The following is a 576716-nucleotide window of genomic DNA, read 5'->3' as shown; positions in this document are numbered from 1 at the left end:
CCGCCACAGTTCCAGCTGAAATATTTAAAGTAGTTCAGCTATGTGTTATAAATACTGAAATGGTTTGCCTTGAAGTTCCAATAAAATGTTGCATAAAGAGACGATAAATCTGGTGTTCCCCTGACATTTTTTAATTAGTCAAGCTTGACAGAATGTCAGATTATTTTAAATTTGTGATGTTTTCCTTTGACCGTCAAAGACTGGAAAAACAGAGGTTTCCTCAGCTAATAGAGACGGTAAGAACAGTTATCTGCTTGTACATCATCAGGTTAGCGTTGTAAATGTGAGCATTGTTTAGCATTTAGCAAAACACTGCTACACTCTTGGGCAAGACTAAGAGCAAGAAAGACCTATCTGTGTCATGGTAAACTGTGTGGCAGGCTGGGTTAGGATCCAAACACAGGACTCTCGGATGGAAAACTTAAAGGCGGCAGCTTTGCTGGGAAAAATGCTCTAAAACAAAATACAAGAATATTCAAGAAACAAACTAAACATAAACTAGAGCTAAGAATCTCCTGACTAGCAACTAAGGACTGGACTGGACAGGACTAGAGAACATGGAGAAACGCAAGAACACACAGCCAATGTGGTTACGATGTGACAACGGACAGAGGAAAACACAGGGGACAAGGCAGTAACAAGGGAATGGGAAACAGGAGGGAAACACAGCTGGAACTAATCTGACATAATGAGACAGGGAGGAGGCAAAACTAGTCGTGTCCAAATTCATGGGCTGCATCCTCCTGAGGACCCGGCCTTCGCGGTCTACGTGGGCCGGGTCCTCAGAAGGTCGGGTAGGCCGGAAGTAAACGGCTGTGAAATTGGACGGTCTAGCCTTCTGATTTGTGTTACCGCTGTCTTAGTGGAGTTTAATAAACTTGGCCGTCTGCTCCTTGCTATCTAAAATATAACAGGACACTGGCGTAAATTCTTGACCATCTCACACTTCTGTTTAATCCGTTTTCTGTTTGACGTTTATTCAGCTGTGTGAAAACCAAGGAGGAACCCACCCGGGGGATTAATAAAGTTTTATTTTATTTTATCTAATCTAATAACTTTAATCTCAGCCAAACCGATTTACTCACGAACAAATACAACACTGAAAAAAGCCAAACAATAACATTTTTAGGTTGTCTAAGTGACTTATATGTTATGTTTAACCTGAGTAGCGAAAGTCCGCGGTGATCCGAAAATGATGTGCCAGGAGTTGTGCCGTTCTCAGCGGCTCCAGTGACCCTCGAGCTCCCGGCTAGCTATCGAGCTGGTGGGTAACAGACGTCCCGAAAACGTTGAAGCATTTTTGCAAATATGCGATATCTTGATAAACCGAGCAGATATTTGAAGTTTACACAGCCACATTCTCGCCTGAAAATATGTTAAAAGTTTATTTTGTGACCCAGAAAGATTAATAAGACAACCCCTCTGCTAAAACGTAGTAGCGGCTACACAAGCCCCAACACAAAACTGAGTAAAGAAAGGTTTTAATTTCAGACTTTAAACAGAAAACCGGTGGGCCTGTTCAACAGACCTCTGGGCAAACAATTACTATATAAAGACAAAAGAAAATGCAAGAGTAAAAGCTGCATTTAACTAGGCAAGCTGGCGGCACACAAAATAAACGCTAAGAGTAAACTAAACGCGAGCCAGCATCACCATATTCTACTCAGGCCAGCTAGCAGCTCAAAGCTCTGGTCAGGCTAAATTCACTGCACACACCAGGACAACAAAGTTCAAAATAAAACAAGTTCAGACAAAGGTTGACGAGAGAGCAGACATGGGCAAACTGCATGTTCAGTCCTAAGACAGCAGCCACTGAGAGAAGGACTTCCAGCCTTTTGTATTCCCCGGTAAATGCAGGCAGCCGTGTCATTGGTCCATCGTGTTCAAAACCTGCAGCAGCTAATGGTGTGACACTGGTCTGGCACACTCTGATCTGCATGTAACTTAGGAAATAATAGGTCCGGGGCCAGCCAAGAATAATGAGTCTGGAACACTAATTAATCAATAGAGGAAGGCGGGCACTGGGTGAGGCTCAGAGGCCGTAACAATACAATAAACACAAGTAATTTAAAACTTAGTAGCGGCTGCCATTGCAGAAACTGGAGTTTGGCTGGGCACTATTAATTCTGGGATATGGTGGGCCACCTGAAGGTCACGCACCCAACCCATACTTCTAAATTGCCCGGTGGAGGAGGATGCATTTGTCGGCTGCATTTGTGGTGTCATAATAACAGAAGAGTGCATCTATTTTGACGTCGGTCTACAATTCGTCCTTGAAGGAGGATACAGCCCATGGAGCTGGACACCCCAGAGAATACACTGAACACAGGACAAGGAACTATCAAAATAAAACAGGAAATGCAGTCCGTTTACTGGACTCAAGACATGTAAGCTTAACACAGTGACTGAGGAGACACTGGGAACATAGAGAGAAGACATGAAACGTGGGACATGGGAAAGGCACAGAGTAGACACGGGATCAGAGACTAAACACAGGCTAAGATAAACACTGAGGGAGGGAGAACTAAGATCACTGAGAACTTAAGAAATAAAGAGAACCAAAACCAAGAATAAAAATAATCTAAGAATATTAATTAATCAACAAACACAAAACACTGGGTCACAGACTCAGTACCGTAAGAACATACAGCCAAACACAAATACTTTACAACTTACCTCATCCCCTGTATCAGAGCCCTTTCAGTTGCTACTATTATTCCTCAGTTAGTATTGTACATAACCTTGCAATGTCACGTTAACCTAAACCTTTCCTAAACAAAGCTGCCCCGGTGGGAAGTGTATTCTGTGTCCGTGCACACTGTGGTGCATAATAACAGAAGAGTGCATCTATTTTCTTCTTCTATTCAATTCAACATTGAAGGGGTTGGGCTGAACAGAATTCCAGCTGCTATCCCAGAGGCGGGATTAACTCAGTGACATCATTCCCTGGCCAATCAGTGGCATGCAGTCCGTTTACTGCATGCTACATTTTCGACCTGCTTGGAACCGAAAAAGGTAGGTACATATTACCAGGTACTACCACCTAATGGAGGACCCTATAAACTGAGTTGAGTCGAGCCGAGTAGGTGCTAGTGGAAAGACGCCAACATACTGTTAGAATCCATACAGGCACAGGGGAACAATGCACCAGGAAAAGACCCCAGACTGCCTCTAGGTTTAAACCCGGGATCCTCTGACTTTGACGGAACAGCTCTAATCACAGCGCTGTTGTGCTGCCCAGCAGAGCAATACATTTTTCAGAGGAACACAATAAAATTACAGTTTTTAATTTTTTGACATTTAAGCAGAGCTGCATGATTTTGTTTTATTTCATCAAATTTATGTGCCGAGTTTGGGATATTCAGGTTGGATATCAAGAACTGCACATGGAAGTTTGCTCTTAGTGCTGTTACCTAAAAAGATCTTCTGATTCATCATTTTGACTCAATCATATTCTTTCTCTAAGCCTAACTACATAACTATACTGTGAGTAAAAAGAAATAAACTACCTAAAATAAAAAACAAATAAAAATTTTAAATAAGATGCAAACAAAGTCTAAAAAAACAACCCCAAAACAAAACAATGAACTGAGTAGACACTTGCTCCGCGACAGGTTTTTAACTCTTTACATCATCTTACCTAACTTGCAAAGTGCTTTTCTGCAGAAGCATCAGTGGCAAACTTCTCCTAAATTTGTGGGAATGTGTGAAACATCCATGGATCTCTCTGAAGAAGCTTGCAAAGCCTTTTCAGTGCACATGCCACTGAGCAATTTTGGTTTTGAACGAATGAGATGTCGTCGTGTAAACCATCTCACAGACAGTTTTCCACAGTAACTCCATGGCTAGCATGACTCCATGCTACTTCTGCTGTGCTGTGAAACTTTCTTCAGAAGCTAATAGACATGTTAAAAAAGAGAGAAGGTTGAGTGCAGTCTTTTACTCTGCTTAGCCACAGGGCTCAAGGATAATGCATGTTTTACCAACCTTGCTCTCAGTGCTGTTCCCTTCAGAGGCTCTCATTATGACATACTGTTCGGGTGTTGGTGCAGGGGAGGACACTTTCTGGTAAATTGCTGTGGAAAGGAGCTTTAGCAAGTTGACATTAACACACTCCGCTCTCGGTTGCATCACTCGGCAGCTAAAAGCTGACTGCCTTTTGCAAAGCATTTATCTTGTTAGCTTTGGCTAGAGCATAGTGGTGCTTTGAAGGAGATAGACGGGTGTGAAATGCTGCATTTAAGGGTGGATGTCCTCTTCCTCAACAAAAGTTTGCCTCAAGATAAATAGCTGCCCATTCCGCTGGTCGACATTGCCAGAGTGAGAACAAAGACAAAGGCTTCAAAAGACTCTCGGAAAAAATGGGCTAATGCAAAGAAAAACCACAATTCATATTTGTTGTCTTCGCTTACAAGGAGCAGATGTAGGGGATTATGAGGATCACTTTACCTTCCAGATGGTTTGTTCTCAGACAAATCCTTCATTATATGTTTTAAAACCTGCTATCTATCACACCATCCTCCCCACCAGCCTTCAAAGTACTTGTTTACGTTTATAGTGCTTTCAACAAATCAGTAGTTCCCCAATTAAGCTTGCATTTAGAGTTATTACCATCTCATCTAAAAGGTAAAACAAGAAAGATTTAAGTGGCACAACTACAGTAATGAGTTATGAGTTAATTAACCATTATTTCGTTTTTTCCTTAAAATAACAGTGTTTTGCTTTAAACACAAACATACATGAACGAGTGGTTGATCAGTTGATCCTGTACAGCTGATGAGAGCACAGAAAATATGCATCTCTACAGCTAAATGTAAATTAAAAAGAGCTCCAGCACTGTATCATGCGCCTGTTGGTGTGCAGGCAATCCAACAGTATACACAGTAATTCCAAGTGAATCTTGTTTCATGTGCAAAACTGCAAGGAGACAGACTACAAATCACCAAACATCTATTCAAACATTTTTATAAGTCTGGGGTCTGACTCAGGTCTGTATTTGCATAATGAAATCTTTTGTTTATCATAAACTGGTGCATTCATTTCACCAAGGACCATTAAACAAGCACAAAGTAGTTAAAACTGTGGATGCTATGGTGTGGAATATAAAATTAAAATGCAAATGTGGCTCAGTCCTGATATCTAGTCCTCCGTGGCCCAATATAACACCAGCAAAACAGGTAGCGCGTACTCGATCTGTGGTGTTTCTCCACAGCGACTGACAGAGAGCAGAGGACCCAGAGGAACGGAGCCAAAGCAAGATGTGGATGATGACACTTGATTTCCTTTGATGAACGAGACTCAGGTGGATACTAAGAGTGTGGGGAGGGAGACTGTGGGGGAATGGGGGAGGACAGGACGGTATTAACAAGCAGCAGATCAGCTCCACGCTATTGTGCCATTAGTAACTTCCTGCGCAGAGATGTTTGAACAGCTACTTGTGAACTTGTTGTGAAGGCAGACAAACAGACACAATTAAAGGTCAGGTCACTGAGGATTAGCTTGTTCATTCTGCATAAATATTTATCAGATTGTATGTGTCCTTGTTCTGTTTTTTACATCTACTTCCACATGTTTATACACGCACACAGAGAAGAGGATAAGGTTACATTTTGTGGTAGAATGATCTTCTCTCAGCTACAAAGCAACGTGCTGTTGCTTCTGGGCAAGTTGCCAAGACAACATGACTGGAGCTGAAGTATGTGGCAAGCTTACATAACCACAAATCTATGTCTAAGCTGTGGCAATGCCATGTACTAGCTCCATAAGAAAGGCAGCCAAATTAGACTACTGTCAAATGCGTCTTTTCTTCACAGTATTTTGGAAGTCTTACTTCATACTGATCAGCTTCATGAAGACTATAATGATTTTCTACAGAACAAGAATGAAAGAGCTAAGGTTAAACTTGCCTTATGCTGCACACACTGTAACAAGGGGAGGAAACAGATAAGTGAACACGTAGTACAGCAGTAGGTTTACTGTTCATATGGTGCTTGTTTAGTTTGCTGCTAAATTAGAACATGAAGGAACAATCCAAATAAAAGAACCAGATTTTATCATCATTTGCTTTCATGAGAGTACAGCTATCTCATTACCAAAGGTGGGCTACAATTACTGCGTATGCTAATGACTTTTTGTAATTATTCCAATACTTAGTAATAGAAACTGTCTATTGCTATTGTCTTTGTCACTACTGGGAACATGAGATGATGCCTGCAGCCCATTCACGTTCAACAGTTAGTCCAGCTCCTCCATGATGGCACACCCATACATGCCATTGTAGGTTTGCTGTGTTTCCCAGCACAGTCTCAAGAGTGTGGAGGAGATACCAGAAGATTGGCTGTTACATGATAAGAGCTGGGTTCAGTTCAGTTCAATTCAGTTTTATTTATATAGCGCCAGAAAATAGAGAAAACCTCCACAATCAGACAACTCGACCTGAGCCAGTGCTTTGGTGGCAGAGAAAGAGAAGGAAAAAACTTTGAACAGGAAGAAACCTTGAGTAGAGACAGGCTCAGGGATGGGCAGCCATCTGCCATGACAGGTTTGGGGGTGAGGGGAGGGAGACAGGACAAAGACATGCTGTGGAAGAGACCCAGAGATTAATAATAATTAATAATTAAATGTAGAGTGGTGTAAAAACACATGGTGAGTGAAAAAGGTGACTGAAGAAGAAACACTCAATGCATCATAGACAGACCCTAACAACCTAGACCTATTGCAGCATAACTACGGGAGGATTCAGTGTCAACTGATCCAGCCCCAGCTATCAAAAAGTTTTAAGCCTAACCTTAAAAGTAGAGAGGGTGTCTGTTTCTTGAATTCAAACTGGAAGCTCGTTCCACGGAGGAGGGGCCTGAAGCTGAAGCCTCTACTCTTAAATACTAGGAACTACAAGTAAAGCAGTAGTCTGAGAGCAAAGAGCTCTAATGTGGTGATATGGTACTATGGGGTCTGTAAGGTAATATGGGGCTGGATTTTTCAAGACCTTGTATGTGATAAGAAGGATTTTACATTCAGCTCTGGATTTTACAGGGAACCACTGAAGAGAAGCCAGTATAGGAGAAATATGCTCTCTCTTGTCCCTGTCACTATTCTTGGGTCAACGAAAAGCTTTCCAGGGAGTCCAACTCAGGACTGGTATTGGCTCCTTGCAAGGAGGAACAAAATGGCCTCCAGCAGATCACTGGTTTGACTATCTCTGACCAAACTCTCAGAAACATGACGGAGGAATGAGGGCATAAGACCCATGCTCACAGCCCAGTGTTGTGCAGCTAGATTGGCATGTACAAGAGAACACCAGAAGTGGGGGGTCCAGCTCTGGTGCCCATTCTTTTAATAGATGAGAGCAGGTTCACAGAGAGCACATGTGAATTGTATCTTTTCTTCTTCCTTCAGCTGCTCCCTCTAGGGATTGGCACAGCAGATCATCTGCCTCCATCTCACCCTATCCCCAGTATCCTCTTCTGTCACACCCACCCTCTGCAGGTCCTCCTTCACTACATCCAAGAACTTCTTATAGTAGTCTTCTTGTAGTCTTCCTGCTGCATCATTCCATTCATCCATTCTCTACCACTTGTCCTTATCGGGGTCGGGAGGCTGGAAAGAGGGATAGCAACATCCATCGTCCAATATATCCACGCTCCTTCCTCTGCACATGTCTAAAACATTGCAACCTTGCCTCTCTAACTGTGTCTCCAACTTACTAACCCTGAGCTGTCCCTGTGATGTACTCATTTCTAATCGTATCCTTCTTGGTCATCCATCCATCCATCCATCCATCCATCCATCCATCCACCTTCATCCGCTTTATCCGAGGCCCGGTCGCGGGGGCAGCAGCCTAAGCAGAGAAGCCCAGACCTCCCTCTCCCCAGCCACCTCCTCCAGCTTATCCGGGGGAACGCATGCTGCGTGAGCATTCAAACTGAGTCTAAAGTTTTCCATGCTCTCCAATCATCAAAAGTAACAAAGTCATTGAACACGTTTATACAGTTAACTTTACGTTTATCAATCATATATCACAGATTTAGAATTTTTGTAGTACTAAGCAACTACAGAGCGAAAGTCTGGGTCAGCCTCGCGCGAGGCGACGGCAAGAACAAAGGAAACCTCGAAGCGTTAAAGCTAGCTTTGTAAGGAATATAACGAAGAAATTATGAAACGAAAATGTTTTCTTTGTTGATATACTTTGTTCGCAGTGCAATTTATTTGTTGCCGGATTGTAAGAAGTAGACAATTTCGGGCTCCCACATTTTGTGGAGCAACGTAATAAACAGTAAAAAAAACTCGTTAATGTACAACATTAACGAGTTTTTTACTGTTATTCAAATGCAAACATGGAAATAACGAGTAGGAAAAAAAAATCATTCATTCTTACCTTATACTAATCGTGGTGCGGGCCAGTGCAGTGCATGAACTGATGCCTTCTCCGGTCAATTCCGCTGAGAGTAAATCAAATGTCCCGCTCTACTGTAGAAGACAATGAATACCTGGGGATGTACCAATGTGAGAGGGTGCTGCGGAATAGTCCAAGTGATCGCTGCTTTAATTTCCCGGTCAACTATACATAAATTGCACGTAGACACGATTTTTAAAGCTGGTGAACTAGACCAAGTCATTGATAACAAATGAACAATAAATCTACTTTCTCTGGTACTTTATACCCGATCAGTTGCAATGCAATTTAATGCTCAACTACAAATCGATGGTTTTTGATGGTGACCGGAGCCGAATGATCGTCAACTATAAATAGACGTTTTCTCCGTTGTTGTTGTCACCTGGTCGACTATAAATAGATCAAATATCAATGACAAAAAACAACGGTGAATCAACATTGTTACAACGCCTCTATAGTAAGACCGTCGGTTTACCACAGTATTTCAATGTTGTTACAACATTGGCATTTCAACCCCGACCATATACGACGGTTCGGATGAAAAATCAACATAGATTCAATGTCGTCTTGCTATCTGGGCAAGGCGTTCCCAGGCCAGCCGAGAGATATAATCTCTCCAGTGTGTCCTGGGTCTGCGCCGGGGCCTCCTCCCTTCTTGGTCATTCCTGGTGAAAATCTTACCATCTTCAACTCTGACGCCTCCAGTTCTGCCTCTTATCTTTTTGTCTCTAAACTATTAATCTTGTAAACATTTCCTTGCACAGACTCTCCTTCTGTCACATAATCATATGTTCAATAATGAATAATTAATGAATAAATAAGGGTTTGACTGCAAGGTGTTTGTATTCCAGTGCATTGTTTGGTTGCCTTAAAGGGAACTACAAAGAGTTTGTAATTCAGTTTCTCCAGTAAATACATTTTGTTTTATGTTTTCTCATTTTGGGGAGTCAGGTAATCACACGTACAGGCCCATCACACAGGAAAAAACTAGATATGCAGCCCAAAGAACATGAAGATGGTGCATAAACTAAACTTCGGGCTCTCAAGTCAAATGGAGAATCTGTGTGATTACCTGAAATAAACACGATGCACAGTGACTCCACTCAAAAACCCAGAGCAGCCAAAGAATCTACCAATGTCAGGATGTGTCTCAGAGAGGACATTTTGCCCTGTTGACACACACACACACACACACACACACACACACACACACACACACACACACACACACACACACACACACAAGACAAGAAGAAAACAATACCAGCCATGCTGTCCTGGCTGGTAACTAGCTGACTGACAGCCTCGTCTCAAGAAGCTGTCCTGGAGCTTTCAATCATACCACACATCAGACCTCAAGAGGAAAACTCAGTCAGAAACTGGAAAATCTTTCTTAAAGGTGTTCATGTATACATGGTGATTGCATATAAAAGCCTTTGTGACTGACATTATAGAGTCTATATATTAATATTTGCCTTATAGCGTAAGTGAATCATTAAGAGTGCACAAATGAACATCTCAAACAGGTAATGTGGCTGGGATGTGTTGGAACACCTTTGCAGTTGACAAAAAAGACTGAGTCTATAACTAAAAGTCATGTTTTTTTCCCCCTATAACACATTTCAGCTAACATTTACAGTCAGTCCGCTGCTGTGATCTTGGAAATGCTTCCAGTCGGTTATTTCAGTTCAACAAAACCAGAGGATCACCGGAGGGATCAGGATTCAATGTCTCAGCATCATGTTTGTCTAAACTGTTGTTTGCTAAAATTATTATTTTGCTAAATAATTTCAGTTTTAGGGCAAAATGTTTGACAAAACAGCCAGCACTGCCACCTTTTGAGGCAGATGGATGTCACGGAAAGCTTGTTTTTACAGACTGCCCTGCAAATGTGTTGTCCCCACCATCATCTGACAGTCCCCCTCCCCTAAAACCGTCCATGCTCTGTGTAGAGCGAGTTAATATTGCTTCTCAGGATGGGTTCCTGTGTGTACCTGTACAGTATGCGCACTGCTCTTTCGTTATCCAATGTGTCTCCTCCCCATGTTTGATGAGGGTTTTCTGGTTGTGCCAGCTACACACTCCTCGCTGCACTTCACTGCATCTGTGGCTCCAGTGATGTGCAGGTATATCATCCCTTGGGTAAAGTAAGTGTTACCTCAGTGTGTTGGCGGGTTTGTCAAAAAATGCTACCTGCTGTGGTTTTAGACATTTTTGTAGCATTTGTCAAAGAAGGTGGATTAAAACGGAAAAACTGGCAACCGCGATGGCCGAGGTTTGTGCCCCATGTGGGAGCTTTGCTTTTACCCACCTTTTAGCTTTTCCTTTCACTGCTGTTTGGGTCAGTCAAGGAACCACAACTCGTGAAGATATAACAGCAAGGGGTCCTTTCCAAGAGTCTGTACGTGATGAGTCTGGAGTGAGATTGAGCTGCTTTTAAAAAGTGCAGCTGAACCAGCAGCTTGGAGCTTCAATCACCAGGATGTACCCAGTGCTTATGTCTTCATTTCCTGCATGCTGTGGGGTACACTGACGAGGCCGTGGCACAGCCAATATGAAAGGAACTTTGAAGTGTGAATACTCCTTCAACCAGTCTGGGCTTAGCTGAATTCTGAGCCTCTGCCATTGTTACCGTTTCCACTGCTTCTTTTGTTGGAATACATATAAACATTATTATTTTGTGATACCATTATTTTATCTGATTTTGCATTATTTCCTAGACGTATTTCACAAAAGAGTCATCTATTCAGTCCTAATTAGAGGTTTTAAGACGGCGGCTTGGCATCTGGATATATTTCCAAAGTTGCAGCTGGTTGGAGGAAACTTTACATTTCTAGAAATAAAGTTTGTAAATGTGAAATAAAAATGAAAAGAGACAAATTTCCGTTTCCACAGTGATTGTGAACGGCCCCTGATCTTATTCTTTCTGAGTGTTTTCTTCATTGATGTTCAAATGTGTCTTTGCTCGTGCGTCTCCTATCAGTTCTTCTCCAGTAATGTTTCATTTAAGCTGCTCGCCACGGGGAGCATTTATTTTACACCGTCCACATTTGTCCATTTGTGCATTGGGACTGTGTTTGTCTCTTCGGTGCGGTGAGCAAGGACAGGGCATATTACTGACCTGTGACAGCGACAGCACACTCAATCAAGGGCAAAGAGCAGAAGGAAAAAGAAAAAAGAGTCTGCATAAATTTCCATTGCATTTGATTTGTGACTTTGAGTGGCTGCGGACAGGCGAGCAACTTATCATCCGTGAAGAATGAATTTTAGCACCTGTCGATGCTTTTAATGTGTTTGTACAAGTTCTACGATTTAAGACAACTACTTTAATACAACCACCGAGTCACTACAGACAGAATCGTGCTGTAAAGCCAGAAGATCAAGGGAGGAATTCAAATTTGATTTCCAGCAGGATTTTTACCGTGAAAATGTGACTCCTTTAACACCCCCACCCTCTCTTCACATTGTCATCTCCTCTGAAGTCAAACAAATCTGTTTCAAAATCCTCCCAAACATTGGACTCATCGTCTCTGGCACTGTTGCCATGGAGGCCACTTCAATATCAAGTTCCCCTCCTCCTTGTGAACAACACATTTCATTATGGCCCCCCAAACCAGATTAAAGCTGTTTTGCCCTGGAACAACCAAAGGCCTAAACCAGCTGTCATAGTTTATTAGATAGTAGCGCTGCTATAAAAGAGCTGGAATCCTCTAATATCACGCTGTTGTTTTATTGCATGTTTCATTGTAATTATGGACATGTGGTATTTCATGGTTGTGAACACTTTTTTCTTTTTGCAGTTCAGAAAAAACTTTGATACTAATATTTCTTTCACTTCTCATAGAAGAAGAACAACAGCAGATTTATAAGCTACACTCACATTCTGAAGCTATTCCAAAAAGCACGAGGCATTACAAGCCCTCTATATCGTGACTTTCCACCAGCATGTCCTCCTCTCGCTGCCTCGTCTCGTCTGCGCTTCAGCTAACACTGACAAAACATAAAGCTTGCAGAAACAAAAGCTTAACTGTCTAACATTGCCAAAATGAGCTCCCACACACTAAACAATGTCTTATTCTGTGTGTGCGCTGCACACTGTTGAATAGCCAAATAAGCTATGCGCAGGGATGGCATTCCAGTAGGCGGGCAAAGTACAATCTACTATAGTGGGCGGCTCTAATGGAATTCAAATATTTCGCACCTCGCAGATTAAAACGGGAGCTGATAATTCCTGTTTAGAGGGAGACGTTTAGATTAAGCCTCTTCTCGTTCGCTCTGTCTCCGTCTCCCTTTGGCGCTTTGCGTTTTGCTGTGTGCTGTTGGAGCCTGAGGAAAAACACATCTGCCACTGATGGAACTCATGCTAGGTGTGAAATTCACAGAGTTTTTAAATGTGCAAAAAACAATAAAACAAACAAGAAAAACAAACAAAAAATGAATCATCATTCTCTATTGTCTGCTTTGGGCTGAATCGATATGGGGCACATGCTCCCAACTGCCATACAGGTTCTCATCTAATTTTTCACAGTCTGCAGAGAATTGCTAATCAATAAGCCTATCAAGCCTCTTATGCTTCAAGGTCAAAGGTGTCTACAATATAGCACATTTTCCACCCCTCATCACGTGTTTGTCGTCATTGTTAGTGTAATAGTGTTTCTTAAACCTGGAGAAGGTGAAGTTCGCATGACCCAGTGAAGGTAATCTGCATTCAGCAGCATCTCTGGCTGCCTGTGCAGATGGTTTTCAAATGTTTTCGTACTTGTGAGCGAGACACTAAATCCGACAAATGAACCGGGGGTCATTTACATTTTATTCAGATTTAATGGCTTGTGAGCCGTGGAATTATCTTCTGAATGTTTTTGATGAATATTCCACGTCAGTACATGCATTAATTCTTTCAGTCATAATTTTTCTGCAGCTCTGAATGAGGAGGGGGGGGAATGTATACCTTGTTGTTCTCCAGTAGACCCGCTGAGTAGTATCACCTGCTGAATTAATTTGGAAAGCAGATGGATTTTTGGGGTGAAAAATAGACTGGTGCGAAGAAACGTGGAGGCACAAAATAAATGCACTTGCAAAGACCCTCAGTCTCCCTCATCTGACAGCAGGGGGCGCTAGTAGGCCATTAACTGAGTTGGGCAAGTTGGTTTCTTGTGAACTGAGAGCAGGAGCTGGGGGTTTTTCTCCTCAGATGTGGTATATGGGCTCTTCAGCTACACAAACACAGCTCCTCTTTTCTGCTGCTAAGTGCGCATATTGCACAGAAAATACTTTAAGAAAAGAAAAAAAATCAATTCCACCACATTCTTTTTCTTCTTTCTTTTGCTTTGACAGATAAAGCGTGAACTTGAATGACTTATCCTCACCACCCCTGCCTCTTTGTACACACACCAAAAATGTTGTGTCACACTTTTAAAATATTGCCTGCTTTGTATCGCGCGAGGAATAACCCACAAGATACGCCGCTATTCTGCCTCTGCTGTCGTGAAAATGTGAACTCAGTAGCTGAACAATAAAGCTAAACAGTTCATTTTGGAGTGATTTACAAAAATAAGCCACTGTCTGGAAGTATGAAAAACATTCTTCACTTCGCCGGCAAAGATAAACACTGCAGCGACATTGCACAGTCTATTGTTATGCCTCTCTTTCTGGAGGGTGGTGCAGTAGCTCTCATTACACATTACACAAAGTGCTTCGGTACTAACGCACCTCTTATGACAAGGAGCTCACATTTGGTTTGATTCTCCTCCCTTTTTCCGTCTTCCTCTCTCTCTCTCCTTCTGAGTGTGTCGCTGTGCTCTCCAGATCTCCCACCAAAGAGCTGCGTTCATGAAACAGTGAAGTCTGTCTCTGGATATACTCCATTGTTCCTCACACATTTAAGTGTCTGAGTCTATCGTTCCTTTCTTCCCCTCAAAGATTTTCTTTGAGAACTTGACTGACTATAAATTAGGCAGCTAATGTGTTTTTAATGTTTAGGGCAATCTCACCCTTTTTAAAAAAATATTCTAAGGAGTCTTTAGGGAAACGCTGCTATTGGAAGTTGTTCAAGTGAGTGAGATTTGGTCTAGCTGTCTCTTCTAATGTTAATTGGTCCCTGTGAAGGTCTGTTATTAAATAAACACTGGATAGATTCAAATTACATTAAAAAACAGCTAATGCACTGCACGTTTTCTTATCTATTATCACAGAACGAGGGTGGGAAAAAAAGTTGAAATGCTAATTCTTCAAACTGTCATATGAGACATGATTCTAATGAAAGGAACTGGTGACCAACAACAGTGGCTCAGAGAGGTGTTTCGGGCTTTAAATAAAACATTTTTCACCGAATTTCCATTCCAACACACCACTTTTTGAATTCCACCATCTTCAGTTTATAACACAGGGTTTCTGTTATCATTTTAACATCTAAAACTCACATTTGCCAGTACCACAGGAGTTATTTTTTTCTTAGCAGGGCATGTAGTGTTATCTTCCATGCGTTTTGGATGTGATGTTCAAAAATCACATTGTGCGAGTGCACTCTGGGCTTTGACCATCTGGTTCTTAAGTACTACCGTGCTCCTTAGTGGCTTTGGTTTCCATAGCTGAACTATCCCCGAACAGCTATTGACAACCAAGAATGGCAGCTTTATGAGGCAGGAAGTTTGTTCCTTTCTTCTCATTGGCTGTAAAGAGAAAAGAATAGATATCATTATGAGATGTGCTTCATTAAAAAGGGTGCTAATGGCTGCTCTTTAACGCCGAGCCCAGGCTGCCTCTGCAGACATCAGTGCTCTATAGTGATTGCCACTGCAGCCTCAGCATCACTTCACATTAAATCTGCCTGTGCTCTGTCTTCTTTGAGCTAGGAAAGGGAGGAAAAAAGAAGAAGCCAGTCAGCGGATTAATGAAGGCAGAAGGACCTATTCGCTTTTCCTTCCCTTAGTGAGAGGAAATGAAAGGCACTTTATCGTGTGAAGAATAGAGACTAAACACGAGACGACCCTTGTGGAGAGAATGGAGAAAGCAAAAGGGGACGAATTACTTTATCCCAGGAACCCTGTGACTCATGATTTCTCCTTGCTGCACTTTCTCTCTGTGCTGCTACACTTTTGTGAGACATTGAATACCATGCAAATATTTTTTGAGCTAAAAGTAAAGATTGCCTTCAGAAACAAAGGTTATGATTTGGTTTTATTCATCAAGTAACTTAAAACAAAGCGCGCAGCAAACAGAGAATATCTAAAAAAATCGATATTTGGTGCATCCACCCATCTCCTTGAAACAGTAAATCTCCCACATGCGCCCGCACACAATTTTTCAAGGGGCTTGGCAGCCGTATATTTCCAAGGATCTCGGAGAATGACTCAATTTCTTCTCTCTCTTCATGTAATCCCAGACTGACTCCTTGAAGTTGAGATCAGGACTCTGTGGGGGCCATACCACCTGTTCGAGGAGTTCTTGTTCTTGCTGTTCAAAATAATGCTTCATGACTCTGCCTATATGTTTGGGGTCTGTGCCTTACCGCAGCATGAATTTGGGACAAGAATATAAACATCTACAGCAGCTAAAACTTTTCCTTCTTGCTGTATATTTGTCACGTAGAACCATTATGCCGTTAGCCTGGCTTTTAATGGCGAGATCTGTGTGACAAAACCCCGTTTTCCCCATAAATACTTCTAATGAGCATAACAGCATGTGTCACTATATAAATTGCATACATAGAGCTTCTCAGCATTTCCATTTGGATAGTCTCATAAAATGCTAATATGCTCTGAATTTTAAGTCAAACTCAGGCTCACATCAAGCTTTTAACTGAGGCAACGATATGAGATATGAGTCTTGGAATCAATTTATACACAATGCAGCCAAAATGAAATAAATGCTTTTTTTTTTTTTTAAAGATGGCCATTCAAACATCAACAGGGCAGAGGGAAAAATACTCATGACTCATGATTTTTCTAGCACAACTTGGTGTGGATAAACAGGAATAGAAGAGCTCACTCAATGACAGCTACTAAATCCTTCTAGACACTACTGTCAGTCTTATTCACCATAGCCGTGGTCTCAGGATTGCCTATCAGGAACACTGCTGTTTTTCCTAATAAGATGAGGATTTTTGGAATATTCCACTGGACATTCGTGTTTCTGTGTTTCACTTATTATATCTACTAAAATAATAAAAAAGACACGGTGTATTAAATCTATGGAAAAATACAGACAGTATGTTTTGGGGAAGAGGGTTTGCTTGAAGTAGATGCAGTGATCTTTGTGAATGCCCTCGTGTATGACAGCTGACATAAACCCCCTGAATCCCATGGCCACAGATGGACAGAGGGGATGTAGCCCATGCATACCCTTTGCACTGACATGCAGCCCCCCGCTGGGTGATGCTGAGGTACCAGTGTTCAGCCAGTAATCCAGTGCATATTAATGCTGACAACAGTGCTTAAACAAGGCTAGAAAATGAATGCTTGGCAACACGAGGGAAGGAGCACTAAGACATAATAATCAAGTGTCATTGTGACAAATGCCTATTTCTCAAAAGCGGGTGGTGAAACTAATTTTATTCAAATGAACTTGCCATCACCAGCTTGGGAGCTCATCTCCATACAGTGGGTCATTCGGCTTCATATGGTTTCCCTACTGTGAAATTCTCACACTGTCTTTATTACAAGCAAATGAGGTGTAAACTTCAAAGGCACTGCATGAAAAAGCTATACGGCGCTAAACTCATTGTGGATCTGTTTGGGGCTTTTAATGCTCATTTTGTTACTTATTTTGTTACAGTAACTAAGCTGCTTGTTATTGGTTTTGATCATTCTGCTAATAGCATCTCCAGAGAGTTGATAAAGATCTTCCACCAATACTCTGTGGATGAAGTAGAAACTCAGGCCATCCAGGTTAACGCTGCAGTAACGAGCTTTTCCATCCTTTGAAGCGTCTGCTGAAATCTGCAAAAGTCTCATTTCTTTATATTTAGCTAGCATAATGGGAAATGGGCACAATGGTTTATTGAAACATGTGCAAACATACATTGAGTATTTGGTTTGTATTTGGTTTGACTGCCTTTATTCTTCAACACAGCCAGAACCCTTGGGCAAGCTTTCTCATATTTTCTTTAAGTAGTCTTTAGGAATAGTACTCCAGGCTTCTTGAAGGACATTCAAAGCCCTTCTTGGGATGATTGCTGCTTTTTGTTGTGTTCTTTATCAGGATGATCGCACACCACTTTAATAACGGTGAAGATTGGGCTCTAGGGAGGCCAGTCCATGACTGATTGTGCTCCATTGTGTGTTTATCTAATCAGATAGGATGTTACTGCATTGGAATTGTGTTTTGGATCATTGTCATGGTGATAAATTAATCAGTTGCCAATCAGATGCTTTTCAGATGGTGTTGGATGGTGGATAAAAATCTGTCAGTTCTTTTCTGTGTTTACATCCGTCAGCTTAGACAATATTTCCAACACCACTGGCTGAAATACAGCCACAGAGGCTCCAATCTGTTTTACAGATGGCTGTAGACAACTGTCTCCTGACCTCCTCAATACATATTGAACCAACGAATTCAAATTTGGATTTATCAATCTATAAAACCTGTTGCCACTGATGATTTCACTCCAGTTCATGTGTACACCAGAGTATAGTCTATTGGTTTACACCTCTGCATTGTAAAACCTATTATTGTGCTTAATCAAAAATAAAAAGTGTACCAAACTCAGTTTTGGCTTAAACTTGTTAGAGTTGGCTTAAATTAGAAAAAAAACTAAGTAAGCTGGAAAATTTTCTTCAGTGGAAGAATATAACATTTACTCTATATTGTACTTAAGTACAATATAGTTAAGTACACACACACACACACACACACACACACACACACACACACACACACACACACACACACACACACAGAGACAAGGTATTCTTTGTTCACATGTATACCTATGTAAGACGTTATATGTTAATGAACCTATGCATATGGGGAACCTGGCTGAGAGTCTGACGGAGGTCAAGTGGGTGGAACGACACCTGGCTCCAGGCAGGTCTCCCTCATGCATGAGTAACATAAAGAACTTTGCCTGCTTGGTGCTCTTTGCTGTGTAGTTGTATTGTCTTGAACGTTCCAGTGAATAGGTTTATGCTACAAACCTATCAGTAGTTATCTTAAGTAAGCTTCGCTTAGTTTTGTTGAGGCAACACGTTTGTAAACTTTTTCTAAGTTCTGGACCTAATTAGAGTTTACAGTGTACCTGATGAGTGAAAGAACCTGGCTTGATCCAAAGAGGGGACACAAATCCTTTTAGGGTTTTTTTATCATGAAGGGCATCTGATGTGAAAATCAACCATGCAGAGCTAGCTGGAAGTAGCTCTGTCGTGTAATTTGTCATATCTCAACCTTTTATCCCTGACAGAGAATGGCTTCTTGACAGCCACCCTTCCACCAAGACTGTTTCTGATGCTGCTCTAGTGAGCAACTGAAGGGCCAATTGTACCTGTCAGATCTTTGTTGGTTCATTTCTTATGGACGTGGTTTTCAAATATTGTTCATCTGCTTTAGATTGTGTTTACACCTGTAACTACTTATTCTGTCCTCCACTTGCCCAGTTTCCTCAAAATTTTTAAGGAGACAGTGCACACCATGCAGAGATCTGACAGATTTTTGGTTATTAGTTCTTTGTTGGTCCTAAAATACAATTTTATTTCTTTCAAACGGGAATGGGAACAAATGATGTATTTATATTGTCTGTTATGTTTAGATACAGACTGGTTCTGTCAGGATCTGTGTTGTGGATGAGAGAAGGAGGACCCAAATGCTGGACTCACAGGTAGGTTGGTGAAGGTTGGTATTTATTGCCGATGGAGTGAACAAACAGAACAGAGGTAGGAAATGGCTGGCTGGCTGGACGACTGACTGAATGACTGACTGAAAGGCTGAATGGCTGGCTGACTGAACGCAGGCGTAAACAACAACATAACATCAATGACACGACACTGGACTGGTTGAACTGAGGAACATAAATACACAGGCTGAGTGAGGAGCGATTAGAAACTGGTGAGTACACAGCTGAACATAATGAACTAATGATAAATGGGAAGAGGACTGAACATAATGCACATGGACCAAGGTTAACACAATAAAACAGGAAGTAAAACAGGCAGAAGATAAACAATGAGGCCGAACTGAAAATACTGAGTCAACGACCCAGAAACCCTGACAGGTTCATCCCTTGAATTAGGTGACTTTTTGATTAATGATTCATAGGTCAGTGTTAAGTGGCTTAATAAACAATAACAACAACAACAAAACTTTCTGAAAACATCAGGTAGAAGGACTGATTCGAAAATGAGTGAAAAAGCGACCAGTGTCCACAGAAAGGTCTGGAAAACTGTCGCTCAAGACATCTTGATGCATGCTCAATCATCCATGGTACTCATGGCCATTGATCAGTGGTCATTGATCATTGGCAATGACAATTTGCGTATTAATGATCAAGAAACTAACCTCACAGCCCACTGTTTGCCAGTGGTGCTAGTTTCATTCATCATACAAATGTACTGTTTATAAGGTTGGGGAAACCTGCAGTCAGCTGAGACTGAAGAATTCACTTCAGTTCACGAATTCATTTCACGAAATGTTTCTCCCACTGAAAACGCTACGTCCAGATGAACAGAATCAACTTTTGGGATATTACTCAAAACTAAGGCTGGATATCGTCACTGATTTCTATAACTGATTCAATTCTGAGGTCCAGATTCGATTCGCTCCACGATTCGATTTGATTCAATTCAATTTTGACTCAGACAGTCAGAAATATTATCATTCTGATCATTTATCAGTACGTATCCATATTTTTATATTTATGAATCAAAACAAGCTGACACTTGTGAGACTTCATCAGAGGTGTAAGCATCACAGCAGATGCCTTTGTGTCAAAGTAACTGAGGATAAAAAAGAAAAATATGAAGGAGATTTTCCTTCCCTGGCTTTTTATAGCAGATAACTGCTGTAAAAATATTCTGCAGTAGATGAAAAACTAGAGAAAACCATGAATCAACATATGAACATTACCCGATGCTGCTGAAGTAAAGCAGAGCAAACTTACAGAGGTTTATTAGAGACACAGCTAAGCATTTTGCAATTTGGCATAATTTGTAAAAATGTAAATTTCTTTGGTATTGAAACAGCAGAAATGAAGCTTTCTTGTCAGAGGTCATTTAAAAAAAACTGCAGCCAACGGCGCTGGACACAACAGTAGACTGCTGCATGATAAGCAAGCGAACAATGCAGAAAATTGAGATTTTTCATGGGAAACTGTTTTGGTCAGAGACTGACGAAACCTGCAGCTTCAGTATCTGAGAGATGTCGGCTCTTAGCACTCGATGGCATGTCCGCGTATGTGCCGTCGGGTTGCGCTTTGTGTTTACATCTTTTTGCAGACTCTGTTTACCTGCTCTTTCATCTTTAATTGCTTTTTTAACTGTTTGGCAGTTGATGAAATAGTTTACGGTTTATGCTGAGATTCCGGTGTTTCAGGCAAAATACATTTATATTAAAAAGTCGATTCAGGATTTAACAAATCGATATTGCATTATTCAAACTAAACTTGATTTGAATTAGGAAATCGATTTTTTTAAACCCACCCGTACTCGAGACCAGTTACAAAAATGACATGAAAGTTTGGGTCCTCATATAAAGAATAGAGGGGTAGCACAAGACTTTTGCACAGTACGGTAACACTTCCTAAAGATGTCAATGTAGTGAACTTTTTCAACTCTTGAAACACCCCTCAGCTGTCCGGGGATTTGAGAAGTCTTCATAGCTGTGATGTGGTCTGCAGTGACAATGACATAAAGGAATCGCACAAAGAACCACAAAGACTCAAGCAAACACATACAGACATCCACATAGCTCTGGGTGCACCAGTGGTATCAAACTGTCTATGACCAAATGCAAACACAGAGTGAGAGAAAAGTATATGTGTGTGCATGTGTGTTTGTGTGTGTCAGGTGGGGGTGTTGGTAAGGAAATGAAGGGGAATATGATGTATGTATAAAAATGCCTGTGGGGATTTGTTTTTCTGTTTGCAGTGCCGTCGAGCTCTTGTTGCATGCATTTTCTTTTACATTATTCCACCAATTGTTATCAAGCTTGTCTCGGGGCACCACATTGGGTTAGTTAACTACCCAATATCCGGAATAGCATATGCACTGACAGCACAATCATTTTGCCTTAACAATCTTGCAACAATGAATATAGTTTCCTTCAGGAAACAACAAAAACCTTGTTCACACAGAGAGTCTTCAGGATGGCTTATGTGTGAATGGCCCAGGCTGTGCACAGTGTTCTGCCCGTTAGCTGAAAAAGCCATTTCTCAACAGCTTCCCCAAGCAAGATGTCCGTAGGTTGAATGCCTCTTGACCCCGCTGTATCAACAAGCAAATTAATATCAATTTGTGTCACTTCATTACACTCTGCCATTATTTAACATCACAGCTGCAAATTCTTTACATCCCCTTTGCTGCGAGACTGAGATTAAAGCTCTAACGGCCACTCCCTGTTCTCATTAGAAAGCTTGCCCAGATACACTTTTCATCTGAGCCTGTCACACACAGACTGGCCTGTCAGCCAAATGATGATAGAGGGACCCTTAGAAAGCTTTGTTGTTTTGCTGAAGTGTTTGGGTTGTTTTCTCGTGTGTATTGCTGTTTTTTTTCTTCTTGTGCATCTTAGGCCTCATTCTATACTCACAAATCTGGTTATACATTCATGTAGATGATTGTCTTAGATAATCTGGTGCAGCAATGCTGATGCAAATAATTGGTGACTTGACCCTTTAGCCGTTATGTCTTCTTGTCTATAATGTGACATATGCAATAAGAAAACTGGTTTTAATTTAATAGGAGGATGTCAATGAGAATGGAATAACTACACTTCTATTGTGTTGTCAGCTCTGTTAATGGCCTGATGAAACTGTGGCAAAACAACAGCAGTCCCATTAAACATGTGTGCGCTATGGTTCTGTTGCTAAAATTCATCCCTGTTCTTTGGTTTGGGTGGTTTCATATTGAAGTCTCCTATCAGATTGCTCTGCAGTGCAAAGCATCATGAAACCATAAACAAACATCACTCAGAGGCATCAGCTGTGCTGGGTTTTCCGGATAATGATCAGAGTTTTTAAGCCGATGCGACTGCAAGTGCTGAGTCCAACTGCACTGCCTTCTTGTGTTTGTGTATACAGAGAAGTGTGAGTGTATTTACGGCATCTCCTCTGACACAATTTTTAATAATTCAGTGATTGCCATATGTAAATTATTCTGTGGAACCCGCTCTTCCCAACAGGAGGAGCAATTTGAGAGATGAAGCTGCTACAGGCATTTTAAGATGAACAACAATTCTAGTACAAGAACAATATGCAGAGGTGTTAAAATATTCAACATAGCCTGCAAACAGTCTTTGCCCCTCCCTGGGTTATTGTGCACTGAAATATGTAGCTGATATTGGTGAAGGGGCAGCTGTGAAATGGCAGCTCTGTCTGGTTTTCTGTGCCTCTATGAGTCACTAATAATGTTCAGTAACTTCCAGTATGCACTGATAAACTTTCGATTGAGCATGTAAAGCTGGAGAAGCAGGGGCATACACTTACATCACATATCCCCCCAAAGTTTCCAGCACAGGAGGGCGTTTTAATTCTCTATTTTGCTTTGCTGGGTTTTGTAATGAATCACAATTCAGAGACCTCTGCCTTGAATCGATACAAAGCGCCACCACAGCACTATCTCTGCCTTATTACAATATGGTTAGAGTCATTGGAAATTAGTTCCCAGCAAGCATCCCACTAGTTCTTTAAAAATGCATAGGATTAAGAAGGAATGGTGCGCTGCAGTATCAATCAAGCTCAACCAAGTGAGTAAAAGGACAGAGGGGATAGAAAAACTGACACTTGACAGTTTCCACAGAAGGTGCTTTCTGGCATTTTCTTTCTTAGATGTTCTCTACCGAGTGTTGGTGGTAATGGTCAGTGGGTGGCAAGGTTATTATTTATTGTAAAAGCTGAATTTTCAGTCTGAATTCAGCCAAGTGTGGGCTGAAATACTCTATAAATGAATTTGTCATTATAGGCTTTTTAACTTTGTTTTTTTTATCAGACTATCAGTACGCTTACTTGGCCAGTTACTCAGTCAGCGCAGCTACTTGTGATAAAAACCAAAGCCCTGATGGATACATGGCAGTGCTGGTGGAGTAAAATGCTCAAACATGCTTTCTGTGTTATCTGCAGCACCAGGTGACACCTTGGTCATGAAACATGGCCAATGATTTACATCCGTATCTGCAAGGAAACTGAAATCAAAATGCTTATGCACAATTATGGGTTTGATACTCACAATGTACAAACATGGCGATGGTATCAATGAGTTTAGGTCCTTTAGAGCAAAGCAACACATGAAAATATTTACTTATGTCGGGCCATTTCATGAAAGTACTGAAGAAGGTGTGAGGAAGGCAAAGGAGAAGGGGGCTGAGGTAGTTCTCAAAGGTTGGTGGAACCTTTCAGTTCAAGTTATATTTCACAAAGTGAGTGTGTCAGCAGTGATATTCAAAAATGCTTTATTTCTCCAAAGGTGAAGAAGAGCCAAAGGCATCTTGACGAACCCGAAGTCCTCAAACAGAAACACATGGAGTGAATTGCTAAAATCCTTCAGAATATCTTTTGTGCTGTGACACTCTCGTGACACCACGGATATTGCGTGTCTTTTCCTAGGTGGAAAGTAATACTGAACCAGGAAAGATACAGGTGACAGGGAAGAAGGAGGCCAGAAAAAATATCAAATTAAAAAGAGGGCTGTAAACACTATCAGCTTCACAGAGGCAGGACAAAAGGTTCTCTGCGGAAATCCCAACGAGAGCGAGCCTAGAAACTAGCAGAGAAAACTCCAGTTTCCTCAAGAATAAAAGAATCTGATAGAAGGCACTGTCACGAGTTCAAAATATTGGGGATGGATACAGGAGGAAAACCAAAATAACAACACTGGTCCGGCCGGGTCAAGTCAAACGATGATTTTAATGCACACGTGTGGGAGATGGGACACTGTACGCAGACAGCACCAGATCTCTCACCGAAAACCACACAACAATAGTTTTTATGAACATCAGGGTATTGGAAAGCCCCCTCATGCGTAAAGTAGGTACAATACAATCAATGTTGACAACTTTTAATACATTAAAAGAACATCTTCTTCTTCCCGAGGCCAGATCCTTCCCAGTAATCTTCTAACTCTGCTTATCCCCTGGAACAAACAGTCTCTCCTGCAAGCATAATCAAACAGCTACAAGGCCCCGCAAACTATTATTTAAATGTTTGAACTCTCCCCTCTACATGAGTTTAACTGCTGCTTGTATGTGTGCGTGTGTGCCTCGACCTCAGCATTCACTCTGTCTATAAGGACTGATATATGTGTTTTGTAAGCATGTGCGGCCTTCTACGCTCTACGTCACTTCCCTCAATAGATCAGCCAGACATCCCACTGACTGTAGCTTTTAACCCTTACTGACGTGAGCACAACTCCATAATAAGCACCAAGCGGCAATATGTATAAAGATGATCATGGTTACACCTGTAATGAAAGATTATATGATTATACCAACACCTGTAAATAGAAGATTAACATGAGGTTATAACAATCACTGTAATACAAACGTTAATGTAATGTCAATAGCTTCAATAAATGCTTTTAATGCAATGCTTATTATATGATTCTGATGTAATGATAAAATAACAGTAAAATATCTCTTCTCAGCACTTAACTCCTACATACTGTTCAGGTCAAATTTGACCTGTTTTGATGTTGACAGCAGTAAAAGATCCCGAAATGTTTTATTCTTTTTGCCCGAAATTTCATATATTTTCCTAAAGTGACCCAAAATACACAAAAAGAAACATTTTAAATATTAAAATGTTGTGCTGTTGTACAGGTGCTACAGATTTTTGCGCATTGAGGCTGTTCCAGGTCAGATTCTACCCCGTATTTATTTAGATGTATGAGTGTGGGTCAAATTTAAGAAAATGGTGATTTTAGAGAATCTTGAAACTGAAACTGTACCTGGGAGTAGGTCACACAAATGTGGAATAGAGTGGGTTTCCTCCAGGTACTCCCCACTACTTCCCAAAGTCCACCGTTCACAATGAACATTTGATTTAGGATTTTTCTTTTTTAAATTACTCTGAGCTAACTGAGACTATAAATCAGCAGTAATCAAAAAAGCTGTTGTGGAAGTCATTGTATTATAATGACACCTATGCTGCCAGTGAATGCAGGAAACACATGCAAATCCCACACAAGCAAGGTTTACTATCACTGCTTTGAATGCACAGACTAGCATGGAATAAGCAGTTTTTGTGCTCTAAGTATTAATAGTTATATAATATACACTAATGGTCAAAAGTTTTAGAACACCCCTATTTTTCCAGTTATTTCTTGCAATTCGAGTCGTTGAAGCCAATGAATAGCTTGAAATGGTACAAAGGTACGTGGTGAACTGTCACAGGTTTTAAAAAGACTATGGTTACCCAAAACTGAAAAATACGTACATTTCATAATTATACAAAAAGGCCCTTTTCAGGGGAACACAAAACGTGTTAACAATTTAAAGCTGTTCTGCAGCAAAGGAGGTTGGTCAAGCCTTGAAAGCTGGTGCTACTTCTACAGGTGTTCCAACTTTTCTGCATTACTTACAACCCCCCCGTCTGCGTAAAAGCAGTGTTGGAGCACACTGTGGTACCATACCCTCCAGTTGAACAGTATTGTACTGCAGAAAGTAGTGTGCTGCTACAAACATAGTGGGGAAAAGGCAATTAACAATGGAAAAGACCATCATAACAGTGTGTGGCATCAACTGTCAAATACAGAGGAAGTGTGATGGTCTGGGGGTGTTTTGCTGGATCCAGGGTCGGTGACTTGTGCAGAGTGAGAGGCACCCTGAACCAACACGGCTACCACAGCATTTTGGAGTGCCATGCAACATCCTCTGGTATACACCTAGTTGGTCAGGGGTTCATCTTACAGCAAGATAATGACCCAAAAACATAAGTCCAAGCTATGTAAGAAATACCTCAGGAACAATGAACATGATGGTAAGCATGAAAACATGGAGCGGCCAGCACAGTCTCCAGACTTAAACCCCATCGAGCTGGTTTGGGATGAACTGGACAGAAGATGAAAGCAAAGCAACCTACAAGTGCCACATTATTGGGAACGTCTGCAATAGATATGGGAAGAACTTTCTGGAGAATCTTTGATTTCTTTTGTAGAAAGAATGCCACGCGTGAGTTCAGCTGTTATATCTGCCAAAGGTCGCTACTTTGATTAGTCACAAGTTTAGAACACATTTTGGTCTATAAATTGATTACATGATATTTTTTTTTACTCCAACTGCTTATGTGTACTACGCTTTCATTTCAGAGTGCAATGAGACATTAAACTGCACAATTTTCAATAAATAAGTGGGGTGTTCTAAAACTTTTGACTAGTGTAAACAATAATAATATTGAATTAATATCACACATCATAGGTGGCAGTTATGAGGATTTCTTTATGATACGTAAGTGAGGTTGTGGTCTGTAAAACAGTAATTGAGTATTAATCATCCATTTATAAATGTCAGACAGGCTATTTATTTATTCTAAATAGATTTGCAGTTCAGAATTTGCTATACACGCTTACTATGAGGGAATTATTGGCCTGGGTCAAAACTGATCCAAACTATACTGTGAAATATGAAGAGTGTGTAAGTGTTTGTCATGACAGAATGGATGAGAAGAAGCAGCAGAGTTAAGGACTAACAGGTCATCCAAACATGGTTGCTCACACTGGAGGTGGGCTGTTTCGAACTCAAAAAGCATGTAAGGGAGAAATTAGGCTAAAAACTGTGAGGGAGCTGAGAGCAGCTGCTAGTATTAGCTATTTGTTGTTGTTCTGTTCACAGTTTTAAGATATACCGTGTACAGTCACAGCTACTGTAAACTATAAAAATGGGTTTATTATTATTAAAGAGTCTGTTAAACATCATGATATCTTAAATGGAATCTGTATATTTCACAAAGTGTTTGACTGAAGCCTTGACAGGATTGTGCTGCCAGTCGCCAAAACCACCACCTTTGTTTCTGTTTACCTTACAGGTTTAAGGTCAGGAAAATATATCTTTCATAGTCATTTATTCAGCTTGGGTTCCCTCTGTGAATAATCTTGACATTTTCATAAAGGTTAGAGCAGTGAAGTCCTAACCAGGCTTTAAAGACTTCCAGCCCACTGGTGTCCATCTGCCTTGCAAAAGAGATTCAAGTAGCCTGACAAAAAAGTGCCTCACAGTAAAGAGACGGCCATTACTAATTTATTTTTATTCACCCCATATTCAGCTTCTGCTCACTTCTGGAAGCACAGAATATAATCAGGTTTGCCAATGTATTTTGATATGCAAAACTACGCAGTTAATGTCACATGTAAAAATAAAATTTAATATAATCATGAATAATGACTTGGTGGAAACGCTCGAGTTGGTAGAAAGATTGAAATCTGCTTCACAGGAAGTGAGGGCATCCTCACATCACCACCTGGATGAATAAATCCCGAACATTTTTCACAACCACATTAAACCAGAGCCTGTAACATGCAGATGTTGCAAAATACTCCACATGCGCTCATTTTTTATAGTATTAATCATATTTAGGTGTTGATAACCAAGATTGTGTAATTGCTTGCAACACTGAGCTTAAAATACTCTGTAAAAGCCTGAGAGAGCTCACATTTTTCACTCCTTTTCAGTGATGTCATGCTTCTGGCTTTCACTCAACATAGCTGTGCAGTGCAGCCATGTTCATCCACCTTTGGCCTTGAATTTTAACAGCTGTGAAAAAGGTGTTTTAACAGGGCCCACAGATGGTGTTATTAGCGCCCAAAGAAGAAGAGCAACATTTAGTGTTCAACTTTCAAGATTTCTTTTCAAGATTTTCAGTAATTTTCCAGGTTCTACTCCTTTTCCTGAAACACGTGTGTCTCAAGTGTCTCTTTAATGCATTGTTTTTATTTGGGGAAGATATGCATCAAAGTGAAAAACAATGATGTCAGTAATTTATTAATAATTTATTAATACAGCAAAAGGAATACAATAGATTTAAAAAAAATAAAACACATTTCAAAGAGCCTCATAATCAGAATAAAATAAACAATAAACAATAATTTATTTATTACAAATTAAACTTAGGCATAGATCAAAGCATATACTATACTAACAATTAGATTAAATAATCTTAGGTACTTACAAAACTAACTTCATCAGAAGCTCCAGAAGATATCAACAGAAAACACAGGAGGAAGCATTGGTCTATACACTCAATAGACACTTTATTAGGTACATTTTGTTTGTTCTGGGTAGGACTTCCTTTTTGCCTTCAGAACTGCCTGTTTCCAGTGGCGCAGGTACTGGAAACATTTCTCTGATATTTCTGGTTTAGCTCACAATTTAAGCAGGTGACCATATACTGCAAGGCTAAATGCAACAGCCCGGGTTTAATTCCAACCCAAGGCTCTTTGCTGCATCTCCCCACTCCCTTGTCTGTGCTTTCCTGTCCCTCATCACTGATTTCTCTAATAAAAGAAAAAAAGCCCAAGAAATTCATTGAAATAGGGGAGATGTTATTGAGATTATAGCATCATACAGTTGCTGCAGATTTGTAGCTGCACATCCATAATGTTATACAAGTATAACACATAGTGAAATGTAACCTGACACTTAGCTTTTCGTCTTGTGCAAAACAGCAAAATTGGGGGGACCACAAAGGTGCTAAAGAAGAAGGACAATATATATATAAAATATACATAAATAAATACATGGGGTGAATGTGCAGTAGTAGCATGCTATGTGGCATTATGTGTTATTCTGCTGGAAGCAGCCATCAGACGATGGGTACACTGTGGTCATACAGAGATGGACATGGTCAGGAACAATACTCCGGTAGGTTGTGGCATTTTAACGATGCTCCGTTGGTACTAAGGGACACAGAGTGTACCAAGAAAACGTCTCCCGCGCCATTATACCGGCAGCAGCAGCCTGAACCGCTGATAGCAGACAGGATGGATCCACATTTTCATGTTGTTTACACAAAATTCTATCCCTACTATCTGAATGTTGTAGCAAAAATTGAGGCTCATCAGACCAGGTGGTGTTTTTAAATCCTACCAGTTTTCATGAGTATGTTTTTTTGTGAATCAGTTTTCTGTTCTTAGCTGACAAGAGTGAGACCCAGTGTGGTCTTCTGCTGCTGTAGCCCATCTGCTTCGAGATTCAATGTCTTGTGTGTTCAGAGAACAGTTGGTTTGTTCTGAGATCAACAAGGCATTTTCTCCTAGAGAACTGCTGCTCACTCGATATTTTCTCTTTGGTACCATTCTCTGTAAACCCTAGAGATGGTTGTGTGTGAAAATCCCAGCAGACCAGCGGTTTCTGAAATACTCAGACCAGCCTATCTCGCACCAACAACCATGCCGCCTTTCTTCCACACTCTGATGATCAGTTTGAAATTCATCTACATGCATAAATGCACTGAGCACACCCACTGTAGACAGAAAAGATTCAATACCATAACTTCCATAACTCCCTGGTGCTATAATTTTACCAACATTGAAAATAAACTATAGTTTTGTGTTCTTAGCACAATGGTACAGCAGAAGGAACAACAGATTAGGCTGTCAGATCAAACTGCAACGCACATGAAAGCGTCACACTTTCAAAAGAAGCTCAACATATTCTAATAAATACGTCTGATAATAACTGAGTGTGCAATATCAAATGCATATGTCTCCTTACTCCATTCCACTTTGTTACCGATTGATATAAAAGTCTTTCTGTGTTGGAACTCAGAATGGGATATCAAAGGCTACACAAAATAAAAGCAAGCTCCCACACTATGATTAGCAAATCCACGCAATGAATTACACTGTGAAAACTGAAACAGATAAGTCTGACATGATAGTTGATTTAATCTAGCCTCAAACAGAAAGTGTGGGTTTCAAACAGAAATGGTCGAAATACAAAATTGCAGCACCATAAAACATTTCTTTCAACTCTCAGCGTTGCACGGCTCTACAAAATTAGCATTCTTGTTTCCACCACTATCAGCTTCAAGCATTTCAATGATGAGTCGAGCAGATTTTCCTCTAAAGTGCATGCAATAATTTCTGATTCCTGCTCCAATAAATTGTTATAAATGTTAAAAAGAGGGAAGAAAAGCACAAATTGGTGTGGTGAAGCACAGTTTGTTCTCATAAAGCAGGTTTCCTTTTGTGAAGTTTGACAGTTTTCCATGCTGCAGTGAAAACACATCCAAATGACTTTCATTTGTTGGTTTCAGGTGTGTGAGAGTGAGGCAGGAACCTCAAAGTTTCACTTTCAGTCACTAGAAATCTGTTTGGTGACTGCTATGCAGCCAAAAAGCCTATTTATAGTTTCCATTGCACTGGCCTCTAGTGGTATGATCAGACAACTCCCATGCTGTAGTCAGTTGCACAAGATGACTTGCACAGCAAGTGCAGGCATGCGTGTGTGTGTGTGTGGGTTACAAGCCTGAAAAACAGCTCACAGGCGAAGCCAAACTATGACTCCTAATGCAGCGAACAAAGTTAAAGTGTAGCGAATTATCTGGCAGTTAAGCATCACTTTCTCAGTGGCTCATGTACAGAAACAATAAAAGAAGAGTGGGGGTTTTAGGTCAAAAGCTGAGTTAGCCTGACAGGGAAAATACATATAAATGTAGAAACTGTAGGAGGGAGCATAGGCGTTTATAAAAATCCACTGTGAAGGTGCAAGTTGTTCTTCATACACTGTATGTTTCTGGGAAATTATGAGCTACTTATCTGTTTTCTTTACTTTTTTTGTTGGTTGTTGAAGCAAATGAAACTTGGTGCATTTCATTTTCCATTATTGATATCAAATGTATTTTTTGTACAGGGTAAAGTGTTCTTGAGCATCATACATCATAAGCAGGGGGGATCTGCTTCTTTGTTTCCCTTTAAACTCCCTTTAATTTAATGCACTGTCAGAAATATGAAATTGGACAACAAAATTAACATTCTTGTTTCCTCCACTATCAACTTCAAGCATTTCAGTGACGAGTCAAGCAGATTTCCTGTAAAGTGCACGCAATAACTTTATGATTCCTGCTCCAATAAACTGTAATAAATGTTTTTGTGTACTTTTTAGGGGTTGTTGAAGCAAATTACACTCTGCATATTTCGTTTTCCATTAGCGAGGTCAAATGTCCTGTTTGTGCAGGGTAAAGTGTTTGTGAGCATCAGACAGGAGGGCTCTGCTTCTCTTTTCCTTTAATACTTGGTGCCGTCAGTGGCTCACAGGATGGAAAACAGTGCTTGCTGGAAAGGAATGATAATTAATTTTCTTACTCCCATTTGACAAGATTTTATTTTCATTTATGAGGATTTTAAAACTCGGCACTCACCAGAAGTGCTGCAGATTCACACTCTGAGCGCAGTTAATTTGCCTAGCAGCAAACCGCGATGACCCTGACGTCCTCAACAAAATTTAAAAGGTTAAGTTAGCTTCACACCGTGCTCTGCTGCTTAAAGAATATTACATTAAAACAGAAATTGCTTTTTTTGTTGTTGTTATAGATTTGCACAAATAAATCACGAGAGCAACCAATCAAAGAGGTTTTTATCGTGTGGTCTCCTGGAAACACAGCTTGAAAAAGACCAGCACCGACTTCAGTATTTCATATTGCATTCACTTTGAAACCCCACAAGTGTCACACTTCATATAGTGGTACAATTTCTAAGGCATCTACACTAAAGGATTTCTTTACTGCAAACACAGGTAATTAACAGGCCTGCAACAGAGTGAAATCAATGATTTACAGAGCAGCTCATGAGCCCCGGGGCTGTTTGAGTTCATGAACTTAAATGCTGGGTAAAATATAAAAATACCACTGCTCTTAAGAAGACAATCATCCTCTCCGAGTGTTGTTTGTAGCTCCTGACATTTCTTTCCGACATAGCATAGGTTTGTGTTGTAAAAAAAATATAATTTATTCTGTCAAAAAGCCTCACAGCATGCTTTTTAACATGCTTACTGGTCAGGCTGCCAGTCAGGCTGTCACTGGATAACAAGGCCTCTATACGTGAACCATAAATCCATTAGTTTACACAGAAAGCAGTAATTATATGTGACACATAGATCTCTGTGGGGGACATAAGTGTGTGTTTGCTACCAGGCTTCACTCTGCCAATAGGAAATATTCACACTGTTATGGCACAGAGGAATTTATGTGTGTGTGTGTGTGTGTGTGGAGAGCGTGAATGAATAGCTACAAGGGATATATGATTGACAGTGAGTGCTAAAGACAGCAGAGCATCTGCATCGCTCTGACACATGCAAAGCTTTCTTGCTTGTGTGCTGAACTTGACCTCTGTCGGTTGTAGTGTGATTGGGCTTTTAATTCAGCCCACAGCTGTGCGGCGCACCAGCAGTCAGTCCATGAGTAGCAGAAACAAATGACTGGCCACATAATGAAATCCCATCTTCTTTCCACTTACACAGCGCCTGCTTTTACAAGTCAGTAGGGTAGAGAACACGCTATGTTTTAAGAACTGTGCAGAGTGGGATGCACATGGAGATGAACATGTTTGACTTATTCTCAGGATTTCGTGTTAAAATAGGGTTGTTTTCAGTGAATAAGAGGCATGAGACATGTCTGAGATGATTTTCATGCCAATTTTGTGTTAAGGAATAGAGATAAAGGATTTTCTGCCGATTACAAGATGAAAAATAATGTTACCTCATTACATAAAACTACTTTTAATCACCTGTAATAATAAACAATGCATTATTTTGGGACTCATTTCTATCCTTGTACTGATGGTTCAAAATAATCCTTATTCAACTTATATTGAATTTATATAAGGATAAGGAGGATACGGATATTTATTTATGTTTTTTTGCTTCACAACAGCCGTGTGGGAAAATTAATGAATCTTCCCTTCTTTGAAGCAGACTTTCTTCTGATTGGCTGCCCCTCCCAGACCGAATATTGGAAGGGCGAGATGATGACCAATTCAGGCTTGGTTTCCTAGGTGACCCACTAATGTATTCATAACCAGTTCAGATGTCAATCTTGCACTTTCATTGGAAGTTGCTCCTGTTGCTCACCTGAAAGTTGAGGCGTCTTTGTCTCATGTTCTGCCCACTCTGTGTCACCAGTGGATATTTTGTTTCCTTGGTTTTCCATGTTTCCAAGGTCCTTCATTTTATATGGTTGCCAAGTCACTTGCAGTGTGGACTCAGCTTAAAGATATCCTCCCTCAATGACATCACACAGCGCCAAGAATGAAACCAAACTGGTAGAAATGGAACATTTAGAGCAATTTGAATCCTGAGCTTTTGGCTTACGGGCAAAACTTTCACTTATGGCAGAAATCCCCTTCAGCATTTTGTTGATGCTGAGGCAGAGTGACAGCTGATGGACTGATACTACATGGTACTTACTGTTTACATGTGCTGTATGGATTGTTAGAACTTGGCATGTGCACTGTGTGTTTTTGGTTTTCCATGACAGCTGTCTGAATTGGCACTATAGACATAAATTCTATATTTAAAAAAACACTACATGTCTCGTCTTTCCTTTATTACCACATTACCAGATTTGCAAAGCATTAATTTACAAAACTGTTAACAATGCTGAAAGAACCAAACTTCCAGGTACTTAACAACAGTAATCATTGTAGCTGAAAGCATTCACACTTCTTTGGGTAGATAATTAGCATGTTCGTTGGATTTTAAACACCACCGATTCAATGATACAGAGCAAATAGAAAAACTAGGGGACATATCATAGGTCATGCATCCATAATCTCCTTCTGTTTTTTGTGCTGCTCCCGCTCCCCTTACATGAAAACCACAAATTAGCTGATAAATGCTGAGACACTGTGAGCTGCGGATTTTGGCAGAATGACAGCATTAGCAGCTGCCTTATCTTTAAGTTCAATAAAGCATTGACAAGAGGTTTTCCATGAGTTATCTAGGGAGAGGCAGCAGAGCACAACAGGGGACATCAAGATGACAATGTTCATCACAGGTTTTCATTAAGATCTCTGCAGAAAAGCTACGCTTTGCATGGAATATAAGCTGCCTCCCTCTTGTCCTATCATTTACTGAAGCGTGCGTCTCCCACTGCTTTTAGATTAACTTTGTATTCCCGCTTTCACTGTTCAAGCAAAGCTTTCATATCATCCCACCTGGCATGTCGTTAACTCCTTCGGCTGATAAATGCAATTCACAGCTTCCAGTCTTCCTAATTCTGCAGCGCTGCACAACCTTCACCATATGAATAAATTAGAATCAGTATCGCAAAGTTGCACAAAAGGAAGAGAAACACGAGAGCAAAGGTTTGAAAAATAGACTTCGATCAGTGCTTATCTCATCTCGGATCCTTTTCACTGTGTTTCTCTATTTCTACAAGATTCGTGCTTCACAGAGATTTCCATTATTCCCGTCTCTATGTTTTTTAAATGGCTGTTGTGACAGGTAGACTTTGGAACAGACCTCTTGATGATACAAAGCTATACTTTTTTTTATCCGCTCATGCTGTAAATTGGTGCTCACGTCTTCTTTCTTAGGAAGATGGAAGCCCTTCGTCTGAAATAAGAAGATGACTATGCTTGCATAAGGGGGAATGAATTTTCATATATTGTAAAAGCCAGACAACTGATGCAAAACATAGAAGCAATTTACAATCAAAGACATTTGCTGCTTTTAGTTTGAATAAGATATCGTGCATAATGTCTGACAGTACCAAATTCAGAATGATTCCCATGGTCCTGAAAAGCCATCCTAACATGATTTCTGCCATGCTTTTCAGTGTTTGCTTGAGATTTATCTGTATAATGCCACAGTGACGGAAGATGTCCATCTGCAGTACCCTTATATTCTTTTAAAGATTCCACTGAACATTATGTCTCCTCATTCTAATTTATGCCTTTATCCCTCTGTCCTTTTATCACTTTAAGGCCAAGGATGATTAGTAGCACTTAACTATTAGGCACAAACTATTAGGAGGGTTACATCTAAACCTCCTGCTGCTTACTGCAGAGAAGCAGGGATGGTTCTTCAGTCATTTGTTCAACCGGGTAAAGTCCTCTGTCACTGATAATTAGGCCTCAGAGAGCCATCTAAAGACCTGCAGAAGGGAATGACTGAACAGATTGCCAGGACCCCTGAAAGTGTTTGTGAAAAACTAGATGTGTGTGTTTGTGTGCCGGACAAAAAAAAAAGCAGACAGACAGTCTGACTGGCAGACAGGAAAAGTGAGAGGAAGCCATTATCCAATATGAATCTCCATTTTTTGTTGTTTTTTTTCCCTGCCAACCTTCTGTCCATATTTCACTCCAATGAATATCCCACCGATAAAACAATTAGACTCAGAGACAAATGGTAGGTTTTGAAGGCATTACTCATGCTTGGCAGTAACATATTTCCACAGTTTCGCTGCATATTTCACACAAAGTCTTTAATTATGTACAGGAAACATTTACATGGATACTGATACTATCTGTGTCATTAAAATGGGCAAAATGTCTGCAAAAGACAAGTTATTAGAGGATTTGTATACACACTCCTTTTGTGTCAGGAGGATTGCTCTGGTCAATGGGAGCCTATCAGTTTTGTAGAAGTGCTCATTTAGACCCATTTCCCTCTAATGACAGCAGCTAGAGGCTCATCCAAGCACACCGGCCTCCAATGCGACACAGGATGTGATGCGCGACTCCTGTTGTATTTGTGGACAGGTTTTATTTGTCTCAGAAAAGGGCAACGGTTATATATCCAGAGTCATTTTCCCCGCTGGATTTGGAGCTGGATGGTTAGAAGCACGTATTAGACCGCCGTTAACACCGACAATGTTTGCACCAAGATGTAAATAAAGCCTAGAAAACTTGTAAATAATTTTATTAGGGCAATAAATTAGCAAACACTCTCGCCATTTTTTTAAAAGCTGAAGCTGTAAAGTGTTTCACAAAACATTTCACAGAATGACTGCCGGAGAAACTACTGTAACAAAACAACAACAACAACAACAAAAATAAATGTAAAAAAGAAGAGCAGTGCCGGATAAAGCAGTGTAAAGACAGTAGTTTGTGATCTTCATCACTGTGTACGTCTAAACAGGCAGCCATGGAAGCACAACAGGAAATGATGGAAAAGTAATTTTCATCTTTTGTCCCTTCGACCAGGAGTGCCACAGCAGCTCGGTTTGCCCCCTGGCACATTCATTCAAAGATGAAGGGGAGCCTCAGCAGCAGCGTGATCCTAAACGCGATGACACAGGACTCTGTGGCTGATTCTTTGGACAGGTGCATGCTGGGTGATTTATGTGCGCGTCCTCTTGCAGGTCCCCAGGAGCAAATATTGACTGTTTATTTCTCCAAGCTCAAGGCAACAGGGAGGCAGCAATTTCTTTATTTTTTATTTATTTCTATATTTTTTTTTAGGCCTTAGATAAATTGAACCCTGCAAGATGCAAACGCACCTGACAGGGAGCAATTTTTTTTTAACTCCCCCCCCACACCCCACAAAAATGGAGAGAGAGAGAGAAAAAAAGCAACTTAATAGCGAACATTATTGATTTGTCATTCCTCTTTTCAGACATCTATACACCACAGGGATATTTCAATTACATAGGAGCTTTTGGATCGCTTCCCTCTTCAGCTTCCCACCAGGACCGGCCACCTGCTGCAGAGCAGTGATGGACACACGCAAACATGTTCGCATTACAGCGCTCATACCCATACATACACTCATATCCACCTATAGATTTGTGTATGAACTCACCGAACCCTCCGGGTATTCCTGTTTATCATTCTTATTTTTATTTTTTTTAGGAAATTGTTGAAAAATGTTAAGTGTATGCACGATTAATACAAGGGCACGGTCAAGGTTAAGTCAGGGAGCCGTGAATGGCACGATGGTGTAAAACTAGAATGTAATTAAAAATATAACCTTGAATTGTCCTTTAGGGATATGAATGATACTAAACGCCTAAAGCTCGAACGTGCTCAATTTGGAGGACCCTGTTTTTTTCCCCTAGTTAATTTGCCCTTTACTGGGAAATGGACTGCACAGATTTCTCTCGGCAAAGTCTGCTCCTGGGGAAAATTGTGTGTAGCGTTGCTGGTGGGAGATACACGGGCTCACTCAACCAGAACAAACAATTATTGTACAAAGGGAGAGAGCCAGGGTGTCCGAATGAAGCACTCCCACATGCTTATGTTACTGAGTCCGAGAATTAATAAAATGGGGATTATACATTATTGAATAATAGGCACAAGTGAACACTGCTGCTTCTTAAATACGATGTATTAATGTTCCTCTTTTAGTCATTTTCTCGCTATTGTGTGCAGCCCATTGTCTTTGTGCTTAAACATTTGTTATGTTTTTGTATACTTTGTACACTTTAAACTGAAAGAGAGAAACTAATCTGAATAAGTTAACTCTACAGTGCATTGCTCCACTGCTATACGGACAAGTGCTTCCTGCCTGCAGCACAAAATAGTCAAAGTGTGGATTGAATTGAAAGAAAAAATCCAGGCAAATATTTTTAGTCACCTGTGTGACCCTCTATTTTAATTTAGTAACAGGATGCATTTTGTTATTTTGGTGAATCAGTTTATCCACTCAGGAGCAAGACACCATTTGCAAGCATGATTGAAGAAAATGTGCAACATTCGACTTGTCAGTTTTGCTTTTAGCAATATTTTTTCTTGTCTTTTTCCTTCTCTTTAGTTTGCATTTTTTATACACTCCACTTTTTATCCAGCAGAGAAACAGCTCACTAAAAATGCTTCTGATCAATTAATATTCTTTGATTTTAGTCCAAATACAGTGAAGCGTTTCACTGACTGTTTTGTTCTTTGATTAGTGTTCATTAGAAACTATTACAGGTCTTTTCTTCACTACAAGCTGAAGTACAACTTCATATGAGCCTTCATGGATCAGTAGCAAAACACTGAAAAGCAAGGAGTACTTTTGCAAAAGCCATGAAAAGCTTTTGGCTGGAGCAAATAGGGATTTTATTACTACATGAGGAACATTTATAAACAGAACATTCAGTTCTTGTATTAGCTATTCATAATCCATATTCCACTTTCCATAAATTCTAACCTGTATCTGCTTCATGTTCAAAAGCTTGAATTCAGTCTCACTTCCCAAAGCTGACAAATTCCTTCCGAAATGAAACGTTTGTTAATATTTCATCAGTGATAATCAGTGATTTTAAGCCATAAAAGCCAAGTGTATCATAGTTTTTGAGACTTTTCTTTTCGAACAATCGAAATAAATTGAAATAAATTGATACATATTTATGAAAAAGGGTGAACAACATTCTAAGGGTGTACCCTGCCTCTCGCCCTTTCCAGTTCCAAACTCTGCTTCAGGTCCCAAAGTCAAACAAACACTGCGGCATCACTGAGAGTTAAAAACTGTCAAAATCCTTTCATCTGTAAAAAAATGATCAGTGTTGCTGCTCTACCAGGTGTAACAATTAAGTTTAACATCCAGGCATCCACGAAAACAGAATTTATTAAATTTAACGGAGTTAGAAGTTAGCAGGAAGTTAGCTCGCTAGTTTCCACCTAAACATAATATGCCATGTTCTGACTGAGGGATTTCTTAAAAAATGAAGATGTACAGCTCTGCTATCACTTCCAACGCAAATGAAGACAGGAAACTAAACAGTATAGATGTTTGTAGGGTTACTGAAGTTGGACTAGCTGGTATACAATGATGTGCTACGTGGTGGCTAGCTACACAGCTATGTTAGCATAATATAAACACAGTGAAGCTGGAGGATGAACGCTAACTTTTTTCCACTCGCTAAAAGTTAACGTGAGGGTTTCTGGTGGTTAGGGACAAATGCAATTGCATGGCAGGATGCTGTAAACGGACCAAACTTCAGTAGGAGAACAACTGAGATAATCCATCCACAATATGAAGTTAGTCATTAATATACTGCTGCATGGGATGGGCTGTAGTTACATCGTAAGGTTTTAAAAACTGAGCTTCAAAATGAACAGTGGTAATAAAAAGCGAGAGAGGCCGACAGTGATCACTGACTGTTTTTAGGGGCTTGTCCAGATTAAATAGACAATATACAAAGCATTAAAACATGTTAAAAACACAACAGCCTTAATAAAGGCAGAGTAGTTTGGATCCGGAAGCAGGGTTCATACTTCATCACTTAAAGAGCCGATGGTAGCTGAGATAGGCTCCAAGCCCTACTTTGATCCTGCTAAGAGTAAGCAGAAGAGGATCGATGGGTGGATTTTTTTTTAAAATTACATCAGAAGGTTAACTAAACACTCTGGCAATTATTTCATGGTCCAGGGTTTAAACAATTAGCTAGGTTCTCCAAAGGCCTTGTCATGTGATTCTCTTTCACCCTGTTCAATGTATTTCTCAATCCCATAGACGCCCACTAAAGGGAGATCAAACTACAATGATCAGTAGAATAAATCGCCTGTAATTGTATTGATATACTGACATATCAAGTGTAAAGCCATCTTTTTAAACTTTATACTGCACTTATTAACTATTTCTAAAGATGAGCAGATCTTTGAAACAAGTGCTCTTTAGGATCATTTACCTTCAAAGGTTTCCCCTGACATCATAAAAAGTAGTTTAAAAAACACAAAAACAGAGTCTACAAAGGTCAGCATAAACCTTTTCACTAGTTCTCATCAGCAGTTTCCTCGTTCTCAGAAGACTCCAGAAGTGTTTATGAGTGTTGAATAATGGGGCGGGTCAAATAGGAAAAAAATGTTTTCTTAGTTGTTGCCAACTTTTAAGTGCTGAAATACACATAATTGTATGTATAGCCCCATAGTACTAAGATGTTTATATACTTATATGCTATATATTAATATTAATGCAAAGGCTGGAGTGCAGTCCTGTGAGTGGTACACTGACTGTTTATTTATAAATCCAGTTCAACAGAGTTTAAATGATATCTAAAGCATTTCTGCTAACCACTTAATATACAATATCCCTGCTTTTTTCATTGCTTTCATCCTCAGCACAGAACAATTTAGTGTCCTTTACCAGAAATATATTACATTTTATGCAGTCTTGTTCATATCCTTCTTTAATGGAGCAATTTTATTATTAAGTAGATTTGGTTGTGTGTATTTGTAGAGCACTTTGGAACTGTGGTTTTAAAAGCTCCATTAATAAATTCTACTTCACCAGCTGCTTCTGATTTTCTATGTAGATTATAATTCATGGAAAAAACTTTGTCTTTTTTTCCAGGAAGAGGTGCATTTAAGGATGCTGACTCAACATATAGACAGAGCCAGCCACTGTGGAGAGATCACTCACAGAAATACACAACAGTGACAGATACCATCTGGCCAACAGGGAGCATACTGTTCACAGACACATCCCAGTTTTAACAGCTTTTTGCCTTCATCCTTCATCCAGTCACTTTATTGTATGTGGCCAAAATGCACCATATTGATACATATCTGCAACCAATTTCAGGTGCATTTGTACAAATGCATGAAAAGCATTGTGCCAGTGACGTGTTGTCTGTTGTCTGTTGCTTATCTGCCCGACTTGTACTTTTTGCTAATCTGTCTCCCCGGAGTTTGAAACAAGCCACACCGAACACCAACTCACCAACAGTAAAAACACAAAGAGAATGCTAATAATACTTTTTTTCATTCTAAAATCATTTTATTTTAGCAATGCAAAACTCATTTTGTCGACATAAAAGAATCTTTTAATAACAGAACATGTGATAAGAGGCGAATTTACCATAAAATTATTTATTACACTTTAGATAGACTGTTTTAGAACAGCAGCAATTCTTTCTTAGGGGGTATGATGATGGGGTTTTTTAATGTTCACATGGTTTCACTGAACCATATAATATGGTGAATGGATAAAAAGAAAAATGTCTGTGCTCACTGCATGAAAAGTGGGATTTTTGTCAGCAAGTAGATCTGTAAATTTCTGTGAAACTTCACAGCCGCTTGGAGTTGTGCAGGTGTTCACAAAGCTGTAAATGTTTTTTTTCATGCAGTGGCCACATTTTATTCTATAAAATGCATAAAAGCTCTGCAAGAAAGAGCAGCAGATGTATATTAAATATTCAAAAACAGCAGATGTCAAACATAAGATCCTTGATGTCCCTTTGTTCAGTAATATCTTATATTGTTTCTTTAGAATGAATTACAATGATAATAATGAAATGGGCAAAAGAATCATTGAGATGAGCGTGATAAACAATACATACTGTACGGGCAAACTGAATTCCTGACTTCTCCATCTAAAACCCATCAACCTAGTATCGTGACAAAGCGTGTAATAGACACACCAGCCTGCCATGTCCATTTCACGCTTTGGAGAGGCAAAGTGTGAAATGGAGAGCATGCAGAAGTCGCAGTAAGCTGCAGTACCGACAGAGGGAGATATTTTATTTCAAGCCAACATGAAAATAATTATGGGAAAGCGTTTAAACAGAAATTATTAACACATTTACATGAAAATATATTACATACATTTCTGGCACAGAAGGACCCTGCAGTGCCCTTCATACGTCTTTTTGATCAGTACCAACTTCTTGGCTTTAAATAAATTATGTCCTCCTGCTGGTCCTGCAACTTCTGCATGCGCGCCCATTTCACTGAAGCGTGAAATGGATATGGTGGACCGGTGTGTCTATGACATTTTTTGCCATGATATCAAGTTGAAACTATTTCTTAATCTACCAACAAATCAAGACACTAGATGTGCAAAGTTTGTAATACTGACATCAGGAGGCAGAAAAGCAATTTGCTGTGATATTCAACACATAGAGTACATTCAAAAGACCGCTTGAAACATTGCAAAAAATCGTATTTTGCATGGTTGGATCTCAACAAGGTTACAAGTAGAACTTCAACATGCAACAAGAAGAAATGGGAGTGAGACAAAACATTTTATCGAACGTGCAATTTATTGAAAACAATGCTTAAACTGAAATAGGCTGTTTTACAGCTGATCAAAAGTTTAGAACCACATTTCTAAAAGACCCTGTGAACCCCTCAAAACAGAAATTAAAGTTTCAAACTTATTGTTGATCACTTCAGAAATTCGTTGTGGCATGCTTGATGCAAGCATTTCCATGGGGTAAGTGGGAACATTTCTCCAAATTGTGAAGATGGCCGCACAAAGGGCATCTACTGTCTGGAACTGTTGTCCATTTTTGTAAACATCCATCCCCAAAGGTTCTCAGTTGGATTTAGATCAGGGGAACACGCAGGATGGTCCAAAAGAGTAATGCTATTCTCCTGGAAGACGTCCCTTGTCCTGCGGGCATTGTGTACTGTAGTGTTGTCCTGTAGAAAAACCCAGTTGTTACCACACAGACGAGGGCCCTCAGTCATGAGGGATGCTCTCTGCAACATCTGGACTGGCTGGACACAGCCAGCGTTCGTGTGACGCCCCTGCACCTCCTGAAGCTCCATTGTTCCAATGAAGGAAAAAGCACCCCAGACCATTATGTTATGGTGCCCCCTCCACTGTGGCGCATATAAAACATCTCAGGTGGGATCTGCTTGTCATGGAAACCATCAGGACCGTCAAGGTTACATTTTTTCCCATCAGAGAATTAAACTTTTTACCAGCTTTCAGTGTTCCATGTTTGGTGCTCTCTTGTCCAAACGGTCAGTTCTGTGGCGTTCAAGGAGACGAGGCCTTTGAAAATGTTTTTGTTTTTTCAAGCCCTTCAGTCTCAGATGCTGTCTGATGATTGTGGGGCTTCAGTCAGCACAAGTAATGACCTTAATTTGGGTTGAGGATCGTCCAGTGTCTTGACGGACAGCCAACTGGATCCTCCGGCTCCGTGCTGGTGAAATTTTTTGGGTCTTCCACTTGACTTTTTTGTTCCATAACCCTCAGGATCATTTAAGTCTTTCTGCATCTCACCTCAGCAGTGATGGCGCACTGCAAGAGACCCTGCTTATGCAGTTCAACAACCCGACCGCGTTCAAAAAAGGGAACGTTTTTTTGCCTTTGCCATCAAAACATCATGACAGTGTGACTACCTGACAGAAAATGTCAATGAATCCACATTTTTGCACAGATTTGGCCTTTTAAAGTCATGTGGTCCCAAACTGTTTAGGCGTTGTTTTCAATAAATTGCATGCTCAGCTAAGTTGCATGTTGAAGCTTGCATGTTGAAGCTCTACATTTACATTTAGATGAACCTTAAAAGTTTGTTTAAATAATCTTTTTAAAAACAACCATGCAAAAAACATTCTATGATTTTGTTGCCATTTTTTAAGTGGTCTTAAACTTTTTTTTTGCCTGAGATCGATAGGACTGCTACAATGTGAGACAACGTTTTGCTTTCAATGATTTTGCCTGATGAACTGCAACATGGCTTTGAAAATTGTTGTTTAAATATTAATTCTTTTGTCAAAATAAACAGACTTTGCACACAGATAAAAGGACAACCTATGTACAAATAAGTTGTCAAAGTTCTTGTCTGATATCCAAAACAGACAACAAGCTGTTTTCATCAGAGCAATCCACCCTCCAAGGCTGGCTGTGAGAACAGTGCACAAGGTCTGTTTAGAAAGTGCAATACCCTTATCTGTGGTTATGACCCTAAAACCTCCCTCTCCCTCCAAACATGTGCACATGCACATTGTAATGTCACAAAATGTTGCTTCTTTGTTATTTGTTCTGATCAAAACATGAAATACAATTAGCTCCACAGACTGAACTTACAGAATAACTCAATAATTATTAAAGTGGAGGGAGGTTAGCCTCTCCATGACTCTGATTCCCAGAAACTAGGAGCTGATTTATTTTAAGAATTCCAAGAAAACAGTATTTGCCTGAAGGCCAGGCTATTTAATAAAAGCATTTTTTAAGATGATTTTTAACAGAATAAAAGAGAAAGAAAACAGTATTTGCCTGAAGGCCAGGCTATTTAATAAAAGCATTTTTTAAGATGATGATTTTAACAATAAGAAAAACAAACAAAAGAAAGCTATTTTGTTACATTCAATCAATATTCTTCTTGGCAAATACTTGTTACTTATCAAAATAAAAATAAACAACTTTACATCCTAATGCCTAATAAAATTAAAGTCCTTGCAGTTTTCTAGCACATACTATTAAAAATATTATCTTTAATCTTAAGTATTAATGCTGCAAATTAACAAACAAATAAATCCAATCTCATTAAGCTCTGTTTATAAAACACATTTTAATTATTATTTTTTTTAGACAGAATAAAAAGCATTAGCTTTCTTACAAACTAGTTTTAAAAATAATATCCTGACTCTGAGGTGATTATCTAACCCCGCCAAATTATTTAATACACTATTATGTTTTGTGAGTCCTACAAGCATCTTCACAACTCATTATACGGACAGGTCCAGTCCTAAAAATATATCTAAAGTTCCATTATCCTTTCAGAGGAAATAATAGAGCAAGGTAATGGCCAGGCACAATGGTATCCTGTAGAATTAGTAGATAAAACCTGCACTATTGCCCGAGTAATAGTGAAGTGCATTTACAACTGAAGTCCTGGATTCATGGTCAAAACCTTTTGTTTGTGTGTTTTTTTTTCTTCTTTTGTGTGGAACAGCAGATTGTACCCCGGTGTCTTCCCGTGTCTCAGGGAGAGTAAAGCAGATAAGCCTAATGACTTGCACACTTCAAAGTGGACTCGTTTAAATATTAAATTGTAGCACATCATTAATTAAACAAAAAAAAAAAAGCAAATCATTCCACAGGCAGGGTTTTCACCAGCAGATGTTAAAGATGACAGCAAATTCATGTCTACAGACAGAGACACACAAACACATATAAGAGAGGGGGAAGGGTGGGGGACGGGGGGAAGAAACAAACTCGATAAACACTAATTAGCTACTCTAATTGAAGTGCACTCTTAAAGTAATTACTAGGCAGAGGAATCGGTATTTACATTCATAAATAATCCTGACAGCCAGTGCAGGAGGGTCCCTCTTCTTTCCTTTGGGTCTGGGGAAAGTTGGCTTCCCACTCCATAAATCTGCCAGTCACTAACATTATCAGCTAGAGTTTACTGCTAATGGCTTTGTACAGCAGTTGGTTTGTAAGCACTAAATCAGTGAATGGCTGCCCTGAAAAACAGAGCTTAAAAATACCTGAAGTACACCAGCAGTTATTACAACAAGTTCGCCACCCTGAATGACAAGATAGCACGACTAATATGTTTGTTTGTTTGTCCCTGTGATTTTAATTTGAATTGTTTGTTTGTCGGTCAGCACGGTGGCACAGTGGTTAGCACTGTTGCCTCACAGCAAGACGGTCCTGAGTTAAATTCCACCATCAGACCGGGGTCTTTCTGTGTGGAGTTTGCATGTTCTCCCCGTGTTTGCGTGGGTTCTCCCCGGGTACTCTGGCTTCCTCCCACAGCCCAAAGACATCCAGTTAGTGGGGATAGGTTAGTTGGAAACACTAAATTGCCCATAGGTGTGAATGCGGGAGTGAATGTGAGTGTGAATGGTTGTCTGTGTCTATGTGTTAGCCCTCATGGCGACAGACCAGGGTGTACCTGTCCTTGCCCTTAGCAGCTGGGATAGGCTCCAGCGCACCCTGAAAAGGATAAGCGGAAATGAATGGATGGATGTTTCTTTCTATTACTCATACCAGCACCAGAAGACTGTACCAGAGGTACTGTCTGAGCACCCTTAGTTGTTTCTGGAGCTGTGCCTCCGCTGACTAATACATTTGTTCTGGCATTGTTCACAGATGTGCAGGGTGGCTGCTAATAATTAAACGGACAATTTTTCAATGTGCACATTGTGATGAGGTAAAATACTGTGTATGTATTTGGTGATCAGAGATTAGGTTTTATAACCAGCATGCCAGTGTATTCGCTTTTGTGACATTGAGATTTTGCTTTGAGGCCTGTTGCTTTGGATTCTTTATATCAGGACATACTTCACATGCCAACTCTAAAACGTTGTAAGTGATGCAATTTTAATTGGTTTTCTATCAGCTACACCTCTGTGACAAGACAAACATGTTCTACACCCAGAAAACACAGACGTCTCTCACCAAACTCCCTCTGAAACTTTTTGCTTATGACTTATTTCCTTTCAATAAAACAAAATAAAGCACCTTGGCTCTGAGTGGTCCAGGTAGCAGGGGAAATATGTTCACACATTTCTGTTTTTTCTAATGATCCCAATCTTCTATAGCTAATATCTGAGTGTGGCATATGCAAATAATAATATAAGATGTGCAGATGTTGAAGAGAAAAAAATGTTCCTGTCTCTTTTGACATTATGACTGTGCACACTGAGGCAGCTCCCACCACAGAAAGACATATCCGGAAGACAGGCGCCTAAACTATACTGTAAACAACGTTTCACATATGCAGTGTCCAGTTTAGATGGAAATTATTACTGTCAGATAGGAAGAGCAAGAAAAGCAGAGATGACATATCAATCAAATGACAGCTCAGAGCCTTTTCCTCGCATATCTTTCTGATGGTTAGTCAGCCTCCCCCCAAGTTCCCGTGGATCTCAAAGTGCTCCATCTTTAAAGGAATTTTATTTCATGTGCATCTGTGTATAGCAGAGAATTATATTTTGGCTTTAACACTGTGATAGTGGCAGAAACTATCCACTGACTGCCAAACTGTATTAAGAAATATTGCCGTGTGTTCAGTACTGACCTTTTCTGGATTGCCCTCCATTTAGTTGCAAAGAGAAGAAAAAAAAGGAAAGTTTAGATTTATTCACTTCACTGTTGTAACTGCATTTTGCTGCTAAAAAATATAAAGTATCACTAATTTAGCTTTACATATTAAGGCAGATTTATATTTAATATATTGTCACATTTCACATACATTTATAAACATGTGTGCACCCATGGTATCGGGTCTGTGGTAGCTACAGGCTAACATCTTAACATGCTGATCGTGGGAGTGCTGACACAGTAAAGCGGGTATAATATGTTCACCATGAGATGTGTTAAGGGAAAAAACGATATTTCATGATACCGAATCAGTGGGCCATTTCAGCTCTCTCTGCACACTTCACCGAATAATACGACTTTTCTGCAATTTCTAAATTTTATTTGATCAAATGTAACAAAAAGAAAAAAAACATACATTTGGTTTTCTGTGACACCTACATCATTAATTGTTTTACGGCTTTACTGGAAGTATTGTGTATGTAAGAATGTTTTATGCCACTGTTAACACACAAACCTAACACAAAGGATAGCTGAGATGGATGAAAGACACACCAGGTTTTTAGAGATCTGTTCATCCCTCAGCTTACGGGGCATATTGGAGCTAGAATTGATGGCTATATTATTATAATTAATGGAATTCATTGCAATTTATCCAATAGTTGCTGATGGACTTGACATCAACAGAAGTGCTGTTAATGCCAGACTGTAGACTGCTCTAAAACCCTGAATAAAGTAATTAGAAACTCCACTGTGCCTGAAAAAAGAAAAGAAGAATAAAAGTTTCATCCAAAGCTCTGCAGTCACTCTTTTCCTTTTCTCTGCACTGGCTTAACGTTAATTGCTTAATTGGCACTTGAGTGAGGACAGTGGTGTCGTCGTCATCATTTATTGAAAGACTCTATGCCATGATGTATTGGTTGACAAGCAGAAAAAAAAAGGCTGCTGCTTTTCAATTTAACTGATTTACAAACTGTGGCTATCTGCCTCCTTCAGTTAATTTGTGTTTGCCCTCTCCCTCATGTGTAGGACCAAATTAAATTGTCTAATTTAAATTGTTCTCATAGCTCTGGCGAGCAGCACGATGTCTCCTCAGTGGGGTTGGCCTCAAGGAAATAGCCTTCTATTAAGTTGTCACTTATCGGCACGCATGAACTGCAAGGGGTGGGGATTTTATTTTTTTCAGTCAAAACAATGGGTGCAGGCATTGGCTCACACAGAGCAAAAACTGATGGAAGTTGGTGCCCTGCTGGGAAACTATACAAGAGTCTGTGATGTACCATTAAACATTCCAGACTATGGTCACACAGAGAATTATAAAACACAAGTAATTGAATTCAGAGATTTTCTCGGATCCCATCAGTCATTCAGAAGAGATAAGCTCCAGATGACCCTGCTAAAATATTATAGCAAATGTACTTTTCTTGAAATATAATTACCCAAACTGAAGGGTAAGCTCACCCTCTTTTTCCTTCTTATCTAATCTCACAAAGAAGAAACCCACTACAGGCTACTGGCAGTCTGATTTAACATATTAAATGTCTACAAATGGTTTCTAATTAGTTTCTCCAAACTAACAATGAAACAAAAGGCATCAATATGCACAGAATCAACTGCAAAAGATGCCTGAGCACAGAGTACAGTTAACCACAACACACCACGGACCGCGAGAGACGAGATTTACCCTGGAGTCAGGTAACACTGGCAAAATGTCACCTACTCACATTATATCTATTTACAGAGGCTTACTTAAGCACAAAGAAAAGAGGGAGTAATTTTCAGGCAACTAGGAGTGATTTGAATGTCGGTGCTAAAAGTTTTATGAAGCATGAATTTCATTTTCTCAGCTATTTGAAATATGACTTTGTGAATGTGCAGCGTGTGCTGCCATTTGTTGTCTCTGCACATTTACCGGCTGTTTTACACAGGTAATTTTTGGGGGGCTATAATAAAGAGACATTTGACCCTCACACTATGGGGGACCTCGCTTTTCCCCATGCTGTACGAATGTCACACTGTCAGTGAACATTGCCTCTGAGATTCAGTAGTTAATGCTGAATAGTTAACATGGAGTACCATGAATTTATGTGACTGTGACCAAGAATGAAGCTTTAAAAAGACAACATACAGGTTCATTCAGGTGGCGATGCCCTGTTAGTCATAGTAGTTATTCTGGATGCATGAAAGAATGTTGCATGTTGCATAATCTAGGATGTCACTGGAGATATCCCAAGACAATTCTCAGAGCTGGCATTCACACAAGCGATGGTTATAATAATGGACTATTGCCTAGAATAGAGCCACTTAAAATGCGGTCCTTTCTTTATTATACTCTCCTCCATCCCTGCAAACATTGTAACATTAACCAAACCAGACCATGTATACAATGATAAGAGCCAGAAATGCATTCCTTTGGTGCAGCACCTCAAATAATAATATAAGTAATGTAAGGAATTATTATATAATACAAAGTATTAAAAGTGCCAGGAACTCAAAGTTGTTTTGTGTTGTGTTGCTTTCTGCATTTGGGCTCTCTGAAAGCATTGCACTGCACACGACGGAGAAAATTAAATCGTATGAATATTAATAGCTTTTTTTCCACATTGTTGATTGGCACCCAGGAAGACAAAATTGACAAAAGTTAGACAATAACTTCTACTAACTCGTTTTATGTGGCATGTGGCAAGTTATGTAGTGGCAGCTCATGTCTGCTGTCACTAATTAACTGTAGTTTCACGAGTAAATTAATGGCAAACCAAATTAAAAAACAAACAAACAAAAATGGCGTAATGACTGAGGCGTCACTAAAACCATCAATGTCCATAAAGAGAGAAGGTTAGGGCACGCTAAACAAAACACTGGGCGTGAGGGTGCGCCTGCATTTCTAGTTTCACTGCAATCTCCGGCCAGCTCTGAATGATTTACAGCACAAACTTCATTTTTATGAAGTTCTCAGATGTTAATGATCCGACAACACCAGCATACACCATGAAACTGTTTAGTAAAGCATTGCCATTTTACATGACAAAAGTACCACATTAGTCTTACACACTGGTTACAGTTTGCGGTAACTTTAATGGAGTCTCATTACAACTCGAATCCAGGCTACAAAATCACATCCGTAGGGGGTTAAGTGTGAAGTTTTTTCTGTTAACCAAAAGAAAAATGTGATGTTAATTAAGCGAGAGGGGAAATGTATGGGGGGGGAGTATTTGCTCGACACTTCTGCAAAGTGCACCGCTTCTGTTTATTGTAATGCATCTTAATCAGCATACTCAAATGCATTAGTATGACAATGAATTTAAAATGGTCTCTAATGAACTCCAAATAAAGCAATTTAAAACAAAGCCTTTGATGTTTGAAAAATATAGACGAGAGCAGATTTTCTTTTAAACTAAAGTGTGTTATCTCTGGACAGGGAACTGAAAAATAGATTGGCCATGTTAATGGTAGACATGTTTAGCACAGAACAAGACCATTTTTCTGGAGACCCTCACACCATTTGTGAAGAATAGCGGTGGACATGGTTTGGGGTTGCTTAGGTGCTTTGGGGACCGAGTGGTTTGCGGTCATTGATTAAACTGTCTGCATCATATCAAAGAGTGCTTGAAGATAATGTAAGGCCATCTGTCAGAAAGATGAAGAGGACCTTTCAGCAGGATAATGATCCCGAGCAACCTAGTAAATTCACCAAGGAATGATGCAAAAAGAAGAAAAACGCAGGTGTATGGAGTCGAATCCCAGGCTTGAATCACATTATAAATTTATGAGAATTTCAAAAAGGCAGTAGATGGAAGAAAACCAACAAACATCTTGCAAATACAGGAATTTTGCATCACAACATGGGCAATTGTTTCATCAAACTGATGCCAGAGAAGCTACAGTGGGGGAAACAATTATTAGATCTCCTGGTGAATTTATATGTTTGCTTACTTAAAAAGAAATGAACAGTCAGTCTCTAATTTCTAGAGACTAAGTTTTATTTTAATAGAGAAATCCCCAAAAAAACACATTCCATAAAAGTTATAAATTGATTTGTGCATTATTGAGTGAAATAAATATTTCATCTCCAAGCAAAACATGACTCAGTACTTGGTGGTAAAACCCCTATTGGTAAGCACCATGGTAAACTGTCTCTTGCAGTTGATCGCCAGGTTTGCTCATGTCTCAGGAGGGATTTTGGCCCAATCCCCTTCACAAAAACTCTAAATCTTTTACATTTCTTGGCTACTGCTTGGCAACTTACAGCTTCAGCTCCCTCCCTCCTTTGGGGTCACTGTCACGCTCAAAGACTCATTCACAACCAATGTTCAGTATTCTGGCTGAAGAAAGGAGGTTCTCATGTAAGATTTTATGGTACATGGCCCCATCTTAGCAGAAACACAGGGCCAAAGCATAATGCTGGCGCCTCTGTGCTTGACTATGTGAATGATGCTCTTTCAGTCATACTTTCAGTCAATCTCTTTAGCTAGTTGATGCCAAAGAGCTCAATTTTGGTTTCATCCGGCCACAGCATTTTCTCCCAAACCTTCTCTGAATCATTTAGATGTTCACAAACACATGATGGATCTCTACATGAACATCCACGCACTGCAAGATTTCAGTCTGTGTTACCAGCTGCCTTCAGATCATTAACAACCTCCTCCCATGTAGTTTTGGACTGATCCATCACATTTGTCATGATCATCCTCAGCACACGAGGCAAGATCTTGTAAGCAGCTCCAGACTGAAGGAGATTGATTGTCATTTATATTTCTTCCATTTTTTAATAATCACACCAACAGTCGTCACCTTCTCATAAAGATTCATGCTGATTGGTCTTGTAGGCCATTCCAGCCATGTGCAGGTCTACAGTCTTGTTCCTGATTTCCTTTGGCTGCTATTTGGTCTTAACCATGGTGGTGGAGAGGTTGGAATGAAAGAAATTGAATTTTTACACAGGTGCACTTTAAACACATAACCAGCTTTGATTGATTGAGTGAGTGATTGATTGATTGACACTTTCTTTTTAAGTACCCAAACCTACAAATACAGCATGGAATCAGAAAATGTTTTCCCCCACTGCATCTCTGCTAAATAGGGAAAACTAGCTTTCTGAGTTCAAAGGCGTACCTATTTTTTTTATGTTTCTTATGCACATTTTTATATGTTATTCAAGTCCAGTACTGGGCAGAAGTCTTGAGCCATCACTCATTTCTTTATGTTTTCCTTCAAAGGAGCCAGACACTCTTGTAAGTTTTTAAAGTGGTCTTGAGCAATAGTTCTCCAGGCTTTCTAAAGAACTTTCAAAGTCTTTCATTGGACACTGGCTGCATCTTTAACTCATTTTCAGTGTAGTTCTTATACCTGACTTTTTTCAGAGGAATGTTGTTTTTTATTTTCTGTTAACACTGACCTATGAAACATTAAAGAATTTTAAAAAACCCACCTTTCTCAAGCGATCAACCAACGGACAAATTAGACAACAAAGAACCTGTTTTAATTGAATCTTTAGGTAGTTTTACTAGTTTTACTAGTAGCCTATCACAAAACAAACAAAAACAACAAAGCATATATTCCGTGGAAAGCATCTTATTATCAACACCTAATTTTTCAGCTTGACAATGATCCTAAACACATTCCCAATCCAGTAAAAGCATATCTGTCAAGAAGCCTGGAGAACTATTCATGAAGACTACTTAACCCTTGTGTTGTCCACGGGTCATTTTTGTCCTCTACAGAAATCTTTTGCTATCAAAAATATGTTTTTTATTCATCAAATGGTCTGAAAATAACAGAAGTTATTCATTACTATACTATGCATGATTGGAATAAGTTTTAAGTAATTTGATTTATTTATGGGGTTTTTATTCGATTTTATAACACCTGTTGTCCTCGTGGACAATGACCCCAAAGTACAAAGTGTTGCAAAAGGCCGTATTTTCACAACATACTGCTATCAAACATCTTTGATCTTGGATCACTGATGTTTGGGGTCAAGCACTGGTCATAACAACCACAACAACAACAACAACAGGCAGCACAATGAGGAGGCAGGTGCTCTATATTCAATAAAATGTTATTTATACTGCGCCAAATCAAAACAACAGTCGCATCAAAGTGCTTCGTATTGTAAGGTCGACCCCTACAATAATACATTTATGCTCACAAGCCTCCATTGCACTAGAGATTTGCATACTTTGATGAGCATACTTTTTTTTACCATGTTGTGCAAAGCAATGACCAGTAGGACAAAGCACATATTGTCCTCTAGTATAATGAGGAGGAAGAATCAATGTTCAGGAAGATCCAGGGTTAGAAGATATAGAAAATATTGTCAATATTTAGAGCACATGCTACCCTTTCTCTGAAAAAGCACATCACCCACCTGCAGAAGTGGAAGAAGGCTATGAAGTGAAGAAAAGTGATGAAGAATCTGAACTATGTTCAAGTAGGTTCTTGGGCATCCAGGGCATTGTAGTCTGAGGAACTTGGAAAGAAAGTGACTGGGCTTCTTGAAGTTTCTTGAGTTTTCAGAATGTGAAACTGGAATAGAAGATGTGTCAGAGGACTGCACATCATCCATTTCAATTATGATGAAGACAAAGAATCAAGCAGGAAAGAGGAGTCAGCTGAGACGGAGGAATATTTGCAGTAATGTGAGGAAACATTGATCTGGTCTTCTAACATCCCAATGACAGACGATGCATGACTCTCTCATGTGCCACAGAGAAAGATAATCTATCACAGTCCAAGCACATATGCCAGGTCCCATACTCCTTCATTGGCTTTTCTACTGAGCACTGAACGCATTATACACAGTGTTCTGCTTGTATTCTGCTTTTTAACGCTCACATGCCAATGGATGCATCAGAGACCAAGTTGGGGTTCAGTAACTTGCCCAAGGACACCTTGGTAAGAACTCCAGACTAGAGCACACAGAGACTGAACCAACAACCATCCAATTAGCAGATGAGCTGCTCTACAGCTAACTCTATGACGAACAAGGAGGGACAACAAGAGGGGAAAAAAATGGATCGAATGCAGCTGTAGTCTTATGTGGGTATGTTGATTCTACATCCGTGGAGTCGCTACGGACAGTTTATGACATCCTGAGTCTGGTAGAGCAGTTTTAAAGGTGACACAAGATTAATCATAGAAGCGCAAAAGGATATAATTTCTTGATAAAGACACAATAGATGATCATCGTAGGGCCCAGTACGTGGGCTATATGATCGCCCGACTGGAGATATCACTAGCTCCGTGACGTTGGGCTAGCGATTTTGCGAGCCCTGTCGCTCATATGACACAAACGCGCTCCCATTTGAGGTGTATGGAACAAGTGGGTGTTTCTCCTGCTGTGATGTAAGATCCTGATACTGATGTGACTGTATGAGCACCAAGTCCCGTTCAGAGGACTCTGTCCATTCCAACAGAACATCCCAAGTAAACCTATGAGATAAAAAACATGGCAGTATGTCATGCCAGGTCCAGCTGTACATGGAACATGCTAGTGTACCGATGGCAAACGTCTGGCCTGCAGTCAGGACACGCGAGTTGTCCCTAACATTGCAGGTTTCAAAAGAAAACAATCATCTGTAACAACTTGTTTACTGTATATGACCCTTGCCTGCAACTGCAGAAAAGAAAGCTTCCATGATGGGACCAGTGCAGAGGAATAAACCTGAGCTTCCTCCTGCACTTGTGTCAAATATGGACATGAAAGTTTGCCTTCACTCAGACCCATGCCCTGGTGTCCTACCATGCCAAAATATAGAAAACTGTCAGGTAATGAGTTGGAATAAAGTTGAATAAAACCTTGAAACACAGAGATGGATGATATTTTATACTTATGGCTTTATAAACAGTCAAAGCAAACAGGGTCATTTTTTGAGCGCAGAGGACAACAGATGTGATTATTTGCTGCCAGTAAAAACTTGTAGTTTAAAAACAGCTTTCTAAATTAACTTTGACATATACCGTCTGTGATCATCTGCTAAAGCAACTGACTCTGGTTGTGAAACGATAATCACAATAACTGATGATTTGATTTATTTTTACCCGAAAACAAAGAAAAATTCATTTTATGAGGTTTTTAACAGACTTAAATTTGAAATGGAATAAAAAAATGTGTCAGAATGTTTGAATTAAGTTTTAATTAAAAGTGGGGAAAAATCCACTTCATAGTAATTAAGTATCAATCAAACCAGATGGGGACATTTTGACCCCTGAGGACCACAGGTGTGATTATGTGCTGCCATTTAAAAATTATAAATGGTTCAAAAAAAACTTTTTCACTAAAGTTCAACATAGAGCACTCTGTAGTTAGTCAGATAGTCAAAATTATCTGAACTTTTAAATATTTTATTTTCTTGTTTTGTTTCCACTGAAAACACAGTATTTTATGTAAACAAGGTCTGGTGGCCCTAAAATGTAAAATGTTGGGTAAATTTTGTGTTAATGTGTTGGTCTTAAGTAAAACTAAGACGTAACATTGAATTGATTGACAAAGTATACTTTATATTTTAAAACAGTCAAATGAAGTGGGGACATTTTTGACCCCTGAGGACCACAGGTGTGATTATGTGCTGCCATTAAAAAAATGTAAATGGTTCAAAAAATTTTTTTTCACTAAAGTTCAACATACAGCATTCTTTAGTTAGTCAGATAGTCAAAATTATCTAAACAATTAAATATTTCATTGTCTGATTTTATTTTCGCTCAAAAACACAGTGTACTTTATGTAAACAAGGTCTGGTGGCCCTTAAATGTGTAATGTTGGGTAAATTTTGTGTTAATGTGTTGGTCTTAAGTAAAACTAAGGTGTAACACTGAATTGATTGACAATTTATAATTTATACTTTAAAAAACACTCAAATGAAGTGGGACATTTTTGACCCCTGAGGACAACAGGTGTGATTATGTGCTGCCATTTAAAAATTATAAACACTTCAAAAAAACTTTCTCACTAAAGTTCAACATACAGCACTCTGTAGTTAGTCAGATAGTCAAAATTATCTAAAAATTAAATATTACATTGTCTCATTTTATTTTTGCTCAAAAACACAGTGTACTTTATGTAAACAAGGTCTGGTGGCCCTAAAATGTAAAATGTTGGGTAAATTTTGTGTTAATGTGTTGGTCTTAAGTAAAACTAAGGTGTAACACTGAATTGATTGACAATTTATAATTTATATTTTAAAAAACAGTCAAATGAAGTGGGGACATTTTTTGACCCCTGAGGACAACAGGTGTGATTATGTGCTGCCATTTAAAAATGTTAAATGGTTCAAAAACAAATTTTTCACTAAAGTTCAACATACAGCACTCTGTAGTTAGTCAGATAGTCAAAATTATCTAAACAATTAAATATTTTATTTTCTTGTTTTATTTCCGCTTAAAAAACAGGGTGTATTTTTTGTAAACAAGGTCTGGTGGCCCTAAAATGTGTAATGTTGGGTAAATTTTGTGTTAATGTGTTGGTCTTAAGTAAAACTAAGATGTAACACTGAATTGATTGACAATTTATACTTTATACTTTAAAAAACACTCAAATGAAGTGGGGACATTTTTGACCCCTGAGGACAACAGCTGTATGGAAATCGGGAGGACATTATGAGGGTTAAAGAAATTACAGGAAAACCTGCCCAACAGAGTCCAGGCTATAATGAAGATGTGGAGGAATAATGTTTCTCGTACCAAACATTGATTTCAAGATTGTTACAAATGTACAAACTCTATGTACAAATATATGTTTGTACACGTTTTAATAAACTACAGCACTAATGAGCGGCATCTCAAGACTTTTGCACAGTAATGTACATGTTTATATAATGTATCTGTTTCAAAGAGAACAAAAAACAAAGTTAATGTCAACATAAGACATTTACTTTTTCATGAATGTAACATGGAGCCTTTGTTTTCACAGAGTTTTCACATTTTCATACTCTTCAACATGTCTTTCAAAACATATTATGCTAATCAATGTAAACAAAGGCTAAAAATAAATAATGTGAACAGTATGTTCTGTCAGCCTTTAACAAGGCACATTTATACATCTCAACATTTGACAACTTAATAGTGGAAGGAAATAATACTGGATCTTTTCTTCAGTCAAATTCTTCTGCCGCTTTTCTTTTCATTCTAATGCAATTTAGTGTTTCAATCAAGGGAAATGCATTCAAAACAATAAGTGAAAGCTTCACTCAGATGAACGAAATACAGAGCTGCTTTTAATCAATTCATCCAACAGATGCGATAGCAGCTCAGCGTGTCTAAGTTTTTGTTTATATTTTTAAAAAAATCTTTTTAAACCATATTTTCATGTTTTCAGCTACCATTCCTCAGTAATGATAACCTTTTATTCATCAGTCTCTTTTCTGTTTTTATAAAAAACATAGCAGCTCTGCAGCCACTGCACAAAAGGAGAAGCAGCACAACAGATCAGTCACATTTCAGATCAGAAGGGAAAACTAAGGCTGGACATCACAGTTACCCAATGTATTCACTGAAAGATGTGCAGTATTTTTGGTGGATGCTAACATTTTTAACTTACATGCTGCTTTGCTGAATTCTGGTATGGTGAGCCAAAACACACGGACTGGGTATATGATGTGACCACAGAATATATACAGGTTACAGTTTTAGCATCTAGGCCCTGATCACCTCAGCATCCCTGAAATACACAAGCTCAGCAGTGAGTGGGAATGCACAATAATGAAACTGGCTTCGTGTACAGAACTCGATGATAAGTAAATAGAATTTGCTGTGAGCTCTGAGTAAAAGCTGCCACGTGGTCCTTCACTGTGTAACTCTAACTCCTGCATGAACCAGATTTATAGCAAGCAGCTTATATGACCAATCATAATTTTATTAAAGCTTATTACAACAAAAATACCTCCTTCTAAAATGGGAGTAGATTGGTAGCCGATGACCGTCAGCACACATGTGAACTGTAGGGTTGGCATAGAGTCTAGAAAAAAGCCGCGCTGACTTTCCAGTGAACTTTACCAATTCAGTGTTTTACTTTTAAAGACTTTTGAAACTTTCAATTAAAAATGTGAGACTATTACTTTTCATACTTCACAAAGAACGCAGTAAATCAATTCAGTCTATATACTTGCTAATTTACGGTGTAGATAATGATGACCCCAGCTACTGTGCCGGTTCCTTCCTGTCTCTGTCTTCCTGGTATTTTATCAAAGGCAGGCAGAGTGTGAGAGGTGGATCCCAAGAGGGGACAAACTTGTTAGCACTAGGCTAATTGTTATTTAAAAGGTCTCGGTGCTAACTTTCTATCTCCTCTTCCCCAGCAAACAAGGATGTGTTGAGTTTGGCTTGTTGTTAACTTTTTTTTCCTGTGCTGACAACTCCACTTTACGTGCATCCATGCAGTAACATATTAGTAATTTCACTTTTTAATACATTTAATATGATTAAATACATTGTGGATACTTAAAGATGTTGTTATCTGTTTGGTTTACCTATTTTGCCAGAACCTGTGTACTCCTAGTGCTGGTCCCAAGTCTGGATAAATGGGGAGTGTTGCATCAGGAAGGGCATCAGGGATAAAATCTTTCCCAAATCAAACAGGCGGATCACGAAGAATGAGATTTCCATTCCAGTCGGGTTAACAGCTCATAATCCAGGTTAAAATTTTGCTACTGTTGGCCGAAGGCAAAGGAAGAAGAAAGGGGGAAGATGTGCTTTGGGGCAGGAGTGTGGAGGTGAAAGTAGGGACTCTAAATTTAGGGGCTTTGACTGGTATTGTTAGAGAGCAGGCTAATATGATGGAGAGAAGGAAGACGGATATTTTTTGTGTGCAGGAGATCTGGTGGAAGGGAATCATGGCCGGCATTGGAGATGGATTCAAGCTGTTCTACCATGGTGTACGTAGGAATAGAAATGGAGTAAAGGTAATCTTGAAAGAGCAGTGTGTGAATGGGTATGTGGAGGTGAAGAAAGTGTCAGACACGATCGTACGTTTGAACCTGGAAATTGAAAGGGTGACTTTAAATGCTGTCAGTGCATATGCTCCATGGGTTGTAGTAAAATGAATGAAGTGGTACAGGGTTTTTCATTAAAAAACTGCCACTCTTTGCCCCTGATTGAAGCAAATTTTGATAGACATGTATGTGAAGGGAACAGAGTTCATAAGATATAGCGTTAGGAAGAGAAATGCTGAAGGTCAGATTGCAGTGCATGTGTGGTCACTTTTGAGTTAAGAAGCATACACACAGGAAGAAATCTACAGATGACTAGAAGCCATTCATTTTTGACAGATGTATTTGTAAGTATTTTTACTTTCAGACACATGTCACACAGCTGGAATATAGAAATCATGTGAAAGGATGACTCTTTATACAGCAAGTTCTTTTTATTATTCATATATGTTCATAGACTTTACAGTAAGTGATCAGATTTTCTGGGTTTCTCTGTTTTTGTTTGTGCAAATAAGAAAACAATATAACATCTTATTACACTGTGCCATGTATTGAATTTAATTAAAAATACCCCCGCTTATATATTCTGCTCAGAAGGACTGAGACATGAGGAGAGGAGTCATGAGAGGAATCAGGGATGTGCAAAAACGTGGAATGTCATTGAAATAAATGTTGCTAAAAAAAACCCTCAAGTAGTTGAACTACTCTCAGCTCTGAGGTAGTATGATTGAAGTGACTGCCAATGGGAACTGACTGATTCGGAAATATAGGGAAGGGTTACTTCTAGGTTTATGGTTAGCAGAATAAATATTGCTGGACTTCAAAGCAGGTGGCTGCATATGTACCGAGCTGCGGTAGAGCTCATTCTTTGTTGAAGCTCTGCCAGACTAGTTGCTAGGTAGACTTTATGTCACATAGTGTAGATAAATAAAGGAAGAAAATCCTGAACTGCAAACAAAGAGTCTCAGGAAGTTTAAAAGCATTGTTTTAGAACAATGCCATCTGCCATGGACCTTGACCATTTCACCTTTCCTACCTTTTAATCAAAAATATGCTTCATGACAGACTAAAAACTAAGAAACACATGAGAAATATCTACATATATAATGGCAACAATAAAAAAACCCACACTGGCAAGCAGAGACGAATAAAACAGCCTGCAGCTTCAGCAGCATCATAGCTGCTGATGAACGAGCACACGGAGACGCTGTATTTTTCTGTGACTGGAACAATCTTAAGGATTACCAGGAGGAGAGGACAATGGGAAGCATATCCTTTTGTGCTCGCTCTCTGTATATACTGTAGCTCGCCCAGGGATGTGCAGCATCTGGTCTGTATAGTTGATATAGGAAAATATTTTATTCAGGCTGCAGTTTCTCTAATAGACTCTTGACTGTTTTTTATTTTTGACTTTTCTACATTATGTTAATATATAAAGCAGCGAGGCGAAGTAAAGCTTCTATAAAACCAACGATAATAAAACCAACCACCTAACCACTTCATCTCCCTCTGTGGCAAACCTACATTATCAGTCCGGATGCCCGAGAATAGGTTGCAGAGAGGGTTCTTTACTCAAGTGTTAAACTGAACTGCAATAATAGAATGAGAGAAGTTCAAACATTAACTGAGAATCAGCAATGAGCAGCAGACAGCAAACACAAACATCTATGCATGTATAAAGTAATGATGCTCAGAGAATGTTATAGTTTTGAATCTCATAAAATGTAAAACATACACATTTTCTAATTAAGTAAAATAAAGTAAAACATAAAGAAAAGACATGCTGTGCTCACAATGAACTAATATGAACAATGTGTACACTCATCTATCTGGCAGAAGTAATTAACCTGAAATATGAAACTGATTCTGTACCTTACACCCAGTCGAAAATGTGCGTCTTACATATGAAAATGTCAAAATGAAAATAAAAAAACCCATCAAAACACTTTCTTCTGTTTTTTGTGGTCATATTCACATTCTCTCACTTGTCACTTTCAGACATGTCCAGATTTATTTATCAATGCAAATAACTCCCGTCACACACCAGCAGTGTATGCATTTAACCGAACTGTTCCCTCTGCACACTCTGAGCTGGGAAATACAGCTTAATCTTCTCCAAGGCTGTAGTGTATCCCCCAGTCATCTTGGCCCCACGCAGGGCATGTGATTGAACTCTCCTGGGCGCATGTGAGGTGCAAGAGCCATGGAGCGCCAAGGTCCAGAAGCCACCCTGCGGCCTCCAGACAAGCATGGCGCAGGTTAATGAAAACATCAAACAACTCCCCGTGGAGTCCAGATGAATAGAAAGCTGTCATGACGATCAAGCCCCCCCTCCCCTCCCCTGACCAGGCCTTAAAAAAAGATCAAAACAAACAATAATCTCACATCCGAAAGCCGACAGGGCATTTACAAAGGACATACACAAGACTTTTTTATGTACTTGCACAAACTGAAAATCTACCTAATGAAATTATTTCCCCACCTAGCTTTTAGAGAATTTTTTTCAGAGCAAATGTCTATAATTCAGATGTTTTTTTTCAGTCCATCATCATCAACATTTCCATTTTCAGAGAGTGGGTGAAATTGTCTAAAAACTCCAAAAGTTGAAATGGAGAAAAACACCAGTCTCTTTTTCTGTTTTTCATTTTACCTGTGATTTTCTTTCCCTGCTGTGACATTACATTACTATCTGACGCCTTCCCAACACATCTGCCTTACGTCATGTAAGAGCGTGTCAAAGCATGTAGCTACAGCCATTTGCACTGCTTTTACATATCATGTGCAGTAATGAACTTTATGCAAGGTGCTTAATATGCTTTATGAGTGTGTGAAATAGCCATTTTTAAAGCCTGGTTATCTCAGTGTATTTTTCCTCACTTGATAGATTCATTTAAAATTAAGAAGAACATCATAAAACTGTCCAAAAAAAGTCTCTTTGCAGTGTTCAACCTGAGACCCCGGAGGTCTCAGTAACTGGAACAGGCTCAATTACTCATTTAAATAAATCTTGTCACCATATTTAGAAGGTAGAAGATGGCACGTTAAATGAAGAGGCCAGCTAGTGCTACTACATGTGTTTGAAGACTTCCAGGTGAACATGTTTCACAGTGTTTTCTGACTTTTGTGTTACAGATTTTTTTTCTATCTCAGAGTTGTGTGATTGATTTTTCAGATACTGATGGGCACAATGAGACAAATTGTAATTCCCAGCTCTCCCTCATCAAAAACATCCCTAAATATAATGAACCGAGGGTCTAAAACCAGTTAGATCACAATAATGTTACTGTCTCAGGCAGTGTTTTTTTTCCACAACAGCAAGAAAAACAGTGAAAGGAATTTAATTTTCCAGTCTGAAGTGCAATACACTTTGCACCACTTAAAAATGTTGGTAAAAATAAGCTTATACATTAAAAAAAGAAAAGAAAAGAAAAACAAGTTAGGATAATCATCGAGAAACATGATATATCTATGTACCATAACTGCCATCAGATTGGCTAAACTATAATTGGTGACCTGGTCTTGTATTGAAAAAGGAAAATGTTATTTATGAGTTTTACATATCAGCTAAGATTTCCATCCACTTATCAGTTTTCTTCTGTGTATCCAGTTCAGGGTCTTGGCCTGGAGCTCATTCCAGGTGCCAAATAGTGAGAAACAGATAGACTCTATAGCAAAGAATGAAACCCCCTTTGTGTTTACTTTGGACTTATTGAACAGTTTCTGTATTGCAGTTGCAAACTTTTCTTCATCAAGACAAAAGCCTCTCTTTATACTGACTACACAATCATCCCAAGGTGTGATAGAAAAAGTGTAACCACTTATACAGCATATATAAGACATTGTTTGTCTTTTTGTTATTACGTTTTGGTGATTCTTTTTAATTTTTAGGATCATTTGTTTTTGGCTTAGCTCCTTTTGAATATTAACAAGGTTGAAAGTTTCCTATGTTGTTCATTCCCTTTGTGATCCCTGTCTGTTGCCCCAGTCGTGTCTTCGCTCTCTGTGCTGTGTGTCTGTAGTTGTCTGGTCTCGCTCTTTAGTTGTTCCAAGTCTCAGTGTTTGTTTCCCTGCATCAAGCTGTATGTCTTGAGTGTGGGTCTCTGTCTCTGTGTTTATGCTTCCTATCTAATTTTGATAGTTGCTCATCTTGTGTCTGATGTTCTGCTTTGCTTCATATGGTTTGTCAGTGGACTCTGTTCAGCTGTGTTCCCCAGGTGTTTCCATTCTGCCATTACCTCATGTGTATATTTAAGTCTTCAGTTTTCCTCTGTTCTCTATGATCTATGTTTCCTCTGGAGCAGGGGTGGGCAACTCCAGGCCTCGAGTTCTGGTGTCCTGTAGGTTTTAGATCTCACCCTGTGTCAACACACCTGAATCAAATGATTAGTTCATTACCAGGCCTCTGGAGAACTTCAAGACATGTTGAGGAGGTAATTTAGCAATTTAAACCAGCTGTGTTGGATCAAGAACACATCTAAAACCTGCAGGCCACTGGCACTTAAAGCCTGGAGTTGCCTACAATATTGTTTGACTGATGGTCTAAATTCTAAAGACATGCCTTTCCATGCCAGAATTTTGTATTTCAGTTTTTGTGAATTTCAGCATTAAAGCTGTTTTTGTCTATGGAGTCCAACACTTAGGTCCCTCTTTCTGCTTCCACACAACTGCCTCATGATATAATTCTCTCATTCTCTTTAATTATATATTACATAGATCCAAAGCTACATTTCAAGAAAATTGTGATCGCTATAATCAGAACTTGATTTATAATTGGCATCATGAACACAGTGCAAAAAAAATCACCAAGTTCTTCAAACTGCATTTGAAACTAAAAGTTAGTCAGTCCTCTCATATTAAAATAGTCACCTTTACACCTTTACAAAAATTTGCAACATAGTCAATTCGCTTTTAAAACATCGGATATGTATAATTCAGTACCACCCTACGACATTGCATTGGTAATCTTGTAACTATATAGTGTTAGGAAAATAGCCACTTTGTGAGTGTCCTGTTGTTCTGTTTAGTGAGTGAGAGTGAGCTGTTCAGTTCTTCCACCGAGTACATTTTTGTTTTAAGTCTGTCTCTAGCCAAAACAGGAACGTGTTGATTATGAATGCTCTTTGCTAACCAGGCTAACTATGCAGCATTATTAACTGATAACCCCTGAGCACAAATATTGGTGTGTTTGTTTTCAACAAAACCAAGATGACAAAATTCAAAAACAGTCGTTTCAAAGCAGTAGTTGTGGATGACAATGTAGTGGTTTTAAAAGGTAAACTAACGAGTCTCTAATCTTCTTTTTTTCACTGAGAAATGTGGTCATGTATGTGTATTATGTTATTCTATTCTTTCTGGTAAGGATATGTATACACTTTACATACACCCACACATTTTTAAACGATTAATATTGAATGTATCTTGCATTAACTTGCAGTGATCATATACTTTAGTTTGAAAAAGTTCCATTCACTGGTGATATCTTGTCTATATGTTGTCTCTGTGGTGATCTAATATCATTTTACTTGTTTTTACTGCCCTTCTTCCTCTCTGTGGTTCTTCAGGCTCAGCAGTCAGACAAAGTCGTTATTGTTACGAGACAGATTCTGTGGAAGTATAGAAACAGCCACTGTTGATGTTCACAAGGAGCAAACATTATTAAAGCATGGATTACCACTTTAACCTTGTCGGTGTACCTTGGGGACAATTTCCTGCTGCCTCGTGGTTATTGGTCACTCTAGATTTTATCATTTCATTCAACTAAGTGGAAGTCAGCTTACTTTAAACGACCTCAGCTGAGGGGCGATAGGGATTTATGTGAGCACGAAAATTCTTCTGCAAAGCATAAATCAATGCACCAGCTCTTTTGCAAGACATCTTGCTTTTTCTTAATTATTGCTATTAGCAGCTGAAGCATCTGAAGCATGTATCACTGTCTTTGCTATCGACTCAGCAGATTGACCAGCATGTAAAGAACTGGTTTCTAATGGCACGTGGAGGCTGTTTTCAGGCCTGTGAAAGCAGTTAAAACCAAATGGGATAATATTCATCCATGTGTTTTTCTGCCAACGAGCACCTGGGCCTCAACAGCTCTGTGTAATTCATGAAATTAAGAGTTTGCTCTGTATAAAGCGTGAAAGGGTAATCAATAAGCTTGCTGTCATCTTCGAGAGTGCTCCCTCTCTTGTTCAAGTATGAAGTGTTGGCGAGTACAGACAAACCAGATACACCTGATACCACCCTAGAGATACTATTAATTTTATGGCCGCAAGTACAAGAAGCGCATGACGTCTCTTTCTCCCTCTGCTGGTCAATGATCCTTACTCATGCACGGAATGGCAATCGATAAGAACACAGATGCTTCAATTTCCAGTGGAGCAAAACTGACTGCAAGATTTATTTGCTTAATTAGCCGAAAGAAAAGAAAACAATAAAAGATGCAATCGCCCCATTCACATCGTTCTTCTTGTCTTCACTTATTCTGTCTGCTACATCAGACACTCAATAATAATGTGCAAGCATTCTGTGTGGAGAATATATGCAAACTAATGTTCTGATACTGATCTGATAATGACAGTATAAAACAGGAAGACACATCCATCTATCTAATAACGTTCAAAATATGCTGTTTTAGTCATTTATTTAATAGATAATGGTCGAAATCAACCTATAATAGCATTCGCGGCTTTATTGCGCTAATAATCATGTTGGTCTGTGAATACAGACTTTAAGTGCACTAGATAGAGAAGCTGTTTGGATGACGGCAGTGGCAGTTATCTGTGTAAAATTAATATTAAAACTACCTATTTTTTAATATCATTGTTGACAGCAATGTAATATTTGTGGAAAAGATTTTTAATTTTATTTCTAAACAAACACGCCATCACAAGGAGATTACTCTGAAAGTTAAAGGATTATCTTTTACTTCAGATGAAAGATGCAAGAAAACCACTGAACAAATAAAATAAGCACATAATTGGAATAGATGAAAGTAGAAATGCTGGATTTATTAATTTTAACTTATGCAAGAAGCCAGACCTTCTCCAAATAAACTAAAATCCAGTGTGATAATGCATGAAGACTGCATAAATGACGCATGAAGATTTTCTTTAGAGTTTGGGCTACAGCCTGTGCATACATGTAGATATCCAAATTTCCCCTTGTGCGACAATTAAAGGATTATTCTATTCTATTCTATTCTATATCCAGTCTTTAAGTGATGATGTGATGAACCCTGCTTCCGGGCCAAAAGTACTTTGTATTTAATAAGGCTGTTGTGTATTTAACATGTTTTAATGCTTTGTATCTTGTTCTGTTTAATCTCGACAAGCCCCTAAAAACAGTCAGTGATCACTGTCGGCGCCCTTCAGTTTTTATTACCGCTGATCAGTTTAAAGCTCAGTTTTTAAAACCTTACGATGTAACTACAGCCCAGCCCATGCAGCAGTATATTAGTGACTAACCTCGTATTGTGGATGGATTGTCTTAGTTGTTCTCCCGACTGAAGTTTGGTCCGCTTACAGCATCCTGCCATGCGACTGCATTTGACCCTAACCTTTGGGAACCTTCACGTTAACCTTCAAGGGAACCTTCAAGGCACTCCAGAGGGTCATCAACATGGCCCAAAAATCATTGGACATCCTCTTCCTCCCTGAAGGACCTGTACAGCACTTATTATATCCTACGGGACTGCACACACCCAGGACACCGGTGTTTAAGCTGCTGCCGTCTGGCAGGAGGTTCAGGCTGCTGAGGTCCCGAACGAATAGACTCAAGGACAGCTTTTACAACAGGGCAATAGCCCTAGTCAATGCAAATAGCTAAACTTGACTGGCTACCTACCTGGACTTACCGTTAACAACGGTAAAAACAGTAATAATAATAATAATATTTATATTTATAACAAGGTGCAATAATAATTAATGTGCAATAATAACAGTAATACAAATACACTTCTTCTTCTTCTTCTTTTTTAACTAAGTTATTATACTGTGTTGTGTTGTTTGTGTTGCGTTGTGATGTGTCGTGTCGTGTCATGTTGTGTTGTGTTACATGGTTGGTTGTTGCCGACGTAGGACAGTTTCAATTTCATTGTACTAGTGTACTATGTAAACTGTGCAATGACAATAAAGTTATCTTATCTTATCTATCTTTTTATCTTATCTTATCGTTTCATCCTCCAGCTTCACTGTTTATATTAAACAGTGAAGCTGGAGGATGAACATGATAGCTAGCTATCACATAGTACATCATTATATACCAGCTAGCCAAATTTCAGTAATCCTTCAAATGTCACTGCTGTTTACTTTCCTGTTTTCATTTATGTCTGAAGTGATAGCAGAGCTGTACGTCTTAATTTGTTTTGGAAATCCCTCAGTCAGAACATGGCATATATGTAGATGGAAACTAGCGAGCTAACTTCCTGCTAACTTCTAACTCTGTTAAATTTAATAAATTCTGTTTTCATGGATGCCTGGATGTTAAACTTAATTGTTACACCTGGTAGAGCAGCAACTCTGATCATTTTATTATAGATGAAAGGATTTAGACAGTTTTTAACTCTCAGTGATGCCACAGTGATGGTGTGACTTAGGGACCTGCAGCGGAGTTTGGGCTCAGGCATGACGTCAGACTCAAAACACCAGATACACTAAGAGAAAAAAGATGTGATGTTGGGGGGGTAATGGGGAGCGTGGGTACTTAAAGTACTTATATTTAAAGAATTTTATTTTAACTACTCAAAGTCTGCTCTTTATTTGCTCTTTGAGCCCTGTTTTGGCAACCCTTGCACAAAATATCCAAATAAATGGTGTTGGGATTATTACTCAAAAAAAAGTAATATATTACACATCACTCGTATAAAGTAAGTTACTTAATTACTTGTGGAAAAAATAATTCATTACACCATTTATTACTTTCATGTAATCCTGTAAAATGACCTTAAATGCATTGTCACATAATGATCAATTAACAACATAAACCTGAGGCTGCAGCTTCATACACCAACAGAAATCTTTATCCAAATGAAGATACACACACGCTCTTCCTTTCAGTTTTTATATATGAACGCAAAGCTGGAAACACATAGCAAAGATGAAAACCAGCACAAGGAGATCAAACGCCATGGTAATTCTACTGTGGAGTTATGTACAGGTAGAAATGGAAGCTGCAACCTGACTGCTCATCACTGCTTTTGTTACCTGTTGATACTCGGGCTCTGGCTGCTGGGCTGGGGTCAGTTTGCACTCAGCTTTAACATCACTCTGGGTTCTTGGCTAGGTTTGCATTAGCATGCTGTTGGTGCAGATGTTTGCAAAGAGTCGAAGTTGTGCTAGCAGCATAATACAGTTGTTTCTGTCCTGGAAGCAGTTTAAAGTTCACCACCGTGCTCTTGCCGTTTTCTGCTATAAAAATAAATGTCCTATTCCCAAGAAGCTGCAGACTGCTCCACCACTTTCCCTTTCCTCCACACAAACTGAAATCAGCTGATTATTGCACAAGTATGTAGGAAGAAAAAAAATGTTGTTCTTTTCCCTTTTCTATCCACGTGTTCTGGACAAAAATCAAGAACTTTTGTAACATGAGAAATGGCATAATTGTAACTGCAATGAAATTAATACATTTAGAATAGCAATGCATTACATTACTGTGTTACAGTACAGTAATGCGTTAGTTTGGAACGTGTTACAACCAACATGTTATGTCTGTCAGTTGATGGCTTCCACCATCATTCCCATCCCCCCAAAGACTGGCATAGACAGCCTCAATGACTACAGATTACATGATTGCAGCCCCCTGGAATCATGAAGTGTTTCGAGCAGATAGTGTCTCAGTGCATCAGAGACTTTATACCCCCCTCCCTCGACCCCCACCAGTTTGCTTACAGAGCAAATCGGTCCAAGGAGAATGCCATCACCACACTTCAAAGAGTCCTGAGCCATCTGGAGAACAGAAAGAGCTATGTGAGGATGCGCTGCGTGGACTACAGCTCAGCCAACCTCACCAATAAACTGCCACCATCAGATCCCCCCTGCCACCTGCTCCTTGATCAAAGATTTCCTCACAAACCGGCCACAATCAGTCTGACTCAGCCCCCATCTCTTCCCCCCACTCGCCCTGCACACGTATTACTGTACAACAACCCATCCAACCAACATCATCGTCAAGTATGCTGATGACACCACCGTGGTTGGGCTCATCTGCGGTTCTCACCTGGACCCACAGCACCAACGCCCTGGTAAAGAAGGCCCAGCAGCAGCTGCGCTTCCTCCGTGTCCTGAGGAAGAATAAACTGCACCAGAAGCTGCTGGGCTTCTGCCGCTCCTGGGTGGAGAGTGTGCTCTCCTACTGCCTGGGTCTTTGGTACTGAGGGGCCACTACTACAGGAAGACTGCACAGAGGGTAATTAACACTACCCAAAAATTCATTGGTTGCCCCCTGCCACCCCTGGAGGCCATCGCCAGATCCTCCTGTCTCAGAAAAACCAGAGCCATCACAGGTGACCACTTGCACCCCGCCCACCAGCTGTTTGACCCGCTGCCCTCTGGTCGGCACCTCAGGACAATCAGGCCTCACACCTCCAGACACACAAACAGCTTCTTCCCCTGGGCCATTCAGACTGTCAACAAACACTATCCCCCACAAACCACCTCCGCTCACTCACCTCACCAATCTGAGTCATGGTCTGAGTAACCCTCATCACTCAGGACACTCACACACGGACTTTAGACTCAGACCAAGTCTTTTTCCACTGGTTCCAAGGACTGTCCTCTCCATATACATATTCCTCTAGACTGTATAATTATCTTCTTTTTGCTATCCATTCCTGATCTCTTTACTATTTATATATATTTCATCTTTTCTCCTGCACAGTTGGTATTTAGCACCCATAATTTTGTTGAACATGTACAATGACAATAAAGGGCTATTGTATTCCACTGTATTATATTTTGGCAAATTTCTATTGAACAAAGACGTCAACAGCAATGGAAAATAAGGATGTTGGAAATGAAACAGTGATATTCAGTGCTCAACAAACCTAGCAAAACCTTAAAAAGTACAGAGCCGAGGTAACAGATAAAAAAATAAACTCATATTGATTATTGATTGATTCTGCAGATAATCTAACAATTAAAGCATTTTCAGACCTCATTTGTGAAAATGTGTGGCAGCCAGTTGAACGGCTATTCACACTGTCTCATTGTAAAAAATAATACCAAACGTGCCGACGTCATGACAGGCCTCTCTGGATGAGTGCTTCCATCTGGCATAGCACCAAGGTGACCTCTGTGGTGTGCTGCTTTTCTGAATGCAACCCTGTGATAAGATAAGAGGGGGGGTATAGAGTTACTGCCCCGGAGATATAAGGTAAAAAAGGAACAAGCTTAGTAAGCACAGCACTTAGCTCCTGTCTAATGTGTGTGTGAGTTTATTATGGTCTCATTCTATTCATAGGTTTTAGACAGACAGCTACATCAGGTCGGACTGAGAAATAGACTGAAAACAGGAAGCATAATGCAATGTCAGTCAGAAGTGCTGGTTTGGCTCCAAAAGCGTTGTAGCGTTCCAGCCCACTCTCACTCCAAGGTTGTCAGTTTTGTCGAAGCCAGTGCTGTCTCACAGATATGCACAAGGTTTTCTTTTTCATCACTGCCTGATGCACCAGACAATACTGAGGCAACTCTGTCACTCCCAGCTCGTATATGAAATCAAAGCTAAAGGAACGCTGCTTACACATGTCACTGTCTTTGTACTAACAGGGCAACTTTCCTCACAGTGTAGTTTCATTTTGTGACTGTTGTGCCTCGGTGTAATTTTCAGCTGCCAAGCAGGAGGTTGGGGGTACAATGGTTGCTCTCGGACAGAACATGCTATCCTCTGCCAGAATATTGCCCAAACTACAGCACAATTGCATCGAAGACTGCAGTGCAAAGTGTTAGCAGTCAGTAAGTCATGTGCCTCTCAGATGAAGCTAGAGCATCATTACAAGAAGAAACAGCTTGCTGTCATGTTACGTTATATTAAAAAACAAAATATTGCACAGTTGGTATTAGTCGGCATCTAGGTTCTGCTGTGCAAATGCAGATTTAATGTATCATGTCAGGCTGTGCTGATAACATGTTATTAGTAAAATTAATTAAATGAACAACAGCCTACCCAGGTGGTTCAATGAAATCTGATTTTGCACATAGTGACACAACTATATGAAATGGCTCATAGACAAAAAAGTTAAAATAAAAAAATCTGATTCATCCCTATAACTGTCAGATAAAGTGAGAGAAAGAAGAGCACAGAGGGGTTTTATAAAGTGTCTTATGCCTAAACCTGTGAGTCATTCTTTGTCCAGCCAACCAAATATGAAAAAGCTTTTTTCTAAAATAACTATGTTTAATTTTTATGCTACAACTTTTTTCCCAGTTACATACCATTGAGCTGCTTTATTTTTCCAGCAAGGCCTTGTGACATCTTGAATAAAGATAAAAGACAGAATAAATAAAGACAGATATCCAGGCAAAAATACATTTAAAAATTACAACCAAATCAATTTTCACTTCTTGCATCTGGGCCTAATTGCTAAATCATTGTCATAGCTTTAATTCTTTGAGTCAACGGAATGTTGAATTTTACGTTTGATGATAAAATTTGAATCTATTCTTTCAGGATGAATGAGCCTGGTTTTAAAATGTAGAAAAAAGGAGACCTTGCATATGCTACAACTCGCTTCGACCTGCCATCCCTCATAACAAGTAATACGTTTTGATGTTTTCTCCAGTGAATTAACAGAAAAAGCTTAAATATCCACGGTACCAGTTCTATCCTCTGTCACAGCTGACCCCGTAATACTGATATTCACACATCTGGTCATAGAAAAAGAAAAATCATGCTTTAGATTTTAACCATTACAATGGAACCAGATTAAAAAGTACCAAACAACCAACCCAGTGTACACTACAGGAACTGCAACTTGGAAAATAAACAGAATTATTTATGGGGCGATCGTGGCTCAAGAGTTGGCAGTTCGTCTTGTAATTGGAAGGTTGCAGGTTCGAGCTCCAGCTCCGACAGTCTCCGTTGTTGTGTCCTTGGGCAAGACACTTCACCTGTTGCCTACTGGTAGTGGTCAGAGGGCCCAGTGGCGCCAGTGTCCGGCAGCCTCGTCTCTGTCAGTGCGCCCCAGGGCATCTGTGGCTGCAATGTAGCTTGCCATCACCAGTGTGTGAATGGGTGGATGACTGAATGTAGTGTAAAGCGCTTTGGGGTCCTTAGGGACTAAGTAAAGTGCTATACAAATACAAGCCATTTACCATATTATGAAGCTCTTGTACATATGCTGGAAAACCTACTGATTTTCCATGGAAAAAATCCTTTCCATACTTCTAAAACATCTTAATATGGCTTTAAATTAAATTTTTGTCTCAGTCTGCATTGCTTTCTCACACTGTCTGTCTTTCATATGGGCCCAGGAAAACTTAGATGCACTTTTAAAATCCCATGGGTGCGTGATGCATCGCCTCACTGTGTTCTGGGATTTTCAGCATTGCACAGACAAGCCCACAGAAGCTGCTTTCAAAGGTATAAGCAAGGTGACATATTTGTTACTGATAGCTGCAGAGTGGATCTGCATCAGTCAACGGGGCTGACATATTTTGAGAGCAAAGAGAGCTGTGAAGGAAACTGTGCTGACATGTTTGATGCAAAAATTGTTTTCCTAATAGGAAAGTTATTAAAAATATGGAAAATATAGACACAAAGCTCTTACAAATCTGGTATCACAATCCAACAATAGTGGTTAACTGGTTCAAATTATGCAACCTTAAACATAAGCAGTGTACAGTCACCTTTTACACCAGTGTGTGCTTCAGAAAGCTACTTCAGCGTGTGATAATGATAAGCCTGTTGAGTTATTAGCAGATTTGATGGTAGTAGGTGTACCGTGTCAGAGAAGGAGTTACCTCCTGTTTATCCCCTCCCTGGTAAACAAACAAACCCCACGAAAGCAGACATCCCAACCCCTTGATGTCTACATTCTGTTTATGTGGTGGGTGAATTATTTCTACAGTCATCAACCTCATATTTGCACAGACAAGTAAGACACACACAGCTGCACAGCTGCAGAATCGTGGCTTATTGTTCCTCACGCTGGAGTTCAACTGATACGCACAGGTGCCTTTTCAGTATCATGCTGTCGTTGTACCAATTGTGCGTTATCTATATTAAATATCTTTCACACTTATAGGAACCATGTGCATCCAGAAAACACAAAAGAGTCAGCAGCTGGCAGGCACATTCTCTTTGAGCAAATTACACACTGATTGTGTTTTGCCAGTACGGTAAAGCTAACACAGCGCTGTGTCTGACAAGCATAGGCACACAGAACCACCTGGCTCAAATTTCCTCTTTCTTTGACTCAACACGGTGTAGAAAATGTATCGACAACATGTAGAAAATCCCACTCGTTTAGAATTGAAAGCGGCTGTAAATGCATTAGGACTTGAGTCTAGTGTGCTTTTAGTGATTCTTCTCAGTTTCTCTGGTTAATTATTGATCTGAGCAGTGTTTAGATCCTTGAATAATTAACGTGCCAGTGTTGCGGCTGTCAGAATGAAAGCGATCGCAGCAATGCGTCAAAACAATATTGAGGGAAGTGTTAAATTATGCAGCGTTGCTCTCACGTTCATTAAGTGTCATCTGACCAGTTTCTTCTGTAACACTGAATGCATAACACAACACAACAGCAGTGGCAGTAGGCAGGAATAGCAATATTTAAAAGCACTTCTCAGTTTCTTAGATTTTATTTGAGAAGCGTAGAACAAGGTCAGCTCAATGCATGAATACATTCTCCCTTTGTTATTTTTTAATCCTGCCACAACTTTACCCACTTTTCACTCCTCTAGTAACAGTATCTTGGCTGTTCATTTACTTTCAAAGCGAAAACAGGGTTAAAATATTCACATGACACGCTTCTCACCATGGTAACCTCATTCACACCTTCCACATGTCATCCAGTTGACTTTTTCTTTATACTGCCTGTAACATACAACTCTGTTCAGACATAGAAAAAAAGTTATGAGCGTCTAATATAGTTAGATTAAATCTTCCCTATCTATTTACAAGTATAAACTTTTATAGAGTGTATAACATGAACTACTTTATTTAAAATAGTTTTTTAGTTGATAACCAACTGAGTACTTTGGACTCCACTCACAGTCTCTTTATGAACCTGAAAAGGCACTCGCATGCATCGCTGTATCAGCTATGAAAACATGAAACTGAAAAGCTTGGATTTACAGCATTAAAGAGGAATGGCGCTCATTTCTCTGCTACGGACACCATTTGTTCACTATATCTTCAACTATGGAAATAGTTGTTTGCTGCAAAATTAATGTTTCAAATCTCATAACTTTAATAATGGTGTTGTTGTTATTTCAGTTCTGTGACAAACAACCAGGGTGTTCGTTAAAATGTAAATATAACAGATTTTTCGTAACAGTGTGACACATGGAAAATAAATCCAGGGTACATACACCTATATTTTACTATAATATACTGTATGTGAAGATATTGAATAATAAATAATAAAGAGAATAATAAAATTCCAGACAAAGCAACCAAACAGGAGACAGTATTATACTGTAAAACTTTTATACATTGCAGTTATTTTAAATCATTCTTGTAGTTTTTGCTGGTAAAACAAAGTTTCATGCAGCAAAATCTCGCTGTAACAATCAATAACGGGGTCTCATAACTTAAATTTAAATGTTAAAACCATATTACAAATGATTTCAGGATAATATTCTTGTAATGTCATACAAATGAAACTAATGGCTGCATTAACAAAGCTGAAACAAAATTTACAGTGACAGTCTTGACATTTGACTTTTATTTTACGTACACTTGGAATATTTCAGCTCTGACACAAATGATGAACACGAGTGACGTTATCCTTACTTACATGCTGTTGTAATCAACACTGATACGTTTCAGGAATTCGGAAATCGGACAAGAGCCTTCATTTGGTGTGGTTCACTCCTGTGAGCTGTCAAAATAATTGCCAATTACCAAAAGTGTGATTTATTTCCATGATAGTTTTCCTTCTTCAGTTTTTTTTCCCTGTTTATGATTACACGTTGCTGAGTGGCTTTTAGCAAACCATAAATTAGTTTAGTGATTTGAGGGTTCTGAAATCAGGAAGCTTATTTAAACAGTGGGGCAACTCTCAGACACTGACTGACACATCATGAGGAATCGCTGTTGCCTAGACTCAAATCAAATAAAAAGACCTACTACCACCTCTTGGCACTTACTTTTTCCCACTCCTTTCTTCCACTGCGGTGTGTGTTCTTTTGCAGTTTCTGAGTAGGTTGGGCAGTGATGATGTTTTATGTCAGGCTGGGTTTTTATTTATTTATAGATATTTTGTCTTAGCAGCACAAAAATCCCCTTTTTTCTGTGATATGATTACTTCATGACAGAAGCATCATATTGGATTAGTTTAAGATGTTCGCCCAAATTAATGTGTTTTTTTGTTTGTATTTCGTGATTGGTTAAACCTAGTTTCATGTATGCTAGGTTTAGGATAATAGTGACAGATGCATCACTTCAAAATGTGAACTTTATCAATTCCAGCTGTTGCATTATCATTGGAAGAATTTGCTAATTTAACTAGCATGAAACTAGCTGGTCTTTTTATTTATTTATTTTTTAGAAATTTAAGTTATTTATTTATTTAACTGGATATGGTACAAGAGGTATTTGACAGTTAGTATTTACTTACATATTTACTTGTTTGCTTTACAATACGAATTTATGGTTTTGAGCACTCTCAGACTCTTTAAATCCAAAGTAAAATTCTTTCAGCTCGTGGAAAAATCCAACACTTTGCTGGCTGGCTGGACCTCCTTGGTTGTCTAAGCTATAAGCAGAGCAGGAGTGGAACATTTATTGTTATTTTAGCTTTTTTTTCTCCAATTTTAAGTGACAGAGGAACTTCGAATGAAGCAATATTTTAGTTCTTAGTGTCCTGTAGTTCTTAACATTGACATATTTATTGAGCGTCTCCTCATTACATTAAACATCTGTTTACGGTTCAAGGATCTGCTGAAGTGCTGGTCCTGTCTCAGTGCTCATTGTCTGTGGTTCTTCCTCTTTTAAACCTTTCTCAGCATCAGACTCGTCTGTATTGACTGGCATTTTAGAAAAAAGGTCACAGGCACTTAAATTTAATGACAACAAATAAATCAGCCACTGATGAAACAACTTTAACGTTCTGTCATTGGTAGTTTCATTGTAGTCCATTTTACAATGCAAATGCAGCACTTTGGTTTACAGACAGGCAGATGGATGGATTTGTAGGCTGCTTCATTTAAATCCTTTATTGTCCTCTTATACTTGCAATGAAAGCTGGATTGTCTCCAATGTGTCAAAATTTCAACCCTTGAACTCTAATTTTATTATGGATAGAGTTCCATTTTGAGTATGAAGCCAGCAGAAATGTACTGGCACATGATGGCGTTCAGCATAGTCCAGGTCATTTCTGCTGATTCTCCATCAAATGCTTATAGGACTGACACTCACCACCCCACCCCGCCCGTGCATGCTGAAGAAAAGAATGGACACCTAGTGTGACGTTCTGCCTTTAGGCTCGGAAACTTCAAAGTTTTAAATTCTGAACGGTTAGGTCGTATTTGATGACTAAGCTCTGATCACAAGCAGCGGTCCTCCAAACAAGAAATAGGTCAGTTTGACACCAAAGTCAACTCTCTGCAAACGTTGATGTATTCACAGGTGTATGAGTGGTGTGCAGAGAGGAAGGCATCTAAAATTAGCAGCTACTCTGAAAGTAGTCCTAAGAGGAATAAGACAGTGACTAGTTATTTATGTATTTTTTGAGGTTTTAACAAAAACAAAAAAAGGCAGCAGCTGCACATGATGCACATGTGTTCATAAACTAATTAAAATTACAGCTATACAAGGAATTTCAGCAAGCATGGAAATTCTTCTGTTAAAAAGTAAAAAACAAATAATAAAAAATTTAATATTGATGAAAATATTATCATAATAATAATTATTATTATAAGTAAATAAATAAATAATAATAATATTTTAGAATTTTTAGGTTTAATTGGCTAAAATTCATGAGAGAAACAATAATTTCCATGGTTATGTCCTTCAAGACTGCTGTAAACATCATGAAGAAAGAATATGATACAAAAACTGTCATTTTAAGTCAAATCCATTGCACCATAGATTCTAATAAACTAGAGCCTAGGTTATGTTGAGACCAGGCAGCAGTGGAAGTGATCTGTTGTGTAGCACCTTAGGGAGTCTGTCACAAATAGGGCGATGTCCCTAATCCGTGCAGTTTGAATAGCATCTCCAGATCTTATCGAAGAGCAAGTGAAGAAAAGAAAAAAAGGAGTTAATGGATAGGAGGTGAAGCAGTCAGCAGGTTCCATTAGAAAGCATTTATTGTCTTGATCTTCAGTCAATAAGCTTCACTTGCTTAGTTTCATTTCCTGCAATTTAGAGAAGGCGTACACACAAATCAAACATATCTCACTGATTTGAATACAAAATCAATGAACAATTCTACTTTAGATCAATTAATGCATAAATTCCTAGTCTCATGTACCATATATACATTATAGCTGATGAACCCGGATGCCTAATTATTCCCAGGAATAACATTGCTATTCACTTGCTGTTCTGTGGGATTAAGTGCAGCTGTTTTGTTTATGTTGAAGCTAGTTTTCTTTCAAGTGGAAAAAGTGTGAGAAAAGTCCAGTGTGTATTACTCATATGGATATATATATATATATATATAGTTTGAGAAAGAAACACATTCCCCAGCAGTTTCCTTGTGCCAGGCCTGCTGGTTGTTGGCTGCACAGATGTCTGAGTATAGGGGGAACAGAAGTGATGCAAGTACACCGTCAGCCCAACCACCTAACTCGACACACTGACATATGGACTGCCTGTCAATTGCAATTATTAATTTGATATTTCCCAGCCCCAGGAGCATGGCACAACATGCTGCCCAGAGCCAGTATAATCAAATTACCAGAGCATAAGTAATGGCTGGCCATACACCATTGCGTCCCCTGACTGAACCTTTAATTCTGCCATGTTGGCTCTGAGGGTAAAAAAAAAAGGATATATTTAAATTGATAACTGCAGACGTCCCCAAGGGTGTGTTTGCTTGGTGAAATGAATACACACATTGTTTTGAGGGAAGCAGCTTTCGCTTAGGGATGGATTTTGCAGTTGAATTAAGTTTTAGGGCAGGAATGAGATTCATATGGGTCCACTTAATGCTCTAACCTTCTAATATACAGAAAAAATTCCCAGCCACAGCATTGCTGTTACTGTTACGATTACTTTTTATTTGTTGTTACCTCTCCTCATACATTTCCACAATACCCAGCAGAATAAAGCGTTCAATAAGAACAAGAAACTTCACTGTAGCAGCACTTTTTAAAACCAAGTTATGAGATGTTTTACAAACTGTAAAATATCAATAATCAATATTAAAAGGAAATGAAGGACTGAGAAGGAGGGGGAAAAGAGTGAACAATAAACAACACTAGGCAATTTTATAGTGGCAGAAAGAAGTATTACAGCAGAACAATCAGCAACCTTGTATGTGAAACATAAAGATGTTTCCTGCAAGCTGATATTTTTCTATATAAAGAGACATTTATTGAAGCACGTTGCAATCACAAATAAAAAAAAAAATCTGAGACCTTTTGAAGTAATTGTGGTAATTACAATAAAGGATGGCTTGTGATGGTTCTCAGTAATTGCAATTCTTAAGAGGAAAGCACAACAAATTATTTTAGTTAAATGTCACATTAAGTTTTTTTGTCACTTTTGTAAACCTGAAGGAAGCTGATGTTGCCATGGATACAGCAACTTTACTATGTGCTGCTGCTATGTAAAGTTGTGCAAAGTTATTACGTGTTGTGTACTTGTAACCAATACGTCTACTCACCAAAGAATGAGTGAAACAATATGGATAACAGCAGAGGACAATTTATTTAGGGTCTGATGGCAATTTACCATCGGTGTCCAGCACTTTAAAGTGATGGACTGGAACATCTGTCCTTAACATACACTCTTAAACATCAGCTTGTACTAATACATCAAAGGAAACTTAACCGACTCTAAGTGCAAATGTTTCAACCTGAACAACTTAGAACTTCCCTGGGATACAATACAAAAAAGACAAGAGGAAGTAATCAAGTGATCTTTTTCTCAGTCCTGGGGTTGTATAGTCTGTAATCAGAGAGTGTCTATTTGATAAAATGTCTTTGGGTAGTCTTTGTGAATGCAACAAGAAAATAAACAATGGTGAGAGTGTATGGCACTGAGTGCGGCGTGTGTGTGAGTACTTCGGTCCAAATAATCGAGGTCCGGATGGATGAATGAATGGCCACCTGGGAAAATTAACTGGCCACTTTTATTATTTTGGTATGTAGCAGAGCTTTCTCACTGCTGCTCAAGACAAGTTGAATAGCAGGCTGAACTTTTGTGGTTAGTAGACAATTATACTGGTTTACTTGGGTCTTTTCAGTGTGGAAAAAATAAAAATCATTAAAGAACCTGAACACCCAATAGGGATAAAAAGTAACTCCAGTCTTGCAGTATCCTTAACTAATTTGGACCAGAGCAAACAATCTAAAGGTGTGAAAATAGCCTCAATCTTGAAGTCAGGATTATACTCACTTGTGTTTTTCTGTTGTTTCAATGTTGGGCACCACAGACAGGATGTCCATCCATCCTTCCATCCATCCATCCATCCATCCATTATCCATCCATGCCATTCATCCTGTTATATTTTCATCCAAGTCTTTCAATCCAATGTCCATCCCTGCCTGTCTGGATGTCCAAAAATTCATCCAATAAGCACATAAAGTCTTTCAATAATGTAGTGCCTGTTTGTCCACCATCTGATGAAGACATTTCTGTCACTTGGACCCAGGTAGATCATTGCATACTCACTGCTGAGGAAAATTCAAGGATTGCAATAAAAGGGCATTAAAAGCTCTGAAGTCTATAGAGACCACCAATGTCACGGGGGGGAAAAACTGATGCCATAGTGCTGATTAACTTAAATCTTCTGTGAAAGAGGGCTGAATCTTTTACCACAATAGAAAGTAATTAACCAAGTCCTAATAAATGTGATATTTTGTGAAGTTAGGTAAAGTAGTATCTTTCATTTGCCCTGACAAGGTGCATCACTTCAGGTGTTAGGGAAGTCTCTTCACAGGACATCATCTAAGCTCTGATACATTAGGCTTGTTTTGCAAGATTCATTCCAATCAATATTAATTAATTGTAATCAATGCATTGCTCCTCAGAGGAGTGGACTGCACTAATGAAATTACTGAATTTCATGCAGAATAAGCAGTTTCTGCTGAAGTATAACATCTACATACAGAGATACACTGCAGTATTAACAGTACATTGCACAGCTGTGCTTTGGGATGTTTCTGTTGCCTTGACTTATGATCTTATTTCCCCTTTGAGAGCTGAATCTCCTTACTAGAGGACAAATATTGTTTTTTGTAAAAACCCATGTGCTTCTTGATGGAGTTTAAATATAGTTCAGCAAGGCAGAACAGTAATCAGAGCCAATAGACTAGCCAGGGACAGCAGCAAAAAACGGTGCTGTCTCTTTGTAAGTCATTAATACACAGTTAACTGCCAAGGGCATTGCATGCAGACCACCCTTCAGGGGAACTCCCCTTTAAATCCTCGCCTGTGTGGAATTTCATTTTCCTGCAATGCTGTTTGTCAATACTTTCTTCAAGCATGTCCTGCTCTGCAAATGAAGTGATGATTACTTTGCAGACTTCTAATTGCCTTGTAAATGAGAGCAGAATTACCAATACATCAACCTGGATCGAATGAATTGTTTGTTTGCTCAGAGCCACTGAATCAAGAATGCCCCAAAAATTCTTTGGTTAACTACAAAGTTGTGTTAAAGAAATCATATTTGATAGAGGCAGTGATTTGATCATAGCAGTTCGATGTCAGTTCCAGTTACTTCTTGTGTGTAAAGTTTCCTTTTAAATGAGAACTTCCATGTCAGCTCATGTTATTTTTACTGGTCGCTCACAAGAGATGATGTTGGTAACGCTAATTGTAACGTATTAGTCACCTGTGAATGTGAATAGCACACTGACAAGGTGCCAAACAACAGTGAGAACAAATGTGAAGTTGGAAATCGTAGATGTTACAAGTACCCTGATGGTTTTGTTGGAGGAATGCAAGCATGTGATAGAGATTGTGCAGTATGCTTTACCCTCGCCTACTGACAAACAGTGGGCAGTGAACTATGCATGAAAACAGCAGAATCAGCTTTTTGCAGTGATGAAAAACGTGTTAAAAACACTGTAGTTTATCATAACTTTTTTGTGGCCCTAATCCTCTTTTGTACATGGATCTAAAGAAATTCCATGATGATGTGAATGCTGTATAAATCAGCAAGGCATGAACACACTGATAATCAGCTTTTTGCAGCGATGAAAATATAAAGTGCATTAAAACAAAACAACAAAAATCAGCCTGGTCTTGGAAAAGTCCTGCAAACACAGCACAGGCTAGAAGGATTTGTGTTTCCATCCAAACAGCTTTGAAGACAACACAAGCTCCTCGATTCCTGGCAAGTCCAAACCCATGTGACACTTTGCTGCATTTGATCACCGCCCACTCATAATAAACAATAAAAAATAAATAGGAATGCAAGATCCTTTTACGTATGCGGTGAGGACTACATACGTTCATATTAGTGGATTATGAGAAAATGGCTTTACAACAGCTTCAGGGCACTATAAGTTTTACTTGGAACTTTCTGATCCTATCAGGGGGTTTGTACTCTTGCATGTAAATTATAGGCCTACATGGAGAACACTGTGAATAATGTGTGTACGTTCCACAGTATCATGCAATTCATTTTTCTGCTCTGATTCATCCATCTTAGAGTAAACCATGATGAAGTGTCTCACATTCACCTGGGAATGAAGCCTCTTTTTTAATGGAGGTGGCATTTGTCATAAGCTGCTGCAACTGATTAAACTTACAAGCTCATGTCCTCACCCATATGGACTTCCAGTCCGAGCGTGTTTTTTTTGCTCTTGTTCTGAGAGGTAAAGTGCTGCACCTGCACCATCTGCTGCATTGTGTCAGGCACCTCTGCACAAGTGGTGCGGTTGAGTTATTGAGAGGGACGTTCTGCTCTCCAGACACAGGTACCTGATAACCTCTGTTGTTTACAACCAGCCTCGAAGCTCAGCGCGAGAAGTAAAATGCAGATAGCCAAAGTAATTCTGTTCTGATTGTTTTGTTGTGTGGAAACTGCTGCTTTAAAGCGCTTTTTTTTTTTAGATTTTATTTCTTCCTGTAGGAAACATTTTGGAAAACAAGCTCAAATATATCTTGTATCAAATTTATAAGGAGACTTAATTTTTGAGACTGTGGCCTGTGAAATCTTTCTCTTGAAATTATTCCAACATTTACTCCTTTCTAAACAGATAGTTTGCCAATGATTCCTAAAAAATGACATATGTGAGTCTGAATGCAATTACACAAGTGTTTTCATATTAGCAACACTAGGACCTCTTGTGAGGTGCAAAATGTTCACTCAGGGGTGAAGGATGGGGTCATGGCACATTTTCCTTTAAATAAACCTGTTTTTGGACAGTTTTTTTAAAAATCATTATTACGTCTCTTGGTTGGTTTTTTCAGGCTTAGGCAATAAAACTGGTAGATATAAATCATAATGCGGAGCACGTCTTTCCCTGCCATTGCCTTTCTGAAAAGGTTGGACATTTTACATACACTTTCTCACCGGACACGTAGCGATCTCTCATGCAAACCCATGCAGTTTTAGCCCCCTCTCAGTGTCGGCCGCCATTCTTGTTTTTCTGTCGAGGCCAGACTGGAATTAATGCGGGCAAGATCCCTGCTGATTTCATCCAGCCACATCCATGGTCTGAACAGCACGGCTGCTGTTTCACAGGGATGTCGGAGCCCAGGGGGACAGACCGGAACGGTGATGAAAGGACTCCATACTGCGACAGTAAAACACCTTTGGGAAATTTTGTCAGACAAGGGGACAACCAAAAAGGTCTCAATTCCCGTAATTGTTTGTATCAGCCACTTCAAACGGTAAATACTGTTCAGGCTTGAAGTGGTTGAAGTCCAGAAAAGCTTCTGTGGTTAGCGGGATGATTTTATTTCCTACCAGGAAAACAGAATTTGGCTTCCTTTATGATTTTATGTTATGAATGTCAGTGTTCATTTCCATTTGGCTTTGATAGTTACCTAGGAACAATTACTCAGCCAGTGCAGGAAAAAATGTTCACAACACAAATATAGCAGTTTACTTAAGAGCAACATCCAAAGAAATAATATTCACATCATAATACAATGTGACAAGAGGTTTGTACAACCCCAATTCTAACAAAGTTTAAAAACTTTGCAATTTAATGGGAATAAAATTATTGGTAAATCTCATAGCATCTTCTTTTATTCTGGATAGGATATGGAAGATATGGAACAATATTACAACACTTAGCAACAGAAAAGTCTTTAACAACCCACTCAAACCCCTCTCCCACCTCTGTCCATTGGAAAGTGTACGCAGATGGACAGACTTGTGGGACCACAGACTCCCCTGTAAACAGCAGACAGACAGCCTACATTCAATACAGATGAACGGTGGCCTGAACTGTTTGTTCTGGAGCTGGGATTATTAAGGATAAGTGGTAAGGAAACAGAATTCAGTGGACTGCAATCTACTGACGTCTAGTGGTGATAGTTTACTCTATCTGCCTTTAAACTGCGTTTGTGGATGGCACAGTGAACAATGTTCACATAGAGTGATTTCTGGTAGTGTTCTTGGTCAGAGATTTCCACAGCAGACTGCCTGCTTTTAATGCCGCGCTGCCTAAAGGCCCGAAGATCACAGGCATCAAATACCGACTTTGAGCCTTGTTCCTTGTACTCTTTCTTGGAATATTTTGATGATATTATGTACTGCAGATGATGAAATATTCAAAGTCCTCCGAATTTTGCACTAAGAAGCATTATTCGAAAATTGCCTCACAATTAGTAGGTTGTAAGGCAATTTGCAGGTTTTTGTAGATTAGTTAAAGTCTATGTAGAAACTCTGCCTCTCTCGAATTGTCTTATTCAATCCAATCATGTTACTGACCTGTCCCTAATCAGCTGCAAATTGTTCCACAGGATATTTTATTTTAGTGCCACTTACTGTTCGTGCCCTTTCTTGTCCCCATGTGTTAATGCCATCAAATTCAAAAACAGCCAATATTGTTTTTCATGCAATAGTAAAACATTTAATAGGTTTTCTATGTTGTATTATGGATAAAAATATGGATTTTATCTAAATATTGCGTAGCCTATATCACATTTTCAGAACTGAGTTTGTATATGTTGCTGCAGTATACTACACTGTAGGTAAATGTGTGAGGTGGAATTTAATTATGTTGCTGTGCAGGGAGCACGACATGCATTGTGTGTGACAGTTTTCTTTAGATATTGAAAGACTATGGATAACACTGAGAGGCTGATGAGCTCAGGGAAGCAGAAACTCTGTGGGAGACAACAAAAAAAAGGAGTCTTATATTCACTCAGTATGTACCTGCAGGAGGCAGATGATTGATTCTTGAAGGCCTGAAAATCAATAGCAACCTGCTAGAGTTGCCACTCATCACATCAAAACATTAGAAGCCATAAACCTCAACAAAGTCAGATATGGGCTGTGCACATGCAGTTATGATAGAGCTGGTAAGGATAATTAATCAGAGGATTAAGGATTTTATGACACAATAAAATAATCACACCTCCATTTTTGCACAAAGGAATTCTTTTACAAACATGTACTTACATAATGCATATAACAATATATTATTTTATTAGTACATGTTGGACTATAGTGTGCTGCAGTCTTAAGCATTGCTATTATCTGGAATAAAAAAAGACACCTGAAAATGAAAGCACTGTAACTTACTCTCACTAGGCCTTGTCCATTGAATTTTACATGCAGAATCTAGTCTTAGTAAGTCAGCAAATAAAAATAATATAAAAGACAAGTTTTTTGGTATTCTGCTAAATCATAACTAAAGGGAAAAAATAAACTTTAAAGTGAATTTCAATGTGTTTGCATTTATTTTTATATCCCAAATGTATTACACAAAAGTAACTGCATGAACGGAAGAAACAGTTTCTTATGCATTTCACAGAGCCTGGGAGCAAAAGTGCATGGCGTTTCTCAGTTGTTGCTGTGCTACAAGTTGTTTTCCCGCTGAAAAGGAAAGTGCTTTTTTTATGTTCTCAGTCTTTGCAGCTCCTCTTCTGGAGTAAAGACAAAGGGCAACATGTGAAGATGAATCGCTGCTGTTCTGTCCATAGACAAAGCAGGCCAGTGCTGAGGTCAAAGCAACACCAGCTGCTACACAAAATTATCAGCTCGAGCAGAACTATGGGGTGCAGCCCATTGTTTGAGGCAGATACTCTTCTGATAGAAGGAGATCTATCTCTGTGTCAGTCTTCATTTCCAGTGTCTGAAGTTAATTGTTACCATAGAAACACTGATAAAATAAAGGGGGCGGTTTATACGCTTCGCTCCCATACAATAGGTGTGACCGGGACCTCATTCTTGGGCAGGTTGAAATTCACTGGTAGAATACAACAGCTCTGAGAGGCCCTGTGTCTTCCACACAAACAGCTGCAGTCTGGTATCATTTGCATGTGATTTAATCAAGGCAAAGACACTGGATGGCATCTGCAGCAGCACTGCTCTCTGATGCCTCTAGTTGGAGGTGGCACATTTATCAATCTGTCCTGATACCTTTGAAGAGCTGCAGGGATTTAATAAACCGAAGGAGATGTTTTTCCTTTTAATACTTTATACTGTATCCCCAGTGTCAGTTTGTAAATATATGCAGATTTGTTTTCACATTAAAACAAATTGTGAACACATGTAATGGTTTATAGCATTTTATAGCATTAAACATTAATGCATTCAAATGACTTGCTTGTTAATAAAGTAACCAGAGTGGTAGCAGAGTGATGTTGCACTAGAAATAGGCGGAGCATTGAAATGTATACTTTCTACAAGAATACAATGGACAGATGTTTTGGGAAACATCTGACTTTCATTATCTGTCAAATAATGTGCTGTCCAAATGTCTTGAGCCTACCCTCATTTTTTTTCTAATGCCTCAAAGGATCCAGACTTTCTTGTGAGTTTTTAAAGTGTTCTTGAGGAATAGTTTTCCAGGCTTTCTGAAAGTCTTTCACAGTTTTTCTTTGGACATTGGCTACTTTTTCACCAATTTTCATTTTAATCCTCTATCATTCAAGCATAAAAATGGTACCCACTCAAAGGGTGAACCAGCATTGTGTCAACACATAACAGGCAATTTAGCAAAGAACCAATTTTAAATCGTGTCTTTAGGCACTTTGTTACGAGCTGCCTGCCACAAAAACACATAATGTGTTCCCATTTCTTTTCATAGATTCATAGTTGATTCTATGAAAGATTCCAAAGATAACACAGTGTGACAGGCATAAAACAATATTTGTGCACCAACAAAGTGAACCCCCCCCCCCCCAAAAAAAAACTATTAGCTGAAAAACTTGGCATACTCTGGATTGTGTGCAGTGTCTATGAAAACAGAGCATACTGTACAAGTGGAGGACGGAAGAAGTGGCAGACCTAAAAAACTATTCAGCCAGTAGTGTTTGGGATACTGTCAAAATGTATGGAATTATAACTGCAGTGAGTACAATCAGAATTTGATCCATCATGCAATACCATCTGGAAAACATCCGATTGGCAGAGACCTAATTTTTAAGGATGACAATGACTCCAAACACACTGCAGATAAAGGTATAGAAAAATACATCAGTTATGGATTGGCCTCCTCCAAGCCAGAATCTCGACATTACTGAAGCAGTGAGGGATAATGTTGATGGCAAACAGAACAAAATGCAGCCAACAAGAAACACTCTGAATGTCCTTTAAAGACATTATAAGAAAGCTTGCCTACGATAGTTCAGGTTGTTCTGAAGAATAAAGATTCATTTTCAAGCATTTTAGAACTGGCAAAACGCCGCCTCGTGTGGAGTTTTTGCTGGGCCTGCTCATGTATGGCATAGAGATACATACTTAATTTATGTTATTATTTTTAACAATATTGTAGAATCTTTACCTTACATGTAACAGTTTTATTTATTTTTGTATATAATACAGGAATGATAATTAATGGCCTGAAACATTTGAAGTAAAAACACATTTTTACATAAACTTTTGCAGTACTTGCTGCAACGCAGTCCTGATGGTCATCAAAAACATCTTCAGGTTTACCCAAATGAATTGTGTTTTGTTAAGCTGTAACTCTGTGATATTCAAGGACTTTCTTTCTGATTGTTCATTGCATATTTAGTGGTAACTTGAATAAAATTCTGTCATGGATGCAAATTTTGATGAGCGTTAGGTTATGTATAAGCATGTGAAACAAACGCATGTGAAACAAGCGCAGACAGAGATTTGCATTTAAATACATTCACGGGGGGGATGATGAAATGAACATAATATGTAGCGAAATGAAAAGAACCGGGATTCTTAATAAATATTTATTTAAAACATTTTCATCAGTTTAATATCATATCTTCAGGTGCCTCCCACTGTCACACACACAAACACACACTGAGGAACTAAGTCACCATGCTGTGGGTTACCTGTGATTTTCCAGGGTTCATTTTGTAATTACTGAAGTAAAGCAACTCATAGAGAGCTCCATTTATCAATTTTCATGTAATAAAATGTATCTGCTTTTATTTCTGTTGCCTAACTGTAACTAAAGCAAGAGAAATGTTAAAATACAAAATGAAGGCTGGGCCTGCAGAGTGCGCTCTCACAATACTGAAGTCGAGATCAAGGTTGTAATTTCAGTTTTACAAAGCTACATCTCTTTATCCAGCAGTAAATATTGACCTCTCAACCCCTGCTTTCTTTCTTTTGCTTTCATTGTCTTGTTCCATTTTTTTCCCACCTGTTTAATAAAAGATACCCACTTTTTCTGTTTCTGTTGTGCCATTCAAAGACCTGAGACCATTACACATTACAACAAGATACACAGCAGAAGGTAAATTCCAGCTTTATTTTCCTCTCCACGCAGCAGGTTGTGAATAAGATTTTTTAAAAAGGGCATTGAAACACTTAAAGCCTTACCGTGGCATTTTCAAATATGCCATCAAATTGCTCCAACGTGTTGGTAAATGGCTCACGTTCCTTTAAAGTGGGACAAAGGAGAAGCCACTGATTCGTCTTAGAGGCTCATCCACAATGCAAACTTATTCTCAAAATCTATTTATACTGGCTAGAAGTTTTACATTTATAATTTCATGTCAAATGACTGTCAAAATCCATAGTACACAACAGCGGAAACCTAGATTTATGAGATTTCTCACAGTTTAATTTTAATCTCCAGACAAGCAAGAGAAGATATTTAACCTGACTAAACTCCACTGTTCCCGTCCTGTCAGTTTTTTTTTCGCCTTTCCTGTGTTTTGTATTCATCCCATTCTTCCTTAATTCTAATAAATGCATGCTGCAGTAATGAGGCAAAGTCAGAGCTCCCCTGTTTCCTTTCATTTGCTGAGATCACAAAGCCAATGCATCACACAGGGGTTTCCAGCACCCTCCCAGCTGACCATGGCTAAATGGTGTTTTTGCTCTGCTGAACACTAATCCTTCTGTCAGATAAGGCCCATTATAGCAGGGGTGTAGCCAGCCCGGTTCAGTTTGAACAGACAGTGAACCCATCTGTAGTAGACAGCATGGTTCTGCAGGCGACGGCAATTCAACGGCGCTGCAGTGTTTGCGTGTTTACAGAAACACTCTGTGTCTCTCTTCCAGCACAACTGGTCGCTCCTCTCTTTCAATATTCAATGGCAGGGATGGATTCGTTAAGGGCAACAGCAACTGCTGAAGGAGCTTCAGCAGCTACGCTTGCGCCACTCCTGATTGCATTAATATTTACAAAACAGAATGAGGATTATAATTTAATCTGCACTAGTGAATTTGCTCATGGTACACAAAAGATTGTCAGAAGTGAGGAGACACAGGGAGTTTGTAATGCATCCGCTGTGTTCGGCTGCTTTGAAAGCACATGGGCCGTTATATGTACTATTATCCTCTGCATCTGTACATAAGATGTTTATTGCAAAATGAAGTTTGCTCTCATGAAACTCATTTGGAAGTCAGCAGATCTATCATCGACTCTCCGCGACCCAGACAGCCGCATGGAAATGAGCAGCCAAACAGATGCACTTTATTTGTGCGGGAGCAAGCCGGCATTGTTATTTTTCCCCTCTCTGAAAATGAGGAGCAGAGGCTGGACGCTCACAGCCTGAGGGGGATGGAGATTTAACTCAGAAATGGCTCATATATCGAAGCCCACAATCATTGGTATTCTTTGTGCTATATTTTAATGACATACATCAGACATTTCAGCATCGTGGTCGGCAATAGAGCATGTGGGATATCATTTGCAGGAGATATTTTGTTAATAAAATCCTCTCAATTCCTAAATCCTCATAAAGAAAACAACAGATTTTTCTTTTTTATAGCCTCGTACTTAATGGGAAAGAAACTTGCTTCTCACTAGTCATGTTTTCTTTTTTTTGCCTTCTTTGACTCTCTTGAAGGAGGTTGTAGACTCATCTATTAGTGGCTGTTTACCAATTGTTTTCCAACAACACCCACATTACGTGCAGCAACAGCGAGCTCACAGATTGACCACCTGAGGCGCTGTGGGAGCACAAACATCAGCAGAGAAATTAGTTTCCTTTCCTCCTCCTGCTGTTATTGTGTCTGTTCCACAGCTGCACTGTTTTTATTGATGTCATCAGGGGTCTATTCTGTTGATCTTTCAAAGAGGCAACATCTTTTAGATAAAGCATGGTTGAATCTTGGGAGTATAATGTCAAGGGAATAGACTGCGAGACGGTAGGGAGCACTGGGAATGGCTCTGCTTCTCCTCAACATCACACACAAGCTCATCCAGTCTCTCTGCCCCTCCTTTGTGTGCCAGCACTTCTATTTTGGTATGTTAGTGCTGTGTACTGTGGGTTGTGGGTGTCATTATAGAACACAAACATCCACACTAATGAGGTTTTTGGGGAGCTGAATTTAAATCTATTAACCTGTTTATTTACACTGGAAAAGAAATAAAAAAGGACTTAAGGAACTGTCACTTTATTTACATTTGGCACCTAATAGACTGGAGCTAGAGTTAGTTTGGTGTATCAGCCCTGTGACTGACTGACAGCTTGTCCAACTGTCATCCAGTGTTAACTGGGAACAGGTCCTGCCCTCCAACATGCAGGCAAGTGGGTAAATCTAAGAAATGGAATGGTAGACTAGATTCTGTAGTTTTGTTTTTAATATGTATTATTATTTTTTAGGTTAACCATGAACACCTACAACTTTCATTCGATTTTTATGTTCTTGTTTTACTACTAATTAGAGCTTTAAAAAAAATTAATAGTGGTAAATGGACTGCTTCTTATATAGCACTTTTCTACTCTCCTGGAGGACTCAAAGCACTGTATACAACATGCCACATTCACCCAATCACACCCATTCTCACTAGCACTAACTAAACGTGCTTTTCTACCAACATTCACACACATTAACACGCCGACGGATGGATCGGAGAGCAACTTGGGGTTAGTATCTTGCCCAAGGATACTTGGCATGCAGACTGGAGGAGCCAGGGATCAAACCATCAACCGTCCGATCAGTAGGTGACCTGCTCTACCTCCTGAGCTACAGCCACCCCATAATAGTGAAAAGACCAAGGTAAAAGTCATGTATTTGAATAATCAAAAATATCTGGATGCAGTTCTCTTTATACTTTATTTTTCTCAAAACGGAAGGTTATTTATCTGCAGACTAGTGTTTCGGACCAGCAAATACTCACTGGATGTGTCTGTGAACACTGACGGTTTGAAAAAATATTGTCATCTCTTTAGTCAAAAGGCATGCAGGTTCATAGTGGGGTGGCTATAGCTGAGGAGCAGGTCACCTACTAATCAGACAGTTGGTGGTTTGATCCAGCCTGCCAAAGTATCCTTGGGCAAGATCCTGAACCCCCAAGCTGCTCTTGAGTAACACATTGTCTAATGTCAACATTAGACAAAAGCATTTAGGTAAAAAAAAAAAAAAGTGCAATTGGTGAATTAGATATGTTATATGAAGCCCTTTGAGTGCTCAAGTGGAGAAGAAAAGTGCTATTTAAGCACCAGTCCGTTTAACATACCATTGATGATCCTCTACTTGAAACTATGACCAAGATTTTACAAAGAGATTTCATTTTTTAGTCAGTATGATCCAAAAGGAGAGGCTGAGAGCATAAATTCAGCAGGAAAGTTTTTACATCATTCAAGACAGAAAGCTGTTTTCCCATAGACTTCTATAGGACCAGAGGTTCATTTGCAACCTCAGCTATAGACATCTGGTGGCTTTCACATACATATAGTTTTTTATACCATCTATGGTTGTAAAGTTTTTTTTGTTTGTTTGCTTTTTTATTTGTTATTTTTATGTTTTGTTATGAGTTGTGTCATCTGGTCCTGAAAAAGGAATAAAAGATAAATGAAAACCACGATCCAAATGCCTTGGCAGCCATTGTCATAATTACGCAATAGTTTTTTAGGGGAGGAGTTTAACAGTCAGTTATACAGTGGGGTTTTTTTTCCCCTTGTCCGCAGTGTTCACAGTCCTTCCTTGCGCGACCTTACAAGTGACGATGTTTAGTTTAATTTTAGCAGCCGACATATAAACCATGGACATGGGAAGAATATTTTAATAAGCACTACCTTTCTAAATGTCAACCACTCAGACAGATAGAGATACAGGAAAAACATTTTTTATCCAACTTTATTAAACACCTACTGCCATCAAATAAGAGCATGGTGAGTTAAAATGTAATAACATTTAATACTCAGTTTGGTACAGTAATGCATTACATTATAAAAAATGTAATCTGATCACGCACACAGTCACCAACAGCATAACATAAAATCATCACGAAAGACTAAACTTCCGGTAGGCCATGAGAAGGTGAAGACGCATGTGTCAGTGGCTCCTGCACTTGACTTGTCGAAATTATGATAATCATCAAAGTAACATATTTTATTCTTAAAAAGCAATACAGTGGTTGTGAAGAGTACATTCTTTCTCGAGATGCCACCAAAAAAGACAAACCCGAAGCAAGTGGCGACTGAAACAACCGATCTTGGTGAGGCCTCGGCTGAAAATGACGGCGCTAAAGCTAGCACCCTGGCTAGTTCTGTACACGAGGAGTATACACAAGGCAATAAACTAGTGCTGTCTGCGATTGCTTCTTTGGACCCCAAGATAACTCAAATGAAAGTGGACATTTGTGATACTCTGCGCGGGGAAATTGCAATGCTGAGGGCTGAAAATGATGAGGCCATTTCAGCTTTGAGAACTGTGATGGAAAACCACAATGTCCAGCTAAAGGATTTATCAGAAGCGGCTACAAGCACGTCAAACTCCGTGGTGAAATTAGAAGAAAAAGTTAAACAACTTTCTAGTAAAGTGGAACAACTGACTGAAAACTGTATTGATCTGGAAGGGCATTTAAAGAGGAATAATATAAGGATAGCCGGGGTACCTGAAGGCAGAGAGAATGGTCAGCACGTCAGTGATTTTGTGGCAAAGCTGCTACAAGATCTATTGGACCTGGATGAAATTCCGTTGCTGGACCGAGCACACAGAGCCCTGCGAGCGACTCCAGAAGATGACGCCCCGCCACGACACCTGATCGCGAGGATACATTACTACCACACCATGGAAGAAATACTACGAAAGGTTTCCATCAGAAAGAATTTGAAGCTTGGTGACATTCGCGTTCAGATTTTCCGCGATCTACCTCAGGCAGTGGTAAAACAACGTGCAGCGTTTACTCCAGTAAGGAATCTGCTTCGAGACCAACCTGGAGTTAAATATGGACTTCTATACCCTGCCAAACTCAGGGTGACATACAACGGTATGGAGTTAGTATTTATGGATCCCAATGAAGCCTGCCGCTACGCACAAGAAAAATTTGGATCTTAAAAGGGACGACATAAAGTAGACAAACTAAAGCTCAGCCTCTGGCCCAGTGACACTTATTTACTTTGATACAAAGAGACTAAAACTTGTTATGGAGCTACGATGGATAGAGGAAGTTTTGAGATAAAGTATTTTGGTAAGCTTAGTTTTTGTTACCGCATCCCTTCAGATTTTTTGTTTTTATTTTTATTTTCAGTTGAGACTGTATGGGCGGGGATGCATTGCTTACGAGTTTGTTTTGTTTTGTTATGGTTACACATGGGGAGGGTGGTGGGGGGTGAGGGTTGGGGCCCACATCTTGACTGCATAAGTATGGAGGGTACCAGAATTAAGCCACCTTAATTTATTCAAATGCAAGACAATGGAAATGGAAATGAAAAGAATGTGGACCTGACCTTTAGTACATGGAATGTTAAAGGTGTAAATGAACCTGTTAAGAGAGGCAAAGTGTTATCACACTTGAAATCTCTTAAAGCGGATATTTTCTTTTTTCTTTTTACAAGAAACTCATCTGAAAAATGCTGCTCATAATAAACTTAGGTGTAGATGGATTAATCAGGTGTATTACTCAACATTTTCTGCTAAAACTAGAGGGGTAGCTATATTAATTAAGAAAGGTACTCCGTTCAGGCATACCTCCGCTATAGCTGATAAGAATGGTAGATATGTATTATGACCGGGAGCTGCACTGATTATTCTACTGAACATTTATGGACCTAACCATGATGACCCAGAGTTTAATAGAAAGGTTTTCAGTTTAATTCCAGATATACCGAATGGTAATTTAATAAATGGTGGCGATTTTAACTTAGTGTTAGACCCATACTTAGATAAATCCCTCTCTAAAAAAACCACATTGTGTAAAGGTAGCAACTTTATTAAAACATATATGAACAATATGAATATTTGTGATGTGTGGAGAACTTTAAATCCATCAGGTAGAGAGTATTCTTTCCACTCTTCTGCACACAACGTTTACTCAAGGATTGACTATTTTTTGGTAGATGGAAAAATGCTCTCTCTTGTTCGCAACGTAACCTATCACAATATTATTATCTCTGATCATTGCCCTGTCACCTGCTCCTTCGCACTTAACAACTTCACTAAAGCATATAGGAATTGGAGATTTAACCCACAACTACTGAGCGCGATTAAAATTTCAACAGTATATAAATTCTCAGATCTCTTTATTTTCTGATATAAACGATAATGCCGAAACCTCACCTGATATATTATGGGAAACGTTTAAAGCCTATATTAGGGGGTGCATAATATCATATCAGGCCTCACGGTATAAAAATAATAAATTAGAACAGTTAAAATTAGAAAAAATTATCCACGATTTGGACGCCAATAATGCAAGGGCTCCTTCTTTAGATAAGTACAACACTATCTCCATCCATCCATTCGCTTCCACTTATCCTTTTCAGGGTCGCAGGGGGCGCTGGGGCCTATCCCAGCTGTCATAGGGCAAGAGGCGGGGTACACCCTGGACAGGTCGCCAGTCTGTTGCAGGGCCAACACACAGGGACAGACAACCATTCACACTCACATATTCACACCTAGTGACAATTTCAATTATCCAATTAACCTATCCCCACAAGCTGCATGTCTTTGGACGGTGGGAGGAAGCGGAGTACCGGAGGGAACCCACGCAAACACGGGGAGAACATGCAAACTCCACACAGAAAGACCCCGGCCTGATGGTGGAATTGAACTCAGGACCTTCTTGCTGTGCGGCAACAGTGCTAACCACCGTGCCACCGTGCACTACCTGTGCATTAAAATATAAACTAAATCAAATACTAACCAGCAACATTAATAGAGCGTTCACCTTTGTAATTGTACTTCGAATTTGGGGACAAGCCACATAAGTTGTTAGCTAGACAGCTAAAGAAGTTAGAAAATGACAGAATGATTCACAAAATTAGATCATGCAATGGAAACCTGGTTACATCACATAAAGACATAACTTTAGACAGTTTTATGAATCTCTCTATACTTCTCATTCCACTGCAGGGCCTAAAGATCTTCAGGACTTTTTAGATAAGTGTGACCTCCCTATGTTAGATCAGGTGGATCGCAAGATTTTGAACGCCAAGATTACAACTGAAGAAATTATCAAATCTATTGGTTTATTAAAAAATGGTAAGAGTCCAGGCCCAGATGGGTTAAGGAATCAATTTTATAAACAGTTCAAGACTAAACTTGTTCCATATCTATTTAAACTGTACAATCATGTATACAAAGTGGGCACTCTACCACCAACATTGAATGAAGCAATTATTGCAGTACTCCCAAAAAAAGGTAAAGACTTGGAGGAAGTGGGATCATATAGACCTATTTCTTTATTAAATTCGGATCAAAAAATCCTGGCTAAAATACTAGCGAGTAGACTCAGTATGGTAATAGATAAACTGGTACACTCAGATCAAACAGGCTTCATACCAGATAGGAGTTCCTTTAATAATTTTAGGCGTCTATTTAATATAATTTACTCCTCTAAGGTGCAACAGGATCTACTTGTACTTAGCTTAGATCCCGAAAAGGCATTTGATCATGTGGAGTGGCCCTATCTCTTTGCTGTCTTAGAGAAATTTCAACTGGGACAAGATTTTATTTCCTGGATAAAATTACTCTACAAGAATCCCACAGCCAGAATCCTCACAAACCAAACATTATCCACTCAGTTTAAGCTCAGCAGAGGGACATGACAGGGATGTGTTCTCAGTCCATTATTGTTCGCTCTGGCTCTGGAACCCCTGGCACAGACAATTCGTACTCACCCTGATATACATGGTTATGACACAGTATATACTTCTAATACTATATCGCTCTATGCTGATGACATTTTACTATACATAACAAAAACCCAAACTTCCATCCCAGCAATCCTCTCCGTTATTGACAAATTTGGCACCTTTGCCGGTTACAAGATCAACTGGGGAAAAAGTGAAGTACTGCCCATCAAATTGGAAAGCAATGAGTGGCTTGCATCTCTTCCATTTAAAATAACTTATGAAAAAATTACATATCTGGGCATCACAATAACAAGAAAATATAGTTCCTTAATGAAAGAAAACTTTCTCCCTCTACTGGAGAAGTTAAAAAACAACATCCAGTTTTGGAGGACACTCCCTATCTCATTGATAGGAAGAGTGAATTCAATAAGAATGGTATTTCTCCATAATATCTGTATTTGGTCCAAAATATCCCAATTTTCCTGCCCAAATCTTTCTTCAAAAAGCTGGATACCATTATTATGCCGTTTATATGGAACTACAAAACACATAGAATAAAAAAAGAACATCTATGTAAACATGGATCCCTTGGTGCACTACCTAACTTTATGCATTACTATTGGGCATCAAATTTAAGAATAATTTCCCTTCTACTGGATGATACAGCGTTACTCCCCCATGGTTTGCAGATGGAGCGGGAGGACTGCCTTCGTTACTGTGTTGGTGGAATATTACTTTCTCCTACTCCCTTGACAAATGCATACTATAATTATAACCCAGTGATCCATACCACTTTGCGAATTTGGAAACAAATAGTTAAACACTTTAAACTGAAACCATTATCAATGAGTATGCCTGTTACAGCTAACCCCTCTTTCCTTCCATCATGTGCAGACGGAGCCTTCAACGTGTGGCAGGAATTGGGAATTCATAAATTAAAAGACTTATATTCAAATGACACCTTCATGTCATTTCAACAATTAATAGATAGATTTGGACTACCGCACAGCCATTTTTTTAGATATCTTCAACTACGAAATTATATCCGCACACATCTGCCGTAGTTTGAAAGCATGTCGTCTGACACCTTGGATAGATGCCTTAGTGATAGCCGGGGGTCCGAACAGAGAATTTCATTATTCTATAACTCAGTACAGGAGATGAGTGTACCTTCAACTCACTCAATTAAAGAGGAGTGGGAAAAGGAATTTGGGATTTCCCTACCGGAAGATTTTTGGCAGGAGGTGCTACGCAATATAAATACGCTTTTTATTAATTCCCGTCACTGTTTAATTCAGTATAAAATTGTACATAGGTTACATTATTCAAGGGAAAGACTTCACAAAATGTACCCAGACTGCTCTCCTGTCTATGAAAAATGTATGACACATTATGGAAATCTGTTACATAGTTTTGCACTTTGTCCAAGGCTTCAGGGTTTTGGGTGTGACATTTTTACTTACCTGTCTAATATTCTTAAAAACAAGATTGAGCCAAATCCAACAGTAATTATCTTTGGGATCTCCAAAGAAACACAAAGTTTACAACATTCTCAAAAAAGGTTTATATCATATGCATTGATTATCGCAAAGAAATTGATCCTGCAGCTTTGGAAAGGCAAAGAGGTTCCTGTGTTAAAGATGTGGTTTGCAGAACTTACAAATACTCTTCACCTTGAAAAAATAAGATATACCATGAATGGCAATGTGAAAGATTTTGAACTAATTTGGTGTCCTTTACTTGCGTATCTTGGGAAAATATAAATTTTTGGCAGTCGGGGGATTGGGGCCCATAGAGGGTTTTTTTTTTTTTTTTAATTTATTTGTTTGTTTGTTTTGTCTTGTTTTGTTTAGAGAAACAAAGGAGGCATAAGTTCTACTAATTTGTAACAACTGCGATACTTGCTTCTAATAAAAGATATATTTACACATAAAATCATCACGAAAGGTTTGTTTGTTGTCTGTGTGACTGGTGTCAGGATGACTTTATGAGTAATGTAGGGAGCTTTAGTATATTTCATGTCTGCAGACTCTTGAGCAGGGATCGGTGCAGGTTACTATGGCAACCAGGAAAACAGAGCTTGGAAAGAAGGCGTAACCTTTTACCACAAACCATCATCTTTCTAAAACTAACCAGGTGGTTTTTATTGACTTACCCTAATCAAGTTAATTATTGATGAAACTCAAGCACTCACACTCAGGACTTCTTTACTTTTATCTGTATTGAAAAGGTCACGAACACAAACAATAATAACATTTCTTCTCTGGAATCAGTAGATTTGCAGCAACCACTATTTCACAAGCATCTGTGAGTCTATGTTATGATTCCAGTAACGTTGAACTGTGTAATGCATTACACAGTTCAACACATTTTAATTCTGACAATTCATTAAACAATAAGATATTCTTAGATATCAGAGTGACATCTAAGAATGACATCAGCTCAGATAGGCTCAAGCCCAACTGACCCTAACCCTTCGTAGTGAGTATTTGTGACATTGAACGAGGAAAAACTTAAAACACCATCTCAAATTTATCCCGGTCCCATCTAGGTTTGATATTACTCACTGCCCAGGTGGCTCTATATCACATGACTATATGCCCACTCCATCCTTCTGATACTTCATTGGTGGATAAATATTCTGGATGTAGAGTGTTTTAATTTTTTGTTCAATATTTTTCTTTTGTGTGCAATCACACCATTGAGAGGCTTGGTGGATAAATATATGATTGTTGTTTTTTTAAATTATTTTTTCTGATATGCCTTTTCTCTCTCTCTCTCTCTCTACTCAAACATGTCTCATTTAAAGTGCTGTCTGCAATATAGCTCTTAATAAGCCTGATGAAGGCCACAGGTCAAAATGTCATGGTCGCTACAAGTGTCGGTGGAGCTTCGCCCTCTTTGCACTAAAGCCAGACAACATTTAGTACCTCTGTCTCATTACGTTGTAGGATGGAGTATAACACCACAGAAATCTAATCTCCAAAATGGCTTATTTTTTCCATCTTCTACACGGCTTTCTATCTGATTCACACATGGCTTCATTATGCCCAGACTTACTGGAACAATACTTTACAGTCTTCAATAATCATCATCCCAACCTCTGCTGTTCACCTGCTCACTGAGAAAAAAAGAGACTACATCTCTCCTGTCCTCAAGAACCGGGCTCCCTGTTATACAGCACATTCAATGCTCATCATTCACAAAGCCTTCTATAACAAAGGCCGCTTCTACTTCACTGACCTCCACTTCCAGACTCCTACACTCAGCTTCCATTCATCTGATGTGAAGTTTTTTTTTTTTTTTCCGTCCAACCAGTGCCAAACCTTAAAACTCAGAATTGTTATAAGTGCTTTGAACATTTCAATGTCGCTGAGGACGCGTACTCTTAGTCGGCTTCAAGATCGGGTATGTTACTGTGGACAAGCACAAATGTCCCCTTTTCACTCACTGGTCAGCATTCCCATCACATCAGTGTCCATACCAGACTACACATACATCATCATCAGAGTTACAACATGTCTTTACGTTGCTCTCTTCTGTTCTCACAGACAAGGACATCTGACACACTCGAGCCTGTCTTCAGATCATCTGTCAAGCAACAAAGTAGCTGTAAGTGTGGAGATGTTAGTAGCATTTTATCATAACCACATAAAAAATGCAGCTGACAGAAACAGCTGTGCTTCTTCTGAATGCCAGTAGGTAATATGCTTTTGTGGGGAAACATTTAAAATATGGGCAGTTGGAATTTCAACAGATAAAATGGTTAAATTCTTATGTTACCGTATTTTACGCACCATAAGGTGCACTTAAAATTATTTTTCTCAAAAATCGACAGTGCGCCTCATAATCAGTGTGTGTTATGTATGAATTCTGTTTGTCCTCACTGGCCTTTAACTGTTTTTTTGTGGTACACGCTGCTCAAAAATCTGTCAAAAAATGTTTTAGTACGACTTTGGTAAGCTAAGAAGCCGCATCACTTGATGCATTGTCTGAGCATTATGGCTACTGTAGTCAGGAGCCTCGTGGAGTAATCTGGGTCCAAAACTCCGTCTACTTCAGGTCCCAAGTCAGATGAACACTGCGGCATCACTGAGAGTTAAATACTGAACAAGATATAGGATGTTCTGACTGACTTTTGTAGGGTTACTGAAGTTGGACTAGCTAGTATATGATGTGCTACGTGATCGCTAGCAACACAGCTATGTTAGCATAACATAAACACAGTGAAGCTGGAGGATGAACGCTAACTTTTTTCCACTCGATAAAAGTTAACGTGAGGGTTCCCGATGGTTAGGGACAAATGCAGTCGCATGCCAGGATGCTATAAACAGACTAAACTTCAAGAACAACAGAGATAATCCCTCCACAATACGAGGTTAGTCATTAATATACTGCAACAACATGGGAACAGAGCAGCTGCCAGAGAATTCAACATTAATGAAACAATGGTACGGAAGTGGAGAAAGCAAGAAGAATGAGTTGAGTAAAGTTCGACTTATCTGACTGTTTTGTTTCGCTTAATTTGCCTTATAATCCGGTGCGCCTTATGGTAGAAAAAACACAGTAATATTAAATGATTTGCAAAAGTGCAGCCTAACTAGTCACTGTGCATCTATTGCATTAAATGTAATTTGTCGATTATGGCTTATGCTGTATGGTTAATACTAATGTCACTACTGTAGTTGTAGAGCAGCAGAGCACTTGTCTATATATATTTGTTCTGCAGTAGACGGTGCATGGCATTTCATAACTAGTTACCAGAATTATTTACTTTAAAAGTGTTTAAGTACTAAATGGAGTGAGTTAATTAGGGAAATATTGTTAGCCAAACAGTTCCTGAATAGTGAATACTTTATTTTGAGACAACATCTGGAGGTTCTTTTATTAATACATTTTCAGCAGCAAATCTGCAAAAGATCTTTGATGCTTTAAAATCCACTCAAGGTAAGTCCACACAGTCTCTGCTGTCAGGCTCGAAATCTTTCAGTATACTTCTAACATGTATATATGTATAAAAAGAGAAACCCATATTGTTCCAATGCACTTTGGTGAGTTTCTGTTTAGTGTAGATGCAGTCTATGATGCATGAACCCACTGAAAAATATATTCAAATGTATATTACATATTAGAAAACAATACTGGAAATTAAATTGGGTATAAAGGATTAGTCTAGCTTTGCAGAAACTGCGCTCTATGATATTTTGGGTAACCTGTTTCAGCGAATATAATCTCTTATCTGTGATTTTGAAATTATTCAGTGAAAGAGGATTATGAAGTTTAATCTTAACAGGGATTTTCATGGTGAAATAAATTATTTTCCTTCCTTACTTCATCAATATAAAGTGATATGAGAAAGGATTTTGCCACCTCAGAATACGACAGGTATGAGGGTAGATCTTCAGTATCCCTTCAAACGATGACAGAGACCTGGATAGGTACATAATTTCCTTTTCTCTGCTGTTATTACTGTGGTTATTTCCTGCTCTGCTGCTTTCATCGTCTGTACGCTAAGCTTAATCAGTTAAAGTGAAGATTAATCCATTTCTGTGATAGCTAGACATGATCATTCATTTGGTTTATTATGTGGTAAGACTTATCCTATCATTGAGCTGTATTTAATGTCTTATTTGCTTCTAAATGAGCAACAATCTATAACAAAGTCTCCATTGTGATAAATATAAAACAACTAATAGCAGAAAGAGTGAAAATTTTCACCAAGAATTAAGTTATGTGCCCATCATGCAAATGTGTAATGCTGTTTAATAATTTATGAGCAGTAATAGAAAGGGAAAGCCTTCATAAAGCAGGATAAGAGACTGTTAAGAGGAAGATTGGTTTATTTTTATGTCTTAAACCACACATATAACAGGTCATCACTTCTTATTTTAGATGAGAGTGTAATTTATAAATGCTTCTGAAGCATATGTGTGCTGTGATACTGTCACAATACACTGTTTAGTCCCACAAAGGTGCTCACATTTATGTCTTGACCACATAACATATTTGCACTCCTGCAACAGGTTTGCAGTAGAAGCATAATATAATATAATATAATATGATATAATGTAATATAATATAATATAATATAATATAACATCTCTATGGAGTTTTTTTTTTTTTTGCGAGCCAAGCAATCCATCAAAATAATAATAATTTCAGCAGTCGTCTGCATGATGAATTATTTACACCAATGGCAGCAGATCGATTGTATACAAAAGATGGCTGCTGCTGTGACATCAACCACTGGTTTGTAGATCCTTTAGTTTGCATTTTGAAGCTTTTCTTTTCTTTGGAGGTGAAGCGACGATATAGAGAAAAGTTATCAGCTAATGCTACAACCACTCTAGGGAAAACACTGGTTGAAGACTACACCACGACCAAAATTATTCCCACTGTGTGCAGTAAACTTGGATTCAAAGTGGTTGCTTTGAAGATGGAGACCAGACCTGCTGTCATCAACAAAGCGACTTTGGTGTGTGGGAACCCTCATAAAATGACGATAAAATGGAGCTAGTCTGCTATCAGTCTGCAATGGAATGTGGTTGTGGTAGCAATCCATTTGTGATAATAAAAGCAATTAAACTTTTGAAGTGACAAAAATCACAAATCTTTTCCTCTCTGTTGCAAATCTGTTGCTGTCTGCAGAAACAGAAATTCACTTTATTTACATTCTCTGCATCTACTTGCAATCGGTCACATTCAAAAATACAAAGCAATCAGCGGGCAACTACAGAGATTTCCTAGTCACAAAGAGGTCACAGCCATATTTTTACTCTACTGTAACTGAGCCATAGTGAGATAAACCTTAGTAAGAAAGATGCATATACCTGCTCATCTGTGCTAAGTTATTCAGTTTAAAACCCTTCAAAAGACACTAAGCCACAGAAATCCATTTCAGGGACTTAAATTAGGTGAATTAGGTGAGCGCAATAATGACAGGACACACTGTCAACCAAAGTGTCTTGGGTTATAGTAAGGGAGGTATGTACTCACTCATCTGGTTGCTTTCCTGGGTGTTTACATCACTTCCACTTTCTCACGTGGCCAAATTCAGTACTGACGTCATTGCTCTAGTCTAGCCCATCTTCCTGCTCACCTTTTTAGACTGTCATTCACCCACCTTCTTTCCAACTTCACCTGATCCTGGTCACTCAGAGCTCCATCCAGGCCTCCATCTACATCTTCATCACAACCAGTCAAGACTCCGCAGGATCCTTTTCTAATTCCTATCACTGCTGGGATGCTGTTCTGCTATGACAGGTCATCAGAGTAATTTTTTATCATGTTCAGTTCTTCCAAATGATCTCACCTCATTGATATATATTTATTATATAACTTTAATGCAGGAGTCATATTATGTAACATTTAAATATTACATCCTTTAGATGTTCACCACTACAAAGAGAACATTCTCAAGCACAACCTACCATATCAGCTGGAATAGTGGCAGTCTCTCTACAGATGCTTTGTTTTAGCTGCAAAGCTGCGTCGGGCTTTTACTGCGTACACTTCCCTTGAGGTAACCCAACAAGAAGTCCACGGGGGTAATACCTAGATCTTGATGTGAGATCTAAGGATGGAGCTTTGGCGGGTGAAGTATATTTCCACTATGTATGCAATATCTGTTGGTGCAAAAAAAAGGTATCAGACACCTGTGAAAGTATATCAAAATGAACTCCACTGCATATACATCACAGTACACAGCAGTTCAAAATGTAACTGAACAATAAAATGTGTCCCACTGTTATGGGACACCCTGTATATGCCCCTGTTATGATGGACTAGTTGGGCATTTTAACACTGGCATTGTTGGCATGACAAGTTTCTGCAAGTGTATTTGGTTTTAAGCGTTTTAATATTTCTATTTTTTAAGCAAAATCTACAAGCATGTTAACTAATCTTATGACCTTACTCTTCAAGTTAACACATAAAAACATGCCTCCCCCCACCTTTTTTTTCTTTTAAGGAAATAAAAATGCTGGTAGATTTCATGACTTATCAACATTTTACATGTTTAGGTGACATGTATCCACTGTCATAGTGCTACAAACTCAAATGCTGCCTATATGTGTGTTCTTTGTTTTTTATTAAGCACTAGCTTATTTTGATAAAAAATCTAGCGACTTTTTTCTTGTAATCATGCGCACCATCATCCCGAGGGAGCAACACAGTAGCTATTTGTGATGTTCAAAGATAACCTTTGTGTATCTGAGTAGTAAGCAAGACGACTACACTTCAGACTGTTCATGGATGTATCTCCTGATCATAGCTTTTAGTATCAGATAACCGGGCTGCTTAAATTCCCAGCAGAGACAGACTTTTACCAGAGTCAACCCCATCTCAACTTATCTCAGCTGGACCTGAAAAATTCCAGGCTGTAATCTAAAGTTACAATCAGTACCAGCACATAATCTCAAACCTATTCCTATAGCAGTGTCAAAGAAATGGTAAAAAAAAAAAAAAGCCCCTGGAGGAGATTCAGCAAGTGAAAATCCTTCTCCGGAGTGGAAGGTGTTAGATTTGATTCAGCTGTTAAAGACTAGAATACTCTAGGTGCATACTGACATGTTCCAAGAACATTAGATATTTAGAGACAGAAGAAAGAAGAAAAGAAAAGAGTATAATTTCAAAGAGATGAGAAAGGGGTTGGGTTTGTTGACCAAGCTCTTTTTTAAAGTAGGCATCTCTATCTGGATTTCCTCTATAATCCTGTCTTTCAATTTAGTGCCTCAATCCCGTGTTCACTGAGGTAAACAACCTGGCCAGCCACAATTTCCTCTCGGTAGCTTGTTACATCCATCCCTGTCATGTTGTCACATAGATACACGAGCAAGGTGATACTGTTTCAATAGAAATGTTTCCAAACTCTGTCAATGCTTAGAACAATATTAACACAAAAACGTCCTGGAGTAATTGGTGTAGAATATTACCAATGCGGACATTCTGACATGTCCTGAAAATAATACCACAAATGTAATAAATAATCACAGAGCTTACGACCAAGACTGAAAATGCAAACAACAAATGTGCATAGTAAAAGTATCCTTGACCTTGTAATCTGTCTAGGCTCCCCTAGCAATTTTACATTGTCATTGTTAAAGAAACCAGTTTGTAGGGTGGAAGTCAAACACACTGCAACTTAACAAAGAACACCAGGAAATAGAAAAACATTGCAAAAGCACAAAAACTCCACAATTGAAGTTAAATAAAACACAACAAAAAGCAGAACAAAAGGCTGCAAAAGCTCACAAAAGCAACCATCACAGAATATAATGGAAGTGTTTTTGGAGAGACAATAAAATGACAGAACAGCTGCAGAAATGATAACTAAACAAATGGCTAATATATCTACATATTATACAAATCATATGATTAAAACACAAATTACCTTGCATCTCTTTGTCCCTCACAACAGATCACGAATCTTCTACTTTTTGTTAACATGTGTCTCAGTTCAGTCTGTCATGTTATTGTCTCCCCAAAATATCTCTATTTTCCATCCATCCATCCATCTTCTTCTGCTTATCCGGACCGGGTTGTGCGGCAGCAGCCTAAGCAGAGAAGCCCAGACCTCCCTCTCCCCAGCCACCTCCTCCTAACCCTGTCCGGGGGAACACCAAGGTGTTCCCAGGCCAAGCCGAGAGATATAATCTCTCCAGCATGTCCTGGGTCTGCCCCAGGGCCTCCTCCCGGTCGGACATGCCCAGAACATCACACCCAGGAGGCATCCTTGTCAGTTGCCTGAACCACCTCAACTGGCTCCTTTTGATGTGAAGGAGCAGCGGCTCTACTCTGAGCCCCTCATGAATGGCCGAACTTCTCACCCTATCTCTAAGGGAGAGGCCAGCCACCCTTCAGAGGAAGCCCATTTCCGCCGCTTGTATCCGCGATCTCGTTCTTTCTGTCACTACCCACAGCTCATGACCATAGGTGAGGGTAGGGATGTAGATTGACCAGTAAATTGAGAGCTTCGCTTTTACACTCAGCTGTCTCTTCACCACAACAGACCAGTACAGCATCCGCATCACTGCAGCCGCAGCACCAATCCATCTGTCAAGCTCCTGCACCCTTGTCCCGTCCCGTACTTCCATTTCGTTTCGTGCAATTTTCTATTTGCTGATGTTTTCTTCACTTACAGTGCATTTGATTTATCAGCGTCACCGTAAGTTTGAGACGATCTGAGCTTTGTGGCATTGGGCATTATTCTGCTCTGCAGATGGGCGCATTGTGGTCATAAAGGGATGGACATCCTCAGCAACAATACTCAGGTAGACTGATGATGGTCAGTTGGTACTAAAGGGCCCAAAGGGTACCAAGAAAACATCCCACGCACGATTACACCACCAGAGCTTTTACCACTGCGGCAGGATGGATCATGTTGTTTGTCGCAAATTATGACACTACCATCCAAATGTTCCAACAGAAATGGAGACACATCAGACCAGGCAACATTTTTTCAATCTTGTCCAGTTTTGGTGAACCAGTGTGAAATGTAGCCTCACTTTCCTCTTCTTAGCTGACAGGAATGCCACCCGGTGTGGTCTTCTGCTGCTGTAGCCCATCTCCTTCAAGGCTTGTCATACCATGCAATCAGAGATGCTCTTCTATATACTTTGCATAATGGTGGTTATTTGAGATATTGTTGCCTCCCTATTGTCTTGAAGCAGTCTAGATAGTCTCCTCTTTGACATTAAGGCATTTTCACCCAGAGAATTACCGCTCATGGGATATTTTCTCTTTTTCAGACCATTGTCTTGATGATGTCTGATTGGCTGATTAGACTCAGGAGCGGGACCACGCCTCCAAACATGTCCCTTCTGGGTCTTATCTATATACAACCCCCCAGTTCTACAAGCTGTTCGTTCTCATTTTTGTGCCCCACCCTTCCTCCCCTTTTTTCAATTCTTTCACTTCTACACTTCTCATTAATACATGGGGATCTGCCAGGCCCAGGAGCCGCCGCAAATCCCCATCGAGGCCTTCCCCAAATCGCCGCTCAATTCTTGATTAAGCCATTCGCCTTTATCTACTAAAAAAACGCAAATCTAAAATGAGGACGTGGGCCCAGCTAGTGAAATTAACATTAATGAGCATTTAAACAGATGTGCCTAATAAAGAGGACAGTGACTGTGTCATCATCTGTTGTAACAGCATCTAACACTAGAATTAACATATCCTACGTTAGCGAAAAAAAACCCTTTTGAATTCAAGAAAAGGCATGTGATTTGAAACTGGTAAAGCAGTGTTCAGTGGAGGTTTTTGAGCTCTTAGAGTCTATTGGACTGTATTTCTACTCCGTTTGCACATTTGTCAGGTAAAGCACACGCCAAGCACAAGCCAAGTCACACTCACTGCTAAGGTTGTGTGCATGCTGTAAGAGTCGGGCCGTGTGGGAAAAGATTGTGTGCAACAGGAAACCAGGCTTTCTGTCACTATGACTGATACCCAGAGTGCTTGTATTTCTAATAAACCCCTATCTCACTCGGAATGCCTGCATGAGAGAAGATGCACCTGAGGACGGCAGCATCAGCGCAGCCTGTCACATTTATCAGCCTAAACTATTTGCCTTCTGATACTGTTGCTCACAGTTGTTGTAAGGTCGCGTTGACTTTCAGTAATCCCCCACTGCAGGTTGTTCTTTATGAATAGACCTCAGGTGCTCTTTCTGGAACTCAGTGTGTGTAGGTCTGCACTTGCTGAGGGCAGGCACAGCAGTGCAACAGAGATTGCTTAAGTGGCATCTTTGTAATAAAAAGAAATAATAGTGAATTTAAATTACATCTATTCAACTTGAGCAGCGATCACCTAACATTGGATATTTTTTCCTTTCACCATGGCATTTCTATGAGAGCAAATGAAAGCTTTGCTAGTTTCAGCCTGGCATTCAAAGTAAATTACAAGCGATCATGGCTTTTTTCTGCTGAATGCCATAAGTCTACAAAAGAAGATTGTATTAAATGCACCATAATTTTGGTACAATATGTATAACTCCACTTTGTGTTTTTGAACTGTTCTGTTGCCTTAAGGTTTGCTAAGTTATTTTAGAAAAGTTTGCCAAAGTTATGCTTCATGGCTTTATTTCCACTTTAATTTTTTCAGAAGAGTATGTGAGGGTAGAGCAGGACATGCACGGGGACAGTGAGGCAGTGGTGAGGTGTGTGGTAAGAGTGACAGATGGATTCGAGGTAGGAGTGGTATTACATCAGGGATCAGCTCTGAGCCCCTTGTTGTTTTCAGTGATGATGGACAGGCTGACAGATGAGGTCAGGCAGGAGTGTCAATGGACTGTGATGTTGCCAGACAACATTGTGATCTCTAATGAGAGTAGGGAAGCAGGTGGAAGAGAGCCTGGACAAGTGGAGGTATGCTCTGGAGTAAAAAGGAATAAGGTCAGTAGAAGCAAGACAGAATTCATGTGTGAAGGAGAGGGAGACCGGTGGAGAAATGTAAAGAGCAGAGACAGTGAAGGTAGATGAGTTTAGATACCTGGGGTCAACCATTCCAACTGACTGTGCACAAGGGAGGTGAAGAAGAGAGTGCAAGCAGGGTGGAGCAGGCGTCAGAAGGACAGCAGCAAGAGTGAAAGGGTCTCACTACATGATACCTGTGAGACCTGCTATAATGTTCTGTTTGGAGCTGGTAGAGTTGAAGATGCTCAGGTTTATAGTAACCAGAATGGACAGGATCAGACATGAGTATATCAGAGGAAGAGCTCAGGCTGAGCAGTTTGGAAATAAAGTCAAAGAGGCAAGGCTGAGACAGTTTGGACATGTGCAGAGGAGGGATAGTGGAAATATTTAAAAAAGGATGTTAATTTTTGGAGCCGTCAGGCAGGAGGTTCATGGATGCAGTGAAGAGGTACTGCAGATGGTTGGTGTGACAGAGGAGGATGATGGAGGCTGGTGACCTGCTGTGGAGAACCTAAAGGGAGAAGAAGGTTTTAGTAACATGAAAATTATATAAATCTTTGAATTGTTTTTACTATATTATCACATAATTTAGTAAAATTTGCTTCCTGAAATATTATGAAGTATTTTCTTATTTGTTTTTTTCCACATTAAAAGCAGAGATCAAACAGCAGTTTTGGCTCTCTGCCATGCTGTGTGTTAAACTAAAAGAAGAAAAAACACTGAACATAGAAAAGTTGAATCATCAATGTGAGAATTCCCTTTTATTTAACGTAATTTAATTTTTCTGTCCACCATTCTCATTGTATGCAACAAAGGTGGTGGAGCAGAGAAATTCATAAATGTTTTCTACATTAAGGCCTTTCTTTTATGCCGTTTCTTTCATGTGTGTCATTAGGAGAGATTTGTCTTCAGTTCACATATTCATGTTACCTGAGTTTGGTTTCTCACTAATGACACTGAAAATCTATTAAAAGTAAGCCACTGAATGTACAAGCAAAAAAAAAAAGAAGAAAGATTAATTTCAGGCCAAAGAGAAAAATTGATGATAGGCCACAGAAAAAGACGTAGAGAAAGGTGCATATAAACAAACCACAGATGGGAGAAATGAGACAGGTTTTTAGAAAAATTAATTTGGACAGGAATAGTGTGGGGAGGTTTTAGTTACAGCTGATGACTCTGCTGCGACAGATAGCTGCTCTAATAAAGAACTGGTCACAGCAGTCCTCGAAACTCCCTCTCTCTCCTCCACAGGCAGGCTTTAACGCTGGCATTAAGCTGTTGTCAGCTCGCGCTCACACATAACAGAAACATTCTCAGAGGTCAAATGCCAGCCTGCATTGCCTAATCAGACACCAACTGGGACCATCACCATGACAGGGAGTGAGAGAAGGTGATCTGCAACCAAATACCATCCGACAAAATCAAGAAACATCAATCCATGTTTGAGCATTTCATCGCTCATTCTTTTAAGGTCTTTGATGAAAGATGAAAGAGTTTTATGATGATGATTATCATTATTATTTTTATTATTATGCTCTAGTCTGATCAAAGCATCACATGAACATATAAAATGTTTTGTAAATTCTCTTATCTTAGAGTAGGACTCAGTCATGTTCCATGTCATGAAAATATCACTGCACAAAAGCTGACATCCACCTCAAACTGTGACCAAAAGAAAAAAAAAAGCTAAAGGTTGAGGTGACCTCCATGCAGGGTACCAGCATGGTAGAGTATCTTGTTTATTCCCTACTGCTGAATTCAAAGCCTCTGGTGTATCAGATAATTTGGCCTTTTCCCTTCTCCTGCCATTTGGCTCCATCATTCTTGGCTGTGTTATCTCTGACAGTAAGGACCAGCACCCTCTTCCTCCACCTTCTATCTTCTGGCTCTGACCTACAGGCAGATCAGCTATCAACCAAAAGGCATTCAGTAAGTGCATGATATCATACAGTAGTTGGGACATGGTTTTTTTGGACCTTGGCTTCTTTTTCTCTTATTTCCAGTCCAGTTCTTGTACCTATTTTGAGAGGAATATTTTTTTGGTCTGTCTGTTTGTTTGTTTTTGTAGTTAATTAACACAGCCTTATGAATCATTCAAGCACAAAAATGGGCACCTAACTCAATGTATGCATGTGTATTTTGCCTCCACTTTGTTATGAGCGTTGCCTAAAGCTTGCCACCTATTCTGATTTCTCTAGTTAAATAAACTCCTCCTCCTAATTAATATGTGCATCCATCCTTTATATTACTGCCATCTTGTGGCCGCAGTCGGATATTATTGCTGAAAGCACTCTTGTAGAATTGTAGTTATCGGTGTTTTGAGGGTGTGTCTGTCTCCGGTGAACACTGACTGGAGAGCGCAGCAGTGTTATTCTTGTGCTTTGCGCATGCAAATTGTAACTAAACCGCTCCTCTTTGAAGGTAAACTGACGGTAGAGCAGGGGTAGGCAACTGCAGGCCTCGAGTCCCGGTGTCCTGCAGGTTTTAGATGTGTCCTTGATCCAACACAGCTGATTCACATTGCTAAATTACCTCCACAACATGCCTTGAAGTTCTCCAGAGGCCTGGTAATGAACTAATCATTTGATTCAGGTGTGTTGACCCAGGGTGATATCTAAAACCTGCAGGACACCGGCCCTCGAGGCCTGGAGTTGCCCACCCCTGGTAGAGCAAAGTGCAACGCAAGCTGCTGCTGGTCTGCTTTCACTGCCCTCAGATCAGTTACTAGCGCATAGCTAATGCTAACACAGTTAGCATTAGCAAGTAAACAAGCATGAGTGATTTTAGCATTGTCACAGATGAATTTTCTCTTGCTAATCACTTTGGCCAACATGTGTGAGGAGACGGTGTTTGACAAAGTTTGATAAAGTTGTTAATAACTTCTTTAGTACATCAGCAAGTAAAACTTTGATGATGATGGGGAGGAGGCAGCAGTTCTAACTATGTCCGGTCATATAAAACAGGTAAATTCAACAGGTGCATGCTCAGCTAGTGTTACGGGTACTGGGTGGCAGCACCTGTAGACAGCTATATATGTGTCCTGTAAACAGGAAAGAAATGATCAGACAGGGAGACGTGGCTTGCAGTTCCTGAATACTCCGCCATTATTTATTCAAATTCACAATTATGCACTCCTTTTATTACTTTTACAGTATTACAACTGTGTATTTACTTATTCCTAAACATAGCTCACACATTTTCCATATGTGTTCTGTTACCAACTAGACTAAAGGGAATTAACACATTCCAATGTCATAAACATGACCAATTTTCTTGTAAGACTTGGTTCAAAGTGAATTCCAACAAGACAAATCTATAAATCTCAACTAGTTTGGAAGAATGGTGTAATCAGCACCATCTTGACATGTGCACTGAATTCACAGAAACACTTTATGGCAGAAAACAAGGGACTAAAACAATACAGAATAACGATGGAGCCGATCACTAACATCACAGAGCATAAGGTGTGTGACCCAAACTAACATGCTAACCATAGCATACTGCTAAAGCTGTAAACAAATACTTACAAAAGTCTAATTTACTGTGCTACACTTTCTGTTCGCTTTCAGTTTCCAACCGTAATGGTTAATCTATGCTATATAATGGATGTGATTGCTATTATATTCTATTTCGGGCACGATACGAACCTGTAAACAGGAAAGAAATGATCAGACAGGGAGACGTGGCTTGCAGTTCCTGAATACTCCGCCATTATGAGAAAACAGCGCGGAGCCAGTGTTGCCAACTCCTCAGTAAGGAAAAACCGCTATTGGCTGTCCTAAAAGTCACCAGAAGTCGCTAAATGACATCATCGCCTAATTTGCATAATTGGTCATGCTAATATAATTGTAACCTTACGTTGTTGGAGAGAGAAATAACATTGTGGAAGAGACATAAAGTGAGTAAAAACGTCCTAAATGCATTTAGAATTTATTTAGAACTACAAATTAAATTTATTTTAGCAATTATTGTTTTTTTTAAAGTCAGAATTCCAACCCTGCTTGGACCGGCAAAATTTAACCGAAATAGGCACTCTGGTGGAGTTACTTTGTGTGTGTGTGTGTGTGTTTATAAGTAGTTTAAAACCTCGTGATCCACAAAACAGCATAACAGTAAAGAAGAACTGACTGCGTTACAGTCAGTCAGTGCGGGAGCAGCGGCTTCGCTAACTGATCGCGATTCATTTGCAGTTCGGACGCATAGGTGTGAACATCTCCTGCCCTGATAGCAGCTGGGGAGGACTATCCTCCGCCTGTGAGCGCTATGTTTTATATGAGGTGCCCACGGCAGCACCCGCTGCTTGTTGAGAGTAAAAGCGATACCCACTTTCACGTCAAAAGTGTCATAAATAAATCTCCAATAACACCAGAAAAAGTCGACTTTGTCGCTAGTCGCTTTAAAAAAAAAATCTAAGGGGGTCTGAAAACTCGCTAAATATAGCGACAAAGTCGCTAAGTTAATTTTTAACTGAGAGCATGCGCTTCAGGCTGCTAACAACAGGCCAAACCATGGTCTCACACTGCCACCTACTGGTACAAAAAATGGGCGTCCGCTACAAATATCCCAGCGTAGTTACCAAGTTTCCTGTTAAAATTACTGTAGTTATTTAGGGCATTCCAAAATGGAAATATCACTTACATTGAAAGTAAAATTACTTAAATTAATTCACATAAATGTGATCACACATTAGTGGGTATCACACTAGCACTAGATTAGCATCTATGAGAACCTCTGAACGCAATGCATTTAACTAGCAGAGATCGGCAGTACTGTAATCCGATTATTTTTTTCAAGTAACGAGTGTAGTAAGGGATTACTATTGCAAAAAAGTAATTAGTAATTACTATTACTTTCCCGTAAGCATGTTGTGTGTCACTGAATCTTTGATTTTATTTATTTTCTGCTGTGTTTTACTTGCATCTATTTGAAAAAGTGAGTATAAACACAAAACATTATTTTATTTTATATGCTGGAATATGCAGAAAATACATTTAAATGTTAAACAAATTTCTTCTTGACAAAGACTCTTGCATATAATTTAATTTTTCCTTGATCCAATGTGCATAAAGTTAAAATTTATAAAACTAGTAAAATAATTTTTAAAGAGAGACTTTTTCATTTGATTCAATTTCATATGATGGATTATGCAGAAAAAAATAGAATTGGGCTGAAAGGTCTATTGTTTTATTTTTAAAAAAGTAACTAAGTAATAAAGTAACTAATTACTTTTGAAAATAAGTAATCAGTCAAATAACAGGATTACTTTCTTAGAGAAGTAATCAGTAATCAGTAACTAATTACTATTTTCATGTAACCTGACCAACACTGTTAACCAGCTGCTTTGCCAACAGTCCTCTTTCATTTTTCATTCATATTTTAATCCTTCCTGTATATATTTATAGTTACCATGTCTGATGAAGCCTTTTAATACTGTATATATATATGATTCTCTCAGGAAAACCACTGCACTGCAAATATATGCTTTTTAAAATATGATCCTTGACATTAAACAGAAATAAAGTATGTAAAATGAGCTCAACCTTAATAATAATTAATTTATCACTGACGGAGAACATTTTTTCTGCAGAATAATTATTTTTAGTTCTGACAATGCATTTCATTTAGAATAAATTTACAATGTTATGTGTGGTGAGGTGTTTTCATCATGTTCATCATGTTTCATCATGTTGCTTCTTTTCCTTAAGGAATGGTTTAAATGCTCATTTTCAGCTAATAATAAACAATTTCTGGTAATATTGTAGATATTTATTTAACTATAGAAGTGATAATATTTTAAAAATTCTTCAGCCAAGAAAGAGCGCTGACAGGTAAAGATGTCCATGTAGAGTGCAGAAATTGTTTAAAATTGTTTTAAAATTGATATTTTTTTATATTGGTAAATTGAGGAATATGTTTTGTTTGTTTGTTTGTGTATGTTTGGGGGGTGGCATCATTTCTGCTTTCGTCTTTGTAAAAGTCACTGCACACCACTGTAGTCATCCTGAACACACTGCCAGTGCAGAAACAACATACATGAACAGAGAGAGACACATTGGAGCACTATCAGTCTATTTCTAAAGAATATTTATAGAAATTATAAGAGAGCTCAGGAGAGTTCAGGCTGTGTTTAAGAATAAAGGTGTTCAAACCAAATATATCAACTTGTGAGAAATTACATCCATCCATCCATTTGCTTCCACTTATCCTTTTCAGGGTCGCAGGGTGTGCTGGAGCCTATCCCAGCTGTCTTAGGGCAAGAGGCGGGGTACAGCCTGGACAGGTCGACAGTCTGTTGCAGGGCTAACACATAGACACAGACAACCAATCAGACTCACATTCACTCCCGCATTCACACCTATGTTCAATTTAGTGTTTCCAGTGAACCTATCCCCACTAACTGCATGTCAAATTTAAACATATTAAACAAATGTACCCATTTCCTGTTTCCCAAGCAACATGTAGAGAAATGAGGAGCAGCTCACAGCCGCAACTGAACTGTAATTTGATTAAAAAGCATTAATATCATAATATATAAAAGCAGTATAGTTTCTGACTGTCATTCATGTTATACTGAGTAAAAAAGTTATGAACTGGCACCTGACATACTGTAAGTTCAAGGAGCCTGGGAAGCACACTGTGCTACTGTTGCAGCAAAGCTCATGTAACACATAACTATGAGATGAATTTGTGAAAATGTGAATACAGCAGCTCAAATGTTTCTTAAAAACTGAGTCTAAATTGGGCACAGAGTGGGAAGTTTTAATTGCTCTATAATTTCTCATGAGACCATGCTTTTATTTTGTCATAACTAAGCACACCTGTTGATTTGCAGAAGAAAGTGGAGAATAATTAATCGAAATCATGGGTTAATGTCCACATAAGCTCTTGGGCTTCTGTGGTTATTTTCCAACAGTCTAAAGACTGCTGCACAAAATGTAAAATCCAGCCAGGGGACCAGCCTTGTATAATTGCTGCTTGACAATGTACAACATTACTCCAGTGAAGAGTCCAAATTGAAAGTGCTTGCTCCTTTCAGATACATAGCTGGTAAATAAAACACTAGAAAGGTTGATGCTTTCAGTTTGGGTTCATTGGCTAAACAGAATATTATATGTATATAAATGTATTTTTTACATTAATAAACTCTTAAGTTATGTGTTTTTTATTGTTGAATATTCATATTTTTGCATGTGGGTTGTTATATAGGATATGTTCACCCTCTTGTTTAAGAGATTCTTACCAAATCTAGTATCATGATGGTGAAGTTCAGTGTGTTGTGTGTTGGTGGTGCTCCTGCAGAGTGCAAACAAGCTAATTACTTTTTTCATCTTCATTTAATTTTTGGCTCAGCACGCACATTTATTTATTTTTTGGCTTTGTATAATTCTTTGGTTACAATCAGAATAAGCTCCTGTATCTTTGGTTTGCATAATCACATCATCTGGTAGAAAAATGTTGCATAAAAAGATAAGAACAACAAAGAGATTTGTTCTAAATGCTGACAAAACTAAACTGATGATATTGTCAGACTCAATCACTGGTATAGTCTTATCTGTAAGGCTATTCTTGGTAAGAATTTACTTACTGACTTACATTATATAAAAAAAGTGTGGGGAGTTATTGTCTTCACTCATTTCTTCTGCCTTTTCAAAAGGTTTGCTCTGAATTTATAGAACAAGCATTTAAATTTGAAGCTCCTTCCTCCTGGAACGAACAATTCAACAAATAAAACTTAAGGAACTGGTCTCGTGAATGAAGTTAAATGTGATTTTAAATGATTTGGATGCAGTTGCTTTAGGCTTTAGATCATTTGCCTGGGTATTATTACCTTTGTGCTGCTAGTTTGTGCAATTCCATTGATTGTACTGATCTTTCTTGGCCAGGAAACTCTTGTAAAAAAATTAATTCAGTCTTACTTTCTCCTGGTTAAATAAATAAAATAAAAAGAAACGATTTTTCGAAATTTTACAATGGTTTACTATCAGCAAGATAAAGGGACCAAAACATATTGGAACAAAAGTTACTTGCGAACTTGAGAAACTTGGCTTCAAAACCCAGAAATTAAGAATGCAGTGCACCACTGGGCTGGCAGCGGTACATCTTATTCCACACTTCTCACACTGGATAACCTCAGTGCACCCCAAGAAAATACCAGCTGCCAAATGCATTCTGTGCCCTCTGCCAACACAAAATATAGAGAGCCCTAAAACTATACAGCCATGTTGGTAGCTCTGCAAAGCTGCAAACAGGTACAATGGCGCTTGGAGCAATATGCTAGTCCAAGCTTGGCATCGTGGTCGTGGCAATGTTATCATGTTGACTTTACAATAATAATCCAGAGCATGGCAGGGATAAAGAGAATGGGTTTAGTTTCATTGATGCTGGAAACATCAAGAGTTAAGTTTGTTCTAAAGGGGGCTTGTATAGGGGGCTTTGCCAATTCATTATTCTTAAATGTTTTAGTTAAAATCACTGTTTCAGTGTGGTTGAGGAGGAAATTTCAGGGTTCATACATCATCTGGAAACCTCTGTAAAAATTCATGTTAACACTGGTAGGCATCACTGAAAGAAAAGGATGTGAGCAAAAGACAAAATTGTCTTAAAATGGATTTGATGAAATGTGGGGAAAAGTATACCTTTACTGCTTCCATGGGAACAAAGAGCATAACTAGCAGTCAGGTGCTGCGAATCAAGCACTTGGATGTCTGATCATCAGTAAGTGTGTGCAGAAAAAAAATCCAAGAGCTTCATTTCAGACTCTACAGGCCTTAGTTAGCATGTTAAATGTTAAAATTCACAATAATAATAATAAATTGTATTTGTTTGTGCTTTTCAAACCACTCAGGGTCACCTTTCAGTACAAAATTAACAAGAACATTATTAAAAGAGATTTAAAATCCAGGAAGAATAAGATTGTAAAACAAAATGGTTGTGAGTGACACTCTGATGGAAACAGATGGGATTTGAACTGTGTCAGAGATTGTAGTGGACAAAGATGAAGTTGTAATAAGTTCCAAAGATGAGGTGCAGCTCAGGTAAAGGCTCCGGCACCCATGGGGTGAAGCGAGGAGCTGTCAGATTGTAGTGGACAAAGATGAAGTTGTAATAAGTTCCAAAGATGAGGTGCAGCTCAGGTAAAGGCTCCGGCACCCATGGTGTTAAGTCTGAAGCGAGGAGCTGTCAGGAGAGCAGCTGAAGCTGAGTGGAGGGCATTGGAAGTGGTGTAAGGATGAAGGAGGTCAGAAAGATATGGGAGTGCCAAGTCACTGAGAGCTTTGAAAGTGAGAAGCATAATCTTGTACTAGATACGCTGGGGAAAGGGGAGCCAGTGAAGCTGGAGGAGAATAGGTGTAATATAGTCAGTAGACCTGGTGCAGGTGATGACTCTCACTGCAGAGTTCTGTACAGTTTAAAGAGTATTTTTAAGAAGATAGGGAGAATGGCATTAAAACAATACAGATGAGAGGGGACCAGAGGATGAACCAGGATTTATGGGCTGTGTTGAGAAAGAAAAGATTGTGGTCTTGAAATGTTACGTAGGTTGAAGCACGGTTAATGTGAAACATCACTTATGATGAGGATGATAAAGGACAAAGTATCGTCCAAGACTTTTGACACTATGGGAAAAAGCGGACCACCAGAAAAAAAGTCTCTAAAAAGTACATGACAGCGTGACTAAAGTTTGCAAAGTTGTATCTGAACAAACCACAAGACTTCTGGAACAATGTCCTTTGCACAAATGAGACCAAAGTGTACCGGTCTGGCTACAATGCACAGTGCCATGTTTGGTGATTGCCAAACAAAGCATATCAACACAAACACCTCATGCCAACTATGAAACATGGTGGTGGAGATGTATTTTGCAGTCACTGAATCGACCATGAATACCAAATTATTCTAGAGTCAAATGTAAGGACATCCATCCAACAGCTTAAGCTCGCCCCAAAATGGGTCATGCAACAGGACAATGATCCCAAACACAGCAGCAAATCTGCAACAGAATGGCTAAAAAAGAAGAGACTCGTTGCAATGGCTCAATCAAAGCCCAGACCTCACCCTAATGGAAAAGCTTTGGCAGGACCTTAATAGAGCTGTGCATAAGTGAATGCAAATCTGAGTGACCTTAAGCAGCGTTTTGAAGGAGAGTGGGTTAAAACTCCTCCACAACACCATGAGAGACTGATAAAGTTGTACATAAAATGATTACTTGTTGTTGACATACTCAGGCTAAAGGTGGCTCTACTAGCTACTGAATGATGCGTATTTGGTGTGCACTGTGTGTGTGTGTGTGTGTTTTCTTTACAGCACTCCTCAGAGTCATGCAAAAATATTCTTTTTCAGAGCTGTACATGAATAATAATATCTTACAAGGCCGGAAAATATGAGGCATAGTATTCAGGAACAGTGAGGATTTTTTTCAGGCTCACTGAGTGCAAATAGGTGTATCATTCCATTCACTTATCATTAAGTAAAAATGCATTGCCTCAAACAAAGAAATCACTGTCGTTTGCTAATGAATCTATTCAAATGCAACAGTTAAGACAATAACACCTCTGGTCATGTTTGTTAGAAAGCATGATTACTATCCTGGCTCATCTTTTTTTTACTGTACTAGAGAGGGAGAAAAAACAGCAGTGCTCTGACTTCAATATAATTAAGCGATAATGGTGCAACTGCAATGTCTTACAAGCCAATAATGGAGGCCTTTAGTCAATAAGAATTGATCTGGGAGTCATTTCATTAATGACCGAGGCTAAAAGTTATGGTGGTTTTGTCTTAAAGAGTCAAAATAACAGACTTTTTCAGAATGAATGTTCATGTAGCCATTTTGCAGATTTTGGGGGAATTTAGCTTAAATTATACAGACTGGAGTAACTGTAACTGTGTGTTAAAGGATCATTTGATTGCACTACAATAGCTAACACTTTATTAAATATTCTACTAAATAAACACAGATGAAAAGATTTATACTGATTTCATGACTATACAATATTAACAAAAATAACATGCAGTATTAAACATCTATCCTGGCAGAATACAAATGCACTAAAATCTGGCAACGCCTTGCTAATGCTCCCTGCTTAACATGATCTATCTATTTCTAGGTGCAGTGAGATTAAACTCTTACATTTCCTATCTGACCTTTTGTAATATGGAGCATATATTCCCCAATTATGTGAAAAGAAAGAATCACTAAAAAGCAAAAGAAATAATACCTAATCTAATAGTTCGGCATTCAACTGGAAGAATCACTGACTAATAATTATTTATTCATTTCTTTATTTAAACAGGCAAACCAAAGGAATTTTTAGTAAACAGGTTTATTTTGCCAATAGTCTGTGTTACTGCACAGCTTACACTCTTACACAAATGGTGCAAATTCTTCCACTGCGATATCAAATATAAGCAGTCACCCACAGAAGAAAATTATGCTAGGAGCATAACTTGCATTTGCATGCAAATGCACCAAGTGATTTTTGGCAGAGGCAACGAAGAGGAACCATCATTTAATGGTTGCAGCTTGACATATTGTGTGTTTCTGCGCAACTCACTAATCCTCGACATTGTAATTGTTGGAGTCATACAGGGTTGTCAGGGCATAGAAAGGTCCTGATTAGCTCACACCTTTTACCATTCGGGGCTCTGTTCACAGGCATTTCACAGCGCTTTTAGCTTTGCCTTCTCATTAGTTACACAGGAGACCCGAGGTGCTATCCCTTCATTTAAGCTGATTATTTAACTCTGAGGATGGGCCTTCTCTTCTTTGTAACGTACACCAAGGCTGCTCTCAAACTTCAACCAAGAATTTAACAAGGCAGACTAATTTGCTCCACAGGTTACACATTCAGTCGGCTAAAAACAATAGCCTCAGTTTAAAATTCAATTAGTATAGGGATAAGTAAAAGTACTCGCTCAAACATTTAGTTGAGTCCATAAAAAAATACTAAAAATGTTCAAATAAAATTGTGATTAAAAAGTTCTACAGCTGCAATCATTAAAACAAAACCATTATTTGATTTGTAGATTGTTTTTAATATATCCTCTTTGAGCTATAGTCGGGGAGAAAGGACAGTTTTATGTAATATAAAGATGCTGCATTTTATGAATGAATGATCGCACCTCATAATCGCTTAATTGTTGATAGCATGGCATGAATTTACCAGCATAAAAAAATATATAAAATGGTGAAAATACGTTTGTTTCACTGCATTAAGTTGGAGTCATTTTGAGTTTTAAGGGCTATTAAACAGTCACATCACAAGGTCTAACCCTTCTAATTGTCCCATATGAGCTTCTGTGGTTTGTTTTACAGCTTTGAGCAGATTTTGCCCTGGTTCCTGCATCCCCGAGGTGGTGTTTGCTTCTCTGTCTCCCTCACTGCCTCATGTTCTGATGGTCCTGGGGTGTGTCCACTAGCGGGAACAGCGACCACACTAAACACCTGTTTTTCATCATCCCACTCACCTGCAATACACAAGCGCCGGCCTTTCCTCTCCAGCTTTGCCACATCATTTCAGCTGCCAAAGTGGTAATATCAGGCTTCTTAGGATTTAATCTCTTTCAAACATCGGTATTAGTCTACTTACCTTTTGTCTCATCTGCTTCCCTCAGGATTCCCCCGGTGTGTGTGTGTGTGTGTGTGTGTGTGTGTGTGTGTGTGTGTGTGTGTGTGTGTGTGTGTGTGTGTGTGTGTGTGTGTGTGTGTGCTGCTGACTGGCTTTCCTTAGAAAGCTCTGGACTGTCAGGAAATCTCATATCCCTACCTGTCTCCCTGTGAGTCAGGAGTGAAACTCAGTTTCTGGAAATGCTGCAGACTCACCTGCAGGTCCACTCTGCAGTGCAGCTGTTTGGATTAGATTGGACTTTTGATTAGTAGCCCTGTCTGATTTATTTACCTGTGGATTTTGGACTTTGAACGTATTTCTAGTGCAATATTTAATATTATAATAAACCTGTTAAACTGCTTCTGCCATCTGCGTCTGCTCTGGGGTCCTTCTGTCCCAGTGTGCAAAATGACCAAAATGAGTGAGTGTTAACATTCACAGTTCTGTTAAATACAGGCAAAAACAATTCTCTGATAAAGACCAAGTAATTTTAACCCACAGGTCAGGAATAACTTTTTTAACTTTTTTCCCAGCCATTACAAGCTCTTTGACTGTTCAATAATAGATAAGGCTTAATAGCTTCTTCGCTGCTGCTTCTGGCTGTGTTTGACATGTAGTGAGATAATGAATGTAAAAGAGTGCTGGGGACATGGGTCACATGGTTAACATCCAATTCTGGTGCTAAAAATGTCCCCTCGCTCCCTGTTATCCCCCGACTACCACCTGTCTGTGTGTTTTAGACATATTTCTAAAGAGCTCATTTCAATGTCAATATGCCAACAATCAGTCTTACTTCACGCATCGCCAGCGACAGTATGTTCAGCTTTCTGTTTTTCTCACTTTATGGGAAAAATTTCCTCTAAAAACTGGTCACTTTATTTTCTCTACCAAATAAAGCAATAACACTTTAAAACCTGGACATATCAGTTTTTAAACTAGAAAACTGTTATCACTACAGCTCCGTTCGTGACTGTCTGTGGCATGTTTGGGCCATTTTGAATACAGTGAACAATGTTGGGCAGAGATTCAGATAAGCCTGGTACTGAGCACCTCTCATCCCAGCACAGGAACACACTGTCATTTACAGTAAATACTTCACTCAGCCATAGCCAAACAATATGGTGACAGCATGTTGACAGTTTTGCTTCAGCATGGAAATGACAGGTTATTTCTGTTATATAAAATTCAGTCAGCCAGACACTTTTTTAAGCAGTCAGTATGTTACATGTGCGCATAAAAATACCTTCTGATTTTGAATTTACTTTCATGTGAGTGCACTTTGTTTTTTAACCAGCAGGGATGATTGATGGCAAGCACTCTGACTGGTCTGAGTCAGAAAAGCACATGCGAGAAGATTTAACTCCTTCAGGTGCATCACTCAAGAAGTATTGAACTTAAATCTCATAATCTGCTGGTGCTACTGTCTTATTTTCCAGAAAAGGTTTGGATTACAGGTATAGATTTGTTTTTGTTTTTAAGGGAACTAAGTGTTTCTGCACTGCACTAAAAATGACTTGTAGGGAGGCAGCCTGGGTGGATGACAGAAATACAGATTGGGAGTTTTGCTTCTGTAGAAAGTGCTGCTGAAATATTCTCCAATAAACCAAACTTCTGCATTTACTCGATGGTATCCTATCTGAACTTACAGTGTTTTGTAAATGTCTTATTTCCACTTTCCGTGGCAGTTGACACAGGTTCTCTGGTTGATTGATTTTGCTGCTGGTGCCTTATGCCTGTGTGTGCATGCGATAAGGCAGGTGGTTGTTAAACATGGCTGACATTAGTTAGAAGGTATGAACTCAGATTGAGGTGAGTCAGTATAAACAGATCTCTGTTAGTGGGTCCATCCCTCTGGGTCCGCTGCGCACTGAGGCACAGAGATAGCCTTTCCATCCTTGTGGAGAACTGCTCAGAGAAAATTAGAGGCAGATTATTGATGAACGGCTTTAAGAAGTGAAAGCTCTTCCAGTGTGACAATGGGTGAATTATTCATTTCTTCACAGAGATCATTAAAATTTCATCAAATCTAGTTTGTTGTAATTTTTTGGCTTTTTTTTAAAATCGTGGTTTGAAATATTCACAGTCAGAGCAGAGATAGGCAACAACACACAATCACTTTTTAATCAAAATATGCCCGCTGTAAGTAGTCCTCGTTTTTTTTTCCTTTTGTTCACAAGTCTAAAATATTTTTTTTAAAAATCATTTATTTAGCCTTTATTAGAAAACGTGTGAACTCAGGCTATTTTTTCAATGGTATTTGGCTTTTTAAATTATTTCCACTTTCACATCTATAAAAAGCTGCGGTTTAAGCAAAAGAATCACACATTGTTCATTTAATGCTAACACGTCACCACATATCAGTTCTTAATGCAAATCAGAAGGTGACAAATGAAAAGTTAATCACTGATATATAGTGTGGTTCTTTTATGTTTAATTCAAATCTTTCTATGTGTCCGTAAAAATAAAAATTAATTAAGATTTTATATGCTAGATGGCAATCACTGATGACAAGTTTCCCACAGAAAAGCTCATCATGTTACTTATAATTATTACTTGGAAGTTGAAAAGATTTTTTAAACTCCCACAATTTGTGGAAGAAAATCAGATGTAACAAAAAAACAATGCATCAGAGGGCAGTTGCCAGATAAAAGCATTTGTGTGGATAATGGTCAAAAATAGAGCGCGTGCAAGCGCATCGGGTTTTAAATCCTTTTGTGGGGGGTCCAGTTGTTGGAGATTGATATAATAACCAATATCCACTGCCTGAAACAAGTAATTTTAGTCCCCTTATTTTTAAGGCCCCTTATCTTTTTACTGGCTGTCCTCTCACCTGGTTTCTGTAAACACAATCTGGTGTTTTGGAACATCACATCCTCTGTTTTTCTCAAATTTTCTAAAAACTAAATACAAACCTAATAATAGATATAAGTTCGTGTTCTTTCTTTGTTCTGTAGCTGGAACAGCCTCGTATTTTACTGACAAACTGAGAATGATTTTTGGTCTAGACCACCTTAAGAACACTCTCAAAGATAGGATAAATGTAGCATTATCTTATTGTCTTTAATGTGGTCATCTGAGGCTGACAGCTACAGCTCTGAGCCTGAGAAGACACATTAAGAAAATCTCCTCTTTGATGTCAAAAAACATTGAAAATCAAGCAGTCTGCAACTGCCTGATAACACTCATACATACACTGAGTTCATCATTAGAAACTGGTTATTTTTTAATATGATGATGCACTCCTTTAGTGATTCTTTGTTACTACTGCAAGCAGGATTTAATTTATAGTGACCCAAAACTTTTTTCTTTTTTTTTTTTTGGACCAAATGTAGAGGTTAACAGCAACACTTCAAAATAAGAAGGTCTTGGGTTTGAATACACGGTCCAGCTGGGGTGCCCCAGTATGGAGTCTGCATGCTGTTCCTGGAGGCAGCCTCCATCCCCCTGCAACTGTAAATTGGACAAGTGGAAGAAGACTGATGTATGCTTATCCATCACAGTGTAATGGCTAAAATTCGATACCTGGACACACATATTATTACATTCCATATAATTCCATGTTCCTGTTGTCTGTCATAACATACTTTTGACTACCTGTAATTACTGAACGCTTGGTTACAACTGCCTGCCTTGTCCATAGTGTGAGCTCCCATCAGGTATTTCAGACACAGGTCACCACTGCCTAGGTGTGAGGAAAGGTGGAGAAGAAAATTATTGGAGTGAAGAAAGACATTTAAAATATTGTGAGGAATACAGTGAGGAAAATTAAAAGCTTCGACCGCTGCCAAGTAGCCCTGTACACTGACAGTCTCTGTGGACGTTCCACCGACAGCTGAACATGTCTGATAAGAAGTGAGCCAAGAAACAGTAGCAAAAAGAGAGGTACCGAGACTTAAAGACAGAACGGTGAGGGGGTGTGAGGAGGATGGTGCTTATTTGATAGAACAAAACTATATCTAATATTAACTTAAATGAAACCTCCTCTCACCTGTTTCTGTACAAGTTCAACTTTGTAATGTAATCGTGTTCTTTGACTGGCCAGCAGTAGCATTTAGATTGCTTTAATTAGTCTAATTTTTTTAAAAAAAAGATTTTTAAAAAAGATGTCCTTTGGATCAAGGATAAAGTATAAAGTATAGTTTATAATTCCAACAAACTTGAAAGTCAATTTATATCAGCATCTTTATTTTCCAGCACAGCCATAATTATCTTAGGCAAGTTTTCTGCTAATTTGAGAGACATTCAAAGCTCTTCTTTGGATGTTGGCTGCATTTTGCTCTGTTCTCTGTCAGGCTGAACCCACACTGCATCAATAATGTTGAAGTCCGGACTCTGAGGAGACCAATCCATGACTGACCATGTTCCAGGTACAATGGTGTGAAGTGTTTGCCCCCTTCATGAATTCCTATTTTTGTGTGTTTGTCACACTTAAATGTTTCAGATCATCAAACAAATTTATATTAGACAGAGATTACAGAAGTAAACAAGAAATGCAGTCCCTAAGTGAAGGTGTTTATTGTTAAGGCGAAAAAGAAATCCAAACCTACATGCCCCTGTGTGAAAATGTCATTTCCCCCCTAAACCTAATAACTGGTTGGGCCACCCTTAGCAGCAACAAGTGCAATCCAGCGTTTGTGATAACTGGCAATGAGTCTTTTCCAGTTGTGAAGGAATTTTGACCCACTCATCTTTGCAGACTTGTTGTAATTCAGCCACACTGGAGGGTTTGCGAGCATGAACCACCTTTTTAAGGTCATGCCACAGTATCTCAATCTGATTCAGGTCAGATCTTTGAGTAGGCCAGTCCAAAGTCCTCATTTTGTTTTTCTTAAGCCATTCAGAGGTGGACTTGCTGATGTGTTTTAGATCTTTGTCCTGCTGCAGAACTCAAGTGCAGTTAAGCTTAAGATCACGCACAGATTGCCAGGATGTTTTGGTAGACAGCAGAATTCATGGTTCCATTTACCACAGCTAGTCTTCCAGGTCCTTAGACAGCAAAACAGCCCCAGACCATCACACAGCCACCACCATATTTTACGGCTGGTAAGATCTTCTATTTCTGAAATGCTGTGACAAATGTAATACGACATACACCTTCCAAAAAGTTCAACTTTTGTCTCGTCCGTCCACAGAATATTTACCCAGATGTCTTGGTGATCATCAAGATGTTTTTTTTTAGCAAATATAAGACGAGCCTTTGTGCTCCTTTTGGACAGCAGTGGTTTTCTCCTTGAAGTTGTTCTGGGTTCTTTTGTGATTTCCTGGATGAGTCATTGATGCATTCTTGGGGTAGTTTTGGTAGGCTGGCCACTCTTGGGAAGCTTCACCAGTGTTTCAAGTTTTCTCCATTTGTGGATAATGGCTTTCACTGTGGGTCAATGGAGTCCCACAGCCTTAGTAATGGCTTTGTAACCCTTTCCAGACTGATGGCTGTCAGTAACTTTGTTTTTCAGCTGTTTCTTTAGATTGTGGCATGAAGTTTTGGTTTTTGAGATCTTTTTCTCGACCCTCTCCCATGGGTCTGCCAGTATTCAGACCTGAGTGTGTTTAGTGAACCTGAACTCAGCTTTCCAAAAGATGTGGTTACAATCACAGTTAATTCATGATTTAACAGCAAAATTACTTTCTCACAAAGGGCCAGGTAGGTTTGGATAACATTTCTCTGTTAATCAATGAAATTTTCATTTAAAAACTGCATTTCACTACCTGATCGTGGTGGAGGGGTTTGCGTGTCCTAAGAATCCCAGGGGCTATGTTGTTGGGGGGGCTTTTGCCCCTTGGTAGGGTCTCCCATGGCAAATTGGTCAAGATAAAGAGAAATTCAAAAAGACCCCTATCAGTATAAGATCAAGGGAACAGCTCACACTGCCTGGGATAGGGTTACTGGGGCCCCGGCCTGGAGCCAGGCCTGGGAAGGGTGCCTGAGGGCGAGCATGGTGGATGAGGTTCCTGAAGGATGCTGTAGGGATGTCTTGGTTAACACGCCTCTACAGTGTTGTGTGGAGATCAGGGGCAGTACTTCTGGATTGGCAGAACAGGATGGTGGTTTCCATCTTTAAAAAGGGGGACTGAAGGGTGTGTTCTAACTATAGGGGGATCACACTCCTCGGCCTCCCTGAGAAGGTCTAGGTCAAGGTGCTAAAAAGGAGAGTCGATACATTAGTCAAACCTCGGATACAGGAGTAACAATGTGGTTTTCGTCCTGGTCGTGGAACACTGGACCAGCTCTTTACCCTCACGCAGATACTTGAGGGCGCATGGAAGTTTGCCCAACCACTCTACATGTGTTTTGTGGACTTGGAGAAGGCATTCGACTGTGTGGAGGAACAAGGGCAATATTTTTGCCTACATCAAATGTTGTAGTTGTAGGAGCAGGGGGAGGTCCATCTGAAAGATTACTAACATTATCTTCATCCTTCACTGAAGGTGGAGCAGAAGGCTCAGGAGACAGTTTATTAGGATATGTCAGCTGGAGTTGCAATCTAATAAACTGTCTCCTGAGCCTTCTGCGAAGTTGTCTGTTACATATAGACACAACACTGGTTCATTGAGGTAGATGCCTTATTCTGCTTGACTGATTCATAAGTCACTGTGAAGTGTTTTCATATACAAACAAAGCCACCAAATATAAATTCTGAAAAAGATCAAAGCAAAATAAACAGAAATGAGTGGTGGCTCCAGATTTTGCACAGTACTACACATGCTATACATTTAGATCTCTTTTGTGTAACATTCCACTACTACAAAGTCACAGAGACCTTTATATCATGAATCAGTGCATTTTTTCATTAAAATGCACAGTTTCTAAACTTGCATTCATCTAAAACTGAGCCATTAGGGTTTTAACATAGAGCACATTACTCTGCTCCTCCCAGGTGAGGAGTCGTTTTAAAAATTCATACACACTGTATGTCATGGTTGCCTTAACAGGCTCTTTAACCTTGTATGACTCAGGCTACATGTAATGATAACCAAAACAGAGCTTTTGTGACAGTGTCTTTAGTAGTGTTTCACTTTCAGCACAATGCGCAAGAAAACAGAAGTCTTCGTGCCTGCATTTATCCCTGTGTTTGTGGTTCACATTATTAAATGTTGTACTTTTATATTGCCAGGTCTATCAGAAGTCAGAAAATAAACAACATCCACAAAGTTGGCCCACAGGCCTTCAATGTGGCTGTGGAGATTAGAATGCAAATTTATTGGAAAGGGCTTTTTTGTACATTCCCAATCTTCACCTGAGAAACTCAGGTTTATAGAAGTCTGCTTCATCTTTCCCCGTTGCCTCTATAGCTGAATAAACAAAAGAGCTTTCATTTTAATCGGCTGAGTGAGTTGTTAAATTCAACACATAAAAGGGTAAAACCTTGTGGGTCAGTGAATTTGAATATTTTCTTTTTGGACCTCCACAAAAAAGAAAAATAAATATTTCTGAGTATGCGAGACTGCCTTTATCAGGCTGAACATTCAACCAATATTCACTTTATGGTTTGCACAGCAGGCAACTGTTTTTAAAAATAATCCAAGAACTTAAATAAACAAGAGCAAAAACACTGTATTTTGGATTGAGCACATTTCCCACTAACATTCACATCTGTCTGAGGGTGTTTTCAGTTCCATTGTTTCTCAGCGGTTTTGTTTTTATTAACCATTTCCTCTATGCAAACTATTTTCACAGCTGTGCTGTCTTCTTCCTGCCTTCCTGCGGCAGTCTAGCTGGTTGATATGGAAGAATGAACTGCCGGAAAGAAATTACCTTGGACTGGATCCATGCAAAGTAAAACCATTTTTGAAAGGATAAAGAGCGCTCTCAGGGTTCACATCACATGAGTTATCACCGTCAATGTGAAAACGGTGTGATAATTGCGTTGTCTCATGACACCTTTTGATGTTTTCTGCCCTGCTGAGTGATAATAACAGTTTTTGTCAATTAGTCAAACCTGATCCCAAACATCAGACTTTGTGATAATCTCGGTGGGACCCTGGTTATCATGTAGTTTTTTTGTACCTGAACGGAGATCACTACACACTCCTGTGCTCATCACCACTGTCCACCCTAGTCTTTTAATCTGTCATCTAGCTACATGTTCTCTGACAGGGAGGCATGTCTGTTAGACCAACAAGTATTTCTTGTCAACTGGGTCTTGGTCTAAAATTGTTACACTATGGGCCCAGACATGCTAGGGCACCCAGAAGTGGTGCTTGCAGACCAGCGATATTGAAGGTAGGCGGCAGTGTTTTTCTTACTCAGGGTTACACAGTCTGCAAATTTAGAAAGTCTTGCTGCTTTTACCTTGTTTGCTGAGGAATTAAACTTTTCCCAAGTGGGATTTTTTAAAAGGGCTACTTGTTCTCCCAGTCCAAGTGCATAAGAGTGCAAATTATTTAAATTATTACAAGAGGTCCAAAGGAAATAGCCGTACTGTGCAAATGGGGCTGTAGGTATTATACTCACTACCCATTTAGCCACAAACCATAACCTTATATGGACTAGACTAATAATGTTGTATATTAGGCCTATTTGGAGGACTACTACTACCTGGGGATCACAAGTAATTTTTTAATATTTGCAGATAATCTGTAATTTTAATGCTAATGCTAACATTCCCCTGCAATATACCTAGCATATTTTGCCAAACACAGACATTTAGACCATATTTGGTGAATGTGGATGACTTTTGTTTTTGTTTTTCTTTTCCCATTGCTCCTTTGTTCTTTCTCTTTAGTAGTTGAGTTATGGAGGCTCCATTGGCAATTAGAAATAAAAGTCCTGAATGTATTTCCCGCTGAAAATTAAGTAAGTGTTGTCTTAATCCAACCTCAATGATCTAGGTAAGGAAATCCGAGAGTTGATTCTGTTCATCTGTAGCGTTTTCAGTAGGAGAAACATTTAATCAGTCATCCAAGTGACTTCTTTAGTCTCACCTGAATGCAGGTTTCCTCAACCTTATAAACAGTACATTTGGATAATGATTGAAACTAGTTTGCTATTCATCTGGATGAATTTTTAAGAAAGGTTTGCACAGCAGGAAGACTCATTCGTAGAAAGAGGAAAGCTTAAATGTAACTGTTGTATTTTGGCTCAGGATTCAGACAACTGCTGGCAGTTTTTAAGTGTTTATTTAAAGGCTGGTGTGAACAAGTGGGCAGCTGGTGAGTATTTACAGGTAACTGGTTCTCAGAAGCTCTGTCAGAGAAGAGAGAAAGTGTTAGAAACTGGGAATAGTCCAGAGGGAATGGTTTGCTTATTGAGTGTTTTGTGATCTGAGATTTCAGCCTTGCTTGCAAGGAGCTGCTCACAGGTGTAGAGTGAGCAGGGAGGTTCAGAGCTGGTATGTCCTTTGCTTTGCAGGGAATTTGAGCAACTGATTGGAGCAGGAGAGAGAAAGGCTGTAGGTACCTGCAGTTCCAAATCAAGGCGAGTTCCAGGACCGCTTCCAAAAGCTGAAAAAGAAGGAGTACTGAGAAACAGAGTTACAATGTGAGGAATTCTTAATGGCACAGGTAACGTAGAGAGCCTGATCTGGCAGAAATCTGTGGCATCCATCAGCCTGGATATACTGCAGTGTTGATTGCTCCATTCTTCAAAGCTGTGGAAAGGACGGCATGAGCTAGAGGAAGTCAGAGAACAGGGAAAACAGAGCCGGCCCAAATACTCCACCTGAAACAAAACCCAACCCAGCTGGACCGTGACGTTATCAGAGGAGCAAAAAGTCTGCAGGATGGTCAGATGAAAAATATGCATTGTTACATTTGGTAGGAAACAATTTCTGCCTTTCAACCAGCTCAGCAGTTATGATGGAGTGTATTCAAATCAAAGTTTGGTCTGCAGCTGGCAACACAGAGGTTAGTAAATTTGTGAATAATGTGAATAGTGCTTTGGACAATCTAACTTTTATGATCTTGTAATTAGAGGCTGATGAAGTATTGGTTTCTTTCTGACCAGGATTTTCTCAATAATGCTTGGAGCAAAATGCAGCTAACCTGCAACTAATATATTATAGATGTTACACCAAAGATATACCTACAGTGGTTACAAACAGTTGATAAAATGAGAAGGTCCCACAGTAAGTCAAAGTGAAAGTGCAATAATGTGGAAATTAGTGTGGAATCAACAGTGTGCCACCATATGTGACTCCAAGTACAGTGTTTGCCTTTGCAACTGCCACCATATGAGGGGAAGCAGTGTGAAAATGATGAATAATAAAAGGATTAATTATTTCTCACCCGTACCACCAAGGGAGAAACCCCATATGGAGTTTTCAGTGAATGAATTAAACTCACAGATGTTTCAGCATCTGGTTGATCCTTTTGGCATTTGCCAAGGCAGGATACATTACTGAGAGGGACCATACATGCTCTTTCCCCTGTTTTTGTGTGCTCACTTAGGCACTTCAAAGGTCTAGCACTTAGTTTACACAAAACTAAAATAAACTCCTGACAGGCCTGCCGCCAGCTCGCTTTTGGTCTAAATTCACACTGAAGTTTGATTGCTTGCAGACCTGTAACTCAGATAGTGGGATCAACACAGCTATCGTTTACCTCTTGATTTGATTTTCTTTTACTTCTGTTAGTCTTCAAATTGTACAAAACTTTCAGAAACAAAATACACAGCGGAAGGTGGGCCTGTAATTGAGCAGTCCTGATCACGGAAATCAATACATGAACATATACACAGGGCTGTACACGAGGCTTAAGAAGCTCTGGATTTTGTCATGTTGAAGCCTAAAAGCTTTCAAACACACAGAGTGTAAAGAGAGGTCGCACAGATAATCATTGCTACAGGAGTGAGCTATGCTGTAATCAATGTTTTCATAATTTATTACCAAAAAAAGAAGAGCAATCACTATTTTTTATCACAATGTCAAGGTCAGAAGTTAATTATTTTTCAAGTCTGCATAACAAAGATTATTTTTTTACACTAACAGGTCAATTTATCTCTGTAGAAAAAGCAGACACCATGAGATTACAAGATAATTTACCAAGACAACAATGAAAATAGTTTTGTAAAGATCACTGTGTAGTTATGGAGAAGTCTGCGGTCCCCTAATGTGGTTACTGGCAAAGTTAGCAAGATGCAGTGCCAGTAGCTAATGTTATCTCTATCAGAAAGATACAATGCAATTTCTGTCCATGTTAGATCCTGATTGCAGGCTGTTGCACTGATCACTAACAGGTACCTCTTAATTATTTTCTACAATGGACAAGATACCATCTGTGCAGTTTACCACACAGTGTGAGAAAAATGATACTTTAAAATAATAATAATGCTTTATTTCACTTTTTATGGAGAGAAGGGGCGTTTATACCAAATTTATAATGAGCTTTAGTAAGTTTTTATTTATCATTAGCCATACGGATGTGAGCAATAACAAAAGAAAACAGATATAGCTACTGTGTGTCACAGAAGCAATTAGAGACTGGCTGTTTATTTCAGAAATCATAGTAGCTCACTTTCTTGCCGATGAATTAAAAAAAGGGATCATTTCACAAATCCACCCTTCTGTTGGGAAACAAAGTCTTTTTTTAAAAAAATTCTGTAATAAATTGTATACTTTAGCTATTTGGGATATTTTATTAAAGTGTTGACAGGGGGGCTAAAACAAAGGGGGAGCATGCTTGTTGGTATCTTTTTAAAATGAATAAGTAATCAATGTCCTGTTGTATTGATCATATGGCAATGTTTCACTGGATCCATGCAGTTGAAGACATATAAAAATAGATATGTTTATAATGTCAATGTTAACAGAACTCTGAGAAGTGCTGCTACTGGTAGCTACAGTGTAGCAGGCTGAATGTGAGTAAAGTGTGTCAGTGCCACACCATGATTCACTTCTTCCTATAGGGATACATTGCTTTCTCTTCTGCATACCCTTATCAGGGTGTGGCTACCATATCCCAGCTAACATAGGGCCAGAGCCGGTGTACGCCCCTCACAGGTCCCCAGTGTGACACAGGGCTAACGCAGAGAGACAGAAAACTATCCATACTCACATTCACAACCACAGTATGGGCAACTTAGAATCAATCTAACCCCAATTTCAATAATGAATTGCAATTCACTTAGATGATTTATTTTGATAGAGAAACTACTGTATTTGGTGATTAGACTCCAGAGACCCCTCATGGCATAACTGGAATCCCAGAGATGATAGGATTTAGGACTGGACCCCCCCAGAGTCTAAGATAAGATAAGATAAGATAAGATAAGATAAGATAAGATAAGATAAGATAAGATGACCTTTATTAGTCCCACAGGTGGGAAATTTTTTTTGTTACAGCAAAATTGCAAAGTCATGTAGCAGAAATTAGAAAACACTGGAATGCAATAAAATACAATAAAATAAAATACTATATACAATAGAATAAAATAGAATAGAATAATATATACAATAGAATAAAATAGAAATAGAAATACTATATACAACTGAGTAGGAAAATACAAAAATACAACTTTGTCAGAAGAAGAATTGCACATATAGCAGTCTTATTGCACATGTGTGGGTTTGTGTGTTTGATCAGCTGCAAAAGTCTTTATTGTGGAGTCTGACAGCAGTGGGGAGGAAAGACCTGCGAAATCTCTCTGTCCCACACCGTGGGTGCCGCAGTCTCCCACTGAAGGAGCTGCTCAGTGCTGTCACAGTCTCATGCATGGGGTGGGAGATGTTGTCCAACAGGGATGACAGCTTAGCCGCCATTCTCCTGTCACTCACCACCTCCACTGGGTCCAGAGAGCATCCCAGAACAGAGCTGGCCCTTCGGATCAGCCTGTTCAGTCTCTTCCTGTCCCCAGCAGAGATGCTGCCTCCCCAGCAGACCACACCATAAAAGATGGCTGAGGCCACCACAGAGTCATAGAAGGTCTTCAGGAGTGGGCCCTCCACTCCAAACGACCTGAGTCTCCGCAGCAGGTACAGCCTGCTCTGCCCTTTCCTGTAGAGGGCGTCTGAGTTATGAGTCCAGTCCAGTTTGTTGTTCAGATGAACACCAAGGTACCTGTAGCTGTCCACAGCCTTGATGTCCATACCTTGGATGTTCAGTGGTTGCAGTGGAGGATGCTTGTGCCTGCGGAAGTTCCAGTTCTACCACCAGCTCCTTGGTTTTACTGGCATTGATCTGGAGGTAGTTCAGCTGGCACCAGTCCACAAAGTCCTGAGTCAGTCCTCTGTACTCCTTGTCGTCCCCATCAGTGATGAGGCCGACTATTGCAGAGTCATCAGAGAACTTCTGCAGGAAGCACTGGGTGGAGTTGTGGGAGAAGTCTGCAGTGTAGATGGTGAAGAGGAACGGAGCCAGAACCGTTCCCTGTGGGGCCCCCGTACTGCAGACGACCCTGTCTGACACACAGCCCTGAGTCCTCACATACTGTGGTCTGTTGGTGAGGTAGTCCAAAATCCAGGTAGTGAGGAGATGGTCCACTCCAGAGTTCTCCAGGTTGTCCTTCAGAACCGAGGGAAGAATAGTGTTGAAGGCACTGGAGAAATCAAAGAACATGATTCTCACAGTGCTCCCAGCGGTCTCCAGGTGCGCGAGGGAACGATGTAGGAGGTGAATGACGGCATCATCCGCTCCAATGCCAGGCTGGTAGGCAAACTGAAGTGGGTCCAGTGATGAGCTCACTGGACCCACTAGTCTAGACACTAGTGGTGGTGAAGATGAAGACTGAGGATTGAATAGAGCTCTGACTGAGGTGTCTGAGGTGGAGAAGTGGAGGAGGTTGCACAAAAGAGAGTCTGAAAGGGAGAATAACAGAGAGCACATATTTAAACCACGCAAAGCAGAGGCTGATTGGCTCAAAGAAGGCCAGTGAGAAGAATAAGCTCTTGAGAGTCTCCCTCTCTCGTTTCATTAAACCAGTAGCAGCACTTCTGTTTTTTCTATATTTAAAGTTATTTATGTTTTCATGGACAGAGTACTCAATAGTGTCAACCAACTGCAACGAATGCCAACAGAGCAAAAGGACTTGAATGAACCAGTGCCATTCTGCCTGAAAAATGTAATACAATATTAAACTTTGTCTGATGGAATCCAGAGGTAGTTGAGGTATGCATTGTGAAGGCTTGGAATCTACTTTTCCCTTTGAATCTTCATCAGAATTTGTTATGTAGTCAAAGTTTTTAAGTTGCTGTGAGTAACTGGTACTTCAAAAACTGCCTGGATTAGAACGTAATCCCTCCTCAATCCTATCATTTTGACTTAATCTCAAACCATTTTGTCACACCAAAGTCACATCTGGGACTGAGCAGACCATGACATCCGAGCTCTAGCAAATGAATTTTTCTAACACTTCAAAGGCAGTCTGCCACAGCAAGAGCACCACTTTGCAACAGCAAGTTCATCATGCTCAGACCTTCGTACCAACTTCGTATGCAATCTGAATTGTTCTGATTCTTAAATATAAGACATTTAAAGTGAATAGAATCAAGTTAAACATAGTTGATCTCTTTTTGTTTCCCCTTTTTTTCCTGTGTATGCTTATTCATATACCTATGTAATGTAAGGAGCTTGGAAACAAAGAAACAGGACTTCTTAAGTTCTTCCAGAAACTTCAGAAAGAAGTGAAACGTCCAGTCGTTTTCATTCCAACCCCCTTGACTACTATGACCTGGGTGACTGAGAACCTACACAGACATATTCCTATGTAATGACTTTACAGAAAACAGTACATATAAAGAAATGTGTTACTCCCCAAGTGATATAAACGTCTGAGTCACTGGGCATTTTTAGCATGCATCAGAAGTTATGATTGGATAATTACATGAAAGGATTTTCCGAGATTTCATTTGGTTTGGCCAATATTTGTCAAAATCAATTAACTTCTTTTGAAGCAAAGAAGCCAGACATCCACTGGTGTAAGCTCTAATCAGACAGCTATGAAGAAACTAAAAAGGAAGCTGTTTTCCAAGATATAAAATAAAAATATTCATGTGATATCATTCAGCCTCTACCTACAAATAAGCCTGGTCCAGGGTCTTTTTGAAGGAGACAGATACAAATACACTGTTCCCATTTAATATTTAAACATATTTAGACACAGTAAAATAATGAAGTAACAACTGACAGCTATAAAGGAAATGAGAAAAATTGTACTGTAAGTAGTCAAAGGAGTTTGCAAAGAAAAGCGTCTGGACTTCTGTGAGTTGCTTGAAGACGTTTCACCTCTCATCCGAGAAGCTTTGACTACGATGACCTGGATGACTGAGAACCTTCACAGACATACTGTAAGTACCTTTGGTGAGGTCTCTTCTCTGTGGAGTTTGCATGTTATGTCTCCATGGATTTCCTCCTGGGTTTCTTTCCACAGTCCAAAGATATGCATACTACTATTACTACTACAGCTGTTACTACTACTACTACTAATAATAATAATAATAATAATAATAATAATAATAATAATAATAATAACTTTATTTATAAAGAGCTTCCAAACAAAGTGCCAAACAGTTATTTGAAGATAAAAAGATAAATAAATAAATAGATATTCAAAATCTAATAAGCACAGAATTAAGACACATAGGATAGCACACAAAGGATAAGCGGAAGCGAATGGATGGATGGATGGATGGATGGATGGAGGATAGCACACTCCCCAATAGTCTTTTTTCTGGCTTTAGGAACTTTTAGTGGGCTAATTTAGGTGGTGATTCTAAAATCATCCTGTGTGGGAAAGTGAGATTGGATGATAGTCTCCCTCTGTGTGTTAGCCTTGTGATGGACTGCCAACTCGTCTAGGATGTACCCCACCTTTCACTGAGAGCTGGGATGGGCTCCAGCCCTCACACCAACTTCAATAGGTGGTTAAAAAAAAGTAGATCAATATTTTACTTTTGAAATATTTTAAAGGGAAAGAGACAAACGAGAGACACAAACGATAGTGTAAGTTTAATCAACAATTACCATTTGGGTATTTTAAAGAGGATCTTTGGCACGTCCTTTGGTTTGGAAGAGACAGCGCCAACCTGAAAAGGTTTACAGAGTCAAAAGCTTTGATTAGATAATAAATTTCATGAGACAAAGTTTTTAAAAGTTTAAGACACTGTTTTCAGCTGTTATTGTTCAGGATAATTTTGGGGGGGGGGGGGGGGTGTGTTCAGTTTAAATTAAGCATTTGAGAGTTAACCAGCCAATAATCTTTGCTAATCATTGTCACCACTACAAGTAACTATACCTGTCATTATGTATTTTTTGCAGTGAAACCTATGTGTATGCATTAGTTTAATTCCATTTATTAATAATATTTAAGTGGAAACCTGAGCTTTGATATTGTCTTGGAGCCTTTGGTAGATGCTTGTAGTGACTGATGCTTCTAGTGTGTTAAGGAAGAAGGTTAAAAAGAGAAAGAAAAGGAAATGTGCATCCTCTCTGGGAAAGTTGTGCATTCTTACTGTGTTTGTCATTAAATTCTTAATAATATTTGAATTATAGTAATTGTTTCTACTTAAATTGCCATCGCTGGATGATTAAAAATACCATCTTCAGCTGACTTTAGCAATTAAAAAGAAATCACTCTGTTTAATATTCAACTAGTTATCTTTAACACTCCCCATTGTGACAAATGTCAATATGTTAAATATGTTTGTTTTTCATGGAACAACCAGCGCATTTAAGACATACCAGTGTAATAAATACACACTCCCATACAAACAGTAGCCTTCATATATGTAATAATAAAATAAGTAGTGCTTATTGTTTAATGGATAAAAAATAATCATCGAGTTGTATCACGTTTTCAGTTGTTTAATTTATGTACGTTTTTATTTCTTTTACTGTGTAATTAAACTGAAGCAAAGAAAATGAGAGTTGTAATTTTTAAGTGCTCTTTTGTTTGAAAAAAGGAGGTTCTGTTTTATTGCAGTACAAACAAACAAACACGTATAAAATAACCCTGAGTAGACAAATTACATGGTTTTCATCAACACTGCTTCCCCTCAGGCATCGGCGTAATCTGAAAAGGAAAGCTAGTGTTGTGCAGTGTAAGGTAATGGCCACAATTACATTGTTTTCTGCTGTAATGTTTGGTCTGTTCAGCAAAATAGCCTCACCCAGCCATCTGTTTGCTCTTTGTGTGTCCTTCAATTCACTGCTATGTGCTATTAGTAGTGGCTAATCACAAAGCTGAAAGGTGGACTGAGTGGACCCACCAAAACGAACACTGGATGAGAATAATTTGTTGCGTATGTAATAAATTAATGTTTGTTATATATTGTTTTGAAATGTTTGGGGATGTCTGTGTTCCTGAATTCTACATCATCACTGAGCTGTGATAGAGCAGGTGAAGCTGAGTACAGGTTTTTAACAACTGTCTGTTTACGTGAGCCTTGCGGGATTGTTCGGAGACATTACGAATGTACAACACACTTAATATTCCCCCATGTTAACCATCATCTAACCTCAGCTTTGTTCAGACAAACAAAAACCTCTAAGATCATGTTTTCAGAGATATTTCATTTTAGAAATATAATAAACATGTAAACACACACACACAAAGGGCCATAAAAAAACACATAAATCAAAAAAAGCTAATACTACATCTGTTTCCATTACTGACAAAAACATTGTATAGTTGATCCATCTCATATCCATCAGTCTAACTCATACAGAACAGACTGAAGAATTTATTTGAATTATGTTACTTTTGTCCTCTTTGCTTTGGAAAGACAATGTGAAAGCATAATCAGAAAATATTTACCATTTACTATCCATCAGCTCCTATCCAATAGGAACTTATTAAATGTTTAAATCAGTTGCTGAAGAAATCTATCTATCCATCCATCCATCCATCCATCCTTCCATCCTTTCTTCCATCCATCCATCCATCCATCCATCCATCCATCCTTCCATCCATCCATCCATCCTTCCATCCTTTCTTCCATCCTTCCTTCCATCCATCCATCCATCCATCCATCCTTCCATCCATCCATCCATCCATCCATCCTTCCTTCCTTATATTTTGAGCATCAGTTCTGATTAGAAAAGAAAACTTGCCATCTTTGGCTCAGTCCAAGTGTAATTGTATACCAAACCGCTCATCTGGAAGGAATGTAAATCACCATCTCTATCAAAATGCCTGATCTCACTCCCACAGATGGACAAACTCAGGATCTTTAGGATCAATCAAGACATTACTAGTTATTTGGGATCCATTTCTTGCACTTAGACAAAGCCACAAGGAGATTAGTGACACTTCCTACTAAAATGTGATGGACCTCATTTGTACATTCCTAACTGAGCATTTTGCATTACAGCTATGTGCTGCTATGCCATGCTAGTAGTAGTAGTAGAAGTAGAATCATTGTTGCAGTTATTTGTATTACATTAGTTATATAATCAAACGGCAAGGGTAATAAAAATGCAAAACACTTGCATTAGTACCCTGGACGTGTGATCTTAAAGCCAAATTGATGCACATTTGTATAATAACAAGGCATCGAATTATAATAATTACAAGCTTTTAAGTAATTTTTGAGTATCTGTTCTGCTGCTGTACCTTTGTGGATTACGTTTTTCACTCTCATGGTTAACGTTCATCTGCATCAGACAGTTGCTTCAATACAAAAGCTCTAAAACACCACCCACTCATTAACAAGCAGCAAAGAGACACAGTTAGTAACTATCTAGTGAACACAGTAGTGCATGTCTCATCAAGAGAGCAAAAGAGATCAATCTCAATAGAAAAAAGAACAAAAACAGAGCTAAAACTTAAATTCACCACATAGTCATAAACTGCCTTAAAATGAATACTAATGTGGCTTGGTGACAGCTGGATATGTAAGTAACTGTTAGCTAACAACTTAAAATACACAATGAAGAAAAAAAACATACAGCCATACAAGTTTTTTTGTCCTCCAAAAAAAAGAACAAGTGGTCTTTTCCTTGAATGGATAGTAATATGTTAATATATTAGTATTCATCATTAAGTGCAGCCACACCATAATATAACTTTTCCTGAATATTGAGCACTGGCCCAACATGTAACACAGAACTTTGTTTGTTTTTACTTTGACATATATGATACTATTAATTATGTAATAAAATGTGAAAACTAAAGGTGAAATTTATAGTGTGAAAATATTACAGATAAAAAACAAGTGAGAAGTCGGCAAACTGGTGTCACGAATCAATGTAGCAATGTAACTTTGTCATGGAGGAAATCAGGATTTGATCAAAAATAATTATAGTATAGAAAACTGGCATTGAAACAGTGAACACAGTTTTCAGACTCAATAGCATAATGGCCTGAAAATTGTTTGATAATTGTTTTCCTACTTTTGCAAATGAGCAAAAACAGGCTTTTAGATGCTTTACTCGAGTTGAAGTCACAGTTCTACTTAAGCAACAATACAAATGTTTGAGCATCAAATTATACGTAAAGCACTCATTGTGCAGAATGGCCCTTCTGAGAATTATAGACTTTAACTTATTAAATCATGATTATTGAGTGGTTAATTGTATATCATGGGCTGGAGATTATTTTAATTCTGTTGATACATATAATGCAGGGTTGCTTTGTTTATAATAATACATTGTAATACAAACTCAATGAGTCCAAGTACTGCTGTTAGAACTGTTTGGACTTACAGTTATAACCATCTCACTGCAAACTTGCACTACAAACCTAATGTTACATAACCAGAGTCTGTCTAACAAAAATATTTAAAAATATATACATGTTACGGTGCAATACAAAGGACAATACTTGCATCAAAAATATATTGGAGTAAACATACAAAACACTTAAAAAAAACTTTTTAAAAACTGTTCAGTTCAATTCAATTCAGTTTTATTTATATAGTGCTAAATCACAAGTCACCTCAAGGCGCTTTATATTGTAAGGTCAAGACCCTACAATAATACAGAAAAAAACCCAACATTTAGGCGACTCCCTATGAGCAATCACTTGGCGACAGTGGGAAGGAAAAACTCCCTTTTAACACGAAGAAACCTCCAGCAGAACCAGACTCAGGGAGCAGCAGCTGTCTGCTGCGACTGGTTTGAGGTGAAGAAAAATTATAGTGTACTAGTTCTTCTTTCAGAAGTTGGATTCCTATTTGAACCATGCAACAGATGTTTAACAGGAAGCAATTCTGAAGCACAGGAGAAGTTGAGGTTTTGATTGTTACCTCATCTGCTCTCCTTGATTATAACTGTGGCATCCTCTGAAATCTACATCACTTTTATTATTATGGTGGAGAGGTTTGAAGAGGTATAAACAGAAAAAGGTAAATGGTAACAGGGTTTTATAATATGGCAACTCTGAAAGGGGACTTCACTTAAGTCAAGATGAAAAGGTGATAGTGCCACCAGTAACAGGTCGTGTCTCATTTGGATCAAGAGTGTTTTGTACAGTCTAAAGCCAAGTTAACAGGCGCTGCTTTACTGAAAGCGTGTTTTATAATCTGAAGAATATGTATCTTTGTTTTCTTTATATCGCTTGTTTTTTGTGCACCTCTGTCCAAAGGGAGACACCACTGGTTGGCTTTCTGGGGGAGCACTTTACATAAACAGCTACAGCTGGAAGAAAGCACTCTGCATTGAGCTTGCAGCTCTTTCAATTTATGCGTTACAATAGCTTTCACAAACATCATCAGAAATCCTCTGCTGGCAATAATGGACCTCTATTCAATCGCTGGCTCACACTTATCCCGCCAAGTGACATTGCCTGGTCTTTTGGACATCCTAGATAATATTATCTCTCCTGCACATACAATCATTATATTTCTACAGCACACGCTGTGAATGATCAGTAAATACCACACACAATAACGCAGGATCTACACACTTACATACCAGCACCAATGCAGTAATTAAAAATACACACTAAAGCACAAATGCACAACATTTACTGCAACATATGAGAGAATAATGAACAGCTGTCAGAAATATAAGCCTTTTTAGGTTTGGCTTGGGTTATCATTTGAGGCTGATTAATTTGCTGTAGTTTGTCTATCATCCAACAATATAGGTTAAGTTTGCATCAACTCTTAGAAACATGTATGCATATTCTGTGTCTCTATATTGTAGATCTGTGCCAGTTGTCATAGGATAAGAGGCAGGGTACACCCTGGCCAGTCTATCACAGGGACAAAGAGACAACCTAATGGCTAATTAGTGATTCTTAATTAGTATTGTTATAATTATTAACTGGGTTAATTCAGCACAGAACATGCAAACTTCACACAGACCCAGGACCTGCGTGCTGTAACAGGGCACCACCCTGCAACCCAAAACTTTAAACATGTTGAGAGAACTTTGCATAAAGAACAAGATCCTCTGTGTCCATTTTTTTAAGAGACACATTGCAAAAACTATTTAACTACATGTGTCCGGTGTCTCCATTATTCTTGTGTGGCTTCTCACTGCAATCTGGCTTCCTAAATCCACAGTTGGTCATCAAAACTTTGGCAACTTTTGCCCTGAGGCATTTAACCAACCGCTGGGATTTTGTACATGGCTGGCAAATAGCTCTGAGAGTCATGTGGCTATTTGTTTTCCTCTCAGATTACACACTCCTGTGTAAAGAGGGTCTACCTTACAATATAAAGCGCCTTGAAGTGACTGTTGTTGTGATTTGGTGCTGTATAAATAAAATTGAATTGAATTGGAAAAAAAAACCTGGTATTTTCTATTCGTATGCTTATGTTCGACACTCTATATCCACTTTACCAAACATATATTAAAAAAATAGGAATCTCTCTCTCACAGTAGTAAGCAGGATTCCATATTTGGGGATTAAAAAGGCTCTCGGGGGATTGGACAGTACTAGAAGTACAGCACATACAGTACAAGGACAAGGTCTCCTCAACAGTCTCACCTGAGAACACTACTGGTTTATTCAATAGAGTAAAAATATTGCTGCTGGGCACTGAACCCAGTTCTTTGTAGTGCTTTTCCCTCCTGTACCACCCATGTCCTCCCCCAGCTGTGCTGACTTCAACTGTGCCTTTAGTTCAGGTTGAATTGGAGCACATTGTATCCTTCCACTACAAGAAATGGCTTTGTACTGTTACAAAAAAGTATCAAAAGCTTTGTGTCATATTACACACCTGATATTGTACATTTGGAAAAAGTGTACATTCAGTACTTTTCAGTGTGTTCCATTAGTGCCTATATCCTCTTTCCTCTTCTCTCTTTGCAAGTTTAATCTTTCAAATGATCTGTGTGTATGACACACCCGTACAGCCACAGGAAACACATACGGATAAAAATTATAATAACATAGTACAATATCCTCTCATGCATATTTCTTCAACCTTTATAGTGAAAGACTATTAGTCACTGTGACACTAAAAGGCATGAATAAATACAGCTATGGGTGAGTGGGTCAAAGGCCAGTGAGACAGAAGGGCTAAATACAGTCTACAGTTTGACATCTCGCATACTTTGGCCAAGGTGGTACGTGGGGTTGGGTGGTGTGACACCTTTCAGCATGCATTGGGGGGTTTTTTTTGTAGTTATCTGTTTTTTTTATTTTAATCTTCACCTCTGCTGATATGAGAGAATACTTATTTTAACCTCCTTCTCCTGTGTCTAGGAATAATACGAAACTGTGTGTTAAGTAGTCGGTAACAGCATGGTGGGGAATGACCTGAAGAAACGCATAGCAGACAAAGGACGCCATAAAAATAGCACGCGTCTGCCAATTTCTCTCAAAAATGTATCATTTCATCCTTGAAACTGTGTCCCGTGAAACACAAAGCAGAAGGCACTCAGGCATGAAGGATGTGCACATGCACAGAATACATATTCGTATATGGAGGAACCACACATGCTTTCTCACCGTTTACACAGTACTCGTGTGGGCACAGGGCAGAAGTGTAAAGTGTAAAGGTCCCTTTTATGTTCATTGTGTAGCTTTAAGGCCACGGGTCATTGTCTCTGGGAATGTCATTTGCCAGAACATTTTATGACACTGCTGGTCGACCTCATAAGCCCCAGGGACGCTGCTGAGAGGAAGAATCTTTGTATTAAAGCTATAAATAAAGTCATTGGAGTTGCGATATTGTTTCGAACCTCTAGGCTGCTTGCTCACTCAGCTCCAGCAAAGGAAAATTTTCTGACTGTGACAGGTGTTAGAAGATTGTGTTTGGCCTCTAGCCTTATAGAAGAAGTTCTCTTGACATAGGCTACTGACCAACAGGATGCTTTGAGTGAGACACTGGCCCCCGATCAGGTCTACCTCATCTGATAGAGTAAGTATCCCATTGTACTAAGTTTCACAGATGGGCAGTCCCCCCAGCACTGAACCACAAGCCTGTAACATGGTGATAAAATAGAGTAACTGGACAGTGTTCCTCCTGATACTAAAGCAGGCAGGTTAAGGTCCACTGACATCTGCTTATAGTTTTCTGGCATTTAGTTTCTACCACATGAAGGCAAATTTGGAGCAAGTTTAAATGATGACTGTTGCTGGAGCAACCTGCGTGGTCATTATTTAAAAATGAGTCAAGGCACTCGAACAAGTTCAAATGCAATTGCAAAAACAGCAGCAGGGTGAGAAGCAGACGTTGTGGAATCCATTTAGACAGGAAATGTTTTCAACTTTTTTGTTGTATAAAAGTGAAAAATGACGACTGATGAGTGTTAAGCGTGAATTCCTTGGTTCAACCCGGGTGTAGCGGTCATGGCCAATTAAGGGCTCTTGCACTGCAGCAAGATTCCGACGGACGTGGGTTACTGACCTGGTAGCCTGGCTGCCCCTGGGTGGGTCGGGATGGGCGTGAGGTTCTGGGGCTCCAGTATTTAATTTAAATTTCAGTTAATTTCAGTTATTGGGCTCTGTGGGGCTGGGCGGCACTGCTGCACTCATTACCAACTTCCGTTCCTTCCCTCCCATCTTCAGCTGCCTCCCTCTTCTCGCTCCCACCACAGTCACCCACACATGCTCTCTCCATTTTCTTTCTAATTGTTTGATTGGCTGTAGAGACTCAGCTCTATGGACTGACTGGTTGTCTCTCCTCCAGCAAAGAGCTTTGTCTTCATTTGCCTTTCAATTTTGTGACTGAGCAACGTTTCCCCAAGATGTTACCCAGTCACCTGCAACTCGATGTGGCCACAGCTCCAGACAACAGTCCCGGTCTTTTTGTGACTCGATATTGAAAACCAGCAAGACTGAAAATCAGATACAGATTAGATGTGGGAGCATCTGCCCAGCAGAGTTAAGCGTAATAACCAACCATAATGCCATTGCTATGTCCCTAAAAAAGGGCTAGAGGATGAGGGGAGTAAGGATAAAAGAGTCTATGTGAAAAAAAAGACTCAGTGAAAGGAGGCTGAAAATGAAGACACTGTTATTAAAAATGGTGAATTCCATTTGAATCAATCAAATTTTTCTTCGCCTTCATTTTAAAAGCGGGACAGCTTTAGCAACAATAAATTTTCTGTTTCAACATTTTGCATACAAATTATGGGCTTTTCAAGGTGAATTTTTTTAATATAATGGGACTTTGCAGGAGTGATGGAAATTGATACACTGATTCATGTTGACGGTAAGAAAGGACAGGATAAATTACAGGCTTTTTTTATCTTTAATAGTTTTTGAGATGTTCAAACATTGCCTAAAATTTCAATGTGCAAATAAAAAGACCCTGAAAGTCAGTTGAATGGACTTGTTTAAAAGTATTTGACATATAAAGGTAAAATTTCACAGCATCATTATCTATATCCAAACCTTCTACCTTAACATTTTATGCAAATAGGAAACAGGCAAACACGTTGATTTGAGATCAAGTCAATGAAGCTACAAGGTCCCCTCAACAGGTGCTGTACCAAACATTAAAATAAAGACATCAACAAACCAGATGTACAGGTTACAGAATAAAGGTTAACAAATGGTCAAAAGAAATGGCAGCAACTACCCACTAGCAGCTCAGCATGATCAAAACACTAAAGCTCACCACACTACAAAAGGTGGCCCACACTGAGAGACTGGGTAGCTCTTCCACGGTTGATTGCTGAGTGGAGGCAACTGTGAACTAGTGCTGGCTCCACAGGAGAGATGTGTGGCAGCTGAATCAGTGAGAGAAACAGGGGACACCCACACACAGGAGCGTGCTAGGGCCGTAACACACCCTCTCATATGTACAAACTATGTTTTGTAAAACGGGGTCACATATCATGTTTGCCAAGTTATTCTTTAACACATTTGACCACTATCGACATACATGTACTTTGGAGCAAGAGCATAAATACCAAACCTCAGCCTATACCATAACAATGGTTAGGTGAGGCTAATGGATCCTCCCTGTATCCTTTTAATAGGCAAGGCACAGTGGTCATCCACTCTGAGGTCAGACAGCTGACCTCTGCTGTTTAAACAATGGGTCTGCTGTGCAATCTTAGTAATAGCAGAACATTTAGGTTGAGATGGATGTTTATTCTCAGCCAGAATGAGGACCTTGTGTTTTAAATGGCATAAATTTAAGCTGCATTTGAAATCAGTTACTAATAAGTGTGGGGAAAATGCTTTTAATGACTCTTAAATAAATATGCATAAATATTTATGTATACAGACAATGTTCAACCTTACCTGTTAAAATATGCTCAAGATCGACTGTTTTATTACTTCTAGATCAGACAACTAGTGTGATTTCTTTCATCAACAAGGAACTTAGTCACCAGGAGCATCCTAATATACAACTAAGTATTGTGTCAGGTTCCTGTGGTTTAGAGAAAGTATTCAGAGAAGCTAGTCTGAACATGACATCATGGCTTCTGTCCACTGTTCATATTCTTTTGTATAATATACAGTACAGAGCAAAAGTCTTGAGCCAATAGTCATTCTACCCCTGAAGGGAGGGAGTATTTTATCGACTCCATTTGTTTGTCTGTCTGTTTGTTAGCAGTTTTCAAGACACCACATTCAAACTCTGCTTGATGGTAGATACCAATAACTTCTTCAGCTGATTTAATTTGTAATTTAGTGGTCAAGGTTGCACCAAATGTGAAAATCAGAAAAAAAATTTTATGTGACCCACAATGTTTTATCATGTTCAAATTTCACAACAATATACTTGGTCTTGGGGGAAATGAGTACCTAGGTTGGTCAGGCATTTTATCTTGACCTTCATTGTTAGCGCCTACTGTTCAAAGTTAATCTTGAAAAAAAGAATTTAAGAAACCACATCAAGTAATATAAATAATATGAAAGGACATGTATAGAGCTGTCCAACACACTTTTTATTCTTCAATATGACGCCCTACAATGCAACAATGACACCATAACAGGCTGACATATGTTAACAAAAACATCATAAAACATCAAAGTTGTAGTTTAGCCCTCGCCCTTTCAGGTGGGGTTGTGCTCACTGAGTGCTGTTGTTTGCCTCACAGACTCAGACTCACTTGTCATTTTTAAATTGGTCTAAAAGAAATAGTTCCTGAGGCTTTCTGAAGGTCTTCCACACTGTTTTCTTTGGATATTGGTTACTTTTTCTCTCATTTTCTGTCCAGTCCTTATACCTGACCATTTCCAGAGGAATTCTTTTAAGCCACTTAACACTGACCTATGAATCATTCAAGCATAAAAAAGACACCTAACTCAAAGTACAAACCTTTGTTGATTCTACATGTAACTTATCAAAGAACCAACCTTAAACTGGATCTTTAAGCACTTTGTTACTAGCAGCCTGTCACAAAAACACATGATGTGTTGCAGCTTCTTTATTGGAATCTATAAAAATGGCAAAGATAAAACAGTTTAATCCATCCACTGCAAATAAGTCAGAAAAAAATCCAGCGAAGACCTGAAACAGGACCCAAGAGATGCATCTCGACCTTCAGTTGTTTCATCTACTGCTCGTTGGAGACTCTGGTTCAAGGATGAGTTTCAGCCAGTGGTGTTGATGGAATTATGAATACAGAAAAGTCAGATTTTGATCCACCAAGCAACGCAGTAAAAGCACACCTGGACAAAATAATCATCATTTTGATCGTCTTGACAGGAAACAGAAAATGTAATTCCCATTTTCCTCATAAAATGTAAAGAAATGAGGAGTAGCTCAAGACTTTTTGTACTGTATCTTTTTGCTTCCACAGAATACAAAACAGTGTTGCATAGAGCATTCACACGATTCAATACAACATAAAGTAGTATTTCTGACTTATTACTTTCTCACTAAATCAAGGCACGACTATTATTGTCAGTTGAATGATTTATTTACACAGCAGAGATTAGAAAAGATTCAGAAATTTCCCGGTTCCCTGTTAAAATGTTTTACCCTTGATGAATCTGTGAGACACAAAAAAACAACACAATGACGGGCTGTCGTCATAGGCAGTATCTCAGAACTGTATTTTGGTAAATGAACAATTTTGGAGCTTGTACTCTAATCTTAAAGTTAAAAAAAACCCTTCTTGATGAAAACATCCCAGTACAGCCATTATTAACGTCTGAATTATACTCGACTACAGGGGTTTAAAGTGAGGCTTTCAGTATCATAGCATGGAAAAAACCCACTGAGGGTCGGCCGGGTCATCTTGTGCAATATCATCACGTTCGCACCAGGCAGAGGACAGGGCTTCAACACCAGACAAGATTACAGGGGGTGTCTGTCTCTCACACTCTATTCCCACCAGACCACTCTCCTATTTCCATAAAGGGTCTTCTCAAACAATTGCCTCTGAGGTAAGCTGTGCTTCAGAGAGTGAATGAGTCCAAATCTGTGGACCTCTATTCTCTGTCAGCTCCATTTGCTGTTGAGAAATATGATCTGTTGTTAAAAAAGAAAGAAACAAAAGTGAGAATGTGGTTTAGAAGTTTGAGTATTTTTAAATGTATGTAGTCCAAACTTGGAGCCACTTGTCCTTTCAGAAGGACTGAGAACACCTGGATACTCAGCGCCAGAATAAACCAGACTGAGGATGAAGAACCTGAGATCCAGCTTATATATATATAGCCTCTCATCTCAAAGCATTCAAAGCAAATAAACCAGCAACATTAACTCAAGGGTTTGAGATTAGATGAAAAACCAGAGAGGCTGGCTTCTTTCTTGTCTCTCAAATTCCTATCTATAACTTTTTCATAATTTTATGCTTTGATTTTTTTTAATTTTCTTTTTTTGTAGATTTCCTTTATAGATGCTAACTGCTATTTTTATTATGCTTTAGTCAGAAGATTAATGGTTTGAGCCCACGGGGTACACAAGAACAGGCAGCTGTGGGCGATAAAACTGGAAGATCAATGCATTTTAACATTAATGATGTTCCTGTTAATTATACCCCAATCCTGCTGGAGATACTGTTGGCACAGTCATAACAAGAGTTGTTTATGTCTTTGGTGAAGGGTCATTATATGTACAAGCCCTGGTTGGAGATCTATCCCTTTTTAATTATCTCTCCATTTGTTAAGTCCTGGTCATATACCCACTGCATCATGCTGCCAGCTGCACTTTTGAACTATAATGAGAAGGAGCAAGATTAATTATATTTTTAATGCAAGGATGTAATAAACTAAATAACATCACGGAGGTCATACAAAGCAAACACTATCACAAGAATGTCCTGAGGATAACAAAAACCAACAAACATTCAAAACTCAAAACGGGCAAATCTAAATGTAATATTTTGATTTGTATAATTACAGACACTTTGGATATCAGTCAGTGTTTGACTGGCACAAAATCTTCATATCGCCAATACACAAAGGCTTCGTGGTTGGTTTCACTAATCCGAGAACAACCACTCTACAGTTTAATAAAAACTGTAGGTTTTGTTTTAACTTTAATTGGTCTTTTTAGTGTGACTGTACAGATGCCTTGTCGCTTTTCAGAAATTCTTAACGGGATTTGATTTGGAAGCCCCGACAACCAAAATCCAAAACCGCACCATGCTTTCAAAAGAATAATGAAATCTTTGTCAGATGAGTCGACAATTAAATTTGCGTGTTCAAAACAACGGATTATCTTGGTGGATGGTTGGAATTGAAAGCATTCAAGTTAATTTCCCCCCAGATTTCTGGAAAAGACAAAAACACATTTGCCAGACGTGCTGAGAGACGATCCTCGAGAAAAGCTAAGAGCTCCCCTGTCAGTAGTGCGTAGCATTGTGTGGTGCTAAGTGCCTCTGACTGAGTTCACTGAAATCATCTGTGCCTTCATTATCACCACAAAAACTGTACAAAGTCAGTTGAATTGAACAAAAAAGATTGCATGACTTCATTGTTTTGTATTTTGGTTTAATTTTATGTACCATTGGCTTTTAGAAATACTTGGGTCCAAAAACTGAAATAGCAAGAGAGGTTTGGGGCCATGCTCCCTACTGAAATGTTGATTTCCCTTATCTATATGTACATTTTAAGATGTTGGCAAACATTGTCTCATCTCTCACTTTTTGATTTTTAGCATCTCTGCAGCATCTATTTATTTGTTTCTCTCTCTGTCTGGATAGATAGACAGATAGACAAACACCTTTCATCTGTGTATCATTTCTCAAACTGCACATAAATACCACTGAAACATCGTTTGTACTATATCATATTTATACATTATTCCATCATATTAATGAAGGTTTCTTGGCTGCTCCCTTATTCACAGTGGGAATAATCCTTTTTATTCTGCACCTAATAAATCTTAGCAATGACAAATATCTAAATAAAGGTCAGAATTCCCAGCAGATTACAGACTTTTCATTTTGTAGCGGGAAAACTAAAAACCGTATGTGACATTTCCATTTTTAATTTTACTATCATGTGAATTGAGAAGCATTTTTCTCCATCCCAACTACTAAGTTAAGAGTAATGTTAGGATTGTACTCGTCTGAAATAAAATCACAAAACCAAACAACATAAACATTTGTAAAGAATATAAATATGAATATGTAATTACTGTTTTAACTGCTGTGTTGTCAGGCTTTGTAAAATCACATTTTTGTCACCAGACTATTTTGTAACAAAAACTATAATCGAGTATTTAAACCTTGCTTAAAGTTACCAGAAAGCATTTAAAATAATGCATCAACATCATTACAGTATGCTGCATCATGCTATGACCCCCCTAACTAGACTTTTCAGTTGGATCTGATTTCATTAGCGGCATCTACTGTGTCATTTACCTCCTTTATGTAACTGTGGCAGTTACAGACCATTAGCTCTTTCGGGGTTGGATACTGTTCGGGTTCCAGCAACAGGGATTGTGCTGCTGCCTCCATCCAAACTAAACTGATACATATATATACACATGTATATATATATATATATATCGCACATCCAGGAGATGTCTCTTGCATAGATAATAAAAATACATATAAACACACAGTAATGTCCCTTGCTACATTTTGCTTCAAAACAGAATTCTTTTGCTCAAGGGCGGCATTGTTGTGTTTTCAAAGCACTAGAAAAGGTTATGTAAAACATGTTTTTGGATGCAACGGAGATCCTTGCTTGCCACTCTTGTGTCACGCATAGTCTAAAATGACAAACAAGCCCAAGTTTCCTGTTGTTCACCCTTCTCCTATGGGGATAACAGTGTAAATGTGCAGCAATCTACTATGCTAGGACTACAATGCCTTCCCTATCATGGTCTGTGTGGACGCACTGCATTTCTGCAGCGCAGATTGAGTTCAAGCCCTTTTACTACTAGCAACAATCTAGGCCATCGCTTTATTTTTTTTTTTTCTGAAATGAGGAGTCTGTGCGATTGACAGGGTGTTAATAGTACATGGATGAAACGAGAGCTGTTGTCTGTTCGGAGCAAAGGAAACAGCATCTGTGCCTTATACAATATATATATATATATGTGTGTGTGTGTGTGTGTGTGTGTGTGTGTGTGTGTGTATATATATGTCCTGACAGTAAAAACGCACCTACTCTTTGGCCTTCCACACATGCTTATTATTCAAGCTGTTGGCAGCACTCTTCGTGTGATGCAGGTATGGAGTGTAAGAGATCAGGCTATTTCATGATAGTTATATTCAGAGGTGAGCACATGCACACATGATACATTTTCTGCATGGACATCACTGACACTTTTGAAGCAACACTGACGCAAATTTGACTACCAGCAGCAATCATGGGTCTTTTCCAACAATTGGTTGGGCTTTTTTTTGCTTGTTTATGGTACCTTAGGTAAGAAATTTAGACAGTACCGGATCCTCCAGTGTAACCTATTACTGACTGATCTCCACAGTCCTTATGCGCAATCTTACAGTTATATACATGTCTTGGTGAATTCTACAGTGGAAATCCACAATTACTGGAAAATGTGCCTGCATGTTGAATATAACATTAGATTGTTCAATGCAATATTTCCAAAGGCACGTTCACCCAGTATTTATTTATATTTTGCTGGGAAACAGGTGCAGTGATTTATTACAGCATCTTCAAACATAAATGGAAATCCAATATGCAAGGAAACACACAGTACAATTTCTAACCAGCTTGAAAATCAGCACAGCATGAACTCAGTTTCATGTAATTTCTATAAGGACCCTTTAGGAATAGTTCTCCAGACATCTTCATGGGCGTTCAAAGCTCTTTGGATGTTTCTGCCTTTCGTCCCGATCTTCAATAATGTTGAGGTCCAGGCTCCGGAGAGGCCAATCCATGACTGATAGTCATGGGAACCAGCTTCATGTTTGGATTCAGGAGACAGACACTATCTCTACTTTTAAGATTAGGCTTGAAACCTTCCTTTTTGATAAAGCATATAGTTAGGGCTGGATCAGGTGACCCTGAATCCTACCTTAGTTATGCTGCAATAGAAGTAGGCTGCTGGGGGATTCCCATGATGCATTGAGCATTTCCTTTTCAGTCACCTTTCTCACTCACTGGGTGTTAATAGACCTCTCTGCACTGAATCACACTTGTTATTAATCTCTGTCTCTCTTCCACAGCATGTCTTTTGTCCTGTCTTCCTTCTCTCACCCCAACCGGTCGCGGCAGATGGCCCCGCCCCTCCCTGAGCCTGGTTCTGCCGAAAGTTCCTTCCAGTTCAAATGGAGTTTTTCCTTCCCGCTGTCACCAAAGTGCTTGCTCATATGATTGTTGGGTTCTTCTCTTTAAGTATTATTGTAGGGTCTACCTTACAATATAAAGCGCCTTGAGGCGACTGTTGTTGTGATTTGGCGCTGCATAAATAAAATTGAATTTAATTGAATTATACTATATGTACTATTCTCTAATTTCCAATTGATTTCCAGTGTTGGTAAAATATGTCAAAGACCAAAAGCTAAAGATAATTTTTTGCTGCTGTCTCCACTTCTAATTTTGTTTTCTCCTGTTGTCACATCTTCATGATAAGCCTTTGTTATGTACATTATGACAGCAACAGCCTTTAATCTTGACAATCATACACTAAGTCCAAGCATGTCTGTGCAAATGCAAGTGAGTGCTCATGTAATGCATTAACAGATTTGACACCAAATTTTAACCCAGTTGATCCAAAATGAGACTGAAAGTTACCACAATAAATGAATCAGTCAGTGTCTCCACATCTGCGTGTGGAAGTGCCAAGAGATTACAGTCTCAAGCACTTTGAAGAATTGTGCCCGCCAGGATTTGACTCTGAGAAGACACCGGTGCTGTCACACCTCACAGGGAGATTTATCGAAAGCTCTGCAAGAGGGTGCATGATTTCACAACACCTCTCTCCTGACTCAGGGGTCAGTGACAGTGACTTATGTGAGAGAAGACAGAAGTGTCATGGGGAAAATATGTGTGTCGGCTCACGTCAACCCTGGTCTGCTCTCATATATGAAACAATAAGAAAGCCCTTGCAGCAGTGATATAATAACTAATAATGGCATGATAGCATGACAAGGCCGAGTACAAATTAAAGAATTAAAAGGTCTGATCAGCAGCTCTGACCTCATGCTGCTATGGTAGTAGGAGATTGAAACTGGTGATATTTTTTTAAATAATAGTCTCACGCTGAAAAAGGCAGGCTTCTATTTCTAAAGCCAAACCACTGAGTTTTCTAAATAATGCTAATTCCCCCTAGCAGCTCTGTTAAGTTAAGCTAACATTGGTTGTGGAAATTCACTCTCCAACTTTAGTTTTTTTCATTTAACTTGCTTCATAAGGGCCTCATAAATGGAGTCTTAAATATGTACTTGATTGCTACATGATAGTGTACTAAAAGACAGAGGCTTAGGCATTATCTCCTAATTTAAAACTCAGCAACTTCTAAAGTATCCATTGTAGTTTTACTGCAGAGTGGATCAGGGGATCCTAATTTGGTTCTAATGTAACTCTGACTGCTAAAAGCTAAGACAGACAACATATTTCATCCTCCTGCTTTCAAACAGTGTGCCTCACTTTTAAAACCTAAAAGAGAATGTTTTAGGATGAAGTCTGCGCGACGACCATAACGGTATCTTAAATAACAAACGTGACTGGGATGATTGATGTAAAAGAAGTTGGAATAAAACCTGAGGTAGCATTGAAGACGTTATTGTGTTGAATTGTTCTGAATAATCTGCAGCTCTGAGGTGATAACTAATTAAAAATTTAAAATCCTGTGGCAACTGAGGAAGGTAACTGAAGAAAAAAAAAACAGCAATTACTTGTTGCAGTGTCAGCAGAATCTCCTAAGTCACATGCGTCAAATGTGGCCCGCCATGTCATTTTATGTGGCCCGAGAGCTTGTGCATGAATGTCTGAAAATAAGCTTACTGTATGCTGCTTAAAAGCGCACGTTGACTGTAAACTACGTCTCCCACAATGCATTTTGATTGAACCCAATGCCCCCGGTACCGAGGTCGAGACGGAGAACATCTTAATGTGGTGTACCGCCAGATCTGATATTTAAATATAGAAATAACAGAAACTTCAAAATCTCAGCTAAAAGCTGGGAAAGAAATGAAAGAGCAGGTAAACAGATTCAGCAAAAAGATGTAAAACAAAGCACGGACATGCTCATTGGGTGCGGAAAGCTGACATCTCACAGATTCTGAAACTCTAGATTTCGTAACTCTCCAACCAAAATTCATTGAACCAGCAGCTGAAGAAGAGCAACACATCACACTTCACGCTTAGAAAACATTGTAATGAATTCCCACTTACTTTGGCTGTCTTGCTTCCACCGTGATAAAAATTGCACTTCCTCCACAGCTCTATCTCTCAGTGGGCTTTTTCCCATCAAAAATCTCTTTTTTCTGCCTTATTTGCTTGCTCATTATGCACCAGTCTACCATAGAGTGTTGTCGACCAATGTTTCTTTTTCCCAAAAAAATGACATTTCTGCTATTAAGTCCCAAACAAATTTCAACTTTCATAATTTATGCCAAATTGCAAAATGCTTTGATATGTCTCTAATGAAACCTCTGCAACTTTGTGACAAACAGAAAAGTTTATGTTTTTCACTTTCTAGTTGAGATTTATATAGTAATTAAAAAAAATAACAACATCCACAACAACAAAAAACTGGATAGTTTGGTCAATGAGCTACCAGAACTTCTTCTGTTATTTTACACATTTATTTCTTAGATCCAAAGAGTCGAGCTGGCAGATTCCTTTCTTTGTCACAGCAGCTTTTTCTTTAACATGTAGAAAAACAGCTACATATGTGACTGCATTTTTAGGTAAATAGTTGTATTTAACTTTATTGTTTACAAATGTTTTTACGTTTTTTAAAATTTACTATTAATATTTGCATTTTAAGTTATGAAAATAATTCACTAAACATGTCTGTGGATTTTACAGTATTATGATTTTATGTTTTTTGTGTGATTACAGATCAGTTGTGTTAATACAGTATGTCAATGAAAAAATAACTGTCAATTCAGACATGTGAGGTTTGCTGACAATAATGATACCTAACAAGGTAAAAAAAAAAAAAAAAAAAGTATGGTCCAACTATATCCTGGACCCCAGAGTGTTAACCCCGTAGTCAGTCAGTCAAATTTTCGGTGAAAATGTTTTCATGACAGCGCAGATTTCTGGCGTTTTGTGTAAATGTAAGCTAGACTTGTGTTTGTAAATGAACCACCCCATGTTGTGTAACTTTCTGGATTTTATACTTACTGGGTTACATACTTATTTAATATATAGGCTATACAGGACAGTAAAATAAAAAAATGCTACATAAAATGTTTTATGTAACTGAAACATTTATTTATGTGGACCAAAGAAAATAAGAAAGTTATAAACTATATTTATATGAAATGTGTATAATTACTGCATTTAATGTATTTTAACTATATATAATGCATGTTACAGAATGGAACACATTTTCACCAAAAATATGTGTAAAAAAAAATGGCTCTGATTTTGCCACCCTAAGAAAATGTCACTAGATGCGCCCCTGGTTCATGCACCACTTTATTCTGTTCCTTTTACTTGTCACTCACACACACTCATGATACATGCATCAGCAGCAAATTGGGGCAAATTGGGGACAGCAAATTTTTCTCAAAGAGCTGAGCAACAAACCAGTCACACAAGATTTTATTTTTCTTGTACTTTCTGTGAGATTTCCAGTAATGCAGAGCATGTAACAAACACTCTCTCATTTTCTCTCAGACATAAGTGTGTGGAAAGTTTTTTAAAAATACAGCTATCATCCCATCACCTCACTGAGCCTAGCAAATATCGGTTTCTCTGTATATCAAAATATGTGGCAGATTTTTTAAACTGCCGGTACGCACACGTTCAAAAGGAAACAGTGAGACAACTCAAAATATCAAGGAAACTTTATTCAATATCTTATTGAGTTTTGTCCATTTTGACTGTTGTTGACTTTACTGAGACTTAGTTCAGGCAGCTTTAATTTTTAATTACAATGTTCCTGTGAGGTTAACAAGTTTTCCTTTGGCACAGAATTTTACACCATGCACCCTTCCTGATGCAACCCTCCAATTGATCTGGCAGCGCACTAGCTTTGTGCTTACTCTAAGTTGCTTACTTGGAAGTTAAACACATTTAACTTTCAATGTTATGTTGTTAAAACAATGCTGAATAAAAAATGAAGGGGACTCGACTGAAAGTTACTTACATGGTTAGCACTTTGAGCTAACAAGTGAAAAATCACTGGTTTGTATTTGGAGCCAACGTGAAGGCAACATTGTCACAAGTTGGAAAGTTTTATGACTCTAGAATTTTTTCTTGACTCAAAAATACACGATATTGAAGATAGAAGTCTATTGTTAACCTCACTGGTATAATGTAATTAGGTGAGTAAGAACACCTGAGCTTTCAGTGTGCTTGCTCATAGGGGGTCATATGATTGTCAGGTTTTTCTCTGGATCTACTGTTGTACGATTTACTTTGCAATATAAAGCGCCTTGAGGCGACTGTTGTTGTGATTTGGTGCTATATAAATAAAATTGAATTGAATTGTATAAATCTTAGTAAAGTCAACAACGACAGACAAAAGTTGAGAAAACTGAAAAAGTTACTGAATCACAGCTTAATATTTTGAGGGTTTTTTTTTTTTCAATTTTCTTTACAGTGTAATAGGGCACAGTACACATATTAATAGTGTATATTGCCATACAGTGTGTCCAGTTTTCCACTTTTTACACCCATTTATATACTTTAGTATTCTATTCATCTTACAGCAGATACCACTGACTGCCGCAGAGGTTTGCATCTATATAAAATGTCTTATCCTTACCTGCATGGACTTTCTATTAGTGCCAAAGCTGGAGTTGCACACAGTGATGACCCTTTTTGTGTTGACACAACATTGCATGCATCAGAAACCATGTAAACTGACAACAAAGGTTGAATTCTTCTGTCCTGCATTGGTTTGGTGAGAAAATTACTTGTGACTCTAATATAATAAAGTGCATTTTAGATGCTTATATCTTCCACAAGACCAGTAATGTTAATAAAACACTAATAGCATCTCATTGCAGGATCGTGTTTATTCTAAATCTCTACAGTGTGCACTACTCTTTGAAACCCACCACTGTGGTCCCTGCAAATGCATCCAGTGCAAGAGCGCTACCCAGACGCTAGGCCAGAGATAAATCCTACTCATTTCCTGTGTTGACAGTCTGAGGCTGCTTCCTTGACTCGGTAAAATTAACGGCCCAGAACGTTATTTTCCCATCCAATATGCTGCCATCAATCATTCTGTGTGCCTTCATCGCTTTAAAAAATTATGTGTCACTGTTTTCTACAAAGGCAAAGCAACAAATTTAGTCACCAGGCAAAGGAGTGATGATAAAATGCACAAGTCTGACGGTAAAATGAAGGGGCCGTGAAACCTCTCGATGACAAATTTGAATTTGGCCATACAGGATTAAAGTTACTGTGCAACAATTAGTTATGAGTAGTTAGGTGCTTTAATTAAGAGAGTGGGGAATGGATAAATGTGCTTCAAAAATAAACGCGGAGGTGCGGGCCGACAGTGTACAGCGTAGGGTCACATTTACAGGCTTCTCTGATCAATTCACTGACATCGGTAATAGCAAGGTATTTGAAATTACTGCAGCTCGAGAGCTTTCTGTGACTTGCAGACTTACCGAGAAGAGGCTTACACACTGACCTTACAAAATAACTAAAGTGCATCTAAAGAAAGTGCTATTCACATGTCATTTGAAAATACAGAATCCTGGCAAAAGATTTAAAAGCTGATGTTCTCCTCAGTAAGTGCATAAAAGGAATTTATTTTGACAAAAAAATGAAATTACGTTGGCTTGCACTTTATTTGTGAAGAGATCTCAATGTGAGGGAAAAACTAGTGGCTGAAATAAAGTGTATTTATCATAGAATGACAACTAGCCTCATGTTCCCTGATAGACAGAGAAGAAGGTATATTACAGCTGTAGGCTGTGACTGCTCCTGCGTGAACTATATGGAGTTTTATTGCAGAGCGGGAAATTGCAAGTGCCAAGGAACAGAAGTGAGTGACATCAAGGAGGATAGTATGGTAAGGGAGCATGTAAAGCGCATCCTCATTTCACTTCCAGGCTTATGCTCTCCTACTCCCTGATCACAGAACAGCAAAGGCTGATGGGAGAGCGGATGGGTGGGGGGAATGTGATTTGAGGGCATCGAGAAGCGGAACTGACAGAGACGGATTCACTGTGGCCCAAGCATGGAATTGCTTTTCCTTTCCCCTGGAACTGAGCTGGAAGTGTCTGCGGCTGCAAACAATCTCTAAGCAGGAGCTTTCACAAAGCCCAAGAGCCAGAACCATGAAAGCTCAGAGGCAGGTGAGAAAAACGCTGAACTATTTAGAACAAGAAAACGGGTAAAGTCAGCTTGAGTGCCCAGAAAGTGTTGCATCAACACAAAGTTGTAATCACAAAATACTGTATGTTTTCCATCTTACAACATTAAGTGAAAAACATGCGTTTGTTCACACAGTACCTGTCTGTGCATTTAAAGTACAGACTATGTGTACAAAACCCTTCTTGGTGCTTATATGAGAGGAACAGAGTTCATGTGTCCACTGCTGTCGTGCTGCACAGCTAATTAGACAGGTGTTACAGAGCCCCAGGATACAGATAGGAAGACATGGGAGCATTTCACTCTCTCAGTTTGACACAACAGAGAAGGTGTTCTGTTCAATTTACACCTTAACCTGAGAGGAATTCCACGCGGAGTTTGGTCAGGTATCCTAAAAACTCGAGGTCTGCAGGCAGTTTTATTTGAAGACATACCTCCATTCCTAACCACAGTCACTGCTGCAACCGTCGTTATGACCGTATTAAATGAAAACCCTATCATAGTACTCCACATTGCACTGAGCCACAAGATGAGATGTTACAATGAAATGCATCATTAGAACCTATGTGCATTAGCTTAAAAACTACAGATTAAACTCCTGGTTTCTTCTAATGGTCCAAAGTCTCAGAGTTAACATTTGCTCTAAAGAGATCACACGAGCCCCTGATGTTTCACCTCTAATGGTGCATGTCTGGGAGGACACTGGGCATTGGACTGAGATCCTCATTGCTACAAAACCTGCTTTTAACATTACTTCTCTTTTGCACTGCTTCTCCTCAGGTCGACAATGTTGTTAGACCACAGTCTAAACCAATGAAGATGTGAGAGACTTTTAAACTCTCAAACAACCAAGTTTGTCCATGCTGGAAATGTCATTCATGTGACTGAAACACAGACAGGATTATTCGAACTTCTACTGGAGTGACTTTTCCTTTGTCTGTGTGCATTTAACATGCATCTGGAGCAGATAATAAAAGAAGTGAAAGTGACAAACATCTACAATGAACAAGATATGTTGTCCTCCTCAAATGTTGCTTGCACAGCTCAGTGTGGCCACAAGGGATGTCTACTGAACCAAAGACAAGAGAGTAAGAATAACTGCCATCCAGTAGATATGACAAGGAGGTCATGTTACTAGCTATTCTTCCATCTCTAATGTAAGCATTGCATTTGGCCATTCACGGTAATTACAGTCAGTTGTTGCCACTTTAGAGACACATGTCAAGCTCAATGCAATATGCAACATGGTTCAATGTGTTCCTGTTTTTCTGCTCATTCCAGCAGATTAACATCAAATATGGAGTTAGAATGCCACGGTGCATCAGTGAACTCAGTCTTTAAATAACAATGCCTTAGCACAAAGGCAAAGTCCAGTTAGTCGTCCACACCTAGCAGAGTGTGACTTTTCTTTTCTGCAAGTGTGCTCTCTCTGTCGTGCTTCTGAAACCTTCTTCATCCACTCTAAAAAATTAAACGAAAAAGTAGAAATTGCTTTTCAGTAAATAGTGACAGCAAAACGGATTTGTGCCATGTTACAGGCGCTAAATCGGGATGTCTTGCATTGCTGGCAAAGTGTAATGTGATGCTGTGACAGGAGCAGAAAAGGCTGCCTGTTAACAGTATGTAGTTTAAAGGCAGACCTCACCGAGGACGCTGTTGTCGACGTTCTTTGAGTGACACGGCAACATCAAATACAAGTTTCCACAATGAATGTCGTGACCTCGTCACCTCGGTCACACGGCAGAGCAGACAGCTGACAAGTGGGCAGAAAAAAAAAACACCCCCCCTACCCAACAAGCCCTCGATCAGCTGTCAGAAACTCGCACCTCAAACAATCTCACCTGACACAAAACCGGTGAGATGCAGAGAGGATGAGGAAAGCACAAGAAGGCTAAAAAGGAAGGTAGGTAGTCTGATAAAGAGGAAGAAGAGCAAAGGCAAACAGATGGTGGGAGAGAAAGGTGAGGACCCTTAAAAAATAGGCAAGAGGACAAAAAGGGAAATTGCAAGTGCAAAAGTGAAATTGATAAAAGGCTCCAAAAGTTGATCAAATTAAAAACAAAAGAGTTAGATAGTCAAATGTAGTGAAACCGGGGCCATGCATTATTCTGTTGTTATCCTGTCTGATGGCAGTCTCCAAAGATGTACTTATTTTTTTTTCTTGAGATGCAGGCAAGCAGTCCAACCTGTGGAATGAAATATTAAAGAGCTCATATCTGCATGCATGTAGATCCCTGGGTTCAGCCTACATGACATGACAGCATAATCCCCAGTGCTCTGAGGTTCAGGCACAGCATTAAACGAAGAAGCCATGCAGAGCGATGAAGAGAAATAGTTCCTTCTTCCCTTTAATTAGGTTTGAAGGTTGTGAAAGACCAGAACATGACACTGACAGTTGCTCTCTGTGGGCAAAAGACAAGACCGGGAGACCAATTTGTAGCCAAGTCATTCAGTACTACTGTCTCACTGACCTGCACAGGGATGGGAAGACGGTGGTAATAAGAGAACAGCAAATTGTCAGATTTTATTAAATAAGCAATTTGTGCAAAATGTTCAACAAGTTTAAATAAAGTATTAACCCAACAACTGCTTAAAGTAATAGTTTCACTTTTGGAAATTATGCTTTTGAAACATATTGGATACTAATGGCAGCTAGCTAGCTTAGCTTAAGGACAGGGTCTCTCTGAAGTTTGACCTTTACCACAAGGCTGGAAAGCAAAACTGCTTTATCTAAAAATTTGACTTTTTATAGTTGTTAATTAAGTATTATGTTACCTTGTTACCTTGCTTGCAGCAATGACAGCATTACTTTATAAAAACCCAGCAAACATGCACACTTGGGCAACAGTCAGCCGATTTCAGTACATGCTTGGGGAGGAGGTATATAGCAGAGTGATTTTGAGGAGTGAAGATATGGTCAGTACTTTTTTTTAATGCGCAAAAGAAGAGAGTAAAGTGCAAACTGCCTCCATGACAGCAGACAACTGTATTAATATGCTAGCACAACTCTTTTCCAAACATCAAATAACATGCTAACACAATGCTAGCCAAGAACACCAAGTGATTAAATTGAGTGTATGCTGACCTCAAACCTGCAGCCAGAGCCTGAACTTCAAAAGGTCACAAAGGCATTGATGAGCAGTCAAGCTAACAGCATTGTGGCCTCCATTCCTGTTCATGCAGCAGAATCTCTGTGGTGATCGACAGAGTTGACATACTTTGGTTTTCAACTTTGCTTTGATTTGTCTGTTTTACCTTCATACTCATCCAACTTGCAGACCACCACAGCAGATATTTTAAAAAGATTGAATGTGTGTCCTCATTAGGATTGAGATTTGTGCAGATATGTTGGACTGCAGCCTCAGATTTATAATGTCAGCTGGTAATTATGTGACAACGCATTCAGATCAAGTTAAATAGAAACATGAAAGTAATGTCAGTGGAAAAAATTACTTTCAAATTTACAAATTAAGTAACATAATACAAAAATTTACTTTAAAATAAGTTTAAAAAAGAAAGAAAAAGAAAAAAGTAATGAGTAATAAATTACTTTTTTTGACAACCCCAGCACTGTTCTAGACAACGTGTGCTTCATCTTTGTACAGAAAATACATAGTTATGTTTGACGTTTAGCTCAGTGTGTTTTCTGTGTGTGTGTAATATACAGAAAACAATGCTCTCTATAAAAAAAGAGCGTGCAGGCAGTGTGGGAGTGTGCAACTATTCTCCACAGGATAGGGTGCTAAATGAAATGTAGACATTGTGAATGACGCTACATAGGTGTGAAAGACAAAGTACTCTGGGAAGTAATAGCGTTCTGGGCCATGTTTCCATTCAGGATGCAGACAACATTTTTTCACATAGCATGGCATTACTCAGCCATGGCAGAAAGAAGATCAGTTGCCGCTATGGGGCTTCGTGAACCGGTGAACGTAGGGCTCCAGGGATGACAGAGTGGGAGAGGACTGGGGTTAATGCGGCCTGCAGTCGGGAATGTCTGGTGTGGAACAGAGATGGGAGAGCAGAGGACAACTGTGTTCTCCCTGAGGTTAATATAGTATTATCAGCTGCACAACTGTCCTCTCATAGCCGCATCTATTTCAACAACTGCTGGAGGAAAGAAGGGGGCGGGAGGTGGGGGGATGAAGACAGAGAAAGATAAGGGAAGAAGCGACAAGAGAGAGAAGAAGGGCAAAAAGGGATGAGTGAGGAAAAAACCTAGAAAACAAAGACAAAATACATATTCTCAAGAGTGGACAGGAAAGTTTGAAAGCCTTGAAAGTTGATAACAGATTTAATTCTTCTCATATTATTTAATTTTAATGGCATAAAAACACCATAAAACCCCAACACAATAAAACAAAAACAAAACAAAAACACTAAGATGTCAGAAAATAGGAAGGTAGAAACCAAATCTAATCATTCTCAACTGGGGACATGTAATATGCAGGAGCTCCTGTGCCTGAATATGTTTTATAACTTAAAAGCAATAAAAGGTAATTCCATACTTTATTGACTTGAGTATACTCCCAGTGTTTGTTCCCTGCCTTTAGATGAAATCACAAAGACTCCTGCTCTTTCTTTAAGTTTGTCAAGGATCACAATGGAGTATGATTGATGCTAGTCGTCGCTTGTGGCCCCATTTTTCTGCTCTAAATAAACTGAAGGATAAATCCAGTTGCTAAGCCAGTCCCTCTAAGGGCTGACCTTTTGATAAGCTCATCTCTCAAATTTATGGCAGCTCGGAGAAGCATTATTGCCACAACCTAGAAATGGCTCATGTTGACATAAGATCGTTTACAAGCTTCTCCCCAGAACCCTCAAGGCTCAACATCTCTATGTGTGTACTAACAACGAGAGATTATCCTTGGAGCAAAATAACTTCAGCCTCTGCTTCACCTGAGATTGTGTTGTTATCGAGAGTGCGCGGTGGCAGAGACGGATTTTGTGTACACAATCCTGATATTTCAGCACCACAACTTCCCAAACTTTTTTTTTTGTCTCTCTCTGGATTATCCAACTTCTCTATCGCCTGCCGTGTTCATCCCCCTCCTCCAGCTGAATTCAGCTGTTGAACTCAACCCCACAAATGACACAGGTCAGAGGATCCAAAGTTAAAGGTGGCTGGTGTTGGTGGTGGCGGCAAGCTACTGTTGTGCTACCCAACAGCGAAAGGTGAGCGTGATAAAGAGGGAAGGGACGGTTGAATCACTCATGTGTCCTCTGATTCTGGTTATCTGTCTCAGGCTCCTTGTTTGCCTGCATGATCCAGGCTGGAACCATCAGAAGCTCCCTCTCTTCCCTTTGTTCATGTCAACCATGACTTTCACTGAACTCGGAGCACACTGTTGAGATAAGGGCTCCAATCAGACTGACTGTGGCAATGGAACCGGTGAGAAAACATGGTGGACGGAGCCATCTGGCTGGCTCTTCTCTGTCCTCGCTCTGCTGAGCACAAAGCTGAACCACCTGTCTTGTCTGCTGCACTCTATAGCAGAAGCCGAGTACCACCAGGATGGTAGAACAAGATAGTGTGGGTATGGTGTGTATTTGTTTAGTTGTGTGCTTATAGTAAAAAAAAAAATGCTCAGAAAGAGAAGAATGGCTTTACTCAGTGGATGGGACTTTGTTTAAGTCTCTATTGGTCCTAAGGAATCATATAATACATCCCCAGACATACACCAGATATTTATCCCACTTTCTAAAAGCCTGCAACTTTATTTTCATGCCATCTTCTCTATCGACTTATTGACTGAGGCTTGGGCAAGGTCACCCGCAGAAGCTTCTGTGACAATATTCTCCCAGAGAATATTGGATTTTATCTGCATCTATTAGCAAAGCATTTGGCATGAAAGAAGAATCATTAAACATTTAGTAAGATACACCACTGTGCTTTGAAGAATAGCATTCTGCCAATGTTAAAACCCGGATCATGTCTCTGTAGCTATTAGGCAACGAGTGAGCATGTTTTTGAGTCCCAGATATTGCTTCTTTTTACAGTTGCAAGACAGTAAAAGTCACAAAACTATGAATAATTTATAATACTGTGCAAAAGGTCTTGCTTGGAAAATTGGAAATAGGTGCAGCAATTTACTGAAACATGCAACCATTTATGGAAATACAGTATATAAGGGAAAAAATGGGGTTTGTACAGTTGCAATGACCTTGAAAATCGATATATGATACGACCACCTTCAGTCTAATGTTTCGAACCTTCACGCGGCCTTTACTATCTCTGGCAAGCTTTCTTGTAATTTATTAAGTAGTCTTCAGGAATACTTCATCGAATCTCTTGAAGGACACGGAAGCTATTCCTTGGATGTTGTCTGCCTTTTGATCGGTTCTCTCTGTCAAGATGATTTGGACTCTGTCTTTACGGGTATTAATAGAGTAATAACACTGCATTTACATTGTGTTTGGGATCGTTTTCATGCTGTTAAATGAAGTCACTGCCAACCAGATACTTTTCTGATTACATTCCTTTTCTGCATCAATTTTGACAAAATTCCCAACACCACTGGTTGGAAATCAGCCACAGACCATGACAGAGCCTCCACCATGTTTTACTGATGGATGTAAACACTGACCTCCTCTGTACATGTTGATGACAATTTAAACCAAAAGTTTCACATTTTACAATAAGACCTGTTGCTACTGATTTTCAGTCCAGTTCTTGTGTAATTTGGCATACTGCACCTGTTTCCCTTCCTTAAGAATGGATTTCTAATGAGCAGATGGATAAACTCAAGGACCTGATGCATACCTCTGGTCTTTACTGGATATGCTGTAGATACTGAAGCTATCTGCTGATTATTGTTTATAAGCTGTGGATAGTTTTTTAGCCATGCACCTTCTTCCTCTGTCCTCCATTTGTCCAGTTTTTCACATTTTTAAGGACAAACTGAACACGATCTGATCATACACCATGCTTTTAACTAATAGCACTTTTCGAATCACCTTATAAATGCAAATACATTTTTTTTTTATATTATACGTTTATGTTAAACTCTGTTATATTTGGTGTAATACAAGGACTGGACCAAAAATTAGTGAAAAGGGAGCCAACGTTAAAAAACATTCAGAAAACCTGAATGAATATTGCTTAAGACCACTTAAAAGTAACAGTTTGGCTCCTTGGAAGCAAAATATAAAAATATGAGGGGGACACTCAAGACTTTTGCACACTATTGTATTGTCTATCCAAATACCTTAAAGTATATTTTTTTAAACTTCCATTAACACTAGCATTAATCATACCTGATCAAATTACTAGATAATTTTTCAGCTTTCTCTGTTATATCAGCCAACAACAGAAGCTGTCGGAAGTCACAGCCGTTTTATAGAAAGATATCCGAGTGTATGGGGTGAGACTCAACAGGGAGACTAAGGAGAAGCCGACATCTATCGAGCCCATCAGTGACAGAATATAAGACAGGATGCTCCAAAGAGAGAGAAAAGACAAAGCCCTGTTGGATCCTGGCAAAGTGATAAGTGCCTTGACCACGGCAGTCATTACACCATCAGAATTAAATGATAAGATTCCAATTACCAGCTAATTTAAACCACCGGTCAAATATGAGAAATAAAGGATGGAAAAAAGGATTTTATGTTGTAATGGCTTTCTGCAGGTGAAAAGGGAAATTGAGAAAATCTTGCAGATATTAAATAGGGTTGTATAAATGACCTGCCTCCATAAAAATAGCTCATTGCCTCATTAATCTACAAGGTATTCCTGCCCTTTTTCACCAACATGACTAGTGGAAAAGTACCAACTTAGGAATACTTACATATACCGACGCTCTCCTTTAAAGTTTGTTTTTGCAGCTTAATCAGTCTATGAGAAATTAAAGGCAAGTCTGCACAGCCTACATTGTCCTCATCCGAACAGTAGGGGGTCTTGTACTCTAATTAATCTGACTAGTCTCTCTGCTGAAGACTGGATCAGTTTGCAGGACTGCTGCATTATTCAACATAGCCACGGGGTAAGAGAGGAAGTCTGTGGTCTGGAGTCACCTTACTCTGAGCTAAGGAGCAAAGCAAGAGATGGAGAAAACGATGAGGGAAAGACATTGAAAGTAATGGAAAATGAGCAGTGTGCGGTGGAGGGGTATGATTAAAAGAGATAAGGAAAAGAAACAGGGCGAGGGATCGGAAAGGTGCGTCAGATCAAATGGTCAATGCGGTTCAAGGTGACAGGAAAATGTTAAAAGATCGCATCCGCATTAGAAACCGCAGGTGGGTCAGAGGGGATATAGACAGAAAGTCCATCTTTAGCCATCAGGTCTGCACTTCTGCTGACAATCTGATCGTGAAACCACATTGTGTGTTGTTGTTTTTTCAGCTGTGTATGCATTTTGTACAGAACATCCAATAAAGGCTGCGACAACGTCTCTTTTTCCCCCCATTGCTCATTTATTGTTAATTGTTGGTATCGCTCAAAAGAAAGATCTTTCTACCCCGATATACATCTCTCTTCTTATTTTCTTTCATTAAATACACACCATGTCCCCACAAATACAATGATCAAAAACACAGTAGTCATGTACTGTTGGTTCATACAGAAAACAACAAGTGAAATCAAACGTCCTGTGTTGGCAGTTGTCACTCAGAAATAGTCATAATAAAAAGCTTTGGAATGGTAAAAGTATAATGCACTCACAGTCGTGGCTAAAGGTTGAAATAAATCATATGGATCGGGTTATTCTGAAATCACTGAAATGAAATGCAAAGCGTAACGAGCGTCCGTACACGCCTCATGAGCTGTTTCGCTCGCAGCGCTGGGATGAACGCTCGTCGTTAAAAGTTCTGACAAAAACTCACAAAATGGTCATTTACAGCAACATTCAGCTTTATGGTTATGTTGTGGTTACTTACTATACGTCTTTACTCTGGGCAAACATATAATATATTATTCACATAACATAATATACATCTGTATATACATATTCCTTCCACCCTTAACAAAAAAAAAGTGTCCAGGCACTTCCTTCAGCAATCTTTTGCCAGATCACTGACTACAATGTAGCTACCTCATTCTTCCTCCTCATCACAAACGAGCTGCTCTATTTGAGAATCTGTGGGAGTCTGGTGATGTTTGTATACTGTTAGATTGCTCACATATTCTGGTTATCCCACCTGAACCAGAGTGTGAGCTGCAAACTAGCAGCAGGGTTGCCTTTCTCAGCTTCTGCAGGCTTCAAGCTGTCTCTCCTTGTTCATTAGGGTAGGTCCTGTAGTGATACCTTTACCACCCTCCCTGAAAACCTCTACTTAAAGGAGTCTCGGGAGATGTGTTGGCGTATAACATATTTTAAAAGGCTAATAATGGAGCTTATTAGAGATATTTTTGTGGCTATAAAGCAAAAGCGATAAAAAAAAAAAAAAACAGAAAACAAAATCTCTTCCTTTGTGTAATGGGGTCTTTGCAAGAGCATGTTTCAAAGTTGTCTCTGATCATTATGTGTATCACACATCCCAACCTGACTGCTTCTTACATTGATTCAGGCATAAAGAGTTCCAGTGCTCTCCAGGCTCTGGCCAACAGCTGAAAAAGAGTGGATTTTGTTTATCCATCAACTCTGCGGTAAGTCAGCAGCAGGGTATGTGGCCAACAGCTTCTTACTTTTACTCCTTTTTTAAAATCACATTTCTGCATAAAAAAATATGTCCGGCAATGAGCAGTGACCCAAAATAGCATTCCCGCCATCTACTCAATCTTAGTGCCCCCTACCCCCTGTTTTCTTTTTAATCTGTTTATTTTACACCAACAGGAACAACAACTGGCTTCAAGTGTAAATGAGCCCCCCTCTTACCTGAAAGGTTTAGGACAAATTCAAACAGGCTTAGCTTTTCTTTGACTTTTTTTTTTTTTTTTTTTACAGCACAACCAAATGTCTTGGACAACGAATGAGTAGAAGAGGTGCAGACTGAGACCTGTGTGACCGCACCAGTTCAGACACAACGGCGCATCATTTTTCACACCAACACTGTGGCATCTCGATGCGTTTCAAACAGCTTTCCCCTCCTCTCCTTTTGCTGTCCCCGGTGAGCATAAAGTACAAACAATCACTTCGGAGCAAGAACATTAGCTGATGCAGTACATAGTGTTTGTTTGTAGGCATATATCAAGATGAAGCAGTAGAACAAAGTAAAGGATTCAAGTCAGTCAGTGGGATTGGCACCGTGACAGTAACGAGACAGGAATCTCCCTCGGTGGCACCAGGCTCACTGCCAGTAACGCCCACCTGTAGCACACATGGTAATCCAGCACAAACATTATGGCAAAATACAACACATTGCACTACTGTACAGTTTCTGCATCAATACTGTTGAATACTGGGCTGGTCTGCTTTACAATGTAGGTCTCTTAAAATCTCTTGTTGTTTTCTACCTCAGGTGGAAAACCTTTTCGATTTATTTGGTGGTTTCAATAAATCTGTCCTATCATTAGAGAATAAGGCAGTTTATGGTATGGTAGATAAGTCATGCCACGAGCACAGTGGACCGTTATTTTATGTAGCTCTTCCACGTTTAAATAATGCTGCTGTAACTCCAGAATTAGATCCAGCCTCTTCGGTTTGTACGAATGAAATGATGAAACACAGCCAAGGTGACCCTTGTTTAGAAGAGACAGGTCCACTTTGTAGCTCCAAATATTGTTTTGCTGCTACAGAAACCCTTAGCACATACAAGATGTAGTCCAAGAGGCAAATAGGACCGAGAAAAGCACAAAAAAAAAATATCAAAAGAGATAAACATCACCAACAAGGAGGAAATCACAGCTGTACATTAAAGGTTAAAAGTCAGAACCTTGACCATGTTTTTTTTCTTTCCTCTTCTTCCTCTACAGTCCTTTCAAAGCCAACTTCACAGGTCCAAACATTAAAGTAGAGGGGGGGTCACCGGGTGACCTCTGTCTCCAGCGCGTGGGAATTTGCTGCTGTCGTAAACGTTTAGTTGCTATCTGCCTTCAAAGCAGTCCAAGTACTCCAGGACAAGGTCATAGCAAAATCGATACTGGTCCTAAAGAAACAAAAAGGAAAAACACAAAACTAGAGTCAAAAATCTCAAATGCATTGAATTTGGTTTTTTTCAATGAATTTACAGACTAGACTGAACTTCCATACCAGAGACTCGACCATGTTGGGTTTGCAGTTGCGTAGAGTTTTGACAGCATAGAATACGTCTACCATGTTCTGATACTGGATCATCTCGATGAGGATGTTGCAGGCACAGAAGGTCCCGCTACGGCCGCCACCATTGCTGTGGAAGAGAATACATTGTCTAATAACTATTACACAGTACAGGCATAAATCAACGCTGCTGCTGTACCTATGCACAGGTATTCATATCTGTGTATGGACAGTACTCAATGCTCTCTGCCAGATCTGTTCAATCACGTGGTGATTTGGACTAGTTACAGAAGTTACACAATGCAAATACTGCAGATACTAAGGTAATGAGAGATGATGAACACATGGATCATTTGCTGCTCATTCCTACTTTTGAAAGGCAAAGCCATGAATGTATACAAGCAGCATAGCAGCCCTCTCTGGCTGCGCTGATTAAAGCTGTGTTTGTGGATATGGTTAATGTTCAGATGTTACATTTATGGTTCAGTCCATAGTGCTATGGGTAGATGCTGCTGTAACTCCTCTTTACTGCTCTAATGGACATTACCAGAAAGCTCTGCTACAGTTTATGTCAGAGATTACAGCAGCAATATTAGAGACTTCAGTGCAATAGCAAAAACAATCATAAAGAATCAAAGCTTGAAAACAGACCAAAAACAAGAAGCATCAAACAAAAAGCATGACCAGGCCAATCTACAGCAGTGTTTCCTTTCTTCCATTTATCTATTCATCTTCTACAGCTTATCCAGGGTCGGGTCACAGGAACAGCAGCCAAGTCCAGACCTCTTTCTCCAACTTCGGCAACTCCCCCAGCTTATCCAAACAACGCTTAAAAACAACGCAAAGGTACATCCTGCCAAGCTGAAGATGCAAACTCTCCGCATGTCCCGGGTCTATCCAGAAAACCTTGCCAAGGAAACATCCTAATCAGACGCCTGAACTACTTCATTTGGATCAGCTCTACTCGGAGTTCCTCTCCTGAGCACAGCCACCATTGGAAGAAAACCAGTTTCGGTTGTTTGTTTCCGCAGTGTAATTCTTCCTGTCATCACTCAGAACTTTGTGATAAAAGGTGAGCATAGAAATGTAGAATGACCAGTAAACCGATAGCTTTGCTTTTACGCTCAGTTCTCTGTTCACTGCAAAAGACCTGCAGATGCTGCACCAGTCTGTCTGTTCACTCCTTCACTCCCCTCCCCTAACTCATAAACAAAAGCAACTTGTCCCTGACTCAGAATGTGCACTCCACCATTTTCTGCCAAAGGGCCATGGCCTAGTCATGCCCTCAGACTAGAAGGTGCTAATGCTCATTCTCACACTGCACAGCTGTGAGCTGCTCCAGTACAAGCTGGAAGTCACCACCTGGTGATGTCAACAGAACCACATCATCTGCAAAAAGCAGCGATAAGATGCTGAGAGTGGCATCCTTCTAGCACTTGGCTCCACCCAGAAATTCTGTCCATAAAGATCACGAACAGAATCAGCCTTGCCCAACATCCACCGGGGGAAAAGTCTGACTTATTCCTGGCAACGATAACCAAGCTCTTACTGTAGTTGACATGGACTGAAAGGCATGTAACCATGTAACAGTCACCATAAGCGGTCAAACACCTTCTCCAACTCCACAAACCACCCAGTACACTGGCTGCTCAAACACCCAAACATACTGAAATATTCTTAAGAGGATAAAGAGCTGGTCCAGCGTTCCACAGCCAGGATGAAAACCACATTGTTCCTCCTTAATCCGAGGTTTGACCAACACAGAGTTATAGTTTTGCATTTTTTAGTTTTTATTTTTATTTCAGTTTCAGTTTAGGTACAGTTAGTTTTTAGAGCTGATTCTCTTATTTCAGTTTAGTTTTTTAGTTTGTATTAGTTTCAGTCTTTTAAATTATTATTGTATGAAAGGCATATGCCTGAGGTAAGAGTTACGAAAATCAGAACTGGTACTACAAAAAATAAACCCCTTTTTGAAACAGCTTGACTCCATGTCTTGTCGACATCCAAAGTCTCAATAAGCACATCTATCTATGACTCATCAGGCAAAACTAACAAATACTCCAACTAATCATATAACCTCCATTTTATTTTACTTTTTTGTTCATTTTTCAAAGTCTAGTTTTTATTTTACTGACATATTTTTCACATCTGGTTTCAGTTTTTAGTTTAATTTTAGTTACCTATTATAACGTTGGACCAACTGGCATATTTATTCTCAATCTAGCGTTTCCCAGGGTGTGAATAAATATGGAGAGATAAGAACATCACCCTCCAAGTAAAACTCACGGCTTTTGCATGCAGCACACATCTCAGTTTTCCTCTACTTGAATGCTCGCAGCTGACCTATAAAGGAAGTTCAGTGCAATGCTTATAAAAATGTACGGCATCAATGACTCTGTCGAGGCAGTACAAAAGATTATAATATAAAACACAGTGTTGATAATATCCAAAGATGGTTTGGGGTTGCCTCTGGCACAAAACAAGTGCAGGCTAAAAACTGTCTGAGATGGTAAGAGCTGGCCACTCATGTGCCTGCTGTGCTGCCCTGTTACTAATGTGTCGTGATAACCAAAGCAAAGACCCTTCAGTATATACATGACCATCAACACAACATGACAGGTCATGCAATCCTTTAATGATCCCAGCAGCTGTCTCAATTAATACTAGCTGCTGATGGTAAGACGACTGGTTGATTTAGTTCATCAAGATATTATTTCTCTCTCCAAAGGTACAGATTATTCCTGAGTACAGGTGAAGGTGTTTGTGGTCAAAGCAGCTGCAGTCTATTTATTATACATCCTATATCATATAATATATGATCCAGAGGGAATGGAAAAAAATTAATTAAAATTAATGCAAGCTGACGAGTGTGAGGGGAAAATAACAAATGGGCAGACAAACTGTCAACACAGAAATTTCTACCATGACCCTTCTGGGGCTGTGTAACATTACCATTGCACAATCCTGATATTTAGTAGCTGTTAGCAGCTTCGTGTAATATTTTATTTGAATTAATAAAAAACTAAAGTTTGTTTTTCTTGTGTCAAAGAAAAGAAACATAATACTAAATATGAAGTTGTATAACTGTATAACAGACTGGGGTGGAATCAGTAGTGAGCAGAGAATAGGTGGTTTGTGGGGAAAAATGCAAGTCAGAGTTGCTTTGGGTCATAGTGCAGTATTTTCTTTCTAAACTACCGGTTTATGTTAGGAGTAGGAGTAGGCCCAAGTGAACGTAAAATTGACATAAAATGAGAGCATTATCGAAGAAAAAAAGAGGCTTCGTGGCTGTTTTCGCTCATGGGACACTACTGCATAATTTAACAAAGTGTATGCCATGAAATAAATATTGCTTGAAATGGAATATAAAAATTTGACAAGTGATTGACAAAAAAAGTTCAAGCCTTCTTCATTCAAATTAGTTTGATCTTTTTGATATAATTTGCAATCTATAATATATACTTAGTCATGCTATTAGTGTAGCACTGTGTGCAGGCAAACTGACCAAATTAGCTCAGACTGAAATAAAGCACCAATAAACGGTTGGATATTTGTACACAGACATTTATGATTCCCAAAAGGTATCTGATTGCCGTTGGTGGTCTACTTTTTTCCTCGCACCACTACGAGAGCAACATTTGTGATTCTGAGTGAAATGTTTCAACAGCTACCAAATGGATTGTCATTAAAGCAAGTGCCAACATTCATGGTGCTTTTTTTCTTATCTGATACCCTCAATATGACAGTTTTAGTATATCTAACATTTTCTAAGACTTTATATTTGGATGGTGATCACCCTCAAGTGCCCTGAGGCGACAGTTGTTGTGATTTGATGTTATATAAATAAAATTAAAATTGAACTGATTACGGCTGATGTTACTGGCTAAACATCAGGATCATAGAAAGAATAAAACATAGATGCTGTTTCCTGGTCAAATGCAGAAGTGCCTGAAAGGTTTTATTCCATCCAAAAGCAACCAAAGGGCGATAACTTGTGGCAGCAAAATCACTCCCAGTCTCTTAGAAGTTGAGGCAAAAACAGCTTTCTGACTCAGCCTCTTTAAACACTTTACTACTGATTTGATGGTTTCAGTCCCTCATTTCGGGTCACACACAAAAAACCCTCACTGGCTAACAAGCTGTCCGTCACAAGTCTTTAGCCCCACTGAGTGTGCATTTTAACATTTTGCAACCAAGATGGTAATGGTGGAAAAATCCATCTCAAGACTTCAAAATGGGACTTTAGAAACTAATCATTGTAGCTACATCCATTTTTTATACTGTCTGTGATCAGCATGTTAGCATTATCACAGTGAACGTGCTAGCATGCTTAGACTGTTAGCACGGCTTTAGACTAATATCTTTATTATGAGTTTATTTAACATATGGTGGGCAGTGGGTACATATGCAGTACTGTACAGAAGTCTTGATCCATCCCCCATTTCTTTGTATTATGCTACAGGAGGAGTGATTTCTTGAAAGATGCAAACATAGATGGAAATACAGTGCATGAGGCAAAAACAGAGTTTTTACAGCGAGCTTGAAAGTCAGTATTTGCTACGACCACCTTTATTCTTTAACACAGCTCTTAGGCAGCCTTCTTGTAATTTCTGTAAGTAGTCAGGAATAGTTCTCCAGGCTTTTTGAAGGACATTCAAAGCTCTTCTTTGTGTTGATGTTGGCTGCCTTTTATTCTGTTCTCCATCAAGATGATCCTACACTGCTTCAATAATAAGAGCCAGGCTGGAAAATGAAGCTAGCAACAAAGTGCTAAAACATACAATTTAAATCTGGCATATTGACTCTTGGCTTAGTTGTCACACATAACAGTGAGAAAAAAACAATTTATCTTACGAGACTACTTTAACAGATAACAAGATGAAAATCGGGATCCTTGGACGCAAAATACAAGGAAATGATAGGAGGCTCAAGAAACACTTTTAGGGATGCACCATCCCGATATATCGGTATCGGGGCGATATATATATATATCTATATGTACTAATGCCCGGATGGGAATTTGGGAGTCTTATTTCCAGGATGAAATACATGTTTAACTGAATTCTGGAAAACAATAGTAGAGTGTAAGCAGAAAACAATCAGTAATCTGATGACCCTGTATCTGAATTCTTATCTATCTCATAAAAACAGCATTTGTTTAAATTGAAACACGATATGAATATAAAATATTTATAAAACATAAGAACAGCTATATGAGAAACACTGTAAGTAGTTTGAAATTGAGAATTAGTGAGTCACTTACAATAGTATAATTTGAAAGGGAATTATTTCATTTTACAGTATATTTCATTTGCCTTGTATACTCTCCCGGTCATCATAAATGTAAGACACTATCAATAAGCTGATGAAGGACAAGCCACTTCCTCTCTCCTGAGACAAATGCAGCGAAGGTGGGCCTGGGAGATTCTGCAGTGTATAGAAGCAATATTAAGGCAATCAATCGTCGTCAGTGCTTTGGCAGTGCTGGATTTAGTGTAGTGAGAACCATCGCATTCTGTATTAAGCTATAATTGATTTGATCTCCATAATCTCTTTCCTGGTTGTCGTGGGTAACACTGTGTGACAGCACTGAGTGATGTGCTTCTGGATGGGGGCGGTGGGATGAGCGTGTGATGGGTTGGCAATGAGCTGGACGGCCCATTCATATTCATCAGCAGGGTGTGCTCTCCGGGGCTTTAGGACAACACAGACGCATATAACACCACTGACTTCACAATAGCACAGCGCAATTTGATTTTCTACAATATAAATACTGCCATGACAAATCACACTGCATCTCATTGTGCCAAATCGCACATGACGACACAAAAACAAGGCAAGAAGCGGTCGCCATTTTTACATTTCCTATGTTTTTACGTATACTTTTGCGACATCTCCCACCAAGAAAACGGTGTCGGCTTAAAATGCACAGTCTTCAACAGCAGCAAGAGCTTTTCAGAAATAGAATGGGCACATTACTGCCTTTTGTATCAATCTGCGTGATGCATGCTGCTGAAACATTACTCACAGGCAGTGCACAACTGTGCGTCCTTCTCCACACTCCCTTTGCCACTTGTGCACTTGAGCCAGCAGGTTGAGGAAAGCCTTCTTGGAGTCTGGAACGTCGCGATATGCCGACCAGCGCAGAAACTGGAACTGACACATCACCAGCTGGCCCTCTTGGAGCTTCAGATACAAGAGAAAGCACACAACACACATATCTGAGGCCATTGTTCTCTTTTGCTGAATATATGTGTGCATGTGGCAAATAAATTGTTCTGGGTGTTTCTGTACATCTTGTGTGGTAGCCAGTTAGAAGCCACTTTTGAGTGCTCCCCAGGCTGCGTGTTGGCATTCAGCGCTGTGCTCACTCAGCAGCCTGACTTTGAGATATATGGGTCTGTGGGAGTAAGAGGGGCCCGCGCTGTGTCTGAAAGAGGTCCCTGTGTGTTCATAACCTTGTCCTGCAGAATCTCACCCAATACTTAAGGACCAGCAGAGAACTGTAAGTCATGCAAATTGGGCCGGCAAAGACACCGACGATGCATGGAGGAATTGCCTCAGTGGAAGCGGGATTTACACAGTGTGCTCTTTTTTTGTACTAACCGCATATCCGTACATATGCTTACAATGCACTTCCTTTGACTTTTACTCACTACCCTTGTATATCATTGTCAAGCAAAGGAAATCTACTCACTAATGCACAGAGTGGGGCTGAGTGAGGGAGAGGTGTGTGTTATTTTTGTGTGATTGTATTCCTTCCATGCTGCGTTAAGTTGCCCTCTCCTTGACTGTGATGTGCGCTGAGTAGAAAAGAGGTGCCATAGGTAGAGAGGGGAATGACGGGGGCAGTCGACACAGGAGGTGAGGATGCCAATCAAGACAGGAAGTTCTGGGCACCGCTTGTCGTGCTGCTTTTAATGGCAAAGGGGAAACGCCTTGCATACAGATTTCTTTAGTAATTGGTTGATGTTGATCCTGAGCAGAATGCAAGCATGTGCTTATGTAAATTCCTGAGCATAAAACATGCATAACTACATATAAACAACACAAACAGCCAACACAGTGAAGTGAAAATGAGCTAGTCCTACATATAAAACACATTTGGGAATTCTCTTCAGCTGAGGAAAGACCACACTAACATTCCACTGTGCTTCCTCGACTATGACAGAACCACTGGTGCTTTTATTTTTTTTTGTTTTTAGCCTATTTTCTGAGCTCTACCTAACGCTGCACTGTTTAAAACGTGTGACGAGCTTTATGAACAATTCAAAAGAAAATCTTCTTTGCTGCCGAAAAGAGTAGACGGCAACTGAAAATATGGCAAGCATCACAATGATGAAGGGCTCCTTTTTAGTATGCCAACGTGCGCATAAGAGAGGGAAGACACCTATCTAGGTAATAACAAGAAGAAATTGAAAAAGTGAAAGACTGACCTTTATGGCATGCATGTCAATGGCTTCCTCTTGCATGTTTTCCACGAAAAAGAAAATTCTTATAATAAAAATCATTCTCATGGGAATGTTTGATGGAAGCACTGGGGGCTCTGGTTCAATTTTCTGGACTGCTGAATATCAAAAGAATGTCCTTTGTAGTACGTATAATAAAGTCTATGAATAAAACTTCTACTCATCTGCCATTGTGCTCGATACAAATTTCCAGGCTCTCGTGTACAGTGTATTTTCTTAAGAGGGACTTATTTGACAAACTCTTCTGTCCCATGAGGCGTAAACTAGTGAAGTGCTGCCGTATTTGCATTAGTAACGCAAAAACACACACTATACGGAAATATAGTCTCATGTGAAACCACGAGTTTCAGTTTGCATCCATAAAGGATATTGTAGAAAATGTTAGATGTATGAGATTTATCTAAACCACCTGAAATACTCTAGATTTTCAGGTGCACGTTCGAGGTGACAGCTCTGAATGTACTGCAGGTTAAACCTCCCGCTCATACATTTCTAAAGCAGTTTAAACTTAATATTTGTGAAATATCACCGAGCTCAATAAAATGTCCTGTGCTGGCTGTTTTGGGATGACAATGACTCACCCTCGTGACGTTCTTGACTCGAAATAGACGAGTTATAACGTCCTCGTCCGCTGACATAGACAGGAACTCCACTTCCATCGGCCCGTACTGCTGTAAACCAGGCTCCGGCCAGTACTGGACACATGGCTGCACAAACAACATGGGCAGAGATGAGTTCATTAGTGATTTAGCTTGAAAGAAAATGCTTTTTTATGTAGCTGTGGCCATAATACTTGTTCTTAGAGCTTTGGATTATCAATTGTTGCTGGTGTTTATTAAAATAAAAGCAGCAGTTGAGTTAGTTTTTGTGGAATTTAAAAAGCCACAGTAGTATTAGTTAGAGAAGCATTGGGAAAGGAGAGACCTAATGTGCTTTGAGAGATTTCAACAAGAGGGAGACAGAGCACCGCAGCCCCGCAAATGAACTCTATAACAGAGTTCATAACAAGATCTTTCACTGGACATCTTAAAGTGGCTATAACTCAATTTTCAGACAAGACCCCACAGGCCGAAAGAAACCAGATGAAAACTTTTTAAAGGCGAGTGGATGAAAAGTGGGATTGAATAGGATCATTGCATTTATTTTATTTTGTCTAGATTAGATAAGGTGTTGCAAAGAACACCCAGAAAAAACAGCACAGCACCTATTTTCCCCTTAACGTGTGTAAACCAACTGTAAAGATAAAATATTCGGAACATTTATTAACATTTTAGCAATGCTCGTCACAGCTTTGGAGGTTATACTGATAGTTTAATGCTTGAGGACAGTTTTTACAAACTGCATTTGGTAGCTTTCACATTTAGTCATAAAAATAATAAGTATCTCTGTCTTAGCATATATATTTATAAATCCAGCATTGTTTGGGCTCTACTTTCTTCCTTCTTCAAATTTTTCCATCTTAGACCAAACTCAGAGTAAGCGCCTGTTTTTCAAGGATCTGATGCACTGTAATACATATTTCACAAAGTTAATATTTAAAGGTGGACTGAAAACCTTGTAAATCTAATGCCTAAAGGACAGAAAGGAGACTGCGTAAGCTATTATCTTCAGTGCCTATGGCTTTTTACAGGTGAACTCTGCATCTCACTCCTTATTCATGCCCATATTCATTATGCAAGACTGTAAATACAAGGTACTATGAGATTATACACAAGTACTTTAAATCGTCCTTCTAGCAGTATTAATAATAAATTGATGAAGGCCAGCGTTACTTTGTGTTGCAGACTTATGTATTTAAATTGTTTTTGACTCTTGTAGTCTGCATCCTTATTTTAGGACAGTTCTCACTCGTTTTAATGCTTTTCCTTGGGCTACATTACTGGACTGCAAAGATTTCTTCTTCCTTTATTGCCAAACTGATGAGACCCAGTTGTACCTGTCCCACAAGCTTAATTATTCAGCAACATCGTTCTCTCTGCACAACTATTTACGTGCCATTAAGGACTGGAAGCTTGCCAATCTCTAAAGCTTAATTCCAACAAAATGCAGTCAGGTTGTGCCAGCTTTTGGCTCTTTCACAGACTATGCGTTTCCTTCTGCTACAACTTGAGGAGTTACATTTGATCAGCTTCTCAGTCTGGTTTCCTATATTACTACCACAAGCTCATTAAATCCTGTTTCTTCCAGCTGACAAATGGCTTGAAGAGTGAAATTACTTTGCTTTAGGGACACAAAAGCAAACTACATGCTCTTTATGTTTGCGCGATGCTTATAATGATTTCTTGTGTCGTAATCAGAAGAAACTATGTGAAAGATATGCTTATATTTATGCATAACTACATGGAAAAGACAGGTCTGCTACAGACGTTTGGGCTGATAATTACCTGATAGAGCTCTTAAAGCTGGGCTAGAAAAATCCATAATAACTTTTCAGCATAATGTTGTTGTTAATTAGCCTTCAGCATTCCCTGTGGGTTCTGTTTTAAGACTTTAGAAAATTGCAATAACGTGTGGCAGTCACAGATCTTATCTTTTCAAATTCCACAAGAGTTTATTTCTTTTTTTTTTGCCTAATGTCATCTTAAGCCCTTATTCACCTGCTCCAACCACATGAAATAGCTAGTGTTTAGGACTTAGCCTAGCAAAGACTTTAAAAGTTGTGTCCTGCAGATTAATTTGTTTTAATAATGTATTCTGAGAATTTATTTTTGGAGCACCAGTTTAGCTCACTGGGTTTAGCAGGCAAACCATATGGCATAAGGCTAATGAAGGGGCCTGGGTTCAAATCCACCCTGAGACAATTTACTGTGTCTTCCCCCTGTTTTCTCCCAGCATTCCTGTATTCCTGAAGGCTAAAAAGGACAAGTAATGACCATTAATCTCATGTTATGTTTCCACTAATTACTTTTAATATTGTTTGTGTAAAAATAAAATTTAAAAAACAGGGATTATATGCTCATGAAAAAAGTGGGCTGGTTAAAAAAAAAATCTAAGATGTGGCTGGAGGGTAATGCAAGCCTATTCTTCAGAGATGTATCTTGAGGAGGGAAAGGAAAAACTGGGGCGAGCGTTATCTAGTCATGCCTTGAGATCAATGTGGTCAGGGATCAAAGCCCAACAAAATGGCATGAAAGAACTAATCCCGAGCACAGTAAGATACAGAAACTGTAAAGGCGGGGGATGTCAGGGAAAGTCTCGAATAAACTTCATACAACCCCAAGACTGCGAGTAAAAACTTGCACGGCAAACAGTGGCTCCTCTGTGTGTGTGTGTGTGTGTGTGTGTGTGTGTGTGTGTGTGTGTGTGTGTGTGTGTGTGTCAGATCTCAAACGTTTTAAGACATCTCTCTCTTTTTTCAGTGTCAACAAATCAATGGCAATAAAAAGTACCTAACACTTTGACCTTACCCAGGCAGAGTTTGACTGATTTAGCTGGTTGAGCATGACCACTGCCGTGCAGCCGTAGTCAAAAACCAGCCGCCAAAAATCGGCCGTGGTGCCCGGCAGAGGGTGAGGGGTCACAATGAAAGCAGCCTGCCGGTGGAAGCTGTCAGCGAGAGCAGCATTGATGTAATTGTTACTTTCCCCTTCTGTCGTGACCAGGAACGCAAGGGCGCGATCAGGCGGGAGGACATCCATGCTGCGGTTCTTCTCTCGGTTTCTGGGTAAGAGAGCAATGCTGCACTCCTCCACATCCAGGTGGGGAGTCACAGAGTTCAGCGTCTGAAAATGGAAATGTGTAAGAGGCCAGGTGAGAGGAAGGTGAGGATAAAGTGAAATTTGAGAAACCATTTAAAAGTGGAATATGTGAGGGGTGATGAGACACTGCAGAGGAGTCTGAGATCTTAGGAAAGAGAAGGAGGTAGAGAAAGTGAACGAGACAGGAGGAGGGAGGACTGGAAAAAAGAGAATGCAAAAAGACCAATGATGGTAATTGGTTTAGTCTTTTATACGCTGAGCATCAGCAAACTAACTTAAAAGGAATAAAGCATAAGATTGGCAAACTGCGTAACAAAGTTGAGTGCAATAAAACAAATAAAAAAGAAATGTTGCATACTGATTTTCCATAATGAATTTAATCATAATTACATTAAACAACTTGAAAAAAAATATTTGAATAATTAATGCATAGCATCAATAATAGATCTGTGACTTGCTGATCTCAGTGCTATCAATTGGCTGTTAGCCATCTACAGGATGACAGAGTAAAAGGCAAACACAGCTCTTTGGGTGGTAGGGAGGCTTTTAGCATCACTGCCTGACAGAGAAGTTTACAGGATCAAAGCGGGGAGTGAAACACTTTCCTATATGAAAAGGTAACAGTTTGTTGCACCACCAACATTACTGCTCCCTAATACTCAACATACATCCATCATAATTTATACAATATGCATATTTTATGAGGATTAAATGGCTCAAAATCATAAAGAGAAGCGCAAGTCTTTTTCGGAACCACTTTGAAATGCTAAACCAACGTGTGTGCTGGTTGAGCAGTGCGGCAGAGGAAGGTGAATGAAGCAGGTGAAGCGTTTTGGAACACAGCTGGCTCTCCTGTCTCCTAATCAAAATCTAATAAAATCTTCTGAGAGCACATTCCTTTAAACCACTCGAGGGGACATCAGTGGCAGTCGCAAAGAATAACAATGGAAACTAACATCATGTTTCATGTACGCACACATACATTATAGATGCAAACACACCACACAGAGATATCTATTAGTCTGTTCCTTTATGCGCTCTTTGCCGAACTGGTGTGTGCGCTACAAAGAGCATCCTCGTCTCTGCGTGCGTGTCTGTGTGTTTTTTTGTTTTTCCCCAACAACCGTTCATCCTTTCTCCTTCATATCTGACAGGCGTGTTTGAAGTTGTTTGGATGAACAGTTCACATATTTTGGTTAAAAGTTGACTGCATGTGAGGTATTTATGGAACACCTGTGTGGTGTAGCTGCAATTACCGCCTCCACCGTGAATATATTTTCAACCTGTGGGAAACCATGCAGTGGAATCCAGGCACAGTGAAAGCACCTGCTAAAAAAGTCATGTGAAAAAGAAAGTTTTCACGGGACAGTGCTGTCGAGTGAAATTTTAACTACACCTTTCCTGTTTCTTTAAGAATTAAGAGGGTAAGTAGCAGCAAGGTGCTGCTAATCAACTGCACTTGGCTAATTGATCATCAACAACTGTGAGCACCTGTAAAAGCACATGTTTTGGCACTTTGGTGCTCTGGAGGGTTCAAGTGTGTTAACACCTGGGATGTCCGCTCTTTCCGAGGAGCGGACATCCCAGGAAAATTCACCCTAAGGTCAGACCGTGCAGTGCTCAGAGAAGCCGTAAAAGACCTGCTTCTCAGACTCTGCAGTCCTCAGTTAGCATGTTAAATGTTAAAGTTCATGACAGTACAATTAGAAAAAGACTGAGCAAGTATGACTTGCTTGAAAATGACCTAAATTTGAGTTCCACCTGAACAAACCACAAGATTTCTGGAACAATGTCCTTTGGACAGACCAAAGTGGAGATGTTTGACTATAATGCACAGCACATCGGCACAAACACCTCATACTAACTGTCACAGATGGAGGTAGAGGTGATGGTTTGGGCTTGTTCTGCAGCCACAGGAGCTGGGCGCCCTACGGTCATTGAGTTGACCGTGAGCTCCTCTTGGTACTAAAGTATTCTAGACTTAAATGTTAGGCAATTTATTTAATAGCCAAAGCTTGGTTGAAACTGGATCATGCAACAGGACAATGATCTCAAACACAGCAGCAATTCTCTAACAGAATGACCAAAATAAATAAATAAATCAGGATGTTGCAATGATCCAAGGTCCAAACTTCCGGCTGATTGATGGTTTGAGTGCTGTGGATAAATTAATGCCTGTAAACCTCAATAAAATAAAGTAATCTTGTAATGACAAGTGGACTGACAAAGTCATACAGAAAACAATTCAGCTTCATGTTATTGTTGCTGACGGTGCTTATTGAATCATGGGATACACTAAAGTGGCCCGTGTTTAAAAACAGCTTTTGTGTTTCTGTCTGTCATCAAGTTTTGTCTCCTCTCTCATGCTTATTTCTGTTTATTATCTGAGGTCTGTCTATGTTCGTCCTTTCTGTCTTCACTTTCACTTCACCCCCCCGAGAACATGGCTGACTCTCCCTGAGCCCACTGCAGCCGGAAGGACTGTTGATCGTTGGTGAGCTCTCTCGAATATTCTGGGGTCTTTACCTTACAATAAAAATCGCCTTGAGATGATTGTTGTTGTGAACTGGTGCTATATGTTAAAAAAAAAAGAACAAAAGAATTGAATTGAATTGAATCAACTGCCTGCAGGCGAGGGTGTTTAGGGAACACTGGTTACAGGGTCTACAGGTAGCCTGAATGTGAGATGCTGAGAGAGCACTGGAAAGTTAAAGCATTGGCAGACAGCCTGAAACTCACAACCTGTAAGATACACGATACATTTATCTTACTTTCAGCTAAAGAAAAGTATGTGCATTGTCCGGTGGCTGTGCTGCTATCTGAATATCAGCCAAACAATATGAGCAAAAATGAGCAAACCTACACTACATAACTACAAATGACTTCTAACTTGTACACAGTGGATCATTATTGTGGCTCATTCCGACTTTGCAGCAACACTGACCTGAAACTCCTCTCGAAGCTGCGAGGAATTACTCTGAGAATCCACTCGCAGCATCTCTTTGTAAGTGACAGCAAACTCATTCACCAGGATGGCCGTCTCTCCACACAGACACGCCTCTAGAATAGCATCATGGATAAAGATATACTGCTCCTGAAAAGACAGCAGGTGACATAATTTAGTTCATTGTTCTGGCTTTTGAATAACACATCAAAATATGTTGTCTGAAGGTTGTAAGCAACCAGATGCTAAACACTACAACTGAAGCAGGTTAAAACAGAAGCAGGTGAGAAACGTAAGCAGTTGTAAATAAATAATCAAACAATAGTCAGAATGGGAGAGATTTTTCATAACCCGCCTTGTTCTGAATTAAACATGTGCTTTAATGTTAGTGGTGTATCAAGGCCGCTGGAGAATAAATAAATATTTATTTGTAAACAAACACATGCAGTGCGCATTTAATTAGTGCGCCCCTGCAAATAGCTACAAATGCAATAAACAGCCAAGTCAACGTTGGATTTACATAATAAGAGGTAAAAATGCAAATGATGTGCACATCAAAGAACAGCACGTGCCTACACAGCAAACTGACAAACAGACATTCTTTTCTCTAAAACTTTAGCCGTGACCTTTACATACATCTAGAAGTGGGAGTATGGAAATGTACCCCCCTCACTTTTTGAATTCCCAAACAACAGAAGGAAAAAAAAGGAATTTTTACAAGCTTGGCTTTTCTGGGAGGGTTTGAGAAGATTATATTAAGGACGGAGATGTCATGTCACCTGCTAATTATGTGAGATATACAAGAAATTGTGATTTCCTCGGCTGCACTGCTGTCCTCACCTCAGTTTGAATCATGTTGATACGTCGAGAGCAGAGGGTTTTGACGCAGTTGTAGATATCCACCACGCCCTCACACTCGGCCATGTCCAACATGACATCCAGCACAATGTAGCAGCCGGTGCGACCTGCCCCCGCACTGCAACGGAAAGTCCATCTTTTATAAGGAATTGTGTCTTAAAACATTAAAGGAGCTGTGCATAAGATATGAGGGACCCATTGGCACAAATGGAACATAATATAATCACTGTGTTATAAATAAGTAATCAATATTGTTTAAATGGCTAAGAATGTGACAGATCTGCCCAATCTTCTATATCTACAAAATGCAAGTACATGGGTCAAAAGTTTACATACACTCGTGGGCATGAATGTCATGTTAATTCCTTTGAGTTGTTCTTTTTCCAGGTGGGAATGACTGTACAGCATACATCTTTGATGGCTTTAAAAAACAAGAAATGGCTGCACATGCTTGAATTTATTTTGGATCTTCTCTCATCTACACAGGGTCAAAAGTAACATATAGGCTGAAATATAGACAAAACTCACCAAACTCTTTTAATTATTGGTGGTTAAGATTTTACAATGTCCCTAAACTTGCCTATTAACTTCTCATTAGTGATCAGGATGGACTACAATTCAAATTATCTCTTTGCAGTATAAAAAGGATTTGTTTGAAAGGAGTCACTGTACTGGCCGATACTCAAAGCAATGGGAAAGTCTAAAGAACTCTGTGAAGATCTAAGAAGGTGAATTGTAGATTTACACAATTTGGAAAGGTTTCTTAGAGCCATTTCTAAATAACTGCATAATACAAGATCATCAGATCAAACAAGTTATTCGAATGTGTCACTACTTTTCCCGGGTCTAGAAGAAGAAAGTTGCCACCCCAGAGGAGAGAACATTAGGATGTTCAGGAACAACTCAACCATTAAGACTCAAGCCTACATGAACCATGAACTGTAAACTGCTGGAACACCACAGTCAATGTCCACATTGAAATGAACTTTACATCACCCTGCACTGTGAAGTTGTCAGACAAGAATGAAGCCTCTGCTCCAAAATTGTCACCTTCAAGCTCAACTGAAATTTCTGACTGCCCACATGAACAAGCCAAATGCCTTCTGGAGAAAGGTTTTATTGTCAGACGAGACAAAGATGAAATATGTGGCCACAATTACAAGTGATATTTTTGGAGGAGTAAATGTGAGACTTTCAAACCTAACAAAACTGTACCAACTGTCAAGCAACGTGGTGGTAGCATCATGCTCTGGGACTATTTTACTGGCAGTGGTACTGGCAGATTGTAAAGTGGAAGAAATAATGTAGAAGGAGGCTTAAACTTAGGCTTAAGTCCTCCTGCGCCATTCGGCACATTGGGCGGCAAGTCTCCGCCAGCGTAATCGGTCAACTGCAGCTGCTTCAGCCTCATCCCATGCAATATCTAAGGTGCATTGATCATTGATGAAAGTCGTCCGCCAGGTTGTTCGGGGGCGGCCTGGCTTGTGTCTTGCGAGGGGTGGGTTCCACATGATGGCAATCTTGAGCAGTCGATGTGGGAGGTGGTGTAGAATGTGACCTTCAAAGCACATACGCCACATGAGGGGGACGTGTGGCAGTCAGGCGGTGGATTTCTTCATTGGTGACATGAAGAAATCCACCACGATAAGAGACCTGCAGGATCTGTCTTAGCCATCGTTGTTGGGCCACACTGAGTCTTTTGGCGATTTTGGCTGATGCTTTCCACGTCTCACAAGCGTAGATCGCGGTGGGTATGACAGTGGAGTTGAACAGACGAATATCAGTCGCCAGGTCGATCTTTGGAGTCGGCCAGATCGGCTGGAGCCGCTGGAAGACCGCACCTGCTTTCGCAATCCAACATACAACGTCATGATCAGCATCTCCGTAACTTGAAAGGATGCTGCCCAGGTAGGTGAATTGGTTCACCTCCTCCAGTGGTTGACCTCCAAGAAGGAGGATCAGTTAGGTCAATCAGTTCTTCATCTCCTGAAGGTGGAGGAGATGAAGAAGGAGGACTATCTCCAAATTTTCCAACGTCACTTCAAATTAACAGCTTAACGGTTGTACCTTCCAACAGGACAATTATCCAAAACACAGATCAAAACTGGTTTTGGAATTAAGCTTCCCAAATGGCCTTCCCAAAGCCCCGACCTCAACCTCAACTCTGAACAGAGAAAATTAGCTGACTACACCTAAAAGTCGCACCTCTGCCAGGAAACCAACCAATGTAATTAACTCCACCACTTCTAATAAATGAATTATGACAGAAGCTTCATCATGCCTACCAAAGCATCTTAAGGAGGTACAACTTGCTAAAGGCCATTTAACCAAGTATTATATTTGACCCTGAGAGCATTAGAGAAACTCAGAGATAAATTCAAACTTGTGCACTCAATTCTTGATTTGTAAAGTCATTAAATATGTTTGCTGTACAATTATTAAACCCCTGAAGAAAGAAAAGTTCAAAGAAATTCTTAAAAGCCCCAAATTACCATCACATTCAGGCCCATGTTAGAGTGACACATAGATATCTTACAGTAGACTGCAGTTGTTTAGCGAGAGAGAGAGATTATACATATCTGTTACACTGAAAAAATGTCATAACAGTTTTTATAACACACAAAAGTTGCTCATGGTTAAGGTTATCAAAACATATATAGCACTTGCAAGGCATTATGGTACCTGCAGTGAACCACAACAGGGCCAGCATCCGGTGGCGTAGAAGCTTTAACCCTTCGTATAAAAGCCAACAATCCAGTGGCGTGATAGGGCACCCCATGTTCAGGCCAGGATGTGAAGTGGAACTGACGTACCTCGTGCTTGGTCGAGTATCCTCTCTTTCAACAGAAACACAGTACATGTTAGTAATTCAGGGAAAAAACAAAAAATGCTAGCAATAGCCTACAGGCCTTGATCTCGCAGAAGATACGCTACAAACTATTCGGAGACTTTTTCCCTCTGTGTGATAGATGTGACAATTTTTTCTGGTTCAGAGTGAGGACACGCAGGACATTATTTACGCGGGGTGTTAGGTCCTCTAGGACAGTTAGGCCTCTGGGCCCCACATGTTAGGAGCAGCTGCAATCTGACAGACGTGCAGAAAGGAATTACTAAGGCTCTAGGGAGCTCAAGGAGGGGTAGCAGCTTTCTCTTTTCTTCTGGGAGGCTGCTGCAGTCACGTCGCAATTTCTTTTTCCATACAGAGATGACAAAGTAAAGCAATGCAAAGCAAAGATTTGTTGAAGACAGAAATCCAAAAAAAGAAAGTAAAAGAGCTATGAAAAACAAGCTGTCACCAGCTCGCAAACTCATGCCGATTTGAATAAGCAGCAGTTTGTGCCCGTGGAGAACGACTGTGACAGTGTGATGATAATGCTGTGTTTGTGCCACTGTCACTCCAGCACTGCTCTGAGCCCTTCCAATGAGAGATCCCCCAGGAGATTGACAGGATGGAGGCCATCGGGGGCACGGCACTGTAACAGCTATGCTGGAAAGACAGCAGGGGCATCCACAAAGCTACTGGTGTTAATTCCTCTCAGTTTAACTCATGGACCTCGTGTCCATCAGCAAACCCCATCTAGTATCTAATCCCTTCTATTAATGCTCTACTTCTAATCCAAATTCCTGCTTCACCAGGTAACGTGATTAAGTTGCGTTTACATTGGTGAATCACAGAAAGAGATGGAGCAAAAACAGAAGAAATGCAAAACTCACCCTCTCCACAGCAAAGGTGCGAACTGTGTATTCAGCGAGTGTCTCTGTCTTAAGTAGAGTGATTTTGATGTCACCATACATCTCGGTGTCCTCTGGCCAATATTTGCAGCATTTCACCTGTTTCAAAAACGCAAAGGGGAAGAGTTAAACTGTAGAAAATGTGAGAATAGTCAGTCTGCAGAAAGAGAATAGTCAAGGCACAATCTATTTTTTAAGTTTTAAACTTCTAATTCTCCTTTTATATGCTATCAGCATGTTAACAAATGGCTCACTGTGTTGCATGAAATCACTACCCACACTTTTATTGAGTGGATTAAGCGGGTTGGTTTATGGTTTTGTGCACAAGCCATGCATTTATAGACTCCATCATGAACCGACGGCTCTCTGCTGAATTCCCACTGACAGGCAGCGCTAACTCAAGCAAAAGATCATTGGATGTATAAGATCTTTCTCAAATCTTTTCACAAAGGACACTGGAGGCTCAGTCATCTTTACTTCCTAAAATGAAGAGTAATGGACTGAAGGCTTAAGTTAGGGTTTGTTAGATAAATCTAAGAGCCCCCCTAGCATGTTTCCTCATGTCAGTATTGGATTTCTAGGGACTAAAATCTTTCCTGCGACATTCGAAATGAAAGCAATGCATTTAGAGAGAACGCATAATAAAATACTACTCTTTAAAAACACAACCAAGCCATTTTCAACAATTCATTCCAAAGTAAAGGAGATAATTGTAAAATGCATGAACATTATTCAAAATAATGAGATGATAATAATAAACATGAAGTACTCAATTTCATGGTTTAACGAGAATAGAAATATAATGATGTGAAATTTAACAAGTTGAAAATGTTTGGGGGGGGGGGTCCACACTTCAAATGATGTGGAAGAAAAAACTAACAACCTGTTCTTTTGCAGATATTTTATCTTGGAGAGTAAAGAGAAGAAAAACACAATAATCACATAATGACAGGGACATAATGAACAGCAGGGCAGTAATCTTCTTTTTGTACCACCACCCAGTACAATGGAGGTAATTCTTTTTAATTTAATGGACGTGTTATTTGGATTCAGCCACACAGACCACTTCTCCAAACTGGACAAACGACTACTGTGTCATTTTAACCATCCGCCACAGTATATGTTTCTCCCGGCTTGACTGAAAAGGCTGGAATATTTAAGGTGGGATTTAAAGTAACTATGTTTATGTGAGGTAGAAAATAATACTGCTGAAGTATAGCAAGCAGAGTGTGTTCACAGACATCAGCTCTAGATTTGTGGCCTGGAATGCTGTGTATATTCATTTGCAAGAATTGCAGTTTCATGATGTTGTCATTACAGACAAATGGGGGATAATCCATCCAGCAATCCTTTGAAATGCATGCATTCACTGAAAAACTCCACAGTAGCACACAGAGACAGATTTGTGATGATTTCTGGATATGGTACAGAAAGTTAAAGCCATCTTTAAACAGTTTTGGCAAAGAACTGACTGAGTTCATTTATAAAAGAAAAAAATACAATAGGACTTTTGGTCCATCCTTGGGCAATACTTTAAATATATTGTTTCTGTCAGATGCGGTCAGCTGACTCTTAACACTCTGAAGCTACAAATTAAAGTTAACTTACTAAAAGCAACAAGTTGCTGTTGATGTGTGTTTACAAAGTATCCTTATATTCATCCCAGCTGCCCTCTAGCTAACAGAACCAGCCCAGTGTTGGAGCAATAGAAGTCATCTCTGTGGCAGAAAAAAGCTGTGGGTGCACTCGGCTTCAGAATAAAGCAAACACTACAACACAATAACATCAGTAAACTGCACGCTGAAGATTTCTAAGACACATCTTGAAACTTCATTTATTTTAGAAGATCTTAGTGATTTTAGTGATCTGAAAAAGTAAATCTAAATGTCTGATTGTCACTTGAAACATTCAGTAATTTATCTTTGAACCATCATGCAGCAGTTTTTCTTAGATTTATAGTGTACATATTATTGATTAATGCAATCTGCACCACCCTTACACAATGTCAGGCTTTTTTTTAACTAACCTCATTTTAGCTTTTCTTTATTTTTATCACTGTTGTACATATCAATTTTTGAGCTCTCCCATAATGACCCTTACTAGGTGCCTGTGGCACAACTTTGCTGTTAATTTATTGTTTATTGTAGACTGTACTATGCTGCTGTAACACAGCAGCAGGCTAAATGAGGGATCAATACAATAATCTACCAATCTAATTGTTTTGGAGGTAAATGAGACAATTATGGTAGCATACAGTAAGTTGCTATCACCAAGCCAAAGTTAGACATGCAGGGAAATATTCTCTTTTGGTGTTTTGCAGCATTATCTTGGCATGAAATTCCACAATAAACTGCATGTGAGTTAAATACAGGGAGTTTAAATAAATCTACCAGAATCTTTAAATAAATCTACCAGAAGCAGATGGCTGGCTTAATGACATAAAAATGGAAGGAAGGAAACAATTCGCCTGGTACTGTCCAAACAAAGGCTGAGTCACGACAGAGTAAAAATAGGATGGCAATGTCCTTGTGATTAGGAAAGAAAACAAAATAAACAAAAATGGTGACTGCACAAAGATTTCACTGAACCTTTGTTGCATTCGGTGACCTATTACAACTTGTAACAGCGACCAACTGGCTGCCCAAAGGTTGAGCATGCAACACCCTCGACCTCTGAGCAACTGCTTTCAATCACAAGGCAATTGCACGGGTCACCGGGTGGGAGGCAACGTGTCTCCAAACACTCATTTTGCAAATTGAACTGACTGCAATCAATCTCAAATACATCGGTGAAAGTTTGCAGATAATTGGCATGGAATTTATAAATGCAGACAGATTGCCAACATGTTGCAATCAATCTAAGTCAATCTGTGCTTCTCAGCAGTAGGGGACTGAATTCAGCTGATTGTATTCTGGTTACACGTCCAGATAATGCTCACTCTCTCTCTCTCTCTCAGGTAGAGCAGGTCATCTACTAGGTTGGTGGTGCAATCCCTGGTTGCTCCAGGATATACCAAATATCCTACGTCAAGACACTGACCCCTAGTTGGTCTTTGATTGTTTGTGATTGTCAGCAAGTTGTATAAAGCGCTTTGAGTGCTCAGGTAGAGTAGCAAAGTGCTATTTAAAGACCAGTCCATTTCTCATATAAAAGCAAGGTTGTCAGGGATGTTATTCTCCACTTAAATCACCATCCAGCAGCAACTACCTATTTGTGGAGGAGTTTTTGTTTCAGTTATGAAGTTGTGACTCAATCTGAATGTAAATAACTAAATTTGTCTTTAATGTGACTTTCTGTTTATATTGGAGGCAACAGATTTGTATTTGTGTTGACGTATCACAGTTAATTGCCATATTAAAACAAATATACTGCACGTAATTGCCAACTTTCCCCCATTTATTTGCAAACTGAGCCTGCCATTTTATCGTCTTGACGCAGCAAAGCTACTTTGATGATGGCAAGTGACTGCCAGTGGTTGCAGAGCTGGCCCCTGTCTTCAAAGCAACCATTTCAAAGGGCAACGTTGCACTTGGCTCCAGTAGTTTTGTCTCCCGTGCGACTGTAGCGTAAGCTAACAAAGTCTGCAGGTCAGCACCTCTAAAACTAGTCATTTACCATACATTTAGTTTAATCTGTTCAAAAAGCTTGCAATTCACCAGATATTATCTTTCTGCAGTACTCGTTTTTTTCCAGTCAGTGCTAACTCACCACTGCCTGGAGCACAGTGCACCGAAATGAAAGTGGTGTTGATCATCTCTTGTCCACTTTCATCAAAAGTGTTTAATTGCTCCTTTCACAGGCTTGTGGTATCACATCATCAATAAACCATTACAGCCTTTAGGCTGGAGTTTCCATGCAGAGCAGGGTCGCAAACGCATGAAAAGCCTTTCATATTGACACCAAAAAGTCCCCTTATGATAAATGTGGTCTTTTTCTGAACACTGATTGGTGACAGGGATGGGGGAGGAAAGGGAGAGTGTACATCACTTACCCTGCCAACCTCCACCAGCTTAGTGATCATGACGATGCTGAAGCAATTTTCCTGCCACACCATCCTCCAAAAATCATAGAGAGTCTCCTGCTTAGGACCTAGTGGGAATAGGGAAGAAATAACAGAGAAAGAGACAAAAATGGCAGCATCAAAGCCTGCCCTCTCAATAACGGAGTTTCTGCTGTGAAATTTTGTATTATTGCGACCTAAGTGTCCTTTCTCAGATGGCAGGGTACTGATCTTTCAAGATTGTGCCATCAATAAAGTTATTGGAAATTCCAGGCAGGCAGAAGGGAAGAGGCAATGGGTGACAAAACAACAGCAGTAGCTGATGATGAAAGCCCGGGGGACCGCCAGTCACTCACCAGGATCTGAGCAGGAGACGTTTAGGAAGTGAAAAACAACTTTAAAAACGGGGATCACGAAGGAGGAAAAGCTCTGAAACAGGAAAGCGCAGCTGACATCTTCTTTCTTTCCTTTACGTTTCATCTGCCTCTATGTCTTTTTAACAGACGGGAAAAGAAGGTGCGGGTGGAGGATGAGCAGACCTTTAGTGATTTTGTGATGGGAGCTCCCTAGAAACTGGCTCCTCCTAAGAGAGACCGCTCATATTCCTGCAGATCCCAAGTGACCATCTGAAGCAAAAGTGCGTTTGAGCGACAGCGACTGAACTAAAGGTTCTCTGCGTGACAATGAACACATCGCTCCACATGTCACAGAGACTAAGAAGCTATAATTAATGTGTTTAATTATTCAACTCTACCCATAATTAATTCAGTGACTTCCCTAACACAGGCTTCACGGCTTGATAGTCACACTATCACCTTTGAAATTGGCAGAGAGATGGTTTTGGCAAGGGACTGTGCATGAGTAGGCTCATTGGCTGGATCATCTTCAATTTATTAAACTTCAACAAAAGGTACTCGCTGTACTGAATTCACGCACACACAATTACACACCACAGCCTTGCCGGGATACTCACCCTGAGTGGCGATGAAGTGGTTGGATCGATGGTAGCCCTGGAACAGAGAAGAGGGATGACATGCTGAGTAAGCGATCTGCACCATAGGCACAGCTGTATGGGTGTCTCTCTCTCTCTGTGCTTCCCTCTTCCTTCCCTTGTTCCCTACATTCCCCTCTGTAAAGCCTGGTTTCTGTCTAATTCGTCATTGCTGTCTAACCTACTGACGACTCCAGACCGCCTCTTTACCCTCGTTGACTCCGCAGACACGTGACGAACACGTGCCGTTTCTTGAAAAACTGCTGACATCCCTAAAATAAGCTATTTATTCAGCTTGTCAGGCTAGCTAAGCAAACAATGCCTGAACCCCTGTGACAGTTTAATAAAGATATGATAAAGAACCTACAGGTGTGGATTTCTAAATTTCAGGTGTCCGGTTTATTTAGCCATCTCTCCCTCAGAGTGCCTACTCATAAAATAAATCCATTTTCGTTGGAGATGCTATATGCACTGGGCGACGAATTAGCAACCCAAGAGGAAATTTCATCGTGAAATTCTTCCACTTGTCACAAGCCATACAGCTGGATCCGTGTCTTGCACACGTTTCACATAAATGCACGACACCAGCAGTCTTCAAGAGGAAAATCAAAAGTACACAGCAAAGTTTTCTGAAAACCTTTATATCAAAGGATGCGACAACCTTTGATATAGATGACAGACATTTTCATATGGCGAGTATGGGTTGAATATGAATGAACAATGAGATGTCACCTCTACAGCCTTGAGGGGGATAAACATGACAAAGACCACCTGAGGGACTTTGAAGCATAAACCCTTTTCAGGATGAGCAAACTGTTCAAAGGAGGTCCTCCTGGAAATAAGCACTGCTTAGCTAACCTTTTAAACGAAAGGAGACAACTGCCTTGAGATTGTATGAAAACATCAGCCAGAAAACTGCATAGATGGTTCCCTGTTTGCTGAGAGGAGCAGCTGGAATGATAATTGATGCTGCAATTACTTGACTTACAGGAGTCCGTGGAGGGGGAGAAGGCAGGTCAGGAATAATCTGAAAAGACTGCCAAGCCCACAGGCTCTCATCAAATCAGTATGATGAGGCAATCCATGTTGATAACACTATTTTTTATCTTTTTGCAGAGGGCATCTTCGTAATATTTTGAGTCCATCCACATTGCTGACGGATTGCTAAACTGAATCGCATCCACTCAGATAAATGTGGACATGTTTGAAATGGAGATGGATGACCAGTGCTGTGAGGCCTGCTATCCACAATTTCTCAGGCCCTGGCCAAACTCTATCAGCATGAATGCCAAGCTTTCTCCATATGAGACGGTTGCCATAACAACCGAAGGATCCTCCATCCAGAGAGAGGACACATCTCTTTGTGGTTATTAAAAATCATGAGCTAAAAAGGGCATTTTTTTTGCATTTGATTGGTTTAATGCGCACTAACCTGATACACCCTGACCTTTGAGCATTTGTGGATAGAGGACAGTGGAAAGAGTAAGGGGGAAGGGGGTAGAGGGAAAAGGGGAAATAGAGCAATGGCAGGCAGAAGAACGAGCAGTTAAGTACTTACTTCCCTGTTAATCCGAATCTACAGGGTCCGAGGTCGAGGAAGTGGGGTGGGAAGTAGAAAAGAAGACATATAGGCTAGTTAATGAAAGAAGCTTTAGGAGGTATGGTTACAGACAGCAGGGGAGCCTGTGTGTGCATAGGTGTTGATGAAAGAACAGCAAGCTTCATCGTGTGTTAGTGCAATGACTTTGTGTGAATCAGTGACCTAAGGCCAATCCTATTTGATCAACTCTCTTATCTCTCAGTTGTGTTTTTGTTCAAATTAGTGATTTCTTTCCATTTGAATTTGGCTTTAAAATTATGCAAACAGCATTTTCATTGCATCTCACATTGCAACAGGTGAAAGGACAAAATTCAAAGCAGCTAGGAAGCTTATATTAGTACTCTGCTTATTTAGCATTTTGCTCTTGTTGGCAAATTCATGATGCACAGTTAAACAGGGCAGTAGTCCTACAGTTATTCTGCACAACCAGATAATGTCTTCTTTATTCTGCATTTGCTTTTATTCATGCACTGCATATAACACTTAACAACGGAATGTGGTGTGTTAGTCACTTATTTAGCCACAAGATTTCTGATACCACACTCAAAAATTCTTTTCATTTTCTAACTTTTAGTCTTTGGCAGTCAGTTCATGAACAAAGCCAAGTACAGCTGTGCTACCAATTTGCAATGAGGAAAAAAGAAAAGGAAAAAGAAAAGGAAAAAGCATTTTCCCTTTAGGTCAGAGCTAATTATGCTTAATATTTATCTCTTTAAAGCTTATTGGTGCACGCCTTACCTAACAGGACTTTTGAAACCCTACAGTCCAACCAGAGCACCGAGGTCTACGAAGCAACTCCTCTTGGACATTCTGAGATCCAGACTTTGAAGCAGAGTCTTTTCAGTGGTGGCTCCTAATCTTTGGAACAACTTACCTTCTTACATAAGAGCTGCACAGTGTCTCAATTATTTTAAAACACTTTAAAAAACCTATTTGTTCTCCCTTGCTTTTGGGTCTAGTTGAGCGAGGCATCTTTTTTTTCATACAAAAACAGCCTTATTTACCTGTTTTATTTGACTTATAGTGTGTTTAATTAGTGACTGTTTCATAAAGTGTATATTTTATATAGCTTTTAAAGCACTTTGGTTAACTGAGGTTGTTCAAATTAAGCTGAAGAAATAACCTAATTTAACTCTACAACAGTCCCAGTTTCTTGTGTGCCCCTTGGGACAATTTATCGACCACCACCCGCGACAGACCATTTCTAGAAAACAGACAACTATACCATTGTTAGAGAAATACTTTCAAATGCAAACAAGATTGGTTCATACTTTAATATTTCTTAGGCTTGATCATTAAAAAAGCTTTATTTGTGGGAAGTGAATGGGCTGAGCCAGAACCAAAACAACAAGAACAATAAAAAAAAGTCATGATTCACAGCAGTTGAGTAGTTTTCATTTAAATTAGTCCATATTGAAGTTTTCCTTTATACAGCCGAGCTCACAACAGAACTGAAAATGACTCAAGCAATATCAAATAAGGGCTTCCTCTAATTTCACCGTAATATACACACTAACACCCTTTTAACAGATTTAAATTCATAATTCACTGAGGCACAAAGGCAGACTGAGTATAATTTATTAAGATTTAAACACTAAAAAAGCATTTTTGCTTTAGTTAGAATATGTGATGACTAAGTTCAGTTTGATAAGACCTAATAACAGCCTCCGAGTGTTAGCAAGCACCCCACCAGATGCTATCAAGGTGCTGTCCACTGTTTGGTAAGTGTGAACATTGCATAACGTGCACATGCACAACGCTACTATCTGTGCCAGGGTTCATTACCAGGAGGCAGTCTTGAGTCCAGATGAAAGCTAGAAGGCCATTTAGACATGCACTCCCGTCCTGTTAATCTGAAAGCATCTGATCGTGTCATCTTCATATCCAAATGGAAACCCTGGACCTCTTTGAAATGCCTCCTAAGTGAATGCATCCAGTCACATCACCAGATAGGTACTATAAGATTATGACTACATCTTTATAAGTTGCTCAGATCATCACAGAATCCTTGTAAAAGTATAAACAGCATGAACTTAGTAACATTTTGAGCATTTTTTCTTTTCATTCAGAAATAAGACTCGTTTACGAGCACGATGCTGCCGGTACTCGTTGCCTTAAGTGTAACAAGTTGTTTGACTGTAAGACAGCCTTGCACATACTGAAGCCATAAGAAACAGTAACATAAAGGGGAATTAGATCTTTATAACACAATGCTGTCACGTTAACAGGCAGATAAAGCCCAAAAGTGTAACATATCCGATGTCTGAAAAGGAAGTGTACTGCTGTTAAGGATTTAACATTACACCACTGTCTGTCACTTTTTCAAACAACAACAAAGGCCCTCTCTGCACTGCCTGTCACCACAGAATTGCGTATGCATGCATATCTCAACACTCGCATCGACTCCTCGCATGACAGATGAGTGTCCTCCTTGTCTGCATATCCCAGCTAGCCATACTCGTAGGATTTGGCGCACATTTTTGGCTGCATAAGCAATCGTCATGAGGATGGGGAGAGAGGGTTAATAACACGAAGCGCAGTGTAATCATAGCTAATCCTGAAGCACCCGCAGATTCAGATTTTGCTAATCTCCTATTGATTAACTTATCACCTTTTTTTCCCGCGTGAAAAATGCCCAACAACACTGTGAGAAAAGCAAGTGAACAGATCCAAATTTGGACAAAAAAAGTAGAAATTTAAAGCGAAAACTGAGAAAATCTTTGTATTTTTAGGGCCTTCTTATGCATATAACAACAAGATATTACTGCTATTTGTTATTTACAATATTTACATAGATTAACCCAGCATGGATAAAGAGTGTAACGGTGTAAGAGTATCTTCCTGAAGTGGGAGGAGCCTGTTGAGACCAATGGGCTCATTACCCAGTATGAGGTGAGTCCATGGAGACATTAGGTTCAATTTCTTTGCTGTGTAAATGTCATCGGTTTTAGAGTTTAAGAATTTAAATAAATACTGTAAATGTGTGTTTGTTTACTGTCACGAACACCCCAATACTCTTGATGCAGATAAAATGCAAAGTAGCAACAGCCATTAAGCACTGCTCTGCTCTCTCTGGTCGGCAAATGCTACAAGAAGCTGGTTCAGATATGCAAAGTTCTGTACACACCAGAAAGAAAATGCAAATAACCAGTCATTAAGTGACAAAGAGAGAAAACAGAGATCCAGCACTTTGTCCCCTCTGCTCTGAAAGCACGATAATGTTTCAGAGGGAGGAAAAACTTTTCCATTTAACCTCTGGTGAAATAATCACAGGCTGTCCAAAATATGCTCCACTGCGGCTGAGTACTTACAATTCATCTCGCTGGGTCAGGGAGTAACATCACTGACACTGACACTGTAGTGGCTGCTGAGTGGTGTTTTCCCTCTAATGCCCGCATGTCTATGCCCTCAACGCTAATGGAGACCCTCACAATAACTACAGCCTAACAGCAGGCCAGGTTTTTAATGCCCTCTCATTGTAATGAACTCTCTAAAAGCATCTCACCACTGGCCTTTCTGTACAGAGAAATAAAAGAGGGGGGTGAAAGCTCTATAGTGTCAAACATTTAATGATGCGATTTGGCCAAAAGGTAGAATTCACCCAAAATCAAGTCAATGTGAGGAACTAAAAATGACATAATTTGTTCTTAATGTATATCTTTTATAAATGTCTGACAAACTGTTATCCTAAAAAAAAGAATTATTTAAACTCTAACCATCCTCAAATGGAGTTGGGTGTACATAAGCACTTCTCTCTCTCTTTTTCTTTTGTTTTACAGTGTGCCATACTTACAGTAGTCCCACTGAGAGGTGTGCAAATAAATTTTGCAAGATCTAGATTGCCAGACTTCCCTTGACATTTCTCAAACGAACAGCAGTGTCACAACTACGAGAGAGGATTCACAGGGAAACTGAAACACAAGTTTCTTTTTGTAGTAGATCTGCTTTTTCCCCCCGTATTCCTGGTTAAATCATTTATTAATAACTAACTGCTGCCTTCTAAGCACACGCACTTCTGTTTTCTCAATAAAAAATATAGCCTCGGCTAGCTCTTATGAATGACAACACACATGAATGGGACACGTTAGCAACATATACATGTACTTCATATGATAAGTGAGAGATGTTGACTGCATGTGGTGTGACAGAAGGTGAACGGTGGAAAGGATCATCTCTGCTCGGCCCATCCAGAGATTGAATGACGACAGGGACGTCTATTTAATTTAGGGGGATTTGTAGCATCGTACAGAAAGGTTCATCTACTCTGCAAAGCATTAAATATATTTATCCTGCTCTGTTTTAATAAAAGTGATGGCACAGGTAAGTCTGGGTCAGGGATCCAATGTGGCAATTGACAACCATGGCATTTGGCAAAACACTGGCAGGAAGGGTGTCTGATTGGATGAAAGCTTCCAGGTGAAAGTGGGGCAGCAGACTGGTGGGCTTACAGGAATGAGAGAGATGGACTGAGGCTTTGCAGAGTGTGAGAGATAGAGACTCGACAGAGGCTATTTGTGTCCCATATCGAACCAAGACAGGAAAAAACAGAAAAGCAGCATCAGACTTACGTCAATGTAGTTTGCATTAATGTAGTCTGAGTTGGGGTCTCCCAACAGAGGGTGGAGCTTCACTCTGTGTCGATCATCTGAGGCAGATAGAAATAAAAGAGCAAAGAAATATTGAAAATACAACTGTGACAACATTTTCTGTGTTTTATTGATTTTTTTAAAGATTTTCTGATTACTTACATCCCAGCAAGGTGTCATGCCTCCCTTTTGTTTTGTCTTTCTTCTTTGTGCAGTCCCAGCCATCAAAGAAGCTCTGCGGATGAAGACGACACTTGTTGAAGATTTCAAGAGCAAAATCAAACACCTCCTATTCACAGTTTTCTCATGTTTTTCCAAGACGAAAAGGAAGATTGCATCTTGCGGTCAACAAGGAGCAGCAGCTTAGATCGAGAGCTCCTGTACACAAAGAGGAGGTTTGGGGTTTTATGCATTATATGTAATTAAAGAAAAGATCTGTGTTAGCCGCAGATAGTCCTTGTCTGATCCCAGAGCCCTAATAAGTCACGGACCCCCCATTTGCAGCTAATCTTGTTAAAGCCCTCAGCAATTTAGAACTGGGTTTAAAGCTTTTGTGTCAGTGAAAGTATCAAGAGGCAAACCAAAATAATCCAAGAATTAATTTTTTTTTCCCCAAAGAGGAATAATGTCAGTTACATACAGTTCAGAGTGTGTCAGAGTTACATTTATCTGAAACTAATGAACACATTTAAATGTCAAGCTTCAGCTTTAATTAACACATAAACATAAAATCAAACACAATCATCATATCTATCATCTTGTGTGTTTGCCATCTTCTTCTGTTTATCTAATTCAGGGTCGCGGGGGGTGGGGGGTGGAGCCTATCCCAGCAGCTACAGAGAAAGAGGCGGGGTACACCCTGGACAGGTTACACAGAGAGAGAGACAACCATTCACACTCACGTTCAAAGCTCTGGGCTACTAAGAATCCACAGTTAAACTAACCCCAGTAACTGCATGTGTTTGTACTGTGGGATGAAGCACCCGAAAGATCCCACGCAGACACGGGGAGAACATGCTAACATCACACATATAGGCTCCGGCCAGATGGATCTTGTGCATTTGCTTCCAAATTATCCCAAATAAGGGAAAATAACTCCGCCACAGGCAATGTGGTGCATGAAGACGCTCATGTTTTTGATTACTAGTGAACTGAGGAAATACCATTCATTCCCTGAGAATTAGAGGTGACCATAACACGATGGAAATGCTTCCATGAAGTGCGTGGGACTGTAAACAACAATACATGCTGTCGTCATGGCTACAGCTACTAATGGTTCTGATAATGCAGGAACTGCAGGTACTGCTGAAAGCAGTCCATATGAAGCTTTGAGAGGTTTTTAAAAAAAACACGTCACCCTGACCTCGAGCACAGTTCGGGTGAAGAGCCATTAGGTGATTACTGTGTGTAAGGTTGATTAAATTCTGACCAATACTGCGGAGCAGGAAATGTAAACGGATGGATGGATAAGCTCATCGGTCCAGCTGGATGAGATAAAAAACATTCACATTTGAGAATGTCCCCTAGAAGCAGAATTAATAAAATAAAAAAAACAGGTAAGACAATCAGACAACTGCTTACTTTACGGAACCAAAATCAATCAGCTTTAGGACATGCTAAGTGCTAAAGAACATACTTGCATCTTTTTGTTTTTGGCTTTAGAAAGTAAGCCATGTGTAATTCTGTAATAGTGCTGAATACTTTATTATTATATATATATTTATTTATCTCTTTTTCTTTTTAAAGAAAGCGTAAGAAATGAAGAGGAGCTAGCTTGTTTTGGGACTACGAGCTTACTATAAAAGGATAAAGTAGTCCATTTTAATTGTGTGAAGTGAACCTCCAGCCTAGCTTGGTTATCACAAGCACATTTACAATTCCATCAGCGTGGATGTTATTGCTTTTTAACCAAGAGCGTGCCTTTTAACCCTCAGGTCATTAGCAAAATAACATGGCTATTAAGAGCACACGAGACACCTTTTACAGGCTTCTTGTTTCTCTTTTACAATCCTGAGAAAAACAAAAATAACTTTCTTGCTATGTGAGATAGAAATTGCCACAAAAATCCACTTCACATTGCTGGTTACTGCTGTGCGACATACTGGCTGTTTGTGTACCTGCAGTTTACCAATCACAGTGTGCTGAGTGTGAAAGCAGACAAACTGTCTACCACCTGCTTCATGGATGGCTTCTTAGTCATACTATAACACATCTCATTCACCGTTATCTGCCTGTCTGCATGGATGCACCAGCAAGCGTTTACTCGCCCAAGTTGTCATAAGTCACTCAGTGGCTAAATTAAGCTTGCAAACAGCTCCCTCAGATCTGTGAATAAAAATACGCACACACCAGTGTACCCCCAGTGGTTTGCAGCCACTTGGGGAATTTTGTGAAACTCTGCCCAAGTCTGCATGCTGAGCAGGGGATTACAATGCAGTTCCCCCCGCAGAGAGCCAAGAACCAGCCAAATCCTGCCTAGGATTACACTCTCCTCCCTACTTTTTCCTTCTCTTTTCACACACTTCATTTCTGGGTCTGTCTTTCTCACCGAATCCCTTGTTCTTGTAACCTCCTACTTCTCTCTCTGTCCACCTTTTCCTTTTCTCCCTCCCTTATTTTATTGACACTACACCTCTGAGCTCTCTCTGCTTCTGTGCTCTCACCTCTCCTCTCCTGCTGCCTCAAGAGAGAAGCAGGAAAAGTAAAGAAGAAGAAAAAAATACAGGAAAAACTGTGAGAGAATGGCAGAACAGTGAAGGGAAGAAAAACAACTCAGGCTTACGAAGGACTGATTAGAAACAATCGCTGGCAAAGATCAGTGGGTGGGTAAGTCAAGAGGATTACATCATTTATTTGTTAAATTATTACACTTATAAATCTATTTTTTAATTTTAACATAGTGATGTTGTATCAGTGTCTCAGTAGATTTTATGACAGTAACAATCCAGTGGCAGACTTACTGCGCTGGATTAATCTTTGTGTCACTTTGACCCGCCAATTTTTCAACCGCATAATTTTAAGACGACAATGAATGAATTGTGGATCTCCCTGTGATGACTTTCACAATAATCTCCCCCAAACACACACACACACACACACACACACACACACACACACACACACACACACACACACACACACACACACAAAATCCAATCAGAAATCTTATCTGCTGGAAAATATTCTAGTCGAAAACAGCAGAATTAACAAGCTTGACTGATGTTTGTTTAAAAAATTTTTTTTAAAACCACCAGCTGCCTATTTTTTAATTTTTTTTTTAAACAAACATAATAATTCAGTAGCCTCAGCTGCAACTAAACATCAAATCAGTGTTTGAATGAGTCCATCATTCTTTCTAACCTCAGCCTCAGGGTGTAAAGTGGTATAATGAAAGTTTTGAGTTCTCCAGTAAAGCTCTGCCGCTGTTTACTTGTACGTTTCTGCGGTGGGAATACGACGGCGGTGACAGAAACCGCCACACGTATAAGCCCTTTTTACAGCTCACTGTAAATTCTTGATCAATGTTTTTACAGAGCGCAGGTACTCCACAGGGAAATAAAAACCTATGCCTGCCGAGGGAGTGTAATATGATACTCCTCATCATTTTCCTTCATAATAGAGAGAGACACTCCATAAAAACACATACTCTTAGCACAGAGGGGAAAAAACACAAGAACACACAAACACACACACACACACACAAAGAGGTGTGCATTGATTTTTTGAGTGGAGTGTGTTTTGCCCGTGAGGGACAGTTTAATGAGTCTACAAGCAGAGTTCCAGAGGCGGAAACCATGAACCAGAGACAAAAGTTGTTTTCTCCCTCTCTCTCTTTTTTTTTTTGCAAATGTTTCAGGCCGCGGGTGACAGAGATGGACTTCTCCTCAGGTTGTGAGCTCAACGTTCTGCCACAATTGTTCCATCGGGGAGAGACATTCAGAGTTTTGGGCCCTTCGTTAGATAGCAAAGATAGAGACAGCAAAGCACAGCTAGAGGAGAAGCATATGTAATGCTCAGCAAAACAATCAGAATGAAGAGATCAAAAAATGAATAAATAAATAAAACAGCTGAGATAGAGATGGGCTCATTATTGGTATGACTGTGTATTATTATCATCATTATAGGTTAAAAGAAAACAGGGCATTCGATCTCAGCGACACATAAGTTTTAAACTTGTTACACCATGAGGAATATTGGCTGACCCTTGATATCACTGGACACAAAAACCTAATATCCCCTACACACTACTTTACAGGATAACTGGTTATTTGTACATTTCCTTGTGTTAACAAATCCCATTAAAAGATGAGAACCGCAACTTGAATCGTATTGGCTGTGTCCAAAGCTGGATTTAGCTTATGCCCCTTGGGGCCAGAGCTCCAGAAGAAGACATGTCACCCAGTGCAACATGTGACTCAATAATGAGTTTGTATAACTTTCTGGACAATAATGGCTGTAAGACACACTAAACCAGGCTCTGGATGTATGTTAAGTCAAATAAATTTGTAGCTAGTTTGCATGTCTTCAATAAGAAAAATATAGAAAATTACCAGTGTTATAACGTAAGGACCATCAGCTGCACATTATGGAGCCTTGCCATGTTTGAGCTGTGACAGGGTCGAGACTTCTGGCTTCCAAATGATTGCACACACTATATTTTCATGACAATTACGAGAAATCAAATGAGCCAAACTGTGCCCGTCTCTAACGGCAAGTGCAAATTCACACTTTGTATTGTTAGATGTGCTCCAACAGAAAACCGGGCATCACTAATGACAGTATTGATCTAGGCATCACAGTCTAATGATTACTTCTGAGAATCACAGAGCAGTGGGAGATAAATACTATCATAAATACTACACAACAGGGAGACTGTTATTTGGAGGCTTGAGTGACTGGGTGGCGAGAGCTCTCTTTTCTCAATTGTTTTCCTCTGTGCCTTTTCATCTGTCTCCCTCTCACACAAAACGATCCCAGACAGCCCCTTCCTCTCCTCACCGCCAAAAAAATCTGCTAGCAGTGGACGATGAGGCTCACTCGAGCTAGAGATGTTTAACCTCAAGACTGAGGTCTTCTCTAGGGCCCAGAGGAGGATGATTATTCATATGCACAACAACAGTGTGATCCAAAAGCCTCTTTAACCTTGGTAATTAATTTCAGTGTGGGATAAGGAGGGCGGATGATGTGGAGGATTTCAGATTGATGGTCTCCCACTTTCAACATTCAGGCTATCATGGCCTCTTTACGCTCACAGTTATCTTCCACAGAGGCTGTGGCTAGAGTGCCCTGAGACAAGTCCAGGTGTGTGTTGGGATTATGATTGTAAGTACATGAAATATATTAATTTGTCTTTACTGTATTAGTACACATCAAAGGTCAGGAGTAAAACATACAAAACCAGCTTTAAATAAAACAGGGAGGAGAAACTGCCGTAAAAGTGACCTCATGGCTTCAACTGGACCCAGATTTCATCAGCCTTCAGCATGAGTATATCATTTGTTGGGAAGAGTTAAACAATGCTAACATGGTGCAAATTAAGCCAAACACAAATTTGGAAACCATTTCAAATGATTTTCATAACACCAAAAGACAGCAACAGTTGCCTCAAGGTAAAAACGCAGTAGAGAGAAAACCCCAACAATCAGATGGCCCCTTATTACCAAGCACTTGGTGACAGTGGGAAGGAAAAACTCACATTTAACAGGAAATAAACAAATATCTCTTCTCCTGCTGTAAAAACAACAACAAAACAACAACACACAGAATCTGAACCACAGGCAGCAACAACCCTTGCTTGCTTGTGTGAAAATAAGGGTACGTATACAAGCTATCAGCTAAGGAAGTTTGCTGCAAAACAAAAAATTCCAGGCATCACGGTGAAAAGTTCATCTGTCAATATAATCTAATAAGTCACTGATATAATTCCAGGTGACATAAAGGTTATTTTCTGCAAATGTGAATGCATGTGTGCTTTAAAATCAATCTCCTTTTTAGCCTTGGGCACAAAAAACAAATAAATAAATAAAACTGAGAAATACCGATCCACAACATGAAATCACAGCCGATAGGCTTTCTTACTATTCTGAAATTTCCAGTTACTTTCGACACTTTACCAAATATCTCATGGACTGGTGAAGTCATGGTGGACTGAATATCTGACCCCATTAAAAACTGCTGTTTTCCACCCCATCACCACAGTAGACGGCTCACACTTTTGGGTCAGTCCAGTTTAAAAAACAGTCAATTCTAAGAAAAGTTCACACCTGAGTCAGGAATCATGGCTAAAAGATGAGGCTGGTGTCAAAATGTAGGTACAAAGGAGAGCTTTTATCCGATATAAGTTTGTTTAAGAGAGGCCACCGATCCCGCATAGTTATATAATCCAAAATGCATTTTCTGAAGGTTTTCCCAGTGGGTTCTCAGAAAATGCATAAAATATCCAGGAAACCAATGCTTGTTGAAGAGCATCAAATAGGTGCAGTTTTGCTATGGAAACAGTGATGTATCAAATGGAACTGATGCTAAAAGTGGGTGATCACAAAATGTGATTTTAGCTTTAGATCATGAACCTTGGAGTGAGTAAAATAAATACAATTGATTTGGTTGCATTTTCCATCCCTGAAAATCATATGAGGTACTCGGAAATGCTAGAAAAAATAAGACAACTTAATATGTACCAAATTTAAGCCCATCCCCATGAACTTGCACATCCTCTAGTTCAGAAAATTCAAAACTGACATAGTGTGAGGGCAAAACTTTACGTGGCTTCACCACATATGGTAACGTTATTGCACAAAAACAGCTGATTCTGCAGGGTCAGGGGGGAGGCACTTCTGCGATGCAATGATCCTTTTCTGTGGAATAAATCAAATTTATATCGTCATCTCATCTCACATCTGTTTCTTTCTTTCCACTGGGTACCACTCCAGTCAGATCCCAAGTGGACTAAAAAGGGAACTAGAAGATAACAAAGTGTATAAGAAAGAACAAGTGCAATTCCTTGGTGTTTGAAGCTTTTTGTATGCGCATTCAAAAGCAAGCACAATTCCACCCTTCCTCCTAACAATGTTGGCAATTAAAGTCAAGCATTCCTGCTGAGGGGAGCCTCAGGACAGAACTAGGACATGTCTAAGAAGTAATGCTTTCCATCTGCCACCGAAACATCTGCAGAACCCTCAGAAGAAAAAGCCTTTAACTACTAGGTGTTACAAGATGGGATGTAATACCGTAACACTACAGAAAATGCAAGAATAATATTTAATAATACTAATTATAATAATATCACTATCAGCCAATTTCTCCGAGCTGTTGGAGATAACTTGGCAAATATCACTTTACTAAGTAATTTAAGGGAAAGGTGTAATTTCACCTGTCATTTTTAAAAGGTATGATAATGATATATTTAAACTTTTTATTTGTAGGAAAGGAAGGAACCACAATTAAATTAGGCGATCAATGTGCCCCTAAGAAGAAGAGAAGACCAAATACAAGGTAAAATCAACAAGTGCACCTATACGTACTAAATTCAAGGTCATCTTCTCCTGTACCTTGAACCAATTTCAGTGGAACTTCTATTTTTAGACTGCGCTCTGAAAGTCCCGTCATGACCGCTTGCACTTGTGCCTCTGGAATCTGGCTGGCACATGCCACAGCTCAGGTCATTTCCATTGAACGTTCGCCTCAGGGTGTTACAGCAGAACTTCGCTGACCCCAGGGTGCAAATTCATTGAGCACAACCCCGTGACTGAAAATAAAAAATAGATAAATAAATAAAAGCATTCCTCCCCATAGCCTCCAATGTCACCGAAGGGGTTGGAAACTCTGGACTAAACAACTTGAAAATGCTGTTTGTTCTCTGGATTGTGCTTCCTCCTAATGCTCCTCGATACAAAAGTCGGATCAGTTTGTCACAGAAGTGGATATTTGCTCCCCGACCTCCTCTGAGTAATTGCAAAGCACCGATGCATTTGGCCCGAAAGTGGGTGATGTGAAAATAGAAGCAGCTCTAGAATCGGTCCAAGTTTGGATGAGAGAGTGATGTTGAAGGGAGGACTGGACAGAAATGTGGTACTTTTGGGTAGAATTTCACAATATCATGAGCGCACCCGACAAGTGTAAATTATGGAACTGAACCAAACAAGCATCTGAAGTACAAAATGTTAACTATCTCACAATATTAAAAATAACAAAACAAGCTAATCTCCATCTGTGTTTTTGTATATTTCCTCCCTGTAGCTTCACTTTTAACAACTTTAACCAATAAAAACAGCTTTCAAGAGTCAGCAGAATGAAGAAGAGCAGATTTGGCTACACTTTGAGTGAAATTGTAGTAGCAACCGTTGAAATCCATTAAATACGACAGCAGTGGTTTAGTAACACCTTCAGCTCGCAGTTCTGACGGCTCATTATTGCCTTTCATAGGCAGAATAGCCCCATCTTTTAGCATTAACATAGCTGAAACTCAAACTTCATGCTGGGTTCATTAAAAAAACATTGCTCTATGAAGTTTTGGCTCGCGCTTTCTTCTTTGGGAAAGGCAAACACGTTTTCATATAAGTAAATATATAAATCGGCTACCTCTAAATCCTGCAAAGTGCTCTGCTTCTCTGCCTTTCAGTGTCAGGCAGAGCAGGTGTCTGCATGCCTGAAGTGACCATATTAAGGACAACTCCTCTCACTGACATCAACTAGCCAAAGAAGTAAAGGATACAGATGCGATCCAAGTACTTCAAATAGTCTGAGGCCTGAGCTTTTGGCTCACAGCAACTACTTGCATAGACTTTGACCTCATTATTTGAAACTTTGGCCATCTACCATCGGAACAGCACATATAAGACAGTGGGAAAAGTATTATAGCTCCATTTTAAATAACTCAGCATGAGTGCACCAGCACCCATTCTTTATACCGCTGTTCATTTAACGTTGCCAGAGTGCAGGACTAATAGCCGTCTATGCTGTCTTATAATGTCACAGTGTTAAATAGGAGTACAACGGCGCCCTTTCACCTCGTATTCCTGTTTAAAGCCGTAGCCCTCGGCGGTCTTCATCTGGTTAATGTGCTGGAGGAGGTCGGCCACTCTGACGGCAGGGTGGAGCTGTCCCGTGTGGTAGGGGGAACCTTTACGTCCACACTGGTGCCTCGGGGAGCCTCCCAGCAGGCTGCTGGCCTCGTTCACTGAACTTCGAGCATCACCTGAGCGACGCACACAGACACATTCACAGTTTGAGTGAGCTGAAACGTTAATGACTCAGACACATCACGGCTTGAAACATTTATCGTCTTTTCTAACACTTGCGTGTCACGTTTATACTGGTGTGAATGTGTTAGCGGCACAGAAAGGCACTTTACAGGACAATACATGACAAATACACGTCAGGCATGCCGTTTCGATAGAGTTAGTCTCGATACAGATGTCTTCGTAATAGATCTTATGCTGATGCGCAGGCAACTCTTTCTCAGATAGTGTGAAGCAGACAAGAATCTCGAGCATCTTTAGGATAAACACATCCATCTTTCCTCCTCTGTGATGCTGACAACATTAGAAAGCAGAAAACTGACAAGAATCACAAATCATTTATTTTTTTTATTTGCCATCTTGTGAGATTCTGTGTTTCTGTGTTAGCTTCAGGCGGTAGTAGCTGACACGAAATCATACCGAAGGAGATTTTTCACATGTTGCAATTGATTGAAATATTTATGGAGCGATCGAGCAACGGCCAAAAAGATTACAAAGTGAGGGATGATGTGTGTCAGATTCGGGGCTATGCAAAGCTTGCACGAGTGTCTCAGCGGTGCACTTCTCTTACTTCGTGTGCCGCAAGTGTGTGAATCCATGAAGGAAAGAGCCATTCTTTCATCCTCCTGCAGGGTGCTCTGGTCTGTGAAACTGCGCTCCATTGAGCCCATATGGCTCTTCTCCTGGCGGTAGGTAATTGGCGTCTTATTCATGTTCCCCGGTTTCCTGTTAACGGATAGAGAAAACGATTGAGGGGCAATCAATATTAAGAAGAGATTGCCACAAAGGTCTCTGCAGTTATGTTTATGTAGGAAAAAAACACTGAAAGAAGCGTGTACACTTTTGATCTGCTGAGAGAAGGAAAAAAACAGTGGTACACTCTGGTGCTTTATTGTAACTCATGATTGACAGCCAGCAAGCGCACATGCACGTGTATGATGGATCACAAAACGATGGAAAAGCAAAGAGGTGGAGTCACTTACGGATAATAAGAGTAGTAGTCCCTTCTGGCAAGAGTGCAGGAGAAGTAGGAAAAAAAAATAAAAATCAAGAGAAAGAAGAGATGTAAGATGAAAGCAATGTCAGCTAAGGGCAGAGTGCATTGATTACAGTGAAAATGAAAACCGTCCTCTCATGAGTTTTGCTGCACAGGCGGCCATATGACACATGCGAGCGGATCGAGCAGGTGCTGACAGACTAAACCACAGCCGGGCAGAAAAATGTGTGTTTCTTTCAATCGAATACGTCTCAGTGTTACACTTCAAGGACTAGACCACGCGGCTTCCTGTCACAGCAAATTTAATAATCAATTCCCTAAAAGTGAAATTCATGGTGGCTTAGGAGAGCAACGCGGGCTAATGTGCAGAGTAGAAGCGACTTCCACAATCAAGATTATTCACCATTATCCTGAACGCTGTGTCAGCAATTTAAATACCGATTGCTGGGGCCTCTGACTAACTCCCATTTTGGCAGGATCTTTAGAATTCAATTTATCTTAAACAGGCGAGGGCGTTGAAGCCCGATTTGAGACTTTAGCTGCCGCTAAATAAATGCGGAGCCAGAGGTGTCGATGATTTACTGTAGACCTGTGGGATCATTGACTAATAATCTCTAAAAGCACACCTTTTCCCTCCCAATTACCATCTCATTTAAGGGTCAGGCGTCTGTTTGGTGTGTGTAATTAAGTGGCTAATTGAATTGCATCCGCCTTTAATTAAATACTTCACACTCAGATAGGCTCTGCAGATGCGAGTTGTTTGGTCCCTCTGGTGCAATATAAGAAAAAGAAAAACAACGCCACGCCAGCTGTTTGCCCATCTTTTGGAAAGCGTGACCTTTGCAAAAGTCGAGCAAAGAGTAAAAGCCGATCACTGAGCTGCTCGAGAATGAAACGTAAAAGGTAAAACAATGCGGGGTGATTAAGCACAATGACGCATGTTTTGTTCAGAATGTCTATGGGAAGTTGTTTACCCTTTCTTGATGATGACGATGACGGCGCCCAGCAGGAGGATGAGCACTACCAAGCCTCCGGCGCACACACCGAGGATCAGCCCCATCTCCTCGGAGTGCTGCGACACCTCCAAAGCCTTGCGATGATCTTTACAGGCCGCTACACGCAGGAAGACAGAAGAGCCACATTAAAAAGGCAGAATGCAAACATAGAACTTAAAGGAATAAAGAGTAAAAAGGATTCAACAGAGGTAGAAAAGCTGTTTTTTGTCATCCTGTCACACTACCTAGACAGAAATGAAAAACCTAAGCAAATGAAGAGGTGACACTTTGAACGGTGATTGTCCATGCTGCCCAAACAGATGCAAAGTGACGTGCAAAATAAGCGGACTCGCTCCCACACGGAATGATTTTCAGTGATCATTTAAGACAGTTAAAGATATATGTCGCTACTATGACTACCAGGATCTTTTTAAGCAGGTTTGTATGAACTGGCAAATTTTACAAGGCTCCAAATTTGGCAGCGTGAGGTGGTGAACTCATAGCAGCAAATCATTCTTGATTTAAAAGTTGTGCATTAAACATTATAATAATAACGTGACACCTTTGGATTGCAATTCATGCTGTTGTACACTCACTGACCTCTGAAGTCACTTTCCAATCAATAATCAGTTTCCATTCAGAATGCTCCAAACTGCTTTACAGTACAGTCTCAAGGTGCCCCGCTGTCTGTGAGCTACTGGAAAGGTCGTTACCATAATAGCAGGTTATTCATTTCTCCTACATAAAGCTTCATACTTATGTAAATGGTGCTGAGGAGTGGGCCTTTCTTTGCCTTGTTCTAGGAGCCCACTGATCCAGTTTTTTTTCCCTGTGTGTCAGCCTGTCCTCCAGGCCTTGACAGCCTGGAAACCAGCCCTCCTGAGCTTACTGGAACAGCATAAACTATCTGGAGAGTGGGAGAAAGTCAGAGCAGGCCTGGGGATAGAGCTCTATCTTCCAGCCTGCTGGGGAAAAAGAAAATCAGATCTGGGGCAGGGAAAATGAAAACAGAGCCGTGGTTTAGTCCAACTATTTGCAGCCATGGGCACTTGGGCCGCCTTAGAACCCTCTTTCCAAATAAAGATGAAAGTAGTGCAATATCATGCTACGATTTGGCTGGATTTTTTTAATCAATGATGAATGTCTGACATATCAGAATGGGGGGAAATTAGTCACTGGCCTGATATTAGTCTAAGGGCTGTTATTTCTGAAACTGCTTTGGACATCACTTTCGTGTCGCTGTCCTCCGATAACATGTTGGTCCGATAGCGTGACATCTCTGCATGTGCTGCTTCTAAACGTCGCGTCTGCCGCCGTGGTGAGAAAGGATTTAGTCAGTGAGTGATTCCTTTTGTGGTTTCTGTTCACACACAGGGACACACCAACATCTAAAATGCCTTTGTGTCTCTGAGCGACTGTAACCGACAAATAACAAAGACTCCAGCGTGTCTGAGACGGCGCTCCATTCAAAGCACCGTCTCAGACACAAACTCAGATGCTCACTGTTTATTTTATGCCACGACTTCATTTAAAATTAGGGGAAGGCTTCTTTATACAGGCTAAAAATGTAGAGGAGGAGGTGAAAAATCAATTTCAGTTTTCTGACATTTTGGACAGATAAGGCGGTTTTGCCTCTTTTACCCTCAAAATTTCTATTAAGCCAAACACGAGCATGAAATAGATTTCCACATGAATCCATGCACCTGCCAGCTGCCCGATGGTGGAAATTGGCACTTAGAGGAGAAATGGAAGTCTATTGTTGTGTTGAGCCTGCCAGAGGATCCTTAATTAAACTGTCACCTGGAAGTTGAAATGTAATCTCCAGCTTTGTTATCCAAGCCAGAATCATTTGCCTCCACTTCGCTTGTGATGGGCTGGTTGATAATAACGGCTTAGGACCCGATGATGCAGAGGCTCTGTTAATGGTAGAGGGATCATGGAGATCGCACATAGCAACAAAAAAAAAAAAATCCCTGTGACCTGTTACACCTTGAAATTGGAAATACCCACATTTTTTTCTGTCATCAATGGGCATTTCAGGGGGTTTTCAGTTATATCTCCATGCCTGCGGTGAAAATGTAGTGCTGGCATTTTTTTTAAATCATAACTTTCAATTGTGCATTTAACCTTTCATTCTTTTGTCTTATTTCCGCTTCTGTTCTCTCTACAGGTATTTTATTTCATTGCTAATTGTATTTTCTTTTTATCTTAGGAGCTCCATTGTTCATTTCTTTCATTCTGTCTCTGCCCAGTGTCAAATAAAAGTGGCAAATGCGGCATAAAGTCTGTGGCTGTGGGGACTTTTAATTAATCAATGCCCAATTTGGCACTTGTGGGGAGCGAGAAGTCGAGCTGAAAAGGCTGGCCTCGCCTTTTGGCGTTATGCTCAAGGATAGCCTCATCTTTTTCATTATTCTCTTACAAAAGAAGAGGCCTTAACAAAAAAAAGAAAAAGACACCCCGCCAAGTCAATTTACTTGCAAGGCTCCGCTTACTGTTGCGGTGCTATGATAACTATAAATACATGACTTTTTATTTACCATGATCTGACAGTGTACTATGGTGGAGGGGCTCTCCTGCCATAAGGACTTAGAGTCAATTTCTCTGCCCTTTTCATGTGCCTTTGAATCCAAAAAGCCGAGGTAAAGATAAGGAGGCGGGGAGGGCTTTCTCATACTGATAGGCCAAGGTAGCTCCATCTGGAAGTTTTGATCTGGAGAACCCTTCTGGACAGCGCAGAGGTCAAAGCCCTCAGATGTAGCTGTCTGGTGGGCTGCTGATGAGAACAAAGAGACTGCCTTTGATACGACGTGTCCCAGTGTCAGCCCCCAAACAAACAGGATGAAAGCCTGACCTCTAATCCTTCCCTGCTTGTTGCCCTTTTCTCTGAGGCCCAGTGCTAAACAACCGGGGCCGCCAGAGAAAATTTGTCCAGTTCTTCACCTTTTTACTTAAGAGAAACAACACAGTAACAAAAAAAAGAGAGAGGCGGGAACTACAGAGTGCTAAGATGAAACCTCGCCTCTAACAACAGTGACTGTATGATGCTCAATGCAGTACTAGATAACAAAGGGAGGAAAAATAGCCCTTAAAGTGATTAGGTCACTAATTTGTTTGAACCATCCGTCCCCTGTTAGTTTCCTCTTCATGGCAGGTTAACTATTGTTCGCTCTACCCTCATTCGTTTGAAAAGCACCACCACGAGGTGTCACGAAGTAGCGACGCTGGGCAGTCAAACCGGCAGATCTGAAGTATTTGCACGTTTTAACTAACAAATAAATGATGGCAATGTATCGACAGCATATTAAAAATGAAAGCTACACAAAGAATCACCTCATGAATATTTCATCCTGCAACAGAGTAAACACACCATCACCGTCACAGTCGTAATGTCCTGTCTTTCTACAAAAGTGCACAATACTGCAAGTTATTTAGAAATGATGCAGGGAAATGGATTCAGGTCACAGTGTTTTTGGGAGGTGAGATATTTATGTTGAATTACCTTTGCGAGCAATGCGGATGCAGTTTATTCTAGATTCCTGAAAGAGAAAGACAACACAGACGTCAGGGGGGGAAGTGTCACTTTGCATTTTGCATGAAAGAGATGTGATAATAGAAGAGAGGATGTGAAATACAAAGCTGTGGCGCACACATTTATCATGTGGTGAAAAAATTATGATTACAACACATAAAAACACACAAATGCTTTCAAAAATACGATGTTTATTCCCAAGACAAGCAGTACGGACTTAATGTTAGAAGTAATGCTAGTCTGCATCTAGAAGCATGATGACGCCTTTCATTTCAATTGTTCATACCCTCTGATTAGAAATACAAACTACTCAACACGAGTGGGTGGCACTCACGTCTCCAAAGAAAGCATAATTTACTCCATGATAAAGACAAAAAAGACCCTAGCAGGGAAAAAAATGACTGAGTGTAAAAGGACAAATTACCTCACAAGTTAAGATTCCTGCTAACGACATGAGAAAACAAAAAAATATCTAAAACCTGAGAGCTGCGGTGAAGTGTATGAGAAGGAGATTAGGGAGTCTATCTGAAGGAGAAACGATGAACGTTGAAAGGAATTTAGCATAATTAAGAGGAGGGGTTTCAGACCAGTCCATCGCTATAAAAAATCATTCATTTTATTCAAATTTCAGCTGATGGCATCTCTCTGTTATGAAAAGAACTTTTGTCAAACAGCACTAATGGGAACCAAGACTGTAATCCAATTCCATCCTGCCACCTCATGGAGGAGATGTATCATCAAATTAAGATTCACAGATGCTAATTCGGGCATTATGGGACAATTATGCAAATTCTTCTATTCAGAAATGGGCAAAACGAGCTTTCCTCAAACTCCAGTTGTATTGCTTTTTTAAATTGAAAATACATTTTTAATCTGACACTTAAACAAGTCTTTAACTCCGTGGTTTAATCTGAAAATACAGAATCAAACTGTAAACAAACATGTCCGTCACACAGAGTGCCATTCCTCCAGCCCAACAGTGTGTAAAACCTCACCACTAGATATCAGTGGACTGCAGATTGGAGTCAACTGAATCCCGTTTTCTTACCCCTACTAATGCAAAAACTGTGAAAGAAGTCCGATCTGAGCCAGTGAAACTCACTTCTGACTGATACTGAGGTGCTGTTGATGATATACTTTTCTGTTGGTAACTGCTGCTATTTTGGCTGTTTATTATTATTATTATTATTATTATCATTATTAGTTGCATCAGTTATTGTGCAATTTACTGTTTATAAGGTTTTTTTTAAGGTTGGGGAAACCTGCAGTTAGGGTCACTTGGATAAGTGACAAAACGTTTCTCCTATTGAAAACAATGTGTCCAGATGAACACAATCAACCTTTGGGATTTACTTACCCGGATGATTGAGCATGCATCAAGATATTTTGGCTGTTGTTAGTCTAGTTAGCTGCTAGTTAGCTTGCTTTCTTGACAAGTGGATCTAGCTTTGTTGGACTCTTTGTGAATAAACTCTAAGCTGGCCCTTCAGTTGATCCATCTACTTTTCACTAAAGCCTAATCAGAAATGGTCTCAGTAGAAAGATGGCTGTCAAGAAGCCATTGGTAAGGAAGAGAAACAGGGAGAAAAGGCTGAGGTATTCCAATTTATAGAAAAATGAGACCAAAACCATTGGCAACAGGTCAGATGGATATAGATTTGAAATGTCTGGTTCAACTGTTCAATTAAAACAACTGTGTAAAACACAGTGGAAGCTTTGTCATGGTTTAGGGCTGTAATTATTAACACAGACATGGCAGATTTTTGATTATCCATACAATAACATCTGAAAAACATCTGATTGGCTTTGTTTTTCAGCATGACAATGATCCCAAAAACACTGCCAGTGCAGTAAAAGCACACTTTACTAGAAAAAACGTGCAGTGGAATCAGTCATGGACTGGCCTCCCTAGACCTGAAAAGTAAAAGACCTGAATGTCCTTCAAGAAGCCTGGAGAACTATTCCTGGAGACTTCCTGAAGGAATTACAAGAAACTTGCCTAAAGAGTTCAGGCTGTGTTGAAGAATAAAGATGCGCAAACCAAATATTCACTTTCTAGCACCCTGAAAGTGAATTGAATGAACTCTGTGTTTGCCTTCCATACTATATTATTAACTAAAATGTTATAAGCAAATATTATACCAGTTAATGCTACATATTATATTTCCACGTATGTCTGCATGGTTCGATAAATCGCTGCACCAATTTCTCATTTTCCTACCAAAATATAAAGAAACACTTTTGCACAGTACTACAATACAACCAAGCTGACAGGTGGATTTATATAACTTACTTTAAGCCACATTTCTAATATAATTTATATCAACTGCTATCAAATGATTATCAATTTGTTTTAATTAATACTATTCATCAAAGTGCAACCCACTTCATTTCCACTGCATGTATCAGGAGAAATGCTGACTGGGGACTTTGAGCCTTCTGTGGACTGACTCAATTACATTAAACACTTTCCTTACGAAAGGAAAAAAGCTGATTCATCTGAAGCAGTCTACTTTATGGAGAAAGCATTTGAAATCATTCATACATTCAATCATTACAAGCATTGGCAAATTAAGACAGATACATTTACATCTCCTTACTGCAGATGATGAAAAATAGGTCGTCGTGATGGACAAGTAAATTCTTCAACTCGCATATCTAAATCATTGTGCACTAGCTCAGCAGAAGTGTTAATTGGCAAGCTCCAGATTGTGGAAGAAACATCACATGTCTCCCCACGCTGTGCCAGTTACGCCAGAGGGGCTGGTGGCTCCTGGCAGCTCTAAATACAAAACGCAAATGCCAACATGCAACACAGGGCTCTATGGCACACACTCAAGGTTTTTACAGTGTTTGCGTGTATGTGTGTGCAAAGTTTGGAGATCTAAGTGTAGTGGTTATAAATGGGTATGCTGTATCCTTCAAAGCTACAGCCTGTATCCACAGCTTTTCAAGTACCTCTTTAGATGGATCAATCAAAGCAATTACAGAGGCTTGACAGCCACTCTCTAGATAATTAGCATGAGTAAATGCCAAATATTATGGGTCCCATATACTGTTCAAACTGTTCCACCATTATAGAGGTTCAATGTTTCCCCTTCACAAAGACAAAACCTTAAATAAACCACAGAGATTCTGAAATAATGAGGCATCCCAATAAGTCATAAAACGTGATGACAGTTCTGTTTGCCCCCCCAGGGTGCAACAGCTTAAATAACTGTTAAAGACGACAATTACGTCAGCACAGCATCAACAAGTGTTTAATCCAGGTGTATGTGACTTTCAGATGCTTCACTCTTGGGAGAGAAACTACTTTCATTGCCAGCTTCTGGAGTGCTCTTTACATTTTTTTCTTCCACTAAAAACGAGCAGGTATAAAGTAATTACGCTTCGCTCTCTTCTTTACAAAACACCACTACAAAAATATCCCCAGTACATGCATTTGTGCCTCTGTACGCAATCGAATTCAAAATGCCAACGTTCACTTTTCTGGCCTACATTTTTGTGACAGTGTGCGCACAATGCGAAAATGTGAAAAGGCCTGTGATGCATAAATACACATGGAGCACAAGCAGGAAGATACAAAACAGGACAAAGCATTTAGCAATTGCTGAACCGTTTCTGGTCCGTGCAGGCTACAGGAGCCAAACACGAACATCTGCTTGGTGGTTTTAATACACTTTGTCATTAGCACTTGGATGTGGCCACTTTTAAATGACTCTGGGAGGTGAAAAACTGCGCCTGCTAATGATACGTTAATATCATTAACAAGCTAAGTGCCATGCCATATAACTGCGTGCTCTGTTAGCAGTCTAATTACTGCTATTTTACACTTTTTAATACTTACATTATGCATATGACACCTTTTCTCCTGCAATCCTTGGGTTTTCATAATCCTGTTGTGATGTGTGTGGGTTATATACAAAGCATAGGTTGGATTTAACTGTATTGAACTCACTGACGTCACACAGGTTATCAGCTATTACACTGACATCAATGAAAAAGCTATATTAATAAGATCCTGTGCTAAGCAATGAACACTGAGCAAGGTCTGACACACTACCAGAAATAATGTGTTTGTGAGGGTAAACTTGTTCTGACTAAAACTCCTTGTGTTAAAAGCTGATTTAAGAGAAGTCGGTTCGTTCCTGCAGCACCGATATACAGATTTAAACACTCACTGCATCTGTATTTCCAGGCAAAGCAATGTTTAAAGGACTGAGGACAGTGTTGGCTGTGTGATTTGGCACTGTGCTCCCTTCACTGTGGGTCATGGATGCTGGCCCCCTGCCAGGCAAAACAAAGCCTAATCCCATCCGCCGGTAAAGCCAGGCCGCCCCTATCTAATCCCATTCTTGGTAGCCTAGCTGTGTGAAGTGCTCACACAGCACTCCATCCGTGTGTTTTTTCACTGGGTTGGAAAAAGATCTTACCGGTGGGGACGAGCCACCCAGCTCCTGTTTGCAGGATTTTTAAAAACACTCACACACACTCCTAATGAAAAAGCAGCCGACAGAAATCGGAAAAAATAAGCAGACACGAGTGACCCAGCTTGCACGTATTTATCACCAGCTGATGATCACAGAAGACTGTGTTTTTACCTACGGCAATAACTCTCAGCTACATTGCCACAGTCTGTGAATATTAAAGCAGCAGCTTTCTACCACTGATCAGCTGCACCTGTGCCCAATTATCCTTAAGTAATTGCCTCACCCAGGTAGCAGCTCTTCCTGTAATGGAATTTGGAAAGGTAATGTGGCATCCTCTGGGTACAACTGAAGGTCTTTGTCTGTTCAAGAACAATGAAATGGAAGGAAGCACAGCCGTGTGGAAACAAGGTCTGCAAGTTTTTAGCGAGCGGATAGGAAAGCAGTCGCGTAAAAGCCTCAGGTTTAGTTCTGCGTTACCTTGGTCAGCTACCTCTGGATATTTCTCAAAGATAATTAACTAATTATTTGCATGAAGAAAGAGGCGAGCAGACAAGGACATGGAGGTAACAGGACAGAGGAGGCGAATGAAGTGGATTGTTTACTCTGAGTAATTCCACTTAATCAGAGCTTTGTTTGCTGTAAGTAATACATGCAAGTAATTCCTGTCTCAGAAATGCTTTGTTTGCAGAGAATCAAAGTGTAGGATGTAAGCGTTTGTAGTTTTCAAGTAGTTACATTTGCCTGCGCAGTTTGTTTTCATCCAACAACCTCTTTCACTGCATAAGTGCTTGTTCAGAGGTCCAGACAATACATCAGTCACAGCATTAGTACTTTAAATACAGATACTCATTAACACCAAACACCACTGGCTCAGACTTCATTTGAGTACCACTGGCCAGGGATTAAACTGGGATAATATGGAGATGGGTGTGTTTGTGTGTCAGCATCAGTGGTGAACAGAACAGTTTTCCATACAAAGGCCTGCAACTGATTTGAGAAAATTTAAGACATTAAAGAACAGGAGTGTCGTTGGTACAATTTGACACAGACTATAACAAGGTCTGCAAAAACAAAGTATCCAGCTTTGCTGCAACACCAGTGCAAGTTTATAGTGACTCACCCCTCTGAAGTTGCTCATAGCCTGGAAGTAGACAAGGTAGCTTTTGCGGGGGTCCAAAGGGCTATTCCAGTAGCCATTATACGTGTGATTGTCACCCACAGTAAAGGGACTGGCCTCTGGCAGACTGCTGGGCGGCAGCTCGGCTGTGTAGTAGTGAGGCGTCCCTCGGGCCTGGGCCTCCCCGTGTGACATGGGCAACGGAAAGCATTCCTGCACCCCCAGTTCCCGTTTCACTTTCTTCCCAGTTTCTTCCTCGACCACTACCTGGTATGTGCTGTACGGAGAGCGGATGTGCAGTTTTAATAATCCTGGAGCATTGATGAAAATCATTTATCTGTACCTGAAATGATCTCCTCACCTAACAGGTGCTCCTCTGCCTTGGGCGGGGCGCAGCAGGACAGTAATTGTGCTCTCTGTCTCACTCAGCGGAGACGGCATGTCTCCGTAATCAAAGGTGGGAGCTGTAGACACCAGACACAAAAGCTTACATGTCAAAAACAATAAAAGCACACGCAAATAAGCACACGTCTAGCCTTAGCCAGTGCTCATTTAAGCAACAATAATTGAGTTCATACACTCTTTCTGCCTCTTTGTCCTTTCACATAAACATGTTCATCCTTGAAATGTCACGTAACACTGAGCCTCACTCTCTCACTATATAACGTTTTCCTCATAGTACACTAACTAGTAGCAATGCAGACAGTTGTTGATACATTGGCATATCTCGCCATGTCATTAAAATAAAAAATGTGCGCACACAGCTACATCACTATTCATCTTCATATTTAGAGTTTAGACTATGGAACTAGAAATTCAGAGATGAATTTTTAAGGTCAAGGGAGTCGACCTCATTTTGAATTGTGGGCCACATGCAGCTCACTTTGACCTTAAGTGGGTCGGATCAGCAAAACTTGATTTTGTCAATGTACAGTCAAGAAGTTTAACTCCACATTTACAGTGCAGATCAATTTTTCCACATGATAAAGTTTTTCTACTGTAGCAAGTGAAAAGAAATCTACCAGCACGACTCTTTGGGCTTAAATTATAAGAACTGTGTCAAATTACAAAATAAATCTGTTTGCTCATTGCCCAGATGGCCCTGTAATTTTAACATGAATGACTGGGGGAGAGGTCTTTATCAGTGGGAAAAGCTGTAAAAAGTATGAAAATACAGGTGAAAGTCAGAAATTTTCCAAAGCTTCCCTGTGGGCCAGATTGGAGTCTTTGCCGAGCAGAGTCTGACCCCCCGAGCCTAATGTTTGACACCCCTGGTCTAAGCTGCACAAACTGTCTTTTTGAGCAAAGACTCGTTCCTTTGTCAGCAGACAGGGATAAACGGGCTAATATACCCAAACCCCATATTGTCATTTTAAGTACAATGTTTGAATTTCCCTTCTAGTTGTCTTAGAAACAAGTCTAATTAAAAGTACAGGGAGTGAGGCTAAATTGAATGGGTTTTTCATTTAAAAGGATTTGGCTAAAGTCATGCTCCTCCCTGGAGATGTGGCGGCACATTTCTCTTTAATATCAGCAGTCAATTAGCGAGGGGGAAGAGAGCAAACTATTCATGAGGAATCGATAATTATCATATTAAAAAGCAGTTCACTAATAGCGCAGAAGAAAAGAGCACGCATCAATTAAGGTGAGTTATTGAGGAAAACCAGATGCACATTTGTCGACATTACGTGCTGCCAAAAAAGAAAAAAAGAGGGTTCGATGCCTGTTGTCACACTGAGCCTGTCTGAGAGATTAGTGCGCGTCAGCCACGACTCCGCGTGCACGCAAACGAGGAAACGTGCGTGGAAGAATACTCCGCGGTGGGTGCTGCTTGAAGATGCTGACAGTAGTGGCTGTTGAAGGTGTTCAGTGTTTGCTAGCTGTCAGTGCAGATTTGAGAGACGCTCAGTGTAAGTGAATGTCCTGCACCGTGGGCCAGAGGAGGAGGCTGAGGATGATCTGCAAAGACTTTTGGACTCTATCTGTGGTCTGGCTCCACGCCAGATTGCTGTCTGCCATACAGCGAGTGAGCCTGTGCACTAAATCTATAATTAAACAAACCGGACCTGTCTGCAAAGAGATGGGGGCAGAGAGAGTAAATGTGCGAGCGAGACACAGTGGGAGTGGTCGTGCTGTGTGCTCCTCAGAGGTGTAATCTCATCCCTTAACAAGCGCAAATGCATCATTAAAAGGAAACAGAAACACAAAGGTTGGATTTCTATCACCAGTAATAAGCTCTGAGACTCTCAGAAGGGGTGTTCTGGTCCCGAGAATGTTCTAAATCTTTCTTCATACATAACGCACAGCAGTGTCCCCTCTGTTGTGCTTTCCTGCTACCTGCAAGTTAATTTATGTCTTGAGGACTGTGAGATGACAGCGTGCCACTAGATTGGAAAGGCAATTGGAAAATAGCTCTTGCACTCTGGGAGCAGCAGTTTTGCCTCAGCGAGGGAAGAAGATACAGAGGTTAAAAGAGAGAAAACCTGATTTCTAATTATAGCACACAGTGGGTGAAGTCTCACTGTTGTACCTCCATGCTGCATTAGCGACAGGCAGCGATGGCACAGAGAACAGCCTCTACACGGCCTCCTTCGTTTCTATTTTATGATTTTACGGCAGATTTCGCACTGCCCCCACGATAGCACGGGTGCTCCGACAGCGGCGCTCATACCAGAGATGTTAGTGGTGATCTCAGTGAGGGCCGTCTGGCCAAAGCCCTTGGCCGTACGTGCTCGGACGGAGATTAGGTAAGTTGTTCCAGGGTGGAGGTTGGAGAACATGTGGTAGGTTTCGTTCTTGAGCTTTGACACGGTTCTCCTGGGTCCTGGGACGTTGATGCTCGGATCAGATGACTCGATACTCTGGTAGCTGATCTGTTGTCAGATAGGGAATAAAAACAGCATAAAAAACAGTTAAAATGTTTCTGCTTTATTGTTATACCTGCTAATAAATTTCAAGTGTCATTTTTTTTCCCCCAGTTGAGTTCATCAAATAGGTGCACAAATAGCTCGGTCATAAGTAGTAAATTAAATATTTCATTGATATGATTCACTTGACACGGAACAAAAACTGCTTCACCAAATAAACGTGCTAATTGCTCATGTGGGTTTCCAGTTTCAGGTGAATACGTCTTGATTGGCATTGGCGCCGTTAGCTCCAAGGCATATGAGCAACTTGGAGCTCTGGTGAGAAGCATTGTGAGCCGTAAGTGATTTTCTGACTAAATAACTCATTATGAAGGCCAGAGACTGAGCGCCACCCACTAAAAAGTATTTCCAAGCATGTAAATCAATACTGTGAAGTGTTTGTGAGTTCAATTAACACTTGTTAACACTACGAAATCGGTGCGCAAGAGTGTCCTTAAAAAAGTGTAATCTTTTCAAAAGTTTTTCCTCGAGAGGTGATTAGCTGTGCCTCTACCTCACGAGAATTTCCACTTACGCTCTTTGAAATAGTGGAGAGCTAAATGAGATGACCTTACCGCAATCAGACAAGGGTGAGCGTATTAGGGAAACGTGGAGCTGGAGGAGATCCACTTCATTGAAGAAACGAACACTCACACGTTTCGATGCGTACCGTATGTGCTCGTGCACGTGCACGTTGCACAAGCTTCTGCTGATTACCATGAGAAGAGCTTAATGTCTGCTCATGCTCGTAGTGAGAAGATGGAACTATGAGCCGTCCAGTGACTGAGAACAGACAGACCACTGTGTTTCTGCTACAAAGGCATTCATAAAAGATGCCAGACCCAACACAGAAGAACGAGGAGGGCTTGCAGGACAGCCTTGCGGTCGATAGGCTCAGGCAGACTGGTCAATAGTTTAATCTGAGAGAAATGAAGAGGATTTCTACAGCTTTGTATAAAGCTTTCTTTGTCAGTTGAGGAAGATCAGTGTACACTACAGTGTAAAAAATCTTGTGCAGCCTCCACTTTATATGTCAAACTAGAAATCCTATTTAATATATCCTTGAGGTGACATTGTAAGAGAAGCCACGGAAGGAAGAGTTGAGCATGGGTAGGCAGGCCTACTGAATGCTTACTGCAGACAGAGTGTGTAAAGTAAATGCAAAATGATTATCCAGCTAAGCAGAAGCCCTACAGCAAAAATGTGTGTATCGATTAAAGTGCCACTCTGTGTTTCTACAGGACAAGAAGACCGGTTTTAGAGTCCAAGCCATGTGCTCAAGGTCAGCAAAAGCTTATCCAGCCATCGCTGCTATTTTTGTTTATAAAGACACATGCATTGTCCGTTGGGTGGAAAAAGAAAAAAGCATCAACTGCAGCAGAGTGGTTGTGTGATTAAGCACATACTTTATCTGCGCTGTGCCAGTTGCAGTAATGCTGAAAATGGTTCAGCAACTAGAGAGGGAAATATTTTTTGCACTAGGCAGGAAACAAGGAAAAAAGAACAGGCACGTTTCAGTTCCAGGGAAATGCTGTTTGGGTTTTTTTTTTTTTTTTTTGTATTACTGGAGATTTTCTTGTGCTGGTAAAAATATTGAATATAAAGTTAACAACCCCTTGAAAAGAACCTCTAAATTTATCAAACCAAATGGGAAAATTATATTTTATTCTTGACCACAAAAAAATGGTATGGAAGCAGTAGAACAAACTACATCCACATCAGTTTAATTTATGAGTTTAGTCGCATGTATGATGCAAGCAACCCAATAAAGGAGCTCAGCCTGCAGCTAAGCGCCTGATTGTGCATTTTGTTAGTATTGCTTATCTTTAAGACCTTACCAACTATCCCAGCAGCCCTTTATGTGTTGGAGGTACGTTTCATCCTCCAGAGGTCACACAGCAGATGCCTGCACTGGGACTTTTACCCTAACTGTGAGTAAGGCATCTGTACTGTGCAGGCATTATATATTCTTGGGAGGTCTTGCCTCGGATGACACCCAGGAGTGATTGTCACTCAAAATCTCAGAAGAAGATTCTATCATAGTTGAGTTCAGAGCGTCAGTCTCCTTTTTTCAGGCAGCTTGTATGACCTACGTCTCTCACGACACACTGTTGGTGGCACACGTTTTACTCAGTGGCTCAATGGTCTTTCATTAATTTGCCTGATTTACAAAATTAAGGATGTTTAAATTTATTAAAACTGATTTTTGTTATTCTTTACATTTGAAGTCTTAAAACTCATCCCTGCATCGCTTTTCTTTTCAGCTATAGTGTATGCATTCATACAATCCCTATGCTCACTTTTCTATACAATACCAATAGGGTTAATACCACTAGGCTTTCCATCTGTAGTATATAATATTTAACAACTTTATTTAGAATATTACTGGGTTTTTCTTTGTATTGTCAAAGCCACTTTACAAATAAGGCACCATGGTGCAGGAGGAAAGGAGAGCTTGGATGGCAGGTGAGGGAGAGAAACTGACAGAGACCTCACTCTGCGTCTTTCTACTAAAATGCCGACAGTGTTTAACAGGACGTTGAAATATGATTAAACATAATACTATTTAAACAACCAAAGTCAGGTTCAAATTAAATTTTCCAGCTGTCTGTCAGGGCAGGAGAGGAATATCAGAGTTACTATTGGCTGGAGAATACAAGCTAGTTTGATGGTTTCCTAGCAATAACACGTTTAATATCTGTGTTTATTTTACTGTAGATCAATGTAATTTCATTTTTTTTAAAGATTCATCTGAGCATATGAAATAATCTTTTCTTTTAGTTGTAGTCTAAAATCACTGTCATAGACTGCACTTAAAGAACTGATCCATCATCATCAGACAGTACAGGATTTTGACATCTATACGTTTGCAGACTTTGTACACAGAAATATTTTCCCAGTTAGTTTCTGGTACGCAAACCATGGCAACCCTGAATAAAGTTCAAGATAAAGCATCCACAGAGAAGTATTAATCAAATATCCAGCCACTGATATGCACAGGTACGGCCTTGCTTGTTATTAGATTTGAAGAAGGTTTAACTCCAGAATCATTAAAAGAATGAGCAAGCAACAGCACAGCAACCATGTTAGTTGATTAAGTCAACTTTTAAGTCCAGCGGAGCCAACGATGATAACAGAGAGACTACTAAACGCTTGCACCTGCCCCAATCCACCAAACTCTACAACCAATTAAATTTACACATCGAAGAAATTCACCCTCACGTCTCCATCGGCTCACCTCATACTGGGTAATAAGTCCATTGGGCTCAACAGGCTCCTCCCACTTCAGGAAGATCATGTCATCCAATGGGGTGAAGGTGAGTGACTCCGGTGCGATGCCTCCGGGAACTATGAGAAATTACAGAATAAACATTTGTCAGGGAAACTGAAGGGTTAATCACACACTGATCCTCTCCTGTCAATATCACAGAGTGAATGTCACTGTGGCCCAGAGCAACGCATCACACAAAGCACTCTGACACACAGAGCAGTAGGCAGGCTAATCTCACAAAAAGGATACAGTTTATTCATGAACTGCGTAAATTATGCACCCATAACAAAGACGAGAAAAAAGAAAATATTATAAAAGAATTATATTTTTTATTCTGCTTCAGTCAAAGCTTAAATATACTGATGAATATGTGAACGCCTAAGCTCTCAACTATACACAGTTTTTGGGCCATTCAGTTGAAGTCCGGGTCCCAGCGGTCTGTGCGAGCACTGCGCAGAGGAAGACTGTCATGTGAGACTCAGGCCTGAGGCTAAAGCGAGAGCCAAACAGCTGAGTTGACTGTTTTTTGAATTAGGTTAGTCAGGACGACAAATTTGCTTATCGGGACTTTTGGAAAAGGTGGTTCTAATTGGCACGCACTGTTTGTATTTATACATATATTCATCTTTATCTAAGTAGAAGAAAAACATTCACTCTGTCATTTGGCTGCTCTTTTTCTATCTTTCTCTGTACATATGTGTGCATACAGCTTTCTGAAAAATCTTGTTTGGTTAGATTTTTTTCCTTTTTTTGTCCATGGCAGAATTGATTTCTCCTTTAGCCACCACGCAGAAAATCTGTGAAGGCACACAGGAATAATAGGAGATAAGACATAAGAACAAAATCCTATCTCAGGATTGCCCGAGTCTCAGATATGTTTTCTCTTTTATGTTATTTCCATCTGAAAATGAAATGGATCTTTTGTGATGCTGATTTGGGCTCAGTCAGACGGTCACACTTTCTGTATTAATGCGTAAGGGAGATGGGAGGAGAAGTTTTAATTACACAAAACTGGACTGATAATGGATTTGTGTATTTTGAACACTGATGGAAAAGTAGAATTACACCGATCTGGCATAACATTATGACCACTGCCAGGTGAAGCAAATAACACTGATTATCTCTTCATCATGGCACCTGTTAGTGGGTGGGTGATATTAATGAGCAAGTGAACATTTTGTCCTCAAAGCTGATTTGTTAGAAGCAGAAATCTGGCAAAGCTAAGGATCTGAGCAAGTCTGAGATGTGCTAAATTGTGATGGCTGGATAACTGGGTCAGATCATCTCCAGAACTGTAACTCTTGTGAGGTGTTCCCAATCTGCAGTGGTTAATATCTATCAAACACAAAGAAGGAACAGCGGTGAACCAGAAGCAAAGTTACCAGTGACCAAGGATCACTCATGCAGATGGGGAGTGAAGGCAGGTCTGTGTGCTCTGCACGGTCCTACTGACGAGCTACTGTAGGTCAAATTGCAGATAAAGGTAATGCTTGTTCTGGTAGAAAAGTGTCAGAATCTACATCCGCACTGCAGTTTGTTGTGTATGGGGCTGCATAGACACAGACAGGTCAAGACACCCATGCTGACCCCTGTTCACAAATGAAAGCACCAACAATGGGCACAAAGCATCAGAAGTGGACCACAGAGCCATGGAAGAAGGGTCCACGTTTTCTTTGACATCACATGGATGGCCCAATGTGTGTGAGTTGCTTACCATGGGGAACACCTGGTATTAGGATGCACTATGGCAGGGGTGTCCAACTCCAGGCCTCGAGGGCCGGTGTCCTGCAGGTTTTAGATCTCACCCTGGGCCAACACACCTGAATCAAATGATTAGTTCATCACCAGGCCTCTGGAGAACTTCAAGACATGTTGAGGAGGTAATTTAGCCACTTAAATCAGCTGTGTTGGATCAAGGATACATCTAAGGCTACGTTCACACTGCAGGCAAAAGCGCATCAATCCGATTTTTTTGACCTTATGCGGCCCATATCCGATCATGGTATGACAGTGTGAACGGCACAAATCCGATATTTTCAAATCCGATCTGGGTCACTTTCGTATGTGGTGCTGAATCTACAATCCGATGTTTTAGAAAGCGACTGCTGTTTGAATGGTCATGTCGCATTAAATCCGTCTTTTACGTCACTGACACAAGACAGACTCCAATTATCAGCGCCAGAGAAGCGCCGAGAAGACATCGTGAAGGCTTCCTGGCCATCTCGTGTAGATGTTAGTGAAACTGTTGGGAAGACAACGTGAACATTTTATTTGTATTGTATAATCTGCAGATTCTCACAGAAATCTGCAACTATCCTTTGAAGCACCGCCTCTCTAAAACAGCAATAAGGATAATTATTAGGTTATTTACATTATTATGTAAATAACAAAATAACAAAAGGAAAAATTGGAAACGTAAAGTCCGAAGTCTTTATATATTAAGAAAAACAATTGTTTGTTCTGGGTTTAAACAGAGCGCGTTGTGTGTGTGTCTTTATATTAAGGGCCATCAGTCAAACAATTTGCTGTTTGCTTTGGGTGAACAAGCAGACAAAAAAATCGGATTTGATCAAAAAATCGAACTGAGCATTAAGACCTGCAGTGTGAACGTGTGTGGGCGTCTTCTTTAAAACCTGGGCCGCGGCCCTTGAGACCTGGGCGTTTCTCAATTCTCAAATGCACGCGAGCGTGCTCGCGTTCTCGGTGACGCACCCGCCGAGAACGTGAGCACGGACTCGCTTTGTGATGATGTCACAGGCACGGAGTTTGTACTGCCGTCCACTTAATTTAACTAGAGTAACATGTTATGAAGCTGTTTAATCACAGCCAAACCGGTTTACTCAGGAACAAATAAAACACTGAAATAATCCAAACATTAACATTTAGTAGTGATCTAAGTGACTTATATATCATTTTTAACCTCAGTAGTGAAACAAAAAAAATAGTGTACATTTGATCATTTTAAAATACTATAGACATGCTGGGGTTTCTTTAACCTGAGTAGTGAGAAGACATTAAGACCTGCAGTCCGTGTTGAGTTTTGGACGCATTCTGGGATATTTAACCTGCAGGACACATCGGGACTTTTTCGCTTGAGACCTGGAACAGTTGGTCTCCGACTGAGCGTATCCTGTACACGAGAACGCATATAGGAAGAAGACCAGCCACCCTGCACTATAGGAAGAAGACCAGCCACCGGAGGCAGTGTGACGCTTTCTACTGGGGAACCTTGGCTCCTGCCATCCATGTGGATGGTACGTTGACATATCACTACCTAAGCATCGAAACGGTATTCCCTGATGGCTGTGGCCTCTTTCAGCAGGGTAATGCACCCTGCCACAAAGCTTAAAATGGTTCAGGAGCACAACAACAAGTTTGAGGTGTAGATTTAGCCTCTAAATTCCCCTCAAAATCTCAATCCAATCAAGCATCTGTGGGATATGCTCAACAAACAAGCATAGTCGATGGAGGCTTCATCTTACAATTTACAGGACTGAAAGGTTCTGTTGCTAACATCTTGGTGCCAGGTACAACAGCACATCTTCAGGGGTCTGGTGAAGTCCATGCCTCGATAGCTCAGGGCTTTTTTGCAAGCAAAAGTGGGATGACACAATCCTGGGGAGGTGATCAAAATCGGTGTATGTTTCAATATGGTAACCTGCACTTAGTATGAGAACATGTGACAAACTCAGCAAATGCTTTAAGGCAATAAAACATTGGACTGCCAACATTTAGTGGGAACCACATATTACTGGAACTTGTACTTTGTGATAATGGGAGAGCAGAGGATTTTTGTTTGTTTGTTTTTTTTTTTTTTTAAGAAAATAACATTTATAATATGAAGGCCTGATGAATGACGGGTGTTTCTGGCTGTTAAGGAGCGAGAGCAGCTTTAAGACTTTTCCCAGCTGCTCTAATATTAGTGCACCTTGCTAATGTTACAGCGTTTTAAAGCAACAGTCCTACAATATTCTCACCTTCATCAAGGTTACAATGCTTTTGAAGAAAAGTGTTTCAGAAAGGTGTTGATTGGATTTTTATTTTAATCTCGGAAGCTCTCAGCTTTTTGTTTCCCTCAGTTGTACTGCAATATAAAGCAAGGTGATTCTGTTATTTAGCCTCCTTTCACTGATATAAATGAGGTGGAAAAGATAATAAACAGAAACACCTGTTAGTAGGAAGCAACGCAGTTCAACAGCAACACAAACTACATCCGCCACTATAAAACGGTTTCACTGAAATCATTATAACTTTAATCAACATGGGACCAGATATTAATGTTGCACTTGGCTGCTTTATCATTATCAGATCTAATAAACTGGTAGTGAACCTTGAATGTGTAGCATTCATCCAGTGGCTCTATTCAGTTTTAGTTTCTCTGCGCTCCGTCTTTTACCATCTATCTACTGTCTTTTCTGTAATCTCCTTCTGGGACTTACTGTCCTCCTCCGTCTGAAAGGTGACCTCTCTGCCCTCTTTCTTCCCCTCTGGATTTGCCAGTGACAGACGGACATGGATGGCATGGTAGGGTGGCAGATCACGCAGCGTGAAGCGTGAGGCATTGTGTTCCACTGCAAGGCACTCGCGTACGGTGGTGTTGTGGCCGCCGCCTCCTCCCGCCATGGTGTAGCGGTAGCACAGGGACACTGAGTAGGTGTGGCAGCGTGTCAGGTTGAACGCCAAATTCTCCCACTGCAGGGACAACTGCCTGGGCTGGATATCTGTGGCGGCGAGTCCCCGTAATGCACGCATGGGCTCTGTGAGAGATTGAGGGAAAGGATATGAGAAGACACAGGTAAGCTTTTATTGTGAAATATTGGATTTTTGACAGAACATCCACCAAATAACCTGCATTACTAATATAACAGGACCACCCGGGCAGTTTTCAAGCTGTTCCTCTTCTACGTGCCGCCATACTGCCCTGCCACAATGTAGAGGTCATTTTGCTGCCAGCACAACACACCCACATCCCCGATGGCAGAACAGGAACTCACACAAATTGCGCTAATTAATCGGACAGGCCCGGGTTGCTGTTGCACTCCCACCAGTCTACTCCCTTTCCCGTACCGCAGAGCAAAGTGGCCATGCAGTAGTTTCACTCCTTCGCCCTGAGGTTTAATCCACATACAAAAACACAAGAGCATTCACTTCCACTGGTCAGTGTTACTGACGGGTCATCGCAGTGGCCCGGTCCATATTTTTAGAAGGCACCGAGTTAATTCTGGTCACTGGCGGGTTAACCCCGACTTTCTCTAACTCGTACTAAAAGAACAACAGCTCCGTCTGTGATATTCCCCTTGAATTTATTTGCTCACTGAAAGATACAGAGAGCCTCTATGCACAGAGGCACAGACCGGCCAGTGTTCGGGAGGACGTCCGAAACTGAAGCGAGGCCAAGTTAAGCCAAGGACATCCTCCGTATCAATGGAGGTATTTATCAGTGGCAATTATTAACACAATCAATGCCTTTTTTGTCAAGCAATATGCTACATAATGCATTGTATGGCTTTATTCTTTTAATAGGGCATGATGAGTAATGGGCCAGGGAGGCAGGGAATGACAGCAAAGATATCGGGTACAGCAAGAGATCAGTGGAGTTTGAGGTTACTGGCCAAGGTCTTCATTCCCTCGCTGACTTGCACACTCAGAGGGATTCTCGCTGCAGCACAGATTAGTGCAGAGAACTTAAATAAAGTGGCTAATGCATCACTGAGCAGGGGCTAATGCATTAAGACAAGTATTATCTGAGAAAATGGATTCGAAAGGTGCTCTGTACTTGTGCAAGGACACACAGGCACACAAACAGACATCACATACATATGTACATACATATATATATAAATTCCAGACTGTCTGAGACACTTAGCTAGAGCAGTGGAGATTTTATGACAGTTCCAATCTATACTAAAGGTCTCTGCAATCACCAACTCTCTCTTTTAATTTGCTATCTGGCATCTCAGGGTAGATGGAAATATGAAGAGAGCATTGATCTGAACCTCATCCAGACTAATGTGACGGTAGATAAATGGGTGGGCATGGTAATCGCACCGTAGTAGACTGCACCCAGTAAGAAATGTTAATGTACCATTGTTCAGTGTGACTGAGGATTGTCTTAATGGTGCAGTTGACAGTCTGCACAGTCTGAGAGCTAAATAAAGAGAGGCATTTAACTGCTGAGTTGATGAAAGCGCCACCAAAGCGGCCACAGTGTGCTCATTATGGGTTTTCTCAAAGTGGACATTTGTGCCAGCCCCTTCCCCTAGCCTCGTCTTATTTGTCTGTATGCCACGGGCACCCGTTCCCTGGCACCCCGTGGCATGAAAACTGCAGCCGTCCCAACATGGACGAAAGCCCACAGCACCGTGGTGATCAACGGAGATTGGGAGTTAGAGAAGATGCGATTGGTTCTGGTTTATTACTTCCTCTAAAATTGTGGCATGGGACAGCAGCAGTATAGATTGTGTTATACAGACATTCACTCACACCCTGGTACACAGAAATCCAAATCTGCCCATATAGGGAATTCTGCCTCTGAATGGAAGACATGATAAACGACATGCCAAGTAAGGCAAAGCACTTGTGTTCCTAATGTGCCTAATTTTAGTCGGGCTCCAGCGTTGGCTCCCTTTAACAGACCAAAAGCATCACGGGCAGGGGCTTTCCAGAAGGTTCAGTGACCCAGCAGCAGGTGGAAGCCCATTAGCATAGTTTGGGGACCACCTGCAGTACAAACGTTCGCCTCTCCTCTGTGGTTTACTTGAGGGGCTTCAAGCTGTGCTAATGCACCGTGCTGATAATCACAGCAATGGCTCATCAGGCACACCTGGATGACCATCGGAGCCAGGTGGAGACCGTGTTCACATTCACGGCCATTAGTTTTACAACAGCGGCGCTAGCATGGCTCGCCACCACGAGGATGTATATGTGCACAGCGCAGCCGGCTAGCCAACATGCTTCACCATGAAAGAGTGAGATTAGTCACGGTGGTGAGACATGGCTTCGGGAGAGGAAATTCACTTTCCTCCTAAATACAAAAGAGGGTCCAAAATATCCCTTCTGTTCACCGGATAATTACAACCCTCCCCGAAACCAAACCACAACAACAACAGCAACCCCACCGATCTATTTTCTCATACTTAAATGTAATCGGGCCAGCAGCGAGTGCATGTGTGTCTGTCTGTATTCAGGATTCAGCAGAAGCATGCAGGGTGAGCAGGGGTGGTGTGGACCAGATGGTTTGAAGGTTTGGGTCAGGGGAACTCTGGGAGACAGCCGGTTATTAGAGCTACTGAAGGGTCAAGAATGTGAGACGCACCAGGAGGAGATTCATAGTGTTGAAGTGTATAACAAAATACACACGTGTCAGAACTGTAAACACTGATTTGTGTCATGCAAAAGCCAATCAAATGAAGCCCCCACAACACACACAGACACACACGAATATATATGTACAAGATACACTGATGGGCCAAATTAATTTCACCTACACTTCCTCTGTGTTGAACTAGTGCTGCATCTAAATGCCCTGTTTAACAGCTCAGCAAACACAGCAGTATTACTTATCCCACACATGGCTGAACAACCTAATGTCACAGTGGTTGAAATGTAAATACATCATTAAAGGCAGAGTTTAGTGACTTTCACAAACACCGATAGCAGCAACTGTGAAAGCAATTTCCGTACGTTATGATTCCGCTCTCGCTTCACCTCTCGCACGTTCGCTTTCATTTTTACTCTCACTTTGAAAAACTACCCCAACTCCACCGCCATCGCCTTCCCTCTACTTCTTCTTGCTATCAACCTTTATTTATTTTTTTTATTGGGAATTTTCTCTGTCTCTCGTTGTTGCGGAGCAGTGTGCGGGGATAGGCGAAGGAGGGCAGAGAGCTCACTCACGGCGCCTGATGAATGAGGGGTGTCTCTGGCTGTTGGGAGAGGAGAGTAGCTTTAATATGTCATTGGAGAGGAGGCCAGGGAGGCTCTAGTGGAGCAGGGTAGGAAGATATGTGAGGGATGGTGTGTGGCAGGGAGAGACCGTTGGGCATAGAGAAGAGTGATGACCATGGAAGACGTGAATCCACAGACTGCCTTTGGGTAACACAAAGCTCTCCATTTTGTGTGTCTGTGACTACATCGCACACATTGCAGATTCAGGCAGAGGTAATGACTACCTGCAGCTTCTGTGTGTGCATCTGCATTAACACAGTTTGTTGTATGTATATTTAAAAGCAAGCACGTTATGGGGCCCTGCTCTTCTCCTGGGTGTTCTGTGTCTGAACAGTGACAAACGACAGAGACGGAAAACGCGAGCAGGACAAAATGAACAAAAACAATAAAAAGGCCTGATCAGAGCAAAACCTTAAAACGACCCAAACAAATGAAGATTTGGGGAATTGTTAAGTGTTAGTCTGAATAAAGTAAGAGTCAAAAATGATAATGAACTGTCTCTTTAAATTACAGTAGGCACAAATCAACATTTTTGAGTTATTATTAGCCAAAAAATCTGCTTTTTTCACTGTTTTCTGACAAATCAAGAAAACCTTTCACCTGCTGATTCTTGTCCATTTGTTACACTTGCTAAATAAAATTTCTGTCTCCTCCAGTAGATACCAAAGAAGCCCTTTTTTAGACTAGCTACTGCAGTCAGCCAGCTGTTATCTTTTAAATAACCGTCAAAGCAATATTGCCATGCTGGCAGCAAATAAAGTCCCTTTCAGTCTCCTCGGCTACAGAGTTCAGAGAACACCAGTGATAACAAATATGCCTTTTCTTATGAGATAAGTGCAGTATATGCAGCGACTGAGTCAGAACTTGTCTATCAGCTCCTCACTGATTGAATTTTAGCAGATTATCGTGACCAGCGCAGTCACATATTGTAAGCTTCTTTTAAGTTACAGTGTGTGGCTGTTGGGCATCAGTACAATGAGCTGAGGGTCTTTATTAGAACAGCTTCATCATAAGAAGGGGCCATATCTATAGGTATTATCTTAGCCGAAATTAAAAGTATAAGCCTATCTGATTTAGAAATTCACTGAGTTGAGCTAAAGTAGAGGATGAGAGCTGCCTCGCGCTTTACGGTTTATTAGCGTTCAACGTACTTTATTCTCCTACGGTTTGCTCGGGGGTACTGCATTGCCTAAATAATGCAGATTCCTCAGAGGTTTTTCAGAAACACAACGTGTTGTTTGGTGAGCTATTTCCACGCAATATCAACCCCAATAAAAAAAAAAAAAAAGATGTTTAAAAAAAGAAAAGTTCTCACTTTTGTAACAACTCCAAACAGGAAACAGCTGACAAGACTGTCATCGTCTCTTCACACATGACAGCATACAAGATTTAGAGCTACACACTGGCATAAACAAGATGTTAACGATAAGGCAGACATTCATCTGGTATTCAAATTAAAGCTTCCCCGTGGAGCTTTCGAGTGGGGCTTCTTATTGTCTTGTGCACTAAGAGGCACGTCGACGTGAGGTGGCGTGACAGGTAGCAGTAAAGGCCATGGAAAATATCAACGAGCCGGCACAAGAGGGAAGGACTCGTACTGCTTACTAGTAAACACGTAAACCGAGGCTGAAGCTTTGCAAGAAGGGAAGCGCAATCATGTGTGTGCATATCAGGGGTATGCAAAATGTATTTTGGGTGATAGGAAACTCCAGAGAGTACCATGCAGCATGGATGATACATTACTCAAGAGTGTGTTTAGCTCTTTATTTCATCGTTTGGTACATTTACCCTATTAATCTTCTTTAAATCCTTAAAAGAAAACACACTTCCTGTGTCAAAAGAGAGAATATATACACTATAAAATCCCATTTTTGTGAAGCTGTTATGAACCAAAGAGTCGGGGAACAATTATTAGTCACCTGCACACTTGGTCCTGCTCACGAGAGGAGGTCCCGGAGGGCCGGTTCCGCCCTCTCCCGGTCGAGTCAGCAGCACGCTGATGTGGTACTCTGTGTCTGGATCCAGGTGCCACAGCTTATAGGTGACCATGTTGACTCCGTGCACCTCTGACCATGGAGACTGGCTGGCACGGTACTCAATCTCCTTCCTGATAATAGGGCCATCTCCCAGGATAGAGTTGGTGTTGAGCTGGATGATCAGGTAAGTGGAGCCGGCACGCAGAAGCTGAGGCGGTGCAATGGGGGATGGGGGTACTGTCGAAAAAATGAAAAGCAGCGTTTTCTCGTTAAGAACACATTGGTATTGATAAAAGCACTTCCTGGCAGGCCGGCAGCACTGCTGCACAATCTAGGGTGGTAAAGTTGTGCTATTAATTTTACTAATCAGTCGTATGCAAATAGATTTCTGGCTATGTTAAAGCCCACTGAGTCTTAAATGAGTCTCCAGAGACTGCAGGATGTGAGCAGGTCAAACTATGTTCAAATAGCAGATTAGTCATACCTATTAATAGGGCGTTCAGAGCCTTGCATAAATTTTTTAGCAAAGGGGTGAATGCAAAAAACAGCTGTGCATGCATCGCATTGAACGTGACGTTCTCTGTAACTCGGGCAATAATTGCTGTGCGTGTTTTTCTCCAACTTCTCAGACAGCCAGCCACCACGATGAAAGAGCTGAATGCATTACTGCTGGTAAAGCCTGGCAAACCGAGAATTAATACCACTGCCCACATCACTTTCTGGCAGATCCAAGCCGCTAAACACTTACACAGGCAACCATGAGAGTGAGGGATGGGAAAGCCAAAAGAAATGTGGACAAAGCATGAGAAAAGATCAGAGTTAGATCTGTGGCTGTGACTAATCCTTCATCCCTGCCTCTGTCTTTTACGGCCCTCCTCTCTGTGGGTTTTTCGACAACTTCACCTCTACTCTGTATTGCTTCTTTGTGCCTGCAGCAGCTCATCTTTTAACTGTCAATGAATGCATCCATAATAAAAGGCCAAATTTGAGCAAACAGGCAAACAGCCAGTGGGATTACCTTCAAAGCATCTCACCTACCCCTTTCACGCTTTAAGTAAATTCAATTTTATCTGCTAATTTATCGTATTTTTTTCCCCGGTGCATTAATAGTTGTCTCTTCCATGAAAACAAACCAAGCTCTCAGTGCTACCGTCTGTTTAATGTGGGATTCCTCGGTGCTACATTTATGTTTCTGCCAATGCATTTTCAAACATGCTTAGGACAGAATATGTGTGCACATATAAACTCAGGGCCCACAACAATAGCCCGAGACATACGGACAAGGTAAAAATGTTTATTAATCATGTAGCTATCTCCGAGCCCTCCGTGGAGCAGTAGAAGGGCTTTACTATGATTCTCGCATTCTTTCTGCATTATATAAACGAGTAGATCCAACTCATTAAGGGGATGATTAGGCTCTTTTTAGCAGAGCAGAGGGGAAAAGGGATTTATGAAAGCCTTGTTAAGTCAGCGAAGAGCACAGCCAGTTATGGAGTTTCAGGCAGCTGACATGAGAATAACTTAACTGGCCATCGCATTTACTGGTGGTGCAGCCTTGCCAGAAATAACATCTTTGTCCTGATTATAACAAAATAAGGAAAGCAACAACCACAAAGACACAATGACACTTATTTACTGAGAGCGTGAGCAAATCACAGCCATCTGTCAAGTACATTCGCTGTGCCCTGGTTTTCTGGCACTCGCTGGCTAATGTTCAAGCAAAGGGGGCTCCTTTTTGCAGCAATCAGTCTATCACGACACTAAAATCAACCCACGTTGTCTTATCAGTAAAAGGACTATGGAAGCGAGACATTACAAAGCTCATATGTGCCATGTTCACAATGTAATTTAAGCATGTGAGCATCCTAACATTCACTAATTAGTAGTAAATACAGCTGATGTTGATGGATGGTTTGAGATTATGGTGCTGGAGGAAAACTCTTCACATTTTGATGTCCAGGTTTTTCAGTCTGAGGGAAGTGTGAATACATCTTCAAAAATAAGCATAAAAAACCAACCTCACTCATGTGCCCAGCACTTAAAAAAAACCCCTACAAAAACAGGGGGCTTCCTCGTGGTGGGATCATAACTGTTGGCTAAAAATTCACAGCAGCCCATCCAACGGTTGTCCACCAAAGTGGTGGACTGCACCAGTCTATCAGCCAGCCAAGCGACAGACACTGATATCCACAGAGCCACTCTGCTAGCTTGGCTTAAAACTCCTTTTGGGCTTGTCCTCACTCTCATTTGCGCTCCATTCTGTCTTTAAAAAAGTAATAACAAGAGCATACAGTAGAGGACAAGGGGATTGAGAATCCCTTACATCCTTATTTTCCTTTCTCATCTTTACTTTGCTGAGGGCTCGGGTTTGTTATGCCAGCAAACCATCCCGCAAGCCATGTCATTACTATGCTGTCAAAGCGGTGGTGTAGGGCGGTGGGGTTGGAGTGAGTAATGGTAGTGAGGTCACCATCTGCGCTACATGATATGACAAGGGCTGCAGGAGTCCCAGGCAAGTGAACAGCTTTCTGACAGAGAGCTGAAGAGCTCAGTATGGCAGTCTATCTGGCAACTGCAGCTCAGGATGCCGCACATGCCAGGGAGACTGTGGATACCACTTAAAAAGCCTTCAAGTGAGTCGCTGTAGCATACAAGTTGTGAATAAGAAATTTCTCTGGAAATAAATTAGAAATAAATGCGTGAGACGTTCGCAGTCATGCACAAATGATGTCCTGTGGGTATCTGTTTCCTTTTTAATTCTTCTTTCAATCACACGCAGTACTGTACTGCGTCCAAGAAAGGCAGGAAATGATAACGGCTGGGATGATGGAGAATGAAGGCTAAAAGAAAACAATAACAACAGAAAAGGGAAAAGGGTGTTTACCTTTGACAACGAGTTCAGCAAAGTTTGAGACTCCGGAGCCTCTGGGGGACTGAGTGACGCAGCGGTAAAGGTCTTGATCAGTTCGCTGTACGCTGTCGAGCTGGAAGGACACCACAAAGCGCCGATGGCTCAGGTGCTTGACTGACGCCATTGTTAAAATGTCCCCATTGTGTCTCTGGAAAGCAGAAAAGGACATGGTCAGAGAAACCAGGATAGGCCATGACCTGTCCCTCTCACACGCACACAGATATAAATCATCTTATACAGCACAATAACACACACTTTTACACCCACACACACATAAGTGTAGATGTTTCTGTAGTAGTGTGAGAAATTCTCAAAATACAAATGCATAATAATTCTGAACGAGGTAGTCCGAGTCTTTAAAATCTAGAGCTATGCAAAAAAGACAGGCATTAAAGGCTGAGATGTCCTCACTGTTGCTCTTTAGCATGAGTCAAGTTGTCAACACCCAAGATCTTTGGCATGGGATAATGCAACATGATAAAGTCTCTCCATTACACCCTCGACATCTTTCAAACTCAGTGTCCCAGTTTGTAATGAAGGCCTGAAGGACGGCAGAAGACAACGGCTGTCACATACTGAGTAGCCCTCACCATGACTGGAAACTGACCTTCAGTTGTAAAATTAGTGGAGTGTCCCTTTAGCTGATGGAAGACCTCACTGACTGACTCACTAATTAAAACAGATTTTTAGCAAATATTAGTTATTTAAAGGCATGGAAAATATGCAGATGTTCAATCTGCATGGAGATGTATGCTTTACGTTGACAGTATTAGTATTACAGAGCATGTTTGTGTCATATCCACGCGGAATCCCAGAATAGCTGTGTACGTTTGCCTGTAGTGCTATAGCATATACCATCACCAGACACTTCATTAGGTATACTCTGCAACTTTTGCAGTTTTTTTCTGCCTTAATTAACCGTGGCACCAGTAAAATAAGCTTCTGGAAACACTCCTCAGAGATTTGGGTCCATATTAATACATTATAACATCACACAGCTTCTGCAGATTTGTCAGCGCCACATCCAAGTTGAGAATCTCCTGTTCCACCACACCCCAAAGGTGCTCTATTAGATTGAGATCTGGTGACTGTGGAGGCCATTTGAGAACAGTGAACTCATTGTCATGCTTAAGAAACCAGTTTGAGATGATATTAGCTTTGTATCACTGTGCGTTTACCAGCTGGAAACAGCCATCCAAAGATCAGTACACTGTAGTCATAAAAGGTCAGTAACAATACTCAGGCTGTGGTGTTTAAATTAAAAAAATCACTTAGTACTAAGAAGCTCAAAGTGTGCCAGGAAAATATCCCTGATACTATTACACCACCACCAGTCTGAACAATTGATACGAAGCAAGATGAATCCATGCATTCATGTTGCTTATAGCAAATTTTGACCCTACCATCTGAATGTTGCTCCACACATCCAACCAGTTAGTGTTTTTCCTGTTTTCCATTGTTCAATTTAAGCTTGTGCAAACTGTAGCCTCAGAGTCACACCCACAGTAGTCTTCTGTTGCTGTACCCTGTTTAACATATTCAGAGACATTCAGAGATGCTCTTCTGGTTGTAAGAAGCGGTTATTTTGAGTTGCTGTTGTCCTTCCATCATGCAGTCTGGGCATTCTTCTCTCAACAGCAGTCAGCAGTTTCTGAAATACTCAGACCAGCCAAACAACCAGCAAATGGTGCCAGACTGGCACATTCAAAATCCTATTCAAGTAACAAGAAGCTGACCAAGCATACCTAATAAAGCAGCTGGTGAGTGTAGGTGTATAAGGAGTCTTTGCCTTCTTTCAGTTTTCCTGCCTTCTATTTGCCTCTGCTCCCTTGTTTTGGTACTTTGTTTACTTTGTCTTTTAAGAACTGGTTCATTATGTTTCATACACTGATGTTTTTATTATAAACACCGTTGCACACACAACATCCAGCCTTCCCTATTAGCACGGGACACACACACACACACACACACACACACACACACACACACACACTAACAACCTTTATGGTTGCCCCCACAGTTACTGCACCGTGAACTCCTGGAACACGAAGCTAATAATGTAGCAATACACAAATTATTGCTATCTGGGTCACTTCTTGTTAGAGCTGTGTGATTAAAAAGAAGAATCGTCCAGTTGTGTACAATTTCATTAGAATGGCAGGACCATCTCACTGATTTAATCATGCAATATTACGATCAGACGTGCTTTAATGAAAACAAATGAAATCTTGTTAAAATAATAGTGATTATGGGGGTAATATACGTCATGAGAGTCGTGCCCTAATGGAGCCCATCTTCGACTTCATCTGTCCTTAGCGTGCAATGTTATTGAAGCGAAACATTTAACCGTTCAACAGTTACAATCGGGAGACAGATGGACTTTAATGCATCAAAGTTTAATCACTCTAGCACAGATAATACTTGAATGATGGCATGAAGAGGCACGAAAGTGCAGAAATGGCCGCTGCTGGCTCTGAGAGGCACCAGTCTGTCTGCACTTCAGAGGGTGGGGTGTATGTGGATGTGTGTCTATGTGCAGCTTCTGCATATGTAGGACTAGGCAGGCCTGGGTCTGGGGCTCACTGAGCATTGATCCCCACATTGCTATTAAGGGTGGGCTTCTGCGTTGCACGGTGGAGGCTCCACTGAGTGTCAAGCGGTTTTTGGGGGCCCGGAGTCTGGGGCCCAATCCTTAGCTTGGCTGGGATGACCGGCCGCTGCCTCTGGTCCTCTGGCACTCTTGCCCTTGGCTGTGGAAGCTCCCCCCCCCCCCAGTCTTTCACACCCTGTTCACTTCAGCAAAATATTCACACAGATAATAATATGAATAATAAAATAAAATAAAATAAAATAATAAGATTACGAGAGGAGCCTACAGTGAGTCCATAGTGCTCCTCTTGGTAAAGCTAATGTGTTTGACACAACAAAGCATTCACACCTAAGCAGTCTTAGCAAAAAAAAGAAAAAATGGCCGCTTGTTTCAGTCTAAGAAGAACGTAAAGAAAAGCGAGTTGTGGCAGAAAGTAGGAAGTGGGAAAAAACTGTGACAGAGAAAAAGAGGCTCCAGTGAATGTTGCATGATGCACCTAGCTGTTGCACTGTGAGAGGCCTTTCTCACTTGTTCCACACCATTAAAACCACTAGCATCTGTCACATCCTCACTGTTTCAGAATAACACATTGGCTCTGGCATTTTTTTCCTCATGTTTTCAGGCCATTCTCTCCGCGTGTGAAATAGTGGACATGAATCATCATACTCGTACTTTTGATCCGACGGCTTTCACAGAATCAGAATGTGAGCGTACTGTGATTAGCAGCGAGACCTCTGGGTTACACTAGGCCATTTGGGCTTCTGTCATACTGCTGATTTGAGGCCTTCAAAAAGCCACAGACCACAGGAACCTCAGGCCGAGTCTTGCAAACAAACACATAAACACACACCCCCTGATTAGGGTTAAAAAGTCAACAAATCTTGTAACCGCAAGAAAAAGAAAAAAAGAATACAGCAATGCATCCTTCCTGCATCTTTTCTATTCCTTTTTTTGTTACTTGGCCGGTGGATTACAGAAAGGAGACAGCAGAAATCAGAATAAATCAGAGTAAATGAAATAGCATGCGATCACTTCATGTTACATAAACAATCTGGCTATAGCTAATTGGCGAGGAAACGACAAAAACGATCTGTTAATCTGGCAGGCGTGTACGGTCGAGACTGCGCTACAGCTGGTACTGCAGACACAATCAACACGAAAGGGCACAACAACAGAAAACAGCCTGAGAGGTGCATGTGTGGAGCAGACAATGGAAGAGGACAGCTGAAGGTAGAAGAGAGGTAGGAGGGGGAAAAAAAAAGCATTCCAGTGGCCTGAAGATCTCATTACAGTAGGCGTCTGTAGGGTTATGCCAGCTAATTACCCAACGCATTTGTCTTCATCTTTGTGTTTGACTAAATGGGTGGCTTGATCAGAGAGGTGTGGATGCGGATACAGCAATTACCTAAATCACACGTCTCCCATTTTCAAACAATGCAGAAGATTTTCCTAGGTCAGCTTTGATTAATGCTGGCTGCAGTGGGTGGTAAGATGCTCAAAAGCACTGAATATGTGGCTACATGCTAACTGTATGCATGAGATGGACAAATTATGAATCCCTACATCACAATGACATATAGGTCTTTAATTGGGCCTTGAGAAGAGAAGAGTTAAAAAAATAGTCATTCACATGGATTCAAATGGCGACATCATGTGAATAAATACAGTGCAAAAAGACAAGAACACAGCAATCCTATCAGCAAGGCGACTTTTCTGATTCAGCTGAGTGAAGACACTTCAAGGCCTTCATTGCCTTTATAGCATTCAGCCTTTGTGTAGCATCTTTATTTAAGGACAAATATGTCTGGGTTACATATAATGATGACACAGAGAGAGACGTGACGGTTATGTATGCAGTAAACTGTAACAGCATGTGAAAACGTAACCATGAGTCACCAAGCTACGGACGAATCACTAAACATCCTATCCTATCCTATCCTAACCCAGGGTTTCCACTGTGCATTTACTTAAAAGGTGCAAAGTAACTGATTTTAAAAACAAAGCTAAAACTGTAACATTAGAAAAATATGAACCAATTACTCAAATAATACAGACAAATGAGTGGCGTGACTTTTTGTGAGAGGAAACACACCCTCACTAATAATGTTAATAATAACATAAAGTTGTTTGCAGACAACAGGAGAAGAAAAAGCATCAAGGTCCAAGAATCTGCATTTATTACTGATGCTCATCAGGGAAAGGCTTAAGACACGACTGTAAAACTTTAGATATTCCTACTATCTGCACACTGAGAGCTTCCAGGATCGGTGACACTATTTTCCGGTGAATTGATTGGTCTGTAGGTGGTGATTTCATACCAATTGACCTCTAATCTAGAACATAACCTGCTCCGGAGCATATGAGATCTACAGCATATGTTACCATCATGATATAGCCTGGTAAAGTACAGAAAAAAAACACAGCCTTTGTCGTACCAAACACCCAGGGTTGAACCTGAAGTTACCCTGATAAGACGAAATCTCGCTTCACAGTACAGGCCTCAGGACTCCTGGCTGTAGGCTACAGCTTCTACTTGAAATGAATGTTCAAATTTCTTTTTTGAAAAATCAATCAAATAACAACAAGGAGAAACAAAATAACCAGATAACAAGGAAAAAGGTGCAAAATAAAATTGACTATAAAAACAAAAACAGCTGGAACACACCAACAGATCACAATGTTTGTGGTCACATGTGTCGTTTTCTGTGTGCAGGATGTTTTTCTCTTCATAGGAAAGTGTGTGATGACTTTTACTGTGTCCCATGTGCCCAGGGAGCCTTGTCTAATAATCTGTCTGTAACATTAGGCACTAGAGTTAGTATTAAAAGTCTTCCCTTTGCAGTGTTGCCATTTTGAAGGTAAAAATACAACAAGCTGACACACAGTAAACACAGGTTACTTTCAGCAATAAACACCATCATGAAGCACAAACCTCCAACAGGAACTTCTCAGCCTCTGATGCCCTTCCAGCAGCAACACACTGGAAAGTGGCATTTTGCCCAGCATTGACCTCCTCATCTCCTAGCCTGGAGAAGTGTGGCGCCTTATCTAAAGATACAGACAGAGAGAGAGAGACCCACTGTGAGATGAAAAAAAAAAAAAACTCCATTACCTTTCAACCGTTCACAATGCAAGTCAGCTTCAGATTAACATAACATGTTTTTATCCAGGTTTTCTTTTTGTTTTTTTAAATGCAAGAACAGGAATTTCAGGCTGTTTCTGTTTTGAAACAACAGTTTGGAGGACTTTGTATGAAACTGACTGGCTATGAAGGACAACCACTACAAACATAAATCAGTTTATCAATAGTTTGGCAGCAATTTATTCACATATTTTCATTCGGTTCATTCAGTTTGCATCAGCCTTTTCAGGCTGAGGGGCAAAAATTGATTTTCGTTTCCAGATTCTCCACGGTCAAAATTAAGTCCAAATTTGCACTGCATTTTCAAAAAAATTTAATTAAGATATAAAATACAAGAAAAACATTTATAGAAATTGAGTGTTTGACCAACACCCTAGTTAAGGTTAATGCCACTGATGCCCATTTTCTTCCCGTAATGGTTAATCCACCAGTATGCACAAAGCTCTGATGTTTTTAATGCTAAAATTGTTGTTTTTGCATGAATTATTGTTGTTATCCATCAATTTTCAAATTTAGCATTTTACAGAAAAGCTGAAAAAATAGTAAAGCACATAATTATTATTATCTAAGATGCCAAATTACAGTTATTTCCTTGCGTTCCTGAACACACAGATAGTTTTGCTCAACGTTCTGTTCTGTGACTTCTCAGAGAAGTCATGTGCGTCGGCTCAAATTTGGGTATAAACAGGTGAATTCTCCAGTGAATTTTGACCAGTTTCCAAAATACTCGCGTTTCCTTGTTTTTATGGCAGGTTGTGTAATAAATTTGTTCAGCGCTGCGTATATATTTTTATCGCGATGGAAATTCTGTAAATGCAAATGTGGGCAGTGGCTCTCTCAGAGCCCACCACTAAAATAACTTACAAACAACATCAGATTAGAGGGGATCTATAGATAAGCACAATGTGGGAGTGAATCTGTGGAAGAAAAGCCAGCGAGTGAGCATCGGCTCTCTGCATTTAGACTAATAATGTCCCAGCAAGCTGCGCGGGAGCCGCCAATGAGTCAGTGTGTGGGAGTAGCCCTCTCACCCAACTCCATGATTAACAATAGAGCAATGAGTACCAAACCCCTGCAGAGCCAAATCACTGGGTAAATGCTGGCAGCACTGCCTGCCAACTCTGAGAGATGGGGTAGCAAAAGTTGACATGTCACTCCAGATGACTGACAGGAAGAGAATGCAGAGCTGCTGTGAAGCCGAAGCATCGGGGAGAAGCAAATGTTTGCATCTCACTCATCTCCCGCCTGGTTTTGCACAAGACTCTGTTCCCGTCTAGCTGCGAGGAAGATGACAATTTCTTCATCTTGTTTGTATACAGTAAGTAAAGGAGAGTGCTTGCATTTGTACCCCACATGTGGCCATGTTTCCTTTGAGTGACTTTCCCTCCTAAGGTTTATTCATAATTCATGCGATGAGCCAAATATACAGTAAACAAACACTGAAATGAGTGTGAATAGAAAAGAACAAGCTCTGCATTTGGAACCGACTGCAGTGTTATACAGCTAAATGTGTCAGATCCTATCCTCGGGACTCTTTAGCGCGATAAATATTTTATTGGGCTGCAACACTGGTTTCAGAGTCAAAGATTAAGACTCAAGAGAATACAACAAAAATGTCAACCATGCTTTATCCAGTATTCCCATAAAGGAACTTTTTGTTGAGAGTTACTCTTAGTTTTTTGTATGCACACTTATTGGCTTTTCACTCCTTTTCTTCCTCCACACTCTTTGCTGCCAAGTAAGGCAGGCTGGCTATGTGCCACATCATAAGGCATGTTCAGGTCTTGATGAGAGTCTTAATTATTTAATGACCACAGTGGGAGCATTCAGAAGTTGCCATCTGCTATGTCTGGAAGTAACAGGGTGTCTGACGGGGTGATATGCATACAGTATGGGTACAAAGCAATCTTACAGCCAACGTTCACGTAATAGAGCTCCTGGTGGTATCCTCTGTAACGTGAAATCCCCGAGGTGTCCAACTCAGCAAGAATAAAAAAAAGAAATACAAAACAGGGATATAACACAGATCCCCCTGAGAGTAAAATATCCTTCAAGCTTGTGTCAGGTATATAAGTCACATGAAAGCAGCGTGGCTCAGGTGTTAAATGTGCTATGAGCTGACAAGAGCCCTTGTGTTCAGCAGTGGGACTGTACAGGGAGTGTGTAAGTGACAGGGAGAGACTTTGTCCGAGTATTAAGCCCGGGAGCTTTAGCGAATACATTTTATACAAAGACCATACATCACTGTGTAAAAGTCTTGAGCCACCATTCGTTTCTTTATATTTTGCTTGGAAATGGGAAATAGGTGCTGTAATTGATTCAAACATGCAACCATACATGTGAATACAGTATATAAGGCAAAAACAGAGCCTGTACTTTCTAATAAGCTTGAAAGTCAATATTTGCTGTGACCACCTTTATTCTTCAGCACAGCCTGAACTCTCTCAGGCAGCTTTCGTGTCAACACCCTTACCCCTTTAAACTGTATTTATTATAACATTATTTAGTATAGTTCCAACAGCACCCCCACTCAATGTGCAATATCACTGATCACACTGCACCTCTCAATGCACCTGCTAGTTAGATGGCATGTATGTGTATGTATATAGATGTAAGTGTGTATGTGGAAATATGTGTGTGTATGCATGTACGGATGCAAATATGTATATATACATATATGTATGTATGTGCGTGTATGTTTGCAGGTGTATGTATAACTTGTACATATCTTTCTTGTGTAAATGTAAATTTGTCATTGTGTAAATACTTACGCTATTGTGTACTCCACACACATGGAGAGATGCCAAACTGCCTTTCACTGTTCTTGTAACAGTGACAATAAAAAGCTATTCTATTCTATTCTATTCTATTTCGTGATGTAGTTTTCAGGAATAGTTCTACCGGCTTCTTTAAGGACAAAAATGGATGCTGTTTAGATGTTGGCTGCATTTTGTTTTGTCAAGATGATCACACACTCCTTCAGCAATAGTTGCGGTCTAAGCTCTGAGGGGGCCAATCCATGACTGATTGGGTGTTTTTTCTATCCAGGTGTTCTTTTACTGCATTGCCAGTGTGTTTGGGATCATTTTCATGTTGAAAAATGAAGCCGTTGCTCATCACACACTTTCCAGATGGTATTTACATGGTGGATCAAAATCTGACTGTACTTTTCTGTGTTCATGATGACAACTTGAACCAAAGATTTCAAATCTGGATTTATCACTCAATCAGACCTGTTGCCACTGTTTTATTTTGGGATACCTCGGACTTTTCTCCCTTTTCCCCTTCCTTAAAAAGGACTTCTCGACAGCCCGCCTTCCACTGACACCATTTCCGGTGAGACTTCAGTGAACAGTAGATGGATCAACTCAAGGACCAGATGCATCTCTCAGGTCCTGTGTTAGATTTTTTTTATGATGACGTGAATTTCAGATAACAATCATCTGCTGTAGATAGTTTTTTTGTTTGGCCTGCCGCTTTTTCGGCTAATAGCTCTTTGGAAATCGCCTTGTTGGTACAAAAATGCTATATTATATCCGTCAAACTGTTTTCTTTGTCACTTTTCAGAGATTCAACTTTCAGAGATTCAAAAACATGTGAAAAAAATGATATGTTTTTGCAACAGGCTTCTAGTTACAAAGTGCCTAAAGATGCAATTTAAAACTGGTTCTTTTGCAAAGTTGTCTGTTATGTGTAGACACCAAACAGATTCATCCCGTGTGTTGTTGCTTTTTTTTGTGCTTGAATGAGTCATAGGTCAGGGTTAAGTGGCTTACAAACAAAAAATAAAAAAAACTCAGAAAACGGTCAGGTACAAAATGTTCAAAGAAAAACAGAGACCTTCAGAAAGCTGCTGATCACTCACACAGTAGTGCATATAAAAGATGTAACCAAGTCTGAAAACTAAAGCTAGTGCCAATGTCATCGGTGCCTTAAACCTAAACAAACCTTTATGTGATTCACTCGTCACAGTTGTTTTAGGGGCCCCAGTAGTAAGTGGTACACATTTGATAATACTGGAAATAATCCAGCAGCAGTGACTGTAATTTGGTGTACACACCAACGTAGAAGGTGGCAGTACTGCAGCTCAACACTGATTGCCAGTTACCATAATAGGAAAGAAGAAGAACCCCGGTTCCCAGCAAAGTGGCCGATGCACAAAATCAAGCTGAACTAGAAGACAGATAACACACTCTACCAGCACCTGAGAAACCTTATCTTGTTATTGCTGGAGTTTGGGGAAAATTGCTGAGATATCACCAAGAGTTTGTTTGGTCAACATAACTGTATAGCGAAAAACCTGACAATATGACAGCCCTAGTAGGTTTTTAAAAAAAGCAATATTGTCTTGCCTACAGTATGTCCATCTTTTATATACTATTTATATACTCTTGTTTCACACAAGGTTGTCAAGTTTCGGAAGAAAAACTGAAATGCTCCTTTCACTTTTTCACCAGTGACACAAAAAGCCCTGTGCTGCTGGGAGACGTTTATTATAACAAAAAAACAACAACCCTGAACAGGAGGCGTTTTCATTAAGCTTTAAAATGCAGCTAAATGTAGAAAACCTCTTTATGAGTTAAGTGACTGCGCCGCACGTCTCGTAAAGACAAAGAGCATGAAAATGCGAAAGCCTTCACAGAGACTGAATTCGAGATTACACTGATTAACAAATAAATCTGCCTGTCAAAGCGTGCTGGAGGCAAAACGACAGGTGTGTTCTCAGGTGGAAGGGAGTGTTGGCATTTGGGTGTCACAGTGTCTTAATAGTGCCGCTGTTGTCACAGCGTGCCCCGGGAGAGCTTGTAGTACTAATATAAAAGGTCAATCAGCCATTACTCTTCTCCTCATCACATTTATATTTCATGCTGCTTTAAAATCTGTTTTACCCCACCCCAAGAAAAAATAGCTAAATATTTCTTTCCTGCAGCATCTTCTGTGACCGCAATCCACTTACAGCAAGGATAGTTGAGCACCATGATGTCATCTATGGCAATGTAGCCTCGCCGCTCCCTCGAAACCGTTGCCTCAATCAGCACCTGCAAAAGTGAACATTAATAAATGATGAGCAGATTTCATTCGTTAGCAGAGCAGCTAAAGCATATACTTTTCATTAGCCTGATGCTCTCGAAGCTGAAGTGTCAGCGCATTTGAGGGCTGTGTGAATTCTACTCCACTCTGCTCTTGTTCCTTCTACTGCGACAGACGGATTAATTACAAACACACCCATCACCGCAAGTTTTACCTCAGTCCACGGGGCCAAGGGAAATAATTGATTTATCAGGAGGTTCACAGTGTTGTTGTTGTTGTGTCGCATTCTAAACGCAGGACGGCCACAGCAGCTGATAATGCAACTTGCCACGAGACTCAAGGGGAGGACAAACCTCCACGCCTTCCTATGGAACAATAAGCTGGATGAGCTGTGAGCTCTCATGAAACCTAATCAATATCAAATCACCAACCTCAGTAACACTGGGAGAGTTATGGGACACGGGGGTGATGTTTGTTTTTGCAGCACCAAGGACAGTCTCCCATCCACAAGTTTGATCAAAGGCCAGCTTTGAGTTATTGGTTCTCATAATCCTCTGACAAAGTGATTACAGCATGTTTCCTATCACTGAGGCCCCACCCCAAATTAAAATGAAATCACATCCTCAAAGCTGCTTTAAATGTGTCTCACATGATATTCTATAACATGTTAGCTTAACCTTTACAAGGTCAAATACACTGGTGGCCACCAGCGCCCCCCCCTCAGCCTCCTGGAAGTTCCTGATCATCTTTTACCAGGTTCAAAATGTTCCATTCTTATTGTTTAATGTTGAAACACTAAGCAGGCAACATCTTTTAACACCTTTAATTCATCTTTTAATTGTCCCCTGGCCTTAAAATACAAACGGTTACAGCAGGCTGACAGGAGAAAAGTTATTATCACTATGAAAATTCACAAAATGCAAATTGGGAAAAAGCTCTGAATGCTGTCAGAAGAAACTGTGGTGCTGGTGTAGATACATATTCTACTGCACCATTGAAAAACCTGCAAAATAAAAACAAAATGCATGAATTGTATTGCTATTGCCAAATTCCAAAGTGTCAGAGATTGTCAGTAGATGCAGCTAAGCTATCAGTATGTGAAGCCTATATGATATCCTCCCTGTGTAAATACACCCATGGCATGGTTTAAAAAACCCTACATCACCTCCTTCTCAAGCTATTGTGTTCAGGGGTAAAAAGCCTAATTAAGACTAGTTTGTGTTGCTAATTAAACCAGATCTTGTTACTTGTTTCCATAAAGGTGCCAATATCATACATCAGTCACATGACCTTCTTTTTTTCTATGAACATAATTTAATGTTACTTTAATGGCAAAGACACTAGTTTGACCTAAAATCATCCTAAACTTCCACATTTCTCATGCAGACCTCAACAGCGAACTTCAACTGAAGCATTTTTTTTCTCTCTTTTTTCCCTGTTTTTTTTTTTTTTCCAAACTCAGGGAAAAATATCACTGTAACTGAAAGCTTCTCTGCCAATACCAAAATTATACTTTGCAAAACCTCAGTCTGAGAGTTGGTTATGGTTTTTTTTACTTTCTGATTTACACTGAAGGAACTTTGACACCCACATCATCTCTGCTACCACAATCCTCTTATGTTTGAACACCTAATTTAAGAGTCACAACTGCATCTTCAGGACCTCTGGCCCAAATCACAGCCTTCCACAGTCAGCAGGACGGAAACGGTCCACCTTCTTTGGGGTTTGAAAGAAAGACGCCAACCGGTGTGACAACAAACTCGGCCATGCGTGACCCCTAAAGGCAGAGAGATGGTGATGGGATGTGAGGAGATTGGGGTCAGCTGGAAAAAGAAAAAAGTCCAGACAGAATGCCATGCAGGAAGCCAGGCATGCACAGAGGGGAGGCTTGAAGCTTGCAGAAGGAGAAGTGGAGTGGAGTGGAGAGGAGAGGTGAAAGGGAAAGCAGGAGGAAGGGTCCTGGCTGCTGGGTCTCCCGGAGTTGGAGACTGACCCCACTCTGTCCACAGCTGGCTGCTCTACACACAGAGGAGCACTGAGGCTAATCTCCTTCTGTCAGAGTCAATTTTTCCTGTTTGTTCCCAGACTTTGTTGGAACCTGAGCTGGAAGATGGCACCGCTTTTCAAAAGTAATATTAACGTTTCCTGTTTTCATCGTTTCTATTTTCCCCCTTCTTCAGGTTGTCAATTCGCTTAAAAGCAGAGTCCTCCCCTCTGATTTGATTTTCTCTAAATTTCCATTTTTCGCTGTCTGCCTTTATTTCTTTCATCTTCCTCTCACGTCTTCTTTGCTTAACTCCTTACAAGCCCCTGCTTAACCAGAAAATAAATAAATAAATAAATCATTGCTATAATAAAAGCATAATATACTTCCGTATGTTGACCTGAATTAGCTGTGTAAACACATGCGGCCATGCCATTAGACTAACATCAAAATTAGCCAGAAACACTGATTGGGCTTAATGGTATACAAGACAGAGGGAAAAAAATGTCTTGGAAGTCTAATTAAGGTGTTATTACTCTCCGCTGAGCTAAAGCACCGAGGAGATTGATTGCTGGTTAATCCTCGAACTTCTTAGCCATTAGAAGAGCGGCTTTTTACGAGGGAGACATTCAGAGCATTTGTTTTAATAAACAACCTCTGCGGATTTTTATTGAAAGCCACTTTCCCAATGAAACTTTCCATGTGCCTATTCTTTATTCTAATGAGCTGCTACTTTTCTTTCTCGGGATAAAAATGCAGGCATCATCTTTTGGAGATTAAAAAATAAGGCAATAAATAAATAAATAAAAGAGTGACACCGCGGTGATTTACGGCTGATATAAAATGCACATTATGAGAACATATTACATTATCCTGTAATACTGGCTTTTAGAAACAGTTATAATGTATACAAATCTGGAGACAATTTATTTGGCCCTATAAACGACCTGCTACCTTCTCTCCAGTCACGTCACACAATTAGGCACACCAGGCTTTCACTCACCATGAGACACAGTCATGCATTAGATAGATAACAAAGGATTGCGTGCTGAAGTAAATCTGATTGGGTAGGAATACCAAAGAATAGCAGCCAGTGTCTGAAGATATAATTTCAATGTCAGGAATCTCAATTCGCTCTGTACAGTATTAAAAAAACGAAAACCTTTAACATAGCCATGGGCTCAGCTTGAGGACTCTCAGCAGGCTACAGCGAGGAAAATAGCAGAAATTATCAGACAAAGAGGAGACACACAGATTCTCATTTACAAGCCTTTGATGTGTTTAATGCATGTTATCTTTTTCCTTTTTAACTGAAATTGGTTTTATAAGTAAATAAGATGACATCATGGGAAATCGTTTTACATATCGAGACTTAATAATAACAATGTGAAAAATGATCCGAGCGTGTCTATAAAAGTAGACGCTCTGTCACTTTGCTATTCTGGAGCATTCAGGTGTGTCTTAACACAATGCCAAGGAGAAAAGATGTCAGCACTGATCTTAGAGGAGCAGCTGTTGCTGCCCATTAGTCTTGGAAGGGTTATAAGGGCATTTCCAAACAATTTGAAGTCCATCATTCACAAGTTTATTCCCATGTGGAAAACATTCAAACACTAGTCAATCTTTCCAGGAGTGGACATGGCAGCAAATTCACCCCCAAGGTCAGACTGTGCAATGATCAAAAGAGCTACATGTCGGACTCCACGGGCCTCAGCTAGCATGCTTCATGTTCAAAAGTTCAAAATACTATAATTAGAAAAAGACTGAACAAGTAGAGGTTGTTTGGAAGGGTTGGCAGGAGCAAGTTTCTTCACTCTAAAAAGAACATCAGCAGCACGGTTTACGTTTGCACAGTTGCATTTGAACAAACCACAAGACTGGTGGTGGTGAGAATTAGCTGTAATGCTCAGCACCGTGTTAGTGCATATTAGTGCAAACACCACATTCCAACAGTCAGGCACCGTGGTGCAGGGCTAATGACCGGGGCTTTTTTTTGCAGCCACAGTCGCTGCAGTCATCCAGTCGATCAGACCACGAACTCCTCTGAACACCAAAGTATTCTAGAGTCAAATATGAGGCCGTCTGTCTGACTGAAATCGTGGTCATGCAACAGGACAACGATCCCAAACATAACATAACATCTATAACATAATGATCCAACGTCCAGACCTCAGTCGGATTGAAATGCTGTGGCAAGACAAGAGAACTGTGCATAAATGAATGTCTGCGAACCTCAGTGAACTGAAGCCATGCAGTAAGGAAGAGTGACGATGATGTGAGAGTCTGATAAAGTCACACAGAAAATGATTACTTCAGTTTATCACTGCTAAAGGTGGTTCTACAAATACTCAATCTTGTACTTGGTTTTTCTCAGGAGTTCTTTCAAAATGGTTTCACACGATTGTATATTCACATTTTCTAAATCATTTGCTAAAAAAGAGGTGAAACACAGATTGAACAAAACATTTCTTGTAGATTTTTTTTTTTTTTTTTTTTTTAAATAGATGACACAAATATATAGGGAGTCAACATAAAACTATCATAAATTCCTTTGGGCACGACAATCATGTGGCAAACGTTTGACATCGTGTCAGCCGTGCAGTGTGAAATTAAAATTTAATAGAAATCGCCAGGTAAAAGAAAATATTATGTTTGTAATATCAACATATGGGGAAAAGTAAGAAAAGGAAATAAGAAGACAGGAGGGGTTAGCTGGGACCGGGTGGGTTCAGCACAGAGGTGCATGTCTCCGGTTCTAGTTAGCAGTTTTTGGGGGCTGGATAACATCTTTAATATTTGATAACAAGATTCTCCAGGTATTGCAAACACTCTAAACCGATATGAGGCAGAGAGAAATATGGCAATGCACAGCAGATCACACACGCACTCGCACGACATTTTCAATCGAGACATCTCAAGGTGATCTTACTGCCTTCTATTTTCCCTTCCTGAAACCCATTGCACTCCAAATCCCAATTTCACATCTGTGATAGGAGGAAGAGACTCCTGTCAGCCCTCGCATATACACGGCAACCTGATCAAAAAATTTACAGTAAAATCATAAAGTGCAAACATAGACATGTTAAGGAAAAAAAGAAAAAGAAAAACATCATCATTCATTATCGATAAAATCCTCAAACACTCAAGCTGGATATAATCAAGAAAATAATTTTTGAAATCACCAGGAAAGCGAACAAATGAGATTGGAGTGATTGTGGTTTTTCGGCATATTAATCCCCTTAGTTTTGGTGATTATCAGAGAATTTGTCAGACTCCTCTTAATTACATTCCACAATGACATTTTCAAGAAATAAACAGAGACTGAGTGCGTGCCCCAAACAAGGTATTTCATTACACCCCAAAACGGTGAAAACTCGAGTGTAATCTCACGTCTGTATCTCTGCAGTGTAAAAGCCTGACATTTTGTATCCCTGTGCTGTAGGCAAGACACTGGCTCCTCCAATATGTCCTGAAACCTAATAAGGCAGAAGAACTTGAGGATTTAAAAACTGTCTCCAAAAGCTTGTGTGTTCCTGTGGGATTTATTTTAGTCACAGACAATGATAAGAAGGGCCCATTATCCACCGCTGCTTCAAAAGAGTGCTTTTCTACTTTAATGACAGTGTAAATCAGCCTGCCTATCATTTAAAACCCAAAGTGGAAGTATTACACCTGCCATGGAGCTAATATAAACAAACTTCCACCATTTAAAGTCACACAAAGCTGCTGCTATACACCTAAAAAAATGTAAAAATGAAAGTTGAACGCTGTGCCACTGCAAACTGCTGTTCCCCCTTTTCGTTGCCGCTTTACAATAGAGATGGCCAGCACTATTAGATACCATTAAAGAAAACATTGAGCTTTTACACCTCCCCACTTGCCCTTCTCTCCGTTCTGTCTGTGCAACAGAGAGCAGTGACGTGTTGCAAGACAAGGCCCACTGTCATTCCACAGTGAGGAGGTTTTTGACTGCCGAGGGATTAGCAATGTAAGCCGTGGCATATGTGACTTTGTGGAGGCAGTTTGTTTTGTTTCCTTTGTACTCAGAAGCAGTGTGAGGTCAGCTGAGTTAAAGTGAAATGTGAGATGAAAGTAGAAGAAAGAAAGAAGGAAAACTACATTGCTTTAATTCCTCACAAGCTAAAATTGGATACAGTTTTCCTAACGGTGCCAATATCTGCTGATCAAATCCCAAATATTAGCAATTTAATCCAATCTATCTGAACACCGTGTTTCCCCCCAACATGACATAAAAGCCATTAGCAGTTTAAGCTGTTCTATTAAAAGCCACTACTGTCAATTCTAATTTAAGTGTAAGGCCCATCTTCTTCTTCTTCCCTTGTACTGTTTGTCCTGTCTTCAGAGCCATCTACTCCTCCTCCTCCTCATAAGCCCATTATAAAGCTCCTTTTCCTATCTGGAGCCTCTCATTGGCAGCTGCAGCATAATTCTGACTCACCTATGAGCCATCACTGTTTACTGGGATGCTAACGAGACCGAGAGACGAGAAAGTACACAGCTCCCCGGAGAAAGGGAAAGGAATAAACCAGCAATGTTCAAAAAGCAAATTCAATAGCACTTGACTGGCGAAGAAAACGCAGGATAGGTTTTATTATTTTATTCAGGACTTATCTGCGCTGATGTTATGATAGGGTGAAACTGTGGTTAGTGAGTCTGTTTTATAACACAGAGATGGCAGCTCTCTTCCACTTCCAGCTCGCTCACTGTTAAACACGCAGAATGAGAGCAAACCCCTATTTAATGTATTTAATAAGCGTATAGTGAAAGTAGCGATTCACGATGAAAATGCCATGAAAGGAAAAGAATCAGACAGTGTGGACCTCATTATTTGTCGCTGATGAGCAGTTTCACTGGCAGGCGTCCTTTGCTACTCTGTTTATGGGGCCAAAGCTCAAGAGACAGTCCGACTGGATTTGGCACTGATTAGTGCAGCTTGCTGTCTTCTTGTATAGTTAGTGATTTGTAGCTACTGATTTGATATCCAGAAATATAGCTACAGATAGCAGCGCCACAAACTCAGTGGGTTTCACTATAATGGTTTGTTTCTCTTTGAGTCAAAGAAAAATAATGTCCCTTTTTAACTCAGGTCAACAAACTTTGGTGTTTAATTATAACCTGGAAAAGAAGTAGATACATAAAGTATGCCTGAAATATTATTTTCTGCTGAGTCAAGTGCCCCTGAGTGTAATACTGTTCTGTACAATATATACATGTGTTTGATCCTGTTAACCTAAAGTTGTTTACCTTATTTTCAGATCGCATGATGTCAGGAGAAAGGCATCATCCTGCATCTACACCCCAGGCCTGCACAATGCTAAGGACTATTATTTACATAGTGAAGGTCACATCTTGCAGGGCTGAATAGAATTTAATTAAGTCAGCAGGATTGACAGTTCTTGATAAAATGCACACTACTCAACTTAATTGCTTTTTGACAGCTCCGCAGAGTTTGCAGAAAGAAGAAATTGGATTAATAGACGGATAACACTCACGCTCACCTGACTGTGCCATGTGCAGACCACAGCATATCAGACCCTCACAGTGCATGCCAGTCACTGTCTGCGTGCTGCATGCACACAATAGCGTACCACACGAATTGTTAGAGTGAAGTGAAAGTGTAGAAAAACAAACCTCGCAGGGTGAAATCTCCACCAGGCATTCCCTTGTGAGATCTACTTAGGTGCTTTAAGCACCAGCATTGGCTACATCCACAAGGGAATCAGGGCTAATTAAGTTGCAAATGTAAGTAATTAACTGTACCTCGAGGCTAAAATGAGTAGTGATCAACAGAGCCTCACTGTGTACCATTTTTAAGCTCTACATGATCGCGGTCAATGAGTCTGCATATCTTCAAAAGAAAAATAAATGTTAAGTTCTTAGAGGAGCATCAAGCAGCTGCTTTGAACAACACGTCCAACATATGAAAACTGAGCATGACGAAGACTTTAAGTCAGTTTTAAATCAGTTTCATCAACATATTCAAATAAGAATGTTTGTACCTGGTATTCGTTCGGCCAGAAGGTGCTGACAGCCAGCTCAACCTGATGCCACTGTTTGCCATGAGACCCCGACGTGTTCCACACTGGACTGCCGAGCGGGCCGCCGTTGACACGCACGTATGCCCGTAGAGCCCCGGGACTGTGGCCATCACGGCTATACAGGAAGTAGCTGAACTGGACGCAGTGCGTGTCATTTTCACTCAGTGTCTGAAGCAGCAGCTGAGCACGATGACCCACGGCATGCTGGGAGGAGTTCACCAGCATATAGGACCCTGGAAAAAAAGCAGGACAGAATGCAACAATTAATCGCTGTATTCAACATTTATGTGTTATTAAAAGTCGGGGTCATTAACTGTGAAGCCAATTTATATGATTTCTGCTGCTCTGTATTGGCCGGTTTAAGCCTGAAAACAATGTAATAGTATTTTAAATCACTGTGTTCCTGTACACCAACTGTCTTACATGCGTCAGAAACAGACATCATTTACAAGTTGCGGAAGTGAAGCGTGCATTTTAAAAAAGTTAACTAGTCTCTCTGCCTGAGGTGTTTATTCATTTTAAATTGGAAAATGAAGTCAACCACACAGACACTTGCACTATCGTCTGCACCCGTGTTTTCCTGAGGCAGTAATAACTTTTTGGACATTCATGTATTTTACAATTTGACTGTGTTGTTTTCTTTAGAAACAAGGGGCAATATTGAAAATCGTAGTTTGAGTTTATTTATATATGTAATAATGCATAATGGGAAAATACACAATCTACAGTACTGCGCAAAACTCTTGAGACACCCATCATTTTTTTTATTGTGCTTTCAAACGGGAATTAGGTGCAGCAATTTATTGAAACATACATTTAAATGCAGCATATAAGGCGACTCTAATGAGCTTCAACACAGCTTGAACTGTTATTGCTTTACGTAGCCTTCAGGAATAGTTCTCCAGGCTTCTTGAAGGAAACTTGAAAGTACTTCTTTGGATTTTGGCTCCTTTTGTTTTGCAATAACGTTGAGGTTCAGGCTCTAGTGAGGTCAATTGATCACTGATAGTGTTACTGTGTTTTTCTATCGAGGTATGATTTTGAAGTATTGGCAGTGTTTTTTTGGAGTCACTGTCATGCTGAGAAATGAAGCTGTTGTAAATCAGATGCTTTCCAGATGGCACTGCATGGAAGATCAAAATGTGGCTTCATAATTCCATTAATTCTGATCTGAAAAGATCACCAACACCAGTGGCTGAAATCCAGACAGTGATCGTGCCTCCACCGTATTTTATAGATGTTATAGACGCTCATGGTTGTACCCATCTCCAGACCTCTTCCATACATATTGGTGATGATTTGAACCAAACATTCTGGATTTTGGATTCTTCACTTCGTCAGACCTGCCAATGATTTTCAGTCCAGTTCTTGTGGAATTTTCCCTTCCTTAAGAATGGCTTCCTGACAGTAGTTAGTAGTGGACTGAACAACCATATCCATCTGTCAGGTCCTGTGTCAGGTTTCTGCTAGATTTGTCCTGTTTGTTAAGGACATGACTTTCCGAGTTTCCTCAGATTTTTTAAGGACACACTGCACACCATGCAGAAATGTGTCAACCTTTCAGCTATTGGCTGCTTGGGAATCACTTTGTTGATGCAAGGATGTTATTTTATGCCTTTTGAACTGTGTTATATTTGGCATTTCTCAGATTCAGCTAAAGAAATGGGAACAAATTATGTGTTTTTGTGACAGGGTCCTACTAGCAACTTTGAAGTGAATCAGAAACAGAATACTTTATTAATCCCTAAGGAAACTGTGTAGACACACATGCTCCAAGACAGTAAGAACAGAAACTAAAGACAGGTTGCAACATTTAACATAATAGCTCTAATTATTATTATTATTATTATTATTATTATTATTATTATTATCATCATCATCATCATTATTATTATATCTGTGTGCTACACAAAATGAATATACTTTGACATCAAGTTGCCCCTTTTATTTTTCTTATTTTCTCTGTAGAGGATGTGCAAATGTGCACTCTTTGCCAAGTTGCCTGTCATATATATATGTAGAGAGAGCGAGAGGTAACACTGACTCATCTTTTCAGTTGGGTGCCCTTTTTATGTTTGATTCATAGCTCAGCGTTAAGTGGCTTAACAAAAAACAAAATGTTCCTTTGGAAATGGTACAAGGACTGGACTGAGGATGACTGAAAACGCAGGCAATGTCCAAAGAAAAACTTTGAAACATCTTTAGAAAGCCTGGAGAACTACTGCTCAAGACCGCTATAACAAAATGACAAGAAAGTCTGATTCCCTGGAAGTAAAATATAAAGAAATGAGGGCTGGCTCATGACTCGTACAGTACCATACAAGCGTATAACAGGAGGAATATGAAAAAGAGAGTAAATTAGTTACATCAGTGCTCATACCGCGAACATGTCCATAGCACAGACTTGTTCATCTAATTTAAGTGGTTGAGCTTTGCAAATGAATCACTGAGGCATTTTTGGGAAGCAGACTCCCATGAACCAAGGCAAACATATCAGACAAGGAACAAATCTTTTTTTAACCACTTTTCGCCGTGTGAATCAGAAAGAAGAAAAATGAAAGTATTATCCGGCAAGTCACTGCTATGTGTGTAGGTGGTTAACAAAAGGGAAAAAAAATTAAATGTGGGCTTTTGAATGTACAGACACATTCAGTTCTGGCGATGGCAGCAGTGAATACCGGAGACAGACGAGGGGACCGGGTGAGAAAAGAAACTGGCAAACTGAGCGAGAAAAATGAGCCAGTGGCCAGTTTCCCTCTTCCCTCTTCACCAAGGTGACGCCGAGGTATAAACCAGATTCACAAACCCCCCCACTGCCCCAAAGCCTCCTCTAATCAGGATAACATAACCCCATTGCCCTTTGCCTCGCATCTGTCCTGCCTTGAGTCTGTGCCCACTAACGTGATTAGCACAACAATGTTTGGAGACCTTCCTGTGTACTCAAATAATCAAGCCTGTTGTCTTTGTACTCCAAGGTCTTTCTGTTCTCAGTCAGAAACAAGCCCGAGAGACCAGACAGTCACAGCCTTGGCGCCAGGTGTCCAGAAGACACTTATTCTCCTCTCAGATGTAATAGCATGTGAATGGTGCAGAAGCCAGACAGAGGGAAAAAAATCTTAACATCCAACCGAGTTTGCACCTCTGAAATAGGAAGCCTCTCTGACAATAAGCATCTGGGGAAACACACCATACCTACAGAAGTACTCTGAGTTATGAATATAGAAGTCTTTAGCTTTTTTTTATCCTCGTCTCTATTAAGCGCCAGACAAGCACCTGATGGAGTCATCTGCTTCTTCACAAGCAGAACCAGCCACTGAGAACACACTAATTACCTCTTTGAGCGCAAATAAGACAAAATGCCTAAATTTACAAGCTGATGTTCTACATAATGAGATTGAGATTCACAACCCTTAACCCCGGAGCCATAAAAAACATTAAATCAAGGAGCTGTATGGCCGCTCATTACGTGAAAGCTATACTTGTGGCCTTTGCTATAAAACCGCATTGCACTGCAGCGCGCTGTCAACACCTCCTGATTTGTGTCCTGTCCTGCTTCTCGGCATCTCGGCACTCTCATTCGCTTTGCTTAATTAGATCTTTCAGAATCCGTCTCCTCTCTCGCACCCTCCAGGCCCACGAGGGACTCATAAAATACCAGAAAAGGGCTGAGGTGCTGAGGCCATACTGTCCTCACTGTGCCTCCTGTTTTATATATAGACATTATTAACACCTTTCTGTTGACTCTGCAATAATGTCATGTGAGAACGGACGGAGCAGCCGCCCTGCTGCCCTTTAACCTGCATCGAGATTCAAACCGAAGACAGGTGAAGTCATAAATTTAATAAGGGTTAGCACGTGTGTGTGAAAGCAAATGATGGCGAAAAACTGAAACACTGTGACAAATTAAATGGAAGTCCTGGACACAGTCGGTGCAGTAATCCCGATATACTGGGAGATAATCCACATTAGCTCGCTCAGTATGGGCATTATGTATATTACCTGATTTGATTTGGCAAGTTTTCGAAGCCCTGCCTCTGTGTAAGCAGGAATTTCTGCTCCTAATTAAATGTTTGTGTCTGAGGGCTGAAAAGGCTAAGCAAAAACATTTAACAAAAGGAAACATAATGGGAAATTAATCAAATTTATTTCTACACAATGTGTTTCTTTTTTCTGTTATGTAATCCGTTTAGTAAAAAAGTAAATAGACATTGATTTTTTGTGCCTTTTCTCATACACAGACACAGACAACAAATATATCAGATTTCTATTAAGGGAATGAACACTTTAAATAAGATGCAAAGATATCGTTTAATTTGCGCAGACATAAGGCGGGAGACTGGAAGACCTCTGTGTACTTCAGAGCCAATGTTGAACGGCGTGAACGGAACATGAAGAAAACTAAGTGTTGAACTGGAGTGGGTGACGGTGTGACAAAATGTCTTTTTGCAGCAGCACTCTCTGCACACTCCATCTGACCTTGTTTGCCAAGTCTGTATTATGGAGACAGAACATCTCTGCAGGGCCCTGTGCAAGGACGGCCATGAGAAAAGGAAGGGCAACACCTATTCAATTTCCTCTCAATAACTGACACTTTGGGGAAAGCGTCGATTTTTGATTTAAAAAAAAAAAAAAAAAACAAGCGAAAGAAAGAAGACCTCATCGGGGTCAAAGGGCTGCCTGCGAAGTGGTCCAACTTCAGAGTGCATTGGAGTGACGGGATTGTTCATATTAACCTTTAAGGCCAGTCAATTCAGGTTTACCTTGAGATAGGGACACTGAACAACATCTTTAGAAGAAACTGCGGAGACGAAGAAATTGTTATGTCCTAGCGAGTCATCTTCGGGAAGTAAAGAAGAGGTCAGACTGAATTGTTACTGCCTTGCACACACAAAGTAATGACACCATTCAGTTACTCGAAAAAATCCTTGGATTTATCTGAAAAGCGCTCCTCAACCAGAATTTGTCTGCTTTTATTATAGTCATCATCTCATTGATTGAACACCTGGACTGTAGCCTTCAGCGTGTCATTAGCACCTAAAACCCACCTAAACTGTGGCGTAAAGTCATTTTAGCTTCAGTGACACCTGCCGTTGTAATCCATTCAAACAACCAAATGTATTTCAGGTCTATAAGGCAACATCTGAAAAGTGTACAGCTCTGATGGCAAACTGTTCATGTTGCTGTATCACCACTAATGTTGAATACTGAGGTGTATTGATCAATTTTCATGTTTACATTCAGTTTTTTAGCATTTTATGAAGAGGTTCAACACAACATTTAAAACAAAGATGTTTTTCAAGCTGCCCACACAGGAAGCCATTTGTTCATCGTGCATTGCTTTCAAGCTGACAGTTGATCGCTTGTGGGCATTGCAGGTAACCTTGGAAACCCTCTACAGTGTTTAGGTCATGCATCAAACAACAGTATCCTGCACTCTTATTGGTCGTCGCTTTAATCACTGAAGTGAGTTGTTGTTGGAGGTTGAGACGAGTTTCTCTTGAGTCCCATCCGCTTTGCGTCTCCAGGGTTATTTTGACCATAGCTGCTTGGAGTTGTTAAATATCACTGGCTTTCTATGGTTACTCCATCGCTGCAAATCATCTCCAGTGTGGACACAGCTAAAGCATCTTAATTGAAGACAAACTAAGTGCAAAACAGTTTTCTCTTTCTTCATCTTACCATGCTTCTTGCTGAGAAGGGATTTTTCAATGTGCTGTCAGACTACGACGCAAGAACCATATAGAACTGCCCATGTCCCCTGATTCTATCCTGCTGCTGAGCAGTGTTGGGTGCAACGTGTTCCAAAGTAATGCATCACTATAATCTCCTAAATTCAACACTAAATTCAGTAATTATATTACAGTTACAATTATGTTGTTACTTGCATTACAAAGGTTTTTCAGTTATCTGAACGATGGCTGGACAGAAAGAAAAAACATCAAACATATTTGATTCTTCCTGAACACAATCACCACTAAAATGAGCTGAAATGGGTTCATATGCATCGAGGAGGAAAACAGCGGTCCGCTCTACAACTCTACTGAGGAGAGGAGATATGAATATTAGGTTTATTTTTATTCCACAAAAGAACAAGAGCATGATGATAAAGTGCAGACTATATCAGGACAGATAATTATTGCATTGCACAGCAAAACATTAGTTCAAGCATCTGCAGCATGCTAACACTGAGACAGAAAACCCAGACCCCGAGTGTTCTTCAACAGGCATGGTAGCCTCCGTTTCAAGGTAGAATCACTGTGGCGATCGCTTTGAAGACTCTTTGGGCGCTTTTCAACTTTACAACTTTTTCTTGTAGATTTTGTAAACACTAAAAAAAAGATTGTATTTTTGTCCTCATGGGAGTTTGTGTCAGTGTATGAGACTGTAGGTTCAGGTTTATATAGTTAACTAATAGTTATGTGACAGTGCTGCTTACACATCATGTAAGAAGTAACGTGAAAATAATGTATTGAGTAGTTACTACTTACCTTTAAGAAAAATAATGAGTATTGTGTAATACACTTTTCTGAGTAAATACACCAACACTGTTGCTGAGTAACTTTAACAAATCTTCCCAGAGGCAAATGTTGCTGCTCACAGTATCTTTTCCGTCTCAGGAGAAAATAATCAACTTCATTTAAGGAGCCTGATGAATTCTGACCTGTTTCTGGTGAACTGCCCTTTGGGAGAATTAAGGAGCAAAACAACAAATCAATTACTGACTAATTATCCTGCGTAGGTTGAAAATAACTATAGAAACCCAGTTCTCCTAGGTTGTCTTTAATTTTGACTTTAACAGCCTCGTGGAGCAATCAATAAACAAAAAAAAAGGAAAAAGCTTGTAGGATTCAGACCTTGGCATTGTCTGACTTTGGTGTCAGATGAAGTGTATGCAGTGTTGAGAACAATGCCAGCTACCGTACTTTTGCCATTAATGGAAACTGAAAGCACAATAAAGTGTTACTCATCATATTTTCCTTCCATTTAAATCTGGAAGTCACTCTTGACAGAATTCAGCATGAAATATCCCACGCTGCTCTTTCTTTCAGCAGCGAGCAGATCATCACCTTAAACGTGCAGTACCAATCACCGCACGTCACCAGCACCAAAAACACAGCATGAGCAACTCAACTGCAAATATAAAGAAAAAGATGAACTACACATTCAGTATGACAGACTGACGCACTCCAACGCAGCCGTTCCAAATGCTACAACAGAAGTGACGTGCAGTCGGTAGACACAAGAGGTGACGGTTTGTGATCGGCTTACTCCCTGGTGGGACACAGAGTACATCCCCACTGTGGGGCCCACTCAAGCAGGTTTTGTGTCTCACACGATAGTAATATACCTAGGTTATGCATGCAATATTTTATTGAGAGAATTGAAGCAGACATTTAAATGTAACACAAAATGATTTTCTTTAGAATTTAATTCCATACTCCTACACTCATACTCCCACATGGAGTAACTGGTAAAGAAATATTTAGTAATTACAGCTAATAATGATGCTAATGCTAACTTAGAATGTTCTTTTGTACGTCTGATAGATTATTCTCTCAAAACAATTTGAGACAATTTGTGAATAAATAAAGAAGTTTTAATGATCCACATAATCTTCATTTTTAAAACAATAGAATTAAAAGCTTCCAGATAATTACGTGGCTTTAAAACACTTTAAATAATTTGAAAAAGTATTTGCTGAATATATCAAAACAAGTAGTTTTGTGATCAAGGGGCAACCTCCAGAGCTAAAAGTTAAGCTAAAAACTGCAGTACCTGTAGGTGCCACATGAGGCTGACTAAAATTGGCTTCTATGGATAGATTCTCCCATCATAACAACTCTAGCAGGGATCATTTTTACTACAACTCATCCACCTGGATATTTGATGTGTGGGTGTGGCTCCATTATTGCCAATCAGCGTCTGGTAGGACTCATTTCTTTGAGTCATTGGACAAGACTTCTTTCACTGTGTGTTCTTTTAGTCTTTGGAAGAATTTTTAATAGCTTATCTGATTATTACAGCGTGTCCACGAAGTCTGTGCTCCAGTTTTGGTGAATAAAATTCAAGTTTTTATTCATCCAAATCATTTCAATTCATTTATTATTGTGGGGTCTTTAGCTTACAATATAAAGCTCCTTGAGTTGACTGTTGTGATTTGGCTCTATATAAATGCAATTGAATAGAATCTTTTATACTGTCTGTGGTTGTGAGACATCATGCAGATCTTAGAGACACCTATGAGAACAGGAAAAAACCTTCAGAGTTGAGAATTAATTTTGATCAGTGAGATCATACTCATTTTTGATTTTTATTCTGTCGGATCTCACTGTCATCTTTAAGAACTGGTTTAGAAAAGAAATCAATGCAGTGAGAGATCTTAAATTGAGGATGAAGGATATTTCTCAGGACCTGAATTTAAGAAGTATGGTGAAATGGCCACATTCTCATTCTGATGATAAATTGATCCCAATTTCCAAGAAGAGTTTTGACAAAAAAACAGATTTTTTTATTTCCCTTTCATCTGGTTTAACCCTGAGGTTTTGATAAGTGAAATAAAAATGCTATTAAATGGACTTACTGCGTATTTACAAAGAGATTCCAGTTTTTCCGATTGGATTTTATTTTTGTTCATTTATTTTCTTCACTTCTGATGCCAACTACGTAGTTAGTTACTACTAGTTAACTACGGTCTGATTATCCAATGAGACCATATCCCATCACTATGGTAGCACAATGGTAGGTGGTTTCATCGTCTTCTTCTTTCACCTGAGCTGTCCCACACTGGTCATTATAAGAGTTTTGCCACAGGATCGGTACAGTACAATATTTGAGAGACCAATTTCCTATATATTTCCTACTTTATTATCAAATATCAGGTTCTGCAATAACTGAAAACCACATTTAATGTGTATTCAAAAAGTCAAAAAGCCTTTGAATACACTAGAATGTAATTTATTTGTATATCCACTGACCTTGTGAATCTGAGAATCAAAAAAATAGTATCTTTTAGGTCACTTTTAAAAACTTGCTTTAACCTGATGATTCTCCTTCATATTTCTCTAATTATCTTCCCTGCGATTTTCCCCCCTGCTGCAATTTTTATTATTAAAGCTAAAGACTAGAGCATAGATCAAGTTATTCAGATCACACTGCAGTGTATAATGCTGCAATGCATGCCCCCACCCACACATACAATGCATACACAGCAGCACCTTTCATGAATTATATTCTGAAGCACCATAAAATCTGATAAAATTCTATCTATCCATTGATGTTCTTCCCAAGGGCAAAAAAGAACATCCATAACAAAATTAGGGCCCATCCACCACATCATAATTCATACCGTGCACCACTGCACTACAACCTGGTCACAGGCTGCATGTGACACTATCTGTGACAAGCCACAATGGACACAAAACACAAACTGAGGACGGGATTTGGGTTGTGCACTGCATCGGGATCACAAATTAAGCAAAGTATAAAAAGGTAAAGACAAAATAAAGCCATTAAGATGGAAGATTGTCAGAGGAAAATGGGAGAAATAACATGAAAACACAACAAAAGGATAAAGTATATTCTTTGTTTATCCCCCTACCCTACAGAGGTACCAAACATTCCTCAGTAAAGCCTTGTTTGTCTAACATCCAAGGCCAAAGTCCAAGTAATCTCAAACACGCAAGAAAGTAGCAGGCCTACAGGTCTGACAATAATGGGATCAATGGCTGTGTTAGGGTTTAAGAAATGTCCTTGATGCTGCTTGCTGTGCCATTACTGTTAGTCTGAGTCGCTTTGCACTTTGGCCTTGATGTTCATCTTTTCCCCCGTGTCTTCATCATGCACTCTCTTCTGAGGTCATATGGGATTTCAGACTCAATCTCTGAGGATGCCCTAACTCTGTTTATTTGCTGCTGTTTGCAATATCCTATAAGTAGAAGAAGCTACTTTAAGCTGCTCCCTTATTCACAAGGGGTCTTCATAGCGGGTAACTCCAAATGTTTTGATTTGTCACGAGTTCTACCCCGGGATTGTTGTCTCCTCTGGGAATCATCAGGCAAATGTGTAAACCACTACACGATGGAGCCACAGTAACATCCTATAAATAAATAAAGAGGGGGAAGAGTGGGCATCGGCGTGAAAAGCACATTGCCATTGTCATTTCCTGGCGTTTGGTCTCACACTGAGAAATGTAGTTCACAAATCTAAAACCGCCTCATTATGTAGCAAAATTGTTCACAGAACCACAACAGCTTTCAGTGGAAGATGCCACAGTCTTGTCGCCAACACCAGATGTTAATGTGGTTATTATCCATCGCTGCAGAAAACAAATGGCAGATAAAATTGTTCTTTGATTCTTTGTTGGGGTTTTTTTTCGCCTGTCTGACCTTATCGATAATTTGAGGCAGGCCTGGAGGTGTGTAAACAACGTAGATGGAGGCTTTGATAAAAGGAAACCCGTTGGGAGGATGGACAACTTCTCTTCCTAATGGAAGATCTCATACAGGGACAAACCAATAATAAGACATCACACAGACTTAATCGACCGACAGCAATAACACACAATGAGAGTGTTCCTACTAAGAGGCTGAGGATGACCTTATACTCAAAAAGAAAAGCAGCACAACAGTTTCATCTGAGCATATGGCAGTAAAGTGTTATGGGTGCCATCTTTTTGTCAGCATCCATTTTCATCTGTAAGAGATTTACAATACCCTCTTCATTTTGATGCTTCCGACTATGTTTTCTTACAAAATTCAAGTCATTCTTTTTGTATTACTATTATTTTGCGGAAGAACAGTTCACTTTCACTTCACTTTTCTCACCTACGTCCATCAGTTATAAATTAAAACTGCTTTATTGGTTGGAGCTCGTCAGTTAATTAAGTCACTGTTGGTTAAAAATGCCATATCCTTTAAGCAGAAACCTCACAAGAGGAGTTTATGTAAAGAATATGGAAATAAGCAGACAAACCTTGTTATAGTCAGGAGTGTAGAGAGTATTAAATATTACAAGAACTCTGTAATCCAAAGATGTCTGTTCTAAGCAGTATAAGCCAATATTGATCCTGCTGGCACTCTGGACTGAGCTGTTTATAAACCTGTAAAAGTACAAGATGAAAGAATAAAGCTTAAAAAAAACAACAACCTTGTTTTAGCTACCAAATCTATCTGGTTATTCTACACATGACCTTTTTATGTCACTTAAACTAAGAACTGTGGGTCTGTGACCCAGCATTTTGAGTTTATTTTGTAGTTAGGGTTTAGTTGAGTTTTAATCTAGTTTGTCTTTCTATGTTTCCTTGTTTATGAGTCTTTTCCTGTCCTCTGTGTTAGTCTGTCTTGTCCTCTGTTTTTAACTTTTGGTTATGCCCGTGCTTCTTTTATTTTGAAAGTCTTGTGTTTCCATGTTCAGTGTGTTTAGTTTTGCTTCCCCTGTGGCGTCAGGTTTATTTGTGTCAGCTGTGTTTCCCCAGGTGTTTCCACTTCCCTCTTCTGTGTATTTCCTCTGTCTCCCTCCCTCTGTGTCGGTTTGTCTGTCCATCTCACTTCATGTCACGTCAGGTCTCAGGATGTTTCAAGCTATTGTTCAGGTCCATGTTCATGCTTAGATTACTTCACGCCAAAGATTTGCATGTAGCTGTTCAGTTTCATGTTCTCATTTCACATTCTAGTTTTCGTGTGTAGTTTAGCTGTCCCCCATTTAGTTTAGTCTGGTTATGCCCCTGTTCGCCCTGCCTTGTTTTGTGTTCGTGTATTCAGCCTAATAAACGGCTTGCTTTGTGTTACACTTAGTTTCCCTCTCTCCCATGTTTACATTTTAGTCTCCTTCACAAACACACCTGCCGTCCGGTGGTAACAAAAACAGGGTTGGAAGGTTAATTTTCTCCATTTTATCTCTTTATAAACTGCTACTAGTAACATTAGATGATAAAATAGTGAAAGAGGCAGAGTAAAAATCCAGCATTTAATCTCTATTTAATCAAGATTTCCAAAAGAGTGGGAGCCAGATGTGGTCCAGAGCCCATTCAATGGCCAGGTCTGTTCTAGAAGAACTGCTGCTGCACAGCTGGATGCCAACTCCATAAACAAGCCGGTGCCTGATTTTGCTAATGTGTTGGGTTTTTTTCTTCCTTTTGTTGTTGTTGTCTGTCGTCCGAGTATCTTATACCACCATGCCCGGCTGAGCTATGATTGGACAGTTGCTGTTTGCAGAAGTTCAGTCTATCTAATGCTCAACAAAAGGAAAGAGCATTCATTGAATTCACATTATGCAACCTACGAACCTCACACTAATAGAAATGGCATTTTCTTTCTGTTCTTTTCCAGACTGAAAATGTGACATTTACTGCAGCAAATCACATGTCTGCTCACACACAGACTACAATGTCAGACATGTGAAAACATCACTCCTAGCTGGATAGGGAACCTTCTCCATTGCGGCTGGATCAATAGAGCAGCCTACTGCTTTGCATCAGGGCATGAACAACTGACAGGTTTTCTATTCTCAAGGCTGACACACCACCTGATCTCATTTTCAGTCCCCACTCATTCTATCATTCACAGCTCCACCTCTGTCATACTCATTCTCTTGCATTCATATCATTTTTCATTATCACCGCCACCATCCATCAAGTAGCTTCACTCTCCCACACACAACATTCAAAGCAGTGAACATTATTGACATTTTCTGTTCTTTAAAACAATCTGCACCTTCGGCTGTAGTATTTGTCATTGACCAGAGATCAACTTCAAATGGCATCTCCTCTGTCATTCATTTCTAAATGTTAATAATGGACGAGTCACTTCATCAATTTATCATTTTTCATCTCCTATTTCGAGGACTTCAAAGTATTCTTATTTATCTGCTCGCCGTGTCCTCATTTCTTTGACTTCACTGTTCTCCAAAGAACTAATTTAAAATGCAAAAGCGGACCAAAGGGTGACAGAAAGAAAAAGTATTGAATTAGGCTGTACGGTGCCACGGGGCACTTATAACCTTTTTCCAGTACTTTTCCTTTATCTACACTGTTAACAACTCATCTCCTTTTTCTGCTCTTGACTTTATCTTTTCCAAGCAAGCACAGTGACTGGTTTCTCTACAGGTCTTTATCGCCCGTGGGGCCAAGCAGACCATTACCAATCCCTCTGGGGACAGCCCTGCGCGCACCAGGTAGAAACGAAGAGAGTAAGGGAGTAGGAGGCCAGCTGAGGACTGATGTTCGAGCGCAAAATAAATGAATTACAACCGCTATTGTCAAAGTAGCTAGTGCCTTCCAGCATTTGAGAAAGATAAGGCCACGTCAGCAAGTGTTGTTGTCTACTTCCAAGGAGAGAGGCGGCTGGCGCTGACCTTTTGAATTGTCCTCCAGGCAGTTCAGGATCAACTGCCAGATTTGGCCAGAAGAGAAGCAGCTGAGTGGACATGAATAAAAAAGTGGAAGTGAGACAGATTTTCTCTCCTTGACTGTTTCTTTTTATGCGTTAGAACTCCAAAAATGCTCTACCGTCTTTGACTGCACAGAGGAAGAATGGACAACTGGTGCTTACATGATGATAATTCAGGCAAATAAAACACCAAATAAACATAGCACTATATTCAACACATGTGATTACTAAAGCAGTAGCATAAGAAAAGCTGCAGTATGCTGCAAAAAAGCTGCTGTATGTATAAACTGTATCTTTAATTTAATTGGACATTGTTAAGAATGCCACCGTTTCACCTATTTTAGGTGCAAAAGTACCCAACTCCTATGTTGGGACTAAAAAGGAGCACTTGAAGGCAATCACGAAGCCATACCTCAAGTGTGTTCACTGATTATTTCCTCTTATGTGCTTAAAGGTCTGCTAATCAAAAAAATCTCCCGCTGCAGTCCCGCATATTCTTAGCACTACATGGCTGACATCCATGGAACAGGCCCTAGTAAGGAAAAAGCATTCCCTAACTCAGAGTGGAACAACATGAACACAGGAATCAGCCAGGATTAAAAAAAGATGTTTTCTGTGCATGCACGAGTGACTCTATTTGCACTAGTTGTTCCAACCACAGCCAGACCAACATAGGTGGGGTTATCAGCAGCCCTGAACAAACCAAAAGACAAGCCTTCACTAGCTTTGGCCAAAACCCGACCTACTGTATATCAGATATTAAGTAACTCATTAACAGAGATTGGTTTAGTTATTAAACCTTTACTACTTTTAATACATTGCAGACTGTTAAAATGTAACCTACCCCTTAAAACTCAGACACTGATGAACAAGAACTGCAATTTTGCTGTGTGACTGAGGAGCCATTTGTAAGGCAGAGACTTGACCATACGCACTTTAACATATTTGGTGTAAATAAATAACAACTGGACATTTTCTAATGTACATTTTTCATACTTGACTGTCACTGCCTTGTTTACAGCTCTCTGCTACCTGCAGTGTCAATATACATGTCCCAGCTTGTTTGTTACACGGTGTGCTTAGCAACAGTGGATGTGTGTGTGCACATGAGACAATGAGGATAAGATCTCCCCTGGGGTTCCAAAGGTCGGTCAGTGGTGCAATTAAACATGCAATCAGGCTCTAACCTCTATTGCTAAAAGACAAACTAGATAACCACGTGGCCCTGATTCATTTTGTCCCCATTCAGTCTGTAAAGTGTCTATCAGCATCACTTTCAGCAGCATGGTTAAAGAGCAGTCCCACACCACTGTTCAACAAAATGAACATGTCCTAAGGCTCAGCCAGACCGGTAAGAACCAGCATTTATCAGGTCGGTGTTTATTTTTTAATTATGCATTAAGATATTAAGATTTTTTTTGAGGACAGTAATCACCTCTAAATGCATTTTCCTCTTTACATCATCACAATCCACAGCCAAAAAGATGCATTAAGGCTCATCAAATTTGGAAGTGTGGATCTGACAACAGCTATGATACGCCAGACTGGTCAACCTCATCTTCCTCTGTAGCATACTGGAGGCCAAGAAGCTGCGAACAGACGCAGTCTGGGCATGTGGCGAAAGAAGCCAAGACTTTCTTCCCGTCTTGCTCAGTTGTGGCTCAGGGGTGGTGCAGAAATCCATAACCCTCACCTCCTGGCACTTAGCAGCACTTTATCAGCCAGTCATCACCCGCGGAGAACACATCGCACGGCCCTGAAAAACACGCTCTGTCCCTAAAGTATATTTAAAAAGCTTTCATAACAGCGGATACAATATTGATAAAGTGTGGTGCCTCTTTAAATCACTATCCATTAAGATCAGTAGAATAGGTGTGTGTTTTGTTGGGGTTTTTTTCATTAGGTAAAAAAAAAAAACCCACATTAAGTTAAAATGCTGTGATATGCTGATAGCCTCTTAAGACCCAACACTGTATTCAGGCAATTTTAATAGTTAATTATAGATGCAGTGGCTGCTTGACATTTACATAAAAATTAGATTTTCTGAATTAAACTTGTATGGTTTAGAACTCTTCTGCTATTTGTCTTCACAGAATCTAAGCACGGGGAAAAGGGAAACTATTTGTGCAAAAAACTATAAAATAACAATACTAATGAAATGTTTGAGGAAGCATTCATAAATCAGCTTTTTCGTAACATCTAATTATGTGCACCTAACAACCAACCATATGTTCAAATGTAACTCAGGTGCAGCTCTCTGACAATAATAACTTGAGAATATACACATATGGTTCTGCTTCACTGTCCTACATTCAATGCCAAGGGTATTCACACATTCCTCTCTAAAGCCTGCCCATTTAGTTTCACTGCAGCAACCAGGCCTTAAGGGCTTCATGCCTATTAGTGGTTCCCCTTAGCAACGCTGCCTGGACAACACGTCCGTCCCATCTTGACTGAAGGAGGGGCAAAATTTTGACACTGCGATGCACTGTTCCAGTTTATCTAGAGGTGTTTTATAAATACAGTACCGCCAAATATTGATGTTATTAATACTAAGACATGTAGGATCCCCCACACAGATTTCTGTACTTCATGATTCCTGTTGGTGATGCTGGTCAACATTAAGAGTAAAATGAACAGTAGTTAACTAACTTGCAGAGGAAATGGCGGATGGCTGGGGAAAAGCAATCACAGGGCTCATTATTTGGCACATGAATAAATTCACACACAGACTGACAGCTTAATGTAAGGATTATTAATTACAGAATTCTTGCTTTTTGCCTCTTTAGGGGTATTTTTACCTGTAATGACGCATCATTTATCTGTGTTTTACACCGAGTCTGGGAGGATCTCTGTATCAAGACACCATTGGTATCGTAAGAATTGTGACATGTCACAGATGTGCTGCCATCTCTAATCTTTACAGTCGGGCATTACACTAAACTGAACTGCTGAAATTAGCGTCTATGTGACCTTTTCTTCTGGGATTAAACAATATTTTAGCTTTAGACCTACATAATCTTTGTCTTCCCTCTCAATAACTAAAAAGATAGATAATGGGCATAAATTCTTGGAAGTCCATTCATTAGTTTCCTGGATGCACTTTCTAACCCAAAGGCTAAATTTAACATTGCTCCAGTGGAAAGACCAGCCGTCTGCACCCATCTAGTATAATTTCTAGCACTAAAACACTGAACGGATTCAATTTGTAGAGTTCATTTTTTTCCTCACAACGACGGGACTGTGAATCATGAGCTGATGAGACCAGAGGTAGAATTTCCCCCACCGGACTCAGACGAGAGGCAGAGCAGTTGTGTGTCGTTGATATTCAGAGAAAGAGAGACAATGCAGTGATAGGCTAATGTTTTTGGATTAGATTTTCATTAGCTCCTTGTTATCAGTGATTGATCCCATTAACGTGTCAGCATGGTAACATGCCCCGGTAGTGAAATCAGAGGTTTCTAGGGACAGAGGGTGAAGACACGTAACACGCACACCATGGTTTGGTCATCTCTGTGGATGGAAAGCTAATGAGCTACTCAGGAGAGCAAATCAGTGGCAGTTGACAAAAGCTGACACGACAGGAAGTTATTCTCAAAGCACTTCAGGGGTAATTAGTGCAGTTATACTACATGCACTAGAAAGATATTGTTGTTGCTTTTGTTGTTGTTTTTTAAGTTCCACTCAAAGTTGGCTTTGTAGTGTTTAATTGTTTTGTTCCAGGCACATTGTATCCCAAAGTATTAGAGTCAACAGTGATAAATTAGCACATCACCATTCAAGCAAAAACATGCTTTTACAATCTCCTCGAGTTCTCTCTTCCAGCGTCTTCATCCACACATTCAAACACATGTGCACGTGTGTATATAGACCTACATCTTGGCATTTGTGTCACAATGATGTCAACAGACCATTTACTGCATGCGTCACCATTGTCATCAGACACGCTGTCCAGTAGCATCATTCATCTTGTGACACTTGAGTACCAATAAACTCTGGCACCTCTAAGCTGCTGGATGCCAACACATTTAAAGTGAATGGTAAATGGACTGGTTCTTATGTAGCGCTTTTCTACTCTACTTGAGCACTCTAAGCACTTTATATGACATCCCTCATTCACACAAGCATTTTTTCCCATGCTTTTTCTACTGAAGAGCTTTCTATCCAACATTCACACTCTGATGGATACATCGCAGAGCAACCTGGGGTTCAATAGCTTCCCCAAGGATGTTTGGCATGCAGACTGGAGCAGTCAGGCATCGAACCACCAACCTTCAAATTAATAGATGGCTCCTACAGCCAAACCTTAAAAGTGCTTCAACGGTGACAGAGCTTCTGTCTGCAGCTTTGTGATGTAGCAGCACATTGTTGGCGCCGCTGGCACTGCATTGCATTTATTTATTTGTACTGACTGAATGACCAGTGCGAACAGCAGCATTGCCATGTGGCAGCAAGGCGCTGCACAGAAAGAGGGATTCTGTCCACTCCATGGCAGAAGGACTTCAGCGGCTGATGGATGGACAGGTGCCAGGCTCGGCCCAAGATGAGGCCACAGTCTAGTGCCAGACAGATAAATCTCAGGCAGACACTGATAGGCCGCAGACTCATCATAATGACAGGCGGGCTGGAGCCAAAGGCAGGCGGCTGTGGTGCCGCCCATCCCAGAGGTGTAATGTGCTTGTGATTAACTGTCAATCCCTCCTGTTTGGTGGACAGACGTTCAAGCACAGTAAGAAGCACTCATCATTGTGACAGCTACTGTAGCTCTGACCTTGGGCTTCACCAAGAGGGTTCCACACATTTCCTTAGAAATTTCTATAAATGTAAACAATTAATCCAAAGCAATTAAGAATAAGTCTGTTTTTTTGTTTCTTTTTTATTGAGATTCATACACTGCATTGCAATAAACTACAAGTACGCCACAGAGCGAAGCAGCTCTTTAAAGGAGAAAGGGTTTTTTTCATGGATGGATGTTTTTATATGTTACAAGAGGACAAATGCTGTTGTTAATAATGAACTTATTGATGGCGCAATTAACTGCTTCAAGTTTCAGCGTTAATGTCGGCTTCTTAATTAGCTTTCCATCCATCTAAATGTCAGGCAAGTTTTGTTTTTCAGACAATTAAAAACACGACAGTTATGTGAAAATTAGAAGTAATTCCCTAAAGATTTACAGAAGAACAGGGTGCAATGTAGCAAATGTGAAAAACTGTAAAAGAGCATCTAAAAAAATCTAAAAATTTACAATAAAGCAATTATTTAACAATAAAAAGAGATCCAAGTTGAATCTTGAAGCTCGGCATGACACCATCCGAAAACTCGGGATTGCTTGTTTATGCGTGTCCCTGCCCACAGAACCGCTACTATACACTAGAACCTAAAAAAGAAATCAGTACGTCACGGCTTATTGTGATTCAAACAAAATATGCTTTTCTTCCCAAAGCGACTGCTGCTGACAGGGTCTATTGCTCAGTGAGTTTTTCTCAAACATCAACTCAGAGCAGCTCTTTCAATCACTGAGTTACATATCTGATTGTCAAAGTTACTCTTAATAATCCACAGTCTGTACTGACAGCTGTGTTCATCGGAGCTCCTTTCTACAGTTGAAGTGCCTTGAAAAAAAAACATTTTTTTTTAAATCCACCCAGCGTACTGACAGACGCTGTATCTCAAAACAAACCCTGCATTTTCACTGCTGTCCACAGTGAAGGTGGGTAAACATGGCTTTTTCTGTGTGTTGCTCCAAACTGTAACTGTGGTTTCTGCTTCCTAAGGACTTTTAAACACTTTCTTAATGTGTGATATTTTATTTCACTAGAAAACCTATAACATGCCCAGCTAAAAGTGGCTGTTTGCCAGGTACAAAGAGTGAAATGGAGCCAGATATATTACATCCATATAACTTTAGATCTTAGCAAATATGTGCATGGCTAGATACCACTGAGGGTACATCCTATATTTGTCTTGTAATACAAGTACGTCGGTAATGGCAGTGCAAAACTGGGATAAAAACACACATTAAAAGTTCATAATTCACTCATCTTTGCCTGCTATGTGCTTTCATATGCTGCAAAAAAACCCAAAAAAGGCATATTTGTTTAAATTTTATTTATGCACATAGGAAAATGACCCATCACCACTAGGCACCACTAGTCCTCATACCTGACTCATCTTGAGAGTAGGATGAACGTCATGGGAAAAAATCCAAACTTCAGGCAGAAAGCGCTCGGCTATATTAAACAGCTGCACTAACCGTAAAATGTCAAAACCATAGGTGCTGCCAGTTACCAGCTTTGGAGCGCGAATACGAAAATATGTTTCTGCATATTCACAGAACGAGAAATTCAATAATTATACAATATTCTCAAGATGTTTTATGCAAATTAACGAATACAACAAAGTGCCATAAGCGCTCTTGGGACTGTAGTCATCGTCTGATGAGGAACACCTGTTGTTTGAAAACAAACACCTGCTGTGGGTTGAGATGGCCGTGTGGCAACGTTACAGTATATTACAGCAGCTGTGACTAACTCCAAAAGTACGTTTAAAGCAACAGGCACTGAACTTAGGGGTGGCTGTGGCTCAGGTGGTAGAGCGGATCAGCTACTGATTGGAAGGTTAGTGGTTCGATCCTTGGCTTCCCCAGTCTGCATGCCAAATATCCTTGGGCAAGATACTAACCCCAGGTTGCCCTCCGATGCGTTCATTGGAGTATTAGTTTGCACTTGAGTTTAGAAGTGTGGGTGTGAATGAGGCATGTTGTATACAGCGCTTTGAGTACTCCGGGACAGTAGAAAAGCGCTATATAAGAATCAATCCATTTACCAATTCACGGCGTGGAGTGTGAAGGTGGTTCCTCCCACGACCCCAAAGTCATGCTTGTTACATTAATTGGTGATTCTAAATTGGCCATTGGTGTGTTAATATCAGAGTGAATGGTTGTCTGTCTCTCAATCTTAGCTCTCAGACCTGTCCAGGGTCACGCCTGCAACCCTGAATTGGATAAACTGTTAAGAAAAGGATTGGATGAACACCATTAAAAGTCCATTCATGATTTTTTTTTAGCAGTTTTTCTTTCTTTTCTATTCTATTCTTCTATTCTAACACTATTTTCTGCTGCTGAAGAATCACATTCATACACAACAGCAAACCGAGGCTAGTTGAACCCCCCTCTCCTCCACCATAAAAGTGGTTTCTGTTTTCCAAAGCTTGGCAGAAAGTATGCTTTTCTTCCTCTGTTTTGTTTAACCTCCCATCGATTACTACCTCTGGCTGGCTGAGAGCACAGAGACTTTTTTTTTCTCTGCCCTCTTTGTGGCGCCTCTCTGTGGTGTGACATCCTTGTCCTGACAACAACACTAGGAGAGGAGAACAAAACCTTAAGAAAAAAAAAAAGAGAGAGGGAGAGAGACAGAGATGCAGCGAGGCAGCACGGCCACACAGCCACACGCACTTTCCCGAGCCTTTGTTTTCAGCACACTGCCTTGAGTATGCAACTATGCAGAGTAAAACACAAAGAAGAGTGATTAAAACAGACACAGGGAAAACAAATTTAGACTCGGTATTCTTCGTGACTGTTTTCCTTCCTTCGCTGCACGCAATGTTGTAATTGTGCTCTTCTGCTATCTTTTTTGTTACAATCTGCTTCTGACATTACATTCTGCTGCTTTCTTGTCTGTGTACCTTAAGGTGTGCAGATGATGAGTTGAGCACAGTTCAGTACTGGGATGTCTGCCCTCCGGCAAAGTGGCATTCTCTCGGACTAAGAGCCAGGCTGAATATATACAGTGAAAGTTTGTTTTTTACTTAATCTGCATTTTGATGATACGGTTTGTCCTTTCACATGTGATGTAGAGAAATAGGAAAACAATTACTTGCATTCCTCTTGTACTATCAGTGCTCTGTCAATCTGGGGAATTAATGCACACAAGCCTTTGCAAATTTACAGAACTGCAGAGAAGCCATCTTCAGTGTTTCTTGAAAGGCACAGTCATTTTTACAAAGCTTGCTTTAAAATAATCAATAAAACAAAGTGAACAAAACCTTTTCTTTCCCTCCCCAAAAACTCGCCTGGTTTTGAAATCTCGATGGACAACTCAGACTCTACTTCACCTCCTTGTTTGCCGGGGCTTTTATCTGCACCTCTTGCTTAAAAAGGATCAGAAACTGTCAACTGCCAGACTCTGAAGAGCTGCAGCATGGCCATTAGGCAACCACGGAGACTGCTGTGCTCGCTTTCAGAGGGTTTGCAATAGAGCAGCTCTAAAAAGCTCTGCCAAACCCCAGCCTAAGGGAGCTCCTGCAAGCTCGGGGCCCTATTTCTGCTCCTACATCCAGACTGCACTCATCAGCCAGTCTGTCTGCAATCAACAATAGAGCCAGATGGACAGAGACTGAAGGATCCACAAGCTGGCTCTACTGTATAGGCAGCCAAGATGTACAGTGCTCGAAGTAACTTTAAGTCGTGAGGACATTCGTTTCAGAGAATAAACAGGTGCACGGGCACCTGGTACCCACAGAGTGTTTTTAACCTCTGTTTGTCCAGCTGGTGTTTGCTGAGCATGCACATGCTATTTTAGAGACAAGCACACACATATGTGCTTCTTTACTGTCATAACATGATCCTGTCTGCAAAACGCAAAGTCCACAATGTGCCAAGGCGTGTATGTGGTCTTTGTCCCTGCAAGGACATCACCAGCACACTGATTAAGCTACGCACAACATCTCATTAATTCTGACCATACCAGGAAAAAAGCTGTTATATTGAAAGATACAGTGTCCCACTGTTGTATTATGTGGAAACATGTTTATTGTTTTAACATCGTTTCAGGCATGAATCTAATTTAACATTCTAGATGCGCCATATTTAAATTAAAAATGCTACGAGAACAGCTCGGATGAAGTGTTTAATCAAAAGGCATAATTATTCATTCAAGACTCTCTGGGAAGAAGAGTCTAAGATTAGAACATTGAGAAGAGTTACTGCACATCATAGAGCTGTGGCTTCAAAATGACTTCAAATATCTAAATGTGGTTTGTTTGGTTTTTGTTTGGCAAAGATTTTCCATCATCTTTAGTGGTCTTAAAGCACCCAATTACATGGTTTTGCACCATATGTTCAAATATCACCTGACAAGTATCTCTCAGCTAAACAGTTTTATTGTTTGTTTGTTTTTTCCTGATTTTGCCAAAGCTAATTTAGGATGTGCAGTCCCATTTTTCCACACACTGGGTTAGTGTTCCTTCAGCTAAGTCCAGCATGTTTTTTGTTTTTTTTATTTGACTTTATAATCAAAAAATAGCACTAGTCCCAAAGTAGATGGCTTACTTAATAGCCAAAACAAAGCTTATCAGCCATCTGCTTGCATTGCATTTAAAAGTCCCAGAGGTCTTATGAGGCCAAATGCAAAGCATGTTAGGAACAAAGAGGGCAGACTGTACATTTATGTGTGGTTCAGTGACCTGTTGAGCCTCACAGGGCACGATCCTTATGAAAGGAAGCCAAGCAGAACCACAGGGGGGAGTAAAAAAAAAAAAAAAGCCCGAAAGCCAGCGGCATTTGCAGACGAGTCTTTGAAGTGTGGATAGGGCTAAACCTTTATGCTTAATACGTCACAGAGAGGATTTAAAGCTGCTCCCTGCCTATGTAAACAAGCAGGGACGGTCCATGTGTCCGTACACATTTATGAAAATATTGTCTCTGGAATTTTTTTTTTTTTTTTTTTTTTAAGCACACGCTAATAAACATGGGCAGTAGTACCGGCACATTTGCGTATATGAGGGAGCTGATTTAAGCCGTTCCTTATTTGCATTGTCTTTGAAGTGCTCCTATTGGTAGTGTAAAGGAGTTCGACCCGTTAAAGCCCGCAGAAACAGGATTAGTCTAGCCCCGCTTCCTAATTAATTGCCGGGATGTTTGGCTAATAAATCTTGGTTATCTGGCCCTCTAATCGTAGCAGGAGATAGCAGGACTCTGACCCAGCCGCTGGAATGTTTAACAGTCTGTGCTTTCTGTAATCAAGCTCAGAGAAATGTGGAGGGAATATCTGCTTTATTTTGCTCTTCTCCTAATTCAATTAAAAAAAAAGATAGGCCACTGCATTGCGGAAATTGTAGTGCATCATTAGATTAGTCGCTAATTGGCTACCAGTTCTCTGCAGCGAGTTCTGCTGTGTGTTTTTAAGAACTTTTCTTGACACGCGGTGAGAAGGTATGTAAAAAGAAAGAACAGCGAAGAAGCAAAGTTAGGAATTGTTTGACTGCACCTGAAATTCAACTGTGGTAGATAGTTCTAGTACACATACTTGGGTAGAGCAGATGGAGTGTCTTGAGACTGACATGCTAGCAGACATCTGAATAGAAAACATAAGGACACCCTCACACCCAGAGGCATACAAGCCTACAGCAATGAGCACACGCTGGGAAGGCAAGTAGCTGGTGTTTGGCTGCTCCCGCCCCACCACAGACTGCTAGCCTCTCCAGAGAATTGGAGGCGAGATCTTAGTCTAGCTCTCAGAGACTGTTGCAACATGTCTGAGCGAGAGGGCATTTGTAATGCACCAACCAGGGCTCGAACAGAACTGCAATGTCATCTCATTCTCAATATCATGAGCAAAGTGTGAAAGAAAACTCGGTGTTAGACTGGATAGAATATTTTGGGAGGGGGGCAGAAAGTGAGCAAATGAGTGAGAGATAAGCTGAAATGCAGGTGCAAATGTGCAGCTCGAGACTCAGTGAAATGGAAAACGTGTGTGTGTGAGGACTTTGGTTAGTCATGTTGTGAGGACATAAGTCTGCTCTGATAGTCTTATGATGGGGACTTGGTCCAAACCTGGTCCTCATTTAAAAAACAAAACAAAAAAAACATGAAACTTAGTATTACAACTCAGCTTAGTAGGGTTAGGTTCAGCAAAGCTTGGGGTGAAAGTGAATTTTATGTCCTGTGTGCATGTGTGCAAAAATAGATGCGTGTGATCCTGGGCTGGGAAGACTCCTCTGCTCCCAGAGAGGCCCCAGATAAATTAGGTTAAGTGATGTGCAAATCCCACAGCTGTTTGAGGGATCGTTTTGCAGCCATATAAGGGGGCATCCAGCTGCGCGTCGCAGATTGTCCCCGCCACCTCAAAGGGAACACACGAGACGACGAGAGGAGTGGCAGAAAGCCGCAGGAGCACTTTGAAACACTATATTTCCCACAAGTTAGATTTTGAAATTCCCTGTTTTCTCAGCAAAGAAAAACATCACAATCAAAGCATATAAAAGAATATGAGTTTCCTCTGAAGTTATGATTATGGCTTTTTCTATTGCTCCCTTTAGAGAGCATGGCCCTTAGCAAGGTGACAAGGAAGCCGCCCGCATAGCGGTGGGAGCTGGAACTTAATAATTGTACTGTCACAATAAAACTGATGCAGAGCCTCCAGATTTCAGTTTATGGCTTTGCTTCAAAAAACCCCCCAAAAAAACAGCTGATTCGCTAAACATGGCTGCCTTACGCTTCCCTACACAAATCAATTACTGTCGGTGAAGAACATAAGTCAGCAAAGTGGATGCATGCAAGATGGTGTGCATCTACGTGCCTGTGCCAACTTTATTCACGCATGTCTTGCGTTTGTGTGGCACCAATTTACTGCGTGTGGCAGTGTCCTCATTCCCATCGTTTGATATTAATATCTGAGCAAATGCTGTCAGACAGCTCTTAGTGAAGAACCCCCAGCAGTCATTAGCTGTAACAACCTGGGAGTGTTCCTCAGAGGGATACACTCTTCACTGCGATTACAAACAACACAAAGACAGCCGTCCAACGATGCCATGATTGAGCTAACTTTGCTGGCATCGCCAATGGTCTTTTTTTTTTGTGCTATGCAATAAACATTTAGAGTTTTATACCTTTTTGTTTTCCACAACAATTTTGAAACATCAAGCTGTGGCTTGCACAAGCATCTGCAGCCTCATTCCGTTCACCATCGCAAAAATACAGTTCCCGCTTTGTGCCATTCACACTCTATTACTGCAGTCAGTATGTCTGAAGGTAGGAGGCACTGAACAGATTTGATGGAGGCAGTAAAAACTGCAATGGCTGTGAAAAAGGAATCGAATGTGGTAATCCTACAGATGCCATAAAAGCACACAAGGCACTCCTCGAAACGTGCATCTCTCATTTTCCGAAGCTGTTCTAACCTTTATCCTCTTTATTTCCGAACTTACCAGCTAGGCCAACATTTACAGTCAGAGCGGAAAATGTATTCTATCTGCAGACCATCCAGTATTAGAGGGAGGCCTTTGTTTCTCACAAATATAATCTCCACAGACTTATTATCACCCCCCAACACACACACACTGTCTCCAATGACATTGAAGAATCCCTATGTAAGCCAACCCTTCCTCGTCTAATTCGTCAGCTCTGCCTTTGGAGGAGAGGGTGAAGAAGAAAACGGGGGTCTACATCTCAACAGTATTCTGTCAAAATATGTCATAATCTCTCGCTCTGCAGAGAACATTTTCTTTTCAATTAGGTAAAAGAGATGGCTTTCTCTACTTCAGTTCTTTTTTTAAAAGTACTAGCAGACTGTGACTTACAGCAGAACATTGGGAATTTGAGAGATTGGTCCATTTATCATCTTAGTTATGTGATAAAAGTGGACACCAAATCACCCCAGTATCCATGGTCAAATTATTCGCTCCATTGCCTCATGTTAGCTCTTCTCAATAGCGGTACAAGCATGAGCTAAAAGACGACGGCCGGTCTTTTAGTGAAAAAAAAAATAATAAATTGTTGGCCTATTTAATTTACTCATTTTTTCAAAACAAAATATTAGAAGTAATTGTGATACAAAATTTTGCAAAAGTCTAAACTATACCTTTTTTTGTTGTTGTCACTTTTTTTAAGTGGTCTTAAACTAGTTCTCTAAGTTTAGCTGCTTTTTCAGGTCAGTCCTTGTATTTGCATGTTGATGTTTTTCATGTGTTTGTCTCAGAAATGGTCTCTGGCTATCAAGGAGCCATTCCTAAGGAAGGGAAAGAGGTAAAAACGGCTGAAGTATGCCAAATTACACAAGAACTCGACTGAAAATCAGTGGCGAATTGAGTGATGAATCCTAATAAAATATGAAATTTTAAGTTCAAATTGTCATCAATATCTACGAAGGCAATCAGACCACAGGTATAACAGTGACTGTCTACATCTGTAAGTGAAGGCATGGTTTTATCAGTCAATAGTCGGTAAAGTACAGATTCAATGCAGTAAAGCTATTCCTGGATAGAACAGCACACGGTGAAACACTATCAGTCATGGACTGGCCTCCCCAGAGTCTGGACCTCAACACTATTGAGGTCATAGCCACATGCACAACATTGTTAAAATAATATTTTCAGTATTTGACATTTTCATGTGATTTTTTTAATAATGGTTTGCAGCTGCAGGAGTAAAATACAACACAGCAACACCGAGAAACTTTTCTCTTTCAATACAAAGTATAATGCCTCTGGGCACCTGTCAGTACCTGGAACCAGCTCAAAGTCTGTGCATTACGCTGCTTAAATAAACTCTGAGGACAGAAGGATTTAAGGATTTCAAAGGTGCTAACTCCAAATACTGACAAATATTTCTTTTATTATAGACAGAATACTTTAAAATTCTTTAATTAAAGTCTGTAATCTCATATTTTTCCCCTTAATGCACTATGACCTTTGCAAAAGCAGGAAATCAGTCACTGGAATACTTATAATAGGGTGTCAGTAGATCATTTTAAATAAAGTTTGAATTCATCTTTGTTTTCAGTCGACTGTGGCGTCCCTTCTTCATCCAAGCCTTTCGCACCGTCACGTCTTTCACACTACAATAACTTATCTGAAAGGCAATACGCTTCATATGTGTTAATAGAGAATAATAAAGTTTGGTGAAGCAAGAGAAGCCAATTATCAACAGTCTGCTTAAAAGCTTAGAGGTGGTCTCACATATTAAACAGACGGCCAACATGAGAAGCCGTGCAGATATTTCATCTGTCAGATCTGAGATATTACTGTTGTCACTATCCTAACACAGCTCTGTGTTAGTTAGCTCGCTTCTACCAGCTCGCTTCTACCATCTATTTCCACATGTGCTGATTTCCCTCCATATCAGATATCATTAAGGACGGGAGGGAAGTGAAGAAAGGGATGCCAGATCTGATGCAGACTATTTATATTCAGGCAGCTCGGGCTGATCCGAGTAAAAGACAGGCAACAAATTCAGGGAGAGCTCTGCACCCCTGAGACCTGATATAATATATTACTTATTGTGTATAATTCAAATAGCCATCCATCTCTAGTTAGTCATTCCGCTTGCATCAGGCCTTTCACATTCATTATCATATCAGTTAACACGATTTAATGCAAATGGCTCCACCCAGAAGCAGTGCCTACATATCAATTACTGACAGACTGTTGTGCACGACAAGAGTTATTATGGTAACAATGCTGAGTTAAATTGCACCTGAGAGGAAGTGTGTGAATGCGAATGTCAGGCACGGATAAGACATTACCCGGGAACATGAAGAAGAGGAATGAAATGTTTTGTCCCCACTCTATTATTCTATAAAGGACCCTTTTGGCACTTCATGAGCCTCCAACCAGATGCTAACTCAAGAGGATCCTACATCTCAAATCAATGTTATTTCAACAAATGGTGATGAAATAACCTACACTCAGAACCTCTACTGGTAACTAGATTGCCACCCACTATGTCTACAGAAGAAAAAAAAAAAAAAGAGCACAGAAATCATTAAGTCTCACAGCTCAGGATCAATAGCTGCATACAAATTGTGCTCATGCCATTTGCAGGGATATTTATCTCTGCAATTCTCTTGCCCCCAGGTATGAAACGTATACAGCGGTTTCAGTCCTAAATGATACATCCATCAACTAGTGAGCCAAAATGACAGCTGATGTAAATATAGCACATGCAGACACTTTTTTTTCCAGGACTCAACAAACAATATGTGTTCTGAAACAATGACAGAATCATTTTCAGATCCTTTGTGCTTGTGAGATTTAAAGTGCAGGGGTGCATGCTTATACGAGTTCCTTTGTGCTGTCATGCTCTGTGAGGAGTTGCAACTAGTTCTCCCCACTGGGACTTTTTTGAGGCATGAACCGAGTCCTAGAGGGCACTGCATTTATAAGCAGATGGTGGTGGATTCACACTCCCACAGGAGATCGCTACAACATTTATTTCCCTTTAGAAAAGCAGTCAACCTAACAATGAAAACGAAGCAAACGCCAGAAAATAATGCCCCTCAAATGGCGAGTCAGCAACGATAAGTGCAGCATTCTCATCCCACAGCGAAATGAGTTTAATGTATGAGGGATGTATATGTCAGGAATTTGAACAAACCAGAAGAGAGACAAGTTTTTTTTCCTTCTTTCATTAAATAACTGCAGAGGTCTGATATAGGTTACATTATCTTTGCTCTAAGTACAATTTTCTGCAGAGGCAAACTCTCAGTTATCCAAGTCTGCTGATAAAGTGTCTGCTACACATGGGTAGGTACTCCCTTACCATTTTTGTCGCTGATACGTTCTCCCTTGCCTTACCGTGCCTGTTTCTGTTTTCTGCACCAGTGGGCTGTTTCCATTTTGTTGGTGCCATCATGAACACAAGACCAGACCAAAACCAGAAATCTATACTGTTTGACTCATATCCATAAAAGTCTTCCGATTTGCATTTTTCACCAAAAATCATTCTTTAAAAGGAATCCAGCCTCTTTTTTTTTTCCACGTCACATACTTGATGCTGTTACAAAAGTTTAAAAAAAAAGACATCAGCATATCTGTTCAGGTAAAGCTGGCCAAGGACAGTCGAACAAAAACTGGACTTTCAAATGTTTCTGATGTTTGTTGTCTTATCTTCACCGCCTGTAAATATCTCTCAAAACTATGAAACGTGTAGTTTAAAAAGCAGTTTTTGATTCCTAAGCTGTAAATTACTACTTTGCCCCAAATCCCCCAGAATACCCCTTGGATATAAGGGTAAAATCGCCGCTCAGTGCAGCCACACATTCCTACTGGTGCGATCAGCCAGCGAAATTTGCCCCCTCAGCGCTGGTGACTGCTTCATCTTTACCCCGTCGCAATAACGGTGAGTCGATTGTGACTGAGTTCATGGAAACTTGGTAGAATCTTTGAAGGATGTTTAATCATTTATGAGCATGTTAGAAATGACTCATGTTCAGTACTAAACCAAAATAATTCAAAGAAAGTACACAGTTGGACAAGTTTAAGTTAAAAATTCATAGAAAATTTTAAAAAAGACCAATAAATTAAACTAGTTTTTGTATGTTAATCTAGAGGCTTTGAAATTGTTTTTTGCATGCTGTGTCACTTTTGTGCAAGTAATTCTTTAGTCAAAGCTCAAGCTTTTGTGTCAGGTGTCATGCAGGAGTCAAACTGCTGGCAATGTGTGAAACAGCCATTCTCAAAGTCAAGAGGAGAGCAGCCCACTTAAAATTCACAAATTCCCATGGGGCCCACACAATCTTAAATCTTCACTCTAATCAAATTAAGAGAGAAAACCAATTTCCTTGAAAATGTTATTCAAAAAGCATTAAAAAAAAAAAAAAAAAAAAACACAGGCTGTTAGCTATAAATCGCAATTGCAACCCAGTCATATGCTAAGAGTTAAGGCAAATATGTAACCCACCCGCCACTGGGACCCAAACTTCAATACAAGAGCAGTAATTAGGCTTTTTATTCACTTTTTATATAAATAAATCCATTTATATAAATGCGTAACCAAACACTGTGCACACTTTCAGATTCAAGGGTCTATAATGTCAGCGGGAGCAAGTAACATTTAAAAATGATCTCAGGCACGCAGCTCTGGATGTGGGTGCAGAAGCTCCACCCACCTGCCGTTCAAAACTTGTGTTTGTGAGCAGCAGCCAATCAGAAGAAAGTTGGCAGGAGGGAAGAAAGAGAAAACACCTCATTTCAGATATGAGATAATTATCTTTAATAGCCCCTCACTTAAGGATTATTCTGCTGGAATCTAGGAATACAACTACATAAGTGGAAATTAGCATAACAGACTGTGTTTAAGGTGAGAGAGATAATTACAAAAGGATTTATAAAGTAAACTTTTTGGTGTTCTTAGTCCCAGAAACCACAGCCAAACACACTACAGGCGCATTCACTGTTACTTCAGTAACTTTCGTATTAGGCTGATTAAATGGCACACTGCATCCTGCTCTGGATATAAATTGTAGACTGTAGCATCATTCAACATTGATATAATTGGTGTGTGCACAACCTTGGCAACCTTGTGTTCTGCAATATATAAAACTTTGTTTATTAACTGGGAAGTCTGTTTGTCAAACCTTTATTTGCTGATAAGGAACCCTGTTCCTCACCTTTAGCAACAAAGCTGCATACAAAGCGCAGGTCTATTTTATGGTCTACTGTGTCACAAGCTAATGTTTGAACTTATTTACGAGGCACAATGTCATACATAATTATTCAGAATAAGCCTAAATAAAACCAGAGTATTCAAAACAAAGATGCAGCTCAACAACAAAATGCAACAATGACCTGTTAATACTGTGCTAGAGCCAAAAATGTCCTAAACCTGACCAACTACTCACTAATTACAATGATTTCTCTTAACCAAGAGTGTAAAACAGATTTAAATGCTCAAAGCAGGACATCAGATGCTATCTGGATAAGGTTTGTTGATGTTTTGGAGAAAATTATGTCAAGATACACTTTTAATAAATCACTGCAAAAGCTGAAGTTTTCCCTGATTTAATTGTAGTGCCTGATAATGCCAGAATGAGAGACCGCATGCCTAAAGTCTTTGCTTTGAGCAAAATACAGTCAGAGCTGTCAAAACCATGAACATTTTTTAATTAATAAAATGTTATCAAAGTAAATTTGCATTCATCTCATCTGCCAGTGTTCAAGTGCTCAGACACACTTTACTCTCTATATTCAAACTGCTATATGGCTAATGAATGAGTTACCGCGGCTGTAAACGAGGAGTTTTTCCTTCTCTTTACATTTTCTCTCCCATTTTTAATTCATATGTATTGGGAAGGCTCGATTCAGTCCTGTGCACAAACAGAATTTTAAGAAATAGCAATGTGGTCTGGTTTCAAACAACTTTCTAGAACCTGTGATCTGCAGAGATTTCAAGAGAGTTGGAGCAAAGTATGAACACGGAGGAGCAGAGGAGAGCACAGAGGCTGGGAGATATCCAGTTGCACACAGCCATCCGCACTAGGCACACATACAAAGCCAATTCCAATCTCCAGATCGCCAAAGAGAGAATGCGTGATTAGCAGAAAAGAGGAGGATATCAGAAGAAGAAAGAGAGCTTCAAATATTTAAAGAACATGTTCAAAGACAGCAGGCAGTAGTAGAAATGTCTTTTAACTTCATTCAAGCATTCACATTTGATTCACAAAGATGCTTTAACTCTGTTAATCTTCTGCTTACTAAAACAGCAGCAGAAAGACTCTGTTGGATTAAATGATAGAAGATTCAGTTTTGCAAGTATTCTTCTGACCACAGCTCTGTGCTGTGAGCTTATGCTAAAGTTGAAAATCGATATCAACACACTAACTGGGTTTTGTGTTTGTACTACATGAAAATATTAGTTTAAATAATGTGCATTTCACACTCACATTCTTCAACCCCGTTTCCTAGAAATGTGTCTGAACCCACTCTGTGCTTACTATATAGTGGACTATTGAGTTTTATTGAGTTAGCTATTTTGCATTGCTGTTCAAATGTTTAGTGAGTATTGCTACACCATATATAGTGTCCTCAAATTACCCCGCAGTGCTCTGTAAAAGTAGTGCAGAACCAATAATCAAGCTTTTTAGACCATTATGAGTTGCACAGAAGGGGAAAAAAGGCAGACAGAAAAGAAAGTGCATCACAACATAAACTCAAGCCAAGAACTGGTATTTAAACATCATTTGTATTTGTTTCACTATTTTGTTAAAAAAGTAATCGCTACGAGTGATATTTCTCATTTTGCAAATAAATAGAGTCTCAAATAGAGTTTAGGCCGTCAGTAATATGACTAATGATGAGTGAACTTTTTTTTTTCACTAAATCTTCCTCTACAATTTCCCCTTACAGTGGCAATACCTAATTGATGCTCCAATACAAACTGTTTTCCTCCCTAAAGAAATATTAATTTCCTAAGTACCGAACAACATATTAAGATTATCGTCTGGTTTAAATCCAATCAACAATTACTACTGAAAGAAATACACTATATGTATAATAAGAAACAAAAAAATGAACTTACAAAGCTTTTCAACATCTGAAAATATGAGAAAAGCACTAATGCTGTCATTGTAATACAAATATTTTCCAGCTTTCTTGAACTTCTTATGAACTGTGCAGCATGAGGAGGAGTGGTTAGCAACTATGACCGTGCAACATCCCACAGGTCAGTGTTGGGTTTACTGGGTCTGACATCATTTGCCGTTTCCAGGTCCAAACTCGGTTTCAGGTCCCAATGTCAAACGAACACTGTGGCATCACTCAGAGTTACAAACTGTCTAAATTCTTTCATCTTTAATAAAATGACCAGTGTGGCAGCTCTAGGTGTAACAATTAAGTTTAACATCCAGGCATCCATGAAAACAGAATTTATGACATTTAACGGAGTTAGAAGTTAGCAGGAAGTTAGCTCGCTAGTTTCCATCCAAACATTATATACCATGTTCTGACTGAGAGATTTGTGAAAAACTAAAACATATAGCTCTGCTATCACTTCAGACATAAATTAAAACAGAAAACTAAACAGCATTGACTTTTGTAAGGTTACTGAAGTTGGACTAGCTGACAGCTATGGTTAGCATAACAGAAACACAGTGAAGCTGGAGGATGAACGCTAACTTTTTTCCACTGGATAAAAGTTAAGGTTAGGGTTCCCGATGGTTAGGGACAAATGTAACAGCATGGCAGGATGCTGTAAACGGACCAAACTTCAGTCAGGAGAACAACCGAGATAATCCATTCATGGGCTGGGCTGTAGTTACATCATAAGGTTTTAAAAACTGAGCTTTAAAATGAATAGTGATGATAAAAACCAAGAGAGGCCGACAGTGATCACTGACTGTTTTTAAGGGCTTGTTCAGATTAAATAGAACAAGATACAACAAACAGGTTAAAAACACAACAGCCTTAATAAACACAGAGTAGTTTGGACCCGGAAGCAGGTTTCATCGCGTTATCACTTAAAGAACAGATTCTACAGTCTTCATGGATGTGAGGTAGATGAAGTGCAAAGAATAAATTGTTATATGCAGTAAAAAAAAGTTACTTGTGGTCTAAAGTGCCTAATGTGACTACATTACATTGTTAAAAGAGTAGGAAAAAAATCTAACTACTCAAGTCTGTCAAATACAAAAGTTACTGCAGCTGACACCCACATAGCCATTTTTCAAAAGCTGTACTAATATACTCTTCAAGTGGCCAGTTATTTTATCTCACCTGAGTTAAGGTGGTTCACCTAGAAAGTGTATTTAGCTACAGTTCCAATTATATTATTTAAGCTGCAACCTTGCACATAAAAGCCCTCTAGCTGCCCCTCTAAAGTGACACTAATTAGACAGAAACCAGCCAAAGGGGGCTGCATTATCATGCCTTCCTATCATCTGGGTGCCTGTGTGGGTGAGTGAAAAACAAAGAATTAAAAAAAAGAAAAGAAAGACTGGTCACAGACTATATTTCAGCTGGACTGCAGGCTTCAGTGATTGGCAAAATGTCTGCGTTTCCCAAATGTGTCTCTATCATTCACATTAATGAATCGCCCTTACCTTGTTGAGGAGGCATAAAGGGAGCAGCTGCTCGCTTCCCTGAATAGCAATTCAATTAATCTGTTATATTTTAAAAGCTTCTGTGTAGTTACGGCATTTTTGAGATGCTTTAAAAGGACACTGGGCTTTCAGACATTTATATTATACATCAGTGATCAATGAATATGATGTCCTTTGCCTTGAGGTAATGAGTCTTAAGCAATTATCCCAGTGAGCCAGTAGCTCCCTTTCCAAGCCACGGAAGGTTTTCTAGCAAATACCACAGTTGATTTCACTAATTATTTCCTGCCTCTCTGATTGAAGGTGTGTTAATTAGTAAAATCAGCTGGTGGAACGTTTGGCTGGAGTGAAACACGCAGAGTCTACCAGAAGACTGGACTCGTCTCCTTTCAAATGAAATGCTGTCCTCTGTAACCCAAGCCAAATGATAAATATGGCTGTGCAATGTTAAAAGGTTGCCCCCAACCCTTCATGAACAAAAGATGCATCACCATCCCAGAAAACAAACAGCAGACTACTTTATCTCATCTCTGATTTCATTCATCATCACACAGTTTTAGCCTTGTAGGCGAGCCTTTTCTAAAAGCTGATAAGTCACTTTGGCTATTACGAGACTTTTTTTTTTTTTTTTTATTAAGATTTACTCAGCTGTGACTTTGGCCTTCATATTTTTGCTCACCCTTTCAGGTCCGTCCTCACCTATTTTTCTCCCCAAAACATGAAAAACAGAAAAGCACTGCAACACATCAGAGGGATGTGTTGTGTTTTCTTTTCAAAGAGGAAAGGGGAGGTCTGGCTTTGCAAACAAACAAATCCATCAGCTATTGACATTTGAGATATCAAAAGTGACATTAACGAGCTGCGGACACAAAATTCTCCCGACTCTCGCGCAGGATTGTTGCAGTCTCGATTACCTCTGGGACGCCTTTACGTTTCACATTCACTCACTGTTTATGTTCACTTTCACTCACGGTTTGGTTAGGCTTAGGCATTAAACTACTTGTTTAAGGTGAGGCACGAAAACTGTAGGATATGCAGAAACGCATCCGCAGGCTTTAGTATGCATACAACCGCACGTCTCCAAAGACAAAAGAGCCCGAATGAAATTAAAGCTCCTACTGCACAGTTTCTGTCTCCCCTCTCCTCTCCCAGCAGAGACGAAACAGGATACAGCAGCTAACCCTCTTGCCTTCAGAGCCCCCTGGGCCTTCTAACAGCGTGTAGTCAGTGGGAAATAATCTTACTAGAACACTGGTTTACCAAAACAGCCAAGATAGTTAGTGCTGATCCAGCACTCCAAGCCAAAACATTACCCACTCCAGAGGAACATCTGGGTCCATTCTTCTTTCTCTCACAACAACACACAAGGCTGAAGTGAGCTTGACTCGAGCACACAGAGCATAACATAAAAAGCATGAAGATAACACAAACATGAATAATAATCAGTAACCATGAAATGTCTCCCACACATTGTTCGGATTAGGAAACGTACTTTAACGATATTAAACAAGTGTTAGCGTGACGACTTTAGATTTTACCCCCAGCATGCACTTCATCACTGTAATGACATCTTGAACAAACAGTGTCCTATCACCATAACTGATCAGTTATGCAACACCAAAAAATGCAGTTTTTGAACAAAATGACTGTCTTCAAATAAAAAGTTACTTTCGGCTGCTGCCGTATTCACATGGGTAACCACAGCGGGTAGTTCCGCATGTTTGATTTGGCAGATTTTGAATACCGGATTCCCTTCAGGATGCAACCCCAGAGGGATTTGTGTCTCCTCCCAGGATCAGATGGCTATCTTCAGTTTAAAGTCAGCTACACCTAATGTAGTAAAACCAGTAATGAGTCGCTGGTTTTAAACTGAACTGATTAATCAGAAGATAAAAAAGAACATGAATAGAAAGCAGCTGTGTATTTTTTACACTTGCTTTCTTCTACAACAGTCAAATAGTATCTGCATGATCAGCCTTTTCAAGCCTTTTCTCCACCTACAGCAAGTCAAAATACACCTGAGGTAATGGTGGAGAGGCAGAAAAGGTGGAACCAGTAAGGATGGCTGGAAAGTTCTGATATCTGGCTCACTCTGCCTCATCTTTTGACACATGCAGAAGGATCTCGGGTCATTCTCAATGACACGCACAATAATGTGGAGCTGATCTGTGGTGTGTAGCTGAGGCCAAACAGAGGTGAGAGGAGACGGATAAAGACCAGAATGGCTGCCCAATAGAGGAAATCAGGCTGGAAATACAGATGGATGCGCATTTCACTGTATGAATTAGCTCTGTTAAGGTCATTACACTGTGTACACTGCTGCAGTACGTGCCAGCTGACCAGTCTCTAACTCTACAACAATACTTAAAGCCATGGTTCATACAAGTCTCAACCCTTCTTTGACCCGAGGTCCAATCGAACTATAAAGTCTATTGAAAGTGTCTCTCGGGCATTTATGTACAAGCCTTCTGCACTACTAGCTAATAAAACTAAGGTACACAGTCAATCAATTGACTCCGTAGCTTTTTGCAGTGTAGCAGAAACACAGAGACGGAGCCGGATTTAGACAGAATCAGGATCTTCAGTGGATGTGTGCTGCTGGAAAGAAAACATTTACAAAAAAGATGAGAGGAGAGCGAGGGATTAGCATGCAAAGCATGGTGAGAATAAAGCAGCAGCATATTCAACACTTTGTTTTAGTACTGTCGAAGTTTTTCTGCGTGACTCAGCTGAAAACTGTCCCAAAACTGCACATCCAAGAGACACTGGGCCTGTACAGCTGCTGAGGCGGAAAGCGAGGAGGGAGGTTTGTGGGAAACATTTCAGCCTTTACAGTATACCTCGCACTTGACTTGGGGGGTGGGGCTGTCCTAATATCAGTATACATTTTTACATGATATAAAGTGTCCTACTGAAATATCACTGATACAATTACTTTCTCTAACACACAATGACAAGACAAGCCCAGACATGTCTGAGACTGAGAGCAGCTAGTTACCCTCTGATGGTTTCCAAAACATAGAAAAGAGTTCCCACTAAAGGTGGAAACAACAAACCTGTTTCAACAAACCTTGAGGCACAAACGGACCGTTGAGTCTGCTATAAAGGCATGTAAGGAGGAAATGCTAGCAGCTGGTGATGCGTAACGCAAATGGAAACAAACGACCTCACCAGCATCACTGGAGCATTTGCCTGTTACACTTTATATGACAGGAAGAGGAAACAGTGGATGGAAAGTAACTTTAAGCAGCTGATTAAAAAGCTGAACCCACCATCACAGACAGGAAATATTTTTTTATTTCAGTTTTATTATGCAACAAAATTGTGCAGCTCCTGTGCATTTACATGTTTCACTTACTTTAGTTACCGTTAAACTAAAGCAGCTGTGTTATAGTTTGACTTTCATGATTTTCATTCAAAACACTACGTAAGCTACTTTTGCATTGACAGTTAACTTATGCTACGTCGCTGTTATGCTGCTGCTGCTGCCACTTAGTTTTAATAGATTCACATAATGACAGCAAACAGCTGGAAAAGAAAGTTGAAAATTAATTTTATCTGCATTAATAAATGCTGCCATCTACAAGCTGCAATCACAGATAACATTTTGTTTCTTTTTCTACATTATCAGAAATATTTTTATCGTAATATTTCTCAAAATATCGTTGATATAACTTTGAGGCTACAGAACCACGCCACATTTACATGGATGTCATGAAAGACATGAGGCTCTTTGCTTTTGCATTAGATACCTGAATCTGTGACACCCCTGTCACGCTGTATTTTGACTGTAGTAGGTTTTAAAAACAGTGGTCAGAAAATGTTGATTTGGAGCTGAGTCTTACAAATGAAATGCTAAGAAATGGCGTGTTATTCAAGGTGTTAATCAGCTGAGGTATTTTACTTTTTAAATGCAGCCACTTAGATCAATTATCCACCCTTTCTGTTGTTTTTTTCTCGAAGCCTCTTAGTCACCACTGGCACATTCCTTAGACAAAGGAACTCTTAAGTATTCACATTCTGAGTGAGGAATCCAGGGTCTGCATTCAGTTTTTCACCCTTCTTTCCAAAAATGACCCTGTACTTGTTAGAGCTTTGTAATGGCCAGCTCCTCGCTAAACTGCTCCTACGAGGTGCCCCATACTTTTTGCTCTACTTTGCCTGCTTCGCGCAATTTTCTCATCCAAGGACACTTTGGCGTGTGGACCGAGGGAGCTGGCGATCACTCACTTCACTTCCACCAACAAGGTGAACAAGGAAAGTTAGATACATCACCATTAGCTGTTTTTAACCCCATTTAATGGATTTTTCGCTTAAGGCGACCCTGATACAGTATAATGAATATTGCAGCAGACCCATAACTTTTCAAGCTTAATGAATCTGGCTTTCAGAAAATGAGGTACACTTGACATGCAAACACATTCTTCTCGTACAAGGTTATCATCCTGCACGCCTCACTCATTCATTTAAACAAAAGCAAAAGAACGAAAGATTATCAAAAATCAGCCAGAAATCTCCACTCCAATTCCAAATAAAGTAAGATGTGATAAAAAAAAGAACAGTCTTATTAAGACCTCACTGCGCTCTTTCTTCCTTTTTCTTTTTGTTTTGTAAGACTATTTTGTCTTTCATGGGAGCAGTAGTCTCTAATTTCTCCTGGGAGCCACAAGCTGCTGCTATCTCAGCTGTGTTTACTAATCTTCCCTCGACACCAATTTCTCAGCCCCGCAAAGTTAATACTGGTCCAATGTAAATAGCCTTATCTCATAAACTCTTGTTATTCCCCCCACCTTAGCTGCCCAATGTGATACATGGTTAGAAGTCAACACAAGGGGATTAAGTCAGAGAGGAGGAGAAAAAGACAAAAACTTCCTGTGCCTGTATCTGCGGTAAGATTATCCGCCTTAAATAACACGGCAGAGAAAATGTCAAGGTATAACACAATGAAGGAACGCTGCTGTCAATATACAGTGACAACATTTAGGAGAGGAACATGAATAATACACGGGTTCTTGTGCAGGGCTGAAGGATGAGCGTCTAATAAATTAGACAGAATTTGTCTCCTGGTCGACGGATCGATCGTGGACTGACGCTCACAGCCGTCGTGTGCAGATTACGCTACCTGCCTCATTCCACCTGTGCAGGTCTGTTCCACTGATGGCTCTGGATTGTTGTAAATGCCATGGCAGTAAGTTTTAATTAAACCCGAAGGGAAAAGTATTAATTATCTCATTGCCTGCTGTGAACTGGATGGCGGCTGCAGGCAGATTCTCGCTCGAATGCTGATGATGTGTGGCTGAATGAAGAGTGATTTAGGATTAAATGTGAGATTTATCGAGTTCAGAACTGTATTTGGATAACCACCTGCAGACAAGAAGCGATTTTAATGCTTTAAATCAAAACCACAAGTACCCGGCTTTTAAATTACCCCTGCAGGGTGTTTTTGACCGTTTTCAAAGGCTACTTGAGTTGATAGTTTCCAAACGGACAGAATGTTCCCTGAAGCCTGCATTTATTTCTTTTTAGATGATGTATCTGATTGTATCCTATCTTGTCATCTCTCCATCTGTTCCTCTTAGCTGCCCTGTCTTTATGTCTACCGAATTAGCTCTGTTCTACCAACAAATCATACCAGTGCTTTCTTTGAGGCTTAAAGAAACGGTTCCTCCTATTTAGTGTGCAAGTGCTCTCCCCATCCTCTTGTAAAATGAACACTTAAATGTACGTCTGTGTCATGGATTTGTTGCATTCTCATTACCATATCACACACTGATTGATTGGTTAAACCCGAGGGAGGTCAATTCCTTAATCATATTCCAAGTTTTCCCCCAGTAGAAGTAGTTTACCGGAGAGAGCACTGCAGCCACTGGTATTTTATGCTGAGAAGCTGAAACAGCAATCTTCTCTTTGTCAGATCCCTGTAGGTATTTGTTAATGCAGAGATGGAGGAGCGCCTTATAAACTATGCATGCCATCACCCTCTGGCAACCACCAGTGGAGAGGATGATGGCAGGGAAATGCTGGTTTCCATTAGTCCTGTGAGGCTGGTTAACATAAAATTATCCTTGGGGTTAGCGGGAAGCAGATAAAACCAGGGTGAGGGCTTCATTAAATTTGATGCATAACGGACACAGGACATTTTTAAAGGCCGATAATGCCAGCCACATTAATACCAACAAGTCTATGTATTTCCCAGACATGAAAACAGGGCTGCATGTGTCCCATGCACGCTCGCTTGCCATGTTTCAGTGTCTACAAAAACTACAAAGTAAAGAGGACAGGGGACCATGAGCACAGAGTACTCACCCTTCAGCAGGTCAGAGTTGGCAGAAGGTGAACTCTGTGTCCTAAACAACAGCCAGTCAAAGTCATCCTCCTCTCCTTGGGTGAAGTCACACAGATTAGGGTCTGAATCCTCTTCGAACGTGCAGCCAGCAGCTAAAAGGTGAGGGGGAAAACGTCAATAGACCATCAGTGACAGAAACAAAGTACATCAAGACAGATTCACCTCAAAGGTATGCAACTCCACACAGGTTAATACAGAATTTTCTACTTTCACTGAAATCAACAGCCTATTTAGTGTTAAAGAGGAATAAGAAAACAATAAACTAGATATTTGTTTAAGAAGCCATAACTAGAGACTGCAGCGGTTATTGTTTCAGCTTTAGTGTCATGGTAATTTTGTGAGTCACAACTTAATGTGACCTGTTTTTTAAACTCCCCCCGGGACTTCTTCCTTTTATGGAAACTGGGAAAAACAAACACAGCTTCACAATGTCTTCCTCCTACATCTTCCAATCTTAGCTGCCAGCCACAACTAGATGTGCATCAAAGCCACACTGACCACCTCTCTACCCTCTCTGGCCAAATAAAAAGCCTCAGCTCAGTGTTGATGCGAACGCCAACGACACAGCACTGGTTTCAACTTAGGTGTAACAAATTAGTACAATAACTGTAACACTGATTGCAACTTGCGTCTCTCCTAGAGTCATTTTTTCACCCATAACAATTACAAAGATGTTTCACTGTGAATGCTAAATTATTTTGTGCTAAAATTCAATAAAGTGATCAAATGACACTGTTGTAGCAATTTGCAGACAAACTGCTGTCAGAAATCAACAATGTGACCACCAGTCACATTTTAATGCAGGCTCAACCCCATGTTGTTCTCAGTGTGCATTTCAAGCACACCAAATCAAACTTGTTCTCATATGAATAAATTCTCTCCAACCAAACTAACAATAAGCCCAAGCCATGTGAGCGATAATTACCTCAGACTCGCACAAAAAGAAACAAAGCCTGGCAAAAGCAATGATTACCCCTGAATCTGAGGAGAAATACCCCTCCCATAAAGCATTCACAAACAAGACTACACATCCTAAAGCCCTTTCACAAAGGCATATACAAATAGCAATAACATTTGCAGAAAGCGCCCACTCTGGGGAATGTAGTGATTATAATAATACCTCACAACCTGCTATTCTATGCGCCAAAAAGCAAATTTTTTCAAATTATATTTAATAGCTATGGCTTTAATGGCCCTTGGGTCCAGAATAATGTGCTTCAGTTGTTACTCTCTGCATCTGTTGCCATATTTCACATTAGTCCATCGGCATGAGAATTACACTCTAACAGTGGGCAGTTTGAACTGCTCAGTCATAAGACCAGAGGTTGTGTCAGTACTAATTGGAGCAGGACAGCACGAAACAGTCATGCTAATGATAGGAATAACCACAAGCAGGTTCTGAAGGTGACCCCTGTGGTATACAACTTTATTGCTGCTCTTTTTTCTCTAATCCACAATTTTGAAAAATGGCTTCAGTATGACAGGCTGCAGAGAAAAACACATGCAGTCTTTCTGTAGTGAGGATTCATAATTCTGTTACTATTGTGACCGCTCCAGTTGTTATAGTTAGTTACTTATAGGGCAAATAATATTGCAGCATCTGATTTTTTTTTATCCTGTTTCCCATGGTGTGGTTTCTGGGTGTGTGCGGGTGATTTTCAATGCTGTAGTGCAAACAATCAAATCAGAGGCTGACTGACTTTCACATTTAGGGCATTGATCCCACGACAGTTGAGATGGCACTCCTTGGTGGGGTTGATCAGATCAGTGCCATGACCCTGATGAAGGCCACAAGCCGAAACGCGTTGGTCAATTATTAAAGTTGTTCATCTTCCCTTAAGTGTTGCTGGAGTTCCTGCATTGTGAATTCTTTCATCCTCTCAATGCACCTTCGAAGCAGGTGAAGTTGTGCCAGAAATTTTTGCTCAGATCAGTGCCATTCCAGCTTTTCATTAAATCTGAAAGAACTCCTGTTTCAGAGTGAAAACTACAATTTAATAAATAAAAAAGAAACTAGATTCAAAGCATCGCAGGATTTGCCCCCCAAAAACCTAGAAATATTCCTGCTGTGTATCAACAGCTTGTCTGATAATTGACAGATCAGAGTTCCTTACAAAGGTGAGATGTGCAGCTTTTTCTTGCAGCTTGTCGAACTGCAGCTACAACTCGAGGCTGCTGTCGGTGGCATCCTGCAGTTGTGAAGGTCGTCTCTAAAGAAATTATACTCACGGTCTGTTGGCTTTGCAAGTGATGGTACATCTGCTGTGATGGGCTGCTAGAGAGGAACGACCACACTCCCGAGTGAAAAGACCAACCCTAACGCGACATCATTCACGAGTTAAAACTTGTGCTCCATGATGATGTAGACCATGTTACAGATCTGAGTCATTTTCACATATTTATTTACTCTAAAAGTCTACTGTTGTAAATGTTGTAAAGCAGAAAAAGTTGAGCATCAAAGCAGTCTTTTGTATAATTTTTTACAGCATAATATATTTTTTTAATTAACAGCATGTTGTGCCGTTTAAATTTGAGCTTACTCCATATTAAGTACTGAAATTAAATGGGACAAGTAGGCAAAGAGCACAGAAGGGGGTTTCATTCTGGCATGCTGGATCATCTGTGTCTGAAGAGGAAAACATGACACTAAGCATAGTGCACATAACAATTTCAGTAAAAAAAAATATTACAATATCCTTGTATTGTAGGGCAGCACGGTGGCACAGTGGTTAGGACTGTTGCCTCACAGCAAGAGGGTCCTGAGCTCGACTTCACCATCTGGCCAGAGTCTTTCTGTGTGGAGTTTGCACGTGGTCCAACATGCACTTAGTGGGTTAGGTTAGTTGATGATTCTAAATTGCCACCCATCGATATGACTGTGAGTGCAAATGGTCGTTTGTCTCTGTGTAGCCCACCGACAGACTGACGACCTGTCCAGTGCGTACTCCGCCTCCTGCCCTATGATACCTGGGATAGGATACACGTCATGTTGACAGCAGTGAAAAATTAGCCTATTCTAACAGACTTCAGAGTATATAGGACCATTCTGGTTCCTCAACTATTTTTGTGAAAATAAATAAATAGAATTAAAATGAACAGATTTCCCATTTCCTGGTTTAGATAAGGGAATATCTGATTTAAAAAGAAAATCAGAAAAAAATCAGTTTAAGGCACTAAAACTAAATTAAAGTTAAACTGCTGACTAATTCAGAAACTCAATCTTCTTTTCTTTCTTCCTGTCATGTGCTGTAATGGTAAGCACCTCACAAAGGCAAAAAAATGTCCCAAACTACACTTGAAAACAGACAAAAACAACATTAACCATATAAAGCCACACTAGCAGCCATATAGTGGCATAATGAGACAAATAGATGCTTTGACAGACATGCTAACCTGCTTAAAGTACCATCCAGCCTTCTGATTTATAAAATTATGTGTTGCTGCTGTCTTGTTTCAAAGGTTACCAGCAGTCCAATTTATTGAACTGCAGCACAAACAAACACTTAGGGTGCCCTTGCCTACGGCCAGCCTATTACAATATCGCTACAGCCTTCACTGATTGTATGATAGCACAGGAGCACATTTACAATCATGTAAGCTTGGGTGACAGTAGCAGCCAACCAGGAGGGGTGGGAGTGTGTGCATCACCCTCTGGGTTTGATTTATTGCCCCATGCTGGGCTGTTACTGCACAGATCTGCTGCTGAGGCCAGGGGTTAATTGTCCCGCACTGGGGTCTATTTCTAATAGAACAGCCAGAGATATGGGACCTGACACATCCAAACGCTGGCACTATATTATTCCCCGCTGCTTCAGTAAATGAAGCACACAGACTCCTCCCTACAAAAGTCTCGGAGAAGGAAGCCAAAATCTGAGGCCAGAGCTACCCGGGAATGTCATCTCCTTTAGAGCACACTGGGAGAGATCCAGCTCATCTATCATGACAAGCACTCTCCCTCCGCTGCTCCTTCTGGAGGACCAATGGGTGTGCGGGGTGTCAGTGGCCATTTTTTACCTGAATAATTACAGCATAATTTAGTGCACTGACCAGTGCATAGCTAGACACCGCCAAGGTTTGGTGGCTGAGAAAAAAAAGACTCATTTAAGAGCTCGAGCCACTGTTAAACCTGTTGTTGGCTGATCTATGTATTTGGCAACATTTCCATGTTAAGCACACAAATGAGATGTTACTACTTCTTGGATAAGCACTTTCTAGGAATGACACAGATGAATAAAATAAATGAACATGGACGACAACGTCCAGTCTCAGTGTTAGGGCTTTCCATTTGTATTACAAATGAAGTGGCTGATCTGCTGTCAGCCCCTTCTACTCTCAGCATTTGCAGCTTGTAGAACCAGCAATAAGGCTTTTTCTAAAAGATTTTCTTATGAATCTTCAATGTTTTTTTATCGTGATCCCCATAATGTAAATTTTAAATGCATATTTTAAATTTATAGTAATTATTTATTTACTTGCCAAATCAAATCAAATGTTTTACTTTTTTGAAATGCAGAATTATGCAGAATTTGCATAATTATGATTAAGGAACTGACCTCCCAGCCCATTGTTCCTTCAGTGGGCTGGTTTCAGTCATTATGCAAATGTACTGTTTATAAGACTGGGGAAACCTGCAGTCAGCTGAGACTGAAGAAGTCACTTGGATGAGTTTCTCCCACAAAACGCTACGTCCAGATATGTAGTAAGTCCTCCATCAGTTCATACGGACATAAAAGAAGGTGAAAACTGGTTTACTAGACTCTCCAATTTGGCACCGCATTCGGGCTGATACGTAAAAAATCTTCCCCAGCTTTATGTGAGCAGTAAATCATGTCTATGAGTCTCTCTCTGCTCATATCAGCAGTTAGTGTCACATGTAGCTCTTCATATTAGATTTGGTATCTCGCCCTCTGTTTACTTGTATAATCCCCCGCCTTGCTATCTAATTAGAGTGTCGCTGTGCGCAGTGAATATTGTCAGAATCTCTGCTTATCCCCTTTATTTGCATACGTTTTAGGCATAACATCGCTGGCCTAAGCTTCTTAAAAGGTACCGCTACTCTGACAAACTTTTCACTTGAATAAATCATATTCAGAAACACAAGCAGAAAAGAGTCCTTCCTGAGCCGTAGAATACCTAAGAGTTAAATTGTTGTTGGTATTTCAAGACCGTTAAACGATCAGTGGACAGCCATCAAAGTGAAATCTTAAAGTGTACACCCTCTCTTTTCTAATATTTCAAAGAAGAAGAATGACACACTTTTGAAACCAGAAAGTAATCCTTTGATCTGAAACACTGCAGCTAATCTTTTCGCTCCTTCTGAGATTCCGTACAGAGAGTGAGCAGAATAAAAACAGCAGATTCCAACAGGGCAGTGTTTGTACAGATTGTAAATTAGCAGCACTTGTTTGAGTACCAAATTGCCATATCGACCACTCACAGAGGCAGTAAAAATCTGTATGGGAGAACATTGGGGTAAATTAGCTCAAGTAATGTCATTCGGTTGGGTATATAGCCACATGACGAAAAATTCTGGGACTCTTGACAACAGCTCACAGGCAGCACAGAAATCCTTAACATTTTTAATCCTTTAATCCATGTCATAAGACCCCTGACCAGGTCTGAACCGCAGAGTCCTACCTGTGGCTCAGACTTGCAAAAGATTATAAAATATAACTATGCCAGGAAGTGAAAGAAATGTTAATAATTACCTTTTTTTTTCCAGAAAACAATAGACTGTGTTTATGGATAAAATGAGGCGACTGCAATGCTATGAAACAGGTTTGATCACTGATGTGCAGCAAACAGCCAAATATCTGAAGGTGAGATTTGAGATTTGCACATTATATCATCATATCACCCATACCTGCATGCACTATTAAATAAGTGGAAAAGTAAATGGAGCAATCATAAAGGAATATACGCATTATGTGTCATAATGTGCTCTCTGTCCACTTTAGCAAGTCTATAAATGACTCGTGTAGCTCACAAATGGATTATTGCCAGCAGAGTTTTTCGTGGTAGTTTCGCATGGAGCAGCACTATTTGTAAAGTGGTGTTATTTAGTCTAAATTGGACAATCAGTGATTGAGAGGATGTTTCTGCCCATAAAGGATCTTTCAGGGTCTTTTCACCTCTATTTATCTTGGCTTCAATATAGAGAGTTATATACTGCAGCTCTCAGTCACTTTAGACCTTTACTGGCTCCCACGTATCATAATTTTCCACCACAGCTCAGATGTGAACGTTTTTTCCCCATAAACACGCAAGGTTGAGACGGTAACATCAACAAGGAGGTCCCATCACTGGGTGTGTGTTGGTCTGTTTGTCGAATGTGTTGATGATATTTTCTTAGCTACTTTATTGATGTAGATGAGAAGATATTTGTTGTTGTTATGTTCCACTACATATATGGCTCCATCATTCAGCCAGTTAGCGTAACTTAATCTAAAGACTGGAAAGAAAACAGGGATCCTGATTCAGTCTACCCTGAGATCCATACGAAAAATGAAGATTCAAGGAAGAACTGTGATATTATAAAGTGTGCTGCGTTAACAGCTGTTGTGAGAATGATTTAGAAGGAATGTTACTTTTGGACAGAGGCAGGAAAAGTTTCTCCCCCCTGATTTTACTTTTTATGTGAAGCTAAGACAGCTTGAAAGGTATTGACGGTAAACTTACGTTTTACTGGCATATATGAGCGTGACATTGATCTTCTCGTGCAATCCTCAGCAAGAAACTCTATTGGTGAAGGTGTAAAAACACCACTTTAATACACAATTTCATGAAATAAGATCCAAGTTGGCAGAAAAATCTGCAATTACTCTTTCGTTTCCCTGAAATTCCTAGAATTTTATTTGGATACCATTCAAGACTTGGCATTGCACGTGGAAGGTTTAATATCCTGTGCAAAAAATAAAAACTATAATAATAATCAGAGAAAATGTTGAAAGAAGAATGATAAACACATGCAGCTGTAAAGCCTTTTGGTCTTTTTTGGGGAGGGTGAAAACAACAGAATTCAAAAACACTTGAGACCTAGTTGCTTGTTTATAACAAAACAAAAAATAGGTTCTGCTCCAAAAAAAAAAAAAAAGATGCACATGCTTTGCCCTGCTAGAAATTCCAACTTCTGCCCTTAATTATTAGGCAGCCCGGATAGGTAATGAACACCAGAACCTGTCAAATCATCCGGGAAATGCAGCCCGGCGAAGAGGCGAAGATGCTTGTTGTATCATCATCCACAGAAGGGAAACAAACTGTGCTGAGAAGCTGAGAGCTCTTCCACTCCACACAGAAAGCCTCATATGATTCCGGGGTGAGTGCACGTCTGGCTGGTGGGGATCCAGGTGGGAACGGGTGAGTAATACTGGAAGCAGTTAGGGGGGAGGAGAGTGGTTGATTTGCATTGCTGTGAGTGTGGCCCTATGCATCAGCAGGGGACAGGTATATTTATTCACTACAGAGGCTCTCCTCCCCAGCACTCCCCTGGCTGCCTCTGAAAGCCATCCATCCCTACACCTGAATACGCAATGAAATCATCTCTCTGCCTCCCAAGGCATTAATAACTCAACCCTAGTGGCTGGATGGGCCCAGTCAAGACACAGAGGCGACTGGAAGCAGACTGAGAGAAGAAAGGGTTGGAGATGGCGAACAAGTACTGCAGAGGCGCTCAGCTTCGGGGTGTACTATGTTGAAAACCCAGTGTGCTGCAAGGGAGCATCTGGAGGGGGTGGAGAAAATAAGCGACTTTAAGAAAATTACTCGGGTGGGTGAGGGGAGAGCTGAGCCTTAGGGTTGCAAAAAGCAAGACCCCCACTGCAATAATAATGTGCTCCTCAGATCCTCCCCCTTACTTTGTGGAAAAATATCAATATCGTATAGTGATAACACAGCTGAACGGCTACAACTGACTGTCAATCCAAATCAAAAGTGTACAAATCAAGACGGTTTATAAAGCTGGGGAAAAAACACATGATCTATTTCACCTTATTGCAGATGTTAACCAGCAAGTAAAGAGGATAAAACAAGATATAAGAGGAAACAAAAGTAAAAATTGGTGTCTCTTTAAGTGAAAAACTATATGTAAGTTGTTACATTTGTAATATTTCAAGATACAAAGTATCAATATAATGACTCAGTCAGACTATACTGGAAGCTTTTTTTGTAAAACATTACACTGCTGGTATAATCAGATCAGTTCTGAGGGAAATGTGACATTTTACAAATATATTTGTAATCAACATGCATTCTGTTCATGCTCTTGCTTTCCCGCTGTTGTTCCTTTTCAGGCAGTCAATCACATGCATACGATTACATCCATAATTTGTTGGACAATGACACGTTCCTTTCTTGTAATTTTGCCTCTACACCACCGCAGTGGATTTGAAATCAAACAATCAACGTGTGATTGAAGTGCAGACTTCCAGATTTAATTCAAGCAGTTTTTAAAATGTTTTGGGAATTACAGCCATTTTCATACACAGTCTCCCATTTTCAGAGGCTCAAACTAAATTGGACAAACTAACATACTTTTAAATATAAGGGTTGTTTTTAATACTTGGATGAAAATCCTTCGTAAACGACTGCCTCAAGTCTAGAATTCATGGCCGTCAGCAAACGCTGCATTTCCTCCTTTGAGATGCTTACTGGTTTCACCTTCTGATGCTGCTGGTTTGCTCTGCATTCTGTTATGTATTTAATAACTAAGCACGCTCTATTGGATTGACATCGTCCACCGAAGAATATCCCATTCTTTGCTCTGAGAAACTCTTGGGTTGCTTTTAGAGTTTGTTTTGGATCAGAGTCCATCCTGGTACATCTATCAGCAGTCACATCAATAAACACTATTAAATCAATTCCACTGGCAGCCATACATTCCCATGCCACATCGTTGGCTACACCATGTTGGGCAGATATTGGCATATGCTTCAGATGATGAGTTGTTTCTTTCTTTCTCCAGATTTTTCTCTTCCCATCAGTCCAATAAGTTCATCTTGGTTTCATCTGTTCAAAGATATTTTTTTCCCTCAGAAGAGTGCGGACTCTGTTAGATGTTTTCTGGCAAAGTCTAATCTGGCCTTCTTGTTCTTCAGTGTAACCAGTGGTTTGCACTTTGTTGAGAAGTTTTTTGTAACCATGGAAATAATTCTGTCATCATACACTTTTTTCCTCTTCTGTGGTCTTTCAGGACCTTTGATGTTCATCAGCTGCACTCCTTTTTAAATGTGGCCACTCCTAAAGTTTTTCTTCATTCAGATTTTTAATTACTTTTTTTTTATTTGTCCCAACATAGCAAGAGGATAGGCTTGCCAATAAAAATGCTTGTTAGTCAGTTATCCAATTACATATGAACCTCTGAAAATAGAGGACTATTAAACTGGCTGTAAATTCTTAATAGTTAATACAGTATTTTTGTTGCACCTCTTGAGTTAAAGCTAAACTGCTGCACTTTAATCAGTTGTTTAATGTAAAAATCCACTGTGGTGGTGTACAGAGGCAAAATTACAAAACAAATTGGGCATTAACAAAAAAAAGCAGAGTATCCTAAATGAAATCATTGTGGATCTTTTAAATTATATATGGCTTAAATCTATTGTACTTTTTCTTATATCAAAGAATTAATAAAAACATTCAGTTTCATTTGTCAAAAGTGACACGATAGCTGTTACCTGATCAGGATAATAAACCCCTGATACAGAGTAGAGGTTGCTTTGCATTGCAACAATTTACATTTAAGACCTGTAATGAAGATAAAATACTGTGGGATAAGTAAAGTTAAAGACTCGTATGTTCCTACAGCAAAAAAGAAAACACACACATAATCTCTCCCCCTTGTCTACTCCGTTAATTTCCATAGTTTCCCGAAATTCAAATGAAGTAAAGTTACACAAGCAAAGAACATTTTCCCTTTTCATCTTCCAAGCATGAACAATGACAAAAAAGCTTCCTACAGCTGTATTCACGGCAAATCCAAAGATACCAGTCAGCTGCAATTCATCTTGAAATTAATTTTGCCTTCACTTTGAAAGACCGGTACAATATTTCATCCTGGATGGTGGGTTGATGATAAAGGTATCCCAGTTGTCAGTGGAATAAGAATCAAAAATATTAATCTTCTGATATCAGCCTTTTCTGTGCTATTCTGAGGGCAGCACAAAGAAAAAAACAACAAGGACACGGAGACAAAAGCAGCCTGAGCTTGTTGTCTCTTGTTTCTCCTTTTCAGTGAAAACATGAAAACATCAATTATTCCACTTTCTAGATCCTGCCGGTTTAATGTCAGGGGGAGAGAAAAAAATCTCTGTTCACTGATGAAAGGGCGTTGGGTGTAATTATAAGATTTTTATTGTTGTTTTTTACCAAAAATTATCTATTCTCATCGATATCAATACATATTCATCTCCACTTTCTCATCACCTCCACAACGGGAAAAACGAGGAGCATGCAGTCACTGGCCAATACATTAGGTACACCTGTTCAACTGAACGTTAATGCAAATTAGTCACATCACAGCAACTCAGTACATTTAGATGTGAAGACATGGTCAAGTTGACCTCCTGAAATTCAAACTGAGCATCCGAATAAGGAAGAAAAGTGATTTAAGTGACTTTCGATGTGGCATGGTTGTTGGTGCCAGACAGGCTGGTCAGAGTATTTCAGAAACTGCTGATCGGCTGGGATTTTTCCATAAATCCAGCTCTACGGTTTACAGAGAATGGTCTGAAAAGAGAAGAGAGCGGCAGTTCTCTGGGTGAAAATGCCTTGCTGATGTCAGACGTCAGAGGAGAATGAGACGTTTAGTTCAAGCTGATAGGAAGGCAACAACAAGTCAAATAACTACTCATTACAGCCAAGGTATATAGAAGACCATCTCTGATTGCACAACACGTTGATCTTTTTGGGCTACATCAGCTGACAATGGAAAATTATAGAACTATTGCCCAGTCTGAGAAATCCTAATTTCTTCTGGGAAATACAGATGGTAGAGTCAAAGCGAATTTCCCATTGTTTAAACACCACAGTCTACCTGAGTGTGGCCATGCCCATCCCACACTGTACCCATCCTCCAGCCTCACAAAGGTCAGATCATCTCAAACTGGTTTCTTGAGCATGTCAGTGAGTTCACAGTCAACAGATCTCCATCCACTGGAGCACCTTTGGAGGAGATTTGTATCGTGAGTGATGTTATAACGTCAATATGGACTAAAATCTCTTAGGAGTGTTTCTGGCAACTTATAGAATATCAGCAGAAAACATGGTGGAAATGCTCAGCGGTACTAAACCATCACTCTGTGGTTTTCTTCATACGGCACAGATGTAAAATAATGGGAGGGTCTGATCATTATGTTGGTGATTTATACTCTGAAGTAAAACAAAAAATTGTGTTACTTTTTTGTTCCATCTCTTCATTTAACACTAATCTCAGTGTTTGCAGTGTAGGAATTAGGACAGCTCTGCAGGCAAAACACCTTTGGAAAATAACCAGTACCAGCAAAGTGTACCTCATAAGGCGATTGCTGAGCGTATGTGTTTTGTGACAGCAAAGCAAAATCTAAAGGGCCATAAAATAAATCAGTTTAATTAGCAGGACAAAGTCTGTCTGGCTCACTCTTCAACATCTGCTTTGCTTTAGAGAGACAGAGAAATGAAAGGGGGAAATCTTATAAAGGAACTAATCCTGCAAGTTCAAAGCGGGGGAATAATAACTCCACAGTGCGCCTGTGGAGTGTAATGAGGAAACCCACAACAAAGTGAAGGACCAGAGGACATGTGTCTCTTCCAGCCAGTGACAGACTGAGATAAACCTGCAGAAAGGGGCCTCTTACATGTGAAGGGACTTTACCACTAAGCCAAATACTGCTTGTTTTGATAAAGCGCAATTAAAAAAACATCTGTTTATTGACTGGTGTCCATCAGCTCTCTTGCTTAAATGACTCCAGTATGTGTTTATAATTCCTGGTTGGTTTTCTCTTTGGTTTAAGGCAAGAACTGAAAGAACTGGCTACATAAAATTGATCAACTGATCTCCAGAAAACAGCAGAGGGCTCCATTCTGACTGACATTTTTCACCATGATCTGACATCTGACAGCCGTGACTGAGCAAGTGATCAAGAAAGTACACAACAAATTAATCAATGAGGACAATATTGGACTTACGGTCGCACAAAAACATGCAATTTGAAGACTGAGGTGTGGAAGGTTTCTTTTTGCCATTTTATGAAAATTTATGGCCACGGGGTTAATTGATTAATCAAAACGCAATCATTATAGTAATGAAGTCTTGTTGGGAAGCATGCATAAATGGCTCCCCTCTAATTACCTTCCTGGCCTTTTTAATTTATGGTTAAAGAAAACAGCTCATGGATTTTTTACATTTTTTTGGAAGATGTATATAAGAGAGTCCACGCCATCAATGTCAAATGTTCCAAAATTGCATTTTAAATCTGTAAAAGTAACACAGTGACACTGATGAGTATTGGAGCTTCGTGTAGCCTAATCACATTTCCTGTGAAAACCCACAGTCTCATTCAACAGTTTTTATAAAGAGGAGATAAATATTAGACTATGACACACCTCACTTATAAAAATAATTGATCCCTTTAATTTAGATACTAATGCCTCATGACCTAATCATAATGATTCATAATCCATCTTAGCTTCATGAATCACAACGTTATTACATTCTCTCCACTATGGAGTCGTTCAAATGTGCTTAAGAGGTGATTATGACGTGTCAAACAAATAAAAATACACACACACATTTGCCTGTTGATATGTTACTTCCGAGCATATAGTATGTGTAGTCTTTGGGTAGGCACTGTAGCAGGATGTGTGTCTAACTGAAGGATTAAACTAGGCAGGCTTGAATGTTTCCACCTGATAATGCTTCCTGTAGCTGTTGTCGCAGCAGCTGAATTGCTAAAGTAAACATATGACTCACTGCCCGGCTGAGCAGTGTTGTTTGAAAACAGCTTCCTGGTTCGTAGACGGGTCGTTTTTGTGTGACTTCAAACCAAATCTGCCTGCAGTGCATCACATGTAGCAGAGGGTAACCAAAGGTTCGTTTAAAGGTCACAAGTACAGTGTCTGAATTTAACATCTACACTTATTTGGGGCTAAACAAACTCCCACACCAGAGGGAACTACAGACACTCACTTCCCACTTCAGCTGACCTCCACCAATCGCATGCAATCCCTGACCAGCTGAGCTGAGTCCATTTGACTGCACGTCCTCTTCAAACCGCCTGCAGCGTCCCAGCTCGCCAAGGGTGGGGGGGAAACTGGTGTCTATCAACTCTGCTAAACTACATACCCCGTAGCAGCTTCACCGCTCTGCTGCCTGTCAATTCCACTTACACAAAGGCAGCCAATTGCAGTCTGCACAACCTGCAGCCTTTCAATTCCACTAACCCACATATAGGATCGCATGCAGGGAGGGGAGCAGTAGAAGAGCATTTCAGTTCACGCAGGCTTTCTTTGTACGTCTGTGTTTCTAATTCGCCATCCATTGTTCTCATCTGGAGCACATTTAGCATAAAACATGCGCGCGCCGCCTTCCTTTGTTTTTACAGTTGACATCAATGAGGAGGAGACAAAGGACAGATAATTTTACCCTTCGTACAGGGCAAAGCCATGCTCTGCCAAAGATGTTAGAAACGGTCTAGTGTTTTGTAAAGACCAACATGTTCCTGTGCATGTGAATACTCGACCTAACAAACACAAAAACAAACAGATTTATATGATTTAAAATCTTATCTTGAAACAAGAGGAGGAAAAGATGAAGTGGTGCACTTTGTGAACTCCCAAAGAATCTGCATGTAACATCGTAAAAACATGCTTATACATGTATCAATGATCTGTTCTTTATCTTTAACATATCTTTAAGTTTTGTTCTTGTTTTTTAATCTGTGTGTTTGTTTGTTTCGTGGCAAATCTGCAGTTTGGATATCCTCTAAAGGCCATGACTTATCGGGAGAGATGCAAAATTTTCCCAAAGTAACAGAGTTCAATGACAGTGTTAATCCGTGATATTAGTAATAATAATAAATAATAATGTGTACTTTATTGATCCCCGTGGGGAAATTCCTCTCTGTATTTAATCCATTCACTCTGTGAAGCAGTGGGCAGCCATTGGGCACCCGGGGAGCAGTGTGTAGCGATGGTACCTTGCTCAGGGGTACCTCAGGGTAGCCGTTCAGTGGATTCGAACCCCTGACCTTCCGATCATGATAAAACAGTAAAACAGCACAAACTGTGCTCTTGTTGACTCCATCCATCCATCTTCTTCTGCTTATCCAGTTCAGGGTCATCAGGGTGGTGGAGCCTGAGCTAACTAAATTGTTCACACTCATAGCCACGGTCAAGTTAGGATCACTAGTTAAACTTATATGCATATCTTTGGACTGTGGGAGGAAGCCGGAGTACCCGTAGAGCACTCACGCAGGCACGGCGAAAACATGCAAACAGAAAAGCCTCAGCTGTCTCATAAATTTAAATCCAGGACCTTCTAAAGGTAACGGTGCTAACAATACACCCGCGTGCTTTGGCTAAGACATATTTGAATTATTTAATGACATGCTTGCAGTGTAGAATTGTGTCTGTGTCTATGCAACTCAACACTCATATCTCCACGATGGAGGGGAAAAAAGTATTCAAGAGACTAACACGCATCAGCTTTTTTGATTAATAAACAGAGATTTTAGGGTCTGATTGCATTTGATTTACATCTCACTGCAGGACACTCGATTGTTCTAAATGAGACAAGTTCAAATTAGCAAAAAACAAATAGAAATGAAGAGAATGTTAAGGCAGAAAATGCATTCAACTTAGCATGCAGATTCGCAGCCTTACATGACCTGTTTTAAACCACAGCTAAGCTTACGTAATGATAACTGACAGAGCAACCGCCAGTGTGAATCTATCATATTAATAAAAGAAAGAAATCTGCCTGACAGCAAAACCCAAAGTGTTGACTGTAATTAGACTGCACAACATTCTTAGTTTGTTATAGGCTGAATACTATTTTAAGACGTCTGACGGCTGACTCCACAGCTACTCAGACGAGGAGCATCGTCCCATTTCTGCCTGACATTTTAAGGGATTAGAAGCGAAGAGGGCTAGTGCCACCTGTGCTAGGGGAGCACGTGGGGGGGGAGCCAAGAAGTATTTAAATCTACTTTAAAAAAAAGAAGTTAAGTATTTGTGTGGAGAGAGGGTCGTGAGCGAGCTGTGCGGCTGATTTGGAGAAAAGGATTGCACTGAAATGAGTCCTCAGACAGGTGCTCTGCCAGGGCCCCAAGAAATGAGAGGAGAGGAGAAACTCAGTGCCTGGCACAGATTTCAAATCAAATCAAATCACCTTTATTGTCACATCACATGTGCAGGTACACTGGTACAGTACATGCGAGTGAAATTCTTGTGTGCAAGCTTCACAAGCAACAGAGTTGTGCAAAATACAATAACGTGCAACAAGCAAAATATAAAAATGGTTAATCTAAAAGTAATAAATATATGTACCATATATAAAGGTATATACATTACTGAATGTGTGTACTAAATATGTTTTTCTACGTGTGTGTGTGTGTGTGTGTGTGTGGTGTGTATATACATGTTTTACAAATGAAATAGAGTAAACAATAAAATAAGATATATAAAATATAAAATATACAGAGGTAGGTATGTGCAAAACAGTGGCATTAATGTACAGTATGGAGTGCATAATGTTGAAGTTCCAGTAGTGAGGGTGAGGTGTCTATGACGTGTTCAGCAGTCTGATGGCCTGGTGGAAAAAGCTGTCTCTCAGTCTGCTGGTACGGGACCGGATGCTGCAGAACCTCCTTCCTGATGGAAGTAGTCTGAAGAGTTTATGGCTGGGGTGACTGGAGTCCTTGATGATCCTCCCGCTTTCCTCAGGCACCGCTTCCTGTAGATGTCTTGGAGGAGGGAAGCTCACCTCAATTATCCGTTCAGCACACCGCACTACTCTCTGGAGAGCTTTGCGGTTGTAAGCGGTGGTGTTGCCATACCAGGTGGTGATGCATCCAGTGAGGATGCTCTCAATGGCACAGCGATAGAAGGTCCTGAGGATGCGGGGGCTCATGCCGAATCTTTTCAGTCTCCTGAGAAAGAAGAGGCGCTGCTGCGCCTTCTTCACTGTCTTGTTTATGTGTACTGACCACGTAAGATCCTCAGCCTCAGATTTTAATGGCAATAAGCAGGTGGAGGTGAAATACTCAGTTAGACATACAGGTAAAGATATTTTATCTGAATGTTTTTGAGAAAGTAGCATCTACACTGCTATCTACTAATGATTTTACAGCGCAGTGTAAAATACATCTTATGGCTGTACAACTGATCATTGCAGGAGTCTATACCTGCAGTGATGCAAAATAAAGACGGGCCAAAAATGCCCAACAGCTTGCTGCTCACTGTGGAGTCCTCTATTAGTGAATGAGAGACCGGGGGATTGATTTTGTTCCTAGAAAGAAAAGAAAAGGAACAGGAGGAAAAAGCAAAGCAGGAAAGAAAGAAATTCAAAACAAATGAAACATCTGGCCCTATGTAAAGTGAAAGTGAGGGTTTCTTCTTCAGTTCCTGTTAAAAAAAATAAAAAATAGACAACCTGCTTCTCCAGATGGCTCCGTGCACTCAGATGATGGTCCTATGGGGGATCTTGTGAACAGCGTTGCCAGTCTGAATGACAACAGTGTCAACATACACGGCGCTGAAGACAAATGGAAAACTGAATAATAAACGCTTGGGTAGGAGGGGGGCAGTAAAAAGTCAAACTCCTCTAAAGAGGCATGCTTTTTCACCTTTTAATTCCTTCCTCCTCTCCTCCCCAGACTCCACCTGCTCTGCCACCACTTTCTGGGCTACCACCCAGCTAGCCGTCAGTGCCCACCTGATCGTCTCCTCGTATCCGGGCACCATGAGCACATGGTCTTTTGGCCTGCTGTGGACCAGTTTCCTGATGCAGCTGCCACCTGCCCATTCGTGTGGTGTTTTGCATCAATCTCACTGTGGCTGAGGCCAAAGCGGCCAGTCCAGTGCTCGCTCGTATACGCATGAGGAGTGTGCACAAGTGCCTCAGTAAGCATTCATTTATATATGCTGCTGCTGCTGCATGGAAACAAGGCGAACCGGCCGCCAGTCAAACAAAGATGGACATGTAGAGAAATGGGAATAGACGTGGAGCAATCACAGATGAGGATGTGCTTTCACACTCGATCCAGGCAGAGATGGCCAAAAAGACACCAAATAAACCTAATTCCCGACTTTCCGGGCTGTCGCAGCACATAAATCCTGCCCTCTGAGTTAATTCTCAGCAGCATTCAATAGTTTAGAGTTTCAAATCATCGCTTATATACGTGGATTTTGACTGTTTTCAAAAAATATTTGGCGGCCTCCACCCATCAGCTGTAAGCTTAAATCCTCAGAGAACACATGAAAAGTAAAAATTAGAGGCCAACTTCTTCATCGGCCTCCTAGAAGCACATGCTCCACATCAATCATCAGATGCATAATGAGAGGAGCAGCAACCTCAAATTAAAGCCAGGGATGTTTTTATTTCACACTGTGTCTGATTTTTTTTTTTTTTTTAACATAACAAATAAGCACGTGTGAGCGTTCCTGCAGGTCTCTCGGGGACTAATCAGTGAGGCTTTGACAGATCGTCTGCTCTCGACATCATGCAATGAGGGAAAAGGGAACACAGGTTCCTGCGCTAAGAGTTCCCGCATCTGGCTGGTTGTGTTAGCAAGATGAGGACTGTGACCGAGACCATGTTTCAGCCATGTTAGGCCAAGTGTAGATGGCAGGAACAAAGAGCCTTGTTTAAAGTGATTAGCTATGCCTCAGTCACTGCACTTTGAAGGCACACTCAAAGCTTCCTGTGTGGAAAATACTATTTTGAACCAATCTAAATTTCCATTCACTCCCCGACTTTGACTTTGGAGTCAAATGCATCACACGTTGCTAAAAACCCCATGAAGTCACACCTGGACCTGCACAGCTAAGGAAAATGTTTAAAAGCCTTATGTTAAAGAAGAAGTAGCCTAATGCTGCTGATTTCATGGCAACAATAAAACTGAAAACATGCATCAAAGTGCAACCGCAATTTGTGCTCTATTAAAATGCTGCAAATAAAAACTAAGCGTGCATGCTACACTGAGAGTTAGAGATAGGAGGAAGAAAGATCAGAGGTAATAGCACTGCCTACTGGAGCCCAGCCAGTCAGCAGGGGACAGTGTTTGAGGTGAGAATCCTGTGGGGAACAGAGAGAGGGAAGGCTGCCAAGACTTGCAGTTAGAAAGCTAATTAAACTATTGGCCCATTGTGAGGGAGGTGAGAGTTGAAGAATGGGCTCACGCTCACCCCGAGCAGCGGCTCTGTAGCTCGAGAGCAGGCACGCTCTCCGAGGGAAATTTTCCAGAGAGTTATACAAAAAAGGCAGACGAGGGCCTTTGGATGACGCCGCTCTGTCTCTCTGCTGATCATCTCTCCTTTCTCTGTTCGTGCACTCTCCGACTCAGCCTTCACGGAGAAAAAGCAATTCCAGGAATCCTTCTGCAGCTTCAATCACTGCCCTGTGAGAGCAGTGATGAGTTCCTCATGTGTTCAGATATTAAAAGCGAAAACACAATGCGCCGCCACACAATAAATTCCGCACAAAATCGGCGGGTCGGGCTTACGCCGCGCCGACAAGCAGCGGTGCTGTGTGTGTAGCAGGCATCTGTGGCTTTACGCTCTTGTTTATTAGACTATGAAAGTGGGGGCGTGTAAAGGAGCCTCTGACTGACGGCAGCAGCTGTCTGTCTTTGAAGCTGTGACACACAGGAGGCTGGAGACTAAGTGATTTGATGACATGGCTCCTTCTAATATTTACTTTACTAAACACTATTTAAATATATGTCTAAAGCAAAGGGAAGGGAAAAAAGCGCTCGCAAATGTTCAGCAGGAATGAGAGTTAATGGAAGCATCCACAGGTAGGTGCGCAATATATTTGTCAGACCTTTCTGCACAACATCAAACTCAACATAAAAACACTCTGAGAGCAGACAGATGGGGCCCCTTTAGTCCCCGCAAATCATTCGTCCCTTTGCTGTCCTAGTCACACATAAATGCTGTAATTCTGCCGCTGAAGAGATCCGAGAAAAAAATTCAAAGAAATCTGCAGCGTGAGGACGTTCTCCTGGCATATGTGCCAGACTCGGTGGTGGAAGACGGTGAGAGAGGCCTTCATTTGTGATATATGGCTGCCTGCCCAAAAAAAAAAAAAAAAAGAAAAAAGTAAGAGCTGTGTGCACGTATGTGGGCTCTGAGTGCCCATCCAAACATTTTTCTTCTTTAACTAAATGTTCGAGCTGAAGTGCTTTACCTTTAAGCATGAAAAGAAACGGATGGAAGGAATGAAAGAAAAGCACCTGTCAATATTTACCGTTTCCATTTCTAATGTGTCACGTTGCAAGCCCATATGGAAAATAAAGAGGCCGTAGGAAACATTTATGTTTTATAAACGCTTTAAAACCACATTTAGAAAATCAACTAAAATATCACCTCTGACGGTTAAATGCAAACCTGTAATCATCACATGATTATATGAGCTCAGTGACGACATATTGCTAAACCCCTTTTATGATCTGTGCTAATGTTCGGGGTTACACTCTGCATTGACAAAGCTGCCACAGGAACCCGCACAGCCCTCAGTCTGCATCCTGCTGTATCTCAGTTGCAATCCTGCACCGGTTGGTCAGCCTGGCTGATGGAAGACCTCCAGGCTATCTCCTCCCCGTACATTCAGCCACAGATGTGGGAGCCATGCTGAAAAAAGGGAACTAGAGGCTTTGCAGAGGCTCCGGCTAACTGAGAAGTCAGGGAGGAGACGGGGTGGGGGCGGCTACGCAGCTGTAGAGCAATTTCACTTTTACGCCGAGATAAGCCTGGATGTTTTATCACTGCTGGATTCACATCATTTGTAACTGAAGTTTCCACTTAACATGCAATGATAAAGCGCCAGCTTAAGCCACGCATGTGAGATACATCTTTACTTACCAATTTATCTGAACGGATCTATTTTTCATTTTTCTGCTTAAATTCATCTAAGATGACCCAGTTCTCTCAGTACTCGGAATTCTCTTTTGACTGTCGACAGCCAAAGACATCAAACACAAAATCAAATGCCCATCAAATATGTAGCATCAGCCAAATCACTGAAACATGACTGACTGGTGTGCTATTTGTCCTCCAAAGCTAATAATTTCAAATGCCACTTGTTTTACATCATTTTTTTCTCCACCAAATCCTAAAGAACAAGATGCACAACTTTGTACTCGAAGGCAATCGCCGAGCAAAGATAACACGTTGTTCCTAAAATGTATATATACACACCGAATAAATGCTCGCTTTGCAACACCTTGTCTTGAGAGAGGAGTCTTTTTCCACAGGACAGAAGTGCACCTCAAATAGATTTTTATGGCAGCGCCCTGTGAAAGGTTTTAGCTGCTTTCAAAGACCAATGCGATTTAGTAAAAGGTCACAAAATAATCCAATCCTTTCATGAGGTGTCTACTTCAGATCTTTTTTTTCTCCCCCCCCCTTTTTTTTTTAAAGTGCTGCACTTTTGTGTAATAATATCTTCCATGAAGGTGCAATCTTGGCTTTGGAAAGGTCTTGAAAGGGGAATTAAATTGTTGAGAGCACAGAAACATTACCACCCTGTAATCCTCAAGTGTCTGATAGTTTAATTTGCCTTCAAGTATAGTCATTCAATTTGTGCGCCATGCTACACAGTTATAATCTATACTTTCAGTGATGAGTGTTTTTCAAGCTTAACAAGATACTGACAGCATCCAGGGAGCCATTTTAATTCTAGTCTTCACATTGGGACTTTTATAGCCTCATTACTCACCCAAAGTAAAAGAAGTTAAGGGTCTTAATCAGGGATCAAGCAGTTTGAGACCTCTCACTGAGGAGATTAAAGGTGAAAATACCCAGGGACACCTGGCATTAGACTGGAGTGGGGGTCTGAGCGGCTTTTTATAAGGCTGCTTTTCTCTAATATCCTGCTCCCATCATCCAATTGTCTTCCATAGTGGTGGAGAATCCCTGCTGGGACACTTCGTTTCACATTTCCTCAGCACCAAACTGACAAACGTACGCCCAGGAAGGTGCTCTAAAAGACGGATTCATCTCCTAATTATGAAATCTGACTGTGCTGAAATCGGACTGCTATTGTTACAAATGGATGTTTTCTATAAAACGGTATTCTCGCTTGGAACTTTTGGTTAACCCGGAAAATCGCCTCTGTGACCTGTTGTGTCAAAATGACATGAATTATGAAAAAATATGAAACCGTAAAGAAAACCGCTAAACATCTTGTCGGCCTAATTATGGCTGTCAGAGAGAAGAACCTATAGACGAGGGCTGGCTTGATAGCAAAGAAGAAAAAAAAAGATTTATAAAAGCCTTACAGCATCTTGCTAAAAATACATTCACTCTTTCAGTCATGAAATCAAAAGTTCTTCTTGTCAGAATCTTTCTAACAGGCTTCTTTTTTTGGGTGGGGGGTAGACAAGTGCTCAGATTGGTGAAAACAAGCACCAACTGGATCTCTCTGGATGGCATCACAGACTGAGTGAGCATCCATTTTATTACCACTGCACACAGAAGGATGCAGAGCGATAGGCTCCCATTGTGAAGTCTGCGGACTGAGATGTTTCCATCATGATGCCCTCTGACAACATAATTATGCATTGTATCTCACTTCGCACGGCTCGCCAAACCACATCAGCTACAGCTCAGGGTCCAGCAGCACAGCAGCGGCGGCGGTGGTGGAGAAGCTGAGGGAACGCAGGGGAGGAGGGGGGCGAAGGAGGTTTGAAGCTCAGACCCTGGAGCTAAGCAAATGCAATGCAGTGGCAGAAGATTGGAGTCCAGACACAGAGGGGCTGAAAAGGGATGTCAAAGGAGCGGCAGTGGTCTTTCACTTTGCATCAACGTCAGATTAAGGGCACTGGCAAGAAGAGCAGGAAGCTGAGACACCGAGGGGCAAGGGTGGTAAAGGAGTGTGAGGAGCAAGAAAAGAGAGTGTTAATCCTGAAGCTAGCGCTGCCATGGAGCATAACTGGAAAGTCACTTTAAGGACTCGAACCACGATGGAGGACGATGACACGAGATCTCTCTCACACAAAAGCAGAAATACAGGCGTGTGCTGTAAACCAACAGAGATATTACTTACTCAAGTAGCGGCACTTGACTGGAAACACACACGTTTTAAACATTTTTTTTTTTAAAGAGTGTCAGCGTGACCGTGCACCAACTCACCCTTCACAGATTAAACCGACACAAGTTTGGTTAATTCATCAGTCAAACAGACTTTCTCCTCTTGCGAGGTGGCTGCAGCTCAGGTGGTAGAGCAGGTCAGCCACTAACCAGAAGGTTGGTGGTTCGATCCCAGTCTGCTCTAGTCTGCATACTAACCCCACGTTGCTCTCCGATGCATCCATTGGAGTATGAAGTGATTGGGTGAATGAAGTAGTTGTATAAAGTGCTTTGAGTGCTCAGACAGAGTAGGAAAGTGCTATATAAAAATCAGTCCATTTACCATCTTGTAACTGCAACACTGTCACATTTATTCTTGTGAGAATGACAGGAGTCGTCCAACTGAGTTTAAATGAAAGCCTAAATGAGGTATGCAACCACATCCACACAAATCAGTTGTACGATTTAACATTTTGCAACATTCAGCACAAGAAATTTCAGGATGAATGATTCAGTGCTAAGAAACCAAGAAAAGACATCCAACCAATCAAAGTGTAGCTCAGCACTGATGGCAGATGGCACCTTCCAGTATTTCCCTGTTTGCAAATGTGTTTTATCACTTTTTTTTTTTTTTTGCTTTTTATTTCTTAAAAAGTGATCGAGACATATTTCACTAAGAATATTTCATGAAATGTTCTGTCTCAATATTGCAGAGGTTATATCCAATATAGAAGTGTGATAACGCAGAGGATGAGAGACTCCCTCCTCTATAATCGTGTGCCTCCAGCTGTACAAAACAATGTGCCTGCACTTGCGCTCCTCTGGGTTCTTTTCACCACTTTGTCTTCAAGGAAATGGACACAGAAAAAAATTCAAACGGCGACACAATGCCAAATAAAACATACAAGGTGGGCCTTTGAAATATATGCATTTGGTTTTTTTATCCATCCCAGATGAGACAGGAAAGATTTGCCGCACCACGTTGCAAATGATCCCCTTTAACTCTCCGAGGTCATCACTGTAGAAGTCCAGGTGACCCGTGGGTCCTGCCGCAGCCAACGGGGGATGCTAGGTAAACCAGGCGGGGGCTTGAAAAGTGGCTCCTCAAATCTCCACCTTCATTAATCACACTTTGCATGCCCACGGCCCACAGAGCAGTGTGACAGTGACAGCGCTGAGAATGATTAATACTTAATGCAGCGTTTAAGAGAATGATTTATGCCATCTGTTAGTGGATGACATGCTGCAGAAGTTGGCTTCAGCACTAACACACACTTGTCAGCAAGGATTAGGAGAATGATACATAACTTAATCTCAGGAGCAGCAGGTCACCTCCAAAATTAGGCTGATTCTGGACCATGAACACAAGGAGGAGAGGTGGGTGTTAGGGGAGGATATACAGGGGTGGATGTGCATAACCCCAGCGACAAATTAATTGGAGCTGGTCAGGAACGGTCCAGCGTAATCAGGCGCTGTGTTCATTCAGTGTTAACCCCTAACATGCAACGGCCTGTTAGTTGTTCATTACGATCTCTAACCATACATCCATCCATTTCCTGCTAATTATCTAGTTGGTGACTGGAAGGTACGGTTGTTCGTGTTCGTGTCCTCCAGCCTGTCCTGGGAGCTTCTGAGGCATTTACAGAGCAGACAGGGAACATATTCCATAAAAAAATAGAAAAAAAACCCCGACTTCTAACCGTTCCCAATGAAACGGAGCACCGGCTCTGCTGGAAGCTCCATCCGAGTGTCCTCATGCTTCATTCTGTGGCTAATGGAAATTTTATTCATGATCTAAAGTTGGGTTTTGATGAACAGTTCACCAGCATTTTTCACTCAGTGACAGTAGTGTTGCTATGCATATGGGTGCAAAATTAGGTAATTTCAGACCTTAATTATCTCCCCCGCCCCCCCAAAGTAACTGTGCTTATCCATTTAGTTTATGACGCAGAGAAACAGTTGGCGATAGTGCTAACAATGTGGTGCTGAAAAGCAGAAAATTACTGAGTGCCGCTACTTTCTGTAATTCTGTAATGAGTTGACTTCACCATCAAAAAAAGCTTCTGGAGTAAGAAAATTTAACAGAAGAAACCACAAGCGCCAAAGATTGCCAGTTACAATCATCATGTGGCAGCGTTTTGATCCCAGACACAGTCACATGTCGCCTCTGTGGTTATATCGTAACCTAAAGATCTAGAGTAATACTTCTGGTAAGTTTATCTAAGCTTGTGGGGACAAGAAAAACAGGTCAGCTAGTCAACTGACAGCTTTACCTTCAGAGTGTGTTGCCTACTTCCAACAAAAGTCCAGTACAAAGTGTCTACAAACAATACTAAAACTATATAAGAGCAACCAGAAGACTTGTTTTAATAAGCTGATGAGGCAATTAGCATACGCAGTCTTTGATTTAATATTCTACTGATTGTAAGCTAACTTTGAACCCTTTAAAAAAGCTGGACCTTTCCAGGGGGGCATCATCATTTGTTTCTGCATTACACTTTTTCAGGCAACATCCATACAGAAGTCGTCCATCCACCCATTTTCTTAACCTCTTATCCCAAAATTCACATAGAGACAGCCAAACGTATCGAAGGTTCTCATTTTTAGTTTTACGTAAAGTTGTAGGGTGGTTCTGGGCTTTAGAATCTTATATTTTTACAGAGTGTACAACATTTCACCAAAACTTAAACCATGAGGGTAAATTTAGAGCAAGAAGCCCTAAACTCATGCTACTGCACTATTACAAGCTCCTTCTGATCTCAATACTACATTGCAAATGAGCAGCCTTATCTCTCCCTCCTTCTCTTGCTCCCCATTGGCCCTGTAATATTTACATATTCAAACAAACTGTCAAAGTCCCAAAGCAAACAATTTGTTATCCACCAGAGTTTGCATGGTTAAAAATATTCCACATCTAATCTGCATAAAAGTATCAGTCTTTCGTCAGAGATTACTGTCTTTTCTCGCTGTCCTCTCTCCTTTTTGTTCCTCCCAGAGCTTTCAGATGACAAGGTGAATGCAAGGATAATCAGTTTGGTCACTGCTTTGAATCTTTTTTTGCCTGGAAGGTTACACTCTTGTTTCATGTTTGAGGTTCCCGCCGAGAAGTAATCAACAAAATCAGTCCTTCGACAATACCCCCGTCTGTACTTAACCCAATAAAACAGCCTGTCCAAAACTTCACTTCACATTACTGTTAGCATCGCCCTTTCATAACAAAAATCAGCAACCATTAAAAAAAAAAATCAAACAAAGCACACAATACTGCATTCAAATAGGTAGAAAGGGTGTCACTCAGTGTAACTATTCTTGAACAGCAAGTGTTTTATTCTGCACGGAGCACAGAGGGGATGTTTGTCAGTCGTGGGCAAGCACCGTCTTGCCTGTCGGTAGTGTCCAAGAGCATGGGAACAAAATGCAAAACTGGAAAAGCTTGATGTGTGGATAAAGTTTCCCAAAACATCCAACATGTCGCCAAAAGATGCCTCACGAGATCACCTTTGGAAAACAGTTATCATTCAGAGCTGCTGGTGTGTGCCATACGTAAACAAATTAGTAATACGTTTTTGGTTTTTTATTACAGCAGAAATACGAGCTGAGGTGTTTTAATAAGCCAAAGACACAGCATGTGATGTGCTGGAACTGCACGCTCTATCCAATTAATTTAGAGTCATGAAATTGCCACCCTGCGCACCAAAGCCAGAAAGTGGAGCTGTCGGAATATAAAAACATTACAACTATTTATAAACGGAAGAGAATTATTTTCCCTCGACCTATTTAACTTTGCTTTTGGTTGCACCTTTGCTCTTTGCCGGTGCAAGTGCCTCCCGCCTGTCTACAAATAGAAGAGAACATGAAATAAATAAATAAATAATACAACAAGGTACTTATAGCAGCGAGCAGGAAGGCTTTTTTATGTGCGATATCGCACCGTAGGAATCTGCAGCAAGATCTGCTTTAAACAAGCAGCGATATGTCAAACAATGCTAACCTCACATCGCTCATTTCTCAAATCACAAGCAATACTGATGTCTCATTAGCGCCCAGACACAACTGTAGAGTCTGTGCAGACTGATGCATCAGCAGATAGAGCTGTAAAGCAGCTCTTCTCCTCCTACTGTGACTTTCTACATGAACTCCAGTGCTGTAAAAGAAAAGCGGGGCAGTATATGGGAAGCTCATACACGCTCATGATTGATTGATTGTTACACAGTGGTAAATCAAAGAGTGGGGTGCCTTTTCAATCACGGGCAAAGTCTTTGAACATAAATAACAGCTACCATCTTGCCTTTGGCAGTTTCATCTCAGTATAAACACAGGCACTTGGCAGTCATCGCGCACAGTGAAAAGTCTCTTTGAGCGGGAGACGGAATTCTTCACAAATGTAAATTTATGTACACCCATTTGACACTTTCCACTCGTGATTGGTTTGTATTTTGCCTCCTTCTCCGTCCTACCTATTATAGGAGATGATTAGCAATTTTTTCCAGGCCCAGTCAGGCAATGAAGAAGACGACCAGGTGGAATACGGTCTCGAGTCTAGAGCCCTGCCTGCCACCGATAGACGGCAGGTGAATCCCTGCCGCGCGTTGACAACAAAGAGCCGCTGCGGAAATTCACCTGAGACCCGAGTGTGTCATCGTCTGCAGAGGAACAGCAATAAAAACTCTGCTAAGAAGGCGCTTTCTTCTCAGGCTATTAGTACCAAAGAGCGCTTGTCTGCGCTTTTCTTCGTAATTTCAGAATGGTTATCACAATTATCGAGCCCGGGAGAAATTACTGAGCGACGTAAGGGCAATTTAGTCATACTAAAAAAAGAAAAAAAAATGTTGCATTAAGAGCATTATTTCTCACATCTGTCCTTTCATTCAACTCATTTCTGGGTCCTACTTTGAATTCGAAACATTTATGCAGACCATCTTAAGAGAAAAATCTCACCACTGACAATTTGGCTGCTAATGGACCCATCAGTTCTAAATTCACAGCCAAAAAAGAAATGCTTTCACAGACTTGGACTCATTCTTGATGGGTCTTTCATATATATTTATATATTTTGACAATGCTTTTCGGGGGTTTGCCAGTCCCTCTATGATGTGAAGAGAAAATGAGTTAAGAGCAATCCCTTTTTTGGCAGGGCTGCATCTCTCGAAATCCACAGAGTAGCACAGAAAAATATAAATAGATAAAGCATAATAAACATACTTAAAAGCTCAGTGATGTGTACGTACAAGCTGGTTTGGCTTTCATAAAGAGCTTTTCCACTTTGCCCATTAAGTGTCTGACAGAGTAAAGGCTTGACTACCAACTGGAGACGAGGACAGACACCAATGATCCATGTGGACCCGTGCCAACATAACGACAACCAAACTACACAAAAATAATTAATGGGCCACAGTTTTGTGGATTTTTGCATATATAATCAGCCCATTATCATTTTAAAAGAGGTCCAGATTCTTTCTAAACGATGAAATCTTTTTATGCATCGGCATTTGCATACGCAGTATTTTCTTGCTTCCCATAAAACGGATTCACACTGAGTCAGTTATCACTTCATTGCCTCAAACTGGGTCATCGTGTCTCCAGGCACAATTACAGCCAAAACCTTAGCGAGACAAATTCGCTGTCAGTCTCTGTGCCACTTTTATGTATGTGGCACGGAGACTGACAGAGCTGTCAGCAGGACAGTCAAAGATGAAGAAATACATATATATACCGAGAGGATTAAGCTGTGGATCATACGGCAGGCCTTGCAGGTCGATAGGAGACAAATGCATCTAATAAGCCAGTGATGAACTCTGAGGGTCCCTCTTCTGGGGCCCGGATTCTAACAAATGTAGTATTGACTTCACAGACACTCAAAGGAACACGTTACGTTTCTGACAAGGACGAAGAGTGCTGAGAGATGAGACATGAGCTGCAGAGGGTTCAAGTATGGATCATACAGTCGACTTAATAGCACCCATCTAATGACAAGCAGGGCCAAACAGACATGCAACAGCCTCACAGCCTGACAGGCAAACCAACATAGTGTAAGGGCAACATACAGCAGTGCTTCTACAAATGCAAAATCAATTGTCATAACAGGCTATTTGAACCGCACTCTTATGATTTCACTTTCAGAATAAAGACTAGAACTGTTAATAAAAATGCATTCAGCAGGGCTGGAACTACAGTACTTATCAATATTGCTCAAGTATTGCCTTTGATATTTCCTAAACTCGAAGGGAAAGTCTTCTAAACTCTTGTTATTTTTCCACATAAAACTTTAAAGTCAAAATATTTTTCATTCAGTAAACATTAATACTAACATTAGTAATGTTAGTATGTAAAAAAACATTAGTAACCTACTATTTCACTGAAGTCCTGGTTACAAAAAAATCACCGTCCATAAATGATTACAGTGATTTAATGGTAGTGCTAATACTTAACATACATTTGAATGATTAAGCGAAAATGAAGACAAAATGTGGGAATTACTTCCAGATAGATTATTAATATGTTGGCTGCAATAGAACTGTGTCCTGTATATGACTTCCTGGAGGGTTATCACTAACCCCCAACAATAAGTCGGGAACACATTAAAGCCATTTCACCTGCAGTTATTCATCAAAGTGATTCAGTAATGTTAACTACTGCTATGCAGCTCCACGCTGTGCATTATACATATGACTTATGGGGCTCTGAGGCTGAATTACAGTCACATGCTACAGAGTCTGGTGAGTCAGACTGCAATGGCACTGCTTCACCTGTGTGTATGGGTCTGAGTGTGTATGTGCACACAATGGGTCTAATGAAGAAAAGAGTATTTTTAATTCATCTTTAGTCATTGATCGTTTCCACAAAAATCTTTCCTTCAGCTATTTTATATTTCAAAATCATTGCTTTAAATTTGTAGTGAAGGCAGAATAATAAAAAAAAGTGAGTGTACACAGACTGGATGACAAGATTAGGTTTTTATTACATGGTAAACACTCTCAGCCTTGTGTTTAGTGTATTCAAGTTAGAGTTCTGTAGATTTGGTTAAAAGTAGCACAGGGTCCATTATACTAAAAAAAAAGCTAACTTGTGTTCAAGCTGAAGTTTCAAGTAAACATACTAATCAACATTTTTTTAATACAGTCACTGGCCACTTCATTAGGGCCACCTTGCTAGTACCAAGTTGGACCCTTTTGCCCTCAGAACTGCTTTAATTCTTTGTGGCATGACTTCAGCTACATTGAACATCGTCAGCAATGTTTTTCCAACCTTCTGTTGACCAATTTTGGTGAGCTCGTGTAAACTGTAGCCTCAGGTTCCTGTTCCCAGCTAACAGGAGCTGCCTTCAGTGTGGTCTTCTGCTGCTCTAGTCCATCTGCTTCAAGACTAAAGGTGTATAGAGATGCTGTTCTACATACCTTGGTTGCCTTTCAATTAGCTCAAAGCAATTTGACCTTTCCCCTCTGACCTCTGACATCAGAGGGGCATTTCTGGATAGTTTCTTTCTTTATTTCAGCCCATTCTCTGTAAACCCTAGAGATGGTTGTGTGAGAAAAATATCACCTTTCTTCCTCATTCCAATGCCGCAGTTTGACCTCAGTTTGGTGATCTTGATAATGTTTATATGTCTAAATATGCTGAATTGCTGCCATTGGATTGGCTAATTATATATTCCCATTAACAAGGAGTTGACCAGGTGTTTTTGTTTGTTTTTTAAGAGAAAGCTCCAGACACAAACAGATTGTCTTCTATTGTTTGCTTTCTTTAAGTACCGTTGTCTAAGCAAAAGAGGAAAAAGCCTGTTTAGAGCCTCTAAGAAAAGTGATTTCTATCGTGGTCTCTAGAGCTATTGTGACCGTATTAGTCAAGATTTTATATGCAAAAAAACCTGAAAACAGAAGTGGTCACATTTAAACATCTGACTGGAGCAGGTGAATGACACCTGAACCCCGGCTCTCTTTGGAAACATTCCTCAGTTTATGCCTGGGCCCTGTTTCAGAAAGCCGGTTTAGTGCAAACTCTGAGTAAGTATACCCTGAGTTAACGAAAACTCTGGGTTTTCAGTTTCACAAAGCGAGTTTAGATTAATTCTGGGTGAGTTACTATGACGACACGCTCCGTGAAGCTAACCTGCCCCCTAGCAGGTTTACTTCAACTAACCCTGACTTTCTCCGCCTCTTTGTCGGAAACCTGACTGTAGGAAGTGTCAGACATGGCGTGCCCCTTCCTTGAAGAGCCAGTAGATGTTGAATTCTCCGCAGAGCTCTCCGCCGGGAGAGAGTGATTAGAGCGCGTTTGGACATTTTATCCTGATGATTTTCTGTGTGAACGTTACCGTTTTTCAGCACAATCTATAATTTATTTGAATAACATCCTCAGGCCTTATATTGCTCATGTGACACATCGCGGACATTCTCTCAGTTCTGTACATAATATTTGTATTGCACTTCGTTTTTTTGCAAACGGGAGCTTTCTGTATAATATTGGTGACGCTGAGCACATTTCCAAGGCTACCGTCTGTCTGGCAGTCAGGAATGTTACAGTTGCACTGAAACGTCTCCTGTACTCGTTTGTGGTGTTCCCCGGTCATAGACCCACAAGATTTATCAAAGAGGGATTCCACAAAATTGCAGGTATCAGGATGAACAAAACCTAATTCATGATGTGGTGATACTTGAACTACTACTTAGATTTTACATTTATTTTCAGGGTTCCCAGGCGTGATTGGCTGTATAGATGGCACTCACATTCCAATCATTGCTCCTTCAGTAAATGAAGGAGACTATGTGAACAGGAAGTCTTTCCACAGCATTAATGTACAGGTACATAGTTCCCTGTAGCATTTCAAACTAACAAATTATTTCGTTATAGTAATGGAGTATAGTAATTTACCTCTTATGTAGGCACTTGTGTCTTGCGGGGTTATTGACTCAGAGGATGTCCCCGCAGAGATGCCTTCAGCCACAGGGCGCCCACTGTTTTGGCTGAGGGCCAACTGCTCAGCCTCTGTGAGTGGTGGTGGTGGAGGACCCCCACCTGTTTTTCGGGCCTCCGCTTTTTCTGTTGGCTCTAACGGGTCACATTTGAGCATAGCAAATATGTACTTGTAATGTGCTCAGATAATTTCAATAAGTGCTTACAGAAAGAAAATGAATGTAGCCTCTAACTGCAATTGATTTACATAGGACAAACAGACCAAGCACTATGGCTCATAATACAATTACACCTTACCTGTTTGGACTATATTTTTATATTTCATTTTTACTTGCTGCCAGGAACGTTTGGGGCCTGTTGGGTTGCACCTGCACTCACATCACATCACAAAATAAAATGTATAAAATATAAAATAAAATGAAATATAATGAAGTAACGTGTTAAATGGGTGGAAATCCCTAGATCAATGTTTAAATTAACACTCACGCATTGACTCTGTCGGCTATGTATTGCCATGCATGCTCCCTTTCTTTTGCAGCTGAGGCTGTGTTACTTTTTTTCCGCAAAATATGCATGTTATCGGCATATGCTGCCATCAGAATTTCGGCCTCAAGCGCTGTAAAATACATTGACCGCGCCTTCTTTCCCTCCGTCTCCATGGTGACTCGCTTAATCTGTGCTCCACTAATCAGGGCTTTATGTATCCTCGTGCGCGCGCTTGGGGTTAAAGCAACTCCGCGTTGATTGAACTAATTGTTATCAGCCTTTCTGAAACCGAATATTCCGAGTTGGACAGTTCGGGGTTACTCAACCCTGAGTATCATTTTTAACTCTGAGTTTTCTAAACCCGCTTTCTGAAACAGGGCCCAGATGATAGAATTGTTTACTAAAAGAACTACAAATGACAGAAAACTATGTACTTAGCATTTTATAGGAGAAGACCATTTTTGAATGGTGGTCTGTGGAGATCTTGTGGGTCCAGCGCCGAGCGACCTTCAGCAATATGACGCTTTAGGCAGAGTCACACTGGCTTCAATTTTCAGTGGCTATGTCCATCTCTTATATACAGACTATAGTAGTGTTAGACTAGGGTATCACTGTGTGTGTGTGTGTGTGTGTGTGTGTGTGTGTGTGTGTGTGTGTGTGTGTGTGTGTGTGTGTGTGTGTGTGTGTGTGTGTGTGTGTGTGTGTGTGTGTGTGTGTGTGTGTGTGTGTGTGTGTGTGTGTGTGTGTGCGCATTCACCACACTGTTTATTTTGTCTTATTGTGTGTTAGTATTAACAGTACTAACGCCTCTTCGTTACATTTATGCACACATATGTGTGTTACTTGTATATTTGTGTTTATCTTTCTGTGTTTGCATACAGTGCACACAGTTGCTCCTGTGCCGTGTGGGTCAGCAGTAGCGAAGCAGAGTGTGTGATAAATGTCCTGTTTGGTGCTGACGGAGCAGGTTCTGGAAAGCTATACGGTCCCAGGGGCGGGAGGCTAATCATGGCGGTTTCTCTGGAGCCCTTATGCCACTGAATGACAAACAACTGTAAGCGCCACTCAACAGGAAAGTACACACAAGAATACACGCTCACAACACCGATTTAATCTCCGTCCCAAATGTTGATGATCAAGTTGAGTCACGTTAAATTTGTCCATAAAGCCCTTTAACAAACAGGTTTATCGCAGGGTGGCTCCAAAAAGAGCAGAACAAACCGATGAAAGACTAAAGCTGGTCTTGATGCAGTCAAGACTCATCCTTGTAGCTGGTAATAAATTGACACAGGGATTCAAAAGCATCTGAGTGGCTCTGAGGAAAAGGTAATGAGTGTTTTCGGCTTTTCATTACCTGGAATTTAATTACTTACAACCACCAGAGTAATGAATGTGTACGCGAGCTTCGTTTAGCCCACTGTGAAGCATTTTGAGTGTTTTCCATGCTTATCCTCTTGACAATATTTGCATTGGTGATCAGAGCTGATACTGTGTGTAGACACAGTTCTGTTTAACAAAACATTAATTATGTAAACCCAACAAAAGCAAAGCCAGCTCCCCTGGCCTCTGTTTTCCTCCATTTCTATCATTCTCTCATCCACTTAAGTCTGCATTCATCCCTCCATCCTGCAAATGACAAACACACATATTCAGAAACACACACACACAGTGCAGTGAAGCAGAACGCATCTGGCTACACACCCCGTCAATCTCACACTGCTGTGTGGCCTTTCTGAGGAACAACTCTGGCTCTGTCCAGTCTTGCTGCTGCTGCTGCTGCTGATTGGAGGTTTCACTCAGTACTGCATAAAATCCCACATAACACAGACAGGGAAAATATGAGCAGAGGGCGAGAAAGGGGTACACAGAGAGGGGTAAAAGTAGAGGGAGGGGCAGCAGGAGGAGTAAAAAGAGAGGGAACGGGCTAAAGAGATTAAAAAAAAAACAAGAAGGCAACAGGGGAAAGGAAAGCTGCAGAAAGGGCAGACCGAGACCAGAGAGAAATCTGAGATACACTTGTGCCTACCAAGCACTTCTTTTTCAGCTCCGGCAGCACTAAACACATGCATATGAAAAGCGCCGGTCGCTGCAATAGCAGCACGACTCCCCAAAACTCGTCTGAAGCGTGGCGCTGCTATGCTGAGAAAAATAAAACATTTTCAACTTCCAGCGCTCTACGCCGTGGGCGCTAAAGACATGCAAAGTTCTCGACGCTGCCAAGAACATGCCATAGCACATCTGAAAATAATGTGGAGGAAAAAAAAAGGCGGCCAAGTAAATAGAGGCCCCCCTGTGAACATGTAGCCTCAGGTTGCGTGGGGGGGTGGAATGGTGTCAAACGGATGGATCGGGTCGATCGAGACGTGAATGGAGCGCGGCGTGAAGAGAAAGTATGACAAACAGAGCCACAGCTTAACGACTCATAATAGCATTACCGCCTCCTCTAACCCCCCGTGCTCAAGGTAAGAATGACTTCTCCTGAGCACGCTGGAGCGAGAAGAGAGTTAAAGGAAGCAATGATACTGACTGAGGAAAGCACAGTGCAGCTGTGAAACCTCTGGCAGATACTAAAGGAACACTCCACGATATCTTCATACTAATCCTGCTCCTCCGGGCGCGAACTGCAGACGCCGCACTGTCAGAGCACAAATGAGGTGTGCTGCACCGTTGCAAAGATAACAGCTTTCTTTACACCTCAATGTGTGTGAAAGACAGAGAAAAGACAGAAGGAGACTGTGAGTTTAGATTTATAGTGTGCATGTATGCTTTTGTATTTTAGTGATGTCATAAAATGGCATCACACTGGAGGACAGAATAGCCAGATATTCTTTCTGCTTGCTGCTTCACGCAGACCCTCATCTAATTTTTTATTTTCAAAGTGAACAGAAAATTAATTACAAGCCTTGGTGGTTTTCACCAGGTTTTAGGGGATGTTTATTGGGTCCGTCTGTGTCTTGTTTCATCTGTTATGTTTAGCCTGTGTCTAAAAAGTGACAACTGTTTCCAAACTACTAACTTGCCTATTAATATAATAAATGGAACCTGTTAGTTTTGTACTTGTTATAGTTTATATATGAAGAGATAATAAATCATTAGAAGGCATAAGCACAGAGTTCATTTAACTGTATGTGTATATACTGTAAATAAAAGATGGGCATAGCTGCTGTTTGGAGAGGTCCATTTTTTATCCTATGTTTGAACATTTGATGGACTATCCTATCCTGATTGTTCTTGGTAAACCTCTCCACACTCCAAATTATATCCTGTTTAACCCCTTTGTACCCCAGAACAGTCACAGCAGCAGGCAAGTTTCTATTACTGTATGTGTATGAAGACAGGTTTTGTAACATATAACACTTGTTCAATCACTGAATCAGAAAAAAAGCAAGAACAAGAGATTGATTTATAATTATTTTTAGGAAATATCATGAAAGCTGTCAATTTTATCATTTCAACACAACTAAAACACTTCTGGCCACTAAACTCTTCATGAACTGCCTTAAAATGGTTTCAGCCTTCACACTCTACAATATATCCTCATGTTACCCAAGCCTAGTATCACATATCTCTTTCTGAGGGTCCAGTAACCAGACAAGCCAAAAGGCCATGTGTCCAGTCTGCTGTAAAAACCCTCTACGCCCCTGCCCTGCTCTGCTAATACGACCTTATTTGCAGGCAGCAGAAACAGCCATTCTCGATCATGTGACCATTCCTCGCTTGGTTTCCAGTTGCAAAGCATGGATGTGGAGGATTTTATCAAAGGCCAAGGAAAGAGGGCAGTTAGTCTCCACATACACAGCTAATTCCACTCCCTGAAAAGGTGGCACGGCAAACAGGAAGCTCTCCACCCTACATATTGCTAAAGGCCAAAACAATGTGAGTACAGTGGCTGCTGAGATAATAACATAACATAGTGTGTTATGAGCTTTCATGTTGCTAAAACCACTAATGATCTACCTGACTGACTGTCTTTGTCTGGGTTTGCTGGTGCCTGGCGGCTCTCCTGCAGCACCGTGCCACACACAGCGTCACGATAATGGAAATGACTGGAGGAATTCGAAAGCTGTAATTTTCCCGAAATTATAATCTGCGCTTGTAAACATATACGTGTCCACGTCCTCGTTTACCCTGCAGGATCTGCGGTAGCTGAGCGGTGACAGCGGAAAGAATAATCTGCATCAAAACACCCTTTGCCAGAATGACTTCATTTTCATGGGTGCTGTGTTTTGTGACTTTAAAGCCAGAGGTTGCAGTCAGCTCAGTTTTCCCCATTTCCTGAAAACATCTTATCAAAGCGGCAGCTCGGCCAGAATCCCACAGATTCTGGCCCGTCAGCTTTAGACTGACAACACCAGGGCGGCTGTCGGCAGGACGTGTGAGATCTGTCCCTCGTTCCCTCCTCTCATCTCCATGTGTCTGCATTTTTACAGCTTTACCTGCACCCGCCCCCCCCACCCCTCACGCTCTTCACCTTGACCAGGATACATGACTGGGGAGCCAACAAGCCCGAGCATGTGTATGTGAAGGTGTGTGTGTGCTTTCTCAAGCATTTGTAGGTCAGAAAAAATAGCCTCACTGGGAGTCTGACTGAGGGCTTACTTTTTAGTCTGGACCGGCACAAAAGCCTTGCTTATGAATGTTATATTATAGTGGTGTGTGCAAGGAGAATACAGAATTTGTACAATATATACACATTTACAAAAAAAAGAAAAATCAACAGGTGAGTGCAGACACAAAGCTATTATAATGCATCACAGGACAATTCATGAAAGTGGCCGTCGCTGCAGCTCCCTCAAGAGATTTAAAGTGTTTAATCTGAAGCACATGGCTTGATGTGGATGGCTTAGACAGCTGTAATCTAACATGCCTCAAGGAACAAAATTCCTCTGTTATCTAGTCACTCACATCTGATGGAAAATGGAAGGAACTGGGCTGCAAAAGTGGCCATAAAGTGACTGGAACTGCTTCCTGCGAATGATGCAAACCTATCTCGCTAACTCTGGTCCCCAAAGGACACCTTTGGAGCACAGAGTACGCTGACATACAGGAAGGTGAAAATATTCTGCATATATGTCAGACGTCCATGTTTCAAATCAAACAAATTTTAATATTAGATAATCAGAGAAAATACAAACTGCAGTTTTTAAATGATGATTTTATTTATTAAAGGAATGGGGTTAACCAAATATAATAACTTGATTTATCACCACTAGCAGCAAGAGCTGCAATCAGGTGTTTGCGATAACTGACGATGAGTCTTTCACATTACTGGGGAGGAGTTCTAGGCCGCTCTTCTTTGCAGAATTGTTTAAATGTAGGCACATAAACAGGTCAAAGCACCAATCAGATTTACTGCTTTCCTACAAATGTAACGAGGATCAAACCTTCCAAAAAGTTCAACTTTTGTCTTGTCAGTCCACAGAATATATTCCCAAAAGTCTTGGGGATCAAGATGTTTTCTGGCAAATATGAGACGAGCCTGTGGTTTGCTTGTTGGACTTCCCCATGGATGACATTTTTGTCTCTGTCTTATTGTTGTATCATAAACTCTGACCTTAACTGATACAAGAAAGGCCCGCAGTTCTGTAGATGTTGTTCGGAGTTCTTCGGAGTTCTTCAGTGGCCTCCTGGATGAGCCGTCAATGTGCTCTTGGAGTAATTCTGGTAAGCCAGCACTCCTGGGAAGGTTAACCATCTTGTTTCAAGATTTCTCCACTAGTGTTTAATGGCTCTCACTGTGGTTTGCTGGAGTCCCACAATCTTAAAAATGGCTTTGTAACCCTTTGCAGACTAATAGATGTCAATGACTTCTCAGCTGTTCCTGTGTTTCTTGGCATGATGTGTTGGTTTTTGTGATCTTTTAGCCCACACTTTGTCAGACAGCTTCTATTCATGGGTGTTCTTGAATCAGCAGGTCTGGCAGCAATCAGGCTCACATGTGGTTATTGAAAATAAAGCCAGTTCTGCAAAAAATATGTTTAGGTTATGATTTAACAAGTGGTAAGGAATTACTTTTACACAGGGCTGAGTAGGTTTGGATCGCGTTTTTCCCTCAACAAAGGAAATCATCATTTAAAAATAAAACTTAGTATTCACTCAGGTAACCTTTATCTTATATCAATATTTGTGTGATAATCTGAAACATTTAGCTGTGAGAAATGTGCAAAAACTATGAAATCGAGAAGAGGGCTAATACTTTTCACAGCACTGTACATGTAAACCAGCACCAGTCTCATCAACTAATGAGGAGAGTGAATGTAAGAAGTGCTGTGGATCAATTCAGGTTAAAAGAGGTTAATGCTGTTTGCCCTCCGGGTAACAAAAGGGCACGCCTTGCATGACTGCAAATGTTTGGACATATTAGCTACATAAGATATGTTTTTAAAACCAACGGAGCAAAAAAATAGGCGGTATAGAATGACAAAAACAACCAATGAGCATCTAAAGTCTTAAAACACACACAGAGGCAGCCATTACCACAGGTCTGACATCAGCCAAATTACAGAAAGGAGCTTTTTAAACAGGCACCTGCTCATTACCTGAGGATGATTCACTTTTTTAAATTACAGAGCAACCACATGACCCAGGTGTATTAACCGCCCCTCCTTCCCGGCCTCCCTTCATGGCATCCAGAGATGCAAAAAATGTAAAAAAAAATAAAAAAATGCACAGATTTTAGTTCTAGGTGTGACAATTTTACTCTGCGCCACTGTCGCCATCAAGACTTGGTTAGTATAATCAAGTTAATCTGCATAGCGGGAACTGGCTAATGAAGTTACCTTCTCCCATCACCCCAGGATGGGAAATTATGTCTCTGTCGGGGGTCTTTTAACCTCGACATGCGCGCCTGTTTCTCCCAACAGCCTCCGGAAACACACACCTTCACACACCAGCTTAATGAGTGCCTGGGGAGACAGGCAGACACACACACACACACACACACACACACACACACACACACACACACACACACACACACACACACACATAAAGACGGGTCTGCTTTGAGCTCACGTTCACTCTGCCTAGAATACTGAACCCTTCCCAGAAACACTGAGCGTACTGTGGATCCCTGAGAAGCCCTAAGGCTGAGAGGACAAGGGCAAAGATGGAGAGGAAACTCAGAGCCTTGTGAGAAATGCAGAGGGAATGATGAGAGAAAGAAGTGAAATCAAGAACAGAAAAGCACCTTGGCACAGCAAGAGACGTGACTGATCCACGGATATGTCTTTTAGAAAGCTCAGTGAAATCTAGTTTTACTCCATGTTCAGTTTGTTACGAGCATTACAGAACCAGCCCAAGTTTAGAGATTATTTGAGACTCGTGACAGTTTTACAGGAATTTTCACATCACGTTACCACAGCCAAATGGAAAGCAATCAAGGCGCTATCAATTTATCAGTTGTATTTACATTAAAAGCCTATATATAAATGTTTATGGCCAAGGCATCCCTAAAAAAGGAAGCACATTGAATCGCTGTGACTAAACACGGCCGGAGCAAAAGAGCAGCAGGCACCAGCTGTGAGAAAGCAGATGTTTTCCATGTATGTCTTCCAGTAATTCAGACTCACCACTTTCAGCAGCTGCTTCACAATAGAAGTCTCCCAGTAAAACAAACAGATGCCAGCTTTAAGCATGAAGCAGTAACCTACGCTCACTGAAACGAGCTCCAACAAAGGGCTATACGAGCCATGTGAAACCTTTAGCCTTAATGTTGCTTTAAATTTTGGTTTATTTTTGTGAAGAATATTTAACATGGCTTCCCCCCATTGACTACGTTGGTGAGCATGTGGAGCTCTGTCTTTTCATTTCCTCGCAACTTATTAAAATCAAACAAGTTCAAGATAATAACCGGCCAAATTATTATAACTGGATCAATAAGAATGTGTAAACATCAGGGCCGATCGATTGTTTGGTCAATGCGGTCTCTATTTGACTAAATTCTCCAAGCTCATTCGTCTTGCAGCCACCGGTGTCACTTTCATAAAAGAAAAGCGCTACATCAATAGCCTCTGATCCTTTTTTGATTATTATTTTTGGCAGCAGTAGAAACAAAGTCGCTGTGAAAGACACCCTTATGTTTTCACAACTGAGGACTAGAGTCCATGTTGTGGGAGTTTAACTAATGTTTTCATTTTCTGAACTTCTACTCAGACTCGACTCCAGACTAATTGGTGGCATGTCAAAGAAGTTCTCACTGGGACCGCACTTCGTTAAAACAAGTGATCAAAAAGGCCAGTTTAAACTTTACAGCACTTTGCATGTCAAAACTCAACTACAAGTCAAATCCTCAGGAACAGTAAACGAATTTGTCTGTGCTAGAATTATCTGCTAAAATTCATGTTTAAATCCTTACGTTTTGATTGTGAACATATAAGACATGGTATATTTCAGTATGATGGCTCTAATATACTGCCCATCCAATATAGGGGTTTTAAGACCCATACCAACACGGCTATTTGGCAATCCAAAAATCTGATGTTCCAATATATTGGTCAGTATTTTTTTTTCTTTCATACTGTAACGTACGGCAGAGCAATATGGCCAAAAATATTTATCACGATATATATTTGAAAATTTGCGATAACAATATAACTGACGATATAATTGACATGAGACAAAAACTCCACAACATTATTAGTCCAAAAAAAAAAAAAAACCCATCAATGTATTTTCACTTAAACAAGCAGCTGTTTATATTAGTTTAGTTCATTAGTTAGTTCCCCCCAGCGTTTGCTACTTTTGTCATAAGGCGTGCAGCTTTTAGTAGCGCTTTTATAATGGTACCCTTGTCCAGTTGCCAGCTCTAGCATTTATCCAGCTGGAAATACAATTAAGCCAAACATACAATAGATTCCCCTTTAAAATTAAAGGTTTAAAATGATTTAATCTGCTGCAAATACTAGAGTTTGATGTTTATTCACGTGCGCTCCACAGACTAAAGACAGATTTTGGGAACTCTGTCACCTCGCATGACCAGTAGAAGATTAGGTAAGAGTTCAGTCATCCAAAATTTTCTTTGGTTGACTACAACCCTAATAAACCTTTACTTAACCATCAATAAGCCTTTATGTATAGTTCCTACATCTTTCTTTTACCAGAAACTACTACAGATGTTTCTAGACACGTTTTGTGCAGCTGTTAGGTAAGAACATTCAATACTGTTCGAACTTATGAAAAACTCATCTTGTTCTCAATAAAACTCCCCTTCAATCTTTCTTAGCCTTTCACCCACACTTCTCCTTTTATGAAGTTCAAACAGAACGTATCAACCAGACACTTTATTGCAACTTGGAAAAAAAAAAATTCTTTCCTATCTGTGAAAAAAAGACAGACGTACAGACCAATCTTAAATCCTTCAACAGAAGCTTGTGGCGCCACAGGGACTCACTGGACTGGGATAAATCCTCAGTTCCATGGCCTCGCCACTGAATGAGCCCGTTCCCCCAGGGGTACATGTGCCCAACCAAGCCAGCAGACAACCAGTGAAGTGAGAAACCTTCCTCTAGAGGTAAAACCTAGTTAATTCATCTGCTATATTGAAAGTCCACCAATGCATCTACCAAAGCTGCCGCCGAATCCAAATTTAAAGTTGTCTCCTGCTTTTATTGACGCATACAGCTCACAGAATGAGACATTTGCCCTACTCTGACTCAGGAAGAGGAATTAAGAAGTCAAGTTGTTTGGGAGGAGTTTTCTTCCTTTGCTTATGAAGCCATGTTAGCCAGACAAACACATTCCTGTCTCCCTCTTGTTCTGGCAGCACTATCTCAGTTAGGCCTCCATGCTGTGCAGTCCCTCTGATGGGATTAGCTCTTAAAGACTGTGGAAAACAATTCCCTGCTCCCTTCTCAATAAGGTCAAAACAAAGCATTGTTGTGTCATGTCATGCACTGATAATTCTGCCAGCTATGCACCTGCAGCAATGTTTTCTAATGCGTGAGCAGCTGATACCAGCAAAGTTCATTGTAAATAAGAGTAATGCGATAAATTAGTTGGTTCATTTGATGTAACCTTTTCGTGTTTGGATAAATCTTCCCTCTACATTGTTATTATTCACACTGGCCTGCTTCCATATCCTTTCTAAAGGGCAACAAATGGCTTCACTTATGGAGGTGGTGCAGAGGCTACAGGCATTGGGTTACCTCTGCACAATAAAAAGCTGGACTAACAACAAAGTGGCTGTCATACCACTCTTTGTTTCACATGCCAGACGCAGGCTATCCATTTCAGCAGCCATGTTTCATAAAGCAGAGGAGGGCCAGGACCCGGTGGTATAGGACTTTTAGTCCCGCCTTACAGCTTGCTCACACAGTTAATGAGAACATTAATTACATTCCACAAAAATATCTCAAAAACAGTGTGTTTACGTGTGTGAGACAGAGACAAACAGTCATGCATGTTTCGTTTTAGAGGCGCTGCTGTTAGACAAACACATCGGAACATTGCTTAAATACCTCAGGGAGGTGTACAGCAAAACATTACCATTTTCTAATTAGGTTGAGACAAATTCTATAAAGTTTGAATGGGCAAATAAGTAAGATAAGGCGGGAAGGTGGAGTGCTGCACACTGTGGGTAAACAAAGCAATCTGCAGTAAAGCCTATTAGCGCAGGGCAAGGGATCTCAGCATCAACAGGGTTCCTTTGTCAGTCGTCTCATTGTCACATGATAGCAGTGCTAAGCAGGGTAATACCCATATTAACCACTATTCTCCTAATGCTTTTTCTCCTGTCTCCTGTGATCAGCCCGCTTCTAGCCATAATCCCAAACTAAGCTGATTCTTAATTACCCTGGCTGTCCGAACAGACAAAGGCCAGGGCCGACCTGCTCTGAGGTCTCTGACACACTGTGTACTCCGGCTACTCTATAAACACAGAATGGCTACAAAGCCCGTTCCTATAGCAAAGCCTGGCTTTTTGATCTTTGCTGTGCAATGCATTTATCATCACAACAGTGTGTCCTAAGAACGGTATGCTAATTTTTTTCATTAGCATTTTCACTCCGTGGAAGAATAAAGCAAACAAAAGCTTCATAATAATCCACAAGGCTGTGATTTATGGAAGTTCAAAATGGCCAAAGGAGTTCAGCAAATATTTACATATAATCAGGTGGGAACAATCACCACTCTGGCTCCGCCACATACGCAAAACACACACGCGGCCAGCGCGCATGCAAACAGCCACACACTGAAGGGCCAAGCAATAATTACAATCTTCTGTTTGTGGTTTAGAATTAAGCTCTTTGTTAACGACACCCCGTGGGCTCACTGGGCATTCTTGCATATTTTTTGGCTTTTGTGCTAATGTGAGACACGCAAACGGTGCTCTGCCTTTGGCTGCGGTAGGTCCAGGCTATTTGAAAATACCATGAAAGCATTCCATCCATATTAGCCCTTCCAGGTCCTTCGCTAGATGTCTGCCATTCATATCAAAATGCCAAAACCAACAAAAAAGCGCTGAATTCTGGATCCACAGGGCATGCACAGGCCCTGTGAGTCGGCGCCTTTGCAACAGCTCACTTCACAGGGATACAGTCAGTCATTTTCTACCACTGAAGTATATTTTAGAAACTCACATATTATATAGATGCAATCGACTATAGCATAATATTATATAAATCTCCAATTTGATTCAAGTTACTTCTAATAGCACCCTCTATTCTAAAAAAAAAAGAACAACAGAGGAAATTCAATTCTTCTACTGTATGACAGACAAGCATTTCTGCAGATATCAAGTGTACAGAATGGCACTGTCATACCATTGCCCACTTCAGCCTATCAATAAGTTCCTCGTCTCATGGGGCAACCTTAACTGCCAGCCTCATGTCAGCTGGCAGACAAGTCAGACAGCAAGCACAGGTACAAACAAAGGTTTTTCAAACCGCTCAATGAGCCGCGTCTCAGGAACATCGGGCAGCTAAGAAATCACTTGCCCAGGAGGACCCTGGAAGGCCCTCTGCGGAGGTCCTGAGAGCCCTGAGGGCACGTTTGCCAGGGCTACCCTACTTGGAATTCAGGTAAGAAGATGACCAGCTTTTTTATATGTCTGTATAAAAAGACCTAAACATCAAAGCACTGTGCAGACATTAATCTTGCACCTGTTTCTGAGCAACACAATAGGAGCAACACGAACTGAGGATAAAGGGCAAATATTTTCTTGGTCAGGAGCTCTCTCTCTCTCTCTCTTCATTAGTGTCCTTGAAGAAGTGACTCGCATGCTGTCTTAATGCACTGGGTAGCAAATACAGATCATGTTTTTGCCTTTGGGCAATTATAGCATCCTGTCAAAGAAAATGAATAATAGATACTGTTTTCTATGAATTGGCTGCTAATGAATGGTTGAATGTGCACGCTGCAGATCAGGCCACACAGAAAATGGTAAAGAGGCAAATCCTGAACTTGCTCCTGAAACTATAGAAGCCTATCAGATAAGGTGCAAAAGACTTTTTTATATATATTTTTTTTTTTTATAAAATGGGTTGTCACAATCCTTTGAGCAACTGCTGAAAAAGCGGCGTGTCAAAGTGAGAAGTATTGTGATGGGAGGTCATGTAGGATCGAAAGGAGAGTTTCAAGAGGAAGAAGACAATAGGCTGACTGTGACAAGCTGTGTTTGAGAAATCAATAGCCTCTGCTTTTGCTCTGTCTCACTTCAACACCTAAGTCAGAACAAAGCTTTCAAGGCTGGCCGAGTTCCCAAACTCTCTTTACTAACATCACTTGACAAAAGCTTTTCAACCCATCGAGCGGTTAGAAGCCGACACATCTGCTAGCGTATCACAGCACGTTGCCATATTCTGCAGACTCACTGCATTTGTTTACATTCAAAACTGAAACTGGTACTCACACAAAGCACCCGCAGTTCAGAGGAGAACGAGGACTGCATGAACTCTACAAAAATAAGAAAAATTACGAATCTGGAGGAGTAGTGTGCAACTTTCCTCACATGGACCTATGATGAAACTGCAAGCAACAGCCACATTAGTGATAAAACCATCCAACTCCAGTTTGGATGTATTTTTACTTCAACTAGAATTTCTAATAGTTATTTAATTTAAACTCCTCAAAAAGAACTCTTAACATTTTTTCTCACTGCAGCCTATAAAGGCTCGGTCAGGACCCAGTGGTTTCACAGGTCAGTGCACTGTGTACAGTTAACTCATTTCTCTGTGTGCAGGGTTAATGTTATGACAGAGAGTATTTGAACCAAAGCAGGTTTTTTTCTTTGTCCCTAACACTAACCCAATAGTTTTGGTTCTCAAAACCTAACTAAGCACAATAAAAATGAAATTAACCCTTAATCCAGACTCTTTTCAGTCCAAGGACAAAAACTGCTGTATAAATATTATACAGTAATATTTTTTCCACTTTAAATGGCTCATTTTTTTTAAAACTACTTCAGTATGAACTATAAATATCAAATATTAATTATAGTTTTGGGATTTTGATCCTTTAAAGAAGAGGGACTCTAGCTGAGGTGGAGCAGAGGCTGCAGATGGGCAGGCTGTGGTCTTTGAGGTTCCTACATGGCGCTGCCAGCTCTTCTCTTTCTGTCCGTGCAAAAGTCACACTGCCCTTATATTTGCTGATGAGACGGGCTGGGAGCAGCAGCCTGCAGGTTTGAATTGATTTATTATTTCGCCTGTAAACACGAAATGCACATCTCTACATGAGCATGCGGTTCCTCTGCGATTCCCCTGGGATCAAACCTCTGGCTGCTGGAACGCAGCAAAGCACTGCACTCTATGCGGAAGACAAAAATATGGGGATGACCAAAACATGGAGAAGTCCATCCTGTCACTGCTTCAACCATCTCTTCTCCACCCTCCAATCAGATGATTTAGAGTTGGACTCCAGCTGGTCTGTTTCCACCTCTGAAGCCTCCTCCATGTCAACCTGAGAGTCCTCAGAGGAGGACGAGGCGCCATCTTTCCAGAGCCTCCTGTGTGCTGTAAAGTCTTGCCACCTCCAAAATAACTGCACTCCCGCTCATACTTCTTACCATGGCTGCTGTGTAGCTGCACAAACTCCCCGAGCAAGAACCAAAATAAAGTCCAATTTTGTTTTGGTTCTTGCTGCTGAGATATCCTTAAAGCTCTGAAAGGTTACTTATCGTTTATTAGTATTGAATTAGTTTATAACACAGTGTGGCCTTTAAAGAGAAAAGACTAGAAGGTGGACATCGCACACACACACGTGTCATTTATCATGGGTATGTTTGTGTCACATTAACCATGTCTTGAGCTTGAGGGAGCAGCAGCTTTGTCTGGTTGTTTGCACATGTGCATTGTGGATAAACCTCTGGTCTTTGACAGGAGCCTGATAGGAGACTAGCTTACTAGACAAGCTGCCACTGGCTCTGCTTTCACAGCTACCTTTGCAGGAAAGTTAAACAGGTGCAGGTTCCCCTTGGCATCTATAAGAAATCACCTGTTTCAATGAATTCACTTTGTTTACCACTGCTTTCATTTTCGTTACCTGCCCCAAGTTATTTTTTAGCATTTGCGTGTGTCATTCTGTCTGTGAGCAAGATAGCTTAAACATTTTTGAGTGATCAGAATATTAACCTTTGTAGGGGTGGAGGGTAGGGTCGTGTTACAAATAATTACAATTTGGCTTCCATCCACCAAGATCTTCAAGGTAAACTTAATTATTTGTTGGTCAAAAATTGTAAGTAACAAGGTTTTTGGTCAAACTATGATTCTGTGGTGCGATGTGTACTGTCAACATATATAAAGTAGTGTATAAAGACTTAAAATATCATGTTACATTTGACCTCTGACCTCTTCTTCAAGGTCACTAGATGGTCTATATAGAGCCATTTAAAATGACTGATAAAACATGTTGGAAGGGGATACTTTGAGTATAGTTCATTCATTTTATTGTGACTTTGAGCTACAGCTCAGGTGGTAGAGCAGGTCATCTACTGATCGGAAGGTTGGTGGTTCAATTCCTGGCTTCCCCTAGTCTGCATACCAAATATCCTTGGGCAAGATATTAACCCCAAATTGCTCTCCGATGCGTCCATCAGAGTATGAATGTGTGTGAATGTCAGTTAGAAAGCACCTAGGAAAAATGTGCTGGTGTGAATGGGTGAATGCACAAGTTGTGTAAAGCGCTTTGAGTGCTCAGAAGAGTAGAAAAGCGCTATATAAGAACCAGTCCATTTACCATTACTTTGTTGTGCACATTGCAGTAATATTTTTAACACTCCTAAAAGGCGTAGTACTTTTTAGGCCTATTAGAACTATTTTTAATAGCTGTTTCTTTTTTTAGAAATATATATACATCACAGGACAATCCTACTACGAATATCTCATCATCTAATACTGATTCAGCACTAAACTAGATCTTGTTTATATGTCAGCAACTTTGAAAAAAGCAGTATTTTAAGCCCTAGAATGGGTTGGTTAGTCAACATCATCATCATATGTTAATTGTACCTTAAATCAAGTACTGTAAACTTGTTATATGCCATCAACAGGTTCAAAATCACTCCGCTGAGTGATTTCCTGCCAGCTGGCACCTGTGCTACCACAGCTGCCATGACCTACCCATAACCCACCAGCAATGGCAGCTGTCACAGCTGAGTGTCACCCCGTGCCATGAGACTGTGCTGCAGGGAAAAATTCCTTCAATTTAACGGGAAACATGTAATGCAGAAGCTATAACTGAGAAGTTATTGCCTTTTTTTAAAAGATCTCAGTTTTAGTTATAGATTTCATGCAGGGCGAGCCTTGAATGCTGCGCTCGTTTAAATCAGCACAGTAGACATTATCCACGCTCTGTTACACTTTAACGCTCTTCAATTTCCACTGTCCTAATAAAGTTTATGTGAAAGATTGTCAGTCTAATAAGTGTGGGATACATCAGGGTGATAAGTGTTCGGGTTCATCCCTGGGTCTGCGTGAGGATATTTCTTTGCTGGAAGGGACTGGTCAAACCAGAAATACCACCTTCCCTGCCTCCCCTTGAGAGCAGGTCTCATGGCACAAAGGCAACTAAATCCTGCATCTATTACAGGGAGAAAAATGTCCTGAAGAGAGTGTTTTGACTTTTAGAGGAGTGTCAGGGGCTCATATTTCGCTGACTGTTTCATATGCAAAGGACTAAAAAAGAAGCCGAACAATAGGTCAGATCTCGACTCCACAATCCCGTCCTAATTCTGAACTTTGATTCCAGCAACATTTGTTACACACCGCATATACCAACTCAGAGGGCCTGAAGATTCTGGCAGGAAATTTTGTTGACACAGAGAAAGGTAAAGAACTGAAACACGGCCAGCGGGCTAATTTTAAACTGCTCAGGAGGCTTTCTTTTCTCTGGGCAGGGGGATAAGGAGCGACACTTGCAGCATCAGTCTTGCAGACCCAATTTCTGCAGTTGGGAAGGCACTGCCTTGGAGAAGAAAACACTGGGACTGAAACGGCTGCAGCTCAGAGCCCTGGTTATTTCCTTGTCGGCTAATTACACACCTGCGTGTGCATGCACTCAAGCTATTCACTTTTCTTATTCAGACTATAAACTCTTGCCAATCTGTGTTCAATGATAATATTCCATGTCCGTTACTCAAGTGAAACATGTGCTTTTAAGTGATAATGAGCATGTTAGCTCTTTGAATTCAGACCAGTACATCGACTACATATTTTATAGCTTCCCTTTATGATCCAGTATGTAGCTCCCCAATAAAACCAAAGCTCACTCTTTCCTGTTTAAAAGCATTTCTACTTTTACCTCTTTCTTGTACACTACGCACACGGCTAACATTACTCCGCTCTTTGTAGGCACTTACGTCATGCGAGTCCTCGCTGACTGTCCAGCTAATTCCCACTCCTACATCAAACTTGCAGGCCACTGGCGCTGTGCCACTTTGATCAAATTTAAGTAAAATGGACTTCCCAGAGTTTGAAAGATCAATACCACATTAATAACAACTGGCAGAGGGAGCAAAGAGACCCGCACTCCGGCTGTAGAGCGGAAAGGAAGAGACAGGCCGAGGCAGGCGACTGACTGTAAATCTCTCAACTCTTGGCATCTCTTCCAGGGTGTTGGAAGGTGTCACAGTAACCCCGAAGAGCTCACCGTGGCAGCAGCTCAAGCCCATGCTAGCATCAGTGTCATGGCAAGTTCAGTCACTCAGCAACACGGGACCCTGCTGCATGTCAAGGCTTCAGCGTGTGATTTTGTAGTCTTACATGCGGAGACGGAGGTGATGAGCACATGCACACATGTGAAAATGACAGGGGACCACACATACACATGCAATTTTCATCAATATGCTAAAACATTCATAGCGTACGTGACAGAGTGCAGCTTTCAAAATAAAAAAAAAAAGAACGAGCGGCCTATGAATCTATGCAAAGAACTAGAATATATTTAAATTGAATTTGCAGAGCCTGAGCAATCACAGCTGAGAAATCCACAAGAAGCCAAGCCTTCGGCCAAACGTGCAACTCAATTATTAAAAAAATGTCTGAAATGTAGTGCGGCGTAAATAAAAACAGAATGCAAGGATCTGCTAATCATTTAAACCCTACATTTAAGTGTACACAGTAAGTGGCACATGACTATCAGCTGTATATTTTCAATTTGATGCCAGCAACATGCTCCAAAATAAAGTCTGGACAGGGGCATGTTTACCTCTGTGTTGCATCACCTCTTCTTTTAACAACACTCTGCAAGCAAGAAAGCCAGAAAGGAAAAGGTTTTCCCATTCCTGCTTGATGTTAGCAGCTCAACAGTTCATGGCCTCTTTTTCATACATTTGCTGTAGAATAGAAGCGCACAAGTATTGAATACAAATATGATCTGGAGAGCAGATGCCATGCTAATTTCTCTAGTGTCTCGTTGCTTTACGTTTCATGGTCGTTTATTCTTTTCTAAAGGAGAAAATCTGTTTTTGGATTTCCCACTTGTTGTTTCTCTGGACTCCTGTGGCCTGATTCCTGGCCCCTTAATAATACACTTACAATAAGAGACCTCGACAGGATAATAAGTGTCATGTATAATTATCTCCAATCTGCCAGGTTTCCCTCCCAGTGGTTCCTTTCAGCACTTTCTGCTGGCCGGCGAGACCAGATACAAAGCAGTGAGGGCACACAGAGAAAGGCAAGGCTAAATGGCACAGGAGACACACACACACATGCACACACACGCACAGCGGAAGCAAACCTGCCTTTGGGCTTTGCCCTGTTCTCAAAGACAACGACCTGCTCTTTCTCTGCCTCTAAAACATGACTCCCAACCAGTGCTTGACCTTTCTGAAGAGCAAACAATCCTCTGCCTGAGTAGGCCACAACTCACAGAGCTCTTCAACAGACGGGGGGAAAGAAAAAAACTAAGTTGGGACTGATTTAGAAACAGAACACTAGCATGTGATAATTAAAAAGAGAACAGGAAAAACGCTTAGCAGGATTAATTAAGCACAACAATCACAAGATGTGCGTGAGCCGCAGCCTGGCATAGGAAAAGACTAATAAATGTCTGCACACTCAGCAGAGCACCAAGATAGGGAAGATGCATGGGAAAGACATGAGAGATTAGCCCAGATGAAGACGGAGCAGGCCCCAGACCGGACACATGCCTTCACTGATGAGGCGTACCAATCATGGCACTTGGCATGAAGCAGAGCTCCTTGAGTACACACGGTAGATGGATATGTTTCATCTTCCAGCCTTGTGAGATGAGTAAGCCGATCGTGGCCTGGCTCTCCTCCACATAGCCCCACATTACAATAGATGAGAAACAGAAGAGACAGGCTGGAGAGCAGAGGGCTTCTCTCATAAGCAGCCTGTTTAATCACACACACACACACACACGTGCAAGCTGAAGGCAGAATGGCCGGCATGCACGAGCTCTGCAAAAGTCCTGCTGTGGCCTCAGCAGAAAAACAAAATGCCCCAACAATCTATCTGAATGAATCCCTCTGTCGTTCTCATCTTCTCCCTCTCTGAAATTCTTTCCCCACCGTCCTCCCGCTTCAATCCCTTCCCTCACAGTTGCAAAGTTTTCCATCTGCTCTCTGAATTACTGCCCCTGATCCCACAAAGATGGAAATCAACCAGTCATTTCAGGAGTCTGATTTAGGCCCAATCCTTACTGCCCGTTCGTATTCCATCCGCAGATGGTGGCCTGGCTCCTGCAGGGAACACTTCCACTTGGTGGATTTACTGCAACTCTGTGGTGCGAGGCAACATTTTCTACATGATGGGTATTTTTTTTTTTTTCTTTCTCCAGCAATAATTCACAAATGCATCAGAGGGTCTTTTTTTTCCTCGCCATTCAGTTAGAAGCTTATTACAGTGAGCACGTCTAATGGACTCTAAAGAACCAATATGTAACAGCTACAAATAGGCGCCAGGAGATGAATAATGCTACAATAATAACCTTTTGCAATAAAGAAAACAGTCAAATCGGCAGAGCATAAACATTTAAATAGCCTGGGAACACTTCTTTTGAAATAATATAGCGACTGAATTATTTTAGCCACATATGTACCGTTTTATTGTTGTCTGTTTGGTACATGTATCAGTACATCTGCTAATGCTTGTATAGGTGTGTGTTAACTTTTTAGTTATTCAGTTTACTATGATGCATGATTAAGTTACATTACTGTTTTTTTTTCATTAAAATTATGTAAAAGATGATCTGATTATCATTGCAGCTCCATCCCCTCTATGCTTTTAAGTGCAGGTGTTTCCATATTACACATCCCAGGATCGGTGCTGTTGTTTATGCAGTGCAAACCCGAGGCCCCGAGGTGTTATTCATCCCATGCCATGCTTAAGCTAGACAGTCTGGGCTCCGCAGCCCTTTTCATCGTGATCTAAGCGTTAGCTTATTCAGGGAAATAAGCAAAAAAAAGGATATTCTGCCTTAACTTTAGATCAAACTGGGAAATGAGTCATGAGACGCGGGATAATTACACCACTCAGTTGACAACATTCAGTGCTAATAGAGGAGACAGATGGTAAGTGAACATTCATTCTATTCCCTTAAGAGACAACAGGGGAGTGAAAGTGGCAGTTTGAGCTCCATAGGATGGAGGAAACGCGCTCATATAGCTGTACAACTGGAAACTCGACCGTCTATGTGACGGGCTCTTTGAGCAAATCTGATGCAAATGTCGTGCTTTTCTTTATTTTTAATCAAACACACTGCAGTGAGTCCAGTGCAGCAGATAGAGATAATAATCATTTCACTTGACGGCCTGCATTGACCCACGGCACAAGCAAGAAAGGGTTATGGATTGAAAGATATGGATCGGAAGAGGTGAAAGGGGCGAGAAATGAAAAGAGAAGCAAACCCTAATTGTTCTTAAGCATCCACGGTGGAGACGTGGTCCTCGCCCAATCACAGCAAAAGAGACTCTCTAAAGATTGTGAGAGTCAAAGCTGCATTTATGCGTGCTCCCTAACTTTGCCTCCCACAGGATTCAGGTAGGTGGAGGAGCCATGAGGGGAAGTCAAGGCAGGGGAGAGGAAGAGGAGGAGGAGGGGTGGCATCAGTCACGTAGAAGAGAAGCCGCAAAAACTGGCAACTAAACTGTTACCTATTAGCAGCTAATGGGAAGGTGGAAGACGTCAAGGACTTGCAACACTCCAGTTAACAAACTTTAAAAAAAAAAAGAAAAAGAAACGACAGCATGTACATTTTTGTTGACAGACTCCCTCACACAGCGTTGCGTAGTGAAGCGTTGCTGTTCCATTCAGCTCTTTTAATTACCTGTGTGCGATTTAATCCTTCATATGTCTCAGCCCATTCCTCTTAATGATGTGCTCCATTCAGCTCTCCACAAAACATATTATGCTTGGTTTGTTGGGGGGGGAGGTTTTTTTGTGTGTGTGTGTGTGTGTGTTTTTGTTGCTGCTGCTTCTTTCACTTACACAGAGCATCAGTGGCGTCTCCCTTGTCTCGTGAACCAGTAAGCAGTGCAAGAAAGAAATGCAAATCCTGGCAAAAGTAATAATGGAAAACATCAAGCCAATTTCCTTCCCCAGGTGACAAGCACTGTGGTGCATATTTATACAGTCTGCCGTGTAAATGATATCCATGTTAACGCCTTATTAGCCTTATTAGGCTTAATGCACACTGTGCATATGCATGTGTGTGCATTAATTCAAACAGGCTCAAGTCGTTTCAGACACTGTGAAAAAAAATAAATCCAGAACACCTGAGTTTATACCTGTATCTGAATAAATGTTTAATTCCTAAATATGACATTTATTCTCATTGCTATTTTTCTTTCTCCCTCCACCTTTCAGATGAGGCAGGTTTTTTCCCCATTTCTTTTCTAAAGATTTCATTTATAAGGTATAATCCAATCTCGAGAATAAACTAGAAGAAAAAGTCAGACACTGCATCATTTTCATCCCTATTCATCTGAAAAAAAAAACCTCACAGTCTCCCCGTGTTACAATCCAGCCTCGCAATAGACGAATAGACTTCTTCTAACAATAAATTCAGCCTCTAAAATGTTCTCTCTTTTTTCACGTGTTATTTTTAAAATTAAGAGCTTCTTGGTGAGCTTTCTGCAGCCAGACAGCCCACCTCGTCCAAGAAGAAACAGAAGCATCTCACCACCTTAAGAGAAAAATGTGGCATTTGTGACAAAGACTCATCTAATCCCAGAGTGCACGCGACAATTAATCAGTAATCATTTCAGTGTCACATTAAAATGCAAACTTTTTAAAGAGTCTCCGAGTCCCCCTGTTTAAACCGACGCCGGTGTGGTTTTGGTTTTTAGGGGGGGGTCTGGATGTCATCAAGGATTGGGTCAAGGCTGTGGGGATATGAGAGACTCACAAACATGCTCTGCGGGGATCTCTGATTTTATTTTTCGTTTTTAAGGAGGAAAGCCGTCGCTTTGAATGAAGTGATGTCTAACTTTGAATCGCAGACACCGTTCAGGCTACCTGGCGCCTTTAAATGGGGCGATAACAGAAAGCAGAAGCGGCGCGGCGCAAAAGGGCTGTGCTGTTTAGGGAAATGGGAGCTTTTTTCCCCCGACCCAGAGCACCCATACGCAGTCATCCTAACCACCAACCTTTTTTTCCTTCCTTTTATTAACCTTGAAAACTTGAAGCTTCAGTTTATAAAAGTTATTGCTCGTAGCCTCTGCTGGGAGGACAGCGTCCCACGGTAAGTCGTGGAAAGGGGCAGAAAGGCGCAGATAAACGCAGCAGCGTGTTTTGGAGGAACAGGAGCACAAAAGTTGGCACCTCCACCAGACTCGCTCTGCTTTTTCTTTCAGTGGACTTTCATCCGTATGGTAAAACTTCCCAAACGCGTCCAGGAGATCGAGATGAACGTGTGCCTTACCTGTTGGCCCCTCGATGCCATCGGCGTAGATCTGAACAGTCAAAATCAAGAGAAAGGCGCAGGTGTTCATCGTGTAGATGATTTAGTCCACTTTAAATGTGCAGAAGAAATCATTTCATTTACTTGGTGCGATCCGGCAGCGCAGGCAGAGCGGAGCCCATTTAGTCCCCCCCAAAAAATCTGACTGAGTGGAGTTTCGGAGACAGTGAAGGAGACAGGGCAGAGCTAGTTCTGCAAACTGACGTCAGGGTAAACATTTCAGGGGAGAGATTTCTTTCTCAAGCCCACTTTCAGTTCCAGCCTCCACTTCGCCCTCCGCGGGATTCAGAGTATGAGCCGGGCGCCTCCAAGCGGTCAGATCTATCAATGGCACTGAGGTGCTCAAACGTCGGCCAAGCAAAACCCCACAATGTGAGAGAGTGTGTGCCTCTATACTTGTATGTTTGTGAGAACCCTTTAGTTGGCAATTCACTTTTTTGAGATTCTTTTATTTGACCTCACTGCCTCAAAGTGCTATCTCATGTGTTAAAGTAGATTGTAAGATTTAAAGAAAGGTTAGTCACACTGCTTTAAGAGGTCCAGACAATAGATTAGGCTCAGACAGTGAGATGCTTTTCATATATTTAATGTTAATGAGAAGCTCCCTAATCTTCGCTGGCCAGAGGCTCCAAACACAGGTACAGGAGTCTGATAACAATGCCTACAGGCAGAGGAATAGCCTATTTATTATTCCAGCTAAAGGGCCATCACTGCACACAGTCGAGAATTAAAAATAAACATTTTAATTTCACTCCTGTTTAAATATGCTAAATCATGTTTTAAAATCATATCAGCAACCTGAGGACTAATGAATCAAGTAATGCACAAACTATCCTGGAAAAAAAAAATATTTTTTTGTCATGTTAGCGACTGTTTTACAGCTGAGGTAAAACGTATACTCACACAAGACAGACAGGTAAGCATGCCTTCACGCCTACCCATGACAGGTGCAAAGCATATTTCTCCATAAATTAGGTGGTCTGTCATGTTGTGTGCATTGAATTTACATTTAATGAGACTACATTTTCTCTCCAACCCCAGCTGGCTATGTTTGTTGGAGTCCACCTGATATAGCGGACGGCAGAAATCACTCTCGGGTATCATGCAAAGTGAAATATAAAACACAGATGGAGCGACTACATGGAAAGAGGTAAGAACCCCACCGTGACTTTGATACGTATAAATGCATACCTGGTTGTCTTCCATGTCATGGTCTCCTATCTGGTGTGTGTGAAAACACGAGTTGTGTATTTGAATATGAATTCCTGGATATTCTTTGCATCCAGCAACGTGTGCACTTGTATTTGATCACAGCTTTTTCTTCCCAGCCTAGACGTCTTGTGTAAGTGCTGATGTGACAGTCGCTCTTGTTCAGGTTAAAAACTGACACGTTTAGCTGCTGCTCCAGGACCCCCAATTTGATCAAGATGCCATTAAGCAGGCTAATCATCATTCATTTTGCTGCGATGTGTGAGCTCTAAGGCCGTGGATTAAATTAAAGGTGGCCACAGAGATGCATCTAAGTCCAAACATGAGAGCACATTGCAGACTTTAATGCTGTTAGCCCGGGATGACAGATGAATGATACGACGCTCAGACGATTACTTAATTTAACCAAAGGGGCACAATATATGTCAGGCTAACACTTCTAATTACACCTGTGTGATGCACAGCAGACCTTTTCTTCCAAGTATTTGAGCCACAGAGCAGCAATTTATATAAACAAGCTCAGAATTCTCCATTATAGTTTAATTTGTGTTAAACTTAATAGAATGTTGCAAAATACTGTTCGAATAATCCAACAGCAGGACAGGTGTCAGCGGAGATGCTGAGAACCGCACTACGATGAAAGTCATTTTATCAGCTGCCACTCATGTTGCCTCACAAACAACTACATCTGCCCAGGCAGTGTTGTGCATGAATTGATAATAACATATCATCAGAATTTTGAGAGAAGCTGTCAAAGGCAAATCATCAGCGTCTATCACGCGGCCTTGGCATGCAGCTCGAAAAGCAAACAAACAGCTAAACGCAACGGGGAGGCAAACATGAGAAGGCTACTATACTTCACTGTGTGTGGCCTAAAACGCTGAAGATCGGTCAGTCGAACCGGTGATACCTTAAAAAACAGGACAATTTCCACCGGCTGACTAAAAGAAACAGCAACTCTCATGTGACTGCAAGTCCAACACAGTGATAAGGGAACTCACAGCAGCAGTGTTTCCTCCTCTGCAGGCTGATTAGCTGTTCAAATACACTCGTTTCTGTTGTGCAGAGGTCAGTAAGGTAACAGGTGTCCGCGTGAGACGTTAGAACAATCTGACTGTGAGAAGTAATGAGATGAATGAAGCCGCTGAGATTAAAACCAGCAGGGAAACTTTGAATAAACAATGACCTCTGTACGCAGTTTATTGGCTTCCTGCCTGTACGGTCAGTAGATTAGCCACCAACGTTTTCCAATTTCCATCAATGCCCCAACTTTTAAAAGGATCAGTAAATTGAGTGGTGTGAAGTTAGCGCTTGAAGAAAACTCACACGCTGCTACTGTTAAGAATTCAAAATGCGAAGGTTTTTATTCAAAATGCATTCATTATCACTCAAGGTCATTTTGATGGCTATTTTTCCCTTCTTATTTTTAACTAGCAAGGGGATAGTTACCCAGTTCCCGTCTAAAGGGAGTGATTAGAAACTAGGAGCCATACATCTTCAGGCAGGAAGTGTCTGCAGGTGGTCAAATCCTAATCACAGCCTGAGTGAGAAATATTTCACAAAATTAAAAGATATAAATCGCAAAACACAAGTAATAAAATAAGTATTTTACAAGTAGCTAAAAAAAAAATCTATCATTAATTGGTGACAGTGTTCAGCTAGAGGAAGAGAGTGTCATCAAAGACAGCAGACTTGTAAAGGATTGGAAACAATGATACTATGTGGGTGATAATACTACACAACAACCAGACCAGCACACTTTCATTGTCACCTGAAATGTCAGTTATTTTCTCTGTTAAGTGCTGGTGTCATAAAAAATCTCAAAAAGCAGTAAAAAAAAAGAAAAAATCCCCGTAGAGTTGCATCTTCGTATTGCAAAATAGGGCATATTATGACACCCATAATGACTCGAACAATGGTTTTGGGCAGTCGGTCACTTAATCGACGAGTCATTTCAGTTGTATTGCCTCTGATGCTGTAAAATCCAGCATTTCCATTTAAAAAAGTGTCTGTGTGAGAACACAACCCCACTAACCGCTGTCTGTACTGCATATGATCACTGTGGTAAAAGTAGAGTTTGACAAAGTCATATTGTTTTTAATTGTTTCCCCCGCTCCGTGTCTTCTTTCAGTTCCCGGCACATTCCCTCAATTAGTCCCACAGAATCCCTCTGGGGTCGTCTGCCTCACTTACTTTTATGTTTCTTTGATGCCTTTCTCCCCATAATCACCTTTTCAATGTCATGCAAGCCTTCTGTCGCCTCGTCCTCCTCCCTTCTAACATGAGATCCCTCCCAAAACTTTACACTCCCTCGTCCAGGTTCTTTGTGGATCCCTGAGGTGTCTTTTCTCTTGTTGCCTTCCCGTCCCAGTCCGTGAAACTTCTCCTGGTCGTCTGCCTCACTGATCTCTCGGTCCCCCTCCAGCGTGGCACTGTGGACATCCCTGTCTGTCCTGCCAGTTCCAGCATGACAACGCTGGCTGGTGTAGGCAGAGAAATGGGCAAAGAGCTGAGGGTTTATTGTGAGATGAGGGTAAGATGCAGCACATAAACCTGTGATAGAATGAGACTGGATCGCTGTGGCTGATTTGACAGAGGGCAGCGAGTTCTGGGGATGGCTGCTCGTCTGGCTTTTACGCTGAGTTCGAGGGTGTTTTAGTGATGAGGCTTTTTTAGATGTCCCTTTATCACAGCTCTGCTTCCCCTTGTCCTCCGAGAGCTCATCAAAGTCTACACAAGAAGAAAATATTCGTTAATTCGCTTCACCGGGGTATCTCTGCATGTGCCGCGTGATAGTTTTGAATGCTTTCTCACCATAAACACTGTTATGGATCTTTTTCTTTTCAGTCTGGCTGCGCCTCAGGTCCGTGGCTTGTTTCACCGAATCCAAAAGCCCAAACATCTCGCACAAGGAATTAAGCAGCATGACATCTAACAAAATAATCAAGAGTCAGCTACAAGGCTTGAATGATTTGTCCACAATGAAGTTAGCTGTTTGCAAAATCAATAGCAATGAATTTTCAGAGATTTAGCTGGCGGGGGCTTTATTGAAAATCTTTTTGAAACCTGATTTTTCATGTCTTGACTCAGCTGACGTTTTATTAACATCAACACTGAATCCTTTTTCACAGTCCAGGGGTTAGACGGGTCCCACTGTGGGCACTTACCTGTTTCCTGCAGGTTTCCGTTTTCACTGTGAAGCTCCACCCGCTTAAAAGTGCTGAACAGTTCATTCTGGAGGCTGGATAGGACCTCCCCCATCATCCCGCAGTCTGCCACACCCTTCCACAAAGTCAACACCCCATCTACAGGAGGTCAAATAGGTAGGGCATTATAATGGGATATAAAGAAATCTATGCAAGTGTGTGCATGTTTGTCCTTTCTTTTTGTTAGTTTGTGTAAAAGCATACAATGCTTTGTGTTGCTGCAGGGACAGGCAGTAAGAAAAATAGGGTTAGAGGGGAAATTTGGAGAGAGTCACAGCTTTGAAAGAGGAATAAAAGAAAGAGGAAAAACAGAAACAGAATATGTCAGGGTTGGATAAACACTGGGAACAAATATACAGAGATAAAGGAAATGGGAGTGATGCAGCAGTTGGAGAGAGGATGTCAAATATGTGACAGAGGGAACGACAAAAGAGTGTGAAAATGGGTCAGAAAAGAGGTGCTCCAAGAGGAGAGAAAGGAGGGCAAGGCGAATTTGAGAGTGAATGAAGAATTACTGGAGATCTGTGCAAAGCTGAGCCAAAAAAAGGAAAACAAGTCAAGCGCATGAAAGTGGTAGAAATGTCAAAGATGCTTGATATGAAATGCATGCAAATTCATGTTTGCTTAAAATCTGTCGAGATAAATGCAGAATGTCTGGTGAAGATATTCCGAATACCGTTTAAGGCCCTCTGAAGTTAAATTCATTCATTTCTTTACATCGTGCATGTACATTACAGAGAAGCAGCACATTTCTTCAGGAGCTGATAGAGGAGTAGAGGTATAAGCAGTGAATTGGCTATATGTTTTAAGCCCTATGACAAGCAGCACTCCATGTGCTGTGACACGTTTCAATTTGCCCTTCACTAAACCATCACAGGCTATTTTACTGAGGACCCGACTGAGAGCCTGACAATTTATTTGGAGCCGATACCAATACCGATTTTTAGGGAGTAAAAAATTCAGATATCAATATTGAACATTATTCTTATTAAAACCATCTGTAAAATACCACCAAACGTTTTACATTTTTAAATCGGCACAAACCGTTCTGTGCAGAAGTATTGAGCCACTCCTTATTTCGTTATATTTTGCTTCCAAGGAAACTAGACTTTCTTTTTAATTTTTAAAGTGAGCAGCAGTTCAAGTCTAGGTTTTTCAGTCCAGTCCTTGTACCTGACCATTTTCAGTGGAATGTTTCTTTTGTTTGTTAAGTCTTTTAACATTGACCTGTGAATCATTCAAGCATAAAAAAACATTACACGTGACAAAGAACTCATTTTAAATTGTATCTTGATGGAGTTTATTACAAGCAGCCTGTGTTAGATTTTGGTTAGATTTATCAAAGATGTCACGGTTTGATATGCAAAATAGTATTGAAAGGTTTTGTCATGGTTTGTGGAAATGTTGGAGATCTTGTCAACAAACTTGATGGAATTCTGAACACAGAAAAAATACCATCAGATTTTGATCCACCATGTAATACCATGTGGAAAGAATCTGACTAACAATGGCTTCACGTTTCAGCATCACAGTGATCCCAAACACACAACGGAACACTATCGGTCATGGATCGGCCTCCCCAGAGCCCAGAACCTCCAGAAGACTACTTAAAGAAAAGTAGAAAAAAGCTTGCCTAAGAGGTTTCAGGCTGTGTTGAAGATTAAAGGTGGTCACACCAAATATTGACTTACAGGCTTGTTAGAACTGTACAAACTCTGTTTTTGAGTTATATACTATACTTCAGTGCCTGTTTTGACATTTTAGTAAATCTCAGCACACTTTTCCCTTTGTCCTAGCAAAATATAAATAAATGATGGGTGTCTCAAGACTTTTGCACGGTACCAATATCGATGCATCTCTAGGCTAAAGATGCATCGATATCTACTGTCATCTACTTTAAAGAGCACCTAATAAGGTCACTTAAAACACCCTTAAATCAAAGTCTTGGTTAGAATAGCACTTAGAAATGTCAGATGGGGTCAGCAGCTCTTTAAGGACGTCTGCAGGAATGGCACAACTGCAAATTCAAAGGTTCATTGGTTTGGTGTATCAAAGGGGTCAAACAATTGATGCTGCAAGAGGTGTGACACAAGGGACAAATGGACTGCAGGATGACTCATTTAAACCCTTCAGGGCAGGTTTCAGGGCTCACAGACGTACAACCTCTTGAAGATCTGTGGGCTGAAGTTGTGCCTCCACCCATGATAGCATTGAAACTTTTAAAGTCAAACATTTCTAAGGAACATTTCCTTTAACAGATGGAAAAGTAACGCATGCCAGGAGTAAATAAAACCTTCATGATGCCGGAGCCTACAGGACATGTTCTAGCATATAACCTGACAGACATTTGGCAGGTAAACATGTGACTTGCACATGCTCCATGTGCTGTGCCCAAAACTGCAGTAAGCCACTAAATGGCTTCTAAACAGAGCATATACCCATGTGGTGACTGCTTAAACACCCAAAGTGGAGCAGTAGAGGTGAGCAGTTTGCTGCTGTGTAGGATATCATGAAAGGAGATGCCATCTGCTTTCCTGGTTCCAACAGTGACTGATTGTGCACAGATTTTCCCGCTGAACAGTAATTATCTGGGTGTTATCTTTATTTAAAATAGGGCGTACCTGCCTTATGCAGTTTATTAATCTATTCAACAAGCACCCCAGTGTATGCACGTGTTCTTATAATTACCAGGTACGTCAGCCATCTTTCTTTTGGTAGCATGTCCATTGGCTGTTACAGGGTTTAGAAACCTCCGTGGACCGTTGCTCCACTCTGCTGCTGCACTAATCCTATCCTGCAAACTCTCCTCCACCTCTGCCGCCTTATGTGCGTCTTCTGAAATGGGAACAAAATGCAGTCCTGAATTTCATTTTCTTCTGTGCGGTGGTGAGGTTAACATTAAAAGCAAACTTTTTATTGCTGATGTTTATATATAAACATCCAGCTTATTTCAGTGTTCATTACTTTCCAAAAAATAAAAAACCCCTAAGGCTGTGTTTCTTTGCTGTAAATGAAAGATGTTCAAGTGGTTTCCAAAGTGTTTAGGTTCTGTTTCCTGAGTGATGCCGCAGCAGCCCAACCATATGTGGGAGGTAAAAAAAAAAGCAGCAAACTGAATGCCAACTGAAATCTACCTGTCACGGGAGACACCTGCCCTCCAACAGGGTCAAGAGCCAGACACGACAGGCTCGGCTGCACCGAGTTCCCAGGAGGAAGCCGCGTTCTGTTGATCAGCACATCAAATTTAGTGCTGTGGCAGGTGTTGCTGCACAGGGTGTCATGCTGGTAGAAATCTATCTGGCCGGAGTCCATCATTTTCCTGCACAGGGAGAACCAGGTTAACACTGCAAAGTTTCCAGGCAAATATTTACGCTACGCAGCTACGGGGGGATGTTAGGACTGAATTTGCAGTGAGTTCCTGATAGCTTCCCAGCGGTGTGCTCGACACAGAGTGTCTTGATCTGGCCTCTGGAGGAATGAAGATGAAAAGAACAGATAGGGCCTTTTGAGCTTTGTGTGCCTTCTCACAGTAATACCAACAACAAGCGCAAACATGATAAAGAGGTGAGAAGTGTTTCTCGGCAGCTTGCATCCGTGCTATTTGATCCTGCTATCATGATAATGCCACTTACAGACTGCCTCTGGAATGCACTGGCAAACCCTGACAGACTCCAAGCAACTGCAAATTATATGAGTGAGACTTTAGCTGTGCCCCGCTCTACAACAAAAAGCAGACAAAAAGAAGTTATATGAGTCTACCTGAGCATTACTCCTCCCAGCCTGATGGCTCTTTTCCAGTCCTTTAGAGTAGCTTTCCCTGCCAGATGCACAAACTGCTTAGGACTGATGAGCTCGTCATTGAACTGTTAAAAATAAAAGGGAGGACAGCTCACATTATGTGTCTGAGAGAGTAATAAGACAGAAGGGACCAAAATGCCATCCCGGAGAAAGGTTTTCAAAAATTAATTTTGCAGTAATAATAAGGTAATAATTAAACGATCACACTAAACATCAACTTACTTTGACGCATCTGACGTTGATTCCGGGGCACACAAACTTCTTAAACAGCAGCACCGCCCTGCTGTCCCCGCAAGTGATGGGGTAGCCATACTCGACCTCATCTCCATCTGCTTTACTGTCATCTAAACGTTACAGAACACAAACATCGCCGTGACCGCCTGCAGCGACATTACAGTGTGCATTCGCAGTAATGAAAGTCAGAATCGTCAAAAACCCCAGGAGGTATGTCAATACTCTCCGTGTATATCTGTTAAATGACAGTGAAGCTTGAGAGATTCATTATTGCGTTTACTGCATCGGTTAGACTGAATAAGCTGATTTGTGTGTCTGAAAGGTTCAGTTCAGCAATTAGTTACAATGTCTTTGTGTCATTCACCATGATGCGTCTCTATGGCCAGGACTGTAGTGCCAGTGTCTGCAATGTCATCATTCATCCTGCAGAGGGCGACAGATCCACACATATAAAATAATTATTTATTGCATGAAAGCCTTGGAAGTTTTCTTAAAATGTGAGTAAGCTGGCTGCATGTATACGCAGGATGACCAGATGTCACTCTTTATGTGGGACTGCACCGCATTTTTATTCCTTATAGAGGAAATATCCTCAGTGTCAGTATTTGTTAGTTTGCTTTAAAAAAAGTTTCACAATTTGCCTGATGAGGCACTGATGACGTCTTTATTGAGACTCGGGATGTCTACAAGACTCTCAGCCTCCATACAATAACAATTTAAGAAGTCTAAAACTAACACTGAAACTAAGAAAAAAATCAACTAAAACCAAATATTTCCAAACAATAAAAATACAGACAGCCACCAGTGCTACTCAGTGCATAATAAAGGAAGAATTTTTACTACAGTCAAAGGAAGGTCAGCCTGCCTGATGCTATGCCCGTCAATAAAAGTTACAAGTAATAAAGGAAGAATTTTTACTACAGTCAAAGGAAGGTCAGCCTGCCTGATGCTATGCCCGTCAATAAAAGTTACAAGTTTCAAAAAAAAATCTGACTTTTTTTGGCAATCTGTGAATGCATCCCTACTGAAACTCAAAGACTGTTAGCTAAAAGAATCAACGGTGAAATAACAATAACTTCAGTTTCCTTTTATGCTCATTGTATTTATTTAGCAAGAGTTGGAAAGGTTGCCTTCAAATATAATATAGTTGTTAAGGTGTCTCACTTTCACGGTTGGGATCTGGTCATCCTCTGTATACCTGCCTGGCTTGATTTTGTGTTCTTTGAATTAGGTCTGCATTAAACAACAGATGTATCTCACATAATTTGCTTAACACAAAGACTCCACTGTGCTCTTCACACAAACAAAGCATCTCTGAGGCGCTTATATTAATAACAGCCACTTTACCCATGCAGGACTGGCTGCAGGTGCAGGAGGACTTGAGATTTTTGCTCAGTACCGCTGTACTCTCCCTCCTCTTCCCTCGCAGTCATGAGCTCCCCTGAAGACACGGTGACCTGAGCACCCGCCATCACCTCTCTCCTCGGAGCTGCAAACAGAAAGGGGCGAGCAGGCGTGTTAACGTCTGCATGACAAGTGTGTACACTTTAATGCACATGCAAATCACTGAGTTTTACCCGCCCAGCCCTCTAACAGCCTTTTCTTGCATGCAACTGTCATAGAAATGAGTCCATACAGGGCTTAAAATGACATAATCCTCACATCACCGGGCCTTGCTTCCTATGCTGCTGCTAAGATTGCACAAGAACATCGTGGATACTGAAACAAAAGCTTACAGCTTTTACTAAAGCACTGCTTACAAACGTAACACAGCAAAGTCTATTCAAGCATATTCATCTATTTAATTCATTCAGTCAAAGGAATAATCTGACATCAGATCAGTCAGTCAAATCGTTGCACATAGGTGACTAGTTTTTGCACAAGAGCAGCATTAAGAATTTTTAAGAAACTGATGAACAAATGCAATCTCCAGGATTATTGTTACCAGATGAAATAAAGCAAACTCTAGTTTATATCAGTCTGCGAGGACTGCTGCTATGTAGCCTGCCTACATGTATGTGTATGTGTGTGCTATAATTATGGCTATAAAACAACTTAAGAATTTGCTTTGCATTTGGCACATAATGACATTATGGAGTGGTCAAATGTGAAGAAACTACCCACTGGACTGTGATAATTTATGGTCAGTGCGAAATAGGAAGCCGCTCCAGGGTAAAAAGCTACCGATTAATAATAAATAAAGTGCCTTTGCAATCATTCGAGCCTGGTTCTCTTTATTATATCACTTCAGTCCAACGCAGGTAGGAGGTGACAGCAGATGCATGTGAAAAGCACATAAACCCATGGAGGAGAAACTCATTTACAAACTGTTTGGGTGATTCCACGGCAGAGACACAATGGCTGGTAGGCTTGTTATGCAGTCAAGAGCAGATAACAGCACTGATTACTAACTTCCACGCTATATTAAGTGGCCTTAACAGTGTGGATCACCAACTCACACAGCACGAACAGTTGCGTGCCTTGCTCACACTCCTGCACCCACTCAAACTGACGTCTGCTTGGTGCGGAGGCACGCACACCCCGACAGGGACGCGCGCCCCTGTCCTTTTAAAAAATAAAAATAAAAAGGCGCACAAAACACCGTGTCCCGTGTCAAACTCCCACACACCCTACCTGCGACTGTATGTAGACATTGTCGTAGTTTTACTCACCGTTTTACAGCAGGGGATAATTCATCCTCCGGTCGTCAGAGAAGTGCGATAGCATGCGCAGTGCTGCTTCGCTTAGACTTCCTGCAGTGAAGGCAGCATTTGCCTGAGAAGCATCTGTCCCGCTGTCACGAGAAGCGGTTGGCTCGCACGCGATGTGTAAATCGGTCAGACTGCTCTTATGTGGCTTGGATTGAGCGCCTCCATGGCTGTGCACAGGCTGAAAGCTTTCCAGCCTCTGAGCATGTTTCCAACCCAGTGAAATCCGCAAGAACTATGATTATTATTATTATTGTTGTTATTATTATTATTATTATTATCATCATCATCATCATTATCATTATGATTATTATTATTATTATTATTATCATTATTACAAAACTGCATATCTTGGCTCAACAATCTGGGTTTTGTTTAAGTATGATTTTAGTTCGCCAGGCGTAACCCTCACGTCACCTGCATATTTAGCAGGCATGGACCCGACCAGGGGTAACACCTTTTTTTCAGGTGAGCTTTGGACAGTCACATCAGCAGATGGTGTAATCCTTACAGCCAAAAGCATGAAGGCTGCCCAGATTGGGGCTCGTAGTGCAGCAGGATCAGCTCTCCTGTTCATGTGTGGCATGACCAGAGTATGCCCCAGCTCTCTCTCAGGTACAACAGACCAACATCTCCAATATTCTGATAATCTCCAGTCTATAACTTTAAACCAGATGATGAATGCATGCCCTCTGAGTCTTTTTTCTTTAAAATGACTGTCAGAGTGCTCCTAGGTCACATGAATACTCTGTGTTACTTTGATTGGGGACTCATGGCAAATATTAAGTGAATAAATACTTAAATTTGTTCATAATTGGGTGCTTTTGACAGGAGTCTCCTGGGACAGCGACACATCTATGTTTTTAAAAAGCACTAGTCGAAGCAGAAATATTTTTAAAGTGAAGAACAAACTCATGACGAAGACATTAAAAGGCTGGAATAATAGAAAACACACGTGTAAGATGAAAAAAAAAATACATACCTCTCTGGATCTTGAAGAAGAGGTTTAATCGTGGCTCTAGAACAGGCGCTTGTTATATTTTTGTTGTTGCCTTGAATTCACCGGAAGATGGCAGTCTTAGCACTTAGACTGAGAACGGAAATTCGGGCGAGTCAATAACAGACGAGGTATTTCTGAATGTTTCATGTTTGCTTTTAAACTGCACTTTCCACCTCTGACACGCACGCTTCTTCAAATAAAGATCCAGGTTCACCACTTCCATCGTTTCTAATGAGAGAAATGAGAAGCATTGCTACCGCTGGCTGGTCTCAGGTCAGCGAACACCTACAGATCAGGCCAGCCCTATTTGGGAATGGAATCCCGGACACCAACTTGATTGACGCTTCAGGAGAGCCAATGAGAGACGGGGTTCGACACTCGTGACCAATAGTAAATATCCAGTACTCACTGCTCCAAGTTTTATTGAAGCAAGACCCCTCGAGTCAGCGAGGCATGCACCTTACTTTTTTCTCGCCGAGTTCCTTGAAATCATGCTCGCAACGTGGGAAAACACCGGGCATGCTGTGAAGTCTTTCATTGCCGGTTTGTGGATCGCTTTAAGCGTTTGTTCGGTGTGTGTTCTCGGCCAGGAGGGTAAGAAAACGCCTGTTATATTCACGCTTTTGAGAAGATAAGGATTGTGACGTTGGAGACGGATTTTCGCACATTTCGTTAGCTGCAACTAGAGCTGATAAGTAACTCGCTTGGTTTGAAGAGTTTTCCCCTTTTTTTAATTAATGGCACGATTATTAATAATCAGGACTGATGACGTAGGACGAGCACCCAGTGGGCAGATTCCTTTAAAACACATTTCTGCTGTGTTTAAGCTAGTTGTTGTCATAAAAACCTGCTAACTATTGCTGTTTAATACATTTTCCTTAGAAACTATTATTGGAAAGGTCACCATACCTTGTCCTGTATTCTGCAATGTACACATCCACACATATTTTGCTGTTCCGGTCATCTTTACGCCTCTAAGCCAGAGTTAAAGTGTATTAATGTATCTGTATTTAGGTGCAAAGGTCGCCGATTGGAAGTCATGTTAACAGTTTTTACAAACTCTTTCCTTGTCCGTGTGTACCCAGTGATCCCAGCAATCCTTTCCCAGAGTCTTTTTTTCTTTCAACACATCAGTCAGGCCTGTTATGAATCACAGTGACCATATATACACACAGACAAACAAGCTATTGCCCTGCAGACTATGACTCCACCAGTCAGCCATACCACAAATCTTCAGTGTTGTTTTTGTCTGTCTCTGGGGCTTTGATTTCCGCACATCGGAGGATGATTAAGCCCTGGATACATCATTGTTTTACTTAGCAAATATGCTATACCCCAGCTTTGGTGGGGCCCAGGTTTGGGGGAAACATTTCTACCTCTGGGATTGAATAAAGCGATGTAGTGACAGGTAGCATAGGTGAACATCCTGTCTGCTACTGTGTGGACCTGTAAGGACCTGCCAGCAAAGCATGAAGTGGAAAACTATATTGCTGGCGTGTTTCTGATTGACTGTCTGCTATCCTAACACCCAAGCTTTCTGTGGTTTAGCTCCAGAGATTTCTAAACAGGTCAGACCCGGCTGAACACGAACCCAACAGACTATGGGTGAAACAGCCCAGTGACCAGGGGGGCGATTACTGGTCACCCAGACATTTCCCAACATTACTCCCTCTTTAATGCTGGGAAAAGTCCCCTGTGGCCTCCCTCCGGAAGGTGACAGATCCATGCTCTGCTGCCCAGAGTTACAGTATGTGGCTGTGGTATTTCCAGGGAATCCTTTGGGGACTTGAGGGGGGACAATAACAGTCAAAGGTTTATGATATGAGGAACTGAAGTGCTGTTGGGAAGGAGGTGACCGGCTGGGCTGATGCAGGAGGAGACGCAGGGTGAATGGAAGGCTGCCCTGTAACTTCCAGTCAACAAATAGTCAGGAGCCTTTTAAGGGAAGCGAGGACAACGCTGGTGTTTAGGCTGAGACTGACCCTGGTGCCTTCCTCAGGTTTTGACCATTCTTGGAGCACATTACCTGGGGGAGTGAAGAGTGAGGGCGGGGAATGTTAGTGTCTGAGCTTGTCACCCCCGCAACACCAATCTCTGTGTGACTCCTGTAGGAAATTTTGAATCAAGTTCTTTTTTTTTTGTGACCAACAGGAATCTTAAACCGTCTGAATGTTTATGTTTTCTGTTCCTCTTCAAGTGTTAGTCATAGCAAGATGTAGTATATCAGCACTATACTTTTTTTATTTCCTTCCTTGCTTTTGCCTGGGGAAAAGCACCTCTTGGTACTTCATCTTAAACAATTATGTTTTGCTCTGTATCCAATGTGCAGGTCACAGGTGTTACAGTTGAGCTCTTCCCTCATTGGTATTTCTAAAAGTTGTGATGACAGAAGGATAAACATGCCCTGAGGTGTTGTACATGTTCAAATTAGACTCGTTGCTCATCTGTCTTGAAATGGTGTATTAACAAAGCCTTTAATATTCTTTGTATTTAATTAAGAGAGCCAGTTACATAGCCGTCTCTGGTTATGTCATTTTGGCTTTCCTTAAGGTCTGTAATTCCACTCAGCTCACTGCCGTCAGCAGCTGAACAGTTGAAAATATTAATCAACTAGCCGCTGACTCAGTTTGTAAAGATTTGTGACCAAAAGGCAAAAGGTGCTGAGATGAGTGCCGGGAAAAAATGTTAGTAATGCAGAAGTTTAAGCAGTTAAACATGATAACTCAAGAAGGAAGGCACCAAGGATTTTTTAAATTTATATCAGTGGTCAACTTCTCTAAAAAATCACTCAGGAGTTTCAAATTTATCCCACAAGTGCATCTACTCGGAGGCTGAGAGGTAGCAGCGGTAGCCACCAGTATTTTTTTATGTTTGAATGATTCATAGGTCAGCGGTAAGAGGCCTAACAAACACATAAAACGAAAACATTCCTCTGGTCTGGATGGAACGTCGGTGAAGAGACAGCCTGCTATCGCTCAAGACCACTTTAACAACATTACAAGAAAATCTGGCTCCTTGAAAGGAAAATTTAAATAAATGAGGTGTGGGTTAAGACCTCTGTATCAGTTTTAGAAGTGAGTGATTAGGAAACATGGAGCTGAAAGAAAAGGAAATCAAAAGTTGTTAGAAGTCAATCTTGATTTTTACTGTGTGAACTGTGCCCTTTTTTTCTTGTCGTAGCTTTCTTATAGTGCTTGTTTTGTGTCAGGTAATGGCTGTGGACATACACTGCTGGCACCAGAGTCGGGCACCTTAGCCTCCCAGAACTATCCGGGTACCTACCCCAGTAACACCTGGTGTAAGTGGAGGCTTCGCGTACCACAGGGGCGCACGCTGCGACTGCTCTTTGGAGATTTTGACGTTGAGAGCAGTCCAGGCTGCAGCAATGGCTCTGTGATGATCACAGACAAAAACGGCGAGCACAGCCTGGGTGAGCACACCTCTTGATTGTTTTAATTATTTATTAATAAATAATAAAGTTAAAACTTTTGGTGGGAGAATAAATTAATTTACAAGTTTGGGGGTCTCTGTTGACATATCAGTCAACAAATTTGCCCCCATGCTAGAAATTGGTTCATTGTCTTAGAGCAACAAGGTGCTATAAGATACCAAAACATCACTGTTTACTGTATATACTCATGTAGTAGATTTGCATAAAAAACAGGCAATTTACTCAAATGTTTCTTTTTTTTTATTTTAACAAACATCAAGTTAATTTTTATATAAGCTTTTAACCGTATGCGTTTGCGTGTGTGCGCGCGTGTGTGCGCGCTATGTGGCATCTGCCTTCATAAAGCTCTCTCCAAGCTCCCAACACACAACTGTACATATAACATCATTTACATACACACTGTATTACACATCACATAGGTATGGCCTTTAACTGACCCTTCAGACCTGATTCTAGAGTCTATTTTCACTCCCTGTCACTCTCATCAGGTTTGCTGACCCCACTGTGGGAATGACCCTCACTGTCCAATCGTAGTTTTTCCGTAGTTGTTATGAGTTCATTTTAGTGTATTGTTTGCCAGCTCACATAACCCACCAGTCAGTGCTGTCAAAACATTAGCACGCAGGTTCTCCCTGTGACCCCCACCCCCGCAAACTTTGCAGCTGGGAATGAAAAGCTTGCAGCTGCCTGATAACCAGATAATCAAGTGTTGTGGAGCGAGGAAGGAAGGATCAGAGTTTAGAAGCACTGCTTTAGCATCATTGCCCTAAGAAAAGTGGTCTAACTGCATAATGTTACCCTGAGGCAATGAACCAAACAAATCCTGTTTTTAGTAAATAAATGAAATCAAAGTCTGTCTTTTAAACAACCTCATGTACTTCTTTAGATTCTTTCTTTCAGGTACATGCACATTAGTTTTAGCAGCAGCAGGTATTGTCTCATGGCTCCTTAAAGGATTGGGCCACCCCTCCAAGTCAAAGTCAAAGGTCAAACTGTTCTCATCCTTATTTTACTGAACAGCGACATGTCTTGTGTCATTAATTTAAAATAGATAAATACACATTTTAAGGGAGAGTGTAATTAGCAAAAATGTGGTCAAACACCAGATGTCTGATGGGAACTCTCCCGTGTCCTCATCAAATCTTAATTGACATACTTGCTGACAGAGACTTTGTTCCCACTCATTACTGATGATCTTCCAGTCTGGATTGTATAACTTGCTCAGGACATGCCATTGTGTTGATGCACTGACAGAAAAGGCAAACCATATTTCGCAAGAGACATGTGTAGGTTTTGCAACCAGCTGCATCGTATCCTGAGGGCATAAAAGTTGGAGAAAGCTGCAAAATAAGGGTTTAGAGATTCAAGAGATATTCCACTAGACTGACGATTGTATACATCATCAGATTTCACAGCGCCTCACTTTCTTATAGAAACTTCTTTTTGTTTTGTTTTAGTGTTTTTCTATCTAACAGACTGTCGACTCTGCATTATTAAGGGCTGGAAATTGATGTGTAGAGTGCACTGGCATGTGTGCTGACAGATGTATTTATGTTCTTGTGCTTTATAAACGTAGTTTGCGGGAATTTGTGTTCACAGGTCCTCTGTGCGGGAAGCTTGATGCAGCCGGGAAGAATGTGACATTTAATAGCAATGAAGTAACAATAATTTTCAAGTCGGGCCCACATCGCTCTGGACGAGGGTTTCTGCTCTCTTATGCCACAGATCAGCACCCAGGTACTCCTATAATTTATGCCTTCTGACTGATGTTATGCTGGGTAACTGTTGGTGGAAGCTTCTTTGTTATTCCGATTGCATTGGTTTATTTATTTTTTTTTCACTGTTTATTTATAGCAGAGTAAGTTTGATGCAGAAGGAAATAAAACCACAGAACAGCAGAGCATTTCTGGCCTTGGGTAATCTGCAGGGCCAGGGATGAGCCTGTGAAATACTTCAACTGTGCACCATATATAATAAATGCACACACTGAAAGCACAGAAGCTTAAGGGGAAAATAAAGCTGTTATAGCTGTTACATTGTGGTTATTTGCCTGATTTATATGTTATATAGGTGTGAGTGTGGTTGTGAGAGAGATCTTTTTTTAAGTTTACACTGATACAATCATAACACTAGCTGTTCTGTGAATATTTGTCCTTCAGTATAACACATTTGCCCTCGTGTGTTGATGTGTATGTGGGTGTATGAGTCATTGCTTATTGGGATTCACCCTCCATCGCCTCCATGTTGGCTCCGGCGTGTTTGCTCAGAGAGCAGGAGTTCTACTCCTCTCGGGCTGAATGGAATGAGGCCTCAAGCTTCAGTCTGTCACTTGGACCGATTCGAGCTCTCCTCCCCTCCTCTTCTTCAGCCTGTTAACCACTCCAAGCCCACTGTCATCCTGTCTTCGTCACTATAAGGCTTCTGAACCCAGCGGCTACTTGTTTCTTGTTTTCAGGGTTTTTTTGATTTGTTTTTCTTTGTATCCCGGCCAGTTGTGACATGCATACACCAGTATGTTTATTCATGGATTAAACCACAAATCTCACTAAATGATACACAATATCAGATTCTCCTTGTGTATTTTTTTTAAAATAACCATGTAGCCTTACTTACTTAGTCTAAATAGCCTATACTTAGACTAAGTCTTAATTTTCCCGGCTGTGGCCTTGTGTACTGTGCACTATGTATCATAGTTTCCTGTTTTTGCTCAGTTGTTTATGAAATCCAGCAGTGTCTGGAGCTAAGTCTGTACTCAGACATACAAACCACTGTCTGTTGGCTGTGATCACACATGGACCTTTCGCTTTGCTCACAGTAACAAAGGCGTTAGTCACATCAACAGTGATGACCACTCATGCCTGAATATAGCACAGTTGTAGCATCCCAGACCGTCTCACACAGAGTCTGTTGTCTGTTTGTGTGGTTGAGCGAATGCCGAGGTGGTGTTACGTAAGCCCGAGACACATGGTCCACCCATACATGCTGTCAAAATTTTAAAAAAGATTCATTTTGAGGTGCGCTGATTGAAGTTTCTGTTTTTGTTTTCAGATCTCATTTCATGTTTACAACGGGGATCTCATTTTAGCTCGCAGCATTTAAGGTAAGCCGTGGACCTCTGCGTCTTCATCTCGGATTCAGTAGAGCTACAAGTATTTCTCACATGTTCTTCTGCTCCTCCTCAGCGTGTATTGCCCTGCAGGATGCAAGAAGGTCACAGGGGACATTTGGGGGAACTCTGAACATGGTTACAGAGACGTAAGCACAGCAGATTTCATTAGGCCAAGCTGTATTGTACTGTGCTTCTTATCAAATACATGTCTGAAAAGGCTCTATCTCTCTCTTCTGCTGCAGACCTCAGTGCTGTGCAAGTCTGCAGTCCATGCAGGAGCTACATCTGACAGTCAGGGAGGCCATATCACTGTGAATCGTGGGAGAAGCCTTACGCTGTATGAATCCACCTTTGCCAATGGAGTCCTTTCGAAAATGTATGTTTGTTTTCCACATTTTAAAATGAGATCTTGTGGAAATGTCCAGCTGCTAGTTTAGTGTAACTGATTTGTATTGATTATCAATATTTCTTTTTCACTTCTTTTGACAGGGGATCACTTTCTGAAAAGAAGCTGCTTTTCATCCAAGGTATGAGCCTGACTTTACATTCACAACCCCAATTCCAAGAAAAAAAGTTGTGACACTGTTTAAAATGTAAATAAAAACAGAATCTAGTGATTTGCTGATCTCATGAAGCCATATTTTATTCTGGATCTGCTTCTTTTAACTCAAAATGTTTTAATTTGGTGAAAGGTATGGAATGCAGCCAGGCCATTTCAGTAGCTTGACTTTTCTACCATGAAGCCATTCTGTTCTCACAGGTGGCTTAGCATTGTCTTCCTGAGATCATTAAGGCCCTCCCTGAAGTAGAGGTCATCTGGATGGGAGTGCATGTTGCTCTAAAACCTGTATACACATTTCAGCACTGGTGGTGCCTTTATAGATGTGCAGACGCCAATTTAATATGCACTGACACCCCCGTACCATCGACTGTTGTCCACATATGGTTTCTTCTTCTTTGCGCGACAGAGCTTTAACCTGCACTTGTGAATGGCATGGTGACTGTGTTCACAGATAGTGATTTCTGGAGGTATTTCTATGATGTAATCATTTGTGTTTTTAATGCAAAGATCACAAGGATCTGATTCAGAGTTTTGCCTTACCCTTGCACACAGAGATTTCTCTAGATCCTCAGAATCTTTTGATGATATCATGTAGATGGGATATTCAAACTCTTCACACATTTATGCTGAGCAACATTATTAAAAATAATTGTTCCACAATTTGTAGACCCTGTTTTTTGCAGATTAATGAATCTCTGCCTCTCTGTGAGGCTCTTTTTTACAATAAATCATGTTACTGACCTGTTGCTAATTAACCTAATTAGTTGCATAATATTCCACCAACTGTTTCTTTTTTGGAGCCACTTACTTTTCCAGCCTTTTGTACCAACATGTTTTTTTTATTATTATTTTTTAATAGACATGTTGCTGGCATCAAATTCAAAATGTGCTCATATTTTTAATGTAATAGTAAAATGTCTCAGTTTAAACATTTTCCAGGTTGTATTGTGAATGAATTTATGAGATTTGCAAATCACTGCATTCTGTTTTTGTTTTGTTTTTTTAACATTTTTTTTACATGTTACACGGTGTCCCAACTTTTTTTTTTTTTAAATTGGGGTTGTATAACTTCAGATGATGATGTTTAATGTTCACGATGTTTGAGGAAAGTGTTTAGACAACCTTCGGCATGGCGGAGCGGTGTTCCAAACAAAGGTAGGAAATAGGATGGACCCCTGAAGTGTAAACACAGGTGGTGGAGCAGATGGCAAACAAAGACCTTGGATGAAACTCTCTGAACATCCGGGATGTTATGGAGACTGGGGGGACATGGGTTGCATGAATGACAGTCTGAAAGGCAGAGTGACAGAATAGCAGTGAGTTTTAAAGAACAGGAAGCCGACACCGATTCACTCAGAGGTGGTGGGCAGGAATCCGAGTGGATCGGAGTGTTGACGATAGAATAGCGAACGAGAAGACTTGGACAGCGTGGGAAAGCGGAAGTAAAGAAAAGATGAGAACAGCAGGAGTAGCACGAACACCAAGGAATGCAAATACAGCTCTTCCTCGCTGAAGCTCAAGGCTTCATTACTACCTGAAACGGCCGGTTAGCTGTTTAGCTTCTTTAAATAACACGATTTACATTTCTGCACATTATTTGTTTGGTTTTTTTTTTTTTTTTTTTTTTTCTTTTCTTCTCACTTTCAAGGCAAAACAGTGTCCATTACTTTCTTGAGTTCATGCAGTTCATCACAGGGAATCTGTGTGGTTTATAATGAAAATGTGTAGGCAAATGTTACAAGGCAAGTTATGAAACTCAAATTATAATTCATCAGTTTGTTTGTTTTCCTTTGATCCGTGAACAGAGTGTAACAACAACTTGGCTGTTTCTGCTTTAAACGCCTCATCTTTTGCTGATAAAAACAGTCAAGAGCAGACAAAGTCATGGAACAGCAGAAATAATGATTTCAGCCATAACTTCCTGCTCTGGACAGCAGACAGTAGTGATCAGAGCCCGTGGGTGGAGATGGAGCTGAGCGACAGAAGCACCATCACAGGTAAAGATAACAATAATAAGTATTTGTGTACAAAATATGCTTGGTTTAAGCAATTTATTGTGATTTCATGAATCAGAGATGGGCTATTATTGTTGTTTAAAATCCATGGAGCCTTTTATCGCTTTTTGAATATTGATTTGAAACAAAATAAAACAAACGTTGTTCTCTCTTGTCAGGAATAGTAACAATGGGATCAAATGAGTACTACATGGAATCCTACATCTTTTTATTTAGTAAGGACAGAAAGAACTGGAAGCTTTACAAAGATGCTGTAAGCAAAGAAAGAAAGGTAGGTATTCTACTTAATGCTTTGACTACCCCAAATTCCTGAGCTTTTTAAAGCAGTAGACTTGCAGATGCTAACTCATCTTTGTGGCTCTTAGGTGTTTCAGGCCTACACTGATGGACACCTCAGAGTGCTCAATAGCTTGTTTCCTGCTGTGGTGGCTCGATTTGTCCGCCTCCAGCCGCTGAGTTGGCATGGGAGGGCTTCAGCTCAGATTCAGGTCCTGGGCTGTCCTGTTAGTAAGGCCACACCGAGGTCTTCCCGTCCACCTGGCGATGGTAGGCAGGAACTCATAAGCTTCCAGATTATCCACAATAAAGTTTGGTTTGTTTGCTTTTAACATGATTTGATTTGCAGCCAAGTTTCCTGATGTACGGTTTTCCTGTCTCGACAATTCCCCAACAGACTCTCCGTCCATCAAAGTTAACTCGGGTTCACTGCTCCCAAGCCCCACTCCCACCACCACTGAGAGCACCGTGTTAGTGGAAACAACACAGAGTATGTACTTGTCCCATTCACCAACTCACCTGTGTGAAGTTTATACGAGTAGATTGGAGTCACACCAGTGCAAACAGGGCAATATAGCCATTAATCTGATAGGCAGCACTTTGTACTTTGTAATAACAGCATTCCTTCCTCACACTTGTTCAGCTGTTTACTCAGACACTTTAACACTCTTGCAGGCTCCAGTCAGCCAGTAATAGTAGCAGTGGGCGTGGCCCTCGGCCTGATGATATGTGGCAGCTGTGTGTTGGCTGGATTCTGGTTGAAGCGAAGGTACTGCACATGTATTAATGTTTAACTTTCCAGTGTGGGCATACTGTCACTGAGACTGATTTTCAATATGGAAAAGATATATATAAATCTTATGAAGTTTGTATCTGTCTTGTGTGAAACTTGTATGAAAAGCATACAAGAGTGAAAACAGATATGAGATCCCTTGAAAAATTATATAAATGAAACTTGTATGTTTTGGATACTTACTAAAACAATATAAGAAAGTAATGAGAAAGTGGCCACTTTCATGAGTAAATCATATAAGCCTTATATGATTTACTATATGAAGTAGGCCACATCTTATGCAAGTCTTTACTATAGTTTTTACTATTTCTTTTCCATATGGGTTTATTCACCCTCTGAGTTTGTTTTTTGTTATTTGAAATTGTAGGAAAAAAGACTCACAAATGAAGTACTCCTACTCTGTCCCCACAAGTAAGTCTAGCACTTTTCAGATTCTTTTTTTTAAATATACTTTTTAGTTCTGAGTCCTTTTTTAATGTGGCAATGATTTTATGATTATGATTTTTTTGTAGGTTGTCAAAGTTTCAAGGAAAAGAGTTTTCCTGGCTCACAGTCGTACCCTCTGGTTCGAAACGTCCACGATGCACTACCAAACCCCCCTCTTAATGGTGAGAATTCAGATTTTTATTAATTAAGGGAAGCTGCTGGTGCTGCTTTGTTTTTCTGCAAGTGTCATCAGCTGCTACCTTTGAAGTTTATTTGTGCTGTTAAGTGTTCGGCTCCCCATCTTTCCCGCTCTAATAGTCTCTAGCTTCAGTGGTCAGTTTGAGTAGCTCACGCCAAGCCTGACAGGCAAACAGTTCTCTCCACGGGCTGTCCATTCTTTCCTCTGGCTCAGCCCATCACCCGGTCACAGCATAAACATTCCTTTCTTTGGTCCACAGAGGCTCACTGAAAGAGACCATTTAATTGGAGCTCGATACAAGGCACTCAGCCTACTCCCCCCCTCCTCCCTCAGCAGTCCCATCTCTGCCTCCCTTACCCCTTCCCTCAGTGAGGGGGCCCTTCTCTGAGAGGTCCAGTGATAAACAGGACAGAGGGTCAATGCTAAGACAATTAAAGCCCCCAGTAAAGCCTGTCTAATTAAAATAGCTCTGGGTCTTAGACTCCCTGTGTGCTCTTGAAAGTCCAGACCTCCCACACCACGGCGTCTTCTGCAAGGACAAAGAGTAGTCTGGATGGATCTAAGTGCTAGACCGTCAGCCCTCATCCCTGCGATTAGATGAGACGTTGTTGGTGGCCAGGCTTCTCATGCAGCGCTCTGCATTGTCCTAGTCAGAGACAGCTATTTGGTAGAAAAGAAGCAGAAGTTTTCCAGAAATTGCTTTGCAAGATGTAAACAAGAAGTAGAGTTTTTCCCATTATCGAAAGTAGCCTGCTTCTAGATGTTTTAGTACACATTTAGTATCTGTGTGTTTAAGTTTGTGTAAAAATGTCTTGATGCATGCTCAATCATCCAGGTCAGGAAATCATAAAAAGTTGATGTTGTTCATCTGGATGAAGCATTTCACTGAAAACGCTACATCCAGGTGAACAAAATCAGCAATCAAACCATCAAATCATATAAAAATAGTGATCTGTGATCTACTGATCTGCCAAACCAAGAACTTTTAGGAGCTACAGTTCTGCTGGTCGGAAATGCCGACAAATCCCATGACTGGAAAAGCACCCAGACAGGAGTTGCGGTGCACATCTTCACTCTGTTAAATGTAGAGTCTGTTTGTGCGCCAACAAAGTCTTCAGAGGAAAACTACCTCACAGAATTCAGAGCAGCTTTTAGGATAAGCCAGAGTCGTTCCGGATGCTGTGCAGAGATGAAGTTAAAGCTGAACTCGAGTCATTTTGTGGAGAGAAAAAAGGAGCCGCTGCTAACAGAAAGAACACCAGGCTGCTCTGTGGTTGGGTGGCATGAATAAAGGGAAGAACAGATTTTATTAAAATTCAGATTTTGTTGTTGTTGTGCAGGCACTTCAAGAAGCTGAAAGTAAAAGAAGCTGGCTTCTAAAGCAGACCTCGCATGTCTTTAGGATACAGCAGCTTCAGTTTTTAGAACCTGAACATTATGTAAAAGACTGCATGTGTAAGATAGCCTTTATATTATTTATTATATTATTTTAGTATTTCACAACTTGGTCCATTCAAACAGCGGTCCCCAACCCCCGGGCCGTGAGAGTTGAGGCTCGGATGTGAAATTTATGGTTTGGGGGTTTTTTATCGTTTTTTTTCTCGTTATTTATTCATTTATTTTTTTTAAATCGTTTTTATCGTTAACTCAGTTTCCTGTGTGTGATGAATAAATCTTCTTTTTTTTGGTACTAGTACTGGTTTTATTTTGTTGTATTTATCCACGACACCTTAGAGGCCAGTCCGTGAAAATATTGTCGGACATAAACCGGTCCATGGTGCAAAAAAAGGTTGGGGACCACCGCATTAAAATATGAGGATTTTTTTTTTTTTTTTTTTTTTTTTTTTAATGTCTTTCTGCTGTGAGGGTTATGTAATGTACCCGGGCCCCTCAAACTAATCCAGTTCAACTGCCAAATCAAATTATGAGGCAACACTGAGTGAATAAATGTATTCACTGGTTTATTGTGTCTTTATCAAAACAGTTTGGATTTTTAACTTTCTGCCATAGTTGTAGGATTGATGCTACTCTCTTATTGGTCTTATTTATAGTTAGGTCAATCAGGTAGGTCATTTCATTGGTAGCGTTTATGTGCGTGTCACTGTTTCCGTCTGTAAACACGACAGCTCGAAATGATAAAAGCTTTTGCATGTTAACAAGCAATTTATAATTTGCCTTACATGCACTGAGGTCTTCAAGGTCAACCTAATGATTTATTTCTGTATAGAAGCCTTGTATGGTGTGTATTGTCAGCATGTAGAAAGATTTGAAATATGTCACATTTGACCTCTGACCTCTTCTTTACAGTGAAGTTTACATAGTAATTAATTTTCATAAAAGGTCTATCTTTAAGACTGTGCTTAAAATTCTGCTGCTTTTCTTCTTATTGGCAACAATTAGGAAATGATATACCGGCATATGGAGATACTGAATGTCACGATACAGGATAGATCCAAATATCATGTCACGTTTGACCTCTGATCTCATGTTTACATTTGACAACTGCCTTTCTTTCAAGTTGACGCCCAAAACATGTTTATAATTAGGGGAAAGTTTTATCCATAGAAAGGGAACAAGCTTCACGTTAGTCACTGCTCTGACCAATGAAGCTGAAAAGGCCAAAAATACAAATGATATTTTATAATAAGCTCAAGTTATTGTTGTGTACTTATTTACAACTAAACGCCTGATATACATTCCCTACTCCTAGATGTGGTCATGCTGCCCTTATCTGATTGTTTTTTAAAGTACTTATAAAAAGAACAAAGAAAATTAAATGAATGCATACAAAACACAATACTGTTCCCTGAAATGCAAATACTGCTCAGAGAGCGAGCTGCCTTGGCAGGTGGTGGGAGACTGAGGCAGAGCTAGCACAGCTGTTAAGTTACCTCTCTGTGCTCAACTAACCCATCAGCTGGCTGTGATCTAACACCGCCATTAAAGTTGCCTGATGTCTTTATAAAGCCCAAAGACTGCTCAGTGATTTCCTGACTGATTGGCTTGCTCTTCATGTCTGTATCCTGTTTGCCAGCTCAGTCGTTTTTCAAGTCTAACTAATAATTATAGCAGGTCTTTTAAGTGATAAAGGTGTACCTAATTTCTATAGAAACCAAAAATATGACACCATGTGTATACACATGGTGTCATATTTTTGGTTTTCAGAGCATAGTTTATCTGATACCTGCAGTGTGAGAAGGTTTGCTGTACGTCAGGTGACCAGGAAAAAAAAGAATCTCGTATGCCTTATCTTACATTTACCTTCTCTCTTTTCTTCTCTGATCCTCCCAGACTATGCTGAGCCAGCTCTTGCACCTATTGGACATAAAGTTGGCTCAACTTTTAAACCTTCTTCAGAAGAGTGTTATACTACCCCCTTCACCTGCAGCCATTATGATACTCCTGGCTCCCTGCCCGAGTATGCAGAGCCACTTCCTCCAGAGCCCGAGTATGCCACTCCGTTCTCAGATCAGCCGTCTGACTCCAGCATCATTCCTGCACCGACATCCAGCCACAGTCAGTATGACTGCCCCTCACACAGGGTGCTCTTCAATGGCTACTGCACTCCCGCGCTACATGCCAATGGACCAAGACCAGTCAGTGTTGTCTATGCAGAGCCCAAGTCTTGTGACTCTTTACCACAGAAACACACATATGAGGATCCTTTGTGAGCACAGCAAGCTTAGACTCAGGAAAAGGCTCTTTGGAGTTGAAATGTGTGTTGGCACCAGAGCAACACTTGGAGTGGTCTGAAGTTGAACAGTGAGCTGGACAGTGCTGTTCAGAATGCACTAACTGGACCTCCCATGAGTGATGTGCCCAAGGAAGTCACTTTGGATCACTATGCATATGAGGGTTTTCAGACTAAACACTGGGAGCCACATGGAGGCAGATATTTCCATCAAAGAAGTATGGGATAGTTTTTTTTTTCCTCATATTGCACAAATAAATACAGGCTCAGTTTGTGTCTCAGAGATACTGTTTGGTGAAATGTTTAATCACATAACTGCACTTTCCAAAAGCACATACAGAAATGTATGTGTAGTCTTCTCCACAAATTAAAGCAAAAAAAAATGGTACAAAGCATTGTATTCACAATGTATCATTTCAAAAACAACATTTATGAAGCACTATAAATTGTAACCTGTAACAAAGAGTACTGTTATAATTACACATAACCACTAGGTGGCTGCCACGAGCTTCAGACGTCAAGCAATAATGGACTCTGTAATTATTTGTCTGCTCAGATAATTATCACCCGGTAACATACCAACAGCTAAAAATAACTACTTGGATTGTAGTACAACTGAGAGGCACGAAAGGCAATAAGATGACACGATTAGGAAGGACTGTCCTTTGCTTGGATGAACAGCCCTGTGATTCAGCCACTTTTCCTGGAGAAAGAAATGCACTGTCTAGTTAAACAAGTCTCCAGAGGAAGAGTACGTTCCTCTGCTGGAGGCCGAGTTATCGCAAAATGTTAACATTTTTTAAAAAAACACCTCCACTGGCCTTGTTTGTTAGGCCTTTGCTGCTGTATAGCACCTTTCTCAGAATTAAGTGGAAAAAAATTATAATACTTATATTTGTATACTTGTATTCTTTTTTTTTTTACTTTATATTATATCCCATGGAAAGTTTTGTTTTTTGTATAGAATACATATGGTTTTATAAATGATTAAGTTACTAAATAACTTAATTAAACCTGTGACACTGATGTTTACTACAGTTCCATATTTAACATATAAAATTGTACTTGTTCCTATTTCAAGGCATTTTGTATAAAAAGAGCCAGTTGGCAGTCCTCAATCCCATATTAAAATGTTACTAAAAGCCCATCAAGTTACATTAATGTGACATGCTCTCTGGTATCATATACTACAACACTGGGACTACATCTCTTCCACTGCTGGATAAGGCACAATTACACAGATGTGTTAGTAACCAGTTGGTTTGGTGTGTGTGTGATGGATGGACATCAGGCTCTCTTGGAAATGAGATTTTTTTTTTTTTACCTAGATAAATAAAGGACTACTAAAATGTAACACGGGTAAATCTGTACATACACGACACTTCACTCACATACATCAGGACTGAAAAGCTGATGGAGAATAGAAAAAAAAAATACATGACTTATAAAAGTAAACTGTGGTTGTGTTTAAACAGAAAAGGTTTAGCGTTGAGTTTCAGCACAATCTTGGTGTGAAATATCAGAAAAACACTTAAAAAGGAGTGCAATATTACTGAATTTCCAATTTGAAAGCAGTTTTGCTTAAAGAACAGATTCTATAAGATGTTCAGTCTGTTATAATCTACCAGCAGCAGTAATTCACTCTCTTTCACTTTCAGCATCTGTGCTGAACTCTTCCCTCTGCCCCTCCTCCTCTCTTCCCTCATGGGAGTAATGCACCAGAGACTGGTGTCTGTTCCTGGATGGCGCGTCTTTAAAGCGCAGGCCGCAGTCTTCGCATGCATACGGCAGCCCCTCTCTTGCTCCTTCTGGCTGAGATGTGCCCTCATTCCCACTGATCGGTGTAGAGGTGGGATGAGAAGCAATTAAATCTGAGGAATCTCGAGTATTCGGTGCTGCGTGTGAGTCAATACCTGGACTGTTGGGTGCATTTAACACGGCGCCGGTTGGGGGTGTAGTTCTGGGGCGCCCGGGCTGACAAGCACGACCTGCGGGTCCTCGGTACACGCCTCCGGTCTCCCCTGTGACCTCAGGAGCCAGCCCGTGGACTGTGCGGTAGTGGAAACGGATCCCGGAGCGGTTGGAAAAGCCCTTCCCACAGATGCTGCAGATAAAGGGTCTCTCCCCTGTGTGGATGCGAGTGTGGATCTTTAGCGCTCCAGACTGGGTGAAACACTTGCCACACTGGGTGCAGCGGTAGGGCTTCTCTCCTGTGTGCGTCCTCTGGTGGGCACGCACCCCTGCCAGATGGGGGAAACCTCTGCCACAGAAGCCACATGAATATGGCTTTTCACCCGTGTGAATCCGCCTGTGGATCTTCAGTGCTCCAGACTGACTGAAACTTTTCCCACAGTCGGAGCAGGAGTAGGGCCGTGCACCGGTGTGCACATTGAGGTGTATGCGGAGGTTGCTGTGTGAATTGAAGGCCCTGCCGCACTCTGTGCAAATGAACCCGGCTGGTTTGTGGGCATGCTCGGAGCGCTGGTGTTGTAGCAGCTGGGACGGTCTAGAAAATGAGGCGGAGCAGTGCATGCAGGGATGCAGTGACGACAGCAAGGTTGTAGAAGTCCTGCCCCTCTCCCCCTGCTGCTGTGCTTGCCTGTGCTGGCGGTGGCACACCTGATTACAGGCATGAAAGGAGTGAGGGCAAGACAAGCACGGAAAAGCACTGGAGAGCCGAGCAGAGTGCGAGTGGGCGAGCTGGGGGCAGGGTAAACAGGACGTTAAAGGGCAGTGGTGGTGGTGAAAGTGATGGTGAGCGTGGGTGTGAGAAAAGGGGGAGTCTGTGCCCTCCTGGCGGCCTAGTGTCTGGGTACAGGTTTGCAGGCCGGGGTGACAGCACAAGTGGGGAAACATGGAAAGATGGGACAAAGACGCTCTTGAAGGAGGCACATCAGAGTTTTGGTTCTGGCTCTGAGTCCCTCTGTCTACATCCTCGTTCTGTGATCGGCTGGGCAGGCTGGTCTCTAGCTCAGATGTAGTGGTGGTGCTGCTGGGTAAGGTGGAGTCTGGTAAACACATGCTAAGGCTCACTGGACCAGCAATACTGAGATCTTTTGGGTGGGATACGGTCTCTGAGTGTGTTGGCAAGGACAGAGGCTGTCTGGATGTTAGGGTCTCAAATGAAGGAGGGGGACTGGAGAAAGGGCAGCCAGGGCAGGTGCAGGCATGATGCAGATCTAAAGCTGAAGGACAAACCGAACCACATCAGTAGGAAAATTAAATTTACAAGAAAATGGGTGGACTTGTTTATTTACACGGCTCCTACCTTCTCTCCGGTCTCTGGTCTCTCTCGCCCTCTGTGATGCCCCTGCACCCGTCTTTTCCTGAACAGGTCTAAGTGGCTCAAGCGATGTAGCTTTGAACCCAAGAGCACCATCAGCAGCACCACCGCCTGCCACGCCCCATGCTGCATTAAGCACATCTGGCGGATTTTTTGAGGAGTTTCCAGATGTGATAAGGTCACCGAGGAACTGATGCATCTCCATCCAGGAGCACTGACCATGCTGCAAAAGGTACACAAAGCATGAGTGCAGAGGCTGCATGTGCTGAGTGAACAGACTCCACACAGTCCAGTTAGCTGGCTCGTGTGAGCTACTGGCTGCTCTCAAAATAGGCTGAAAACGTGACGTTTTAGCTAAAGCAAACAACAGACTCGCTTACTTACAATATCGCTACACTTGTCTTTGTCCATGAACTCAAAATAACGCCGCCGCTGGCGCCACAAAACCCACAGCAACGAATTTAAAGTTTTTAATTTCGATAGCACGGCTGGAAACGATAAAATAAAGTGCACTCTTTACAGCTTTTACACATCGGCTGTCGACCATCCGTGTAGCCCACTTAAAACCTCCCGTCACCAGACATTGTAGTTCCGGGATTTTTAAATCACGTGACGGGAGTTGTAGTCTTTATTTTCTTTCCCGCTTCTTTTTCAGAAAAGACGGTATTTTATTATTTATTTATTTTTTAACATCTACTGGAGGGTTGTATTCTTTGTCATTTATTTATTCAGTTTGTAGCATTTAATGTATCCTGATAATTTGCATCTACAAATGTGATATTTGACATAATAGTTAAATTTAGCCTGTAGGTTTTGTGTGTTTTATTTTTTAAGTATTATTTTTAAGTGTATAAATACTCTTTAAACGCAGATCTAATCGGCTGATCACACAGTACCGGCTCAGTACATTTAGGTGCGTAGACATGGTCCGGCGGTCCAGAGGACCAGGTGAAGTTTAAATTAAGCATCAAAAAAAGGAAGAAAGGTGATTTAAGTGATTTTGAACATGGTGTGGTTGTTGGTGTCAGGCGGGCTGATCTGAATATGTTAGAAACTGCTGATCTGAGATTTTTCCACAAAACCATCTCTAGGGTTTAAAGAGTATCAGCCAAAAAACAGTAAATATCCAGTGAGCATCAGTTCCTCGAGTGGTCAGATCAGAGCAGAATAGCCAGGCTGCTTCAAGCTGAAAGGAGGGCAACAGTAACTGAAGTAACCACTCATTTATGTAGAAGAGGATCCCTGATTTAGTCCCTGATGCAGACAGGCTACAGCGCAGAAGATCACACCAGGTGTCACTCCTGTCAGCTAACAACAGGAAACTGAGGCCACTGTTAAATCTTGCCACCACGGTCTACCTGAGTAATGTTGCTGACCATCTGCATCCCTTTGTGACCACAGTGTACCCATGTTTCGATGGCTGTTTCCGGGAGTATAGCACACTATGTTGCAAAAAAGCTCAGATCATCTCAAACTGGTTTCTTGAACATGAAAATGAGTTCACTGTATTCAGGTGGCTTCTGCGGTCGATAGATGTAAATCCAATAAAGCACCTTTGGTTGGGGTGCAACAGGATGTGGAGCAGACAAATCTGCAGCAACTGTGATGCCATCACGTCAAAGTGTTTCCAGCACCTCTTATGCCATGAAAAATTAAAGCTGTTCTGAAGTCAAAGACTAACAAAGTGTATCTAATGAAGTATCTGATGAATCTGTCTATACACACAGAGACAGTGGGTAAATATATAATGCTTGTTTACACCCACAATTGTGGCCTAATAAATATATTTTTAAAGTTGTTATTGATGAAATTCTCACCAGATGTCGGTAACAACCAATCCAATCCACACATGCCTAGAAATTTACCCATACATGGCCATAAATTATGTGTAATAATGAGAAATAACACAGGGAAAAGTATTGAACACACGAAGAAACGTAGATACAATCTATCAGTAATTAGAAAGCAACCCTGCTGCTATAATACCAGCTGGTTCAGTTCCACCTGATGGCTCATAAAAATGTTTCATTACCAAGTTGTCACACAAGAAATATCTCATGATGAGATCTCTCACAAAACCTTCCTGTTTCAAAACATACTGATGGCACTGATTACAGAAATTTCTAAGCTACTGAAGGTTGCAATGAGCACTGTTGGGGCTCTAATCTGGAAGTGGGAATATTTCTGGCAGGAGTGAAAAGAATTATCTAGAGCCAAAGACCACTTGTGGAGAACTATGGAAAGACCTGGAATCAGCAGGTAACTCAAAGAAAATAAGTAGTGCACTCAACTGCCATGGCCTGTATGCACACTCACCACGCAAGACTCCATTGCTGAAGAAAAAACACGTTGAAGTGTGTTTAAAGTTTGCTGAAAAACATTTAGAGAAGCCTGTGAAATACTGGGAGAATATAGTCTGGTCAGATTAGACCTAATTGAACTCTTTGGATGCCACATTTGGAGGTCAAAAGACACTGCATGTCACCCCCAAATCACCATACTGGAAGTGACGTTTGGAGGTGGGAACATCAATGTACGGCACTGGCATGCTTCATATAACTCCTGCCATCTATGATGATGACGAAGATGAAACAAGGGTGGACATTTCAACAAGACAATGATCTCAAACACACAGCCAAGGAAACTTGGTCTGTTTCAGAGAAAAGAAAAGAAAGCTGCTAGAATGGCCCATCAAATCACCTGACCTGAATGCAAGTGGAAATCTATTAAAAATAGAGATCATTGAAGGGACCCACAGAAGCTCCAAGGTTGATCCAACTAGTTTCTCCATACAGGAGGCATATGAAGCTGCCATCACCAACAAACGCTTTTATACAAAGTATTACATTTCAGTAAGTGTGTTCAGTACTTTTCCCCCGTGTCAAGGACATCTGTGGCTTGATATCTTTGCATGTGTGGATGGGTTGTTACCAACATCTGGTGGGAATTTCATGTCAATAGCACCTTTAGAAATACATTTACTTAGAAAATTGGTGATGTGTTCAATACTTATTTTAGCTACTGTGTATATATAAACAGTAAATACATTTTTCAAAGACGTTACAGGAAACGTCTTTTTCCAGTTTGACAAAAGGAAACCAGAGAATGAACCCCACTATGTCAGACTCTGTGGCTGTATGGTTTCAGACTTCTCATGACCCTGATGAGAGCTACATTTTGGCACATATGTGGTGTACACCATACTTTTTCATTTGGTAGTTTTTTTAGAATTTAGGGCCAACTTTTTACAACATAAACAGAAGGTAATACTGTAGATAAGCAAATTAAAAAAAAAAAAACTGTCAGTGTGAATCACCTGCATCCAAACAAGAATTTATTAACCTTTAGAAAAACATCAAAATATACCTGCAGACTGTGTAGTCAGAAAATGTTAATCACAAGAAGACATCTATTCATACCACTAATCAGTACCATTCAAAATGAAATCATGAAATATTTAACATAGCACTAAAATGCTAGTTACTATACAAAACAAGCTTTCAGACACAAAAAACCCCTGTTTCACTCTAGTTTTGACAAGGTTTAGAAAAGGAATCAGTTTTCCAAGACAATAAGAACAACATGACAGAAATTTTAATGCTAATAGAAATTCTGCATTACACTGCATAGGATTAATCTCCATTCATTCTTCCTCCAGCAACTGGCTGAATTTACAGCCTTATATCTGAATGCAAAAGGAAAGAAGGAAAAAAAGTGCCTCGATAAATAAAAGATTGGAATGTCTTGTTTAAATTACAGATGCAAGAAAACTGTCTCACTTTGACCCCTTTCAAACATGGATCCTTGTCTGTATGGTCAGCTTCAGGTCTGAACCAGCACCCTGGTCACCGTTCTGTGGAAGCGATGATGATCATCTTACTAGACAACCATCATCGAGTCTGAACGGGTAAAGACACATTCCGCCGTCTCCAGTCTGTTGCACACGTATCAAGATTCTCTCAGTCATTGTACATTTCTGAATGAAGAAGCCAATTCATTATAAATTAAATTATGAGCTCAAAGCTCAAAATAAGCTATATACTGGTCCATGGTGGAGCTCCATTTCTTCTTAATGGCAGCCTCTACCCCCAAACAGTTTTAAACAGCAGCTGGGAGGGTTTTGTGTGCTTATACCAATAGCTGTGTGCCTGAGATGACCAACCAAGGATATCCCCGTTCAGGGTGTACTCACATGAGACGATCTGTATCATGCAAGAGTGCAGTTGAGCCCTCAGAGTCGAGCTCATTTGTCTTTTGTGATTGCTGGGTGCTGTACCAGGGACATGTTACAAAAGAGGGTCTGTTGTGACGTTGATGTAGTGCAATTGCTGCTGACTAACTGCAGCTTTCTCAGTGACAGCAGCTCCGGCGAAACTCATTTAGGAGACACGACTTTTCCAATTAAGCTACAACGTGTAAAAAAATCATGAGTTTCCAAGAGCGCTTTTCAGGGTGTGTGCGTGTCAGAGAGGAAGGAGCTGAGATGCTCAGACAAAGTAATGCATACTTGTGTCTGGATTGTTGAGTGCAGGGGAGCAGGAACAATCATGCTCAGGCAACCGTGTCTAGTGTGAGTACACCCTCCCTGACATCATACTTTGGCTATGTTTAATATGAGCATCCACCATTGTAACAGTAATGAAGGAAAGGCATAAAAAAATCCCCGTCAATAAACTGATGAAGACAGAAATATTATGTTTTACGTCTGAATTGAGCTTCTGAAACAAAAACCACAGTCTTTTGGTGGGAATAGTTATAGGAAAATGCTGCCTTGTCATAAAACCGTATGATGGTCAATATACAAATTACACAGTAATGTATGTAATTCTAACAGTATATTAAATGCTTCCTTTACAGGGTAGGGAATGTGACCTTTCTCTCCTTTTCTGACCTTGCTGTACTTTATTTTTCCTTATCAGCACTTAAAATGTTAACTTCAATCTTAATCTCTTTCTCTAGCTTGTAGTCTGTCAGTTGGTTTGATTCGGACGACCACAAATCGCAACCAGAGGTCTGAGGCTCTTTCTTTATATCCACTATGAGTCCTGTGGGAGCTGTCTTTATTGAGGTTGTTTTAGCAGTCACTTTGCTATGGTGGTTTTCGAATTCTTGCCTTTCAGCATCTACAGCCTGTCCTGAGATTTCAAATTCTTCTGGTTCACTTTTAACAGGAAGGTACGTCACTGCAGACTTCTTAGACAGATCCAAGGGTGCTTCTGGATCCTGTTTAACCCCAGTTAACAGATCCAGTGGGGCATTTATTGTCGCTCCAAGAGCAGCACCCACTGCGAGCGGACCCTCGGGCAGAGCTTGCATAGCTGTGATGGGTAGTGTCTGAGGGATTGCAGATGGGAGCGGGAGCCCGTTGGCTTGTGTTGGACAAACAGGAACGAACAAGACAAGATTGACACCAGCAGGCGGCTGTTTGTCAAGAGTTAGCTTCCACAACCCGTCTGATGGACGAGTGCCAGTAGAGACACCCTCAGTCATGTGACCTGGATTGCTAGTATCCTCGACTGGTGGAGCAGGGTTGTTTAAAACAACAGCGGGCACAGTGACTGCATTTGCTGTGTTTGATGAGTCTGGTGTAGCGCTGTGCTTTTTTCTCTCCAGTGCAGAGCTGGACACACGTTTCTTGGTGGCACTCTAGAAGGGTAAAGATAACAAAAGCATTTCAGTGTGACTTTATGATATGAAAAGAGTTCTTGGAAACAGGTTTCTGAGCATATCTGTACCTACATCAAAGCAAAAAAAAACCCCCAAAAAACAAACCATGGGTTGCTATAAAGGTTGCTTATGTTGCACATAAACATCCTGCAATGAGTAAGATCAAAAGTAGGATAAGAGCGATGTGCACTCCTATTTACTCAGATATGTCAATACTTGATCCTGGTTTAGAATCATTTTGTGCTGACACAAAAATAACTGGCTAAGAAATACAGCAACACCTACACACAGACAACTGGCTACTTGTGCGTAGAGCTGGGCGATAAAACGATAACGATATGTATTGCGAAATAACTTTTTCTCGATAGAAAAATTAAACTATTGCGATAGGCCTCATCTCTCTTGTCCTCTTAAAAAAAAAAAAAAAAAAAAAAAGAACAGCCAATCCAAATTAAGTAGCGCAGAGCCGAACCAATCACAGCCGCAGAGAGTCACGTCACGTGACTTGTTACGTGCAGCACAAGCGCCAAAGGCGCACATGTGTATTTGTTTTTGCAGCCTTGCAGCCCGGGTAATGAAGGAAATGAGTTTGCCGACTAGAGAAAAATCAACCGAGAGCGTGAGCGAAGGTTACCGAAGAAAAAACAGATGATGGTTCCAACGCCGGAGAGCTTGTCGAATGGAAGGGCCACAGAAGTTCCGTAGTGTGAAGGTATTTCGGCTATTTCAAGCCTGACAAAAAACAGAGTAGCGCGCACTGTAAATTGTGCCGAAAGCAAGTCTGGAAATACAATAAAGCGGTGCATGCTCAATCTCTGACTGAAAGCGCTAATTCGTCATTCGGCTTTTGTCAGACTAAAGTAACTGTTAAAACTGTTTGAAAAGCTAAGCTATACAACAAGGAGAGATTGAGAATTTCCTTTTAGTTCTCAGTTTATTTGATATTGACAAAAGTTAGTCAATTTTGTCTGTTCTTCTGTAAAACGACCTAAGATTTATTTTTAGAATATTTTGTTTCTAAGTGGAATTGACAATTTAGTAGTCTGTTTTGTTTGTTCTATTTTGAAACTTAAACGCTTTAGCGGCTGCCTTTTGTGTAGTTTGCAATATTTGCCTTTATTTATCTGAAACTGAAATCTCATGTTCCTTAAGTACATCTACCCTGTTGAACTTATTATGGGAAATAAATATTTTAATTAAAACAAGCTGCTAATTATTTCACATTTTACTTGTGAGCACGGCACATTTAAATCTTACAAATATAGTTATTTGGCTTATATCGTGATATATATCGTTATCGCCTGAAATGAAAAAAACATATCGTGATATGAAAAAATCTTATATCGCCCAGCTCTACTTGTGGGTTAATGGATTAAGCCGGTTTCTCATGTTTGAGAATACAGATATAAACAGTAATTGCGAATTGGAGGAAATAGTTTTCCACAACTCTTAAAATCCACTGCCAAAGAAAAGTGGCTGCTCTCATCCACATAGCTCCATGGCAACCAGCAGCAGCTGTAGGAGGCTCTACGCGCTCGTTTGGCCTGAGTAGCTCAGTTAATCTGTGCAACTTGATTTTGAAATGAAGTTGTTTCATTAAAGTATTTCTGTGCCCAACTGAAATCTTGAAGATAGAAAATCTTCTTTGCCTGCATTAACAGAAGAGGCAGCAGCAGTGTAAAAGCTTCTCTGCAAGTTTCACGCACTCACCGTAGACTGAGGTGTTTGTCCACACGTCTTAAGGTGGCTGTCGTAGTTCTGCTGGTGGGGAAAGCCCAGTCCACAGCTCTGACAAAGGCAGGGTGACTGCCCGGCATGGCCGCCCATGTGGGACATCAACAGCAAGGCCGACCGGAACCCCTTCCCGCATTCAGCGCACTTCAGCACCCTCTGATGAGCTCCAGCGTGTTTCTTCAGCTCTTCTGAAGAGTCGAACCTCTCTCCGCACTCCAAACATCTGATCTCGTTTGTTTTCTCACTCGGCTCCTGATTGCCCCAGCAGCCCGTGTCCTTTTTGTGCTGCTGGAAGTCCTCCTGACTGAGAAACTCCCTCAGACATGCCACGCAGTGAATGCGTTCGGGTTCACATTTGTGTTGGCGGTACAGCTTAGCCAATCGGAAGTGGCAGCGACACCGTATACATGTGTAAGGCAACAAACCCAGATGGGAGAAACTGTGTTTTAGGAGCGCGTTCTTCTTGGTAAACACCTTTGTGCAGTCTGTGCATTTAAAATTGCGGTGGCACTTCTTCCTCCGGTGGCGCGCCAGGGATTTCGGTGATGAGAAGTTGCGGCCACACACTTCGCACACAACATTCAGCATACACTTATGCAGCTGCACGTGATATTCACATGCCTTTAAGGACGTGAACACACGCTTGCACAGGTCACACTCGTAGAACTCATCCTCCAAGTGAGTTTTTGACAGGTGGTCGTTCAGATCTTCCTGCGACGCAAAGCCCATCAAACAGACCCGGCACTGGAGACGATCCACTTTGGTCTGCGCGTGTGTGCGCAGGTGGATGCGATAGTTGTATATCTGGCAGAAGCGCTTCCCACACTCTGCACAGCAGTACGGGCGTGCTCCTGTGTGGAGGTTCATGTGATCCTGGAGCTTGAACTTGGAGGGCAGATGCTGTTGACACACGCTGCACCTGTAGTCACCTGACTGACTCGACTCTAGGAGGGGGAAAAAAAGGAAGGAAGTGTGTTAATTAAAAAGAGTCATCTGCTGTTTTTCACTTCTTTTTTTCTTGTCCAGTGAGAGAACTGAGAAGAGAAAAAAAAAAACATTCCATGTCAGCTGTGGACAGCCATCATTTGAAACACCTGCCTTTTTGCCCTATTTCAGTCCCAGCCAGCATGTAGTTACTACTTGTTACTACATATGATTGTTGGGTTTTTTACTCTGCATGTATTATTGTAGGGTCTACCTTACAATATAAAGCGACTTGAGCCAACCGTTGTTGTGATTTGGCGCTATATAAATAAAATTGAATTGAATTAAATTACTTGTCACAGTCCCTTTCATTGAGTCAGTGTTTCCAGCTCCTCCTCTAATCTCAAACCCGTATAACCCATACAAAGTTAAGTAAAAAGTAAATCTTGGACATCACAGCTCATCCAGAGCCAAGGAGAAAAATCCAAAACTGTCCGCTTTGTTTTTAAAGTGAAGCTCCTGACTTACAGCAGCGTCTTCAGTCTATCATATTACTGTGTTTTCTCAGCACCAAACACTCTTTGACAAACTCCCCATCACAGAATGGCTTACAACACAGGTGTCGAACTCCAGGCCTCGAGGGCCGGTGTCCTGCAGGTTTTAGATGTGTTCTTGATCCAACACAGCTGATTTAAATGGCTAAATTACCTCATCAACATGTCTTGAAGTTCTCCAGACGCCTGGTAATGAACTAATCATTTGATTCAGGTGTGTTGACCCAGGGTGATATCTAAAACCTGCAGGACACCGGCCCTCGAGGCCTGGAGTTCAACACCCCTGCCTTAAATGCAGCAATCTGCTCTCCACAAACTAAGCACACGGCTTTACCTCTGACTTCACATAACAAACACTTACAGGTCCATATGTTGGTAAAAATAAAGCCTACATTCAGCATCAGTCTTTTTAATGTCAAATGATATATTTTGGGGAAACAAACTCACATCTCTCATTAACATAAGCTCCAAAGCATTTACAGTGAATCTGCAGTTGTACATTACAACTATTCAATTAAATAAAATAAGAAGTAGCCTACAAAATAAAAGGAATAAAGTTGTATTGTGAGTTCCCAAATAAAATTAAAAAAAAACAAAAAACAAAACACTATCCTTTGAGAGTGTTTAATGACTGAAATGGGACAAACTGCATGATGTATACTCATTTATGTTTGAATCCTAATTTCCCATTGATCCAAGGCCGAATGTGGCCTGCAGGCCATATAATACCCAGGTCTGCATGAGACTCTTATTGAGGCCGGTCAATGTTGCAGTTTTAGAAAAAAAAAAAAAAAAAAAAAAAAAAAAAAAAAAAACAGGTCATAAAACCTTAAACTTAAAACGAAGATAAAAAGACCCAAAAAGGTTGAGAAGCAAAAAGTAGCGAAATGTTCTTATCAAACTTACTCAAACTGGTGTATCAAAGTCTGTTTGTTTAGGAGATGTTAAGCACTATAGTGCCAAGGTTCATGCGAATGAGTAAACAATTGCAAGGCCAAGTGCAACATGCGCATGTGTGTTAGTCGCTTCTGAATAAAAATAAATAAAGATAAATAAAGGGAAATGAGCTTTGAGCCCTGTTAGTGATCACTTTGTTGATGTTGTTCTCATGAAATTTGTTAACACTAAGGGAAACTATCACATGCTCAGACTTCAAAACCACTATGCAAATAAGGCCATTTTACTTGGCATTTAGTTTGTGTATCAGGAGCAACTACCTGCCAATTACAGCAAAGTCTGACATTTTGTTTATCTTGTGTTGAACCTTTCACCTGCATATGGGTGCATGTGTGATATTAACATATTGTCATGCAGTCTTACCACTGCTTAGCTCCTCATCCTCCTCTTCCTCATCAACCTCTTCCTCCTCGTACACCTCTGACACTTCACTGTCATCCGAGTCATCCTCCTGCACTTCCGTCAATTCACCCTCAGCCATGTCTACATCAGGTCTCTGCCCTCCTCCACCTCCATCACCACCCCCTCCTTCCTGTTCAGCGATCACCGGGGGAATGTCTGTGGTTTCTTGTAAAGCAGTGGGATCACTCATTACTGTGGGTGCTGATGGCTCAGCTAGCCCTGTCTCGCTGCCACTTTGTTTGTCTTGCAGCCTTTTTGTTGTGGGATTCAGCCGTTTACAGTTCAACATCTCAGTCCGTTTGGATGGCCCAGAGGCCACTGTGGTTTCTTTGGTGTCTGAGGTCTGTCCTGCTGTACCTACTACTTTGCCACCTCTGAGCAGCCGTTTCGGTTTATGTTTGGTTGGAAGTGAAGTGGGAGAGTGACTGGGTGAGATGGAGCCATCAGATGATGTGGAGCGACACGGTGTTTGTCTGACCAAAGCCTCCTCCGGCTGCAGTATGTCCGGAAATCCCAACTCTGTCAGCTGGATATCAATGGTGTATTCAATGGACATGACTGGAGGCTGAGGAGACATGAAACAGAGAAAGGGGTCCGTGCTCAACTAACATTTAAAACGTTAACGTGTCTCACAGTTAGTGCACGTGTACTAATAAACAAACACTAGCACAAATATGCTTCAGCTGACCTGCCGAGCGACTGTTACAATTCTTCAGGATCATTTTTTTTTTTATTCTGAATATTTCATCTAAAGCCGCTCATGCCACACCTTAAAGAATTGCTGGTCACCTCTCTCACCTGGCAGGAGCCGATGAAGTCAAGCGTGGTTTTTACAGCCTTTTCTCTCGATGCTAGCTTTACAAAAAAAACATCTATACATATCGAAACATATGACACGTCTAATTTGTACGATATAAACAAAAGCATTACTCAGCATGACATAAAATAAGACCGATAACCCAATTAGCCAGCTACAAACTCACCTCAACCGAAGATGAACATCGAGGTAATAAGGACAAAAAGGAAAACAATAAGCAGAGGGAAGACAATTTCACACAAACGCTGGAGCACGCCTGGTGGCTCGGAGTGGTATTACACGGTCTTACAGCTGCACAGGTGCGCAGGGCAATATTTTAAGAAACTTTTCAATACATTTTGTAAAAAAGATAATATGTAGTGTGGTTTAGACTGGTTTTATAATGCATAGGTATTAAAGTCAGTTTTTGTATCTTATTAGTTACGTTCATATAAATGCATGGATTCTCTGAGATTTTCATATGTAGGTTATAATAAAATGCTCTGGCAGAAAATGTACTGGTATTTACATAGCATCTTTCTAGTCAGCTGGGCACTCAAAGCGCTTTCTACTACAAGTCTAATTCACCTAGTCACACACATTTCACCTATGAACTTTGTAACAGTCTCATACACACACTGATGCATCAGGAGAAACTGAGGGTTCAGTATCTTACACAATAATACTTTAGAATGTAAACTGGAGGAGCCATGTTATTAAGGACTGAGAGGAGTGGCACCCGGTGTGCTTTTCTGCTGTTGTGCATTCAGAGATGCACAGCAGCAGTTTTTATTTGAGTTACTGTTACCTTCCTATCAATTTCAGTCTTGTAATTCTCCTCCAATGTCTACCATCAGCAAGTCATTTTCACCCAGAAAATGGGCTGGATAATTTCTCTTTCTGCCCCATTCTCTGTAAACCCTAGTGTGTGAAAATCCCAGTGGATTTGTTAAATATTCAGACCTGCCAGTCTGTCACCAACAACCACGCCATGTTCAAAGTCACTTAATCACCTTTCTTCCCCATTCTGAGGCCCAGTTTGAACTTCAGCGGATCATCTTGACAATGTCTACATGCCACTGCATTTAGTTTCTGCTGTGTGATTGATTAGAAATTAACAAGTACTTCGACCTTTATAATGTACCTAATAGTGCATTAACATTAGAAAATCCTAAATAACATCCTTAACATTACACTACAAATAGATACTAATTTCAAAATCACATGAAACCCAGCGTGTATCATTTTCAAAACAAACTATATTATCACCACAAGCAGTCCAACTCCTCATTTTAGTTGGTGCTCCTGAATTCCAAATGAGAACAGAAACAATAAGTTGAGTCATCTCTTCAGCAGCCTCCCTTGGGATAGCAAGTTTTATTTCATGTCCAGACACATTGCAGTGGGGAGAGAACCATCCAATCAGTGAGTAACACATGATATACACAGTTCCTTATTGGATGCTAGAGCATTAAAGAACCACCAGTCCCATTCAAAAATGTCTAAGACATTAAAGATCATTTTAAAAGAGCATTGTGTAGGATTCATTGGCATCTAGTGGTGAGGTTGCAGATTGCGACCAAAGTCATTTTCCAAGCATATACAACTACTTGTGACTGAACAGCAGGAAAGGCCCTTCTTGTGGCTAAGGTCTGGTTTGTTCATTCCAGGCTACTGTAGAAAAATGGCGACTACATGACACACCTACTTTGCATTTTACAGTGATGGCATGTATTTACGTTTACAGTTTTCTTCTCTACAAAACTACACGGACCTCTCTCAGATGAGGATCCTCTCCCTCTGTAGATACTAATGTGGTTAGTAATTCCAGTTTAGTATATACAATTATGAATATTGTACTCAATTTTGGCCAATAGACCACCCTAAATCCTGCACACTGGTCCTTTAAACAAGTGAAAAAATAATGGAGTACATTTTAGCATCAGACAAATCAGGATTAAAGTGGATCATTTCTGCCCACATGCCAACCACTCCACATTGAACTGGGAGCACTTAGCCAAAATAAGCTTTCAGCAGAGCTTAATCGTGTTATTTTAAAATTCCTCCTCAATGAGACTTAATTTATAAAGTAACATAATCAAAATATTAAGTGTAAAAATGCACAATATGAACCCGAAGCTGTACATGACATAATTCTTCTCGAAAAAAACAAAAACAAAACAGACAAAAAAAAATGACTAAACAATCAAACATAGTATCGCTACCAGGTATCTAAATTTACCTCAACACATGTAATTGCCCAAAATTTAAGGGGGGAAAAAAAGGGAGGGGGAACATATTTTTTTTTTGACCACAAAGTGAGTTAAACAACTCAAGACACAAAGTAATAAATTCACACGCATTTCACACTTAAAAAAGAAAATCATTTAAAAAGTTAATCCAAACAGTTTCTGTTTTTACAGACTATATTGTGACAAACGGTGTAATAGTTGGATTTCATATCTGGTTAGTTAATTTAGGAGATGTGTCTCTTTGACCAACATTTCAACAGCCGGTAATCAAAATCAATCTCATCACCAAAACTTGCTAAAACTTCATTCTCAAAAACCAACATCATCTGCAGTACGAGATCCCCAAAATTTAAAAAAAGAAAAAGAGAGAGAGGGGTGGGTAAAAAGGAAAATTTATGAATAAAATCTGCAAAGTCTCCATGCCTCAATTATCTTTTTCCACTTGTGTTTTCAGGCTTTTCCTCTGGGTGGCTTTTCTGGTGAGCTTTCAATGTGCGCTCTCGGCCAAAGCTCTTCCCGCAGGTCGGACAGGCAAATCGGCCCACGGCGTGCGCCCGGGACATGTGGGCATCCAGCTGCTCTGGACGGGCAAAGCTCTCTTCACATTCTTCGCAGGGGTGGGCTTTCCGTGGGGCGTGCTTCTCCTTCTTGTGAGCACGGAGCTGAATCAAGCCGGGGAATGTGAGGTCGCACTCGGGGCACGGGTGCTGACGGGGTGGGGTCGGCTCTGCTTTAGGTTTCTTCTCCTTTGCTGAAGCCTGACTCTCGTCCTCGGGAGTTTTATCTTCCGTTTCTGACTTTGCTGTCACCTTCGAGGGACGGCCACGCTTTGCTCCGCCTGCTTTCCCTTTTTCTTCCGCTGGGGTTGCCGTCACGTCTGATGTGCTGCCGGCCTTCACGGTCTCCTCGGGAATGTCTGCTTCCTCTTTCTTTTTCCGCTTTCCCTTTTTCTCAGCACCTGCAGGGTCTTCAGCCTTGGCAGGCCGTCCGCGTTTCTTGACAGATGAAGCGCTGCCGTTGCACTGCTGACCTTCGGGGTATTTCTCCTGGTGTGCTATCAGCTCCGACTCAGCTTCAAATCCCTGGCCGCACTTCTTACAGCGATGGGTTTTTGTAGAATCTTCTGGCTGTTCTGTAGTCTCGACATCTGGGCGTGGATGCTGGGTCAGGCGATGAGCACGCAGCAGTCCGGCACTACGGAAAGTTTCATTGCAATCTTTACAAACCATCTGTTTCTCTGGGCACACCTGTCTTCTATGGGATGTGAGCTAGACAGGAGAGAAGTAAATGGTTATGCACAAACATTAAGCACAAATACATAAAGCTAGAAACTGATTCGTTCTGCTGTATGTTCTAACACAGCTGGCAAATTCTACTCACTTCAGAGAACGTTTTAAAGCTCTCTTTGCAGTGAACACATTTGAAGGGCTTGTCATCCTTGCTGTGTGTTGGCTGGTGCTGCGTCAGTTCCTCAGATGACAGAAATGTGCGGTCGCACACGTAGCATGTGAACAATGTGTTTCCCTGAGAAAAGGTGACCAAAAAGAACAGGGAGGAGAAACATTTAAAACCTCATGTTTTGGACATAGAGTTGTGTGAAGGCTCCTTTAGAGAAAAAATGGGCTTCTACAGACTCAACCGGAGCAATCTGGTGCCTTGAGGATTAGTGTATAATGTGAAATCTATGTAGTGTAACCTGCACTATGGTGTCATTTCAGTTGGACACCTCCCGATTTTTTTTTGCTGCAGTCATTTTCAAAATGAATGAGGATGGGTTAAGACTGAGAAAGTCTGATTGTGCAGGCTTTTACATGACAAAGGGTGCACAGGGATTTCCAGATGGCATGGGACTCAAGGATGGAGATTTCTGCAACGGTGATACAGAAGATCACTAATGGACAAAAGGACCATAACAGCACATAATATAATGTGTGAAGCAGCTAATGAGGTGAACACAAATGGGACATTACTGGCCCTCGAAATAACATTTGCAACACCAGGGCAATGTGTGCAATATTCTGCTTGGTGCAAAATGCTACACACATAGGATAAACGCAATTTAAAGGATGATCTAGTGACTTGAGAAAGTGATTACTCTTGATAACTTGTTCTCAAACACATGGGGTGTTTGATACTCCTATTTCTTAGAGTATCTTTATCCACCAAAGGAGGACTTTGTTTATGGGTCAATGGCAGCTAAAACTACAAAAAACCCACAAATCTGCGCTTTTAATAGTTTCATTATTGCAAAATTGGAAAAGGAAATTAAAAAGAAAAATCCCAACTTTCCATCATTAAGCAGGGTTGAACTCTGGTGAATAGATTAAGACACAACAAAGTCATCAATTTAGTTAAAACTGACACACTCTGTTCGTCTCACCTGCTGCAGCTGCTGCTTGTATTCCTCCCGGTGGCTCTTCTTCATATGTCTCTCCTTGGCTTTTGCACTGCAGAATGTGATGAAGCACTGGAAGCACTGCAGGTTTTCATGCTGGTCTGAATCCACAACAGAATATCAGATTTATTATGTGCTGTTGCTTTCAGGAAGCTGATTTAAAAGGTGTGATCACTGCATCACTCACAGGAATGAACCGAGGGAGCCGGAGGTCCATTCAGAGTGATGGGTTTGTAGGGTTCTGCCGGCTTTTCCGGGGGAGCCTCAGGTGGTGGATCTGGCAAGCCCCGTCCCATCACGATCTCCTCTATGTTCAAGATCTCCGAGTCCATGGTGCGATGTTCGCTGTTCTTCCTTGAGTCAATTTAAAAACAAAAAAGACAGGAAACAAAGTTTAATTACCACGTGGAACAAACACTAGTTTAATAAACAGCGGGAAACAGAAAACATGACAGCGCCAGAAACGCAGATATGTGGTCATTATGTTAAGTTCAACAGATGACCATACAGAAAAATAATCGCCTTACTAGGTTGGTTGAAATAACGCCAATGCAACAGTTTCAAGAATGAGCCGTGTATAAAACCCAAAGGCCGTGAAACTGTTAGTCCGCGGGAATTACTCAAGTTTTAGCCACTGTTAGCTAACGTTACCGTAACATTAAGGCCGCTAGCCATGCTAGCTACCTCCACACAGCCCTGCAAGTGGCAGAAATTGCTCACTTCACTAAAAGAGCCTAGATATATCCACGCGGTAAACTGAGGGCGTTTCAATAGCACACAACCGCCTTAGCTAAATGTTTACTTTAACATTAATAACAAACGTACCGTGTTAAGTTAGCGCGCTAACGTTAGCTAGCTCACTACTAGTTTGCAGGTTGGCGGCTAACAACACTGATTCCCAGAGAGGACCACAGAGTTTCCGTGTCCCCTTTTTTTACACACTAGTTTTGAACTCATCTTCTGAAGTTTAAATGCATCTGCCCCGAATCATTACGAAACAAGCTAAGACCTAAACGAAAGGCAAATAATTCGACTAACAAGCTAGAGTAGCCATTACCTCTAACCGCTCTTTCAGGGTAGTTTGACTGAGAGAGTTGACCCCAGAGAAGTGCAACCGATAGATCGGACACTTCCTGCTGTGCGGTAGCCGTCGGTACAAGCTAAGATGGCTGCCTGGAAGTATTCGATGTTGTTATTGATTCATATTTAGATGCAAAATCTAAATGGTCGTATATGAGCAAGCCGAGTTTACCCAACGCATATACAGAACACAAGTCTTATCACATCGCATACGTGAAGAAATATAACTTTCAACTTAAAACAAAACTCATTAAAAATGTTACTGCGCTAACTACTATTACAGTAATGTTATTTTCTGCCTCTTACATGTTATTTTACTTAGATAACTAATAAAAGCAACTACAGCATACACATGGGCAGACGCGTTTGAACAAATCTTTTCTATTAAGGTCGATTCTATGCTCGATCTTTGTCACGTGACACAAAACAACCACATACTGTAGTAATCGTTCAGCGTACTACTGTGTTTTTATCATATACTGAACATACACACACCCGCAGATGGAGTTTTGTACCGCTAATGATTAAAACTGAGTATCTGGTCAACAGATTCCATTTTTTTCATCTTGATGTCTTTTGTAACTTGAATTTACTTTTTACCACCAGTTTGTACAATCTTGTTTCTAACGAATATTAATAATTAACTAACTCTAAAACTCTAATTCTTAGAAAAGACTCAAACGTCCACCTAAACTCATAAAAAATAATCAAAAACTAAAGATTTATAAACACTAAAAGCTAAACTGAAACAAGGAAATCCACTCTGAAAACTAAGTGAAACTAATCTAAATAAAAACAAAAAGTCAAAACGAAATACAAATAAAACGAATTTGAAAACGAAAACTATAATAATTCTCCACAAAGAGCTTTTAAATAACAGACAAACAGTATCTAAAAGTGACATCCTTAGTGGTGGACTTGGCCCTTGACTTCATCAATCTACTGTTCAGTCTCATCAAAAATGGTCTCAATGAAAGCCTGGCTGCCAAGAAGCCATTCATAAGGAAGGGAAACAGGGGGAAAAGGCTGAGGTATGTCAAGTTAATGGACTGAAAATCAGTGAAGGCTTTGTCATGGTCTAGTCCAAAATTTAACTGACAGCGTTGGTGATTTTATCAACATTGATTGAATTATGAATGCAGCATCACCCTTTGTTTTTTAAGTACCTCATATATGTTGGGATTCTTTAGCTAGTTAGCTATCACATTAGCAAACTGCTTCGGAGCACAGCTGCCGCGTCGCCGGTTTTGTTGGACCTGCTGGAGGAATGCTCTGCGCAGTGTTGCCAACTCCTCAGTAAGGAAAATCGCTATTGGCTGTCCTAAAAGTCGCTAGAAGTCGCTAAATGACGTCATCGCCTAATTTGCATAATTGGTCATGCTAATGTAATTGTAACCTACGTTGGTGGAGAGAGAAATAACATCGTGGAAGAGACATAAAGTGAGTAAAAACGTCCTAAATGCAGTTAGAATTTATTTAGAACTACAAATTAAATTTCTTTTAGTAATTATTGTTTTTTAATGTCACAATTCCAACCCTGCTCCTTCACCGGGCTTGGACCGCAAAAGTGACCCAAATAGGCACTCTGGTGGAGTTACTTTGTGTGTGTGTGTGTGTGTGTGTGTTTATAAGTAGTTTTAAACCTTGTGATCCACAAAACAGCATAAGAGTAAAGAAGAACTGACTGCGTTACAGTCAGTGCGGGAGCAGCGGCTTCACTCATGCGTGATTCATTTGCAGTTTGGACGCATAGGTGTGAACATCTCCTGCCCTGATAGCAGCTGTGGGACGACTATCCTCCACCCGTGAGCGCTTTGGAACGGGCGAGGTGCCCACGGCAGCACCCGCTGCTTGTTGAGAGTAAAAGCAATACGCGCTTTCACGTCAAAAAGTCGTCATAAATAAGTTTCCAATAACACCAGAAAAAGTCGCCAGATTTGTCGCTAGTCGCTTTTTAGAAAAAAAGTCGCTAAGGCGGTCTGAAAACTCGCTTTGTCGCTATATTCAGCGAGTTTTCAGACCTCCTAGCTTACTTTTTCTATAAAAAGTCGCTAAAAAAGACGTGAAAGCGCGTATCGCTTTTACTCTCAACAAGCAGCGGTGCTGTAACGCAGTCAGTTCTTCTTTTAATCTTTTACTCTTATGCTGTTTTGTGGATCACAAGGTTTAAAACTACTTATAAACACACACAAACACAAAGTAACTCCACCAGAGTGCCTATTTTGGGTCACTTTTGCCGGTCCAAGCCCGGGTAAAGGAGCAGGCCCTACAAGGGCTTCCACACTATTGAGTTCCTGTTTTAAACTTTATTCTTCAAGTTGCTGCCCGTTTTGGGCACTGAACTACTTCCTCAGTTTTCAGCCGATTTTCTCCGTTCAAACTCTAAACTGTTCTGCTATTTCTGCTAATTCCGGCTATATCTTTTGGTGTTTATTACTATTATACTTTTTAAAATATTACACTTTTTTCCTTTAATTTGTCCCATTGAAATGAATGGGAAACTTCCACAATTCTGCTAAAACTTGCTTGTCTTTGAAACTTAACTACGTCCTCATGCTTTCACCTAGAAACTCCATTCAAACTTTAAAATGTTCTCAGATTATTGGGCTATTCCTGTCTGATTCAGTTTTTCAGATCTTCTACCGTTTTAATCTTATCTCTCTTTAAGTTTTCAGTTGCAAAATTGTGATTTTTCAGAAAATACATGCGTTGCTATGGTTGCTATGCAATTAAGTCAGAGTGAGTGCTGGTCCGTTCTGAATTTTCTCTTCATGTCTAAACAACTTCTTGCTACTCACTCAATTTCCACTCAACCCCCACAAATTATACATCAAAACGTAGGTATTTTTGCTGGCTTTCAGAAAATGTCACTATCTTTATTGTGAGGTTTACCGTTTTTTCGCAATTTGCCTCGGAGTGACACAAGGTCTGACAAGTCCCCATTCAAAGTCTATGGGAGGTTTTGAAATTCAGAGCTGAAATTCTGTAACGGAGGCATTTTCAAATTGCCATATCTCTTTAACAAAGCAAAGTTAGGACATGAGGCTTGTGCCAATATATCTTCCGACACTGCTGACACTCACAGTGGAAGCAGTTTTTACAATTATCTTACCGTTGAGCAATGAATTACGTTTGTTTGAGGGGTGGAAATCTGTCCTTCTCTCAGTCTTCAAACTCTGGAAATGAAGCCGTTTCTTCTCTCGTCATATCTCCGCGACGGAGGTAGAAAGAGCAATGAAAATCGCAGTCAAAATACACCAAAGTCCGCTGATTCACCCAGTACAAGAATTATGCTGCTAGCCCTCCTAGTTTTTGAGTTACACGACGTTTTGTAACTCCAAAAAACCGGCGTTTTTCGCCTCTCACCGCGATCTATTTTCTGACTGCCCAAGTAAGACCGCCGCCCCTTTCCAGGTGGCGCAATCAGTAATGACACGGCTCTGCAGCTCAAAGGTCGTGGGTTCAATCCCACCTTGGTCCACGCTTTATTTTTTCACTACAAATTTATACACTATCACAGACCTGTAATTTATATTGCTAATTTATTACAATTCTGCAAAGTTTTATGATTTTAGCAGCTTTTCTAATATGGACCTCAGATTCTTGTTAACGCTCCATGGCAGAAACAAGTACACAGCCTGATGAAGCAGACAGAGGCAGTACCTCTGATTGGTGAATTTGAGCAGAACCAGGTTGTTCTTTCATTTCATTTCTTTATTTATTTCACACATGGTTCAACAGTGTTTCTTTTTCTACATACAGAACCTTCTGCCTCTTTTCAGCAGAAATTCTGCTCATTCACCTCTTCTCTTGTTTTGGAGAGCCCTCTTGTGGCGCCTTTTGGGTAGTGCCTTAGTAAATGTGAACACTGCAAAGAAGTGGTATCAGACTGGTTTGTAGTGGAGGAATTTGTTGCCAGTTTCTTTCATCTTTAATCCGTATTCATGTTGTAATGTAGTAACTTTTGTGGCACAAATACCACAATATGGCAGAAACACTATGTTTTGGCACAAATACTTTGATTTGGTATACTTTAGCTTCTTCACCCCTTTTCAGCAAAATTTTCATTTTTTTCACCCCTTTCAGCACAAATTCCATTTTTTTGGGCTGTTTTCAGAAAAAAAAACTCTTTTCAGCAGAAACTCTGCTGATTCATCTCTTTTCAGCGCAAGTTTCTGCTCCTTTGCCTCTTTTCTGCAGAAATTCTGCTGATTTACCTCTTTTCTGCAAAATTTTCAGCCTTTTCACCTCTTCTCAGCACAATTCTCAGCAGCTTCTGCTCATTTTAGCAGAATTGTCGGTCTCTCCTCCTCTTCTTGAGAGAATGAGTTTAGCTCAGTGAGATGAGTAGCTGCCTTGAGAACAGGAGGGCCAGGTTCAAATCCTGCTCAAGGCAAAACCTGTTTTCAGTTTGTTCTTTTGTTCTGCCTCTTTTCTGCAGAAATTCTGCTGATTTACCTCTTTTCTGCAAAATTTTCAGCTTTTTCACCTCTTCTCAGCACAATTCTCAGCAGCTTCCGCTCATTTTAGCTGAATTGTCGGTCTCTCCTCCACTTTTTTGAGAGAATGAGTTTAGCTCAGTGAGATGAGTAGCTGCCTTGAGACCAGGAGGGCCAGGTTCTAATCCTGCTCAGGGTGAAATGTTTTTTTCACCACCATACAACTTTTTGCAACTTTTCAGCTTTTTCAGCTTTTCAGCAGACAGCTTCAGCGTTAAGGCATCCACACTGCATTTTCGCAGGAAATGCAAATTTTTCTAGTTCTTTATTATTCCGGGTGTTTCCGTACACTTTTCGCCGTGGATCTACTTCCACAATTTTCAGCCGATTTTCACCGTTCAAATTTTAAACTATTCTGCTATTTTTACTCTTTCCGGCTATATCTTTTGGTATTTTATACTATTATACTTTTTAAAATATTACGTTTTTTTCCTTTAATTTGTCCCATTGAAATGAATGGGAAACTTCCGCAATTCTGCTAAAACTTGCTTGTTTTTGAAACTTAACTACTTTTTCCTACTTTCACGTAGAACAACCATTCAAACTTTAAAATGTTCTCAAATTATTGGGCTATTCAGGAATAAATCAGCTTTTCAAATCTTTTACCGTTTATTTTATGCCTCTTAAAGTTTAGAGTTGCAAAATTGTGATTTTTCACAAAATACATGCGTTGTTATGGTTGCTATGCACTTGGCTTTCAGTGTGCCACTGTAGGTTTCTCAGTCTTCTCTTCATGTCCGAACAACTTCTTGCTACTTGCTCAATTTTCACTCAACTTCCACAAATTATACATCAAAATGTAGGTATTTTTGCTGGCTTTCAGAAAATGTCACTATCATGGTTGTGAGATTTATAGAATTTTGGCAAATCTCCTCAGACCAACACAAACTCTGAAAACTCTCCATAGAAAGTCAATGGAGAGTTTGTTCAAAATCACCGCTTGATTTTTGTAATGAGAGGCATATTCGAATCGTCATATCTCCTTAACAAAGCGACGTTAAGACATGAGGCTTGTCCCGGTATATCTTCAGACACTCCTGACGCTCACAATTCAAGAATTTTTTTCTCACCTATTACCGTTCTGAGATGAGTTACACTTGTTTGAGGGTAGGAAATTCGTCCTTCGCTCAGATTTCTTCAGATTTCAAACTCTGGAAATGAGGCAATTTTTTCTCTCGTCATATCTTTTTGATGGATTTCCACAGAGACCTGAAAATTTCCATGACTGTTCACCAAAGCCTGCTGTCTCTTATGGTGAAAGAATGATATCGATACTCCAAATAGATTTAGAGTTAGAAAGCGTTGTGTGAGGGCAGGTCAAGGCAGTTTTTGCTTCGCCTCTACTCAGTTATGGTGCATTACAAGTCAAATATCTTTAATAATTCATATTTTAATGATAAATTGTCAACACTTTAAGATTCCCCCATCTCTTCTGAACAAAACGGTGTAAGAATGACTGTTCTAGCCCCTACGGTTAGGAAATTATGGCCATTTGTTTGAGAGGAATCCTCACTATGAGAAATTCACTGCAGAAATCCTGTCTCTGTGCTCTGTGTGTGTAAAAACGGCTGCACCTGTTTTGGCGGGAAAAAGTACACAGCCTCTCTGATTGGTGGATTCAAATTTAGCAGCTCCCAGGCTGCTTGACTGACCTGGAAAGTTGCTCCTCTCTCCCTGTGTGTGTGTGTGTGTGTGTGTGTGTGTGTGTGTGTGTGTGTGTGTGACAGAGAGAGAGAGAGAGAGAGAGAGAGAGAGAGAGAGAGAGAGAGAGAAAGCCTTTTTATGGGATCATCTCATTGTAAGATTCAAATTCAATATATTTAGACTGGTTGACTGAATTTGATCCTGTGTGTCTCTCTGTGCATGTGTGTTTCCATATGTGTCCATATTTGTGATTGTGTGACTGTTATACTTTTTTTTGCTGATGTTTTTTCATTTAACAATTACATTTGAAGGATCCTTAGCATGTTCAGCATTTTTTCAGCTGTCCATTTTGCTTTTCCAGTTTTTCTGTTTAAGTTATTACTATTGTGCTAAATCATATTATTTCCGCTATTTTATAAGATTTGTGCTAAATATAGTATTTCTGCCAAATATAGTATTTCTGATTAATTATAGTTTTTCTACCAAATCATAGTACAGTATTTTTGCTTTTTATAGGATTTTTATAGGATATTTATATTGCTTAATATAGTATTTCTGCTTTTTATAGGATTTGTGCTTAATATAGTATTTTTGCTTTTTATAGGATTTGTGCTTAATACAGTATTTCTGCTAAATGTAGTATTTATGCTTAATCATACTATTTCTATATATTTTTGCCAGGTCCTCTGTGAGGACTGAGACATTCAAATTTACATATCAGGGCCTGCACGGCTTCCCAGCCAGCCAATCATATCTGAGGCCTGCCCTTTCTTCTCTCGTCATATCTCAGCGACGGATGTACAAAGAGCAATGAAAATCACAGTCAAAGTACACCAAAGTCTGCTGATTCACCCAGTACAAGAATTATGCTTCTAGTCCACCTAGTTTCTGAGTTACACGACGTTTTGTAACTCCAAAAAACGGCGCTCTTTGCCTCTCACCGCGATCTAATTCTGACTGCTCATCACCCTGTTTTCCAGGCGCTCATTCTCTTTCCCAGTGGCGCAGCTGGTAATGACACAGGTCTGCAACCCAAAGGTCGTGGGTTTAATTCCACCTTGGTCAACATGTTTTTTTACCTACAATTTACTATACTATCACAGACCACTAATTCATATTGATCATTTATTACAATTCTGCAAACTTTTATGATTTTAGCAGCTTTTCCAAATCATGGTTTTTGTGCCAAATCATAATATTTGTGTTATGTTATAGTATTACTACTAAGTGGAGGAATTTCTGTCATGTTACAGTATATGTGCTGATTACAGTATTTCTGTATAATAGAATTTTGGCAAATCTCCTCAGACCAACACTAAAGTCTGGAAACTCTGCATAGAAAGTCAATGGAGAGCTTGTTCAAAATCACCGCTGGATTTCTCTAATGAGAGGCATTTTCAAATCGTCATATCTCCTTAACGCAGCGAAGTTAAGACATGAGGCTTGTGCCAATATATCTTCAGACACTCCTGACGCTCACAATTCAAGAATTTCTTTCTCACCTATTACCATTTGGCCATGAATTGGGTTTATCTGAGGGTAGGAAATTCGTCCCTTGCTCAGATTTCTTCAGATTTCAAACTCTGGAAATGAGGCACTTTTTTCTCTCGTCATATCTTTTTGATGGATTTCCACAGAGACATGAAAATTTCCATGACTGTTCACCAAAGCCTGCTGTCTCTTACAGTGAAAGAATGATATCGATACTCAAAATAGATTTAGAGTTAGAAAGCATTGTTTGAGGGCAAGTCAAGGCAGTTTTCGCTTTGCCTCTACTCAGTTATGGTGCATTAGAAGTCAAATATCTTCAATAATTCATATTTTCAAGATACATTGTCAACAACTTAAGATTCCCCCATCTCTTCTGAACAAAACGGTGTAAGAATGACTGTTCTAGCCCCTACGGTTAGGAAATTATAGCCATTTGTTTGAGGGGAGTCCTCACTATGAAAAATAGACAGCACAAATCCTGTCTCTGTGCGGCATGTGTGTAAAAATAGGTTCACCTGTTTTGGCGGGAAAAAGTACACAGCCTCTCTGATTGGTGGATTCAAATTCAGCAGCTCCCAGGCTGCTTGGCTGCTGCTGCTGCTAGTGTGTGTGTGTGTGTGTGTGTGTGTGTGTGAGAGAGAGAGAAAGAGAGGGCGAGAGAGAGTTTTTATGGGAGCATCTTATTGTATGATTTAAATTCAATATATTTAGACTGGTTGACTGAATTTGATCCTTTGTGTCTGTCTGTGCTTGTGTGTTTCCATGTGTGTCCATATTTTTGATTGTGTGACTGTTATACTTTTTTTTGCTGATTTTTTTTTCATTCAACAATTACATTTGAGGGACCCTTAGAATGTTCAGCATTTTTTCAGCTGTTCATTTTGCTTTTCCAATTTTTCTATTTAAGTTATTACTATTGTGCTAAGTCATAGCATTTCTGCTGCTTTTCAGTATTTGTGCTAAATACAGCATTTCTGTATGGAGGACCACAAGAGCCACGCGCATCGAAATAAAAATCTCTGTGCTTTAATAATGAATTGTAGAATAAATTCTGCAATTGTAAATTCATTTTGAATTCCAATTTAATAAACTGCATTTCAAAATCCTTTTTCCAATTGCATTTCAAAATCCTTTTTCCAATTGCACTTTAATAAACTGCATTTTAAAATCCTTTTTTCAGTTGCACTTTAATAAACTGCAGTTCAAAATCCTTTTTCCACTTGCAATTTAATAAACTGCAGTTCAAAATCCTTTTTCCACCTGCAATTTAATAAACTGCAGTTCAAAATCCTTTTTCCACTTGCAATTTAATAAACTGCAGTTCAAAATCCTTTTTCCACTTGCAATTTAATAAACTGCAGTTCAAAATCCTTTTTCCACCTGCAATTTAATAAACTGCAGTTCAAAATCCTTTTCCACCTGCAATTTAATAAACTGCAGTTCAAAATCCTTTTTCCACTTGCAATTTAATAAACTGCAGTTCAAAATCCTTTTCCACTTGCAATTTAATAAACTGCAGTTCAAAATCCTTTTTCCCTTTCCTGTTCGCTCCGGGATTAGCTGCTGGATTAGCTCCTGGATTAGCTGCTGGATTAGCTCTTCGATTAACAACTTGCTGGAGGCTATTCAAATTAGCCACACCGTGGGATGTAAGGAGCTCTCTGATTGGTTGGTCAGACACAGGCTGTCTGCCAGGCTGGATTTTCTAGCTCATAGCTTCTCCCTGCTACAAAGCGTGTGTGCTTGTACAAAGGCCGTTCAGCGTCTTTACACTCGGCTCGACACGGATATGTGAAGAATGAAGGGACCCTGCAGCGAGACGGAGAGCCAACCTCTGACTGAGTGCCTGTCTACACAGTCTGACCACCTGTTGAAGGTAAGGTGCTAACGTGGCTAACGCTAGCATCACCGCACGTAGCCCGCTTATTTTAAGATCATCTTAGCTAATGAAAGTTTTACGTCGCAGCTGTGCGAGCTCGCTACGTGTTTTGTAAGCTGCTGTGCTCTTCACAAATAAAGCTGGAAGCAGCTCAGACTGTTAGAACCAGCACTGAGCACTGTTACATTTTTACAGTGTTAGAGCAATGGCTGCAACCTACAGCCTTTAAACTAGCGATTACAATGCTGACAGTAAACTCGTCAGTCCAGATGTTACCACATTACTCTATGGTACTTGGAGTTAAAAACAACTGAGACAGGTTGATTAAAATAACAGCTGTCAGTTCTCTCATTCCTTATATCAAGACTGGAGATCACACTACTGATTTCAGTTCATTTAATATGTGAGTGCACAGATTCATTCTCACCTGGACATAAATGATGATCAAAGGTTGTGTATATATGATGAATTCATCAAATCCCAGCCTCTAACACAGTGCGCTGAATCTTAGCTTTGAATGTCCAGTATATTCTAATCAGTGCAATTTAAGCATTCACTGAACCTATAGTATCTACACCTATGTGGCAAATGTGTGGTAAAGATACAGATAATGAAATTTAATTATTAATACAATATACATCATGAAAATGAAAGCTGAAATTGATTCAGTTTAGTACTTTTCTCTGTATGCTCTGTGATTATAAAGGCCTTAAATTCTGTGATATATACTGTAAATGATTTTCACAGAGGTCTTAAAGTACTTAAATCACTGCTGATAGTCTGGTTGTTTACATTTTCACGTTTTTGTGTCTGTAGGGCTGTTTGATGACGATTTGGACTCCTCTGGGAGATGAGGACACACCCACATCTGTTCCATACTGCAGCCATTGATGGTGTTACAGCTCTGAGTCAGCTTTGGGCCATCAGATGCACACACTGGAAAACCAGCACCTGGACTTCATGCAGGAGAGACTGCCTCAGTGATGGACTCTGCATCCTCTAATCTCTTTCTTCTTTAACACACAATTAAAATCACTCCAAAAGAGTGTAAACTTACTGAGGAAGTCTCTAACTTGTACACATTTGTACATTTACTTGTTTTATGAGTTATTTTTAAGAAGAGTAAAGTTATTCACATAAAGTTGTTATTCTTCTGTATTTATTCTTTTGTATCATGTACCACAGTCATACTGAACTTTACAGACCTGGTGAATTGGAGAAAACAAAGATCACACACACACACACACATATTTTATATATATTTATCACTCATCCAGGTGACTTCTCCAGTGTCACGGGTGACTGATGAATGTATCTCCCACTGGAAACCACTGTGTCCAGTTAAAGTCAATCGACTTTTTTAAGGAGAGTTGTTAGATGCTGTGCTCATGAGGACAATGGGTTTTAACTTGCAGCACAACACAAAGCTGCCATACTGGATCAACGATCAAAACACTTAATTGAGCAGAATTAAGTCAAAATGTAATATCCTCATATGATGACACATCACACATGATCCAGCATTGTTCTAAGAATGCAAACTTTCTTATTGGAAGTTTCCACAGCTGCCAGAAAGGGACAGATTTCTGTCTGGTCTTAATGAGTGGTCGTTGCTCTCTTGTTTTCTCTGGAATTGCTGCACAGAGGATGTAACACCCATGATAAGCACTGAGGTTTGTGTCCTTGTCAGAAATCAGCAATACTCAGCTTCCAGGTAAGGAAGAGTGGAACCAGAAGATATTCAAATGCATCTCTCCACAGCTGCTGATGAATTCTACAAAAAACAAAGTTTGTTAAAACATTTGCAGGTGAATCACCACTGATTTATCAGTGACATCCATTTACTCAAAAAATACTGACAAGTGGATAACTAGAATATATATATATATATATATATATATATACACACACACACACACACACACACACATACATACATACATACATATATATATATATATATATACAGTTAAGCCCATAATTATTCATACCCCTGACAAATTTTGACTTAAAGTTACTTTTGTTCAACCAGCAAGTTCTTTTTGACCAGAAATGACACAGGTGTCTCCCAAAAGATAATAAGACGCTGTACAAGAGGCATCATTGTGGAAAAAAAATTTTCTCAGGTTTTATTTATATTTTAGCAAAAGTATCATGTCCAGAATTATTCATACCCTTCTCAATAATCAATAGAAATGCCTTTATTGGCTATTACAGCAATCAAACGCTTCCTATAATTGCAGACCAGCTTTTGCATGTCTCCACAGGCATTTTTGCCCATTCATCTTTAGCAATGAGCTCCAAATCTTTCAGGTTGGAGGGTCTTCTTGCCATCACCCTGATCTTTAGCTCCTCCACAGATTCTCAATTGATTCAAGTCAGGACTCTGGCTAGGCCACTGCAAAACATTAATGTTGGTGTCTGCTAACCATTTCTTCACCACTTTTGCTGTATGTTTTGGGTCATTGTCATGCTGAAATGTCCACTGGTTCCCAAGGCCAAGTTTTTCTGCAGACCGCCTGATGTTGTTGTTGAGAATCTTCATGTATTGCTCTTTTTTCATGGTGCTGTTTACTGTGATTAGGTTCCCTGGTCCATTGGCTGAAAAACACCCCCAAAGCATTAGGTTCCCACCACCATGTTTGACAGTGGGGATGGTGTTCTGTGGGTTGAAGGCTTCTCCTTTTTATGCCAAATGAAGGCAACATCATTGTGACCAAATAATTCAATTTTTGTTTCATCTGACCATAACACTGAAGACCAGAAATCTTCTTCTTTGTCCAGATGAGCATTTGCAAAGGCCAAATGAGCTTTTATGCGTGCCTTATCTGGAGAAGTGGCGTTTTCCTTGGTCTGCATCCGTGGAACCCAGCAGTGTGCAGTGTCCGTTGGACTGTCTGCCTTGAGACATTGCCACCAGCAGAGCCCAGATTCACCAGAATGGCCTTGGTGGTGATCCTTGGATTCTTTTTCACCTCTCTCACTATCCTCCTGGCCAGCACAGGTGTCACTTTTGGCTTCCGACAACGTCCTCTGAGATTTCCCACAGTGCGGAACATCTTGTATTTTTAATAATATTTTGCACTGTAGCCACTGGAACTTGAAAACATTTGGATATGGCCTTGTAGCCCTTTCCTCACTTGTGAGCAGCCACAATGCGCAGCCGCAGGTCCTCACTGAGTTCCTTTGTCTTAGCCATGACTGTCCACAAACCACCTGCAGAGAGCTGCTGTTTTTTTTCACCTGTTGAGTTGATTAAAACAGCTATTCCCAATTAATCAGGGTAATTAGGATGCTTTAGAACAGCTTTGACTATTTGGAATGGATGGAACTTTGGATTTTCCCAGAGACTGTGACAGTTTGTGAAGGGTATGAATAATTCTGGACATGATACTTTTTGCTCAAATGTAAATAAAAGCTGTGAAATATTTTTTTTTCCACAATGATGCGTCTTGTACATCATCTTATTATCTTTTGGGAGATGCCTGTGTCATTTCCAGTCACAAAATAACTTGCTAGTTGAATAAAAGTAACTTTAAGTCAAAATTTGGCAGGGTATGAATAATTATGGGCTTAACTGTATATATATATATATATATATATATATATGAATAAAATTTCAAAATGTCCTGTACAAAATGGAACTGTATATGACAAATGTGGTGTGGTGCTTGTGGAATTTTAACAAGGACCCTACAAAACTTTACAGTACTCATGCTGCCAAACTTTTGACAGGTGTGCAGTAGGGCTGGTATCATCACTTATTTCTAAGTGTCAAAATTTCCCAGATTCAAATCGAATTTAATCGAATCGTGGATCGAATCGATTCGATCCACGATTCGATTAAATTCGATTTGAATCTGGGAAATTTTGACAGTCAGAAATATAATTCAGATCAGTACATTGACATATTTTTGTATCTATAAAAAGGAAGCTGACACACGCAAGACTTTATCAAAGGTGTGAGCGTCACAGCAGATGCCTTTGTGTCAAAGTAGCTGAAGATAAAACAGAAAAACATGAAGGTGGTTTTCCTGGCCTGGGATTTTATAAAAATATTCTGCAGTACATCAAAACGAAAAGAAAACCATTAATCAACATATGAACGTTACCTCTGACGTTACAGTGGTTTTATTAGAGACACGGCTAAGCGTTTTGTATTTTGCATAATTTTAAAAAGTTTAAATTTGTTCAGTATTGAACGGCAGAAATTCAGTTTTCTTTTCGGAAGAATGTAAAACGAAAAAAAAAAAAAAAAAAAAAAAAAAAAAACACAGCGGCCGACAGCGCTGTAAACAACAGTAGAGCTGTGTAACAACCAAGCGAATAATGCAGAAAACAGTACAGAGAGAGAGAGAGCTGTGCATGAAGTGTGATTTTAGGGTGATGTTTTGGGTGAAGCAAAACAGTAAAAGTCAGAGGGAATTCATGACGATGTTTACGTGAAGCGTAGTTTGGATCTTCTTTTGCTGCTGGTTCGGTCAATATTGTTTGGAGAGAGATAAAACTAACAGCTTTAGAATCAGCGCAAAAAGGGCGTGAACACAAAGTGCTACCCGCCGAAATATCAGAATCAGGGAGCTGTCGGCTTTCAGCACCGACCGTGTCCATGCAGTTGTTGTGCCAGAAAGTGATTGCCGTCCGTGGGAACGCGCGCAGACGCTTAAAGCTGCAGCGCCCGTCGGGTGAGAAAGGCGACATCTCACTGATTCTGATCCGCGGGTCCGCTGCTGTGTTTTACGTCCCTGTGCAGAATCCGTGTACCTGCTCTCATTTACTGTCTTAGCTGTTTGGTGGTTGTTGAAATTTTGTGAGGTTTCACTCGAGATTCTGGCTTTTCTGGCAAAATAAATTAATATTAAAAAAAATCGATTCAGGATTTTAATGAATCGATTTCACGTTATCCAAGCCAGAATCGATTTTAATCGATGAATCGATTATTAAAACCCACCCCTAGTGTGCAGTTCCTGCTTTAAATGCATTCAAAATCTAAGTGATAAGAGGCCAGAAATGTTTGAACTCGGTTATGAACCTACATCACTGAGGCAGTCTCTCCTGCATGAAGTCCAGGTGCTGGTTTTCCAGTGTGTGCATCTGATGGCCCAAAGCTGACTCAGAGCTGTAACACCATCAATGGCTGCAGTATGGAACAGATGTGGGTGTGTCCTCATCTCCCAGAGGAGTCCAAATCGTCATCAAACAGCCCTACAGACACAAAAACATGTGAAAATGTAAACAACCAGACTATCAGCAGTGATTTAAGTACTTTAAGACCTCTGTGAAAATCATTTACAGTATATATCACAGAATTTAAGGCCTTTATAATCACAGAGCATACAGAGAAAAGTACTAAACTGAATCAATTTCAGCTTTCATTTTTCATGATGTATATTGTATTAATAATTAAATTTCATTATCTGTATCTTTACCACACATTTGCCACATAGGTGTAGATACTATAGGTTCAGTGAATGCTTAAATTGCACTGATTAGAATATACTGGACATTCAAAGCTAAGATTCAGCGCACTGTGTTAGAGGCTGGGATTTGATGAATTCATCATATATACAACCTTTGATCATCATTTATGTCCAGGTGAGAATGAATCTGTGCACTCACATATTAAATGAACTGAAATCAGTAGTGTGATCTCCAGTCTTGATATAAGGAATGAGAGAACTGACAGCTGTTATTTTAATCAACCTGTCTCAGTTGTTTTTTTAACTCCAAGTACCATAGAGTAATGTGGTAACATCTGGACTGACGAGTTTACTGTCAGCATTGTAATCGCTAGTTTAAAGGCTGTAGGTTGCAGCCATTGCTCTAACACTGTAAAAATGTAACAGGGCTCAGTGCTGGTTCTAACAGTCTGAGCTGCTTCCAGCTTTATTTGTGAAGAGCACAGCAGCTTACAAAACACGTAGCGAGCTCGTACAGCTGCGACGTAAAACTTTCATTAGCTAAGATGATCTTAAAATAACGGGGCTACGTGCGGTGATGCTAGCGTTAGCCACGTTAGCACCTTACCTTCAACAGGTGGTCAGACTGTGTAGACAGGCACTCAGTCAGAGGTTGGCTCTCCGTCTCGCTGCAGGGTCCCTTCATTCTTCACATATCCGTGTTGAGCCGAGTGTAAATCCCGACGCTGAACGGCCTTTTTGTACAAGCACACACGCCGTAGCAGGGAGAAGCTATGAGCTAGAAAAATCCAGCCTGGCAGACAGCCTGTGTCTGACCAACCAATCAGAGAGCTCCTTACATCATCACGGTGTGGCTAATTTGAATAGCCTCCAGCAAGTTGTTAATCGAAGAGCTAATCCAGCAGCTAATCCAGGAGCTAATCCAGCAGCTAATCCCAGAGCGAACAGGAAAGGGAAAAGGATTTTGAACTGCAGTTTATTAAATTGCAAGTGGAAAAAGGATTTTGAACTGCAGTTTATTAAATTGCAAGTGGAAAAAGGATTTTGAACTGCAGTTTATTAAATTGCAGGTGGAAAAAGGATTTTGACCTGCAGTTTATTAAATTGCAAGTGGAAAAAGGATTTTGAACTGCAGTTTATTAAATTGCAAGTGGAAAAAGGATTTTGAACTGCAGTTTATTAAATTGCAGGTGGAAAAAGGATTTTGAACTGCAGTTTATTAAATTGCAGGTGGAAAAAGGATTTTGAACTGCAGTTTATTAAATTGCAAGTGGAAAAGGATTTTGAACTGAAGTTTATTAAAGTGCAACTGAAAAAGGATTTTAAAATGCAGTTTATTAAAGTGCAATTGGAAAAAGGATTTTGAAATGCAATTGGAAAAAGGATTTTGAAATGCAGTTTATTAAATTGGAATTCAAAATGAATTTACAATTGCAGAATTTATTCTACAATTCATTATTAAAGCACAGAGATTTTTATTTCGATGCGCGTGGCTCTTGTGGTCCTCCATATTTCTGCTAAATCATACTATTTCTGCTATTTTATAAGATTTGTGCTAAACCATAATATTTCTAATAACGCAGTATTTCTGGGTAATCATAGTATTTCTATGTATTCCTGCCAGCTCCTCAGGGAGCCAATCCTCTGTGAGGACTGTAATTTTCAAATTGACATATCAAGTCATGCACGACTTCCCAACCAGCCAATCATATCTGAGGGCTGAGACATTCAGATTTGCATATTGGGGCTTTCATGGCTTCTAAGACAACCAATCATCTATGTCATATATCTATAATTATTCATATTTTCTTTTAAAAAGACAACACTTGATGATTCCCCATGTCTTCTGAACAATAGAATGTTAGACCTGAGACCTGAAAATTTCCATGACTGTTCAGCAAAGCCTGCTGTGTCTTCACGGTGAAACAATGATATCGATACTCCATATAGATTTAGAGTTACAAAGCGTTGTTTGAGCACAAGTCAAAGCAGTTTTGCTTTGCCTCTACTCAGTTATGGTGCATTAGAAGTCAAATATCTTCAATAATTCATATTTTAATGATAAATTGTCAACACTTTAAGATTCCCCATCTCTTCTGAACAAAACGGTGTGAGAATGACTGTTCTAGCCCCTACGGTTAGGAAATTATAGCCATTAGTTTGAGGGGAGTCCTCACTATGAAAAGTAGACAGCACAAATCCTGTCTCTGTGCTGCGTGTGTGTAAAAACAGGTGCACCTGTTTTGGCGGGAAAAAGTACAGGGCGTCTCTGATTGGTGGATTCAAATTTAGCAGCTCCCAGGCTGCTTGACTGACCTAGAAACTTGCTTGTCTCTCCCTGTGTGTGTGTGTGTGTGTGTGTGTGTGTGTGTGTGTGTGTGTGTGTGTGTGTGTGTGTGTGTGTGACAGAGAGAGAGAAGGAGGGCGAGAGAGAGTTTTATCGGAGCATCTTATTGTATGATTTTAATTCAATATATTTAGACTGGTTGACTGAATTTGATCCTGTGTGTGTCTCTCTGTGCTTGTGTGTTTCCATATGTGTCCATATTTGTGATTATGTGACTGTTATACTTTTTTTTTGCTGATTTTTTTTCATTTAACAATTACATTTGAGGGACCCTTAGCATGTTCAGCATTTTTCAGCTGTTCATTTTGCTTTTCCAATTTTTCTATTTAAGTTATTACTATTGTGCTAAGTCATAGCATTTCTGCTGCTTTTCAGTATTTGTGCTAAATACAGCATTTCTGCTAAATCATACTATTTCTGCTATTTTATAAGATTTGTGCTAAACCATAATATTTCTAATAACGCAGTATTTCTGGGTAATCATAGTATTTCTATGTATTCCTGCCAGCTCCTCAGGGAGCCAATCCTCTGTGAGGACTGTAATTTTCAAATTGACATATCAAGTCATGCACGACTTCCCAACCAGCCAATCATATCTGAGGGCTGAGACATTCAGATTTGCATATTGGGGCTTTCATGGCTTCTAAGACAACCAATCATCTATGTCATATATCTATAATTATTCATATTTTCTTTTAAAAAGACAACACTTGATGATTCCCCCATGTCTTCTGAACAATAGAATGTTAGACCTGAGACCTGAAAATTTCCATGACTGTTCAGCAAAGCCTGCTGTGTCTTACGGTGAAACAATGATATCGATACTCCATATAGATTTAGAGTTACAAAGCGTTGTTTGAGCACAAGTCAAAGCAGTTTTTGCTTTGCCTCTACTCAGTTATGGTGCATTAGAAGTCAAATATCTTCAATAATTCATATTTTAATGATAAATTGTCAACACTTTAAGATTCCCCCATCTCTTCTGAACAAAACGGTGTGAGAATGACTGTTCTAGCCCCTACGGTTAGGAAATTATAGCCATTAGTTTGAGGGGAGTCCTCACTATGAAAAGTAGACAGCACAAATGGCAAGCCATTAGTGCCAAAATTCGCCACTTTTCTAACCCGTTTGATTAAGAAACGGCGTAAAAACGCCGTTTAATTATTCAAAACGCCGAAAAAACGGCGTTCTGTTTCGACAAACGCCGTTTTTCCGACTCTCACATGGCGCCCTGAACGCACCATCCGAGTGACGTAAAAGCGGCGTTCAAAGACACACGGAAACGCCGTTTTTACGCCACTCGGCAGAAAACGCCGTTCAAAGATGCATAAAACGGCGTTTTTACGGCGTTCTGTGCCAGCTGTAACGGCGTTTAAAACGGCGTTTTATTGAAATTATGCAGGGCACTCCCCATGGTTCCCTCATCCAATTACTTTCAACTCATTTCACCCAATCAAAGAAGAGGAAGTGCAGACCACACTAATGCATCACCGATTCACCTTGCTGCTAAGTGATTGCCTATTCAGTACCAGTGCTTGTCACAGTATTGACTTGTATTATAATCCCACTATGCATTTTGATGTGTTTAAGGCATGATCAAGCAAACAAACGACAGAATACTTTTTCTGAAACCTTAACTGTGATACCTGTTATGGCAGCTAACAGGTAATGAGCAGCGCTAGCTCTGCTAATTTCTGAGCTTCTTTCTTATTTTCCTCTTTACTTCTCTTAACCTTTAACTTATGTCTTAGCAATCAGATTCTGCCGTCATGCATTACCGCTCCGTGCTAGTTATGTTGACTTTTCTCTTCTTTTGTCTTCTCTTTTTTCACCCGTATTTAGACACTCGGCGCATGGCTCCTTTGTTTACGTTAGGGATCAGCTGTTAGCGCTGCGCCCTGCAGCTGCGCTACCGGCAGACAGACCCTACGTCCCCAGTGAGGGAAGAGACGGGGGTGATGTCTCCCGAGAAGGACACCTTACACACCATCTCTCCTTCCTGTAATCACTGTAAACGTGAGATCGCTCCCTGATATGATTGAGGAGCTAATGACGCTAACCCGGTCACAGTGGCAGTACCCCGACACTGCCCGGTACTCCCTCTGTGAGTAGGCTGCCCGGCTTCCAGCTGCTGCGGCCGGACAAGACCAGAGACAGCGGTGAGAGGAAAGGAGGGGGACTGGGCAGTGTTTGTTAAAGACAGTTGTGGGACCCCTGGGCACATCGCTGTGAAAGAACAACTCTGCAACAACACAGACATTGAGCTATTAGCCGTTAGCATCCGTGGAGGCAGCCTGTGACTCTCTGTGGTCCGCAGACTGCAAACGCAATCTCCGAGAGCTCTTCTTCTAATATCAGGGGACTTTCATCATGTCTCGCTGGACTCCACACTGCCCACCTTCAACCAGTATGTGACCTGCCCCATCGTAGTCAATAAAACATTGTACTTAATGTATGCCAATGAAAAGTGGCATACAGTTCATCACCTCCTGCCCAGGGAAGATCTGAACGTAACCTAGTGTGCCTTGTCCCTGTGTGCAGCACTTAGTGTGCACGGAGCCACTAATCACCCACGCAGTGCAGAGATGGTCCGCGGAGGGCATATGAATAAATAATGAAAGCAAATAAATGACAGTATGTTTTTTCTGAAACAAACGGAGACCTTAACTTTATCAAAATCCTTGTGTGTTCAGTTTAAAGTAATACCACTGTATAACAGCCCACAAATTTAATAATGTTAACAGTATCTCAGGAATATTTTGCCCCATCAACATGCATTAAAAATAGATATGCAGTTTTGAATCAGACCTGCATGTTCGTTTCCTGAAAAGTGATGTAAATAAATAATCTCAAGAACATGAAATAATTGTTTCCATGTAAACTGGAGTTGTCCTTGTCAATGTCATCAGAGTACTCTGGATGTCTTACATGAATTTGAAACAGAGAGTGGCACATGACAGCGTTGCACATAACATAACTAGTTTACCTGTATGACATGAAGTAATTAAAAAAAAAGAATCCATGTAACTTGGTTATGGCTTCTTTCTGATAATTGTAGATACAAATCGGCTGCAGTGTGCATTATCTTGACAAAAGTATAAGATACTGAACCCGCTGATATGATGTGGTGGAGGAATACAAATACCTGGACACCCACATATATACATTTGCTGGACTGGAAGATCAAAACAGAGGCTGTACACAAGAAGTGGATGGGCAGGCTGTTTTTGAGAGCAAGCTTATGTGTGCACCAAAATGTTAATGACAGGTGTTCTGTCAGGTCAGGTGAGTGCAGTGCACTTTAATGTGTTCTTCTTGGATCAGGAGAGCAAGCTCTGTGACTGGCAGCGCTTCAGAAGCTGTGGTGGAGAGGAAGTGAGTGAACAAACTGCCAAGCATCATGGATATTCCTCTCAATCCACCTCACCAGGTACTTCTCTAAAAGTGTGACTCAGGTCTGTTGCCCCAAAGGATACAGGAAATGCACTGATTTCCATAACAGAATCGTGTCTGTTTAAGGCTCCATGATGATAACTTTCCTGTGAGCGTTTGAAGATAACTGACATCATGGCTTTTAGCCTCATTGTTTCTGCAAAGAGATTTCTCCAGTCACTGAATCTTTTGATAAAATATATTTTTATGCCTCTAGAGGATGGAACATTTTAAGTCTTTGCAACTTTACACTTGGGAACATTATTCTGAAATTGTTGCACAATTTGTTAATGGAGTTTTTTTTGCAGATTGATCGACCTCTGCCCACATTTCCTCCAGAGCAACTCTGCTTCTCTAAGATGCTCTTTTAATATCTAATCATGTAACTGACCTGTTACTTTTAAAATATCCCTGCAGCTGTTTCTTTTTAGTACCACTTTTTCCAGCCTTCTCTTGCCCCATCCCAACTGTTTTGAAACATATTGCTGCCATCAAATTAAAATGGACTTATTTTTAACGACGTAGTCTCGGTGTAAACATTTGACATGTTTTCTATGTTCTACTGTGAACAAACTTTGCCTTTGACATTTGCAAATCACTGCTTGCTCTTTTTTATTCACATTTTACACTCGAGTCCAGTATTTTCAGAACTATGTTTGTACAAAGCAAAACATAATGTGCTCAATAATGTTAACACTTTTTCTCTGCTGTGAACTGTCACAACATCAAACACACGCTAAACCACTTTATATCTACCACACTATACTGAGCCACTTTATTTTTAATTATTTACTGTCACTGCTTTATAGTTGTATTTATCAAAATCAACAGCTGTAACTTTTAGATCAAGTTGACTTTATCGAGATTCAGTTTCAGTTGTAAACTTTCCATTTCACAACTTCCATCTTACACACTTTAAAATCACTCAACATTTTTTATTGTCAGTGTCACACAGCTCGTTCTTGTATCTCCACTACTCAATGGTACATAGTAAACACGTATTATAACTTTTCACATTATATGTATCCAGTCACCTAGATATTTTGAAGTCTTTCCACTTGCTGCTATTATGTTTCAGTCAATAATTGAACTGTCTCAGTGATATGTGGAGTCCAGAAAGTATATTAAGCCAGTGATGAGTTCAATACCATGACTCCCTCTGGTGCCACTTAGTGGATTACATAGTTCTACCAGGAGGCTGCCTCGGACAAAAATCTGTAATGGGCTCAAGTGTCTCTCTGTCCGCAAGCCATGATTGTTCCACTGTTGAGTGAAGTCTTTCAAATCTCTGTTGATCCTTGGGAGATAGATGTAATGGAGAGCCCAAAGGTGCATTTCATTGTCAATGTCAATGATGCCTTCCTCCTCCAGGTGGTGAAATAAGTCACAGTAGACATTGGTCATTCCTCGCCACAGATCACCTCAGAGCCTCTCAGTTCTCTGATTATGGGTACTCCTTCCTCTTAGGGCACTTCCACGATCAAAGCCTCTGAAAATGTTCATCATCAGGCAGACAGCATTGTTTTCCCCACCTCTGTCTGTCCGGACCTCCAGGGTACACCATAGGATACCACGGGTCTGATGAAACTTGATAAAACGGTACTGCTACGGTTGTTGTTTGAGGCATGAAGGAAGACCACAAGACGACTGTATCCATCAATAGCCCCATCAATGACTATCCTCCACCTAAAACCGTGGGTCCATAAGAAGAAAAATATTATTTCTGCTTTGTTATTGAAACAATAGAAAACACACTCTTAATTGATTTACATGTGACTATTGCATGTCAAGTTTGAATTTTGTTCTGTATGTTGCTTGCGCTGTCTGTGTTCTCTCCTCTTCCCTTTAAACATAACCAGTTGTGTTAGAGGACTGCCCATCCCAGGGCCTGGCTCTATTGGACGTGTCTTACTGTTTAACAATTATATTTGATGTAATGCTGAATTTCACTTTGGTCAAAATAGGTGTTCAGACAAAAGACAAATCAATGTGCTTGGTTACCTTATCAGCTTGTGATTTCCAGCAATGTGCCACAATGAGTTTGGACCTGCAACCTGATATGTTCTTCGTTCTGGTCTCCGCAAAACTGCTCTAAGGGCAGCTGCTCCAGGATTCATCCGTAACATGCTTGCTCAAACCCTCCTTCGCTGTACACGTAGTCCACGTATCAAGAGGGAGGCTCTGACAGCCTCAGGACCAGTTTGTTCATTGCCAGCGACAATGTCCTGCACATGTTCATCCAAGGCACTGTCAGTCAGTTCCGCATACATTGATGCACGGTGAAATGATACTGTCTGAAATCAGACAAAAAACACGAGTGATTTATCACTACCATAACAACACACTTCATTACTTGACTAGTGGTGCACATTCAAATATACTAATTTTACAATTTCACAATACCATTTAATTTGAATAAACAGTGAGTGTGTGTCACAAAGAAATGAAAGTCACACTGGTTTGAAAAGTCACTGACCGCAGACGTCTTCAAATTGTACGAAGTGAAACACTCAAAATATCAGCCATCTGAGGTGCAGTGAATCCACATGACTTCAGGAATGAAAGCTGTTCCAGTGATAAGGTAAAGGGATCTACCTCTACCTCTGTTGAAAACCACTGGTGCCTGGTATCCAAAACAGCCTGAAAATATATAAGCGTTTGGTAAATAGGTAAAGGCACCCCATATATCAGGTAAATATATCAGGTAAATAGGTAAATATTTGGAAAATAGGTTAAGACAGAGTCATAATTTATTTCACACTGTTGGTGAGTCAAGGAATCGACACAATATGTGCTTACCTTGTTGCCCATGCTGAGTAGACAGTTCGACATCCTGAATCAATTCAGCCAAGTCACGCAGAAGTTGATCTGCTGCAGTTACATTGATCAGTCTTCCTCTTGCCCACTGAAGGCTTCTCTGCATTGTCTCCAACCTCAAAGATATCCAAAATTACTTCTTAATTCATGTTATATTCTCAGGCCATATTCCCTTAAACATTTTAAATGTTAAATGTTTTCGATCTTGCTTTGATCATACCTCCTTAACGCTAACTGTAGCACATCTGGCCCAACATCGTCCATCAGCAGCTGCCGTGTACAGTCATTAAGAATGTTCTTGCACCTTGAGATGAAAATCCTCCAGGCCATACTTTGTAATGGTCTGGTTGAGTCACAACTATTTTTCCACAGTGCCTGCTCTACTTGGGGTGCTGGCTGCTCTACTTCATCACTCCACCGAGGATCACCACCTGAGACAAATCAAGCCAGCTGTATTTAAGACCACTGTTCACAACCAGTCTGTGCCATATTATCTGTTAACCTATGTTAGTTATTGGCCTCACGTTGCTCAAAGCTCTAGTACTTACCTCTCTGTTCATGTCTTCTTAGTTACTTCCTGGACAACCTTTCACACTGCAAATAGCCTCACTCCCTGGACACGGATCTCCATTTGCTCCTCAACAGCTGATAACCTCTCACTCCTTTTTATCCATTCGTGCATTACTCCACCTGCAAACAAGTAAGACTGTTCAGACTGCCTATTTGGATCTTTTCTGAACTTCTTCCAAGACCCTCCTGACTCTGCTCTCCCTCTGTTGCAGTACCTGTAGAGGCTACGCCTACACTTGAAGCCACTGAAGTGTTTGGTGGCAGGGGTGAGGCAATGTAACTGTTATGAATTAAACTTGTGACAACTCAAGCTATACTTGTCTTGTACGGTTAAGATTGTTTTGTATTCATCAGTTTTATTTGCTTGTCTTTGTCCAATGTCATTGATCATAACAGCACAGAGTTTACAAACTGCTTGTTCTGACCAAAAACACCTGGCTTGAGTTACGCTTTATCTTAAATACATTTCCATAAACACACCATATGTAAAAACACAAAAGGTGACCCGTAGCAGCACACATAAGGTAACAACACAAAATGGGTCGCACAGTGCCGCTCCACCATCAACTCTCACACCACTGTTTCACTTGCCGAGCTCCAGCAGCCACAGGTCATGTTACTGTTCCTCGAGTATGAACTACCGTAGTCCATGTTCACAGCATTTTGCTCCTAGTTGTAGAACTCAAAGTTAACATTCACGCATTCTAGCCTTGTTTTTAATTTTACCTTTTGCATCACATACACATACTTGTCTGTTTTTTTCTATTTTATTACTATATTTCTATTTCTATTGTACAGCACTTTACAAACACACCTGTTAGACCAAAGTGATATATAAATAAATGATGATGATGATGATGTAAAGAACATTTTCTGTTAACTTCACTCTGAGCCTGCGCTCGAATCTGCTCCTGAGTGCACTTCATGTTTCTCGTTGTTTAAGGAAGAGAGTTCAATTTTAGTCTTAGTCATTCACAGTGAGACGATAGTTGTAGGACATAACCTGCTTGCTGGTGTTTTTCATAGACAAACTTGGACTATATTAGAAATCTATATATTACTGTGATCCTACAAAGACAAGAATTTCAATTATTACTTTCAACAGGTTTATATATTTAAATAAATCAAAAATTCCATGTTAGTCTTATGAAAATGTGACTGAGCACTTTTGGAAACAATCTGTCATCACTTTAAGTATTGAGACTGTGAACAGTTACAGAATACATCTGAAATAAATGGCAGATTCTAACAGGTTATAGTTCTGTTAATAGAGCTTTTGAATCTATGCTTCATACATATTCCTATCTTTAATAACAGTATGTCAACGATGTCAACCAATATTTTCATATTTCAAACACACACCCAAGTTAAAAATTTGAATCTCCACATCTTCTACTCTGCATATCTGAAAAATCAGTTTTGATAATGTTACAATTCCATTGTCAAATGTTCCCATCTATGTTATTCATCTTTGTTTATTTTAAATGCTGTCATTAGTTTTTATTTTTTTTCCAACTTATTAACAAAATGAACATGGTCTACATTGTTTTGTTCACTTGAATAAAACAACATTGAATAAAACAACATTTTTGTATCGTACTCTGGGTTCTTGAAGACCACGCTGTCTTTTAACTTTATTTTCTGCATATACTGTTCTTTACTCTTTGAGGCTGTTCTCCTGCCATTCTGTGTTCCTAGTGCAAAGTCTGCATTTCTGTGTCCTATCTTTAGTTGGTTACTGCTTTATATTGTTGACCTCTAGTCTTTTGTGCACTTGCTTTTGCTTCCGCTGGTCATACTTGTTTGATTCAATTCACCTGTGTCTTGTTTCTCCCAGCTGCGTCCTCTCTCCCTAATCAATATTATTATCTCTCTTCACTGCGGATTTGCCGCACTCATATTTAAGGTCAGTTTTCAGTTCATGGAGTTTGTCTTTCAGTCTGCAGTGTCGGGTTTACTGATAGCTTAACAGTCTCATGTGGCTCTTTGTATACCCCACTGTATTACTAAATCCTGGTATTGTAGATACAACTATACATGCGTTTAAAAAGGCACATGCGTGCTTATAAGGATGAACATCAAAAGCTGAAAATTCGGAACATCTGTCACGATCTAATTCAGATGAGTTTACTGAAATTGCAACTTGGTGTTGCACTATGACTTCATGGTTTGACAGTCTGTTAATCCTGCTTACTGGAAAAAGGCTCTTGGGATAATTACTCGGCTGTAGAGATAAATGACTAAGTTTCTCCCATTGAACATATTGTACACTTACGCATTGAACACTTACGCACAACCTCACCGGAAAAATCAATGCGCAATTACGTGGCTCTAATATTAGAGCCACGTGATCAATGGTGGCCGAGGCGACGGCAAGGCTAAGGCTAGCTTTGTAACGAAATATAACAAAAGTATGAAACGAAAATGTGTTCTTTGTTGCTGGACTGTAAGATGAAAGTAGACACAATTTCGGGCTCCTACATTTTGTCCGAAAATGTAAATTAATGAGTTTTTACTGTACTGGAAATAAGAATAGAAGAAAATGTATTCATTCTTACCTTATACTAATCGTGGTGAAGACCAGTGCAGTGCAGGAACTGATGCCTTCTCGGGTGAATTCCGCTGAGAGTAAACGTAATGTCCCGCTCTACTGTACAAGACTGGTGAATGGTTACCTGGAGGGATGTACCACTGTGAAAGGGTGCTACGGAATAGTCCAAGTGATCGCTGCTTTAATTTCCCGGTCAACTATACATAAATTGCACGTCGACATGAAATAAAAAGCATTCTGTCATTTATTTGCTTGATTATGCCCTCCGCGAAGCATCTCTGCACTGCGTGGGTGATTAGTGGCTCCGTGCACACTAAGTGCTGCACACAGGGACAAGGCACACTAGGTTACGATCAGATCTTCCCTGGGCAGGAGGTGATGAACTGTATGCCACTTTTTCATTGGCATACATTAAGTACAATGTTTTATTGACTACGATGGGGCAGGTCACATACTGGTTGAAGGTGGGCAGTGTGGAGTCCAGCGAGACATGATGAAAGTCCCCTGATATTAGAAGAAGAGCTCTTGGAGATTGCGTTTGCAGTCTGCGGACCACAGAGAGTCACAGGCTGCCTCCACGGATGCTAATGGCTAATAGCTCAATGTCTGTGTTGTTGCAGAGTTGTTCTTTGACAGCAATGTGCCCAGGGGTCCCACAACTGTCTTTAACAAACACTGCCAGCCCCTCCTTTCCTCTCACCGCTGTCTCTCGTCCTGTCCGCCCGCAGCATCTGGAAACCGGCAGCTCCACACTCATGTCCGGAGTTTGCGGTGTTAGCCAGGACTCCGTTAGCATCATAATGCTACACTGCGGTAGCGCAGCGCTAATAGCTGATCCCTCAAGTAAACAAGCGACCCATGCGCCACAAAGTTAAGGTCTTGTTACAGAAAAAGCATTCCGTCGTTTGCTTGTTTCATCATGCTTTAAACACATCAAAATGCATAGTGGGTAACAAGCACTGGTACTGAATAGGCAATCACTTAGCAGCAAGGTGAATCGGTGATGCATTAGTGTGGTCTGCACTTCCTCTTCTTTGATTGGGTGAAATGAGTTGAAAGTAATTGGATGAGGGAACCATGGGGAGTGCCCTGCATAATTTCAATAAAACGCCGTTTTAAACGCCGTTACAGCTGGCACAGAACGCCGTAAAAACGCCGTTTTTATGCATCTTTGAACGGCGTTTTCTGCCGAGTGGCGGAAAAACGGCGTTTCCGTCTGTCTTTGAACGCCGCTTTTACGTCACTCGGATGGTGCGTTCAGGGCGCCATGTGAGAGTCGGAAAAACGGCGTTTGTCGAAACAGAACGCCGTTTTTTCGGCGTTTTGAATAATTAAACGGCGTTTTTTACGCCGTTTCTTAATCAAACGGGTTAGAAAAGTGGCGAATTTTGGCACTAATGGCTTGCCATACAAATCCTGTCTCTGTGCTGCGTGTGTGTAAAAACAGGTGCACCTGTTTTGGCGGGAAAAAGTACAGGGCGTCTCTGATTGGTGGATTCAAATTTAGCAGCTCCCAGGCTGCTTGACTGACCTAGAAACTTGCTTGTCTCTCCCTGTGTGTGTGTGTGTGTGTGTGTGTGTGTGTGTGTGTGTGTATGTGACAGAGAGAGAGAGAAAGGGAGGGCGAGAGAGAGTTTTTATCGGAGCATCTTATTGTATGATTTTAATTCAATATATTTAGACTGGTTGACTGAATTTGATCCTGTGTGTGTCTCTCTGTGCTTGTGTGTTTCCATATGTGTCCATATTTGTGATTGCGTGACTGTTATACTTTTTTTTGCTGATTTTTTTTTCATTTAACAATTACATTTGAGGGACCCTTAGCATGTTCAGCATTTTTTCAGCTGTTCATTTTGCTTTTCCAATTTTTCTATTTAAGTTATTACTATTGTGCTAAGTCATAGCATTTCTGCTGCTTTTCAGTATTTGTGCTAAATACAGCATTTCTGCTAAATCATACTATTTCTGCTATTTCATAAGATTTGTGCTAACTATAGTGTTTCTGCTAAAAAATTGTATTTCTGCCAAATATAGTATTTTTGATTAATTATAGTTTTTCTACCAAATCATAGTACAGTATTTCTACTTTTTATAGTATTTCTACTAAATGCAGTATTTCTGGGTAATCATAGTATTTCTATGTATTCCTTCCAGCTCCTCAGGGAGCCAATCCTCTGTGAGGACTGTAATTTTCAAATTGACATATCAAGTCATGCACGACTTCCCAACCAGCCAATCATATCTGAGGGCTGAGACATTCAAATTTGCATATTGAGGCCTTCATGCCTTCCCAGCCAGCCAATCACATCTGAGGGCTTACACATTCAGATTTGCATATCGAGGCCTTCATGCCTTCCCAGCCAGCCAATCATATCTGAGGGCTGAGACATTCAAATTTGCATATTGGGGCTTTCATGGCTTCTAAGACAACCAATCATCTATGTCATATATCTATAATTATTCATATTTTCTTTTAAAAAGACAACACTTGATGATTCCCCCATGTCTTCTGAACAATAGAATGTTAGACCTGAGACCTGAAAATTTCCATGACTGTTCACCAAAGCCTGCTGTGTCTTACGGTGAAACAATGATATCGATACTCCATATAGATTTAGAGTTACAAAGCGTTGTTTGAGCGCAAGTCAAAGCAGTTTTTGCTTCGCCTCTACTCAGTTATGGTGCATTAGAAGTCAAATATCTTCAATAATTCATATTTTAATGATAAATTGTCAACACTTTAAGATTCCCCCATCTCTTCTGAACAAAACGGTGTGAGAATGAGTAGTCAGCACAAATCCTGTCTCTGTGCTGCGTGTGTGTAAAACAGGTGCACCTGTTTTGGCGGGAAAAAGTACACAGCCTCTCTGATTGGTGGATTCAAATTTAGCAGGTCCCAGGCTGCTTGACTGACCTAGAAACTTGCTTGTCTCTCTATGTGTGTGTGTGTGTGTGTGTGTGTGACAGAGAGAGAGAGAGAGAAGGAGGCGAGAGAGAGTTTTATGGGAGCATCTTATTGTATGATTTTAATTCAATATATTTAGACTGGTTGACTGAATTTGGTCCTGTGTGTGTCTCTCTGTGCTTGTGTGTTTCAATATGTGTCCATATTTGTGATTGTGTGACTGTTATACTTTGTTTTGCTGATTTTCTTTTCATTTAACAATTACATTTGAGGGACCCTTACAGGGTTCGTACGGGTGCTTGAAATCCGGGAAAGTGCTTGAATTCTAATGTCCTCTTTTCAAGGTTTGAAAAGTGCTTGAATTTCAGATGTGGTGCTTAAAAGTGCTTGAAAATGTGACTGTATTTCATTCACAATAAATAGCTATCTGATTGAATAGTTTTCTTATCAGATAGAGAAATAAAATGAGTCGCAAAAAGCAAAAGCAAAATTTCCCGCCTGGGCTGCCTTGCGTCTGTTTCAACGTGTGACCCCGCCCCTCCCTCGGACAGTCGGGGATGAGTGCGCTAACATACCTGTAGGTTGCTGTTTTAATGAGTGTTTGATGGAAAACAACAATGGCGGAGTTTATGTTCTCCAGTCGCATGATAGGTGAGTCCTAGTAAATAATTTTCCAGTATGCGTGTATGCGTTACACATGCTATTTTTTTTAAAATTATGGTTATTATTTTGCTAGCTACCAAACTCGCTGGAGAAATGATTGAAATGCACTGAGTGTGATGCAGTATGGCAGCGCTATTACGGAATATGCTGTGAACTTAGCTAACATTACTTAGCAGTAATATGAGTTAATTTACTCAAGTGAAAGTTTTAAACATTAGCCCGGTACATAACTAGCTAACTTAAGGCTTTCTGATTAACCCTCTGGGGCCGACGGACCCAGAGCCTCCATTTCAACTTGGGTCGAACGTGCAGACTTCAAGCTATATACCAGTTTTTAAATTGTGTTGATAGGGCACGTAAAACCGATGTTTTTGGGGGGTTTCTGAATAAAACAGTGGCGTTTACTCGGGAAGAAACGGTAAAAACGGCGTTTTTTATGGAGAGCGCTAGCAAACACGCTTTGCTTGTGAGTGAAAAAAGAAAAAAAACACTCCTTCCCTATTGGTGGAAAAATGTACCATGTCGACCAATCAAAAAATGATATGGCAACATGTGGTATTTGGTTGTTTGGGGAGAGAGGAAAGAGAGAGAGCGATAAAGAGAGAGAGAGTTTTGATACGTGAGAGATTTGTGACGTTTATCATGTCTGGAGTCTCAAGTTAGTGTGTTGTCTTGAGTAGTTAGTGTGTAGTGTAGTCGTTTTGTTTTGTGTGTCAGTTCTACTAGTGAACGTCACAGTTGCTGCAAAAAAGCCACCAAAGGCAGGTTGCAGTGTAAACGCTGAGTGACACACCTGGGCCCTGTTTCAGAAAGCCGGTTTAGTGCAAACTCTGAGTAAGTATACCCTGAGTTAACGAAAACTCTGGGTTTTCGGTTTCACAAAGCGAGTTTAGATTAATTCTGGGTGAGTTACTATGACGACACACTCCGTGAAGCTAACCTGCCCCCAGCAGGTTTACTTCAACTAACCCTGAACTTCTCCGCCTCTTTGTCGGAAACCTGACTGTAGGAAGTGTCAGACATGGCGTGCCCTTCCTTGAAGAGCCAGTAGATGTTGAAGCCCAAATTCTCCGCAGAGCTCTCCGCCGGGAGAGAGTGATTAGAGCGCGTTTGGACATTTTATCATGTCCTGATGATTTTCTGTGTGAACGTTACCGTTTTTCAGCACAATCTATAATTTATTTGAATAACATCCTCAGGCCTTATATTGCTCATGTGACACATCGCGGACATTCTCTCAGTTCTGTACATATTATTTGTATTGCACTTCGTTTTTTTGCAAACGGGAGCTTTCTGTATAATATTGGTGACGCTGAGCACGTTTCCAAGGCTACCGTCTGTCGGGCAGTCAGGAATGTTACAGTTGCACTGAAACGTCTCCTGTACTCGTTTGTGGTGTTCCCCGGTCATAGACCCACAAGATTTATCAAAGAGGGATTCCACAAAATTGCAGGTATCAGGATGAACAAAACTTAATTCATGATGTGGTGATACTACTACTTAGATTTTACATTTATTTTCAGGGCTCCCAGGCGTGATTGGCTGTATAGATGGCACTCACATTCCATTCTGCTGCTTGAAGTGTTCCATTTCCAAAAAGCATTTTTTTATTTTCTTGATCAAACAGGTCTTGTACAGCTGCTTTACAGGGAGCTATTGAAACACAGAAAATAGCATTGACATTCATAGTACATGCCTACTTAGGTTGGTTGTAAATCAGTGCTGAACATCTTACTGAGGAAAGGTTTGTTGGAGAAGTGGCTGGACCCTCTTCCTCTACATTTTTTATATTTCATTTTTACTTGCTGCCAGGAACGTTTGGGGCCTGTTGGGTTGCACATGCGCTCACATCACATCACAAAATAAAATGTATAAAATAAAAAATAAAATGAAATATAATAAAATAACGTGTTAAATGGGTGGAAATCCCTAGATCAATTTTTAAATTAACACTCACGCATTGACTCTGTCGGCTATGTATTGCCATGCATGCTCCCTTTCTTTTGCAGCTGAGGCTGTGTTACTTTTCCGCAAAATTTGCATGTTATCGGCATATGCTGCCATCAGAATTTCGGCCTCAAGCGCTGTAAAATACATTGGCCGCGCCTTCTTTCCCTCCGTCTCCATGGTGACTCGCTTAATCTGTGCTCCACTAATCGGGGCTTTATGCGCGTGCTTAACTTGGGGTTAAAGCAACTCCGCGTTGATTGAACTAATTGTTATCAGCCTTTCTGAAACCGAATATTCCGAGTTGGACAGTTCGGGGTTACTCAACCCTGAGTATCATTTTTAACTCTGAGTTTTCTAAACCGGCTTTCTGAAACAGGGCCCTGCTGTCAGACCTGCAGGTTTATCCCTGTGCTGTTCTCATCTGTCTTATAGTGGACACTAACTAGTTTTTGGAGTTGCATAAATAATTTGTGTGCCTTCTTATTTGATGCAGCACAGCTGATTGTTCTGTAAATAGTTTGAAATGGTTATATAAAAACGCCTGAGTCTTGGCTGCATTTTTAGGTAAATAGTACCATATAACTGTTGTTTGCAAAACTTGTTCATATTTTTTTTTAAAATGTCCAATTTCTATTTGCATTTCAAGTTATGAAAATCATTCCTTAAACATGCTTGTGGTTTTTACAGTCAAAAATATCACTTTCTACTTGTATTTTATATTTTGTCTGAATTTAGATAAATTGTGCTGACACATTATGTTAAAATGAGATAATAACAGATTGGCAAGATAAACAGTTTTTAAAGGTGAAATATAGAAGCCAAATGAAAAGTAGGCAAAAACGGCCAATTATACCCTGGAGCCCAGAGGGTTAAAGGCTAAAAGCAAAGTTGTCACCAAGTACTGTTTTATATTTGTGTGTTTTGCTGCAGCTTTTTTGCGTATTAACTTGGTGCCTTTGGGTGAAATAATGGTAATATGAGTGATCCATATGGTCACAAAGAATAGCCAGTTGTTTCTGTGCTACCAAAGTTCCCCAGCTTTCATTCAAAATGTGTTTATCGCCACCGACACATTAAACTACTTAAACAGTCAGTGCTGTTCTCCATGCCTGTCTGACTTGATGTTATTAGCACAAACACTTTAAAGGTGATCATTTAGGACTTCAGGAATAGTACAGACAGCAATGTAGTTAGCAATAAAACAGTTTTATTGGGAAATAACTTAAAAAACAAACAAACATCTGTCTCCTATTTTTTTTGCCACACAGGAAAGAAGCATCAATATCTAGACTTATTTCTTTTTTTTCATTTTTCTTTTTTCAACAGGAGAAGAATATCTCTAACAAGTTGATTTGTTCACATTTGCACATCTTAATTTTTAAGTGAAATGTGCATTTTGAGTTTATACACTAAGTATATAAGGTGACCGTTCCTTTTGCAGTATTTTTTTGTGTGGTGCGTTTTCTATGTCTTAACAAAAGGGGAGCTAAGGTGTCTTTTCACATGGTCTTACTGAGGTGATGCAAATTGAAACATGCATTCTCTTTTTTTTTTTTTGGGCGGTGCGGCGGGGGTACTGGAAAAGCTTAAAACGGATCTTGAAAGTGCTTAAAAGTGCTTGAATTTGACCCTGAAAAAAGCGTACGAACCCTGCCTTAGCATGTTCAGCATTTTTTCAGCTGTCCATTTTGCTTTTCCAATTTTTCTATTTAAGTTATTACTATTGTGCTAAGTCATAGCATTTCTGCTGCTTTTCAGTATTTGTGCTAAATACAGCATTTCTGCTAAATCATACTATTTCTGCTATTTTATAAGATTTGTGCTAAATATAGTATTTCTGCCAAATATAGTATTTCTGTCAAATTACAGCATTTCTGCTATGTTGTACTGTTTCTCTAAATCATAGTATTTCTGTAATGTTTAAGAATGTTTGGCTAAATATATTCTTTCTGTTATCTTATACTATTTCTCCTAAATTCTTGTATTTTTCGAGAAGTTATCGTGTTTCTGGTAAGTTACAATATTTCTGCTAAGTTCTGCTATGCTGTTGTATTTCTGCCAAGTATTATGTTTCCTCTAAGATATTACAGTTCTGCTAAGTTACTACATTTTAGCAAAGTTCCTTTGCTTCTGCAAAGTATTTACAATTTCTGCAACTTTTCAGCTTTTTCAGCTAGTTTCAGCAGACAGCTTCAGCTTTAAAGCATCCACACTGCATTTTCGCAGGAAATGCAAATTTTTCTAGTTAATTAATTGGGGTTTTCTTGCTGCTACTGTAGGGTCTCTATCTTACAGTATAAAGCAACATGAGGAGACGGTTGTGATTTGATGCTATATTACAAATATTAAATTCAGCTGAATCTTAAAAACATGTAATATAGCATCACATCACCATCAAATCAACAACTGAAAAATAAAACAAAATAAAAAACCAAACCTACATTGAAAACTGTTTGTGATTTGTCTTGTGCTTTCAAAATATATTGTCAAATATGAAAAGCTGCATTTATATGCTCTGGTCAGTAGTACTGGTACTGCTATTTTAATGTAAGCAAACACAGGGAGCATACACCGATGTGTAAGTACTACAGATGAAGATGCAAAGAAACCATGAAATAATTAATGAAATAGTGAAGTTTATGAATAAAATAAACAACTGTAGCACCGTCTCAGTCTCATTGAATCGCCCCTCTGCCTCTTCCATTCTAGCATCAACTCTTTTTAACCCTCGTCTAATATGTGCATATTGTTTGTTGTTGTCTTTCCTAAAGTCACGAAGCTCTTTCGGGATATTCAGGAGGCTGGTTTCGTCTGTATCCGTGCCCTCTGTGGCTAACCTTAGCTCAGGAGAGTAGCTCCTATCCACGTGGCTTTTCTCTGTCTCCTGTTCTGTCTGAGTTGTGCCTCTCAAACTTCTTGTGACTACCCCCGTTTCCATATTTAAAAGCAATCTCACCTATTATCAGAAAGATTACCGTATGTTATTATAAGAGAAATTTCTCCCACTTCCTGGTGTTTGGAGTCTCTACAGTAAGCAAATGTGGTAAAGGGTGTGGGTGATTCTGGGATTGATGCAGGAGGGCGACAGAAATAAAAAGTAAAATATTAAATTTTTGCTGTTATTGACTTTGCTTTACAATATCAAACACTGAGCCAGATGCACAATAGTCATGTACATCACACGTAAACACATTAATGTAAAAAACACAGAGGTTAGGCCATGAAAGTGTGTGTAAAAGAAGTGTTTATGTCTGTCTTGCAGTTTCTGTTCCTGTCCGAGGTTTGCAGTGGAGAGCTCAGACCACACAGGACCCCGTCCTCTCCAAACCCTGCTCAGCTCTCTGGTACCAGCACACCCACGCACAACTGGCCACCTTAAAAAATTGTACAGTTTTGAGCTCGATAACCTGCAGGTGAAAAATCTGTAGATCAGTCATCGCTCCTCTGTGGTGTTACGATGCTGAATACAAGGAGAATAAAAGTGGATTATAATCGATACCAAAACGGATCTTTATCCATGGAATCAGTAGCTTAAAATCAGGAATTTCAGGCTTCATTATCATGGTTAATTTAAGAAAATAAATAAAAATAGGTGTGACCATATTTGACGATTATGAGCTAATTCAAGCAAGTAGAAAACGGAATAATAATTATCCATAACTGTGGATGAACTGGCCGTTAGATGAACTGCAGTTTTTTGTCCTTTGAGTGTGGCAGGTGGCTTCTTGATGGCTCACACCGTTCCCCTCTCTCAACTCCTGCAGGGGGCAGTGTCCAGCTCTCTCACCTGTCTGCAGCTGCATAGGAGGGCGGAGTGAGTGGCAGCTCTGCTGATGGAGAGAGGCGGTCTGCAGGCAGGAGATCACGTCGCTCTGGTGTTCCCGCCTGGTGAGAGACGATGCAGATGTTAAATTTACTTTTCAGGTGACAGCACCTGGACACTGCAAGCATCGTTCACACCAGTGTGTCTCCTTCTGCAGGTATAGACCTGAGCGCAGCCTTTTATGGCTGCCTGTACGCCGGCTGCGTTCCCATCACAGTGCGACCGCCTCACCCTCAGAACATCTCCACAACCCTGCCCACTGTTAAGATGATTGTCGAGGTCAGACTCTTAATTTGTCTGTTAAACCGATGCGGTTTCTCTATCAGTCGGACCTCCAGGGCTCAAGCTCTCGCTCCCAGCTAATTCCAGACTCGTATGGCTCTGGCTGACTTCTGATCTCCTCTGGGGAAAACAGGGAGCTTAATTTCTTCTTCTGTCTTTCTCTTTCTAATTGTGCAGGTGAGTCACTCGGCGTGTGTGATGACCACCGCCGTCATCTGTAAGCTGCTGCGCTCCAAAGAAGCCATGGCCACGATTAGCATCAGGAACTGGCCCCCAGTCCTGGACAGCGGTACAGCGTTTCATTCATATCCGCACAGGGAAATCACGCTCGCATTAAGTACTTTAATTTAACGTAAATGCAGGTCGTGCACAGCCGCCTCACAATGCAGTCTGAGTAGTTCTGGTTGCAGATATAAACCTAAAGAATGCACATTAAATGAAATCCTCTGCTGTGATGAAACCTGCCTTTACAGCTCCATCACTCTGTGATTTATCGAAAAATAAAAACTTGAGGTAGCTGCAAGTCTCTTGAGTTCCCCACCACTGCTTTAGAGAATCAAAGCACCAGGAAGTGGGAATAATTTCTCCTATAATAAGGATTTTTAGGTCCCTGATAACAAAAATGATCAGATTTTATCCAGTTTGGTAACTTTTACATCACTAGAGAGGAAAATATAGCCACGTTATTATAATTACTATGGTTATTTTTGTATTTTTGGAAAAGAGGTTGCCCAGTTTTGATACATTTGGAGGTTTGCAGCAGAGACAGAGTCACGTTTTCTGCTTATTTTAATGATATTTTAATGACTTTAGAAACCGGAAGCCTGATTGTTTGTTTTTTACATTGAGACAAAGTTTACACAGAAGGACTATATAGGGTCTTTTTTAAAGTGACTTTCAGGGATTTAGGATCTCTGAAGAAAAACTAAATTTTTATTACTTAGAGATTTTTCAACATCTAACAAGGACAGACAGGACAAAGTTATATTGTCCTGATTTTTGCATAACTTTAAGAATTTGAATATGAAGAGAAGAAAAGATCCATGAACGTAATGATTCAAAGGGTTCAAATTTTTTTGAATTTATGTGCTTCAATATATTTTTCGGACTGAGGAAAACAGAAAAAAGGTTAAGTATTCTGAAGAGCGTAAGATTATGAAAAAAGTAGAGATATGAAATATCCAGATTTTAGAGGCCCAGAGAGGTGAAGAGCAAAGCAGCAAAGAGAGAAAGCTTTGTAAAGTAGCTTTATTTATTTATTTATTTATTTTTAAAAACGGTGCGTAAAATCAGAGGTTCATAAACAAAATACAGAGCTCAAGAAAATAGAGTTTACTGTGGAAAATCAGTTTACAGTGACATGCTAAGCCCTGTGGGTGTGTATCGTGTGTTTCAGGCTTTGCAGCGTCAGCAGAGAGTGAGCGGGACGTCGGCTGGGGTCGAGTGTGTGTTTTCCTGAAGAGACTCGGGAAGAAAGCCGACAGCAGGAGCCTCAGTTTGGCTCACTGTGATCCGAAGGCTACAGACCTGCTGGAGCTTGGTACAAAAACACACATACCTGTCACACAAGACAGACACGGTATCTGTCAGATAACTGCATTAAAAATACTCCCAAAGGCACAAACACAACGGAGCCTCCCAGCACACAGCTAGTTGATGCAGCTTCATTTCAAGAGGCGGTCAGCATCTAAAAATTAAGTCTGAATAAAGTAATGTGACTTCATTGTAAGGTGTCAGCTGGCAGAAAGGCAGACAGATGTTTTTCTTGCCAGAAAAACTTTCTTCTCAACAACGTTGCTGCTGCAGTTCCTCCCCAGGTGGAAGAGATGGACATCTCCTGGATGCGAGTTGATTGGTGGATTGGTTCATCCACTGAGCATAAGCCCTCGGTTTTACAGCTTTGATCAGTTCATCCACTGAGCATTTCGCTTTGAAGCTCTTCACTACATCCACTGCGGACAAGCGTCAGTGGCGGTGGTCTGCATTTACTGGCTCACAGAGAAATTTCAAACTAACTCACAGAAAAAAATTCTGTCTTGAGAGGATAGATTTAGCTAATTTATCTGAACTCTGTTTACTTTATGAGGAAACGATGACCATATAAGGAATATCCCCTCTCTGTGAGATGATAAAGACTCAAGGGTAAAAAGACAGTCTGAATCTGAGTGTCTAAAGCGGGCTGAAGATTAGTTTACCTACACCGACCTCATTATTAGTTAGATATATAGTATAGTTATATTATAGAAGAGAACATAAGGAGCAGCAGTTTGGATCCATTTTAACAGTGCTGTCAGTTGGTGTTTTATTATTTTCTTGTCTGTTTTTTTTGCTGTTTCTTCGTTGATACATTTGTATGGATGAGGTTTTCCTGTTCATAAATCTCTCAGGAGGAATGGTGGCTGCTCTGCCCAGACTCTGTGTGCTGGACGTCTCTTGTAACGCTCAGCTCACACAGGAAGTGGACACTGGTGGCTTCAGGGAATTGGTCATCTCTCTCTCACGCCACCTCCCTCACCACGCTTCGACTGCAGGCCTGCGGTCTAACGCCTGACAGCCTTGATGCTCTAACGCCTGACAGCCTTGATGCTCTCTGTACAAAGATCTCTGGATTTTTCCTTTTTATTGCTACTTTTGTTTTATGTCCTATAAGAGTCTCGGAGGTGTGCTGCAGGTGGTTCACTCCGTTGCCTCCCCTCTGTGGGAGAGCTGGACCTGTCCTGTAACAAACTTCTAGCTGGTGGACTGAGTCGCCTCACCTTTCACCTGGCTCACGTCACACACCTGGAGAGACTCGACCTCCACCTGTGTTGCCTCACGCGAGATGATCTAGAGGCTCTGAGTGAGTTGCTACGAATCTCACACGCCGGACACTAATCGCATGCACGCTGCAGCAGTCATGTGACTCGTTGTTTTCCAGTCCAGGTGCTGCCCTCTCTCACTGCACTGACAGAGCTTGATGTTTCATCCAATAAGGAAGTGGGAGGTGTGGTCCACCCGCTGGTCTCCGCCCTCCCTGTGACACAAATGAGGCGGCTGCCATTCAACAGCTGCTACCTGAGCAACGAGTCCTTCACTGCTCTGGGTAACACACACACACACACACACAGACACACACACACACACACACACACACACACTTGTTTAGTTGTAGAAGTTTTCCTTCAAGTCATTCTCCCCAAATACCTCTTCCACCCTCTAGCCTGAAATGGTGAAAACTTTGTGTTTATGCATCAGCCCTGGCGGTGCCCTATCTGCGCAGGGTGGATATTTCCTGGTGTAAAGTGGTTGGCGGTCACTTGGCGCCCTGCTGGATGCTCTGCAGCCATCAGTCATCAGCGAGCTCCGTCCATTGCAGCTCTGCGTAACTGACCACTGATACTTTTTCATTTCAACATCTGGGTAACTAACACACAACAACATTATACTTTTTTTTTGGACCCAGAGTTGTTATTCTGTAGTGGATCATTAGGCTACATAAATGTACATTAAGACAAGTAAAGCCTGAAGGAAATTGATATTTCTTTCATTTATTTTATGCTGCCAGCATCTGTAGCTGTCGTATAAAACAAAACAATGAAACTATTCGGTGTTATTTTTGTCTCCATCAGAAACATCGTGAACAAAACAGTAAAGTGAACAGGCATAAAGTGATCAGTTATCAATGGGTCCTCTTCCTCTGTGCAGCTGCCGTGTGCAGACGGGGCTGTCTCTCCTCACTCCGTGCACTAGATCTGTCCTACAACAGCTTGGTGGGAGACAACGGTTGGTGCAGTCTGTTTGCAGCAGGAGGTCTGGGCTCTCTGGAAGACGTGGATGTCAGTTTGCGACCTTGAACCTCTGCTCCGTGCTCAGCCTGGCTGCCCTCTCTGCTCCAAGCTCTGCCTCAAATGCCGGCGCTGGCTCGACTGGCCATGCAGAGGTGGACAGCTGACTGTCAGGAGAGAGAGCAGCTGAGGTACTGTCTAAAGAAGAGGAGCGTCCTGCTGGAATGGGATCCAGATTTACAAGACACATCATCAGCATGTAAAGGGAACAGTCAGGAGAGCCTAGAAGAGAGTCAGCCTGAGGAGTAGGGAGCAGAAAGCCTGAGTTATCTGATCTCAAATTAAAAATCATCACAGAGAGATTTCAAAAGAGCATTAGGGAAGAAAAACGCAATCAGGTCTGAAAAACCTTCTGATTACAAGTAAATTTGTCCAAACATTTGTACACTGTGACCAGCTGGGACAGGTCCTCTGGGACTGACCTTGAGTTTTACAATGTTGAATTCTTTGTTAGGTGTTTACAGTATCGTTTAATACTCTTTTGTTCTTGAGCATGTTTGGAGTCTTTATTCCGTGGGGTTTATCCCTGTGTCTGTTTCCCTGTTGAGTTCGATATTCACACCGGATGTGTCCCATTTTATTTTGGCGGTCAACTGTCAGAAACATTTCATGTTTAGTTTTTCGTCCCTCTCCTCTCTCATTGTCATTGATCATCTTCACCTGTTTTGTTGGCTTTCTGTGTTTAAATGGTGGTGTCTTCTGTTTATGAAGGACAATGGAATTAATTTGCTTTTTAATCTCATGAACTTTATCATTCTGCACTTGGCTCCTCATTTCATGGACTTTGTAATTCTGCAGTCAGACAACAGCCTAAATAAAGATTCACCTTTGTTACATCTCCCACTCATTTTCGATTGTGCAAAAACTGCATTCAGCCATTACAAAAATACTTAAAAGACTTTGTTGTTACAATTTTTCAACAATTCATGATGAACATGCCACAACAACTCAGCTGACAGACGGGTTTAATGCTTTTCATTGCAGTTTGATTACAATCGGGACATCAGAACAGAATCAGAGATGCTGATTAGATACAATGTAGCTTGCTTCAACACAATGCTCAGGCTCTGGAACCAGTTTCCCAGATAGGGTCTGTGCAGCGGGGAGTGGTTTGTGGCGCAGCTGCAGGGGAGGCTGACAGAGTGCAGCTCCATCAGTTCATCACGCCTCCCCTGCATAAGACGTGTCGGGAGCTGAGGTTGTTGTGTGTGGGGTTGCAGCTGAAATCAATCAATCAATCAATCTTTATTTATAAAGCATATTAGGTAAAACCTAAATGAATAATATAAATAGAATAACAGGATAGAATAAATAAGCATAAAATAAATAAATGTTAGGCAAAAGCTAAATTAAAAAGGTGGGTCTTGAGCCTGTTCTTAAAAACATGTACGTTCTCTGTGGCCCTGAGCTCCTCCGGCAGGCTGTTCCACAGTCGAGGACCATACCACTGAAAAGCTGCCTCTCTGTGAGTATGTGTCCTGACTTTAGGGACAGTCAAAAGGCCAGTACCAGAGGACCTCAGGGTCCGCGAGGGCTCATATGGTAGAAGCAGATCTGAAAGATAAGAAGGCCCAAGACCATTAAGACATTTAAAGACCAATAAAAGAACTTTAAAATCGATCCTGAAATACACGGGGATTCAATGCAGCGATTCTAAAACCGGTGTAATGTGGGCCTGCCCTCTGGTCTTCATCAGCACACGAGCTGCAGAGTTTTGTAAAAGTTGTAAAGGTGAAATATTCTTTTTGGGGAGACCAGAGAGCAGGGCATTACAGTAATCAATGCGACTGGTAATAAAAGCATGCATCAGCATCTCCGTGTTGGCCCGAGAGAGAATAGGGCGGACTCTGGCTATATTTTTTAGATGATAAAATCCAATTTTGGTTACATGTTCAATATGTGGGATAAAACCAAGCTCAGAGTCAAAGTTGGATACAGGTCTGTAGTTATTAAAATCATTACAATCCAAATTGCTCTTCTTCAGAAGGGGCCTCACCACCGCTGTTTTAAAGGCAGCAGGGAAGACCCCCGACTGAAGAGAGCAATTCATCATGTAAAAAAGCTCAGCTTCAAAAAATCCATAAAGTGTTTTAAAACGTGAAGAGGGGATTGGATCTAAAAGACATGTGGTGGGTCTCAGTGTGGAGAAAACCTTCTTAAGGTTCTCAGCATTAACCAGGACAAAGCTGTCCAGTGTCTCCTCAGGTGCAATCCAGCCCTCAGATGTGTTTAAAATCATATCACGAGAAGAAGAACATCTGATGGCGCTGATTTTTCCCCTGAAGTGGTCTGCAAACTGCTCACAGACTGAGTCTGTGGGGGTTCTTTGGGAGCTGTTGAAATCAGGGTTAATTAAATGATCTATGGTGGAAAAGAGGACCTTGGGATTATTTTTGTTATTACTGATTATTTTGGCAAAGTATGAATTTCTTGAATTCCTTAGTGTATTATTGTACATTTTAAGTTGCTCGTAAAATATTTGATGGTTGATTGCATTTTTATTTTTCCTCCATCTCCTTTCTGCTGCCCTGCAATTTCTTTTGAGTTTTTTGACTTCTTCGTTTCTCCATGGTGATACATGTTTTACGTTAATCTTTTTGGTGTTGAGTGGAGCAACGGAGACAAGGCTTTTCTTCAGTTTGCTGTTAAAATGATTAAAAATAAAATCACAGGGTGCAGGTAAAATCACAGGGGGGCATTCGTCTAAAACCTTGGTAAAATTTGCAGCCACTTCAGAGGTTAGATAGCGCCTCCTCACAGTTCGCACCGAAGTCTCCCGCTGAATAAAACTGGTGATGTTTAAAAAAAAAAGCAACCGAGTATTGTACGAACAAGCAACCGGATAAAGAACTGTTAGAAAGAGCGAACTATGTGGTCGTGTGGGGGATTCGCTTGTCACAGTGTGAGACTTTCCACACTCGCCACAGCTGAATGGTCTAACTCCAGCATGGATGAGCTGATGTGTTTTTAAGTGACTAATTTGATTAAAAGACTTCCCACACTAACCACAGCTAAAGGGTCTGTCCCCACTGTAACTTTGTTGTCGTCTTTTTGGCTGCTTCATGGTGGTAATTTTCTTTCCACAGGGATAAACTGTGTGGTTTACGGGGGCTGAGTGACTTCTGTTGGTGTCATCAGAGCACCGAGGTATCAGCTGGGTTACACCCCTTTGCTCCTGTAGTGACAAAAGCCATGAGTTATGGAACAAGAGGAACCTAAAATTGATTTATTATAACATGGGAACATGCATGCAATATAGTATAAATAATAAAAACAAAGCTTATACAATTTTACAAAGCTTGAAAGTCAGTATTTGGTATGACTGCTTTTAATATACTTCTGCTTAAAAGACTAGCACTACCACTTAAAATACATTCTGTGTTAGGAAAAGGTTTTGGTTTTAACATTACAATGTAAGATTTGAGATACATGCATCTGTAGTGGAAGGAACAGTCTAAATACACTTTCAAAGATGCTTTTTTATCCTTTTTAAAGAACTCATTTTATTCATGGCTCATTGAGATGTTTTTCTGCTTCTTTGTCAGACTCATCTCTGACTGCCAATCACCTGTGACACCAAACACACCTTTGTTTTCCCATTATTACTAATAATAACCAATATAAATAAGTGATTTGTGCTGATTCAATGGTTTGTTTGTCTGATATGTGGTTTTGTATTTGACTGATGTCATTTAACCGCACTGTACATTGGTCAAGTATGTTTAATAATAAACATACAACATACAATAAACAAATAGGGATCAAATTTAAATCTCACTGACTAGGAAGCACACAGTGTTTGTCATTTTATATTAACTTTACTCTGAAACAATTTTAGCATTTTTTTCAAGTCCCCAGTGTTTCCTGATCCTTGGAGCACTCCTGGTTATCTGCTATGGTGGAGGTGGCCAATGTCTGGAGACAAATCGTTGTTCTGGGGAGCTGCTTTCCTCCAGTTACTTTACATCAGAATAGAAAGCATGAGAACGACCCTGATGGAAAACAGAAACAGCATCCAGATAAAATATCAAATAAAGATTAAGCAGCCAAATTCTAGCTCTGGTTCGATGCTTACATTTGGAGGACTCTAGACCACAAACTGAGAGAAACTCTGTGAAGATGCAGAAACACATCAAGTTTTGCAAACAAGCATACTATTTTTATAGTTAACTAAACTTAGAGTTTATTAGAGTTGAGTTCCTACTCACAGACAACTGAAACATTCACATTTGGAAAGCTGACTGAATACATTTTTATTTGATTAATCTAAAGTTGTTCTTCTGTGTCTGAAAACACCCACTCCCACTAACTCAACCTGTGTTGTCGTCTGCTGCTGTGGCCTACAGTAGCAGAAGACAACACTGCAACTGTAACGAAACTGATTACAGCATTATTTTTAAAACCTTTAGTGAATTCAACGTTCCTCAAGATTTTTCAAGCATCCACAGAAACTTTGATCGTGTGCTACAAATGGTAGTAAAGCTGACATCCATCACAAACAACCCACATCATCCTCTGCATGAGTCTGTGAGTGTGCTGAGCAGATCCTTGTCAGAGACCAAAACACCCTCACTGCAGGAAGATCATTGATCCCAACAGCAGTTAGACTCTATAACTCCTCAATCACGCTGTCATGAATCACTGGACATTTACCTGGTGTGCAGGTATATGTGTATGTATATGTATACATGTGTATATTTAGTGTGTAGATGTGTGTGTTTGTGTGTACATGTCTATACTTATAGATACTTTTAGATATCTATTGCTTAAATAGTAATAGTAATGACAGAATTGGTAAATTTATTTCTTGCATTTCCACAACACTCTATCCATAGTCACATACTGTGTATGCTACTGTTGTATATAGTGTATTATCTTATTTATTTTGTAGTTGTTTATATTTTATTTCTATTTTTGTATTTTCTTCTGCTATCTCCACCTGAGCTGAGGTAACGCACAAATTTTCCTGCCGTCGATCAATAAAGTCTAATCTTCTCATTGACTGCATTTCTGATGGAGATGAGAAGTCATGCAGGACAGAGGTGAGAGCCATGACATCATGGTGCCCTGACAACAACCTGGTGCTTAACATCAGCAAAACCAAGGAGCTTATCGTGGGTTACCTAGGCATCAACATCAGCGAGGGGTGTCGTGCCATATTAAACCATTATACACCTTAATAGTAAAATAAAAAATGTGTTTAAATTACAAGAATTAATATTTATTAACGTCTCTTTGTGACGTCATACTATGATAATGACTGCCACAAACAGAGCGTCCTCCTGTAACCATGGTTACGGGAGTTTGTTGCAAGAAGTGTTGTGAATCTCGCTGAGACAGGGAACCTCTGAGAGCCTCAGATTAACCAATCAGATCGCTGTCTCCACTTCTCCTCATCCTTCGTATCATCAGACTTTTTTGGTTCACCCTGCAATATCACCGGAAAATGACCCAAACCCACTGCCAATGCATTAAAAGCATAACTGGATAAAAATAAAAAAAAAATCAGTCATGGATTGGCCTTCCCAGAGCATGGACCTGAAGTGGTGTGGGATCATGTTAACAAAGAACACAAAAAAGGAAGTCAACATCCAAAGTATTTACAAGAAAGCTTGTCTAAGAGAGTTCAGCCTGTGATGTAGAATAAGTGTTCATGCAAAATTCTGACTTTTAAGCTTGCTAGAATAGTATAATCTGTTTTTGCTTAATATTCTAGATTTTTCATACATATATGTATTTGCATCTTTCAATAAATCACTGCACCTATTTCACCTTTTCCTAGCACAACACAAAGAAATGATGGGTGAGTAAAAACTTGGTTGCAAGTTTTACAAACACTTCTTCCATGTTGACGTGTATTTGTAACTTGGATTAATTTTTTCCACCAGTTTGTACGGTACTCTGTAATATGTTGTATTTCAAACCTCATACAGGCATGCATGGACTCTATGTGCTAGTATAGTGTTTCTTTTAGTTTTCACCAATGTTATACAGCATTAGTGGGAGATGTTCTGGTGACCGATGCACTTTAATTTCTCACATTGTTGCAGTATTGTGTCCTACATGGTTACTTCAGTACACAAGAGCTTTAATATGTTTTGGCACATTTTTCTTTTGTACTTGTAAGCAGTCCTCAAACAAATAAATAAACAAATGAAAAGACAGTTGCCATTGTGTTTCTTAAATTTGTACAGTCTTATTCAAGCAGTATTATCAAAGCTATTCCTTTGTTTCCTTTGGAAGATCTACTTCCTTTGATGTAAGCTTCCTGCGTTTACCCATACAGTGCCTTTGTCCTTTGTTTTGTATTTGTTTTCTCGGGGTCAACATAGACGAGAGGCTCTCAAATAACTGTATATGACTTATAACAAATACTTTGTCTTTAATACTAAAAACTCAGAGCCAAAAAACTTTCTTTAATACTAAAACTCAGAGCCAAAAAAATAAGCTCACTATGGAATGTAAACTAGATCAGGTGAAAATAAATAGTTGAGGGCAAAAGTATTATGATGTCCACAGTGGAAAAAACAACTTTTTACACTTCTTTTCCAGCAGTGTGTGGCTCTCAGTCTTTTTTTTTTCTTTCTGAGGGCAAACTCTTTTTTTTTTTTTTTTTTAAACAACTCCTAAATGACATTTTAAGATTTTTTAAAAATGTATCACAACAGCCCTAAAAAAGAATGACAATGAAAGGCAGTGAGTTTCCCTACACCAAAAACACAGTTACAATCAGAGATTGGTAAATTCTGTAGCAGATACTATTCTTTTCCCAAACTTCCCTGATTATGGAAATTCAAAAAGCAGTTGTGGTTACGTGAGATACAAAGAAAGACACAGCACTTGAGACATAACACTCGTGATGTCCTCTGACAGTCCCCAAAACGGCACCTGCCCCCCTCTCCCTCTCCAAGTTGCTCCGGCCAGTGACCTGAGCCGTCATATCGTGTGGCTGCGTCTGGCAGAGGACTCTCCTCCACCAGGATGGGACTGTGGGTTTCATTTGTTGTGTGAACCTCTGCTGCCGGCGGCTGGGGAGGAACTGAGTCTTGGGTATCCGAGCAACTGGAGAGGATCAAAGCCTTGGACACTTCCAATCTGAAAGCCATGAGAGTCAAAGGTGGCACGGATGCTCTGAAATCCTGTCGATACAGGAGCCAGGAGTTTACCAAAGCCAGATCCGTGAGGTACCAGAGCACTGCTTGGGGCCAGCAGCTTGGTGCAGAGGCAGTGAGGGGAATTGCATAAAGATTTTTCAGTTCTCTGTGGAGACGGGCCGACATCTGGGCTTTCTCAAAGTTTTCAATGAGAGAGGCCGCGCTCCTTTGGCCATTTCCCGCAGTAGAAAGTATGAAGCCACAATGGGATCTGCGCAGCATCAACTTCCCATCTGAGCTCACAAACTCATCCCCGATCTGTCCTCGAGCCCCTCCCACCCTGCCTGCTCCATGAACCCCAGCACCTAAAAGGCGTTCGAGCATCACAGGGGTGGAGAGTTCCTGTTTGCAAAGGAACACCATACTACCTTTGGGGACCATTTTTTCTACAGAACCTTCTTTGTCTGAGAGATCCACCTTAAGATCGACATGTAAGAGTAAGCCGTCAAATCCAATTAACGCAGTGCTGTAGAGAGACAGTTTGTTGTTGTGCACCTTCCCAGTGAGAGGAAGTGGATATTGGTCAACTGCATAATCGCCCTCTCGTCTTAATGACTGGCACCCTGCTTTGAAACGACACAATAATGGCTGAACTTTCCACAGGGGATCAGCCTGTTTTGAACCATCTGAGCCATTTGCCTCGTCACCACATTGATCACTATCACAAGTTCCTTTGTGGGGATTAGCGTTGGCTGGATACTTTGAAGAAGTCAGCTTCAACGTGCGAGACAGCTCGAGGAAACGGGACAACGGCATGGCTTCAGCAATCAAGGGAACCTTAGTCAAGTCTTCCCAGTAGAGCTTTGCACTGGGAAACTAAGAAAGTAACAATAGAAAAAAAAATAAATGAAGTTTTAGCATCTAACCAAGAGTGAGGTAATAATTTCAGTTCTCAGACAGGCAGAAATACATACCTTCAAAGTTCCCATTGCGATGTGGATCCCAACAAAGCGTGCAACTTCCCTGCCCGTGACAGCGTCAGGCATGTTGGACAGTTTATTAGTACAGTTGGCAATTTCTACCCAGGTATCCCAACCAAAGTACTTAGAGAAGTAATCAATGGGCTCTCTGGTTCTGTTGCCATCTCTTGGTGCATTAGACGGGATCACAGATGTTGGCAAACTAAGGGGGGGAATAAAGTAAAAAGAACAAACATCAAGAGCAAATCTTACACGTATGTAACAGAGGAACAACAGCAAAACTAGAAAAAAAAAGGTATTTAGAGTTATTTCTATGTATGATAGTTTTGTAGACTCAAAGGTCTTACTGTACCTTTGTGATGTGTGATCTGACTGTTGTGCGCTGATGGCCGAGTTCTTGGAGAAATAGGCAATTACTTCTGCTTCTGAATCAAGCTGAGGATCTGACAATTCAAAACCACCCATATCCTCTTCATCGGGACTTTGGAGGAGAAACTCATGAAGATCTGGTAGGTGCTGCCACTCAGAGTCTGACACAGCTAAAGGACAGATTTATTATGTAAGAGGATCATCTTAAGTTTTATTGACATCATCAATAAACAGCTTAAGAAAGTCTCTCAAATATAAATAATCATTCCACAAAAGGGAACAAACCTTGTTGATCGATGACCTCAGGATCTGAGAAAAGACCTTTGACTCTTGTTTCCTGATAGTCTGGTACAGAATGGATCGATTCACCTGTTTAAACAGACTCAAAATTAATATATAAGCCTTTATGTAGTATTTGGAGAATACTAAATATAAAAATCGATAAGAAAGTCAAGTCTCTACCATTTGTATACCTGAAAAATACTGGCGATCGTCAGTGCAACCTGCTAGTAGACACACCTGTCATCAATTTTAAAATCCTAGATATCTTCCTTCTTGAGTTATTGCACTCGTAAGATTTTCAGAAATCTTGATCTCTGACATTGACATTGAGGTCACTGAGATTAAAATCACCTGAGATTTTTTGTAGCTGCACTGACAGTAATAATTTGAAAATCCTCATCCCTCAAGTTATTGCATTGACCAGATTTTCAGAAAACCTGACCTGTAAACTTTAGGCCAAGGTCAACAAGATCCAAACTCATCCAAGGCTTTTAGCAAATAAACCTGTGGTATCAATTTGAAGCTACTATGCGGTTATCGCATTGACAAACTTAGGGGTCAACACTGTCTGCCCATCCAGCAGGGTGATGACAATACCCCATCAGCCTTTTACGACTGAGGGTTAAAAATGGTGGACTTCAAAGTAAGTGGAGGTGGAGGTCGAGTGAGTTACTTACGTATATAACAATCTGCTGTTTGACTTTCTGTCTGATTTGCATCGTGGGATCCCTCTGGGTTTCTGCTGGTCCCAGCAGATTCTACTAGGACCTCTCTCTCCTCCTCCTTTACTGGATAGAAAATACACTGGCTGGTGTTGAACTCTGGCAAGATGCAACAGTCCGTTGTCCTCTCCCCAACCTCTACTGCTAAAATACAAATCAAAGAACATGATTTAACACGACACAATGTTTTTCCAAGAGTTATACTGATTGTGACCACTTGTACGCTGAGGTTTTAAGTATCAAGCTAGTATCAGAACGTGATTAGCCATGAGTGGAAGCTGTACCAGCAATACTCTGTTCTATCCAATAATCAGAAATCCCGTTACTCTCTAAAAACTAAAATTTGATTTACAAAAGAAATCAAGAGATACTGTGCCAGTTGGTATGCAGACTGCAGAAATCAATAGTTTTATAATTACATATTGGTTGAGAAACCTTAATACTTACTTGGGATGACTGTATTTTCACTAAGTGTCTCTACATTCCAGCAAATGTGTCTGCTGCCATTTGTGGCTGGAACATCATTCACTATGAGGCTGCTTTCCTCTTTCACCAGAACAGTCCTTATATCGCGATGATGCAGCAGCTGCACGCTTGCAGTCTGTCTATTTTGACTAGTGGATGCAGTCAGTGGTTGATTTGAACTGTTCTCTTCAACCTTGATTTCATCACTTCCAAGAACTTGTACCTCATTTTCAGTGATGTAGCCCAAACCCTGTAATGAAAACAATTTATTAAGTATGCAGTGTTGAATTCTATCTAATTTGTCTCACTTAGTTTCTGAATCATCTTTTTCCACTTGTGTTTTCAGGCTTTTCCTCTGGGTGGCTTTGCTGGTGAGCTTTCAATGTGCGCTCTCGGCCAAAGCTCTCCCCGCAGGTCGGACAGGCAAATCGGCCCACGGCGTGCGCGCAGGACATGTGGGCATCCAGCTGCTCTGAACTGGCAAAGCTCTCTTCACATTCTTCGCAGGGGTGGGCTTTCCGTGGGGCGTGCTTCTCCTTCTTGTGAGCACGGAGCTGAATCAAGCCGGGGAACGTGAGGTCGCACTTGGGGCACGGGTGCTGACGGGGTGGGGTCGGTTCTGCTTTAGGTTTCCTCTCCTTTGCTGAAGCCTGACTCTCGTCCTCGGGAGTTTTTTTATCTTCCATTTCTGACTTTGCTGTCACCGTTGCTTTCCCTTTTTCTTCCGCTGGGGTTGCCGTCGAGTCTGATGTGCTGCCGGCCTTCACGGTCTTCTCGGGAATGTCTGCTTCCTCTTTCTTTTTCCGCTTTCCCTTTTTCTCAGCACCTGCAGGGTCTTCAGCCTTGGCAGGCCGTCCGCGTTTCTTGACAGATGAAGCGCTGCCGTTGCACTGCTGACCTTCGGAGTATTTCTCCTTGTGTGCTATCAGCTCCGACTTAGCTTCAAATCCCTGGTCACACTTCTTACAGCGATGGGTTTTTGTAGAATCTTCTGGCTGTTCTGTAGTCTCGACATCTGGGCGTGGATGCTGGGTCAGGTGATGAGCACGCAGCAGTCCGGCACTACGGAACGTTTCATTGCAATCTTTACAAACCATTTGTTTCTCTGGGCACACCTGTCTTCTATGGGATGTGAGCTAGACAGGAGAGAAGTAAATGGTTATGCACAAACATTAAGCACAAATACATAAAGCTAGAAACTGATTCGTTCTGCTGTATGTTCTAACACAGCTGGCAAATTCTACTCACTTCAGAGAACGTTTTAAAGCTCTCTTTGCAGTGAACACATTTGAAGGGCTTGTCATCCTTGCTGTGTGTTGGCTGGTGCTGCGTCAGTTCCTCAGATGACAGAAATGTGCGGTTGCACACGTAGCATGTGAACAATGTGTTTCCCTGAGAAAAGATGACCAAAAAGAACGGGGGGGAGAAACATTTAAAACCTAAAGTTGCTATTAGGGACATGGAGTTGTGAAGGCTCTTTGAGAGAAAAATGGACTTCTAATCACTCAACTGGAATCTGGCACCTTGAAGAGTAGTGTATAATGTGAAAACTATATAGTGTAAGTATGTCTGTGAAGGTTCTCAGTCATCCAGGTCGTCGTAGTCTAAGGAGCTTGGAAAGAAAAGCGTCTGGACTTCTTTAAGTTGCTTGAAGACGTTTCACCTCTCATCTGAGAAGCTTCTTCAGTTCTAGGGTCAAATGGTGGAGACTCACAGATTTAAGCCCTGTGGGAGTGCCCCCCCCCCCTCCAAGAGGGACAATGGGCCCCCTAACCATCTGTCTCCTCTATCCTGAATGTGAACATTGGCATCCTCAAAAGACAGTTGGTTTGAAAGAAGCCATCTATGTCCACTGTGAAAGACCATTTTTGAACAGAGGCATTGGCTTACAACATTGTCTGCCATCTATAATCCAGTTTTGAGATCCATTCCCAGACACCTTAACGCCCACTCACATCCTGGGCAATTTGACCTCAGGAAATCAAATGATAGGGTGGGGCTAGGTTTCACAGTGGGTTCACCCGAAACCTTGGCTGATTGTGACCCACACCCATTTTCACACCTTGGCTCATGTGATTACATAAATGATCAATAGGGGGTCCATGACCCTCTTTGCGGGACACTCCCATAGGGCTTAAAATCTGAGACTCTCCACCATTTGACCCTAGAACAGCGGTCCCCAACCTTTTTTGCGCCACGGACCGGTTTATGCCCGACAATATTTTCACGGACCGGTAATAAGGTGTCGCGGATAAATACAACAAAATAAAACTAGTGCCGGTACCGAAAAAAAGAAGATTTATTCATAACACACGTGAAAAGACCCAGGAAAACCGAGTTAACGATAAAAACGATAACAAAATAACGCTGAAAACCGATAAAAACCCTGAAAACCATACATTTCACACCTGAGCCTCGATTCTCGCGGCCCGGTACCAAACGACTCACGGACCGGTACCGGTCCGAGGCCCGGGGGTTGGGGACCGCTGCCCTAGAAGCTTCTCAGATGAAACGTCTTCAATCAATTTAAAGAAGTCCAGACGCTTTTCTTTCCAAGCCTGCACTACCGTGTTGTTACAGTGGGTTGGACATGTCCCGATTTTTTTTGCTGCAGCCATTTTCAAAATGAATGAGGATGGGTTAAGACTGAGGAAGTCTAATTGTGCAGGCTTTTACATGACAAACAGCGCACAGGGATTTCCAGATGGCATGGGACTCAAGGATGGAGATTTCTGCAATGGTGATACAGAAGATCACTAATGGACAAAAGGACCATAACAGCACGTAATGTAATGTGGAACACCCTAATTCTTAGAGTAACTTTATCCACCAAAGGATAAAGGGAGGACTTTGTTTTTAAGGTCAATGACAACTAAAACCACAAAAAAACCACATATCTGCAGTTTTAATAGTTTCATTATTGCAAAATTGGAAAAAAAATTAAAAAAGAAAAATCCCAACTTTTCATCATTAAGCAGGATTGAACTCTTCTGTGTCTTAATCAATTCAACAAAGTCATCAATTTAGTTAAAACTGACACACTCTGTTCCTCTCACCTGCTGCAGCTGCTGCTTGTATTCCTCCCGGTGGCTCGTCTTCATATGTCTCTCCCTGGCTTTTGCACTGCAGAACGTGATGAAGCACTGGAAGCACTGCAGGTTTTCATGCTGGTCTGAATCCACAACAGATTTATTATGTGCTGTTGCTTTCAGGAAGCTGATTTAAAAGGTGTGATCACTGCATCACTCACAGGAATGAACCGAGGGAGCCGGAGGTCCATTCAGAGTGATGGGTTTGTAGGGTTCTGCCGGCTTTTCCGGGGGAGCCTCAGGTGGTGGATCTGGCAAGCCTCGTCCCATCACGATCTCCTCTATGTTCAAGATCTCCGAGTCCATGCTGCGATGTTCGCTGTTCTTCCTGGAGTCAACTTAAAAACAAAAAAGACACGAAAGACAGTTTAATTACCACGTGGAACAAACACTAGTTTAATAAACAGCGGGAAACATAACAGCGCCAGAAACGCAGATATGTGGTCATTACGTTAAGTTCAACAGATGACTATACAGAAAAATAAGCGCCTTCCTAATTAGGTTGGTTTAAATAACGCCAATGCAACAGTCTTTAGAATCAGCAGAGTATAAAACCCAAAGGCCGTGAAACCTCTACACAGCTCACTTCACTAAAAAAGCTTTGATATATCCACGCGGTAAACTGAAGCTGTTTCAATTACAGATAACCGCCTTAGCTAAATGTTTACGTTAACGTTAATAACAAAAGTACCGTGCTAGCTCACTACTAGTTTGCAGGTTGGCGCTGACACCGACTCCCAGAGAGGACCACAGAGTTTCCGTGTCCCCTTTTTTTTTTTTTTTTTACATACCATTTTTTAAACTCATCTTGTGACGTTTACATGCATCTGCCACGAATCAATACGAAACAAGCTAAGACCTAAACGAAAGGCAAATAATTCGCTACAAGCCATTACCTCTAGTTGTCCAGTCTACGGTAGCGAAAAGTTTACGGTGACTGTAGACAGTTACGTTTTTTCATTGGCTCGGAGACTACGGTGACTGTCGACTCGGTAGACTCTGGCCCAATAGGAGCGCTGGCCCACTGTAGACTACCAATCGTCTTTCGACGGAAGTTGCGTCACCAAAACAAGAACATGTGGTTGGACAGGGAATCAACCGGCAACTCCGCTATGTTTATGGAAAGTCGCATTTCTTTTATGTTTACGCTAAGTTACTGACTCTAAGACGCTCCTGGATTTAACTGAAATTATACGCGGCTGAATAGCTCATTTAACTCTTTTACTTTATAGTTGCGCAAAGGCTGCGTGTTAGCCAACATCTAATATATAACTCTCATATGTAGCCTTTTCAGTGGATACAACTGGTGGTGGCAACACCAGCAATTCTTGTTGTAAATCCAGATGCCCCTGCACATCGTCAGCAGACCGAGTGAGAAGTATGGTCTTCCCTAAACCTCCACAAGAGCTGCTCAGCCGAGTCGCTGCAACCACTCACGCACAGAAGCTTCTTCGAGCAGAGGGTATCCACGCAATGCCTGGGAAAGCTGGTGGTGTTTTCCGTGACACCTTACATATTATCAGTATATATTGCTCGTCGCTTGCTTTCTTTAAGTGTGCACCCATTACGATGATATTGTTGATGGTAACGTGTATGATTCCAGCCTACCTGACAGGCATTTTTGAGTTTTTGTACACAACCAGGGCTGGACTGGGACAAAAAAAAAATCAGCCTGGGCATTTTAACTACGCCCACCAAGCATTATAGGAAAAGCCATAAAGCCTTCGAAAAAAAACAAATGCTGTTGTGACAGTGATGTAAACTGTCTTGTTGGTATATATGTATGATTTCTATACATTTTACATCAGATATAAAACTTTGGTTGTAAGATTCAGATAATTATTTATTAAAATCTAGACGTTTTATTTATTTGTCTCTCAGAAACATTCATAACTTTCCTTCCACTCATTCATGTCACCTAAAAGGTAAACCTGTTTCTCCATCACCTGTTCAGCTCTGATGATTCAGTAAGGACATCTCCTGGTTTCATCTTCATGTTTCCCTCTCACCAGGATATCCAAACCGATATCATGACCTGCAGCTTTTACGGCTGTGGCTCCAGCAAACATTAGCTGATACTAGAAAGTAATAGTAAATACATTCTAACAACAGCTGATCAAGGTTAAACGTGCTGCCGTTGTTTAGCGCAACCTCAGCTGGTTTCCTCTTTCTGGCACAAAGTGGGCGATAAACAAACAAGAGAGAGAAGCCGATCAGCTGATCATTGACCAGTTTCATGATTGAAGTAGTAACAGGAGAGGGAGGGAGAGAGAATGAGTGAAGAAAAGACAGCAGCGCAGCGTAAAGACACAGAATAACTCCAACTTTGTGTATTTTTTTTTCATTCTAGCTGAAGTACGGGACAAATTGTGTTCCTTTTCAGCCCAATACGAAACGCAGCCGGCCAAGTGGCCGCCATGGGTCTCTCCTCCTCCTTCCTCCCCTTTCCCTCATGCACGTGCTGGCCTCTGTGGAAGCTCCGCCAAAGCCACCACCAAACATCAGAGTTATTTTTATACATCTGCCAGCATCTGGCCAATCCACCCCCTTTCATTTTTGTATACCGTTACAAAAACAACAACAAAAAAATAACCTGGTGGGCCGATGGCCAGTCCAGCTATGTACACAACTAATTTTGCAAAGCCCCTCACATTGCAGTTGTAATCAAGTTCACTGATTGACTATCCCGCAGTGCTGTTTTCGTGTATTCCTGTTTCATCCACTTTAATAAATTGCTCCATGTTACAGTAACAGTGAGTTGTGGATTCATTTAATGAAAGCCTAAGTTGGGCTTTAATCTGCCTTAGACTTACTGACCTTCTTTGAATCAGCATCACAATAGTTCTAAGGGCACTGACAAAACATACAATTATAAATAAATAAAATCTATAGCAAGAGAAACATGTTTGATACGTTTTTTATTAAGTTACACACAAATAGCATTCTCTGCCAACAGGCTCAGAAGACACAACTACATAGAAACACATAAACAGACCAGAACCAAAGAAGCAATGTGTACAATCAAGTGACAAAGACAAGTTTGTGAAGTATATGTACAACACATGCCTCTGCAACAGCTTCAGTGTTTCCTGGAATTGATTCCGAAACACTAACAGAGCTATTATCTATCTGTTATGTCAGTCAAATTTCCCCCAGATAGTCTTGGTTGAGATCCGGTGACTGTGAAAGCCATGGTATATGATTCACATCATTTTCATAATCAACTATTCAGCGACCCCTTTTCAAATACTTAGTCACAGGACAAAGATAATCTCTCCTAGCAACTTTGTACTGATTTTACGACTCATTTCTCTTTGACAAGTGGACCCTAACATGGCAGCAAAGTGCAACAATGTCTCTCTGTGTAGGGGGTCAAGAGTTCAGGGTATGCCTTTAATTTCTTGCCTGTCTGTAAATGACAGTGTAATGGTATGCATAATCCTTCAGATTTTACCAGTATAAAAGTGAAACAATTACATTGTCTCATCGGTGCAACCTGAAAGACTCCTCTTACAGCTAGTCTTTGCACATTATAATAACACAGAGAAAAGAAAGCAATTAATTCTCAATTTCTGTTAATTACAGGGTATTTTCCAAGCTGTTTTGGCTCAAAAGAGCCAAAGGACAATCCTCATCAATATTGACAAGTCCCATCGGCCACTCATTACGCCTCACTTGTGCATCTTTGTTGAGCATCAAATCTCCCACCTTGAGGTTTGCATGCTTACGTTGCCTCTTGTTTCGGCTCTGCAGTGTCCCTAAGTACTCCTGTCTCCATCTGGTCCAAAATGTGTTTGCAAGGTATTGAACTTGCCTCCACTGCTGTCGATGGAGATCTTTCTCAATAAAACTTCCTGGAGGGGAGAGTAGTGTACACCTTCTTAGTGCCTGGCCTCTTCTTGTGCGCCTTGTGACCACAGACCAAGGGCCAAATACATCCAAGCCCACAAAGGTGAAAGGAGGTTCGGTGCTGATATGATCAGAAGGCACATCTGCCATTCTTTACTCAGTTGCTCTTTTCCTAAGTCTGTTGCAGATGATAAAGTTGTTGATAATCTGCTTGATTAGCTTCCTGGCTCCTCTTTTCCAGTATCAAGCAGTACGGACTGCACCTTCTGTGAACACCCGTCCCTGATGCATTACTCGCTGGTGATGGTATTCTACTATCAACTTGGCAACGTGGCTACCACCTGGAATAATGAGAGGATGTTTCTCCTTGTAGTCGATGTTAGGGTGTTTCAGCCTTCTGCCTATCCTCAAGAGTCCTTCATTATCACAGTAGGGACTGAGTTTCTGTAAAGAGCTTTGTTTTGGTATGTTTTTACTATTGGCAATACAGGCAAAGATCAACACTCTCAGCTTTTGTCAGTTCCTCTACTGTGTGAGACTGTTTGCAATGATGCCATGAACTGCAAGAGAGGTCTTCATCTTTGTTTTTGGGGACTTTCACAATATGAATGAGCAAGCTAAGGGCCCTGAGGAGTTTCTTCAAAGAGGAAAAACGTCTGAACCTTTGCGATCCTAGCTGAGACCCATCATTGCTCGTGTGAGTGACAAAGCTACGTATTTCATCATCCAACACGGGGTCCACGAGGTCATAGGTTTCAGTTTCTGTTGTAACACTGGCTTGTAACAAGAAAACAGGTACTTTAAGCCAGGCACTGTCACCAAGCATGGAAACAGGCACTGAGCATGTGCTTATGTCAGCAGTGTTAGAGCTCGTAGAAAGAGTGACATTGTTTTGGTTCTGAAGTCCTCCTGATTCGCTGCACCCTGCTGCCAACATGTACATAGAACCTCTTAGTCTGGTTACTTATACAGCCTAAAACCACACGGCTGTCTGTGTAGAATTCAACTGCATCAAGATTTAGGTCCAGTTCAGCTGTGATGGGTTCAGCTAACGCAGCAGCTCCCAATTCCAAATTGGCCCCACAATCTGGGATTGTGGGGCCAATTTTGCTTTCCCCAGAATGAAGCCCACATGATTTGTAAAGGGCTTCACTGTGTCTGCTACTTGGAAGTTAAAGGTGTCTTTCTTAAGGTCCCATATCAGACCAAGACTTCGCTGGGTAGGTGTCACATCAGTCTCCAGATTTAGCTCCTTGAGCCCCTTTGCACGGTCATCTGGAGAAAACGCAACAAGAACCTCAGAGCTATTCGATGCTATTTTATGCAGACGATGGTTAGATGTGGCAAGCATTTTCTGTGCTCTCTTTAACGCACCGTCAATGTAGAACTCCCTCTTAACGAAACATTGTGCATCTGATCCAAATTCCTCTACACCATAAGCTGCTGCATGTCGAAGGCTGTATATAGCTACAGACGGGGAGGGACTGTTGCCAAACATGTGAACCTTCATGTGATACTCACAGATGTCACTGGCAGGATTGTTGTCTTTATGCCAGAGGAAGCGCAAATAGTTCAGATGGTCCTCTCTTTCAATGAAACTGTGAAACATCTGTTCAATATAAGCGGTTACTGCAACAGTTTCACGTCTGAATCTCAACAATACACTCAACAAGCTATTATTGGGGTCAGGTCCAGAGAAGAGGACATCATTGAGAGAGACGCCATGGCACTTTGCACTTGAGTCGAACATAACTCTGATCTGACCCAGCTTCTGTGGATGGTACACCCCAAAGGTAGGTAAATACCAGTACTCCTTGTCCACTTCAAGTGGAGGAGCCAGTTCAGCATGGTCATGATCAAATATATTCAGCATGAAGGCAAAGAAATGCCTCTTCATTTCAGGCCTTTTTTCAAGGGTGCGATGAAGAGAGGATAAGCATTTGACCGCCTGGTTGCGATTGTTGGGCAGCTGCTGGGAGGTCCCTTAAATGCAATTGGTGCCATCCAACTGTTGCTGTCATCTGAACACCTCTCTCTTCATGACCTCTAGGAACAGTTTGTATTCAACAGAAAGGCCAATTTTGTTATCGTCCTCAGATGTATCAAAGATAGTGCTTCCAAGAGTGGATGCATCATCTCTAGGTGTTTCAGTGGTAGGGAAGGCTTTATGCTCAGTCTTGGACCCATAATTCTCTTTGATATGAACCATATTTGGGAATGGCCTGAAATAGGATGGGCGATTGTTTTCAAGCACATTAGTATGATAGGCATCCACAGTTACAGGCTTGTGAGCATCACCTAAACAGACATCACCAATGATAACCCATCGCAGATCCAGTTTCTGTGCGTATGGGGCATTGTGAGGACCATTTCTATGCTGCCACAACTTATGGACACTAAGTAGGTCACGTTCCAGTAAAAGGAGGATCTCAGCTTTGTGGTCGAGTGGTGGGATAAGATGGGCTATTGGCCTTAGATGAGAATGTTCTGCTGCCACCTCAGGGCAGCTATCTCAGCTCTGTTACTCGGAATGTTGTTAGATTCAATTATTCAATTATTGTCGGTAGCGTGACTGATGTGGCTCCATCTAGTGACAAAGCCTGTGGCTCTTCTACCCATCATTTCTGTCGTTCCGGCACATGCAACCTTTATGCCATAAACCTCAAAAAACTCTGTCCTGGCAAGCAACTGAATACTCTGATCACAGCACAACATAAGCCTTTGTCACTGGCCCTGGCTGCGCTTTTGGGAAAACCTTTACCAAGCAGATCTTAGAACAGGATCTTCCTCTCTGAGCCTTTTCACATACTTCAGTACCAGTTGATGTTACAGCAGGCTACAGCAGGAGTTGTCTCTTCTGTGCCCTCCCCGCCATGACCAAAGAGGGTGGGAGACAAGGTCTACGGCCTTCTGCAGAACACGCTGGAGGTTTTTTCATGGTGTAGTCCAAAGTTTAACTGACAGTGTTGGTGATTTTATCAACATTGATTGAAGTATGAATGGAGCATCAGTACCATCAGATTTTTTTTATTCACCATGCAATACCACCGGAAAATATTCTGATTGGCAATAGCTTTGATTGACAATGACGCAAACACACTTCCAATGCAGTAAAAGCATTTCTGGATTTTAAAAAAAAAAGTCAGTCATGGATTGGCCTTCCCAGAGCATGGACCTGAAGTGGTGTGGGATCATGTTGAAGTCAACATCCAAAGTATCTAAAAGAAAGCTTGTCTAAGAGAGTTCAGCCTGTGATGTAGAATAAAAGTGCTAATACCAAATGTTGACTTTCAAGCTTGCTAGAATAGTATAAATTGTTTTTGCTTAATAGTCTATATTTTTTTCCACACATATATATATATTTGCATGTTTCTGCAACTATTTCCCCTTTTCTAAACACAATACAAAGAAATGATGGGTGAATAAAAACTTGGTTGCACGTTCTACAAACAAACCATTTTGACGTGTATTTGTAGCTTAAATTTATTTTGTTTTAACCACCAATTTGTACAGTACTCTGTAATATGTATTTTGTATTTCAAAACTCATACAAGCATGCATCACCTCTATGTGCTAGGATAGTTTTTCTTTAGTGGATAATGTTTACTGACCGATGCACTTTAATTACTCTCATTGTTGCAGTACTGTGTCCTACTTGGTTATTTCAGTACACAAGAGCTTTAATACGTTTTTGGCACATTTTTCTTTTTCAAAACTTGGACAGTTCAAACCATGATAAAATGTACTTATAAGCAGTCCTCAAATGACTAAATAAATAAACAAATCAAAAGACGCATGTTTTTTTTCCCATTTGTCCTTTATTGTTTTCTAAAACTCAAATAAATGATACTTTCTTTAATACTACAATTCATAGAGCCAAAAATAAGCTGACTATGGAATGTAAACTAGATCAGGTGAAAATAAATAGTTGAGGGCAAAAGTATTATGATGGCCACAGTGGAAAAAATACAACAACTTTTTACACTTCTTTTCCAGCACAGTGTGTGGCTCTGAGTCTTTTTTTTTTCTTTCTGAAGGCAAACTCATTTTTTACAACTCCTAAATGACATATTAAGATTTTTTAAAAATGCATCTCAACAGCCCTAAAAAAGACTGACAGTGAAAGGCAGTGAGTTTCCCTACACCAAAAACACAGTTACAATCAGAGATTGGTAAATTCTGTAGCAGATACTACTCTTTTCCCAAACTTCCCTGATTATGGAAATTCAAAAAGCAGTTGTGGTTACGTGAGATACAAAGAAAGACACAGCACTTGAGACATAACACTCGTGATGTCCTCTGACAGTCCCAAAACGGCACCTGCCCCCTCTCCCTCTCAAGTTGCTCCGGCCAGTGACCTGAGCCGTCATATCGTGTGGCTGCGTCTGGCAGAGGACTCTCCTCCACCAGGATGGGACTGCGGGTTTCATTTGTTGTGTGAACCTCTGCTGCCGGCGGCTGGGGAGGAACTGAGTCTTGGGTATCCGAGCTACTGGAGAGGATCAAAGCCTTGGACACTTCCAATCTGAAAGCCATGAGAGTCAAAGGTGGCACGGATGCTCTGAAATCCTGTCGATACAGGAGCCAGGAGTTTACCAAAGCCAGATCCGTGAGGTACCAGAGCACTGCTTGGGGCCAGCAGCTTGGTGCAGAGGCAGTGAGGGGAATTGCATAAAGATTTTTCAGTTCTCTGTGGAGACGGGCCGACATCTGGGCTTTCTCAAAGTTTTCAATGAGAGAGGCCGCGCTCCTTTGGCCATTTCCCACAGTAGAAAGTATGAAGCCACAATGGGATCTGCGCAGCATCAACTTCCCATCTGAGCTCACAAACTCATCCCCGATCTGTCCTCGAGCCCCTCCCACCCTGCCTGCTCCATGAACCCCAGCACCTAAAAGGCGTTCGAGCATCACAGGGGTGGAGAGTTCCTGTTTGCAAAGGAACACCATACTACCTTTGGGGACCATTTTTCTACAGAACCTTCTTTGTCTGAGAGATCCACCTTAAGATCGACATGTAAGAGTAAGTCATCAAATCCAATTAACGCAGTGCTGTAGAGAGACAGTTTGTTGTTGTGCACCTTCCCAGTGAGAGGAAGTGGATATTGGTCAACTGCATAATCGCCCTCTCGTCTTAATGACTGGCACCCTGCTTTGAAACGACACAATAATGGCTGAACTTTCCACAGGGGATCAGCCTGTTTTGAACCATCTGAGCCATTTGCCTCGTCACCACATTGATCACTATCACAAGTTCCTTTGTGGGGATTAGCGTTGGCTGGATACTTTGAAGAAGTCAGCTTCAACATGCGAGACAGCTCGAGGAAACGGGACAACGGCATGGCTTCAGCAATCAAGGGCACCTTAGTCAAGTCTTCCCAGTAGAGCTTTGCACTGGGAAACTAAGAAAGTAACAATAGAAAAAAAATAAAATGAAGTTTTAGCATCTAACCAAGAGTGAGGTAATAATTTCAGTTCTCAGACAGGCAGAAATACATACCTTCAAAGTTCCCATTGCGATGTGGATCCCAACAAAGCGTGCAACTTCCCTGCCCGTGACAGCGTCAGGCATGTTGGACAATTTATTAGTACAGTTGGCAATTTCTACCCAGGTATCCCAACCAAAGTACTTAGAGAAGTAATCAATGGGCTCTCTGGTTCTGTTGCCATCTCTTGGTGCATTAGACGGGATCACAGATGTTGGCAAACTAAGGGGGGGAATAAAGTAAAAAGAACAAACATCAAGAGCAAATCTTACACGTATGTAACAGAGGAACAACAGCAAAACTAGAAAAAAAAAAAGGTATTTAGAGTTATTTCTATGTATGATAGTTTTGTAGACTCAAAGAAGGTCTTACTGTACCTTTGTGATGTGTGATCTGACTGTTGTGCGCTGATGGCCGAGTTCTTGGAGAAATAGGCAATTACTTCTGCTTCTGAATCAAGCTGAGGATCTGACAATTCAAAACCACCCATATCCTCTTCATCGGGACTTTGGAGGAGAAACTCATGAAGATCTGGTAGGTGCTGCCACTCAGAGTCTGACACAGCTAAAGGACAGATTTATTATGTAAGAGGATCATCTTAAGTTTTATTGACATCATCAATAAACAGCTTAAGAAAGTCTCTCAAATATAAATACTAATCATTCCACAAAAGGGAACAAACCTTGTTGATCGATGACCTCAGGATCTGAGAAAAGACCTTTGACTCTTGTTTCCTGATAGTCTGGTACAGAATGGATCGATTCACCTGTTTAAACAGACTCAAAATTAATATATAAGCCTTTATGTAGTATTTGGAGAATACTAAATATAAAAATCGATAAAGTCAAGCCTCTACCATTTCTATAACTGAAAAATACTGGCGATCGTCAGTGCAACCCCTCAAACTGCTAGTAGACACACCTATGTCATCAATTTGAAAATCCTATGTGTTCCTTGTCGTCACAATCACAAAATTTCCAGAAAACCCTCTCTGACCTTGGTCACTGAGATTTGAACTTGTCCACAATTTTTAGTAGATGCACCTATGCTATCAATTTGAAAATGCTAGGTGACTTCCTTCTTGAGTTATTGCATAAGATTTTCAGAAATCTTGATCTCTGACATTGACATTGAGGTCACTGAGATTAAAATCACCTGAGATTTTTTGTAGCTGCACTGACAGTAATAATTTGAAAATCCTCATCCCTCAAGTTATTGCATTGACCAGATTTTCAGAAAACCTGACCTGTAAACTTTAGGCCAAGGTCAACAAGATCCAAACTCATCCAAGGCTTTTAGCAAATAAACCTGTGGTATCAATTTGAAGCTACTATGCGGTTATCGCATTGACAAACTTAGGGGTCAACACTGTCTGCCCATCCAGCAGGGTGATGACAATACCCCATCAGCCTTTTACGACTGAGGGTTAAAAATGGTGGACTTCAAAGTAAGTGGAGGTGGAGGTCGAGTGAGTTACTTACGTATATAACAATCTGCTGTTTGACTTTCTGTCTGATTTGCATCGTGGGATCCCTCTGGGTTTCTGCTGGTCCCAGCAGATTCTACTAGGACCTCTCTCTCCTCCTCCTTTACTGGATAGAAAATACACTGGCTGGTGTTGAACTCTGGCAAGATGCAACAGTCCGTTGTCCTCTCCCCAACCTCTACTGCTAAAATACAAATCAAAGAACATGATTTAACACGACACAATGTTTTTCCAAGAGTTATACTCATTAGCCAGAAGGTGATTAGCCATGAGTGGAAGCAGAGGTGACAACAGCTAAACTTTGGTCTATCCAATAATCAGAAATCCCGTTACTCTCAAAAAACTAACATTTGATTTAAAAAAAGAAATCAAGAGATACTGTGCCAGTTGGTATGCAGACTGCAGAAATCAATAGTTTTATAATTACATTTTGGTTGAGAAACCTTAATACTTACTTGGGATGACTGTATTTTCACTAAGTGTCTCTACATTCCAGCGGATGTGTCTGCTGCCATTTGTGGCTGGAACATCAGTCACTATGAGGCTGCTTTCCTCTTTCACCAGAACAGTCCTTATATCGCGATGATGCAGCGGCTGCACGCTTGCAGTCTGTCTATTTTGACTAGTGGATGCAGCCAGTGGTTGATTTGAACTGTTCTCTTCAACCTTGATCTCATCACTTCCAAGAATTTGTACCTCATTTTCAGTGATGTAGCCCAAACCCTGTAATGAAAACAAGTCTTAAGTATGCAGTGTTGAATTCTATCTAACATAGCTGGTACTGCAAGCGTCTCACCTGTGCTTGATTGTCACTTGCCATCATCAGGCACTGCTCCTTTTCAGCAGTCGCTCTCTGTCTAGAAGTAAGGAACTTCTCCAGTATGAGGCCTGGAGACTGGTCCATCACCTTATCTTGTTCCGTTCCTCCATGGAGCCCTCTTTCCTTCATTACTTCTTCAACACTCGTGGTAATTGACTCCAGCTCAAAGACGACTTGGTCTTCAGGAGATCCCTCTAATGTAGAGGGAATGGAAGGCAACAAAGCACCGGGAACATCTGCTTTGTTGATATTTAAATTGGAACTTGTCTCCGGCTGTGCGGTCTTTGTGCCGATCTCACAGTCAATCATTTCTGAATCTGAGGTTATGGGATGTTTTTCATAAACTACCTCACAATAATCCTGCTGTTTCTCTGAGTCTTTGGGAGCATCTCCAGCTGAAACCCTCTTTGATGGTAAATCCCTTTTCAGACGCCCTGTTCCTCTACTCCTACCTCTCGTAGAATTCATAACGGCTCCCTTTCCTTCTGCTTTTTGCCTCTGAATTAAAACTTCTTCTTCTTCTTCTTTGATCTCCACTTGATAAGTGGAACATGAAACAGTCTGCGAACTCAGACCATTTTCACTTGTATCAGTACTGACTAGGATAGGTCCTTTATCATTATTTCCACTTTCAGAACTGCAGCTTGCAATTGATTCATTTTGAGGAACAGTGTCACGTTGAGAAGTTGGATCGTCTCTCTCATTCTGTTCCCCAATAGTGACTAAATCTACCTCTAGAAGTAAATCTTCCTTAATATCTTCCTCTGCAGTACCCTGGACTTCAGAATCAGAGCTGGAATTCCTTGGGGTACCTTGTTCTAGCTTCTTATCATCTGATGCCGAAGGTTTTTCTGTCTCATCAGTCTTTGTCTGAGTAGAGCTACTTAAAGGGGTTTCGGATGTGAAATCTGGAAGAGCCCCATAATGTTTCACCTGTTCAGATGATGAGCAAATGATTGGCGATATATGAGATGGATTACCATCTTCTGTTTTGCTTCCATTCTTATCTTCATAGGTCTTCACTTCAGCATCTGGAGGAGGTATGGGTAAAGATGGGGAGGGGATCAAAGCTGGAAAGGAGAGACTTTGTTCCCTTTCTTCTAATGCATTCTCTCCCATCTCTGTCTCAGTGTCCCAGTCTGTAGCAGCATTCTTCATCCCAACAAGCTTTTCACTTCTTTTGGGAAGCTGGTAAAGATCCAAGGTTGAGACGCCTTCAAAGATGTTCCCATTGGTGTAAGTGAGACTGGGACTTTCTACAATATGCACAGTTGCCTTGTGCTTCTGAAGGGATGAGACTTCACCAAATCGCTCTCCACAGTCCTTACACTCTAAGGCACGCTTGGAATGAGATGTTATCACTCCTTCGGTCTCTATTTTTGAGGAAGCTTTACGTTTTCTGGTGTTCTTTGGTTTGGCAGGTGTTGGCTCAGGTGGTTGATGGGAAAGCTGGAGCGAGGACATCAATGAAAGTGCTTTCTGGTTCTTTTTGGGTCTTCCTCCTTTTTTCTTACCTTCTGCTTTGAGATTATCTGTGCACTCACTTGCTGGATGCTTGAGATTGTTGTTGTTAGTCTGTTGAGACATTGTCTGGGACTCATGAGGTGAAGCATCTGAGGCTTGGGTTGATGCCTTGGAAGGGTCCAACTTGTAAACTTTCAGCTGAGGCTGTTTATGGCCTTTTAGTAGAAGCAGAGAGTCTTGCTTTATATTTGAGCAAGGTGTGTCTGCCTTTTTGACTTTTCCCCCTTTTTCCATGTCTGTCTTTGGCTTCCCATCCTTTGCATTTTTGCGTTTTTGCTTCTTTTGTATTATTTTTGTCTGTTTTTTCTTTGTAAGTATAGGCGATGCTACAGTTTTGTGCTTACTTATTTGCACAACACCCACACTGGCCACTTCTGTTTGCTTTTTCATCTTATTTTTTCTTGTATCCTCTTTGAGCTGTTCTACTTGTGGGGCTTGGGGCGATAAGGGTGAGTTTGTTTCAGCAGTAGATAATACTCTTTCTACTTTTTTATCCTTTTTTCCTTTCTTTCCCTTCTTCTGTGATGGTACTTTTTTCTCTGTGAGTTTTTTGGGTGGTGTCTTGCTTCTTGTCGCCTCTTCTTGCATTGGCTGACGCTCCTGCGAAGGCTTCCTCTGTTTCTTGTTTTTCTTTTCTTTGCTTTGTGGGCCAAATTTAACAACAAGGTGGGGTTTTTTTGACCTTTGGCGCTTGGCAGGTTTGGCATCAATTTGTAAGTCATCTTGGTAGATGCTTCCCACAAAATCTTGCATATATCCTTGAAAGAAAAAAGCTCTGGCTGGCTTTCTTTTCCGGACTTTCACCAGCTCTTGGGCTGACATTACATTAATGGGTAATTCTGAGATCTTTGCCACCTTCTTAGACTGTAATTGCGACAGAACCTTTTCTTCAGCAGGCGGGTTCTCTGATTCAGACAGGTTATTCTTGGAATCTTCCAGAAGTTTGTCAGGTGGTTCTTCTTCAGGCTTCTTTTGTGCCTCTTCTTGTGTGTCTGGATCTATCACAGAGTGCACCTGATTTACATCTACTGTTTCAATATGTGAATCAAACACTTTTGTGGAGTCAGTTTTTGATTCACTTGAAGGTTGGGTGAGTGCGTTTGCTTGAACAACTGTGCAAGAAGAAATGTCCTGTTCCTCTGGCTGTAAATATGTTCGCTCCAACTCAACGGTAGGCATAAGAGGTGGAACTGACAGGCTGGTCTCTTGCTCATCTAGGACGGCATGCTCTGCAGTCTTATCGAGAGTCTCTAGTTCTGTAGTTAGTACCAGAGAGGAGGAAGGGATTTCATTTTGTTGGATTGCTTGGGATTGCTCTAGCACCTCAGTTGGTATCAAAGCAGGGGTAAGTTCTAATATGACCGTCTGCTCCAGAATTTGTTTAGGATCATCTACCTCATTCTGACTAACCATTTGCTCCACAGGATTAGAATGAAGCACATCAATATCCGGTTGCTGAAGGATCTGATGCATCCCCTCTCCCTCGGGTCTCTCTGCTTGTTCAGTTGGAACAAGTGTAAGCTCTGCATTTTCACCTGCTGCTATGTGAGGACCTAATACTGAGAAAGAGGGATTTTCTAGCTGTCCATCTGGAGTAATAGGTTCCAGTATAATTGTTTGCTCCATTGGATCATATGGATTGTTTGAAGGGTCACCTTCATCTGTCTTAGAGTCTGTTTGTTTCAGTCCTATAAAATCTATCTGCGGTGGACTGAGATTCATATTCACCGGCTCTAATCCTTGTGATACTTGCTGCACCTCCAATGGTGGGGCATGAGGTGGCACCTGCCCCAGTATGACAACTTGGTTCACTTTCTGCACATTTCCCAAAGACTCAATAAGTTTGCGAATCTGCTCTGTGTCAATATTGGCATCAACTTTTTGCAGGGGTCCGTTCGGCTCCACCTGTAGTAGTGCTGGTTGGCAGATGGATATCGGAGTTATAATGGGTGTAGTCTGTTTCACTTGCTGTCCCTCTGGGAGAGCATTACTGGCAGTAGCAGGCAAGGAATTGTGTTTAGTTTTCATGTGGTGCAAACGTGTCCTGGAACTCTTGAAAGTGGCCTTGCACATAGAACAGGGATACTTTGTTGCTGAAGCACCTAGAGACAATAAACGAAGAAACTTTATGGTGATGCTTTTAATTCATTTCAAGTCATGACATTTCTATTTAACAACACTTTACCACTTGTACCACAGGCTTTTTTTCTTACCATCATTTTTTCTCGGTTGTGCTTTAGCTGTGGTTTCTCCCCCCTCTCCTTCAGCTCCCTCTGGCGAGTGTAACACCAAATGTTTCTGCAGAGCCTTGGACATGGTGAACCTCTTTCCACATTCCTTGCAAACATAAGGCCTCTCTCCAGTGTGTGTGCGCCGGTGATACTTCAGCAATGTCAGCGTTTTGCAAGGTTTGCCACAGTCAGTGCAGGCATAACCATCTTGGCCAAAATGAATTTTTTTATGAACGGTCAACTCTGATGACTTGTTGAAGGCCTGACTGCAGATTGGACACTTGAAAGGTTTCTTCTCGGTGTGGGCTTTCTGGTGGACCATGAGCTCTGTGGAGTTTGTGAAATGTCGATCACAAACGTAACAGGCAAACAGGGCGTTCCTCAGTATGCACTGTTCATATTCTGCTGGGTGGCTCAGCTTGAGATGACGTTCTTTGCTCTTGTGATCGCTGAAGATTATATGGCACTCAATGCACTGGAGGGAAAGTTGAGATGCTACAGGGGAAAAAGGCAGAAGCAGAGTAGCGTTCACATATAACATGTGCCTGTATCCTTAGACTCGAATCCATATAAAACATACATGCTCACAAAAACAAACACGTGATTCTAGGATTATTTCATTTACGAATGTGTAGGTAAACACCCGACAAAAATTATACCGCATAGTATTGCAATTTTTTTCATGGCAACATTGTATCCATAATGGGAACCAAATATCAATATTTTGTTAAATAAATGAAAACACTACTAATACTATTAACAAAAGGGCATCTCATGCACCTCCATCCTGAGATAACACATGTAGCCAAGCAAACTCAGATTAAACTAACTCGACAAAAGAAAGATCCCAAACTGGACACACTTAGCCTGACAAAGCTAATGGCTCAGTCACAAAGTTAAAAATAGGACAGCAACCTCCTTACAAAAAACATGATTAAATAAAAAATTGTTGGGTGCCTGGTGACTGGTCTGAGACCAATCGCAACTTGCTGTGACTAAATGGTTGCTTAGAGTTTGGGCTGAGTGCAATTACTCATAAAGAGATTGTGGAAGGTTTGCAAATAATTGCTCTCTAATTTACAAATGTAGACAGATTGCCAACATGTTTTCATCAATGTGAATGAGTCTTTGTTGAGTCGAGTTTAAGAACATAGTTTGCAGTTGAAAAAACGGGGGATAAATCGCAAAATATGCATATATAAGCATAATGGAAAAATGCTAGAAATCAAAATAATATCGTATTGTGGGTGAAGTATTGTGATAATATTGTACTGTGGGGTGTCTGGTGATTCCACCTCTAATATGAACCCAACCAAAATAATTTCTCACTTTGAGTTTTGTCTGCTACTGAACATTAGATTCTATTGACTGTACAGATTTAACCAAACTTCAAACAGTATCAGCTTAATGAAGCAATGTTAGGTTTACATCTTGTAAAAGTACTGCAAAAGATACAGTCATACACAGTTATTACTGTAGATATTTTTACAGTAGAATATGATGTCTCCTGTAATCCTAAATTTGAAATAATAACAATCAAGCAGGTTTCTCAGTCCTCGATAACACATAACACGGAAAGACAAGTAAAACACTCACACGTGAGAGGCATGACCAGCGGTTTGGACATATCCATCTTCAGAGGATCTACCATGGCCTTCTTGGAAGGAACATATTTCCTGCTGTCACTTACAGCTTTCTCCTGCTTTTTACCCTTTTGTCCATCACATCCAGGATTCGTGTTAGTTTCAGGTACCGGTGGTTTTGCAGCTGTGTCCACGTCCATCCCTACCTTTGCAGGTGTTTCTGCTGATTTTAGCCTCGCTGCACTTCCCTCCAGTGCGATTACCTCCTCAGTCTCAGCAGCAGCTCCCTTGCTGTCTTTTTTTTGTGCATCTAGCTCATTTTGTGCTGGCTGAGCCTCGGTGTCCAGTGGTGGCTTTGCGGTTGCTGTGGTCACAGGGTTTGACCCACTCTGAGCCTGGTTTGTAGTCTGCATTTGTATTCTTTCTTGTTCAGATGTTTCTGTGAAGTCAGGTTCCACACAGAAACACATATGACTGATAATTACACAGATACTAATCGCCCAATTTCATTTAGCTTTTTGCCAAGACTGCGGGTTTTACGCATTGTAAAAGGAGTGAAAAGCATCTTTGTAATCCACAGAGCGACAGCTGGGGGACTAGCGAATTACTGAGCTTGTAACATTTGCATTACAAAAAACAAAGCAAAAAATCAACATGGGGCTCAGCCGCCACAATGGGGTGTAAAAGAATAAAATAAAATAAAAAATTAAAGACATGTGAAAACATTAGAGGAGCATATTCTTACTGGTGATTTCCTTGAGCAATGTCTCTCTAATAACCAGACGAACATAATGGTAGCCTGGTTAGCCTAATTCACTGATTTGCGGTAAAAATCAGTGTGCAAAATGCGGTACTTCCGTGCTGATAAAGCGCAAATACACTACATAATATTTCTCGATTTAAGGCCACTCATTTACACAGACGCCCACTTACACAGACACGGTGTGTGGAAGTAGGAGGATGTAGATTCAGGGTTACCTAGGCTCACTCGTCCGCCCAAACATCACCGCGTCGTTTCTGACAAAGCCTGCACGGAGGAGATGCAGACATCGTGACGTCACGTCTGACAAAGCTCGCGGAGGAGTGATGGGAAATGTGGTTTTCCAGCAAGTTTGGGCCACTCTGAAAACTGTTACTACCGGTTGGCATCCTTGACCAGTGTTTTTTTTTCTTTTTTCCAACAAATAAAATCTCAGAAGAGGGAGAACAAAAACCTTTAAAAAAGTGTAATATTCAGTTTTATTGTAAAATTTCCAGGGATCCTCAAAGTGCAGGTGTTCACAGAGACACTTTAAACAAAGACTTTGTAGTATAACCTTCATAAACTCACACTGTGACTGCACACTCATGTCATGTGCACACATGCAAACATAATCACAAAAACTGTCATTTTAATGTGAAGCGTCTGTTGTATATAAACCTAATTCCCCAAAAGTTGGGATACTGCGTAAAAGATTAATAAAAACAGACTACAATGATTTGCAAAAGTCATGAGCCCATACTTTATTGACAATACAACACAGAAAACATAGAAAATGGTTAAATTGAGAAAATGTACTATTTTAAGAAAAATATAAGCTAATTTTGTATTTGATGGTAACAACACGTGTGTGTGGCATTCCTTCTCCTTATAACAACAATCTGTAAATGTTTGGGAACTGAGGAAAGCATCTGCTGGACTGTTTTCAACTTATACTTGCTATGCATCACTTTTATTTATCTCTTTGTTTTCAAATAGCTGTACAACACTTTGTCTGAAAGCGCTTTATAAATAAAGTTATTATTATTATTAGTAGTAGTAGTAGTATTATCATTTTGTGAGAGGAATGTTGTCCCATTCTTGTCTGATGTAGGATTCTAACTGCTCAACAGTTCTGAGTCTTCTTTGTTGTATTTTCATTTGATGATGCATCAAATGTTTTCAGCTGGTGAAAGGTTTGGACTGCAGGCAGGTCGGTTCAACATCTGGACTCTTCTGCTTCAAAGCTGCTGTAAGAAATGCAGTCTGAAATATGAAAGGACTTCCTTGGAAAAAAAAAAGGCTGCCTGGATGGGACCATGTGTTGATCTAAAACCTGTATATACCTTACAGCACTGATGTCTTCCAGATGTGAAAGCTGCCAGTTCCATAGGTGCTAAACCACCTCCATACCATCAGAGATGCAGGATTTTTAACTAACCACAGAACAGTTTTTGCTTCATTCCATTTTAAATGAGTTTTGACCCAGAGATGACAGCAGTGTTTCTGGATCATGTTCACATACGGCTTCTTCACAAACCTGCACATGCAGTAATTTCAGGGACAGAATTATGTCGGGACTCGAAGATCCCAGGCATGCGATACAGATTTTCGCCTTATCCCTTGCCCACAGAGATTTCTCCAGATTCTCTGAATCTTTTGATGATATTATGAAAACAATACATTCAAAATCTTGATAATTTTAAGTTGAGGGAAATTATTCTGAAATTGTAGTTTTTGTTTTTTGCAGATATGCAAAACTCTGCCTCTCTAAGATGTCCTTTTTATACTCAGACTGTTCCCAATTAACCTAATGAGCTGCAAAAATGTTCCTCCTGCTGTTTCTTTTTAGTACCACTTACCTTTAAAGCCTTTATTGCCACCATGCAAACTTTTCTGAGACGTGCCATCAAATTTATAATGATTAAACATTTTTCTTCAAACTCTACATTTTCTACATTTAAACATTTCGTGTTCTCTGAAAAAAACACGGGTTTGTGTACTTTCCAATTGATTGCATTTTTTGTTTTGTTTTTTACATTTACTCATCATTACAAATTTTTTGGATTGGGCTTTGTATGTACTGTGTTATAGATGTCTCTTGTATTTATGTGCGGCCCTCGATTTTAATATAGCTTCCAGACTTAGAAACAGGAAGTACATCAAGCTGATGAAGTTGTGAACTTCTTTGCTTAATTTATAATTCGTGAAATCTCATAAAAGTCTCTTGAATGCAATTAGCTCTCATTGTATTAAAAAATGAACCACTGAACATTATGAACTGTTACATTTTTCAAACTAGTGACTGTTACTGGCAAACTATCTATCAACTATCTATCTTAGCACTCATTAATACACCTACTCTAAAATCAGTGAAGTCGTTTATCATTTTTCCTTTATTGGCTGCCATTTTATACGCTATTAAACTGATCAGAAATCATTTAATTTGACAATATCTGGATGGAATTTCTGATTAGGCAACCACATGCCCATTTTCAGCAACTAGTAGCAAAAAAATCAACGTTTTTGAAGTTGTAAAGCTAATTAATCACTAGAAGAAAAAAACATCTCCACTTAGTACATCAGCAAAAGGACATGTCGATTTGGTTAGCTGTGTGTCTGGGTTTAATTATACATTTAAAATGTCAAAACACCTCTGGATACTGGAATAAGGTGAGATTGAGGGAGAAGGAATATTGTCCATTTACTTGATACAGGTCGGATGGACAGAAACGCTGGAATTCAATAAATATCCCAGCATTGAGTGAGAGTGTTCAAGAGTTCTGTTTTTATGTGGGAAACCGACAGAAAACTGAAGATTTCCTACAACAGTGAGTAATCCACATTTCACAGGTCAGCCTTTCACAAACTCTGGAGAGAGGAGAGAATGAAATGACAGGCTCTGGGGCACAACTGAGCAAGAAGACATGAACATCAGTATGTCTAATTTCAGAGATGGATGTCTCGTACGTCCTCAGCTGGCACATTCATAAAATCCTGTCTGTGTCAGCATCTGCAGTGAAAAGATTCTCCAGGATTTTGGGTTTTTTTTAAGGAAAACATTAAAGGAACACAGAGTGAACAGCTGTACTCAAGTTTTCCTTTTTTCTTTTTGACCTGTTTAATTCAAGAATGTTTCTCAGTCTCTTGGTTGGATTTTATGTATTGAAAATATGCCTTAAAATGTTTAATCTCATAGCACATTGAGGCTATACCTCAAATAGGCCTCCTTGGTGTAGATATTTGTTGTTAGTGTACTGCAATGCATGATTTTTTAAAAATAAAACTCATCAGGAATAAGTGTAAAAAAATGTTTTTAAAAAAAGGGCGAAAGTTTAGTTGTAGCAGCTGTATGATGTCCTTAAAAAAGATCTGAACAGAAGCAGGGGTGAGAAATCAAATGCTTCAGTGACACCTCATCCCTCTGTGTTATCCCACAGTATAGGCAACTCCCCAGTTGCATGTTTTATATAATGTGAGTGCAGCTTTGCCACATCATCAAAGCCCATATCACAGTCAAAGCACTCCCATTCCCAGTACTTATGGTCGCTGTGCACGTTTATTTCCTGTGACTTGGTATCGTCCGGCTCGTTTCTTCTTTGTGACTGTACGTCTCCTGATTTGGACTCGTCAGACAGATCAGCCAAGCTAGCTTGTTTCAAAATCTTAAAGTGAAACACCGGTTCTCCACAGTCTGACTCGTCAGATCTGTCACGATCCTCAATCTTCTCACATGGGCTTTGTAGCCCTGTTTTCTGTGTGCTTTCCTCCTCGTCTGGTGGTTCTTTTAAGTCTGCATTCATTTCTGGCTCTTCTTCAACACAAGGGAGAAGAGCACTCCTTTTAATCAAACCTCCCAGGTTCACAGAGTTGGTACGATGCTGTTTTTGATGTGAAATTACCTTTCCGGGATTGGAGAAGCTCTGCTTAGCTCCACCATGGTTGCTGAAGTGACCGGTGGGTTGTGCAGACGTGCGGATGCTCCCGTGCCTGCGATAGTGATTTTGCAGGTGTTTGTCTAGTGACGCCTCATCTCTAAAGCCGTGCGCGCAGCTCAAACACCAAAATGGATTCTGTTTATGTAGCTCAGCGTGAGCCAACCACAGCCACACAGAAGCAAAGTCCTTGTTACAAGTATCACATCTGTGAGGGGCTGATTTTAATGAAATGCATGCTCTGTGAACTCTCAGGTGGGAGATTAGCCGTGTTCGTCTGATGAACAGCATCCCACAATCTGGACACTCGTACTGGCGCAAAATTGACTCGTTTGGAGGTTTCACTGATGCAGAGGACTCGTTTTCGTGCAGCTGTTGGTGTTTTTTGAAAGAAACCAGGTATGCGTAAATCTTTCCACAGATCGAGCAAACATAATCTTTTCTAGGCGCATTCTTCACTGAGGCGGTGGAAACTCCAAAACTTTGAATCGGGTCTGAGGTCCCTGTTTGGGCTGAATTGCTCTCATCACACTCAGCTCTATTGCCAATCATGCTTTCATCTCCATTTTCTCCAGCATCTTCTCTCTCTGGCACTGGTTCTGCTACCATGCGGTCTTCAATCTCCCCTTCCTCCTCTTCCAGAGCGTGCTGGTGCAGGTGAGTCTCGTAGTTTTCCCACTGTGTGAACTTCAGCCCACAGTCTTTACATTCAACTCTGTGCTCCTCATCTACAAAGGAAAAAAAGACAAAAGTTACTAAGTACAGTAAATCTTGGTACTGATTAAATGTTTAGTGTAAATGGTGAAGATGTAGTATCATGGTGACATGCTGTTAAGCAGGGTTGCAGTAAACCAACCTGTTTCAGCTCTAACACTAATAATAATTAAAAAAAAGGGGGTTCGCATGTTGTGACTCACTCTCATCCACCTCTCCTCTGGTTTGCGATCGTACATCTTCTGATTCAGACCCATCAGATAGTTTGGAAACCTTTGAGTGACACACAGGCTCCGTACAATCAGACTCCACAGAGCTGTCATGCTCTGCAGTCCTTGCATCCTCGCCTGGACCTTCACCGTCACTTCTCTCCACATTGTCTTCTTTTCTCGGCTGCTCTTGCATGTTTGCATTCGTTTTATCTCCTTTAGAGGACCTCTTCCTGTGGAGGCGCTGGTGTTTTTGGAATGAAACCCGATATTTATAATTCTTTCCACAGGTCACACAGGTGTAACCCCGTCTAAGTGTATTTTTCACATTTTCATTTCTGCTTTCTCCATCGTCTGCTCTCTCAGAGACTGTTTCTGCTGTCCTGTCCTCTTCCATCGGAGCTTCCTCGTCTTCCACGGCGTGCTGGTGGAGGTGAGTCTCGTAGAGCTCCTGCTGTGCAAACTTCAGCCCACAGTCCTTACATTCAACACTGAGTTCTTTATCTGCAAAGAGCGTCAGGAGAAATTTAAGTGCAAAAATTATTGACATGGATTAAATGTTTAGTGTAAGTTATGAAGATGTAGAATAAACCTGTTAGGATGTTATAAATTCTTTTAGACAAGTGATCATTCTGTATTTCATCATCTGAAAGTTTGTCTCAAATCAGGAGGACAGCTCATTACTCACAAAGTTACCATCTAATGTAAAGCAACCAACTGATCACAGTCTGTGGAAAACTTGCACAATTTTTAACATTACTCTTAAATTTTTAGCAGTTTAAAAACAAGAACAAAAAAACAAAAAAGCACAGGTTGGACTCCACTTAAGTATTTCAGGAGAAGAAAATAGAAAAACACACAAAAAACACCTATCATTTTTGAGGATCTATTTTAATATCCCACTATCTAGTAAAGTCATCTGAGCTCTTTACATGTTTAAATATCTGATACCATAGCTCTATAAATATAAACTCTCAGGAAGGAGTGTAGCTCAAATTAACATTCAGTAATAGATGCTTGAAGTACTTAAAATTGTTGGATGTCCAGCCTCTGACAGCAGATCTGGAATCCCGTAGAAACCAGATTTTAATTTACAGCTTCTGACACACAAAAGTTCCTGTTAAATTTAAGATCATGTTTTCTCTCATTTTCCCATTTTATAAGAATTTAAACTGAGTCATCCAGCAAGTAGATTTTTCTGCACAGAAAGAACAGATGTGTGCTGAATGCCGTTACAGAACAAAAACACAAGTTCATTATTCCACCTCTGGACACAGATATGCATTAAAGGAGAATGACATCAAAATCCTGAGAATTACATATTTTGTGACTGGAAACACATTTGAATAACATTTGTTTTATTAACACTGAAGACAAACAATTGAGGTAAGTGAATGTGTTGCATTCACTTAGTTTGATTATGTATTAAGTTCTTGCAAAAGAAATAAATGTTGCGGTGGAGTAGTTATGGTTTCTGTTTAGTTTAATAGCTGAATGATTCGGCACCACTGGTGAGATGATTCTTGATTAAGAATTCTATCTTAGCAATAATTTAATATAAAATGTGAAAATGCAATTTGGGAAAGTGCCTCAAAAGTTACAGTGCTTAACAAATTTATTAGATCACTTGTCATAAAAACAAGAAAACCCCAAAACTTTAGAGATTAGGAAAATAAACTGGGTCTGCATTTTTACACCCAAATTTCAGCTGCACACTAGACTTCTTTAAAAACTCATAAATGAATCATTCAAACACTAAAAAGAACTCATCTGTTCACAAATACAAGTAAATGACCGTAATTTGGCATCTTAATCTAATAATAACATACTTTATGATATTTTTTCCCAGCTCTTTCGTAAAGCAGTCAATTTAAAAATACATGGAGTAGAGCAATAATTATATTTCGGCATTAAAAATATCATTTTGATTAAAGATCTTGCACATTACAGAAACATAAAACATGATTTGCTAATTACCAAAACTGTTATTTTAGGGCAGCTGTGGCATCAACCTTACACTGGGTTGTGGTCTAATGAATTTGGTAAGCATGCTATCTCACCTTGTAAATAAAAAGCACCACGTGAAATTTAGACTCTTAATCTTAAATCCAGCAAATCTTAGAAATATTAGAATGTATTACAGACTCTGGCTGCCGTATGTAAGCATGGAAAAAATAATTTATACTGAGGAAAATCAGAGCGATCATCATGACAAATTTTGGATATAATATTAAAAGGAACTTGTTCATTTAGATTTAGTACAATAGTGTCATAGCTGGATGAAAAAGTGTGTGTGTTCTTTCACCAGAATTGGACTCTTTTAAAGAATATTTTGAGCCTTTTGTATGAAAAATTGTACATACAATCTCAGTTCCCTGCCTGTAAAACTACAGCACTTCAGATCTGTCAATAACACAAATATTTTAGGGACTTCAAGCAAATTTCTTTCAAAGAAAACTAAGGCCAGTAGAGACCTGGAATTTTGCTTATTTCCTATTAATAAGTATAACTTTCCTCTTTGAATTTTTTTCAGCCAAATTTCAGATGGTCAGCTAGCAGACATGTGAAGAACTGGCATGTCATCTCCTAACATCGCAATCCAAGCACTCTTATTACCACTTGTCTCTGTGTGTGCATGTTCGCATGTTGTGACTCACTCTCATCCACCTCTCCTCTGGTTTGCGATCGTACATCTTCTGATTCAGACCCATCAGATAGTTTGGAAACCTTTGAGTGACACACAGGCTCTGTACAATCAGACTCCACAGAGCTGTCATGCTCTGCAGTCCTTGCATCCTCGCCTGGGCCTTCACCGTCACTTCTCTCCACATGGTCTTCTTTTCTCGGCTGCTCTTGCATGTTTGCATTCGTTTTATCTCCTTTAGAGGACCTCTTCCTGTGGAGGCGCTGGTGTTTTTGGAATGAAACCCGGTATTTATAATTCTGTCTAAGTGTATTTTTCACATCTTCATTTCTTTCTCCATCGTCTGCTCTCTCAGAGACTGTTTCTGCTGTCCTGTCCTCTTCCATCGGAGTTTCCTCGTCTTCCACGGCGTGCTGGTGGAGGTGAGTCTCGTAGAGCTCCTGCTGTGCAAACTTCAGCCCACAGTCCTTACATTCAACACTGAGTTCTTTATCTGCAAAGAGCGACAGGAGAAATGTTTAATTACTCTGTAGATTATTATGGCAGCCTGTGTGTTACATGTCTGAGCAATATTTTATTTTGACAGTCTGAGATAAATTATTCTATGATTCATCAGACATTAAAAAGTGATCACATGTCAGCATGTGCAAAAAAAACCCTCAAATAAAATTAAATAGGAAATGTAAAAAAAATGCCTAAAATTAAGCATAAAAATACTGATTTCAAGGCACTGACAGTAAAGACATCTTTTAGCCCCTCCTGATTACACTGATGTATACAAATATTTTCTGTTTGCCACTGAGATTTTTTTTTACACTGATTTTAGATAAGAAATCTGATTTAAGCCTGCACATTAGGTTTTTGAGAGTCACGTTGCCATTTCAGTATTTATGAATATCAATATACTGACACTATATCTGGGATTTAAACTATTTGCCACCAAAATTGTTTTTTGTGTTTTTTGTTTTTTTTAACAAAGACAACACCGGAGTTGCATTTAAGCATATTTCTATCAATTTAGCTAAAAATAAAAACAAGCATGCTCAGGGTGCTCAGAAATGTTTGAGTCTGGATTTCACTGCACAGTCATTTCTCTTTGCAAGAACCAACAGTGGTCACCCATCATGCTCTGATTCAATTTTCCCTGATATCGGTTTTTCATCACTTTCATATCTTGATGAAATCTTTAGCGGCACTCATCGCTGACATCACACAGATCTGGTGGAGAAAATGAGAGAATGTAGAAAGTGCATCTTCAGTGACATTCTGGCACTCGTTATCTGATATGCTTTCAGCATGTTTATCCACAAGCTCAGCACTATTAACAGCTATGTGACTGCCAAGAAACAACCTGCTCGATTGCTGCTAATTCAGCTGGTTTAAGTTTCCTTTTGAACTCATCGTGAAGAATCAGTTCATGTTCATCAGGACCAAGAAAATCACCTTTAATTTTGGCTTCAGTTTTCTGGAGAGTGCACTGTCTTAAACACTGAAATGCATCTCCATTTCTGTCCAGTCCTGTTATCCAGTGAATCAGTGGAACATCATCATAACAACAAAAAAATGTGAAACTAGAAGAAAACAGCTCTCATATTTGGAGTCAGTAAGTGAAATTTGTGGAAGTACAGGTGAAAGAATCCCAGTAACAAAATGTTTGTTGATCAGTGCTACAGCAGGCAATATGACCCATCCAGCACACACTGCAAACACATCTTTAAATTGGAGGAAGCTGGACCTATATCACTGCAGAGCCTTAACTAATATGATCAACAACACATGCTTTTACTTATTTGTACATTGTTTTAGTAGCAAACTTTTAGTTTGCTACTTTATTGACACATCAAGGTTCTCTATTTATTACATGCTAGATACGAAACGTAGTAATCCAAAAGCAATTTATGCCACCCACATATTGGCATATTCGTAAGATAAGTAATCTGGAAATGAGTGGGAAATGGGAAACAACAATATTAACAACCCAGACATGACTACAACATGCAGACTGACTGAATTAATCACACAACCATTAATTATGGCAAAAACAAGTTAGTTTATTTTCAACTTCTTTGACTTCTTCTAGGAAAAAAACCCAAATAAATATAACAAAGTAGCCTTTGCCTACTTAGAACTATACTACAAGAACATAAATGCTACTTTAAGTAATGAATATTTTATCACACAATAGAAATAACACTATAAAGATTCAACAGAGGAGCTTATAAATCAGTTAACGCGTAATGCATTGTACAAAGCATCCAATGGCCTGAACGTAGTATAGTTTATAATAATGGAAGTGACCAAGTGATGTTAGACAGGAATTTTGTTTTTCCTACCAGGTTATGTAAAGAGTACGGATTGCTGAATTTCAGGTCTCTTTATCTTTCTGTAAAATATGCAAAACGTCATTCATCCTTCAACAAAACATCAGTTCTTAACAAAAACAGCAGCAAAATTAGCACATACGTGTGGTGCAACATTGTTTAGCATGTCTTTCTACACTTTGCAAGTAGTGTGTCAACAGCACTTTTCATTTCTCTGGGCAATTTACATGCGTAAATTTATCCAAAAATGAAAGAGAGTGGTCCCCAAAGAAATTAATCAAGTTCAATTTACATTCACGACAGGTCAATTTAAAACAGCAAAAAAATCTATGAGATCTATGACATCAGTGCCCCCCCAGAAAAAAAAAAAAAAACAAAAACAAAAACAACACTGTATATTTTCACATTTGTACCTCCACCAGCCAGATCATTAAAGCCACCTCTTGCACAGTGCAGCTCTTTCTGGTCCCGTCTGGTTGCTTGGTCTTAAACACCGTTTTGATTTGTGGTGCAGGTCAAAATAGGACTAATATCAACTTAATAACGTAATAGAGTGATCTTTGTTACTGATTTTAACTGCCAGTGGTTTTAATGCTATGGCTGCTCAGCATAAACTAGTCCAGTGTTACATGTTTAAGTACAACGAATCTCAAATACTATACAAACAAATTAGGAACTATTTAGCCAAAGTAAAAGGTGCAAAAAAGAAATTTTCTAACAAACATTTTTGGAAGTTTCAAAAAAAGCCAACATCTATGTACAGAGTCATTATTTCAGTTCTTTTCAGGTTTCTTTGCTTTAATTCACTCTGTGGGTGTGTTCAATATAATGCTGGTGCAAATCCGTTTCTTGACAAAAAGTAGTTCCACATTCAAGGCAGGTAAGGCCATTGGAATCTCCTGCAGAGACAGCAGCAGGAGCGTCGCTTTGTCTTTTGTAATCGCTGATACATTCCTGGTGATGCTCGATGAGGTCTTGGATTTCACGGAAGGTCCTGGGGCAAACGGAGCAATGGTATGAGTCACTGCTGCTGCACTGCTCCGTTTTGTGTTTCTGTAATGCAGTCGGTGAAAGAAAGGCTTTGCCACAGTGTTGGCACTTATGGCTACTTTGTGACTGGCCCGCTGAGTTGAGCGTAGGTCGAATCACTTTAGAAGATGGGAAAAACTTTCCTCTGTTGTCAGCAGCAGGGGAGTTGGGTTTTAGAGGCTTTGAGGTCATAGCAGCACTGAGTCTATAGCGTACCTCATTCGGCAGACGGCAGCGGACTTCGTCGTGCCAAGCAAGATGCTGATGTAGCTGATTCTCAGTCCAAAAGCCTTGGCAGCACAGAGCGCAGGAGTAAGGCCGACTCTGTGCCTTTGCCTTATGGGTCTCTAATTGTTCCTCTGTTTGGAAAGCTTTCCCACACTTATCACACTTGAAGAAGCATTTGGCTGTGTTCTCCAATACACAGCTGACTTGTGGAGGAACCTCAGCTGCAGCTTTAGGAGTTTGATTATCCAGTTTCGACTCCTGCTTCACATCCAGGTAAACTCTCTTAAAGTTGGGGGCGCCTTCAGAAATGCCCCACTCCCTGGAGTCCTGACACAATTTCACAGGAGAATCCAATGTGATTTTCATCCCCTCTCTGTCAACGGTGCTACTTTTTAACATCACACTGGTGTGTTCTACTGCTGATGAATCTTCTGTTTTCCTCATCTCACTACTTGAGGCAACAGGTTCTTTTTTTATACTCAAAGCAGCTTTGCGTTTGCCTTTTGTGCTCTTTGCGTGGGCCTGCCATTTGTGAGCACGCAGTCCTCTTGCTTTAGTAAAGGTCATTGAGCAGAGGGGACACTGGTGAGGTTTTGGCTTCAGTGCCAGTAATATGGCTTCACTCTCACTGCAATTTCTTTTGACTTGTTCTGGAGCCTGGTCAAACGCCTCGTTTCCCTGATGAGCTACAGTCTCTAAAGTTTTACTGTTCTTGGCTAGAAGTGAATCTTGCACAAATGCCTTGCCTGGTTCGCTGCTGCTCAAATCTGGCTCTGGTACAGCTTTGCTTTGACACGGTGGATTAAACATCTGGTGGCGCTGCAGAACGCGGTGGTTAAAAAACTGTTTGCCACAGTTTTTGCACTGAAAAGTTCCATCTACAGTTTTGTGGTTAAGAGATTTCAAATCATCATCTTTTAGCAGGGGCCGCGAAGATTTCTTTTCTTTGTGCCATCGTTTGTGGGAGCCCAGGGCTGAGTTAGACATGAACCGCCTCCCACACTCAGAGCAGTGAAACAGTCCTTTACCCTGCTCTTCTTGTTTAGGTTTTTTTAACATTGTAGAAATGGCCAGTTTGGATTTTGGTAAAGACCTGTAGCCCTCAGCATGAATTCTTTTGTGAAAATTTAAAGCCCCAACCACTGAAAAGCTTCTGTCACATTTTTTGCATTTGTATTTCATATTGGATGCAGGTGGGTTTGCCAGTTCTCCTTCACCTGTGTCATTTTCCATCTCTGGTTCCATGCCATCCATTTCACTCTTTAGTGGTGTATGTACCTTTGACTGGTCAGAGCTTTCACGTGTGCTAGCATCCATGCTGCCTTCGCACAATCTTAGAGCATCATCGTTTTCTGTATTTGCAACAACCTGATTGTCTCTTTTAATGCACAGTTTCTGATGAGCCCTTAAAGACACCTTGCTGTTGAAATGTGCAAGGCACGTAGTGCACTGTAGATCCTCCAGTGTGACTCTGGACCACGATGATGATGGAGAATGCCCACTCATAACCATGGCTTTTCATATGAAACTGCAGTGCTTTGGCCCGTGAAAACAACTTCCCGCAGTCAGGACAGCTGTAGGTGTTCTTTTTCAGCTGTTCAACTTGATGCTGAAAAGACTTGATGGGTGGTGGGAGCAACTGGTCATTATGCACCACCTGGTGTCTAAGGAGGCTGGAAAAAAGGCGGAATGACCTGTTGCAGAGTTCGCATTTGTGATTTCCATTTTCATGCTTTCGCATGTGCAATGTCATGATGCCTCTGTGCCGAAATTTTCTGCCACACACCGGACATGCAACCTTCATGCTAGAGCGTTGGTGTCCGTTAACAGAGGATCCCGGGACACCTTTTCTCAGCCTCAAATCTGCACACTCTGTCGGATTTTGCTTGTGGTGTGAGAAAGCCCCTAAAGACCAAAAACCCTTTCCACACTGCTCACAATGATAGATCTTTGGGCCCAGTAGGGTTTTCTTTGGATTGTATTCTTTCTTACTGACTGAAATATTTTCCTTTTTTTGTGCAGAGCAGGTTTTCATATGGTTAAACAGGCTAGCTGCATGCAAATAAGACATTGTGCAATCTGGGCACTGGAACTGTTTTCTTTTGGGATGATGCAACTGATGAGAGACCAAGGCAGACAAACGAGAGAAAACTTTGCCACATTCACTGCATGTCAGATTGTTCTTCTCGAATCCCTCCTCCTCCTGAAATGCATCGCTGCTTGGCTTCTGACCACCGTGGGTCTGTATGTGATGGCAGTGTGCCTCAAAGCTACTTGCTTCATGACCACAAGAGTCACATGCGTAAAGAGGTGGTGACTGACCTTGTGCCTGCTGTCTTCTCTTATGAACGCCATGCCACATTCTGTGAACACGCAGCGATGAAGAACTAGAAAACCAGCGATAACACTCTGGACAATCAAACCTGTCTTCTGCTGATTTATTCTCAGCTTCCCTCGCTATCAGTGCAATCGGCTCGTCAGCCTGCTCAAAGTCAATTTGTACAATTTTCAAGTCCATTTCTGGTTTGGAAACAATATCACCGTCATCTCTTCCCTCCTGATCGGATTCACACACCAGCTCCAGGTCAGGATTCAGATCTTGGGGTGGCTCATCCTCAGATTCACTTGCACTGATAACCTGTACGTTAAAGTCACCGGGTTCATAACTTTCCATGTCTTCATCAATCTCAACTACATACAACTCTTCAGTCATGTTGGTCGGAGGCAAACTGTCCAGCTGCACTTTTCCTTCTGTAGACGTTTCCAAGTCAATCTCTGCTCTTCCGCTTTCTGCCATTTGGTCTTGAGGTAGAGAGGAACACATCTGGGCCTCCTTCTCAGTTTCTCTAAAAACATCTGTGTGATGAAGCTGATGAGAATGAAGTGCTGAAGACCTGGAGAACTTTAGCCCGCAATCTTTACATTCAAATGCCTTCTTCTGTAGCTGGCACAGCTGATGGTGAAATGACTTTGCTGGGGTCTCGTCACTGTGCGCAGTGCGCTGATGCCTGTAGTAGAACGTAAGAGTCATAAACACTTTTCCACATTCCTCACATGGGAACCTTTTTGCAGAATTATCAGCATGATTGGCATGCCATCGCTGATGGTTAAAGAGAGCAATATGGCCACTGAAACCCTTTTTACACTCGCTGCAGTAAAACTCGTTGCAGTTCTTCTTTGGCTTTTGTTTCATTTCTTCAGGAGAACACTGACTGTTGCGGCTAAATCTCTGATGAGTCTTAAGTCGCATCAGGGCAGAAAAAGCTTTCCCACATGAGCATGTAAATACCTTTTCAGAATAATCCTCTGTTTGACTTTCACCTGTCTTTGTTTCTGCTAATGACTCCCCAGCTGGAATTGCATCTCCTGAACTCCTGTTTCTGGGCTTAATCAACTTTTCCTCATGACAACGACGATGGGCATCAAGAGCTGAAGCACGAGAATAATTTCTCCCACAAGACTCGCACTGAAAGGACTTCTTTTTCAAATGCTGAAGGTCATGAAAAACTGATTTGGAGGGTTGTCTGTGTGAGCGCTGATGGTTGAGAAAGTGTCCAATCACACCATAAGATTTCCCACAGTCCTGACATTCATAAGTGTGTTGCTTTGCTAAGCCAGCATTAATCCGGATACCAGTCTCCTTTTGAGAGATCTGATCGTGGTTCTTCTCCATATGCAAGTGGTATTCACTCAGGTCAATAAATGAGGTTGAACATAAAGAACAAAAGTGAATCGCTTCATTGTCCTTTTCTGCATCATGTAGCTCATCCATGTGCTTGTCCAAACACATGCTTTCTTGTGGATGCTCACGCAGATGCTTCAAGAAGGCTGCCTCCTCTCTGAAGCCTTCTCCACAATGCTGACAGCAGAAAACCCCACTCCCTAGAAATAGAAAAGGGGAAAAGAGGAGGTCAAAGCCACTCCTGTTTTCAGAGAAGAAAAAAGAAAGGAAATTTTAAAAAAAAACAAAACAAAAAACAGAGGTGCAAAAATGTCTTTATTTTAAATATAACTTGAGCTTACAGTATAATCACACAACTGCACAATTTCCATATAAAACAAAGAAATGATAGGAGAAAAATAACACTTACCATTAAAAAACAAAACACAAAAAAACGTGTCAGTACTGAGGTGCAAATACACTACTTAGGACTAAAATACCTTGAAGATGAATTATTTTGTTATTTTATACTGTTGCTGTACAGTTGCATTTCTTTTTAAATAGACAAATGTTACCGAAGGTCCGCAAAGCACCTGCACACTGTGGACAACCATGTTTAGATAAAATCTAATTTAATGGCATACATCAACTCCCATTTAAACGTTTAGAGAATTAATAAGTAAAGGCTGTGTTTTTCAACAAAACTCAATCCAAACAGATTAATTTTTAACCAATATTTCTGAAATTAAGAGCAGTGACCCACAACTGTTACTCTGAAAAGTGCAGTGCTTTTTATGTGTTAAAAACATGTCCCCATTGAAGCTTTTACAAAGGAATAGTGATGATCTGCCTGCTGACCTGCTGAAACTTTAGTCTGATGTCTCAACAGCAAGAAGTCGAGGCGCAAAAGCAGTGAAGACATTCTGCTTCCACCTACATATACACGTAAAAGCATACTAAATGCTTTGAATGGAAACAGCCAAGAGAAACTGTATGATTATTATTGTTTGCTGTATAAATAAATATTTCCTATTGATCTCAAAAAAAACAAGCAATGCTTTAGTTGTTACACAACCACGCTCAGGAAAACAAAACTTCCTTCCGTTGATTGCTAAAGTTTGTATACTGATAAAACAATAATCAGAAAAGTCTAATTTAAAACTAGTTCTAAATCTAAAATCCGTTTACTTTTAGACTTAGACTTTTTATTGTCATTGTGCAGTTTCTTGCACAGAGAAATTGGGTAGCTGGATCACAAAGGTGGTCTTCTATAGTCTTCTTTTATCTTCTATGAAGATTAATATACTGTAATTAATCGCAAATTATTTTTGGTGATATGAAGTTTCAGTTTTACAGTTTAAAAGTCATAATTTTGTAGTCTATTATGAGGGGGAAGACTTAAGTTGTGAATTGGTATTAAAATATAAACAAGACTTTAAGAACATTTTGCGGTCATCAATGTAAAAACAACAATGCGCACACAAATCTGATATTAAGGATAAAGCATGCATAGCTGGTGCCAGATTGTTAATGCAAATGAAATGAATACCAAGGGAAAGATTATTATGGAAAAAAAACAACCTGGAGATACCGCAGATTGAGCACTTCTCTTATTATGGCCTGCCCAAACATTAATATTGTTCAGTAGGATTACAGAAAAAGCATGTTTCCAGCAATACATAGATTTGCCTCTGGCAACGCACTGATTCAATGTCGTAAGACTGGATTATTAAAACAGTCACATAATTTTCGATCCATATGGCTGAGTATTAACTTTGACCAGGGCTGGCGCTGTTTGTTCAATATGCCCCACTGAAAATGCTGGGAAGCCTTTAACTCGAACTGGTAACTTTATACTTGTTATTGGTGTTAAAAGAGCACTTTATAAATCTGCCTTCAAATCAAATATTTGCATTTTCCTATTAATGGAGTGCATGGAGCCCATGCACAGGAACGCACTGATGCTGTGTTAACGGTGGAGCGTAAATGTTTAAGTCACGGCCTGTTGATGGATGCTTACTGTCAGCGGTTTCTTCAGTCGATGGACCGGCGTTCTCTTCAAGTGTCCCTTCGTGGTGTTTGTTTTCAGCTCCGTCCTCTACGCTGGTCGAGGAAGCAGATCCCTCCATCTTGGCGTGGCTGCTTGGTGGCGCTAGTGCTTGTTAGCTTAACAGCGCCGCCGTTGTTTTGTTTTTTTTAATACAAATTATTTTTTTTACCACTAAGTCAACTCCACGGGAGTGAAAACAGTGTGTAATATAAGTCTAGTTCGCTAAAATATAACGGAGAAGTATCATTAACCGTTTTAATAATGCGGTTGGTGTACATATAAAGGCGAGCTGTAGTCAGAACACCTGCGCAGTGCGCCTATCCTTCCCCTCAGCGGAAGTGTCTTCTTCTTCTCTTTTTTTTTTGCTTCAACACGAAGTTGTCAGCCTGCAGCGACGCCAGTGGTGGTGGTGGTACATTACTCCTGAAAAACAAACGCCCTCAAACTGTTCCACTTGTTGCAGAACAGGAGGAGCTCTTCTCCACTAAAACTAAAGTTACATATATAGTGCAGTTGATTGGAACTAGTTAGCTATTTTAAAAGACAGCTTAAAGAATAAAATGCATTTACTTATACTAATTGATCAACAGTACACAGTATTAAAGTTTAATTTGGTGACCTGTGAAATTTAAGGATCATGTATCAAATACATTTTTGATATATTGATTTTTTTTTTAAAAGCCAGTCCATTCCTTTTTAGTTCTTTTTTGCACACATTAAAATCTGAGCAAATGTTTGAAAATGAATATCTCAAAGACTATTATGGATAAAAGCCTGAAATTCGTTCTAGTCTTTTTTTCCCCCCTTTAATCTTAGTCAGAGTAAATGGATATCACAAGTGGTTTTCCTCTTCAACATTATTTTCTGATAGCTTTTTTCCTTTATTTGATAGGAGAGTATTGGACAGGAAAACTGGAAACACACCAAAGGACCTTGGGTTGGAATTAAACCCAAACAGCTGCATTTAACCATAGGGAATATGGTTGTCTGCACAAACAGGTAAGCTAAAGTGGCTTAGTTGTTTGTACCATACAACTGAATCAGCATCAGTAATTTGGGACAGATAATATTCATGTCTGAATACTGGGTAGTTAAAATGTGAAAAAAGAAGCAGTCCTGTAAAGTCCCATATTTGAGTACACACTAATACAAAAAAACCCCTGTCACACTGTAAAAGACTAGTGACAGTTTGTGAAGTTTTTTCAATTTATTTCACAACAATGCAAAAATAAATAATCTATATTTTTAACACATTCCTATGTCACTAAAAAGAGGAAAATACTATTTTCATTCAACTTTTATGCTGCATTGAGCAAATATTACAAGTTGCACCAAATAAACAAGCATGGTTAAGTTTCCAAATGTTACTCTAGTTTTCTTTGGGAGAGTAATTTTGTTAAATATTTTTCATTTTTGACACCCACACTGCCCTTCAGGAGCCTCCAAACACCAGGGAAATTTTCAGGCTTTTAATTGTTAATGGTTTTTGAGATATAATTATGTTCAAAAATTGCAATTTAAATGTAAAAACACAAACAAACTTGAAAGTGGGCAGATTGAACTTCTAAAAAAAAAATCTAGAAAAGTATTTGGGATATGAAGCTCAGATTTCATTACACTATCAAACTTCAAACTTGGACGCTAACCCCCCCCCGCCCTAAAATCACACCACTAAACAAGAGTATGTGAATGGCTGATAAGAAACTGAAAGTATTTCTTTAATTTTCATACTAATTATTTCATCTCAGCGTGCTCTTATTCACTGGTTTATTTACAGCATTTAATCTGGCACTTCTATACTGACTGGTGGATCTAAAGCTTAGGGTAGCATGGTGGTGTGGTGGTTTGAAGGTTGCCCTACAGCAAGAAGGTACTGAGTTTAACTCCACCACTTGGCCAATTTCCACGACAGAACATTGTAACTCTTTTCTTACTGCATCAGTCCTCAAGAGGTCAACACATCTTTTTAAATAAATCATACATGAATATGTTTCAACACATGTTTTATCTGGGGTTTTTTTTTTCAAATAAGTTAATTTATAAGTTTATTTATTGAAAAAGGAGTTAACCCATCATTCACTGAATCATTTTCATCGTCTCATTCGGCATTAAATATCTATTTAAAGGCTTCTACAAGTAGTAAATCTTGCTACTCCGAGTCTCTAAGCTGTGAAAAAGATTACAATGTAATGATTAAACATAGAAAATCACAAAAAATAAAGCCTCTAATGCAAAACATATTTTCATGGGTTATACACAAACCCATACAGCTTTCCATTATCCAGTGACCTAATTCCTGGGTAGAAAAAAAAAAATCTGATAACACATGTTCAAAAATGATCCTGCCCTGTCACACTAAGGTTAAAGAGTTCCCTATAATAGCAATGCTGGTTTATGCTAACTATGAAGTACTGCACCACACAAGTTTATAATCAAAGGCAGGTTTTTATTTTAATCCAATATGTAGACATCATGGGAAAAATCTTCCATGCTAAAACAGTGGATAGAGGTAGAAGGGCATGTTTTTGAATCGATGAATGTTGAAATGCACAGGAAGTTGTTTAGCTTTTCCTTCTTTTTGTGGCTTTTTTTTTTTTCATTTTATTTTTACATATGAACCATTTGTTTATTTCTACAGCAGATAGCAGTAATGAATATTGTCAGTCACTTGGCGGGCCACCAGAGCTAATCTAATGCCCATTTTCATAACGGAAGGAGATGTGATGATGTACTCACCTAGATCTACTGTTACGGAATGAGATCATTCATTATTCACAAAAAAAATACATTTACGCACTAAAAAGTGGAATTAATTTTTACAAACATGGGTACATTCCAATCTGAAATAGTTATTTAGAGATGCACACTGGACCAATTGAAGCAAAAAATGTATGTAACCAATTATTTTCCTTTCTTGCCACTGTAAAAAATGTTAATGACAAAACATCACATAATTCTAACATTTCTTACAAAATTGGTCAACAGTCATTAATTGTGTAAAGGTGCCAAATTGCCCCAGCCCCAATGGCCACCCCAAGTGTTGCAGTTACATAAAACTCTTACCGTGAAATCACAATTACATATTAGAAATAGTTTTGCTTTTTACTCGTCGCATATTTGGACCGGGCCAGTGGCCCTGTGATCACAAGTGCTCCCTAAGAGGTTTATACTGTATGTGTACAGTTTTTTTTCCTTGTTATGTTCTGACAAATCTAATCTGTGAGCGCAACAATCCCCCTCACTTCTCCAAAAGCAAAAACACACATTTCTTTACAGTATCTTTGAAATAGTTGCTCTGCATTTTGGGAGTGAGGTCACATTGTTGAGTCTACCTTAATAAGCACAAACTAGGCCTAGGATACCAAAGACAGCAGACATGCAGACTGTACTCATAAAAAGGCACACAGTATACTGTACATGAAGAAACACAGTACAAATGATTCAGGACATATGACCGGAACTAGAAAAGTACTAATATTATCTAAATCTAAAGGTCACTGGCAATAAATGAAATGTAGACCTTACAGTAGAACCTCATTAATCTAGAAGTATTTGGATATGCATTTTAAAAGATAGCAAAACACTTTGAATGGCACGTGTACACACCCTTCATGTCAAAACACACCCTGACTGTGCAATCTAATCTGGAGCCAAAAGACTTCAAATATGTAACAAGTGTACAGGCTAAACCATGTTTCACCTTCCCCATCTTTTTGTCTAATGCTCATCCATGTGTGATAAATGAGGTTCCACCAAATAATAAAATTATTAAAAAACAAACAAACAAACAAACAAACAAAAATCTAGAACTAAGTCTTGTTGCTAGAGTAGAATTGTCAAATCTCTCCTTGTGCATGTTGCAAGTAATGCATTTGTAAATCCAGCTCCCGAGGAAGAGAGCACCCGCATATCATGCACTGGAGAAGCCGTTCAGGGGCAAAAGGCAAACGAGTTCCAAGTTTGTGAGGTTCTGTCCGCGGGGCAAGTTGAGGTAGGGACAGGGTCTGTGGCATGTGTGGCCTCTCGCTCATGACTGCCTGTGGTGTGAAAAAAATATTTGGGTGTGGAGGTCTTGGAAGTGCACCAACTGCGACAGAGTGAAGAGGGTGAGGGCCAGGCAAAGCAAGAGGAGGGAGCGGAGCAAGTGGAGGTGAGAAAAAAGGAGAAGGCTGATTTATGATTATTTGAGTGCCTGTTACCATTGGTTGTTGCTGCAGCTCCTGTCCATTCCCTGGTTTGAGTTGCCCAGAAAGCAGGGTTTGAGGACCCACTGGGTTGTTTTGGAAGCCCCATACTGGTGTTCCCATGCCCTGTCCAAAACGATGAGGCTCGTACTGAATGGAGATGGGAACCTTCTGTGTTGCTGTCTGTACATTGGCCCAGCCAGATGACGTCTGCTTTTGCTGCAGCTGAAAATCTTGATTATTTACTAACTTCTCAGTGGAGTTTATAGTCTTTGGAATTCCTGGTGTTGTTTGTATGTCCCATAAGGTGCTGCTGGCCCCATGTGAGACAGGACTGGAAATTGGCATAGCACTGCTTTGGTCTATTTGAGCTGAGGTGGATGCACCTGCTAAGCCAGAAGCCCATGGCTTTTGCGGCTCACAGCCGTTCCATGGCTTCTCTGGCTGGCTAACAGTCGAAGGTATTACTTGAGGATTACTCAAGTCCCACACTCTGTCCTCCTTCTTAGGAGGTGTTGACGGCTCCTTTTGTGAGGACACTGGGGTAACTGACCATCTTGGCAGCTGAAGCTCTTGCCCGAGCTTACTTGGCGAGCCCTGTGAATTTAATAGTGGAGTAGGCCTGACACTCCACAGAGCTGCCCCGTCTATGTAGGAGGAGGGAACAGAAAATTCGTGTTGCACAGAACTTGTGGAAGCTAGCACTGTAGATGTGGGAGTGCTGCTCCAGGAAACAGGCTTGTGCTGCCTGTGCTGCACCATCTCGTTCACTGCTGACGGGCTGGATTTTTTTGGCACGGACGCCAGGTGAGAGGCGGCAACAGAAGACGCGCCGTCTTTTGTGTGTGCCGAATCTAAACTCTGAGCAGACGTGGAGCCTGACTGACTTATCAGAGGAATATCTGCCCAGGATGAACTTGTCCGATGGTGCTGCTGTAGCACTGAGCTGTCAAACTGTGTCTGCTGGGGGGCTCCATGTTGGTGCTGCGATGATGGAACGGGCATTACTTCCCCACCATCTACCTTCCACTGCACTGGCTGAGGGTGTAGCTCGGACAGCCACTGCTCCTTTTGTTGCCTGCTCTGTAAATCCATGCGAGATGCATGCATGGAAGATGGCGGCTGTACTGCCCTCCTGTGGAGCTCAGCGTCTCTCACTACAGAAACCGGATAAGAAAGCTGCTGAGGAGTAGTCATCCCTGAGCCTCCTAAAGGTCTAGAAAATCCCCACACAGGCCTCCCACCCCTCCTCCCCCTCCCCCTCATCCTAGAGCTCATTGGGAAAGAACTGTACTGGCTGAAACTCTGCCGCTTACGAGCGTGGATCTTCTGGTGTACCAGCAGGCTACTAAACCACGAAAAGGTTTTGTGACACTCATCACAGCGATGAGGTCTCTCTCCTGTGTGCGTGTTCATGTGATCACGGAGCAGATATGCTAACCCGAAACTTTTGTCACACTGGTCACACTTGTGAGGTTTGTCACCATTATGTGACAACATGTGGTGCTGCAGCTGGATCTCATCGCTGTAGCCTTTGCGGCAGCTGGTGCAGCGGAACGGTTTTTCCTGATGCAGCTTTTGATGCGTTCTCATGTTCTGCAGGAAGGCAAAGTCCTTCCCGCAGTCTGGACATTTGTATGGCTTCTTGCCTGTGTGAATGATGAGATGCTGCTGTAAATAGCTACTGAATCTAAAGCCCTTGCCGCACACTTTACACTGGTAAGGCTTGTCCTTGGAATGTATGCGCATATGCAGTTCCAACACTGAACGGTGGCGGAAAGTTTTTCCGCACTCTGAACACTTGTACGACTTAACACTTATGCTTTCGCTTTTCCACTTCACCTGCACATTATCACTGGTGAATGGAGTGAATTGTTTTTTAGGTGGAGCAGCCAGTCTTTCTAAATACTGTGAAAAAGATTTGTGGACACTTAAAAGATGCACATTTAAACTGGACTCGTCCCGATAAATGGACGGACAGTGTGGGCAGGTGTGTCCCTTATCCCAGTACTTGTTTGCATCCTTTGGGAGCCGGGGTGATCTCTCCACCTTTTCATACTCGGCTTCATGAATGAGCATGTGAGCTCTCAGGTTAGCTGGTGCACAGTATGTCTGGGGACAAAGGGGGCAGTTAAATGTGCGTTTTGGTTCCTCGCTCTGGTGTGCGTTCTCCTTTCCCAGCCCTCTTACCTCCTCCTGTTCGGCAGCAGGGGCCTGCTTACTGGTCTGTGCACTACAGGAGGTTTCACGCAGTCTATGCTGGCGGCAGTGCGCCTTCATGTTCTGGGCAAAAGCAAATTTTTTCCCACATTCGGGGCAGCGGAAGGGCTTCTGCCCTGTGTGCAGATACTGATGCTGATGAAGGAGGCTGCTGTACTTGAAAGTCTTACCACAGATGTTGCACAGGTGAGAGCGGCTGTTGTCGGTGTGCTTGCGACGGTGGTCTTCCATGACGGAGTAGTGTTTAAAAACCATGCCGCATTCGGGGCATTCATAGGGCTTTAGGGCGGCGTGACACCTCTGGTGGAAGCGCAAGGCTGTAGTGTTTGGGAAAGTTTGACTGCACTCTTGGCACGTAAAGGTGCTCTCGTGAGAATGGGTCATCATGTGCTTAGTGACGGAGACCTTAAACTGGAACTCTTGGCGGCACAGGGGGCAGTGGTAAGGCTTTTCTACTGTATTGCTGCAGTTGTGGTCTCTCAGCTGGCTGACTGTGGAGAATATCCTCTCACACTCTGCACACTGAAAAATGCCCTCCTCCATCGTTTGCACCTCCTTTTTTGGAGTGACGAGCTGCAGCTCCTCATTCTCCCTGTGTTCGTTTCGGTGTTTGATGAGGCTGCTGCGGTGCTGAAAGGTAAGGCCGCATTCTTTACAGGTGAGGGGAGTGAGCTCGTCCTCATGCGCGTGAAAGTGCCGGTGGAGGTTAAACGTCTCGCGGCGGGTGAACCTCTTCCCGCACTCTTTGCAGACCAAGCGGCACTTTTTCTGCTTAGCAGTCAAATCAGTATCCACCCCTTGGTCTGCCTCCTCATCATCTTCAACCACATCCTCTATGCCGTCCACTTCGCCCACAAAATCCTCATTCTGTGGTTTAACTGTGCTCTTCTCCTCCACATGTGGCTCTTCTGCATTTGTGGCAATGTCACTGTCAACACGGTTGTCCTGCCGCACCTCTTCAGCATCCTCACAGACACTGTTGAGGTCTGCAAGAGAAAATAAAAACACAAAAACACCACAGTAATAAGTTAGAAAACAAACAGTCTGACAAACTGCATGCAGCCACCCTAGCATATGCATCCTGAGCGTCGTTAACAACCAGCGGTGCAGGGCTGATGCTTCGGTGTGCCGTGGTCAATAATGTCAGCAGAACTCACAGTGCAGAACAGAACCAGCAGTGATAGCTACAGCTCAGGTTAGCCCCGGAGGCTAAAGCTAACAGTAAAATACATCAACATTGTTAGCATACCACACTTATCATTTTCCTCCGCGTGCGTCTGTGCTTCTTCGCCGTCATCTTCAGTCTCGGACCAGTCGAATGGACGCTGGTCACTGCCACTGGCCTCGGCCATTTTTTCAGCCGCTCTCAGGTCCTCCGGTAAAATGCATGTCGTTTTGTCGGCTCCAGCACCGGACTCGACAGTAACCTCCGAATGGCTGGCAACACAACCGCCGCCGTCGCTGCCAACATCAGCTCTCTGCTCATCGTTGGGGCTACCCCCAGTTTTATTACACGTATTCTCATCTTTCTGGCGTGCACTGCACCCCGACTCCACCGCCTCGGTTTTCTCCCCACATGTTTCCACCTCCTCCTCGGCTATTTTCTGCCGTTTGGGAGACTTCGCTGGGTCTGCGGCGGCCATGTTTCACCCATGCACCCCCTTGTCCAGACCAGAGCACACAAGGATCATGCTAGTCAGGAATCAAATTTCCGGTCGAAACTTTCAAAATAAAACGATAATTACGCTCAGCCCGGTTCACTTCATCGTTTCGGTAAATATATTTTGAAACGTTAAATCACGCGTTTCCTTTTTACTACTGTTTTGGAGTTGTTTTTATAAACACTTGACAGTTTCTTGACAATTGTATTAAATCAGCTTAACTTTTCAACATTAGGCCTGATATTTTATTATTATTATTTTTATATGCGGTGACAAATCCACAAGTGATTGGCTGGGTTTATTTGGAGTCCATGTCTGTCTTTTATTAAGTTTAGTTACATTTCATCAGAACAGTAGCTATCTACAAAATATAGCTTGTGCAAAACTACTTAAGTGATGGCAATAATCTGTTTCTTTGCAACTATTTACAAATACATCCATGTTACTGCATGCAAGATTATCATAAATAGCCCCTACATACTTATGTATGCTTTTAAATTCAACCATAAACATAGGATTTTAAGCCCGAAACATACTGTGATGTATTTGTTATGGTCTTTTTTGTTTTTAAATATATCCCAAAAAGTCTTGGTTCTTCTGAATACATCATTTTTGTCTCAAAACGCACTGAACAGAACACAGTCTAGCTTTATTGTCCAACCAAAGTTGGAAAATTATGTACCATAAAACTGTTGAAAAGCACAAGCATACATTAGCAGATAATTACAATGGCTGTATAGCTACAATATATGGTAATAACAGCAGGTTACAGGTACTTTATGACAACATGGTTAGTGTATCAGGAGAGCTGAGTCAGTACTGAACTAGTAAGAGCATCATTGAGCTTTGCAGCTCTGCTGCAAACCATGTACAGAGACATGCATATTGAACATCACTGCCTACAGTATGTCATTTTTCTGAGTTCTTAAAGTCCACGAGTGAAGTTGCCACTCAACAGAGTCACTGTTTTTAAGAGTCTTTTAGAACATGAGTATGTACACATGTCTGAGAAACCAATCTAATGTTAAGGCCACCTATGATCTCAAGTGTCTAATTTTCATATCTGCTTCAGTCCTGTCTGAATACAAACCTAAGTGCGAGATGGATCCAGAGTACGGCATAGCACTCCAAACAACTATTGTTACTGAAATACTGTCAGTAGAAAAAGAGCATCATTTGTTTGTCACATTTTGAAACATCAAATACAGATGATATGCAGTTTATAGAGTTTCTGAATACATTCTCCTCAGCGCCGTCTCCTGCGCCTGTGGTCAACAGCTCTTCCTCGCCGTGGTCGCTGCATACTTCCATTTGTGTCTGTGGGTGGATCAGAGGAAAAAGTGCACTCGTGCATGTCCGGGGATGATGGTGCAGGTACAACAGCTACAGATGACTGGTTATTTGAATGCTGGTTGACCTGTGGTTGCTGCTGTATTTGTGTTTGATGTTGTTGTGACTGCTGTAGCTGTGACTGCTGTGTTTCGATTCGCTGTTGTTGTGGTTCTGTGTGCTGCAGCTGCTGCTGAACTGGCTGTGGCTGTAAGTGCTGCTGAGGTGTTTGTGATTGGTGCGCTTGTACACGATGTTGCTGTGGCTGTGGTTGCTGCTGGGCCTCAAGCACTCCTAAGAGCCTTTGCAAGAGGACATTGTTTTGTTGCAGACTGACTGCTAATGCCTCTTGTGAAGCGACAAGTGTTCTCATGTCCTGTCTGAAACCTTCGCCAAACTCCCGCAGACTCTTTTCTACCCGATTTCCAAGCTGAATTGCAGCTTCCCCCAACCCTCGTAGCTCATCTTCGAGCCAGGAGCTCCGTGGAGGGGCTTCAAGAGGACCCTGCTGTGCTCCAAGGGATGGCTGAGGACTGCTGGGCTGGGGGCTACCATTGAGGAAAGGAGCACTGTAGAGAGGAGAAGGTGGCAGCCATCGTTCTGATGGAGGGGGTGGTCCTATTCCCAGACCAAGGCCTAATCCCAGTTTGTCCTCCATACTGTTCTCTACTGGTTCACACTCAGGTTCTCCCATGTCTCTGTCACGCTCAAGATTGTCCTCATCTTTCTCCAAACAATCTCTCTCTGATCCTTCCATTCCTACACCTGAAAATAAATAAATTAATTAATTAATAAAAATGGACACAAGCATTGTTGAAATAAGTTGCATTTAAAAATCTAAAAAGAAAGGCAGTTCTCAGACAACAGTTTACCTGTATCAGAGTCAGCGAAGCATGGAAAACTGGGCTTTGGTCTGGTGCTTTGCTTCTGCCTGGCTTGCTGAAGCCTGGGGCTTGGCTGAGAAGGACGCCCGAGCATTGAGGTCCCTCTGCTGGATGGCAGGTAACAGCTGCGGTGGCGGGCATCCGCCAGTCTGCCCCCATTGCGCCTCTTTAAGTCATCCCAGCGCTTCTTCACCTCTCTAAGGGTTCGCGGGACTCTGGAAACAGCATTTACTCTCTCCAGGATCCCTGCCCAGATGCGCTCTCTCTCACGCCGCCGGAGCCTCCCTGCTGGACCAAAGAGTTCTCCTTCGCACCGAGTAACTTCGGACACCAGTACTTCAAGCTCCGCTCCGCTGAAGCGACTCTTTCTTTTTCCTGCGCCGCCAGCAGCCAGTGCAGCTGACATAGCTCGGTCTGTCAGGAGAAAGTTGAGAGGAAAGCCAAAAGGGGAAGAAAAAAATAAATGTATAAAAATAAGTGTGAAATTCAGAACTTTAACAGTCTTATTTTAACTGTGCTAAACAACAACATGGGCAAGTACAACAACTCTTGGCAGACCTCTGAGCCCTGTGACATCAGAATTTTCTTCCATCACTAAAATGTAGCTACACATTTTCTAACAATAATAAAAAGTATTTTTGCATAATCCAAATGATTTTGCTGACTAAAGTTGACAATAATTTCACAAGGATTTCCATTAGGAGTAAGGCTAGTTTACAAAAAAGATACAAAGATAAAAAGGAAGAACTCTGTGGCTTTAAAAATGACTCTAAACAGGTGCTCATCAGCAGGGCAAAACAACTGCATAAAAGCAAACAGACTCCTGTTGGTTGGAATTATAAAGACATTTAATAAAAGTTGCCAAAATATAAAACAAATGGAGATAAAAACAAAACAAAACAGCGACCCAGTCTTCATCGGGGACTCTGATCAACAGTAGGTTGTATTTTCTTTTCTTTTTTTTGTTTGTTTTTTTGCTGTATTGCTCCAGTTCTTTTATATTTTTACAACTTTTAATCAATATCTTTATAATTCAAACCAACAGAGTGCCTCAGGAATCTCTGCTTTTACAAATATGCTTACTTTGTTCAATGGACAAAAGGTCATCTGAGGACATGCCAGGTGCCATGATGTTTGGATGCACCACCACCACGTTGAAGGGGAGTCCTCCGGGTAATCCGCTGCTCTGGTCGCAGCTGCCCTCCGAATCCTCATCCTCCCGGGGGAAGCCGTTCTCTGAGGCTCCCCCCCCAAAGGGTCCCTCCGGAGACTCCACTTTGATGTGCATGGGAGGTGATTGCTCATACAGCAGCCCCCCCTCCTCGTAGTACTCAGTCATGGATCAGACCTGATTTACAGCAGAACTGACTGGCGGGCCAATTCTGATACTGACAGCTTCTGCCCCATTAACAAAAGTTCAAAGCAGAGGTGAACCTACTGCTGGAGACAACACAACTCTTCTGTGTACACATAACTATCAACCTTCTTAGGGTACAGCTGCCACACACTAAAAGTGTGAGGAGGAGGCGGTTCTTAGGAAATCTAAAGTTAAAGTAGTCTTAAACCCGCTTTAGCACATTTATTAAAGCTGCTCAAATCATTGTTGTAGAGGGATATAAAACGACAGTGTGTGATTGATCGCTAGCTCCAGCCTCTAAAATCCATTTCTATCATTTCCATGAGTACTGACATGTTAATGCAAGCCTAAGTGCAGTGTGTAAAACCCCAGAAGAAGGCTGAGTGCTGTGTCTAAACGTCCACTTGTTTAACACTGAGTCGAAACATCAGGGCAGAGGATCGCCCCCCAGTTCTGAAATCCATCAAAAATGCTGCTTACAACTATGTCGAAAACCAAAACAGCTACGTTTGCTTTCCCCCTGTAATCTCCACGTCTGTGATATGTCGCATCGATGCGCATTTTTTTCTGCACCACATCCGCAATGGTTGCGCATTCCGCATACATTAGGTGCTGGTCTTGGGATGGAGCTAGTTGTTAAGCTAACAGGCTACCACAGCTTCAGGTGGAGCGGCAGCTCTGTCGGAACCGCCGACGACAAGCTAGCCGACGCGATTGGAAAGCTGACGCTGTTGTGTTTCTTACCTCATGATAAGGGCACATGGGAGGCAAAAGCAAACCAAAACACAATCGGTGCAGCTGTTAGCTCAGCAGCCGACAAACAGACCGAGGACAGTCGCTTGTTGTAGACGTCATCGAAGGTGCAACCTCAGGACCAATCAGCTGAAGGGCTATCAATTCATCCGTTTAATGATAATGGACAGGCACATCGCGATGTCACACAGTATACAGATGACTTGGAGGTTTTTTATTTTTATTTTTATTAATAAAACGTCTCTGTTGTTTTCTGCTTTGTGTCATGATAGTTTTATAAACTCCCGAAAACTCTCAAGGCTCAAAGTATGAACAGTTTTATATTCTGTATTAAACTTTGTTATTGGGATTATCCTTTCTATTTTATTTTTATCTATTTCGTTTTCTCCTGCCACTTTATTAGGTTAGCCTGTTCAGCTTCTGATTAACGCACATGTCAAATTAGCCAATCACGTAGCAGAAATTCAATACATTTAAGCATGTAGACATGGTCAAGACGACCTGCTGAAGTTCAAACTTAGTATCAGAAGACGGGTAAATTAAGTTACTCTGACCGTGGCATGGGTGTTGGTGTCAGACAGGTTAGACTGAGTTTTCACAGACATATTCGGATCTGCAGGATTTTTCTCAAGGATTTACCGAGAATAGTCAAAAAGAAGAAAATATTCAATGAACAGTAGTGCCCTTTTAATGTCAGAGGAAACAGCCAGACTCAAATAACCACTCATTGCAACCAAGATATGCAGAAGAGCATTTCTGAATGCACATATTGAATGCACATGAATAGCAGAAAACCACCCCAGGTCCCACTCCTGCCATTTCCTTGACAGACATTAGGGACCTTAATACCAGCTAAGCATTGTTTAAACACCACAGTCTGTCTGGGTATTGTTGTTGACCATGTCTACTCATTTATGACCACAGTGTACCTGACTTCTGATGGCGTCTTCCACCAGTATCACAAACCATGTCACAAATTTCAAATCATATCAAACTGTTTTCTTCTACATGACAGTGAGTTCACTGTACTCAAATGATCAACACAGTCACCAGATCTCAATCAAGTAGAGCACCCTTAGGAAAAGACAGATTCATTTCATGGATGTGCAGCTGACAAATCTGCGGTAACGGTTTGATGCTATCATGTTAATATGAACCAAAACCTCTGAGGAATTTTTCCGAGGCAAAAGGCTGGGCCAACCTAACACTAGCAATGTGTACATAACAAGTGGCCAGTGAGTATATTTAGAGTCGTCACTGATATGTTAACTAGTAAAAAGGAAGAAGAAAAAAGAATAAAAAGAGAAAAAAAAATTGGGCTACAAGAAACTTAACATAAAGAGAATAAAGTCTTAATAGACTGACTTTAAACACAATAGTTATTTCCTGCGACAGCGGTTCCCAAATACTGTGTCAATTTGCTCTGAGGTGAGTTCAGAAATGCTTTGGGATTGTTTGTCAGCAAACATTGTTATTCAAAATGCACAGTTAGTATTGAATAACATTTCAAGTTACTCTATAAAAACATCTTAAATGGCCTGATTGGTCATGAGGAGGATGGTGTTGTTAAGGAGACAAAACTGATCGCCTGCATGTGAAAGTAAACGTTGTTTTTTTAAATTAAAAAATAAAAACCTAAGGAGGATTTTAAAAACTGTCAGGTGAAATTACTGTAAAAGCTTCACTGGACTGTGAGTGTCAAAAGCCTTCAGCCTGAGTGTGTCGTTTACTGGGAGGAGTCAACTAATGCTATTATGCCAAAGAAGCTAAAAAAGCACCTATAAACCAAATAGCTATTATCAGAAAAATGTTTCCTACTGTAAAGCACTGGCTTTAAATCAAAGAATGCAATAATCTTTGTTGGACTGCGTGAACATGTCTGATGACAGGAAGAAGTTATGTTGTGTTAGTGAAAATTAGGGGGGGAAGACAGAAAGAAAGAAAGAAAGAAAGAAAGAAAGAAAGAAAGAAAGAAAGAAAGAAAGAAAGAAAGAAAGAAAGAAAGAAAGAAAGAAAAGGAAAAACATCCACCAAAACTTTACATGTCATGCTAAAAACTGTTGTACAAGTCATACACATGTGCTGAACTTTAACATTTTGACTTGTTCTTTGTTTCTTTGTTGTGTACAAAAAGTTAAAAAAAAAGTATGATTAACAACAAACTTAGTAAAATTAGGCAGTAATTTGTACATAGTGTGTTGGCGAAAACATTCACTTCATTGAAGTGATCTTAAAATTGCTCATGTAGGATAAAACATAACGTGTTGCAGAGGGATAAGTTAGCAAGATGTGATAAGTAAAAGGAAAAATATACATTTTTATCTTCAAACATGCTGCTGTTTCCCAGGTGAGCTAATATTTAATCAGTGTGCATGGCACATGGAAAAATCCGTGGGAGGACGACTGAGATAAAGAGCTGTGAAGCTGGGCTGCACATCTGTATATAAGGCTGCCACACACTCCTCTGCTATGTGTAGATTCGCAGGCACAGAAAACAAACATGAAGTACTTCATTCTCCTTGCCCTGTTTGCTGCAGCATGTAAGTTTTTGCACAGAATTTCTCAATTTGATCATTTGAACAGAGAGTTTAAGACTGGAACTCTCCTTCTGTATTTCAGATGCTGCTCCCATTGAGGATGACAAGATCATTGGAGGCTATGAGTGCGCAAAGAACTCTGTGCCCTACATGGTTTCTCTGAACATTGGCTATCACTTCTGTGGAGGCTCCCTGATCTCCAGCACCTGGGCCGTGTCTGCTGCTCACTGCTACCAGTCGTATGTACAGAGAGCATTCATCAAATGAATCTAATGAAAAAATGCACGCAGGGCTGCTAACCCCTCTAAAAGGGCATACTAACCAAACAAGTAGTCACTTTACTTGAATACATTCCTCTTCTGGTTCTCCCCTGCAGAAGCATCCAGTTGCGCCTTGGTGAGCACAACATTGCTGTCAATGAGGGCACTGAGCAGTTCATCAGCTCTTCCAGGGTCATCCGTCACCAAAGCTACAACAGCTACACCCTGGATAACGACATCATGCTGATCAAGCTGAGCCAGCCCGCCACCCTGAACAGCTACGTCAAGACTGTGTCCCTGCCCTCTGGCTGTGCCGGTGCCGGCACCTCCTGTCTGATCTCTGGATGGGGCAACACCAGCACCAGTGGAAGTGAGTCAAAGCCTTCAGTCACACATTCAGAAAAAAAAGCGTAAATGTTGATGTATGAGTTGTATGAGTTTTAACTTTTTTTTCCCTCCCCTTCTAGGCAACTACCCTGACCGTCTGATGTGCCTGAATGCCCCCATCCTGAGTGACACAGACTGCAGGAACTCCTACCCTGGAGAGATCACCAACAACATGTTCTGTGCTGGATTCCTTGAGGGAGGCAAGGACTCCTGCCAGGTATGAGCTAAAGTCATCCTGACTGTTTTAGGACAAACCAAACTTCAGAACACCTCTGCTCACACTTGTCTTTTCTGTGCCTCAGGGTGACTCCGGTGGCCCCGTCGTGTGCAATGGCCAGCTGCAGGGTATTGTGTCCTGGGGTTACGGCTGTGCTCAGAGGAACAGGCCTGGAGTCTACACCAAGGTCTGCAACTACAACAGCTGGATCAGCAACACCATGGCTAACAACTAAATGAAACTACAGTTTTCTAACTAAAGTTTCCTGTATAATTAACAATGACATCTGATTCAAATAAATAAATACTCAACATCATTTCATGTTGTTCCTTGTTTTGTGCTGTTGGGTAAAACATGAAGAGAACCATCAGTAAAGCAGATAAATCATTGTCACACATTTTGTTAGAAATTAGCATAAGACAGGGGTTCAAAAATGAAAATGATATAAAAGTGCTTTTTAGTTTAGTGTTTAAGAGTTAATTAAAATCTATTTAACCACCTTACATTTAAGACCACAGCGAGCTGCATAAATCAATTACTTTATAAGTAAAATTATAATTTTTTCATTCATTACTAAGCGGTAATGCAATAATTAACTTTATCCATCCATCCATCCATCCATTCGCTTCCGCTTATCCTTTTCAGCGGTAGCCTATCCCATGTCAATAGGCGGGTTAACTCTATAAACATTAAATTTTGGTCAGTGACTCTATTAACTTTATAAACATTAAATTTTGGTCAGTGACTCTATAAAAGTTTTCTACAGTAATTGGTTTTAATTCATTAGTGTGTACACATTTTATAGAAAACAGTAATTTCACATTTAAATTGAAGTCTTCTTACACTCTTGTTCTGTAAGTCTAGATTTTTTTCATAAACAGATCATAAAAACAAATGCCTCAAAATCTAATTATCCTAAGACATCCACAGGGAGCACAGTATATATATAATACACACACATCACATACACTGGTGAATTAAGTATGCTTAAGCTATTTAGTCAAACTTGTATTTTTTGCACTAAAATTTAATTATTGTCGCTATCGATGAATTTTCAACTTCACAGTTTTACAAAAAAGCAGAAAAAAATAGTAAAGCATGTTATGTGTTTTTGTGGTTGAAAGTTATGCTTGATTTATTTGTCTGGGGTCAAATTTGATACAATGTGTAAAAATAGGAATTGAATTAAATATTTTCCTATTAAATAACAAAATAATAAAAAAATGTAAACTTTTTTTAGCAGTTTTTAAAAATATTCATGTTTTCTTATCTTTATGTCAGGTGATCTAGTATATCTGTTTAGCACTATACTTGTCTATCACTTGTCTTCTTTGTGAAGAGACACCAAGAGTATAAGTAAGTATATAATGCTACATAATAATACAGCATTACCATCATTAATTCAAATCTTTTATAAATGAAGTGTATGTGACTGGTGGTTGGACTAAACATAGATTATAAGCGTTGACCTTTATCAACCAGATGTCTTTTCACACGCTGGTCAGATAACAGAGTGTCACAGTGGGTTAAAAATGGCTGCAATTTCTTTGACTATCAACTGTTCTTCTATCATTATTTGGTTGTGAAACACTATAACACCTTTAGTATATAGCTAGTATATAGCTGATGCACCATGTAATACCATCTGGAAGGCCATCTAATTGACAATGATCCCAAACATAATGCCAACGCAGTACTTGGGGAGAAAAAAAATACCAAAAACAAAAATGAAAAAATGAAATACCATCAGCCATATATGGGCCTCCCCAGAGCCCAGACTCAACATTACTGAAGCAGTGTGGGATCATCCTGAGAACAGAACAAAACCACGTCAACAGCCAAAGAAGAGCTTTGAATGTCCTTCAAGAAGGTTGTCTAAGAGAGTTTAACCCTGTAAGACCCAACCCATGAAAAAATAGCCAGAAAATTCTGATATTTTGGAACTGAGATATTTATTAACCCTCATAACAAAATCCACAAAACTTTTTTTTTCCTATAACAGTTTGTGTATGATATATTTTTTGAATGGCATTTGATACATTGGGCGTTTGTTAGCAATAATGTTCATTTTAGACAGTTTTGTCCATAACATTTTGAAATTATTTCAAGTATTGATCATGTTGATGAAATAGAAACTCAGAAACTCACGTATCAAATATGATAGAAAGGGCATTATAGGGTTAAACTGTTGAAAAATAAAAGTGATCATACCAAATACTGATTTTCAAGCTTGTTGCAATTGTACAAACTCAGCCTTTCTCTTATATTCATTCATATTTTGAAATATAAATATTTAGATCTCCACAGATATTCTCCATTTTCCAAGCAAAACCTATAGAAATGAGGGTCAGTTCAATACTTTCGCACAGTATAGTATACCAAAAGCACCAACAGCTTTTATTTTATTAATTACATAATAATATAAGTGTTTGGGTTTCAGTGGAATACATAAACATCAGGACTTTTCCTTCATCTTCCAGACAGTGGAAAACAAGGACAAAGATACTGGTGTCCTTGTTATCTAATAAAAAGGAAATGGTAGGTCTAAAAAAAATTCTGAAGGCTTTTATGCCTCTAATTTAATACTTTTAAAGATGGTCAAATGCTACAATGATACGTTTTGGTTTAAAATGTTTTATTTAAAAAAAGTCTGAATTTAAAATGCAGGTTAAGTTGTCTGGCAACAAACAACTGATTTGCAGTTGTTTGTTCTTTCTCTACGTATAAGAAGAAAAAAAAAAAGTAAGACCCCTTACTAACTTAAATACACAAACTCAGTACCTACTGATCCATTTGACTTATTCCCTTTCAATGCAAAAACATGCCGGAGAAGCCGATATAACCTCAAAAATGACGAATAACGATTTGATTACAAAAGTGATGTTTATTTTATTAAGACAAACTATAGAAGAAAATTATATACAACACTGCAAAGTGTCCATTCAGAAACTGCTTTGAATTGTTAATTCTTTATAAGGACTCCATTGAACTCGAGCGTGTCATAAACACAAAGCATGAAAAAGCATCTTTTCCAAAAGCTGTAAACAAAACATGCTTGGCTCAACAAATGTGGAATGTGTGTTTGTCAGTATTTATTGAAAAATCTTGCAATAATTCAGTTTATCACAGATTCACAAAATGATACATGAGTAAAACTGATAGTCACTCTTAAAATGTAAATATAAAAAGGCAGAACACGTTATTGTTGTGGACCAAAACAAATTTGTAATCGGTACACTGTAACAGCCAAGAAAACATCTGCATGAAGTAGATTTTAATACTGAACCTACATTGTCAATGTCCAATGTGTTGTATTTACTTGCTAGTCAGTCCATCTACGCCTCATTAGTGGTAGCAGTACTTTGTCCCACACACACTGCAGTGTATTTTTTCCAATTTGTAAAAATTAGAAAGACGTAGGGCAGCAAGAATATGATGGTTCAAAGGATTTCAGTGAATATTGTGCTCAAAAGCAAAACAAAATCCATCCAAGGACCACTGATTTTAGAAATTTTACATCAAGTAAAATTTCTAAAACCATAAACATTTATCCAACAGGCCTATTTCACAGCAGCCATTTGACTTAAAATAGCAGCTAAACAGACACAAAGCTTTAATAATGTGACTTCCCAAGTGACTTCTTCAGTCTCAGCTGACTGCAGGTTTCCCCCGACATATTAAACAGTAAATTTGCATTTGCGTTTTTAACTTGAACCTTTAACTGCTTAATAAACTTAAGAAAATGCACTTTGCATATTTGTCTTCTCTCTCATGAAATGAACCCAACAAAACCTGCGTTGAGCTGAGACCGAAGCGGTCGCTTGGATTAGTGATGAAACGTTTCCCCCACTGAAAGCTCTACGTCCAGATAAACATAATCAACTTTTGGGGATTTATCTAAAGCTGAATTTCCACCACAGGTTTCCCAAAGAATAAGGAACCTGCGGAGTAAATCAGGATGTTTTCCAGGGACCAGGTGATACTTTAGAGTTTTGAGGAAATATTTTACCTAACAAAACATCCCTTCTAAGGGGTATTACTGTGAATAGGGCTTCGGTTCATGTCTACTACTGTACGTCTCACTCACATCACAATATGCTGCAATAGCTCACAAAATCTGCTCAATCTAACATTTTGAATCAACTTTGTGATGACTGCGTGTCTCTTTACTGGCAAAGAATTGCGGGCTCACCTCCCTCATTTCACATTACGACATCAACATTTTAGTGTGCTCTATGCTGAAGTAGTGATCTGCTATATAGTGGCATGCCTAATTTGCCTAATCTTCACAGCTCTATAAACCATGGTGGAAATGCAGACGACCAACAGTCTGAAGAAAGCTTTTTGTGCCTTGAAATTTCCTGGGACATTTGTGTGGAAATGTAGCTTAATACAGGATTACAAGGACCCCAGAGAGGAAAAACTTGATGGGCACAGAACATCGATGCCCATCGAAATGTATTTTGATTTAAAATCATTACACCTGGCCTCTAGCATGCTGCAAATAATGCTGATAAAGGTCTGAAATGGCTGCGTAGGAACTTCCACACACAGCACAGCTCACACCATCTGAAGGCTTTTCATTTGACATGCTGGCATTCTGAGTCACGTGTTTCTTCACAGTTCTTAAAGGGGTAATGGGTTTTCCAAGTCCATTTCTACGTACACTGTCACAACTGACCTCTTTTTCTTGGACTACATTTGTCCTGCTGGGATGCTCAGAAGAATTACCCAAATCAGCATCCTGGCTTTGAACACAGGAAGTCACAGTTGATTCATGAAAAACTGGGTCTGGATATTTAGATAAGGGATCTGAGAGAGAGTTAATTTCCTCAGAAGCTTGGCGTAATGTTTCTATGCCGTTATTGGTGGGAGGGTTTAGCGTTTTCGTGTTTGATGGTGCATTGCGATCATCTACGGACAAATCAAAATCAGAGTCTTTGCGTACATCTTGCGTTGAGGAATGGCAGAGCTGGTGACTAAAGAGCATGTCTAGAGTTTTAAAGCTGCACCTGCAGCGCTCGCATTGATAAGGCAGAAACACTTTCTTGGGCCTGACTTGAACCCACTGGAACTCTGGGTGCTCACTCATGTGTTTTTTGTAAGGCTCTACAAAACGAAAACCTTGCCCGCATTGAGGACAGGTGAAGCGGCCATGCCTGTGACGATGAATTCTCTGATGGTGCCACAGCTTTTTCCAGCTTCCTAGTGTTTTACCACAGCAGGCACAGGTGTAGCTTTGACCTGGGGCGTGTGTGAGCATGTGGGCTCTGAGCCTGCCCATGTGTCTGAAGAGTCGCCCACAGTTTGGGCACAGATATCTCCTGGGATCTGATCTGTTGTCTACTTTGTTTAACTTTGACACTAGGTGTGAGAGACTGTGAGCTGGTATGACCGTGGACTGGAATGGCTTTTTCAAGTTGTTGGAGCGTTTCTTGCGGATGACCTGTGGCTGTTTCTTCTGCGTTTCACAGCTGGGAGCTGCCACAAGACCTGAATTGTGCGCCGATGAGCACCTGAGCGCAGGCACTGTGTACTGAATTAACGACACCGTCTCCTCCTCCTTAATCGCAGAGCTAGAGGCATTTTTTTCCACGCTGCACTGACCGCGATGGGCGTTGAATTCAGACAGCACACCGAACAGCTTGTCGCAGTACAAGCAGCGATAAAGCTTTGCGCCTGTGTGCTCTCGCATGTGGCTGTTGAACACCTGCAAATGGTCAAAAACATTCTTGCAGATGTGGCATGTGTACGTTAGCGAAGGCTTTGGGCGTCTGTGTGCTTGCGCGTTGCCATCGCTTCCCAACGGTCTACATGAGTGATTTTTTGCATTGCTGTAGTGAGTAAATGATTTTTCACAATGGGTGCAGTTGTAACGCTTCACAGACCAATGCGTCAGCTCGTGAACACGGAGGAAATAGGCCTGCCCGAAAGCTTTGCCGCAGATGTCGCACTTATAAGGCTTCTCTCCTGTGTGGACTCGGACGTGTCTTATGAGCGCCGACTGAAATGGGAATGATTTGCCACAGTACTGGCAGACTTTTTTCTCTCTTTTTTCCACTGCTCTTTGCAGTTCCTTGCTGCTTTCCTCTGCTGGCTCTCTGCTCTGTTCCTCAGCCTTGCTGTTCTTACACTCCTCGTTCAGCTCGTGTGCGTGCGTTTCCATATGCGCAGCGTACTCAGAGCAAGAGAATTTAATCTTGCAATATGGGCACTTCTGATATATGTTGCTCTTTCTGTGGGTCTTGAGATGAAGATTTAAGTTAGAGTTTTTGCTAAAACCCTTGCCACACTCTGAACACTTGAACGGCCTCTCTCCTGTATGAATGCGCTGATGGATGACGAACTGAGACAGAAACTTAAAAGTACGACCACAGTAACCACATTTCAACAGGGTTTTACCCCCCCTTTTAGTATAGATGACATTTTCGCCAACACTGGCGTTAGCTTCCTTTTCCTCATCACCGCAGTTTGTTTTTGGTTGGGTGTCACCACCCGCTTCATGGTTCTCTACAAGATGCTCTCTTGGTAATAAAACCTTGTTTACCATCCTCCTCCTCTTACCACCTCTCTTGCGTCGAAAAACAACATTTGGAACCTCAGATTTAACTATGGGAGTAGTGCTGTGCTGGGAAGAATTGGGGCTATTTGACCTGGGTGCAGGTTTTAAATGCTCCAGCTCTAGCTCTACATTCTCAGCTTTGACAGCAAACGGGGTCCCAACAGATGTCCGCGTTTGCTTAGAGGGAGTCATTGTATCTGTGCTAGAGGGATTTGCCTTTGGCAGCTCTGCATCTGCTGGAGACTCTGAGAAGTCTGGTGTTTCTGATGGTGACTCCTTGCTGCCATTTATGTCCAATGACTGATTTACTTTAAGGTTATCAGTCTGTGTTGGGTTTGGTAAATCAGATTCTTTCAAGCTGTCTGAAGGAATAACTTCAGGCTCAGGCTGGGAATTCACCTCTGCTTTTGGTAATGCAGTTTTGTCTTGTTGCTTCTCCTGCTCTTCTCCTTCCCCAGAATGCAGTGGGAGCTGATCATCCCTCACATCTGAATCCGTCTCATGTTTGTCAGTGTCCACCTGTTTTTCTGTCTCTCTGCTTTTCCCGCAGTCTATGTCAGTGCTCAACGCCAGCAAAGCCTCCTGGGACTGATCCAGCTTGGACACTTTTGCTGGAAGTTGCTGATCAATTTGCAACTTAGTCCTTCGTCTCTTCACACCTTTAGAGTTGGATGTACAATTACTTTCTGTAGTCCCCGCTCCAGTTTGTTTTAGCTCCTCCTTGTCCTTCTTGCTATGAGATTCCAACGTATCATCCTGCATCAAAGTAGGTTGCTCCACTCTACTCCTCAGTCTTCGTGCAGGACTGCTAATATTATCAGCATTAGGAGCAGGAGCAGGAGCAGCCATAGAAACCTGGTTTTGAAAAGCTGCCATTTCTGATTTTCTTGGCCTTCCTGGTCTTCTTTTTGGCAGCAAAGGAACAGCGACTTGTACACTGTTATCCAGCACAGGCTGAGGAGCAGGCATCTCATTATGAGCCGCACTATTTATTAATTTACTATCCACAGCGTTAGGCAAATCATCACTGTTGTGGTTTTCTACACATGCTGGCAAAGGTATGGTGGTGCTAACTTCCTTATGCTGAACAGCATCTGCAGAATCTGGACGTCTTTTGTCTTCAGTCGGGGCTGGTTTGATTTTACGGGGTCTCCCACGTTTCCTGTGGATGTTCACGGGCTTCCCTTGGCTGTCTGTTGTAGAGCTGCACACGCTGGCAGGAGTCATTTGAGATTCTGCTTCCACCTCTGCCTGCGAGGGCACTGCCTCACTGCGCTGACAGTCTCTCTCGGTGACTCTTTCAGAGCTGACATGAACATCAGACTCCCTGCTCCCAGGCCGTTTCAACGCCGTCCCTTTCATTTTGTCTCCCCGCCTGGAGTCCACGTCTCCCTCACTGCATGTCTTACCTTCGGGTATCTGTGGAAGTAAAAAGAAGAGTGACCATTAATGCTTTTATTTTTATTGCACAAATCATTTGGAAAAGCATGTTTATTAAAGGTGGAAAGAAAAAACACATGAACTGGGAATCATTTGCACATTTCAAAAACTATAGAGAGATATTTGCACAAATAAATCTACCAAAATTGGTTCAAACTGGAAAACTAAGCGTGCATATTCACTTATGCACAGACACATGACTTCATTACACATCACATCAGACTGTGCTCTTCATTAGTGCAGATTTAAATGACGCTGTATACTGTAATAAACAGCACAAGCTCATCCACTTGTCTTTCTCACTGGCTACCTGCTTGCAGTCCGAAGAGGCATGATTGGAACTGCGAGGTTGAGGTGCCACAGAAGTTAACTCAGAGACTGTATTTTGGTCACTGCTTCCTCTGCTGAAGGACATTTTACTCCCCATGTCAAAGAGTCTGTGGATTAAACAGCGACAAGGAGGTTGTAAAACGAGCAGCGACGCGTAAAAGCAAAAATGCTTCGGGCTGGGGAGTAATTATTCCCAGGATGAAAAATAGAAAATTAATAATAAACTGCATGCCATGCCCATTTGTCGTGATAAGTTTAAAGTGGATGGTTGAACTGGGATCATGTCATGCACCCACTGATTCTATTTTTACAGATAGGTGTGCCAAAATGCAAATTTATACTGGAGAAGTATAGTATAAGCCATAACTGGATCACGCACAGCCAGATTTAAGCTCAATAAGCATATGCTGTTTTGCAAAACTTCAAACAAAAAGATGAGCAACCTTTTAAAATGATCTAAACCCGCCGGGAAAGAAGCAGAGTTTGCAACTGGCTTTACAGAGAACTGCTGAGTTTCATAACCTCGTGACTTAAAAATACCCCTCTGAGGGGACTGACACCCTTTTCCCGTTACATTTCCAGAGGAAAATCTAGCATTTCTTCTACAACAGTTATAGAAAAGTTAGTCAGAAGTGGGAGATGGACTTTTCCAATATAAAAAATAAAAACCATATAGCATCTTATAAATAATGATGCATCATTACACAACTGCTTACAAGCTATTTGGAATGAGCTCCCTAATAGGCACCTTTAGCATCAATAACAATACTCTGTATGACAATATTTAAAGCTCCTCACATCATATATCACCAACAGTTTAAAGCGACCGGACCCGCAGAAACATGCACACTATCCAGGCTCAAAGTAGATTCACTGGAGTTTGCAAAAGCACAGGGCATATATGTAACAGAAGAAATCCAGCCTAGCTTGACAAGATGTGCATGGTTGCTATTGTTATCCTGCCTTTCATCTCCACTGCAGGAACACCTCATCTGATGGAGACTTTGTGATGCTCACGACCTGCTGACTCACATTTAAACCCCCTCTCAGACACAGCCGTGCCCCACTGGCTCACTTCTATAATGTTTTACAGTATTTACAGATTTAAAAAGAAACCCAGCTACCAGTTATCATTCAAAGCTACCAAAGCCGTGACTAACAATGTAAGTTAGGCGTTATCGTGTGCTAGGCCACATCGCTAGCTCCGATAATTTAACATCACAGGCCACACGAACCTTAAACATTAATAGCTACGCCCGCTCACACAACTTTCTTTACAGCTAGTAACGCATGTGTAGTTCATCTGCGAACGTCTGTGATGGGTGATAGTAAACACAAAGTGCTTGCCTGCGTGGGAGAGAGTCAGAACTGGTTTCTGCGTAGCCATGCGCTGACCGCCGCTCAAACTAGAACTAGCTAGCACTGGCTAACTCAAATCTGACACAAGAGCTGTGGCTATGAAGCATTTTGGACGCCCTTTTCTTACAAGGATGCACTGATCTAAGAGCTGAGCTGTCAATGTGGGCCTCGCTTTCTCTTCTTTTTTTTGAGCAGTTTGCAGAAGTATATCAGTCGGTATCCACACACAAAGCAACCTGAAAAAACTGTTAATTAAGCCGAGCGCACAGAGCGGGTAGTTAGAGTGCTGTGGGAAATTTCGGAACTCCTCATGGGGGAAAAACTTTCAAAATTGTAATCAGTACATGCGCACACAAAAATAGCAGATTTGTTCTGTTTGTCAATCTGTGTGTGTTGCTGAGACACTTAGAAATATTATAAACAAGAAGAGTGGAAGGCAAAAAAGCAGACATTCATTTAGCAATTAACAATAACGTGAGTGTGCCCAACTCCTACTCGTTCTGCCGTTTTTAAGTTTTCGCAGTGAGTCCGTGCCAGACGTGCAAGCGGCAGGCATCTCAAAGTACACCCAATATATATCCAGTTTGGCATTTGTTGTCTTAACACATGGGATTTAAATTGACGCTTCAATTACACACAGACAAATGAACACCGCATGCGCGCTTTTGGAGCATCTTTGATTTTAAGGTATGGATGTTACCTCATCATCAATGGACGCACGACGTCGCTTTGTTTGTGCTTTGAAACAGCTCCCTCTGCTGGAGAACCACTAATGACAATGAAACTGTCATCAGAAGTTTGGTGGATACAAAAAAAGGGCAATTTTAAGAGTGGCACAAAACTTGATAAAAATTAAGAAATAACGCTAATAAATTAAAAACTAATAAACTATTAATATACTTCGTTTCAGACAGTATCTTTAAAACCTTCTATAATGAATTATTTTTTACATTTGTCATGTTTTTGATGTACTTTGTGAAACATTACCAGCGCTTTACAATGCAGTATTAAAATACACTCAGGCTTAGTAGTACACAGTTTACACTGACTGTGTGTGTGTGTATATACATATATATATATCTATATATACATATATATGTATATGAACACATATATTAGGTTTACATGCTTGTTAATATAAAGTTTCATGAACACAAAACACTGAGTTTGAAAATATATTTTAATACATTATATATTGTATTCTTAAAAGTCTCGACAAAGCTGGTATGAACACACTGGGCAATTTTGGCCAATCCCCACAGATTCACAACACATTCTGATCATACTAAAAACAATTAAAAACAGAGCAAAAACTATAATAGTGCCGGTTAGGGCACCAAACATGAGTCAACCCCCACATTGGTACTTTTTTTTTTTTTTTTTTACATCTTCTGCACCCACCACAGAGGTACCACCTTCATACTTTTATGAATTCAAAATGCATTAACAAAAGAAATAGAGGTGAATTAAAGATGCATCTTTATTATCACTACTCTCTATATCTTAAAACAGTCTTGAGCAAACCAGGAAGCATCATGCTCCTGTGCAGTGAATTGAGCAGATTCCTTTCAATCAGGATGTCGCCATCTCTATGCGCTTGGTCCATATTTAACATGAAGTGTGACATGCAGACTGGATGTGCCTCACTAGTTTTGTCAAGTCTTGATTGGTACAGATGATGTTACTTGGTAAATCATCTCAGCAGGTTTGTCTGGTCCGCCTTCAACGATGTAACAGTCATCATCGCTATCTACTCCCGTGTTCCCATTGACAGGCCCTTTTTCCAAGTTTACAGTCAGGATTGGGCTCTTCTTCACATTACCAGAAGGTGGTATGATGCATTTCCTTTTGCCATTTACCTGAGCAGGAACTGGGCTTGCCGCTGGCATCATCTTTTTGTACTGCTGCCTGCCACCTCGCACGTGTTGGGCCATAAACTCCCGTGCTTTGACACACTTGTGCCTCTGAAGGAGTTGAGCAGTTTCAAAAGAAATATGACAGACTCGGCATGGGAAGCCACTTGATGCAGAAGACACCCCTGCAGAGTTTGTGGGCATCTTTAACTGTAAACTAGGATTTTGAGTCTGAAGCTTTGATGGAAAGGACACACCGATGTTGGGTTTGGATGCATTCTTAAACTGCAATAATGGAGTGACACGTACCTCCTGATTGTTAATGAAAGGGACACTCTTAATTTTCAAAATGGAAGCGGGGGGAGGTGCACCAATATTCTGGTTTGTCACCTGCAGAGAGGAAGTAGTCGGAAGGCCCAGGGCACTCAGAGTCTTTGCCCCACTTGTCACGTTCATAGTCTTGTTACCAAGTGGCTTTGCTGTAACTAGCCTGAATTTGGATCCGTTGTTTGGTGAGTTACATACATGGTAGCGAGGCACTATCTTTTTGCTGGAGAGCAGCAGCCCACATCCTATGCAGCCCGAAATTTTGTCAGTAACATGAAAGTTGTGGTGGGAGATGAGTAAGGTCTTTGAGAAAAAACACTGCCCACACTTACCACAAGCATATGGCTTTTTCTTGTTAAACTTGCGCACTGTTTGCAGCAACACAACTGGCTGATAAAGTGTCCAGAGATCCACTGTCGGTGCGCCAACATCTGCGAACACATTCTGTATGTCTGTTGTTGGGGATGCGGGGTTTGGGAGCAAAGATGCTTGTGACATTGATGGGTACAACTCAGGCACTTGTGAAATTTTTGCAGGCTGCACGCAGAGCTGCGACACACACACTGACGCACTGGGTACCTGCAGCACAGGTGTCACTGGCAAAGAAACTGGGGGTGCACTGGCCTTTGTCCAAGCATTGGTCATTTTAGGCATATTCCAGATTACCTCACCCTTCTGTAACCTTTTAAGTTTCTCCTCCTCCTCTATGCGCTTCTCTATCCTGCGCTTCCGTATGGTTTCGTGATCCAGCACTTGTTGCCCCGGCTCGTGCGTAGTGCTGTGCTCCTGCATGTGCTTGTACTCAGTAAACTCGGTCCCGCAGGAGCAGATGAAACTCGCGGATGAACACATATGCTCCTCCAGGCATTTCCTGTTTGCAAATATCTGCTCACAGCTGAAGCAAAACTGCCCTCCATTCATCAGGTCTGTCACCAAGTTGTAATCCAGGGCGCTTTGCCTTCCTGTCTCCATCTTCAGACTGGGCATTAGTGTGTTCACTGCTAACGGGGAGCCCGCTGGTCCTGGTAGAAGGAGCAGGTTTGAGAATACATATGAATCACAAGCAGTGAACGGAACATCACTTTTAGCTTCTTTTTACATGTTTAAAATACATTTGCTGTTCGCCTATAAAGGAAAGTCCAAACTTCTGAGCTTTGCACAATTACTAGCAAATCACTACAACTGTGAAAGGAGAACCAAATTATTAGGTGGCGAATTATTCACAAAAATGCATTGCACACTTGAGATATCTGGAGGGTAAAGCACCTTAGCTAGCAACGTTGTAAAATTAACAACGGTTTTTTTTTTTTTTAAATCTAACGCGCGCTTCCTTTGCTACATGCCTAGCATGCTAGCGTTAGCCTCGGCTACATCACATACAACAACATTAGCACCAGCTCCTAACATGAAAACGAAACCGCTGCCATCTCAATAGTAAGGCACTACCTTGGAAAAGCTGCAAACTGTTTGTCTGGTGTCGTTTTGCGAGACATTAACAAATGGGCTGAGTCGCCGGTATGTAGCTCAAATAGGTAGCAGTTAGCCTGTAACCACACCGAAAAAACAAGAGGGAAGAAGGAAGGGGAAAAAAAGAAAAGAAATCTTCGTCTTCTTCTCTTAAACATCACACGGTGTTATGTTGCACTAGCGCCACCAACTGGGAATCTTAACGCATTCACCGAGTCTAACAATAAAAATCAGGAAAATCAGAAAATCCCCCAAAACAAAACATACAAACAAAAAACAGGAATAAAGTTTTAGATACCCTATCTTTATTCGATTTAGACAACAAACCAAAAGGGTGTAGGCTGATGCTAAAGCTCAAACACCTCAGGAAAATCAATTCAACTACAGCTCACCTCACCTTTAAATCAAGACAAAAAGAAGAAAAACAAAGAAATAATAGATCATTGATGTCAAATTTACACCTACAGATGAACTCTATATCTAAAGCATCTTCGCAGTAAACAGTTATCACTGTACTGAATTATTTTGTCCTGGAATTTCTTCTTAAATGGTGCCACATTTGTAAGGAAAATGATTTTGGTGATTTACCAGCAGAGCTGAGCACGTGGGTTGTGCCTGTGAAAAACTTGCCAAACCTTCTCTACCAATACAAAACAGCTTTTAAGATATATACAGATATTAAGTGGTAATTATCTCTTGTAGGCTTTGTCCATAATTTGAATTATGCTGAAAACTATTAATCTATCCTACTTTGTTTAATTTCAGTGTATTTATTGAATATATATATGTTGGATTTGTTGACTCACTGTAGGGTTTGTTAGTTGTCATTCATATGATTTCAAAATGATTATTTCTTTATTAGGTTTTATTTTTATAAGTAAAAAGTTAGAAGTTTGTCTCAAGTTTCCAAACACAACAACACATTTAATCATTTATGGAACTATATGAGAATAATATAAATACACAGTAAGTTTTTTGTATACGAGGTCTTTAACTTTGACCATACTGAACTAGATTTGGACATGACACGTGGTCTGGTAAGTCTTGATTTCTGCTGCAACATTTGAACGGTAAGGTTAGAATAAGTATAAACAACATGAAAACATGTATCTGTCCTGCTGTTTAGGTGGCTGCTGCTATAATGGTGTGAGAAATAGTTTCCTCACATACTTTGGACCCATTAGTATCAACTGAATATCATTTAAACACCAAAGCCTACCTGCTGTTGCTGACCATGTCCAACGCTGTGTGACCACAGTGTACCCATCTTCTGATGTCTGCTTCTAGCAGAATAACACGTCACAAAGTTTAAATGATCTAAAACTGGTTTCTTGAACATGGGTTGAGTGAGTTCACCACACCTTTGGGATGTGGGAGAAAAGGAGATTCACATGATGGATGTGCAGCTCAAAACTGCATCACACAGTTGCTCCAGCAACTATGATGCTATCATGTCAACGTGGACCAAAATCTCTGAGGAATGTTTTCTGCACCTTGTTGACTCTGAGACAAAGAGTTAAAGCAGTTCTGAAAGCAAAAATGGCTTCACCAAAAGTACCTAAGTGTCTGGTGAGTGTGCGGTAAGTCCCTTTATCCATGTCACTAGCTCAGTGAGAGCTGTACATTCCCAACTATCAAATATTGACAAATTTAATCCAGCCTAAGTAAGTCTTACACAAACAAGTTAACACGAATGTTATTAAACCTTCCTACAGAAGGCACAGCCTGTGATTTTTACCTAAACTAACACCTATACTGATTGTTGCTAATCTACTTTTGCAGTTGCTGCAGTTTATATCAGTGAATTTTAGATTTCACGCTGTAAAGAAAAACACTGACTTACGATGTTCAACCCAGACCTTGGAAATGGCAGCAGACTCCGTGCCGCTTGCTCTAGCCTTGGACACACAGATATTAAGCACTTCTGATTCTGCTGATGAGGGTCATTTGATAAAGTTAAAATCTCCTCAAGTAGGGATTAAATAAACTGCTTGAAATCCCCTGTTAGTACGGCTTGTGAGCACTGTGCTCCCGAATGTAGATAAAAGCATTTTGACTTTAGTACACATCCATATCATCTACTTTTTATTTGTCAGCCATGTTGATTTATTCTGATTACCATTATACCACAAACACTTTAGCATGCCCTGTTCAGACGGCAGCCTAGAGTCCAGGTAATTGTGGCTGGATTGAGCTCCTCCATTCTTTTTTAGAAAAACTGTAATGCCTAGTAAGTAAGCCACTTAGTACTTATGTAATATGCTAAGTGAGCTATCACTGACCACACAGATTAAGAAAATAAAAAAAATGGGAGGGAGATTGGTATTCTCTCATAAATATGCAAATGTCAGATATGTTTTCTTTCTATTGGGTACCTATGGTTTAAGTATGAAGCAGCAATGTAATAATCTTGGTACATCACGTTCATGAAAACCTTAAGTTACAGAAATATTAATACAATACCCCAAAAGACCACGTAGGATGATGGAGGTGGCATAAAACTTAAAACTGTGACGACATGAAGTAAGGACTCTTTACTTAATAAGGTTTGGTCAATATACTTAACATTTCCATTGAGAGTTCACAACTTTCCTGTTTCACATACTGGTATGTTTATTAACACCAAGAACAACAACAAGCTACAGCACTAATCCGATGATAAAAGTTTGGTTATCAAATATTCAATCATTTACAGGCTACTGAGAACAGGGAATATAAGGATCAACTTAGTAAAACTAAAATGTGTAGTATGTCTTTTTTTTAAACATTTTTAAAGAGGGTTAAGCTACTATCACACTTTAAAAAAAACACCTTATGTAGCTGTACAACATCCTGTAAAGTTTAAAAACAAAAAAAAGCAAAAAGAACACAGTATAATAAAAAAGAGCTCATTTCTTAATCCAACACTCTCAAGACAGACACAATTTTAAAAAATGTTAAGATGTAAGCTGTTCTTGTGTTTTTGGATTTATGTCCCCAGCCATGATGCGATGAATCCTCCTGCGGTGGTTTTTGAGCGATTTCAGGTTTGGGTACGTACCCTGGCAGACGTCGCATCGGTACGATTCAGACTGTTTGTGAGTCAGCAGGTGTTTCTGCAAACTCTCCACTGTACCAAACCAGCGGAGGCAAACAGGGCAGCGGACAGGCTTGATGGCAGGCTTGCAGGCACCGCTCCTCTGGTGAAAAATCAGACTGATGGTGTTCGGAAAGTCAGCGTTGCAGTGGGAACAGTGCACACTTTTGGGTGGGCTTGCAAATTGATTTGTAACCCGTGCACCTTTGCATCGATTCCATGATATGTGCCTTCGGAGGGAACAGCGAGTTGCAAAAGTGTTCCCGCATCGTGTGCACACAATCCTCCCCTGCTTCTTTGGTGGATTCGGTAGTGGCTCTGAGTGTGATTGCTTCTGTGGAGGCGGGTGCACTGACTGAGCCTGCTGCTGCTGCTGTTGTTGCTGCTGCTGCTGCTGCTGCTGCGGTGGCGGAGGAGGTTGCTGCTGCTGAAATCGAATCAACAGTGGTTGTGATCGCTGTGGCTGTAGTCCCTTCAGTAACTGGTGATGAGGATGCATGTGGATCTGCAAATGAACTTCATAGTCTGCCCAGGAATTAACAGTTTCTCCACAAGTTGGACATGTGTACGACTCTTGAGCATGCTTCTGCAAATGCTCCAAGAGAAGTCTCGGAGACGTAAATCCGACCCCACACTCACACGTTACCCTCCTTGGAAGCACGGACGGCAGTGACATGATGCCCCAGTTTCCTCCATCATCCTCCTGGGTTTGACTTGCTGGCTCTGCTGATCCATTGCCTGGCAAGCTCGTCTGCACAGTCCCTCTTTCCACATCTGCCATGGTTCGTTGAAACTGACATCTTTTTCTATGAACCATCATGTTATCTTTGCGATTGAAGGTCTTCCCACAGACAAAACAGGAAAACATTGGTTTGATATTATTGGCATTCAGTGTAATCAAACCCTGACTACCACCCTGTGCTATAGCTCCAAAACCGCGTGGCCTGAAACCACAGAGTCGCAGGTGGCGCCTCAAAGTTGAAGCACGGCTGTAGGTTTTCTGACACCTGTTGCATGGGTATCGTTTCACTCCATCCCGGACGAAATAGCGCAGACCATGCTCAACTGAAAAGGAGTTCTTCGCTTCATCATCAACACCCTTCTCTGCAGAACTGAACACCTGTGTTTCATCATCTAAGGGCATCGTCCACTGCCCTTCGTTGCTACCGTCACTATTGGCTGCTTCTGCATCCCAGTTATTTTCTTCTCCTTGCTGGAGTGAAATGCTACACACAGAATTATCCTTGTGCTGCTCCATCACTGGAGATTTCAGGGAGAACGGGGAGAAGTTCTGTGCTGGGCGAGCCCAGGCCAACCGTGAAGCTGCAGACTGCTCTGCATTTGGAGAGGTCACCTCTACCTTGATACGGCCAGTAACTTCAGTACCCACTGCAATGCTCTTGGAATTCTGGGATGCAGCACTGACTTCATCCACACCATCATTGGCAACGCTGTTAGTGGGCCGCAGTGCTAGCATCTTCTGTATTGAGGGATTTATCTGCCTAGAGAGGACTGACCTTGGACCTTGGCACTTGTGCGTTTTGAGGTTCCACCTCCGTGCATAGCTGTGCTTGCACATTGGACAGAAGAAAACCTTTTTCGCATTGTTGAGACTGTGGAACGGCACTATTTTCTGTGCAAATGGAAACTTGGTTTTTAAAGCGCTCGATGGCGGTAGAGCCCTGTTTCCGAACTGAGGGCACACATGATTGTCAGGCAAAGGAAGTCTCCCAATGATCAGCTGTTTGCATCGACGACAACACTTAATCCTCTCTTTTTTGTGTAAAAAATGATGCTCTGTCAATCTGTCCAGGTTCTGAAAAACCCTACGACAGCGGCCACACTGGTATTTCCCGTATGTTCCATTACCAACAGGATCCATGAGCTTTTGACGAGTCTCGAGAACTACAACAGGAGATAAAGTCTTAGTCAGGGAGACAACCCTCTTCTTACTGGACTCAAGAATTTTGCTAATGGATGGAGCCTTTGTCTTTATATCGGGTTTTGCGAGGAGTCGCCTCAACTGTGCAATAGACAGATCATTGATTGGCGGCGCTTCTGTTTTTGATCCTGGTGTTATATCCACAGGTACAGCTTCCTGCTTGGGGATAACTGTGTTTTCGTTCTGATCCTGACTCTGAGGAAGGGGTAAGTGTTTCATGTACGCTGATGCAAGCAGCTTCATAAGGATGTTATTTGTGGGCAAATTCTCTCCTTTTTCACAGCTGCGGACAGAATTTGTGTTCTCCTCAAAATTAGTTTCCTCTACAGTCTCTGGTATTTGCTCGGCAGTGGATGACATGTTCTGAAGTTGCTCCTCACTATCATTTTCAGGGGGTGCACCCTGGCCTTGAGGATCGGTTACTATGGCAATATCGTCCTCCAGGCTTACATCTGCTTTATGGGCTGTTAAAGTAGGTAATTCAACAGCTGGGGACTTCGAGGTAGAGGGACAAGTAAGGGCCAAACTTGACTGGGTTACAGGAGTGAATGATACATGCTGGGTTGGAAAATCCTTATTGCAATCTGTTGCACTAGAGAGAACAATGTTACTATCCAGGGGCTGCAGCAGCTGTATTTGAGATATATGTGAACGTTTGTGCTCCAGCATAAGACCAAAGTCCTGAAATTCCTCTCCACAATCACAAATAAAGAAAGAAGGTGTAGGGCTGTCAGGCAAGAGTGTTGGCGAGCTTAGGTGCTCGATGGATGAGTCTGTACTTGCAAACGGCGTTTCATGTGGGCTGATGTTAGGCTGGGTTGGAGGAGGGGAAGTGACCTTGGAGGGTGAGCTGGCATGGGTTGCCTGATGTACTAGCAATGAGGCCAATCCAGTAAAGGTGGCTGAACAAGCCACACAGCGATACACTTTGGCAGCATTTCCCTGTAGCCCAAGCATCATGGCAGCCAATTTACCCCGTGAGGCAGGCGATCAGGTGGTCAAACAGGATGGATTCCTGTAAATCACACAAACAACATGAACAAAAGGATGTCAGTAATAGAAAGCAAATGGTCTCCTTTTAACAGTATACGCCACGACCATACATTTTTTTCAATTAATTCCACAGTTAAATGTGGTTTTTATGAGTACTGATGCCTGGGTTCCCCAAGTGTAGAGCAAACTCTGTGGTTTGGCGGGCCTACGGTGACCCCCAAACCGGTCTGAAAGTACATTTTCACAGAGAAAAAAAGGCAATTGAATAAACCTGTAAAGTAGATTTAAAGAGGAAAGTGTCCGTCAGATATTAGTCCACCAACTGCAGATTACAGAAGGGTAGATCCTTTATCATTGTATGTAAAAGTGGTCAACTATGACTGGATAATCTCTTGCTAATATAACTTTGAAGAAAATTAATTCCCTGGTGTCTCTCTGTAGTGTGCCAATTAGCATTATAGCAGGTGCTTGTGTGACAATAATTTAGTGCAACATTAAATTGACCGCACAGAAACCCGTGTAAAACAAAACAACAATAAGGAAGCCAAAATTCTAGGTTTCCTGCTACTCATAAACCCTTTGGAGAAATTATAGATGAGCATTTTCCATACACACTAAGCCTTGAGCTTTATTTACCTATGTGTATACAAATCACCTTAATTTATGCACAAAAAAAATGCACAAAGTTTTGCATATGACCACCGACCAATTTTTTTGGCTGGAGAAAAGGAAAGTCACTGATGCAAAAAGCCAAAAGAATGTCTCCTCTTTGTTCGCATTATATATATGTATATATGTAAAAGGAGAAAAACAAATAATACAGGAAACACTACGAATGAGGCCTATTGTCATCTGGGATGTTAGTGACTATGACCCAACTAGATTAATGCTTTATCATGTCTTCTCCAAAAAAAGCAATACATTTGAAACCGTAAAAAAATTATGTGGTAAAGGACACGCTTGGACAGAGCTGCCTTTTGCAGAGGTTTTTCCTCCCAACACCTCATTCTACAGAGCAGATGAGGCATGCCCTAGATTGGAGGGACTGCAGAAGAATCTATCAGGTCCTTCTGCAAAAATGGGATCAGGTCCTCGAGCTACAGACTGACCCTCATTTCCACTGGCATGATGAGGTGCATTTCCACTTACTCCTGACAGCAGGAAAAAAAATGTGCAGACCTGTGATACTGTGATTCAGCCTCTGAAGCATGCCCAACCGGGAGAGCCTCAACAAAGCTGTGCTGCTGAGCAAAACCAGATGGCTGCATGTTTGGCCATGCGATAAACTGCACTCACTCACAGCCACTCACATGTAATGCAAATCAACACAGGTCCCATCATTAATTTTACGCTACCCAAATATTAAAAAAAAAAAAAAAAAAAAGGAAATCTCTTAGCTGATACAGATAGGGTGATAAATTAAAGGAGAAACCAACATAAAGTGTCCTATGATTTGCAAAATGCAAAGCGATGGACAGTGTCCAGGGAGGAGAGAAATCCTTTAGGGTTTGCATCAGGAAGGGCATCTGGCATAAAAATCTGCCAAGTCAAACATGGATAGCTACCTGCTGTGACAATAAGGGAGCAGGCGAAAATAGCTGAAAGCAATGAAATGTGTGCAAAACAGGTGAAGAGGAGAGTGCCAGGGGTGATTTTTGACAGAAGGACAGCACCAAGAGTGAAAGAGAAGGTAGTGAGACCTCTATAATGTATGACTTGAAAATGATGGCACTAAGAAAAATACAGGAGGCTGGGATGAAGATGTTAAGATTTTTACTGTGAGAGACCAGGGTGGACCTGATTTAAAATGAGTATGTTAGAGGGGCAGCTCAGATAGAGCAGTTAGCGAAGGAGAAAAGGCTGAGATGTTTAAGACATGTGCAGAGGAGTAACAGTGGATATACTGGACAAAGGATGTTGGAGTTGTAAACCAAGCAGAAAAGAGGAAGACCATAGAGAAGATTCATGCATGCAGTAAAAGATGACATACAGGGGGTTGATGCAACAGAAGAGTATGCTAGGGATAGGCTGAGATGGAGGCAGATGATCCACTGTCACAAGATGTAAAGCGAGCAGCTGAAAGAAGACAATGATGACAGTCACTTACTGAATTTTCACACCGATCATTTGTAGCTGCTGTTACCTTTATTTTGTTTACCATATTTTGTGTCCTTAAAGACTTGTTTGACTCCAGCATTTTTGTTTTAACTTTGCTTTAACAGCTTCAAAGGCTTTCTTAACCTTGCTGCCATATCAAAGATATTATTTTAAGTCACAGGTGATAACAATTCTAAGGACCAAATAACTGTGCATTTATACTGGCGATGCTGGGATATTTTTGATCGCAAAAAATGTTTCTTCCTAAGAATTTGTCACTCTACTTCACCTACAGCTTTTTACAGTTTTTACAGAAATCAAAACACTGATGTGGCAAAGATAATAGAAAGCTGCGTGGGATAGACAATAGATACACTGATTTTATAGTAATTTCTGACTTCTAATCATTATACTGTTTTGAAGTGAACCACACCTAACAGGCTTATAACAGCACTGAGAGGTTATTTCAAGAATGCATCTGGTTTCATATATTCTCTGTTCATTATATGTTTAACAAATATTTAAGTCTGTTTTGATCAATTTTGATGATGACTGCTTATAGCTCATGAAAACCAGAAATCAATTCTCTAAAAAAAAAGAAGTAAATTACGATCAAGTATTAACAATATAACTACCACAAAACTAGTCTAGTTCAGTACACACACTCAGTTTCTCAGTACTACTTTCTTGCTGCTGGTCTCTGTCTAGATGACCAGTTTGTAACTTTCTGAGGTAGGTGGCTTTTCTGGTAGTTCATCAATCATGGCAGAAAGATCTGTTGGAACTATGACGCCAATTTTTTTTTAAATTAAATTAAATTTTTAAATAATAATGATTTACATTAGAAGACTTTAGTGTAGTGGTTTACACATTTGCCTAACAATAAAATATCCCTTGTGTTGGGAAGGGCACCAGTTACAAAAACAAAACAAAAACCCTGCCCTCTAATTTGACTAAAGGCCACATTATGCTGAGCATTTTTATTAAAAAGAGCATGACAAACAATTTTTGTGCTCTATATACAAAGAGCACAATATATACAAAAAGTGAGTGTTGTAACATTATTTCTTGGACATAAATATTATACTGTCAGAAAAACCCTACGACCCCTTAAATGGTATCCTATTTGTAAGCATAATGCACGGCACCCTGGCACCTGCTCCTCATGCTGGTCACCAGCTTGGTCACACACTGTTGTGTGACCATTCTTCAACTAGCATTTGTCACAAGTCAGCCAATGCAGTTGAGTTGGTCACTCTGGCACGAACAATAGGCCCAAGCTGATCTCAATAGTGTTCAGTGAGGTGGAGATCACAACTGCTGGGATTCTCTCACTTCCAAATTGTGGAAGTAATCTCTGATAAACCCTACTCTGTGACGTCGTCATCTTAGATGACGTCTTCTCGTCAGTCCCAGACTAGATTTGGCTTATATACTCAACTCTGCTGCTCAACCCACAAATGCAATTTCCAAACAAATATGGCACCATTTAAGGGGAAATAAATAGGCTTTCCAACAATATCGGATTTATTGCCAAGCATTGTTAGAACAAACAAATAATTAACCAAAGAAGTTTCCTTACTTTCTGTACTGAGCTTTAATTTAATGTGCATTTTAATGTAGCAAATAACGGATGAAACCTGAAAACTGCCACAGATTTCACTCAAAAACAAAAACAAAGGTTAATGTCATTGATATGACATGAATTCTAGGGAAACATCAACCATAAAGTGTTTCCTCTACGTGCAACACAATAATTTAAAAAAAATTTATTAATTAAAGTAATGACACATAATCAGATTTTGAAGTTTATTTATAATAATCAATCTAAGCTCAGCACATTTGAATATTTGAAGTTCAAGCATGAGGAGGCCAGTCTGACTTCCTGCTTGCATTATCGGACTATAAACAAGAAGATCAACCACAGGCAAGACACTCAACGCAAGGTGAACATAAACATGCACACTGACAGGGTCGTTGCTAAGTAACATAAGAATAGTAGCGATACCTGTTTAAGTTAGTTTGCTAATGCTGGACGCACTGCTAACAAACACAGCTACAATGTTTTGCCAAGTTACTTTTGCACGTACAAATGCTTCAACAGCTCCAACTGAAGCATATGGCAGCTTCCAATAGGAGCTTTTGCTAGCTCCGATAGCTAGCTTGACATTTGCGCCCACCGTACATAAACAGTGTCTTCCTCAAACACCTCAAAGGGGGTTTGCTAGTGAAAGCTAACCAGGAGGAGGTGCCCGGCCACGTTCCCGAGTAGGCCCAAGAAATGAATAACTAACTAACGCTCGCAAGCTAGCTACCATGACCTACGAAGCAGCAGCTCCACAGAAACCGCCCGTTTCTATCTTCACGTACTCACCAGTCACAGGAGCGCGAACGTTTTCTGCAGACGAGGAATCACAAAGGCTGGGAACAAGGAGAGGAAATGGCTCGGTAGACATCTGTCCACGAAAGGAATGAACTCTCAAGGGAAGGGAAGGAAAGCCCAGCTCAACCCAGCTCTGTGGTGAACAAATGTGATGCTGTGCCAGAAGGTAGAGCACTGAGCCGAAAGCTGCAGCTGCAGCAAGCGCGGAAGGGTTTGCACCGCGCATGCGCAGTTAGCGGAAAGCCTCTAGCAGCGCCTACCCTGTGCCCCCATGGCCGCGTGCCGGATTGGCTCTGTATCTGTACTAGAGTTCAGATTGCATATGAAGTACACAATCCCACAAAACAACAAACTACACACCGCAGTCTGTAGAAATTTTTCAAAGTCAGCAAAGGTTCATAAAAGATAAAGCCTGGAGAGTAAATCTCCAGTGGGCCTTAAATACAGTGGAGCTTAAATGAAAGTATTTGCCCTGCTTCCTGATGACCACAATTTGAGCCCATAGATTTCTTGTTTTGTTTTTTGTTTTTTTGTTTTTTGCATGTTTGTCACATTTACATGTTTCAGATCACTGAACAAATTTCAACAAAGATAAGTGTCAAAGATAGATACAAAGTAAAACTATTATTTCATCTTTGAAGGGACAAAATCTAGCCAAACCAGCATGGCCCTATGTAAAAAAGTAATTGCCCTAACTTGTTAAATCACAAGTTAACTGTGATTAACCACATTTTTTTTTAAAGCTGAGTTCATTCGGCAAAAGGTCCAGCGTTGAATTATCTATCACTATAAAAGTGTTGATTTCAACACTTTTTCAGGGTTTATATGGCTCCACACTCTCCAGTTGTAAATTAACACTTTCAAAATAGTTAAATATTTAACACTATTAATGAAAATGAAGGTACAATATACAAACTTTCATCTAAAAACAATGTAAAAGCTTTAAATATCAAATGGTTTATGAAATTTAAACTTTGATATTTTTAATCATACACCTTTCCACACTTTACAGTACTGACTGCATGGTAATGGTCATAAAAAAAGAGATTTTCTAACAAAAGCATATCACTTATTTGATAAAAGACAGACATGTCTTCTTCTATGGCACCGGAAACAACAAGTCCAGCTCTATATTCAAACTATCAACTTTAACCCAAGTAGTTGAGAAAAGCTCTTTTGACAAAATAATTTTAAGAACTTCATTAATGACCACATTCTCGTCTCTGACAGAAAAACATTTAATTGGCCCAAATTCATTTTGTTTTAGGGTGAAGGTTTCCCGGTGATAAGCAATGGCCATCTGATCTTTTCTCATCTTTTTAGCATGTGATTTGGTTATGTTTTTGAAATGTTTAAAAGAATATTGAAAGACTTTATGTTTGGCTTCAAACCTCATACTCCACATGTGTAATAAGGGGCCAATTTTCCTAACAGAAAATGGGCAATGGCTCATAAAATGATGCTTAGGTATCAAGTTTCTATGTAGATACAAGTACTTAAATAGTATGCGGTGGTCATCAATCAAATGCTATAAATTTATTGTCATATATATATCCAGAGATGGTGCGAAAACTATGTTCATTATTTGAAGTAATCATAACAACAAATTCCAGTTTTTGTCTCCTGCAGGAATATTGTCACCAAACAACAAAGGAATGTTTTAAACAAGACACAGCGTCTGAATATAATTCAAACCAACGCCCTCTCTGAAATAATCTTTGTTGTACTTTTTTTTTTTGTTCTAAAGATCCATAATCAAAACCATAAATCCTGGAAAGCAAGTCATGTTCTGACATGAAGTGTTGTGTGAGATATTCAAAAAAGCAATTTTATCTCGTACTGAGCTACACCCTCAAGAAGATGCATGTATTAAATCAAATGAGCACTTATTACAAACTGCATATAGTTAAGTAAATTTAGTGGGGGGGTTTTCAAACCTTATAAAGACTTCAGTTGTGGGTTTTCATGGAGAGACTGGCGATGCATTTCAAACACATCTTTTTCAGGAAGGATCATCCTCACTGTGTACCTTTTTGAGAATCACTCTTCTAAATCAAACAAAGGTGACAGAAATGATGGCTACTGAATGGCTCATTAAAACCAAGAACTGTGTGCATTCATAGATTATCTCCAGTGATCTGTGAGATTGTACCATATACCTGCTCCTCAAATGGAAGACTTAGCCCTTGTTTCATCATCAAACAGGAGGATGAAATCTTGTTACACCATTGGGAGAGAAGATATTAAACAACAAGAAATACTTTTAAATGTCAAGGTATTTCAAACATCTCATTTCAAACTCACTAGTCCTTTAGTATACAGGAATCTTGGGAAGACAGAGAGGATTTCAGCACTTCTGCCTGTCTCATTAACAAGCTTCTGACAGTGCTGAAATGCCTCTCTCATCTTCTAGAAAATCAGGCAATTTTCTGTAGTATGATTGAGCAGACAGAGCTATTTAGTGGCACCGCAGATCTTCGCCAAATTTGTCTTTGGACTGTTTTCAGACGCCAAGAATCCACAGGTATCCTGTGCTTGCAGCATCACAGAAGTGTTCCTTAAATTAAAAAAGTGCATTGTCATATTCAGTTCATAATAAAATCTTAGAATTTTGAAATAGAAAGTGTCATGCAAACAAAAATGACACTTACATAGCCTTTCTTAGAATATGGATTCTTCAGGGAAGGGAACAGCATCAAAATACCAAGAGGATACTTCTCTCTGACTGCTTTTGTGGGGAGGTGTCTTTGAGGAGATATTAAATTAGTAATCAAAAATGCATGCAACGGCCATGCAGTACAATTGGCACAAATAAAAAACAAAAAAAATCTGAAACACATATACCCACATATATACCCACTCACAATCATGTGAGCCACCAGGATGTTAACCATTTGTCTTCTTGTGTCATCAATTAGGATTTCTGTTGTTTGATACTCTTGTAGTATGTCTTCACCAACAGACATGACTCTTGGCACATGAGCTGAAGCATGAGTCATCATCCCAGAGCAGGAGATGAGGAGTAATCAGAAAATTCTAAAGGAATAGAAATAAATTTAAATAACTGTATTCTTAGGATGCAGAGTGCCTGATTAAACCTGCCTTTAAAGCTCACGCTGACTTCTGACAGTCAGCACAACATTGCCTTGTCCAACAAGGTCGCTGAATATTTCCACATCAGCTTCTGTCCCTTTTGCATCCCTTTATATGACATCTGAATGAGGGGGCATGAAAAATCTCTCAATAACTGTAAGATAAAAATTCATGTGGTTTTAAAGGCAGCACTTTTTATAGGTCACTGGTAAAGACTGTCCATGTTAAATGCATTAAGCCACCACTTAGTAACCATTAAATAGGTACATTTCTTCCCTTGCAGAACCTAAAGTCCAAATTTCAAAGTTAATGATTTGCTTTTTTAAAAAACAAAATCTGACTGTTATGCTTTACAGTGGAATACACGTTTCCTTAATTTACAAAACAGTTTGCTAAAGGCAAGTTAAATTCGTCAGTGTGTGAAGAATGGGGGTTTAAAACAATACAAATCTGTTTCTAAATCCTTTTCCTATCAGAAGCTAAAATAAAAATGAAAACCTTTTTTGTGGAATTAGAGAAAATCAAACTGTCCTTCCAAGGCATCCAGCTTCACATACTTCTGCTGCTGGTTGTACTTCACCTGGATCAGCATTTTTACCAAGACATGCAGGAAAGTTTGATAAAGTAAATGACAATTTAAAGGGGAAACAGCTGAGACGCCCTGACTGCATTTAAAATGCGTGACAAAGTTAGCTAAACAGACCACATAGAGAAGACTTTGTATTGTAGCATCCCTCCACAGAAGACAGAGATGTTCGGTATTCCGTTTACCAGCTGTTTATTAGGAATGGTAACACAGGCTACTGTGGGCCGTAGCCAACGCCAAAACAGAAAAAAGCGCTCCCTGAAGAATCAAAACAATCCCTCTCTCTCCTCTTGAAGTTGCACTCCTTTTTCCCGCACACACACACACTCCATAACTCCCACCCCCATACACTCTCAGCCAACCACAAGCATGTTCTCCTACAGACTCTCTGTCATAGATAGCTGATATGTTTGACAAGCTTAATAGCCTCTAGACTATTACACCTTCAAGGACACTCAGAGTACCTATGCCAACACTGTGTGGCAATTCTGGACACAATAACACTGATAACACAACAATCAAATTAACTTGTAATCCAATCCTTTACAATTTGTATTTTCGCCAAGCACTAGCTAGTCAATCTGACACACTGGTGCTGGCAACAAACAAGACTTTGTAACACATATATTCTTTGGATATGTTCCAGTCCGTGAATCGCTGCCTAATTGTGGTGGAGGGGTTTGTGTGTCCCAGGGATCCCTGGGGCTATATTGTTTGGGAGCTTTTGCCCCCTGGTAGGGTCTCCCATGGTAAATTGATCCTGGGTGAGGGACCAGAGAAAGAGCCTTCAGAAGACCCCTATGAGCAAAAGACCAAGGGAACAGTTCACCCTGTCTGGTATAGGGTTATCGGGGTCCCGCCCTGGAGCCAGGCTCGGAGACGGTGCCCGAGGGTGAGCTTCTGGACAGAGCCCAGCTGGGCACAGCCCGAAAAAGGTACATCGGCCCATCCTCCTGCAGGCCCACCACCTGCAGGAGGTGTCGTAAGGGTTGGGTGCAATGTGTGCTGGGCGGCGACCAGGAGCGGAGGCCCTGGCGGACTGATCCCCGGCTACCAAGACTAGCAATTGGGACATGGAACATCACCTCTCTGTTGGGGAAGGAGCCTGAGTTAGTGCATGAGGCTGAGAGATACCGACTAGACATAGTCGGGCTCACCTCAATGCATGGCTTGGGCTCTGGAACCATACTCCTGGAGAGGGGCTGGACTCTGTCTCAGTCTGGAGTTGCCCTTGGTAAGAGGTGGTGGGCTGTGGTGAGTATCCTAGTATCCCCTTGGCTTGCTGCCTGCACGTTGGGGTTTGTTCTCTGCGCTTTTGGGTCAGGGAGTGGGTCCTGACTGTCATCTGCACTTATGTGCCAAGTGGCGCTTCAGAGTACCAAGCCTTCTTGGAGTCCCTAGGCGTGGTGCTTGAGGGTGCTCCACCTGGGGACTCTTTTGTCCTACCGGGAGACTTCAATGCTCTTCAACGCTCTTTGGGGCAACAAAAGTGACGACAATTGTGGTTGGCACTGAAATGCCAACCACAATTTGTCTATAATGAACATCATGTTCGAATATATCGAATATAAGACTGTCCATAAGTGTACATGGCACCAGGACAGGTGCCACGTACACTTATGTAGGTCGATAATTGATTTTGTAATCATATCACCATATGTTCTGGACACTCGGGTAAAGAGAGGGGTTGAGCTCTCAATTGATCACCACCTGGTGGTGAGTTGGATCAGGTGGCAGGGAAGATGCTGGACAGACCTGGCACACCCAAACATATAGTGGGGGTACGCTGGGGATGCCTGGCAGAGGCCCTGGTCCATGAGATTTTCAATGCACACCTCCGGCAGAGCTTCAATAGCATTCCAAGGGAGACTCGGGACATTGAGTCCGAATGGACCATGTTCAGCACCTCCATTGCTGAAGCTGCTGCACTGAGCTGCGGCTGCAAGGTGATTGGTGCCTGTTGTGGTGGTAACCCCTGAACCAAATGGTGGACATGAGGTGAAGGTAGCCACCAGGCTGAAGAAGGAGGCCTATCGGGCTTGGTTAGACTGTGGGACTTTGGAGGCAGCTAATCGGTACTGACATCCAAGCGGAACATGGCTCGGACAGTGGCTAAATCAAAAACTCGGCGTGTGGGAGGAGTTTGGAGAGGCCGTGGAAAAAGACTTTCGCACTGCCTCGTAGAGATTCTGGCAAACTGTCAGGTGACTCAGCAGGGGAAAGCAGTGCTCTACCTGCACTGTGTATAGTGTGGGTGGAGCGCTACTGACTTCAACGGAGAACATTGTCAGGCGGTGGAAGGAATACTTCGAGGACCTGCTTAATCCCACTTACACGTCTTCCGTGGAGGAAGCAGAGTCTGGGGATGAGGGGGACGGCTCACCTATCTCTGGGGGTGAGGTTACTGAGTTAGTTACATAACTCCTTGGTGGCAGAGCCCCCAGGGTGGATGAGGTCCACCCTGAGTTCCCGAAGGCTCTGGATGTTGTAGGGCTGTCTTGGTTGACACGCCTCTTCAATGTTGCGTGGAGATCAGGGGTGGTACCTCTGGAATGGCTGGCCGACGTGGTGGTTCCCATCTTTAAGAAGGGGGACCAGAGGGTGTTCCAACTATAGGGGGATCACACTCCTCAACCTCCCTTGTAAAGTCTATGCTAGGGTGCTGGAAAGGAGAGTCCGTCTGTTAGTTGAACCTCGGATACAGGAGGAACAATGTGGTTTTCGTCTTGGTCGTGGAACACTGGTCCAGCTCTTTATCCTCCCAAGAATCCTTGAGGGTGCATGGGAGTTTGCCCAACCAGTCTACATGTGTTTTGTGGACTTGGAGAAGGCATTTGATCATGTCCTACCGGGTAGGACCTATCCTGTGGGAAGTGCTTCGGGAGTATGGGATGTCTGGCCCATTGCTACGGGCCATTCGATCCATATACAACCGTTGCAAGAGCTTGGTCCACATACCCGGCAATAAGTCGGACTCGTTCCCAATCGGTGATGGACTTTGCCAGGGCTGCCCTTTGTCACCGATTCTGTTCATAATTTTTATGGACAGAATTTCTAGGCGTAGCCAAGTGGTGGAAAGCTTTCACTTGGGTGGTCTCAGAATCTCATCTCTGCTTTTTGCAGATGATGTGGTTCTGTTGCCTTCATCAGGTGATGGCCTCCAGCTCACACTGGAATGGTTCGCAGCCAAGTGTGTAGCTGTGGGAATGAGAATCAGCACCTCCAAATCTGAGGCCATGGTCCTCAGCTGGAAAAGGGTGGAGTGCCCACTCCGGGTCAGGGATGAGTTCCTGCCCCAAGTGGAGGAGTTCAAGTATCTTGGGGTCTTGTTCACAAGTGATGGGAGAAGGGAGTGGATGATTGACAGATTGGTGCTGCGGCTGCAGTGATGCGGTTGCTGTACCAGTCCGTCGTGGTGAAGAGAGAGCTGAGAGTAAAAGCAAAGTTTTCGATTTACTGGTTGATCTGTGTCCCTACCCTCACCTATGGTCACGAGCTGTGGGTAGTGACAGAAAGAATGAGATCACGGATATGGTGGTGGAAATGGGCTTCCTCTGAAGGGTGGCTGGCCTCTCCCTTAGGGATAGGGTGAGGAGTTTAGCCATCCGGGAGGGGCTCAGAGTAGAGCTGCTGCTCCTCCACATCGAAAGGAGTCAGTTGAGGTGGTTTGGGCATCTGATAAGGATGCTTTCTGGGCACCTCCTGGGTGAGGTGTTCTGGGAATTTCCCACAGGGAGGAGGCCCCGTGGCAGACCCAGGACATGCTGGAGAGATTATATCTCTCCGTTGGCCTGGGAACATCTTGGTGTTCCCCCAGACAAGCTGGAGGAGCTGGCTAGGGAGAGGGAGGTATGGGCTTCTCTGCTTAGGCTGGTGCCCCCGCGACCCGGCCCCGGACAAGCAGAAGAAGATGGATGGATAGATGTTTCACTGTACATATTGCAGTTGCGGCACTAACTTATGACTATTCCAGTAAATTTGACTTAATTGCACTTACCACTTAGAACTGCACGATAGCAATGAAATGGTGGACTACTTGTCTCCTTGCCGCCAACCAAAGTGGGGGCGGAGCTCAGTTAACTCTCTACAGAGTTGAATCAACACCAATGTGAATAACTGAAAAATAACTCAACCACTGAACACAATTTAAATCAGAATGAATTAAAATTATACTAAGGCAATTGAATTCAACTTGAAAATGCTGAAATTTCAACACTGTCAATCTGAACGTCTGAGTGCTTGCGCCTGAGTATTGCCTTACTTTGAACCAAGGTAGTACTTGCTCTTGTTACTCAAAATTTTAAAAACCCACTGGTGTATAATCAGTGTTCAGTGTGAACAGTGTTTCTGGTGGCCAAAAGACTTTGCCCCGGGTTTTGACAGTGACCCCCCCTAATCTGGGGCAGTCCTCTGGATTGGCAGACTGGGGTGGTGGTTCCCATCTTTAAGAAGGGGGACCAGAGGGAGTGCTCCAACTATAGGTCTAAACTAGGGATCACACTTCTAAGCTTCAAAGGAATATCTATGCCAAGGTGCTAAAAGGGAGAGTTTGTTTGTTAGTCAAACCTCAGATTCAGGAGGAACAATGATGTTTTTTGTCCTTGTCATAAAATGCAGGACAAGATCTTCATCTTCTCAAGGATATACAAGTGTGCATGGAAGCTTGGTTGTCCAGTCTACATGTGTTTTGTGTTTACTGTGTCCCTCAGTGTGTCCTGTAAGGGGTGCTTTGGGACTATGGGGTGTTGGCCCATTGTCATGAGCCATTCGGCCCATTGTCATGAGCCATTCAGCCCATGTACAACTGTTGCTAGAGCTTGGTCCGCAAAAAGTCAGAGTCCTTTCTGGCGAGTGTTTAATTCCAAATGTGATTTTTTTTTTTATCACAGTCCTGTTAACAAGTTTTGGAAAACATTTTGTTCTGCTTTATGAGCCAGAGTATGTATATCCCTCCATCCATTCACTTCTGCTCTTCGGGGTTGCGGGGGGGCACTGGAGCCTATCCCAGCTGTCTGACCTGGACAGGTCGCCAGTCTGTTGCAGGGCTAACAAGTAGACAGAGTCACACTGAAATCTTATTTGAAGAAACTAGCACCTTCCCTCTCTTTGAGAATCTACACAACCTTCCAGTCACTTCCAGTCCATTTGGTTGGGCAGGCCATATCTGCACCTCTGGCCAGAGTTTTGATTTCCTGCTTGTCAGTCTCCACACTTCAAAGGAGTCAAAGGAGTTTTTCTTTGCAAACTCCTTTGACTCTCCACACTTGCTTCCAATTAGCTCTTCAGTAGCAGTAGTAGATCACTTGAGCCTCCACTCACCACCAGACTGTCAAACTCCTCTGACTAAGATTCCTGTGTGGCTGAAGAGCAATCTCTTCACAAGATTCATTTACCTGATCCAGTCGAGTCAGTCCACTTGTCTGAAGAATAACATTTGGATTACTTACCTCACATCCTCACCTCCCTGTCCACGCGCCAATATCCCTCTATATTCCCAATGAATAAATCACTGGTCCTACTCAGAGCAGCTTTGCTGCGTCATCCTATGACCCAATTCCATTCCTCATCCTTTAGCAGAACTGATGGAACAAATTCCTCCTTTCTAGGGCATCTAGCTCCTTTGTGTCAATTGTTTCCCTGACCACCACCTGTAACTATTATTCCTTTCGCAAAGTTTATCTGTAAAAATACCTGTCACGGTTTGGCATGGCAGACCGTGGGGATGTAGGGAATGAGGACCCAGGCGCGGAGCTCTGAATAACAACAGTGTGTTTATTTACAATGTGGTAAATAACGATGCACAATTAATCCCCGTGCTCCCCAAGACTCTCGTGCATGTCTTCCAGTGGTGTCCGTGTTCGTACTCCCCGCTGTCGTGACCGTGCACACCCTGTGCGTGCTGCCCTTCCTCTCCACGTTCCTCGTGTAGGAAAACAATAGAGGCAGACGTTAAACACTGACCCCCGCGGGCACACACATGATCGACACTTCCTAACACACACTGACTTGGGAGTCTAACGCAATGATCCCGCGTCGGTGGGAGCTCCAAGACTCTCTTAAGTAGCTCCCCCGACGAGGCCTGATCAGGAGCAGGTGTGTGGCTTTGGGTGTGCCCAGTCCGCCAGCAGGGCCACACCTCCCAGGCCTGAAGGCGCCCGCAAACTGGCGCTCGCAGAAACACATATACACAAACACACACACACACACATCCACAAACAGGGAGAAGAGAGACAGCAACACCAAATATACATACAATAACACAAGTCCATGACTGCCCAGGGAACATCTTGGTGACCCTGACAGTACCCCCCCTAAGGGTCGGCTCCCGACGACCCCAAAACAAAAACACAAACCAAAAATTACAGCACAACCAACCCAGGGCGGGTGGCAGGGGTCCAGAACGGAGGGCCAGAACCAAAACAAGCAAAAACAATAAAGTAACAACCCTTCCCAGGTCGCAGTCCCAAAGTCAGACCGTGCATCCCGCAGCGGTGCAAAAAAAAAAAAAACGCCACAAAACAGTCTCAGGCGGCCCATCATTACAACAAAAGAGTTCAGGTGGCCCACCTCGGGTCCCGTGAAGGCAGTAGGACGCTTTAGGCGGCCGACCTCGAGTCCAGTGGGGGCAGCATTGCAGCTCGGGCGGGCGGCCATGGGTCCGGCAGCAGCGGCGAAACAGTTCCAGCGGCCTGCCCCGGGTCCAGCGGCGGCGGCGCTGCTCCTCTGGCGACCTGCCCCGGGTCCGGTGGCGGCGGCGGCGCTGCTCCTCCGGCGGCCTGCCCCGGGTCCGGTGGCGGCGGCGTAGCTCCGATGAGCAACCGCGAGGTGTGGCACCTGATCTACGATGTGCGGGTCGCGGACGTGCTGGCCGTGAACGGCGTGGAGGGCACGCTGGACGTGGAGGTCCCTCCGGCTCGCTGACCTCCAGCTGCGGCTGAATGGGTCCCACCGGCTTGCTGAGGTCTTCCGCTGGCAGCGCGGGCTCCTCCCACTGGCCAAGCTTCTCAGCTTGCAGCGCGGGCTCCTCCCGCTGACCGAGCTCCTTTGCTAGCAGCGCGGGCTCCTCTGCTGGCAACGTGAGCTCCTCCCGCTGGCCGAGCTCCTCTGCTGGCAACGCAAGCTCCTCCCGCTGGCCGAGCTCCTCTGCTGGCAACGCGAGCTCCTCCCGCTCGCCGAGCTCCTCTGCTGGCAACGCGAGCTCCTCCCGCTTGCCGCCGCCTCTGCTGGCAACGTGAGCTCCTCCCGCTCGCCGAGCGCCTCTGCTGGCAACACCGGTCCCTCCGGCTCGTTGAGCTCCTCCGGCAGCGGCAGCGGCTCCTGCTCCTGCTCGCCGAGCTCTGGCTCCAGCTCCTGCTCCGGCTCCGGCTCGCCGAGCTCCTCCGGTGGCGTTGTAGCAGGTGGCACTGCTACAGATGGTGAAGAGGTGAGCGGTGAGGAGATCACTGAATGAGGCGATGCTAGCTGCACCGCAGGCTGGCTTACAGCAGCGTCTGCGGTGTCACCATCCACTGAAAGCAAAGAAGCAGATGGGGTGAGAAATGAAAGTGTCCTTATAACTCACCACAGCCGGCTCTTGAGATGTCTGGGAATTCGGCTGCGGTGAGGAATGCCGGCGGCGCGAACGTCGTTTCCGGGTAGACGTCTGGGCCGGCGAGTCAGGCTGTGAATTCACCAGCTGTCCGGGGTGGTGAGCAGCCTGAGTAGGACAGTGGAGGTGGAGGGTAGAAAGAAGAAAGTCCACGACAACTGAATTAAGGGAGTCCACCAACCAGGGAAACTTAAAAAGCGTCTCCTGCAGCCGCCTCTCCACGGCGCGACGCAACACTTCCCCGGACTTCTCCCACCATAATTCACACAGTTTATAAAACTTGTCCATTACCTCCCTCCTGAACCTCTCCTCAGAAACCGCTGGGTCCATGCTTGGCGGGATCATTCTGTCACGGTTTGGCATGGCAGACCGTGGGGATGTAGGGAATGAGGACCCAGGCGTGGAGCTCTGAATAACAACAGTGTGTTTATTTACAATGTGGTAAATAACGATGCACAATTAATCCCCGTGCTCCCCAAGACTCCCGTGCGTGTCTTCCAGTGGTGTCCGTGTTCGTGCTCCCCGCTGTCGTGACTGTGCACACCCTGTGCATGCTGCCCTTCCTCTCCACGTTCCTCGTGTAGGAAAACAATAGAGGCAGACGTTAAACACTGACCCCCGCGGGCACACACACGATTGACACTTCCTAACACACACTGACTTGGGAGTCTAACGCAATGATCCCACGTCAGTGGGAGCTCCAAGACTCTCTTAAGTAGCTCCCCCGACGAGGCCTGATCAGGAGGAGGTGTGTGGCTTTGGGTGTGCCCAGTCCGCCAGCAGGGCCACACCTACCAGGCCTGAAGGCGCCCGCAAACCGGCGCTCGCAGAAACACATATACACACACACACACACACACACACACACACACACACACACACACACACACATCCGCAAACAGGGAGAAGAGAGACAGCAACACCAAATATACATACAATAACACAAGTCCATGACTGCCCAGGGATCCTGGGTTGCTCAGACCCAGGACCCTGACAATACCAGTTTAAGGTCATTGTAGTCTGTCTTGGGCCCTCCTTGAAAGTAATCTTAAACCAACCGCCTTCACAGAACATGAGGCTCTCATATTGATCTGCTCAGAGTTTCCACTTCAGCGTCCTCCTATATTTGTTTTTGGCATTCTTGATTGATGCCTTTGTTGAAGTGTTCTCACCTCCTACTTTTTCCAGCCCTGAAGGCTCTCATCTTCCTGTTGAGGAGTGTTTTGATGTTCTTTGTTATCTTTTGTTTTCTTGGATAACACAGACTCTGTTGGAATTATGGATTCAGTGCAGAAATGTACATAGTCCATGGTTAATTCTGTGATCCCATCAAAATCCTCTCCCTGCAACTCACAGAGAGCTTAGTAGTCAGGCACCTCAAAACAGTCCTGCAGAGCCACAAGAGGGTCCTCTGACTGTCACAGCCTGACTTCTGACTAGAGCGGTGTGGCAGGGGTGAAGGTAACTATACTTGTATTTAAACTACTAAATAGGTGTAGGGGAAAGGAGCTGTATGCAACCTTTATGTTTGTATACAGCAGATCTGTTGTTCTCTCCTCTCTGATGGTTTTCTGCCATGTAAGACAACTTTTTAGGAATTGTGATTTGAAAAAAAAAAACTACTTAAAAGATCTCTGTAAAATAAATATAAATATATCAAATGTATACATTTATTATTGGAACAATAACAATCTATACGTCCTCTTGAGCCATAGAAAATTAACTCACCAGCTAATTAATTATGTACACCTGTACACAGTATACCAATCTTCTGAAGGTTGCTTCCAGCAGGATAATGCACCAAAAAAGTTCAGCTCAAACCATCCCCATCCCCTGAAAGATCAAACCATCTCAAATTCGTTTCTTGAACATGGCAGCCAGTTCACTGTAGCAACTGTGTGATGCTATCATGTCACTATAGACCAAAATCTCTGAGGAATGCCTTCAGCACCTTGTGCTGAAGGCAAATGGGGATCCAAACAAGTGCTTGCAAGGTTTACTTAACAATGTGTTTTGTGAGTGTGTTTACTAGTTCTAATGTTATATGTTAATTAAGTAAATACTTTAACTCTAGCTATCTAATTAAATCTGGTAAATTCAATCTCGGGAAGGCAACCATTTGTCCCGGAAAAAAAAGATCAGTTTCATTGAAACCAAGATAACCGCAGCTGTTACTGTAACCACTAAAGACCTTAGTCCTTCAACTCAGCATTTTTTAGTGTATTTTACTTGACATTTTTCATTCATTTATGGATTTTACTACAACTGTTTCCAATGAAAACCCCCAAAATAAAGGCAATCATAGATCATAACTATAGGCACTTTCACTAGTAATTTTCAGTAGTCTAGTTGTACAAGATGTTTGATTGTACTGATTTAGTTCACAGAAAGTATTCCTTTTTCTTATTTAATGTTTTGATTTTTATAAATACAGAGTAAACCTAGGACCTTCTTGATGCAAAGCAGCTGATGCACCAGTGTGCTGTACTGGCTAACATGTGTAAAACTCAAGCTTTAGAGCACAGTGCACAGTGATGAAGCACTGGTGGGGTGTGGTTTGTGGCTCAGCTGCAGGGGAGGGTTGATGCAGTCAGTTCAGGAGCGGTGCCAGGGGAGGCTGGCTTGCACAGCTGCCAGCCATCATCTAATCATGCCTCTCCTTCACAGTGTAGGAGGCTGGGACTGAGGTTAGTGTGGAGAGAGAAGACCAAAGCTGGCAGAAGAGAGACTGCAGCAGTGGACTAGAGCTGACCGGGTGTTATTGTACAAGTAGTATAGAGCAAAAACTGTGTGTAATAAAGAAAATGCGTATTGAATGATAAACACAAGTGTTCAAAGCGCATAGCAAAAGATGTGCATCAAGCACCTTTTCCAGGTTACTGGGGTTTATACCCAGATTTTATAACAACTCTGCTTGTGTGAAGAAGCATGTAAGACATAGTAGGACCGGCACAGTACAGTGCAGTGGTTAAAAGATAAAAAGAAGCAGTGTGCACAGATACAAAAGGAGGTTAAAAAAAAGCTGGCTAGCTAGCCAAGCTAAAAGCTAACCTATTTGGACCAACATGCGCTCCTTGTACAACAAGGTGGAGTTAATTCACCTGAGGCTGGGAGATGATGAACTGTGCTGTACTTTGTGCATGTCTACCCTGACTAGAACAACGGGATGCCAGACTCTCCTTCTACATCAACAGCCTGCTACTTTTTCCATGTGGACTAAAACCATCTGTCAGAAAACTAGAGGAGGAAATCTGTTTATGTACATAAACAAAGGTTGGTGCATCAAGGCATTTTATGTCATAGCTGGAGACTTTAATCAAGTAAATCTGATGAACATCATGCCTACATTTTTAACAGCATGTCACCATGAAAACATGGGGAAACAGCACACTATACTGCTCTGCCTAGTGCCGGGTTGTTCTTGGGTGCCTGGGGCTCCCATCTGGACTCGTGCCAGGGTGGCTGGCAGGTCGGCTGCCTGTTCTCTCGTCCTTTGGCCATTGGGCCCCCATCTGGGGCCTCCCTCCTTCTCATGCTACCATCACTGTCGTCTCCATCCCCAGAAAGTCTGGAACCCTCACCTAAGTAATGACGAAATGCTTTAAAAGGCTGTTATGGCCTACATAAAGGAATAAATCAGTGTCAAAAACAGCTTCATAGATGATGCCACTTCACGAGTGGTTATGTGGCCCTCACATACCTGGAGAGTAACAACCTATATGTATGTCTGTGTAGGTTTTCAGTCATGTAAGTCATGGCAGTCCAAGGAGCTTGGAAATAAAGCGACTTGATTTTTAAAAACTTCTCTTGAAGATGTTTCACCTCTTATCCAAGAAGCTTCTCCAGTTCTAAAACTAAATGGTGCAGAGTCCCAGGTATTTAATCCTTGTGGGGTTTGTCTCTTAAGAGGGTTGTTAACTCACTATCATGTGCCTCATCACATGATCCAAGGTGTGAAAAAAGCATGGGTCATTATCACCAGAGGTTTTGGTTGAAACCACTGTTGACAGTTGGTGTTGTAAGCCAGCCCCTTTGTTCAATGACGGTCTTTCACTATCACATGATGGCCAACTCCTCCTTGAAACCATCTGAGGCAAAAATGTGAGAAGGGGTTGAAAAGAGTGATGCGTGTCATTGTAGATGGCTGACAGTTGGTCTTGTCCTGTCAAAATGGCCAGCCCTTTGTTCAATGCGGTTATTTACTGTACACATAGATGGCCTCTTTGTACATCCTCTTTACTAGACTTTACTTCTGGCTTCAACCTTGAAACCATCTGTCTTTTTGGTCCAAAATGTGAACATTGGTTTGAGGTTCTCCCTCTGCAATTGGGTTTCAGACTTCTTAACCAACAGGACATCAGAATCAGAGTACTTTATTGATCCTTAAGGGAATTATTTGGTTATTTGTGTTGGTCCAAGACAAAAAGGACAGTAACAGACTGACCTAAATTAAATAATACAATATAATTACAAAATATAAGAAATAGCTCTAATATAAACACGTAGCTCAAATATATATATCCAGAATATTACAGAGATTACATAAATATGACTAACATTTTACTCCAAACTGTAAAACTTCATTATTTTCACAATAGAGGATGTGCAAAAGGGTGTAATTATGGCACTGTGTACTGTGCATTAGATGGAGGAGTTGTATGGGGAGATAGCCATAGGTTATCTCCTTGATTTTGTCATGGTCCTCCGCTTTTGCCCTGGTGTGCTGTTTTCACTCCTCTCCACCAGGGCGGCGTCTGGTTTCCAGTCTCCATCTTGATCTCCACACCCACGCATTACTCACCTGCTACTCATCACCTCTTATTGTTCCAGCCAGTACTTAAGGGTTTGGTGGAGTGCTGTTTTTCGCTGGATTTTTGTACTGTACTTGTTACTGTAGCTCAGCTCTCTCCGGTGAATTTCCTTGTCTTTCATCGTGTTTCCTGGTTTTCTCTTTGTACAGATCTTCCTGGACCCCTGCCATGTTTGCGTGAGTGAGAGTGAGTCACTGCGAGGGATTGGACTGAGTGTGTTTTGAGTCACAGATGGTACGAAGAGGAGTGTGAATGTGTTACCCCTGCCCTGGACCTCTCCCTTGGAATCCCTGGAGCCCTCATCCCCTGATCACTGTATATGTGTATATAATTCACCTGATATTGTAAATAAATCTCCCTTTGATTGCACAGCTCCGAGTCCTGCATCTGAGTCCTGCCTTAATCCAACGTGACAGAACAATCTAGCCACGATGGACTCAGCAGACGACTCAGTACGCCGGGCCGGGTGTCACGAGCAGATGCTGCTCCACATCAATAAGGAACTAACTGCTCTCACACAAGCCCTAGCTCCGCGTACTCCACTGGTAAGCTCACCTCCAACCCTTCTCCACCACTGGATTTTCAGACTGCTTCTGCGCCACCTGCCACTCCGCCATTGATGAGGGCTTTGATGTTCCTAGTCACCCACGGTTTGTTATTTGGGTAACAATGAAGAGTTCAAGATTGGACAACGGAGTCAATGTAGAAGGTTATGTAGTCACTGAGTGTGTCAGTAAGCCCATTGATGTCTGTGAAAATCCATGACGTCTCCAACTCCATCATCCTTAGTACTGGTTTCCCTCAGGGATATGTGCCGAGTTCCTTCCTGTTTATTCTACTGACATACACTAATCAGGCATAACATTATGACCTCTGAAAGATGACGTGAATAACACTGATGTTCTCTTCATCGTGACAGCTGTTAATGAGTGGGAGCAAGTAAACATTTTGTCCTCAAAGTTTATGTGTGAGAAGGGCCAGTGCAAGGATTTGAGCAAGTCTGAAAAGGGCTAAATTGTGAAGGCTAGATGACTGGGTTAGAGCATCTCCAAAACTACAGCTCTTGTAGGATGTTCCCAGTCTGCAGTGGTCAGAATCTATCAAAAGTGGTCGAAGGAAGGAACAGTGGTAAACCAGCAACAAGTTCATGGGCTGCCATGGCTCACTGATGCATTTGGGTAGTGAAGCCTGGCCTGTGTGGTCTGACTCAACACAGGAGTTACTGTAGGTCAAATTGCCAAAAGAGTTCAGGCTGGTACTGAAAGATATCAGCCTGCATCACCATAATTAATGTTGTTCCAAGTTCAAAATCGCAAGTAACTAATCACATTGTAATGATGTCATAGTTTTTCTGTGTGGGAAAAAAAAACAACCTGTCATTGTCTACAGAGGAAAAATCCAACAAAGGGTCAGGATTAGGAATGGGGGTTAGGATGTAATTAGGGTTTAGGGGCTATAGTTCTGGTTATGATTCCATGTCACAAAACTATGACATCACACCAATGAGAAAAAAGTCTAAGCTATTGGTCACTTGCAATCTCAACCTAGACCAACATTAATTTTAATGATCCAGGAACAACAACACAGGAAAATAAGATTGTGCTCAGGATGCCCATGCTGACCCTTATCAATTGCCTAAAGCACCAACAATGAGCACCATGAAGCAATGGAAGAAGGTAGTCTCGTCTGATTAATCACTTTTTTTGTGTTACATCACATGGTGTGTGGTGTGGGGTGTGCGCATTGCTTACTGTGGGACACCTGGGATCAGGATACACTGACACTGGTGGAAAATCTTGGTTCCTTCCATCCATGAGGATGTTACCTTGACACATACCACGTACCTAAGCATTGTTGCAGACCCTGCACATTCTTTTATAGAAACAGTATTCCCTGATGGCTGTGGCCTCTTTTGCCAGGATAATGTGGCCTGCCACAAAGCAAAAATGGTTCAAGAATGGAGGGAACAAAAAGTCTAAGCTGTTGACTTGGCCTCTAAATTTCCCAGAATTCAATCCAATTAAGCATCCGTGGGATGTGCTGGAAAACAAGTCTGATCTATGGAGGCTCCAACTCACAACTTATGGTTTTTAAAGGATCTGCTCCTAACAGTTTGCTGCCAGATATCAGACCACACCTTGACAAGTCAAGGCTGTTTTGGCAACAAAAAAAGTTCCAACACAATATTAAGCAGGTGGCCACCTGATGACTGCTAAAAAAAAACATCACAGCAGTCAATTGTGAAATTTGCAGATGACACAGCAATTGTGGAATGCAGCACCAAAAATGATGACCGAGATCACAGGCAGGAGGTAAAGCAGCTGGAGATTCGGTGCAGGGATCTCTGCATCAGTGTCATGAAAACAAAGGAGATAATTATTTCAGTAGCAGCAAAACCTTCCCTCCACCCATTTACATTAGGGGAGCAGCTGTGGAAGTGGTCTCCAGCTTTATGTATCTTGGTACACATCCCACTAAAGACCTTAACATTTTCTGGTACACCATAACCTCTACTTTCTCAGGACAAAGCACAACTTTTGAATTACAATGTAAATTGAGGAACAGCTTCTTCCTGAGGGCTGTTGAACTCTGTTGCCATCTCATTTCTGCTGCTCGCAGCCAAAGGGTGAGACATGTGAATCCACTTGTCTTTGCACTATCCGCGCCACACACTGTTTTCTAATATACATTTCAACTGTAAATATCTCGGTATTCCTTATTTCTGTATATTTTGCTATTACTTTTGGTGGCTTTAACCAGCACTTGAGTGCAAAGTTCATTTCACCTCATGAAAATACGTGTGCTGGAATGACAAAATTGCTGCAATCCTAACTAATCTGACTTTTTTAAATAGTTAAGGTTAGGTATCCAACACTGAACCCCAAGTTTCACAGTAGTAATATCACCAGTGTCTGTCTAATCTTCTGTAAAAAGAAAAAAAAATATACAGGGTAATCTTCTACCCGGTCTATAAATGGACTGAAACACATAGCACTTTTTTTTTTTTTTGCTTTTATCCAGCACTCAAAGCACTTCTTTTTTTTTTTTAACCAGTGCAAGCACCATCCATAGACACTTGATTTACTCTCATACACACACACATGCAAACTCACATTAGGGGATATTTGGGGTGCATCTTACTTAAGGACACTTCAACATGTGTGCAGAAGCTGGGGGATTAAACTCAGGCCTCCTCCTCCTGACCCACCATAAACAAGAACAATTTCAGAGGCCATATGCGAAAAGTAAGGAACTAGTGAGTAATGTAACAGGGTCCATCCTGATGTGATTGAAGAATAAAGGTATTAGTACTTCTACTACAACCAAAAAATCCATTAGCAAATTACCTAAATAAACTTTAACTATTTAAGTCTTCTAAAGCTGACTTCAGCATGGTTGAACATGTATTTGACACGAGAAGTTCTCAAAAAGGCAAGTCCATTGTGTTTTATCTGAAAAAACAGACCCCCCATGTATTTCTCCTTTGTCGACTATGTGAAAATGGTCATCATCTTGAGTTCTCAAATTGATAATGGTCTTTATCAAAAAGAAAAAAAACTGTGGGAGAACGAATTTTGGAAAAACTTTAGGTAGACCATTTCTGATCATTTTAATTTTGGTTGGTGAATTCCTCCAATCAGCTGTTCCTGTTAAATTAGTCCTTTTCCTGTCAAGCTGAAAATTTTACAGCTTCCATTCTGTTAGTTTTTCCCCAAAGCAAACAAATACACAAAGACACAGATAGCTTTCCTCACTGACTTTACTTCTTAGTTAAATGCAGGAACTCAAATTTCTCAAAAGTAACATCAGTTTGTGGAAAGAAAATTCAATCAGAATATCTTTTGAGTGTACAAGATATTTTTCTTTATCAAAAAGCACCCTTTGACAATCAAAGGAAAAGAAACTAAAAATTACAAAATTATATATATAGATATATATACTTTTTACATGAACGGTCATACCATACAAAATATCAATGGATTAAAATGACCAGTGTAAAGTCTACTTTACATACCGACAAAGAAACTGTTTAAAACTATTTCAAAATATATGCAGAACAAACAAACAAAAATATATGATCAGAAATCTAAGTCTTAATCCAAGACATTCTGTCATGCTCTTTCTGTTTAAACAGAATATTAAACTTCTTTTGACAATTTTACAAATACTGTCAAGAAACTATGTTGCTTATTTATTGTATACAAATCCCAACATCACAACTAAAAGTATATACAAAGGGAATAAAAACCCAGGAGAAGATCCATCACAGAAAATCTTAGTGTCATATCTCTCCAAGTGCTTTCCAAGTATGCACAAGAGGAAACAAATAAAGAGTGATTCTAATTATCAATTACAAGTGGTTTACTGGCAGATGTAAGGCATGAAGAGGGTTTGAGGATACAGGTCTTCAAAGGAAAGTTAAGGTAACTAAATTATGTGGTATTTAGGAACCATTACTCAGAGGACCCGGCATGACTTTGCTGATGTTCCTCCAGCAGGTGAGGAAAAGCAAAGGCTTTGTCACATTCTGTGCATTCATACACAACCTCACCAACATGACTTTCTTGGTGCTGCTTAAGAAGAGACCACTGGCTAAATGACTTGTAGCACATGTCACATCGGTACTCTCCAACGTCTTTTTCAGCGTGCTTTCTCATATGCAGAGACAGCTCTTGGGCCGTAGTGAATTTGCTTTGGCACTGGGAACATTTGAACTTATTCTCGGCCGTCTGAGTTTCGTTTTGGGCTTTCTGACGATGCCTGCGCTCGTGCTCTTTCAGGTATCGTTTCCTGGCAAATGTTTTTCCGCAAAGCTCACATGTGAATGGCTTCTCATTTGGATGTTCTTTATTTTGATGCTCCAAAAGGACATTTTTAGAGTTGAACCGCATTGAGCAGACAAGGCAGTTGTACAGGTCGTCTCCTGTAACATCAACCTCTTCCTCCTCATCGTCGTCCTCTCCTGCTGCTTGAAAATATGATGGGCTGGATTTTTTAGAGGATGGATTTGAGTATTCCGTTTTTGTTGCCTGCTGTTGCCGGGAATACTTATGCTGGCAGAAAGCAGCTTCTCCCAAAAAGCCCTGCTCACACTCTGTGCATTCATGTTCAGCAGCTGAGGTCCGCTTATACTGCTCGTGCTCCTTAAGCTTGCTTCCAGAGGCAAATTTGATTTTTTCAATTGTACCATCAGGATGCGTTGGGAAATGATGAAAGAGATCCATGGCACATGGGAAACACTGGCTGCAAACTGGACACTTAAAAACGTGTGAAGGTTCACCATCTTCATCATCAAGTTCTTGTTTAATTTCTGCTACGGTGCCAATATGGCTCTTAAGATGGGTCAAGAAGAGCTGAGAGGAAGCAAAGCTACTGTTGCATTGATTACAAGAATATTTACGATTGGACTGTAACTGATGATGGGTATTCCTGTGCTTTTTCAGGTGAGATGCATGAAGAAAATGTTTATTGCATTCTGTGCAAGAGTATGGTCGCTCTTTAGCTTCCATACAGCCATGCTCTGAGAGCTCCTCTGGATCTCTGAAGCGCTCGCTACAAACACCACAGCGGTATTTAAGCTCCGAGGTGAATACAAATGAGCTTTCAGAGTGTGAGGGAGGCTGTTCACGTTCTCCCCTTGACACTGAAGGTGAAGGATGGTCACTTGATGTGGAGTGGGTTTTCCAGTGTTCAGCTCTGCTACTCTTGGACAGAAACACACGATTGCAAATATCACACGGAAAATTCTCTTCACGGTGGGTCGACATGTGCTCTGCTAGCTGCAATGGTCCATTGAAAAATAGGTGACACTTGGAACAACGATGTGAGCGACTTTTACCGTGACTGTGCTTGTGGTTACGCAGAGCAAAGAGAGACATGAACCCTCTGCCACAAGTTTGACACTGAAATTCAGACTTGTGCATTCGATGATGCTGCTGCAGCTGAGACGCCTGGAAAAAGCATTTACCACATTGTTCACATTCATGTGGCTTTTCACCCAGGTGACAGAGCTGGTGATCCTCAAGGCTTTCTGACGTTGGGAAGGTCTTTCCGCACACGTGGCACGGGAAGTATGGCGCGGAGTCTGAGTCACTGTCTTCGCTGCCGTTGTTTTCATCCTCCTCACTGTCACCAGCTGTGCTCACTTGGCCGCTTGACTGCTGTTCGCTGCTGCTCTTTTCCCTCACAGCAGCCTTGATATCCTTATACTGTTTTGGATGCCAGTTTCTGTAGTGTCTTGCTAGTGATTTTTTTACTGCATACGATTTGCTGCAGAATCGACAACTAAATACATCATCTTCATGATCCTCCCTGTAATGGGTGCATAAAGATGGTCTTGTCCAAAACCGCTGATTACACAGTTTGCAAGCATATGGCCTGCTTAGATCGTGACACGTTCTGTGGGCTTCCAGATCAGACCTGGTATAGAACAGCTTGGAGCAGTCGAAGCAAGGGAATTTCTGATCACCTGTGTGCATCCTCATGTGTTTTTCCAGATTTCCTTGACTAGTGCACACCCGCCCACACTTAGGACATGTATTGCGCTTTTTCTCTTGTTCCTGTCTTCCATGGTCTTCAAGGTGACTGATGAGCACTAAGCCATCTGTGAAGCTCATTTCACATTCTGAACATTGATACTGCACAGCTTTCTTCTCTTTACTTGAGCTGCTTTGCACCTCATTTCCTTCTGAATTTTTTGTTGATTCGTCCATTAAATCATCGTTGCAGAAAAGCCCAGTGCTAGTCATTGTAGAGCTGCCTCCGACCGCAAGAGCAGAGTGATTAAGTGCAAAATCAAAATTTGCTTTTAGAGGGGTTTCCAACTGCTGGTTTGGAATACGTCCATTTCTACACTTCCTGTAGTGATTTCGGAGGAGACTTTTATTCCAAAAGCCCTTATTGCAGGACTTGCAGTTAAAAGGATGGCCCACTGCATGTGTACGGAGATGACCAGTTAGTCCAGCTTTGTTTGCAAAGAACATATTACATTGTTGGCAAAAAAACTGCTTGGAGGGCTCCATATTAATAGCGGTATTAAGGCTTTGTGTTAAATTGTCACTAAGCCTTTCATCACAACTCTCATCCACAGGCTCTTCTTTGATGTCTGACAGAAGCTGCTGTAGGGGGGCAGCTGACACTGGTTGAGTCATTGTTTCCAGCTTGTGTGTGCTCAAAAAATGCTCTTGGAGCTGTGAAAAAAGCAGAAATCGGGAGCTGCAGTATGCACATGAAAAGCCTTTTGGTGGGTCATGAGTGGCTGACTGCTGGCTTTGGAAAACTGGTGATGAGCTTGTTGTTAAACCACAGCCTTTCTTGTGATTTTCAAGCTTGCTTGCAGAGAAAAAGCCACCACATAGGTCACAGAGAACTGTACTTGTCTGGTGTTTATTGGGGCACTTTGGAAAATGACGCTGGACATAATCCTTCCTTATAAATCTCTCACCACAGTAATCACATGAATATGGCTTCTCTCCTGTGTGCAGGCGGGTGTGCACACCTAACTGCCAGCTATTTCCAAAAACACGGGGGCAATAACTGCAAACGTACTTGTACTTCTTGTTAAAGCAAGGATGGATCCTCTTCAGCATTTGGCTTCTGATCCCATCAAGAGATCCTGTCATGTTTTCTGCTGGAGGATTGGTTCCCTGCAGTAAGGAAGCCGCTGTTTCCCTCAAGACCTTTCTGCACCTTCTCATCTTTTTGTGCTTTTTCAGAGATTTTTCGTGAGCGAATGAGGAGCCGCAGCGTGTGCACTTGAATAACTTTGTGGCATGGAACATGGTGAAATGTCGGGAAAGTTTAGACTGAGTTGTGTAGCTTCTAGAACAGACCTTACACTCAAACATCTCCTGCTTTTTAGCACTCTCAATGCCAAACTTATTTTGCCAACCTTTGCCAACATCTTCTAAACTGATTTTGGGAATACGGACCTCTAACCTTGTTTTTTTACCTTTGCAGCGAGTCTGATGTACTTTCAGATGATCGTACCTTGAAAAGCAGCTATCACAGGCCTTACAGCGATATGGTTTTACTTCATTGTGTGTCAGAATGTGACGTCTCAGGTACCTTGGTTTCATGAAAGTCTTGGTGCAGAATTTGCACTTGTACTCCGTTTCACCATGTGCATTGGGCTTTGGTTCTGCCTCTATGGGAGAAGGAATGTTGGGAGGTTGTGTTGCACCAGTGCTTTTGAGTTTTGATAGTACATTTTTGTTAACACCGTCACAGAAAACTTCATGCTGCAAACATAATGTCTTTGATCTGTATCTCTGACCACAGTGCATACACGCATATGGTTGCACACCAGTATGTGAGACCAGATGTCTCAAGAATAATGACCTGAACCTGAACCTCTGGGTACAGTAGGGGCATTTAAACTGAAGCAGAGTGGTTGCATTGGGCTGTGTAGACATTTTAGGAGTATCCTGGTTTGTTGGTAGACTGCTTTTATTACAGTTGGTGTCAGGAGATAAGCCAGTGCTCAGCTCTGTTGTCTCTTCACAGTTCCTCTGATGTTGTTTCATTTTATTAGGTCCATAGTACTGCCCACATCTTGAGCATGGATGCACAGAATTTATCTTGTGGGCATGCTGATGATTTTTCCAGCGATCTTTCTTAGTAAATTTCCGTGGACAATAGGGACACGGATATAGTGTTTTTGTCTTTGTTTCAGACTCGAGAGTTCTGGTTTCAGGAGGGGAACACTTCTGACTGTGAATTTTAAGGCATATGTTACGGTAAAACTGTTTTCCACAATTGGTGCAAGAAAAGGGTTTGTCCCCAGTGTGTTTGACCATATGGCGCAATAAATAGCGGCGATTACTGAAATTTCGTTTGCAAAATGGACATTGGTTTGAAGAAGAACCTGATATATGGGTGAGACAATGTTTTCTTAGTACTTGGGCATCATCAAATACTTCTTTACATAAGGAACACTGCATTTGCTTTGGTCCATCCTCTTCTTCCACAGATTCCAAGGTTTGCTGATGATTTGATTCTGTTCTCTCTTCAACTTGAAGTGCCTTGTTTTCTCTATTTTTGTGGGTTTTTAGATGTCTGAGGAGATGTGCGGGATGCTGAAACTGCATAGTACAGTCTGGACATTGAAGCGTTCCCCTCTTTAGATGTGAACTTCTGTGCTGGATCAGTTCTCCAATAGTCGGTAGAATCTTTTTGCAGACAGTGCACTGTATCCTCCTCTGGTGAATAATTTTGTGAGCAATCAGATGGGACTGCTTCTTGAATCCCTTTCCACATTCCAGACAGCGGTATGGTCTCTCACCGCGGTGATTGCGTTCATGCTTCTTCTGTGACTGTGAAGAGCTGAAATATTTACCACAGAAGCGACAACTCAGATTGCTCTTTGCTTCAGCTGAGTTCGAGTTTTCCTTTCCAGCTTCATTCTGTGTACCATTTAAAGTTTCCAGATTACTCTTGATGGAGAAAATGGAATTCCTGTACCTGATAATTTTCCCAGTGAGTTTAAACAACTCGTGTTTCTTCATATGTCTGTACTTTCCAGAAGCGTAACAAAAAACTGCAGGACAGAGGTTGCATTTGTATCGTGGCACAGACTTTGAGGTTGTCAAAGCTGGTGGTGCTTGTTTTTTCTTCTCCTTTTCCCTTGTTTGCATTTTCTGCTCTTTTTCAACCATTTGTGTTTTCTGCTCTCTTTCCACCATTTCTTTCTCAACCTTTGTCCTTTCTTTTGCTTTCTCTTTTGCTAGTCGATTAAGAAATTCTCTGAGGCAGCTTGTTTTAATATGCCTATATCGGTTGGATGTCATAGTGAACATAGTGTGGCACAAAGGACATCGGTATTTACCAGCAATTTTTTCCTTGCCACCATATATCGCATCTCGAACACAGTCACGCAAATGTCGTGCTCGATTGTAAGAATACTTAAAAAGCCGTGGGCATAGAGGACATTTATATTTTCCTATTATGTCATTCTCCACTTCTTGAGTTTTCTCCTGCTTTTCATCACTCTCACTGACTGCTTTGGTACTCTGGTTTAATGACACTACCGTACCCTTTCCATGGTGTACTTTATAGAGATGCTTTTTAACCTTTTCTGCAGTAGGGAAGGTTTTACCACATAATCCACACAGATTTGTCTTAGAGATGTCAAAAAGCTTAACAAAACATTTTGGCATATCTATGTTACTTTGCACCACATCCTTTTGTTTTGGTGTGTCAGTTTGCCGGACAGCCACATCAGGATTTTTAGCTGGGAGGTTGGACTGCTTGCATCTACCAGGTATACGCTTGTGTCTTTGCAGGCTCCCGCCTTGTGCAAAATAAGAGCCACAGTCATTACACCTAAATGGCGTTTTCCCAGTGTGAGTCCGCATGTGCTTGATATAATGCATTACTTTTGAAAATGTCAGTCTGCACCTATTGCACCTATGGTTGCCTTGGCGATTTCCCTTTTTCTGTGGGCTGGGTTCTGAAGGACGCTGAGACCCGTCTTTAACGTCACCACACAAATGTTTTCCAGCTTGTTCATTTTTCACAAGATAGAGACTGCAACTTTTGCAAAAGTCAAAATTGTTCACTGAATGGCAACAATGGTAGTGTTCAATTGATTGATCTGTGCTATAAGTTGTGTGTTTGCAATCTGCACAGTAATAGGAGTCACTTGTTCCATTTTCTGACTCCAAAGTCTTTAATATTACAACAGGTTGCAGCATTTTTCTCATTTCAGCTGCAGATTTTAGTTGCGGAGCTTGTCCTCCTGAATGGTCCTTGTTGTCCCCATCAGTTCCAGCAACAAATGCTTCTTTATACTGAAATTGTGATTCATTAGTGTCACATGAGGAGTCATCTCTGGACAGAGGTTCACCATACAGCATGTCTGGCTGTTCCTCTGTAGGGAAGCCTGTGTCTTCAAATGAGTCTCGAGCATTTTCAGACCAATCCTCCCCAAGACCCAGAGGTTCTTGGCCCACTGGACTTTTACGTAGTGATTGCTGCTGATCAAGAGAACAGGTTGTATTTGCGTTCACTTCTGAACTTGTCCAATCTGAAAGATTTGTGTTGGAGCTTGAGGGTTTTGATTGCAAACAGGATTCTAAACTATTAGGACTTTGCTTGTTGCAGTCACTTGTAACCACATGGCTATTACATTCATAATCTGTGGAAGAGGTTGCTCTTGCCTTATCAGCGGGACTTATGCATTCCTTTTCTATACAGCCATGTGTCTCTGTGTTTGAGCTTTCTTTTAGTGGGGAGGAGTCTGGATTAGAAGCGACACTTTGCTTGTTCTCGTCACTAGTGTCAATGGAAATACTGTCACCGGTTACAGTGGTGTTGCCACAATTTTGATCTGGAGAAGAGGTTTTGATTTCCATTTCCATTTTTTTAGAGGGACATGTGTCTGTGCTTAAGCAGGATTGTAAAATACTAGGAACACTTTGCTTGTTCTTGTCAGTATTATTAACAGAAAGACTGTCACTAGTGATGTTGGGACAATTACAATCTACATCTGGAGGGGAGGTTGGAGTTTCCTTGCTTGCTTCTAGAGGAGGGTGTGTGTCTGTGTTTAAGTACTCTAACTGAAGGGAGGATTCTGGATTAGCAGCAACACTTCCCTTGTTCTTGTCAACAGCATCAAAGGGACTTTTACTGGTTGCACTAGGGGTGCTAAAGTCTTGATCTAGAGGGGAGGTTGGGTTTTTCTTCTTAGATTGACTTTTGAATTCCTTTTCTACAGAGGTTTGCAGGTCTGTGTTTAAGCTCTTTTGTTTAAAGGGGGATTCTGAATGGCTGAGATTCTTGTTGCTAGTATCAACAGTGACACTGGGTCCACTACAGTCTTGATCTGGAGAGGAGACTGAGGTTGTTTCTAGTGAAGTTGTAAATGTCCTTTCTTGACAAGAATCTGTATCTGTGTTTAAGCTCTCTGGCTCCAAACAGGATTCTGAATGATGATCAACACCTTGCCTGTCCTTGTCATTGATGTCAATAGAAAGACTGTCTCTGGTGATATTGAGATCACTATGATCTTGATCTGGAAGAGAGGTTGGGTTTTTCTTTTCCGATTGACTTGTGTCTTCCATTTCTAGAGAGGGATGTGTATCCGTACCAGGCGTCTGCAGTTGCAAGGAGGAATCTGGATGAGTGGCAACACTGTCTTTGTTCAAGTCATTAGCATTTGTAGATAGACCTTCATTATTGTCAGAGAGATGACTGCAATTTGAATCTGAAGAAAAAGTCATATTTGTCTTCTCTGCTGCACTTGCCAGTTCTGTATCTACATGGGCATTTGCACCTTGGCTCAAGCTGTTCAACTTTAAACAGGATCCTACATGAACGCCCGCACCTTGCTTGTTCTCGTCTCTAGTGTCCATACTTAAATTGTCTTTAGTGTCCGCTGGGCCACTACATTCTGGATCAGGAGAAATCTCAACATTTGACTTTTCTCCTGCACTTGCTTGTACTTCATCTACATCAAGATGTATGTTGTTGCTGCAGCTTTTTAGCAGCAAACTGGGTTCTGAAAGCTCTGAAATACTGACATCGCTCAAAAGATCTTCACTGTGCTCATCAAGGCTTCTACAAACTTCACCAGCCACACTTTCATCAGACTTTTGTGTAGATAATAAGTTCGATTTAACATCATGACTGGTCCTTGTGCATTTCCACAGTTGCTGTGTAGAAGCATTAGAATTGGATGCCTTGGAGGATTTAATGGCATCTGTCTGAATTTCTTTCTTCTGGCAGTCCGAATCCATATTTTCAAGTTGACCTCTGTTGGAATTGGGAATTTGGGATTTATGTTCATCTGAAATCTTGTTTTCAAGTAAACTTGATTCTCTCGTTTCCCCACCAAAGACCTCACCATTGTTTTGTACATCTTGACCCATATTTCCATTTTGACCATCTGAGTTTGGATGATTAAATCCTGTATTTTCTTGGTTCAACAGTTCCTTCATCTCCTTTTGTGAGCCATTTTCATTTATGGGAACTTGATCATATTTTAACGTACTTATGATATTTGGAGTAGCTGAAGTGATTTGCTTTTCCTCACTGTCATCTGGATACTCATCTATTGTATGACCAAAGTTTTCATGACCACTTATCAAGAGGTCTGAATGAGTTTGTGCAAGATCTCCCTCCACATCTTTCCTTTGTTTTTCATCTTGGAAACAACCATATTCAGTTATTTCAAGTTCAGTTTTGCTCTTGGTACTTGTCTTCATGTAGGAGGTAGTAGAGGACTGATGATGTCCTGTGTATGATGTAACTGTTTTTTCTAAATTTTCCAAACTGTCCTCTGGAGACACAACTATGTTTTCTTGTGCCTTCACATTTGAAGATAAAAGTACATCAGTCTCTGACATATCTGAACACAAACTTTCAGTCGGAAAAGTCATATTATCCGTATGAGTAAAAAACCATGATGATGAGCCATGTTTTTCGGAACCATCAGTTTTAGGATTTGAATATGACTTACTTGCCATGAATTTACAAGGTGGTCTTGTTTCACCAGCATCTGCATCAGAGCAGCTACTGACATCTGAGTAGTTCTCAAGAAATGATGTACTTGGCATTTCATAATCTTCCTTAAGTCCTTGAAAGTCTGTTCCAAAAGATGATGGAAAAGAGTCAGATGTTTGCAATCCGTCTGCAGCAAAATCTGGGATATTACCATTTTCACATCGTTGCAAGTAATCCTTTCCCATTTGTTCTCCATCAGCTTGCCACTGTGTTTCACCACAGTACCTTTGATAAACATAATCTGACCTGGAATTCACAACACTAGGATCTGAGCAATAGTTTGTGTTAAAGTCCGAGTTAAAGACAGGGGCTTCATGTGAAGCACCAACGCTGGAAAAGCCATGATGTCCAGTGAAGTCCTCAATATGATGGGAAAGGCGTCCTTCTGACTCAGATGTCCTTCTCAAAGTCCCTGGATCTGATGGTAGAGGTGGGGGATTATGGAAATATGAATCCCACCCATGCGCCATCCTCAATACAGAGTAGTAACTAAGGCTTACTGTAGCCTGAAAACACAGATAAACAAAGAATTAATAAATACAAATTATAACCAAAACCATCCACAGAAACAAATAAATAAATAAAAAAATCTCACCTTATTTTAAACATCTACGGAGTGTCCAGAGAAATGGGAATTACATCTGATTGGAAACCTGTATAAAAATTAAAATGAATATTTTTTATTGCTCTGAACATTTTACAAGCTACAGAAAACATCAGAAAAAACATCAAACCTCTTTCACTCTGCCGTTGTTAGTGTGGATTAAACTTTTAATGATCAAATTGGTATTTTTGCCACCACTTTACAGTCAAAAATTATGTGAAAAAATATTTTATAACTGTTTTCTCTGCAACTACAATCTCTTATTTTGGAAGTATTCACATCTGCTATGGCACTCCTAATAATATCTGAGAAAGGCCTGCGTCTACAACTTGATGAGTCCGCATTTACAAGGCTAATGAAACTGATACCATGGACACCACCAAGGCTACGTTCACACTGCAGGCGAAAGCGCATCAAATCCAACTTTTTTGACCCTATGCGACCCATATCCGATCATGGTATGACAGTGTGAATGGTACAAATCCGATATTTTCAAATCCGATCTGGGTCACTTTCGCATGTGGTACTGAATCCGATACATATCCGATGTTTTAGAAAGCGACTGCTGTTTGAACGGTCATGTCGCATTAAATCCGTCTTTTATGTCACTGACACAAGACAGACACCAATTATCAGTGCCGGAGAAGCGCCCGAGAAGACATCGTGAACGCTTCCTGGCCATCCAGTGTAGATGTCAGTGAAACTGTTGGGAAGACAACGTGAACATTTTATTTGTACTGTATAATCTGCAGATTCTGAGAGAAATCTGCAACTATCCTTTGAAGCACCGCTCCTCTAAAACTGGAATAAAGATCATTATTAGGTTATTTACATTATTATGTAAATAACAGAATAATTTAAAGCAAAAACTGGGAAACGTAAAGTCCGAAGTCTTTATATTAAGGGCCATCAGTCAAACAATATTGTTTGCTCTGGGTCTAAACAGAGCGCGTTGTGTGTGACGTCTTCTTTTGCGCATGCGGGCCGCTTTGAGCGTTCACACTAGAGCGCGTTTACTGTCGCATTTTATTTGTAGTGTGAACAAGCAGACAAAAAAAATCCGATTTGATAAAAAAATAAGACCTGCAGTGTGAACGTAGCCCAAGTTTAGAACCTCTTCAGTAGGCTTTCTGGCCATTTTTAAGTAAGTAGATTCTTGGTCAGGGGGGTGCCCAAATGCCAGTAATGTAATGGAGCTTCAGGTGTCATAATAGATGCACAATAGATGACCAAATAGGCAGCACTTACACCAGAGGTGGGCAACTCCAGGCCTCGAGGGCCGGTGTCCTGCAGATTTTAGATATCACCCTGGGTCAACGCACCTGAATCACATGATTAGTTTGTTACCAAGCCTCAGGAGAACTTCAGGACATGTTGAGGAGGTGATTTAGCCATTTGAATCAGCTGTGTTGGATCATCTAATACCTGCAGGACACCGGCCCTCGAGGTCTGGAGTTGCCCACCCCTGACTTACAGCCTTTTATGGTAGAGCAGCTAGATGTGAGGAACTATAAGACCCATACAGCATTTTAAAGAAAAAAAAAAAAGTCTTTGGTCTAATGAGAAATAAAACTCCACAGAACTCCAAAGAATTTGCTTGGCACAGTAGCAGGCACAGATCATTGACCTGCTAATTTGATTCGTTCATTCTTGACAAGAATAGTGGAGGCAGCATCTTGCTATACGAATGATTCACAGAAGGGTCACGGATATTGTAAATATTGTAAAAACTGAGGGGGAAGAATGAATATGGGGGGCGTGGCTTGCAGACTGTGGCGGAGCATGGCCTGCAGTGCCGTGCAGGGAAGGCATATGCACGTGCACGGCATCCGTAAGCATGCCCCCGCCAATATGTTCCTGCCATCGGGTCTGCCATGGTCATTCACAGTGGTGCCAAAACTCTGGAGGAGAGGACACGGCAGACTCAGGACCAGGCGAGCAAAGGGAGAGGCTGGCGAGAATGGTTGCCGAACACACAGCGGGAGGAGGCAGCGGCTGTGTCACACCGCCGGTGGAAAGAGCTCCAAGACCGGACCAAGCGTCATCTGGCACTGATTGAGAATCTGGCCGCTCAGATCCGGTCTGGGCTGTCACCACCGTTGACGGTGGAGGGGCACTCGTTCCAGCCCCAGGGTGCGATCAGCCAAGACAAAGCCTGCAGCCACATCCGTCCCCGCTCCTAGGGTGGGGGCGGCTAGTGCCGGACAGGTGTCTGCGCCCGTCCAGGCTGTGCAGAGAAGGGCGGGTGGTCCCGCATGGCGGTTGCCCATCTGGATGCCTGTGAGCCTCGCCTCCTCGCCACATGGCCAACTGCCGAACCAGCTCTGTCGTCGCCGCTGGAGAAGTGGGCAGCCGCCCAAACTGTCATCACCCTGTTGCTGAACCTGTGGTTGGGGGTGCAGATGGTCTAGGCCGATTCCCTCTCCCACGCACGTGGGGGGGGGGGGGCGGCGGGGGGTCCCTGGCCTGAGTCGGGCAATCGGGGTATGTGGCATGGCCTGTGGTGCCAATGACTTGCTAAGCAATAATAAAAAATGAAGAATTGGGATGTTCCTGGTTTGGGATGCAAACCCGGAACAGAGAACACTTGCCTTCAAATTATAACTGATGCTTTACTGCAAGCAAAAGGTCCAACTTTTGCAGTTTCTGTTTCAGGTTTGTGTTCCACTTTCCACAATTTCACCACTTCTCACAGTTCTATATACTTCTTTCTAATCAATTTCACATTAATCTCCTCCAATTCACCTTGGCTGGTTCTGGTTCTGGGGAATAGCTGGTTTATTCTCCTGCCTTCTATTTCTCTGATGTACCACATTCTTCATTGCACCTTTCTCCAGCCCCGATAGTTAGCTAACCTCCTTCCGTGCTACCATGACTTTGGCCTCTAGTCTCCTGGGGTACTGCTCGTGTGGCTTTTCAACTTGTAGCCAAGCATCTCACTATGCGGTGGGTTGGGGGCATCTTCCTGATGTATTCGTGGGTGTTTGTTGTCTAATACTGGACTGTGGTACTGACACTAACCAGTCCCGGCCTCCTTCCTTCCGCTTAGCATACAGCCTCAAGGTGCTGGACTTGGTGTATAAGCCTCCATGCATGGTAAGGAGCTTCCTCATCTTGATGTCAGAGGCTTCTATTTCGTCCTTTGGGCAGCTTATTATTCCAGCAATGTACCTGATCACGGGCAGGGCATAGGCGTTAGCCCGGATCTGTTCTTACCATTCAGCTTACTCAGGACTTGCCTGACCCTCTGCAGGTACTTCGTGGTTGCAGCTTTGCTAGCGGCCTCTTCGTGGTTTCCATTTGCCTGTGGGATCCCCCAGGTACTGACCTCAATAAATTATGACCCCATCGTAAAAGAAGTCACAGAAACACTAAATCGATGTTCAAATCTGCCTATATCTATGATAGGTCAGATAGATATCCTAAAAAAAAAAAAAAAAAAAAAAACAATCTTACCAAATTTTTTTATATTATTTCCAAACACCTCCACTGCCAACTCTATTCTCTGACAGTTTAAACAAACTATTTAACAAATTTATTTGAAGTAATAGGAAGGCAAGGCTCTATCTAAAGCTACTTTACTTCCCATATGAAATAGGAGGACTCCAAGTCCCCAGTCTCAGATGGTATTACATGGCTGCCCAACTAACATCAGCTTCCACTCTTAACAAAAATAGAGGAGGTATGCGTTGGGAATATAAAAGGGAAAGGCTTTCTCTCTATGCATTATAATTTATTGATATTTTCGTCTAAAGCACAGGTGTCGAACTCCAGGCCTCGAGGGCTGGTGTCCTGCAGGTTTTAGATGTGTCCTTGATCCAACACAGCTGATTTAAATGGCTAAATTACCTCCTCAACATGTCTTGAAATTCTCCAGAAGCCTGGAAATGAACTAATCATTTGATTTAGGTGTGTTGAAACAGGGTGATATCTAAAACCTGCAGGACACCTGCCCTCGAGGCCTGGAGTTCGACACCCTGGACTAAAGACTCAGCATTGGATAAGTTAGATGCATGGAGAAGGGATATCCCAGAAAACAAATAAGAATGATTGGAACAAGGCTTGTTTAAAAGCACAAAAGCAAACAATAAAAACATGCTTTAAACTTCTGCAATTTAAAGGGCTCAATGAGACGTACAGTATATAACAACCGTCAGGCTCCATCATATGTCCAATTACATTTCAGACATTTGTACCAATCGCTTAGGTGAAGAAGGAACTCTTCTCCATTGTCTATGGGAATAGCCTAAAATTCATGAGCTCTAGAAAGATGTTGCCAAGTGTTTGTCTAATGTAAAAATCACCTTAAAGGTTAAACTCTGGGTACTTGGAATTAACCCAACGGAATTCAAACAACTAAAAAACAAAAAGCTGACTAAATTACTGGACTATGGACTACTTCAAGCCAGAAGTGCCACTGCACCATGTTGGAGAAGTATGGATGCACCCTCCATGGGACTCTAGAAGAAGGAACTTGCAGAATCTGTAGGCCTGGAAAGATGAACATACATTGCCATGGGCAAACAATGGGACTTTGTGAATATCTGGAAGGCTTTTTAAAAAAAAAAAAAAAAATAATAGTTTGTCCACTATCGTTCCAGATAAACACATCCAGACCCTTTTCAGTGCTACTGCTCTATGTATATTGCTCTATGGAAATCTTGTTCTGTCCCTATCCCTGTGTGAACGGTGGACAACTTCCTAGTGTACATCCCACTGAATGTTGAAAAATATATGACCGGTTGCACTCCTCAACTAATGTGCTGCTTATTTGCTTGGAACATGGTGAGTCTTCTTTAAAAATCACATAAGGTTTTTGATTTGGTTTTGTTTGTTGTTTTGTTTTGTTTTAAAATTGGGCTAGTTTGTGGGACTTATTCCACTTAAAGCTAATTTGGGTTACCTGATGTAGTTTGGTTTTTTTTTTTTTTACTTACCCTATAAACCAATCATGCAGTAAGATGTTAATTTAACAGAACTCAACACACAGATGTACCATTTTCAGGCAAAAAGAAAGAACACACTCAAAAACATAACACTAAAATTCTTCTTTACCTGGTGGTAAAATGTCTGCTGCCATCCAAATCTTCAAGATGTTTCTTTAGTTTTCTGTAAAAGAAAAAAAACAAAACAAGTGTTAATGTCATTATTATTATCATTACTTTGAGTATTACCAATAGTTTCATCCCAAGGTCAGACTGTTAATGCTTTGTGAAAATGCAAAAACAAAACAAAACAAAAAACCCCAGGAGCTCCATCTCAGACTCTACAGACCTCAGTAGGTTAAATGCTAAAGTTGACAGCAGAATTAAAAGACAGCTTAAGTATAGCTTCCTTGGAAGGGTTGCCAGGTAAATCCTCTTCTCTCTAAAAACATGACAGCATGGTTTAGGTTTGCATCTGAATAAGCCACAAGATTTCTGGAACAGTGTCTTTCGGACAGACCAAACTGGAGAGTTTCACCAAGCATGGTGCTGTACCATTATAGTGAAATACAGGTGCTGGTCATATAATTAGAATATCATCAAAAAGTTGATTTATTTCACCCATTCCATTCAAAAAGTTGTATAATGTATACATTCATTCCACACAGACTGATATATTTCAAGTGTTTATTTCTTATAATTTTGATGATTATAACTGACAACTAATAAAAAATCCAAATTCAGTATCTCAAAAAAATTGAATATTACTTAAGACCAATACAAAGAAAGGATTTTTAGAAATCTTGGCCAACTGAAATATATGAACATGAAAAGTATGAGCATGTACAGCACTCAATACTTAGTTGGGGCTCCTTTTGCCTGAATTAGTGCAGCAATGTTGCGCAGCATGGATTCGATCAGCACTGCTCGGGTGTTATCACAGCTCAGGTTGCTCTGATAGTGGCCTTCAGCTCTTCTGCATTGTTGGGTCTGGCATTTCGCATCTTCCGCTTCACAATATCCCATAGATTTTCAATGGGGTTATGGTTAGGCGAGTTTGCTGGCCAATTAACAACAGTGATACCATGGTCTTTAAACCAGGTACTGGTAGCTTTGGTGCTGTGTGTAAATTAGATCATGCAACAGAAGAATGATCCCAAACACAGTAGCAAATCTACAACAAAACGTTTGAAAAAGAAAACAATCCATGTGTTGCACTGGCCTAGTTAAAGTCACGACCTTGACCAGACCTTAAGACAGCAGTGAACAAACAAATGCCTACAAACCTCAGTGAACTGAAGAAACAAAGAAGAATAGACCAAAATTCCTTCACAACAATTTAAGAGACTGACAAAGTGATACAGAAAACTTGTTTACTGCTAAAAGGTGATCCTTCAAGGTACTGAATCATGGGAGTTTACTTTCTTTCCCCCCCACACACACACACAATGTTTCTGTATTTTTAGTTTAGTTTTTGTTGGATAAGTAGCTGTGATTCATCCATTGCTCTCACTCATCTCACTCAGTCACAGCAATGGTTATGTTATGCTTATAAGAATCAGAATCTTTAAAAAAGTAACGGCTTTATTTAAACACAAAAATTTGCACCCTTACCGACATGTTCATTCAAAGACAATATGCAAAAGATCAACAGAGCCACTGAGACTACCTCCATTCTTTAAGCCTGAGCTTTTTGGATTTTGTAATGACACATTATGAAACCAGATGTGATCAGTGAAGGGTGAAACTGACTGAAAAACCAAGAAACACTGTAAATGCAAAGACTTTTCGATGACATCCCAAATGAACTGCTTACTTTTCCATAGTTTTCACTCAAATCTGAACTGTATTTTTCAGTGTACGAAGATCCTATTTAGTAAAATGTGACACTAACCATTGAAACCATCGCCTCATCAGGACAGTATTCACTGATCAAAATCAGATGAGCAGCTTTAGACCCATACGATACTTGTGTTTTTGTTTTTTTTAAATATAGGAATTATGGTTCAATACCCTCCCAACCCCCCCAAAAGGTGAAATAATAACAGAATTAGAAGATGCAGTGATGTAAATAAATCTATCTACTTTGCAAGGCCAAAGCACTGTAAGCTTTAACAGAGCAGCATGTTCCTGCAAACCAAGCCAGCTGCTACAGTCCATGCAAGTCAATGCTTGTCAAGCTGGCAACAGTGCTGGTTTGTGCAGTTCCAGTTTACCTACAGCTACAAGCATTTTACCCTTTACTTGTACTTAAGGAAGCAGTATTTTAATGTCAAGTCAATAATACATATTATTTCACCTGTTAAGTTTTGTGCTTTTGCTTAGAAGTAATTTTAAAAAGGGTGTTTTATTTTACTAGTTTATACTATTGGCTTATTATTCTGGAAGAGCTATGTGTCAGAAAAATCATGGTAAAACCTTGAGGCCTGATGCCAGAGATGTGAGTCATGGGCTGCAAAATAACCTTTTCAAGTGGCACAGATCTGGATTGCAAAATAAAACTCCAAAAATATTGTATTGGTAAAGATACATTGTTTCTATGTCCAGGAGACCACGTTCCGTTGCCCTTCATGAAGTTTACCGCTTTGCTTCATTGCTTCAAGCTACAAGCTACCTCAATCACACACAGTCTTAACATGTGATCAAGCCAAAATAAACGTAGGTTCCCATTAATGAAACACCTAAAGAAAAAAGAATCATGCTACCCTTCTTACTAATTTCAAATATAAATTACTTGGCTTTGTAAAGATCATCTTTTGTGCTGATCATAATTCAGCACTTCTTTTCCAGTCTATCACTGCTAAGGTATTGTGCTTACTGGGTCAGTTTAAAACTCCAAAACCAATACACCTTCTTGTCTGCTATACAAGATGCGGTTGGCATTTAAAGGGTTAACAAGTAGCAACCATTTTGTGTCCAAGACTTGCTACAAAATGTCACCCGTTTTCCTTCTGCTGGTCTATTACACAAACTCCTTTTGCTTCTGAAGGCACACAGGAAGCAGTTCCAAAGGGGACAAAGGAAAAGAAAAAAAAAAAAAATCTGGTATAGGAGCAGACAAAATCGTTAAAAGGCTGAAAAGAAGCCCATGGATCAGCCTGACGCTGAGATGAGGCTGCTTTACTCAACTGCATATAATGTCCCAGGAAATGGACATCCAACGGTTTCAATCTATATTCTTAATGTCAGACTTTGCTCCATGCTACTCCAAAGGTCCTCTGCTAAACTGTAAACTGATCCCACCTGACTCTGTAGAAATGCCACACTCACACTGCAGCTCTTGCCTGTCAGTACACTTGTATCTCCAAGGTCATAGGCTTAAATCCTGAGACTTAGTGTAAAATGCTTCCTTGGATAAAGAAGCCCTGTAAGAGACAAAACAAACAGCTAACTAACTTTCCTGCTGGCTGCACTAGTCTCTGTAAGGTCAAATGTTTGATACTGGTGTATGTCTGAAAAGAACCGGTCCGTAGGAATTGTCTATAATATCCAAAATATAACTCTTTCCATACTTTCCCTCTAAAAAGGAGACATTCAGACTGTTTTAGTGTTCCTTTGTGGTGCTGTGGGAAGTGGGAAGTACCAAGGGACCTTGGGAGGAAAGTCTTAGTCCTATTTGTTATCTCACTACTACACATCTGACCAAATGCTGTGTAAAATTGGTATTGTTGTTGTGAGGCTCAGCACTTAATTGGATTTTAATTTCAAACATGAATTTGATTCTCAATAATAAGGAAACAAGAACACTGGGGTAAAGCAATCACCGTTTTACATTCATCAAGGACACCTCCCTTTACAGCTATATACTTTCAGACCTCTATAAAAGTCCAGACAGACTCACCACTTGTTTCAACTTTAGTCAACAAGATCTGTCTAGAAAAAACAAAAATCAAGATGTTGTTCAGTGACCTTTTGAAAGGCTGTTTAGTGCTTGCTTGCTGCTGCTCTAATCTGTCAGGAATCTGTCACCTCGTCCCTTTCAACTGTGCCAGACTAAGGTGGCATCTTTCTTAAACTAAAGCCCCTTTTCCCCATTAGTACCTAGTCTGATCCGTCAACAACTACAACAAACAACAAAGGTGGACGTCGAGGCAAGAATACACCTGGTGTTCAGTCTGTGGCTTTCTTCAGACTTGGGGATCAAGGATATGTTTTTGTAGCCATTTCCCTCGTTGCCAGGTTTCAAAATTGGATGTTTTGATTTTAGTGAACGAGAGACTCTCATGACTCATCGAGTGATGCCACTGACCAGGCAATCGGTGGCATGTAGTCTGACCACGTCACATTTTAGTACCTGCTCGGATCACTTGGGACCCCGGCTGAGCAGACACTAAAAAGAGTACCTGGTATCAGGTACTATGACCTAATGGAAAACCCTGAAAACCGTGACGAACCGTGCTGCGTTGATCCGAGTAGGTACTAATGGAAAAAGGGCTTAATAGCCCTATTCTACTAGTACCTACCTGGGTCGGCTCAGTACGGTTCGTCACGGTTTTTCCATTAGATGGTACCTGGTTCCAGACACCTTTTTTAGAACCTACTTGGTTGGGGTTCCAAGCGTTCCAAGTCCGAAATTGTGACATTAACAGACTGCATGCCACCGATTGGCTAGCTCAATGAATCATGAATGTTTCTTCACCATTTTTTAAACTTGGCAATGAGGGAAATGGCTCCACAAAAAAAACAACACTGCAATCGCAGAGTGTGACAAAAAGTTATACCCCGAGCAGCAGGTATACCACGCCTCAATGCCCTACTTTGTTGTGGTGTTTGTGTTGCATTCAAATGACGTCCCAGGACTTTTGGCTATGTTACTACAATGACCCCACGCACTGTATTGGAAAACGAGTCAAGCCGAGTCGAACTGCATCAAACTGTGTCAAGCCAAACCAAGTAGGTACAAACTGAAAAGGGCTATTACTTTCACCACACTGGTTGTTGAATGTGCCAATTGTAAGGTCACCAGTCCTTCCTGTCACCATTAATGCTTGAGGCTAGACTCAATCTCCTCACAAAACCCCCCTCTGAATCAGCTGCAGAACTTTCTTAAGTTTTTTTTTTTTCCCCAGGAACTCATTTCAAGCTGTTGCAGCATCGTAACAGCTAAGAATCTCTTGGCTCCTGTAATGATATCTATGGCAGCAAAGATCGATTTGCTTGCTTACAAATTCTCCACATGAGCACCAGTGTAAGAGAAGTCAAAACTAAAAGCAAAGAAATCATCAGCAAAAGAACAAAGGATGGTTAGCATTACCAACAAATGAATCCTACTTGCTACTAATCTCACAGATGAGCCACTGTTAAGATTTCTTTCTGTAGCAATTATTAGAAATGGTTGTTATCAACTAGTAAAGCTGGCTTTGTAAAGATCATCTTTTGTGCTGATCATAATTTAGCCCTTCTTTAACAGTATACCACTGCTGAGGTATTGTGCATACTAGGTCAGTGCAAATGCTGCAAAGCCAAAACACCTTGTCTGCTATGCAAGATGTGATAGGCATTTAATGGGTTAACAAGAAGCAACCATTTTGTGTGCAAGACTTGCAACAAAATGGTACCCTCTTCTCTCCTCCTGGCCTATTACACAAACTCCCTTAGGCTGCGAGGGCACACAAGAACGAGTGCCCATGGGGACAAAAACAAGAAACAACAACAAAAAACAAAACAAAACAAAACAACAACAACAAAAAAAAAAACTACTACAGAGCAGACAAAATGTTCAAATGGCTGAACAGGAGCTCCTGCATCAGTCTGACACTTTGTGACTAGAGAGACTGCTTTCCTAGATGACTGGGTAAAGCAGACCTGCCATCGAGGGGAACAGCAATGAAACGCTCCACTGATAAGGAACTGGTTAGATAAATGTTTCTCAAGTGAGATTCAATCCATGTATTCCTGTTAGAAAAACGCTAAAGATTGACACCTGAACATTTTATTCCCCAATTTCAGGATTTTCACCATAAACAGTTTACTCTCCTGCAGACTTTCTAGGAAGTGTTTAATAATGTCTACGATTGTGAAAAAGCATTAAGCTGATGTTGTCTGAAAACTTCACACTCACTGCAGCTCTTGCCTGTCAGTATACTTGTGGCTCCAAGGTCATGGGCCTAAATCCCAAAACTAGATGTAAAATGTCAAAGCGATCCAAACAGGTACTAAAATATGATGTTGTCAGACTGCATGCCACCGATTGGCTCGTCACCGGATGAGTCATGAGAGCGTTTCGTTCCTGAAAATCAAAACAGCCATTTTTGAAACTCAGCAACGTAGGAAATGGCTACAAAAAACAACGTCATGTTCCCCTGAGTGTGACGAAAAGCTAGAGACCGAGCAGCCAGTATATATTCGCTTCGACGTCCACCTTTGTTGTAGCGTTCGTGCCACATATTAATTGCACTGCAGGACACTCAGACGCGTCACTATGACGACAAGCACGCAATCAAGGTACTACTGGGTTGTAATGGAAAACCAGTCGATCTGAGTAGAGTTGAGTCGATCCGTGGCGGGTCGACCTGAGTAGGTACTAATGGAAAAAGGACTTTATAGGCTTTTCCCACTATTGTCTACTTTGGTCAGCTCTGAATGGCTTGACTCAGTTTTTAGGGTTATCCCATTACGTGATCTTACCAGGTACAAGTCACTGTTTTAGTACCTACTCAGCCAGGGTTCCAAGCAATCTGAGGTGATCCCACAATATGCTGTCATCAGACTGTAGGCTGGTCAGTGGCGTCACCCGGTCAATCAATCAGTCATGACAGAAACAAAAAGCCATATATCGAGAAGCAGGTATACAACATGCCTCAACATCCTCCGCATACAAATGACATCACAGGACTTTTTGGCTGCATTGCTGTATGGACCGCATGCACATTAGATAGAACTCAATTGTAATGGAAAACAACCGAAACAGAGTCGAGTCAAGTAGGTACTAGTGGAAAAAGGCCCGAATCTGTGATCAAGACAAAACAAATGCGGGTTCTCTGGAAATGTCAATGAAACAACAAAAGGAAAACAGGACGGTGCTACCAACAAACGAATATTACTTACATCTAAACCCACAGAAGAACTGTTGTGAAGCCCATCTTAACAAGGTGCCTTTTTCAGTCTTTCACCACTCGGGTACTGTGCACACTCCCTCAGTGCAATTGCAAACCAACACACAAAATAGGACAGAGGCCCATATGAATTCCATATCCACATCTACCAACTTCATTCTCCAACTCCTACAACTGGACTACCCACAACAATTCTACACTGGTGTGCTTACTAACTACTAGCTCAATTGATTCAAATACTGATTTGATTTTTAACACAGCTTAAAGTAAATTTTGTTATAATTTAGTACAGCACTAACAAACAAGATTGGGTGATCAGCACATTTTAAATGTGTCAAAACATCCAACTCTGGTGGGTTACAAAAAACTCTGACCAATGATAGCTGTCAATAAATTAGACCCAACTTACATAAAACTTCATATGCTTGCAGAGCTTTGTTTTATTTCAACAACACTCACCAAGGACAAGGATCAAGGCTCAAGCTAACACAAGTGACAGATAACAAACTGAGGACTGTTGGGGAATGTTAGAGGGCTCTTATCTTAAGCAAAAATTTACCACTATATAGCACCCTAGCCATGTCTAGACTGATGTGTCACAGTAAAAACGAAACCTTCAAGCACAAGTATGAAACAAAACCAATATGACCAATCAGTGCTCTTTGCACTCATGGACTGTTACAAAACAAAACAAAAAACTAAACTAAATAAAACACAGGTTAAAAACAAAGACCTTCTGCTGATAAATTGAGAATGTTCCACCTGCCATGACGGTTTAAAAATGCAGAACATGTCTGAGGTCAAATTATTAAAGTACACTCCAGAAGAGTAAATCAGTGTATTTTTGCAATTTTACAGTTACATTGAGCCTGTATGTAAATATTTTATGGAGCAGGATCTCTACACTAGGCAGTCCACACCAGTTCCTTTGGGGCAAAGGATCTGGTTTGAAATGAGGCAAAATGAGTCCCAACTGGCCTTCAAACTGCCTTGGTGACAAATGGTTAAGTGATATAGGACTCTTGATTTCACAAGATGCTACAAAATAGCTAATAGAACTTCATAAGGTATCATGTCTTTAAGGGAAATCAGGAGCTACTCAGCTTTTGAATGAGCATTTTCATCATCACCTAAATGATCCTGCTCTAAATAGGCCTACTCCTTGCACTTTCTACAACTGTAGCACTGCAGTCTCTCAAAAGCTTTAATAAATAACAATACTACTAATAATAATATTAATAGTAGTAAATGCTAGCACCTAAGCAGATTCTCCCTCCCAAATCTTTAAAGTTGCTTCAGGCCAAATAGCTTGGCTTCAGGTGTTTCATTATGGATACCGTTTCAAGAGGTACAATGAATGCACAGCAATTAGCAAGAGATTAGGAATCTGGTATTTTATTAACTAACATGGTGTTGACCTGTTATCCACAAAAAGCAACAATAAAAAAACCTTTTGGGTCAAATAGCCCATTATTTGTGTAGCTCGGTATCATACAAACCAAAATGTGATCTTTAAACAAATGCTAAAGTATTCAGTATAAAATACCTTACTTATTAAACAGTTCTGTCACCTTTTGAGCAAATAATACACTATTTTGATGGCAACGAAACTAGCCATGAGAAAGGCAATATGTATATGAATAAAATTAGAGCAGTGTACAAGAAAACATGCACACGGAACAAGATGATAAACTGATGTTATATGAAATCCAGGTATTCAGAAGTTTCTGATGTTTACGCTGCAGATTCAAAAGGAAGGAAGGAAGGAAATCTGAAGTTTAAAGGATACTTAGTCAAATTAAGTTAATTTTTCCTGCACCTCTCACACAGATAAACTCTATGATGATGCATAATAAAATATTAAATGACATGGTAAATTAAATATTTTTGGGATCAACATCTGCACAGACTATGCGCTGCTGTGAATTTCTTATTTTGTTGTAACATTCAGTACAGTTGATTCTGAGGCTGTCAGAAAGGGGGAAAAAAAGAGGGAAGTGACAAGAGCGTGAAAACACCAATCCAGCAGGAGATCACTGAGCCAAACAGATGTTAGTGACCCAGGGATGAGTCATAAGAAACACAGCAATGACAGGAACTACAGGTAAGCACCAATAGAGCTGTCGCTTCATTTATCCATTCCTTCCAGAGTGTTGGCTGATCTTGGGCTACAGCTGTGTTTCCCTTTCACTATTTTTGCTATTAGTCTAAACCTTAAGAACATTTTTCTTAATCATCCTAGAAAGCTTAACCATCATATTCAACTGTTTTTTTAAGCAAAATTTATGTCAGTAAGAGTTGATTTTTTTTTAAAGAAGTAAACTTTAAAAGTGCACTTATTTGAACCTTTGGGCATCTGTAAAATCTGATATAAACTACAAAGTAACTTCTTTTTTTTTAATGAAATTACCAGCAATATCAATTTTATTGTGCATTTGTTGTTGGAGGGTCACAGAGAACATCAACACTGTGACCACATTAATAACAAACAGAAAGCTGAGTTAATATGGGGTAGAACTATTGTGTTAATGAGTGTAGCAGGTCTGCCCACTATACCTCCACTACAGACCTTATTATAACAGTGGGTTAAACCACACACCTATCTTAACGTTCCAACAGCAGCCTGAGCTCTAATGAACCACTGGCAGGTAAAGCAATATATAGATGTTTTACCACATGGTTTTATTATGCATATTACTAATAACCCTTTAGACTAACGAGCCCACACTTAAGAGTACAAAAACAGCTCCAGTGTACAGGCTATTTTCTGTCAAGTTGGGTTTGACAGATTAGCACTTTACATCATTTATTGTGTGACCACATCTGAAAGCGCTGTGCTCCTCTTGTCCTGATTGTTAGACACGGGGGGGTTAGCGAGCCTGGACGCAAGAGTGCAGACCAAAACAAAGCGGTGTGATGCATTCGGGTCAACAAAACCACGAATAGGGCAGCGGTGCGGCTCTCGACTCCAGCCACGTGTCTGTTAATTTTACATTGACGTTAGCCGATGTTCTGACAGTAGCTACCTTAGTGCCTAGCACCGTGCTAGCTAGCATTGGCATCCAACAGCTAATGGCTATGTTGCGGCTGGTCTTTAGCACGACCCCCTTACCAGATCAAAGCTCCGCGCTGGTCTTGCATGCATCACAGCCACTCTTCCCCTGTGGTTTATCAGCTACATGTCCGGTCTTGTAATAACCACTCAACAGGCTCCCATTGAAGCATCGGCTTTGTTTGCCAGTGTAAAGAGAAAGCGGCAGTCCTCCTTGTCGATGTCTTCCGTCTTCCTGTGGAATACCGTCAAGATAATCTTTCTATTTTCCTTTCAGTGAGCTAATGGAGGTTGTTCAGTCAAAGACACTAAAACGTTTTGGATTTTATTTTAAGTCCGGTGCAACACAGCTCGCTATGTCGATGATAGCAGCGCCAGATCCGCCTCCATTATCTGTATTTGCGCAATTACGGACGGTGTGCCCGAAATTCTGCGCATGTTACACAATATCTGCTAACAACCAATGACAAGGTGCGGGGAATCCAATTGAGCCCGCCCCTTCATGTTCTATGGCTCTAAGAGTCTGGCTGGGCGGTAGGAGGACTTCTTCCGGGCGACCGCGCTGCGGTTCCCTGCGTGCTGCTGCAGCAGCAGCTGCTCCTGCACTCCCTACGTGCTGTAACAAACACCCAGTACCTCTTGTACTGACGGTGACTGCGCCCATTAATGAAGTCCTCAGTGGGGCTTTCCTGCTCCCCTGTGCAGTTTCAGTACTCTGTTGATGTTGCACGAGCATCACCAACTTATCTGGGTACTCAGACCCATGTGCCTACTTGTGTGCTGTGCAGGATGTGGTTGGTATTTAAAGGGTTAACAAGTCGCATACAACCATTTTGTGTGCAAGACTTGCACACAAAATGGCGCCACCTCTTCTTCTGCTGGTGAGCCAGACAAAAAAAAAAAAAAACCCTTTGGCTGAGAAGGCACATGAGAACCAGTTCCCATAGGAAGGAAAAAAAATGTTTAAAAGGCTGAACAGGAGCTCGTGGATCAGTCTGATAATTCTGTGACCAGACACTGGGCTATTTTACTGGTGCACTCATGCTCCTAACACATGAACCTTTTAAGGAATAGGCAGATAATTAGATAATTAACCATAGGTCATTTGATGTAATTAAATGTGTACTACAAAAGTTATGCAAATTAATGTTAAACTGTTTTTGACCGACATTAGCCTCGGAGATTTTACACCTCCAAGCAGCAAGAAAAGGCTCCACTGATGTGGAATTTGTTAGATCACTGTTTCTCATGTGGGATTCAATCTAGAAATATCAGAAAATGGAGATCTGACCATTTTAGCCTTTTTTCCTAATGTCAAGGTTTGCTCCATAAACATTTCTCTTCTCCTGCATGACTTTCTGGGGATTATGTTATGTAATTTCCTACTATTCTGGAAAAGTACTAAACTGATGCTGTCTGAAATGGTAGAAAAACCATACTTAATAAAAGTCTTGCCAGTCAGTATATCTGTGGCTCTTGGTCCATGGGCTTAAATCTCAAGACTGGCCCTAAAGAGCCAATCTGGATGAAGAAACCCCACCACTCACCTCTGTTTCTCTAGCCTGGAGGGGTTTTGTGAAGCTTGTTCATCTGCATGGAAAGTGGTGGGAATACCATGGGAAATGAGGAGAGATACCTCAGTTATATCTGCCGTCTCATATTTCTCCATATCTGAGCAAATGCTGTCTGAAATGGGCATGGATTTTAATTTTCAAATATGATTTTGGCTTTCAGTAATTATGTAAACAAGAAAATCGTGATAAAACGTTAACTTTTTTTTTTAAGTAAATCAAGCACACCCATTAAGAGTTCTGTTCTTTCACCCCACTCTAAAACCTCCAAATCAATCACTGTTCAGTTCCGCTTAAGATTTCTCAAAGTGAACCTGTAAAAGGACCATAATGCTTGTCCCTAAGGGTCTCTCAGCTGGTCCCTTTCAACAGTGCCCAACTGAGGTGTACATTTGCTGTTTGCTTTGGCTCTCCTTTGCTCTCCCCGAGGCTACTGTGCAGTTCTTCCAAGCAACATGAGTCAGCTACTGTCTAGGCCTTTCTTTATCCCCATCTGCCAGCACACACATTGTGTGGTAGAAGCTCCAGGAGGGCAGAGGCCAATGGTTGTTGTGACTTCACAGAAACACCAACTAGTTTGGGCCAAACTTCCTACTGGATAACCCTGTGTCACCCACTTCCTAAAAATATTTTTTCACCACTTTAATGTTTTTCATTTGAATTGCATTTAACGTTTCTGGATATACCCTATAAAGGTCACATTTTTTTTTAAAGCTTAACGTAGTAAACAATGTTTGCAAAGTCAATGAATAATTATGTTAATAATACAAGATCAGGACAACGACCAAAATAGTTGAGATTATGGTTTTTCCCATAAATTAGCAGTCCTAAGTTATTGCATTGTCAGTTTTGGAAAATGACACAACTTGGAAAGATACACCCCTATGCGTCTGCAACGCTGGGTGGGGTGATGGGGGGATCGAATGTTTACTGATTATCTGCCAAGCTGATTGGTTCCTTAAGTTGAGAACTTAAAAAAAAACTAACAAGCATGTTCTAAAGATGTGATTGTGAATGATAAGTTTGTTGCAGAAGTGATCAGACGAGGGTCAATGACTGGCTGCCATAAGAATAAGTGCAATTTGGAACAAGCCAGCCAAAGCACTGGAACATGGAGCCATATTAGCACGGTGGGAGCAATTGGTATTGCAACATAATTGGCATGCACTTGCCCAGATGATTTTTTCCCACTTTCCCACAACAACAACAACAACAACAACAAAAAGTCCAGCTCTTAAATGATAAATACACCATAGATACTTTTTAGTAAATCCTTGTGATCCAGTTTTATTTGTAACTGCCACCATTTTCCAACCATTTTCTTTACCAGTGGGAGTCTATTTCATCTGTCAGTGGGTGAAAATCATGTCTGGTCAAATCCCTAGTGTGTATATGGGAAAAGGGACAACTCCCAAGAAGTGAAGCAAAATGGGTACTGACATTTTGTGCTGGTGACATCAGTTGCATAAATGCCAACTCTCAAACCCTAAGTCATTTATGTACACTTTGGCTGAAAATCCTAAAAAGTGCAAAACACCTATTGAGGTTTTGCAGACATGTTAACCACATGGCTTGGCCACTATTTTGACAATAATGATAACAGTCTAGGATTAAATAAATAAGGACCCAGTCATACAGGCCTAGACTGTATGACGGGAGTCAATGGTTAATTAGCACAACATTCCTTAAAGTAATAGAAAGCCACTGACTATGTTTCCTGTGTGCACACTCCTTAAGATTGGACACATGTTGGCTTTTCAGCTTAACAATTACTTGCTAATACTTAAAGCTCTGGGTGAGGCACCAGTTTAAAGTACATGGTGTGCATTAAGGACAGGGATTGTCAAGAACTTTAGCTAATAGACTTCAGCTTGGTCCATGTATTTCCCTTGATTATTCTTTAAACCGCTTTGACAGTGATGCAGTAGTTCGCATCGTCTCCACAGAAGCAAGGTTTTGGGTCAAATCTCGTGCTTGATCGGAACCGTGCTGTATTAAGTTTGCCACTTGTCCCTGTGCCTGTGTGGGTTTTTTACAGTTGCTCCAACTTCCTATTGCAGTCCAAAGACATGCATATTCGGTTAATTAGTGATTTAAAATTGGTTGTATAAGAGATTAAGTGCACAGAATAAAGTGCTCGCTTGTGTAGAGAACTTTGGTCAGAAATTTGGTCAGAAAGACCAGAAAAACAAGCAGCTCCTTGAAATGTTGCCTCAAAGCAAGAAGGTATAGGTTTGAATTCACTGCCCAGATGGAGTGTCTGTTTGTGTGTATTCTCTTCTCCGGATTCCTCCCATAGTCCAAAGACATGAATTTTAGGGTTACTGGTGATTCTAAATTGGCCATAGATCTGAATGTGAGAGTGGATGGTTGTCTGTCTTTCTATTTCAGCCCTGACCTGTCCAGGCCCTACTTCTAGCCCCATGATACACGATAGGCTTCAACAGACAAGTTGTTAAGAAAATGCATGGTTGGTAATTCTAGAAAAGTAATATGTAGTCAGCTATATATGTCAGTCTTTTCCATGTCTCTTGACAGTGGTTATTGAATTTAAAGGAAATATTTGCCAGTAACATAACAATGTAATAGAAATTTAACCAACTTCTTAGATGAAGTCTTATCAACTACAGCAAACACATAAGAGACAATGGGTTCAGCTGTCTATATGAGCTTAGTTGTGGGTACAATGGTGTACTAACCAATGGGCATACCCGAACAAATCCAATTGGGCTACCACACTGTTGATCTGGTAGACTGTGAAAAACTGCAGTCTTTAATGTTCTTCTCTGTTTGTCCATTGTTGGTTGGTGTTGAAGGTGCTGACCCTACCCTTGTTGGATATAGTGTTATTAGCCTTGAATGACCACGCATCTCACCCTCTCTCCAGACTGGTCCTGAGGGATATGTCCAGGACTGAATTTCTTTCTTCCTACTCCTGTGTGGGTGGAAGGCGAGTGAGAGACTGCATAGCATTTGCAGGATTAATTCCTATTGTATTAAAGTTTGAGAACAGTATAGGAGATAGATATGTTTTACACCCTAGTTGGGCCAATATGTACAGCGAAGGACCATTGCTGCTGTGAACGCAGCATGCGTTTAAAAAATGACTGACCACACATACTTGATGAAAAGACTGTATGGGTTGGATAGGGACGTCAGACAGC

General features: G+C 40.8%; 17 protein-coding genes and 1 long non-coding RNA gene across 35 annotated transcripts; 3 read left to right on the top strand and 15 right to left on the bottom strand.

Moving 5' to 3' along the window:
* Positions 1-167958: 167958 nt before the first annotated feature.
* ptprub (protein tyrosine phosphatase receptor type Ub) lies at positions 167959-353179 on the bottom strand. 2 transcript variants are annotated; one of them, XM_039619552.1, is made up of 30 exons: positions 352783-353179; positions 298767-298898; positions 258227-258498; positions 250149-250230; positions 244982-245097; positions 239433-239607; positions 236492-236785; positions 231065-231382; positions 226593-226702; positions 223120-223321; positions 220810-220912; positions 220452-220725; positions 214872-214908; positions 211349-211487; positions 210361-210384; positions 209949-210103; positions 209147-209334; positions 200304-200376; positions 200124-200200; positions 193938-193974; positions 192956-193053; positions 188947-189063; positions 187915-188069; positions 185215-185350; positions 184375-184524; positions 181140-181454; positions 178314-178439; positions 176292-176449; positions 170258-170393; positions 167959-170153 (listed from the first exon to the last, which is right to left on the bottom strand). In XM_039619552.1, the coding sequence occupies exons 1-30, from the start codon at positions 352850-352852 to the stop codon at positions 170091-170093; spliced, it is 4332 nt and encodes a 1443-aa protein (XP_039475486.1). In that variant the 5' UTR covers positions 352853-353179; the 3' UTR covers positions 167959-170090. The 2 variants fall into 2 exon arrangements, with proteins under 2 accessions (XP_039475486.1, XP_031608388.1); XM_031752528.2 differs by lacking the exon at positions 210361-210384 and having other exon boundaries at positions 352783-352852.
* A 1784-nt stretch (positions 353180-354963) lies between these two features.
* On the bottom strand, positions 354964-365266 carry LOC116329676 (glucocorticoid modulatory element-binding protein 1-like). 2 transcript variants are annotated; one of them, XM_031751745.2, is made up of 11 exons: positions 364959-365266; positions 362616-362757; positions 361633-361691; positions 361257-361378; positions 360996-361099; positions 360371-360555; positions 359925-360071; positions 357198-357335; positions 356845-356961; positions 356261-356760; positions 354964-355570 (listed from the first exon to the last, which is right to left on the bottom strand). In XM_031751745.2, the coding sequence occupies exons 2-11, from the start codon at positions 362738-362740 to the stop codon at positions 355553-355555; spliced, it is 1515 nt and encodes a 504-aa protein (XP_031607605.2). In that variant the 5' UTR covers positions 362741-362757; positions 364959-365266; the 3' UTR covers positions 354964-355552. The 2 variants fall into 2 exon arrangements, with proteins under 2 accessions (XP_031607605.2, XP_039475487.1); XM_039619553.1 differs by lacking the exon at positions 364959-365266 and adding an exon at positions 363941-364065 and having other exon boundaries at positions 354964-356760.
* Positions 365267-365385: 119 nt separating this feature from the next.
* Positions 365386-380643, top strand: si:dkey-34d22.1 (discoidin, CUB and LCCL domain-containing protein 1). The gene is made up of 15 exons (XM_031752540.2): positions 365386-365570; positions 368185-368406; positions 370027-370164; positions 371476-371527; positions 371610-371682; positions 371779-371912; positions 372026-372063; positions 373904-374095; positions 374272-374384; positions 374479-374659; positions 374787-374879; positions 375065-375158; positions 375550-375593; positions 375695-375790; positions 379099-380643. Exons 1-15 carry the CDS (start codon positions 365468-365470, stop codon positions 379476-379478), a joined length of 1953 nt encoding a protein of 650 aa, XP_031608400.2. The 5' UTR covers positions 365386-365467; the 3' UTR covers positions 379479-380643.
* si:ch211-79k12.2 (uncharacterized protein LOC568844 homolog) lies at positions 379784-383445 on the bottom strand. 2 transcript variants are annotated; one of them, XM_031751591.2, is made up of 3 exons: positions 383166-383445; positions 382767-383004; positions 379784-382683 (listed from the first exon to the last, which is right to left on the bottom strand). In XM_031751591.2, exons 1-3 carry the CDS (start codon positions 383190-383192, stop codon positions 381137-381139), a joined length of 1812 nt encoding a protein of 603 aa, XP_031607451.1. In that variant the 5' UTR covers positions 383193-383445; the 3' UTR covers positions 379784-381136. The 2 variants fall into 2 exon arrangements, with proteins under 2 accessions (XP_031607451.1, XP_039475550.1); XM_039619616.1 differs by having other exon boundaries at positions 382767-383445.
* A 2638-nt stretch (positions 383446-386083) lies between these two features.
* On the bottom strand, positions 386084-394156 carry wu:fe05a04 (zinc finger protein 668). 4 transcript variants are annotated; one of them, XM_039620094.1, is made up of 5 exons: positions 394003-394023; positions 393818-393891; positions 392981-393584; positions 390159-391126; positions 386084-388427 (listed from the first exon to the last, which is right to left on the bottom strand). In XM_039620094.1, exons 3-5 carry the CDS (start codon positions 393573-393575, stop codon positions 387684-387686), a joined length of 2307 nt encoding a protein of 768 aa, XP_039476028.1. In that variant the 5' UTR covers positions 393576-393584; positions 393818-393891; positions 394003-394023; the 3' UTR covers positions 386084-387683. The 4 variants fall into 4 exon arrangements, with proteins under 4 accessions (XP_039476028.1, XP_039476027.1, XP_031608411.2 ...); XM_039620093.1 differs by lacking the exon at positions 393818-393891 and having other exon boundaries at positions 394003-394156; XM_031752551.2 differs by lacking the exon at positions 394003-394023 and having other exon boundaries at positions 393818-393996.
* A 1005-nt stretch (positions 394157-395161) lies between these two features.
* LOC116330293 (zinc finger protein 429-like) lies at positions 395162-399666 on the bottom strand. Of its 2 annotated transcripts, none has more exons than XM_031752561.2 (5): positions 399520-399666; positions 398650-398816; positions 398448-398563; positions 397448-397591; positions 395162-397335 (listed from the first exon to the last, which is right to left on the bottom strand). In XM_031752561.2, exons 2-5 carry the CDS (start codon positions 398792-398794, stop codon positions 396496-396498), a joined length of 1245 nt encoding a protein of 414 aa, XP_031608421.2. In that variant the 5' UTR covers positions 398795-398816; positions 399520-399666; the 3' UTR covers positions 395162-396495. The 2 variants fall into 2 exon arrangements, with proteins under 2 accessions (XP_031608421.2, XP_031608429.2); XM_031752569.2 differs by lacking the exon at positions 399520-399666 and adding an exon at positions 399288-399493.
* A 23160-nt stretch (positions 399667-422826) lies between these two features.
* On the bottom strand, positions 422827-423667 carry LOC120442766. The gene is made up of 4 exons (XR_005614907.1): positions 423620-423667; positions 423292-423502; positions 423054-423187; positions 422827-422894 (listed from the first exon to the last, which is right to left on the bottom strand). It is a non-coding gene; the product is annotated as an uncharacterized LOC120442766 (long non-coding RNA).
* Positions 423668-434942: 11275 nt separating this feature from the next.
* Positions 434943-440478, top strand: LOC116324126 (leucine-rich repeat-containing protein 31). 2 transcript variants are annotated; one of them, XM_039619218.1, is made up of 8 exons: positions 434943-435054; positions 435475-435598; positions 435691-435812; positions 435993-436104; positions 437212-437355; positions 438466-438654; positions 438733-438897; positions 439500-440478. In XM_039619218.1, exons 2-8 carry the CDS (start codon positions 435544-435546, stop codon positions 439646-439648), a joined length of 936 nt encoding a protein of 311 aa, XP_039475152.1. In that variant the 5' UTR covers positions 434943-435054; positions 435475-435543; the 3' UTR covers positions 439649-440478. The 2 variants fall into 2 exon arrangements, with proteins under 2 accessions (XP_039475152.1, XP_039475153.1); XM_039619219.1 differs by lacking the exon at positions 439500-440478 and adding an exon at positions 439015-439151.
* Positions 440479-446148: 5670 nt separating this feature from the next.
* On the bottom strand, positions 446149-453663 carry LOC116317992. 5 transcript variants are annotated; one of them, XM_039619916.1, is made up of 11 exons: positions 453537-453663; positions 452802-452978; positions 452608-452723; positions 450800-450943; positions 449905-450687; positions 449534-449801; positions 449042-449230; positions 448368-448451; positions 448066-448252; positions 447708-447915; positions 446149-447609 (listed from the first exon to the last, which is right to left on the bottom strand). In XM_039619916.1, the coding sequence occupies exons 2-11, from the start codon at positions 452944-452946 to the stop codon at positions 446398-446400; spliced, it is 3336 nt and encodes a 1111-aa protein (XP_039475850.1). In that variant the 5' UTR covers positions 452947-452978; positions 453537-453663; the 3' UTR covers positions 446149-446397. The 5 variants fall into 5 exon arrangements, with proteins under 5 accessions (XP_039475850.1, XP_039475848.1, XP_039475849.1 ...); XM_039619914.1 differs by having other exon boundaries at positions 453432-453581; XM_039619915.1 differs by having other exon boundaries at positions 449042-449227; positions 453432-453581.
* Positions 453664-457537: 3874 nt separating this feature from the next.
* LOC120442618 lies at positions 457538-470644 on the bottom strand. The gene is made up of 13 exons (XM_039619464.1): positions 470595-470644; positions 469630-470055; positions 468016-468528; positions 464255-467904; positions 463914-464181; positions 463454-463642; positions 462655-462738; positions 462350-462536; positions 461987-462194; positions 461442-461888; positions 460810-461058; positions 457864-458098; positions 457538-457764 (listed from the first exon to the last, which is right to left on the bottom strand). Exons 2-13 carry the CDS (start codon positions 470027-470029, stop codon positions 457538-457540), a joined length of 6657 nt encoding a protein of 2218 aa, XP_039475398.1. The 5' UTR covers positions 470030-470055; positions 470595-470644.
* A 450-nt stretch (positions 470645-471094) lies between these two features.
* On the bottom strand, positions 471095-487578 carry si:ch211-261d7.6 (zinc finger protein 569). 2 transcript variants are annotated; one of them, XM_031736887.2, is made up of 4 exons: positions 487117-487578; positions 477871-478350; positions 475208-475717; positions 471095-475018 (listed from the first exon to the last, which is right to left on the bottom strand). In XM_031736887.2, the coding sequence occupies exons 1-4, from the start codon at positions 487223-487225 to the stop codon at positions 473772-473774; spliced, it is 2346 nt and encodes a 781-aa protein (XP_031592747.2). In that variant the 5' UTR covers positions 487226-487578; the 3' UTR covers positions 471095-473771. The 2 variants fall into 2 exon arrangements, with proteins under 2 accessions (XP_031592747.2, XP_031592745.2); XM_031736885.2 differs by lacking the exons at positions 471095-475018; positions 475208-475717; positions 477871-478350 and adding an exon at positions 479888-485317 and having other exon boundaries at positions 487117-487573.
* A 1993-nt stretch (positions 487579-489571) lies between these two features.
* zgc:66448 (uncharacterized protein LOC327401 homolog) lies at positions 489572-495236 on the bottom strand. 2 transcript variants are annotated; one of them, XM_039619295.1, is made up of 3 exons: positions 494800-495236; positions 491346-494536; positions 489572-491183 (listed from the first exon to the last, which is right to left on the bottom strand). In XM_039619295.1, exons 1-3 carry the CDS (start codon positions 495191-495193, stop codon positions 490983-490985), a joined length of 3786 nt encoding a protein of 1261 aa, XP_039475229.1. In that variant the 5' UTR covers positions 495194-495236; the 3' UTR covers positions 489572-490982. The 2 variants fall into 2 exon arrangements, with proteins under 2 accessions (XP_039475229.1, XP_031592742.1); XM_031736882.2 differs by having other exon boundaries at positions 489572-494536.
* A 272-nt stretch (positions 495237-495508) lies between these two features.
* si:ch211-261d7.3 (myb-related transcription factor, partner of profilin) lies at positions 495509-499625 on the bottom strand. 2 transcript variants are annotated; one of them, XM_031736890.2, is made up of 4 exons: positions 499526-499623; positions 498508-498822; positions 497413-497838; positions 495509-497305 (listed from the first exon to the last, which is right to left on the bottom strand). In XM_031736890.2, the coding sequence occupies exons 2-4, from the start codon at positions 498761-498763 to the stop codon at positions 496458-496460; spliced, it is 1530 nt and encodes a 509-aa protein (XP_031592750.1). In that variant the 5' UTR covers positions 498764-498822; positions 499526-499623; the 3' UTR covers positions 495509-496457. The 2 variants fall into 2 exon arrangements, with proteins under 2 accessions (XP_031592750.1, XP_031592749.1); XM_031736889.2 differs by having other exon boundaries at positions 498508-499625.
* Positions 499626-501913: 2288 nt separating this feature from the next.
* On the top strand, positions 501914-503251 carry prss1 (serine protease 1). The gene is made up of 5 exons (XM_031736891.2): positions 501914-502074; positions 502154-502310; positions 502448-502701; positions 502799-502935; positions 503021-503251. The coding sequence occupies exons 1-5, from the start codon at positions 502035-502037 to the stop codon at positions 503168-503170; spliced, it is 738 nt and encodes a 245-aa protein (XP_031592751.1). The 5' UTR covers positions 501914-502034; the 3' UTR covers positions 503171-503251.
* Positions 503252-506005: 2754 nt separating this feature from the next.
* Positions 506006-513264, bottom strand: si:dkeyp-84f3.9 (zinc finger protein 184). 3 transcript variants are annotated; one of them, XM_039619828.1, is made up of 3 exons: positions 513122-513264; positions 511248-511374; positions 506006-510916 (listed from the first exon to the last, which is right to left on the bottom strand). In XM_039619828.1, the coding sequence occupies exons 2-3, from the start codon at positions 511362-511364 to the stop codon at positions 507413-507415; spliced, it is 3621 nt and encodes a 1206-aa protein (XP_039475762.1). In that variant the 5' UTR covers positions 511365-511374; positions 513122-513264; the 3' UTR covers positions 506006-507412. The 3 variants fall into 3 exon arrangements, with proteins under 3 accessions (XP_039475762.1, XP_039475761.1, XP_031592752.1); XM_039619827.1 differs by lacking the exon at positions 513122-513264 and adding an exon at positions 512615-513033; XM_031736892.2 differs by lacking the exons at positions 511248-511374; positions 513122-513264 and adding an exon at positions 512615-513029.
* A 524-nt stretch (positions 513265-513788) lies between these two features.
* On the bottom strand, positions 513789-516492 carry LOC116317996. The gene is made up of 2 exons (XM_031736897.2): positions 516253-516492; positions 513789-515828 (listed from the first exon to the last, which is right to left on the bottom strand). The coding sequence occupies exon 2, from the start codon at positions 515791-515793 to the stop codon at positions 514282-514284; it is 1512 nt and encodes a 503-aa protein (XP_031592757.1). The 5' UTR covers positions 515794-515828; positions 516253-516492; the 3' UTR covers positions 513789-514281.
* A 2272-nt stretch (positions 516493-518764) lies between these two features.
* Positions 518765-527019, bottom strand: im:7147486 (zinc finger protein Xfin). The gene is made up of 2 exons (XM_031736894.2): positions 526756-527019; positions 518765-522306 (listed from the first exon to the last, which is right to left on the bottom strand). The coding sequence occupies exon 2, from the start codon at positions 522249-522251 to the stop codon at positions 519210-519212; it is 3042 nt and encodes a 1013-aa protein (XP_031592754.1). The 5' UTR covers positions 522252-522306; positions 526756-527019; the 3' UTR covers positions 518765-519209.
* A 19565-nt stretch (positions 527020-546584) lies between these two features.
* znf1035 (zinc finger protein 1035) lies at positions 546585-572681 on the bottom strand. The gene is made up of 4 exons (XM_039619270.1): positions 572042-572681; positions 562005-562058; positions 556941-556998; positions 546585-556851 (listed from the first exon to the last, which is right to left on the bottom strand). The coding sequence occupies exon 4, from the start codon at positions 556813-556815 to the stop codon at positions 547297-547299; it is 9519 nt and encodes a 3172-aa protein (XP_039475204.1). The 5' UTR covers positions 556816-556851; positions 556941-556998; positions 562005-562058; positions 572042-572681; the 3' UTR covers positions 546585-547296.
* Between the last annotated feature and the right edge of the window lie 4035 nt (positions 572682-576716).

This window comes from Oreochromis aureus, linkage group 11 (genome assembly GCF_013358895.1).
Source record: "Oreochromis aureus strain Israel breed Guangdong linkage group 11, ZZ_aureus, whole genome shotgun sequence".
Taxonomy (NCBI): Eukaryota; Metazoa; Chordata; class Actinopteri; order Cichliformes; family Cichlidae; genus Oreochromis; species Oreochromis aureus.
This window is presented reverse-complemented; position numbering and strand designations above follow the sequence as displayed.

What these genes read in the sequence shown, in the direction of transcription:
- znf1035 (XM_039619270.1), bottom strand. Translation starts at nt 556,815, where the DNA reads ATGGCGCATGGGTGGGATTCATATTTCCATAATCCCCCACCTCTACCA.
- LOC116317992 (XM_039619914.1), bottom strand. An exon ending in GCTTTAAAACGTTCTCTGAA is followed by an intron (nt 450,688 to 450,799) that starts GTGAGTAGAATT and finishes TCTCCTGTCTAG; the next exon opens with CTCACATCCCATAGAAGACA. An exon ending in TCGCAATGGGAACTTTGAAG is followed by an intron (nt 447,610 to 447,707) that starts GTATGTATTTCT and finishes TTACTTTCTTAG; the next exon opens with TTTCCCAGTGCAAAGCTCTA.
- si:ch211-261d7.6 (XM_031736885.2), bottom strand. Translation starts at nt 487,225, where the DNA reads ATGGAGGGATCTGCTTCCTCGACCAGCGTAGAGGACGGAGCTGAAAAC. An exon ending in GACTGAAGAAACCGCTGACA is followed by an intron (nt 485,318 to 487,116) that starts GTAAGCATCCAT and finishes TTCTATTTCTAG; the next exon opens with GGAGTGGGGTTTTCTGCTGT.
- LOC116329676 (XM_039619553.1), bottom strand. Translation starts at nt 362,740, where the DNA reads ATGGCGGGTGCTCAGGTCACCGTGTCTTCAGGGGAGCTCATGACTGCG. An exon ending in TCAACGTCAGATGCGTCAAA is followed by an intron (nt 361,100 to 361,256) that starts GTAAGTTGATGT and finishes TATTTTTAACAG; the next exon opens with TTCAATGACGAGCTCATCAG. An exon ending in CTGGGAGGAGTAATGCTCAG is followed by an intron (nt 360,556 to 360,995) that starts GTAGACTCATAT and finishes CTCCCTGTGCAG; the next exon opens with GAAAATGATGGACTCCGGCC.
- LOC116317996 (XM_031736897.2), bottom strand. Translation starts at nt 515,793, where the DNA reads ATGCCCAGTCTGAAGATGGAGACAGGAAGGCAAAGCGCCCTGGATTAC.
- wu:fe05a04 (XM_031752551.2), bottom strand. Translation starts at nt 393,946, where the DNA reads ATGCTTTTGTTTATATCGTACAAATTAGACGTGTCATATGTTTCGATA. An exon ending in ACTTCATCGGCTCCTGCCAG is followed by an intron (nt 393,585 to 393,817) that starts GTGAGAGAGGTG and finishes ATGTCTCCTCAG; the next exon opens with CCTCCAGTCATGTCCATTGA. An exon ending in GGATGAGGAGCTAAGCAGTG is followed by an intron (nt 391,127 to 392,980) that starts GTAAGACTGCAT and finishes TCCCCCTCCTAG; the next exon opens with AGTCGAGTCAGTCAGGTGAC.
- ptprub (XM_039619552.1), bottom strand. Translation starts at nt 352,852, where the DNA reads ATGAACACCTGCGCCTTTCTCTTGATTTTGACTGTTCAGATCTACGCC. An exon ending in CTGAGAAGTTCCTGTTGGAG is followed by an intron (nt 239,608 to 244,981) that starts GTTTGTGCTTCA and finishes TCTGCTTTCCAG; the next exon opens with AGACACAATGGGGACATTTT. An exon ending in GCATGACACCTTGCTGGGAT is followed by an intron (nt 200,201 to 200,303) that starts GTAAGTAATCAG and finishes TATCTGCCTCAG; the next exon opens with ATGATCGACACAGAGTGAAG.
- LOC120442618 (XM_039619464.1), bottom strand. Translation starts at nt 470,029, where the DNA reads ATGCAGACTACAAACCAGGCTCAGAGTGGGTCAAACCCTGTGACCACA. An exon ending in TGAAAATACAGTCATCCCAA is followed by an intron (nt 463,643 to 463,913) that starts GTAAGTATTAAG and finishes TTTGTATTTTAG; the next exon opens with CAGTAGAGGTTGGGGAGAGG. An exon ending in TAGAAAAATGGTCCCCAAAG is followed by an intron (nt 461,059 to 461,441) that starts GTAGTATGGTGT and finishes CTGTATCGACAG; the next exon opens with GATTTCAGAGCATCCGTGCC.
- im:7147486 (XM_031736894.2), bottom strand. Translation starts at nt 522,251, where the DNA reads ATGATGCTTGGGCTACAGGGAAATGCTGCCAAAGTGTATCGCTGTGTG.
- LOC116330293 (XM_031752561.2), bottom strand. Translation starts at nt 398,794, where the DNA reads ATGGACTCGGAGATCTTGAACATAGAGGAGATCGTGATGGGACGGGGC. An exon ending in ACAAGCAGCAGCTGCAGCAG is followed by an intron (nt 397,592 to 398,447) that starts GTGAGACGAACA and finishes ACCTTTTCTCAG; the next exon opens with GGAAACACATTGTTCACATG. An exon ending in GCTTTAAAACGTTCTCTGAA is followed by an intron (nt 397,336 to 397,447) that starts GTGAGTAGAATT and finishes TCTCCTGTCTAG; the next exon opens with CTCACATCCCATAGAAGACA.
- LOC116324126 (XM_039619218.1), top strand. Translation starts at nt 435,544, where the DNA reads ATGGAGAGAGGCGGTCTGCAGGCAGGAGATCACGTCGCTCTGGTGTTC. An exon ending in CGCTCTGGTGTTCCCGCCTG is followed by an intron (nt 435,599 to 435,690) that starts GTGAGAGACGAT and finishes CTCCTTCTGCAG; the next exon opens with GTATAGACCTGAGCGCAGCC. An exon ending in CTGTTAAGATGATTGTCGAG is followed by an intron (nt 435,813 to 435,992) that starts GTCAGACTCTTA and finishes CTAATTGTGCAG; the next exon opens with GTGAGTCACTCGGCGTGTGT.
- si:ch211-261d7.3 (XM_031736889.2), bottom strand. Translation starts at nt 498,763, where the DNA reads ATGACTGAGTACTACGAGGAGGGGGGGCTGCTGTATGAGCAATCACCT. An exon ending in CCTTTTGTCCATTGAACAAA is followed by an intron (nt 497,839 to 498,507) that starts GTAAGCATATTT and finishes TTCTCCTGACAG; the next exon opens with ACCGAGCTATGTCAGCTGCA. An exon ending in CTTCGCTGACTCTGATACAG is followed by an intron (nt 497,306 to 497,412) that starts GTAAACTGTTGT and finishes ATTTATTTTCAG; the next exon opens with GTGTAGGAATGGAAGGATCA.
- si:dkeyp-84f3.9 (XM_039619828.1), bottom strand. Translation starts at nt 511,364, where the DNA reads ATGGGGAGTAAAATGTCCTTCAGCAGAGGAAGCAGTGACCAAAATACA. An exon ending in CCTCTTCGGACTGCAAGCAG is followed by an intron (nt 510,917 to 511,247) that starts GTAGCCAGTGAG and finishes TTACTTCCACAG; the next exon opens with ATACCCGAAGGTAAGACATG.
- zgc:66448 (XM_031736882.2), bottom strand. Translation starts at nt 495,193, where the DNA reads ATGGCCGCCGCAGACCCAGCGAAGTCTCCCAAACGGCAGAAAATAGCC. An exon ending in GGAGGAAAATGATAAGTGTG is followed by an intron (nt 494,537 to 494,799) that starts GTATGCTAACAA and finishes TTTCTCTTGCAG; the next exon opens with ACCTCAACAGTGTCTGTGAG.
- si:dkey-34d22.1 (XM_031752540.2), top strand. Translation starts at nt 365,468, where the DNA reads ATGCTCGCAACGTGGGAAAACACCGGGCATGCTGTGAAGTCTTTCATT. An exon ending in TTCCCGTCCACCTGGCGATG is followed by an intron (nt 374,660 to 374,786) that starts GTAGGCAGGAAC and finishes ATTCCCCAACAG; the next exon opens with ACTCTCCGTCCATCAAAGTT. An exon ending in ACCAAACCCCCCTCTTAATG is followed by an intron (nt 375,791 to 379,098) that starts GTGAGAATTCAG and finishes TGATCCTCCCAG; the next exon opens with ACTATGCTGAGCCAGCTCTT.
- si:ch211-79k12.2 (XM_039619616.1), bottom strand. Translation starts at nt 383,043, where the DNA reads ATGCAGCCTCTGCACTCATGCTTTGTGTACCTTTTGCAGCATGGTCAG. An exon ending in GACCAGAGACCGGAGAGAAG is followed by an intron (nt 382,684 to 382,766) that starts GTAGGAGCCGTG and finishes TTTGTCCTTCAG; the next exon opens with CTTTAGATCTGCATCATGCC.
- prss1 (XM_031736891.2), top strand. Translation starts at nt 502,035, where the DNA reads ATGAAGTACTTCATTCTCCTTGCCCTGTTTGCTGCAGCAT. An exon ending in TGCCCTGTTTGCTGCAGCAT is followed by an intron (nt 502,075 to 502,153) that starts GTAAGTTTTTGC and finishes TCTGTATTTCAG; the next exon opens with ATGCTGCTCCCATTGAGGAT. An exon ending in GCTGCTCACTGCTACCAGTC is followed by an intron (nt 502,311 to 502,447) that starts GTATGTACAGAG and finishes TCTCCCCTGCAG; the next exon opens with AAGCATCCAGTTGCGCCTTG.